General features: G+C 42.4%; 1 protein-coding gene across 3 annotated transcripts; it reads left to right on the top strand.

Moving 5' to 3' along the window:
- Nucleotides 1-32,615: 32,615 nt before the first annotated feature.
- CUX1 (cut like homeobox 1) lies at nucleotides 32,616-413,104 on the top strand. Of its 3 annotated transcripts, XM_054008636.1 has the most exons (25): nucleotides 32,616-32,755; nucleotides 101,744-101,854; nucleotides 181,993-182,040; nucleotides 201,377-201,455; nucleotides 216,011-216,148; nucleotides 228,813-228,936; nucleotides 231,068-231,144; nucleotides 232,208-232,274; nucleotides 269,076-269,124; nucleotides 280,991-281,095; nucleotides 284,739-284,927; nucleotides 299,303-299,361; nucleotides 302,952-303,000; nucleotides 304,139-304,235; nucleotides 305,285-305,956; nucleotides 307,006-307,071; nucleotides 308,481-308,582; nucleotides 310,865-311,691; nucleotides 314,295-314,460; nucleotides 315,080-315,136; nucleotides 333,425-333,727; nucleotides 335,641-335,703; nucleotides 339,275-339,463; nucleotides 344,620-344,884; nucleotides 350,204-364,404. In XM_054008636.1, exons 1-25 carry the CDS (start codon nucleotides 32,693-32,695, stop codon nucleotides 350,919-350,921), a joined length of 4,683 nt encoding a protein of 1,560 aa, XP_053864611.1. In that variant the 5' UTR covers nucleotides 32,616-32,692; the 3' UTR covers nucleotides 350,922-364,404. The 3 variants fall into 3 exon arrangements, with proteins under 3 accessions (XP_053864611.1, XP_053864612.1, XP_053864613.1); XM_054008637.1 differs by lacking the exon at nucleotides 335,641-335,703; XM_054008638.1 differs by lacking the exons at nucleotides 305,285-305,956; nucleotides 307,006-307,071; nucleotides 308,481-308,582; ... (6 more) ...; nucleotides 344,620-344,884; nucleotides 350,204-364,404 and adding exons at nucleotides 384,640-384,776; nucleotides 386,073-386,139; nucleotides 388,308-388,420; ... (4 more) ...; nucleotides 408,784-408,848; nucleotides 410,452-413,104.
- Nucleotides 413,105-507,079: the final 93,975 nt, after the last annotated feature.

Here is a 507,079-nt window from a genome sequence, read left to right on the forward strand (position 1 = left end):
CTGGGAATGAGTGACAGGGGATGGATCACTTGATGATTACCTATTCTGTTCATTCCCTCTGGGGCACCTGGCACTGGCCACTCTCAGAAGACAGGATACTGGGCTAGATGGTGCTTGCTGATCTTAAACGCAAAAAAGAAGCTTACAAGAAGTGGAAGATTGGACAAATGACCAGGGAGGAGTATAAAAATATTGCTCAGGCGTGCAGGAGTGAAATCAGGAAGGCCAAATCACACTTGGAGTTGCAGTTAGCAAGAGATGTTAAGAGTAACAAGAAGGGTTTCTTCAGGTATGTTAGCAACAAGAAGAAAATCAAGGAAAGTGTAGGCCCCTTACTGAATGAGGGAGGCAACCTAGTGACCGAGGATGTGGAAAAAGCTAATGTACTCAATGATTTTTTTGCCTCTGTCTTCACGAACAAGGTCAGCTCCCAGACTGCTGCACTGGGCAGTACAGCATGGGGAGAAGGTGACCAACCCTCTGTGGAGAAAGAAGTGGTTCGGGACTATTTAGAAAAACTGGACGTGCACAAGTCCATGGGGCCGGATGCGCTGCATCCGAGGGTGCTAAAGGAGTTGGCGGGTGAGATTGCAGAGCCATTAGCCATTACTTTTGAAAACTCATGGCGATCGGGGGAGGTCCCAGATGACTGGAAAAAGGCTAATGTAGTGCCCATCTTTAAAAAAGGGAAGAAGGAGGATCCGGGGAACTACAGGCCAGTCAGCCTCACCTCAGTCCCTGGAAAAATCATGGAGCAGGTCCTCAAGGAATCAATTATGAAACATTTAGAGGAGAGGAAAGTGATCAGGAACAGTCAGCATGGATTCACGAAGGGGAAGTCGTGCCTGACTAACCTAATTGCCTTCTATGATGAGATAACTGGCTCTGTGGATGAGGGGAAAGCAGTGGATGTGTTATTCCTTGACTTTAGCAAAGCTTTTGATACGGTCTCCCACAGTATTCTTGCCGCCAAGTTAAAGAAGTATGGGCTGGATGAATGGACTGTAAGGTGGATAGAAAGCTGGCTAGATCATCGGGCTCAACGGGTAGTGATCAATGGCTCCATGTCTAGTTGGCAGCCGGTTTCAAGCGGAGTGCCCCAAGGGTCGGTCCTGGGGCCGGTTTTGTTTAATATCTTTATTAATGATCTGGAGGATGGTGTGGACTGCACTCTCAGCAAGTTTGCAGATGACACTAAACTAGGAGGCGTGGTAGATACACTAGAGGGTAGGGATCGGATACAGAGGGACCTAGACAAATTAGAAGATTGGGCCGAAAAAAACCTGATGAGGTTCAACAAGGACAAGTGCATAGTCCTGCACTTAGGACGGAAGAATCCCATGCACTGCTACAGACTAGGGACCGAATGGCTAGGTAGCAGTTCTGCAGAAAAGGACCTAGGGGTCACAGTGGACGAGAAGCTGGATATGAGTCAACAGTGTGCTCTTGTTGCCAAGAAGGCTAACGGCATTTTGGGCTGTATAAGTAGGGGCATTGCCAGCAGATCGAGGGACGTGATCGTTCCCCTTTATTCGACATTGGTGAGGCCTCATCTGGAATACTGTGTCCAGTTTTGGGCCCCACACTACAAGAAGGATGTGGAAAAATTGGAAAGAGTCCAGCGGAGGGCAACAAAAATGATTAGGGGTCTGGAGCACATGACTTATGAGGAGAGGCTGAGGGAACTGGGATTGTTTAGTCTCCAGAAGAGAAGAATGAGGGGGGATTTGATAGCAGCCTTCAACTACCTGAAGGGGGGTTCCAAAGAGGATGGAGCTCGGCTGTTCTCAGTGGTGGCAGACGACAGAACAAGGAGCAATGATCTCAAGTTGCAGTGGGGGAGGTCCAGGTTGGATATCAGGAAAAACTATTTCACTAGGAGGGTGGTGAAACACTGGAATGCGTTACCTAGGGAGGTGGTGGAGTCTCCTTCCTTGGAGGTTTTTAAGGCCCGGCTTGACAAAGCCCTGGCTGGGATGATTTAGCTGGGAATTGGTCCTGCTTTGAGCAGGGGGTTGGACTAGATGCCCTCTTGAGGTCCCTTCCAACTCTGATATTCTATGATTCTATGATTCTATGGACCTTTGGTCTGACGCAGTAGGGCCATTCTTATGTTCTTATGTTATTCCTTTAATCTCCTTTCGTTCAGTATTAAGATTTTGTGTCCCTTTTGGAGATTCTGCCCAGTAATTTGCATCAGCCAAAGCAGAGACTGCCCCCAAAGAATTCCTCCTAGATTGTACCCTGAGCCCAGGGCACATTGAGCCGGAATTTTGGGAGGTTAGGGAGTGCTCTGTGGATACATATGTAGCATAGATATGATCCATAAGACTCACAGTTATGAACCTCACCATTGTGACCCTCTCAATGCTTTGATATGAGGCACTCCCAATAATTTGGGTTATGACACTCACCAGCTCAGCTTACTCTTGAGAGCTCGTCAGTGGTGCTCCTGTAGCGGCCAGAAGCAGTAAATCGTGATCCTGGGCACTCCTTTTAATCAGCATCCAATGTTAAACTCCTACATCAATGGAAGAAATGCTCGCATAACCCTAACTGTAGCTGTTAAAATGAAAGCAGTCTTGCAAAATTGTCATCACCATTTACCAGCTGAGGCACAAAGGGTAACATTTTCAAAAGCACCGAAGTCCCATTTTTTTTAAAATTACTTAGACACTTGGCAGCATAAGTCTCAGAGAAAGACTTCAGATGTGTCTACACTGAGCCTCAGTGTGGACTACGGGGTGTGAGTTGCAAAGCACACCAATGTGTTGCAATCTAATTGTCCTTTGTGGATGCTGCTGACATGAATTTAAAGATACCTCATTCTTGTTCACGTACAAATGAAATACCTTTTAGATCATGGCAACAGCGTCCATGTGGGGCAATGAGATCGCAATACTTTGGTGTCTTCTGTAATTCACACCCCCCACAGCCCACACTGCAGTTCAGTGTAAACATAGTCTTGGGCTCCTAAAGTGCCTAAGTCACTTTTGAAAATGAGATGGAGGCTCCCAGGTCACTTAGGAATTTTACTCAAAATCTATTCACCCTCTCCATTTCCCATGATTATTAAAAATTAATGGGAAATCTCAATTATTTTGCTAATTCATCATAAAACAATTTACATGCCAGGGATAAATGGATGAGTATAATTTTTGCCAGACTGGATTGAAGTTAATTGGTTGAAATGGTTACTGACCACGACAATAATGGCCGAGTCAGGAGGGTTAGCTGCTAAACTAGGGGTGTTTGCTAGCAGCAAATTGAAAAGCGGGAGTTGAACTCGCAGCAAATGCTACATGAAATTCAGGTGAATTTAGATCTATTTTTACCAGGGCCTGAACTTGCCAGAGAAAAATTGATCATGATAAATGTAAGCTATTTTACTGGTGAGTATTATGCAATGAACAGAATGTAAGCCACTAAACTAGAGCAGAAAGGTTTCAGCGAGGCGTCTGGAAGACTTGTGGACTGACCATGAATGCTTTTTCTGAGCAGAGTTACTCCGAAACTCAGGATGAATCTGCACCACTATAAGGGCAATCTCGGTGCCAGAAATAGACTTTCCTGGGTATTTGGTCAACTTGTTATACCCCGTTTATCCTAACTAGGAAGCAGCAGCCAAAACAGCTAAGGCCTCATAGCTCACACAGGTCCTGTCAGGTGCTGAGTGCCATCAACTCCCATTGAAATCAATGGGACTACTCTTGTTTATAGTTAGGCAGGTACTTAAGTACTTTGCTGAATTGAGCCTAAATTATTAACAGAATGGCTCACCATCTCCAGAGAGGTTTGACAGGGGTTTGTATATACAGCCTTTAAACCAAATGAAACCCTAGTATAACTCTATTGAAGTCAGCTTTGTTACATCAGGGATGAATTTGGTCCTTAGGGCCTGATCGAATTTCCATGGAAGTCTGTGAGAGTCTTTCCATTGACTTCAGTGGAAAATGAATCAGATCCTTAATGTTTACGGTAATATAGACAAGTCTGCATTATAATCAGCTTGTGTATTTAAGTGGTAAAGTGTACTGCTCATGATGATTATGAAAATTATTCAAATTACAGAGGCTGTGATCTTAGGTAGGCTAAAGGATCTGTCTTTTAGCTAAAGAGTCACACCAAGACCTATCATTAGCAAGAGTGGCTGAAGCTGGTGTGACATTTAAAACTATATTTTCCACTAAAAATTGTGCTAATATGTTATTCCTAATCTAATGTTCTACATTTAACGTCAGCAAAAATCAGGAAATGCAGAACGTAAAGTTCCAATAGCAGCATTAACTCAGCTGCCTTTCACTTCCTGTATGTTTTATGGCAGTGGCTTTCAAACTTGTTTTCTGGTGACCTAGTTGAAGAAAATTGTTGATGCCCACAACCCAGTGGAGCTGGGGATGAGGGGTTTGGGGTGTGGGAGGGGCTCAGGGCCGGGGCAGAGGATTGGGGTGCAGGAGGGGGTCAGGGCTGTGGGCTGGTGGTGCAAACTCTGGGGTGGGGCCAAGGATGAGGGGCTTGGGGTGCAGGAAGGGGCTCTGGGGTTGGGGGGAAGGGCTCAGGGCTGTGGCAGGGGATTGGGGCGTGGGCTTACCTTGGGCAGCTCCCCGTCAGCGGCACAGCAGGGGTAATAAGACAGGCTTCCTGCCTGTCCTGGCACCATGGGTTGTGCTGCGCCCCACAAGTTCCCGGCCAATGGGAGTGTGGAGCTGGTGCTCAGGGCAGGGGCAGCGTGCAGAGCCCCATGCCCCCCTGCTTAGGAGCCGGACCTGCTGCTGGCCGCTTCCGGGGCACAGCGCAGTGTCGGAACAGGTAGGGACTAACCTGCCTTAGCTGGGCAGCACCGCCAACAGGACTTTTAACGGCCCGGTCGGCAGTGCTGACCAGAGGCGCCGCGACCCAGTGCCTTACATTCAGCAACCCAGTACTGGGTCGTGACCCACAGTATGAAAACCACTGGTTTATGATATATATAATAAAAATCAATATTAATATCTTAAGCTACATATTTAACTGGAAAGTCAAATCAAAATACTATATATTTTCAGTGCAGCTGTGTTAATGCTGCTCTTGGAACTCAGAAGTTCAGTTCCCCTCTGGAAATTGACTGCAAAGTTAGTATTGTGTGGTTATACATTATTGTCTTTCAATGATTCCATATCCAATGTGCTCACTGGATAAGTAAAAAACTGTTTATATTTTTCTGATCACCAACCAACTGGAGATCTGAAAGTCAGCCTGGGTTCTTTTCCTCTTTGCCTCGTTCCCAGAAACAAAAGCTTTTTGGTTTCAAATAGGGCCTCGCTGACATCTGTGTAGACTCATTGCTCTCGGTGGGGTGGCGCACGTATAAACGGATTGGAACATACCACTAACCCTGCTGATGAGGTACAAGATGGAATAGAATCCAGATCACTCTCTCAGAGCTGCACTGGCTCTGTAAAAGCAGTCCAAAACTTATTTTTGTTTCTAAACTCAGCACATTTGAGGCTGAATACGTCCAAGAAGCAAACCCGCTGTGATGGAACTCCTACAGAGCACCTTGTTCAGAGTAGACTTTCACCTTAATGTTAGCATTTCCTGACTTTTGCTGACTATGGGAGTTTTGCTGAGAATTACACTAGTGTAAATCTCCATTAATTACTGCCCTTCCTTGGAGCTGAGGATGGTCGGCACCTTTGAAAGATCAGGCTACACCTGTGTCAGCTTGAGGACCCAAAAACAGAGGCACTCAAAGTTAGGGGGCCTTTCTGAAAATTTTGCCTTCATCAGTTCATGCCTCAGTTTACCCATCTGTTAAATGCAGATAATTCCTCACCTGTCTAACAGGGCTGTTTTGAGGCAAAATTAATTATAAATTCATTATAGAAATGCAAAATATTATTCATAAATACCTTTAGCTGACATTAGCTTTTGTACCACCTTAAAAATAAAGGAAAGCAAAAGCCATTTTACAGACACATAAATACGTGGACCCTGATTCAGCAAAGGTCTTAAGCAAGTAATTAGCATTAAGTATATGAATAGTCCTATTGACTTCAGGGGGACTACTACGCATATGCTTAATGCTTTGCTGAATCAGGATCTTTAACAGCTAGTAACATAGTGTGATAAGTTTACACTAATGAAAGATCTTAAGCTGCTTTAAGTCCTTCAGGCCAACTTGTGCTTATTGGCATGCACAGAAAATTGTCCATTTAGAAGGTGCAGAAAAAGAAATTCCATGCATACACAGCGCACCTGTCTGTGAATGTGAATACTCAGATGTCTCTGAATCACTGAAATCTTCTGATGTGTGCAGTTGTCAATTTTCAATCATCCAAAGCTTTAATGTTATCCAGCCAGGATTTTTTTCCCTAGTGGGGTTATGGACAAACCCCTCAGTGAGGATTGTTTATTTGCCAAGTATCAGGTGTCGAAATTCTGCAATATTTGAATTGAGTTATCTGTATGGTGGGGGAAAATGTGGTAATATTTAAACAAAAACAGAAAAGGTGTATTTATTTAACTCTTGCAATACTTAGAAATGGCTGGGGGAATTTTAGTCCATTTTTACATGCACTCACAAACACAAACAGATTTTTTTGATCTAGACCATGGGTGGCCAAACTGTGGCTTGTTAGCTGCATGCAGCTCTTTTACATTTAAAGTGTGGCTTGCAGAACCCAGAACCCCCACATACTCTGCCTACCAGACTGCGGGGGTGGGGAACTCAGGGCCTCTGCCCTGCGGTGGGGTGGTGGGGCTAGCCCTCCCCACAGAGCTGAAGCCCCAACCCCAGACAAGTGCCTACTGCAGGGCTGAAGCCCCAAACCCCGCCCCTTCCTGCAGGGCTGAAGCACCAAGTCCCGGCAGGCACATCCCAGCTCTTGAACTTCTGAAGATTCTCAGAGGATCTGTAAGTTTGGCCATCCCGATCTAGACCCAAACATGGACAATTTCATTGCAAAAAGTAATTTTTTCCAGAAGTGGGGGACTGAAAATATAATGGAAACTGCTTTGTAGTTTTAACTGTACTGGGTGCTACCGTGTGCCTACTGCAGTCTAGAATAGTGCTTCTCAACCTTTTCCATACCAGGACCCCTTTTTCCCTAATGGGACAATCACCTAGTCCGATCTAGCTGTATGGGAAGAGCAGAGTGGCATAATCCTCTGGCAAGTTTGGGATTGCCAGGCTAAGAACTCCCGATCTAGCAAAAATATAGATGTGGTCCTATTTCAGAAGCAGCAAGGCAAATTGGTCATGGAGCAGATGATCTTTTGAAATTCTTGAAAAAGGCTTTAATCAGAAAATCCTGGGCCAAGAGCTTGATCTTAAGTGATCAGGTCACAGATTGAACAAGACTCTACTTGAACCTTCACTCAAAACTCAAACAAAATCCCAGCCTTCAGTCAAACTTCCATGTGAAATGAATCATAACTTTTTATGAGGGGCCATAATGTCTGCACATTACAACCCTGATTCAGGAAAGCATCCCTTTCCAGGACGTGACTTAAGCCCATGCCTAATTTTAAGCACATGCTTAAATCCCTTTGAAGTTAAGCATGCGATGAATTATATTCCTTAAGTGGGGCCTAGCAGCTTGAGCCTGCAATGTGCTGAGCACTCCAGCCCTGATCCAACAAAGCACTCGGCACATGTTTATCTTTACACATGTGAGCAGTCCCATTGAAACTGATGGAACTACTGACATGCCTAAATCAAGGATATGCTTAAGTGCTTTGCTGAATGGGGGTCAGAATGCTTAACACTTTGCGGGACTGAGCCCTTATTTAATTGCATAATTTGCGGGGTTTGTGCAGGATCGAAAGTATTGGTTGTAAAGTACTAGGAAGATCTTTCTGTAGATCACCAGAACTTCGTAAAAGCACGAGGAATGCTAGGCCCAAACAACCCACCCTAGATTTTACAGTGGTTTGGTTTGAGCTGGAAAGATCTTTAGGCGATTGATACTGTGTGAATGATCTATAGGGTGCTATTCATCCCTATGCAGAAGGCCTATCTACACTTAAGTTCTACTTAAACCTTATTCATTTAACAACGAAAAACAGCTCTGCAGTTTTGCCTTCTGGAATCTCTGCTTTATAAACATAACGTTGGACTCAACGGAGGAGGCAAGGTGTCCCATCTATAGTACCAGCAATTGAACTCCATCAGAAGACAAATATGTTTCACGTAGACCTTTAAAAAGGGATTGTATGTGTCACTACAAAGCAGGCTTTGGCTTGGGATTCTTGTGCCAAGATTGACATATTTTCCTCCCTTAAGAAATTAGCATGGTTTCTGCAAGCTTTTTATTGACTGCCAATGCCTGGCTACCAATAATTTACCAGTATTGAGAAACTTCTGTGGCTTTTACTGTGCTCAATTAAATTGGCTCCCACATGCCTGGATTTGTTCATTTCTGGATTACATGCTTTGGGCTCAATCCTACAAACTGCTGAGCATTGTCCTCAATCTAGTAAAACTCTTAAGCATGTGAGCGTTCCCATTGACTTCAAAGTTAAGCAAGTGCTTAAATACTTTGCTGGATCAGAGAGCTTAGCATCTTGAAAAGAAAACGGAACCTTTTGTGAGCTTTATAGTGAAAAAACCAAAGGGTTTTTATGTTTCATCTTATCTTTAGGGCTTATGTGAGATATTATTATTAACTATTAGTCTTAGAGAGGAGGGATAGCTCAGTGGTTTGAGCCTTGGGCTGCTAAACCCAGGGTTGTGAGTTTAATCCTTGAGGGGGCCATTTAGGGATCTGGGGGAAAATCTGTCTGGGGATTGGTCCCCCTTTGAGCAGGGGGTTGGACTAGATAACCACCTGAGGTCCCTTCCAACCCTGATAGTCTATGAGCTATTATTTGTATTGCAGTAGTACCTAGGAGCCGTAGTCATGGACCACTCCCCCATTGTGCTAGGCGCTGTACAATCATAGAACAAAGACAGCCCCTCCCGCAAAGAGCTTGCAGTCTAAATATAAGACAAGATATGACAGACTGATACAGATAGAAGGAGGAGCACAATGAGACTTAAGTGGGACTTCAAGTAGTGCATAAGCTGTTTTCTGGGCCTCTGCACGGCAGTGAATTGCACTCACAGCAAAAATGTGCTCTATAAGGCTCAAATTGAGTCTTACTGCTTAGATTCAAGCTCCCAGTAACCTGGTATGACGCTGGCAGACCAGTGTCAGCTCATGCCAAGGCCCCTAGGCCTTATGAGCACTGACAGACGCAAAGCTGGAAACCAATCTGGCTCACTTCTGTGTTAGCTTTGTTAAAATAGATGTTAAGTTTATAAGAATGTGTTTAGTATTTGGACTTTATGAAATGCTTGTGAGTTGCTGCATGTGTTAATCTCACTTATAAGATCGGTATCCCATGTTATAAGGTAATATTTAAGTGTTTGCTTTGTAGCTATAAAACTGTTTGCTATGAAACTGGAAAACCCCATAGTCAGGAGAGAAGCATTACCACATGTACAACAAGGAGTCTGGTGGCACCTTAAAGACTAACAGATTTATTTGGGCATAAGCTTTCGTGGGTAAAAAAAGAGGTATTATCTTCTGCCCCACAAAAGAAGGCCTATAGACACCAGATGAGCCATTGTGGAACATCAGTGGACAATAGACTTTGTTGATTGCTCCCCCCACAACGGTGAAGAGGGGATGTGTACAAACCCCCATCCCATCACAGTTTGAACTCTGGGGGAAGGGAATAAAAATCGCTGTCCTGAAAGATCAGTATCTCTTTACTGCTTGGAATTTGGAGGGGGCAATATTTCTAAGCATAAGCAAGAAATCCTCAAGCTGCTTAGCTTTGGTTAGCCATAAAGAACATCTAGAGCTTGCACATGACAGCAGCTTCTATAACTTTTTGACACTTAAGACTGTAACTCATTTATGTGCATATATTACTGCATTAACCTTGTAAATAACTCCCATTTCTTTTTCTTAGTTAACAAATCTTCAGTTAGTTTATTATAGGATTGGCTACGAACATCATCTTTGGTGAGAGATCTAAGGTACTATTTACCTGGGGTAAGTGATTGGTCCTTTGGGACTGGGAGTAACCTCTATATTGTTGTGATTTTTGGTGTAAGGGACCATCTATCACAAAGGCAGGCTTGCCTAGGTGGCAAGATAGACTGGAGTACCCAAGGGGACTGTCTGTGACTCCCTGTTAAAGCTATGGTAGTATTTGAGGAGTTCACACTTGATACAAGGTTGGTGAAATCTAATTCCAGAACAGGCAACCAATTTGGGGGTTTGCGCCCTGTTTCTTAACAGTCCGCCCTGAGGTGGCACTCATGGTCGTGAGCCACTCTACACAGCTTGACACTTGGGAAATAAAAGAAATACCATGAAAAAGGCTATTCTTGTAACATTTCTGACCCAGCTCAGACCAGTTCTGGAAGTCTTAGGTGGGACTTTGTGTGATACACAGGATCCTTGGCAAAGGGTCCCCTGTTCGTTGTAAACAACACTCACCTCAGACCTGACAAACTTACTACATCAAACACATGTCATATATTAGTCTTTATGGATAAATATCCTGTAAGATATCTACAGAAAGCTTGTAATTTGTCAAGATTGATAATCACTGCAAGATGTATGTACAGGTAATATTTAAGGAATAATGTATTTGTATTGAAAGTATGCTTTATGGACTTGGAGATTAATCACAGGGAGTAATACATCTCAGAGATGGCTCATTCAAGCAAGCCGGAGTTATTACCCCTTCCTAGTCAGCTAGCATGGCAATGCAAGGTTCTGTTGTGTACTCTGGCCACATCCCAGAACAGTCAATGGAAAACCATCAAGGACAATTGCAAAGGATCAAAACCACTTGGAGGAGAAAAGGACCATTATAGCAGGTAGGAGATCACCCTGGCTATGAATAAAGACAAAAGGCTGTTTCAGTATAACAGAGTGTAGGGGAAAACACTCTTATCCATTCACTGAGGAAATTCCTTGAACAACAGGGCAGGCTTTCATGAATATTTGGATCCTAGTTCTTGTGGAAAAACCAGACTGAACTTTTTGGGGAAAACCTACTTTATTGTATAGGAAAGATAAATATTGATAAGAGTAAACCCAGGTTCACATTTGATTTTTTTGTTTTGTGTTGTAACCAGTTGTTTCCATCACTTTCTCTCATTTCTTGTTAAATCTTTATTCTCACCTAAATAAACCTCCTTTTTTATTATAAGTGCTCACAAGTGCTGTGTGGCTTACAGAAATAGTGGTTTAAGGTAAAACTGGGGTACACAACTCTTTTGATAGCAGAGGATCTAGAATTTCTGTGAGTAGCCAATGTCAGGGGGTGGACCTCTTGTTAATCCACAAGGCAAAGACAGGTTTGGCATAGCCCCGAGGAGAGTGCTTGAGCAGCTGAAAAGCTGGTGATGCTAGGAAGCTGACATCCAGCCAAGAACAAGCAAGACTACCTCATGCTGAAAGCAGGGGGCAACACGGTGATTCACTGTCCTGGGTGCCCTGAGAACTGTCACACCTTGTTCTCACAGTATCAGGGGGTAGCCGTGTTAGTCTGTATCTACAAAAACAACAAGGAGTCTGGTGGCACCTTAAAGACTAACAGATTTATTTGGGCATAAGCTTTCGTGAGTAAAAACCTCACTTCTTCGGATGCATCCGAAGAAGTGAGGTTTTTACTCACGAAAGCTTATGCCCAAATAAATCTGTTAGTCTTTAAGGTGCCACCAGACTCCTTGTTGTTCTTGTTCTCACAGGAGCCCTCAAATTCCAGACTTAAAGCAGTTCATCTGAGCACTGACTAGACATCCAAACATTGTGATACTTATCTCACCTAATCGGAACCTCCAAGTGTTTTGAGGTTCATGCATCTCTAATTATTGCACAATGTCCCAATCTGACTGGGAAGGCAAAAGCTAGATCAGAAAGAAATAATTACTTTTTTTATTAGCTTATGATATGGTCCCGCCCTTCCACATTGCCAGCTTGCCCAGTCAGTCACAAATGATGACTGTGAATTATATAATTATCAACCTATAATTACAGGCAATATATACATATTAATCCCCCTGGAGGAGATCAAGGCTCGGCACATACATGCTAGCACCCTTAGGTCTCTTGGGAATTTATACCCATTGTAAGTGGAAGATTATTTATTTCTCAAATGCCTGAGACATTTTATGAAAAATGAACCAACAATCAAAAAAGAAGCCTTGTTCTTTTTTTTAAATGTTCATAACATATGTAATTGAACAAATCCAGGCATGTAAGAACCAATTCACTTTTCCACAGTAAAAGCAAGAGAAGTTTCTCAATGCTGGTATGTTATTGGTATCATGGCATTGGCAGTCAATGAGGAGTTTGCCAAAACCATGCTGACTTCTGAAGGAAGGAGGAGATGCCAGTCTCAGCACAAGAATCCCAAGCTAAAATGGAGAGAAAAAGTCAGCATTGTAGTCACATATACAATCCCTTTTTAAAGATCTAGGAAAAGAATATTAGTCTGTTTTATTGATGGGGTTCAAATGCTGGAACCATAGGTGGACTGCACTGCCTCCTCCTTCCATCCCAGAGTATTTTTCTGTTACTGGATCAGTTTCTCAGATGGAATAAATCAGCACGCTCATGAAAAATGGACTGAGTCTTCTCCAGAAATATACCATGGGCACTCGCTAATCACAATTTGAGTTCAGTAAAGGAGAAAGCCACCCTATCTGTGTCCTCTTTCTCAGTGTGCTGACATCATCACATGGTAATGTGCCAGATGGGAAAATCAGAGGTGGGGACAAAGTGAAAACCCTAGTTACACCTGTTCTCTGGGCTATTTGCCTCTCCATCATTATACAACATCACAGGCAGTCTCCGACAATTTGACTCCACCAACCCCAAAACCAGGTAAATGCTGAACCATTAACTATCAATATGTGTTTCCATCTGTGTGACAGGTTACACTGCACTCAGCTAACCTTGATTTAATTACAGCTTACTTAAAACCACTGGTATATTTGAATAGAAAGCAAAAATAATGGTATAAACTCTGATTCATATTTCTAGAAAAAAATGCACCGAATGTTTATTGAAACTGAAACATATGTATTAACATATGGCAGAATTTCACTTACTGTATGTTTTAATGCAGAGCTGATGAGGAAGGCATCTGTGCTGAGAGCATCTGAATGAGAGCTCAGATAATCAGCAGAGCTAGAAAAATACACGTTGAAGGGTTGGGATGTATCAAAGAGCCTGATAGTTGACTGTGTCAGAGCCAGAAGAACGCATATAAGTTTCTATGCAGGTACAGTATTGTGCTTTGTTCTCTGCATTGGGACCCAATCAAACATTCATGTACAACTTTGGATGCACCAGCTTCTGGAAGTCACGGCCAAGTTCTAAATCCCTGATAAAAGAAGGTTGCACATTGGAAATGCTGACACAACATTTATTCAGTGTTAAGCAAGTGCAGCTACTTAATTAAGAATTACCTTAATTCAGGTTATCAGAGACAGCCCTGAGACACAAAGTTCAGGTGTGGATCCACTTCCCAAAAGTGTGGATCGGAATCTGTCTCTGAACTTCCCTGAAGTTTGGGGGTGTTTGGAGCTGGGATTTTCATTCATAAATATAAATAAGCGCTAACCCAAAACTTTCTCCAAGCCGGGAGCTGGGAGCCAGAATCCTGGCCTGCAGCCCAGGTCAGAGTAGGGAGTAAGGAGCACAGTCAGCAGCCCAGCTGGGAGTGGGGAACCAGACCCCCTCAGGGGGCAGCAGAGCTGCCAGCAGGAAGTGAGGAGCCCAGGTGGCAGCCCAGCTGGGAGCGGGAACTGGGAGCTCTGGGGCAGCCACACTCCAGCTGGAGCCCCTCACTTGCCCTGGGGTGGCAGCCCAAGCTGTGATCTGGGCTTTCCTGTCAATTTCATGTCTCCAGCAGGAGCCGTGAAGTTGACAAGAATGCCAGCCAACAGCCAATATAAGTAACCCGCAGGGCCAGCTCTAGGCACCAGTGTCCCAAGCATGTGCAATTTTTAGGGGCAGCACTCCGGCCCCCTTTTTTTTTTTTTGCTTCGGCGGTGGCGGGACTCTGGCCTTTTTATTTATTTATTTATATATATATATTTGCTTGGGGCAGCAAAAACCCTGGAGCCGGCCCTGGTAACCCGCAGTATCTACACAGACACTGAGTTTCCCTAACTACACTGACATAAACCCTACGCCTCTCGTGGAAGTGGAGTTATTATGTCAATGTGGTATGGCACTTACATCAGCAGGAGCAAGGCTGTAACGTGGACATAATTAGGTTGACGTAAGCTGCCTTATGTCACCGTAAGGCTTTGTCTACACTACAGACCTTAAAGTGGTCTAGCTTACTGCAGCAGTTGCGCCGCTGTAATATCTCCTGTGTAGCCACTCTATGTCATTGAGAGAGAGCTCTCCTGTTGGCATAATTAACCACCTGCAATCAGCAGCAGTAGCTATGTTGTCAGGAGAGTGTCTCCCGCCGACCTAGCTCTGTCCACACCGGCACATTTGTCAGTGGAATTTTGTCAATCGGGGAGGTGTTTTTTTCAGACCCTGACCAAAAAAGTTTTACCGACAAAAGTGCTAGTGTAGACACTAACCTTCTTTTGTCCTACAACTGCAAAGATGTTAACTGCCGACTTCACCTTGAATGGTCTCTCTTCCAACATGTTAACTCCTTATGTTAAACAATGTGTTCCACCTTGTAATAGCTGTGACACTGAATGCTTCTCCAAGATCTAAGGCTTGGTTTCCATTACATACTTAGGGCTTGTCTACAGGCAGAGATCAATCCAGCGGGGGTCGATTTATCATGTCTAGTCTAGATGCGATAAATCGACCTCCATGCACTCTCCTGTCGACTCTGGTACTCCACCAGGGCAAGGGGCGCAGGCGGAGTCAATGGGAGAGCATCAGCCATTGACTTACCACAGTGAAGACACCGCTGTAAGTAGATCTAAGTACGTCGACTTCAGCTGTTATTCATGTAGCTGAAGTTGCGTAACTTAGATCGATTGCCCCCCCACCCCCAGTGTAGACCAGGCCTTACTTAGGTAGAAAAACCTATACTCCTGAGTGACGTAGTTATACTGACTGTAACTCCCTGGGTAGATAGCACTATGTTGGCGAGAGAGCTCTCACTGACATAGTTACCACCACTCATGGATGTGGAGTTATTAAACCAATGGGAGAGCTCTCTCCTGTCAGCTTAGAGCAGGGGTTCTCAAACTGGGGGTCAGGACCCCTCAGGGGGTTGCAAGGTTATTACATGGGGGGTCACGAGCTGTCAGCCTCCACCCCAAACCCTGCTTTGCCTCCAGCATTTATAATGGTATTAAATATATTTAAAAGTGTTTTTAATTTATAAGGGGGGGGGGTCGCACTCAGAGGCTTGCTATGTGAAAGGGGTCACCAGTACAAAAGTTTGAGAACCACTGGCTGAGAGCATCTTCACCAGATGCACTACAGTGGTGCAGCTGTACCAATGTAAACTTGTAGTGTAGATCTTCCCTTTAGAAGAGCTCTGTGTAGGCTTGAAAGCTTGTCTCTTTTACCAACAGAAGTTGATCTAACAAAAGGTATTACCTCACCCATTTGTTTCTCTCCTTTTATTATTGCAGAAAGAGCTCATAATAGCTCTGGGCAAAACCCAGAAATAAGGAGATAAGGAAATACCCTCATTCTGTTCTAATGGAGTTTCTGAATATCAGAGATTGTGAGTTAGTACTTAGCTTGGCCAAGGAAAAGAAGCATAATTGATTTGCAGTACAGCACAGCTCAAAATGCACCTCTCCCAGATTGTATTTCCTCCTTAGGTGTGGAGAAGCTTCTTTCTGAGTAGAGATATAGGGATCATTTGTAGGATTCATTTTGGTGGCCCGTTACTGCTTTGTACAGTCACCAGTCCTTTGCAAGTTTTTAACAGGTTATAACAACACCCATCAGGGATGGTCTAGGTATATTTAATACTGCCTCAACATAGGGGGGATGGATGGGGTAACCTATTGAGGTCCCTTCCAGCCCTCCATTTCTATGATTCTATGTGCTTAAACACTTTGCTGAATTAGGACCAGAGAGATTCAAGGTATTTAGGGTTCCTAACTCCCATTAATTTCAATACCTTTAAAACACTGGCTGTGTGTGACTTACCCAAAGTCACACAGGAATGTCTGCACTAGAGCTGGAAATTGGCCCTAGATCTCCTGAGTCCCAGTCCACTGTCTTAACCACAAGATCATTATTCTTTCTGAGTACAGACATGATTATCACCTATGTCTTTTCCATGATAGCTAACTTGCGTGGCTCCTATGACGTGTGGTTGTAAGTCATAAACCATTAAATTATAACACAATGAAATCAAAGCCATTGCTAGGGTGTAGGCTACTTTCTTAACTCAGAAAACCACCATTGCATCAAATCCTCATTTTAGCATGAACGAAGAATGCAGAGTCAACCTTAATTTTTCAGTTTTGGGCTCTTATCATTTTGTATCAATTTAAGCCTGTCTAAAGTATGTAATTTCCTTGACTGATTTTTCTCCCTTTAGGAACTGAAAATTATTCTGTCTTTAGGTCTGGAACCTACCATAAAATAAACACTGCTTAATTGGGACATGCTTAATAAGGATGGCTACTTTAATGGGACATTTCCTAGGGAACCTAGTTACACTAATGATAGTGAATGACAATGACTGTTTCTTAAACGGGACAAAAATAAGAAACAAATTCTACTTAACAGAGATGCATTTAGATGAGTTAAGTGCTGTGTAACCAGGTATTAAATAGTTTTGAAATTCTGAATTTCCATCTTTTAATTGAGAAGATGTTGAATATTTTAAAATCATTATGAAATGCATTATTATTTATATTATTGCATAGTGCGAGTATAGGCTACATTCTACTGTGTGATAGTATACAGACTCTGACCCTATTGTATTAGAGGCACTGTACAAAAATATAACAAAGGGATGGTCCCTGGCCCAAAGGGCTTAAAGCACCCTTTTTTATCCAGCATGGCAGGCTTGGCTATAGGCTGAAGATGCACAACGAGTCTTTGTCAGAGCAGGGAATAGAAGTCAGTTCTCCTGACTCCTCATCCTGTATTTTAACCAGGAAAAAAAAATCTACCTTCCTCTCTAATATTTAGAATAATAATAGTAAACAATACCATAAAAAAAATCATAAGAGGTCATAATGAACCAAAATCATTCTTTCTCAGGAGTCTTAAAACCCCTAAAAGGAAATGTCTGAAGAGTTTCAGGCATCTTCAGAGATCTATTAGCTTTGTGTAAGATTATTCTCTGCTTGAAGATCTGTTGTGTTCTGGGATATTCTTTGAAAATCCTAGAACATTTCAATGGAGAACAGGAGACCATGTTAAGAAGTTGATTTCAAAACAAAAATCCCATCTTGGATGACAGCTACATAAATTCAGGGACTGTCCCTGGCAAACCAAGACATCTGATTATGCCGTTTTATCCTGTTTGGCGAAGGAGAGAGTGAAGGAAAGTGATAGACGTGAGGGGCAGATGGAGTTTGCCTAATGTGTCTGTTCTTTTCTATGCTGCCTTTTCAATATAAGAATGTAGCAAAATAGCAGCTGCTCATAATTTCATGAATCAAGAAGTATGCAAATTTCAGCTACAAGATTTGTTGCATTATTAGACAAAAAAAATCTTGCTTGCATCTACAACTTTCTTCATTTCATATGCAAATTTGGGCTTGAGGCTTGCTTTTCCTCTTGTTCCAGTGTGAATCAGGAGTAATACAAATACCTGCAATCACCAGCATAGAGGGAGCCTTGAATAGTGTAGGGCCACCATAGTGACTTCTATGCCATACCCCTCCCGACAGCCTGCCCAAAGCATATGGTGAGAGGGAAGGGCCATGGAAAGAATGCCCTTGTGTCTTGGCAATCTGTAGCTGCTGAAAGAACTCCTTGGGGCTGTTGGCAAAGTGTCCCTCTCTGATCCATGCTTAAGATCTTTGCTGTATACTCAGCACTCACTCCACGTGTGGAACTCCAGCTGAACTCAATGGAAGGTCTCTGCTCTGAGTTTGTGCACAATATGTAACGGAGAGCCATACTGTGAATTGGAGAGAAGAATTTGGCAACATGGAGAAGAACTCGTAATGCAAAACATCGGGAAATAGTTTAACACAATGGGCAAAATTAGTCCCTGGTGTAGCTCCACTGAAGTCAATGAGCCAGATCCTCAGCTGGTGTAAAAGGGCATAATTCCACAGACATCAATAGAACTACAACCATTTACACCTATTAAGGATCTGACCTAACGGTTTGATTTTACACCAGTGTGTAACCCCACTGATTTCAACAGCGTTAGTCTTGATTTATACTAGTGTGAACAAAAGAAGAATTGGGATGACAGTCTTCATAAATTAAATCTGTCTCATAATCATACCCCATAACGGTCTTAAAGTCGAAATTTAAATACAAAAGCCTCAGTAGAAATTGAAAATAAAGAAGCAGAAGGGCAGAGTTTTATGATCAATGTTTTATTGGGTTCATATAAAAAGGAAAAGCATTTCACATATTTAATAAAAAACATTTTATGTATGAAATTAATATGAAGCCTTTTCTTGTTAAACTCTTGTGTGATCCATGAACTACAGTATATAAAACACAATGCAGGACAACTATGAACAAAGTTTATTTAAACATTTCTAGCTTTTGTTGGCATCACCAAGCCTGGCTCTCGTGATCTTATCAGAATTGACATATTTCACTGTTACCTTCTTCTCACTCAATCTCTCAAATATCTCATGGAGCTACAGGAATCCAACTCAGGCAGATCTAAAATATGTTGCTTTGTCCGGTTTGGGACTATGACTCCAGGTCCAATTTTGCAGTCCTCATTCAGACAAAACTTCTATTAACTTCAATAGGATTTTTTGCCTAAGAACTTCAGGATTGGTTCCTTATTATTTTTCATTTAGTTAACAGCTTGGCATTAGATCTGAAAAATATTATCCCAATAACATGAAGAATCCAGTTGGATCATATACAATCTAATATATACATGGAGTGTGACATTCACTCTATTATACTGGGTTTACATTGATTTTGATGTGAGTCTTCCTAATTTATGTTGGTGTAAGAGTGAGGAAAAGCAGGATCAGATCCTTTAAATAAATCACATATGTTCAAATGATAAGAACAAAGTTTAAAATGAAATCTTGCTGAAATCACAAGCCAGGAAAATGTTATTCTATCAATCACCTGTAAGCAAAGTTTCCATTTTAGAGTGCACACAAAAAATGCCAATCAAGGATAAGCAACAAAACAATAAGCTATTAAAAATAAATAAAAGGCTAAAATAAGTATCTAAACTGCAATGTGTTCTCCTCGCCAAAAAAACCTTGAAAAGGATAAACAAAGGAATTGTTTCATGCCTGCGTGACAGCTACAGTCTGAAAAATTCAGAGTTATTGGCTTCATACGAGTTCACAAATTGCATATATAAACACTTCACAATCAAATGATATTTGTTTCCTCCAGCTTTTGTGCCCTTGAACATTTCTTTTTCTTGCTGTTTTATTATTCTAGTTTTTCTATAACCTTCACTTTAAAATGGGACTTATGGCTGGACTGCTGAAGCATGGCTCAAGTACACAGGCTTGATTTTAGGTATGTGTAACTTTCGCCATGTGCTTAAGTCCCTTAGTACTTAAGGAACCCTGGTAACAAAGCTTCTATGGGCACCTGAGAATAGAGGAAAATAGGAATGCTCCACCATGCTTCCTCATACCCTCTCCTACCCTCCGCCCCCCCAGAATGCCCCTTGCAGCACGGACTTCCAAAGGGGAGGCTTTCTACACTGGGGTATTTCCTGTGGACCACTACACCAGCTCTGCCAGCATAAAGTGGATGCAGTGCCACTCACGAATTCTCCTCAATGTGCCTAGTTCCTTCCTTTATATATTCATCTAGAATTGCTGTTTCATCTGCATCAAAACTCAACAACTACTGATAATGTAATCTGAATCACAGTTGTGTTTCTGAAGCAAGGCCAGGTCCCAAAGATAAATCTGCGGATTATTTCAGGAGGGATCATTGCAGATATCTTAAATGTCATGTATTATAACGGGGCCAACTATTGTGCAATTCTTGTGCTGATCGTCATCAGGTCATGCTAAAGTTATTAGGTGGCAAAAGTAAAGGTTATAGCATTTTGTCGCATCTAGATTGTGTATCACAGTCAAAGTTTGATGGCAACATTATGACATCCATGCAAAGGCAGTATATGACATGCCTTACTCTCCCTAGCTGGCTATTACTTTACTCACTCTGTCTCTATCTGCCAGAGTCACCTCTTGCATCAGTTTTACATCAGTTTAACTCCATTAATGTCAGTGAAGTTACCACTGTTTGACATCTATATCAGAGGAGAATCAGGGTATCTAATCTATGTATTGCTTTACTCCCTCTTGTATATACCAGGTTAGCCCCAGGATAACTCATCAACTTCAGTGCAGTCACTTTTATTGTATACCAATGTGAGAGGAGAATCAGGGCATGTGTCTTGTGGTATCGGCGGGTAGCAATCGATTTATCAGCGATATATCGATCCCCGAACACGCTCACCGTCGACTCCGGAACTCCACCAGAGCGAGCGGCGGTAGCGCAGTCGACGGGGGAGCCGCGGCCGTCGATCCTGCGCCGTGTGGACCCCAGGTAATTCGATCCAAGATACTTCGACTTCAGCTACGCTATTCGTGTAGCTGAAGTTGCGTATCTTGGATCGATCCCCGCCCCCAGTGTAGACCAGCCCTAAGCACCTAAGGTGCATTGTAACAAAGACACAGGAGTGAAAATCTTTCCCCTTTGACTCTTGCTGTTTAACAGTGAGCAGAATGATACAAGTGTCCTTTAACAGGCAAGGGATGGCACGTGACCCAGAGCTGGAGCTGGGGAGAGAAGGAGGGTTCTGGGGGCAGTGACAGCAGCAGGGATACCCCCGAGAGAGATGGGAGGAAAGAGGTAGGAAAAAAGCAGAGAGGGGACATTAATAGGGAGCCAGGGAAAGTGTGTGAGAAGAACGGTGACAAGAGGCAAAGAAAGAAAAAGGAAGAGAGTGAAAGGAGAAAGCAATTGAACAAGGGGAAAGAGAAAGCAAGGGGCCAAGAAAGAAGTGGAGTGAGAAACCCAGCTGGAAGGAAGAGGGACTCCTGGTTATTCTCTCTCCCTGCTCTGAGGGGGCATGAAGGGTTGAATTGATGTCTATTGTTTAAATCTAATAAACACTTCTGTTTTCCCTCCCAAGATAATGGGGATTTTTATAATCACTCACTTTTCAGGCCCTTGCCAAAAGTGAATATAGTTAAAAGTTATGGGTGGGTGGGGGGGAGTGTATTTTGAACTAATTATATATACACATCTGATTTCCCTCCTCTCCTTGAGTTCTTCTAGTTTGTTTCTTACTTGGGCCTCATTATTATAGTGCCTCACAATCACTAATGGATTTTATTTTCACAACACCCACATGAGGTTAGGAAGCATTTTGTAGATGGGGAACTAAGGCACACGGGAGATTTAACCACTTGCCCAGCATCACACAGATGTTCTGTGGCCGAGGCAGGAATTGAACCCAGGTCTTCTGAAGAAAAAAAACAAACAAAAAAACAGTCCAGTGCCCTCCACTAGACCACCCTCCTTATGCTTGGTAGAGCCTGCCCAAGAAGTGAGACTGTAAACATCACAAGCACTTTGAATTAGAAGTGCCAGTTTGAGCGTCACCGTCCCAAGGGCTCCGTGGAACGTTGGGACCGGAAGGTTCCGTGGCAGTTAGGAGTGACAGTTGGAGGGACCTGGGAGGAGGAGAGGTCTGAAGGAAGGGCAGGGACAGCAGTAAGGAGTCTGTGAGGGGGGGGGGGGGGAAATGGAAGAGACAGGGAACAGGCCAGGGGCTGGGGGAGGGTAAATAAGGAGCCAAGGAAAATGCATGAGAAAGACTATGAATATGTGAGGGTGAGTTAAAGAAGGGGGAAGGGGGAAAAAAAATCAAAACCAACAGAACCAGTGGGAAATTGAGAGTGAGGGGCCAAGGAAGAGAAACAGAGTTAGAAACCCAGCTAGGAGGAGAAGGGAGATCAGCCTCCAGTCCCCTGAGGAGGGAGAAGATAAATATTCAAGTTAACCCCCCACCACCACCACCTTGACAGACATGTAGAATGGAAAGATTGTGCCACACCAACCCCAAGGAAAAAGTATAGGGGAGTGTGGGGGGAAGCTCCAATGCTGAGTTATTTTTACTCAGTGCAAAATCTTCCATGTTAAATGGGAGAGGGATTGACTCTCAACCAGCTGAGGAAAGGCACTGACCATTCAGATATAGGCTCCATTCAAATACAGCACACTCCCAATTATCCAAATAGGATGGGGGACAAGGATTTCGAGAGGGCAGGCACCATTCAGCCACTGGGTGGCATCCCACATGGCCAGGGGCTCCTGCTCCTAGCTGTTCTGGCTGAGGGAGTAGGGGGGTGTCTCTGTTCTATTATCTGAGCCTCTGTATTATCTTTCAGAGTAACAGCCGTGTTAGTCTGTATCCGCAAAAAGAAGAACAGGAGTACTTGTGGCACCTTAGAGACTAACAAATTTATTAGAGCATAAGCTTTCGTGGACTACAGCCCACTTCTTCGGATGCATATAGAATGGAACATATAATGAGGAGATATATATACACACATACAGAGAGCATAAACAGGTGGGAGTTGTCTTACTAACTCTGAGAGGCCAATTAATTAAGAGAAAAAAAAAAAAAAAAAAAAAACTTTTGAAGTGATAATCAAGCTAGCCGAGTACAGACAGTGTGATAAGAAGTGTGAGAGTACTTACAAGGGGAGATAGTCAACGTTTGTAATGGCTCAGCCATTCCCAGTCCTTATTCAAACCGGAGTTAATTGTGTCTAGTTTGCATATCAATTCTAGCTCTGCAGTCTCTCTTTGGAGTCTGTTTTTGAAGTTTTTCTGTTGTAATATAGCCACCCGCAGGTCTGTCACTGAATGACCAGACAGGTTAAAGTGTTCTCCCACTGGTTTTTGAGTATTTTGATTCCTGATGTCAGATTTGTGTCCATTAATTCTTTTGCGTAGAGACTGTCCGGTTTGGCCAATGTACATGGCAGAGGGGCATTGCTGGCACATGATGGCATAGATCACATTGGTAGATGTGCAGGTGAACGAGCCCCTGATGGTATGGCTGATGTGATTAGGTCCTATGATGATGTCACTTGAATAGATATGTGGACAGAGTTGGCATCGGGGTTTGTTACAAGGATAGGTTCCTGGGTTAGTGGTTTTGTTCAGTGATGTGTGGTTGCTGGTGAGTATTTGCTTTAGGTTGGGGGGTTGTCTGTAAGCGAGGACAGGTCTGTCTCCCAAGATCTGTGAGAGTAAAGGATCATCTTTCAGGATAGGTTGTAGATCTCTGATGATGCGCTGGAGAGGTTTTAGTTGGGGGCTGAAGGTGACAGCTAGTGGTGTTCTGTTATTTTCTTTGTTGGGCCTGTCTTGTAAGAGGTGACTTCTGGGTACTCGTCTGGCTCTGTCAATCTGTTTTTTCACTTCAGCAGGTGGGTATTGTAGTTTTAAGAATGCTTGATAGAGATCTTGTAGGTGCTTGTCTCTATCCGAGGGATTGGAGCAAATGCGGTTATATCTTAGAGCTTGGCTGTAGACAATGGATCGTGTGGTGTGTCCTGGATGGACACACCACTACACTACTGACCGCTACACTTACCTACATGCCTCCAGCTTCCATCCAGGACACACCACACGATCCATTGTCTACAGCCAAGCTCTAAGATATAACCGCATTTGCTCCAATCCCTCGGATAGAGACAAGCACCTACAAGATCTCTATCAAGCATTCTTAAAACTACAATACCCACCTGCTGAAGTGAAAAAACAGATTGACAGAGCCAGACGAGTACCCAGAAGTCACCTCTTACAAGACAGGCCCAACAAAGAAAATAACAGAACACCACTAGCTGTCACCTTCAGCCCCCAACTAAAACCTCTCCAGCGCATCATCAGAGATCTACAACCTATCCTGAAAGATGATCCTTTACTCTCACAGATCTTGGGAGACAGACCTGTCCTCGCTTACAGACAACCCCCCAACCTAAAGCAAATACTCACCAGCAACCACACATCACTGAACAAAACCACTAACCCAGGAACCTATCCTTGTAACAAACCCCGATGCCAACTCTGTCCACATATCTATTCAAGTGACATCATCATAGGACCTAATCACATCAGCCATACCATCAGGGGCTCGTTCACCTGCACATCTACCAATGTGATCTATGCCATCATGTGCCAGCAATGCCCCTCTGCCATGTACATTGGCCAAACCGGACAGTCTCTACGCAAAAGAATTAATGGACACAAATCTGACATCAGGAATCAAAATACTCAAAAACCAGTGGGAGAACACTTTAACCTGTCTGGTCATTCAGTGACAGACCTGCGGGTGGCTATATTACAACAGAAAAACTTCAAAAACAGACTCCAAAGAGAGACTGCAGAGCTAGAATTGATATGCAAACTAGACACAATTAACTCCGGTTTGAATAAGGACTGGGAATGGCTGAGCCATTACAAACGTTGACTATCTCCCCTTGTAAGTACTCTCACACTTCTTATCACACTGTCTGTACTCGGCTAGCTTGATTATCACTTCAAAAGTTTTTTTTTTTTTCTTTTTTCTCTTAATTAATTGGCCTCTCAGAGTTAGTAAGACAACTCCCACCTGTTTATGCTCTCTGTATGTGTGTATATATATCTCCTCATTATATGTTCCATTCTATATGCATCCGAAGAAGTGGGCTGTAGTCCACGAAAGCTTATGCTCTAATAAATTTGTTAGTCTCTAAGGTGCCACAAGTACTCCTGTTCTTCTTTCTGTATTATCTGAACCCCTTCCTCGTCTCCCAATATGTGATACATGGGGGACAAAGAAGAGATTTGGATAATGCAGAGGTTCAGATAATAGAGTTTTGGGCAAATGGAAGTATACTGTATTCCTGGCCAAAAGAATGGGAGCTGTAATACCTCTCCAAAGTTTAACAGGAGGAGATAAAGTAGGGGGATTTTTTATAAAGTAAAATTAAACAGAATGTGACTCTGCTGTGCATTCATTAGAAACAATGCCAAAGAGATGGAGCAGATAACTTTACAGGTCTCTCTCATCTCTGTTTTCTCTGATTCTCTATGATTATGGTAATAATTTTGTATCATCCAAAACATGTCCATGCAGCTGTATAAAATGTACTGTTCAGTAAAGCAGTTATTTGACAGAAATGTTAGAAACTCACACTTCCTTTGGAAGATTGAATCAATATTATAATGCACATTAATGTACTCTAGTTGGGTCTTTTAATAGACTATATTGTAAATGACAGCGAATACAACTAAAAGTAATCATTTCTTTTTCTCCCTGTAAAATAAGCTACCATATAAAAAATGCTGTGGGTTATGTGTGAGTTACTAATGCTAAAACTTGTTATATAAGGACTGGAGTAAACTTGCGCAAACAAAAACAACCAACCCATCCACCCACGCACCCACCCAAATATGCTTTGCTTTTAAATGGCTCAATTTCCACTGCTTCTATAGAATTGTTTTCTGTCTTCTTTTCTGCAAACCAGTGTGGGCATTTGTAATGAAGTCACACGCTCCTATTTAGATCATATGCACTGTCTTGTATATAATCTATCCTATGATGTTACAAATTTAGCCTCATTGGCCAAGTTCTATGATGACATACTCTGTGCAACACCACTGACTTCAGAGGGATTACACAGCGTATAAATCAGTGCAGAATTTGGTCCTTTGACTTCAGGTAAGGCACAATTGGGGGGAAAATGCTCTGTGGACTCTGAAAGACAAATATGGGGCTTGATCCTTGAATCCTTACTCAGGCAAAATCCACCAATGATATAAAGTGAATCTATCTATCTGTCACTATGGTATCTGAGCACCCATGGGCATACTGTAACAAAGGCTGATGGAGCAAACTTATTTTCCCCTCTATTCCTATTTAACAGCAAACAGGATGACATGGCATTTTGGAACCAGAAATTCCATAGCACTTGGGAGTGCAAGTTGCTGTTGGGAAGCTGGGGAGAAGAACAAGGGGTCTGAAAAAAGTGCAGTGACAGCAGCGACTAAACTGGGAAGAGAGTGGAAGACATAGGGAAACAGAGATCCAGGGAAAGTGTGTTAGAAGACCTATGATGAGCAAGATAAAGAAAAAAAAAAAGGTAGGGAATGGAAGGAAAACAAACAAGCAAACAAACAAACAAACACCCCCACAGAACCAGGAGGAAAGACACAGGGGCTGAAAAAGAGAGTGACAAATCGATCTAAGAGGAGAAGTAACTTAACTCAAGATAGAGTCTTGACTGGATAATGACATGGTTCATCAGGAAGAGCTTCCACTTTGGCTCCTCATTCTTTGAAAGATTTGGGGCCTTTAGAGTGGAGATGCTTTGATCCCCAGCATTCTGAGCAACCAGGTGGGGAAGTAATCAGACCCAATGCCATTGATAGTCCAGTGGCAATTATATAGCAAATGTATTAACTAAAAAAATTGTATTAGTGATATGCTATTGACATGGATAAGACAAACAAATCTTAATGAGAAACTTTTCAGTTGCCTAAACTGGTCCTGTACATTTCTATGTAGAAAAATTAAAAAGAAATCAGTATAATAAATTGGTAAAAATACTGCATACACTTAACATTAATTAAGTATTATTAGTGATCATTCTCATTACTAAAAATGAACTTCAAATATACATGGGAATGTTGTACTTGGTCAGTATTATATATACTGAATGCTAAAGGCAGTCAGCACTTACACTGCTAAAATCTTTTAAAATATTTTTTTTTAAGGTCCCATTCATTGGACCCTTTAAGCTATGATACTTCGGGATGTATTATTACAAGGTCTGATACTGTCTGGAGCCATCCTTTGGGGAATCAAGTATGTGCCATTTCTTTCAGTATATAAAGGAGTTTTCAAAGTTTCTTTTTAAACAAGCGATACTGGTATATTTCAGCAAAGTGCTGACCACCCTCGACTCCCAGGGTTCTTAATGAGAGCTAAGGGTGCTCAGTACCCCACAAGAGGAGCTCAGTACCTCACAGGTTCAGTGCCTAAAAGAATAGAGCATTAAAGGTATGTCTACACTGCAATTAAAAACCCATGGCTGGCCCATGCCAGCTCACACAGGCTTGCAGGGCTAGGGGGGTCTGTTAAATTAAAGTGTAGATGTTCAGGCTTGGGCTGGAGCCTGGGCTCTAGGACCCTGTGAGGGTCCAAGACCTGGGGCTGCAGCTCAAGCCTGAATGTTAAGCCTGCAATTAAACAGCCCCTTAGCCTGAGCCCCTGAGCCCGAATCAGCTGGCACAGGCCAACTATGGGTGTGTAACTGCAGTATAGACATACCCTAAGAGGAAAGAGCTGGCCAGCAAGATTTCCTGGGTCTTACTGTTACACAGAATGACAAATAAGGGGGTTGATCCTGCAACCTTTATTCACAAGAGTAACCCCTTGAAATGGGCAACATTATGTGGGTGGTAATGTAAGGATTTTTTATTTTGGGGGGGGGGAAGGAATGCAAGATCAGGACTGTTACAAGTTTAGATTTAATAAGACATGGTGTTAAATGACCAACTCAGCTGAAGTTTTATTTATGTAAGACAATGAATCAATACTTAATATAGCACTATACAGAAAGGAAAACCATACATTACCAATCTGAGACTGGCAAACTGTGGGCAGCTTACTTCACTTCTAACTAACTCCCCAAAACTCCTCCCTTATACACTGGTATAGAACAAAGAAAATCCCTTTAAATCTTTCTTTCTCAGGGTTGGACTCACTAAATCTTTATTTCCCATGCTTTGATCTTATTTTGAAAAGTCTCAACCTATCTAATTAATAAGCCAATGACATCTGTAACTAGTTTATCACTACTGAGACCATCTGTGGCCATACTTAGCATTCAGTGACTTAGACATTAATCAATATATTGCTCAATGATTTGCAGTTACATTAATTATAGAATACATCTGTTATAACAAATGTATCCTGTCCACTTTATCAATTACTAGTATCTTATCAATTACAGTAAGCATTTATGAAAACAAGCATCCTTTGTTAGTTATTAGTAGTCCTTCCTGGGCATCTGGACTAGGTCAGGAAGGTCAGGGTAAGAAGCAGAGTGGATAATTAAATACAGACCAATTACCAACAATATAGCTCAGTATAAAACAAAGCACTATTTTAGACACCCTTTGGCCAAGACAGCAAGAATTCTGCGATTTTTGGCCAGGGAATTATGAGCGTTTAGTATACAAAAAGAGTAATAAAAAAATCATATTGACTAACAGGCCAAAGGTTAGTTTTAGTTGTTATAGGCTTGATCCAGAGTGTCCTCAAGTCCCACTGAAGTCAATAGGAGTTACAGGTCACGCCCATTGTCTTCTACTAGAGCTGAAGTTTCTCAGCACTTCACAGGGTCAAGCTCTACAGCTTATTCCTACTCATATGGTATTACTAGATGCACTGACACCTAGTCATAAAGCTTTTATTTCTAACTGACAGTAATGGGACAAGATGTGACTCTTGCAAAAAGATTACAATAAAGTTACAAAATAGAATAAAATGTTATTTATATCAGGATTCATTTGTAATCCACATATGACAATCATTCATATTTCTTGATAGATGTAAATCTCTGCTTAACACATTAGTATAATAAATATTTCCAGATATAACACATAATTTAATACTTACCAAATGTATTTCTAAAATATTACTAAATTTAAAACCTTGAATTTTAACCAGATGTGTTTCCAGAAAATGACTCAGGTCAGATACATATTTTTCCCTACTGGGGTATTACTACATAATTTATTATACTGAGACTGTATGACCCAAATCTAAAACACTAACCTAATTTGTCATCCTTGATTTTTACATCCATGTACATTTTACCTAGTCAGTCCAAAATAAAAATTGGGAATACCTACCCAGCATTGCAGGATTCTTTTCATATTTCTCTTTACAGCTGCCTGGACGGGAACTGACTGGCAGAGACAGTGGTGAAAGGATGAGGATGAGCATCCTAGCCTCTTTCAGGTGAAAATAAACAGGGTAACTTGTGGGGCTTGATGGGGAAGTAAGAGTTTGGAGGGGAAGAGTTTTTTCTTCTTCCCCTCGCCAATATTCAACTCCCATTTCAGATATCAGAGTAGCAGCCGTGTTAGTCTGTATCCGTAAAAAGAACAGGAGTACTTGTGGCACCTTAGAGACTAACAAATTTATTAGTTAAATTTGTTAGTCTCTAAGGTGCCACAAGTACTCCTGTTCATTTCAGATATGTCAGCCAGATATAGTGTTCCTGGGACTGCACAGCCTGACCAGTCTCTCACTCCTTGGCTGTTGTCAGCCAAGGAGGAACCCAGTATCTGTCTGTTATATCAAGGGGGACTTTGCATGCTCAATCCCTCTCCTAACATGACTAACAGTTATGTATAATAGTCAAATTGGGCAAAATCACAAACACTGTCCCAGCAAAGGGATTGGGCAGCAAAAAACATAGCTACTTTAGCAAGCAAAAGAGGCATCCTTCTTAAAACAAGCTTAACTGTTTGCAACTGCATAGTCTGGCTGCCTAAGAGCTGCTGTGAATTCTGCAATACAGGGAATGTTGAGCCTACACTAGTGGAGCTACCAGGTGGAGGCCTGACATTTTTCACAACCAAATGTTATTAGTCCTATTCCTAGTAGACACAACTAACAATTTTCGTGTCTGTATGTATGTAGTTGTTGGTCATTACATATGCATAGCATAAAAACTACCCTCACAATTAATATCCTTGTAAGCAGCAATTTTCACAGAAAGGCCAACGTGTGAATGGAGATGGAGTGTGAAATAACGGTGTCTCTCCAGAACAGGACTAAAGCACATCGGTGGATAATTTGTAGAAATTTGCTCTGCTGTTGACTGTGCCATATAAACAGTTTCCAGTACTGCCAATCTAGTACCTTTAGGGAGTACTAAATTCACATAAAAGAGATCAAATATATTTTTCAATAGGCTGTTTAATTATAAAAAATTATACACACATATATGTATGTATATATCTATTCCCTTTCTAGACCCACATATATCAGTATTACAAAGATAGATTTTTCACAGCTCTAAGTTTAGTTTTAACTAATTATGGGCCTGATCTTCCATTCCCAGAATGCTCAAAATTCCCACTGCAGACAATGGAAACTTTGGCACCAAAAAGACTACAAGTTGGTGCTCTGTATACATGTGCATTTAAGATTGCATTTGCTCCCCTCCCCCACATGAAATGCTAAGGACAAATAAATCATGACATAAACATCAATTATATGTATTACAAAAGTAGTATAATTTTATTTTTTGTTGTTGTTAAATTATGGTCCTGCTTGAAGTCAACAGTTTTGCTATTAACTTCAGATGGAACAGATTCAGACCCTGTGTTTTTTTTGTAGATTTAACATTAAAGAAATAAAGAGATAATTCTTATTTGTATAAAGGAGGAATGTCTCTTTAAAATAATTTGTTTTGTTAAACAAACTTGGTAAAATGGCTGCGGTTTAAAACAATCACAAGGAAAAAATGTTTCCTTTCATAGAAAAAAGTTACTGTTTAGTGCAAAAAAGTTCTTATGTCTTCTTAGTCTCTGCCTCCATGAACATTCTGTTCACATGTCCGTACAGTTAAGGGTGCATGCTATAGGTCTGATCTTGCAGATTTTCATATGAGTAGTCCCACTGAAGTCATGGTCAATAACACAACTCATGTGCGTAAAGGCCCTCTATGTAAGGCCCTGATCCTGCAAAGACTCTTGAGAATGTGAATAAATGCCTGTCCACATCTAGGCAAATTCCTCTTAAAGACCCACTTTTACTAAGCTGGTTACAGTGAATCAAATTAGCTTTTGTAGGTTATATACTGTTCTTCCTCTTCCCCCAACCTCTGTCTACTTGTCTGACTTTAGATTGTATGCTCCTTGAAACAGGGAGCATCTTCACTGTCTATTTCGGAAGCATCTGCCACAAAGTGAGGACTACCATAAATAAATAATCACATGTAATCAATTATTTATCAATATATGTATTATTTAAAAAATAAAAATGACTCACAGGGCCTGATCCAAAGCCTATTGATGTTCATGGGAATCTTTCAATTTAATTCAATGGGACTACTTACATGAGTTAAGCTACTGATATAGGTAAATCTTTTCAGGATGGGCCCCAAATTCCTGAAACTGTGTTTCAAATATCACCTGGATTATTAAAATCAAAATAATTGTAAAAATTGAATTATTTCTCAGTCATGCTGTTTATTTAGCTCTTGCATTTCTCTCAGCTTGGACAATAAAAATACACTAGTCAGTTTCACCTTTATTTCTAGTCAGTTTTATTTTCAAGCTTCCATGCACTATACACATTGTACAACATTTGGACTGAAGGGGAATGAAAACGTATAAGCTGATTCTATTGCAACTGAAAATTGTAACAGGGAAATGCATAGAGCTAAGGTTTTGTAAAAAAAATTTTTTTTTACAAACTCAATTTTAGGTCAAATTTGACATAATGCATATATTAATGTTATTATTATTATTGCTGTTCACACATTTGTTTGCTTGTAGTTGCAAACATAAAACAGGATACATCAACAACACTTAGAAAACAAGAAAAAAAGCAAGCAATCAGGCAAAACCAAGTTGGAAATTATATGTATAAAAGAGTTAATGTTTTCTGTATTTCAGTTGATGTATTCTTAGAGTAAAAACATTTATTTTGTATATGTTCTGGATTTGTTTGAATGTTTGAGGAGTTCTTATAGATTGCATCCTTGTTTAATACACATCTCCCTTGTACTGTAAAGCCTTGTATGTTCTGGATATTGTGGGTATTTATATAGGTTGCAGCCTTGTGTGATATAAATACTTTTTGTACTCTAGGCGGTTGTTTTTAACTGGCTCCCCACATCGTAGCTTTGTTTCATATGCTTTTTATCGTCTACTTCTATTTGTCCTGGATGTTTGGGGGTATTTTTCCCCTCCGCTAGATTGCCTCCTCCACTGCTGCAAATATATTTCTGTACTCTGGAATCTTGGATTTCTTTGGGGTGCTTTCCCAGCTTGTTCCCGGTCTAGGTTCATTGTCTGCGGTGCTCTGGAGCCTGGGCTTGTCCGGGATGTTCTGGGTGTTTCAAGTAGGCTGTCTCCGTGCCTAATATAAATCTCTCTTGCAGTCGGGAGGCTCCTTGCATTTGCTCCGGATGGTCGCGGGTCTCCCGTGCCTGCTCGCCCTGCCCTGTGTGTTAGATCTCTTCCCTGTGCGGTGGCTGGATGGAGGCGAGCGTGTTGGCGGCTGCGCTTGTGCCCCGGTGAGAGGGAAGCCGCTCGCTGTCTGTCTGTGCAATGGCTGCGAGTCCGTGTTCCGGGCCGGGCTCGGGCTCCAGGCCGGGATTTGGGCGCTCCCTGCCCGCCTCCCTCCCCCTCTGCCCCCCCCCGCCCGGCTGGCTCCCTCCCTCCCCCTCCCTCCCGGCTCCTGAACTCCAGCCCCTCTCTCTCTATCAGCCGCTCACTCTGTCTCAATATGTCTCAAGATGGCGGCCAATGTGGGATCGATGTTTCAATATTGGAAGCGCTTTGATTTACAGCAGCTGCAGGTCAGGCTTCTCCGCTCGCCCCGCCGGCCGGGCCGCGCCGCCGGGCCCCCCCGCCGCTCCCCGGGCCCGGCCCCCCGGCCCGCGCCGCCCAGGGGGAGCCCCCCGCGCGGCCCGGCCCCGCTCTCCCCATTGATAACTGGCTTTATCAGAAATTGATCCTCTTTGTTCAATTCATCGATCAGCCCAAGATGGCGCCGGAGCCGCCGCCGCCGGAGCCGCCGCTCGCCCTGTCCCGGGCCAGCCCCCCGGCGGGGCCGTGCGGGGCCGAGGGCGGCCGGGCGGGGGGCAGCCCCCGCTCCCCTTTATTTCTGGGAGCCGGGGAAAGTTTATTGAGTGCTGGGACTTTGTGTGGGGCGCAGGCAGCCGGCCGGGCGCAGGCTGCAGCCTCTGAGCGGCTGGGGCTGGGGGCGCTGTGGTGCCAGCGCTCGGCGCTTTTAAAGCAGCCCGAGCCACTCGCCTTCCCCGCCGCTCAGGCAGCCGCTTCCCCCGGCTGGCTCCCCCCACAGCCGGGGCAGGGGACCCCAGTGCCGGGGGCGGCCTGCCAGATCCCCTCCGCTCGCTCTCGCGCTCCTTCCCCAGGGCTCCCCCCGGCAGGGAAAGCCCGGCCAGCCGTCCCTAGGGTCCGCCACCCCCCCGAGCCCCCCTGCCTGCCCCGGGTTTGTTTACATCTCGGCATCCATGGCTGGACCTTCCTCCCCCCCTCCCTCCCCGGGTGGGTTTGAATTTGCTGGCGGGTTCGGGCCGCGGGCGGAGGGCGTGCGGAGAGGGCTGTGCTGGCCTGCCGGGGTTGGCACGGGGGTGATCTGGCGTGGGGTCCGGTTCGGGCTGGCAGGGGGGGATCTGAGCTCCGGGGCCTGCTGGCGCTCCGAGTAGCAATGGGGAGCGGCGCTCAGGTCCGGGTCCTGCTGGGGCTTGGGTCCGGCTGGCCCGGAGGTCGGAAAGGAGACAGCCCTGAGGGCCGGGTCCTGGTTGGGCTCAAGCTGGCACAGGGGGTGTCTGTATTGGGGGGAGGGCGCTGCGCGGTCCGGCTCCTGCAGGCTGGCCCTGGGGATTGTAAGGTCCGATTCTGGCTGGGGCTCGGGGGGCTCTGGGTCCTGCGGGGGCTTGGGCTGGCACTGGCGGCTGAGCGGGGCATCTGCTGGGGTGTAAGCAGACAGCGTTGTACATATTGTGGCGTATGTAGTGCGATAGTTTCCATGCTGGAGGTGGGAGCGAAGAGTCTGATGGAAGTTGGCTCCTGCCGGCTTCGGAGGGTTGAACTTTTGGGGAGTGGGAAGTGTGTCGGGGAGACGCCCTGTGTGTGTGTGGAGGGGGGTATGGTATATTCTGAGCTTATCTCCGTGTGCGTGTCTCTGGGGCTGACGGGCATTTCCTCCTGCTGTAACCACACGGCGTGAACACCGTCTCCCTTCTGTCTAGGACCTGACACATGCGTTGTGTTGCTGTTTTAACGTGGCTGCTCATAGCGCTTAGGACTCCTGTCCTTTCAAGAAAAAGTACTTGCTCTGCAGCTTTCCTTTACCTTTTGGGTGTATGCCTTGATGAGATTCAAGATTCACTACTTAATTATAATAGCTCATGTATACGAAGGGGGGGGGGGCGATTAGTCGGAGATTTCCCTGCCGATTAACAGCATTGCAACATGTAGCTTTATCGTACTGTAGTTGATTGGTGCAGGAATATTGTGTCCTGCCTCTTTAAATCCTGAAACGCGTGGAGTTTAAATAAATTGGCTAGAAAGCTTTTGTTACCCACCCCTCGCCCCCACTGAGGAGTCTGTATTCAGCAAGTGCCCATGTGGGAGCTTAGAGAGCAGGCAGCCTGAAAGGAGCCGGAAATATGTTACATTGATGTTTGGCATAGCTGCAGTCAAGTTAAAGGTGAGAGGATGCTGTCAGGATGGGTTTATGTTTTAGAAAGAAATTAAAAGTGTAAGAATATGGGACTAAAACAATCTGCCTTAGGGGTCTGTGCAGGGATAATGATCTGCCTTTCGGGGCTGTTGAGAGGGTTAATTAGTTAATGGATGAACAGCACTGGGCACTTACTACTTTGAAAAACGGAAAGTGCTATGTATCTATAGTGGGTGGCTGGTGCCCTCTGACTTTCAAATGGATTAGGGGTGGCAAGAAAGTAACTTCTTGTTTTAATTCTGTTTTTTAAAGATTTTTGGATTAAGGTAGATTTGGCTGAACTTTCCTAACTTGAAAGGATTCTTAATACTGACCCAGAATACCTACAGGAATACAGAAAATGAGAGCCAGATGTAGGATTGTATCAAATACAATGGTTTAGATTAATATGTATTTAAACAAGGTCTGACAACCTTAATTGTAAATGCTTACTTTTGCATATGTATATGTGCAATTGTACTTCCTTAGAATTGAAAACTCAGCACTCCTAATGTGATTTTTCTTACGGTATCTAAAATACATTTTTGTAAAGAAAATAAAGCTGCAACAAATGTTTATTGATTAAAGCATATTACTCTAAAAGTAGCTATCATGTAAATCAAATTCTAGAATGTAATGAACACAGCCAAATTGCATTGTGAGAGATTGGTCTATTCTGTTTTTAGTAAAAATAACTCACTTTTACTATAATTTAATTCCTGTGCATACTGTAAAACCCGTTATGGAGTATGAATGTGTGAACTTTAATCTTGTGTATGGTAGTCTAAATGTGACAATCTGACTTTAGCAGTGCTAGACTTCCCTTTGAAGCATCCTGGCAATAATGAGTTGGAGTTTATATTTGAGCACCAAATCCTTAGTCACTACTTACTTGATAACTTTATACATACTATATGTGAACTGTATGGATCTAGGTTGTGTGCCCATCAGTTAAATCATTGAGGAATCTGTATGTAATAAACTTTGTGCAATTTCTGGCCACAGAGAGTTTTGGCGTGACCAAAGAGATAGAGGGTACATTCAGACAAGCCATTTACTCATGCACAGAACAGTTATTTTTGATTTCAGATATCTTTATTTCTCTACCTCCTCCCCAGTCTGCATGATGGGGAAGGAATAAATTACTCCATCCTGAGGATAAAGCAATACCTCTTACAGTATTTTCTGTACAAGGAGTTTTTCTGGCATTTGTAGTGGGGTGTTCAACCAACTGGGAACTGCATAAATCAAATGTTGTTCTGTCTGCAGTTTCATTGCCTGACTCAAGTGGGAGATTCCATGCATCTTACAAGTAACACAGTCCCACCTGTGCTCTGTGAAGAACTTCTCCAGCTCTGGCTGTTGTTTGAAACCAGCTACAAGGCTGCATCAGTTCCAAACTATTGCTCCACCCACCTTTTTGCTGGGAAACTTGTAAGGTGCTCAAGTGAGACTCTGTTGATGGAAGTAAGGCACAAAACCAGGCACACGTACTATCTAGTGGTAACCGCCCCATCTCAATTGTTAGGGGAGCCATGTTTACTGTTACTAACCCTCTACCTGCACTATAAGGTAAAGCAGTGGGTGTTTAAATACTGCAGTCAAGATTGTATCTGTGTTAATTAAAATACACAGCCAAGAACACTATTAGCTCTGACTTTTTTGTCTTATTCATTTCTCCTTTCACTAAATTTCTTTTGATTCTCAGCGGAGAGACTTCAGCACTCGGAGGCAGGCCTAAACCATCCAAGAAAGCTTGGATTAAACAATAAAGGTCTTACTTACCACTTGAATATATTGGAAACAGAAACTGTAAGGTTTGACAGGTGTCAAACATGAGCCCTCCCTCCACTTGCTGTTGAGATTGTTTAAAATGGTTCAGCCAGGCACCAAGTTCAGCCCTTTTTCCTAATAGAGGCCAATCATGGTTCCTGAATCAGGTGTTGAAAATGGTTTGGCAGCACCTCTGACTACTTGCCAAACTGGGTTTAACCATGGACTAGACCTCCTGAGGTCTCTTCCAACCCTGATCTTCTATGATTCTATGAGTGAGGGAGGAACCATATTTGACAGCTGCTGCCAAATGGTTTGGCATGACCTGTACACCATTTGCCAAACTGGATTTAACCATGATTGAGGGAGGAACCATATTTGACAGCTGCTGCCAAATAAGTCAGTGTGTTGTGCAGACAGATTTTTGGAAGCGCTTGGCTATCATTGTGATGAGCATGGATTAAATACCTAGATAGATGCTTGGTGGAGTGCTGTACTGTTGCTCTGAAGAGTTGCAGCTACAACTCCTGGTATGAAAACAGTCATGTGATCTTAGTCATCTTCATGTACAGCAGGATAAAGGTTACAATGGAAGAGTCTGACTCTACTTGAAGTCTTGTGTTCTTGGTTTATTTATAATCTTGATGGATTATTAAGCAATTTGCCCATCAAACAATGTGTTATGCTCCTGTGGCTGTAGCATAAAATCCTCCTTAAGATGCATGGCTAATAGGCTTGAATAAATGTAACTAAGGGTATAACTTGTCCAGCAGTATCTTTATTACTTCAGTAATGAAATATGAGAGCGAGAATAAACCTAGCTTGATAGTCCTGCAAACTCAACCTGAGATCTGACAAACAGAAAAACTAGAGATTGTTATTTGTAAACTGAACAAATTTGATGTGGAAACATTAAGATAAACATAGAAACTCAATACGATCAGGTGTCACTTTTTAAAGCAGAGGTGCATTTTATTTCAAAAAAACCAACAAAAAACAAACAAACCCATGCGCGCGCACACAGAAATCTTTTAAAATAAAACTGCTTGGCTTGTATTAACAAACCAGGGAATTTAAACTTAAAGCCAAATCTTGTCTGTATACTTTTGTCTTGTGTCAAGGTATTTACAGCATATGGTTAGGGTTAAGAGGGAGCATTATCTGTTTGTTGCCATTGATTGATTGTTTCAAGATAGGCCCATTCACAAAAGAAAAACTGATTTCTAAATAGTAATGAATGGTTTAAATATTGAAGCATCTAATTGGAAGCAAGGGGAATTTTTGACATCCTGTAGCTGAACCTGATTGTACCAAAACACAAGACTCTTTGCTTATAGCTGTCCACTTTATTTCTGTTAAATCAAAAGTGGATCTAGAGATAATTTTCTTTTCCCAAGTCACAGTTGAATTTATAGTTTCTGCCCTGAAGGTGGGGTGAGGGAACATCTCCTTGCTATATTATCAGTGATGGGAATTATGCATGTGTCAAGAGAAGATGTGCCAAGATTTATAACTAGATTCCATCCAATTCTGCGTGAACATGGAGGTACTTGACTCAATAAAAGCATTGTGGTTCTATTTCAGGGTGAGAAGCAGAGTTTGGGGATGTGATGTAGGGGATCTTCTCTCTTTCTGTCTCAGAAAATTGTGCTTTGTTGAATCTTCCTGCTGGAGTTCACCAGGGAGGGTGGAGGCAAAAGAGATGGGATGTGTCAATGCTAGCTGCTGTTTGCCAAGGAGTGAAAGCTTATTCTCTCTACTTTTTGGGGGGCTGTGGCAAATACCTCCCCTCCCTATAACAGGAAAAAAGGCACAACATGCAGACCAGCCATTCAGCCTGTCTAATGAACTGAGGATTTGGTCCTAGTGGAATAATTTATGGAGCAGTAATAGATGATCCATAGTTATAACTGAACTTCCATTGTAAGCCTTTTGGGGCGGGGGGGAGGGAGGGACAGGACTGTCCTCTCTTCTCCTCATTCCCCAAATCCAGAAACAAAAGAATGTCCACCACAAAATAAGTAGAGTTGATTTATGATTGAGGTAAATATTTTTCCTGACACATTTGAGGTCAGTTGGACAAGGAGTTAAAAAACTGTGTCACACACAAAAGTATTTACCAGAGTTCAGAACTGGATAACAAATGCATATATTATGCAGAATCAGATCCACATTCCTTTTCCCCTTTGTATTGGGAATTTCCTTAGCAAGGGCTACATTACTGGCCCTTGTATATTAATATACATCAAATAAGTAACAATAGTTATTACAAAAGGGGTGAATTAGAGACTTAAACTGTGGTAGACAAAGGTAATTATTTACTAGCCACTATGTAACTTAAAAGTAGACAGGTTAAGCACTAAATAACTTCTTTTAGGGAAAGGAATGCTGTTGAAAGGGAAAGATTGTTTGTTTAAAAACCAACTTAGTGTTGCAGCAGCCATAGTGATCTTTTATTAAGAAGAAAATGATTTGAAGTTGCCTTATGGCAAGTGGAAATGGGATTCTGGGAAGAGTTGGAAACTTTTCCTTTTGGCTTGCTGTTTTTCCCCACCTTAAGCTTAAATATAGCTTAAGGACTTGGCTAGATTTCCAGTTACCTCAACATACCTTCTTGTATAGCTGCAGATAACTTCCTCAGCATCAATAGTGGAAGCCACACCCTATCTAGCAAGATTTACTTGGAAGACAAGCTTCTGTTGTTACTATTGTGGGTATTTTCAATCAAATCTAAATATGAAATCTACTTTCTTAACTGTACTGTATCTACTGGTTTTGTTTTGTTTTCCTTAGAGTGAAATGATTTCTAATTTGGTCCTCTTCAGGGCAAGTACCACGTTTTCCTTTGTGTTTGTCCAGGGGCCTGATTCTGATCTGAGCCTTTGGGCATGAGTGAAAGAGAAATAATAAATGAAAACAACAATGATGAACCATAGTTGAAAATGTATTTGTAGATAAGTGGAAAACGTGCATGAACTATCCTCTCATCTCTGTGAACAATAAGTGTGGCGGTACTGCATACTTTGTGTAACACTCCCAATAAAGTGTTCCAGGATGTCTGCTTCTAACATACAATGTTGTTCTAAATTTAGTGTAAATTTGCAAAATCTGCTGATAAATTTGATCCATATGTTTGTCCTACAGTATTCCAGGTTCCAGTTGCTAATGTATTCCATTCGGTAAAGAAAGGGAGGGAACTTCTGGGAGTTTACCTTTTACTGTGGTAAGGAAGGCTGTTACCTGCAGTTCCCTCTGGAACTTGATACTCTTCCTACTGCCAGTTGGAGAGGGACACTAGAGTGTGCCATGATATGCTCCTTTCTTGTTTCTCCAGTCTGAGTACTGTATGTTCTGAACTGCGTGCGGTTCAAAGCTTGGACCCCAAACTCTGATCGCTGCCTGCTCAGGGAACTTTCTGTCATTAGACTGATTTGTTTTTGGAGATACACTTTTAAACATTATTACATTGTTAGCTGTACCTCAATTACATTTTAATGTAATGATGCAAATGATGCAACATCAAAGCAGATTCTACAACTTTCAGCCCTCATCCTGGGTTTCTGTTTAGTTGACATGTAGTTAATTACTGCAAAAATGAACCAAAATTAGTTACCAGTTGAGTAGCCAGTGGAAGGAAAAAGATCTCTTCATCACATTTGTATGAGATGACTCTTAAATCAGCATTCTTAATAAAACATCCAGTTAACTATCCGGGAAATAATACAAAGGATGAATGTGCCAGTTTGTTTTTGTTAATGTAAGAGGAAAATTGTTGTGGAATGAATGTGTGAAGTTAAGGGCTCAGTCTGAACAAACTGAGGATGACTGTAAAGACAGCTTCTTTACAGGATCTAGAGGAAGACATGGGCCAGAATCTTCATGTTTGGGTACCTAAATGTATACTTAAACATCTAAATAAAAGTAATTTTTTTTTTTTAAGCTTATGAGCATTTGCAGCTCCCACTGACATCAGGCTCTTTTTATTCTGGTGCTGAAGTTTGAAATTGTAGTTGTGGTCCATTTTCTAAAGAGCTTGCTTCCAAAAACAGATAATACAATTTGGACACACATACCTGATGACTAGATAAGTGTTAACCTGAATGTAGCACTTTAAGATTTTAAGTTTTATTTATTTTGTGAGACTGTTCTACACACGCTTCATGAAAAAGTGCTGTTAAGGAGTGATTGAAGGAAAGGAGGGTTTATTTTTGGTGCAGAAGGAAGATGGAGAGAGTTCCAAGTGCAGTGGCAGCCTGGAAGAAATCATGAGGTTGAGGGGACAAAAGCTGAATGGAAGTTTAGCAGAGGACAGGAGGACTAGGAAACAAGAACAGACACATACACAGGCAGGGCTTTGGAGCTGTGCTCTGGCTCCACTCCAGCTCCAGGCAAAAATCTGCAGCTCCACTGCTCCGGAGCTGCTCCGGGCTCCGCTCCAAAGACCTAACGCAGGGAAAGACTTGTGCAGGATCTTAGATGTTGGTGAGAGACCTGAACTTGACAAAAAAGATGAGAAGACTGAACTTCTTTATTAATGTATCGAACAATATCTTAAACTATTAAAATCCATAATGAAAATTTAATAATTAAAAGAAAAATCTCATTTAGTTTGAAGCATATGTACTGTTTATTTACTTATTGTTTCTCCCCTTTGGCTGGACAATGAAAATGGACCTTTTCGCTTTTGTTTTTAGTTTGTTTTACTTGCTGGCTGTTACTCATATAAGTATTTTGTATTCAAATATTTTGGATTGCGCACCCTATGGAAGAACATCTAAATCCAAATAACTGTATTTTGAATTTGAAACTAATGAACTAAATATTTGTATTAACATTACATTTTTATAAATATTGTTAGTTTAGGCCCAATGTTTAGGTTATTCTGTATTTACCACTATAAACTATCTGAAAGTAACCCTTTAACTTCCCATTCTTTAAATAATATTTGGATTTGGTAGAAAACAAGTGCAGCTTGCAGAATTTGTTAGATCAACAAGTATTCATTGGTGTTGCTGATGCCTAGGGTCTTGGATATCTCGAGCTATATGTTTTATATGCCATTACTACTTGGTCAGTTCTGTATTGTGATTTAGCAGAATATACTCTTTTCCCCAGTATAAATATTTTAAAGTAAAAGAAGGCAGTTGACATGATAAATCTGTGAAAAGCTAGTGCACTATAGAAGGCATAGTTTTGAAGTCTGGCTACTTTTAAACTAAAGATTGTTAATTATCTGCCTGAATTGCAACTCTGGTGCCTCAATCACTTGGGAAAAGTAAACACTCTTGGTGTAGGGCTGGGTTAATAAGGTTTTGTTATAATTGAGGTATGTTTTCAGTTGCATAGGGGAAGTTGGAATGTACATGCCCTGCACTATGTCTAATTCTAGCTAGCCCTTTGCTTTTTTATGTGTTGAGTAATTTTAAATAAACACTTCTTTTTTTTTTTTTTTTTTTAATGTTGATGCCCAGAAGCCCTGATTGGGATTGGGGACCCAGTTTGCTAGGTGCAGTATGAATAGAGGTAGTCCTTTGAAGAGCTTAATTTGTAGAGTGTGTAGGCCTTAACCATATGTGAGATTCATCACATCACTGTTTGACTAGTGATAGTTTTGCTGTGGTGGACCCTGGGGTGTGGCGTTGTCTCCCTCTCTTTTATCAATCTCTACCCACTTGAGGAGGAGGAGGAGGAAAATACCCAACCTTAACTTTTCCCTTGTAGGTGCTTTAGTTTGATCACTATTGGCCCTGTATTTCCCATCTTTATCTTTTTGCCCTCTTTATTGTAGTGGAGCCTCTCAATTTGTTGTTGCTTTTAAAAGGTAACTTTAAAATCCATTTCTTGGATTACATTTGATTAATTTAAAATACACTGGTCAAATCTGCAAGGTTTTAAAAAAATATATAAACTAAATATGCAAATTATCACATTTTGGAAGCACTGAATATGTGTAACAGGTGTAGGCATTTTGTAAATAAACCATGAAAAAAGGTACTCTCCTGCTCCAAATGGAACAATTTCACTGGTAAGAGTGCTGCAGCAGCATCATTGTGCAACTGACCTGATTCTTTTTATGTAGTTGGAGTATTATGAAAACAACTGTGCTAGGGAACTAGTTAAAATATTGTTAAAACATGGATTGCTTGTGTGTGTGTGTGTGTGTGTGTGTGTGGTGCCATCCACACACACACACACACACACACACAGTTTATAATCATGCCCTGGTCTTCACACATTTTAAAACACAGTTTGCACTACATAGAAAGATAGCACCATGTTGGTGAACCACCATGGTACAACTAGATCCCTCAACATTAATTTTGTTAGTATAGATGGAGCCAACGTTACTCTTCCTGCTCCTGGTGTCAAGTTATGAAGTCTGAGAAGTGGTCAGTTTCAGTTCGTGGTTATTGCCCAACAGAAGACAAAGGGCATAATCGTATAGGAAGCAAGGACAGGTGCAGCAAACAAGGGAAAAGCGAGACTCCAGATTTTGATGGGGTGGGAGGAAACGGTGAGTGATGTAGAAGGTTGAGATGACGCCCTTGCTCCCAGCACCAAATTTGCTGATACATATTAACCAGTGCAACTGGGAAGTATGAGAGTGTCTCCTGGTGGATGTCCAGGTACAGTATTACACTGTATTTACCAGCTGCATTGGATGTGTGGTACGGAGTGGTGTGCAAGAATTACCACCAAGTTACTGCTGTTGGACCTTGCTGGAAAGGTCCCATCTCAGATACCAGCATGATTTAGAAGTACCCATGGTAGATTGGCTGATCTCTAGTATTAAGGTTAGTGTTTATACTAACAAGTTTTGATACACTTCTCATACAAAATGTCATTCAGTGTTTAATTTTTTGGTAGTAGTTAAAACATTCTCCCCACTCCCATTTTATTAAACAAAAAGTGTTTGCCTCTGATTTAGTGTCTAAAAAAAATAAGTTGATATATTATAAATAGGCCTCACCTTAATAAATGAAAGTTATCTTGGCTTCTTAATATACCGAACATTTAAAGCAAAAGCTTAAAGGTGTGGATAGAGTGAAGTGCAATTAGAAGCTGTTCCCTTTTTGATATCTAGAGAAATTTTTATTTCTCGCACCTCTTTCCCCACTTGTAGTATTAGGTATTTGAGAATGTTTATCAAAAAGGTACAGATATGTACACTGGTATAGGGATACTTAGATATGGACTACAAATTGGTCAGATAAATCTATAATTTTCTTTAAAGTAGCAGGTCACCGATATTGACCAAGTGTGAACAAATCATATTTTGGAATTAATGATTTGGGAACAGACAGTACCACATGGTGTCTTTCAGCTCTATCTCATTGGTTCAAATTCAGCCTAAATAGACATAGCCTCAGTCATTATCTATACATACAGTGCTGCAGCTGTACCAGTAGAGCTGTGTTGCTGCAGTGCGTCTGGTGAAGACGCTCTATGCTGATGGGAAAGACCTCTCCTGTTGGCATAAAAATATCACCTCTGCGAGCAGCATAAGCTGTCTGTGGGAGAAGCTCTCCCACTGACATAACAGTGCGCACATGAGCGCTTATGCTGGTGTAATTTACGTCGCTCGGGGGGTGGACTATTCAGTCCCCTGAGCGACAAATGTTTTGCCGACATAAACTGTAGTGTAAGCATAACCTTAGTTTTTCTGCCATCAACATGGTAATAACTTTGTGAATTGAGTTGAGGGTTTCAGTCCTGTTCTTGGTTATTGATAGCTCTGCTACTGACCTCCTGTGTGACCATAGGCACTTTGCTTCACCTCTCTGCATTTATTTCCATCTGTGAAATAGGGATAATGATATTGACCCTACTTTGTGAAGCACTTTGACATCTATGGATGAAAGGTTCTGTGTTATAGCTCAGTATTCTTTATTGTCACTGTTTACTTCTGTATTTGTATGGATAAACAGGGCTTTAGTTTTCAGGGCTGTCAGCCACCTTTCTCTAGGATTAACTTTATATTTTTAAACAGAAAAAACAGCCCAGCAAATGACATGGTATTCTTAAAATACGGCTGTTTTTCAGCTTATTGCTAGCATCATATGGGATCATGAGAAAAAAAAAAAATAGGAGTAAGTCTATTCAAGTGACTAGGAGGTGGCAAAGTCTTGAGTTATTATGTATATCCTAGTAAAAATCTTGACGTTGGTATCAAATCACCGTAAGAACACTTTTTTGCTAGCAGTCAGTTATAAAATTTTGATATCAACACTGAAGATGACACAATGTCATATACATGCTCTCTTATTTAAAAACATATAGTAATAAAGTATGCGACTCAGTGTTGCTTGTAATATGAGAGCAGGATGTCTGGTGTATCAAGTTTTTCTTTAGATTTTTTCCATGAATTGTAGATAGCACACCCAAAACATACAACATAAGTCTGCAGTGATGTAAAAGATGAATTTAGTATGCAACAGTTTGTGGTTGCACCACTTGAAACTGCAGGCAGCTAACTACATGCATAGGTAATGTGACTCAAACAGCTCTGCATTCTAAAAACAGATGAACTTCTACCAGTTTAGCTATCTGTAGTTTGTAGGGTTTCTATCCAAGCCAGTTATTACTGGTTGTAATGATTGTAGATGGCTGCACTCAAGCAGGTCTGATACTCCATCTGGCAGAAGGCAGTGGTACACTCATAAGGTCGTATATGAAATGTGTTAGATTAATGGCTGGAGACTGAAGTCCTTTATTCACAAAACAAGTTCAATATGGTAGGCTGAAGCTTTTTCACAGCACCCTTCATCCCTTTCTTACTGTTTACTTATTGTAATCCGAATATCCATGCTCTCTCTGGCAGGACTGGTAACAAGGGTGCAGAATGTGATTTTTAGATAACCTACCTGTGCTGTCAGAAATTTGGGTTGACTGTCAACTCAACTATTCAGTCAATGGACTAGATGAAATATCAGGTGATAATGTTTAAACATTTAGACTGGTGAAAAGGTGCTATATCCTGTTATCCGTTCCCAAAACAGTAATACTTTGCATTTATCATATATAGGACTTCTCACCTGTAGCTTTCAGTGGATTTTACAAAGGTGGGTGGGTGTGTCCCCATTTTACAGAGCAAAGGTCCTGATCCAACAAAATACTCAAGCATGTGCCTAACTTTAAGCACTTGAGTATTCTGAACACTTTATTGGATTTGTGATTAGAAAGAGTTGCCCTTTGTCAAGAGTTCAAGGCAGAGTTGGGAATAGAACCCAGTTTTCTGAACTCTCTATTCATTTAGTAGCTGTCCTACTGAGTTATCCGGTCCCTTTTAAGCATGTTACTTTATCTCGTGTTCCTGCTAAATTTAAACTTATATTTTGGTTATTTAGTATGGGACTATAAACATTACCAGAACAGCTCAATAAATTTAAAACTTACGGTTTGTCTGTGTGTCTACACTTAATTTATTTTTCATTGTTTAAGTTGACATGCACGCATGTCAAAGTAACTTTGGAATCAAGTTAGAGTGGAATCCGGTTTATCTGATCTAATTGGGGCCAAGTTGGATAATCAAAAATTCAGATAACCAGAAGAATGGGCAAAGAGTTTTCTATCCTCTTTCTCTCTCTATTCTGTCAGCTCCGGGCGGCAGGGCCATGCAGCCTAGTTTGGTTAATACGGAGAGCTGGATAATGGAGGCTTGCATAAAAAGGATTCTACTGTATTTAAATTAATAGATGTTTTATTTTCAGATATAAATAAAGTACCATTTGTCTGTCATCTGAAAGATGCTCTTTCTTTAGCTGTTAATTTTGTCAGCAAAATACTTATCTATTTTTATGTTGCTTGATTTTTTTTTTCATGTTGATAGCATTGAAATAAACGTTGGGTTTGGCATGTCTGCAATGAAAATAGCTCTTCTGCTATTAATCTGCAGCATTGGGATAACAGTAAACATTCTTAAAAGCAAGGCGCCAGTAATGTTAGATTTTTGCCTAGACTGCTTAGAGTTGGGTCCCAGTCTTGTTTTTAATATGGGCAGTTCCCTGTATATGGAGTCGCTTGCAGGCCTAGAACCATAATCTCTGGTTTTGTGTGAGCACAAGAATTGTACAGTATGCCTTGAAAACAAATCAATGTTTTGAATATATTCACTTACAGCATTGTCAGTTGTGTTGTGTCACTTTCAGGAAGTGATTGCTATAAATTTCAGGTTTTTTTTTTTAAAGTAGGCTCACCCACTTTTTTTTTTTTTTTTTTTTTTTTTTTTTTTTTTTTTTTGACATTGGGTTCTGCTCTTGCAATTCTCAGAATACTGGAGAGGGGTGACTGGCTAATGTGGCATCTTCAGTTAATCTATCCTTTATCATCCATGATTGCCTACTCATTTGTTGAGGTGAACATATTTTCTGCTCGAATAATCTCAAAACAATTGTTTGTTACCAGGAAAATCTCCTGACTGAAATCAGTGATTTAATACTCTCTTGTGTATAAGGTGAGTGATACTGTAGGAGGATGGCATTTTCTTGTCTTCACCATTGTAAGAGGATGTAAATGCCATGTATCTGGGCTGATATGGAAGAACATTCAGAGAATAAATCAATGTAGAAGAAATGTCCTTTAGACCCTACGTACACTCCTACTGGAGCTACACTTTTATGAGAACAAGTGAGCTTAATACTGCAAGGTATTGAGTGCTCTCCCTCAGGCTGTCCGCACCAAATAAGATTGGGCATTGTTTCCTCATTTATTTTAGATTGGCATGTGAACCATGTAAACTTGCTCCACAGACATACGCTGTTGAATCCCATGTATAAAACACTGTTCATTTCTCTCTGTGCATTCCAAGGAAAAAGCCTCGCTATCGAGGTTTGGCATGTGTAGAAAGCCTAGTCACTTGGTCCTCAACTGACAAATTCTGTTGTAAGACTACCACGCTCTGTCTCCTATCCTTTGATATTCATTTGTTTCTAGCAACCTTTCTAAATCCCTCCCTTTCCCTGATGCTGTAAAACATCTTAGAACTTTAATTAAAAAAAAATTAATAAAAGTAGTATATTAAATGCAACATGAAGGATTAAAACTTCTCACAAGACTATGTTGTGGTCAATGTGTTCCAAACACTGAAATAAAATCAAATACTAGTTAAGAGATGTTCTGGCATATCCTCAGAACAGTTGGCTCTCCTTTAATGTGTCATGTCTTACAGCATGCTAAATAAAACTTTATTAATGTCACTATCTGGGATTTTCTGCCCTGTAAATAGGGTTTGAAGTCTAAAATTTTTGAATTTTTGGTTTGTGCCTGTCCATGGCAGAAACATCAGATTAATCTGTCAGGGAAGATCTATTGTTCTTTCAAGGAGAAGAGATCAAAGTGGGAACATGTCTGCACAATACAGGTCACCATAGCAGGTTCTTGTGTTTCAGGCACCCTCCTCTTTGCACAGCCCCTAGGTATATCGCACAATATCACCTTGGCAGGCAGCCAAGCCTATGGGAAAGATTTTGTGACCAAAGCTGTCATTGTGGAAAACATTTTTACAGGGTGCTCTTTTCCCCTTTCTCTCACTTGTGCACACAACTCTTCAGCTTCTGGACTGGGCAGGATTGCTAGTTCTTGTCAACCTAACCGTACTGCTTTCAGCGGGATGACTTCAGATCACCTGAGGCTGGAGTTTTCACCACGGTGTTAGTTAAATCTGCTCTTTCTAAATGGCATGGCAGTTAAAAACCTGTGAAGTGGGAAGAGCTTGTCTGTACTGGGCTCTTACCAATTTAGGATTGGGGGAGCGTTTCCCCCCAAAAGTTTCCTAGACATGGCTGTAGGTTATTTGGGGAAAGTGGACTCAAAAAAACTCAAAATGATTGAATTAGGAGTTCCTCTGTGCAATTTGGGTTATCTCCTCATGGAAAAAAGTCTTAAAAGCAATATGATCGTCCCTGTGGTACTATAAAACAACTTTCCCTCTATTAGCTGCATCATTTTGAACCTGTAGATGGCTTGAAGTGGAAAGCAGTGCTGTATAAAAACACAGGTGGAATTTTTGGGTGGAGGAAAAAAAGTGAGAAGGTGTGCAGTGGGGAAACTGTTTCCAGGGGTTCTGCTTTTATTACAGTGCACACATCTTGTTTCTCAAACTGCTTTGCCAATTGCTGAACCAGATGTCCTCAGTAGTTTGTGCTATAAGATGTTAAGTAATTAGATCATTCAGATTCTAGTTAAACATAATTAGAGTCCTGTGTAACCTGAATGAAGTTGACAGGTTTTATAGGTTGATCATAACAAAAATATCAAATGTTATACTTTAGTGTTGATACAAAATGATATAACCTCCCCTCTAATCTCTCCGCTGAATAAAAAGCTGTTTATACTCCACATTTAGGCTTTCATTCATGACAAAATTTATAGAATTTACTTTAAAAAAAAAAAATTTCGTGACTTAAAACCCAAAGCTTTTTTAAACATCTAATCAATCCCATACAATGTTTGTAATCCAAACATTACCTCTCCTGTGCTAATTCTGGATGTGAAACTGACACAACGGAGCAATCTAGTTTAATTGTAAAGCTAAGTGAAGGGCATAAAACTCAACAAATTTTTTTTCCTTTTTGCGCTAAATTGTGTGGGTAAAGTCTAGATTAATAATTCTTTCACTTCTCAAATAATCTGAGGTAGTGTGTTAAATACAGGAGGGGCAGTGTTGTCCAGTGAATAGGGTGCTGGACTGGGATTGAACTTCCACTCTCAAACTGATCTGCTGTGTGATCTTGAGCAAGACAGTTCACCTTTCTCTGTCTCACTTTCTTTTCCCGCTCTCTGTCTATCTTGTCTGTTTAGTTGTAAACTCTTCGGGGCAGGAATCTTTTTCACTAAGGCTGTGTCTACACTAGAAACCTGACAGAGGCACAGCTGCATTGGTACAGCTGTGCCACAGTAAGGTCTCCTGTGTAGCTGCTCTATGCTGACAGGAGAGAGCTCTCCTGTTGGTATAATTAAACCACCCCAACGACCGGTAGTAGCTATGTTGGCGCCAACATAGCACTGTCCACTCTGGCACTTCTGTTGATGTCATTTATGTTGGTCACAGATGTGTGGCTTTTGTTTTTGTTTTTTTCTTCTTCACACCCCTGAGCAACATAAGTTTTATGGACAGAAGTGCTAATGTAGACATAACCTATGTGTACACCACCTAGCACAATCGGGCCCTTCTTTCCTCAATTATCCAACTCCCAGCAACACTCAACTGTTATGGTGCCTTTTGGATTCCAAAATTGCATTTCTTGCCTGTTAAAGGTGCCTCATCCATATAATTCTGATCACACTTTGATAGCAGGAGTAGAAGGAAAAGCATCTCCTTTATATGTTCCTTTAACATCAACATATGCTGCTCGTACTGAAGAATGGCAAAGGTGACATGGACGAATATGAAAGCAGAGCTTGAACACAGATCATATTTTATTTGTCATGGGTGATCCCTGGCATTTGAGCGTTACTTCATTCTAAACTGCATTCCCACAATTTCCCTTGTTTCCTTTTCCCCTTGTGGTTACATTTGCAGCAAATTTTTTTTTTTTTTTGCTGTCTGAAGCTTGTTCTCTGGAAGAAAATGTTGATAGAGATGCTGATAAACTGTCTTTTTTTTTAATTGGTTTTATTTCATAGTCTCAAGACAAATTGCATATTGACAGACCCATATTATTAGTAGTATTTTGGGCCCTGTTGTGCTTGATACAGTACAAACACATAAGGCAGTTTCTATCCTGAAGAGTTCACACTTGACATTTTCTGGGTGCTGAGGGGATCCTAAATTGCTAGGCTAGAGTCAGTATTTAACATCCTTCTTATTGAATGCACTGCACAAACTGTTTTCAGGTTGGTTAAAGAATTTTGGTACCCTGCCACTTAGAACACTGAAAGTAATTCACTTTTGGGGCCGGGAGGGGGGGGGAATGTTTTGTAGAAAAAAAAAATCTATAAAAGTTTGACAGTTGGGAAGTTGGTTCAAATTCAGATAGTGAAGGTCATTATGCAGGTAATCAAATTGACTCTCAGAGGTAATGAAATGTAAGCAGATTTGGTAATTCTAATGATTAACTCTTCCTCCCCCCCGCATTCTGTTTCTCCCCGTTATAACTAATTTCCTCCTCCTTAGTACTGAAGGCAACTCCGTTGCGTGCACTGCAGAAGTGTTCCATGCTATGGCGTCCCGTCTCGCCACTGCATAGTTAGTTATGTCACTTCTATTATGCTTCTAGCCTTGCTGTCCTGGCTGGGATCTTGCGACTGTTTCCAAGCTTGTATTTCTCACTTGGCAGCACATGATGCGGCTGCTGGGCAATCTGCCGGTATCCCTTTTTTGTCAAACATCAGAGTTGGTGTCTGACACTGACTCTGAAGAACAGTTCAATGATGACAGGAACTGCAGAGACCTGTGTGTGTGTGGGAGCTACTTTTCCTATAGTGTTATGCTTATAAATGACATGGATTTTTCAAGTTCAGAATAGTATTTTTTTCCTTCATATGTTTAAACAATTAGTAGTTGAAAAATGTTCAGTTCACAGAGTATTTTTAACATCCCTTTTATGTCAATTATCCTATTATAATAAAAATGAAACAAGCAAACAAAAAACAGTTTGAGAAAATCCCCTGGAGTGCTTTTAAACTAAAAATGTTTATAAAGCCTTGTGTGTGTGGCACAGGGGTGTGTGCATGCATGCATGCACAATCCTTTTCTTGGGGTAACACCTACTGTCATGCAAAAAACCTGGAAATCACATAATTGATCACATGCAGTAGGAAACGGACAGCCAGGTTGGGAGGGAGCAGGAGGAGTTGGGGCCTGGGGGGAAACAGAGTGTGGCCCAGACTTGCCAAATAATAGAAGGGAAGAGCATTCATTTTTCAGAGAGAGAGAACATTTTAAACAAAACAAGGTCCAAGAATTGAAACGAGGGGGGCGGGGAAGAGTGAGAGGGAGAAAATACAGTAAATTGAGAGATGTGGGGGAGGCGGAAGGAATCAGGAAGAAAGAACATGTAAGTTTAGGTTAGTACATGTTCATGTTCTGGTTTAAGTTGTTTCCCTGGCAGATGTCCCATAGCTCTAAGGTCTTTGTCTGTGTGAGAGAGAACCTGAAGGAGGGCTTGGCAGAATGCTTTTGTGTCATGTGTGTGGAGGAGCTGGCTTTTTTTGTACTTAGTCTTGTCTATTGGCATATAATGCTGATAACAGGCAAATGTTTTGCAAAATTACATGCTGCCCTGGCAATGGCAAGCAAACTTCCCCTAAATTTCCACTTCTGATTCCATAATGTAGATAAATCTCTTCTAGGATTCAGGGATGAATGTAGCTTATTAAATCAAAATATTTCCTTATTGCTACCTAAACTTTCCAAACCTCTGACACTCTTCCTTTAGTTGTGCTCAGATAGTGATGGAGAAAGTTTAGAATAATCCCTGCAGGGAAAATATTATTTAAATTGAAACAAAAAAAAATAATAATTAAAAACCTAGAAATTCTCAAGGGGCTAAAATCTTTTAAAAATGTTAAGTCTTGTACATATATAGACTCCCCCCCCCCTCCTTTAATGGTTCTCTGTAGTTCACTATATAAAGGTTCTTGCACTTTGGTGCTCATGATATTGAATTTTTATGAACTGACTCTTTTGCTAAAATCCAGTGTAGTGTTGATCCAGTATATGATCTGATAGGTCTTTTGTTTCTGTGATCCTAAATGGATTTGGAATTCTAGTGGTAATTTGAATTTTTTAATTGGCTGTCAGTGATGTCAGACTCTTAATGCTCTTGTGGTTCTGCTTATTTTTTATGTAAATTTCATATGAACAGTGAAGTACTCCAAGCATGGCATTTGAGGCTGATTACTGCACTTTGAGGTGTTCTAAAGTCACTCTGGCTTCATCTTCAGCCTCAGGCTTTTAAAACGCTTGCTGTAATGGCTTAGAAATGTACTTCCTGTCAGGCTTTATTGCTTAATTGTAATCATGTTTATGATAACCAGCCTTCTTGGTAAACCCATAAAATGTCAGGTTCTGAAAACAGGATTCTAAAGAGAGTTATTCAGTACATGCATTAGTATTACAGTATGAAAATAAATTTTATTAGTGGGGTAATAATGCTCTTTGTTAGCTCCTTTGTCAGAGTCTAAAAAACACTAAGCCTTATAAACAACGCACCTGATGTAAGAAACTTTCATTATCCTCATTTTATAGATGAAGGAAATATGAGGTACCAGGGAGATTGTAACTCAGTGTTACACAGCAAGTGAGTGGCAGAGTTGGGAATAGAACACAGGAGTCCTGACTCAAAGATTGGTTCTTGATCCTTTAGACGATGTTTTCTTTTATTAACCAGCACAGTTTACGTATAATGTTTCCGAAGGAGTGGAAGATTATGCTTCTGTTAAAATTTATGTTAACGTATAGGAACAGATAGCTGAATTACTAAATCAGCAGCACCTGAATATTGTTTTAACAGTTTTCGGCATCACAGATTTGTTCCGAAACTTTGGGACCAGTCTTGCACTCCTTTATTTATGCTGAGCTCCCGTTGTCTTGAAAGGGAGCCCAGTTTGTACAGGGACTGTAGGATTAGGTTTGTCATAGATGTAGTCTTGGTAGTATGTTGTTAGGTTTCATCAGTCTGCATGTGGGAGAGCTACCAAACAGCTGGTTCATGCTCAGGTCAGTGAAGGTGCTGTAGCTATCGTGCAGGCCACCAAGGCTGCTGAACCTGATGTGCTATCTGAAGCTTGAATTCTTCAAGGAAGCTGCATCAGGTTGCTCGTCACTAAGCAAAAGACAGCAGATTTTAGTGGAGTGTTGGGAACTTTAATTTAAAAAATGCATAGGAAAAAATAAATATGCTGTTATATACTGTATTTATAAATAATGCAAACTTGAGGAAACAATTGAGACACTTGCACTGGTACCCAAAGTGATCAGTACAGCTGGAGCATGACTGATTTGGGGGCGGGGATATGTTGTTCTCTCATAACCATAAACCAAGAAAAAGGTGAGGAATTTTGTACTTTTGCTCCCTTTTTTAATGTGTAAACAAAAGTAGTGGAGCTGTGGGACCTGCAGTGTCAGAACACCTTGATTAGTTGTCTCCATCTGAGCACCTTTATCTCCAAGCACTCTATTTCTGTTGTTGTACGTCTTTGAAATTTATACTACTCTTCAAAGAGAAAATCCCATTTTCCTAGAGCGAGACAGTATTGTTGAACAATTGATAAGGAGACTATTTTGTCATGGATTCCATGACTTTAACAGACCTCTGTAATTTCTGGATTCAGCTTCAGCCTCCTGCAGTAGCGGGGCTCTGGCTTGGACAGTCAGCTTCCCTGCAGCAGGACTGGGGCTTCTGGGATTGATTGTTTATTGCTTGCGTCCTGCCCGTGAATTTTAATAAAAATCTCTGGGTTAAAATTTTAACCTTAACAATAGAAATTAGAGATGATTAAGACCTAGTAGTTTGGTCTGCTTTACAATCCTGTTTAGTTGGCTCACAATACTAATCTTGAAGGAGAAGCAAGATTAGCACCAGTTCAAAACCTGGATGGCAGACCTTGAAAGAATACATATGCTTCAGACAGTGGCATTTATGATTCAGCAAATGGCACGATGTCCTCTGCCAACTGGTCTGCACTACAGAATCTGTATGTGTTTGAACCCAGTTGTGAAATTCCAATTTAGATGACTTGATGCATTGAGCTGGATGACATCATGTGAAGGATGCAGTTATTTAATTGGATCATTCATAACCATATTCAAACAAGTGATTCTGATATAACCCCTTAGCTGTATAACAGGTTTTAAGTAAAGGGACTATCATAATACAAATGTAAAGTCAAATGCAGTGGTGTGGCAAATACTGCTTTTCAGTAATGCTTGTGGAAAATTTCGGTTCCTTAATTTCATCCCATTGCTTCTCATTATACTTCTTGGTACCATCCAAAATCATCTTTTTAAAAGAAAATATTATGCAGTATTTAGTGTACAAGACAACATTTAGAATGACTTAAATCGGCTTACCTTTTGTGTGTCACCCACCGTCTGCAGAGTTTCAGTCAACTGAGGGCTGCTGTTTAACATAAAGTTGAATGTTCTGCATGTTGGTACAATAGCAGCATTTATTAGACTTAAGATGCAAAGATAATTTCCACCCAGGTGTTTGAAGATTACTCACTTTCACTATATAGGAAACAACTTATTTTATGGTGTCTACATTTTAACATTGGTTTAAAACCAAATGAACATGGTCACTGAAACTCGAGTATTGCAGCTGTCAATGATATATCTACAGTTGAAATAATGCCCTATCCCAGAGTAAAGGATCTAATAGTTGAATTAATGGGATCTGACTGAAGGCTTGGGTAGTTTGTGTTCAGCATACATCAGTCTGTTGATCTGTTGCCAGCAGAAATTTCTAGGTTGAGGATTGTTTCTGTTGTCATATGCCTGTATGCAACATCAGTTGCCTGTTAGCAGTTCAGGGAGTAAATAGAACCATGCTAGGATAACATCAGTACTCTGTACAGCATTGCTGTAGGACGGAGTACAAGATACAGGAGTTACAGTAGCTGATTGTGACATAGTTTGTTGCATGGGCAACAATAAACAGTCTCTGCTCTGAAATGGGTAACTGGCTCACTCCTAATCCCATCACACAGCGGGTCATCTCTCAACTCTTCATTCATGATATCTTCACTTCTTTCCAAGCCTAATGCCACCAACGTTTTTCTTTTGTGCAAAGAAGTGTTGAGATAAATAGGTCACTTTTGAGCAGTGAATTACTATAGCAAAATATATTCTATAGTATTCTTCATAAGAATCTTAGTGCTTCACAATACAATTAATGTTAATTTAGGAATATTTAAATGTGTGAACACTAGTGAATCTTTTCAATTTAATTTTAAATGCTGAGATAGATTGAACAGTTGAGTAGTGACAGGAAATAAGTTGCATAACCATGGAACGTAAATAAAATTTGACCTACTATTGTGTCTTGAGGCTGTAGCTATTATAGACCACCACAATTACTGCTTGTAGATATACCACCTTGTCCTGGGAACATTGGAGATCTGGCAAGTTAAGCATGACCAGTGTAGTCAGTATTTACGGTAGAACCTCAGTGTTACGAACTGACCAGTCAGTCACACACCTCATTTGGAACTGGAAGTACACAATCCAGCAGTGGGGGGGGGGGGGGGGGAGAGAAGGGGATAAATAAAAAAAAAGGGAAAGCAGCATTTTTCTTCTGCATAGTATAGTTTCAAAGCTGTATTAAGTCAATGTTTAGTTGTAAACTTTTGAAAGAACCATAATATTTTGTCTAGAGTTGCAAATATTTCAAAGTTACGAACAACCTCTGTTCCTGAGGTGTTTGTTACTCTGAGGTTCTACTATAGTTGTCAGATCTGTAATAAACAGGAAGTGGGGTTAGTGACTTCAGTAATTAGCGTTATCTTTTGTATTCAGTTCTGAATCACTGTCCTATCCTAATGTTAGGTAATACTGTACTGGTGGTAATGCCTTTTTCAGATAAGACATGAAATAGCCACATCAATTTAAATTGCTTAATTTATATTTCTCAGCAGATCTTAGCATTTTGCTCAAACGGTCTTAGCTTTTTTGTGGAAGCAGTTGATTCTTAGTAAATGCCTTTTTAAATATTTCACTAATGCTTTAGTAAATGTCCCTTATTTTGGGATCTAAACAGTTGCTAAATTTTTACTGAACGTTTTCCCAAATGCTAGGAACGTTTCACAAGAATGTCCTTAAAATAGGATTCACAGTTGGGAGACACTGTTCTTCAGAATAGATGTGGGTATGCTGTTTGCATAATATTATATGCAAGGTGTTATAGTGACATCAGTCAGAAGGAATCAGTGCATGAAAGTGTGCCTGCAGTTTTCATAAAACAACTGAAAACGAAGGTTTTTGAAGTCCTTCATGTGCCATACGCATTACTTTTGCTATAAGAGCAATAACGAAGATAGGTATTTTAATAATTTCACTAAGTCCTGTGCTAGAAGTTGCAAGGAGGCAAGGAATGGGAACTGCGGGCAGGTCTACACTACAGCTGGGATCAACGCTCTGAGATCGATGTGCCAGCGGTCGATTTTAGCGGGTCTGGTAAAGACCCACCAGACTGATGGCAGATCGCTCTCCAGTCGACCCCTGTACTCTACCCCTGACAAGAAGAGTAAGGTAAGTTGACGGGAGACTCCACAGTGCAGCCCCCGCGGTAACTCGATCTAAAGTATGTCCACTTAGCGCAGTAGCATAGGTCGACTTACCGCGGTAGTGTAAGGGATTGTAAATTATTTCTGTCATGATTACTAGTTAAGTTCCTGTTCCCTTAATCTATTTTGAGACATTCATGCTTGCCAATATCACCATATGAACTAGATCCCCTCTCTCTAACTATCATGTAGTCTGTCTACAAACCAATTTATCCATTTTTGCATGGATCAGCTTAATTCTTTGTATTCCTAATATAGCATAGGATGGGGCTTGAGGACTGCGGTAGACTGTGAGCTCAACAGAGAGAATAAGATGGTAGTATCAGTGGATTATGGGGGGTACTCCAGCTCTTATGCAACCCTTGCTCCCCTCAGCCTCCCATGTACCCCTTTCCCTGCACCCTTCCTTGTTGGTTTGTTTACTCTCCGTGCTGTTTACATTTAAAGGAGGGGCAGAACTGAATGTCATCTGTGCTGTTGGTACTTAAGCTTATGTTGTCTTATTGGCCCGTCCAGCAGTTTCATGTATTTGTTGAGTAATATGGGGGAGAGGATTGAGTCTTGTGGGGCTTTGCAGATGAGGGTTTTAGAGATTAAGTAACTATTGCCCGTAATGACCCTTTGGGTTCAGTATGAGAAGAAGAATCTGAGCCATTGGGTGTATTTCAGCTCACCTCTGTAGTTTCTTGGAGGTGAGACAGAAATGTTTGCTGATAAAGGGGTTTCATATTTTGCAGAGAGTTTCAGCAGTGAGAGTATGGAAGTAGTTTCTCTCTATGGACAAGAGCAGATTGTTCACCAAAGCAACAAGTGCTGCTTCAGTACCCTGCCATGGCCTGAAATCTGGCTAGAGGGAATCCATGATACTGTCAGCTGAAAAGGTGGCTAATTTTTCTGGACCAGTAATTGAGTCGTAAATCTAGGCTGCCTCAACTCAACTTGTAGCTTGCAGCAGCTTGTGAGGAATTGACCTCTTACTTCACAGAGAGGATTACTAGTATCTGGGATAGTCTTATATCCAAGCAAGAAAAACAAGCCTAGAAGAGAGCCAGGAATGTAATGTTCTGCTTCCAAGAATTTGGCCTATTCACAGAAGTTGTCACAAAAGGACTGAGAGCAATCAAGGCTCCCACAAGTGACTCTGATCCTGCCCCTCCTGGCAGGGGCGGCTCTATGTATTTTGCCACCCCAAGCACGGCAGTCAGGCAGACTTCGGCGGCATGCCTGCGGGAGGTCTGCCGGTCCCGTGCCTTTGGCGTACCCGTCGCCGAATTGTCACTGAAGCCGCGGGACCGGCGGACCTCCTGCAGGCACGCCGCCGAAGGCAGCCTGACTGCCGCCCTCACGGCAACTGGCAGGCCACCCCCTGCGGCTTGCCACTCCAGGCACGCGCTTGATATGCTGGTGGCTGGAGCTGCCCCTGCCTCCTGGATAGTGTTGACCAGTTCTTTCCTGCCACGCAGACCACACGCGTTCACAAACACTCTTGAGCTGAAGAAGTATAGTGTTTATTAGCTACTTCAGTCAGTGATCAGGCCACTGAAAGAGGGCATAGCATAGGCCTTGGCTACACTCGGGACTTCACAGCGGCAGCGCTGTGAAGTGCGAGTGTAGTCGCGCCGCCAGCGCTGCGAGAGAGCTCTTGCAGCGCTGTATGTTCTCCACCTCTCTGAGGGGAATAGCGTGCAGCGCTGCAGGCTCTGATTACACTGGCACTTTCCAGCGCTGCACTCGCTGCGCTCGGGGGGGTGTTTTTCCAGACCCCTGAGCGCAGCAAGTTGCAGCTCTGTACACTGCCAGTGTAGCCAAGGCCATAGGGTTAAATGCAAGCATGCCCCCACATTCAGGTGCTTGCCTTCAATACAATTACAAAGTTATTCATTGTACATAGTATAAACACTTTTTCTGTCTAGCACTAAGAGTAGTTTGCTTACTTGGTTGTTTACTTGATTGGATTGCTGACCCAGTTGTTTACGTGTGGATTGCAGGCTCACCTTTCTACCTGGCTGTTCTCCTTCCTTGCCAGACAAGCATGCGTCTTTTCACATGTCCCAACACCTAAAATATACATTCTACATACTACATCCTCCAATAGAAAATAGAGAACTCTATCTTGTTTAGAAAAGGAAGGTTGGGTACTTTGGTGGTGGTCACGCTATTAAATGTCATAGGATGGGTGATAGATTCCCCCTTATCAAAGAAGAGGTGTTTACTCTTGGGACACCAACAGATTGTAAAGTCATACATAATGTCACTGGTCATAAAGGTGTTAAAGTATTCCAACAACTTCTGTAGTAGGTGAGATGTTCTAAAACACTGTTTTTCACAAAGAACACTGTCAAAACAGTGACTTGAAAATGAGCTGGCAGGAGATTTGTTTAACACACAAGGAAATATGAAACTAAAATTGAACACAGGCTTTAAAATGCCCTGGTCAAAGAATCAATTGCACCTAGAAAATAGACCCAGATTCAGCTTTCGCATAAATGGAGGCAACTCCTGTAAAGTCTGTGGAGTGCACATGTGCCAACATTCAATTTGGGCTAGTCAGAGGTAGTTGAAGCCTGAGATAAAAGTAGGAGGTAACGTGACACCAAAAGCAGGCATGTGTTTTTAAGAAATTGTCCAAAAAGGTTTGTATAGGATTAATACTAAATTGGTTTCAGTTCATGAGAATTTTAAAACTAACAATTCTTAAGAATAGAAAAAGATAGTTTGTCTTTAGAAATATTGACTCTCATGTCTGTTAACAATTACAAAATTTTCAGTTCTTTTCTGAAATAAAGCTTGGCTACTGCATCCTTAAAATTTTAAACTTGTTAATACTCAATATTAATAAGTTGTGTTCAGTTTGGTGTTTGCCAGAGAACCAATTTAGCAATGACCAGGAACTGTAATGATGAATTATGCAGGGTTGTAGCATGTTGGTCCCAGACAAGGTGGGTGAGCTAAAGACCTGAAGAAGAGCTCTGTGTAAGATCAGAAGCTTCTCTCTTACCAACAGTCGTCCAGTAAGACATATTACCTGACCCACATTGTCTCAATAATGATGAAAGATAGAATTAGCCTAAATTTAGATAAATTTGGCTAGAGCCAAGTGGTTGAGTGGATGTGAAACTCTGGGATCTAAAAAAAAATATATTTTCACATAAAGATGAAAGGGGCTGGTTTTTCAAAAGTCGTGAGCATCCAGGACCCAGTGACTTCAGCTGATATTACTGGATGATCAGCTGATGAAAATCAGCCCACTTGGTTGGGAGCCTAACATTTTTAAAAGTGACTGTTTATGTAGGGTGCTTCAGTATATAGGTGCCCAACCAGAAGGAGTCTGATTTCCAGGGAATGGGTGCTTGGTGCTTTCTGAAAATTAGGCCTCAAAATCTTGGCCCTATATCCTGTGTTAGGCTCCTATAGTGTCCAGGGTGTCTGTCAACGCAATAAATTTTCCTTATTCTTTCCTCTCAAGAAACTTGCTGTGACAGTTTGTATTGGTGCTGAAGGCATGCTTGATGCTTGCTTTCTCCCCTCTCCCCCAATGGATAACTGCTTGTATCAATGACTACTTGTGAAAACGAGGTTACTGCAAATATTATCATTTGACTATTTTAAAATGTATGCTGAGAATTAATACAATACGACTTGCACAGTAGAGCAAGGTTGGGCTTTAAAAAACTGAAGTTTCACCAATACCATTTTATCTTGTTGAGTAATATATTATAAAAAGTTTTATTTTTATTTTTGCACAAGATCCTGCAATTGTTCTGCAACACTTGCTGTGCATTACTACTTTGGTGTTTGGGTGAAGGATAAAAAGTTGTTGAACTGCTAAAGTGGACAGGGTTTAAAATTACAGACACTACTTTCCTTTGCAGCCATAATATGTTTGTTTTGGCAGCCTCACTGAAACACACAACCATTCCTTTTTAGTAATTATTCACTGTTCTCAGTCATACTGTATGAAGTATCAGTGTATTATTCATGGTCCTGGAAAAAGTTACTCTTTCACTATATCAAAATGCATAGGAAATATATTCAACAGTTAGCAGTTTCCCAAAATGTGTTTTTTGAATTTTTGTAGCACTTACCCCCCGCACCCTCCCCTTACCCCCCCCCCCCCCCCAAGAAAAAAAAATCAACGTTGGCGTTACTTTGGTGAAGCATCTATCCTGTAGTCTCTCTTTCTAAGTTAGGAATAGTCAAATTCTGACAAAACTTAAATACATTCATTGAATAATAATCTGAACTCTGTGTAGCTTAAACCACTCCTGGACAACTGAGGAAAATGCATTGAGCCAAGGTTGCAGAGCAATTATTATGTATGTCCTAACATTTTAGCTTTCTCTTTTTAAATACAATATAATATTGTTTCACAGTTGTGCAGTTTTGTCTTTAATTTGCTGTTTTACTTATCTAATGCTCATCTTTTTTCCATTAATGCTTGTTAAAAAGTGAAGCCTTTCCTATTTTTCAGGAAAAAGGAAAAGAATGTCACTAGTGGCTCCCCTCCCACCTTTTAACCAAGGAAAATACTGGTTCTTCAACTGCAAACAACTAATGGTGATTGGGTCATTTTAGACTTTCATATTTAGTCTTTGAAAGTCTTCATTCTTCTCTTCATGTGAACGGTCCTTTCATCTAAAATCCATTCTTTTCAGAACTCTGCAACCCTATTTGTCCATAAACAGAGAAGTTATCCTATCACTCCTATCCTTGGAGATCTCCCCTGTTTCCCCAGAATCCTCTTTATCACTAGAAAGTAACTTTCTTCATTAGTGAAGTCATTAAAGCCCACATCTCCAACTACTACTGTGATACTTCCTTCTGTCTCTCTCCTTTTTTTCTAGGTCAGTTCTGGCCTCTTGTTAGTCCCATGCTTCCTCCTTTTTGTCAGATTGATCCTTTATTGTTGCTGCAGCAGCTCTCTGGAGCAGTTTTCCTGCCTTCCTCTGCCTCAGCCATTCTTCTGTCACTTTCAGATTTAAGTTCAAAATCTGCCTCCTACCTGTAAACTGTTGACAAGTTCTCCCATACCAACAACTGCAATGGACAACCCTCCATGCCTCTCCTTACTGCCTGTCACCATCTACAATTAGATCTTCTTATAGAAACTTTCCTTTGTAAACCTAGGAAAGTTAAGTTCTGTGTTGTAATACTACAGAATAAGTTCTGAGGTAATCTATTCTTGCTGAATAAAATCCATCTTTTAGTCCATGGATGAGCCAATGTTTTCAAAGTTGAAGATAAATGCCTCTGCTTTGAGTCAGTTGGTATTTTCAGATAGCTGAAAATGGAAGAAATTTCTCACACAACTTTAGTAGATTTACTTTCAGTTTTGGTGGCAAGGTAGCTTGCAATGCAAGGTCCAGAGATATAGAGACAGAAAAATTATAGCCTCTAGGGTTGTTGAAGCTCAATAAATAAAGCTGAATTAACCCAGATTTCTTTAGACAGCATCTGCTTTCATAGGGAGTACAAAGTCAAGAAACTAATGGCTTGATTTTGAGAGAGAGAGATTTTGGGCACCTGCAGCTCTCCTGAAGTCAGTGGGAGCTAGAGTTACTCAGAAACCCTGAAAATCAGGTCATAATCCTTGCAGTCACACAGGGAAATAAGAATTGTTTGAGTAAGGTGCTTAGAAGAGAAATGTCTGCTCCTGATGCCATATAGCACTCCTTACGTGCATTTTTATAAATGTTTATATCTTTTCTTTCTAACAGATAAATTCAGTTTGATCATTTCATAGCTTGCTCCACCTCTGAGTTTTAAAATCTGTTCTTGATTGCTTGAGTTTCTAGGTTAGCAATATATAGTATAGCATAGTTTTTTGCTGAAGCCTCTTGTGCGTGCACTTGTCTTCTGGGGAGGGACAGTTTAAAATCAGATAATTCTGAATTGTTAGGAAATAAATACTTGAATGGATTGTGTTTACCTAGCTTCTTTTCTTTTAAACTTGAGGGGATTGCATGTGTTTAGAATGTCAAGATTTAAAAGAATTAAGTGTGATTTACTAGTTTAAAGGGAATGTTAATGTAGGGCAACAGAGCTGAGTGTGGATGCCTATCTAACCAAGGAGTTTTTCAGCTATCACAGTTCTTGATTATCATTGTAAATAAAATCTTGTGTGCAGCAGAGCTCAAATTGGGAGGGTGTGTCTGTGTATTTCATACTCCTACTTCTCATTGTAGCCAGTTGAAGAAAAGGTGGATGGGAGCAGAATATGCCATTGTTTTCTTCTTTTTGAGGATTGGATGTGTCAATGAATTATAGCATGCCAATCCTTCGCTCTTTCCCTCTCCTCTTTGGAGCGGGGGGAAGGAAATCAGTTTGTTTTCTATTTATTTATATTTATAAATATATACAGGATGTATGTGTGTGTGTGTAATATATATAATGTGAATGATTGCCCATCAGAAGTTGGCTCTAGGAGTTTTTTTTAAATTGTTTTTATTTACTGTTAAATAAGTACTAATCCTTCAGACTAGAATAATGGCTATCAGAACTTTACAAAGCACTATTTGTGTCTGTGTAGACATTCACAGCTGACGGTTGTTCACGTTTTGGTGGTTTACTCTTATCTTTGTCAATACACAGAACCGTTTGATACTTTTGCATGTTTATGCATCTGACCTTTGGGACCATATTTTGTGGATCCTGTAAAGGTTCCCATGTAATACTGCTTCATTAGAGATCAGCTTTCTATTCAGTTATTCAAGTATCTAGTTTGACTTTAAAAGTCTTTGTGTGCCATATAATTTAAGGTTTTGAACCTGCCCCCTATTCACCATGATATTCGTTGTGGTTTTACAGTTACATTTTCTTATCCTTAAATGCGTTTCTCCCCAATACTGTGGTGTATAAGATTCTCTAATAAGGGAAACTGTTCATTGTAGTATTTTGTCTATAGTCAAAGTGATAAGCTAAAGAGATTTTTTTTCTCTACTCTGTTTGTTTACCTTATTTTCTTTCTTTTGGTTTTCTTTTTTTGTGTTTTCACTTTTAATTCCTTAAAACATATTGCTGAACAATGAATATGATGAAAACAATAGAAGTAATGCCTGGAGCTTTATAGTGATTTGTTTCTCTTGTGAATAAAAATGTTTGGATGCAGTTGAGCCAAAAAGTACAGCCAGAAATGAGTCCAGAATAAAATCAAGACATGATATCAAGTCAGACTTTGGTGTTTAAAAAAAAAAAAAAAAAATGTATTGGAAGTATCCTGACTTGGATGTGATTTATATAAACTTTTGGAAAATTTTGAAAGATAAACCTTTGTCTTTTGTGTTAGAATTAAATAATATATAATATAAAAAATAAAAGTGAATGTAACTGTATTGACCATATGGAGTGTAAAGAAAGTACCAGTTCTTTAATGATTGCTTTTCAAATTCACTCAGTAATTGTGTAGTACAGTGGTGAGAAATCTAACAGGGTGTGTATTTTTCTCTCCTAAATGAGCAGCAGGGTGGCTGCCCTTAAGTCATTGCCTGAGCAACGTTATCTAATCTAAGTGGCGTGCTCTAGTTCTTTGCACAAACATTTAAGAAGACAATGTAAACTGATTTGACTGATGGTTCTTTTGGATTAAATCAACACCAGTGAATTATCTGTAAAAAGATGACGGGAATAGAGTGAGGCATGAATATTCCTAAATATTTTAGAAAATGGATTCAGGAAAGAAAAAATATACCAGAATGGTAAAGAAGATTGTGGCTATTCAGTAGCTGGATGGCAGAACTGCAGATGTGGTAGACTTAGAATAATTTTGTACTTGAAATGAGTGATGATTTTGAGTTGTTGACATAAGGGAATAGAAATAGCCAGTGTAAGAATGGCAACAAGTGTTACACTGCTTCGGTGTATGAGGAGGGTGGTTTTGAGAAGGGAGTTCAAAATATTGCACATTAGCTAATTCAGTTTATGTAAATTTAAAAGTTGTTAGTAAAAACACTAAAAGAAGGGGCTTGGGCCTTGAGCAGGAAATCTAGCAGGCGGAGAGTTTATGGGAAACTTGTTTTCTTTTAAGTAAGAATTGTTATACTTGTGTATATTTCACAGGTAGCAAAGCAACCATGACTACAAAGTGTGCTTATAAATTTAAAATTAATGGCAGTGGTGTGTATATAATCAAAATTCACCATTGGATTTTTAATATATATAATCCTGTGTAACAGGGTGGTGATATGGAACAGCATTTCAGTGAACTTGAGGTTTTACTCCTTGAGCTATGGACCAGTTGGACAGTAAGTTGCTAGCGTAGGGGTTGGACAGTTTAACAGCTTTACAAATTTGGCTTCCTGAAAGTACTTGGTTATTGAAACTGAAAGGATGCAGGTGCTAACATTCTCTGAAGTCACTGTTGCAATAATACCATGTCTTTAGACTATGGTTGTTTTTATTATAAGAGAACCTCATCTTTTGTACTAAAGAATGCTTGGCTCCTGAACATGGTTATTAACAGAGAGAGAGAGAGAGAGTGTGTGTGTGTGTGTGTGTGTGTGTGTGTGTGTGTGTCATTTAGCCCTGGAGTAACAAACAGAAGAATTTGATCCAAAAATTAGAAGCCTTTCTGATCCAAAAATTACCTATATAATAACTGAACTCTTGGATTTCTGTTTGCAAGTTGTAGGTTCCTTTAATCACTTAAGGCAGATCTACACTTAAAATGCTACATCTTGATGCAGCTTCGGTGCTGTAGTACTCTAATGAAGGCACTCTTAGCCAACAGCAGAGAGCTCTCCTGCCATCTTAGTCAATCTACTTCCCCAAGAGGCAGTAGCTATGTCGATGGGAGAAGCTCTCCTACCGACGCAGCGCTGTCTACTCCAGAGTGTGGGGGTTAAGTCGGTATAACTACAATTCTCAGGGATGTGGATTTTTCGTATACTGATAAAGGTCTGTAGTGTAGACCAGACCGTAGGCTCTTATTTCAAGCACCAAGTTGTTCGAGTGCATGTTTGTGGCTGTGTGGGCAGTAGGTGTGACTTCCAGATTTTATGCTTTGAGTATTCAGATAAAACTACAATAATAAAATTTGTATTTTAATTTTAGAAAACAGCTTTTCTTTGTGCAGTTTCTTTCTACTTTATGTTTATCATGGTCCTAAACTACTTAAGGCGCTATCTCTGTTTGCGGTATAGATTCATAGATTCTAGGATTGGAAGGGACCTCGAGAGGTCATCGAGTCCAGTCCCCTGCCCGCATGGCAGGACCAAATACTGTCTAGACCATCCCTGATAGACATTTATCTAACCTACTCTTAAATATCTCCAGAGATGGAGATTCCACAACCTCCCTAGGCAATTTATTCCAGTGTTTAACCACCCTGACAGTTAGGAACTTTTTCCTAATGTCCAACCTAGACCTCCCTTGCTGCAGTTTAAACCCATTGCTTCTGGTTCTATCCTTAGAGGCTAAGGTGAACAAGTTTTCTCCCTCCTCCTTATGACACCCTTTTAAATACCTGAAAACTGCTATCATGTCCCCTCTCAGTCTTCTCTTTTCTAAACTAAACAAACCCAATTCTTTCAGCCTTCCTTCATAGGTCATGTTCTCAAGACCTTTAATCATTCTTGTTGCTCTTCTCTGGACCCTTTCCAATTTCTCCACATCTTTTTTAAAATGCGGTGCCCAGAACTGGACACAATACTCCAGCTGAGGCCTAACCAGAGCAGAGTAGAGCGGAAGGATGACTTCTCGTGTCTTGCTCACAACACACCTGTTAATACATCCCAGAATCATGTTTGCTTTTTTTGCAACAGCATCACACTGTTGACTCATATTTAGCTTGTGGTCCACTATAACCCCTAGATCCCTTTCTGCCGTACTCCTTCCTAGACAGTCTCTTCCCATTCTGTATGTGTGAAACTGATTTTTCCTTCCTAAGTGGAGCACTTTGCATTTGTCTTTGTTAAACTTCATCCTGTTTAACTCAGACCATTTCTCCAATTTGGCCAGATCATTTTGAATTATGACCCTGTCCTCCAAAGCAGTTGCAATCCCTCCCAGTTTGGTATCATCCGCAAACTTAATAAGCGTACTTTTTATGCCAATATCTAAGTCGTTGATGAAGATATTGAACAGCGCCGGTCCCAAAACAGACCCCTGCGGTACCCCAGTCGTTATGCCTTTCCAGCAGGATTGGGAACCATTAATAACAACTCTCTGAGTACGGTTATCCAGCCAGTTATGCACCCACCTTATAGTAGCCCCATTTAAATTGTATTTGCCTAGTTTATCGATAAGATTATCATGCGAGACCGTATCAAATGCCTTACTAAAGTCTAGGTATACCACATCCACAGCTTCACCCTTATCCACAAGGCTCGTTATCCTATCAAAGAAAGCTATCAGATTGGTTTGACATGATTTGTTCTTCACAAATCCATGCTGGCTGTTCCCTATCACCTTACCACCTTCCAAGTGTTTGCAGATGGTTTCCTTAATTACTTGCTCCATTATCTTCCCTGGCACAGAAGTTAAACTAACTGGTCTGTAGTTTCCTGGGTTGTTTTTATTTCCCTTTTTATAGATGGGCACTATATTTGCCCTTTTCCAGTCTTCTGGAATCTCTCCCGTCTCCCACGATTTTCCAAAGATAATAGCTAGAGGCTCAGATACCTCCTCTATTAGCTCCTTGAGTATTCTAGGATGCATTTCATCAGGCCCTGGTGACTTGCAGGCATCTAACTTTTCTAAGTGATTTTTAACTTGTTCTTTTTTAATTTTATCTGCTAAACCTACCCCCTTCCCATTAGCATTCACTATGTTAGGCATTCCTTCAGACTTCTCGGTGAAGACCGAAACAAAGTAGTCATTAAGCATCTCTGCTATTTCCAAGTTTCCTGTTACTGTTTCTCCCTCTTCACTAAGCAGTGGGCCTACCCTGTCTTTGGTCTTCCTCTTGCTTCTAATATATTGATAAAAAGTCTTCTTGTTTCCCTTTATTCCCGTAGCTAGTTTGAGCTCATTTTGTGCCTTTGCCTTTCTAATCTTGCCCCTGCATTCCTGTGTTGTTTGCCTATATTCATCCTTTGTAATGTGTCCTAGTTTCCATTTTTTATATGACTCCTTTTTATTTTTTAGATCATGCAAGATCTCGTGGTTAAGCCAAAGTGGTCTTCTGCCACGTTTTCTATCTTTCCTAACCAGCGGAATAGCTTGCTTTTGGGCAATAGGTATTATTCAGTGCAAACAAAAGGTCTAACCATGTAAAGTGCTGAATGTTTCCTACAAAGGCCTTTAGCTCCCAGTGATTTCATGGAGAGTTGAGAGTGAGCAGCACCTTTCAGGAAGTGCTCATCTCTCACAATCCAGTACAAAATTCAGATACACATCCCAAAACCATTCAAATGGTATTTATACAAGGTGTGTCCTATCCATAAAAAAGGAACATGTTAAAGATAGACACAGGCAGAGCAGCTGGATTGGAACATCAGATTACAGAAGGAATTTTGTTACTTTGGAATACTGAATACAGAACAAAATGGCTCCTATTTCCTGTAGTCTGTCCAAAACTTTATAAATATGATTCTATATCAGGAATATTATCTACGTTAGGACTTTGGGCATGGGGGAAAGGAATCTTCAGAGTTGAAAATTATAATTCCGTTCTGTCAGTTTAATAGACGTGAGCAGCAAGTAAGATGTTTTGTAAGAAAATTGTGCTGGTGTGGCTGGATATCTCTTTATAGTATTCTGTTAGTTCCTAAGTTGCCATAACATTACTTAAATGAAATCAACTTTTTGGTCAGTGTTGCATTTTTCAACCATTATATTGCTATAATATTTAATGAAACTGCAAATGACAATGATCTGGGACTATGTCTTGTTCATTTGGACTCTGTCAGAGGTGATGAGTTCCCTTAATTCTTGTGGAATTAGTCTGGAAAGATTCTCCCTAATGGAATGCAAGCACAATATACTGAAACAAGCAAAATGAAAACACACCAAATTATTAATTAAAATCTCTCCAGAAAACTTTTCCTTTTTTGTTTTACTGTAAATTTAAGTATACAAAATCCTTGACCTTCATGCACTTAATTGACTTTCTAATTCACAGCAAAAAGTTTATTAAAAGAATGTCATTAACTTCAGTTATAGGGAACTGACTTTGTCTTGCCCCGTTCCTAAAATGTTTCCTGCTTTTACTTGTGTAGACTTTTCCCATTAAGTAAGGTGCCGCTGATAAACATGGTTTTCATGTGACTATTTGTTCCATTCTCTTGTTGCTGCTGCAAAATTTCAAGAGTCTTCCTAAAAAGAGAAATGTTCAAGGATCCTCCACTAGATACACTCCTGGGAATTGATAAATAGATCCTTGAACATCATTCATTTTAGGAGTGACTTTTTGATGTCTACTAAAATTGATGTGCATGTTAAATATTTACTCCATCTGTTACGAAACATTTTGAAATATGTATTCCTTTTGAAGCTGCTTCTTTTGCATTTGCTGTGGAGATGCACAATTTTAACTAAAAATGAGGTGGTTCAGTGGGGTGTTTTTTTTTTTTTTTTTTTAATGGGCCCTGCATTTCCCCATCCCTAATGCTTCACAGGTCTCTGGCTGGCCTTGTAAAGGAGCAGATGGTATGTCAAGAATAGTTTGCAAATTATGCTGTCCAATGTGGTGGTGGTTTTTTTTTTTTTTTTTGGTTTGGTTGGTTTTTTTTGGGGGGTGGTGGTGGTGGGCAGTTTTGGTTGGATGTATTCCTGGGGATTTAATCACATGACATAATCTTTAATTAAAGATTAATCTTTAATTCCTGGAGGCTCCAGGACAATCCTAGAGGGTTGGCAACCCTAGGAGGAAACATCAATATGAAAATCTGAAAAATCCCCTGGTAAACAAATGGAGAGACCTCAAAAATGGAGGAAGTAATAGAATAATTCTAAACAAAGCATTCTGAACCCAAATTTAAGACTAAAAAGGTATCTTGGTCACCTCTGCTTAAGACTTTAGAGAAAAATAGTTTTATTTTTTTTTAGAGTATTAGGCCTGATCTACACCTAGAACTTAGGTCGACCTAGCCACGTTGCTCAAAAGGGTGTGAAAAATTCACACCCAGAGAGCTGTAGCTAAGCTGACCTGAGCGTCCGTATAGATTGGAAGAATTCTTCCATCACCTAGCTACTGCCCCTTGCGAGGGTGGATTTACTACAGCAATGCAGAACCCCTTCTATTGCTGTAGGAAGTGTCTGTGTTACAGCGGGGTTGCTGCAGTGCCCCAGCTATGCTGCTGAAGTGCTTGTAGGGTAGCCATACCCATAGAAGAAACTTCAACTACAGTCTCTTGTCATTCTTGCTTTTAGCTTTCATTTCAGTGGAAAAAATAGGGATAAGGAACTGTTTTAGATGGGGAGGAATTTTAAATAAAACAGAGGAACAGTCTCCTAAATGACATTTATGAAAAGTTTAAAAGTAGTGGTGGAGGGGATAGTAAAATAGGTAGATTTGTTAGTCTTGAGAATACTGTGGCATTACAAATGTATGAGGCAGCTTTTTGAACATTTTTTTTATACTTCTTTGCATATGAAATGATTTACCATGTTTCTATAGAAGGTTTTTTAAATAATTGTAATTACTCAGAAGATGTCTGATAAATGCTGTAGCTTAAAATCTTATTTCAATCTTTTTAATTCTGGGTTTGGTGGAAGAATGTTCTAGATACCTGTATCTGCATGTGGAAATAACCAATCTTACTTTTAAAAAGGTAATAGAAGAAGAGGCAGTCTAGAGTCCTCTGAAAAGGAAGTGGAAAGTTAGAGTTGCTTGAGATCGCATTTGCTGCCTGTTTAGCAAACCATAATTAAAAAGTGCCTGAATGATCCTAATAACACATGATTCAACTGACAAGCACTAATTGCTCTGTATCAGGCCAAAAGAAGATGAATGTTGTCAAGAAAACCACAAGTCAGACAAGCTGATTTTCTTTTAGTTTGACACCGTGTTCCCATGTACAAACCAGTTTTTACTGGAGTCTTTCCAGCATCAAAAGAAAATCCTCGCCTTCCCATTAATTTTCATTGCTGGCAGGCCTGAGCTGTTTGTGAGGAGTCACTTTCATTACTATTGCTGGCTTGCTAACACAAAAGATTGTGTTTAAAGACAAAATGTAATCAGGTTTCCCAACTTTCCTTTTGCCCTTTTAAAATAAATCCTCTATAGTTTAAACTTAACACATGTTTACACTAGTGTATGAAGCATGAGGCATTAAAGAACTTTTTTTTTTTTTTAAGGTATAGCGACTACATTTGCATTTAGTTTCTTGAATGTATTCGATAGGGACACTACGTAGATTTATGTTTTTTCTATGGAAGATCAAGAGAAGTGGTAATTGATGAAAACTGCAACCTTTTCTGACAGGCAGTATGGATAGATAAGTATGTATCAGCTAATATTTGCTTTTTGAATTGTAACAATATATTCTTTAAGGCTTTATGTATGTACATTTCATCTTTGCTGTGAAAATCTCTGATCTTGTGTAGCAGTTACTATCTTGCAGGATTTAGTGCAAAGTTGAGAGTGTCTTATCTTCTGCCATGCACCTCGCCTTCTCAGCAGGCTATGTTCTGCACCTCTGACAGCTGCTGTCTCTCTCCTTATCCACGTTGAAAACCTCTTTCCTGCTGCTTGAGCTTAAATCTCATCTGACCTCACTAGGTTTGTATACAAACAGCAGGATATATGTTTTCTCTTCTCCCCATGCTCCCAGTCAGGGCAGCAGTTGTGGAATGTGTTCTTCTAAGAAGTGTGGGAGGAGAGGTATGGCTGGAATAGTGCAAAAGGATGGGAGCAGATAAGACCCAGCCTACTTTCCTCTGAGCCTTATAAAATGGCAGCTGCATTGCATTAGGTAAGTTTAAGCTTTTTTCTGTTAACTTCAATATTACGTAAGAAAGGAGAGACAATACTATTTTTTTTCATACAAGCTGAGATGGTTCTGTAATTAAAAACACTAGACACATCATGTAAGCAAACTTTCTCTTTTGATCTGGTGTTTCAAGTTGCATAGTCTTCCCTGAAGTTCAGTAACACTAAATCAATTACTAATTATTTTTGATGAGGATTTGGTTATTAAGCAATTTTATACTATTGAAAAAGTGTTAATGTATCCAGTACAGTAACTCCTCACTTAAAATTGTCCTGGTTACCGTTGTTACCTTGCTGATCAATTAGGGAACATGATCGTTTAAAGTTATGCAATGCTCCCTTCTAACGTGGTTTGGCAGCCGCCTGCTTTGTCCACTGCTTGCAGGAAGAGCAGCCCGTTGCAACTAGCTGGTGGGGGCTTGGAACCAGGGTGTACCAGCAGCCCACCGCTCAGCTCCCCGCTCCCCTAAGTTCCCTGTGCAGTAGCTGCCCAGCAGACTAGCAATTGCAGCTGTCCCTCCCCCCACTGCCATGTGCTGCTCCTGCCCTCTGCCTTGGAGCTGCCCCCTGAGACTCCTGCTTGCTGGGCAAGGGGGCGGGGGGAAGCAAGAGGAGGGGCTAATGTCAGGGTGTCCCCCTGCTCCTGCACCCCACTTACCCCATCTTCTGTAGAGCAGGGGGGACACACCACAGGGCTCAGGACGGAGGGAGCTTGCTGGGAGCAGCCGAGGTCTCAGCAAGCTGATCTAATTAATAAGGCAATGTACTTAAAGGGGAAAGGTTTCAGAGTAGCAGCAGTGTTAGTCTGTATCCGTAAAAAGAACAGGAGTACTTAAGGCACCTTAGAGATTAACAAATTTATTTGAGCATAAGCTTTTGTGGGCTACGAAGGCTTATGCTCAAATAAATTTGTTAGTCTCTAAGGTGCCACAAGTACTCCTGTTCTTTTTAAAGGGGAAATGCTCATCTCTATCTCTGTCTGCAATGCTGTCTCCCCTCCCTCCATTCCTGCTGCCTTGTAGAGTGAGTTAACCCTTGAGGGCTCAGCCAATTGCTAGTTCATCATTTAGCAGTAAGGCATCCCCTGAGAAATATCCCACCCTCTGACTCCTCCACCTCAACCAAGCTTCACAATCATCATCACTGTGTACCGTACACACACACACACATATGTCTTTTGTCTGGTTGAAAAAAAATTCCCTTGAAACTAACCTCTCATTTACATTAATTCTTATGGGGAAATTGGATTTGCTTAACATCGTTTTGCTTAAAGTCGCATTTTTCAGGAACATAACTACAATGTTAAGTGAGGAGTTACTGTATTGGAAAGAAAACAGAACCTGAAATGTTCAAAGGTGAGATCGATTCTTGATCAAAACCTACAAAATCATTGATTTAAATTTTCAAATGTGACTAGTGATTTTGGGTACCTTGTTTGTTGTATGTCAAACCTGAAGCATATTGGAAAAAGGTGTGACTTTCAAAAAGTGCTGCTCACTTATCTTCTGAAACTTGAACCTTTCCTGTATGTCTCAAATCGGGCATCCAAATGTGGAGGTACCCAATAACAGTAGCAATTTTTGAAATTGAGCAATTACAGAAATGGAGCTAGAACATACAAACATTGGTCACCAGCCAGTTTCTCTTTCTCTAATAGGAAAGTAAGGTTGGGGGTGGGGCAAGGGAAGGGTGAATAGGGAGCAGGGAAAGATAACTACTGTAACTTTTTCTCTAGGAAATATGCCAGATATACATTTATAAACTGCTTTTATTTAAAATGGTGGGAAGTGGCAATTTGAGCAAGTGATTTGATGCTGTATGTCCAAGACTTTCATTTCCTTCATGTACAGCAGACTCTATCCGTTCAAGTGATTTAGTCTGTGTTGTGTTAAAACACAGATTGTACAATTGTTGCTGATGGTTTGATCTTTGGTCTCTGACAAAAAATATTGCCATATTTTTATGCCAGAACAATAACAGATGTGTGCAAAGATCACAGTAATCAGTGAAAGTAAGCAAACCAACTTATGTATGTTTAATGTGAAGTGATGAGCTCCAGTTCTCAATTTATACACACAAGCAAAAATGACACATTCCATCTATTCAGGAATAGTAGCCTGAGCCATTGTTTGCTGCACTCATGTTCTGCATCCAGAAAGACAGTGGGACTTATCAAAAATAAGAAGGGAGAAGACCCATTTGTCAGCCAGAGTTAAAGTTCCTTTGAAGGCAACAGAGACAGAATAGGATTTTCATTTGTAACTGTTTCAAAATTCTCTGCATGAAATAATGAGAACCCTGGGGCCTGCCCTTTAAATCTTGGAATATGTTATTTCTATAGAAATAGCTTACAACAGTATCAAAAGGGATACTTAGTTCACTTTAACTGAAACATAGCAATTCTCCACCGAGGCCTGGTCTACACTAACCCCCCCAATTCGAACTAAGGTACGCAACTTCAGCTACGTGAATAACGTAGCTGAAGTTGACGTACCTTAGTTCGAACTTACCGCGGTCCAGACGCGGTAGGCAGGCTCCCCCATTGACTCCGTATACTCCTCGCGCTGAGCAGGATTACCGGAGTCGACGGGGAGCACATCTGGGTTCGATTTATTACATCCATACAAGACGCGATAAATCGAACCCAGAAGTTCGATTGCCTGCCGTCGAACCAGCGCGTAAGTATAGACAAGCCCTAAGCGTGTTGAAAAAATACAAAAAGCAAATCTTTAATTTCTTTGTTTTTAATAGCTGTCTATTTTCTATATCTGCTTTTGTGTATCAATCTTCCAGATGCTGTAGAAATTCATATAATTTTTATATGTAATCTTCCATTTTTATTTTAAGCTTATTCTTGTTTCAGTAAAAATGATGTAAAAAAGCCCAACAACCAGTGCCTTCTATAAATAATTGAGCTGAGCTAGTACAATGCAATAAAATTTTTCAGTGTAACCAGAACAAAACCAATATTTGTTTCCTTTATCAAGGATTCTAGAGTATTCTGTAATAGTAGTATCTTAATGAGAATAGATCACTTAAAGATAATTCCCATGAAAGGAATATTATGTGGGAGTTTACTCCATTGGGCTTTGTAGTACTAAAGAAGCCTAAGGGGTTTCAACCAGTCTAGACCTACTGTAGGTGTAAAACTAAGGGTATGTACACTACAAAATTAGGTTGATTTTATAGAAGTCGATTTTTAGAAATCGATTTTATAGTCGATTGCGTATGTTCACACTAAGCTCATTAAGTCAGCGGAGTGCGTTCTAATTACTGTGGCTAGCATAGACTTACGGAGCGGTGCACTGTGGGTAGCTATCCCACAGTTCCTGCAGTCTCTGCTGCCCATTGGAATTCTGGGTTAAGTTCCCAATGCCTGATGGGGTAAAAACATTGTCGCGGGTGGTTTTGGGTACATGTCATCAGTTGCCCCTCCCTCCGTAAAAGCAATGGCAGACGATCGTTTCGCGCCAGACACCAGGGCGATTAGAAGAGCAAAGCAAGGCACGCTGCGCATCAGAGAGTCTTTGAAAACCAGTTTCATGACTGGCCAGGCTTCAGTGTGACAGTTGTGTGTGTTTCTCCTTGATGCAAACCCGCCCCCTTGATTGATTTTAATTCCCTGAAAGCCAACCACCCTCCCCACTTCAAAATAAAGTAACTATTGTTTTGAAACCATGCATTTTTCTTTATTAATTAAAAAAAAAAAAAAAAAAAAAAGAGATAACAGACAAGGTAGGTGGGGTGGGGAAGGACAAGGCCACATTGCTTATTGTAGCCACAGTAAAAATCAAACTGTTTGAATGACAGCCTTCTGTTGCTTGGGCCATCCTCTGCAATGGAGTGGCTGGGTGTCCGGAGTCTCTCCTCTCCCCTCTCCCTCCCCTCCCTGTTCTTGGGCATCTGGGTGAGGAGGCTATGGAACATGGGGAGGAGGGTAGGCAGTTATACAGTGGATGCAGCGGGGGGCTGTGCTCTTGTTGGCTTTCCTGCAACTTCAACAGACGCTTCATCTTGTCGGTTTGCTCCCTCTTTAGCCTCAGCATCGCGTCCTGCCTCCGCTCTTCACGCTCACTTAATTCTTTCCTGGCATTAAGCTGTGCCCTTTCAGTGCGGAAGGACTGCATAAGCTCGGAAAACATGTCACCGCGAGGGCATTTCTTTTCTGCCTTCTAATCTGCAATAACCTCATGGACGGAGATGATAGGGGAAGCGTAGAAACATTCTACGCTCTACAATTCTGGGAGGACTGCATGGTCACCTGTGCTGCTGAGTTCGACACGCTGACCAAACAGGAAATGAAATTCAAAAGTTCCCAGGGCTTCAAAAGTGTACCTGGCTAGTGCATCGGAGTTCAAAGTGCTGTCCAGAGCAGTCATAATGGAGCACTCTGGGATAGCTCCTGGAGGCCAATACCGTTGACTTGCGTCCACACTACCCCAAATTTGACCCAGCAAAGTCGATTTTAGCGCTACTCCCCTCGCTGGGGAGGAGTACAGAAGTCGAATTTAAGAGCCTTTTAAGTCGATTGAACAGGGTTGGTTGTGTGGACGCATTCATTTTTAAATTCGACCTAACCCCGTAGTGTAGATCAGGCCTAGCACTTCAAAGCGGAATCTATCCACTTGGTTATATAGACAAGGTAGATTATAGCTCTCTTCACAAACAATTATAAGGTGGTGGCATGGTGTGAGAATCATCTGAAACTGGAGACTTCTAGATAAGACGGCAACCATGAACGGGGGAACTGCTGGGAGGAAAATTTATGCAGGAAAGGTGTAAGAGAGCAAGGCAGACCAACTAGTTTTAAAACCGGGCAGAGGATAGTTGTGCTATTTTATTTTATTTTTTTACAGTTTATTAGTTTGCTGTTGCATACAAGACACCATGCCTGTGTCTTTACTGCATGAATAATAAAGAGGTTAGGTCTTTGCTTTCAGTGGTGTATTTTGCTTCTGCACAATATGCAGATAAGTAATGAGAAATAGTGCCATCTAGGGTTGAAATTCTGTCCTAGTGTTTCAATAGGCAAAACACTATCTAAACATTCCATTACATCCATATGGTTAAAAGCTAGTGTCCGGATGCTCACCCCTTGCAGTAACTATCATCAGGCTAGGACCATATCTTTGTATGTGTTTATACAGCACTCAGCATGATGAGGCCCTGATTCTCATTGGGGCCACTGGGTGGCTGCTACTGTAAAATATTTAATCTTAATGGCTCTGATTGTGGAAATATATGGGGCACTTGAGTGGGAGTCTTTTTGGTAGACCTCTTGCTCTTTCTTGTGGTCCTAATTAGTGATTAATTTCTAAAAGATATAATGTTTTGGCTTTTCTTTGGAGGTAGAGGAGGTTATCTTCTCGATGATGGAGGTGGGAACTTGAATTACGTGGAAAACCTAAAATATTCATTTTTTTTTCCTCTTCCACCGGTATATTTGGGGAAGATTTATTGCAGTTGTTTGAAAGGGACAATAAAATAGTCTGCTCCCTATATATCATGTGGTGGAAGGATTGATAGACTTGCATTTCTAGCCAAGCTAAACAAGATAAATGTTGCCCAGGAATAATTGGGAACCCTGGCTAGATCTTCCTCAAATGAAGCTTCCAGTGGCAGCCAGTGTCTCTTGAGATGGTCTTCTATGAAAATGCATGACTTTTTTTTTTTTTTTTTTTTTTTTAACATGCCATATAGGTGTCGCTATGCGTTCTGTTTTCGTAGCCCTTGATTGACTTTCAGATTTAGCCCCTAACTCTAGAGCTGACCTGTATCCAGAAACAAAGGAGTTTGTTTTTCAGATAAATCTGGGGCTTCTGATTATAGTTTTCCGGACTCACTTCTGTCTGACAGTACGTGCCAGGGACTTTAGTATCCCCCAGAAAGGCCTTCTGATTTAGATTTTGGATTACATATCTTTCCACAAAGGACCTTCAGTATGCTAGAAGTAAACTTATGTCTTCCTCTCGACATGTGTTCTAGACTAACTTGCTGCTTTTTCAGAGTTAATGTGGGAATAGATCTAACGTGGAGGTGATGGAATTAAATTAAACTAAATGGTTGCCATGAGCAGGTTCCATTTACAAGCAACCTTTTAAACTTTGCTGGATTTTAGGGCCAGACCTTCAGTGGGTAGCTGTTGACAGGATCCCATCTACTTTGGGCTCATTTACCCAGCCCTCTCCCTCCTTCGTTTTGTTTTTAAAAGGAATGTAAACTTTTTTTCATTTAGGTGCTTTTATCTGGATTAATTGAGTGGTAGACAGTACCAAAAACGTAATCTACTTCAAGGATCATTTTCTTGGAGATGCCATCCCAGCCTCAAAAGAAGCAGGAGTTGTTGGCAAGAAACCCATCATAATTGGCTTTTTCCCTCTCCTTCCCATTTGAATCCCTCTGTTTGCTGATTGCATGGTGGCTACCTTTCCTCCCCCTCTCACCTCCCTGTTACTCTTTATTTTCTTGATTAGACTTTTCAATGGGAACATCTGCAGTGAATGATGGAATGACTAAAGGCTGGGATGGATGTCTAGGCTGGGAGTTTATAATCTGCTGATTCATGGATCAGCGTCCTATAAAGTACATAGTTGAGCTGCTCAGAGTTAAGGGCTTAATATTTTTCAGAGATCTGTTAGAGAAAAATACAGTGTGACTCTGACTTTCCTATTCAGAAAAAATTCCACCTTTCATTTCTTTCCTTCATATTCATCCTTATGTTATACGTCATTTTCTTGCTTAGTGAGTTGGGCACAGTAGCCTACAGTCTCTTTTGAACTAAACCTAGCCTCAAGCAACTATGTTTAATCACTTAGTTCTAAAATTTCAGGGGTCCAGCCTGTTAAAGATATGTTCAGGCTTCAAACACAACAAAAAACGACACAAAACTATGGGGAAGGGAGGGCTACAGTTTTTGGGGTCTGCAAACTTGTGTAGTTTTCCTTGGTACAATTGGTGGACACTTCATATTGCCACAGTCCTTAGCAAACAATGGGTAGCAGCAGATGGGATGTGAAGGATATTTGAGAGCAATAATACTTCTTAGTCACTGTTCACATTTTCAGTTATTAAAATCTACATAGAAAAGTATACAATGCACAATCCAAAAAGCATGTTTTCCTTTTCTTTCTCAGTTTTGTTAAAGCATTTCTTGCACAGTGATAATTTTTGTCCTCAGTGTTTAGGACAATGGCCCTGAGGATGTCACATGGGCTGCAGCTCTGTGCTGATTGGGCAGCAGGTTGGGAACCACTGGTGTAGGGAATTAATGCCCATAGTCGTTTCTGGGGACTGTACAAGACTGAGGCAGGAAAACTCTCTCTCTCTCTCTCTCTCTCTCAAGCCTGCATTTTACTACTTCATTAAATGGAAATAAATCACTTATCCCAGTGTTTCTCAAATTTTTCTACTGATGACCCCTTTAACATAGCAAGCCTTTGAGGGCAATCTCTTCCCCCCCCCCCCCCCATATCAATTAAAAAACCGTTTTAAAGTCTTTAACGCCATTATTAATGCTGGAGGCAAAGCAGGGTTTGGGATGGAGGCTGACAGCTCACGATCCCCCATGTAATAACCTTGCGACCCCCGGAGGGGTCCCGACCCTCAGTTTGAGAACCCCTGACTTATCCTATCCAAAAACAAGTGTTTTGCAAATTACCCTCGAACTTTTTTGTTGGCCATGAGGATTCATCCAAGTTTTTCTTTCCTCAACAGATTGGTTTTACAGTAAGGGAGTTTTTAAAAACTCTACAACTTCTCAGGCACCTCTGACATGAAGCTTTGTGCACATTCTACCATAAGCTGTGTACACAGATGGTCACTTTCTAAATAACATTATTGCAATAATTGGTTGAAGGGGGGGGGGGGAGGGGAAGAGAGGAGGTCATGAAGAATAGCTCGATAAAACTTGATTATCTACAAATAAACTTTTAAAACAAGTAATGGAAGCTTAAGAAGAAGGTTGATAACTAATTTCATTACTTGGAAATTTGTTTTTGTCTTACATCTGCCTTAGTTTAGTTAATAGTGTGAAAGTTTGATGATCATGAAAATATACAGTGGAAATATTTTAAAAGCCTTTTTGTGTTCCTGGCACTTTACTTTTTTAGTATTTTAGTGCTTGATGCTCTCTAATGTTTGCTATACCCTCCATAAAGGGAGGGAATCTCTGAGGTACTGAGCACCTCCTACAAGGCAATAAATTGAAGTCACTCAGCACCTTGCAAAATTGTCCCTAAAGCAGCAGAAAAATATACAGTATAACAGTGCACTGCAGTCATATTGCACCTACTCGCTTAGGATCTTGAAGTGCTTTACAGAGATGAATCAATGAAGCTCCATGTCAGTATTTCCATTTTACAGATGAGGAAACAGCCACAGAGCAGTTATGATGAGAACTTTTCAGAAATGACCACTGATTGCACTAGTACCCAATTTGAGATACCTTGAAACTAATTTTCAGAAGTGCTGACACTCTTATTCTTTTCCCCCTATTTCCCCCCCCCCCCCCCCCAAACTGAAGTCAACAAGAGCTGTGAGTGCTTAGCACCTCTGAATACCTGGCCTAGAGCAGGGGTCGGCAACCTTTCAGAAGTGGTGTGCCGAGTCTTCATTTAATACATTTTAACATTTTTAGGTCTCTTTCTAGAAGTCTATAATATATAACTAAATTATTGTTGCATGTAAAATGAATAAGGTTTTTAAGATGTTTAAGAAGCTTCATTTAAAATTAAATTAAAATGCTGAGCCCCCTGGACCAGTGCCACTGAAAATCAGCTCAAGTGCCACAGGAGGCTAAAATCTGAGATACTGAAAACTAGAGGCCATTTCAGAAAATGTGGCTGTAAGTGACTTGCTCTCAGCCAGTTCCAGATTTGAGAATCTAACTCAGGAGTCCTGACTCTGATGTGCCTCTGCCAACTACCCTACTCAAGGAGTATCATCGAGTTTAGAAAAGTGGAAGAGTATGGGCTATTCTTTCGGAAGAAGAGGCTTTCTGTGCTTTTGATTCTATCTTTTGATTATTGTTTTATGAGGCTGATTATTAATTGACTAAAACAAGCTTTGTATTGTAACTAGAGCTAGCAGTATAGCTCTGTGAGAGGTAAAACCAGGAGGTGGTTGGATTGTTTTTTTTGAGCACATAGCTATCTGCTTAAGCCTCAGTTTCATATGTTAGCTATGTTACCTCTGCAAAGTAAAGTTGAATATTGATAAAGAGAATGGCATTTAGAAGAATCCACATCATGTAAGGCGGGAGGTGTTCAGCATTTAGCTAGTATTCCTGTGCATTGTTTTGGACTTTCCAAATTGGATTGGATGTTGTGATTGAAAAGAGTGTCAGCACTATGTAAATGAGCAAGGGAAGTGAAAGTGCATCTCATGCAGATAATTTCTATGTAGATAATTTGCCATAAAATTTATATTGCAGTCCTTAAAACCTTCAAAGATTTATTCTGTCTAGGGAAAGGTGATTTATGTGGTATTAAAACACTTTTTATGTTCCAGTCCTTTAGATTTAATGTTTATTGCCTATAAAAATGAAATCTTCCTGTGGATATTTAAAAGTTTTGGTACTGTGTGAAATATATTCAGCTTAGAATCTGAAATGCTTTGGAGATGCAGTAAATAAGTGGTGGAATATTACCTCAGATTCACTAACCTAGATGGTCCAGACTTATTCTACATAATGGACTCAACACTAGATATCGCTGTGCTTATCTCCGAGGCATGATGAGTGGTATATATTGGTGAATCTGTGCGGAATTTTGTCACTTCATTTTGGCTGACCATGGTAACAGTACCTCATAATGGTTTCTTAATCAGAATTGGGCCCATTATGTGTAGGCACAGTACAAATATAGAGGCAGATTTGGTCCCTGCCCAAAGGAATTTTCAGCTAAGGGTCAGATTTTACTCCAATCTACACTTCAATATAGAGATGTAAGGAGGAGGGAAGCCTTTCCCATCATGTGCTTTCATAGCCTTCCTACTTTGTGGCCAGTTGCTTATGGATAGGGTAAGCAGGTATTACATGCCTATTACACTCCCCTTGAACAGGCAGGTGAGAAGTGGGTTGAGCCGTGGCTCTACCTCTTGTGCACTGGCGGATGCAACGCTAGTAATTCCAATAGTAATCTGTTATTGACTGAACCCTCCCACTCCTCTTCCTGGGCAATGGGGAAGCAGGGAGGGAACTGTGCTTTTCTGAAGCATAATTCCTAACACCGGAAAGCTCCGAGGGTAGTACCGCTCTTATACAGAGCAAACTGTATAAACACAATCAGGTCTAAAAACTGTGACAACCTACAAAGTATGGGAAGAGAGAGAGAGAGAAACCAAATCAAACATGTAAACATTTATATACGAGTTTTGTAAGTTATTTAGTGATGCCATTACAAAGTAAACAAATCCCATAATGTATAGCATTGTCTTTTCCACAATATTTTCTGTATTTAAAGTATATGCTGCAATAGAACCTTTACGCAGAGACACGCCCTACGCAGTAGACAGCAAGCTGATAGAAATTGGGAGAAAAGTTTGGCAAGTTCTTTTTACATTTTCATCCAAAGTCTGCAGAATTCTGAACACTCTTTAAATCTTGTATTTTAAACTTAAGATTCATTCATATTTAACCAAGTCTTTAGTAATTTGAGATCTGGTTGGAAAATACTGCAGTTCTGAGGGTTTATAAATAATGCTAAGTTTGCTACTGTACCGCAAATAACTTTGTTAATGCAATAATTCATATTTTCAAATTATTTTGTTCTAGAGTGAATTTAATTCTCCTGAGACTTATTAGCTTGATTGCACTGAAGTCAGCAGCAGTACAAGCTTTCTCACATTGGCCTACTGCTGGGCCTCAATCCTGACGTGGGAAAAGATGTAATTCAAACATTATATCATCAGGGAGCCAAGTGAACAGCACAAGTTCAAGTATGAACTTTGGTGAAGCTTGCCTGGGGTGTAAAAGGCTGGGCCCAGATTCCTAAGGCCTAGGAAGTGGCTGGATATTGCAGCAAATACATTTAAATGTCTTGTGCAGCACTTGCTGCGGTACGTTGTGCTTGGTAATTTGTGTATCATTTAAACAATGGAGCCCAAGGCTCATCCTTCAGGCTGGAGTGTAAGGCATGACCTAGTATTTATCAAAAATAACAAGGATGGAGAGCACTGTTCTTATTCTGGTCTAAATAGTGTGGAATGAAAGCCATACTTGGATAGCAGGAAAGAGGCCTGAACATAAAGCTAGTAGGGCAGATTCTGTTTTCACTCTCATGCAGATCCATTGCAGAGTGGCATGAATATCACTTAACAGAATTAGGACTAGTTTTTAAAAATATTACTCAGGCTTCTTTGATGAGATGAACATCCCTTTTATGTGATGTGGTTGCTATATTTCACACCGTTTCTGTGGACATACTGTGTGGCCACAGAGCTTTCTGCACAGCTGACTTTACAGTGTAGCTGCACATTTGAAAGACTGTCTTCACACTCAGAAGAACTAAACTCATATATATTTTTGAAATTGAATGTTGGATTCTCTGAACAGCAGCAAAGATTACAAAGAGCCTAAAATATTTTAAAAGTAACATTTGCATCTTTCGTTTTGCTTAGATACTTTCATATAGGAGGAGTCGTGTTTCTTTATGATCATAGCAATTTGTATATATTGTCAGAAATCGTATCAGAGTTCCACTCACTGCAGGAAGCTGTGATGTGCAGGATGCCATAGAACTCAAGAGTTGGATATCCAAGTCATGCGAGCAGCATCTCATCCTTAAAAATCCCTAGGTGTTCTTCAGATATGGCACTCCTCCTTTATATTCAAGGAGGATACTAAAGTAGGGTGGGTGGAAGAAAAAACTCTTAAATCAAGATACTTAGTAACTCTGCATGCATGTTTATGTGCAGACTAAGAGTTTTCTCTTTGATTTAATTTACAGCTTATTCCATTTTAAACTTACGGGCTTTCTGGTAGAACTTTTATACCACTAGGCTTCAGACTTTACAGAGCTCCATTCAGATTCCTCTCCACAAGGGCACACTTGCTCCTAGCATCCAAAGGCCTCCTGCCTGTCCACAACTTCCAACTGAATAATGGAAATTTTAAAATGGACTCTAATCTATTCATGCCTTGTGTTGTTTTTTTTTTTAAAAAGGGTGTGGGGGTAGTCTCCAGACATGGGATCGGGGAGGAGGGTGTGTGCTCAAGGACAGTGAGCCTCATAGGACAGCTGGTAAGGAGTAATCTAGTCATTAATAATCAATGTGAGGCCTCCCAAAGTGCATATGGGGGAGAGAAGATGGTATTGGTTTCAGAATGATCAACTGAAAATTGCACTGTTCACATGCTACCATAGATCAAACCTTTGGATGCTGCTTTTGGCTGAAGAGTTTTGGTCAAGTTCCTCTTATCTTGTGTTTTTTTCTGACGAGCCTCCTCTCAAGGTTCAATCATCCTCTTTATTGCAAGAAGAGGCTGAAGTGTTGAATGCCCTTGAGGTTAGCTTTTGCTTTTTTATTTTCCTTTTTAACATCTAGGGAAGATCTCCATTAGGAAAAAAGAGGATCCAAAAAAAAAATAGAGGAAAATATTTGTTTCCTTCTTTTCTTTTTCTTTTGTGATTGGTTTCATCATGTACTCTTAAACTATCAATCCAGAAATGCTGGCTCTAAGTCGGGGTGGGCAAACTTTTTGGGCCGAGGGCCACATCTGAGTGGGAAAATTGTATGCAGGGCAGGGGGTTGGGTTGCGGGAGGGAGTGTGGAGTGTGGGAGAGGGTACGGTGTGCAGGAAGGGGCTCAGGGCAAGGGATTGGGGCAGAAGAGCGATGCGGGGTTTATGAGGGGGCTCAAGGAAGGGGGTTGGGCGCAGGAGGGGTGTGGAGTGCAGGAGGGGGCTCAGGGCAGGGGTGCAAGATGGGTGCGGCCTGTGGAAGGGGGCTCAGGGCAGGGGGTTGGGGGTCCATAGGGGTGCAGGGTACAGCGGGGGCTCAGGGCAGGGGGTTGGGGTGAAGGAGGGGTGCGTGGTGCAGGCAGGGGGCTTAGGGCAGGGAGTTGGGGGGGGCGGGGTGCAGGAGGGGTCAGGCTCCGGGGGGGCAGCGGCGCACGCCAGGGCAGGCTACCTGCACACCTGCCCTGTCCCCGGCCCTGCGCCGCTCCAGGAAGCGCTGCGGCCCCTGGGGGAGAGGGGGGCGGAGGGCTCCGCGTGCGCTGCCTTGCTGCGCCTCCAGGTACCTCCCCCGAAGCTCCCGTTGGCCGCGGTTCCCCGTTCCCTGCCAATGGGAGCTGCGGGGGGCGGTGCCTGGAGGTAAGGGCCTGGGGGCCGCAGGGACACTGGGCTGGCTGCTGCTGAAAGCGGTACGGGGCATGCAGCACCACGGGGGGCAATCCCACGGGCCGGATCCAAAGCCCCGAGGGGCCGGATGTGGCCCGTAGTTTGCCCACCCCTGCCATAAATCATGGAAATGAAATTTCCACAAAAGAAACGAATCTGTATTCAAAATGGGCTGGATGGTATTGTGTGAATTTGGTACTCATTACATACAATCCAGGAAAATGACATCTTTCCTTCACCTAGGTTGGTGGCTCTTTCCAGACTACTGTACCCCTTTCAGGAGTCTGATTTATCTTGTATACCCCAAAGTTTCACCTCACTTAAAAACTACTTGCTTACAAAATCAGACATAAAAATACAAGTGTCACAGCACACTATTACTGAAAAATTGCGGACGTTCTCATTTTTACCATATAATTATAAAATAAATCAACTAGGAATATAAATATTGTAATTACATTTCAGTGTATAGTGTATATAAAGCAGTATAAACAAGTCATTGTCTGTATGAAATTTTAGTTTGTACTGACTTCGTTCGCTAGCCTGTTTGTAAAACTAAGCAAATATCTAGATGAGTTGATATACCCCTAGGGGTACATGTGCCCCTGGTTGAGAACCACTGACCTAGGTCACCCAGCAGAAAACCCATAAAAGTAGTGGTGTTTGTCTCCAAAGAGATTTCAATCCAGCCTCCTTGTTTGGAAATCACTGTTTGGCACAGTGCCTTTCAAGGGATGAAAAACAAAAAGGATCCTTAATAGCGGGGCAACTTGCCTCCTCTACTGTCACCACCAAAGCAAAAAGCACTGTACTGTAAGTGACTGCATCGAATAGAATATCTTTTGCTGTGTGTGAGGGGGAGGGGGATGAAGTAATTTGTTCCATCAGCTTGTGAAACTGAACTAATTAGCAGACAATCTGCATTGATTGAGACAGCTGCATTCTTTACTGAAAGATTGTAAACATACTGTCTTTGCAGAATTGTTTTTACTGCTGTAAGTGCAAGATACTGAAATGATGTGTTTGATAGCCAAAATTTGGGACTTTTCAGTGACTGTATTATAGCAGGGTTGACAGTGTCACTGTAGTTAAATCTGTTGTTTCGATTACAAATCTCCTTTTAGTGTGGTTTATATAGTTCCACTGCCATTCATTGCAGTGAAACTAGACAAATTCTTGAATTAAGATGTTTGAAGAGTTGAAAGTTGTTTAGCCATAATTTTACTATGTCCCTGTGGGACATGGAGCAGAACTGTGCTATCTACAGCTGTTACATCTGATTCAGCGCCACTCCCAGTGCGGACGGGGTGTAGAGTGAGAGAAATTCTAAAGTATGATTTTATTTTAATGTTAAAAATGCTGCACAATAATTAACATAAACAACAAAGAGTCTGGTGGCACCTTAAAGACTAACAGATTTATTTGGGCATAAGCTTTCGTGAGTAAAAACCTCACTTCTTCGGATGCCTCTATGCATCCGAAGAAGTGAGGTTTTTACTCACGAAAGCTTATGCCCAAATAAATCTGTTAGTCTTTAAGGTGCCACCAGACTCTTTGTTGTTTTTGTAGATACAGACTAACACGGCTACCCCCTGATACTTGACAATAATTAACATAGTAATATGCCAAGTTGTCCTGAATTTTAAGAAAACTTTGGGCAGTGCCTCCATAAGAATTCCTTATTGTGTAATTCATATTATTGCTAATGTACATTAACAAGTGTTCAGTGAATTGCATGCTAAATTGTCAATCCATATTAAGAACACTATACAGAATATGCAAACTCTGGCTCTGTATTAGCTTTTAAAGCTCCATAATATTTTCTGAATATTCTTAATATACTCTAATGATATGTACACTGTCACCATAGGGCGTGCCTCTGTGTGAATGCACATGTACTAAACTTTTTTCTTTTTCATGTCACAAAGAATGAGTTAAACAAAATTATCCACATTATGTTTCTGGGAACACTTAATTAGAAACTGCACTCTATATCCCAACAGATGTATTTCAGTTTTAGGTCAATATAAACTGGTGCTTAGAGGACTGCAAAAATCTCCCAAAAGGTTTCAAAATCTGACAACTTGTCTAAAAATCTGTTCCAAAGGAATATATTTATCATATAACTTGTTCATTCTTACGGGTTTGGATATGGACACTAATAGGTCTAAGGGAAGTTTTTTTGTTTTAAGAGAGATTTTAAGTAGGATAAAACCTGAATAAGGAAAATGCTTGCTTGTTTATATCAGTTATTTCTATAGTTATTTTAATTTCTAAATAATTTATCATAGAAACAATGTTATAAAAATAAATACAAACTGGATTGATATCAACAATCATCCCCCCTTTTCTAAGCCTGGGAAAATGTCTAAGCCTTGCAGCATGCCCCAAAAGTCAACAAACTCTGGCTCTATCAGTCCAAAGGAGGAAGCAAATTTCAGAGTCAAGGATCCTCTCTGAAAACACCCTGCCAGAAAACCCCTCCAGCTTAAACTATTTATATGAAGAGTGATTATAATTTGCCAGTAATTTTCTTCTGTTCTCGCTGTTATTGTAGATATTTGTGTTTGTGAATACAAGCTCACTATCCAGTTTCCTCTGCAGAGTCCTGCATTTGACATCAGCCTGTCATTATGTCAGGTATATCAGGAATCCAGCCATATGACTTGACTTCAGGAAGAAGAGATGAGCTAAGATATCGCTAACCAGTATTTAAACATGTCTTTTAGTAATGCGTAGAAGTGGAAAGGGCAATTATTAAAATTATTAGAGAGGGTAACTTGATCAAATTTTCAAGTAAGATAAACTTGCAAATTTTCCCTAATGTGCAAGTCTGTCTTTAATGTTTTTAAACTAATAAAAACAAGGAATTTCCAAGTTAAAACTCCAGATACATCCTTCCAAACCATATGTGCTGTGATGCGTATGATAAGACCATGCACTGTGATCTGCTATGATGTTTCTACAATACCTAGGCATAGTAGGGGGAAATGAAAGATAATGTGATGTGTCAGCTGAAATTCAGAATTCCCTAGTTTTTTTTCTTCTTCTCCCGGAAGGATTACTTTATTGGAATATAATTAGAGAAACATTTCCTTTAGGTTTCGTTTTCAGATACTTGTTTGTATTTTCTGTTAATAGTTGGGCATAGGATATTTTCTGGAAAGAAGTTTTTAATAGGTGCAGTTTTATTAGTGGTGGTCTACTTTGGATAGCAAAGGACAATGGTAATGATTGTGATGACCCCTATAAGGCCAGATAGCAGTTCTCCTTCATGCATAGTCCCATGATCACTGTTTTCCAAAGATGAGGGGAAGTTCTTTCCTTTATCCAATGCAAGTTAATTGTGAAATTTGGGTGTTCCAGTTGGGAGTTTAATGTGCTATGGATTTGCAGTAATGTTTTCTAAATTACATACATTAATGTCTGCAAATGAGCTTTTAATTTAAAGAAATACATATGGATATTTTTCAGAAGTTCTGAGCACTCAGAATTCTGATTGAAACAAGATTGTGTGTGTGTATATTGACTCGTAGCGACATGCATAGTGAGTTATAAATCCTGGTCTGTGTTGTCGTAGGGGGTTTGCTCACAGCATGGTCATACCTCATTTATTAGTAAAGTTTTAGGTTGGAGAAGAGGAGTAACTAAATACTTTAGCTAAGCTCTATTACATCATTTAAAGGCTTGAACTTTTTTTTTAGTATTTAACCCATGCCTTTCAGTTGAGGCCCTATGAATTATTTAATGTGACCCACTGGTGCCCAGAATCCACATTTCCAGATATTAACAGCAAATAAAACACTATCAGAATTTAGTGAAGGAATATTATAAAATGTCAGTAAAACTTTCTCACCTGAGAGCAATGCTGCTATGGCACCTGGCTGAGAGCAAGTTCTGACTAATGACAGCATAGTATATTAACTCAGTTAAATTGATTGACTGTTCCAAAATATAAAGACCTAAAACCTTATTAAATTCTTATTAATTGAAATTTTCTTTGGATGTGCTATATGCACTGATCAAAAACTCCTAATCTGTAGTTGTCAAAAGAGGCATTTCCCCGCCCCCCCCCCCCCAATATGCCTATTTCTGTGATCACTGCACAATGCCAGCAGTGCTTGTGGTCCCGGTGCTAGCAGTCATTAGCGATGCACTGCCCATTTGACAGTGCAGCTTCCTGAAAGATGCCATCTTGTACTCTCAGGAAGAAGGACAAAAGAGAGCATCTCAAGTGCAGCTGACTGTGCTGCTCTGGCTGCCCCCGGGACAACTGCTGGGGGCTACTGAGCTGCGTCTGCTCCAGCCACCCCCAGGACCACTGCTCAGGCGGTCCAGGGGCCAGCCGCACCAGGTGCTGCTCAGGCGGTCCCCAGGCCCAGCTGCAAGCAACAGCTGGTGCAGCTGGCCCGTGAGAACAACCGCTTGGGCAGCCCTGGGGTCAACTACACCAGCCACTGCAGAAGTCACGAAGGTCACAGAAAGTCATGGAATTCGTTACTTCCGTGACAGACACGGAGCCCTAATTATAATAGCTTGCTTTTCAAACTGGTCAGTTGTTGATCAGCTTAGTATGGTCAGTATGTCCAGCAGATACTGTACAGCTTATTTTGTGCAACTTGGCTGAACAAATCCTTAGTTGACACCTAGCAGTTGGTTTTAGAATCATGGGGTTAGAAGGGACCTCAGGGGTCTGATTCTTATTTTATTTATTTTTATTTGCCATGGTTCTGGGTATGACCATAAGCAGCATCTGACTGAAGGGCCTGGTGTCAATGTGGGGGGCCTACTCGTGGTGGGATAGTGCCTATAAAATACCAGTGTTGCAACCTTCAAAGTAAGGCAAGTATAGGGTGCCTTAAAACCCAAGCCCCCACTACCTTGTGGGTATTCCTCCTTTGGAGTAAGACTAAGGGACATCACCCTGGCAGAAATGTGACCTCGCTGAGGAGTTAGGCAGTCTGCAGTTCTTATCTGTTGCTCTCTCTGGCAGAAGATACAACCATACAACTGAGCATCTGGATTTGGTCTGGCCTTTGGACTCTTTTTCAGTTGTCTAAAGGGGGGATGGTAGGTCTAGGGTAGCCTCCGCTCCTCCATGCTCTTGCTTAGGCATACCTGTTGAGGGTGTTGGTGTGATATTCATCAGGCACCTGATTAGACCTTTTATGCGTATACCACGATCCAGTGGATCGACGGCTGCTTATTTGGCAGAAAGAGATGTAATTTGATTTGCCATCCGTTACTATGAGAGTAACAACTTTTAAATTGTGTGGGTTTTTTTCCTGTACAAGTGATTAACCACATCTAGTGTGTGATTACTTGGTTACATGCCGTCATGTAGCAAGTCCTCAGGTAAAAGTAGTATGGATTGGTGGATTGAGTGTGGGGCTGGGAATCAGGACTTTCCTTAGTTCTAATCCAAGTTTCTAGATACTACTTGCTGTGCAGCCTTGAGCAAATCACTCAAATTGTCTGGGTCGCAGTTTCTGTATATATAAAACAGCGGTAGAGAAACAAAGGTCTTAGCACTGTATAACTACTAAATATTTTTATTTTGTAAGTGCTAAATAAAGTGGGAGTGAAATCTCATTGTTTTCAGGACCTATCAAATTCCTGTTGGGACCTTTCCCTCCTTGATTTAAACCTGGTGTTAAGTTGGCTACATGCTGCTGTTGTGGAGGCTGCTTTCAACATTCACTTTCTAGGAGAGAGAGGCAGTTACTTAATGTGTGGGAAGTCACTTGAGCCATAAGTCCTGACAGTCACAGGAATTGTCATGGTCTAGGTTGGACTTGAAGAATTGATGTGACTTGTTACAGAAAATGAGAACCAAACTACCATTTCTCTTTATGGACATATGTTTCTGTTGAAATGAAGGGAAATAAAATGCAATGACAAACACCTTAGTTGCTGTGCATATAAACAAAACAAGAAAAGGCGGGTGGGGGCTAGGTGTGGCTGAGCGAGAATTGTGTGTGTTGGCTTCATTGCATGAATGGGCTCCAGTACACACACTTCTTTAAAAAGAAATTAAAAAATAAAATTCTTTGAAGAAATGCTGGCAGAAAAGCAGAGGCATAGATGCAGTGAGCACTTAATTCAACCAGTGTTTCGGCAAAATGTTCCAAGTAATTCCTAAATTGCCAAATAGTTAAAGGAAACTAATTCATGTATGTTGGGACAACAATGAGGTGAACAAGACCCTGGTGGATTGCGGCCTATGGAGTAGTGTGGCATTAGATTTGTTATAAGTGGAGTTGGGGTGACAATTGGATGTGAGTGGAGAAGGAGTTCTGAGAGGTATAATCTAGGCATGATGAACACTCAGTGGTTTCAAGGATTTGAAGAAATGCAGGATAAAATGGGGGAATGCTAGAGGCTGTCCTAGACATGCATGGCAAAGGGTTGTGAGCACTGCTGTTGGTGACTTCATGGAGATAGTAGATGAATGGCTATGGGGAAGCAGTGGAGACTGTATTGTTGCTGTGTCTGATTGTGTATTCCAAACACACACACCCTTGGACTCGGCTTCTCTGAATCTTAATTCACATCTGAACAATCGGATCAGAGGACTAGGCAAAGCAAAATAACAGTATGTGGAAGTAGTTACTTACGAGTTAGTTTCCCCGGCTTTTGCAACAGATTACGGTAAAGGGGGAGGGGGAATGGACAAAATTGAGTTCTTGTTAATAACTCTGGATATGAATCCTGCCTTGCTTATGTTGAATACTTTTTTTTAAATTTTACCACCAGTGCAGCTCCACTATTTCTAGCAATGGTGGCAGTACTAGTGTAAACCCTCACTAGCATTTTACTATTGTGTCAGAAGAACTGTTCATGTGAACTGTCCTATTTTTGCTAAACAAGAAAAGAAGCTCATAAGTCAAACCTATTGAATCCTCTGGCTCCCTTATCCTTACCGACCCAAGAACAGCCTCTGAGAGTTTAGGACCCAAAGTGTCGATCCAAAAGCAGGAGCAGTAGGGACTATGGCAGGGTTCTTTCCTCCAGTACTAACGGACCCATTGCTGTCCCCTCTGCATCTCCAGCAGTATTCTGCTGCTGCTGTCACTGGCTCCCACGGAAGAGCTGCTGGCTTTATGCTCCTGTTTCTAGATCTGGTGATGAGTTGCTCTTTGTTTGTGGCACTGGCTTCTTTGACCTGGTGTCAACGAGTCGGATGCCACAATGGTGTCTTTTTTTTTTTTTTTTTTTTTTTTTTAAAGGGTGAGTACTACCTCTCATTGATGTCCATTGAGCTACATTGTTGCCCTTCTGTGTGTATTCTCTCTTTGCCCTATGCTTTGGGTACTGCATACATTCTTTTCTTACCATCCAACAGTACTGTATGCAGTACAGTACTTGTTGCAGTTAAAGTATGTTTAAATTCCTGTTTGGTGTTAGTAAATAATAAAATGTTACTTCCACCCTGGAACTTCCTAACCAGTTCCAAAGGTGAAAGGTAACCACAGTGGTTCTTCAAAGTGACAACATATCAGCTATTCAGCCTCCTTGCATTTAAAGCTTTTGGCTTTGAATTCTCCTGCTGGAGTCTGAAATTCAGGCATTCTGTGCATTACCTGTTGGTTGCTCGCCATCCACGTTTGTTTTCTAAAGGAGGGGTAAACAGTGATGCTTATGGTGATGTTCAATGGTGTTTGATTTGTGCTAATAAATAGCCCTGGATTGAGCCAACATGGAATGTATGTTACAGGAGAGAGAGAGAGAGAGAGAGAGAAACTTCTGCATCAGATCTTAGCTTACTGGTGTCCTACTTTTTTACATTAGTTTAAATTATTTTGAGTAGTTTTTTGTTGTTGTTGAAAGTCTGTTTTAACTGTATTCATTTTTCCTTTGTGAAAATAAACCTAATTTCACTTTTAACAAAAGGCTGACTTTCCAAACATCTTAACAATAGAAATTTGGTGGTGCTAACTTATAGTTCTTGGAGTGCTTGTTCATGGCAATTCCAGGCAGGTGTGTGTGCGCGCTGCATGCACGACAGCTGGAAGATTTTTCACCTAGCAGCATCCGTAGGGTTGGCCTGGGCACCCCCTGGAGTCGTGCCTTCATGGCGCCCAATATAGGGCCCTGCCAACCAGCCACCCCCTCGGTTCCTTCTTACTACCAGTGATGGCTAGCTGCAACTTCCCGCGCTCTTGCTTCTGCAAGCACCTTTAGCAGTGTCCCGTTGTATTTTGTATATAGTTAGTAGTAGTAGTTTTTGTCTTAAGTTAATAGTAGAAGTAGGCTAAGTTTTTGTTGTGGGGGTTCCACCCCCCTATTTCTCCCCCGCCATCGGGGCATGCCTTGGTCGCTGGGGTTCAAACGGTGTGAAGTCTGGGGAAAGTTGATGCCAAAAAGTGACCTGCACAATTCTTGTTTGAAGTGCTTTGGTGAGAGTCACCGAAAGGACAAGTGCTGCATTTGTAAAGGGTTTCGACTGAGGACCCTTAAGGATCGGGACCAGACACTCAGGCTTATCCTCATGGAGGCAGCCTTCGGCCTGCAATCTGACCCAGGTCGCCGAAGCCCATGCGGACTGCCACTGCCTCTGTGTGCAGCGCACTGGTGCCAACGGCATGCCAGACAGCTCCTAGAAAGGAGACTAAGGACTCTCGGCACCGACACAGTGCTGAACATAAGACTTTTGGTAAGCGCCGATCTGTATCCCTGGTGTCCCAGAAGAAAAAGAGGCAGGAGAGAGGGCGCTCTCCCCCTCCTAAGCCTAAGGAGACAGTGGCAGGGAGACTTCAGCCCACGCAGCCTACTTCAGGCCCGGCAGTTCCCAGGGGATCGTCGACTCCTGCCCCACAAGGGGTCCAGTCGAGTCCAGCCCACTACCATTCTCCGGACCATCATGGCTGGGACATTCAACTCCCCTCCACTCCGGAGACTTTTGAGGCAGCGCAAGACCTTATTCGCCTGACGGCTCTGCCTTCTCCAAGGAGGGACGAGGCATCGGTGTTAGCCAGGCCGTTTATTCCATCTAGGGGCAAGCCAGCGATGATGTCACACCGCTCCCCATCTCTGGCATGCCACTTCCCGACACCAGCCACCCGTGGGGGGTGGGAGGGAGACAGGGACAGAGAGGACCGCATCAGTCCCCAGAGGTCGGCACTGCTCTTCAGCACCACGCAGTACTGCTCCTCTGTGGTCTTTTTTTTTTTTGGAGACCTCTGAGTCTGAGGTCTCCAGAGTCCTATTGTTCAGATAGGTCTAGCAGCAGGAGGTCTAGATCTAGGTGACATCACCAGCCTCCACCGGCGCTGTGGCCACCTCAATGACAACCACCAACTTAGTGGCCCTTTTGAACTCTCTGGGCTTACCAGTCAGGCAGGTTCTTCTCGGGAGCAGGAAACCCTCCACAAGAACTACCTGCCTTACCAAGTGGAAGAGATTTTCAATTTGGTCAGCGCAGCACCATTCATCCCTGACGCTCACCTCAATGCCACTTCTCCACCTCAAGCAGCAGGGACTGTCTATGTCGTCAATAAAGGTTCACTCGGCTGCCATCTCTGCCTTCCACCCAGGCGCAGAGGGATGCTCCGTCTTTGCAAACCCATTGGTCATCCATTTCCTTAAAGGACTCGACAGGCTATACCCACAGGTCCGACAGTCTGTCCTGGCTTGGGACTTCAGTTTGGTCCTATCCAGACTCGTGGGGCCGCCGTTTGAGCCTTTGGCGACATGCTCCCTGCTCTTTCTCATACAAGGTGGCATTTCTGCTACCGATAATCTCAGCTAGGAGGGTGTCTGAGCTCAGGCACTAACATCAGAGCCCCCTTACACTGTATTCCACAAGGACAAGGTTCAGCTCAGGTCTCACCTGGCTTATCTCCCGAAGTTTTGTCTCCCAGTTTCACATCAACCAGGACATCTTCCTCCCTGTATTCTACCCTAAGCCGCACTCGAGCAGCAGGGAGCAGAGGCTTCACTCATGGGATGTCCGCAAAGCGCTAGCCTTGTACATTGAGAGAGTGAAGCCATTCTGAAAGTCTGTCTAGTTATTCGTTGCAGTGGTGGATGGAATGAAAAGTCGTCTTGTCTCCTCTCAATGGATTTCGTCGTGGATCATGTCCTGCATCCGTAAGTGCTACAATCTGGCAGGGGTGCCCGCTCCTTTGATTACTGTGCACTTCACCAAGGCTCAGGCCTCTTCAACGGCGTTCCTGGCGCAGGTTCCCACCCAGGAAATCTGCAGAGCAGCGACGTGGGCCTCCACACACTGCAATCACCCAGCAGGCCAGAGACGATGCGGCCTTTGGAAGAGCATTGCCCCGAGCAGTGGACGACTCTGACCCCATCTCCTGAATTTGGGCTTGTGAGTCACCTGATTGGAATTGACGTGAACAAGCACTCAAAGAAGAAAAAACAGTTACTCACCTTCTCATAACTATTGTTCTTTGAGATGTGGTGTTCATGTCCATTCCAGTACCCATCCTCCTTACCCCTCTGTCAGAGTAGCCGACAAAAAGGAACTGAGGGAGTGACAGGTCGGCAGGGCCCTATATTGGGCACCATGAAGGACCAACTGCAGGGGGCGCACAGGCCAACCCTATCGATGCTGCTAAGGGAAAAATCTTCCGGCTGTCGTGCACGTGACGTGCTCACACACTTGATTGGAATGGACATGAACAACACATCACAAAGAACAACAGTTACAAGAAGGTGAGTAACCATTTTTTCCTATCAAGATGTCTGTTTTGGAGGAAACTGCAAATTGTGTGTGTTTCCCTTCACTGTTTTGCTGCATGCCTGGAGAAACATGTCAAACATACAAAGCAGTTTTTTTTTAGCTGCTCTAAAATATTTTATTCTTCAGACTATAATAGACTCCCCCACACTTGTCTCCTGTTGCAGGACTGCTGAGAACTGTCATAGTTTAAAACTTATTCTCTCTCTTCCCCCCATCTTATCAGCAAGCGGTCAGTATACTTCTGTTGGCATGGTTAGTAGGCTGCAGAAACATGTCAAACATGTAATGCTTGTATATCTTAGCTGCTGCAAGAAACCGTTTCTTTTTCAAGTATCAGAGGGGTAGCTGTGTTAGTCTGGAGCTGTAAAAAGCAACAGAGAGTTCTGTGGCACCTTTAAGACTAACAGATGTATTGGAGCATAAGCTTTTGTGGGTGAATGCCCACTTCGTCAGATGCATGCAATGGAAATTTCCAGGGGCAGGTATAAATATGCTGGCAAGAATCAGTCTGGAGATAACGAGGTTATTTCAATCAGGGAGAGTGAGGTCCTCTGCTAACAGTTGAAGTGTGAGCACCAAGGGAGGAGAAACTGCTTCTGTAGTTGGCTAGCCATTCACAGTCTTTGTTTAATCCTGATCTGATGGTGTCAAATTTGCAAATGAACTGAAGCTCAGCAGTTTCTCTTTGGAGTCTGGTCCTGAAGTTTTTTTTGCTGTAAGATGGCTACCTTTACATCTGCTATTGTGTGGCCAGGAGGTTGAAGTATTCTCCTACAGGTTTTTGAATATTGCCATTCCTGATATCTGACTTGTGTCCATTTATCCTTTTAGGTAGTGACTGTCCAGTTTGGCCAATGTACATAGCAGAGGGGTGTTGCTGGCACATGATGGCACATATAATATTGGTGGATGTGCAGGTGAATGAACCGGCGATGTTGTAGCTGATCTGGTTAGGTCCTGTGATGGTGGTGTTGGTGTAGATATGTGGGCAGAGTTGGCATCGAGGTTTGTTGTATGGAGGTTTGTTGTATGGATTAGTTCCTGAGTTAGAGTTGTTATGGTTGTTTCTTTTTCAGTTTCCCTTAATCAGGTATTTAAAGAGAGGAAAAATTTTCAAAGCTACATTGAATTAATTTTTGATCAATAGATAAATGTAGTCCCAAGAGAAGCCTGAAGTGAACTATTACATAATACTCTTTTCAGTACTGAAGCATTTTGTTGACTTGGTAGCTAATGAACAGGGAATTATTGATAGTACATTACAGAAGAAGTCAGCTTCATGGCACTGCACTGTCTTGCCCGTGGCAAACTGGAAGGAGCTCAAGCTCATGCACTCACATCTGGGAGCACTGAGGAGATTAAGCTTTGATCTCCTAAACCAGGGAGAACAAGAGTGGGATAATTACAGTATAGTGCATATATATTATTTTCATTGATTTTTATAACTAAATGTCTTGATGTGACATTCCTAGATTAGTTCCAAAATGAAATGGAATACTACTTTTTCTAATGTTAAACTAGAACAGTTTCTCAGGAGATCAAGTCCCTGAGCCTTCCTTTTGGAGTCTTGGTGCCCCATCTAAAGTTCTGAAGTAGAACTGTGACTGACCATAGCTGTGGAGTTAGGGGCATGATGCTGCTGTAGCTACTGTGAATGCAGAACACCTATTGAACTCTGTGGGAGTTCAGTGTGTGCAGACCTGTTGAGAGAAATTTGGGCCCCTGATACATCACATTCACAAGTCCCATTTCACCCCAGTTACAGATATTTTGTGGGGACTTGTGCTCAGGGTCCTGGCACAATTGTCCCCCCATCCCCACCCCGTCATCAGTCCATGGTAAAGTTTGGATATCCTTGACTAAAAATTTGAATTAGTGACCCTGGAGGTGATGAGCTCTGAATCCCCTGCACAGTTTGGTCCCCAGTATAACACCTTTATGGTTTGGTTTCTGTTGCTTTTAATCTTGACAATTTTAGGCTTCAAAGTTGTGGGGAATTGTTAGACAACAAAAGAATATTTGGTCTGAGAGATTGGCATCCTGTAATTTTAATGCAGCCTCCAATTCTTTTCTCTTTGTAATCTTAAATCTCCTCTTATTGGCTACATAGAACCTATTGTGGCTGGTGGGCCACAAATTTGTCTTATGCAGAAGGTTTTAGGCTCACAAGTTTATCCATGTGGGATCAGTCTCTTACAAGAATAATTCAGTGTACAGTATTGAATTTTGCAATAATCCCAGTCTCTCCTGAGTCATTCCTGTGTATGCCACAAATGTGAGGAAAATCTTCCGTAATTATTGAATTGTTGCACCCAATGCACAACTAGTTTTTCCAATAAATGGACTTTGCGGCCCTGGTGTCTAAATAGTTACGATCAAGAAATGAAGAACAAATTAAGATGGTTCCAATTTTTGACTTGCCAACCTTGACAATGTCTCTTTAAGATTTCATTAATTTCTATTCTTCTATAACTCTTTTAGCGAGAGGACTGGATACTGGAGTTACTCATAGACACTGGACCAGGTTCTGAGTCGAGTCGCTGGGCTGTGCTACATTACACTTTCTATCCACTGTGTCAAGCTGTCAATTCAGCAGCTCAGGAGTATTGATACATAGTCTCATTTCTGCCATTCTCCTTTTTTCCTGGGCATGTCCTGTATGCTGAAGGGTGGCATAGCATAGGTACTGGTATAGTGGTTTCTCACCACCAACGGATTCCACTGTGCAGAGGAAATTCTCAAGAGGCTGGATCAGCTGCCTTAAAATCTGCTTTATACCAGTAGAACGGCACAAAGCAAACAGGCCGGGGGGAGTGTCTGACCTACTATCTAACTCCTCTAGTCTCATAGGCCTTGGCTACACTTGGCAATTTACAGCGCTGCCGCGGCAGCGCTGTGAAGTGCGAGTGTAGTCGTGCCACCAGCACTGCGAGAGCTCACTGGCAGCGCTGTAAGTACTCCACCTCTGATTACACTGGTGCTTTACAGCCCTGCACTTGCTGCGCTTGGGGGGGGGGGGGGGGGGGGGCGTTTTCACACCCCTGAGCAGCGCCAGTGTAGCCAAGGCCATAGTGCAGAATAAGATCTTTGTCTGAAGCAGTTCTTCACTTTCTTCCTCTTCTCTAAAATTGGAAGCAAAATACTGTATTGACAAATCTGCTACTTCTCTATTCTTTCTTTCTAATTCATTACTAATACTTCTTAGTAGACAGCATTTGCTTGATATTTTTATCTACTGCAATTCTCTCCAATGTCATCAGTTTTTCTTCTTGCTTTTAACTTCTGCTTATTTCTAAAATATAGATTTCCAAATCGTTGTCCTCACCAGATTTTATTTATATTTTTGAAAAGCCTTCTGTTTAGCCGTTATTGCTTTTTATATTAAAGTCTAACCACATTAGTTTCTGTTGCTCTTTTGTCTTGCATAAAATTAACTGGGATGAATTTCAAATGTGGCTTATCCAACTGTTAAGTATTTCCCACTTTTCTGCAATAGCTTTCATATACTGTATATAGAATTCCAAACCAAAATCTGTTGGACATATTGCCTTAAAATTTACCTTAGAAATATTGTTTTATTTTTTTTTTATTTGTAAAGTGCCAAGCGGATATTTGGATCACTATCTCCAGCATGGTTCCTAGTTTCAGATATAGCCTATTTTTTAGGATTAAATTAATTATGGTCTATATCAGGAGTCTCAAACTCAAATGACCACGAGGGCCACATGAGGACTAGTACATTGGCCGAGGGCCGCATTACTGACACCTCCCCCTGCCACCCTTCGCCTCGCCCCCACTCCACCCCTTCCATGAGGCCCTGCCCCCGTTCCAACCCCTTACCTGAAATCCCCACCCCAACTCTGCCCCCTTCCTGCCCCCAGGGAGGGCAGGAGGGGTGTGGTGGGGGCTCAGGGCAGGGAGTTGGGGTGTGGGGTACAGGAGGGGTGTGGGGTACAGCAGGGGGTTGGGCTGCAGGAGAGGTGCGGGGTACAGCAGGGGCTCGGGGGGCGGGCTCCGGCCCGACATGCACTGGGGGCAGGGCAGGCCACCTGCCTGCCTGTCCCCGCACCACTCCGGGAAGTGGCTGGAACCTGGGGGAGAAGGGGCACAGGGTGTGTGTGTGTTGCTGTTGCTTCAGGCACCACCCCCAGCAGCTCCCATTGGCCGGGAACGGGGAACTGCGGCCAGTGGGAGCTTCTGGGGGCGCTGCCTGAAGCAAGAGCAACACACAGAGTCCTGTGGCCCCCCCTTCCCCACGTTCTGGCTGCTTCCTGGAGCGGCAGGGGGCAGGGCAGGCAGGGAGCCTGCCCTTCCCCTGGTTCACGTCAGGCTGGAGCCGTTCTAGGTAAACGCTGGGGGGGGGGGGGGCGGGCTACGAGGAGCTCGCGGGCTGCAGAAAACAACCCCGCGGGCCGCATGTGGCCCCCGGGCCCCGTGTTTGAGACCCCTGGTCTATATGTAACAGTAAGAAACTTAAGATTCCTCTTTGTGAGGAAGTGAAAATTAAGAAGAAAACACTTACATCCTTCTGAGTTGGGTACTGCAAAAAAAAAAAAAAAAGCCTCAGACCCATCCTCTTCTCCTCCCCGCCCCCCCTCGGACTTACGGAATCATGTAAAATATGTGCACATCAACCCAGTCTATGCTTCAGACTTGTTAAATTAATTTAAACTTAGAAATAACCGAACAGTGGCAGGATTTATACATGAGAGAACCAATAATTTTAATCCAGATTTCTTTCACAAAATGCCTAGAAAGAGGCTCAAGGACTAAAGTTCTGGCCTTATTTTTCATCTGGTTGTGTCAATCTGATTTTTTTTTAAACTGATATTTGTTTATATCTAAATCTTTCATTCGGTTTCATAGGATTGGCAATTTCTGCCCAGGAGAATAGCAGAGGTTTTTTAGGCCAGGAGCAAGGTTTATTGGCAGAGTTATGCGGAGAAGATGGCCCAGAATCTGTGTACATTATGCTTCACTTTAGCAAGTAGTTTTGCTCGCTTTTCATGAACGTTAGATTAAGTCAAAATGAAAGAAAATCAATTAAAAGTAAAGAAAATAGTGCCAGATTCTCTCCATAAATACGCGGATATAGCACCTGTTGACCTAAGTGAAAATGTTGCACATATCTGAGTGGCAAAATTAATATTTTAAATATAACATTCAAATATTGCAAAAGCAAGTAGAGTGATGCAGAATGATTTGAATAGTGTTTGGCTTATGTGCTGATAAATGACCCATGCAATGCAGCATGGTTTAATTTAAAGTATGGTGTTGAGTACAGAAGAAAGATGTGATGGTGGATAGAATGTTGAAATCATTTGGGCAAAGCTTGGCAGTAATGTTATGGCTGTATTGGTAGTTCTGTTTACTATAAATTGGTGGAAGTTATTCTGGCATTCATAAAGTATGCCTACAGACAAAGAATATTGTGTGTGTTTCTGGTGACAAAACAATCAGCGAAGGGTTAACTACAGTTATTGATAATGTAAGGAGGACAAGTTCCAATATGAAGTAGAAACTGAGGAAAAGATCATTTGGTCTTCAGAACAGAAGGAAGTCTCTTATTGAGGGATGTCCCCAAATTTTAAAAATTTTGTATGGAGAAGAACATAGTGATCCCAGTGAGTAGCTTGCGATTTTAAAAATAACTTTGAAGTAAAGCTATCATCGGTTGACATGTAGGAGGAACTTGTACTTCAGTTATTCAGACATTAGCTTTTTCACTCAGAATAACTAAAACAGAGAGTGCTTCCAAAGTCAGCAAAGGAAATAGGTGATGTAAGCCATTTAAAAATGGAACTGACTTGAACTTGAAGTAGACATGCTACTTTAGTTTGATTTGGGGATTATTATGAGGTATATCTTGCATTAGTTTTGTTTCTGGTATCTTACTATATTACCTTACTATTATATAACCCTAAATGTTTTTGAAAAAATATCTATTTGATTTTCCCACATGCAAACAACAGTCATTTTTAGTTTCAGGATAGAATTCAAATTCTGTAGCACTTAGTGTTTAACTACATTCTGGGGAAGAAATTTCTGGAGATTGGTATCTTTGTTCTGTGCATTCTTGAGAGGAGTCAGTCTGAAGGCTTATATTTTTATTTATCTGGGGTAAATGACCTTCTCTTCAACTAAGAGCAATTACAATCTTGCTGTTTCTTTTCTTTTTTCTGGACAGAGAGAGCTTGATGCCACAGCAACGGTATTGGCTAACCGACAAGATGAAAGTGAGCAGTCTAGAAAAAAGCTTATTGAGCAAAGCCGTGAGTTCAAGAAAAACACTCCAGAGGTAATGTGAAAAGCTACTTAACTGTCATTTGACTTTCTTGATATAATATATTTTAATTGACTTTTTTGGGATATAAATTTGAACACCGTACTTAACATAAATGGCTTGTTTACATTTCATAATCATCCAAAACTCAGAGACACTGCAAAAATCTTTTTTTCTGTGGTAATCCAAACTTTATCACTCTACATGCATGTAGACCCTGGCCTTTTAACTCCTTAAATATAAATCAAGGGTGAAATTTCAGCTCTGCTCTGCACTGGCCTATCTTTTTACACTGAAATCAACTGAAGTTTTACCATTGACTTCAATGGGAACAGATCTGAGCCAATGCTCAGCATTGGGGCAGAAGAAAATAATAATACATCAGTGAGCAGAAGTGGGCAAAGCTGTGGAGGGGGAGAGGTCTGAGTCACGGAGAGTACAGAAGGAGGTGTGAGGCAGAAGGTATAAACATCTTTTCAAAGGCTGATTTCTCAAATAAGCAAAATATCTGGAAGTTGATAGAGGATTTATATGTGCATTCTGCAAATTTTATGTTTTTTTCTCACCTTTCTATGAAGAATAAAACCTCAGATTCCCCAGAATGCAAAAATGAGTTTCTGCATTTACCAGTCTGTTGGCTTATTTGGAGAACTGTCCCTGGCAAATTTCTTCACACACTGACAACTGTATTTTTATCAAGCAGAAATTTACTGAAAAAGGGGCTTTTAAATGCATTGTGCAAAGTCTCTCAGTAAACTTTTAGTAGATTGTTTGGCTGCTCCTACTCTGAGGAAAGCCCGGCATTCTTATAGAGGCATTGTTTTCCCACTCAGTTTTTCAAGTCTGTGGCTTGCTTCTGCAGTAAATAAGCAAGACATACAGGTAAGTGAATGGTTTTTAATATGTTAATCATATGGTTTTTAAGATTTTTTTATAAAAACACAATACTGCAGCCTTTTGTTCACTAATTTGGTACAGAATGTTTTTCTTGTCTTCGGAAGTAGAGATGGATTAGATCCAAAACAATGATTTGGATCATCCTCAATATTTGGGGAAGCTTGGATCTGTTCCGACTTTTACAGCCTGGGCTCATCTCTCTTTATCACTGCCAGATCACATTCTCCTGTAAGCTTGTATAGATTTCTTGGTGTTCCTTTTCTCTCTTTCCTCTGTTGCTATGATATCTCCTTTTCAGTCTTCTTTGCTTCTGAACAGGAATTTCATAGTCTACTTCATCATACTCTACTTTCTTTGTCAGAATTAAAAAATAAAGCGGGTTAAAAAAAGAGAAAAAGGTAACTTATGCAATTACAGCTTTCAGAGACACAGGAAGTACGCTGCTACCCGACATAACACGGATTCTGATATAACGCGGTAAAGCAGTGCTCCGGGGGGGGGCTGCGCACTCTGGCGGATCAAAGCAAGTTCGATATAACGCGGTAAGATTTTTTGGCTCCCAAGGACAGCGTTATATCGAGGTAGAGGTGTATCTCAAATGTGACAGGGCCAACTTGTGCTTCCTCAGTTGATTGTTGGTATAGAAATCATTTTTCTTCAGGTAGTTGTCTCTATGGGTATCCCACTTGATACATGTGTGCACCATGCATCCTTGATCATAGATTTTTATTAGCCATGTCCATTCGGTTTGCCCGTGTGCTGTTGGTATCGTTGTGCCCCAAACCAAGGCTATATCAGGCTTTGTGAGCAAACTGGCCCTCAGTTCCTTCTCAACTGCCTGGGCCCAAGACAGATCGCATGTCCACCTCTGTAGCATTCTGGACTCACCCAGATAGCTAACGCACTTGCAGTGTCCATTGCTGACTGGGATGGCCTCTTTACATGAGAGGCAGCATTTAAACTCCAGTGAACTGGGCATGCCCCTCACAGGGAGAATTTTCCTGCAGGGAATAGAACAAGTCTCTATAACCAAAAAAACTTTTTTTGTTTTTGTTTAAAATCCCCTCACTAAACTAACTACAACTAACAAACCAGCTAGTTGATCTAAAGAGAAGCTATGTAACTGCTGAGGTAGGCAAGAAGTGAAACTTCTGTCTAGCCCTGAAATCAGAGTCCAGAAGAACCAAGATCTCAAACTTTGACTCCTCATGATGGAGCGTTCCCCCTGATCTACTTCAGAACCAGGTTGGGACACTCACCCCGGCCATCAGACTTCAGGGATTTCTACCCCAACTTCCACCTCAGTGCAACATTCTCTTAGTTAGTAGACATCCGTAGAGCCCTCCTTCAAATCCTCTCAGAAAACCAGATCTAGTTCCCTTCTTGGGGCTTCTCCTTCAAAAAGACCTTGGTCTCTAGCCTCCTCAGAGGTCTTCCTTGAGGCTTGGTACCATAGAGGGGAAACGCTCCTCCGGCACAGGAGATGGCACCAAACATAGAAGATCAGCACCATCGACTCGGACTCCTCTCTCAATGCCCTTACCAGGTGTCACGGTACCATGTAAGCCTCCAACCTCATTGTCACAGCCTCGAAGTGCCTTATGCCTCTGATATAATCTGACAAGGACAAACACTCGGTACTACAACGTCTGTTGGTACTGCAGGACTTGATACCAGAGAGACTTGGTGATGGCTTCTGATCCAGAGTCTCTGTTGCTGACCGGTACCAAGCATATTTCTGTATCGAGAACCTCTTGGTAGCTGGATCCTTTTGCATCCTCGGTACCGTAACCCCCCCCCACACACACTTCTTCGGGATGATAGGGAGACACAAGCTTCCTCCCTTGCCCCCCCCCACCCCCCGGTCAAGCAACAGGAGGAAACATTTGAGGAGCAGGATACCAGGGTGGACAAAGAAGCAACGCTTCAAACCACCATCTTGTTCTCTTCACCAGATGAAGCCCTGATTTCTCCCTCTCCATTGGTGGCTAATGATTTCTGGCAGTTCCAGGACCTTGGTAAGCAGGTGGCAGTCTCTCTGCAGATACCCCTAGAGGAGATCAGAGAACCCCAACACAAGCTCTTGGACATACCATCTAGAATTGCCCTCCCTATTAATGAGGCTCTATTGGAATCCACTAGGACCATCTGATCTGGTTACAGTGACACCCACTTGTAAGAGAATACCCCTACCAAGGACTCTGAATTCCTCTTCTCCCACCCACCTTGGTACCGCCAGTGACAGTAGCCCGCCCGGCACAGATGAGGTCTCCATCTCCTCCCACACTGCCACAGGGATAATCAGTACTGGCAGAATTCCACCGGACCAGGGACCTCTGCATGACGGAGGCACCCGAGTCTCAACCTCTCGGTACCGACATCACGGCACTGAGCCAGGCACAGGGGATATCCCTGGAATCATGCCATGCCCCTCCACTGTCAAGTGAGGGGTCAGATAGTGATCCAGAGGAGGTCTTACAGTACTCCTCCCAAGCTCCATAGGAGATGTACTATCAACAGGGTGCGGGAGTGCCACCCATGAGCATCTCCACCAGGCCGTATGCCACCACAGTGGCCATACTGGGACCCTGGGGTGACACAACAGCCTGCTTTGCACACTTCAAGCTTTGCCTGGCGGCTTTGCCCCAAGTGAAGCAGGCATGCCTTCACCAACATCCATGGCAGATAACTTCCGATTGTTCCAGGAGCTGGCAAAAAAAGTACCCTCCACGTACCACTGGAGGAGGTCAAGGACATACAGCAGCAGCTCCTTGATATCCTCTACTCTTCATCCTTCTTGAAGACCACCCTTCCAGTTAATGAAGCCATCTTAGACCTGGCTAAAACAGTGTGGCAAACCTTGGCATCTATTGCCCCAGTGTGCAAGTGTGAGGAGAAGAAATATTATGTCCCCGCGAAGGAATCGGAGTTCCTTTTTCTCCCACCTGTCATCCAATTCTATCGTGGTGGATGCCATGAAATCCTGTGACTGACAACAACATTCCAGAGCAAGGACTTGTGATGGGGATTGGAAGCGCCTTGATCTCTCTGGCAGGAAGGCATATTCCTCGACAACCTTACAATTCCGTATTGTCAACTATCAGGCGTTTACGGCAAAATAGAATTACACAAACTACAATAAGCTGAATCACTTTGATAAACTGCCATCATTCAGGAGGGACAACAAGTGGCAAAAATATTGCTACCGTCAGCCCCTGACATTGCCGACACAGCAGTTGTGGTGATGAGGCGGAAGTCATGGCTCCACTTGTTGGGATTCCCAAAGTAGGAGCAGATCACAGCAGAAGACCTCCTGTTCAAGGGTTCAAAGCTCTTTGCCTTAGAAGATAGATGCCTCCCTCGAGGCAAAGGGTTCTATTCTTGTTGCTTCCTAATAACCAAAAGAAAGAAAGGTTGGAGACCCATACCGAATCTTAGAGTTCTCAACAAGTTTGTCAAAGCTCAGAAGTTCAAGATGGTCACCTTCTAGATGATCATTCCATCACTGGAACAGGGAGGACTGGTTTTTGGCCCTCAACCTATAGGACACCTACTTTTACATTTCGATCCTACCAGCTCACAGATGATTTCTCAGATTCACTCTGAGACATTACCATTATCAATACAGAGTCCTTCCCTTCAGACTCTCATCAGCCTCGAAAGTATTTTCCAAAGGTCTCTCAGTGGTAGCTACTCATTTATGCTTGCAAGGGATAATGATCTATCCATACCCGGATGATTGTTTCCTCAGAGCCTGATCACTCCAGGAGGCTTTTCTGGAGATTGGTCCTGCTTTGAGCAGGGGTTTGGACTAGATGATCTCCTGAGGTCCCTTCCAACCCACATATTCTATGATTCTATGATACACTTGTTTACAGAACTGGGCTTACAGATCAACATCCAGAAGTCAACCCTCACACCAGTGTAACACCTGGAATTCATAGGGGCTGACCTGGATGCTCTACAGGCCAAAGCCTTCCTACCTCAATACAGTTTCCTATTCCTGGTCTCGCTCATAGACACAGCTCAACACAGTCCCCAAATACCAGTCAGACTCTGCCCTCAACTGTTGGGGCATATGGTGGCACACAAGGCAGTGATACCACACAGCATACTCCACATGTGATGCCTCCAACTATGGTTGAGTTATGTTTACAAACTGCACAGGGACAGGCTGGACAAACCCCTGTCACTACCTACCGGGATGAAAACTCCTTAGACTGGTAGAAGGACCCAGCCAATGCATGCAAAGGGATCCCCTTCTTGCAGATGTCACCATCATTGCTCCTTACCGCCGACGCATCTCTAACGGTCTGGCATGCATTTAAACGTCCTCACGATGCAAGGCAAATGGTCACCTAAAGGGATATCTCTACACGTCAATCTCCTCAAACTGAGAGCGGTCAGAAATATCTGTGCCCATTTCCTCCTGCTGATAGCAGGATCACATACAAAGATCCGAACAGACAACATAGCCTGCATGTACTACATTAGCCATCGGGGAGAGGGGCAGGTCGCCCTCCCTATGCGTGGAGGAAATGAGACTATGGAACTGGTGCATCTCTCACAACGTCACTTTGTCTGCAGCCTACCTCCTGGGCACGCAGAGCTCGATAGTGGACAACCTCAGTCGCAAATTCCTGCATGATCATGAGTGGGAGATGCAGCTGTCAGTACTCCACGACCTCTTCACATGATGGGGAACACTGTCCTTAGACCTGTTCACCACTTACCAGAGCAAGAAGTGTCCATGCTACTGCTCAAGGACGGGAATGGGACATCTTTGGCTCCACAGTACTGTTATCTGTAACTGACCTGACTCTGAAGTCCCAAATCTCCAAAAGGGATACTGCTCTGAGTCACCTACAGTGGAACACCCATAGGGACACTACTGTGGAGTAACAGTGGTTCTTCGAGATGTGTGTCCCTACGGGTGCTCCACAACCCACCGTCCTCCCCTCTACTTCAGAGTTCTCGTTATGACTTTGTGGTAGAGAAGGAACTGAGGACAGTCAGCCGCATGCTCTGGCTAGCCTTGTGGCGCAGTATGAGGTAAGATAGTGCATGTGCAGGAACTGACACTGCTCCCAAAGTTCTTTGATCAGCAGTGCAGAGATGCAGACACACCTACAGTGGAGCACCCATAGGGGGACAGATCTCAAAGAACCATTGTTACTGCACAAGGTGTGTAACTACTTCTTTTCTCTTGTATGATGGACACTGCTCGGGATTCACTAAGAGTGGAGCACCCACAGAGATGCTACTTGAAGAGGTTACTCACTCTGTGCAATAACCTTGGTTCTTTGAGAGACACTGTAGTCAGCCTTAGAAAATAGATATCTGACAGAAAAAACACAGGAAAAGGACAACTTAGTCTCTCCAGAACATAGCATTCTGAGTAGGAAGAATAGTCCTTGGATAAAACTTGAGGAACCAAAACCTTTGGAGGCTGGGAGACAACTAGAAGGTGAACATAATTACTTGGGCAGGCTTCTAGCCAAAATTGCAACTTTGAGTCCTTGTCACAAAACCTATTCAAGGCAGTGAAACCATCCCTGAGACATACACCAGGGAAGTACAAGGACTGGTTGCTTGGAATTCCCTCTTTAATCTATCTTTGGTAGTCTAAACTCCAAATATATTGTTGTTGATAATTTTATTTTTAAAAGCAGCTTATGTACAGAACATCTTCCAAGATAAACAAGGTTTGCCTGATCTGCAAATAGTCTTTTCCCAACTGAGATTGTTTGAGTTCAGCTTTGTGTCTCCCTTCCAATTAAGTATGCAGCACAGTCAATGCTGCAGTGGCATAGTGCATTACATGATCCCTTTCCCTCACCACAGATTAGTAGGTAAGTGTCACTTGCCTCCCAGCTCCCTGCCCGATGCTGTCCAAGATGCCCTTAAACTCTCCCAAAGTCTGTTGTAAGTAATCTAGTGTTTAGAAGAGCCCTATGGCAGAGGGCCCATTCTGCTAAATGGTCAGTGTAACTTAGAATAGTAACGGCTCTCTTTCAGGAGAGTAGATGGGTAGGAGAATCTAGGTGAAGCTTTAAAAGATGTAGCAGATACCCCATTGTATCTTCCTTTATGTACCTTGTAAATTATCAACTCTGATAGAAAGGTAATATATTGGGCATTTCCCTTTTTATGGGAACTTTTCCTTGTTCTCATGGCTTCGGGAATAAATGTGGAGTGCAGTAGTCAAAACTACCAGCAAATGTTTCTGACTGGTATATTCAAGGATGTACCTTCAGAGAAGCAATGTGTATTCTGGGAATGTTTGGGCACAGACAAGTGTGCGTCAGGAGTTACAACTAGAGGCTTCAAATAAAGCTTTGAAATACAGTACATTTGTAAAAAGAGAGTTTTACACTCTCAGAACTTGAAAAAGGACAAGATATTTTCACTATATTATGTCCGCATTCCATAGATGCAAATAGGGAGTTGTCAACCTCTATTTGTATTTCATTGTGAGCAACAGCTAAAGAGGTCTAAGGTTCAGAAGTTGGATTATCTAATCATAGATCTGAAATATTTAAATTTATTATATGCAAGATCCTATGAATTGTCATGCCAGATCAGGTCCCTGGTCTGATTCTAATCCATGTATCAGACAGTAGTCAGCACCTATTGATTTAGGAAAAGGTTCAGTAACTAGGAATGGTGCATGAAACCCTGTAGTTACCAGTTAAAGGAAAACCTTCCCATAGCAAAAATTTCTTCATAACCCACATCCGTGAGTGGTTGGCTTATACCCTGAAGCACAGAGGTTTTTTCTCTTTGGGGAAAAAATATTTTTCCAGTGTAATGTAACTAAGGATGTTCTCATCTATATAAATGTCTAATCAGTTTTTTAACTCTACAAAGCTCTTGGCCTCAAAGTTGCCTTGTGGCATTGAGTGCTGCAATCATGGAATGTCCCTTGTTCAGTGTTTTATTATTTATGATGTTCTAGTGCAGGGCTGCCAACCTGTGGCTCCAGAGCCGCATGCGGCTCTTCAGAGGTTAATATGCGGCTCCTTACCTAGACACTGATTCCAGGGCTGGAGTTATAGATGCTAACTTTCCAATGTGCTGGGGGGTGCTCACTGCTCAACCCCCTGCTCTGCCCAAAGCCCTGCCCCCACTCCACCCCTTCCCCCAAGGCCCCTTCCCCTGAGCCTGCCGTGCCCTCGCTCCTCTCCCCTTCCCCCAGTAGCCTCCTGCATACGTGAAACAGCTGATTGCAGTGGGCAGGGGGAGGGATGAATAGGTGCTGATTGGTGGGGGCTGCCGGCAGGCGGGAAGAACTGGGGGCTGGGGTGCTGATGTGGGGCTGCTGACGTATTACTGTGGCTCTTTGGCAATGTACATTGGTAAACTCTGGCTCCTTATGCTCAGGTTGGCCACCCCTGTTCTAGTGCATACGAGTCCCAGTCTTGGACCTGGACCTCATTTTGCTAGGTGCTGTACAAAATACACAACAAAAGACAGTTCCTGCCCTAGAGTTTACAATTTAAGCATTAATAGCGAAGGTAATTCAGATGCTATTTATTCTAATATTCATTATTTTGTCTAGCTGTATCATATATCCTCTTAATCATATCCTTTCTAAATAGTCCCAATCATACTGATTAGTAATTCTTGGCATGAAGCCAGGGGATTTCCTGATGCTGATCATTAAGATGCCCTAGTTCCTGTCCAAATTCCTGGTTAGGTAATTACATTCTGCCTACTTACATTTATTTAACTTATGAAAACCTATGCAGTGCTCTAGGTGCTTCACAGTAAGTTTAAAAAATCTAGAAGAATAGAGGAAATTCCGAAATACAATTGGATATAAATAAATAGTTGAGCCAAGACTTTGCCTATAAGTAGTAAATGTTAGGCGCCCAAGAAAAAAGGGCCAATAAAATTAACCCCATTCAGCCCATCAATCTTCATCTATTCACCTCCGCATCTACCCTTATTAAATCCCTGGAAAAGAGAATATGCCTTGCCTTATGCCCAGAAGATTAGCAAATCCAGACTTTGTTGGACCAAAGCAGGGTGGCATTTCAGAGTAGGGAATTTCATGTTTTCATAGATTCATAGATTCTAGGATTGGAAGGGACCTCGAGAGGTCATCGAGTCCAGTCCCCTGCCCGCATGGCAGGACCAAATACAGTCTAGACCATCCCTGATAGACATTTATCTAACCTACTCTTAAATATCTCCAGAGATGAGATTCCACAACCTCCCTAGGCAATTTGTTCCAGTGTTTAACCACCCTGACAGTTAGGAACTTTTTCCTAATGTCCAATCTAGACCTCCCTTGCTGCAGTTTAAACACATTGCTTCTTGCTCTATCCTTAGAGGCTAAGGTGAACAAGTTTTCTCCCTCCTCCTTATGACACCCTTTTAAATACCTGAAAACTGCTATCATGTCCCCTCTCAGTCTTCTCTTTTCCAAACTAAACAAACCCAATTCTTTCAGCCTTCCTTCATAGGTCATGTTCTCAAGACCTTTAATCATTCTTTTTGCTCTTCTCTGGACCCTTTCCAATTTCTCCACATCTTTTTTAAAATGCGGTACCCAGAACTGGACACAATACTCCAGCTGAGGCCTAACCAGAGCAGAGTAGAGCGGAAGAATGACTTCTCGTGTCTTGCTCACAACACACCTGTTAATACATCCCAGAATCATGTTTGCTTTTTTTGCAACAGCATCACACTGTTGACTCATATTTAGCTTGTGGTCCACTATAACCCCTAGATCCCTTTCTGCCGTACTCCTTCCTAGACAGTCTCTTCCCATTCTGTATGTGTGAAACTGATTTTTCCTTCCTAAGTGGAGCACTTTGCATTTGTCTTTGTTAAACTTCATCCTGTATAACTCAGACCATTTTTCCAGTTTGTCCAGATCATTTTGAATTATGACCCTGTCCTCCAAAGCAGTTGCAATCCCTCCCAGTTTGGTATCATCCGCAAACATACTAACATAAACTTCATTGCAGTTTATGTTAGTACGTGAAGAATACTGTATCAATCTTAAGCCATTTTACAGTATTACTATGTACCATTAATAGCTTTTGTCTTCCATCACAGATGTGTCTGGACTTCAGTATTGGGGCTGGCTAATCTTCTAACTATAGTCCTATAAAGCACTTTGGGATGAAAGGCTACGTTTTTTGTTTTTGTTTTTGTTTCTTAGTAGTTGATATCTGATTCTCTGCAGCAGGGTTGGGAATCGGTACAGATGTAAATGTAAGGTGGAGTAGCTATTTTAGGGCCTGAGCTGGCTATGATTTTTCCAATTTGAAAAAAGAGACTTAATTCCTTTTATTTGGGAGGTGCATGTTGCTTTATTTAGAGCATTGTGAGGCAAGACCATGGGGACTTTGATAGATAGTCTGGCATTCGTTATTTACTTTCTGAAGGGGTAAATTTGGATAATTAAAAATCAGAAAAAAAATCTGTCAGTTCAAATTACCATTGGACATGTGTAAAAACCTTTTTTTAGTTTATTGGGCTCTTTATTTTGCTTGACAATGAAAATTCGCTTTGGTGGTAGTGGTTTGGATAGCTACTTACCAGGAGGTTGCATGATTTGTTCTTTGACAGAAATTTAATTTATAAAGAGAAGACTAGAGGTGTGTTTGTCCAGTTTTGTATTTAAGATTAAAATTATTTTATTAATATGGGTTTCTGTTGTAACTAAGATATTATGCTTGAGGCCTTGTTTTTTTTTTTTTTTTTTTTTTTTTTTATTAGCCACTCTGAGGTTCCTATATTTATCTGACAGGAAAAAAAAATGGTAAAATGAGAGGGGAAGAAAGATGAGGAGCAGACCAGCTGAAAATAGTGTCAGATACCAGTTTGTGGTGTGACTTTGTGAGTCATGCAGAATCAGTGAGAGATTTGGCATAAAGGAACTTACTGTATGAAGGAACTTACCCTCTCATTCTTTAGTGCTTTCTGCTTGCTTGTTACTTTGATCACTGGTCTCTTCTAAGGATCAGTTGAAGCACTGATTCCTCATTGTGGCCTTTCCCTGTTTCCAGCTTGCATATGTGCTCCATCAGTAAGATTTAGAAGGTCAGGATTACCTTTTAATGCCAAAATTGACATCTGTATTTTTATAAAGCTGATTAAAGATCAGCTCAACAGGGATATGGAACTATACAGGGGAGCCTTTGAGCACAGCTAGCATAGGTGCATTCTCAGAGTAAACCGCTTCAAAATGGTTTGGGAAATAGGATATTAGAAGTTGCCAGGAGACTAAATAAATGAGCACACAAACAGAACACCTTAACGCTGATTGTCACGGCCACCTGCTGACCTCAAATTCTTGTCTAAATAGATGGAAATTCTGTTGGGTGGCAATGTAGTTGCCCTTGGAAAGTATATTGCAACATTCAGTTAGGATCTTAGGAATACATAAGATAAATCTGGTGGTGGTGGTTTTTTGCTTTCTAAAGTCTTAGAAAAGCTCTTTTTAATGTCTCTTAATCTTTTTTGTTTTAATGGAAGCTGCTTAATTTGATCAGCTCTGCACAATCCTGGTAGGTTGGTGTTATCCACCTGAGTAAAATCTGAAATTTCAGTGTTGCATTTGTTAAGTGAGCCACAGATGAAGCCTAAATTCTACTTTGGACCTGTGCAGTCCTGCTGATGGTGTGAGTGTAAATGAAGGAAGAATCAGTACTATGATCTCTTGTTATGAAGGAAAAACTTGTATTAGTCATATGGTTGTGGACCAAGCTGGTCTGTCTAAAAAAGCATTATTTGGCGTTTGTTTTAAAAAAATCTTTGCACAACTACTTATCCAGGATTCAAAATTTTAAAATTAAAAATAAAAATTACTCAATTGTTACTGTCCAGCATTTCCAGATTACTTGGTTGAGTTATTCAGTCTCCACAGCCAAAGATGGTTAAACTGAACTAAAAGAAAAGTCTTTTAATTTTTGTTTTTAATACGTGGGGAAAGGGAGAAGAGGGAGAGAGACTCTTGCTTTAAATCTCTTCCTTTTTCCACCAGAGTTAAAAACTTTTATAGATATGTAAGTTTAGTTGAGGGTTTGAATATTAGTCATAAAGCATTTTTGAATCTTGTATGTCTCTCTCATCACTTTAAAACTTGTCTGTATCCTGTTAAGGAATCAAAAGATAGGAATGAAAGAGTAAGATATGTATTTGCAAGGCCTTAAGGCAGGGGTAGTCAATAGACAGACTGAGGGCTGAATCTGGACTGCCAGATGCTTTTGTACATCTTTTTATTTACTTATTATTTTCTTCTGAGTCTGGACCTTGACTACACCTTGACCAAGAAGTTTGAACCTTGACAAAAAAATAATTGACTACCCCTGTCTTAAGGTATAATGGATACTTCTACTACTGTATAACTGTGTCTTACTACTGTAGGTGTACACTAGATCATTTAGTCATGCTTTTAAATGTCATATTACTGTACATTTTTGTTATTGAATTTGTCTTATGGACTTTTTTTTACAGAAGCTGTGTGATTGAGTATGTTAGCTCTCTAAAACTATTTTCAGAAAGTTAGTATATAGATCCATGTCTTAAAATATTAATTAACCGTTAGGTTTGGTGGCACTAGAAGAAAAAATACCTTATAGTGGAGGTCCTTTATTCAAGGGTTCTTAAATAATATAAAATGCTATTGTTTAGATATAAAGTTCATGGATTTTTAGGATACTTATTAATAAGACAAAATTACAAATAGTTGAGATGTTTGCTGAGACAAAGATTTTTTTACTTTTTTCACTTTATTGCAATTGAAGGAGTCAAAAATAGTACAGCATACGTTACATTCACAATCACACTTCCATTAAGACAACCTCAGTTTTTCCCACACACATTAACCTTCCCTACACTATATAACTCATAGAAGCTATTAAAAGAAGTGAAAAAATACAAAATATTACCTTGGTACCTAGAGGAAGCTAAGCCAGATTCTGTGGTAACCAACGTTTCTCCTCTTATTTACTGCATATGTTACTTAATTCCAGCATTGACTCCTGTGCCATATTGTAGTCTACGGTATATTGGAAGAATGGCATAGTCTTTACAATAGCCAATAACATATTTTCTAACATATATAAGTTGTCGTCGTCTTATTTCTTTGAATCTCCTCATTTTTCAGGCTTCAGGGAATCACTTTTAATTTTGGAAGGGATTTTTGCAAGATAGTCCTGATATTTTTTGCATATACATTGTCAGTTTGCTCATTAGCATAATATACCCGATTCACTAAACCCAGTCCACCTCCAGCAGTGGTTTCTCTTCCAGAAGTAAGTGATCACATTTTTCCCAGCAAAGATGAGATGGTAGCAAAGGTAGTCAGGAGAAGGATATTGGGATGCAGACCTGATTCAAGAAATACCTTTGGATTTAATAGGATTTGTGAGGACATTTTCATACTGAATATTTATTTCAGATATCAGTAGTTGTATGGATTGCAATGGGGCATAGAATGCCTAAATTCACTATGTATGTGTATACTGGCATATGCATATAGCTTTGTATTCTAGCAAAATAACTCCTTTTAATTTTAATTGCAGAAGAGATTAGTCTGGGTTATAGGTTACTAGGCGGAAAAGTTTCATTTGAAACACATTTTTCTGCGACTAACTCAAAATATCTTAAATATGTAGACCTTTCCCTTCTACTTTCTTCTCCTTTTAAAAAAAATCCTTTAATCAGTTTTCTTCAAAATGCTTACCCCCAAAAAACCTTCCTCTAAGACTGAAAATGCAGCTGAGTGATTGTCCAAAAGTTATAAACCTCTAAAGAAAGGGGCAGCTCTGATATCATGGACAACATTTTAAGGAACTTCAGGCAATTAATCACTCTGGAATCATTCTCACTTCATAATTTGTATTTATTCTTTTAAAACTTTTTTCTGGTTAAGTTTCTGGCAAACTTTTGATAGTTAAGGAATGCACTTTTTCTTTTTGTGATATCAGTGACATCTTCGTTAATATCAGTAGAAGGGTTTGCATTTTCCACTGAGGTCAAGTAGAATGGTGGGATTGTTTTATTGACTTACTGTGGCTTACAGAGGAATATACTAATAAATAAACATTTAAGAGTGAAGGTGAGTATTGAAGGTGTTCATAGATTATTCTTATCACTGAACAATAAAATGAATTTTTTTAAAAAAACCTCTTCTCTTGTGAGGGCTTAAGAGAGTTGTACTTTTTCTTGGCCTTTCTATTGATGAACATTTGTATCCTGGTCAGGAGGAACAGTTGTGGTGGGAAAAGGGAAGATTTAAAAGAGGAATACATTTTCACAGTCAGATCTTGAAAGCGAATAACCTGATTCTGCAAGACAGTCAGCACCTTCCAGGAGACCTCTGATACTTCCAAGATTGAGTAAAGGTGTGGCTTGCATGGGAAAAAGGAATGATGTGATTGAGACATTTGACAATACCTCTAACCAATGCTATATTTAAGGGGAAAATTAAGTTCCAAAATTCATATTGAGGCTCCTAAAATATTGGCCTGACTTTCAAAACCCAACTTCTCTCTCTCTCTGTTGCGCATGCGCGCGCATGCACACAAACACACAGACACAGAAAGAGGCCTAGTCTCCCCTCCGGTGTGTGTGTGTGATAATAGACTAGATCATTAAACTTCTGATTGTATGTACTTTTCTTCTTAGTTTGAGAATAAACATGCTATAAATTTACTTCATTTCACCCAGTGGACCACCTCAAGGTCATACAGGTGCAATAGTTTAAAATTTAATTAAAAGAACATGTTGTTCTCTTTAAACTTATCACATTGTCTGTCATGAACAACTCTTAATGGTTACTGCTTAGAAGAAATTCTTGTTGCTTCTTCTGACAACAGATATGTGAAAAAGTCACATCTGCTAAACTAGGAGCAGCTACGATTAATATAGTCAAGTAAAAATCTGAACAAACATCATGAATGATAGGCTAAGCATCACAATTTTGCAATTTTCGTTTGTTTAAAACAAGTTAATTCACTTTAGGAATTTTTTTCATAATTATCATTTTTGGATGAAATGGGGAGAGGCTGAATGTTTGGAAGGAAATTTACTTGTAGCTGAGCTGTGCATAAAGTATCTGTTTCCATAGATCATCTTCTGTGTATGTCTCACTTGTAAGAAACATTGGTAACCATTTTTAAGTAAATTAAATGACACACGAGAAGTAGAGGAGTTGAGAGTAATTTTTATTTTAGAATTCTTTTTGCATTAACACATCTGCAATGTTGATGAATATATGGAAAAACGAAATTGTGCTTCCATTCTCCTGTGTCTCCAATGTGACAATAAATCAACTTTTTTTCCTTTTAAAATGTCTGGCCTTGTAATTTATGTTTGCATGACCCATTACTAAGTTCGTAGTAGTAGGTGTTTTAGTTGGCAGGCACAATTCCAGGGATTCCGTGGAACTTTTTTTTATTACTGAACTTTTGTTACTGTCTGTAATTAAGTGTGGAAATATATATATTTTCTTAATCGTGAACATTAGCTCACTTCAATTCTGGATCTCTCTTTCTCAGCAGAAACTTAGCATTAAGTACTCTTTAAATAATCACCATCTTAGATTTAAGAAAGCGGTAGGCAATGTTCCCTCTAATTTTTTACATCCATGTGCAGAATGAATTTTATGTGCACTAATATGGAGGTGATGTGTGGCGGGGGTGGGGTTGAGGGATTCAGTGTGTGGGAGGGAGCTCAGGGCTGGGGCAGAGGGTTAGAATGTGGGGGGAGAGGGCTCTGGCTGGGGTGAGGGCTCAGGGTAGGGCTGGGGATGAGGGATTTGGGGTGCAGGCTACCCTGGGACTGCAGTGGGGAGAGAGGACTCCCCACCAACCTCTCTCACCACAGCCTCCCAGGGGGGACAGCTCTGGGGCTGGGGGAGAGGCGCCTCTCCCCATCTGTGTGGTCCTTGATAGGTGGCTGCACGGCAGCTTAGAGGGAACTTAGGTGGTAGGCATATTATTTTGTTACATGACAGTTCTTGAAAGGACACGACCTACTCTTCTTGGTCATGGCACAGTCCTGCTACTGCAGTTAAAGTTTGTATTGGTTTGTTACATATTCAGCTTTTTTTTAATATTCAAGCCTTTATCAAGGCAGGATGCAAGCAAGAGTTTAATATAATAATCAGTATCTGAACCCTACTAATATGTGCATGGCCTATTTCTGAACAAACTCACCCAAAGAATAAAACATGCAAGCAAAACAAAACACTACAAGATTTTTTTATAAAGTCCAAAAAAATTGACTTGTAAATAGAATAATTAAATGTATACAGTAGTTAACGTAGTCAAATTACTGCTACTGTAACTTCTATCTTCCTTCTAAACAGAAGGGTCCCATCTGAGGCACATATCTACCTCTCATGATTGCAAGTCTTGTCCTTACTTAAAATCATAAAATTGTGGTTTCAGAAGTTTTGAGGCATTGACACAGCCATATTCTCACTTTTACTACTGCAAACACAGTTATGTGTATGCTCAACGTGCACATACAAATGTATTGACTTTTCAGAGAAGTTATTTTAGTATGTTGTAACACCTTACTAATCTTTTGGAATAAATATGGGGTCAGATTCTAGATGTGTGTAATTGCAAGTGTCTAACTGCTTAAGCAAATAAATATCCAATGGGTAGGTGCAAATCATATATTCCCGTGTGTATGGAAAGTCATGGGCTCATATAAATACCTGACTTGTGGTCCCAATCACCTGACTTCAGTGGGACTACTCATATGCCTAATGTAAAACGCGCTTAAATGCTTTGCTGGATCTGCTGCGCCGAAGTGCTCACATCGGGTATTTGTATGCAGAAGTTACACACTTGCCAATGTGTGCCCTCTGGTGTGCACACCTAACTTGGAAAATCTGGCCCAATATGTATTGATTGATTGATTTTTTTTTAGTGTATTGCTTATAATACCAAACTGGAGATTTGGGATGGGTAAGAGCTATGTTTATTATACACCCGTTAGAAAATTAAACTGTTGTTGGATGATGTTTTCCCTTGGTACTCTGACTTTACTAGATAGTAAACAAAAATTGTGCAGGCTAGTTCACAATAGTGCCTAATTGCTTTAATTATTTTGTAAATGGAAAAAAAAACTATCCAAGATATTAAATTGGCTAGTGAAGACGCACTGTAATTACATTTCATACAGATTTTTATTGTGTGTTTTCTAAATAGTCTAAATAGGTTTCCTACTGGGTAAATAATTGTGCCTTTAAAAAGTTATAAAGCTTTATTTGGTTAATTTTAAATCAATTAGTGGGAAAAATGGCTCTGTTCTCCCTTTTTAAATACTTATTTAAATAGTTTAAAAGACATACCACTTTCTGAAAAGACTGGAAGGATGCGGTCTCTTGAGTAAATATATATTAAGGTAGTTGTTTTATAACCCTTCACAGGCGCTTGTTCTAGCCTAACTACATATTTAACCAATAAACTGAAATGGCTTCTATTGAAGCTGCTGTCTGTCAGGTGAATTATCTTGTTATATTTTTAAATGCTTTGTAGCCGGTGATCTAGAATGACCAAAGTTTGTCACTCCAACTGTCAGATAAATGCTGTGTATGTATTTTAAAATAATTAACTGGAAGCCCAGAGTTGCTGCAGTAATGTGCAATAGAATGAAATGTATACTTTTTCCAAAAGAACCCATCATTATCATTCTTTGAGTTTATCAAAAACAAGGGAGTTAAATATTAACTGTCTGTCTTTAACCCACAACAGCGTACATAGGAAACATAGGCACAGTGCAAGAACAATGGTGTTGACTAAGGATCAACTGAAAACAATCACTTGAATTTACTTGCATTTTTGATTTTGTAGAAGATTTAAGTGTCTATTCTAATATTCAGTGTTTTCAAAAGCTCTGTGGAATCTGTTAATTCAGAACTATTTGGACAAAACGCTTTCTTGTGGCTGACTTATATGACAAGGTTCATCTGTAGCTCTCAGTGTTTTACAGACAAGACTCTTAAAACCCTTGAGAGTTACATAATTAATTTTAACATTATCTAAGAGTTCCAGTATCTAAGGCTCTGATCCTGCAATGAGTTTTGTCTTGTTTGACACAGTGATCCTCACTGTTGGGCATATTGTTGAATGTGGCCTAACAGAAAAATCAGCCTTAAGTTAATTGCACTGTCTGGATGAAAAAATCGTAATGAACAAATTGATAAAGAGAAAATTGTTTTTGATTGTATGCTGAATGAATGTTGCAAATGATCTCCATCTTTTTAAGCGGGAGGCTTTTTTTAAAAAACAGAAAACTCCTAAAAAGCACACTTTAAACTATTACACTTGTGTTTGGCAAAAGATGGTAATGAAAATTTTCAAAAGCTCCTAAATCATTTAGGCTCCTGAGTCTCATTTTCAAAAGTGATTTGAGCACTTAGGAGTCTATAGGTATGTCTATACTGCAAACGAAGTTTTGATTGCCGTATGGATCGGTATACCTGTGCTAACTTTAATCTAGCTAGCACAGGTGAGAATAATAATATAGATGTGGTGGGTACGGGCTTGTATTCAGGTTAGCCGCCAGGAACCTTGGGCTTTTACGTGGGTTGCTAGCCAGCACTAGGACCCATGTCTCCATGTCGTCACTACTGTTGATACCTGTGTATGCCTACCTATACTACACTCACACCTTCACTTGTAGTGTAGACATGCTCCAAGTCTCACTGACTTTCAGTAAATCCCTAAGTCACTTTTGAAAATGGGGCTTTGGAGCCTAAGCCACGTAAGTGTTTCCCCACTGACTTGTGTACATGTGAGAGCTTTGCAGAACTTCTTTTGGTTAGCCAGTACTTAGGCTTGAAAGGACTTAAAATATGTCTTTACTCCTTTTTTTTAAAAAAAAGGTTCAGTCTTAGCTAATTTGAGTTAAAATAGCAGTGAAGATATGGCAGTTTGGTTTTTTGACTCTGGTTAGCAGCTTGAGATAAAGCCTATAGGGGAGTTTTGGGTTGAACTAACCCACATTAAAAGTAGAGTTGATGTGTCTTCACTGCCAGCCTGGGTTAAGAACATACTTTTTTTTTTTTTTTTTTTTTTTTTCTTGCAGTGAAGGCATACCCTTAGAGACAGTTATCCGTGATTCCCCTTGATGTGACACATCCATAGTGGTCAAAGCACTAGGGGTGAGAGATGGCAAGAAAATGTTTGTCTTCAAATAGAGAAAAGATGAAAGGGGGTGGGAGTCTTCTGCGGAGAGTGGTGGTGAGTAGGGAGAGTTTCTGATGGCTAGGAGGCAATTGAAGAAGCTGGTGTCCCTAAGCAATTTTATACTTCCTGTAAAAATTATAGGAGGGACAATTGAGGCCCACTCATCTTTGTTTCATGCTAAGACTGAACAGAACACGTAGGCACAGAGGGTAAGTACTGCAATTAAAGTATTTTTAAACTCGGCTATCAACAGGTTTCTAGTTAAAAAGGAGGGATTAAGAACAATAGTAGTTAAACTACTGTTTTTGATTTGACGAGATGTCTCCCTCCTACCATTCTTCTTTCATCATATCAGTCTCCACTGTGGGGATATTTCATACTACATCAGCAAGCTCCATTACCAAATAAACCCAGACAGATGACCTAATCATGAAATGGGAGAGGGGAAAGACCTTATACATGACAGTGAGCTCAGTAACTATATCGGTTATGTGAAAATTGACTCCACCTATTTAAACAAACTTGACAATCTTAGGTGTACAGTAGCACAGTACAGCCCTTCAGCAAATCCCTTTCTGAATGTAATAAACCCTTAAAACACACCACCCTATTGTAAACAATGCATGTAACTGCCTAAAACATACTGGATTCATCCATGCAGGTAAAATAAAGACTGCAATAGAGGAAATGAAAGGGCACTTAGCTAGGAAAGAGAAGTCACTTTTGAACAACAAATCAAGGAAACTAATCGAAGTGGCTTTTTAAATTAACTCCTGATAAAGTAATAAAATAGTTAAAAGAATATGCTTTCATTGCAGCAAAAAATAAAATACATTAAGCTCACTTGTTTAAAAGATTCTGTCTGTCTGCTAAAAAAATATATATTTTACATGTATTAAAACAAAATGGATCACTTTTAACTTTATTAATAAAAGTAACAGATTTATGGAAGATGCAGAGGTTTCCTTCACACCTGTTTTGTGGTTTACACATTTACTTTTTTCAGGGATTTTAGGTATTGAAGGAATGAGGGAAATGGTTCTGCTTGTCTTTGAAAGTGATGCTGCTTTGATATGCTTCTGATCTTTGTTCCCAGAGTTGTGGCAGCAGATTCAAACACTCAGATTGTAAAATTGGGAGTCTGAGATGTAGCCGTAACAGCTTCAATCACTTTCCTCTCTGTCAGATCCAATGCACAGGACAATGCCAGGAGATAAAACGATGCAAAATTAAAGTAGCCTGCTAAATTTACCTGCCATGGAGAATCCACAAAAGAACTGCCACTTCTAATTCTCAAATTTGTTTCAAATCATTATTTTTTCAAATTGGGCTCCCTGATCTCTTCAGCTCAAGCTATTGTAAAGATTTGAAAAGCTGTCTCGTCTTACCAGATCACGGGTTTAATAATAATAATTAATATATCCATGGAATCAAAGAAATTGTGGCTTTGGTGTATTCACCATCACATTCACCTGCTAGCATTACACCTAGCATGAGGAGGAGAACATGCGGGCAGATGCATTCAGCAGGAAGTTTTATGACTAAATTGCTCAGTGATATCCTCACTATGGCTGAGGTGGGGTCAGTCACAGATAGACCTGTTTTCACCTAGTCAGAATGCCAAATATCATTGGTGCTGCACCAGGGCTCACAAGGATAAGAAATATTTATCAGATGTGTTCCTGCTGGATTGGAGTAGTGACTTCTCTATACCTTCCCTCCCATTTGCTTAATAGCCAGTATCATAAGAAAGATCAGAGGACAGAGCTAATCTCACACTGATAATACCAATATTCCCTCTGCAGTACTGGTACACAGATCTTCTTCAGCTAACCAAATAAGTACCCGTTTGTCTTCCTCTGTGGCTAGACCTCTCAACAATGAGGGAGAATTCGTCATCTGAATCCAGAGACACTTTTTCTGTCTCTATACAGGATAGTCTACTAACTACACAGGAGTTCAAGCAGTACTGTTACTGTCCAGAAGGAACTTTGCCTTGAAGTTCTACAGACTAAAATGGACACTGTTTGTGTTGCATGAAAAGTAAAGAGTTAACCCCATCACGAGTGGCTGTCCCTGTAGTTTTAGGTTTTTTTTTTTTTTGCACTTAAAGTCACATGGTCTAGTGGTAGTTTCCCTGAAGGTTAATTTAGCTCCCCACCACAATTTTGTTATAGATGAATCTTTCTTCTATCACCCTGCTGCCTCTAGATTTCTTATCATACATACTTACAATACATATAGTCAGTTAACTCGCCGTCCTCTTACAGAGGGCACTGCTTGGTAGTTTCCCAAAAGTGGGAACGTATAGAGGCCTTGAAGAAAAAAGAGTTGTTACTTAGTAGTAACTGTTCTTCGAGAGTTCTTTCAGCATTTACCTGCCTTCCTCTCTGCCTTGGAGTACTTGGTACTTAGGGAGATGTAGGTGACTGGGTGGGCGCTCTTTCTTAAATAGATAGCCTGATGACATCATAAGTGCAAAGGCATGCTGCACCCTTCATCAGACAAGATTTTTCTTTACAGTTCTTCAGCTCAGAGCTAGAGGTGCTGAATACCCACAAGTGTGAACGCACAGCGGCGGCTCCTGAAGATCAAGAGTTATTAGTAAATAATTCCTTTCTTATCAGTTACTCTTGTAATTGGACAAAGCAAGCGTGTCTAGATTGTATGTTGTGCTGCACAGCATTGAACACTTAAGCCACTCACTGGTCCAGAACTGGTCCTGTGCTGTACCTCAGACCAGTGTAATTTTGGAGCTGGGGGAAGAAAAGAGAATTAATTGTGTTGCTTTTGGTAGAAGGGAAAGAACACCTTCTTTCCTTCCTTTTTTTCATTCTATAGAAAGCTTTTGAAATGTTGGAAGTAGTCCTGGTGGAGATAAATTAGTGGGCAGAGTGTGCATGAGAGCATTAAAGGCATATGGTAATACAGTTTCATGTGGATTTTGAAATCACCACATATGTGGTGGTAATGTGTGTGTAGCTGTTTTCAAGTTTCCTTCTGTTTATCTGATAATACTTACAGTTACGAAAATTTGTTTATGGTCACGTCACAATCCTAAAAGGAAACTTCTTGATGACATCAACAATGAGTTACCATTTCTTTAATTGGTAGCTGATTGTGATTTTCTAATGCAGCCAGTTTACTTTATAACGCATGGCAAGATGTACTGTTATATTTGCTATCTGTGTACTTCTGGGTGCATGAAGACACACATTCATGCATGTGTCATTGTTTAACTGTGTGTCACTGCGTTTATAAATTTGGGGGGCTTATTTTTAAAAATATAAGCTTAAAAAGTTGCTTTACTTTTTAAAAAGAACAGGAGTACTTGTGGCACCTTAGACTAATAAATAAATTTGTTAGCCTCTAAGGTGCCACAAGTACTCGTGTTCTTTTTGCGGATACAGACTAACGCGGCTGCTACTCTGAAACATTACTTTTTAAAGTGCACTGGCAGTTGATGCCCATACCCTTCAAAGTGCTGAAAAACCATTAACTAATTGGAGATACAGCCTAAACCGTTATGTAAGTGCTAAATACTGTATTATTGATTTTTTTTTTTTAATGAGAACATAAAAATCAGCGGAAAAAATTCTAAAGTAAAACTTCAGGATTTTATGGAAAGAGATAATTTAACTGGCTGCTTCTATTTTTTATTCTTTCAGTTCTGTGAAATTGGCAGCTAAAGTTCTTTGTTGTCCGTTTCAGTCATGGCTGTAGGCTGAGTGCTGACTGTGACAGCATCTGCAGATTTTAGTAGCCACCAGATTTCTAAACCCTAATAGTTTTTATACGCGGTAGAGATATTATCTTTACTATTTTCCCTTTCATAGGTATGATGATTTAAGGAAGAAAATGGCTAACAAGTCCCGACCTGGGCTTTTTTCCTAGCTACCTGCACAATTGAAACTTTGCCATCAATTGAACGACTCTTTCATAAGTGTTGTTTGCTTTACTGTCTTGCAGGATCTTAAAAATAGGAATGAAAATCTAAATAATATAAAATGATCCTATAAAAATCTTGTTGCCAGTATCTGCTTTTGAGAAATAAAAATATTTTTATGGAACCTAATAATTTAAGCTAATTTTGTCGAGGTGCTGACTGTCTTGCTTACAGAGAATGCAAATTGGTAATTCGTTGTTTTGATAATCCAGTCTTGAGGATAGATTTGTCTAATTTATCTGTTGTCCGTATGTAATATTTATAAACACTAATGTTTCATGCTTTGATATTTTTTTTCAACCTAGTCTTTTTAATTTCATGCCAGAGATCAGAATGTAATAACTGAATGAATTAAAACCCAGAACATTTCAAAGGCTATATTTGTTGACTAGTTAGGATAATAAACATAGCGTTATTATCTTAACTAGTCAAAAAAATATAGCCTTTGAAATGATCTAGCTTTTAATTCATTCGCTTAAAATTTTGGATAGAGTTGATTTGAGGCATCCATTATTAAAAGTTATGCATTTTCTCTTATATTGGCAGATCCCAAACATGAAAGGTTAGGTTCAATGAAACATGACAGTTTCTAAATACATAATAAAATATATTTTGGACCCCATTTTATTTCTGCTTTTCTTCATTTAAGGCCTTACTCGCTTTATACTCAGCATTTATGCAACGAGAACTCTCACTGAGTTGAATGTGATACTTGCCTGAGAAAAGAATGAATAAAAAGACCTTTAGATAAATTCATCAACTAAGCTTAACATTTTTCAGTCATAATAAGAGAGAGGCATTTAATTCTATTGAGTCTTATTTCTGGGAATTGTTAAGACTTTTATTAGATGGAAAGGTTAATATTTCCTTTCTGCCAGTGGGTAGAGGGGGAAAAAAAAAAAAGCTGCTCGGATCATAATATCATGACACTTACCTTTTTAGAAACAGGGACTTGTAGGGTTGGATCTCTTGTTGGAGACTTTCCAAAGTGGGATGACTAAGAAAGAAATGACAACTCCCAAAGCTAACAGGATGGAGTACCTTGACTGATACCGGAAAATTCCCAGAAAGGAAAATGGCCACTCCTTAACTTGAATTCTTGGCTCCAAAGATTATATGTACTATTAGTACTCTAAAAACATACCTATAATATTGAATCTCAGCCCAGAAGGCTCAGAGGCTGTTTTAATAGGGATTATATATGGCTATTTGTTTTACCTAGTCCAGTGCCATTAAAGCTGTAGATTAAATGGGTGTGTTTAAATAGTCTTGTTTATATTATTTGTTAAGGGCAGAGAAGGGAGTGGGGGAAATCAAACATAAATGTAAGTATGGCTATACTGTACTTAGTTTATTAACAGAAGAATTAACTGTAAAGGGTACTGAGGTCTAAAACTTGACACTGGGCCCTTTAAATAACTTACATTGCTTTTACCATTGATTTAAGTTTCTAACTTCATAATTGCCTTTTGTAACAATACTTTATTTTCTATCTACAGAGTGTTTTACAAGTATTAGTTAAAACTTTTATTGTCAGACAACTTGAATACCCAACATATGTAAGAATTCTATCATCTAAGACGAAATAAGCTTAACTAACATAAATTAAGTACTCTAGGGACAATTTAACTAAAATATGCACCTGTACATTATCAGTAAATTTTCATGCGTTGTCATATTTTATATTTAATAGAAGTGTATTCTTTTCACTTTTGTATGCTGCGTAGTTGTAGCTGTGTTGGTCCCAAGATACTAGAGAAACAAGCTGGGTGAGGTAATATCTTTTATTCTGTTGGTGAGAGAGAGAAGCTTTCTCACCAACAGAATTTGGCCCAGTAAAAGATTACCTCACCCATCTTATTTCCTTATTCTTTTCACTGTTGATTATGAAGATGCAGATGCTGCAGGCTACACTAGAAAAGGTATTGAGACCATTGCTCTCAAGTTGCAGTGGGGGAGGTTTAGGTTGGATATTAGGAAACACTATTTCACTAGGAGAGTGGTGAAGCACTGAAATGGGTTACATAGGGAGGTGGTGGAATCTCCGTCCTTAGAGATTTTTAAGGCCTGGCTTCACAAAGCCCTGGCTGGGATGATTTAGTTGGGGTTGGTCCTGCTTTGAGCAGGGGGTTGGACTAGATGACCTCCTGAGGTTTCTTCCAACCCTAATCTTCTATGATTCTATGAAATGGGTATTTTGGCCTACACAAACTTGCAAAGATAGGCAATAATTTTAAAAAGTTGATAAGTTAGTCTGATTTGACCAATGTCTTTTGCTGCCTGCAATGAGTTTTTTGTGCTTTCATAAAGCTTGTGGGAGATTTGAAATGTTTTTAAAATAAATAAATGTTTATACTTATTTCCAATTTGTGGGAAACTGGGGAGGGACAAGAGACTTAAATTCCCATCATTTACCAGAGATCTTAAATGTAGAAATTCCAGTGTGAACCCTTGTCTTAAAGATTATTTTGAAGCCTAGAAACATAATCCTGGCATGTTAAACAAGTTATACTGTTTGCAGTGTCATATATATTCCATTTGGAGCTGGATCTAATGAAGTATGTTAGAAATATGTGACATTTTCATTCCTTTCTTCTGCTTGAACTACTATGATATGCATCAGTAGGAATATTTTGCCACTCTTCTACTGTACCTCATCACTGTTATAAGACTGTATTGTAAGTGCTACATATTGAATCACGGGTTGTTTTTCCTCCAAATCAAAATATTACTAAGCAAATAAAAATCTGCAAAACTAGAGTGGCTTCCCATGTTTCCAGAACCCTTTCAGAATGGTGGGGAAAGATGAACCAGTTATATGGTCCCAGTTTTGATCCATCTCTGGTCAATGACCATTACTCAGACAAATATATATCTGATAACAGTGCAAGAAAACATGTAGTTGTTGAGAATAATGGTGGAAGGTTTCATGTAGTAATTTTTCTAGATTTTTCCTCTTTCCGTTATACTTACTATGAAAGACATTTTGCATTAAATTTGCACTCTTGTTTCTTGTTAGTTCATCTGCTCCTGCTTCAAGTTCCCTATTTGAAGTCGTCATCGTGAGTGGACACAGTACAATTGTTTCTCCAGGGTCTTATGTTTGTGGGCACCTTGTTCTTTGAAGAAGGTGATCTCTTATCTAGGGTCAATTCCATTTTAACACATTTAAACATGCCATTGACTTTGAGGCTGGAAGGCAAACATCTTCCAAGGGTGCACTAACGCTTTGCAGCTATCTTTGGGGAACATTTAGGACTGATACCTGGTTGTCCTCCCCCACAAAAGTCAACAATGTGACCTCCACAAAACTACTGATTGCAATCCATAACCCGTATTATGGGACGCACTGAATCAATAGTGTGCATACACAGAATTAACAAAACAGGAACAAAAATGAAGAAATTCCAGAGCATTTCACCTGTCATGCATTATTTAAATTAACGTTTTTCTATAATGGCTTTAGCTCAAAATTCTGATTTAAGATCAGCTATGTCATGTAACTAGTTATAATACTAAAGGGCATGTTCCTCCTCTTGAATGTTTTCCATGTAATAATCAGCTAGTAACTATCATGTTTTGCATGTTCCTTATGGCCATTTCGTAGCAAGTTGCGCAATAGTGATGTTTTGCTTTGCTCAGTCTCTAGCCGTAACATTACAGTGTTGCTTTGCTGGAGACTTGTATCATCAATCTTATCCCTGCAACATTGCTAAATGTCCCCACTCTATTAAGAGAGCTATAATTAACTTGCAAGATGCTAGTCAGCCAGATTCAGCAAAGTGCCAAGAAATCAACCCCGATTACTATATTCACATTGTCAGTAATGCCCACTTCAGTTTTTGTTAATTTGAAATGGCAAGCCCAATTTCCCATAGTAAAATTGCCATTTTTATACTATTCTTTTATTTTGTGATATTTATTCTATTATTTTGACTATATAAAATTACTATGGTAAAGAAAATTAGTTGAGAATTTTCTAAAACGATTTGTAATAGCAATGATTCAATGGAAATACAGTAGACCTAAGGTTATACTGTTTTTTCTCTATAATTTAGCATAGACTAAAAAGGAATCTATTAGGACAATAATTAGGATTGGGTCAAAACTCAATGAATGTCTTCCAAGAACCTAGGTGTAATGTGAGTCACTTGACTAAAATAGTTGGACAATGTCACGAATCTGTTCGATTTTTAAAAAACTTCTACTGTCATTAAACCATTTGTGATTCTAGTGTCCATCCTAATGTTGATACTAAGCCTTAGATTCAAGTGGATTCTCCCATTTCTCTGATTTCTCCTGAACATGTTCATCTCAGAGACTCCATACATCAGAGTCTGATGCTAATGAGGGATAGGACAATGATCTAGTTGTCTTTCTGCCGTTTTTCCTCTGATTTCAGGTTTTCTAGAGCATCCCGCATTATAGGCTTTCATATTCTTCTCAAACCAGGGTAAATGCCAAAAATTGTTCATCTTTTCTGAAAGATCCTTTCTGTACGTAAAGAGTGTGATGGGGGGTAAATATTTCTATCAAGGTCTTGAAGATCCTGCCAGGCTCATCTGGGTTAGCTTTTGCACTATACTATTCCGGAAGTTTGCTAATATTTAAGTTAGATTTTCTTCACTTCCATATTGAATTCCTGATCGTCACATACTAGTAATCTGATTTGTGTAAGTACTGTATTCCATTGTATCTCTCATAATAATTAGCTTAAAAGGTCAGATCATTGGGTAAGAAGTATTTCAGTTTAGCACTTTGCGTCCCTCGGTAGATATTGGTCATTAGCAACTCAGTTTATAAGGGGAGCTGATGTGGCCTCTATAATTAGATTGCTTAATACATTCCATTATAAAAACTCTTCTGACCTTCTTTAATATAAACAATTGATGCAAAAGATGACGGGTGCTCTGAATTATATTTCTGAGCTGTTGAAACAGCTTAATTTATGTGCCTTTTGGCCAGGAGGCTTTTCCTCTGTCCATATTGACTTGAACACATTCCTTGATGTTTGATAGTAGTAGCCTTTTTGAACAATTATATAACAATATTCTAGGGAATAATATTTTGGTTTAACTCCCACTGCAAAAATGAGGTTCTATTTTGATCCTATCTCTTAGTGATCTTTCACTATATAGCAGCACGGGTTGATGACCTGATTTCCAGGATAAGGTTACAACACAGGTACTGGAAGTTCTTTTCATTTAGTTTAAGAGGGCTGCCCCTCCTTCATTCAAGGCTGTACTTGTATTTTCCCCAGTGATCTCCTATTAGTCCAAACCAGTCATGGTATAGGTTTCATTATCTGACATTTTTCATGCTATCAAATGCCTCTGTTCTCAGAATGCCTTCATAAAGGTGGCTAAGAGAGTACCAGGCCAGTTTGTCCTGCAACAACTTCTCATTCATTTATTGGCCTCTTGGAATGCAGTCATTTATCTTATGTATGCATGTTGTTTATGTAACTCATGTATATTTCTGAAATCGGATCTACTTTATACAGTAAATAGCTCTTTTTTCAGCACTGAGGGTTTTTTGGCTTTAAACCTGCTGAGAATTATATCAGGGCTGCTTGTGGTACCTTGAGATCAACAGTGTCAACAGCCATTTTTCCAAACTGGTCTTCACTGCAGTTAGTTGTGAAGGAGCCATTTGTGTTTTTATTTTATTTTAAAGGCTAGAACATCTGTGATTGAATGGATGTAGTGGAATATCCCTTCTCCCATGCTATATGGTGTTCTAAGAACAGCAAGGAATGCCACGTCCTTAGTGAAATAGCAGTACTTCATACTGACGGGGTGGCGAGATGGTGATGATTTGGAATGTCAGTAATTTTTAAAACATTTCTTCTCTCAACCTGTTTTCACTTTCACTTGGTTTCAATGTTGTTTGGAATCTATGCTCCATTAGGTTGTGATTGTGTATTACACAATATAAGTGTGTGGTTTTCTTATATATAAAAGGTGATACATAAGTTGATACTATTTTCAAAGTTATTTTGGTTAATGAGTGACAACTATCTATCTGTAGAAATACTTATTAGTAAAGTTGAATAACTTGTGTATTATTTTAATGAAAATAATTCTATTTTAGTACTTTGCTCTTCTGCAGTACCTTCCATCCAAGGCTCTAAAGCACTTTACAAACACTAATTTAGTTCCAGAGAACCACTTTGAAGTAGGTATTTTCATTATATACACTTAACCTCTCTGTAACTCCATTATTTCAGATGTAAAGTGATTTGTCCAGGGTCACATAGGAAGTCAGTGGCAGAGCGGGGACTAAAATCTAGGTCTTTGGATTTCCCAGACTTGTACTTTAATCACAAGATTCTTCATTTTCTCCCTTTTGTTGTTCAACTGCGGTTGACCTTTAAACCTTGTATTTTAGAATTAAACATTTCAGAAAGTTTTGTTTAGACTGGCGGTGAGGTGGGTAGATCTTAGTTCTTACTACTAGTGAAGTTTTCTATGTGGTGAAATTTGTCTCTCGCTCCTTTTTTTTTAAGCATAGCTTTGGTAGTTCAATGGGAAGGGAAAGCAGTCATTTAGGTTTAGCAGATAGATTGTTACAGTTGGGTAGCTCCAGGAATAACCTGGGAGAGAAGAGCAGGAGTACTTGTGGCACCTTAGAGACTAACAAATTTATTCGAGCATAAGGTTTCGTGGACTACAGCCCACTTCTTCGGATGCATACAGAGTGGAATAAATATTGAGGAGATATATATACACACATACAGAGAGCATAAACAGGTGGGAGTTGTCTTACCAACTCTGAGAGGCCAATTAAGTAAGAGGAAAAAAAACTTTTGAAGTGATGATCAAGCTAGTCCAGTACAGACAGTTTGACAAGAAGTGTGAGAATACTTACAAGGGGAGGTAGATTCAATGTTTGTAATGGCTCAGCCATTCCCAGTCCTTATTCAATCCTGAGTTGATTGTGTCTAGTTTGCATATCAATTCCAGCTCAGCAGTCTCTCGTTGGAGTCTGTTTTTGAAGTTTTTCTGTTGTAAGATAGCCACCCGCAGGTCTGTCATTGAATGACCAGACAGGTTAAAGTGTTCTCCCACTGGTTTTTGAGTATTATGATTCCTGATGTCAGATTTGTGTCCATTAATTCTTTTGCGGAGAAACTGTCCGGTTTGGCAGAGGGGCATTGCTGGCACATGATGGCATATATCACATTGGTAGATGTGCAGGTGAACGAGCCCCTGATGGTATGGCTGATGTGATTAGGTCCTATGATGATGTCACTTGAATAGATATGTGGACAGAGTTGGCATCGGGCTTTGTTACAAGGATAGGTTCCTGGGTCAGTGGTTTTGTTCAGTGATGTGTGGTTGCTGGTGAGTATTTGCATTAGGTTGGGGGGTTGTCTGTAAGCGAGGACAGGTCTGTCTCCAAGATCTGCGAGAGTAAAGGATCATCTTTCAGGATAGGTTGTAGATCTCTGATGATGCGCTGGAGAGGTTTTAGTTGGGGGCTGAAGGCGACAGCTAGTGGTGTTCTGTTATTTTCTTTGTTGGGCCTGTCTTGTAGGAGGTGACTTCTGGGTACTCGTCTGGCTCTGTCAATCTGTTTTTTCATTTCAGCAGGTGGGTATTGTAGTTTTAAGAATGCTTGATAGAGATCTTGTAGGTGCTTGTCTCTATCTGAGGGATTGGAGCAAATGCGGTTATATCTTAGATCTTGGCTGTAGACAATGGATCGTGTGGTGTGTCCTGGGTGGAAGCTGGAGGCATGTAGGTAAGTGTAGCGTTTCCGGTATAGGGTGGTATTTATGTGACCATCACTTATTAGCACAGTAGTGTCCAGGAAATGGACCACTTGTGTGGATTGATCTAGGCTGAGGTTGATGGTGGGATGGAAATTATTGAAATCATGGTGAACTCAGAAAGAGGCATAGCCTGAGGTGTTTACAAAACATTGCTAAGCTGTGAACAAGCAGGATTTAGAAATATGAGATTAGTATTGACTCCAGTGCATAGATATACAGCTCTGGAGATGTACAGTACCTGTATACATAGGAGAGCTTGATTTAGTCGTCATATGTTGGGGTTGAAAAGCCTGACAGCTAACTCTGTGTGGACCTTGGCTTTGTGTTTGAGCTGCAGTTGCAGGAATGATAGTTGTTAATAGTCTCTGAATGGTGGGTGAAAAAGAAAGAAAAGCTAAAGGCTGAAGTTGATGTATTAATAATGCAATTAACACAACTGTTGCTTTGGCTTGTGTTCATAAGGCAAGTTGGTCCTGGGCACTCTCATTGATACATAATACAGAGAGAGATAGAGTGAAGTCATTGCTACCCGAGCTCCCATTAAAATCAGTGTTACTTTGGAGACTATTATGTAAACAATTTACATTGCAAATGATCTTTTTAACTTAAGGTAGTACATCTCTTCTGTACTATGATGAGGAAGCACATTTTATATTTAAAAACAAATTACTTCCTCTGCACAATATAAATATTTTTCTTTGGAGTTGCTCTGAAATGTGTTTTTAACCAAACAACCAAAAAAAAAAAAAAACCCTCCAAAAAAACTTACTGCCTGAATCTTCCAAATATTAGTGCCAATTTTAGAAAATGATTAGAAGCTCCCACTGGCATGGCACACTCATAAGAAGGGGAAAGGGGAAAAAAGCCAACCCTTTATTTGCACCCTTCTAATTTAGAATCTTATTGATGGTTAGAATTAGTGATTATAGGCATAACTCAGTGTGTGAGGAGCCAGCAGGTATGATGAAATAAAATATTGTATGTGAAATGATGGTTGTAAAAAATCTCTCTTGCCCTAGAGTGAGATTTGTTATCAAATAAAAAGAAAACTCAACTAAACAGATCTTGGAGAAGTACTGTTTTCAGAAAACTGTGGTCATGTGCAGCAAGCCATCCGAACAGAGAATGCTGATTTATGTGGAGGGTGTTGTAGTTAGTTTTTGTATTTTTACAAGTAGTGCATTTTTTCCCCCTTCCCTGTTTGTTCTTGCTAGATTTTTGGGAGGTTCCTGTTTTCACTGTTTAATTAATAGGAAAAATGTTCTCCTCATTAGTATTTCATCACACACAGGTTCCATGTTCCAGCATGGTGTAACTTGTGGTTCTTTTAAGTATAGCTATACATTTTATTATTTTTATAGCATTGATGAGATTAATTTTGCAATAGTTTCCTGTTAATCCTGCCATTGTTCTTTAGCTGAGAACTAACAAAAGCAGAGTTTTAATACGCTTTTAATAGCTACAATACCCCTTCTATTATCGCTTACATTTTTATTATAGAGTTCTTAAAACAATCATTTAAAGAGCAAATTGTAGCATCTAAATAGTTACCTATACTAATGCTATTCCTGTTCCATCTTGATCACAGGACAATTTATTAGCCTTATCTAACCCTCCTCACTGGATCCCAGATTGCTTTGTCTATTAACATTTTCAGAACTTTGATTTTTCTAGTTATATACAGTGCTAGTCTTTGAGTCAATACAGTGATTTTTTCCCCCTCTATCAATATGGCAGTGTGGATCATTTAAGAGCTGACTGTTTTGCTAGCAGCTGTCCTTTTGGCTAGCCAAATATTATCAGGTTAAAAAAATCCCCTTAAAATAGTAGTACTTGGAAATAAAAACTAAAATCCATATTTGATTTAGCTAATTAAAGGCAGATGGACTGTTGCATTATTAGTGGATAAGTTTGTATTTAAGTGCCACCTTTTTCGGTCTTAATTTGCAGAAGGCTGTAGTTTCCAAGATAACTTCATGAGATTAATAATTTTTATTGGTATTTGTTCCTAATTCTCTTTTTGAAATACCTTCCTACTATTTAATTATGAAATGTAGTATGTAAGAAACTTGTCATTACAAATCTTAGAACAAGTAGATTTTCTAGGGATAGTAAAAAAACACTATATATGGAAAGATTAGCCAAAAACAATTATCTAAGTCTGCAGACCTGATTAGACAAATGTATTGATTCTTGTCTGGAAATAACATTTTGAGTACTGCAGTGTAAATGTAAATATGATTGCAAAAAGGCTATTATAATCAAAAACAAAAGGTCACTAAACATATTTCTGGTTTGCTATGGTTTTAGGGATATGTTTGGTTTTTTTTTAATGACAAATCAGCCTTGATGGTTTTTAAAATGTACTAAAAATATTTGGAGGAGGAGAATAGGGGAAGGCCAGGCTTGCACACAAGGTAAGTCAAAATAGAACTTGGCTCATTCTGTATTAAAATTATGTATTTTGTTTAATGATCCCATCTTACATTTATAGAGCATTTTTCATCTTTAAAACCTTCATTATATGCATATAATAAGAATAATACTTTAGAGATTTTGTAATACCCCCTCATTTTAGAATTGGAATGATTTAGAAATAAGCTACACCTCACAATTGTCTAGATAAGTGCTACTCTCTGTTTTACAAATGGGAAATTGGAAACACAGAAGTTAAGTTGCTTGACCAAAATCACAAGAGTGAACATAAAAATGATAGTACTGTCCATCTAGCCTAGTGTCGTGTCTTCCAGCAGTGGCCAGTGCCAGATGCTTCAGAAGGAATGATCAGAGCAATTACTAGGGTGACCATAGTTCTGTCCTGTTTTGGCCGGGACAGTCCCCTTTTTCAGCTCTGTCCCAGCAGTCCATACTTTTTCACCAAAACTGGGCATTTGTCCCAGCTGCAAGGCAAAGCTGAGAACAGTGGCTGCTGCTTGGGGATCAGCTGAAGACAGCGCTGCCCGCCAGCAGCAGCAGAGAAATTTGCTACAGGCGGGCAACACTGCCTTCAGAGCTGAACTCCTCCATCCCCTGGGGTGGCGCAGGCTCGGCAGGTCAGCCCCAATCCCAGGCGGCATGTGGGGATGGGAGGGAGCGGCTTAGATGAGCCACGAGCTGTCCTGTTTTTACTTTAAGAAATATGGTCTCCCTGGCAATTACCAAGTGATCCATCCCCCTGTTGTCCAGTCCCAGCTTCTGGCAGTCAGAGGTTTAGGGACACCTAGAGCATGGGGTTGCATCCCTGACCATCGTGGCTAATAGCCATTGATGGGCCTATCCTTCATGAATTTATCTAATTCTTTTTTGAATCTGGTTATACTTTTGGCTTTCACAATATCCCTGGCAATGAGTTCCACAGGCTGACTGTGTTGTGTGAATAAATTCGTCCTTCTGTTTGTTTTAAATCTGCTGCTATTTCATTGGGTGACTCTGGTTCTTGTGTTATGTGAAGGGGTAAATAACACTTCCCCACACTACAAGAAGGATGTGGAAAAATTGGAAAGAGTCCAGCGGAGGGCAACAAAAATGATTAGGGGGCTGGAACACATGACTTATGAGGAGAGGCTGAGGGAACTGGGATTGTTTAGTCTGCAGAAAAGAAGAATGAAGGGGGATTTGATTGCTGCTTTCAAGTACCTGAAAGGGGGTTCCAAAGAGGATGGATCTAGACTGTTCTCAGTGATACCAGATGACAGAACAAGGAGTAATGGTCTCAAGTTGCAGTAGGGGAGGTTTAGGTTGGATATTAGGAAGAACTTTTTCACTAGGAGGGTGGTGAAGCACTGGAATGGGTTACCTAGGGAGGTGGTAGAATCTCCTTCCTTAGAGGTTTTCAAGGTCAGGCTTGACAAAGCCTTGGCTGGGATGATTTAGTTGGAGATTGGTCCTGCTTTGAGCAGGGGGTTGGACTAGATGACCTCCTGAGGTCTCTTCCAACCCTGATATTCTATGATTCACTGTCTCCACCCTATTGCTTTTGCAGTGAGCCAGCCACTCCTAGTCCCTATTCAAGCCAAAATTTAATGGTGTTAAATTTGCAAATGAATTTTAGTTCTGAAGTTTCTCTTTGAAGCCTGTTTTTTTTGTTTGTTTGTTTGTTCAAGTATGGCTACTTTAAATCTGTTATAGAATGTCCAGGGAGATTGAATGTTCTCCTACTGGCTTTTGTATGGTACTATTCCTGATGTCTGATTTGTGTCCATTTATTGTTTTGCATAGAGATTGTCCAGTTTGGCCAGTGTACATGGCAGAGGGGCACTGCTGGCACATGATGGCATATATCACATTAGTAGATGTGCAGGTGAATGAGTACCTGATGATGTGATTGATGTGGTTGGGTCCTCTGATGGTGTCACTAGAGTAGATATGAGGACAGAGTAGGTAACGAGGTTTGTTACAGGGATTGGTTCCTGGGTTAGTGTTTCTGGGGTGTGGTGTGTAGTTGCTCATGAGTATCTGGCTCACTACAAAAACAACTTTCCCTCTCCTAGCATTGACACCTCATCAATTATTGAGAGTGGAATACATCTGCCCTGATTGAATTGGCCCTGTCAACACTGGTTCTCCACTTGTTAGGTAACTCCCTTCTCTTCATGTGTCAATATAAGAATGCCTGCATCTGTAATTTTCACTCTGTGCATCTGAAGAAGTGGATTTTTTACCCACGAAAGCTTATGCCCAAATAAATCTGTTAGCCTTTAAGGTACCACCGGCTTCCTTGTTGTATAAGTGGTCCTGACCACCTGTGGTCATTCAAGATATTTGGCATTTCAGTTCATAGAATTTAGAGAGAGGCTAGATCAGGGGTTGGCAACCTTTCAGAAGTGGTGTGCCGAGTCTTCATTTATTCATGCTAATTTAAGGTTTCGTGTGCCAGTCATACGTTTTAACGTTTTTAGAAGGTCTCTTTCTATAAGTCTATAATATATAACTAAACTATTGTTATATGTAAAGTAAATAAGGTTTTTAAAACGTTTAAGAAGCTTCATTTAAAATTAAATTAAAATGCAGAGCCCCCTGGACCGGTGGCCAGGACCCGGGCAGCATGAGTTCCACTGAAAGTCAGCTCGCGTGCTGCCTTCGGCACACATGCCATAGGTTGCCTACCGCTGGGCTAGATCATCTTAGGTCTTATAACATTTGTGCATTGGCAGAGTGATGGTTATTGTACATTTTCTAATATTTTGTCTAGTGTGTTTTTAAATCTCCCAAGCAATGCGGCTTCCATTACTTCATGGTTTAACTAATCTCATTGTCATTAATGGGTTTTTTTGACCCTCTTTTCTGTATTCTGTGTATAAATTATTGTGTTTGAGTTGCTGTGTGCTGTCAAACATCTCCCCTGTTCCCGCTAAGAGGGCGCTGCATTTCAGTGATAAATGCAGTGTGTTCTGTGTATAGTCTGTAAAATAATTTGGGACTCTTCGATATCAAAGCAGCTATGTTACTGTAAGGTTTTATTAATGTTTTTGTCTTGTACCTTTTTAAATTGTTTGGTCGTCTTCTAAATGTACATATTCTTTGCCTTTAAGGATAAAGAGGTGTGTGTATTTTTAATTCTCATTATAAGACCAGAAAACTACCTCTATTTTGTATTTCAGCACACAAGACCACCTTGAATGTCTCATGTAGTTAACAAGAAAAAAGCAGTTAAATCATTGTTTGCACCTTAGTTTTATGGCCAGAAGCAGTACCAACCATTCCGTATACAGACCTTGAAACTCAGTCACAGAAAGGTTGATTAATAATGGGGAGGAAAAGCAAAAGTCCCTGTAGACTTTGTGGACATTTTTGTTTCTGACAATGCTTTCACGTATTGTTGCAGTCAGTTGTGGGAATAGTACCAATGAGAAAAGCCTAGTGTATTTATCTAGGAACTGACAATGTGGTCATTCCTCTCTTTGAGAAGGGATTCTGCTTTGATAGGCAACTTATTTATGCTTGTTATAAATATCACAACCACCATCTTTGATTAGCTCTTGTGTGAGGTGAGAAGCCACCTGGTATTTTCTGAAGCGGTAGAAACAATGAACTTCCTTATAACAATCTGGGAGTGTATCAGCGCATGTGTGTTTCATACTATTGTGAAAAACTGCCTAGTGGCTCACAAGAACCAAGTTGTGAGAAATGATTTCACAATAAAGAGTTTAGGGCTTTTGAATAGATTGCTCTAACCTATACAATTCTGAGCATGATTCTTTTATCAGAAATAGCTGAAGAGGTCTTACTTTCTGGAACCTGTGTTTGAAGGCATCATTTAGAAAGTGAGAGAATTTAACTTAAGATTGTACTTCTTATTGTACAGGAATACAATGAGCCAGCCCTCTTCATCCAATGCTGAAATGCATTTGGATATGATTTTCTTGCACAAGTGAAAAGTATCCAAAATTGTAAATGGCTTTGTATGTAAGAGCTGCACGGGGGTTGTCTCTAGAATTATTCAGTTCCCTACGAGCCTTCTGAAGCTCCTAACTAGAGAAGTAAACTTTTTGAAATAATGTTTTAATTTGGTTTAACCCAAAGGGCTGGTGGGTGCCATGCACACTGTTGGAGTAACCCTTGAGCATTTGAGACTTTGGTGTGATCTCTGAGCCCTGGTTTGATCTCTGTGAGCAAGAATAGGTTGACAGTATCTCTCAACTTTAAGAAAAGCTGTTTTTTCCTGTGTGCTTATCTCAGGAACCCTTTGGTCAAATGACCCCAAATTTGGATTACAGACAGAATGCCACGACCCCATGAGGCAATCTGAGTAACCACATAGATTTTAGAGCACGTAGCGTTGAGCTTTAAACAGAAAGCTGGTCTTAACTATGCAGAGCAGTTGCTCTTCCATAATTTAATGTTTCATATGCTTAGTGGAACATACTGAAAGTACCACATACCTTTAAATGATGTCAGTTATTTTTCTTGGTGGGTAAAGAAACTGCTGCTTCCAATCTACTAATGGCAGTTTTATTAAATGCAAAAATGGTGTTAATGTCATGTTATGGTAGAGATTTTAGATAGAGGCAATTCAGGGATTTCAAAGATGTTTGAATGTAGTAACCTCAGCCCTGCCATTTTTGCACCTAACTTTGTGTGTGTATGGAGAGTGTGTGTGTGTGTGTGTGTGTGTGTGTATACACACTCTCTTTCTTGCTCTAGTTAATAATTAAATTTGTTTGCATTGTTTCCTTATTAAGAAAAAGATGTGCCAAATACATTTAATTGACAGCACAGTTAAATTCAATTACACTTGAATGGACTGCTATCTATTCTGTTTATACAGTGATTTCAAATTTTCCATGCTGTGGATTTCCATGCCGCATTGTACACTGAATTCTGCAAACCACACACAATTTGAAATTGAGGGCCCTTGGGTCCCAGGAAATAGGCTGCTAGAATGCTCAACCTCTTGAAGGATGGTGATGGAATTTGGAGAGGGGGAGAGTTATGTCGGAGATTGACTGATTGGCTAGATCCTGTGGAGTTTAAGATGAAGATCTCTTAGGGTATCCAGTTACACACCTGCTCATGCTTGCATGTAATTGAAATCTGTACATGCTTTAATCAGTAGGGAAGGCAAACTTCTGTATTCCTTAACCATTTCTTCATACTGTGCAAAGTGCACATTCCTCCTTGACAACTTTGTTTGAGAAGCTTGAAGTTTTAAGTTCAAATCATGTTTGAAATAGTTGATAGCAAATAGTTTCAGATCACTTTCCCCAATTTACAAACAAATAAACCCAAAATGGGGAAAAAAACCCAAAAGTGAGAGAGCCCACAGATAACTTTAAAACAACTGAATGAATTTTCTTCCAACTTGCAAAAAAAATTAATCTTAGTGTGAGAACAAGCATTTCAGCTCAAAGATAATTTTTTGGGAAATGACTTTTTTCCCAAGCATCTTTAAACACTTTGCAAAGGAACATTTGGCAGGAATTATCATCATTTTACAGGTGGGGCATAATCTTCATCTTACATTTGGAGAAACTGAGGCACAGAAGTTAAGTGACTTGCTCATCATCATAAAGTGAGTAAGTGGTACTTAGGAATAAAACTCATGGCTACAGACTTCCAGTCCTCTGCTCAAACTGCTAAAATTCCTGTGGGGAAAAAGGGACCGTAGATTGGAAATGCCTCTTCCACTATAATTATAACAAATTGTAACTGTGTAGGAGGTATTGTATAGGGTTGGGTATTTGACCAATCCACAAATAATTGGTCAATTGACTGGTGAAATATTGTCAAATGTCAAAAATGGTCAGATATTTAAAGCACTAATTTATTAGAACAGTAATAAACAGTAAGACTTTATGGCTTAGCCTTAGGTAGATACTTAAGCCTAATTATGAAAAACAAATTACTTAACTGCATTATTTTAACTAACTTAGAAAAATGTGAAACATGCTGAAATGAAATTCACAAAATGAAAGAAAAGCACCATGATGCAGTCAAAAAAGTAGGTCACTGACTACATCGGGGTATTTTTGCTGGAATATTTGGCAGTATTTGTTTATGATCAAATAGGTGATCAGTTGATATTATTTGACCGGTCAATTGACCATTTTACCAATCCTAGTACTGCATATGCATTGGTTAAAACTTTTGTTTTTAAATAACCTTGCACTTATTTTAATTAAACAGAAATCCTGACCGTTCATGAAATATTATTCAGCTACTTGATACCTTCAGCAAGGGATACAGTCATTGTGCAGCTTGATAAGGAATTAGATAAGCAATACTAACGTATTTCAGAGCTAGAAGCAGTTATGTGCAGAGGTATCCTAGCTTTCCAGTAGCATGCAGATTTCATTTTCTTGCCCTGATGGTTGAAAAGAGAAATATCCTTAAATCTATAACTGGTATCTTGGTTTAACAGTGTCGTTGGGGCACTGGTTCGGTAGTGATTGGCAAATCTTTGGGAGTGTAACTGTCACCTCTCACAGCTCCTGTGAGCCTGGGGGTACAACAGAAAAAGGAATCCGAGTGAGGCTTCAAGGGCTGCCATCCTGCTGCTACCTGGGATTGGCTTTGGGAGGAAGAGAGAAGAAAAAGGAGCAGAATGGGACGGAAATGCTCAGGGGTGTGGAAAACCTTGTTAGCTAACGTATTGAAAAATACACTTTTTGTCCTAATGTAGATGTGATCCTGAACTCCTTACTTCTGTTGAAACCAGTGTGAGTTTTGTCCAAGAAAGAGGTTGAGATATAGAAGACTATTTGCGGCGAGTACCACATATGAAATTTAAAAAAAGTTGTATAAAACAGAGTAGTGGCCCTAAAGAGTCAATGGACTCACTACTTACACTCACGTAATTGTCCATTACTCCTTCAGAATAGCTCCCCAGCCTCCCCTGCCCTTAAAATTACCAGCATGGGGTTCTTAAGAACGCCATTATGGGTGGAAGGAAGCGCACAACTGTAATCAAAACAGTGATTACTATCAAATTCATTTAAATGCAGAAAGAGAAACAAATGTGTTCCAAAGTAATTCTTGGTTTTTGAGGTTAAGTTTCTGATGCCCATAGGGAAAAAGTTAACCTCTTACCTTTTTCCTTCTGAGTGAATATTTTTGTATTCCTTTCTTTCTGCATCTAAATGAATATGATAGTAATCGTTGTTTTGATTACAGTTGTGCTTCCTTCTACCCCTAACAGTGTTGCTAAAGACCCCATGCTGCTACTTTTAAAGGCAGGGGAGTTATTCTTAAGGAGAAGTAATAGATAATTATGTGATCTTTAATGGTGAATTTATGGACTCTTTAGGGCTGCTTATCTGGTTTATAAAAAATGCTTCTTTCCATTTCATATGTGGGTATCTTTCCAGATAGTTTTTTATTTAATCACATGGAGCTGAAGTATGAACCTCTGATTTGGGCAAATTTCATATTAACTCGCACAAAGCTCCTGTTGAAGTCAGGAGTTCGGGATTGTGCCCCTATAAAGCATGAAAGCTGAAAACAAAAAAGGTCTGACTTTTTGATTTGTCAATTTGGGCCAAGAAAAGATTTGCAGTTGGATCTCTAATAGGTACTCTGTCCCACTTGCAGTTAGATTTCAGTATTTCTGTGTGGAGCTCTTTAAACCCCAAACTGCATAAATATTCCATAGCTGTCAACATAAATAGGCATTTTTGTATTTAGTAAAGGAACAGTCCCAGTGACTATCATTGTCTCGCGCTCTCTTTTTTTAATTCTACTTTTCCTTTTAAGAGGCATCTGAGCTAGAAGCAGGGGATTAAAAGAACAACCCCATTTGGCAACAGTTAAGCAAGCATCAATAGTGGATGCTTTTCTGTTCTTTAGTAATATAAATATTAGCAGAAAAATAACTGGAGGTAGTTGGCTGACAGGAAACCTTGATATAAAGTGAGGTTTTCTTATTTGCTCAATAGTGTGTCTTTAAAATGTTAAACTACTCTCAAGCAACTGCAAGCACATTTTAAAATGTGTTAAAAATGCTTTTAGTCCTAATTTTATTGTATTTTTCTACTACAGCTTTTAATTTTTAAAATAATGCATTTTTAGTTATTTTAAAAACATCTGAGAATTATAGTGCTATTTGGGGTGGCTGTCAGTACAAAGGCTAATGCTATTTATTAGGGTCCTGGTTTTATTTAATAGCCAGATGAATGGAACAGTTAATAAAAGAAATATTGCTCTATTCCCTGACATTTATGTCCTTGGTTTCCAATAAAGAATTGGAATTATGAATAGTTGATGGTTTAAATTGATGTTTTATGTTGAACGCTAGCTATAATTTGCCCTCTGAGGATTTTAATACCGAGAAACAGATGGTTTTTCACAGTAACAAATTGCTGTGTGTATACAGTATATAGAACTGGCTTTCAGATCCTTTCACCTTCAGTGCTGAGCAGTCACTGAGTCAGACCAAAGAGAGATGCAGCCAGCACACAAGAACGCTTTTTGCAAAAGGGCTTCCTGACTCTTTAGAATACAAAGTAAACGCTATAGGAAACATGACCTATTTTTTCAGGTGTGATAAAGATATGAAAGCTGCAACTAAAATGGGTTCTATTGAAACTTAGTATGGACAACTAAGAAGTATAACCACAGAAGCCTTTTAGCTATTCAGCAAGTCTAAAATGTGTGCAAAAGATTCTCAGTATCTTTCTTCCACGATGCTGTGCAAAATGAAAACTTATGGGCAAAAATTTGTGGTGGTTGGGAAAATAAATGAAGTATGTATGAAGTTAGGTTAAAGAGAACAGCTCTGAAACAATCACAGCAGTTTCATTGTGGTAACATGATCTTGTATTTCTAACTGAATATGTAATGCTACACTATTAGTTCGTGGTCTCTTGGGATTTATCGAAGTTTGGATCCAAAGTAAATGAACGGGTAAATGTAGTTTTTTATTTATGGCTTTTTAGAATGTTGTGTATCATGATTGCAGGAAGTAACATGGGATGATTAGTGGAGAGTTTGGTAATCTATTAGGGCTGTCAATTAACTCATGCGATTAACTAAAAAAATTAAGATTAAGTGCACTGTTAAAAAATAGAATACCAACTGAAATTTATTAAATATTTTTGGATGTTTTTCTACATTTTCAAATATATTAATTTCTATTACAACACAGAATGCAGAGTGTATAGTGCTCACTTTATTATTTTTGATTACAAATATTTGCACTGTAAAAATGATAAAAGAAATAGTATTTTTTAATTCACCTCATATAAGTACTGTAGTGCAGTCTCTTTATTGTGGAAGTGTAACTTACAAATGTAGATTTTGTTTGTTTGTTACATAACTGCACTCAAAACAAAACATTGTAAAACTTTAGAGCCTACAAGTCCACTCAGTCCTACTTCTTGTTCAGCCAACGGTTAAGACAAACAAGTTTGTTTACATTTATGGGAGAGATTGCTGCCTGCTTCTTATTTACAATGTCTCCTGAAAGTGAGAACAGGCATTTGCACTTTTGTAGCTGGCCCTGCAAGGTATTTACATGCCAGATATGCTAAATGTTTATATGCCCCTTCATGCTTCAGCCACCATTCCAGAGGACATGCTTCCATGCTGATGATGCTCGTTTAAAAAAAAAAAAAATGCGTTAATTAAATTTGTGACTGAACTCCTTGGGGGAGAATTGTATGTCTCCTGTTCTGTTTTACCTGCATTCTGTCATATATTTCACGTTATAGCCGTCTTGGATGATGACCCAGCACATGTTGTTCATTTTAAGAACACTTCCACAGCAGATTTGACAAAACGTAAAAAAGGTACCAATGTGATATTTCTAAAGATAACTACATCACTCGAACCAAGATTTAAGAATCTGAAGTGCTGTCCAAAATCTGAGAGGGACAAGTTATGAAGCATGTTTTCAGAAGTCTTAAAAGAGCAACACTCCGATGCGGAAACTACAGAACCCGAACCATCAAAAAAAAAAATCAACTTTCTGCTGGTGGTATCTGACTCAGATGATGAAAATGAACATGTGTTGCTCTGCTCTGCTTTGGATCATTATTGAGCAGAACCCATCATCAGCATGGATGCATATCCTCTGAAATGGTGGTTGAAGCATGAAGAGACATATGAATCTTTAGTGCATCTGGCACAAAAATATCTTGCGACACCGGCTCCAACAGTGCCATGCGAATGCCTGTTCTCACTTTCAGGTGACATTTTAGCAACAGTATCTCCCGTAAATGTAAACAAACTTGTTTGTGTGATTGGCTGAAGTAAGACTGAGTGGACATGTAGGCTCTAAAGTTTTACATTATTTTATTTTTGAATGCAGGTATTTTTTGTAAAAATTCTACAATTGTAAGTTCAACTTTCATGATAGAGATTACACTACTGTACTTGTATTAGGTGAATTTTGTTTTTTACAGTGCAAATATTTGTAATAAAAAATAAATATAAAGTGAGCACTGTACACTTTGTATTCTGTTATAATTGAAGTAAGTATATTTGAAAATGTAGAAAACATCCCAAATATTGAAATAAATGGTATTCTATTATTGTTTAACAGCGCGATTAATCATGATTAATCTTTTTAATCGCTTGACAGCCCTATAATATATATAAGAAAATTATACTTTGATATGATGATTTCTCTAGCAAACTGAAGTAATTGCCGTAATGACAAAGATTCTGTACCAAAAATAGCATATATTGTCTGGAAGAGCAGCTTTAAATGCCACCTATTTGGGGTAGTCATTATTTCTGTGCTCCTCTTACCGCAGGCTTTTTTTGTTCTGTATTTATACAGTGCTTAGCCTGATGGTGTCCTGGTCCAAGACTGGGGCTCCTCGGCAGTACTGTAATGCTGCTGCTTCTACTTCTTATTATTTATTAATAATCAAATGGTACATTTCCCTGTTTGAGTAAATTTCCACATCATCTTATTTTACCAGCACTTCTTTAAGGTCTTGTTTCATCCTGGAAACAGGAAAAAATGCAGGAAGATAAATTAAGTGTTCAAAATAAATGGATGCTTTATTTCATGTAAATAACCTGAAGTAGATAATGTACATAAAGACTCTAGTTATATCAACCCTGAACTAACACAACCTTCTGACATACTTTGTGCATGCTGGCCTGAGAGGGCATTCCCCACTGAGTCACTCATCACTGACAGATTTTGTATTTTCTGTAAACTTTTAATATAAATAAAACTGGATTTCAATTATTTTGTCCATTGTTTGGAACTTAACTGTATACTTATAATATGTTTAATAAAATTAATAAAGTATTCTTAATGTGATGCCTCATAACATCTGCTGTCAAATCTTTTCTGAAAGATAGGAAAACACCAGCATTTGTGTGCAGTTTAGCAGAGTCTGGATTAGTGAGATTCTTTTGTAGCTGTAAAGCATCTAGTTAGGCAAGAATGTAATAGGAAAAATAAAAATTCTTTTAAGAAGATGTTCAGCATTAAAGCACAGTTTCATAGGGAAAAACTTAAACTACAGCAGAGATTGAGACATTTAAAAAAAAATCAACTTGGTTAACTAAATGTTACTTACCATAATCCTTCTGGTTGCTCTACTTAATGGCTCATGTTCAAAGCAGTGAGAAGAAATGCATCAGGAATCCTGGCCCTCACTGTTTTTCCCTTTTGGCTTCATGTCAGGAAATGGCACATTACTCCAATTTGTCTGGCTCTCTATTACTACTAATGCAGATAAAGAACTGAGAATGCTGGAACTTAGACACTGGAACTAAGTTTAGCCATTGACAAGGAAATCAAAGGTCAAAAAAGGGTAAGAGCATTGTGTAAAGCCATTTTAACATGCATCAACCATGTTGTTTAATAAAGGCTGCCTAGGGCCAATTCCTAGCCGATTGTATCAACTGAGTTTAGAAAAGAAAAATGAAACTAAATTTACATTTAACCTGCAGCATGGTAGCAGAATTGCTGCATGCAATTTATTAGGCCCAGCTTTCTGATTATTATGTGGTGAGAAGCATGCATCACTTTGAGAAAAAATATTTTGTTAAAATTGGCACTTCTGCAAATAGTTGGCAGTTCCCATTTGATTAAAAATATGAGACAATTTGGGATATCACTAGACTTTCAAGAGACTGTGAATTGGATATAATTACTACATAATGTTGAGTTAACAATCAGAACTATTCTGTTATTTAGGTAAAATGTTTAATATTTGTAGAGATGGGGTCAGCCTGTAGCTGGAGTTCTCTTTCCATTTTTGGGGAGGTTTGAAAACAATATTTCATAATTTAGTTTGATCTAAATTTAATGTTCTGTGAAATATAACATACAAATACTGCAAACTTTATTAACCCATGAAAAGCCCTTAGGCTTAGGTTCAGTGGGGTATGTGTGGGAAGGGTATTGGCAGCAGAATGCTTTGGTGGGATGATGCACTAAGGGGGAGCCAGTGATCCACGGCTGGTTTGGGCTATGCGGATTTGAAGACTAAAATACAAACAAAAATACAAATTTGTGTATCATCTTTAATGGTAACCTAGCTGCCCTGAAATTCATACAAGCAAAACTACTCTTACTAGAAACCTATTTTCAGTAATACCTGTTTCCTTTAGAACCAAAATATTCATGTTTGTTTTTATGTCTGAATCAGTTGGCTTTAGCTAATGCTTTTTCACTGTTACTTGAACAGCAACAAACACCGATTTTTTTGTGGGTTGTCTGGATGGATGGGATGGGCAATGAGATATGGAGTCTCTTACCTCTAGGTCAGTGGTTCAAATCTAACCCAGATCTTTTACACATTTAATAGTGCAACCATTTAGACAGCTGGGTGCTGGCCTTAGTGGTTGCAGTCTAGTTCCAGAAAAATCTCCACATCAAATCAACTGCCATCTCCATTGCTACTAATGGTCAAATTTGTTAACCAGTTTTCATAAGTAAAAATCAGTACTGGTACTGAGAATGAAAACTCCCTCAAACTCAGAGCTTATCCTTCTATGTGGGGCTTGAGGCATACTGTTGAGAGAATTTAAATTGCCACTGCCTGTCCTAAACCTGTTCTGGATGAGGGAAATGAACGTTCCATGTCTGTCAGTCAAGAATCTCGCACAAGCACAAAATAAACTAAAACAAATATGCTGCTCTGCATTGTACATAATGAGTTGTAGCGCTGTCAAGACTACAGGGCTGTGAATTGTAGAGCAGTCTAACAGGTTTTCTGACTGCCCCATGTAGACCCTGCTAGTGCCAACTGAAAGGTACATACTGTAGAATGTTCTGCAATTCACAGCCCCAGAGGGCTGAGTCTGGCGCCATATAGACAGATCCATAGGTACTAGGCAGCCACACCAATCAAAGGAAGAAATATTCATGTTTCCAAAACCATTTGTCTGTCACTACTTTGTTATGTGCTTACCTATAGTATCATTATAACATTTTAAAATAAATGGAATAATAGCCTTACAGCCATATATAGCAGATTATCATCTTGGATGATTGTATGTGCACAGCTTATGTTAGCAAAGATTAAAGTGAATCTTAAATAAAGACTTTACTTCATAGTGGGATTTGATTTTACTCTGTGAAAATGTTTGCTAAATTTTTGGGCTATCTAAAATACTGTCACAGATGCTCTTGCATCCCAGCAACATTTGACAATACAAGAGATGAGGAAAATGTTTTGAACCACCTCACCTGTCTTGTCAAATCATTCACTTTGGACTAAGCAGAAGGACTATGAATACTTTTTACATATGGGATGAATTATGGACAAATTAAATGGTTCCTCTTTGGTGCTTAATGCAGTGGAGATCTTTGTATAGAGTGAATTTCAGACCTAGTGACACTCAGTGCTATATGCCTCACTGACTTTGCAGTGACTGCTAATGACACTATGTCAGCCTCTTATAAGAACTGCTGCTCAAAGCTACTCACTGTTTATTCATCTATTTTAGAAACCTTGGCACATGAGACCATGAAAACTATCACCCTACGTAAATCCTCATAAGCTATTCATGTTACTAGACAACTTCTGCTCACGTTATTTGATTCACAATCCTTTGCCTCTTTGGTTTTCACATATTAATGAGTTTGATCACTGCTCCATATAAATGAGGCATAATCTGAAGCTGTCAGACCTAAACTGGGTCTTGAACATACACTAAGTGAATGTATTCAAATTTCTCTTTAAAGCTAGGAATATTTATAATAAAACTTGTCAGGGCTTCAGTTAACAGTTTACACTGGAAGTATTTTTGGTTGTGAAGTATAAAAACAAGTTAAAAATGACCTTGTGAACTGATATTATGTTAGTTTGTTTATGCAAAATCTTGTTGGGATTTCAAAAACAAATGAGAATTGTTATATTGCCATTAAAATTAATTTGTGATGTCTCAAGTCTGTTGAAAAATAGGTTAAGGCAGTGTGAATATATAAATAAGATATTTATAATTGAAACTAAATTATGTGTAAAGTGCTAATGAAACAATAGACTATCCAAAAATATTTTAAATGTTGGTTATGCCATTCCTCTTTCTGGAGGTGAAATTAGATACACATTAGAATAAAGGGAGAGTAAACTGATTCCATATGGTATATGGAATGACGAATAAAGGCTACTAGATAAAAATATCACAAGAACCTTGAGACAGACCATCTCACTTCTTTTTCTGCTAAACTTGGTTCATTTTGTTACATCATCCTCAGACTTCCCCTGCTTCATTTGTCTGCTTTGTCCACTTGTCACATCTTGTCTAATAGCTTCACTGTAAGCTTTCTGGGACAAAGGTTAGTACGATAGGAGCCCTGATCCGTGTTTGAGATTCTTATGTGCTACCATAAAACAAACAAATAGGAGCAATAAAGAGAATGCATTACACAGCTAAATAGCATGCCGATGATGTAAGCACAAAAATAAATGTGTGAAAAGAGCTTAAAAGAAAAGGCTGAATTGCTAAACATTTAAAGATGCAAGAAAGGTTAACCACAATGTGGGTAGATGAAAAGATGCAGTAATGGAGGAAAGAAAGGTGAATAAGGTTTATTGTCCATCTTCTGTTATAATGTGAGAATTTGAAAAACTGCTAACATCATATGGAGTTATTTTTTTTCTCCCTAGTTATTTTCATTTTGAACAGCTGATATATCTTCAAAATGTATTTCATGTCAAGAAAAATTAAAACAAAATGATTAATTATGGAAAATGCAGGATCTCTGAATATTCCAAATTGTAATGCTTGAATGATAATCCCATGAAAAGAACTTTTATTATTTAATGTTTAAAATACAGCTTTGCCAGACTGCCTACAGTATCCTTAGCTTTGCAATCAGTCTATAAGCAATCAGTTAATGCAGCACAAAGTGATCCAAATCATTATCTGTCTGTTCCTGTGTTCATGGCTAAAAAGGCACTTAAATACAAGTTGAATCAAACATGCAGAAGATTTACTTAGCAGTCTTGATGAGAACAGGAAATTGACTCTCCACTATGAACTTCCAGAGTGCCAAAGGCTCATTCTTCAGAAAGGTAACTAGAACGGCACAATGGTGCAAGTCAGTCAGCTCTAGTTTAGCTTCTGTCCAGTTCAGTTATTCTCATAAATATCATTTTTACTTGGAGAATTCCTAAATACTTTTGAAAGCCTTTGTGTTGGAACTAATAGTTTGGTTGTGTGGTGTGTTGTTGTGTGTTTAAAAACACTGGCCATCCAAGTTTTAGGATCAGTCTGTTAATAACAGAGGTCTCAAACTCAATTTACCTTAGGGTCAGTACCAGTCCTCAAATCCTCCCAGCAGGCCAATGTCACTCATGCTGCCCAGAACCTACCCCCCCAAAAACTCTACCTGCCTCCCCCTGCCTAAGGCTCTGGGACAGAGTTTGGGTGGGGGAGGAGGTCTGTGGTGCAGGCTCTGGGATGGAGTGTGGGGGCGGGAAGGTGTGTGTGGAGAGGGGGTAAGGCTCTGGGAGGGAGTTTGGGGGCTGGCGGAGTGTGGGGAGGGGGTGTGGGTTCTGGGAGAGAGTTTGGGGGCATGTGGGGAGGGGGAAGGAGTGGGGGTCCAGGCTCTGGGAGGGGGTCGGAGGTGTGGCGCTTACCTGGGGCTCCAAGGTGGGCTGGCCGGCCGGCCGGGGCCCTGCATGCTTCTGCCCCCAGGCACCACAGTGTCCCATTGGCTGCTCAGGGCGAGGGCTCCAAGCTGGGGAAGGGTTTGGGATGTGGGGCTGTGTGTGAGGGCTCTGGCTGGGGGTGCAGACTCTGGGGTGAACTGGGGATGAGGGGTTTGGGGTGTAGGAGGGTGCTCTGGGCTGGGACCGAGGGGTTCGAAGGGAAGGAGGGTGATCAGGTCTGGGGCAGGAGGTTGGGGCGTGTGGGGATGGGTGAGAGCTCCGGGTGGGGGTAATGGGAGCGGTGGGGGCAGCATGTGGAGCCCCCTGCCTGTCTGTATGCGTAGGAGCCAGAGGGGGGACTTGCCGTGTCTTCTGGAAGATGTACAGAGCCATGGCAGGCAGAGAGCCTGCCTTAGCCCTGCTGTGCCGCTGACCGGACTTCTAATGGCCCAGTCAGAGGTGCTGACTGGAGCTGCCAGGCTCCCTTTTCGACTGGGCATTCCGGTGGAAAACTGGACACCTGGCAACCCTATTATAAGGCTGGATGCTATGGAAGAAAATTGATTTTGGAAGTATCTGTGCATAATGATGGAGCTGATCACTGAGTAGCCGAAGGGGACTAATTTCACAGAAGAATATGTAGTTGTTTGTTGCAAGGAAGTTGAATCCTATGTTAAACTAGCACATTCATAGTCCCTCTATGTTTCTTTTAGGTAAAGCAATTAACATACAAGAATGTAATTTTAAAACTCCCAGATTTATCCTTGCAGTATCGCTTTGAAGTGCATTTCATTAGCCATGTGACTGAAGACTTCCTCGTTAGGACCAAATTCGTATCCTCCACAAAACTTGAGTAAACAGACTTTGTATTGGTTTGCAAGAGGTTTGGGAAGAACAGAAGCCTTCTGGCTATAGTAGAGTTTGTGACTCACTATATGTTATCTTTATCAGTGAACATTCCTAGTTCATGGATCCACTTGCAGTGCTCCCATCTCTCAATCCTTCCTCTTTGGCACTGCTGAACAGTACATCACAAAACACTGTTCAACCACGCGTTCCCTTTGTGGTCTTCTCTCCAGCACCAAAGGAGAACCACAGCAGTTTTGCAGCTTTTCAGGCCTTTTATATTGCACAAAATGATTTGCTGCTTAGCACGTAACATGTGACAAAGGCAGCTTGTAAGCCCATAGTTCAAAGAGACTTATGTGTAGAAAGCTTGCTACTAGCTTCCTAACTCCACCAGGTTTCCTTCTTTTAAGTTCAAAGTGCTTCTTGGTGTTTAGTAGGAATAATGTATCCTTCTACTTACCAGGGTAACACATTCCCATTTCAAACTGAATCATGGGAGCAGCCCCATCTGTTGTCACACTGCCCTCATTATGCAAGGTAATCTATTAATTGTTATTAAAAAGAAAGAGGTTCCTACTCTGTTCATAGTGTGCTAGTCTATAACCAACTCTGCATTGGAACTAAGCATAGCATTCCTCCTTTGTCTTTATGGATTTCTTTCTAATACAATTGCAGTATCACCTGTGGCAGTGTAAGTATCCGAATTGAGCACTTTTGAACTTTATTGACTGCTTGTTTTAGAAATTACATATAAATCCCAATTCTCTCGGAACTAGTAGACTTAATACAGCAGATTTTTCTTTGATTTATGTTTACTATACTGAGAAAACAGCATTTCAGCATCTAATGCTTCACAATTACAGCATCTGAGAGAGGCAGCTTCTGTTTCTCTGTGGTGTGATAAATTACGCAAGAAGATTCCGTGACAGTTTATGATGTGTTCATCTGGAGCAGGAGCACTTGTTGCAGTGATTGCTTCAAGATTAAACTTTCTTGAAATGTAGCTTTGAATTCAGTGAGTAAACTCCAACTATGTTGTGTGGTGATCATCTAGGTTGTAAGTCAAGACCGCTGCAATATCTGGAGGGCCACAAAAAGAACCACCTGAATAACATGTCTGATTTTGTTCCAATTCAAAAATATAATCCCCTTTTCATGTAGAGGGCAGTATACCGGGCTTTAAAACAAAAAAATTAGAATGGTTTCTTTTATGCTGCCTATGTGGGGTTAAAAAGTGCTCGGGATGGTGAAAGGTGCAACAGAAGTTATCTATGCATCTGGAAGACATTAGTTACCTACTTTCCTGCCCCCAAGAAGAGTTAAGTGTGTGTGTGTGTGTGTGTGTGTGTGTGTGAGAGAGAGAGAGAGAGACTCACCAACTGAAACAAATTTTAACTGTATACAACACCACCACACAACATTTGAGGGTAGGAAGTACAGAATACCATATCCATTTGCAATTGCAAGGGGAATTTAGGTAGGCAGAGTGTAATTGCCAGAGTTGGAATTTGGCTGAATGAAAGGCATGGGGAAGGTTACATCACATTTTTGTTGTATCCTAGTAATTGGTGGTGTAAGTAGTCATCTTCTTTTGTATGGCTTGGGTAGGTAAGTAATAGCATTAATTATCCGAATTGAGCACTTTTGAACTTTGACTGCTTGTTTTAGAAATTACATATAAATCCCAGTTCTCAATTGATGACTGTAAGAGGTCCTTGAGCTTGTGTTTTATATGAGACACCCGCTCCAATAGCACAGTACTTACTATTGCCATTCTGAGCAGTTGGTTGAGTATTGACATGAGAGGAAGAGTGACTCGTAATGAATTGCAAGTACCATTTCCTGTATTTATCTGGGCTTTTCTTGGCGGTCTCCCATCCAAGTACTGATGTGGACTAAAGCTGCTTACTTTGTTAGATCTGCTGAGGATCTCAGACAAAGGTAGTGGTTACAAAGGTATAAGAGCATTTCACTCAGGACTTGACAGACTAGTTTGTATAAAATAAGGCAATCCTCCATTTCTTCTTCCCCTTGCCATCTCTCTCCGCTTCCCCTCTCCCTCCCCCCAACAAAATCCAACAAAAAATACCCCACCTTTACACAGTTTTAGAACAGAATCTGTTCTGTGGTTTTGGTGTGTTACGGGGAAATATTTTTTTTTCTTGTTTTGGGCATGAAACAGATTATGATAAAAATCTTGCGAGAGAGCTTGCTCTTATAAAATTTTCAACTTGATTTTGCAGGTCATAAGGGTTTGGATAAGCCTGCTAATTTTCAGGGTTCCTCTTTCTACAGTCCTGATTTATAAGCCTTAAGAGTTCTGATTTAGTTATTTTGGTACATGACACGTGTTGGAAAGTTATAACGTTTCCCCTATTCCATGTGCATACCAGCTAAGCTTTTAGGAAACTCACTTTTCAGTTTTTTAATTTGCCTATAGTCTCTGGCCTGATTCTTCAAAAGTGCTGAGCACTCATAATCCCATTTGAAGTAAGTGGAAGCTGCATATGCTCACCACTGTGAAAATCAGGCACTTCATAACTATTACTCCAAATGTAATGCTTGCTGTCCATTGTAAAGTACCTATTCAAAATGTGCTCGGCAAACCATTTGTGCAGATGACCAACTTTTTGTGAGTCAGTTTTGTGTGTATGTAATTGTGTTCTAAAATGGCTACATGCATCTTTAAATTAGCAGTGGTTTTTAAAAAATATTTTTCTGTTTTAAAATTGTTTTGATCTCTGAGTGTCTGAGTAGCTTCAGGCCTGTGAATGTGAACTCATTCTACCCTGTCCAAAGAGGGATCCATGGCAAGGTTTTCCACCTTCCCAAGTTGAACCAGTAGTTTTGGCCTGCTGTGCATGCAGATTGAAGTTTCTTAATTTACCCCCTTGTTCTGGACTACCAGTTTTCTCTTCTGTCCAGCTCCACCTCCTGCAAAATACCTGCTCACTTGAACACATTCACCCTGGGACTGGGAACAGTGTGATGTATGCATGTAAGAGGCATCCAGGACTATCCATCTCCACATTGTTTCCTACCTTGTTAAAACCATGGGATTATATCACCAGAAGTACTCTCTTTTTATTTAACATTGTGGTTGTATTAGAATGGAATTTCTCTAAAGATTATTTGTAAAAAATATCTATAAATTCTGCTTTAATATATATTTGTATGTCATGAGTCTGCTTGGCATGAGTACACTGTGTTTCTTGAAGCTGACAGGTTTTGCCAACCTAGGGACAAGAATTGACGTTCTTTAGGAGCCAAATGACATGGAAGAGGAGCCATTGATAATTTATAGATCCCTTTAAAAATTAAAATTTATATTGAAGTCATTTTAAAAATGAAATGCTTTCAATGTTCTAAGTGCATTAGGCACATTAAGGAAAAAAGTGCATCTCTCTCATAAGGATATTAAATACTTTAGGAGCAGGGAAGGGCCATGTGGCTTGAAATGGTGGGCCTATTCAACTTTAAAAGCCCACATGAATCTGTTGGATTGTCAGAGTTGTACTGGAAATCTCTCAAACATGTTCTCTTTTTGCATCTGATCAGGCTTGAAGTATTTTGGTATGAGCCTTTGTGCTATTTTTGTTCTTGAATTCATTGTTGGAACCTGAAAATGGAGAGGTGCCTGGAAAAATGAAATATTTTGGGACATGGGTGGAAAATATTAAGCATTCACATAACCATTTTTTTCAGATGTGAAAACGTTTATAGGTTTACTGCTAGAAAAGGAAAAAGTTTTAAAATTATTAGATTTAAGGGTGGATGTTGGTAACTCTGAAAAGAACGAGCCGGTTTTCAGAAAGGGCGTGGATGCACAGACCAGATCTTCCCTCTACAAAACATAATCGAACAATGCTTAGAATGGCAATTGCAACTCTACATACATTTCATAGACTTTGAGAAGGCTTTTGGTAGCCTTCAAAGTGAGCTCAGTTTTAAAGTCAAAACAGGAGTGCATCTGGGGTGTGCCATGTCTGCAATCCTCTTCAACATTGCCATCAACTAGGTAATGCAGTGTACAACAGAAAACATGCTAAAATGCATGAAATGGACACCCTTCCCTTCCCACCCCTTGAAGACCTGGACTTCGCAGATGATCTCGCTCTCCTATCACATACCCAACACCATATACAAGAAAAAACAACTCAACGCATTCAGCCAGCAAATTGGACATAAAATCAACCTCAATAAGACAGATATCATGACCTTTAATATTGCCTCACCATCACCAGTACAGATAGAGGATGATGTTCTCACCAATGTTGAAACATTCATATACTTGGGCAACACCATCAGCCAGGATGGTGGAACAAGCCAGGACATCCGGAACAAAACCAATAAAACCAGTAACATCTTCAGGATCTTAAATACAGTCTGGAAATCATCAAAATACAACACCAAAACCAAACCCAAGATTTATCAGAGCTGCATACTTTCAACGTTACTTTATAGTGCAGAATGCTGGGGAGTGAGAAAGTATGACACGTCCAAACAACGTGTTCATTCCATACAACCTGCCCCAGAAAAATCCTCCGTATCTTTTGGCCCAGAACAATCTCAAACCAAGATCTATTGGTTTGACAGTGCAGTTCCAACCATCATTGCCAGGAGGCATTGGAGATGGATTGGCCAGGTGCTTCGAATGGAAACTGATTCCATCATCAGAGTAGCAGTAAGCTGGACACCTGAAGGCAAGCGAAAACAAGGCTGCCCGAAAACCACATGGTGAAGAGCTGTGGAAGCAGAGCTGGAAAACCTGGGGCACAGCTGGGGAACCATTGAAATACTTCCCAGAAACCGACAGGAGTGGAGGAGCTTCGTCATCGCCCTAAACGCCAGAGGCATAATGGGAACATCATGATGTTAGTAACTCCTGAAGTCCACCCAAAAACCAAACTGTGACTCTTTACTCTTTTATGCTTCTCAGTTGGATACCCTGGCCCTGATGAAGTCAATGGAGTCCAAGATTTCATCATAAATTGCCTAAGGAAGTTATAGAATCTCCATCATTGGGGATTTTTAAGAGCAGGTGGGACAAACACCTGTCAGGGATGATCTAGATAATAGTTAGTGCTGCCTTGAGTGCAGGGGACTGGATTAGATGACCTCTCGAGGTCCCTTCCAGTTCTATGATTCTATGATTTGTTTGTCACCTTTCTCATTGGTTTAATTTATGTAAAACCAAGAAGGGATGAAAATCAATAGAGATGAAAGAAAAATAATTAGGTAAACACAGAAATCCCTCTCACACGTACACCAGGAAGTTAGAGGCCAAGATACCATTGCCCTTTTGGACATCTCCTATGCTATCTTGTTGTTGTCCGGCAAGTAGGTATTTCTAAGGTACCTAAGTATTGTATTTAAAATAGCTAAGAGAAGGGAAAAAGCTGTTCATTATTCTTGATTTGAAATAATCTTCAGAAAATACCTGTTAATCCTAAGTTTCAGAGTAACAGCCGTGTTAGTCTGCATCCGCAAAAAGAAGAACAGGAGTACTTGTGGCACCTTAGAGACTAACAAATTTATTAGAGCATAAGCTTTCGTGGACTACAGCCCACTTCTTCGGATGCATCCGAAGAAGTGGGCTGTAGTCCACGAAAGCTTATGCTCTAATAAATTTGTTAGTCTCTAAGGTGCCACAAGTACTCCTGTTCTTCTTTTTTCTGTTAATCCTAGTTTCTTAACTTGATTGTCTCCTACCCACATGAAAAGAGCTAGTCCTCCTTAGCTCATGTAAATAGAGTGATTTAATGCAATACTTGTTTACATAAAAACATGAGCAGTAACTTTGAGGAAATTAATTCCTGATGAGTACTTATCACTATCACAACATAAAGTATCCATATTTTAACCAGACATAAAAAGATACTTAAAGATGTGTGTGGTACAAACTGGGGAATGTTTTTTTATAATTTATAATAATTTATAATAATGGAGATATCCCATCTCCTAGAACTGGAAGGGACCTTGAAAGGTCATCGAGTCCAGCCCCCTGCCTTCACTAGCAGGACCAAGTACTGATTTTGCCCCAGATCCCCAAGTGGCCCCCTCAAGGATTGAACTCACAACCCTGGGTTTAGCAGGCCAATGCTCAAACCACTGAGCTATCCCTCCCCCCATATGAATATGGGTAACACCTCTTTGTGTTTGTTTTGCCTTCCATGCTTGGTTCTTTTAACAACCCCTTTTTGATCTAACTCCATAGCAAGTAACTCATCATGAACAATTACACAGATAAAAGTCCTTGAGGAAACAGCGAGGAAGCTGTTTATTGGGGAATTACCCGCTACCTGGTTTCAACCAGGCTAAGAACAATTTACTTTTCTCAAAGCTAAACTTAAGGTCTAAAGGAGGACACTAAACATTAGAGGAACCTGGGGCCTAGAAAAGAGAGGGGATTGAGTGAGCGGCCAGAGATTGCCCAGGGAGTATCAGCAAGAGCTGACAGGCTGGCAAGAAGATGCTCAGAGACAGGGCGAGCACAACTCTTCTTCCAGCCAGCACTGGGTGTTAGCTGGGCTGAGGGAAATTTACGAAAACTGTCAAGGAAAGATGAAGGTGTGCATTTGCATGGCTGCCCGCAGCTCCCAGTGGCCGTGGTTCACCGTTCCCGGCCAATGGGAGCTGCGGGAAGCAGCAGCCAGCACGTCCCTGCAGCCCGCACTGCTTCCCGCACCTCCCATTGACTGGGAATGACACACAAGCACTGGGAGCTGCAGGCAGCAGTGCAAATATAAACAAACAGTCTGGCGGCCCACCAGCAGATTACCCTGACGGACTACATGCGGTTCGTCATTCCCGGCCAATGGGAGCTGCAGGAAGTGGCGCGGGCTGCAGGGATGTGCTGGCTGCCGCTTCCTGCAGCTCCCATTGGCCGGGAACGGTGAACCGCGGCCACTGGGAACTGCGGGCAGTGGTGCAAATGTAAACAAACTGTCTGGCGGCCCGCCAGCGGATTACCTCGACTGGCTGCGTGTGGCCTGTGGGCCACAGGTTGCCCACCACTGCTCTAGAGGGACTAAAAGGGATTCTCAGTTTGCTACTGACACAATGTGTTTTCTTTAGGCATTATTTTCTCCCACTTTCTGGACTATTCAAAAAGCATGCTGGCTGTAATTGAATTATATCTTCTTTTTTCAGATAGTAGCTGCCACATGTTTATGCTTCTCTTGTTTGATAATGTCATTGAAACATATTTCCACACTTCTTATAGATGTAATGTCTGCAAGAACAGTACTGAAAATGTTATTTCAGATATTCTAAAATGTTGAGATCTGCATCTTAAACAGCATTGTCTGCTTTGATGAATAGCTGCACAACTGAATTATTTCAATCACTCTTGTACGTGAAGAACTGTTCAAATTCTAGATTAGCTGTTGTAGATGCTTGCTGGAGTCTGTTCAGGTGATTCTTTTATCATGATGGTGTCAAGGAGAAAGCATGGGTTATCTACAGAAGCTGACATGGTTTCAGGGAGAGGTGAAATTCTGTGGGGATGGAGTCAAATAGCCTAAGTTTCACAAACATCACAAAGGACTAAAGCATGGTCTACACTTGAATGGTGTACAAGTTTAACGGTGTGAGTTAGTGATGTGCATTTTTTACTGATATCATTATACTAATACAAGCCCTAGTTTGGAGGCAGTTATACTGATATAAAGGTGCCATATGGGAATAGCTGTGCTGGCATAATGCACCTTTCTTCCAATATAACTCTGTCCATGCTAGGGAGGTTGTACCATTTTAGCTATATCAATATTGTTAGAGTGGTACAACTTTCCATTGTAGACAAGGCCTTAGGTGACAAGTCTTCTAACAAGTTACCTGTGTGCTGATCTCATAGGTGTTTTGCAAACGTATCTGTATGTAATGGCAAAAAATATTAAAAAGGTTTTATTGTATCAAGGTAGAATATACTCAGACCTTTTAATATTTAACAAAGTGCATAGGTCACATGAGTTAACTGCCAAGTTACATATTACATGGTATCTTAAAAGGAAATATGTATTACCACTGTATGTTGCCTAAAAATATAAGATATAAATACCCTGGATAGAATTAAGAATTCCTTTTTGTTTATATAGAAATTTTAAGATCCCAATTCATTGCTTTGTCTCCTGTAGTTATTTATATCTGGGCAAAGTTGATGTAAAGTGCTATCAAGTCAGAATTCTCCACTGAATCATACTAGTGGTAGTGTTTTACACCACCGTGTGCCATATGTAGGAATTTACACCCATGCAAGTTAAGTGTTAGGTAGGGGAGAATCTGGTCCTGTTTTTACAGTTGCTTAAAACTTGACACTTTCTTGCTTTTCTGTAAACCAACTTTTGAGGTGAAATGCAAAGATTAATTTGGAGGGGAAAAAAGGGGGTGAAGAAGCTAGCTAAACGCCAGACTATTTTTTTTCATAGTGGAATGCAGGTAAGTCTGAGCATTGTTTGGAATCATGGGGTATTAGATTATTTGATTCCTTGAAAGATGGCTAGCAATGTTGTTCCAGAAAGTATTATAAAACATCAGTTGGTGATGGCCAAATATAGAAGTAAAATTACTTTTTGGTCATATGCTTGCCAGCATTCCACTGACCAAGAAATCTGAAATTTGTGAAGTTTATCTGGTGTCACCTAGAACCCCAATGAATCCTGAATTGTGTATCATTGTCAAGTTATATGAAGTAGCATTCCCATGAGTATTCTTTAAAATATCCCTCCACTCATGTAAATCTAATGTGGATACAATTTAATTTCCCCATCTTTTCATGTACAAGTGCTTTACAAAAGTGATCATAGCCCCTAGAGCCTGGTGTATCCAATATCCATCTTAGTTTTCTAGTACAAGATAATCCTTTCCAGACCAATTGGCAAACTACTTAATTACAACTTTGTTAGCCTATTAGAGGAATTTTTAAATATTAAAAAAGGTAATCAACTCACATTGTTTCTTTATCTGATCAGGGAAGATGAAAGTCCAAACTCAGTTTTTTGTTGTTGTTGAACAAACTAGTTTACCTTTCTTCTCTTACGATTTCACTATTTAAAAAAAAAAAAAAAAAAAAAAAAAACAGTAAAGAGAGCACAGTAAACAGTCAATGGGAGTATAAATCATAAAAGAAATTTATCTGCTCTTAATTGTTACGATGGAATATACAATGGAATGCTAGTGTTCAGCCTTGTGATTGCCCACATGAGAGATTGCTTAGCATCTTTAGCATAATTTTTGTTCTTTGTTGTCCAATGGCAGTCGTCAGGATTTATCCAACATTAGTTAGTTCAGAAATGTTGGGGAGATATAGTCCATCAAGATACAAGCTTTTAGGAAAATTTTATATGTAACTTTGGATCTAAGAAATACTCTCACAAATATAGGGATTCTGATAGGGGAGAAGAAGAAATGTTTTGATAGAGCATGACTGATAAATTGTTTATCAGCAGCCAGTGTAAGTAATATCTGTTCTCAACTCGAGTCTTCTCTTTTAACTTTTGCCATCTCTTCACTTTAGAGGAAGAAATTTAGCAGTGTACAACTCAAATTTTACACCTCTAATACTGTACATTTTAGGCTTTTATATTTTGGTATTTTATCACTTTGTTGGACTGGAAATTGGGGACAAAGTTAAAGAGATAGTTAATCAGCCCTCCAAAATGATGTTTTTTTGGCCGTGGCTCAGTCTCTTCAGTTGTTAACTCTTATGCTTCCAGATTCTGTTTCTCCTTTCATAAATAAGTACATTTTGTAAATAATAAAGCTATATAATACATTCCTCGGTGAAAGTTGTGAAGTTTAATAGATTATAAACTTTATTTGAGATCCTCAGATGAAAGGCCCTATACTGAATACCAAAGTGCTATTATTTATTTTTCCCAAAAGATAAACAGTAATTACGTATCCATGTGTGCATCCTTATACTTTTATATCCAGATGCCTGTTTGTAATCAGCAGTATTACTGAGAATCAGTACTGAAGCGACACAATTCTCACATAGGAATTCCTTTCTCTTTTCTTTTTTGGGGGGCAATGGGACTTAATTCTAGAAAAAATATAGCTAGTCTCATAAAAACTGTAGTTTTCTTTTGCTGTGTAATAATCCTATCTCTTTCCAGTTAACCTGACAAGATCAGGATCCTTCTCTCCCAGTTGTCCACATCTCCTATAATTTATTATCATTGGGTGTCCCTGTGATTGGAATTTCATAACTTCTTTCAATAATAGCTATGTGCATTTTGAAGTCCAAAGGCAAAGTTAAAGTTCAGTTTGTTAAGATAGCATTGGGGTGCCCCTGACAGACCTATTATTATGAAAGAGAGACTGCCAGGAGAGGTAGAAATATACAGACGATAACTGAAACTTAAAGCAACTATCCCTTCAGCCCATTAAGATAGAAGAATCTTTAAATTCCTTTACACTGGCAGTCAAAGCCAAGTATCCAGTCACAAGAACTTGAGGCAAATACCTTTAGAGTGGATCTGGTTAACTTGTTTTTGAAGCAGTCATATTGACCACTGAAGGAATATCACAATGTCCAGTTTGAAATAGGCCAAGTGAATCACTGGGCTGAAGAATAGAATGTGGTTTCTTGCTTCCAGGCTAAAGGAGCCTGCATTAATTATACTAAGCAGTTTTTCAGAAACGGAGTGGAACAGTTATCAAGCACTGGATTAGTGGCTGTATTAACCAGTCATTATGGAATTTCACATCAAACAAAATTGCCAGAGTACAGTTCGAGTACCATTCTGGATAATATGAAGAATCTGTCAGAAATGACTGAAGACAATGAACAAATAGTTCATCAGGCAAATCTGTTACCTAAGAGCTATGAGATATCTTAGCACAACACCAGTTTATGGATGTTTTACTTGTAGTGGATTTTCTGTCTTGCAGATCTTCTAAATGAGAACATAACATCTTTAATTATGTAAGAGGTATAGAATAACTAAAGTAGACTGAGAATAGGAAGACTCACAGTGATGGACAAAAAACACATTGTTAAAGCAAGTAATAAATTTAAAGTAGCTAACATATAGCATCAGAACTAAAAATTATTTCAAAATCGTTTTATTATAAAACAACAAACCACCCCAACGCTTGTACAAAGCAAGAAGAGAGATCGTGTCATAGCCAGTCTAACGGTATGTCTACACTGTTAGTTACATTGCCAGAAGTTACAGCGCTGCTCAGAGAGCGCTGAAGGGAAACCGCTGTTGTGTGTTCACACTGTCAGCTGCCGGCGCAATAGCGTGTTCACGCTTGCGGCACTTGCAGCGGTATTCGGAGCAGTGTACTCTGGGCAGCTATCCCACAGAGCATCTCTTCCTCTTCTGCCACTAAGAGTTGTGGGAATGGGGAAGTGGTTGCAGGGCATCCTGGATCCTGTCCCAATACCCCGTGATGCATTGCTTCACATCTCAGCAATCCCTGTGCTTCCGTCGGCATTTGGCGCCATCTTTCAACAGTTTGTGTGCTGTGCGCTCTTCGGTCTGCAGAAATGGATCCCGTACTGTTGACCAATATGCTGCCCACTCTTACTAACACATCACGAGTGGCAGTGGAGTTATTCCTTAAACTACAAAGTCAAGAGGAGTGCGACATTGATCTTGCCACGCGTAGTAGCTATGACATGAGATTGCTTGTGGCATTCACGGAGGTGCTGACCACAGTGGAACGCCACTTTTGGACTTGGGAAACAAGCACTGAGTGTTGGGATCACATCGTCATGCACATCTGGGATGACGAGCAGTGGCTGCAGAACTTTTGGTTGAGGACAGCCACATTCATGCGGCACAAGGACACGATAATGAGAGCTGCCCTGTCATTGGAGAAGCGTGTGACGATTGCACTGTGGAAGCTAGCTACTCCAGACTGGTATCAATCAGTCACTAACCAGTTTGGAGTAGGAAAGTAGACTGTTGGACTCATGTTGACGGAAGTAGGGTCATTAATCGCATCCTGATCCGAAAGACTGTGACTCTGGGCAATGTGCATGACGTTGTGGATGGATTTGCACAAATGGTCTTCTTTAACTGTGGAGGGGCAATTGATGGCACGCATATTCCAATTCTGGCATCAGGCCACCTAGCCACCGAGTACATTAATTGGAAGGGGTATTTCTCAATGGTTCTCCAGGTGCGTGTGGAGCACCGTGGATGTTTCATGGACATTAACGCAGGCTGGTCTGGAAAGGTGCATGACACACGCATCTTTCGGAACTGGCCTGTTCAGGAAGTTGCAAGCAGGGACTTTCTTCCCGGACCAGAAGGTCACCGTAGGGGAAGTCGAAATGCCCATTGTGATCCTGGGAGACCCTGCCAACACCTTAATGACGTGGCTTATGAAGCCATAAACGGGGACACCTTGACAGAAGCAAGGAGTGGTTCAACAACAGGCTGAGCAAGTGCAGAATGACCGTTCGGTGTGCTTTTAGCTGTTTAAAGGCCCGCTGGTGCTGCCTCTGTGGGAGACTGGACCTGGCTGATGACAATATTCCTATGCTTCTAGCCGCGTGCTGTATGCTCCATAATATTTGTGAAGGGAAGGATGGAATCTTCACTTAGGGCTGGACCCCTGAGGCTCAGAGCCTGGAGGCTGAATTTGAACAGACAGGTTCCAGGGCTATTAGAGGGGCACAGCACGGGGCAATAAGAATCAGGGAGGCCCTGAGGCAGCAATTTGAAGCTGAAATCCACTAATATTTGTTGTGTGCTCGGGAGTGCAGTGCTTGTAATGCTAGGAGGTGATTATGATTGGTGCAGATAATGCATTATGAAAATTCAAGAAAATTGCCTGTTGCTTTGCAGGGCTCTCTTTGCTTTCAATTAATGGAATAAAGATTGGTTTCAAATCAAAACAATTCTTTTATTAAAAAACAACAACGGGAGGAGAGAGACAAACAAAAAAACCACATCAGCACTCTGTGGGATGGGTGAAGGGAGGGTCCCAGGAGGAGGTGGGGTCCTGGGACGGTTAAAGATTTGTGTATGTCCAGGTATCATATACAACCTTGTCCTTTGGAGTACAGTGCAGCGGATACTGTACTTCAGCAGGGCTAAACTGCAGAGGGATGGGTGTTGAGTGCAGTGGGTACTGAAAGTCTGCAGGGCTGGACTGTGATGGGGTAGGAGTGGAATGCAGCAGGTACAGACTGGAGCAATGAGGTTGATAAGAGTGTGCTGGCAGTGTCTGGGGGGCACATGGGAAAGAGTTTTGCAATAGTGTCTGCAGGGGAGGGCAGGTGTGGAGCTGCTTGGTTTGTAGTGCTAGTAGTGCCTGAAGCGTGTCCGCTTGGCACGCCATAACTTTTAAGAGTCTCTTCGTTCTGGAGCTCCGCGTTCTCCTTTCAGTCCCTCTTCTTGCTGTCTCGCCACTCCTTCAATTTTTTTTTTTTTGGCCGCGGAGTGCATCACGACATCACGCAGAAAGTCCTCTTTAGTTCTTCGTGGCCACTTTCTAATTCTGTGCAGCTGTTCAGCCGGCGAGAACAAAGAGGAAGGCTGGGCTCCCAAGGTCATATTGTGAAGACAAAATGCGACATTTTACAGAAGCAGTATTGTTTGCAACACAGACCACTGATTCAAAACACAGCCACTATTCACATACCTGTCACTAACTGACTGACCCCAGGCAAGCACACATGAGCCACAAGACCCTCAAAATGCCTCCCGCGCCTTGTGGTAGGCGTTCTGCAGCTTTTTCACTTTGACCCCGCGCTGCAGTGTGTCTGGTAATGGCCCCTTTCTGTCTTGCATTGTGAAATCTGTCCGTAGGTATCATAATTCCTACGGCTGGAGCACAGGTGGGACTGGACAGCCTCCTCTCCCCAAATACCGATGAGGTCCAGCAGCTCGGCATTGCTCCAAGCGGGATATCGCCTGGTGCGTGGAGCAGGCATGGTCACCTGGAAAGATGCGCTGAGACCACTGCACGTGTGAATGAGCAAACAGGAAGGGGACTTTCAAAATTCCCAAGGAATTTAAGGAGTGGGGCCTCACGGTTGGTCACCTGAGGGCAGGGCAGTAGAGTTCAAACTGATGACCAGAGAGGTGAGAACAGGCATCGCAGCACTGTAGTCTACACTGGCACCACAGCACTGTAGCCCTGTCACAGAGAGCTGTATGCCTCTCGTCGGGGTGGTTGTTTGTTTTTCTTTGTTTTGCGTGTTGTTTTTTAACAGCGTTGCAACTGTGCAGTTTCTGCACACCTAAGTGGCTTGGCAATGTGTAACCTCGGGAGTTACACCGCAGAAAGCTGTTTTACTGCACAGAAACTTACCAGTGTAGACAAGGCCATTGATGAACATTTTGACAAAGTCCACACACTCCAAGTTACTGAACTCACAGGGCATACTTTGGGTTCTTTTGTGATGAATCCCAAAATGTGAGTGTTAAAGAAAATCAATAGGACAAAGGCCTGCTCTGAACATAGCTGATCCTCAGAATTCCATTGGAAAAGCCTGGGATTCTTTCCAGTTATTTCACTGGGAGTTGGACTGGGCCAAAAGTGCTTTTACAACATTTTGGACTTCACAAAATGAAAATAATAAATATTTTGTGTTGCATACATTTGAATCTGAAATGAGAGCTTCAGGGACTCTGACATAGCACATGATTGGCACTGTAAAATAATAAACTACAATGTCTTAAACCTCTGAAGAGGAATTGTTTTATTGATTATACTTTCTTTGGGCCGGGACTGGGTCTTCCTCTTTGTTTGGAAAGCACCTAGCAGGTTTTAGGCACTACTACAACTTAAATAAATAGTAAAGTATATTGTTATTGATTACGTGAAGAAATCCAAATAAGACTTTGCCTGACTAAGGGACAAATTCTCATCTATGACAGTCCCTTTTCACTACTTCTCCGGCAACGAGGAGTTGGAATAACTAGCTCCAATGCAACCACACACATCCCTGTCTTTGGGGTGAATCATTGTTTGCATTAGAACTAAAACTCTTCATTCTCATTGAGAGATATCCTTGGACACCTTCTATAATTTCTCGTCTACAGGTTTGCTTGTTATCAGGACGTTAGTGTTTGCATGAATTACCGTGTGTGTGTGTGTGTGTTTACTTTTTTTTTTATAAGTCTTTGTTAGAAACTTCACATTCAGCTTTTTCTAAATGATACTCTTTCTCCTCCTTTCTCCTCTTGACATTATACACTTTTGCAGACGCTTTAGATTTACTTTCAAACGGATTAGTGTTTCAAGATAACTTATCCATATGTTGTACGTGGATTTGAGGAACTCCCTTATGGAGCCATGCTATCTTGAGCTTCGTGGTACCTGAGATCGTTCATGTTGTTTGTTTGAAGCACTTCACTCAAGGAAGTCAGTTTTTTTCTCCACTTTGTATTTGCTCTTGGGTGCCCATAGTGTCTCATACTAGCTAGATACACCTCTACCCTGATATAACGCTGTCCTCAGGAGCCAAAAAATCTTACTGCGTTATAGGTGAAACCGTGTTATATCGAACTTGCTTTGATCCGCCGGAGTGCACAGCCCCACCCACCTGGAGCGCTGCTCACCGTGTTGTATCCAAATTCATGTTATATCAGGTCGTGTTATATCGGGGTAGAGGTATAGTCTTCTCTGCGCTGTATATTAGAAATGTGAATGTATCTGGGTGTAACAATAGGTAAAAATAAAACTGGTATGAGAAGCAATAGATAGATATTGTCTTTTTGTTGCAAAGCATTACAATACAGAATTCGTATGGATTATCTGAGGCCCTGGACATTGTAGGAATTCCCTGATAGGTCCATGTGCAGAATGTTGGTCCCTAAGTGGTCAGAGTTAAGGGCACTGTGTTAGTCTATTTGAATCTACTGCTGATTCCAGTTCCTTGGTTTGTATGTTAAGTTGAATGACATTTTGTGGTGTCTGATTTTTTTAAGTAAGCAGTAGGGGTCCTATTCCTCTATTTAAGAGTTGCAGCACATTGGAAATGGGGTACACATTTTACAATACATGTTTTCCACAACAGCAGTTTTTTGGTTAAAACACAATATATTGCTGATTTTTCTCTGAGGAGCAGAAAGCATTTAAATAGCTTCATTTTCCAGTTAAGTTTTCCTTTATTTAAGTCAAGTAACTCTACATATAATTTTTACAATAATGGATCATAAAGAATAGGAAAATACATTTCAGATGAGTGGTTGACAGCTTTATATCCATTTTAGCTGTTTTGTGGATCAAGGATGTTTGCCATGAAGATAGGAATAAGGTAAGAAGTCTGAAGCTTAGGTTAAAATGATTGTAGATAACTCGATCGGTACTTGCTATATATGGTCATACAAGAAAAGTCTGCACAAATCCTCAAGACATTTATGGACTTCTCTGATTCATCTGTCAGAGCCAACAGCTTCAGCCAAGAGATACGGAATTTGTTAAACTGCATTAAGTTCCTGAATAGCTGCAGCTCACAGGAGCAACTGCTTATTGCATGTGCTCACAAGGAAAGGGGAGAGGGGGAAATACTGTGCATTATGAAGGCCTTGCAGTTAGTAGCAGTTTCAGAGTATTTGGATGCCAGTAGAATTCCCCAGAAAACGCATGTAATTTATTTTGCCATCGTCAAAACAGTGACTTTCTAAGTGCTCAGTCTCCTATAGAAAACAGAATTTTTGTAACAGTAAAACTATTTTTTCTTTAAGTACAATTTGTCACGTCTCCCTTCTATGTTAGTAAAAGAGCAGCCAGTACTCATGCTGTTGATATATTCATACACAAGTATGTCTCTTGTTAATCTTATTTAGTGCATTGTGATTCATTGCTATGCTTGAATGCTTTCAATGATAGGGAGAAAAGTGAGCATAGAGACAGTAAAATGTTTGGTTTTTTTCTTTACTTCAATCCAGTTGGTTTCTTTTCCTGGTCTGTCTCTCTTTTTCCTACAATATATTGGAACAGTTCACAGTTCAGTCTTATAAATTTGGGAATTAGTCCCAGTGGAGACTACATATTACAGTTGTGAGAAGATGCTGCTGTTAGAAACTTCTTAGAGTTGAATTAACGAAATACCCTTTCCCCCACCAAACAAACAAAATAAGTACTGTATTTGTGATTTAGGTCAACTGAAAGATAAAAATTCAGCTCATCAAACTTTGGACTCGTATTAGTGGGTGCACTGACGAAGGCAGCGTTTCTCAAATGTGGCCACCAGGGGATTTTCTTGCGGCCATAGTCTCCTGGGCTGTGATGGGGAGGAGGGAAAAGAAGCTGTTGCTCCTGGATGCACCGTTTTGGTGTTGGTTGCTGGAGCCACCAGCAGGGATTGGGCTCTGCCCCCCTTCCTCCCGGAGTCACCTGGGGCACAACTCTATAGGAGGAGGCAGCCGCGAGTTCCCCACTTTCTCTGGGGCGGTGGGGCTCAGGCTTCGGGCTTCAGCCCTGGGGTGGCGGGGCGGCAGGGTCTGGACACCAGGCTTCGGGCTCCAGCCCCAGGCTCTGTCTCCGTGGCAGCAGGCCCCAGGCTCCAACCACATGGCTTCGGCCTCAGACTAGATCAAGTGGTGGCCCCTTTTGTCCTTAGAATCACAGAGTCACACAATTTAAGATTTTTTTATTGTGAAATTTATAATAGCTTTTAAAATATTTAAAGAATTAATAGGAATATATTATCGGGACACATAAAGTGTTTGTATGCCCAGTGCCTCATTCAGGCGTTCCTGCAGTACCACATTCTGTCATGAACATTTTATGCAGAGATTCCTTAACAAATGGATTTAATATAGTTTGTTTGGACCATTCGATAAATGCACGTGTTCTCTGTTAACAATACATATGTGTAAAACATCCTAATGCAATAACTTGCACTTCTAAAACTGGTATACAGATAAGTGTCAAATTTCCACAGATCATAACTTGATACAGATATGAAGCTATGTAAGGTTTTTGCTTTTAATACATTTTCTTTTAGTAATGCTATTCAGGATGCTAGGTGTGACAGTGGTTTTGTGATATGAACACCTCAGTCAGTCCACATGAAGCTGTCTAAAATAGCAATAATGTTCAGACTTTTTCTCAATGTTTGAGATGTGTTCTAAGGAAAAATGGTTTGCACTTTTTGGTTAGTTATGCTGTGTCTGACCCTGACCATTTCAGATCAAGATTGTCATTAATATTATGTGAGGAAGGAAGAAATACTGTGAGGACTCATGAACATTTTAGCCAGTAAAGAGATAATTAGACAACCTGTTAGTTATTGGAGAGCTTAGAATATGGCCCATTACAACCACACAAATTAGTAAATGGACCTATATTTAGATACATGGTTTGCGGGGGTGGGAGTTGACTCACATGTATTTGTTCACAACCACTGAACATGACTTTGAAAAATCTATCCATAGTCAGATCCAAGTATGGAAAAACCAAACAGTAGAATCTGCAACTTCCTCTGTCATCCTTGTGCACAGAAGTTCTCTGAAATATGCAAGTTGTGTGTATGGATCTCAGAGACTAAAAGCTGGCCCTTTCTTTTAATATTAAAACCGCAAAGTTGCCCTTCTGACAAATTAAAATGCTACTAAATTAGGACATTAACTTTACAGAAAATATTCAACTACATCAAATTGACATACAAACTTATTGGTCTTCTAAGGTGATTTTTCTTCATAGTTTTCTTGGCCAGCTATTTCTCTTTCATAAGAGAAACAGTAACTTCTCTTACGGCCAGAGCTGGAGCCTGTTGAAATAAATGGAAGGTCTTCCACTGACTTCAGCGGGCTTTTAAACAGGCCTTCACAGCACGTCTACCTTCTATTTGAGCTTACAAGGAAGTACAAATCCTTTGTCTACATTTCCTTTGCTCCACATATCACAGGATTCTTATTTTACTGTGGGAAAGGAGGGAAGGGTAAACTGAGTGATGAATTAGGGAGTCAAACACAAAACACCACTACTAGCAGGCAGAAGACAGAAAATTGCAGGCAACATTATTTTTCTGAACTGTCTCTGTGGAGTAGACTTGCACTTTTTTCTTTTTTAAAGTAAGTCTGCCTTTAAACCAGGATGGACACTGGTTTGTAGTCTCTTATGATGGGCTGTTAGACCTAGATGCATTTTCTGCAAGACGAATGCATCAGAATCTGATTAGGCCAATTGTATATTCTTCTTCTGTTTTTTTTTTAAAGCATTGTGATAATTATATTGTAAAAGTTCCAAATGCTGCACTGAACAGAGTTTTTCTGTTATACAAGATCTAATTCTGAATAATGAGTGAAGTATTTTGAACTTTCTTCTTCTCTAAGTAGGGTGGACAAAGTTTCAAAATAGAAAATTTGAGAACTGTAGCAGGTGAAGAAGGAAATACAGGAGGCCATGGTTTTGGTAAGGTGTCAGGGACATACTCATAGAAGGGCTTTGGCAACTGAGTGTGGAGATCTCATGGGGATAAAGAAAGCAAGGGTAGCAATATTTGACAGACTTAGTTGGGAGCAGTCCTTTTGGTTGCACATATTTGCACCTCATCTGTCTTTAGTTTCATTAGCTCAGTTATGTACCTTCAGATAGCCAGAATCTTCAGGTGTTAATGAAAACTGTGAGAAAATGCACATTTTAAAAAATCCAACAGGGATAATGGGACAAGATCTGAAAATTAGGATGTTCCTGGTTTTCTGGGAAACATGGTTGTCCTACTATTAGCATAAGAACTGCTCCCTTCAAGGCATCTCAAGACCCTGTACTATTGACAATCTTACACTTTGCCTCAAACTGCAAAAAATGCAGCTTTGTGTTTACGATCACAGATTATACCTTCTATTAGACCTGTTAGGGTTTCTGAAAGAATGTTGATAGACATGTGTAACTCTGCCTTGGATATGTACATTAAATTATTCCCATTACAAGGTTTCTACCTGTGTAGCCATATATTTTTGTCACTTATCATCTTCTACAGGTAGTTTAGTGCCACGATAATTAGCAAGAAAGCAAGACAAAGTATTTGCAAGGGAAAAACCCTATTAGCACAAGAGTTAATCCAGAGATTTTAAAATCGATTCAGTTGTTTGAAAATAACACCCAACTTTCCCATTCAGTGGTGATCTGTTCTTTCTCACTGAGCTTTGGGAAAATAAAAATGTAACAGATAAGGTTAACAACAAGTGAGGGGATGGAAAAGCAACTTTATTGTAATTTTTAAAATTAATCTTATAAGAAAATAATTCTCATCTTTAACATTGAAGAAAATAATAGTATTATCAGGCTATAATTGCCTTAGATTTTAGCCCCTTGTAAAGATTGTCATTTGATATTTTCAGTAGTTATTTCTCCTTTGTTTGAATGAATTTGTTTTGTTGGCAACAACAGTTCAAAATTTCATAGTTGTTTCTGCTCATCTCATTTTTGTCCAATGTTAACTTCTTGTTTTGTAAGTGACCATAAGGTTTTTAACATGTTTCTAAAATGTGTAGCTGGCTAAATTGATTTGTAAAGTGATATAAAAAAATTGGTTTGACGTAAGTGGATACCGCGGTGATTCTGTTGCACTGTTCATGCTTTAAACAATTTTGAAGGTAATCAATACGTGTTTGCACATTGCTGCATAGGTACAGAAGAAAAAGAAATAGAAAGCTAACAAGTTTTAAATTGGAAGAAATTATAAGATCCTTCAAAGTCTGACTCTCATGAGAAGTTCCATTGAAGTCAATGGGCCAGATCACACATGCCCATGGTAAATAAAACAAAAGAAAGAAACAAACTCTGGAGGTAGTTTGAGCAGGAAATCTCTGCAAAGATCTCCTTGCAGCGATTCCCCTCATGTTTTTCTGCTGGGAGGGGTGCAAAGGTCTGCTTCTTTCCCCCATCTCTACTGATTAGACCATGGGGTCTGCCCAGAAATTCTGCTGGCTCATGGGCAGTCCACACAGAGGCCCCATAAACTGCTTGAGCACTCCTTTGCGGGGTCTGACGGAAATGGGCATGGTGTCACTAAGAAAGCTGAACCTCCCTTCTAGAGGCTTGATCTTTTCCTCCACCTTCTTCTAGAGTTACTCACATAAGTAAAGCTTTGCAGGATTAGGACCAAGATAGGGTGACCAGACAGCAAATGTGAAAAATCAGGACAGGGAGTTGGGGGTAATAGGAGCCTATATAAGAAAAAGACCCAAAAATCGGGACTGTCCCTATAAAATCAGGACATCTGGTCACCCTAGACCAAGATGACTGAACATTCATCTTTTATGTCTAATAATATCAGAACTCAGAGTGAGAATTCTGCCTACTGCAGAAAAGATTCTATGGTGGGGTACAACATTCTAATTTCTTTGTTTTGGGGATAGTTCATACTTTTAAACTGGAATCCCCAGTAAATCAGCCTTTTTTCACAAATGGAATCTTCTTTCATTTCAGTGCTGGGTGGACCCATACACTGAAAAAATAGGTCAAGAACAGTAATCTAATTCTTCTGCTAATAAATAATTAAAGCTAATGGAATTTTCACGAGATATGTGAACTGAAATCTTTTTGAAAGAAGTGTGGTGTACATTCTGCTACTGTAAATCAAGATTATTTATTTATCAGTATGATAGGTAGAAACTTACCTATAAAATGTAATTTAAAATGATTTTTTTGTACAAAGGAGAAGCTGGAGTGTTAATGTGTTCTCATCTGTTAAAATGACCAAAAGTATCATATTAAATTGATAGCAACATGAATCATTCTCTAATGATTAGATACCAAGTAAAGGTTTTAGCAGCCTTAAGCAACAAGAAGCTTTACATCTCATTAAATCATACCATAAATTGAGCAACAGAATTGTTTGATCATATGATTTTTAACATGCCTTATTTTAGGAAATAAATACCTTGTCTCAGCTCCTCTGCAATATTTGCTTGTGTATGCAACTAGGGTTTTAATTTGGAGGGCTAAACTGATTCCAGTGAAATTTTATTACACATAAAAAACAGGTTTATAGATGTTTCCATTAATATTTTTTTCAAAATTGTTTACCTGTGAGGGGGAAGGTATACTGGCTCTGTATTCATTCACAGAAGACTTATCTATGGACACAACTGGAAACAAATAAAAAATACTTTAATCGCTGCCTATATGTTATTTATGGTTATGAGTCAAACTTCAGATGACCACTATTTAGTAGTTAATTTTGCCTCTAACTGGGTGAAGCATATACGCATGCCAGATATTTGTAAGGTGGCCAGCGGAACTCTAACTAGAAGCGACAGCATTCAGATTTAACTTGTCAATTTCCATGTTGCCTGTAAACATTCAGATACAGTTTGGGGCCTTAAAGCATGTAAACAACACACCTCCAAAGTTGAGCATGACTTTCCTCATCAAATACTTTGAGCTTGGTGCTGGGTTATTTCTTTAGCTGTATGTAAATATAAAATAGAGTTTCAATCATATATTGAGATAATAGATGTGTGGATCACGTGTATGTAATTCTCCCCTGGGAAAGAAAGAAATTCTGTTTTTCTAATTTAGAATTTCTGTTATTCTAAAGAAATAAACAGTATGATGTATACAAATAATTTTTGGCTAGAAGAGAGGTTTGCTATTGGCTATCGCCTTTTTTTAAGTGGTAATGTGGATTGAGCTAACAAATACTTTCCCCAAAAGAAGTATTCTACTTTTTGTTTTTAAGTCTCATCAGAAAGCAGCTGGAGTCATAATTTTCAGCCTTACCAATTTTCAGTGTAGGGCCAGTTGTTAGTTCCTTATTACATGTAGCCTAACAAGGAAGGAAATGCAAAAGGCTAAGATGGCAGAAAAGCCTTAGCATCTTCTTTGATGAGCCAGCTCCGAAATAGACTGTGACAGCTGAACTAACGATGTCACTGATGCTGATACAACTGGGCTGCTTCTCATTATGATTTCTCCGCCAGATACTCTGACATTCACCAGCCAATGTGCACCTAGAATAGATAATCTAGAGAACAGATCATAGAAAATGTGGCACCATAGGTAACTGGAGGAAGACTTGACCTGCCCTAGTGGTTATGTGCGCCCCCCCCCCCCCTTCCCCAATGGATACAGTATTTTTGTGGATGATAAAGCTGTACAGGTCAAGACAATGTTGTAAAACCACTTTATCAAACCAGGGTCACAGGGCTTTTGTTGTGGCATTTTAGAGATGAGCTTTTTGGAGGTAAATGAGATCAAGTAGTGTAAGGGCATGTCTACACTGCCTTGTCGTTCACAGGTGCTTAAACCCCTCCCTCGCCCCCGCCCCCCGCAACACAAAAGTTTTGCCACGGCAAGTAGCAGTGTAAATGGCTTGTTGTCAGCAGGAGCGCTCTCCTGTGGACTACACAAACCCTGCTCGCAGTGGGTGGAAGTATTTTGTCAGCAAAAGTGCTGACAAACAGCATTTACACTGCCCGACTTTTAGCGACATGGCCATGTCACTAAAAGCTGTGTAGTGTAGACAAAGCCTAAGACAAAGCAAAAGGTCCTGGGAGGCATAGCTCAGTGGTTTGAGCATTGGCCTGCTAAACCCAGGGTTGTGAGTTCAATCTTTGAGGGGGCCATTTGGGGATTGGTCCTGTTTTGGACTAGATGCCCCCCTGAGGTCTCTTCCAACCCTGATATTCTATGATTCTGTGTAGGTTCAGAGGTAAAGTAAATTAAAAGTGCAGTGTTGCTCGCCTAACCCTGAGTTGGTATCTGTGTACACCAGTGCAATATATGAAGATGGTAATAGATAAATAATACAATCTGGGTATCAAAAAAAAAATTTGGTGTCCAATTTTGTATCATAGATTTACTGTTGCTTCATCGTCTGAAGGGTTATTTTTAATGCCAATGAAAAAGGAGTTAAAAAAAATTATTGGGATTCAGATTTCATTGTGAAGCTCTTTTATCAAAATGTAAAACGGGTTGTTTCTTATTACTTTAAAGAGAAGAGATTCCATATTGGCCTTCAGTGTTTTACAGATTTGATCTTGATCACGCTAGAACATACTAATTCATACTCTTTTGAGGTGCTAAGTTTGTCTGTGATAGAGTAGCTTTCTGAAAAAGGCAGTGTCCTGATAAATCATCCACAGAGAGAGCACATTTAGATGGCAAGGAAAAATATGCTTCTAATTTGACCGTATAGGAGCACTTGAGTACAGTCTTTGACGCATTTGTGTTGACAAATTATCATTTGTTCTAATGTTGAGTTGAATGTACCCTTTCTAGCTGTAGTGTTGGATCACAGTGATTTGCTACAGAGCTGTGTGTGAGGGCTGGATTTGGTTGCATCTCCTATTTTGATCACAACCCAGACAGTAAAGGCCACTACATTTTAAAAGGATAATAAATCATATGGTGTCCTTGCTAACCAACATTACAGATTCCCATGGGTCAGAATAGAGCGTCCTTATTTTTGTCTGTTCAGTTTAGGACAAAGAAGGTAGAATTATATCTGACATTAGTATAATATTTGGAGCCATAGTCTGGTAAGTAATTTCTCAAACTGCCAAATATAAATCTAGCAGGAGTGATTTAGCTGGTGACTCGGGGCATACGTGGTTCTGACTACTATTGTGGTTTTATTTTTACTTCTTTTCTTTTGTGAGATGTCTGAAGTTTTAATGCCACTTAGCCTAGTAAGCGCTTGCTTATAAAACTACTAAACCAACCTAAAACAATTTGCAAAAATAACTAGCGGGTGAAGATGCATAGTCATTTCTTCTGATGTGTGATACTCTGTTGTTCAGTTTCCTTACAAATAAGATTTTTATTTTTGTCATTCTTCTCAAAGTTTATTGTTACATGAAAGGAGATAAGATGAAGAGTGTTAAGTGCCACACCTTTATTGCACTTAGCTACCATTCCAAGGTATCAAAGCCTCGTACATCTTTAATTGCCTGTATTAAGTGACTACCATCCAGCAAGCCCATAGACTGCCTATAATTGGTCCCCAATTCAATAGCATCCTCCAGTAGAGGATTGGCTGAATCACTTTGAATGTCAGAGCCCATAAAGGGAATGTTGTATACACTCATAGGGTGCATCTACGCTAGAAAATTTTGTAAGTATAGTTTTACTAATGTTGGAAGCTGTAGAATAAATGTGGCACAAGTATTTTTGCCACCATGTCATTTAATCCTGCTTGTTAGTATTTTGATTACTTGGAGGATGCATTTGGAAGTCTAAGGCCTGGTCCACACTAACCCCCCCCACTTCGAACTAAGATACGCAACTTCAGACACATGAATAACGTAGCTGAAGTCGAAGTACCTTAGTTAGAACTTACCGCGGGTCCAGAGGCGGCAGGCAGGCTCCCCCGTCGACTCCGCGTACTCCTCTCGCAGAGCAGGAGTACCGGCATCAACGGTGAGCCCTTCTGGGATCGATTTATCGCATCTAGATAAGACGCAATAAATCGATCCCAGAAGATCGATTGCTTACCGCCGGACCCGGAGGTAAGTATAGACCTACCCTAATATTAGCACTTGGGAGGTTGGTGAATGAAGAGCCACGTTTCAACTTGTAAATATATTTGACTGTAGGGTTAGAAATTGCAATCTGTTGTTTAACTGGAATTTTAAACAATTACTCAAACTTCACAGTTCATTTTTAAAATGACTCAAGGGCCAAATTCAGAATTGGTGTAGCAAGCACAATTTTCCTAATGCTATTAGTTAGAGAACCATATAACACATTGCAAGCAGTAGTACCAGGTTTTTGAAATACAAACCCAGGATATTTAATGTTGTCCACATGGTGCCCAGGAATGGGGGAGGTTGGGGATCAAATTTGTGTTGGCCTTTTTTCCCCCTTATAGTCTGATCACCGGCCTTTCTCTTCCTCTGGATGCCAGCCACCACCTCCTCACCCATTTTCTTTCCCTCCCATGAAAATAATCTCCTCCTTCCTATTAAAGGTTAATATGGAGCCAGCAGCATCTCTGAGGTCCTGTCATAGCTTGCACAGCCAAATCAGGGACACTCCAAATCCCATCTTTGCACAGTCTAGTATGTGCCAGAGTGTACAATTCAGTAGACGGTTCTCTTCTGAGGCCCACCAGGTGAATGGTCCTAAACTCATGTATGCAGCGTTTCAGGAAAGATTGATGTTAAGGTGGTAGTTTTAAAAGGACTTGCTTAGTAGCAGATTGGCTAAGACATGTCTGGCAAACAGCAACTTTTGTTTTCCCTGTCTATGGACTTGGCCATGATTTATCTCACTTTAATATCATGATACTCCATTATTTGCAGATCTACCTTCTGTATGGACTGATTTTAACCTTTATACCTGAAGCTTTAAGCAAAAAACTTTGCACTGTGCTTGACCTTCAGCATTCTGCAAATCAGTGATTTGAGGCAGGTGCTGAACCCAAATCTCCTGTACTTCAGTTTGCAGTGCTGTCACCAGTTTGGCTGTGCGATGACATCACAAATGAATCTCTAAATTCAGAGGAATTACTAGGGACAAAGAATTCACCTTTTTGGGGGGTTGGGATATTTATTTTACAAAATGCTACCTCTTTGCTTGAGTAATATAATTATACAAGTCAATAAAGTAAAAAGGGTGCCAGTGTTTCCATGATAAACCTTGTTTCTCAAAAGTTTAGAACTTCATTGTAGACTAAAACTTGGTATGCAAGATTTTGGCCCAGGACCCAAACTTTTATTTTTATTTTAGTATTAACTTATTTCATCAACCGGATACAAATAAAGCACGTAATAGAAGTTACATAGCAGAGTACTGCATTCTGGTGTTACATGGCAGCTAAAAATTGGGAAATGCAACTGAGCTAAAACCCCAATATTGACTAGGCGAAGATCATGGAGAGAGAAATTCTAAAACTTACACAAGTTGGTGCTACACAAGAGAGAAATGTACTGTCACACCCTACAGAATAGACAACAAAATAGATCAGAGGAAAAATATCAGCAAGCATGTAGATACCAATAACACTTCTAAGTGCCTCAAGGAGAAAAATCCCACTGAAGTTTCTTTGTTCTAAAACATAGGAATGGCCATAATGAGTCAGACTGATGGTCTATCTAGCCCAGTATCCTATCTTCCAGCAATGGCCAGTGCCGGATGCTTCAGAGAGAATGAACAGAACAGAGAAATTTATCGTCCAATCCCACCTTCTGGCAATCAGAGATTTAGGGACACCCAGAGCATGATGGATTAGGTAATAGCCATTGATGGACCTATCCTCCATGAACTTTTGGCCTTCACAACATCCCCCTACCAGCAAGTTTCACAGGTTGACTGTGTGTTGTGTGAAGAAGTACTTCCTTGTGTTTGTTTTAAACCTTCTGCCTTTTAATTTGATTGGGTGATCTCTGGTTCTTGTATTCATGTGAAGGAGTAAACAACACTTCCTTATTTACTTTCTCCACACCATTCACGATTTTATAGACTTCTTATCATATCCCAACCCTTCCCCCGGATTCATCTCTTTTCTAAACTAAAGAGTCCCAGTCTTTTTAATCTCTCCTTGTATGGAAGTTGTTCCATGTCTGTAATCATTTTTGTAGCCCATCTCTGTATCTTTTCCAATTCTAATATATCTTTGTTGAAATGGGATGACCAGAACTGCATGCAGTATTCAAGGTGTGGGTATACTATGGATTTTTATAGTGGCATTGTGATATTTTCTGTCTTATTACCTATCCCTTTCCTAATGGTTCCTAACATTGTTAGCTTTTTTGACTGCTACTGCACATTGAGCGGATGTTTTCAGAGAACTAGCCACAATGACTCCAAGATCTCTTTCTTGGGTGGTAACAGCTAATTTAGATCCCATCATTTTGTACATATAGTTGGGATTATGTTTTCCAGTGTGCTTTACTTTGCATTTTTCAACATAGAATTTCATCTGCCAATGTGTTGCCTGTTCACTCAGTTTCCTGAGTTACTTTTGTAACTCTTCATAGTCATCTTTGGACTGAACTATCAGTGTTGTTTTAGTTAGATGCTAAAGAGAGTTTTATATGGCTACCACGGTATTCTTATCATGAAATGGATGTGTACTGTAAGGTGATAGCCATATGATACAGTGCAAAGCCATGCAATGAAATTGAAAGACTGTGTGATAAATTATACTTACAATATAGTTCTTCAACTAATCATTTGTCTTTGACACCTTCACCTGCATTCTGGGCACTAATCCATTCCAGCTGGGACTTCTGATATACCAACCCTCTGAAACAGATTCAGAGAATTGGAATATTAAATGGCTTCAAACAACTGCCACTTAAAAAAAATTAATCTGCCAGAGAATTGTTCCATTTCCTCCAAGAAATTACACTCACGTAAGACCCAGGATGGGCAAAATTCAGTTCTGGCCCAGTGACAGATTTCAGATCTGATATCTTGCAGAGCAAGGGTTAAAAGAAAAGGCTTTTTACCATTGGAAAGGCAAAATTCCTGGCTTTCTAAGAGGACCCAGCTTTCTAGAAGTCTCTAAGATATTGAACATTGAAATTGTGATGTTTAAATTTATTTTTAAAAAGATAATTTTTAGAAGTTTTTCTGACTTTGATATTCATTATAACTAGGGGACTCTGATTTTACAGATGGAAGGATACAAAAATTACCGTAGTCAATTTTTAGAAAGGTTGAAAAACATTTTTTGTATTAAAACATGTATGGCATGATTGTGTGAAGTGGTATAAGTTTCACTGATACTTGTTTGGGATGGCTTTGCCACTTGCCAATCCATAAATTATGCCAATAAAACCTTAATGCAGCACCTCACTGTTGTTGTGTGTAGTCTCTATATTATAGATATTTACAAGTATATAAACTATACAAGTGCTGCATATGGTTCCATAGTTGACTTTTGCACTTCATGCATAATTAAATGGTTAAATCACTATTTGAAGAATCTACAGAATATTCTCCCGACAGTTACAGCACTTACTATTTGGGCATAGAATGAATTTTCTGAGAATTTATAAGTACATCTGTTAATTAGAATTACAATTAGTTTAAAAGAAGGTCCTTTAAGAAATTTAGTACTATCAGACCACTGTACTATGTTTTTGTCCCAAATGATCTTGATGGTGAAGTAATAGACTTTTCAGACTTCCCATGTAGTATGTGTAGGTTACATCTGAAACCTTTTTAAATTTTTTAAAAGATTAATGGCCATTTGTGGTTGCCATACTTCATAACTGAAACTCTTCTTTAGCACGGGCTAACGAATAATGAATTCACTGTAGAAGAACCACAAAGAATTCCCACTTTCAAAATGGCTACTATTTCTCATTGTTCTCAAGGCACTGGAATCACAGCAGCCCTTTACAAAAGTTCCCTCTTTCAAAATTGCTACCATCTCTCATTTTCAATAGGGGCGAAGCCAAACTGTCCTTAGTTAAGGTGGTGGCCCCTTAGGGTTGCCAACTCTGACTGAAGCTTTTTCCAAGAGATTTTCCCCCCCAACACGATGTAATGTCATTTTCTGAAAATATCCTATTAAAATCTCCTGGATTGCTTTCGATAGTCACCGGGAGCTCAATGCCAATTCTGGGAGACACCAAGCCAATCCTGAGGGTTGGCAACTATATGGCCCCTGATGACCTTACATTCAAAAGGAGGAAACTCCCATTAATGCAAATTCACACATGTCAAAAGGAGACTTTGACTTAAATTCAGGGCTGTAGTTGGAATGCTTTTCAGGCGGACACACAAATTTACTTCAGATCACATTATTCACCTCACTGTTCCAATAGACTTATAAGACTGAAAGAGGTCACTGCCTGCTCGTTACCACAGCCTTTAACCAGTTATCATTTGTAACAATCATAAGTGTTTACCAAACTGGAAACTATTACATTGGAAACATGATCCTGTTCAGAATGAATTCTAGCTAACTTCTGATTAAACACAAGTTGCCATAAAACACAATCAAGCTTCAAAATCATTATTCAAATCAATATAAAAAAATTGGGGGGAAAAAAAGATTGACAACATGCTGCTCCATTCCAAATATTTAATAATCACTTTTATTCTGATCAAAATTATTCTTTATATACTTTTTTTTTTTTTAAATGGCTGTTTCCTGATGGAATCCCTTTGCTTTTGTCTTGCAGGACCTGCGCAAACAGGTAGCTCCATTATTGAAGAGTTTCCAGGGGGAGGTAAGAGACCATGATTTTGTTTATCTTGTCGCTTCTGATTGCCTACGTTTACGTCAGTGTGATGTAGCCATTCAATGGGGCTGTGTGGACCAAGGGGTCCATAAGCATGGAGCAGTTTGCAGGAGCAGGGTCCATGTGTGTTTATGTATATGAAAAAGGAATATATTTTGGTTTATACAAATGCTTAAAAAAGGCACCTGTCCATATGTTTTAGGAGTCCTTGATATAAACTAAAAACATTACAAATACCCTAAGTGCTGCAGTACAATGGAAGAAACACTGGTGGTAGGCTGTCAGGCAACTTAAAAACTGAAATCTTCCACCCCCATCACAATCCTTCCACCCCATTTTCAAATGCCTGGGAAAAAAAGATGAGCTTTACAATGTGCCTTGAAGTTCATGCTATTAAGGTCCGGAGCCAGTTTCAAAGCCAGACAACATTGCCAGCAGCCCCCTTTCGTTTATAACAGTGGGGCTCCAGGTCAGGAGCTCCTGCTGATCTCAGCTGTGACATAGTGGAGAGAGTCTCATTATCTGGGGTAGGTCCTAAGCCATTTAGATCCTAAATATAATGTAAATGTTAATGTATATTATGTAATGTGCATGTATAAAATATATATAGGTTTACACTGAAGAGGGAAAACGATATATAGAATATGTAATGTGTAAATTTTCCCTCAAAGTTGAAGCAGTAGACTCTAAACAGCTTGTTGGACCCTAATGTTAATAGGTGATACTTGGAAGAAAAAATAATTACAGAAAGTTCTAACACCATTGCCACTACTTCTGTTCCCAGAGACATTTTTCTCTTTAGAATAGTCACAATTTCAAAAAGTCAGCCTGTAAGGATTTTGATGTGTGAGGTCCTTTCCTATGGGAAAGGAGGTTGTAACTTGCTGCAGAGTTGTAGGTTTTGACTGTGGCTGGCAGTGAAGCACTCGTTGCAGGTGTTGTTTTCCCAAACAGTGGTTAGGCCTGAGCGGAATTTTTGTATTCATTTTAATGGCTTTTGGGTCAGGCTGTAACACTTTAAAAAGTAATATGCTCTAAGGCAATGTCTGCACAGCCCTGCAGTGTGGACTACGATGGTGTGAATTGCAGTGCTCACTGGTGTGCTGTGCTGTAACTCCCCTGTGTGGATGTTGTGGGCGTGAACTAAAAGGTGCCTAGTTCACCTTAAGTTAGGACTGGTCTACACTTAAAACGCTGCAGTGATGCATCCACCTCAGTGAGAGGCGGTAGCTATGTTGGTGTGAGAAGCCCTCCTGTCGACATAGTGCCGTCTACACTGGATGTTAGGTCAGTATATATGCGTTGCTTTGGGTTTTTCATACCTCTGAGCAACATAGTTATACCGACGTAAGTTTATAATGTAGATCTGGCCAGAGTGCTCTTTAAACAGGACTAAAAAGTTAATGTGAACTAGATAGCTTTTAGTTTGTGCCTGTTGTGTCCGGGTGGGGGAGTTACAGCACAGCAAGCCAGTACATGCTGAAATTCATATCCCCGTAGTCTGAACTGCAGAGCCATGTTGACAATTCCTGTTTCTTCACTGGTCGTCTTCTTCTGGTTTCCCTTGGTTGCATGGCATTGCTACCACACCAGAGGAAAAGATGGATTGTGTAGAGCAACCCACCAGTGTTTTTAACCTGTGTCAACTAGACCTGCTCTGAGCAGAGCTCTGAAATGCACTGATTAAAATGTCAGTGGCCAGCGTGTACTAGTGCAAGCACCTGTGGAAGTCACACTGAGAAATGTGAAGAAAAGTGCTAGTGCAGAAGACACGTGGGTCTGTCTACTGTGGAAAATCATGGAATTAAAACAAAATAATAAATCAATTAATTGTTACAAGAAAAACAGGAACTATTTGTATGTGACCTTATACCATAAGAGAGGTTACATTTTTATTTAGAAAAATTTCAGATTTTAAATTTAAACTCATACTTCTTAAAAAAAAAAAATAATAATAATTGTGCGTCAGAAGCTGTAAATAGTGGCTGTAACCTCATACGTTATTATGTGTTGTAGGTCTCTGACCTCAAAGAATGTACCACAGCTGCAACTGTGTAATGCTGATACCCCCTGGTCATTGGTGGGCGGGATCAAACCTGGGACCTCTGAAGCGTAGTGTATGAACATAAGAATGGCCGTACTGGGTCAGATCAAAGGTCCATTCAGCCCAGTATCCTGTCTACTGACAGCGGCCAATGCCAAGTGGCTCAGAGGGAGTGACCCTAACAGGTAATGATCAAGTGATCTCTCTCCTGCCGTCCATCACCACCCTCTGAGCATCTACTGTATGAGCTAAAAGCCATGTGGCTGTAGCAGACTCATTAACATCTAGGTGGTCTAAAAGGTCGTGAGCTAAAAGCCATGTGGCTTTTAGTTAAGGCTGTAGCAGACTCATTAATCTAGCAGGTATAGGTTACATCTTTCCCCTAGTTGAGGAAGCCCATCCTGAGCTTCAGAGACTTCCCAATTGATGAGCTGGGATGAGCCCCCACTTGTAATGCTGACAGACCTGGGTTGTTGGCGGGCGGGATCGAACCTGGGACCTCTGAAGCTTAGTTTATGAGCACCTACTGCATGAGCTAAAAGCCACATGGCTGTAGCAGACTCATTAACATCAAAGTGGCACTAGATGGGGATAGGGCACCACACCCAACAGGCATGGGTTACACTTGCTAAATGTGTAATAAGCTGTAAAATGATTATTTTACTGTTGCAGTTCCCATCAGAGCATGGAGAAATTTAGGAGTATATTTTCAGCAATCTACATAGGGAATTAAGTGAGCACATACTATTTTTGATGAGGGTTATATTTCTGATTCTTTGCACATTCTGCTGAATATGTACCTCAAACAAGCAATAATTTCTTTGCTTGGAAGCAGTATGTTTTTTTAACTACTTAATTTCCCAAGCACAATTATAAAAACTTATCAGACGAAGTTCCTTATATAATAGCAACATGTGAGGAAAAAGAATGACCCGTTTAAGTCAGTTTGACAATGGAAACTTGCATATTAACGTTGCTTTATATAAATTGTAACGCTCTGTAAGACTCTTTCACTTTGGTTTCCGTCTTGTAATATATTGACAGAAGTCTACGTATGTGTACTACTTTTCTCTAATGAATGGAATGCTGCATGCCCAAGTATGTGTCATAAACCCTGATCCTGCTACATTTAAAGAAGCTTCTCCAAACATGTCCTATCTATTTTAGAGAAATTTGCACTTGTATAAATATATCAATGTTGCAGCGAAGCAAACCTCTGCTGTAGTCTTACTGAACTGATATAAATCACGGTTTGTACTGGTTTAACTTGCTTTGGTAAGTTACCAGAGTAAGACATGCTAGTATAAACCTCATTTTACATCAGTGCAGCATGTCTGCATTAGGGCTGGCACTGTTGTAACTGCATCTATGTTGTCACATTGGTGTGAATCTCTCTAAGGGTAGGTCTATACTACCCGCCGGATCAGCGGGCAGTGATCGATCCAGCGGGGGTCAATTTAGTCTAGATGCGATAAATCGATCCCCGAGCGCTCTCCCGTTGACTCCGGTACTCCACCACCGCGAGAGGCGCAGGCAGAGTCAACAGGGGAGCAGCAGCAGTCGACTCACCGCAGTGAAGACACCGCAGTGAGTAGGTCTAAGTACGTTGACTTCAGCTACGTTATTTACATAGCTGAAGTTGCATAACTTAGATTGATTTCCTCCTCCCCCTGCATCCTCCCCAAGCCCCCCCAGTGTAGACCAGGCCTAAGACAGGCCTTAGAAATTCCTTTTATCTCCAGCATAACTACCCTCATCATAACAGGTTTCAGAGTGGTAGCTGTGTTAGTCTGTATCAGCAAAAACAACTAGGAGTCCTTGTGGCACGTTAGAGACTAACAAATTTATGCTTGTGCCCAAATAAATTTTAGTCTCTAAGATGCCACAAGGACTCCTCGTTGTTTTTACCCTCATCATGTCAATTATATATAAACATAGAATGGATGACTCTCAACCATGGTGTTCCTTAGAAAACCGTGTATCAGCCTTAATGTGAAATTATTTTAAATAAAAAAATATTAGCCCAGTTTCTGGCAAGTAATAATGCATTATCTACAGCTGGTTCGCAAGTGTTAGTCTCATTTAATAACTTATTACAAGCTTATGTGCTGAATGCTCCACAGAGCACAAGTAAGAGGCATTCGAGGCATAAGCTTTCCTCCATTTCAAGTCCTCTGAAGTTGTGCGTCTCACCCCACTCCCAGAGATATTGCAGCATGTATCATACTTGTAATTTTACAATCGATATGCAATCCTTCTGGAACTACCTTTTAGGGGTCATGCAAGTGTCATTTTCCCCTTTAGATACAGAATGGTTTTGCAGGGTTTTAAAATATTCTTATGCTGTTGGAAGTACCCATTGACTGTCCTTTGGCATGTAAAAGAGTAGTAGTAAATGTTTAGCAAACTTCTGCCATATAAGGAGAAACAAGCCTCTACAGGTCTGCTGTAGGATGGCTCTCTGCTCCAGTTGGGCTCCATGTTGGCTGTGACTTCATGAGAATAGTTCATGCTGTGAGGTATCCTGGAGTGGGGAAGCATGTGACATCAGTGGACCAGACATGGCTTGGAGGAGACTGTAAACTTAAAATCACTTATGTTCTCACCGTTCTCCCTGTGCATAATGTGTGGAGCCTTCAGCACATATACTTGCTGTTAGCTAATTTCTTTAAACATATTCATTGGTTTCCTTCAGTAGTAGATGTTTTGCTTTTAGTTTGATCTCTCAAATTTTCTTTATATTTCACTGCATAATATGGATGGATATTTATAAATATAAAAAAACATAGCCAGAGTGTTTTGTATTCTATGGATGTTTATCTAAATCAGGGGAAATTGCAGATGGAAACTGTTTCAATTACCAAATATCCAGTTTCCATTAGTTGCTGGAAAGAGCTGTTTTCATCTACAGATCTTGGAACTGCAGATTTTTCATGGTAACATTGAATGTAAAAGCCTTCTGAAATAGAATTTAGGATACTGCAAGTTCAAAAATGTACTTAAAACAAATACAGTAAGAAAACCTATTAAAGCAGGGTGCATATGGGGGATCGCTAGCTAAGGAAAAAATGAAATTCTTAAGGTTCTGAAATGCATAGTATAGTGGTGATTTTATCACACGTTTGTTCTACGAGCCTAGCATAGAATACATTGAGTCCCAACAGTAATGTTACAATTACAGTAACATGGATGAAAAAACAGGATATCAAACTAAAATGCAAAAATATTACAAAACAGTTTTACACTTCCTGACTTATTTGAGAATGGACAGTCTACTTGAAGTATATTATTGTTTTTAGTATGATATTCATTCCATAATTAAGATTGCATTTGGATTTCTCTTATAAGCCCTCCTTTTAAAATCGACAAAAAGCTTTGTGCTTCAAAACTGGTAAATTAGTTATTTGACTTGTGTATGTTTGTGGAAACTTTAGGGGGGGCACTTAAGCTTGTGAGATGATGTAAATGAGGTGGTGTGAGAGGGAGGGAAGAAGAATTATAGAACAAGGGGGCCCATTGGTGTTTTTAGAAAGTATAGAATTTCATAAAGAACGTAATTTTGTAGGTGTGTTAGCTGGACTCAACTGAACTCCACTTTCAACCTTAACTCTTTTTTTAAATCATTTTTTTTCTTTGTTTACAATCAATAAGTTGAGGGTGCTTCCAGTTAACTCTTCAATCACAGTATCCTAAACGCCAGGATGAATAAATAATGGCTAGAGTATTTTATTATCCAATTATAATTTGTTTTCCAACTTAGAAAGGAAACGCCCTCTAGTTATCATCTGAATAAACATAATACATAGTAGGTTGCAATGGGTTATCACATTTATATAAGCAGATGAACACTTGCACGTGAAATCCTAAATATAAAGCTTTATGTTCTTAGGCTATGCTTTCTGCTATAGAAATAAATTTGCTTTGTGGAAATTTAATGTCTGAATCCATATTTGTGATGTCATCAAGTAGATATTAAGGCTGGGAAAGGATTTCCTGGGGTTATTAGCATTTGTTTCATGTGGCATAGCAGGATTGTCCAACAGGAACACAGTAATCCCTAATTTGGAGCATCCTTTAAGGCAAATACTCTGAAAGAGTAGACTGTGATCTTCTGTGACTGCCATATCTAGTTTTCTTCTTTCAAGACAAGTAGTTGTAGGTGTATTGCCATTCTGATGAGAGCACTCTGGCTCAGTACTTAGCTGAATTGCTCTTTAAGCTATTGATTTGGTCAGTAGAGTAATTTAGTAATTGTCTGTATGCAGACAAAGGAGTTGAAAATATGACCAGACTGGTGTACTGGAACTACTAATCATACTAGTGAAAGGGTGTTTTAATGAGTTCGTAAACAGAATGGCCTAAAAAAGTTCAGTCATCTCTTCTTGTTCCCTGCATTTTATAGGAATATGCCTTGGCTAATATCAATCTTTTCTTTTCTTTTTAAATTTCCTTTTGTTAAATTTACAAACCTGATTCATATGATTTCTTTCCTGTAAGTTTGCTCCATGATGGCTCAATTAGAATTGCAGTAGAACTATGGTTCAATATTCAGGCCAACTTCATAATTGAAAACACATTTTCTTCTCAAAAGCTGCAGCTGGTTTGGTTCTGCTCATGCAGAAAAGGATATAACCTTGCATAACATAGGAAATGAACGGTTGAGAGAGAAGCCAAATTCAATTTCAGTCAGATATTTTGAGGATAAGTCCATGATCTATGGAAGCAGGGGAATGAAAAGTGTGTGTATGTGGAAAGCAGCGTATTCAGCAGTCTATTAATCATGGCTAGCCTGGGTGCTGTTGTGTGCTGTTGCATTAGCACTGATGCTAGTACAGAGGCTGGAGAGCAGCCAAGCACTCCAGAAGTTAACCTCTTAAAGACCCTGAGCTGCTTTCTGTTGAATAAATGTAATTTTGTGGTCAGAAATAAATGCTTGTGATGTAGCAGGAGCTTTGAAAACAACAGCAAGGCAAAGCTATTACAAATTGCTCTGTGTTGTGGAAGTCAACAGCATACATCAAAATTCAGAGCTTTCATCTCATTGATTTAGGCCCAAAGCTTTGCAGCTTTTCAATAAAAGCCCTATTAAACAATTGTATGTAACAGACAATGTGGAGCAAATCTAATATTTCCACTAGATAATTATTATCTTTAACATTCTCTCAGCAGCTGCCAGTGGAGCTTTTCTTTCTTTAACATGAACACAGAAAAAGGTTTCACACACTTTATTTTAATCTTGTGTTATGATCCTAAACTGCAAAAGAAAACACTGAGCAGCTTGAAACAACAATGGTGCTGTTAGTTTTGTTTCTTTGGTTTGTACAAATGTGTAAATGATCGATTTCGGCTAAGTTTGTTGCAATTTAGGCAGTCTTCCCTCAGGAATGGGATTTAAATATATTTAGACATCTGGAAAGGGGTATGCGCTCTTCTTGATGAGAATGCAGGACACCCATTAATATCAATAAGAGTTATACACATGGAGCGGGTAGAGAATATGCCTTTGAGAGAAGAAATATTATATTCAAAACTATTAACTTTACAAACTATGAACTCTGCTATAGGTGAGATTATGTTCAACCCCAGCACACAAGAGAAGGGTGTGACTAGCTTCCCTGCATCTGTTATACCCCCTACACATGCCACTGGCATTCTGTTCCATCCCACATTACAATGGGCCTTATTCTTCCCCCCCTTGCAAGATACGAGCAGGTCCCACTGAAATCAATGGGAGTTACTCATATCCTGCAGTGGGAGAATCTGGCCCAACGCAGTGCCTCTTAGAGCACCTACTGGTGGTTGTCAGACTCCATGCTGCCTCCAATCTGGGACAGTACCTTAAGGCATATTTTCATTTTATACAGTTAGTAAATATTCCCTTCCCATGTGTGTTTCCGTTTTTAATTATATCTATGTTAGAAATTAGAGCTGGAGAAGGCATCTCATCCATCTTCCTGCCCTGGGCTCAGACGGGGAATAAAAATATTGGCACTCTTCTCAAGCTCTGTCCATAACACCAGACTCTCTTCTATAACCTCCCTCCTATACCCCACCCCTATCCCAGAGTAGCTGAAAGTTTCTATTGAAATGGTTAGTGATGAAATAGCTAACACTGACATTACTTTGTCACCAGACTTTAGAAACACCTCATTGAGAAGAATTGGGCAATTTGCACCTTTCAGAGGCATTATTTCTGATTGTAGACTAGTTCTTAGTTTGCAGGTACATACAATTTTGTTCAGGTTAAATGTCCCAAAGCTTCATTAAGAGAGTTAAGATTGCCTAGTGGTGCTTGGTGCCCTTCAGAACACTGAATTCCGCTACACTCAGACCTCTGGAAATACAAAATTACAGTACACTCCATCCCTGCTGCACAACTTTACCTCTGTCCCCCTGGGGCTGGTAATAGCCACTGGCAGTGGTTCAGGAAGGGAGAGGGTGCCATAACAAGTAAACATAAGGAAATTCTAGGAGAGTGTGCCATTGTTTGTGTTCCAGCGACGTGAATCACAGCATTAGATCTGCATGCACTCCAGCTAGGTTCATTGTGCTAGGTGTCTAGTAGTATTGGATAGTAGAGGATTTAGTTGGAGCAGGTTGGCATAACTGTTACTCTGATATGAAATGTACAGAGGTGTTCTTGTCATGTGGATCATCAGTAGTGTGGTCTCTGGGGTTAATGAGGGGTATGAAAGCAGTGTGTCAGAAGGACTCCTCTTGGAATGGTGAAGGGGTTGTAACATTTAGCAAGTCTAAGCTGATTTGCATGGAGTAGGCTCAGAGTTGGAGTGTAGATCAGGTGTAGGTAGCTCCACACTTGTTCCCCAAGTGTTCTGTAGCATCTGTAAGGGTAGACTGTTAGTATGTGTGTTATTGGCATGTCAGGTTTTGCTCAAAGAGGGCAGAGTTAAGGTGATGTTTCAGGGGTGGTGTATTTCTTAACTTGGATTTCCTATTTTCAGAGGTTTGAGTGTAGCTGAATAAAATGTTCTGAAGGGCTTGAGGTACCCACTAGGCAACCGTAGCTCTGTGTTAACTAAGTTTTGAGATGTTTAATTTTTTTTTTTTTTAAATATCTCCGTATACGCATGTATCAAAGCCCAACTCTCTGCCTCTTTTGCTTCGAGCTCTTTGGCAATGATTACTTCAACCACAGAATGCACTAGCTGCATGTTAGTCCCTTCACTGCCTCTAAAGCATCTTGTCATCTCCCTCGGCCGCATGAACAAGTGGTTGTTGGAATGGGACCCACAGGTTGAGGAGCTGGGGAGGGAATGCAGGTACAATGCAGGGAGTGATGTGGAGTCATTGAGGGTGTTTTTTGAAGTGTGAGACAAACATGGAGTGAATGACGTGGAGCGTTTCGGGGGGGGACAGAGCTGAAGCTCCCTGACATTCCCCACTGCACATTTGACCCCCTCCTTTTCATCCCCATCTTCCCTTCATTGCTCTAGCACTGCTCCAACATTCCTTCCATCACCTATTATTCATCCCCATACCTTTCGCTGCTCCAGGCCCTCTCACATGCACATCAGCTCCACTCTCCTTTTTGCCACGCAGTGCCCCTGTTAACCTTGGAGGATCATGGGGAGGTTGGGAAGATGGTGGGGCTGTGAGTAGTGTATGTACCAGCTTGAGGCAGGAGGTGCCAAGCCTAGAGGTGCCGGGGCTCAGCCCTGGGAAGTGTTGGCACAAATTAAGCACTGACTTTGGTGCAGTGACCACAGCATGTGTCATTGGGCCACTCAGTTACTATGGCCAGGTCTGCACTCAAAAGTTACGGCGACCCAGCTATGTCACTCGGGGGAGGTGTGAAAAATCCATAGTCCTGAACGATACAGTTAAGCTGACCTAACCCCTGGTGTAGACAGCGCTAGGTTGATGGAAGAATTCTTCCATCAACCTAGCTGCTGCTGCCTCTTGGGGAGGTGGATTAACTAAGCCGACGGAAGAACACCTCCTGTTGCTGTATTGAGTGTCTAGGTTGAAGCACTACAGCGATGCAACTGTAGCTCTGCAACATTTCAAGTGTAGACAATCCCTGTGACAGCAAACTGCCTGGAAACAGTCTGGCACTTGAAAAGCCGTTAGTCTTGCTGTACGTGTGCGTTTCATTGTCTCTGGGTATGTTTCCGCAGCACTCAGAAGGAGTAATTGTGGCATGTGCAGGCATACCCGAGTTACCTTTTGATTGAGTTAGCTTGCTCGAACTAGCACTAAAGAGCAGTAGTGGTGTGAGTTAGCTGCCACAGTCTAGTCCCACCTGGAACCCTGTGTACGTACTCCTACAGCTAGCCCATCCTGCCACCTGTCACTGTGGCTACACTGCTAGTTTTAGTGAGTTAGCTCAGATTAGGCCTACACATGCAGTCCCAGTTGCAGGGTAGACGTACCTTTGGCTGAAGCTACAGAAACCCCGCTCTGGAGTGCCTAACCTAACCCTGAATAATTTCTTCAACATAACCAGCCCACAGGTGCAGTGGGTGCCATGCACTAGCTGAGATAAATCCCAAACAACTGTGATCAGTTTGGGGAGGATTAGAGCCATAGTTTTAGCCCCAGATGTGCTCAAAAAAAGCTAGGAGGAAAAAGTTGATTTTATTAACACACTTTTTTAAAAAGAGTGCTGTATCTCAGGAACCCCTTATTCATATGACCCCAGATGTGGACCTCTATCCCTACTCTGCACCTGTTGGGCATAGCAAATTTAAAAACAATCTGAGTCAGCATGTGGATTTTAGAGCACTTAAGAATAGTCTGTTAACAGTAAGCAACTCTCAACCTTCACTATAGTAAAGCTTCTTTCTCTTCTTAAGTTTAACTGTTTCAGTGTGTGGGGGTGTATTTCCCCCTACATTTATGGGGAAAAAGTATCTTTATGTAACTATGACTACTGCATCCACACTAAGGGTTGTACAGCTTTAACTATACATATTTCAAACAGGTGTAGTTAAAGGGTTACTGCTGATTAGAGGCTGGTGTGGGAGGTTGAAGGACAGGTTAGAGAACCACTCAGCTTAGCATGGTGCTACTTTTCATACTGGGAAGTTGGATGGAGCTGCATAGCACAGAAATTCAAGAAAATGGCTACTCTGCTCCCTAACTTCCATTGCATGGATGAGGGTTTGGCATCATTGCCCTAGCCGTGTCTAGACTTCACTTTCCAACACGTGCCATTTGGGTCTTCCACACCCATGCAGAAAGGCATATTGACACAGGCGCTGGGTCACTGTGCTGATTGCACTGTGTATTGCTCTGCTGATTGCTGCCTCCGCCCCTGCTGAGCTGGAGGTACAGGTGCAAATCTCCACTCTTGCTCTGTGCTACTTACAGGTATGGAGGATCAAATCCTACAGGCTGTTAATTCTTGCCACTTAGTTTGCTTGTGTTCCACATATTCCCTAGGCAGGGGGCAGGATTAACACAGGGTACGTGGGATCCAAGTTCAGCCACAGTTAGAGGGGACCTGAGCACAACAATGACTCGAAGGCAGAGCAGTAGGTGGCATGAGCAGTGAAAAGCACAGCATTGTCATTCATTTGTAAATACCTACTGGGATGGGATGGGCAGGAGGATCAAGGACTTCAGAAGTCAGAGGAAGACAAGAGTCGATCCTGTGGCCTTGGGAGAGTAAGCCCATCTCCTGGAAGGGCATGGTTGTTGGCCGGGAAGAACAGAGTGTATCTGGAAATGCTTAGAAGACTTAGGCTATGTCTACACTACTGCGGTAAGTCGACCTACGCTATGCAACTCCAGCTACATGAATAACGTAGCTGGAGTCGACGTACCTGAAGTCGAGTTACCGCGGAGTCTACACCGCAGAGGGTCAACGGGAGAAACTCTCCCGTTGACTTACTTTGCTCTCCTGTTGACCCCTGTACTCTACCCCCGACAAGAAGAGTAATCTGCTGTCGATTTGGTGGGTTTTCACTAGACCCGCTAAATGGACCACTGGTGGATCAATCTCAGAGCGTTGATCCCATCTGTAGTGTAGACATAGCCTTAGTCTGCCTTAGGGACAGAAGATCTGGAACTTTGGAGGATCTGAGTCCCATTTATAATACAAGTGTAGGACTGGAAGGGTCAGTAGGTCATCTAGTCCTGTCCCCTGCACTCAAGGCAGGGCTACGTAATAACTAGACCATTCCTGACAGGTGTTTGTGTAATCTTAAAAAAACCTCCAATAAGAGAAATGACTCAATGTCCCTAGGCAAATTGGTCCAATGCATAACTACCCTGATAGTTAGAAAGCTTTTCCTGATGTCCAGCCTAAACCTCCCTTGCTGCAGTTTAAGCCCATTGCTGCTTGTCTTGTTCTTAGAGGTTAACAAGAACGTTTTTTGTCCTCCTCCTTGTATAAACCTTTTATGTACTTGAAAACTGCTACTCTGTCCCCCCTCAGTCTTCTCTTCTCCAGACTAAACAATCTTTCCTCAAAGGTCATGTTTTCTAGCCCTTTAATCATTTTTGTTGCTGTCCTTTGGACTTTCTCCAGTTTATCCAGATCATTTTGAATTTTAATCCTGTCCTCCAAAGCACTAGCAATCCCTCCCAACTTGGTATTGTCCACAAACTTTATAAGTGTACTCTCTATACTGTTATCTAAATCATAGATGAAGATATTGAACAGAATCAGACCCAGGACCGATCCCTGTGGGACCCCACTCGATATGGTCTTCCAGCTTGACTGTGAACCACAGAACTACTCTCTGGGAACGGTTTTCCAACCAGTTTTGCACCCACTTTATAGTAGCTCCATCTAGGCTAGTTTGTTTATAAGAAGATCATGCAAGACAGTATCAAAAGCCTTCCTAAAGTCAAGATATACCACATCTACTACTCCCCCACCTATCCCCAAGGCTTGTTACCCTGTCAAAGAAAGCTACTATATTGGTTTGACACGATTTGTTCTTGACAAATCCATGTTGACTGTTACTTATCACCTTATTATCTTCTATGTGCTTGCAGATTGCTTGCTTGATTATTTGCACCATTATCTTTCTGGGTACTGAAGTTAAGATGACCGGTCTGTAATTCCCTGGGTTGTCCTTATGCCCCTTCTTATAGATTGGCATTATATTTGCCCTCTTCCAGTCCTCTCGAATCTCTCCCATCTTCCAGGAGTTTTCAAAGATAATGGCTAATCTGTTTTATCTAATCTTCTCTTTAATCTGCTTCTGTTGTCTTTATGCCAGATAGCTTTTGATCAAACTGTAATGTGCTGGTAAATGTAACTGGTGTACATGTCCCTAGGACTGTATTACTTAGAAGGTGGCATACCTATGCACTACATTAGAGCAACTGTGTTCACAGGCTTCCATTGTTTCCATGATAAGGCTCCATTTTTTTTTTTTTTTTTCTATCTAACGATCTTTTGCTCAGCAAAAAATATACCATGTGCTGTAAGCAGATTCACAAGCTTTTTCTTAAACGCGTCATTAAAATCCTTTTAAATGTGTTTAATTTATGCAAATAATCAAACAAAACAGTTTTTTGCTTTGTGTTCTGTCACCTGTGAGTTTCTAATTAAAAAAAAAATAAAAAATTCTCAGCCCGTTGGTTCATGATGCAGCACTGTTAGCATTAAAAAAAGGCAAGTTTTTAATCTTAGAAAAGATGCTGTACCTGTACAGTAAGTGGTCTCTAGCATGCATTATGTATTGCATAGCTATTAGGATGTATCACCTTTGAAACTGACATGCTAATGGTTTAGATGAAAAACAGGCCTGGCTCTTTTGTAATTTCGCCAAAGAATGAATTGTATCATTGCTTAGTGTTAATAATACTTACTAGTACCACTGTTTGATTTCCAGGAGGTTCCTCCAAGAATTATGGCATGGTTTAACAAAGTGAAAAGCAAGGTGACAATCCTTTACTATTCTTAATGGCACTTCCAAACTCCAAAGAAATTAAATTCAAACTACATTAAAAAGAGCTAATTTTGTAATGCAAAATGACAAAAGTAAAGAAATTCCTAGTTCAGAGAGAGAGTGTGTGTGTGTGTGTGTGTGTATGTGCGCGCGCGTGCATCCATGCGTGCACCCCCTTAACTCAGTCGGTTGTATCCCAGGTTATCCTGTACATAGAGACCTCTGCAACAGGAAAAATGGGACCAATAAAGGGATTTTCTTTTGTTTAGTTGTAAGCAACCTTAATCACGTGAAAATCTATATTTGTCAGGAATCTATTAAATTTAAAGCTCAAATAGTTGACTTATTTCTATAATTAGTCTTTGAAAAGTTAATTGGATATATGAGCCATTTATTTTAAGGTGGTAAATTAGTTGCAGGTTGGGTACAGTATAATAAAAGGATATGTATTCCTTAGAGATTATTGGAGGGTTTGTGAGGATGAATATCACAAATGTACATCCAGTGGTGAAATGTAAAAGGATCAGGACTAGAAAATCCCTATTAAATCTCCACACAGGTTATGCATGTCTGACATATTTTATGTGCTGCTAACATTACTATAATTATTAAAGCACTGACATGGTCATTGAAATACAAGGCACAGACGACAATATGATCCCTTCCCTGATGAGCTATATTTGGAATATTGAATTGCAAAAAAATATATATGTAGTGATCTAACTGTGATCCATGTTGAAAGTCTCAGATCCTTTAGCTCCTCCATGGCTGTCATTGCCATGTGCCTCTTTCTCATTCTGCATCCAGAGTTTTTACCCATTGATCATGTCATCACAACTACAGCTCTTGTTAAGTGTCAGTGAAAGATGCACTGGCAGCTGGAAATCCCAACTTCCCCACTAAAAGCTTTATTTCTGTGCTGTACCTTTAAATTCTAAAATACAGCAGTGCAATGTTCGGTCTGTGACTGTACTGTAAGAGAAAGTATTTAGTTCAGTACAGCCTGTTCTCCAGTGCAGTCCACTCCTTTCAGATCAGAACACTGAATCTAGGGGATTTGTGGAGCAGTACAGTCTCAGACTTTCAATTAGTATTGAACTTCCTCAAAGCATAAAGAGTTAGAGATTAGAAATTAAAGTGATGGGTTTTACCTATCTCTGTTTGAACTTAACTAGACATGGGTCTGCTGTAACTCAGATAGTTCTAATGTAAATTTGTATTTAATCTTCCTAGACTTGGACAGTGCTCACTAAACTCATGGTCAGTTTCTGATCTTTGTTACATGTGGGTAAATCCAGAGGTCAGTCGAGTGATTTCATTGGCATTACCCAGGTGTAACAGAGATCAGAATCTGACCCAGTGTATATAAATTAGGCTGTCCAAGCTAGTATGGTGGTATGCCAATAATTCAGCTGTCACACTGGCGACTGAGGATTGGGAATAGATTAAGGAGTCTCTCTGGTCTAGTAGACAGATAATTATGGAAATGATTTCTTCTGTCTGTGGGCTGAACTTTGAGCTCTGTTCAACAACTCATGAAAGAGCTTGACCTTGGAAAATAAGGTGGATAGGAGGAGGATTGCTCACACACTAGTTTCTTATTTCTGTTATCTCCATATAGCTCCATTGGTATTTTAAAGATGAACAGTATGCTAAGGAGGGAGGATTGCTAACACACTAGTAGTGTCTTATTTCTGTTATCTCAATATAGCTCCAGTGGTATTATCAAGACAAATAGTATGTCAAAACTTAAAAGTGAACATATGCTTATGGGGGTGGGGAGTACAGGGGTCACTGCTGTTTCTTTCTAGTCAGAAAAGACTTAATGTGCTTGGTTTAGATAAGTTAAGGTTCACAGCTGAGCTGATCTCAGAAGTTGGCTAGTGTAATTTTCAGTTGACACGTGGCTCCCTAAACTTTTTAGAGCTTACAAAATTCCACAGCCAGAGTTTTTATGACATAGTTAACACTGTTCTAACTTACTCCAGTCCCAACTGGTCGTCATTGACTCCTGAGGCAACACCACCTTGATTTTAAAAGTGTTGTGTGAACTGTACAAGTATATTTATTTCCATGTTATTTCAGGGCTTTGTTTTTCCTGTGTCTATGGTTGTTGTTGTTTTTTTGTACTCTGCTTCTTTGTGTAATTTAAACTACCATATGTTTTGGTGCTTTGTTTTTCCCTATTACGTAGAATCATAGGATTGGATGGGACCTCGAGAAGTCATCTAGTCCAATCCCCTGCACTCATGGCAGGACTAAGAATTATCTAGTTTACACTCCCTACCTCTGTACATTCAGAAGCAGTGTCCCTACTTACTTTTTAATCCATGTTAAAACAAATGTTATGCTTTATTCTCGTTTTGTGTTTGTGTGTTGGGTATAAAATGTGCTAAGGTGCTCACAGTAAACGCAATCTATAAATCAGACAGATTGATAATTTGTCAGACTGCCCAAACAGTCCTAAAATGAAATAATGTGAATGGAAATTCTGGTGCCTTAGTCTAACTATTTGCAATCTCAATTCTGGATTTAGGACTCAAAAGAGTCAGGAGCATTACTGTCAATTACAAAACTGTTTGCCATCTTTGATCCACCAGGTGTATGTCATTTGAACTCTATTTTATACTTAATAATCAGTTTATAACCAGGTGTTGGTGCCTCAATGATACACTTTATATTGTTTAAACAGAAAATAGGGTTGTGTCATTTTTTAGAAAAGAAAAACTTTTGATATGAAAATAAATCCATTCAAGTTTTCATAGAAAGGATGTCTCGATCAACTGGAATGCTGTTGCTCTGATAGAAAGGATGAATGATTCCCCCCACCCCCATAAGTATAGTATCAGTTCTCTAATGTTAATAGAGTTTAATAGTTATTATTTCGATCTGTACTATGTAGAAAAGTTGCAAATGGAGATAAAATTGTGTATAGGGACATTGAGATCCAGAAGTACAACATATGGTACATATGTCCTTTCAGAGCTTTCATTTATATATCCAGGATATACCTCTTCATCTGAACCTCAAAAAGCTAGCTAGTGGTCCCCTATCTATTCTCTGTACTTCAAAACCACTGTTTAGTTCTCTCAAGCATTGATTTATACCATCTTATGCTTTTCAGGCTTTGGCAATTTGTTCCAAATTCCAGTTTCCAAATATTCTGAAATACTTATGTGCTTATTCCCTCATGATCATCCCATTTGTGGTTTCTTGTGTTTGAATTAATAAACAACTTATTCACAACCATCTATTCCTTGCTTTCCAGTGTGTCTCATGCCCTGTGAGATTCCACTGTTTTTTCATAACCTTTTTTGGTAAACTGTAAAAGCCAAGCATAGCCAATCTTTCTTCAGAATTTATATCTGCTCCCCAAATCCGCAATCATTTTGCACTCTGCTGCTTGCTTTCAATTTCACCAATACCCTTGATTTTCTAAGCTAACAGGAATTGCACAAAGTAGTCTAGGTTCCGATATTACATCTGTGTTAATTAGGTGTAACTCCACTGAAGTCTGTTGAGTTACTCCATATTTTCCTGGGTGCACGTGAGATCAGAATTTGGCTCATTGTTCTACTTGCAGCCTTGTATTGTGTCAAAATAACTTCTGTCTCTACAACCTTTCTCTGAATATCCCAAGATTGTGTTACTGCTGCCAAGCATTGTGCAGATGCTTATAGTGTCCTTGTTTTCCTCCTGGACCCCTCCCCCCAAGTGTTGTCTTGGTTTATATACTGTATTGTGCAGTTCAGTATTTTTTACAATTGTCCATCTCTCCTAGTTTTGTCACCTTAACTTCTTTATAATGTTCTCTACAAGTCAGTTATTAGTCCATAAAACTAATCTATACAAGTCATTTGGAATTTGTATGCTCTGTTTCTGTGCACAATGTCTGACTCCCTCCATTATGGTAATAATCTATAGTTCTAGGCTTTTTCAAAATCCTTCCCTTTACAAAGTCATTTCATATAAAGTAAACAGATGTGGCACCAAGTCTGACCCTGTAGCACCCCCCTCCTTATCTCTCTTCTCCCTGAGCTGTTTCCTTTCACTGGCACCCTGTGTTTCCTGTGCCAAAGCCAGTTTAGAATCCATTTCAATAGGTTGCTCTTAGGATACTTTCTAATTCTGCAAGTCAAACTCTCATGTAGTAGAGTATCAGATACTTTCCTGAAACATGGATACAGTAAACTCTGTCCATTGTTTCAGCCTTATCTACCAAATCAGTAACGTGGTTAAAGAATTCAAGGACGTTTTTTAGACAGGACCTTCCTTTTTGTAGTTCATGTTGACGTACACATCTTTCAAATGTTTCATAATGTTATCCCTTATCAATTGTTTCTCTCTAGTTGAAATGAGGCTTACATATCCAGATCCTTCCTTGTGTTTTAGTAAAAATATGGGTACTGTAATATCCATCCTTTGAGTGCTGACTGAGACCTCAGTGTACTGTTAGAAAACTTTGCCAAAGACTTTCCTGTTTCCCTTATTGTCTCCTTCTGCACTGGGGTGTATAAAAAAGGTGCTTTGTCAAACTTTAATAATTATAAATGTTTTGTTATCTAATCCAATGCACTAGGAACTTAAAAAAAATAAACCATATTCTTCACCCAAGAAATGTTTAGTCCATTCTCGGAGTTGTTAATCTTCCATTTATTTTGGGAATGAAATCACTGAGAAAAACTACAGTAAACAGTACTGGGTACATTTTGTCCTCACACACGGATGCACAGCTCCTCTTATCTTCAGGAGGAGTTCCACATACGTATCTATGGGCAGCATCTGCCCCTACTGGTGTAATTTAAGCACACAAAAGTAAGGATATTCAGAATTTAAATGGAAATTTGTGTCTAACCTTTACAGGAGAACTCCTTTGTATGTGGGAGATCCATGGCTGCTTAGTCTCTGGTATAGCAGTGTTCCAAGAAAAATGTCTCATGACCTGCCAGGAGACCTGATAGAAATACAAAGCTATGCACATGTTGCTGAAAAAGGTGGAATGAGACCAGCCTCGCCTGTGTATGATGCTATAGTATAGTTAGGCTTCAGTTAGTGGCAAACAAAATAAATTATTCATGGAAAACCTGTGTCCCAAATACGTTTTAATCTATATACTATGTGCCTAAGAATTAAAATAGATGGTATTGGGCATAAAATATGGATGTTCATTGTTGTGCTAGAAAAGGTGTTTTAGTATCTATAGTACAAACATATAGAAAAATCATCTTCTGTAGCTGATTCCCACTAGTACTTCCCAATGTGTATATAGAGAACTCAGGTTCCCATTTTACATTTGAATTAAATTGAAATTGTTGATACATTTATTCATTTATGTATATGATGCCATTGATCTGTGTGCGTGTCTTTGTTTGAACAAGTCTAAGGCTTTCTTTTCCCTCACCCTTTTTAGATTGATGCATTAGGTAAAAGAAGCAAAGAAGCAGAGGCAGCCTTCTTGAATGTCTATAAGAGATTAATTGATGTTCCAGGTAAGCAAATTATTATCCTCCTCTGAAAAGCAAATGGTCTCTTTAGTTCCAGATGCTATTGGGAATTTCTTCTTCTTTTGCTGAGTTATATTTGAGTAGTGGTTTTATTCTCAAATTGATGTACTATGGCATTGTTTCTAACTGAAAGAACTGTAACTTAAGCACATTGGCTCCTCTTAAAACAGTTCATTGAATTCACGTATTAAGTATTGTAAGAATCATTTTATATTTAATTGTTACAATACCGTATGATTCTGAAAGCTGTTCTGAATGTTAATGGTTTATTAAATAAATTCACAGACTTTTGAGAAAGACTATCTGAAACTTTATCATAATGATGCAAACAGAATAAATCAATGTCATAGCTCCGTTTTAAAGTGCCGAGAAAAGAGCAACTCTGCGCAGCTCCAAGCGCACACAAACCTTTCAGTTTGTTTCCAGAGCTCAGGCTCTACCACTGCTGCTAAGTAGTTGTGAATAGGAAAAGCATTTTGGATATTGACAAACTAAACTCTGTCAAGCTTCAATTTTATTAATATTACGTCTGTACATAATTATTAAATAAAGGCTGGTCATGTATAAGTATCAGATTAGAAGTTTTCTTTATTCCTGGGGCAGCCTAAATTTCAAGATTTTTTTTTTTTCCTACTTACAATTTGAGAGAGCGTATATTTGTATACACTCAATAGGTACATTAGATTGGTTGGAGAAGACTTTTTTTTCTTTTTGCTGTCCTGTTCAGATAAGATGGCTGGGAGTCAGAGTCCTGGGTTTTCTTTCCAGCTCCATCATTGTCTGCGTGGTGTGACAAAGTTCCTCCTCTATCTTGGTGGGTCCTGCACTTATTGGCGGATTTTCTTGCCTCAGAGATTCACCATGTGGGTTGGGGAACAGCCCAGAGACCTTCCCCTCTGGAAGAACCCACAGTCCAGGTCAATTGGGAGGTTTGGGGGGAACCCAGGCCCGCCCTCTACTCCGGGTTCCAGCCCAGGGCCCTGTGGACTGCAGCTGTCTATAGTGCCTCCTGTAACAGCTGCATGACAGCTACAACTCCCTGGGCTACTTCCCCATGGCCTCCTCCAAACACCTTCCTTAGTCTCACCACAGGACCTTCCTCCTGGTGTCTGATAACGCTTGTGCTTCTCAGTCCTCCAGCAGCACACCCTCTCACTCACCTCCTTGTGCCTCCTGCTCCCAGCTTCTCACACTCGCAGAGTGGCTATTTAGTATCACACATCGCTGTTATATGACAAGGATACAATTATATCAGAAATCCTTTATAGTACCATATAAAAATTGCACCTAATGTCTAATTCGCAGCAGGTGGTTTTATGAGTCTTGAAGAAAGCATATATACCTCTGTTCAGTAATAACATACACGCTTCGTATAATTAAAAAAGGCTACTATTTTTAATTTTACTCATTAAATATATCCATACTGAAACACCAGATGCAATCCTTTATGGATTCAGCTAAGTTTGAGGACTTTCTTTACTGACTTGTATGGAGAATTTTCACTTGGACTCATTTGTAAAGATTTTGGAAAAAACGTGACATTTTTATCTGCAAAATTGCCCTTAGAAATGGAATGGTTTGCTCATATAAAGGATAGCTATGCCCATTCCCACCTATTTATATTGCTATTCAAGTACCCCATCAACCTGTGTGCTAAAAAATGTATCATTCTTAAAGTTAAATCCCACAAAGTATACCGTTAGTATGTTTTGTGTACATTTATGTCGCTTTAATTTTTCAAAAATGTACTGTTTCTTTTGTTGGGGACCAAAACCTTTTTTTAATAAAAAAAAAAAAAAAAAAATTCTTTTCTAATTTAACTTTCTTTTTCTCAGTTGTAGAACAGAGTTAATATAAATTTATTCCTATCGTGTGAATTGTCAGAATTGTGCCAATGGTGGAACTTATTTTGAAAAACGAGGTTTTTTCATTCATTCTTTTTTTTTTTCTCGCCCTCAGAAAGATATTAGGGAGGTTTTCTTCATGCTAATGTCAATGCATTATGCCAACATCTGAGCTCACAAAACTAGAGACTAAAATACATTTGAGTAGCATTTAATATTTGAACTACTAATGCACTCACAAACCTGCTCTGTGATTAGGATTCCAGTGTGCTGATGACATGGTCCCTGCCCTGAAGAGTTTACAGTCTAAAAAAGACAAGAGGAATAAAAAGGATGGAGGGAGAGGATAATAAAATACATGCAAATTTCTTACGTATATTTGCATGAAATATTACAGTTGCAGATTGCTAAGGGGCCAGCTATCAACCCTTACATCTAGCCATCATAAATTAGCTGACTTCTTTTATATGTGCCACAGTGGGAGTAGGCCTTGAGGAGAAATGTGAAGGAGAAGATGGACTTACGGATCAGTTGATGGAGGGCCTTCCACACAAAGAATTACATAACTATTTTGTTCATACATGATTATGATTCAATCCTGCGAACGCTATCTGGCATAATGCTTTCTTCTGTAAGTTACACTATGCAAGTACTGGCAATAGATGGTATAAAATTAATCAAGTAACCAGTAATAAGTAATCAATAATAAACAAAAGGGAATTATTTCCATGCCCAGAAAAGAAAATCTACTTTTTTCTTAAAGAGCTCTTAATACCATGATTCTCATTTGCTTATTATTTGTTTTTATATATTAACAACTCTGTCAAGGGTATTAAAGATAAAAGTAAGCTAACTTACTCTGACAGAGTTCCAGTACTGTAATATAGTATGCTAAGAATTTCAGCTATGTTGGAGTCTGGAGAATTTATAATTGGCTAGAGAGAACTTCTTTCATGTAGGCCACCATTTCAGATGCTTTATTTGTTTATATCATGGTAGCCCCCAGAATGTGCTATGCTCTGTACAAACATGTAGGAAGTTCTGTCCCCAAGAGTTTACAATCTAGAAAGTTAGGCACACGGGGCTTGTGGGAAGGGAGAAAAGGATACAACATAAAGGTTCACTTAAAAAATGTTTTTGTTTAAATCTTGTGAGGTCAGAGGTGAGGTAAGAGAAAAGGAAGGATGGGATGAATTTATGGGAACAAGGGAACAGGACAAAGAAGGAGGGAAGGGGAAAAAGAGACCCATGCTGTTTTTTTAATCTGATAAAGACTTCAGCAGCTACTAAAGGTGTTAGAAGACAGTTTGTTAGATGAAGTGGAGGTTTCAGGCTATTACCTTCATTTAGTGCTTTTCAGAAAAGGACACAGAAAAGTAATCCTTCACTTACACCAGAGGTGATAAATGTTGGGAAGTAGGAATTTGTTTTGTGTGTGTGTGGTTTTTTTTTTTTTTCTCCTTCCCAAGTACAATGTACACCTCTACCCCGATATAACGCTGCCCTCGGGGGCCAAAAAATCTTACTGCGTTATAGGCGAAACCGTGTTATATCGAACTTGCTTTGATCTGCCGGAGCGCACAGCCCTGCCCCCCCGGAGCGCTGCTTTACCGTGTTATATCGAAATTCGTGTTATATCGGGGTAGAGGTGTATAATATTAAACAAGAGATGCAAGGTTCATGATAACTCAGATAAACAGGAAAGTGTGTATATACCAATTTACTTACCAAAATGGTCAGAGAGCCACGGAACTTGCTTAATTAGAACATAAGCATACTGCCCTTTGTGCTTATAAAGTAATGTCAGTCGTATGTATCTTTAAAAAAGGAGTGACAAGGTGGGAGTGAGGGTGAATCGGGTCCCAAGTGAGCAAGTTACAAAGATTCTGAAATGGGACACTAAAATATGTTTGAAAAAGTTAATACATTCTAAATGCTTCTAATTGGGTTGATCTTCAATCATTTGGCAAAATTCTGTATAAAGTGCAGGTGCAGTACAGAGTTATGCTAAGGCTTTGAAGCGTAGTATATAGAAGATCAGGAGTGATCAGCATTGGCAAACCTGTGAGAAACTTGTACAATATTTGCCTACAGTGTGCCAACTCTAATCGGTGCCTAACTTCTGTTAGAAATCACATGCATCAAAATAATAATCCTTTTATAAAATAAAGCACATGAAATCATATTAGAGTAATAAAATGAAATGGCTTAGGTTTTTGCTGTCACTAGTGATAATTTGACAGTGGCGATAAATATGCATATTCATTACAAGTCCCTTCTTCTCAATCCTATGAAGGAAATAATCAGAGGCTGGCATGGCACCATCAACAATACCAGGAAAAAAGGAGGCCAAACCACAGTTGTTCGTGGTCCAACCACCCTCTTACTTGTTCATTCTTTACGCTTCTGGGAAGAGATGGCAAAAATGTGGAATTAATGCCCCCCAGACTTTAGGTCACAATCTCATTTTATTCCCTTCCAGACTTCATTGTAAAGCGAGAGAAAAAGAATAGTTTTGAAATTAAATATTTGATTCTTACTCACCAACAAGGTCCTGACTGATGAACTGAAAACATGTTTTTTAATATGCTAAAACTTTATCTAAACAGAGAAGGCGAATGACTTTTTAAAATGTTCAACAGCTAATAAATTAGGCAGGATTAGGCCTGGCTAATACTTGGATGAGTGACTGGTAGTAAATGAACACGGTCTCAGGAAGTAGTTCTAGTGATTCAGTAGATGGTTCTTCCCCTTTGAGGGCGAGATCATTGCTCCTGTTGTAGCTTCTTTATGCCAGGTAAAAGGGGTGGAGCAGAATAAAGGGACTCTGAAAACCCCAGCACAGGTATTATGGAAGATAGCCATAAGGCTGCCTTCCATAGACCTGCTTGCAAGCACTGATCTGGGGGGGGGGGGGGGAGGGGGAGAGGGCAGAGCTGGGATTGGGAGGGTTGCATTAGGGATGCAGGGCCACCGTACACAGGAGTAGCACTGTGGCCCATAAGGGAGCCCGGGGAGGCTGACGTAACACCTTTCAGCGCTGTCTAAAGTATTCTAGAAGCTGCTCTACCCATTGGATCGTTGCAGGATTGGGAGGGTGCAAAGGTGGTTTAAGGCTGCCTTAGCCCTCTCCCTCTGGGCTACAAGTTTGGTGATGTGTCTCTTACAAGTGCAGCATAAAATCTCACCCAGTATCTGTACTGCACCAATGCATGGTGTTAGGAGACACTGTCGCTGCTGGAAGTACTGTCTTTTAAGTGAGAGACAAAGTCCTGACCAGTCATGGTCATTAAAAGACCCACTTCGGTGTCCACATGTTTGGAAACTGAGCTCACACTAGTTACAGCTCTTTCTGTTACCTGAATATATGGCTTGGACTTGGGCCATCTTTTTGCTGACTTTAAGACCAGTTCACATATTTTCTTTTTTCCTATTGAATTAATAATTGGATAAGTACCTTTTTAAAAACTGAAATAATATAGGGAAAATATCCCTAAAGCATGCACTTTAAGAACTCCATTGCATACTTATCAGGAATTGACACACTAGGTATGGTGGAGGTTTGAAGGTTTAGAGGGAAGGTGCATGTAGATGTTGGCAATGGCTTGAAGATTGTGCCTTAGGGAAAGAGAGAGAATATTCCTGGGGGCAGTGCGAAGGTTCATGTGGGAGTAAAAACTGCAGCACCCTTTGAAAGATGCTGCTCCGGGGACTGTTGCCACAGCACTCTCCGCTCCCCCGCTTGCCCCCGCCCCTGCTACTACCCCTATCAGGATGTCCGTTGCTACAGGCAATGCTATGACTCCTTTGTTTTCCTCTGTGTTCAGAGTGCAAGTTGTAGGATTCTTGATTTTACTTGTGAAAGGGCAGATGAGGATAGTGCACCCTCTTCCCTCCAGTGTGAGACTGAAGTAAAATAAGACCCCAGCTTTTTATCAAAATACATTCTGAATGCTTTTCAGGAGAAGAAAGGTTGAGGTTAAATGAACTGCAAATTTTTTTATTACAGTTGCAGAATAGGAGAAATTAGAGTTTGAGTGCTTTTCTGTAACTTTGCATTGCATTGATCTTAGGCTGTAAGCAGTAAATTCAGACTTCGTCAGATGTTACTGGAATATAAGGTTGCCAGGTGTCTGCTTTTTGACCGGAACGCCCTGTCAAAAATGGACCCTGACTGCTCCGGTCAGCAATGCTGACCAGGCCATTAAAAGTCCACTTGTCGTCACAGCAGGACTAAGGCAGGCTCCCTGCCTGCTGTGGCTCCGCGCAGCTCACAGAAGCAGTGGCATGTCCCCCCTTCAGCTCCTACATATAGGGGCAGCTAGGGGCTCCGCACGCTGCACCCGCCCCAAGCGCCGGCTCTGCAGCTCCCATTGGCCGGGAACCACGGCCAATGGGAGCTGTGGGGGCGGCGCCTGCGGAGAGGGCAGTGTGCAGAGCTGCCTGGCCATGCCTCCGTGTAGGAGCTGGAGAGGGGACATGCCGCTGCTTCCGGGAGACACCTGAGATAAGCGCCACCTGGAGCCTGCCTCCCTCATCCCCCTCCCATACCACAACTGCCTGCCACAGCCCTGATCCCCCTCCTGCACCCCAAACTTCTCATCTGCTGCCCCCCCAAAGTCTGCACCCCCAGCCAGAGCACTTATCCCCCCCCCTGCAGTCCAGCCTGGAGCCCCCTCTCGCACCCTGAACCCTTCATTTCAGGGCCCACCCTGGAACCTGCATCCCCAACACCCCCGCCTCATCCCGGAGCCCCCTCCTATACTCCAAACCCCTTCACTCCACCCCTCCCATCCTGGAGCCACCTTCTGCACCCCAAACTCCTCATCCCTGGCCCCATCCCGGATCCCGCACCCCAACCCCCTGCCCCAGCCTGGTAAAAATGAACTAGTGGGTGAGGGTTGGGAGAGGGAGCAATGGGGGGGGAGAGGGATGGAGTGAGTGGGGGGTAGAGGGATGGAGTGAGTGGGGGGTAGGTCCTCAGAGAAGGGGCAGGAGCGGGGCCTAGGAGGAGGGATGGGCAGGGGGTGGGGCAAGGGTGTTCGGTCTTGTGCGAGTAGAAAGTTGGCAAACCTACTGGAATATTAGAAATTGAACTGGAGCATTCTGAACTGTGGTTGTTCCTCCTGTGAATTAAGTTCTTTTTGAGACGCCGTATTGTATTTTCATAAAGTTTGTGAAATATTATTTCATTTATAATTGTGGAGATCTGACTTTATGTTTAAAAATTGTGGGAAGGTTTATTTTTGTAGCTTCTTTGAAAGAAAAGGACCCGGGGCAAATCATGCATCCAGCTAACTGAACCTCTGTGTTGGACCTGTATGGACATTAGTGCAAAAAAAAAAAAATGTTTCTTCTCAACCAAGGCAGGCCTGGAGCACCTTTGCAGCCAGTGTTGCAGTAGAAGCTCTCGCCATTCTAGGTTTGGTAGATAAGGTAGATTTTACAGAACAGCCATGGTATCTAGGAACCAACTTATGGCTAAAGGATACACACAATTATGGTTCAACTGGCCACATCCCATCACACAACACTTCACTCCTCCTGCAAGCTGTGGAGAGTGCTGCTACAGTGCAGTGCACTAGGGCGCTCCATGAGAAACAGTCTCCCAGGGTGCCACATCCTATATCTGTGACCCTATCTCCAAGCAGCAGAATCATGTTGGGTCTATTGCCTTTAAAGCAGTGATACTCCGATTGAGGCTCAGGAGCGGCAAGTGGCTCGTAGGGCCCTTTGCAGCACATGAAATTAAAACACCATGTGATTTAATTATTAACCAGGATATTTTACTATGTTGTTAACCAATTGTAGAATACTTGGTCAGTCATTTTGCTGTGAGAATTATATATATAACAGTAAACGAAACTCTGAATTCACTCTACTGTGGCTCTTTCAGGTAATGTTGATTGCTAATTTGGCGCTTGAACCATTGAGGCCTGAGTATCACTGCTTTAAAGCTTTCTGAGGCCTGCAGAATTTAGGCTTGTACTATTTTTTGATAATGAATAACATTCCCTTCACTCTTTGTGGCCACCTTAAAGTCCCTGCTGTATTTTTTTTTTTTTTTTTTTTTTTAATATGGTGTCCTGTTGTTTTAAATCTAAATGGGTGGTGTGTGTTTGGGGGTCAGGAGGGAATGCTCCGCTTTGTAAAAGTGGGAAAATAAGGGATAATTCAGCCTAGTGGAAAAAACAGATGATATGTATAATTCCTGGTTTTAAAGCACAACCTTTTCATGTTCTATATAAAACGGGGTGTGTGTGTGTGTGCGCGGAGATGATGGGCTTTGTTTCAAAATGGAATTAGGGCTATAACTCTTCTGTCCCTTAGGCTAGTGGAGTCATAGGGGAAGAGGAGGAGAGCTGCAGTTTATTGCATGAAATCTTTGCCTCAGTCTCTCTAGGCTATTTCAATTTACCCCTGAATTTTGGGGGGAATAATTAATGAATTAATTAAGTATGCTGTGAGGTATTTGAATATTCAAAAGCTACAATGTAATTATTATTTTTCTAAAACATGTTTTCAGATTATTTTCACATGTGATCTCCCAAGAAATCATTTGCATTTACTCCATCAAGACTTTGTACAACTCATTGCCTTGCCATTTTACTAACCCAGAGACAATATTCCTAAGGAATACCTCCACCACAAATGTTCATTGCAAAGATGAGGTGGGGCGGGGTGTGTGTGTGTGTGATATTTATAAACTCATTTTGCTGTGTGTTAATGAGTGTGACACAGCAGAACTTGTGCACTGGCTTTGTGGTGGTTTTTTGTTCGTTTAATTGTAATTGTACATTTAAAAAAACTCACATTAAGGAGTTTTCTTTCACTGCTTTGTCATTTTGTGTGGGAGTTTCTTGAGAACAATTGCTAAAAAAGCATCACTTAAGACATAGTTTAAGCAACACAAATAGTCTCTTTGAAAGAATTACAGTGCATTGGATGAATTATTTTTAGATCCAAACCTTAGGAAACACATTGCCAATTATATAAAATATTAATTGCCACTAGTTCTGGCAGTGTTTCATAACTTGCTGTCTTACTGTTGTCAATGTTATAGGCCTGTAATGAGGAGGAAGCAGTGGGGTGAGAGACCAGACTTTTGTTTTGAAAAATCACCTCAAAAGCTCCATATCTAAAATATCAGGTGAACAAGTTTTTATAAGGTTATTCAGATTTTCATTACTAAACCAAATAAAATGGGAAACCTGATTTTCTGTTCTTAAGTATGGAGTTGTGTACACTTTTTCCTGTATGTCACTGAAAAAGTGCACCAGTAAATTCTGAAATCAGAGGCTTATAATTATTTTTAAAGGTTTATGATTTGCATCTTTCCTGTCCTAGCAACATATAGGTAATCCACTCATTTCTCCTGTACATTTCAAGACCGGTATTACATTACTAGTTACTGTTAGAACCGGTGCAAGTGTGAATATTTTAATACTACCACTGTGGCAAGAAATTAAATCCTACAACATATATAGACACATCTGAAATTTATAGTGACCTGTGTTTTAGCACATGTTACTCTTGCAGAAATTTTAAGTCCCCAGTCATGCTGATGTAAAAGCTTTGTGTGGAAACTTAAAATTCACAGAGAACATTGTCCTGATCCTGTTGAACATACTCCATTCCATACATTCCAATTCTCTCTCGTTGGCAAAACAGGAATCAGTCCCTATGGTTGAGTCTAGGGAGCACTTTGTAACTCGTGCCTTCTGTGGTTAGGAGTTCCCATTTTCCATAATACCAATTAGCCACCTACAGAATGTTTTAAATATAAGAAACAATGCGGCTGTATACCAGAAATGGCTAGGACAATGTTATGTTTGCTGAGCAGTCAAGTAACCATCACCTCTCACATTTCAGGTACAATCTCAAGGCTCCGTAAAGCAGTTTCTATAAAGAAACCTCAAGCCATGCAAATGTCTTCAATTTTTTTTTTTTTTTTTTAAATAGTGTCAGGGATAGTTAAGGGTTGGCCAATACTGTGTGAGTTGTAAATTTAAACAGTGACAGTTTTTCTATCTTAGTTGATAGGATTTCCCTATCCTGTCTGGCTTTGTATTAGTCTCTGTGTCTTGTATTAGTTTGCAGATTGCAGAATTAATTTTAAATAGGGAAGAGCTACATAAAATAGGGCACAACTGATTTTTGCTTCTGAAATCTGTTTGCAGGATTTAGAAAAAATTTCACTATTCACTATTTTTTCACTTCTCTATCTTTTCAAACAAGTACTAGCAGAGAAATATTTTTAAAGATTAACTTCTTTAAAATCTTATTTTTTTTCTGCTGAGGTGCTTTTTTCTTTCCCTTTTTAAATAAATAAGGTGGTCCCAGCATAGTCAATATCTAGACAGCTTTTCATCAGTTGCTCATCAGCATGCTAATTGCTGTATGACTAATTATGCCCTGAATTCCAGTTGATTTTCTTAATGAGACAGCTGGGTTAATTATGTAATCGTATGATTACATTAGCCTAGAGTGCCCTGGCGAAAAGTAACGCATGCAGGAGCGTGATGTCATTGCATGAACAGCACTCACAAGGGGGTGCATTCATCTTCTGCCTAATGACAGGGGAGGGCAACGGTACCCACAATGCTCTTTGTGTAAACAATTATATTGAATTATTAAGATCTGTGTCTTTTTCCAGCTTGTACAATACATGGAGAATTGTTTTTGAAGAAAACTCATTTTGGAAATTCATTTGTTCAGTGATAGTCCAGTTTTACTTTGTGATACTATGGCAGAGTTTACATTTGATCTAAGTGTTAAAAAGTTATAGTAGTTGCTGAAATGTAACCTCAGGCTGGTAACGCAGTGCATTCTTTTATTGAGCTCCACTTTTCTTTTACTTTAAAACCCTGCTCTTAAAATATGCACAGTACAACCTGGCTTGTCCACACATTTATAAGCTCCACCAAAAAATCGGTGTACTTTCCCCTCTCAGAAGTGGTTTAACAGCAGTTCCGGTTGTGAGGCGTTATATTAATTTGGCTTTTTTTTTTTAAACAAAATACAGTAGTGTGCATTAACTAGTACATTGTAAAGTATTATCTGCCAGGAAAACGACACTGCATTTGTCCAAAGTTAACACAGTTGCTTTTTGCATGTCTGTCGTCTTTCAGAGGCATATCCAGCCCCCCCTCCCCCCTTCTTGACCAGAGCCTCATTTGTAGTGGATTTGATATGATGCTGCACACCTGTGCATTCACACAGATCTGCCATGTGGGTGGCTGGGGTTGTGAAGCAGCACTGAGAGGGCAGCACATGGAAAGCTTAGGGCAAGGGTGAGCTCCGTGGACACTAATCCATCCTCAGGGCTTGAGTGGCATAGAAGAATAGTTTTGACTATTATTTAATATTTCTATTATGGTGCTATGTCTGACGCTCAGTCAAGGATCAGGGCCCCACTGTGCTAGGCACTATGCAAATAGAAATAAAGATGATTTTCTGTCTTGGTGTTAGGATGTAACAGGTGGATTAGACAGGAAAAAACAGACATGGGGAGTTGGAAGATGAGGTCATAATAAAATGAAAGGTTTAGCATAAAAGCAGGTATCTCAACTCACCTCTCACCTAACTAATGCCAGGTGGTAATGATTTGTAGGCATTTTTGTATACTAGCGATTTAAGCGTTTCCTCTCTTTCCCCTGCCGCCTTGTCAGCCCTTTTGTCCAGTCAGGACACCAGACTCTTGATTTGGGTCTTATTCTCTAGCTTGCAAAACCGTCATTTACAGTGAGTCTTCCAGTTACCAGTGTTAATTAGCAAGGTTTTGCTGTACTGGAGCTTAGAGAAAAAGCACTCCATTATTTGGAAGCTTGTCTTTGCTGCTTTCTGTATACTATCACCATTTCATTTCAGTTCCTTCAAATGTCAGTGAGCTCCCATTAAACTATATGAAATCTGCATAACATAAAAAGACAGGCTTTTATATGTGCAAGTTCTGGTTGTGTATTTTTTTCCCCCAAAAACCCCACACCAATCAAGAAGGAAAATAGCACATCAAAGACTTCAGATTGCGGTGCTTACATTGAACACAGTAATACTTGTGTGAAGTTTAAACGGTGTTGAAGATAATTAAGAAGACCAAAAAGCTATGATTTCTAAAGTTTAAAATGCACTTTGGGGTTTGACATACATAAATTAATTGTTTGACTCTCTAGCCAAAGCAAGTCATAGTCATGTTGTCATGCAGTAATTAGTTTTGTTTATAAATTAAGCCTAAGAGGTACTTCGGCAATGCCTTTTACAAATCCCAAAACAATATTCAAAGGCTGCAAGCTTTTAGTTGGTCAACTAAGGGATAGTGAAGTTTGAAATGTAATGCATGGGAGACTGTTTTTACATTTTGGTCATTCTGTGACTGTTTGCTACTTTAGCATTAACCTTTAATAGAGCTAAATTAAATATACATGTCCTGATGAATAATTATGAGGTTGCATGAATTTTTATTTACAGTATAATGCTTTACAAGGATTGAAAATTTGACTAAAGGTTTAGTCATTATTCACTTTATAATGCACATGTTATTTTTATATGTCTTTGAATTCCTTCCTAATTTCAGTCTAGAAAAGCATTGTTTATTTGGAGCAGACACAGTGTCTTGTATGGTGCCAAGTATTAGAGGGATAGCCGTGTTAGTCTGTATCCACAAAAACAACGAGGAGTCCGGTGGCACCTTAAAGACTAACAGATTTATTTGGGCATAAGTTTTCGTGGGTAAAAAAACCCACTTCTTCAGATGCATGGAGTGAAAACAAAAGGTTATGTCCAAATAAATCTGTTAGTCTTGTGGGTATCCTGGCTTTTTAAAATGAATGTACTAAAAAAAAGTTTTTAAAAATCACGGGGATAGAAGGCAGTGTACAAACACTGGTTCTTATAAATACAGTTTGTATTGGCTATGGTATTTTAAGCCTGCTAGCACAAACGTTGTTAATATTTTATAGAAATATCATGGAGAAAGTTTTAGGTCCTCATTTGATATATTTTTTTTATTTAAAGTTTGTATTATAGCCCTAAATCAAATAGACTGACACCATCCAGTCTTTCTTTATGATCAGTAGTCCAAAATGCTGGACAGGCTCTGCTGGAGAAACACTGGACTGAAGAAATGTGACAAAATGGTCATTCTAAGTAATGGTTGTTTTGGCTGCATGGGAGAAGGCTCATGTTATGACAGCCTGCACCCTAATTGGAATGTGTATAAATATTGTAGGGACTTCTCAGTGCTGCTATAACTTCAACTTTATGTATAATTCCTTACCCAGGCCCCCTGCACCTGCCACAATAACATTTTAAATTTGATTTATTATAAATATTTTAATAGAGATAATAATAATGAAAAGTATTTGGCCTAAAAACATAAATGAAAAATCTATGTAGTCATAAACTATGTATGTATGTACAGAGAACAGATGACAAGCAGCCTAGATTTTATATTATGAAGAAGGTAATGTCATAAGCTGTTGAACTAAATAACAAAATGCAGTATACTGCTACTTATGATGTCTCTGAGTTCAACATAACCCAGCACTGTTCTTTTATAAACTGTGAAACAACGCTGGCATATTGAAAAACGCACAAGCTCATGCTTAATGTGTTAACAGAGGTACAATAGACTTATTATGTTTCCAGAGACTGAGGGTGGTCTGAAAAATTAATGACTACGGTGTTTGAAAATTAAGTGAACTCCCTAATATATACTGTTGTTGATCCACTGAGTTTAGTGTTTAGCATTCCTCAACAGGAGACTAAATCTTTGCAGCCATTTCACAAGTGATGCTGGCGCCCATAATAGAAATGCATTCAATAATTTTTTATAAGCCCATTGGACTCCAACATTTTCCTACACTGACTGGGAAGCTGAGATCCCAGAATAAATTCTCTATCCATACATGGCAGGTGTATTGTAACAGTGTTTTTAGCAGAATAGAAAATGATAGAATTGTCAGTAGGAGAACATAAAGTGTTTCAAATTTGTATTTAATTTGTGTAAGAAAAATAGAGAATAAATACCATAAAATTTCCGATTAGCAGAATTAATTTTTATTAGCATTCGCATCAGTTGTTTACTAGTAAATGTCACTGATAGGAAATGAGCCAAAGGTTTGTAATCGTATTCACACAAGAGTTTCTGATATCAAATAACAGCTCTTTCACGGATCCCCACAGCTGTACTTGTTTGTGCTTTATGGCTGAGGGCCTTATGGTAAGGTACAAGCTTATTCAAAAGTATGGTTCTTTGAAAGGGGAGGTATTTAAAGGACTCCATTAATCAGTATTTAATATATTTTTTGTTGCTTTTACTCAACAAAAGAACAACAAAACACCTTGTACATTAATGTCTTTTTCATGAAAATAGATTGGATCTCGAGACTTTCATGTCTCGTTAGTCTGTGTCATTTTAAAGATGCTGTCAAAATACTTTGTCACTTTAAAAAGATTCTGTTCATCATTTAGAAAATAATGGAGATCCTAAATATAAAGAATTGTATATAATTTTCAAAAAACACACAGGGAAGTAGAGGAAAGTAAATCAGACCTAGACCTTACTACAACACCACTGCATATGACCATTTGAATGTCATTTTAACTAAGGAAGAAGGAGAATTCTTCCACAAAGAATTTCAAGATTCTGAGCTACTAAAGCTGCAGCGGTGTTGCTGTTGTCTTTTTATTATTTAGATCCAGTTCCAGCTCTGGATCTAGGACAGCAGCTTCAGCTGAAAGTCCAGCGAATGCATGATATTGAAACAGAGAACCAGAAACTTAGGGAAACTCTAGAAGAATACAACAAGGAATTTGCTGAAGTGAAAAATCAAGGTAGGTGGGAAAAATGGTACTCTTTCTCTCAGATTGTAATTCTAATAGTTTGAAGCAGTTTGAAGAATGTTAGGATTAGCCCTAATTGTATTTCATAAAATTAGTGTGTGCAGATATATTGGTATTTAATAAAGAAAGATTATTGCATGCTTATAGCCACTTTGAAATTTACATGTCTGCATATGACTATTTTACTTTGACGGGACCAATAGGATTTCCTTTAGAACTTTTCCTACAGTATCATGTAATAGCTGGGCATTCTTCTTTTAAGCATTCTGTTGTTGCCTTCAGCACTACCTATTAGTGATCCACCTAGCAAACTGAAGTTACATAGCAGTCATTAAATACTGAGATTATAGTAAGACTGGTCTAAGGCCAAGCAAGTATTTTTTTAATCCACTATTTGTTAATAACTTTATTTTGTTTTTTAAAAAAATATATCTTCTCTGCTCAATTTTTCCTCAGATAAATTAATAAAGTAATCTTAGTACTTGCAGCATTCTGTATAATTACTGTAGGGAATGCCAGGTAATAGTGCAAATACTGAGGTAATGTTTCAGTTTTTAAGGCAGTTGGCAAGTTTTTTAAGGTGACCATGGTACATGAAAAGACCATTATCTAAGGTGCAAAAACCTGCTGTCTCTGAAAATACCCAAGCTTTCTTGCCTTTCAGAAAAACATGCTTCCTGCACCAGGAAACAAAATATGCTCACTCTAAACCTATTTCCTTTTACACACAACTTGTGGTTTCCTTGTAAATATACAATTCTGAGTTGCACTAGCAGCAAATTGTTCTACCACATAGGAGAATAGACATTGCCCAGCTAGAGGTCTCATTGACAGTTTACTGGGGCATAGTTTGCTGCATCTAAATTGCAGCAAAAGGCACATATTACAGCCACCTCTCTCTTTAATATGAAGGGAGTGGCCCATTGAGATCGCAGGTCGCTCATCATGCAGGTCTTCAGACTGGACTGCAACAGATGTAACATTGCATACTGGGAGCTCTACGTTTGGCAGTTGCGCTAATTTGATAAAAGTAGAGACATGACCACAGTTCACTTGGTGGCACTCTGTTGGTCATGCACTTTGACCACCTTCATGTAGGAGCTTGTGGCCTGATCTTGGAAAGTGTAAAGACATTCAACTCCGGTGGTTTGCTTTTTATTTATTTAATTATTTATTTTGACAGGAGCAACACTTAAATACTTCAGTCAGGATCAAGGCCCATTATGTTAAATGTCATGCAAACATGTAGAAGGACATGTCATGAAGAGCTTGTGATCTTGAAACCAATGGGAGCTGAGGGAAGTGGGCACCTTGCCGGACTGGGCCCTTTAATGCAACTACAAAATTTGCATTTATTATGAATGGCTTTTTTATGCTATATGTATTTATTTCATTCATGTACCAAATCTTCTTTGATCAGTGTTTCACTCTGGAATTGCAGTTCTATGCCATACTTTAAATAGAAATGGTCTGAAGGTGTTAGGAATGACCTGCAGAGTCCTGTTAGTAGTTGAGGGTGGTTTGATTTCTCTCCATAGATGGGTTGTACATGGTGTTAAATGAAGTTAAAAACATAAGAATGGCCATACTGGGTCATACCAATGGTCCATCTAGCCCAGTATCCTGTCTCTGACCATGATCTGTGCCTGGAGGTTTAGGGATACCTGGAGCATGGGATTGCATCCCTGACTTTCTTGGCTATAATAGCCATTGATGGATCTTTTTTGAAGCCATTTATACTTTTGGCCTTCACAATATCCCATGGCAATGAGTTCCAAAGGTTAATTGTGCATTATATGAAATAATATTGCCCTTTCTTTGTTTTAAACTTGCTGCCTATTAATTTCATCTAGTGACCTCTAGTTCTTGTGTTATGTGAAGGGGTAAATAACACTTCCCTATTCACTTTCTCTGTACCATTCATGATTTTATAGACCTCTCTCATGTCCCCCTTTAGTCCAACTCTAAGATGGGTTACCTAGGGAGGTGGTGGAATCTCCATCCTTAGAGGTCTTTGCCGGCTTGACAAAGTCCTGGCTGGGATGATTTTAGTTGGGGTTGGTCCTGCTTTGAGCAGGGGGTTGGACTAGATGACCTCCTGAGGTCTCTTCTAACCATAATCTTCTAGGATCTGTTTTTGAGATGGGGTGACTAGAACTGCACACAGTATCGTTGGACTTATATAGTGGCATTCTGTCGTCTTATTTATCCCTTTCCTAATGGTTTCTAATATTCTGTTAATTTTTTTGACTGCTGCTGCACATTGAGTGGATGTTTTCAGAGAACTAGCCACAATGACTCCAAGATCTTTCTTAAATGGTAACAGCTAATTTAGACCCCATTATTTTGTATGTATAGTTGGGATTATGTTTTCCAATATGCATTACTTGCATTTATCAACTATGAATTTCATCTGCTATTTTGTCATCCAGTCCCTTAGTTTAGTGAGATCCATTTGTAACTCTTCGCAGTCAGCTTAGTACTTAACTAATTTGAGTAATTTGGTATTGTCTGCCAATTTTGTCACGTCACTGTTCACCCCCTTTTAAAGTTCATTTATGAATATGTTGATCAGCACAGGTCCTAATACAGATACTTGGGGAACTCTCTCTATTGTGAAAACTGACAATTTATTCCTACCTCCCTTTGTTTCCTTTCTTTTAATCAGTTACTGATCCATTAGAGGATCTTTTCTCTTATCCCATGACTCCCTACTTTGCTTGAGAGCCTTGGTGTGGGACCTTGTCAAAGGCTTTCTGAAAGTCCAACAACACTATATCGAATGGATCACCCTTGTTGACATGCTTGTTGACTCTTCCCAACATAACATATATTTATCTATGTATCTAATAAATTTATTCTTTTTATTATAGTTTCAACCAATTTACTTGGTACTTACCAGCCTGTAGTCTGCAGGATCTCCTCTGGATCCTTTTTTAAAAATAGGCATTACATTAGCTATCCTCCAGTCATCTGGTATAGAGGCTTATTCGGGATTCTTGGGTGAATACTATCTAGTCCTGGTGCCTTAATCCTGTTTAATTTATCAGTTTGTTCCAAAACCACCTTTATTGTCACCTCTGTCTGGGACAGTTCCTCAGCTTTGTCACCTAAAAAGAATGACTTGGGTGTGGGGATCTCCCCCACATCCTCTGCAGTGAAGATCTGTGCAATGAATTCATTTAGCTTTGTCTTCCTTGATTGCTCCTTTAGCACCTCAATTATCCAGTAGCACCACTGACTGGTTAGGCTTCCTGTTTCTGATGTACTTAAACATTTTTTGCTGTTAGTTTTTGTGTCCTTAGCTTAGTTGGTCTTCAGATTCTTTCTTGGCCTGCCTTCCTGTACTTTTACACTTGATTGCTTCTTTCTATATTCCCCACTAAGATTAGACTTCCAATTTTTAAAGGATGTCTTTTTGCTTCTAACTGCCTCTTTTATTCTGGTTAGCCATTGTGGCATATTTTTGGTCTTTTTTTGTTTGTTTGGTTTGGTTTGAGATGTTCATTTAGTTTGAGCCTCTATTTTGCTGTTTTCAGTCTCCATGCAGTTGGCAGGCATTTCACCTTGTGACCTATTCTTTAATTTCTGTTTAACTAGCTTCCTCATTTTTATGTACTTCCCCTTTTTGAAGTGAAATGCTGCAGTGATGGGTTTCTTTTAGCATTTTGCCCCTTACAAGGATGTTACATTTAATTATATTGTGGTTGCTGTTACGGAGCAGGTCATCTCTTGGACTGGATCCTGTGATCCATTTAGGACTAAATCAGGAATTACCTCTCCCTTTGTGGGTTCCACCAGCAGCATCTGTGGTGTCTAGAATTTTCTCTCTGCATCCCTTCCTGAGGTGACACATACCCCAGTCAGTTTGAGGATACTTGAAATCCTCCATTATTATCGCTGCATCTGCTTTTTCAATCTCTCTAATCTCCCTGAGCATTTCACAGTTGCTGTCACCATTCTGGTCAGGTGGTTGGTAGTATATTCCTACTGCTATACTCTTATGGTTCAAGCATGGAATTTCTATCAATAAAGATTTTATGGTACAGTTTGATTCATTTAAGGGTTTTACTTTTATTTGACTTTATGCTTTCTTTCACATATAGTGCCACTCTTCCACCAGCATGACCTACTCTGTCATTCCTATATATTTTGTACCATTGTATTACAGTACTGTGTCCCACTGATTATCCTCATGCCATCAAGTTTCCACGATGTGTATTATATCATTATCCTTGATTAATACCAGGCACTCTTGTTCACCCATCTTAAAATTTAGACATCTAGCATTTTTATAAGAGTACTTGTACATTTTGTCAATATTCAGTTGCTTGCCTTTAGGTGTTGTATTTAAATAGGACGCTTTTTTGGGGTTCGACTCTTCCTCACTAGCTCCTACGTGTACTTTACCAACTTCTTTTGTATCCTGTTTACTAGGATATAGAGTTCCCCCATTAATAAATTCATCCCTAAGGGAGTCTCTGCATCTGTCAGCTTTCCCCCAGCCCTTAGTTAAAAAAATTCTCTACAACTTTTTAATTTTACATAGAATCATAGAACCTTAGGGATAGAAGGGATTGCAAGGGTCATCCAGTCTAACCCCCTGCCAAGATGCAGGATTTGTTGTCTAAAAACTATCCAAGATAGATGGCTATCCAGTCTCCTTTTGAAAATCTCCAGGGAAGGAACTTCCAGCAGTATGGTTCCATTTTGGTTTAGGTAGAGCATGTCCTTCCTATATAGGTTCCTCCTTTCCCAAAAGGTTCCCCAGCTTGTAATACTCCTACGACCCTCCTCCCTACACAGTCATCTCATCTATGCATTGAGACCTTGCAGTTCTGCCTCTCTTTCTGGCCCTGCACATGGAACTGAAAGCATTTCAGAGGTCCTGGACTTTAATCCCTTACCTAGCAGCCTAAATTTGGCCTCTGGGATCTCTTGCCTGCCTTTCCTTGTGTCACTGGTACCTACATGGACCACGACCACTAGCTGCTACCTAGCACTGCACATATATCTGTCTAGATGTCTCGTGAGCTTCGCAGCCGACAGGCAATTTAGTATGAGGTTCTCCTGGTCATCACAAACCCAGCTATCTATAGTTTTTTCTTTGAGGAGCGTCCCTGTGGGTGCTCCACTTTAGGTGTCTTAATGCCCAGTGCTTGTAATCAGAGATTTGTGGTAGCAAAAGTGAACAATTGGGCCGTGCACACACCGTTGCTTTCTTGCACCATTCCGAGGGGTTACATAGCGGTGCGCAGCCAACCATCCTTCAGTTCCTTCTCTACCACCTTTAGATTGAGTTGGAGCGATCAGCGGCACCCTCTCTTTCTTGTTAGATAGATTAGAGTTCATTAATATCCATGGGGTAGCCATGTTAGTCTGTATCCACAAAAACAAGGACGAGTCTGGTGGCACCTTAAAGACTAACAGATTTATTTAGGCATAAGCTTTTGTGGGTAAAAAACCCACTTCTTCAAATGCATGGAGTGAAAATTACCATAATTATTACCATAACATTACCATATTACCAGAAATATTACCAGAAAATTGCCAGATGACAAAAAAGAACATTGTAAAGCCAACATTGCTGAAGGCCACCTCATTGCCAGCACAGCGCTACAGCTTCACTTGGCTCAACAGACCCAGCCAGAAGATCCATTGCAACATCAGTGGTCATGCACCGTGCATCATGGCTCCCCAGGGAAGTCCGTGCATCTCCGCGGTCAACAGTGGAAGACCTGCCCTTTGAAAGCTTGAAACTATTTGCGGACAAGACTCCCTCAAGGACTCCAGGGCCACCCTAAAATCACTGGGTATTTTTTCACCTGCAAATAAAATATTTTTCATAAAATCACTGGGTATAATCACCTGCAAATAAAAAGAAGGAAGGCAGGTATTACAGAGATTCCGTTCATCCTCCTATACACAACCGTACGGACAATATGACCAATGCCGCAAACAAAAACATTCCAGGCATTGGCAGATGCAAAATCAACCCTCGACGTCCCAAATATCCAGCTTGAGACAACTATTTTGAAGGTGTGGTTGAGGACTTGAGACCAACACTCTCTCCAATGCTGGAAACAGAACTTATCTTCCCATTTGGAGATCAACTGCTACCATTCTACCAGGTCTAGAAGACCATCACCATAGACCAGAGGTTCCCAAACTGGGGTTTGTGAAATGTTACAGGGGGTTCTCAGGAAAAAATTCCCTAATGGCGGACATAGCTGTCCCTAAGGACTCTAGGCAGCACGGGGCCAGCAGCCTGGAGCCCCTGGACTTCCAAGAGCTAAGCAGATCAAAGCAAGCATATCTATCACACTGAGGAGATTAAAACTTCAAGACTCCTTATAAGAAATGGAAAGTAAGGTGGATATTTTTTGCTGTTTTTAAAATTAAATAGGCAGCTAGTATTGTTTTTTAAATTATTATTATGAACAAGTTTAGGCTTTGTTGTAACATGCGCTGTTTGCCTGGCCTCCTCAAGACTTGAATGCTTGTGTAGGAGGAACTCTTTGAGTTGGCTTCTTAAATACCTTCATGCTGTTTCACATCTCATACTCCTTGATGAAACATAGGAGCCTTGTCTTATAACAGGCTTATTCAAAGTGATACAAGCTATGACAGTGAGATCTTGGAAGTGTTGCCGTTTCATAATATAATAAAAATACTGTAATAAATAATGTGTAATAATCATGTCATAAAACAAATTGTATATTTCCAAAATTACTGCTTTTATAATTTATATTCAAGTAAAGGAGAAAATCCCTGGAAATATTCATTTTTAGGAGGGGGTTCACGAGACACGACATTTTAGTGAAAGGGATTCACAGGTGGTTAAAGTTTGGGAGCCCCTGCCATAGACAAATGGGTTCTGAAAATAATTCAAAATGGTTACTCCATCCACTTTATCTCCTTCCCACCCACCTGCTCCCCTTCCCCATCCCTCTTCAGGGACCCCTCTCATAAGCATCTGTTGCAATAAGAAATAAACCACCTCATGCAACTAGGACCAGTAGAACCAGTACCAGCACAACACAAGGTAAAAGGGTTCTTTTCACATTATTTTCTAACACAGAAACCAGAGGGTGGCAACCCATTTTGGACCTAAGAAAACTAAACACATTTTGTAAGAACTCAACATTTCAAAATGGTGACATTAACAACTATAATTCCAGCATTAGAGAAAGGGGACTGGCTCTCAGCCTCGACTCCCAGGATGCGTATTTTCACATTACTATCCATCACGCATACAGGAAATTCGTGAGGTTCACCCTAGGGAAACAACACTTCCAATACAAGGTATTACCCTTCAGTCTCTCAGCCACTCCAAAGGTGTTCTCAAAAGTACTAGCAGTAGTGGCAGCACACTCTGCAGTCACAGAGTCATGATATTTCCATATCTGGATGACTGTCTCATAAGAGCACTACCCCAGCTTGAAGCATTAGGCGTCACTCAGAACACGATAACCCTCTTAAACTTAGGTCTGCAGATAAACAGACAAAGTCCACATTGACTCCCCTCCAGAAACTGGAATTTTCGGAGCTCATCTCGACTGCGTAACAGCAACACTACCTCAACAACACTTTACCACGCTCATCAACTTAATTTCAGTGGTAAAGGACAGTCCACAAATATCTGCCAGAACATGTCTCCATCAGCTGGGACACATGGCAGCAATGGCATTTGTTGTTGAGCACGCCAGGCTTCACATGAGATGCCTACAATCCTGGCATTGAACAGTGTACATCCCATGCAGGCACAGCCTAAACAGACATCTCACGATGCTAGGCAAGGTAAAGGACACGCTCGACTGGTGGACACAACCAACAAATGTCTACCTAGGAGTCCCATTCCTAACAAGAACTCCAACGGTGACAGTCACTACGGACGCCTCTCTGATAGGATGAGGAGCACATTTACTAAACAATACCGTCCAGGGCCGATGGTCCCATCAGCATACATACTACATATAAACCTGTTAGAATTCAGGGCAGTTCGCAATGCATGCAACCACTTTCTATCTCTTATCAAAAACAAAAACTTCAGGATCCTTACGGACAATGTAGCATGATGTTCTACATAAACTGCCAAGGGGGTGCATGATCACAATCCCTATGCACAGAGGAAATACAGGGCTGGAATTGATGCATCAACAATAACATCCACATATCAGCATCTTACCTTCCAGGGTGCCAAAACACAACAGTGGACATCTTAAGCAGAGACTTTGCACAGACTCCCAAATGGGAAATGGATCCCGGAATCCTACATAGGATATTCAGCCTATGGTGATTCTCTACCATAGACGATTTGCAACAGCGCTGAACCCCAAATGCCCACAATATTGCTGCAATGCAGGACTGGGACCCCCGCTCTCTGGGGGACACTCTCCTTATCAAATGGGATGCACCACTGATGTATGCATTCCCACCGACCCCACTTTTAAATTGGGTCATACACAAGATCAAGAGAGACAAATCCAAGGCAATCCTAATAGTGCCTACATGGACCTCACAAAAATGGTTCCCATACCTTCTACGAATGGCAACACGCCCACCTTCAGCCTTCCCTTAGTACCTTACCTTCTAACTAAGGACAGGGGTCACATCCGCCATCTCAACCTCGCAGTTCTCCACCTCAAGGCTTGGTTACTTCATGGCTGAGAGGAGTATTGCTCAACAGTTGCAATCCCACTACAAGAAGGGACTTATGTCTACAAGTGGAAATGGTGCCAGGATAAAAACATCCTACCAACATCTTCCCCTCTACCGATGGTCTTGGACTACATACTCGAACTTAAAAAATCGGGGCTTTCCAGAAGCTCCATCAAGGAACACTTAGCAGTTATCACCTCTTTACACTACAAAATGGAGAGGAGCTCTATATTTGCCCACTTGATGACTAAACGCTTTCTTAAGGGTATTGAGAACACGTTCCCCACAGTTACAACTCCCCCCGCCAATGCGTGACCTCAACCTCATCTTACGCGCACACTCATGGGTTAACCATTTGAATCCGTGGTGACATATTTGGTGCTACATTTATCAATGAAGGTGGCTTTCCTTATCGCCATTACGTCTGCCAAACGTGTGGGAGAACCAGGGGCGTTAATGGCACAACCCCCATACACAACTTTTTTTAAGGACAAGGTCGCCTTAAGACCACATCCCACATTCTTACCCGAAGTCAGCCCCCCATTTCACCTTAATCAACTTATCTACTTGTATTTTTTCCAAAACCGCATGCAGATGAAAGGGAAGAATCATTCCACACACTAGACTTTTGCAGAGTTCTTGCTTTCTACATTAATGCAACAAAACCATTCAGAAAATCTACAAGACTATTTGTCTCAATAATGGAACAATCAAAGTGAGAAACTATCAAGATGGATATCAGGAAGAATCTGTGTTATGAAAACTTTAATCTACCAGTCCCAACGGGCATCCGTACACATTTGACTAGAGTACTTTCAAAATCAGTAGCCTTCCTCAATAATGTACCTATCATTCACATTTGTAAAGCAGCAACTTGGGCATCAGCCCCTACATTCACAAAACACTATGCCATTGAACAACAATAAGCACTGGATACTCGCTTTGGACTCATGGTGCTATTCATCATTGCTACAGCAACTCCGAAGCCCCTTCCTTCCACTGAGGGGCACTGCTTAACAGTCACCTAAAGTGGAGCACCCCCAGGGACATTCCTTGAAGAAGAGAAGGTTACTCACCTTGTGCAGCAACTGAGGTTCTTCAAGATGGTTGTCCCTGTGGGTGCTCCATTACCCTCCTCCTTTACCCCTCTACTTTGGAGTTTAAAATCGATTCTCTGAGGTAGAGAAGGAACTGAGGAATGGTTGGTTGCACACCACTATGTTACGGCTCAGAACTGTGGAAGATGGCAATGTTGCGTGCACGGCCCAACCAGGCACTGCTATCACAAATCTGCAACTACAAGCGCAGTGTGTCAAGACACGTAAAGTGGAGCACCCACAGGGACAACCATCTCGAAGAACCTCAGTTATTGCACAGGGTGAGTAACCTTCTCTTCTGATAATCAAATCCCCATCACTATTACCTGTCTCTTTCTAATAATTGTTCCCTGCCCTGGAGGGATATCCTCAGTGTGAGAGGATACCATTACATAATCTGGAAGGAGGGTCCCAACAATAGGATTGTTTCCTTCTGCTCCAGCCTTATGCACTCCTTACCTGAGATTTTCATCTTCCTTAACAGTACAGAGGCTGTCAGATTGGGGGTGGGACCACTCTGTTGTGTGCCTAAAAGTCTTGTCTATGTTTCTGTTTCCCTTAGCTCTTCCAGTTCAGCCACTCTGGCCTCTAGAGCCTGTATTGTATCTATTGGAGGTCAAGAGTTGCTTGCACTGCATGCGCACACATGCCACCTGCCCACAAGGCAGATAATTGAACATGCCACATTCAGTGTAATAAACTAGATAGCCCCTAATCTGCTCCTGGATTTCTGCCTACATGATTTTTACTCTTGCAGGGGGGTTTTTGTGTGTGTGTTTTGGTTTTGTTTAGTTGGAGGGTTGCTTTTTGGGGGGGAGGGGGAGGGAGGGGAGTTATTGGTCTAAGTTTAGAGTATGTTTTCTGATTGAATCTGCCTGTCGGTCTCCCTTGCAAAACTCCCATTTGCTGCTTCTGTTCACTAGCTCCTCTGATCACTTAGGAGCTGGCTTTTTAAACTCCTCTTCTCCTTGAGTTAGCCCTGCCCCCTTGTCAAGGGATTCTAGAGGGGTTAGGGTTCAAAGGATAGCAGGCTAGAGGCTCATTAGTAGGCTGCTTGGCTCAGCACACAGCCCCCAAAACAGACCACACTATATTTGTCAATCTACCAAGCACATGGCAAGGAAGCAAGCAGACGAAAACAAACAAATTGAGAAACTCACCCAAGGATAACGTAATCTCTCCTCCTTAACCTGGAGAACTCCCTCGCAAAACTCTCTTGTTCCTGTAAGTGCCATCCCCCAGAAGTGGTATTTCTGTAATTGCTTATTGAGTTTTAGCCAGTACAGATTATATAGTAGGTGCTTACTTCCTGGAGTGGGGTAATTCCATTGACTTCACTGGAACTATTCAAGTGAGCATAGGTGTGAATAGGGTTTGGGCCTAAATCATGACCCTTTACTGGTACTTCTTCACATCTATGTAGCTTTGAATGAATCAGGCATTTTAGTACTTTTTTTTCTTTTAAAGTCTCAGGGTGCAAACAGAAATAGCTCTCATGGTCCTTAGTAGAATTGCACTTACTCATTCCAGTGCTGAATTAAGTTCTCTATATTACTTAGTTCATTTTGTTTTCTTACATTTTAGTGATGAAAATATTTAGGGCAAAATTCTCTCCAGTCCAAGTGGCAAATACCAACTCTGCACATCAAAGAAAATATCAGTGTTCAGATCTACTTTGCAGGTCTGAAGGAAGAATTTTCCCTTGGATTTTCAAGAATACGATTGATTGATTGATATGGCAAAAAGGGACACCATGCCATGATATGATTTAATGAGTCTCAGTTGATTTTTTTAAAATGTCTAAAAGTACTGTCTTGTTTAGTCAAAAGCGGGTAGTTGGTTATGTGCATTTGTTATCATTTAAATTCTTCCTTATTAGTTGGTCAAAATTGCTCTGACTTTTCTCTCTGTGCTCCCTACACCAAGATTCTGATCTCACTTATTCTGGTCTTATAATAACAAAATTCCATTGACCTAATTTTACATTGTATAAGTTAGATCAATTTCGATCTGTAGGCTTTAATTTTTATAGTGGCATTTGTCTTTCCAACTTGTTTATGGACAGTTTTTTTTGTACCTGGTAATATTTTTCTCCTTCCACCAATATCCCAAATAATGTAACTTCTTGGAGTGCTAAATCTCTCCCTGGCAGCATCAAAGTAACTCCAGCTTACGAGTCTTCTCTAAATGTGATTTCTTTCCAGACCCCCTTTTTGTTGCAAAGCACACTTGTCTTGGTCCGTGTCTTGCTTTCTTGTTGTAAGCCTTAAGGCGTAAAGAATTCTGCCCTTAGAGATGGGTGGAGTGGGAATCTCCGTGCCAAATGTCCGTTACTGTAACAAAAATCTAAAGGTTTCCAGTTTGTCTATTAAATCTGATCTATGTGTTAACACAGCAGTTAAATCCTAATTGCCATATTTTTCATCAGTTTTGAAGCTGGTGTGTGTTCTATTTCTGAAAGATTGAAGCTGTACAAGAGCCATATTAAAACTGCTTCTTTTTACATGAGCACAATAATATGAATGAACTATTTGTGTAAATTCATACTTAAACCCACAGTGGAACTTTATTTATCTCCACTCAGTAGAGAGCTAATTTGAGACTAGTTAATAAGGTGATATTATATTTTACAATTGATTTTTTTCAGTCATGTTATAGAAACCGTAGCTCTGCTTCCCAGCAAAATCCATTGATCCTTCTCAACCTAAACGTTTAAAGTTCAATTTAGCATTTAGGGAGTAAAAGGTTTCTGAAGGGACTCATATCCATTGATTTTGTGTCAGAGTTGAAGAGCTAAAGTTTAAAACACACTGAGCCTACAGGGTAAAGAAAGCCTTGTATTCTTGTAGCCACATGGAGCTGTGTAAACTCATTCTTTGCCTATTGTTTTTCTGTAGAGGTTACAATAAAAGCGCTTAAAGAGAAAATCAGAGAATATGAACAGACCCTGAAGAACCAAGCAGAGAATATAGCTCTTGAAAAAGAACAAAAATTACAAAATGACTTTGCAGAGAAGGAGAGGTGAGTGTTTGTGCGTGTAGGTGTTGTATGGAGGGAAGGAAATGATATTTTTCTGCTTAATCTTCCCAACTAGGGTCCTTCCTTCAGTTCATTGAGACAGCTCATACATTGAATCATTCTAGTGATTTGTTTGACACAGAATCATTTGATACTCAGTTTTACACAGAAAGACAATTGTGCAAGTGAATAAGTGAAACAAGGACAGATAGTTACTTCACTGCACTGATGTATTTGGGATGTTACTTTCAGAAGAGTGCAAACCTACTTTTATTCTTCATTAGTTGGATTGTCCTTTGTGACGCTAATCTTTCTCCATTAGCTGACAATGTAATTCAGTCAGTCTTGTGTGTCACAGTACCATTGTACATCAGTTCAACACCGAGCATTTTCTGAGGAAATATTGTATCCAGCAATATGGATACCTACTTGCATGGTAACAGGAATCTGGCAGTGAGGCAGAGCTCTGTGTATCTCACTCAGAACTTAATTTTGAAGAGAGTTTGCATGCTCCTATATCTCAAAATAATATGTAATTAATTTCTCACTTAATTATTGATTTTTTTTTTTAAAGCAAACTTTGAAGCATTTCCAATTTTTCAAAAGCTAGCAATATCTAACTAAAAACCTTTTCTATAATTGAGATTACCTGTCAGGGAAGTTAGACTGTATATTATAGAAGAGGGTGTTCACAGGTTGTTTTCCAGTGATGAACCCTCAACTTAGGTACCCCTCACTTAGTCCAACAGTGGCTGGATCTGCGAATCTTCAGTACATACTTCAAGGCAGACCATTTTCCTAGGCTGCTTGTGTGGGTGGTTGGATTGATCATTTAAATTAATGTATGAGTCGGATAAAGCTACATGTGAACTGGGACATACTTTTTAAAAATCAATATTTTATAGTTACTTTTTGTTGCATAATAGGACCAAAGTTTCTTGTTTCTATCAAATCCAGTTTACACACACACACACACACACACACACACACACACACACACACACTAATGACAGTTCAGTGGAAGGTTAATTACAGAAAAGGATATGTGTTAAAGAGGTGCTTTTTGACTACAAAACACAACCTAAAATTATATAGTTTCATGTGGGGGAAAAAAAAGAATTTCGACCTGAGTTTCTTGCCATAGATACTTGTTAATAAGTTTGATAGAAAAGAAAATGTATTGTCTGGTTCAAAATTACTGTATCAGAGAATACGTAAACATACAAAGTAATACTCAAGATCTGTGACAGTTAGAAAGTTTTGGTTGATTTTGTCTGAATAGGATTTTTTTTAAACATGTTCCCCAGGGAGACATTTAGGATGCTGGGCACTTTGTGCACCATCATTACTATTTAAAATCTGCAGACTAGCTAAAAGTCTCCAGAAGGATGTCACAGCAACTCTATGCCTAGTATAGGCTTTATAAGTCTGGCCTTTAGCAAAGAGTCTGGTGATTGTATGGCCAAGTGACATGAAAGCGTGTGCTGTAACTGACACAAACAAGGGGACATTGCTTATGGACATAAGAAAGGCGAGCATATTGAAAGGTCTGATCCTGTTATATAGGAAATAACATTGTAATATTTGTTTTGAAATGTGCACAGTTTTTTTAGAGGGTGGTTAATACTGTTATTGCATCTAGAATCCATTGCAATTATGATGAAACAGCTGTCAGATCTATTGAGGATATCATTTATAGCAACAAATTCCTTCATTATGACCAAAAAATGGAAATGTATCATTCTTCTTATGCTAACTTTGTACAACAGCGGGTGCGTGGTGACAATTTTCTTAATGTCTGTGACATTTCCAAAACAAATTATGCTACGGAAAACCTTCCACTAAAGATATCATTTAGATAGCAGTCAACTCTTGTATTCTGTTCACAGCTTACATTTTGAAGTAGCTACACTGTTAAAATTTTAATAACCGGGACTCCAAAATATGCACAGCATTCCAGTGAGAAATTGGCTTATGGTTCCCATTGTGGTATCTTGTAGTATACATGGTGTTGTCATTTGCCTGATTACAGTTGAGCTGGTTAATCTCTGTCTTTCTCAAAATTGCAAAATACAATTAAGTTGGTAAACAAGATCACCAGGTCCATTTTCATCTCTCCTTTTTTCTTTTTCAGAAAGTTGCAAGAAACACAGATGTCGACAGCCTCGAAGCTGGAGGAGGCCGAACACAAAGTTCAAGCTTTACAAACAGGTTTGGCATTGCTGTTGTGATCTATACCAATGGCCAGGCTGGTGGTAGGATAAATACAATGAAAGGAAATCTGGACTGAGCTTGAACCAGATCTTGCAAGTCTACGTTAAGATTCGGGGAAGATCCAGCAATGCTTAAAAATTGCCCTGCAAATCAAAGCTTCTGTTGGGCTTCTTAGTCCAGGGGCCTCAAGCATTGGTGGCATCTTGATCTCTCCCCTGTCCTCTGCCTCTGGCACACAGCAGTTTAGTTCCCTGAATACTGAAATGCTGTTGTCTAATCCAAATTATTGGGCTCAGTATAGCGGTAACTGGGTGAAATTTAATGGCCTGGGCCAGATCAGTCTAGATGATCTAATGGTCTCTTCAGGCCTTAAACTCTGTGTATCTATAAAATAAATGCACACTTGTGCTCTAGCCAACTATTGGTGGTTGTAGTGGGTAAAACCTGTATAGTATAGTAGATACGTCATTGGAATGTTCCTGCAACTAAAACAGGCCACAGAGCTGCTGACTACATCCATGTTTGCCTTTCCACATTGTAGTGCGCTCTGGTCTAACACACCCCTAATCTGTGCTATATATAATGGTCAGGATTTAACGTGAACCTTATTTCTGCTTCACATCAAGCAACCTGCTATTTACTTTGCTATTCATCCTTGCACAGTTATATTTGCCAATCCATCTAAGGTAGGGCCCACTGGGTTCCCTTTTCCCTGTGAACACAAGATATTTAAATTTGACTCCATGGACTGATTGGAATAAATATTTTAGTTGAAGGAGCAATGAGAAATGAATAATGTCTAGCTACATTAAGCAGAATAGTAACTGGAAACTTTTACAATTCAAAAGAAACAGATTAAAAAATACAGAAAAACTAACTCTTAAAACCTTTTCATCATCGAAGTCATTATTTGTTTGGTCAGGTAGAATCCTTAATGCAAGATGATTTTTGAACAGGAAACAGTTTATAGTGGGATAAAAAATTGCATAGCCCTTTTGCATTGCACAAAGTACTGGTCTGTTACAGTACCAGTAACCTTTCAATGTTTTATGCCTTCTAGCCTTGGAAAAAACTCGGACAGAATTATTTGACCTGAAAACAAAATATGATGAAGAAACTACTGCCAAGTAAGATTTCTCTATTTTCTTCTTACATATCTTCCTTTAGTATCCCACCTTCCTAATTTTGCATGTTATAACTGGAAAGAAGAATGAGATGGAGGTGGTTTTGAAGGAGAAATAAGTAGGAAAACATTGGCATAATTGAATATCCTGTACTGAGACTGATTACACTAGTGTGTCTTCCACAGAGTCCCTAGTTTCTCTCCTGTCTTGGGTGGGCAAGGCAGGAGGTGGTGTAACAGGACAGCGAGTGGGTGGAGCCTTGGTGCTGTCCCAGCTAACAAACCAGCATGCTAGAGGAACATATACTGTGTTGCATAAGGACTTTGGACAGTTTATTCCCTCCGTGGAGCAGTAGGAAGACCAGGAAGAAGATTGACTCTCCAAGTCACAATCTCCCTCCTGTGCTTCTCCATGGCAACTAAACATTACCCCTTACACTGGGCCATAGCATATTGCCATAATCTCTAGTCCTTAGTAATAAGAGGAATGTGGTGGTCATGTTTTTGTCTATAAGATGTTGGTGGGTAGAGATCCGTCTGTAGTAGAGGCCTGTTGGCAACCATTCTTCAGTTGTGTCCAAATCTGCATCAAAGTTTAGTTCTTTAGGGACTAATCTTGCAAGTTCTGAGGTTCAAGCTACAGTGCTTGAAACTTGTGACTGGGCCCTTAATTGTTAAGGTTCGGTGTTTACTATAGAAACAATTTTTATCCCCTTCTTACATGGACACTCTTAATTAAATTTTAAATGCATTTTTTAAATTCTCTTTTGTTTGAAACACCTTACTCAGAACTTGGATGTATTTTTGTTTTCTTACTGATTGCATTCTTTTCCAACTGATACACACTGATAACTGTGTTTCTAATGGAGCTAGAAATTAACATAGATTTTGCTTATCCTTTTCCATGGGTTGGTATCATTGATGATACTAGCTCTTTTATTAAAAATTTCTATTACAGTGGATTCACAATCCTCAGTCATGGATGAGGACACACGTACTGGGTGCTGTACAAACATAAACATGTAAACTCTTGTTTTTTATATAAATATTTCACTGGCAGAATGGTGGATTTCCTCTTTTCAAAAAGTGGGATTTCCTTCCACTGTAATTATTTTAAGGTGGGAAAAATTTTACTCTAAACTATTTGATAGACCATCTGGTGTATTTTTTTCCTTCTGAGATATTTATATACAGAATATTTGGAGTTGGTCTCGCCTATGATCCTTGCTGGCAATCTACAATTAAGTAGAACCAACAAGTAGCAAATCAGATAACATTTTCATTGTGTTCTGTAAAGCAATGATTTTGCGGCCTGAGTCAAGAATATAGTCTGGCATGTATTTTGTCCTCTCTATAAGTTTGCTTTTCTAAAACCTTAGTTAAATTTGACATCAACAGAAATGTTCTTATGATTGTTTTTATTTCCTGTGTAAATAGTTTTGTAAAACTATCTCCTTCAGTGTTTGCAACCCCCACATTTTGCAACTTGCAAATCCATGAAAACATGAAAGGGGAACTGACTATAAATGAAAGTTAAACTAATAGTGTATTTTCATTGTCCAAGTTGAGGGAAACGTGAAAAGTAAACAAACAGCAAAAAGGGTGAAAGGGGAATTAATTTTTTAAAATTCTTTTGGTCTAAATAATCTGAGCTGCTAATAGCCTTGACAGATTGTAAATTTTTAATTTAAATATATATGTGATTATCTTCAATATGGCTAAAAAAAAAAAAAAGTGGTTCTGGCCTTCTGTGATTTGATGCAGATGAATGGAATGGTACAGACAAGGAAATCAATTTTTTTTTAATTTTCTTTTTTTAAGTTAATACTGGTTGTTTGACTTTCGATTGTGGAATTCAGAGATCGTTGGTAATTTTTTGACATTTCAAACGTTTCTGAATATTATAAAAAAAGAAAAGCACAGCAGAATAAGTTAAGGCGTTGGGTATCTCAGCGGGCTTGGATTTTTTCACAGCAACTGTTTAGAATCGTTATGAATCTGAAACGTAATGTGTAAAAATTTCTTGTTTATCTTTTGGTGGTTTTCTAGTACAATGTGGTATGTGCAAAGCTAAGCACAACCGAAACCATGTTCTTGACCATTTGCTAGCAGTGCAGCTTAGAATGAGATCAGTTTCTGAAATTAAAACCTTTAATATTATTAAATCTTTTTGTCATGTGTTGCATAAAGATTTCCCCTTCTCACTAATGAGCAGGTAGACCACTTAATATTCTTCTGGGAAACTTGTCACCTGAGCACCCTTCTCCTGGCCCCTTTTATTGGACAGATATCTCATGTCTAGGGCACTGAAGGTGTTAATGACAAAAAGAAGTTTATGATGTGCAGTCATTGCAGTGTGTCAGCTGGAATATCAGAAGCTGAATTTGACAAGATGGCAGCAGTAAAGTTTTCCATGTGTAGGCTTGAAGTAAAATGTAATTAGCCTTTATGCACAGAACAAGGATCCATTGATGAATACAGCTGGTCTTTGTTTTCTTCTGTCATTGAGTGTGGGAGGTAAAAGTGTTCTTCTTCATGTTTATTAATGCAAGATTCCTTAGACAAATGGCAAGCACAGTTTAATATTTGTTGGAACATAGAGAGGCTTACCAAAACAGTTGTGTAAGAGGATTTCAAGGTTTTCAGATTATAATCATGTCTGGGTTAAATAAATGAATGATTCCTCTGCCTTTTTCAATTAAAGAGGCACATCCTCTCTTGAAGCCTAATACTGATTTTGTTTGCGGTCTCACACGTTTCTATCAGCAAACCTGGATTTAACCAACACTAATGAGTTTGATCTGGAGATTCTATCAAAGCTGGAACAGAAAAAGTAAACTTGGAGCTTGAGTTCCTGTCAAATTAAAGAAAAGCTTTTTTCCTAGTGAAAACAGACTGTTTGTGTAGGAAAAGAAATGCTCTACATGTATTTCCTTGTTTTTTCTGCAGAACACACATTCTACTCATATCCTCTTTCGCTTCTGTTTTGGTGCTGCACACTCCAACAAGTGTTTCAGATTCCTAACTGACTTGTTAATGCTCTGTCAGCCAAAGTGCTGGAATTCAGTTTTCAGTGAACTCCAGAGCCTCCTCTTTGCTCTTACACCCCTTCCCCCACAACATACGTGAATTCTAACTGGGAAAGAACCTTCAATTCTAACAAGCCTACTGTGTGTGCTACCTTACTGTTAACATGTGGGTTGAGATGCCTTTGATGAAAGAAAGTATCACTGAAATACCACACTCCTGGTAAATTCTAAATAGTCTTATGAGGATTTTAGATACTGTACCTGTTCCTACAATAGGAAGCTTCCATTAAAAATAAAATAACAAATTAGGGAGAGAAACTCAGGTCAACTGTACAGTCATGCTCCTTGTCCATGTGACTTTTCTTAGGACCTTTAGATTTTGTAATAATCTGTAAGGGACTGTTTACTGCAAATTCAATGCAGAAGAAGGTTTTGACATGTATATCCGGGATAAACTTAAAATAAATACCTAGTGATAGTGGGCAACACAGTATGGGGAGGTGGTGAGCAGCCCTCGTGGTGAAAGAACAAGTTAAGGACTATTTAGAAAAGCTGGATATGCACAAGTCCATGGGTCCAGATCTAATGCATCCGAGAGTGCTGAGGGGATTGGCTGATGTGATTGCAGAGCCATTGGCCATTATCTCTGAAAATTCGTGGCAATCGGGGGAGGTTCTGGACAATTGGAAAAAAGCAAATATCGTGCCCAAAAAAGGGAAGAAGGAGAACCTGGGGAACTACAGACTGGTCAGCCTCACCTCAGTCTCTGGAAAAATCATAGATCAAGTCCTCAAGGAATCCATTTTGAAGCTCTTGGAGGAGAGGAAGGCGATCAGGAACAGGCAACATGGATTCAGCCAGGGCAAGTCATGCTTGACCAACCTGATTGCCTTCTATGATGAGATAACTGGCTCTGTGGATATGGGGAAAGCAGTGGACTTGATATATCTTGACTTTAGCAAAGCTTTCGATACAGTCTCCCACAGTATTCTTGCCAGCAAGTTAAAAAAATATCGATTGGATGAATGGACTGTAAGGTGGATAGAAAGCTGGCTAGATTGTCGGGCTCAACAGGTAGTGATCAACAGCACGATGTCTAGTTGGCAGCCGGTATCAAGCGGAGTCCCCAGGGGTTGGTCCTGGGGCTGGTTTTGTTCAACATCTTTATTAATTATCTGGATGATGGGATAGATTGCACTCTCAGCAAGTTCGTGGATGACACTAAGCTGGGGGGAGAGGTAGATATGCTGGAGGGTAGGGATAGGTTCCAGAGTGACCTAGACAAATTGGAGGATTGGGCCAAAAGAAATCTGATGAGGTTCAACAAGGCCAAGTGCAGAGTCCTGCACTTAAGATGGAAAAATCCCATGCACCGCTACAGTCTGGGGACCGACTGGCTAAGCAGCAGTTCTGCAGAAAAGGACCTGGGGATTACAGTGGATGAGAAGCTGGATATGAGTTAGCAATGTGCCCCTTGTTGCCAAGAAGGCTAACGGCCTATTGGGCTGCATTAATAGGAACGTTACCAGCAGACGAGGGAAGTGATTATTCCCCTCTATTCGGCACTGGTGAAGCCACATGTGGAGTATTGCATCCAGTTTTGGGCCCTCCACTACAGAAAGGACGTGGACAAATTGGAGAGAGTCCAGCGGAGGGCAATGGAAATTATCAGAGGGCTGGGGCATATGACTTACGAAGAGAGGCTGAGGGAACTGGGCTTGTTTTAACCTGCAGAAGAGAAGAGTGAGGGAGGATTAAAAGCAGCCTTCAACTACCTGAAGGGGGGTTCCAAAGAGGATGGAGCTTGGCTGTTCTCGGTGGCAGATGACAGAACAAGGAGCAATGGTCTCAAGTTGCAGTGCGGGAGGTCTAGGTTGGATATTAGGAAACACTATTTCACTCAGAGGGTGGTAAAGCACTGGAATGGGAATTTCCATCCTTAGAGGTTTTTAAGGCCTGGCTTGACAAAGCCTTGGCTGGGATAATTTAGTTGGTGTTGGTCCTACTTTGAGCAGGGGATTGGACTAGATGACCTCCTGAGGTCTCTTCCAATCCTAATGATTCTATGATATGTAAAAATAATCCTCCCTTCTCATCTCCTAAGAAAGTAGAAAAATCTTCATTTTATAGGTTTGAAATATTTTATTATAATTACACCTGAGGATGCCGCAGGTGGGTGAATAGGTGTATCAGCATTAAGACTATATCCGCACCATGTTACAAATTACCCTACAGTGTAGATTCAGATTACTTATTTTAAACTTGAATTACTTTTTAATGTACAGAGCACAGTTGATAAAAGGACACTCTGATCCAGTAGACTCTGATTTAAGATTTCTGAATGATAGCTTTCCAGTGTTTAAAGGCCTGAATCTGAAAACTTTACTCACATGAGTAAATCTGACTCGCAATAAAAAACATTTATTTCAATAATAATTATTTTTCAGTAACACTTAGGAGGCCCATTTTGGTAGGCACTGTGCAAATGTGTCTGCCTTAAAATGTAAGCTTAAAATGCAAGTTAATGACAACATACAAGAAGTGGATGAAGCCAGTAAATAAGTATATAGGGGTAGGAAAGGGAGGACAAAGTATTATTAGTACAAGTACATTTTCCATGTTCACTAGCTGTGTACTGTAGCTCACCCATTGCCTAGCAATCACTAACTGGCAGTGTTATGCAGGAATCATGGCAGATGGGAGTCTTAAGAATAAATCTGAAGGAGGATAAAGCAGTAGTTGCTTTACATACAAGTAAAGGTTGCAAGACTGAGCTCTTAGACAGAAAGCAGCAATATTTTTTCACTTTACGTCCTTGGGAATTATCCTTCCCCAACGTGGTGTTAATGGACTGGGGTTCAAATATTACATAATAGGGGCAAAATTCTCTCATTTACGTTGGTTTGAATCCAGATTAGCTTTGTTGACTTAGGCAGAGGGGTTCCTAATTTACAATGAAAACAGAATTGGGCCTAAGTAGTTAGTTTTACACACTTTAAAAAAAAAGATTTTTTCTCCTTTAAGTACCAGGTGTGTATTGATATTTCATTTCTCAAATGTTTGTCATTTTCCAGTTTGTTGGTGCTAGAGGCCAGACTGAATTAAAAAACGGAAGTCTTGCTCCAGCATTACATAATTATTTTGATAGATGTTCTTAAATGTTGCTTCTCCTCATTGAACATGAAACACTGTGATTAGTATGCCTGTGTTGTATGTGACATGAAATAGTTTCTCTCTGCTGTGCTTTTAAGGTCTTAAAGTTTCCTACATCCTGTCCTCCAGCTGAGTCATTAACTTCTAATGCATGTCTCTGGAACTATTACCCTAGTTAAAATGATTTCCCTAAAAAGGGGAGATAAGGAGTTTCATAAGCTGTGTATGCTCTAGCCTTTTTGCTGTAAAATTTCCTACAGTTGCTATCACTGGTGCAACCTCAACAGTGATTGTAATGGGAGGAAATAAGAGAGAGGAAAAGGCTAGTGTAGGTAAGACCATACAGTCTCGAAGGGAAGAATTTAAAGAAAAAAGAAAGCAACTGCACTAAGTCTCACTGAACTCTAAATGGTTTTTGGAATTTGAGAGAGATTTATGAAAGTTTTAAACAATGCTTCATGCAAAACTTACAAGGTTTACAAGACCTAGTTGATGATAATTTGCTTAATGCACCAAACACTAGTGCTGGGTGAAAATATTTTGGAGGTTCTGGTCAGACATTCTGCAGTTGATTCAAACCTCCTGGTTCTGTGAAATTGGGCTGAAAGTACAAACTGGCCTTTTTTCAAGATGTTTGTTCTAAACTTACCACTTCCAGTTAGGCCAGTAAAAACATGACAAGGCTATTTGCTGACTGTAATGGAGTTCTTCTTGGATTACAGTATTACTACTGAATATGAACACACCTTTATAAAGCACTCTGAGAGCCTACTATAAATGTTGTCATTCGCCTCTGCTTTTGAATGGGGAAATTGAGGCCCACAGAGATGAAGTGACATGCATAATGCCAAAAAGTCTGCTCCTGGCTGGAGTCTTGAAATGAGGGGAATGGGAAGGAGGGAGATGACATAATGGGACAAAAGTTTTCAGAACTTTTAAAAATCTACAGTGTGAGCATTTTTGATAAATCTAAATAAAGAGAACATAATATTTGAAAGTTACTATTTGAAGTCAAGCTGTTTAGCTACAAGAATTTAAGAGTCCAGTTTAATGTATGTACTGTTTTGATAGTGTAGACCTGAGCTAACTCTTGCAAGAGTTTCTTAAATATTTCCGTTGAAAATAATCAGTTCTATATTCTGGTATAATGTAAAAGGCAGTGTGTTTTTTAGCAGTTTAGAAAAAAAAATCACAGACATTCAAGCACACCCCTGGTTGTTATCCTAGTTCATTTTCTTTATCCTGACATTGTATAGAGGTCTTCAGATGGAAGGTCCTATACAAGTACAAAGTATTAAACATAGCATGAGCGGTTTAATGAAACTGTCGCTCTTCCTGAGCAAGGCTGCCACTGATTAAAGTTTGCTGATAACACAACAGTTGGGTACTTGGTAAATAATGACAACAGCAGGTCACTGATAAAGTGATCAGGATTGCTTGGTAAGCTGGACTGTGTGCATTTTAATACGAGTAAATGTAAATGCATATGTCTAGAAACAGAGAATGCTTATGCAATGGGAGACTATCTTGGGAAGCAGTGACTCTGAAAAATATTTTGGAGAAGGGGAAGGTGGATAATCAGCTGAACGTGAGCTCTCAGTGTGATGCTGGGTCTAAAAGGGATCGTTGTAATCCTTGGATGCATAAATAAGGAAGCATTGAGTAGGAGTAGAGAGGTTATTTTACCTCTGTGTTTGGCTCTGGTGCAAGTGCTGCTGGGAATACTGTCTGGTTCTGATGTCCACAGTTCAAGAAGGATATTGATAAATTGGAGAGGGGTCAGAGAAGAATCATGACAATGATTAAAGGATTAGAAAACGTGCCCTATCATAATAAGAGCTGAATATGTTTAGTTTTACATGGAATTCACAGGAGGCAAGTGTCATCTGCACAACCTTGTCCTGTGCTATCTGTTCCAGCTGCACAGAGGCCATGCTTCTGCAGGCTATCCCAACTGCAACTGCCCCCGAATAGAAGAGAAGCAGAACAATTTAATACAGTCTGTCTATTAACTGGCACAAGTTTCCCCAGTGGGTCTGGGGAAAAGAATACCCCAGAGTTGCCCAGCCAACTCCCCCACCTGGTTCACTTGTTTTCCTAAAGACGAAGTCCGCAGAGTCCCTACAGAGGGAAGAAGAAGGGAGCATGTTTCAGAGACAGAACTCCCCTCTTCTTCTTCGAGTGATGTCGCTATGGGTGCACCACTGTAGGTGCGGCAGTGCCCCCTGTGCCTGGGATCTGAGATCTTCATCAGCAGTGCCTGTTGGACTGCACATGCATACCTCCCCCCTCGTGTTGTGAGCAGGACGTGTATATATAGTGCTGTGTGGTCTGACTGCCCCTCCCCGCAAATCCTTCTCTACTGCCTTTGGTCTAGGATGGAATCTGCAGCAGAGCCCACATCTCCTGTTCCCTCAGTAATGCCATACCCGTTAGTTGTAGTGTAGTTAGTACTTTTCTTCTGCTGCTGCTCCTTTCCTCTATTGAGAAAAACAAACCAGAAGTCCTTGCTTTTTTTTGTTTTAGCTTTACCTTTACAGTTATTCCATAGCCCAGGTTTTCATTTCCCCGCTTCCCGCCCTTCCTGACCGGGAAGCATTGTCCCTCACTTTTATGCCCAGATCTCTCAGGTTTAAGAAGTGCATCTCTTGCAGAGCCACCTGCCTGGTAATGGATGGCCACCTGCACCTGTATTTGCTGTCTGGGAGAGGGGCACATACCACAAAAATGTTCCCACTGCCACGACTTGATGGCCAGGGCCAGAAAAGACTGGGACATTTGGTTAATATTTCTGCTCATGGAGAAATCACTGCGTCCAGCATCGGACCCGGACTCTCCACCTATGAGGCCCTCATGCTCTGCCAGGTCATCTGCCGATGCTCATTCCCCACATCCCTCTAAGAGAAAGTCGTCCCTTTCTTGTTCTGATGAGAAGAAATGGGCTTCCTCCTCACACTGTGAGGCACAGCCTGCCAGAACACCATCCCCTGCGAGGTCAGTCGCCTCAACATCCTCTAACAGGGGACATCGCTCCACGGCCCAGCCGAGTATCTCTTGCACAAAACAACCATCTAAAGACCCTAATAGGGCAGACCTACAGCCCTCGGTACCATCTCTCAGCTCTGGAGTCAGAGACAGACCACCTGTGCATGGAATCCAGAGGGGATCATGGAATCTTAACAGCCTAGTCAGCTGAGCTTGATTTTTTTCATGCTGTCATTTTAGCCACGCATTGGAGGATAAGAGTTCTAGTGGGTTTGAGTCTAACGTAGCTAAAATATAGTATATAGTATGCTTTGGTAAGGAAATTTTGCCCTTGAAAATAAAGAGAGCACACAATACCTGCCATGGTCCTTGGGGCATAGCTGCTGCTCGACTTGAATAACAGGAAAAGATAATCTGAATAAATCCATGGATCATCATAAACAAACAGTTAATCTATTTTCTATAGGAACCTGTCTTGTGTGATACGCAGGTTTGCATATTTCTAATCATAAAGCAAAGCCCTTTGTCAGGTACTATATTAAAATGGCAAATGCTGCAATATACTTTTCTCTACCTAGCCATGCATTTAATACATAATCTTTTTTATTAGCATTTATTTGGTACTTTTCTAACACTTCTGAAGACAGATTCCAGCTGCTTATCCCACTCCTACATGATGATAGTGTGGGCAAACAAATGAGTACATCTTGTGTGTGGCATGCTTCCTCGTTTAACTGAAAAAGGTGGCTGCTCAAAAATGGGAAGCAAGTAAAAAAACTTCCCTGTTCTGTGACCTTTCAGGGTTGTGAATTACAAAATCCAGAGCCCTGAAAACACATGGTGTCACTGTTCCCTTTATTTTCCTTCACTTTTTGGAAAGTCACGCATTTTCCATGAGTGTTGGAGGACCATCCTGGTTATATGCAGACACTGGAGTGCTTCATAATACCACTTTGCAAATTCACCCCATGTTTCCATTTTGGTTTTATTTTTTATTTATAGAGAGCTCCTTGTGATCTGTCAATAGCTATGTATCTGGCACAAAGCTTTTTAAGTTTCATTAGATATCAATACGCTGCTTCCTCAATGGTACCCTTTTTTTTTTTTTTTTTTTTTTTTTTTTTAAGTGTCTCAGTTGTGACCATAAATGGTACCCAGTCCCTTCACTTTCTTTAAGTTTTTGATACAGGGTCCAAGATATCATACATCCTCTGACCATAAAAACTAGCATGCATCTCATATGTAGTTAGTAAAAAGAGTTCTTGCACAAAATGCTGGTTTTATACTGTAACTTTCAAAGTATTACACTATAGCCCTACCTATATAGGGTCTGATATTGAGAATGGCTGAGTATACTCGCTGCTCCTGTTGACTTCAGGGACTTGATCAGGGCCAGAGAAAGTAAATTCTACTGCTTTCTTGATGATTTACAGATGAAAGCTTCAGCCTGATTTAGGAGTTTAAAATTTTTGACATCATTAATTTCCCCATCTCACCCATATATAGCCAGCTTTTATGGGGGGCTACAGAAGTTTATAGCACCCCTAATTTTACTGCCTTACAAAATGCCAGTGCTACTTTACTTTTAACCCATCCTTCAAGTATTTGCAACCCAATTGCAGCAGCCAGGGAATTGCTCTTGTGGAAACATGTCTCTGGGGCGTGAGTGTTCATGCATTCCCAGAGACAATCTGTCTGCATCTGTCTGGGTGAAGGAGGGATGGGCAATGTTCTAGTTAGTGATAAGGGGGATTGTGTTGCCTCCAGACATTCAGCAGGTTAGGAAGTGGTATGTCCCAGCTACTTCAGAGTGGTCTAACAGTCACAGGGATGTGTCACCTGGAATGACCCAAAAATTACTGTCATTTGCAGTAGTTTAACCCACACACCCCAGTTCCTTATTCAAGTAGCAGTTGCAGAATTGAGAAGAGCGAGGGTAAAACACGTGGCAGTACGTGGCACAGAAATAAAGTTTCAGGTCAGGGAGTAGCCTGTTTTATCTGCTTCAGAAACTTCTAATGGTCACAGGGACATGTCACTTGGGCTGAGGCAAGAAGTATTTTGTTTGCACACCTGCTTATCTGTTATTTATTTAAATGAAGAGACAATTACAGCATGTGGGGTAGGAGCTTTATTTGTTCCACAGAAAATATTGTTATGAAATTCAACCACAAGTTGGTGAAATTTCTAAAAAAAATTAAATATTTATCAATGTATATTTTTTAAAAATCAGCCTTTTGAATAAGGAATGGTAACTACAAATTAGGAACATGGAACCAGCAACCAGTTTGTTATGTCTTGGTGTTTGGGAGGGAAGAGTGTATTTACAAGCCTGCAAATCTAATAATAATCTTTTATATTTATCTAGCATGATTATCCAAAGAAAGATCTTTACAAATATTAATTCATTGCCTAGCTGCTGGGACAGTTATCGCTATTTTATAGAATGGGAAACTGAGGCACATAGCTGTTGACTAGGTCCACAGAAGGGAGTTAGAGCTGGGATTAGAAGTCAGATCAGTAGGTAAAGTCCATACCTCTGTCTCTCCAGCTCTCTTCCTCATTCACTTACATAGCACTTCTCAAAGCTAATTCAATTTCACTTGTAAGTTTAAAGGTAGTGTTAACAAATTAACAAAATATGGTTTGTGTTGACAACAGCCCTTTAAAATAATCCTTTGCTCAGTAGCTTGCAACATCTTATCAGCCAGAATTTTCTAATTTTGTGATTTTTTTTTTTTTATTTTTATTTTTTTTTTGAGCAGTGAAGGCTGGTGTTACAAAATGCTGACTATTCCAGCTTCTCTTCAGTCCTCTTTGCACGTCAACAAGCCCTATACTTGTTTTGAAATTATTTTTGTTTAATTTTTGATTTAGGCATTGTAGCTGCCCTTGGAGCTTAATATGTTAAATACCAAGCGATGGCTAAGAATTTATTTGCTACAGTTTTTTTTCAACTGTTATATGTATTTGTTACACAGTGCTACCCTCTTACTCATGCAACTCTGTAACTATAGCGTAACTAACTGTCTTATTAGATCTAAATTCAGGCTTTATTGAAGACACTTCTGTGAAAATGGCAACAGTTTATACAGTGTTATCCCACATGGCTGTGATAATGTAAAGGCAACTGGAGTCACGCTGCAGAGAGACAACTATACCCTGCTTTGCCTTTCACCATGTGCGTGTGGGAATCTCTGTCTTATGTAAAACAAATGAAATGCTACGCCAAACAGCTGGCTATGCAGCCAGAGTGCCCAGGATCTTTGTTCAGGGCCATCGTTAAAAGATTTCACAAAGCCTTAAAAATGAAAAGTTTCCTTTCCGAGAGAGAGAGATAATTGAACTCATTGATTTGTTTCACGGTTTGTTTGCCCTTTCATTCCCTTCCTGAGGTGCTGTTTGTTGAGGAATGTCTCCAATTGCCAGAAAGACAGTGGGGTGTCTAATATTTCCCCGGCAGCTCTCCTTTCAGCCAGAGCAGAGTATTGTGGCATGCCTGCGATATGAATTTTTAATGCAGAACTTTATAACATAGCCCTTGCAGCACGGCTGCACTACTCTCTTGAGCTTTCAGATTTAATGCTCTGATGAACAGAGCACAGACTTGGGGCATTCTACATCAGTCAGAATTAACCCCTCAATTACCAAATGTAGATCAGTTAATTTCCCTGTAGATTAACACAGAGTGTTGGAGAAAGGTTTCAAATGTGCTGGAAAAGGTATCAGAATAACTTTGAATTTGATTCCTAAAATGCTGATCTATAATTCATACCTTGGCCTCTTTTTTTCTGTTTCTGATTATGGGAGGTCTTTTAATGTTTGTTACTCTTTGTTATAGGAGGGTGGTGAAGCACTGGAATGGGTTACCTAGGGAGGTGGTGGAATCTCCATCCTTAGAGGTTTTTAAGGCCTGGTTTGACAAAGCCCTGGTTGGGATGCTTTAGTTGGGGTTGGTCCTGCTTTAAGCAGGCGGTTGAACTAGATGACTCCCTGAGGTCTCTTCCAACCCTAATCTTCTATGATTCTTCTTTGATTCTCTGCTGACGGGGGTCCTGGCTCCCCACTACCAGCTGGGAACCTGATTGAACTGAGTCTCCCTGTTGGGAGCCCAGGTGGCTGCCCTGCTCCCGACGGAGAGCTGAGAGCCTGGGGGTCAGCCTGGCTCCTGGTGGGGAGCTGTGCGGAACTGGGCTCTAAGCCCCTCTCTTAAATTGGTGAAAACATTCCTAGTGAGAGTGCTCACCAGCTGCAGAAGGGAGGGCAGTGTGGACATGAATCACCACAGTAATTACTGAGGTGGCTGTAAGTCAGCTTAACATAATTTGACTTAAATTTGTAGTATGGACATGCCATTAGAAAAGGGTTTATACTCTAGTGATGTTAAACCAATTGCCTTCAGCCTTGTGAACAAGACATGCAAGTTGTTTTTAACTGATACCACAGAAGTACATTTACACTTTTTTAAATCATACATCAGGATCTTCACTTATTCCAGATGTTGGCCTTTAACCAGTGTTTCTTACTGACCGTGGGCCCAAGATTGTCCTCTTTACTTATGAAAAACTCCTATGATATTTCAATGGAAGTCTTGCAAGAGCAAGGACCTCTGATTTGGCTTTACAAGTAGAGAGATCCCCTCATTTCATTCAGTGGTTCTAGTCGTGTTTACTTCTACAAAAATAATAGCACGTTTTGGTATGAAGTTTAAGATCTTGTTGTTAGAGGAATGAAAGTTGTGTGTTTAAAGCACTAGCCTGGCAATTCAGAGATCTGTGTTGTATTCTTACCACTTTCAGAATGTTGCTTTGTGACTTAAACACTTTGTGACTTGGTTTCCCCTTGTGTAAAATGAGTATAATCCTTCCGTACGTTACGGGATAGTGCTATAGAGGTAGAATATTATTATTCTGCTGACATAGAATCTATAAAAGACTATAATCTCTAACAACACAAGGCACACTCAGATCACCTAGTCTGACCTCCTGTATAACACAGGCCATAGAACTTCCCTAAAATAATTCCTAGAACAGATCTTTTAGAAAAACACCCAATCTTGATTTAAAAATTGTCAGTGATTGAGAATCCACGACAATCATGCGTAAGTTTGCCGCTATATATTGCCTTATATAAATCCATGGTACATCAACATCTTGAATACTGAGTGCAGATGATGTCGCCCCATCTCAAAAAAGATGTATTGGAATTGGAAAAGGTTCAGAAAATGGCAACAAAAATGATTAGGGTATGGAACAGCTTCCATATCAGGAGAGACTAATAAGACTGTAACTTTTCAGCTTGGAAGGAGATGACTAAGGTGGGATATAATTGAGGTCTATAAAATCATGGCTGGTGTGGAGAAAGCAAATAAGGAAGTGTTATTTATTCCTTGTCATAACACAAGAACTAGGGGTCACAAAATCAAATTAATGGGCAGCAGATTTAAAACAAACAAAAGAAAGTATTTCTTCACACAACGCACAGTCAACCTGTGGAACTCTTTGCCTGAGGATGTTGTTAAGGCCAAGGCTATAACAGGGTTCAAAAAAGAATTTGATAAATTCATGAAGGGATAGGTCCATCAATGGCTATTAGTAAGGCTACGTTTTAGTTATGGGTATGCCAGGTTGGGCAGGGATGGTGTCCCTAGCCTCTGTTTGCCAGAAGCTGGGAAAGGGCAACAGGGGATGATTACTTGATGATTACCTGTTCTGTTCATTCCCTCTGAAGCACCTGGCACTGGCCACTGTCAGAAGACAGGATACCGGGCTAAATGGACCCTTGGTCTGCTGTTCTTCTGTTAAGTTGTTCCAATGCTTAATTACTCTCCCTCTTCAAAATTTACACCTTATTTCCACTCTGAGTTTGTCTAGTTTCAGCTTCCAGCCGTTGGATCATATTATGCCTTTCTCTGCTAGATTGAAGAGCCCACTGTTAAATATTTGTTCTCCACGTATGTACTTACAGTCTGTAATCCTGTCACCCCTTAACCTTCTCTTGGCACCTTTAAGAGGCAGGAAGATGCACTTATTGTTGTGGGAGGATAACTGGTTGATGTACCCTCTGCTCTCAGTTAGAATGTCCTAACGCTGAACTACTGCACTAGCAGGCAAACGTTCTCAAACCTGGCCATTTCAAATTAGGCATCTACATCAATGTTTAGGCAACTAATTAAAGCGTGGCCTGATTTTGAAAGATGCTGAGCCTCAGTGACTCCCATTGTCTGAAAATTTCAACCACTGTATTTGTTTGGCTTAATCTCAGAGATGCTGAGAGTCCTCAAGTTCCAGTGAAGTCAAGGCACTTCTCAGTATCTGCCTCTTTGTTTTCAGAGTATTGTGAAATCCCTAGAAGATGAGATGCACCAGAGATACTGTGTAATTCTATTCTACACAGACTTTGAAAAAACAAGAGGTGACCAAAGTCATGTTTGGGATGATGGAGCTATAAAATCTTGTTCAGAGAATGCATGCAATTTAGTTAAAACTGTAGTCTTTAGGACTGACATTTCACATCTTTTAGTGAAACCTTGCAACGAGAATGACACATCTCACCATGGTCTGATTTATGTTTTAGTCTCACACACAAACAATAGTTTTCATCAGCAAAACACCATATGCAAACTCAATGTAAATATAGGACTTAAAAGGCATTATTCAAGAGAATTTTTGCCTCTTCTCTATAATAGGAAGTACAAATTAGGGTTACCATATGTCCGGTTTTTCCTGGACATGTCCGGCTTTTTGGTAATCAAACCCCCGTCCGGGGGGAATTTCCAAAAAGCCGAACATGTCCGGGAAAAATACCGCCGGCCGGGCTGCTCCCTACCTTGACTCTTCTGCTCTGTTTAAAGCCGAGCTGCCCGAGCACCACTGGCTTCAGGCAGCCCCCTTGCCTCCGGACCCTGAGCCGCCGGCCGGGCACTTCCCCTCCTTGGCTCCGGGGGCGCAGGTCCAGAGGCATGGGGGCTGCCCGAAGCCGGTAGCGCTTGGGCAGCTTGGTTCTTAAACAGAGCTGAAGAGTCAGGGGAGGAGCACAGCAGCCGGAGCCCGGGAGGGGAAGTGCCCGGCTGGGGGCGCAGGGTCCGGAGGCATGGGAGCTGCCCAAAGCCCATGGGAGCTGCCTCCAGACCCTGCGCCCCTGGCTGGGCGCTTCCCCTCCCGGGCTCCAGCTGTGCTGGGGAAGCGCCGGCCAGGGCGCAGGGTCTTAGGGCCGCCCAGCAAACCGTGAAGCCAGTAGCGCTCGGGCAGCCCTTTTCGTGTGGCTGGGAGGGAGGAGGGGGAATGCGGGGTGCTCAGGGGAGGGGGCAGAGTTAGGGCGGGGACTTTGGGGAAGGGGCGGAGTTGGGGCGGGGCCAGGGCCCCGTGGAGTGTCCTCTTTATTTATTTTTTAAATATGGTAACCCTATATAAATAATATTGTAGGCCTGAGCTAGCAGAGATGCTTCTTTTAGCTCAATAGCATAGCATTTACCAAGAAAATTGGAGACCAGAATTCTACTCCTATTAGTGACTTGTTCCCTGTCAGGTCCCTCCTTAGTAATAGGCCATCTAGAGCTCCTCCCACGAAGCATTAATGCACTGTTCAGTAGCCCCACCTCTTCCCCCGAGCCCTTGACCCACCTCTTTTCCTGAGGCCCTGCTCCTGTCCACTCCTTCCCCACCCTCCATCGCTCGCTGCTTCTTTTCTTCTCCACCCCAACCCCCCACCACGGTCAGGAGGGACTTGCCTGCAGAGCCGGGGTGGGAACTGCAGCTGCCCGACAAAGGCAGCTGAGTAAGGGCTGGAGCTGGCGCTCGCAGTAACTGGACTTTGGGTGTCTGGTCAGTAGATCTGACTGGACGCTGTCAGGTCCTCTTTTTGACCGGAAAGTCTGGTCGAAAACTGGGCACCTGGCAACACTATTAGCACTCTGGAACTCCTGACCGTAGGCAGGAGGGAGTGACCTGTTCAGGAAGATAAGTGATAGTCCCCATTTGGGCATGTTTGAATAAGGAAATACATCAGTGTTCTCACTCACTTCAGATCCAGAGAGAACATGGGCCTGTCATGTTTGCAGTTTGCACCCTTTCTCAACTGAGTGTTCAAATAGGCACTCAAGTATGACACACACAAATTGAGAACAAAGATGTCTGTTTTTAACCTGCAAATGCTACAATATAGCTAACTTCTGTGCAGTGATGTGCAAATTAGTTCATTTTATTTGAATAACTTCATAAATAAATAAATACTAATTGGATGAAGACCTGTTTTGGGGGGAAAGGAATTATTTTCATACGAAGATTTCATTAATTACTCTGGAAAAAATGCTGATTGTTTATTTTCTCTGAATCAAGAGAGGTTTTCCAACAGCTCCTCTTATGTTATCCCCTCAACTACTGCACACTTACCTGACACAGTAAGACAGCTCCAGGAGGAGTCAGATCTAGACAGTGCATCTGGGTACAATGTAAAAGTTTGTTAAAAAGATACTATACAGATAGTTTAAAGCTGAGACCTATACAGTATGTCATAGAATCGTGGAACTGGAAGGATCTCGAGAGGTCATCTAGTCCAGTCCTCTGCACTCATGGCAGGACTAAGTATTATCTAGAAAGGGGTGGCCAACCTGTGGCTCCAGAGCCACATGTGGCTCTTCAGAAGTTAATATGCGGCTCCTTGTATAGGCACTGACACTGGGGCTGCAGCTACAGGCGCCAACTTTCCAATGTGCCGGGGGGTGCTCACTGCTCAACCCCTGGCTCTACCACAGGCCTTGCCCCCACCCACCCTTTCCCATCCCCTCGCTCCTCTCCCCCCCCCCCCCCGATCTTCCTGCATGACACAAAACAGCTGATTGGGAGGTGCGGGGAGGGAGGGGGAAGCGCTGATCAGTGGGGCTGCCGGTGGGCAGGAGACACTGGGAGTGGGGGCAGGAAGGGGAGTGGTGAGAGCTGATGTGCGGCTGCTTACGTATTACTGTGGCTCTTTGTCAATGTACCTTGGTAAATTCTGGCTCCTTCTCCGGTTCAGGTTGGCCACCCCTGATATAGACCGTCCCTAACAGGTGTTTGTCTAACCTGCTCTCAAAAATCTCCAGTGATAGAGATTCCACAATCTCCCTAGGCAATTTATTTCAGTGCTTAACCACCCTGACAGTTAAGATGTTTTTCCTAATGTCCAACCTAAACTGCTCTTGCTGCAATTTAAACCCATTGCCTCTTGTCCTATCCTCAGAGGTTAAGGAGAACAATTTTTCTCCCTCCTCCTTGCAACAACCTTTTATGTACTCAAAAACTGTTATCGTGTCCCTTCTCAGTTGTCTTTTCTCCAGACTAAATAAACCTAATTTTTTCAATCTTTTCTCATAGGTCACGTTTTCTAGATCTGTAATCATTTTTGTTGCTCTTCTCTGGACTTTCTCCAATTTGTCCACATCTTTCCTGAAATGTGGCACCTAGAACTGGACACAATGCTCCAGCTGAGGCCTAATCAGCGTGGAGTTGAGCAGAAGAATTACTTCGTGTGTCTTGCTTACAACACTCCTCCTAATACAGCTCAGAATGGTGTTTGCTTTTTTTGCAGCAGTGTTACATTGTTGAGTCATATTTAGCTTGTGATCCACTATGACACCCAAAACCCTTTCTGTAGTACTCCTTCCTAGGCAGTCATTTCCCATTTTGGAAATCTGATACCGTTATAAGGAATGACAGCGCAGTTGAAAAAATTGAGTACCATGTCAGGAATTGGGTGACCCAGATTCTAGTCTCACCTCTGCTATCTGACCTGCTGTGTTACCTTGGACACAGTACTTACTCTGTACCTCAGTTTCCCCATCTTCAAAAAAAAAAAAAAAAAAAAAAAATAGCCGCCAATCTTCGTAAGTCCTTTTGAGATCTATGGATGAAAATTGTGGCTGTATACCAATGTTACCACTATTGTAAAATGAACTTACTTTAAGACTGTAAAATTTCTTTTTGGTAAGGAAAAAATGTGGCCCTTGATATTGGCCTGACGTTTTAAAAAACTCTACTGCACTACACTATCTTCATAACAGTGCGTATGTGCAGGATTGCTCTTTTCAGATGTAAACTAAAGCTATGGATGCTTTTATTAATTATTTACTGATTTAATCTCCAAATGATGGACTAGAAACTTCCCCTTTAGCCTAAAAAAGACACAGCAAAACAAAAAACCAAACAAATCTCACTAAGGTGTGATGAGCACAAATACAGGTGAAAATGAAGAAAAAATAAACCTGTTAGCGTAAATCGTATTTGTGGACATCATCACAGTGTTCTTTAACAACAAAATAGCGTGTGCGCATACACAGTGCGTGTAAAGGTACTGTTACTTACAGCAACAGCAAATTTTGTATGATTTTTGCTAGGCTAATTATTGCAACTAGTAGGTAATTGGGTAATTTTCCAATAATGTCACTTTGCACATGATTAGCTATGTTAAACTGGAACCAAAACTAGGTCATAACATATTTCAGTTTTTTATAAAAATATTGGAAGTACAACATAGGGAAACCTTTTAATACAGGATTAAAAGAAAAAAACAACCCTATTTATCACCCAGGATATCTTTTTCTTGTTCTCTGAACAATTGTAGTGACATGATAACGTTTATGATCTAGCCATAAATGTATTTGGAGTTCCCCATTTACACACCATTGGTCTTTCAGCACCTTGGGCAAATTGACACATCCTTTCATAGTTTTCCTGTTGCCAACCACACAAGTAACATCACACACAACTTTGCGCAAGATCATATTCCTTTCAGCATATTTTACACAACAGCTGCCCTTTCTTGCGAGGGACGTTGCTTCCTTCACCATCTACTCTTATTGGCTCTTTTGTAGACACTTACAAACATGTTTTTCTTGTTTATTAGTCATTTACAGTACTTAACCTAGAGTAGCTACTATATCATTAACAATTAGAATAGGCTATAATTATCCATTTTTAAAAATTAGGCCAAATGCCATCTACTGTCATTTGCATTTTCCAGACATTTGAGGGCTTTCTGAGGCAAGTATGTAACTTTGAAGTTGTATTGTTTTCTTATCTGTATCTTACCTGTTTTCTTATCTTTCTTATTTTGTATAATAATATAAACATTATTCTGTGTTTTAAAATGTTAGATACACAAGGGAACTGAACAGGAATGTCCCATCTGTGAGCACTCCAGGATTCTAGATGTGCATTCAGTGTGGCCATGCAAAGTTGATCACCATCCTGCATGACTTTTTTGTTTTCAGGTAGCTGGGGGTCTCTGTTAAACTGTGAGCGGCCTTGACTGCAGCATCCTAACTCAGTTAACCAGCCCCAGACACCTGATTCAGGCCCTGGTTGACAAATTCTTAATCATTGCTTCAAGTATCCAAAACCACCTAAGAGTCTGCTGTCACCAATACTGTTCAGTGGCCACCGAAGAGTTTGCTGTCACCAGTACTGTCCAGTGGCCTGTTTAGAGAACAAGAAAAAGATACTCCCCGTCTCATTCTTTAATCCTAAAATGTGTTTCATGGCATAAATCAGTCCTTGGTTTAATCATTGCTTTCCTCATGCCCCATTGCTTCTGGATTCTTCTGTGCCATATGGTTACCTAACGCTGAGGATGGTGATAGATAGAAGGTTCATCACTATTTCCCTCTACCATCCAGCATTCATTGGGAGGAGTGGCACTGATAACTTGTAACTTGTACTTGACACAGTACTTGTCAACTGCCATGCATATTTTTGTAGACTCATGGTCCTTTTCCCTGTGGGATATTGTTAATCCTGAGGACCAGTAGAGGCCTCTTAGCCGTGGTGCTGCATGTCTCTGCTCTGGCTACACAGTAGTCAGACTGAGCTGGCTTAATTTTCTAGGTCTTCAAATGTATCGGCTTTAGGTGGGGCTTACACACTTTCCTTTTTCATACTGAAACAAATTGTTGAATTTGTAATCACCTAGAGGCAGGGCTGTCCCTAGGGGTGTGTTGGGCCCGGGACATAGGCACTGAGTTTCTAATTACCAGGGGGTGCTCCCCCCAGAATCCTCCCCCCACTCCACCCCTTTCTCCAAGGCCCCACCCCTGCCCTGCTTCTCACCCCTGTTCCGTGCCTTCACCGCGTCTCCTGACACCGTGAACAACTGGCTACGTGGTAGTCCTGCTAAAAAGGATCTAGGGGTTATAGTGGATCACAAGCTGAATATGAATCAACAACGTGGTACAGTTGCAAAAAAGGCGAATATCATTCTGGAGAATATTAACAGGAGTGTCGATGGGACTAACACCTGTCAAGGATGGTCTAGGTTTACTTGGTCCTGCCTCAGCACAGACTGCTGGACTTGATGACTTCTTAAGTCCCTTCATGCCCTAGATTTCTGTGATTCTTCGAACAAAGAGGGAAGAAACACTTCGGGACATTAACTCAAGCCATGTTGTAGCCTTCTAGTCCCTTTCCTGAGAATATGCCTTCATAGTTTTATATCATTTTAAATATATACACTGCTATAGTATGTTGAGCCAGGTTAACTCAATAGGAAACCACTTCTGTATCAGGACTTACTGCAGATGATAGCTATACTTTCAGTCTTCTTGATTGAAAGGCAGAAACCACTAAACAGCAGTTTGAGCTATTTTTGGTTACATAAGATCTCCCTCTATCTGTACTGTGATGAAATAATCTAATTTCCTGGCAAAGTAGTAGTAGTTAATGTTATTGATCAAAAAACATTTTAGTTGTGATACAGATAACTTATTTGTTTTCCTGAGGGAGGTCATTGATTAATTCTGTCACTATCATCTTCACTGATGTTGTGACATGTAACTGGCAGACTGAAGCTCATCAAATCGGGAGTGAGAAAAGTTGGATGGACAAGGAGTTCTGACTCAAGAGTTCAGTATTAAATGGACTTTGTGTGATGACCCTGAGTGGTTGCGAAACCTTGCTCTTTTCTCTTGTTTTTCTCGTAAAAGTACTTGAAGAAAAAGAAATGTCCCTATGGGCTCTCCGCTTCAGGTGTGCATACACCTCTTTTGCCCTCATTGGAGACTTTTGGTAGCAGAGCCCATTCACTCCACGCATGAATCCTTCCTATCCTCATGTTCTGTATTGAGGGTATACTGGGCTATGATGCATGAACCATCTTCAGTTTTTTCTCAACTGCCTCGGCCAAAGATGGAGCATCTACTGGTGCCCCCTTATGTATGTAGCTACCCGTTTGTACTTTATAGTGTACTTAATCTTTAGTTTAATTAATTAGTACTAATAGATTAATTTTAATTGTTGTAGTTTTTATTGCATTTTTTTTCTAGGGGCTTTTAGTTTCTTCCTCCTCCTGCCCTCCTTTCCCGGTGGAAATTTCCTTCCCTGAAGGAGCTCCTTGGGGCATGACTAAATCCCCAAGGTTCAAGCATTGCCTAACTTGATCGGAGTCCTTCCCAGTTAGTGATGGCCATTCGCACTGGGAGATACTCATGTGCTGTCCAGAGGCAAGATCTGCTCAGATGCAAGAGTTGTTTTAGGACAGACAGAGAGCTAAAGCTTTGACTCCTCATAATGGAAAGCTCCCTCTGACCTGTGTCAGAACCAAGCCCGGGTACCCCTCTGTGCAGTATTCAAGTGACTACAGCACACGTCGACTTCTGCAGCTTGATTGCCTTCCAGATTTTTGAGAGACAGATCTGCAGGTGAGACCGCCAAGTCTTCTGTCAAGAGGCGCTCCAAATCTCCTCAGCAAGGAGCTGGTCTTAAAAGACCTGCTGTACTTGAGGCCTTGCAGTGTACCACTGAGGCTTCAAGTGGTCTTGGTACCAAGAGTCCCTCTGTAGCTAAACCCCTGGTACATCTAAACCTCATAAAACCCAGCGTTTGGTACCAGAGCATACCTTGGTAAAATCTAAGCACAATCAAGATGCTAGGGATTCCAGAGACTCTGCACTAAGGAAGAAGGTACTGACTATGTCCTCCATTTCCTCATTGCTGCCTATGGTAACCAGATCCATCAGTCAACCAAACAAATATTCTCAAACAAATATTTCTTCATCCTCCCTGGAGGAGGTAATTATTGCTCCCCACCCCTTTACTACAGTTACTGTATTTAATGTAGGAAATACCACATCTCGCATAGCACCGAGTGGGGATTTATGCATAAATACTTACTTTTAAATGGTTACACATTTTAGCTTTTGGGTTAGGTAAATGATCTTCCTTGAGACGCCCCTGACCGCTTTACACCTGAAAGTGAAAGCGACGAGGTCCCTGAAAAGAACTGTACACAGTTAAAGGGGCCAGCAAGTCTGGCAGCCTCATCTCTGTTTGTATAACACTTCAAAAGCAAAGAAGGGATGGCTGAATTACTGATTTACTACTTAGCCCCATAAAAGGAGCTTAGCTTGGGGAAAATCCAAAGAGGAAAGACAGGATATACTGTAGTTAGAACCATGTTTCATTGCATTAATTCCTTTACAAGAAGAGCACTGAATCCATTCTTGCCAATGGCCTCTTAACTTGCTATCAGTATGTCCACATGCTGGTACATCCTATAGATAAGTGTTTAGTTGAGCCATTATAGAATAGTATTGCACTCTAGGGTGAGGAAATCCCTCATTTTCCTACTTTTATGATGCTTGAAGCTACCATACCTTCACCTTCAAGCAACATAAGAAATCCTAATTACTGTTACTAATATTGTTAATATTAAGATGACTCTATTAAGCATGTTTATGTCCTAGGCAATGTGCAAGACCTAAATAAAGACAGTCTCCCTCTCAAGAAACAACCTTGGACCCGATCCTGTAGTTGATTCTGCATAGGCAGACCCTCCTGCATACACAGATAGAATCTCATCCAATGAATGGTGGTTGGCCTGGACGCAGGACTGCACATGTGGATCCTCACTTGCCTGTTAATAATCCAAATACCTGTTTTCTGGCCTTAAGACTTAATTGCTACTAAAGTCAGAACACACATTTCAAGTGGGAAAAAAAAAATCCTGTAAACAAATCTGTATCATCCCATTTCCCTTCTCTCCCTGCAAGAGTTTTTACATTTAGAAAATGTAATCTGCATTCATTGAAAAAGATTCTGACATCACCGTATCATTTTGACTTAGTAGAAACTTTTGCAACGTTATCACGGGATAGAATACAATTTACAAGTGGATCTGCAGTTCAGTGGAGTGCTGAACCTATTTGTATTAACTGGTACAACAAGGTAATCAAAAGGTTCCATATTGCAGTTTACAACAGCAGTCTACAGTTCAGCCTGCAGCTATTTTGCTGTTAGAGTATTTTAAAGGTTAAACAATTGTGGAAAGAGAACTAGAGAATCTGAAATGTGTTCCTGAAAATAAAAATGGAAAAGGTTAAATTGGAAAAAATAGCACTATCACCCCAGGGAGAGTTTGCAATAGGACCTAGTGTTGCCTGTAAGGGAGGATTATTTTGGAATAAATAGTTTTCATATATACAGCTATTATGTATGCCATCCTGTGACTCTCATATAATCCTCCAATGTCTGGAAACTTTAGGAGGAAAAATGTTGACTCTTCTTGGTTACATGAATTCACTGCTATTATATTGTCAGTGTAGTCTTTTTTTTTTTTAAGAACCAGAAGCTAAACTCATGTTAGCTAGATCCTCAGCTGGTGTAAACCAGCTGCTGTAAAGAATTCAATGGAGCTATGCTGATTTATAGTAGGTGAGGATCTGGCCCATGTAAGTCTAAGGGCTGGAGAAAAGAACTCCTAAGACCAGCCATATATTGAGCTCTCCTTTCCTGTGCTCAGCCTCTGTCTGAGGCAAATCCAAGTGATTTTATGGGTCCTCAATCTTTTCACTCAAGGGCCACCAGATTCCTCTCTACATCAGATGAATCTTCTCTAATGATAATAATAAGCTAGTAGCTGTTGTTTGTGAGTTGCTGAGATTGTGATAGCTACCTTTTCATTGCTGTATGGATACAATCACTGAACAGTGACCAGCATATAACAATGGGGAAAAAAACGTGCAGGTGTGTCTCATAGTCTGGAGAAAAAAGTATAAGCGTCAGTATAATGCATTGGTCAGTAAAAGAGAAAAAATCCAAACTCTTCTCTTCCCTTCCCGTCCATTGTCACCATGATTTCTGAGTACCTGTTAGTGAGTCTGTCTGGAAAGGTATATAAGCAACATGGTTGAGAAAAAATATCCAAATTGCAAACTGTTGGTCATTTTTATCTTGCTTCATGCAAATAAGTCATTCAGGCAGTACATCCCATATTCTACAGTATGAATTACCCAAAGTGAGGCTGGGTGGGCTAAGCCATGTGACTGCCAGAATAAGCCTGACAACAATTTGGAGAACAAGTCTTTTCAGAGAATTTTGGTAAAAGTGGGGCCTTTTTTTTCTTTAATTTTTATGGTTACTGTAATGTGTGCAAAGCAACAGAGGGTCCCGTGGCACCTTTAAGACTAACAGAAGTATTGGGAGCATAAGCTTTCGTGGGTAAGAAGTGAGGTTCTTACCCACGAAAGCTTATGCTCCCAATACTTCTGTTAGTCTTAAAGGTGCCACGGGACCCTCTGTTGCTTTTTACAGATTCAGACCAACACGGCTACCCCTCTGATACTTGACTCTAATGTGTGCGTAAACCACTGGAAAAGTACTATTCACCACAAGGTAAGCACTGATGGTCTATCATCGCTACATTGGTAAACAAGTTATTTTCCCATGGCATGAGCACATATTTGGAGTGACACATCTATATAAGATTGCTTTATTGTATTGTTACACTGGGCACCCATTTTCAAACTTGCACAGAGGTGAACGATTAAAATCTGTTTCACTGATTATGGTTTGATCTTAGTGGAAGAAAAACACATTTTGTCATTTTTCTTAAAGAACAAAGATGCAGAATAAAGAATATGGAGAATTAATGAAGTTACAAGGAGCTTGATTTTCAGAAATGCTGAGCTCCCACAACTCCTTTGCTGCTAATGGGAGATGCCGGTGCCCAATATCACTGAAAATCAGTTTCTAAAGGTAGATTTTTAATCCACTCTGTTGCTATAGTAAAAAATCACGTGTAGTTTCTGTTTTTTTCTAAAGTTATTTTTATATTAAAGAAAACAAAATGTATAGAAATATCAGACACCGACATTCATTTAATTAAGACTATGTGCAACTGTGGTGCTGTAGAGCTTCAGTGTAGACATTACTACAGCAACAGAAGGGTTTTCCCATCACTGTAGGTAATCCACCTCCCAAGAGGCAGTAGCTAGGTTGATGGAAGAATTCTGTCGTCCTGGTGCCGTCTACACCAGGGGTTAGCTCGTCTTACCTATGTTGCTTGGGGAGGGGCGGGGGGTGGATTTTCAGACACCTGAGAGATGTAGCTATGCCGATATAACTTTTCAGTATAGCCCAGTCCTAAGGAGGAGAGAGAATTCATACTGAGATTATAATATTTGAGAAGATAGACGTTCTGCTGCCTAAAGTACCTTAGGCCCTGATTCTGTGGATTTATATATGTGCTTAGCCTCATGTCCTGCAAGGAGTCCCAATGACTTTAATGTGACGATTCACAGTGTGCGAAGTTAAGTATGTGAATAAGATCACAGCCTTAATTTGTAACAACTGTTGCTTATCGACTAAGTATCAAAGATTTTATAACTATTACTTCTTGTCCTTTACATGTTCTTGGTATTACAGTAAAAGGAGTTGAATTTAACATTTCCAATTAATGTCATTTATTTTGGATAACTGATCAATTATGACTCAATAAAAATAAGTAAAATAATTCTAAGCACTATGTTGCCCCAAACCAAAATCCTCCATTGTTATTTTTAGAAGTTTGAAGAAAAAGTGATAAAATAACTTGCTCAAATTACAGAATCAATTAAGGGTTGTCACATCAATGGATATTTTTATGCTTTGTATATTTTTAAAGCAAAAGTAAGCACGTCATTTCAGCTGTTCTTGGTCTCACTTCAGGCAATGTGTTGGAATTCCATAGAAGATCAATTTCACATTTGTCCCTCCAGAGCACAAAATGAACACATTTATTCTTACACTTATGGATGATAAAGTTATTACCTCTATGCAAAATTCCAAAGGCTGGATATAGAGGTATCCGCAAATAAGTTACTATTTAAATAGGATTCACTATGTTCTGCCAAAACACCATACAAGATCACAACATCCTAAGGGAAATCCTGGCCCCATTAGAGGCAATGGGAGTTTTGTAATTTGTGACTGGATATTAAAGACGTAGCACTCAATCCAGCAAGGTACTTTGACCCTTGACCCTGAGTCAGCAAAATGTTTGCTCGGTCAAGTCTATGTTGACCAAGTAAAAGATAATTTTTGTAAATTTTTCAAGAGTGATGTAAATTCTAAGCAGGAAGTTATAGTAAATGAACTGACATCTAGAGCAACTGTCAAATAAAATCAATTTATAGAAATGTAATCATTACAATAAGACTGCTAATTCCTGGGAACATAGCTACTTTATTTTTTAAATATGATTCATGTTTTTAATCAAATAATACTGTCTAACATAATTGTATTTTGAAAGATCAGCCTTCACAAAACACATTTCCACCTGGATATTTTTTACCTACTAGTGTTACAAGGAATAGTTAAGATTACTGTAACTGAAATATTGGAGAAAGTGATTTTTTTCTTAATGTTCAATTTGTGTATTTTGTGCATTTGACAACATTTTTGCATAGTTAGTCACTCTCCTCTCTCTGTAGCCAGTCAGTTTCTCATCTTGTTTGTATAGATTTTTCTTACTGGAACCTGGGGATGAAAAACCATTAGAAATTGGGAAATGATAGGTGTGGAACCTGAAACTGTTTTAACTCATGTTTTGAACTGGAAAAGATTTTAAGTAGTGTGTTGTTTTTAACTTGTGCAAAGTTAAACTTTTAACAGAGCAATCCTACAGACTGGATAAGTTTTTAAACTTTCCCTTCAGCACTTGTAAACTGTCTTATCTGTAAATATTGATTAATTACTAAATTTGATTAATCCTTTTTTTGGTATGCTTTATTGAAATGAATTTTAAATAGTTTGTTTTCAAAGGAATCCCTTAACTCCAAAGGTTTCTTCAATGAGTTTTATTGGCATTTCTATGTCACTGTACTTTTTAACCAAAATACATATTTATTAAAAAACAAAATCAAACAGGCGGTCAGGAAATGTGATGTCCCAAAATAAATTGGTTTATGTCACCATTATCTAAGAAGGTATTACGAACATCATAAAGCTAAAGTTATCTTGGACAATTACTTGGTAAACCACCTTAGTCAATACAATATGGTATCAGTGTAACCAGATATGTCATCCTATTGGAATACTGTATCCTATATTTACAGGATGGATGATGTCAATCTGATAAACCCTTTCTATCTCTATGATCCTGAAGCAAGCTCCATATCAGTGATGGGAATTTGCTTACAGTATTAAGTACCTATTGTATATGACATTTAAGAGATAGCACTATCTAGAAACCCAGTACTGCAATTAAAAAAAGAAACCTTCATTGTTTTCTACAAAAAGAGCAGTTTCTCCGCTCCCTGACTCATGGGAAAAATATGCTTTTTGGCTGGCACTCTAGCTGGTCATAGCACTCTGTTCTGCAAGAAACTCTTCAGTGACTGTACACCTAGGATGATAATAAGGTACTCTATTGTGCATATGTACATACAGAATATATATATCCTGTTAATGGGGTGTGAGGGAGAGAATAGCTCAGGTTACCAAGGATGAATGGAAACTTCTTGTAAAGGAGTAAGTAATGTGTTTCAAAGCAGAGGTGAGATGATGAGTATACTGACAAGGGAAGGAGTTAATCTAGGAGATATTGAAGTACTTAAATCAGAGTAGGGGGAAGCAACCGGAGAATAAAAAGGTGGTCAACTGCTGATGCTTGTATGCTTAGGAAGCAATGACAGCACCGTCAAATATAACTATAGAATGGACCCAAAAGAATCAAACTGAATAAAATTATATTGGATATAATATTTAATACTGGTGCCATCTTAATGTGTTTAACAAGACGGATGATTTCCCACATCTTACCAGCAGACTATAACCCTGTTTTGTGTAATTGCTATCTACATTGTTATGTGTTGCGGGATGGTTAGATAAACAGGAAGACCACTGAGGCAATGGAAAACAAAACAAAAATAATCAAACATGTTTATCACTGGAACAATGAAATGGCTCCAATGGCAGACACCAAATGAATTATGCAATACATAACTTAATTTTCTGGGGCACAGATGTTTCATTTTTCCTGTATGAAGATGACTGAGCCTTGAATGACAGTCTTTGATTGCTCTGTGGCTCACATGCTTGAATATGACTTGCATTTTAGTTGCTTTTTACATGCTGTTGCTTTATCACACATAGAAAATTGACACCGTATTGGGCTGCTCAAGGCCAAGCCAAGAGTAATTCCATAATTTTGATATGCTTTGTGTTTAAACGAAGGAGAAGGAAGATTGCCGGTATTTAAATTCTGCAGCATTATTAAATCAGCGAAAGATAGAAGAAAGGAGTTGTAAGAAACCCTCTCAATTTATAGTTGAAAACAGTAGATTTATTGACTGAGATCTGTTTTAATGATTAATGCTATATAGCTTTAATGTGATGGTTATGTAAATGAGAGGTGAATTGTGGTGCATTGCTGAGCAGTCATTTAACATTTCAGTTCTTTGAACATTTGTCCATGCAGATCCCAGTGTGTGTGAGAGAACCTGGAATCTTTTAACCATCATTGTCTGGTGGGGCTGTGCATGTACCCTGTACAGTCTCGCATCCCTTACAGCGAGGGTATAACAGGCAGAACAGCCCCAGCTGCCACTCCTTTCCTTCTCACTGCCCATGGGACTGCTCCTGGGCAGGACTAAGCCTGGGATTTCTGAGACACATTTCTACTTAGCTGCTAAAATAACCTGGTTTGTCTCCTCCACAACCCTCCTTTAGTTCCTTAATTCCAAGGGTTCTAATGAAGGTATTCCAGGACAAAACTTAGGTGATATTGATAGCTGCAGCCTAGGCACGTCAGTTCTGGTATTCCCATCTAATGTCACCTCTTCCTCTTTTTGAACCTACTAGACATCATCTTACAGAGCCAAGGCCAGATGCTGCCCCCAGCCTCAGAGTCAATGCATTTAACAGCATAGAATCTTGCTGACTTTATTTTGTTAACAGATCCCGGTCAGCGTCTCTGCAAGAGGTTTTGATTCAAAGCAAGAAAGTTTCCAGCAAAAAAAAAAAAAAAAAGCACATCAAAGAAAGAGAAAACTCTTCCCTTTGTAGTCTACTCAGAATCTTCTTCAACTCTTAGTTGCTTCTGTTTTCGGCTACTTATTGTCATCAGAATGTGTGGCTTTTGGTTAGCTTGGTCGGAGTCCATTTAGCCACTGTATCAGCATACTATCCACCCGTTGACAATCATCCAATTTTTTCCCCCATCCCGCAATTTCTGAATTTTCTAAAAACCCGATTAAGGTGTTTCTACCAATGAGGGAGCCATTCCCTCTCTGAGACTTGAATGGGATACTTGCTGCTTTGAAAGACTCTCCCTCTGAGCCTATGTTTCACCTTCCTGATAAAATGGTTGTTTTAGTCCCCATCATCTTGACTTGTAGAGGGGACAAAAATCAAGCTTTAATGGTTAAACAGCCTTATACAATATTTCATAAGGACCAAGTAATTCTCACATCTCACCTGAAATTTCTACTGAAAATTGCTTGATTTTCCTATAAACCAATTTATTCACCTACTGGTATTTTTTCCTAAGACTCATTACTCTGTTGAAGAGTCCATGCTCCACACACTAGATATTCTTAGGGCTACGTCTTTTTCCTTTTACCTTTCCAGGACAAAGCCTTTCTGCAATCACCTCAGCTTTTCATGGTCTTTTATAAATCTAAGTCTGCTTCCTCAAAAAGTGTGTCCAAACGGGTTATAGATTGCATTAAAATGTCCTGCTCTTTGAATAAACTACCCATTCCCTCTCAGGTTAGTTCACATTCAGTGTGAGTAACTTGTTTAAGAGAGTACCTATTCTTGAAATCTGTAGAGCACCTACCCAGGAGTTCAGTCTATTGGCTCAGCTTCTAGATCAAATGCATAGCTTAGCAGGTCTGTTCTACAGTCATTTAGATAGGGACTCCAGTCACCCATGTCCTTGTGGGATAACTTCTAGCTACTCTCAGTGGGCAAATGCTTAGAGAGGTTACTTACTTTACAGTACTGGAGTTATTCAAGGTGCTTTTGTCCCTATGGCTCTCACAACCCGTCCTCCTTCCCAGTGATATGGAGTCCTTACCTGGATTTGTTAATGAAGAAGTTGAGACAATTGGGGCTGCTCTACCTTTTATCCCTCTCTGTAGGGGGCCCACGAGTTGTGAGACACCTAGATGAATATAATTTGTTGGAGAAAAGTCAACATAGTTTTTGTAAAGGGAAATCATGCCTCAGGAATCTACTAGAATTCTTTAAGGGGGTCAACAAGCATGTGGACAAGGGGGATCTAGTGGATATAGTTTACTTTAGATTTTTCAGAAAGCCTTTGACAAGATCCCTCACCAGAGGCTCTTAAGCAAAAGTAAGCTGTCATGGGATAAGAGGGAAGGTCCTCTCTTGGATTGGTAACTGGTTAAAAGATAGGAAACAGTGGTCAGTTTTCAGAATGGAGAGAGGTAAATAGTGATGTCCCGCAGGGGACTGTACTGGGGTCCCAGTCCTATTCAACATATTCATAAATGATCTGGGAAAGGGGGTAAACAGTGAGGTGGCAAAATTTGCAGATGATACAAAACTACTCAAGATAGTTCAGTTCCAGGCAGACTGTGAAGAGCTACAAAAAGATCTCGCAAAATTGGGTGACTGGGCAACAAAATAGCAGATGAAATTCAATGTTGATAAATGCAAAGTAATGCACACTGGAAAACATAATCCCAACTATACATATAAAATGATGGGGTCTAAATTAGCTGTTACCACTCAAGAAAGAGATCTTGGAGTCATTGTGGATAATTCTCTGAAAACATCCACTCAATGTGCAGCAGCAGTCAAAAAAACTAACAGAATGTTGGGAATCACTAAGAAAGGGATAGATAAGACAAAAAATATCATATTGCCTCTATATAAATTCATGGTACGCCCACACTTTGAATACTGCATGCAGATGTGGTCGCCCCATCTCAAAAAAGATATATTGGAACTGGAAAGGGTTCCGAAAAGGGCAATAAAAATGATAGGGGGTATGGAATGTCTTCTGTATGAAGAGAGATTAGTAAGACTGGGACTTTTCAGCTTGGAAAAGAGGCAACTAAGGGGGAATATGATAGAGGTCTATAAAATCATGACTGTTGTGGAGAAAGTAAACAAGGAAAGGTTATTTACTCCTTCTTATAACACAAGAGCTAGGGGTCACCAAATGAAATTAGTAGGCAACAGGTTTAAAACAAACAAAAAGTATTTTTTCACACAGTGCACAGTCAACCTATGGAACTCCTTGCCAAAGTATGTTGTGAAGGCCAAGACTATAACACGGTTAAAAAAAGAACTAGATAAGTTCCTGGAGGATAGGTCCCTCAATGGCTATTAGCCAGGATGGGCAGGGATGGTGTACCTAGCCTTAGTATCAGAGGGGTAGCCGTGTTAGTCTGAATCTGTAAAAAGCAACAGAGGGTCCTGTGGCACCTTTGAGACTAACAGAAGTATTGGGAGCATAAGCTTTCGTGGATCTGAAGAAGTGAGGTTCTTACCCACGAAAGCTTATGCTCCCAATACTTCTGTTAGTCTCAAAGGTGCCACAGGACCCTCTGTTGCTTTTTACCTAGCCTTAGTTTGCCAAAGCTGGGAATTGGCAACGGGATGGATCACTTGATGATGACCTGTTCTGTTCATTCCCTCTGTGGCACCTGGAATTGGCCACTGACAGAAGCCAGGATACTGGGCTAGATGGACCTTTGGTCTGACCTAATATGGTTGTTCTTATTTAATGCTCTTATGAGTTACCTGGTGTTTACACAGCCCGAATAGACAGTGCTGCAAAGAGATTCCGGGCTCACATGTACAGTCGCACACACCTGCCTTTTAATGTCAATTAAAATGAAATTGATTTTATTCTGATCCCACATTTTCATTTTCAGTGCGCTCTAGATTTAGGGAGGGTGAGTGAGGCAGTTTGTCCCAGGATCACACATGAGTTGGATGTTTCTTCTAAAATGGTCAGCAGTGAAATAACTAATAATGTTGACGTTAAATTGTTTTTCTTTTACAGAGTTCACAGCCTATTGAGATAAATAGGGCAGTTCACACCTCTCTTAGAGCTGTTGTTTGAAGCCATCTGCAGATCCAGGATTATAATCAATTCATAGTTTTTTATGCTTATTTAAACTTGATCATATTCTTTTAAATTTCTTATCAGAATTTAAGTTAAAACCCATAGGACCCGATTCTGCACACACCCCTCCCCCTTTAGGTTGGTTGAGTAGTACTGTGCTTGTTGAATAGTTCCATTTAAATAAATGGAACTGTTGAAAGAGTTTACTCAAAGTGAGTAAATGTTGCAGAAACTAGCCCATACAGAGAGTGCACTGGAATGACCTTTGTGGTTCTGATTCAGTGAGCTATGTTTTCTAGACCAAAATGGAATCATCCACTGCCTTGAAGGCTGAGCATTACACAGTGCCTTGTAAGTCATAAATAAATGAAAGCTTGTTTTTATAAGCACATAAAAAGGTGAGAGAACTTGCATTTTTTTATAATAAATACTTTTGCTGAGCAAACAATGTACATAGCTATTGGAGACTTTAAGGCATAAGTGATTTTAGACTGTCGGAGTGCCAGCTATTGATGTGGTAGTTGAGCTTTTAAAATGAAAAGAATTAATCCTTTTGAAGATTCTTCTGAATGCTGTTGACACTTGCTCTTGGAAAGAGCATACAGTAATTTAATTCATTACTGTACTTAAAGATAATATTTATGGTTACAGCACAGCCTCACTGGGTGTTCAGATTGCTACACTAGAGATGTTTATTTTGAGTTTGCATCTTTTTATTAGATGTATACAGAAGTATTATGAGGTAGAAAAACAAGGTAGGACGAATACCTGTGTGAAAAGGAGAAAGAAGTACACCCCAAAATCAGTCAGGTGGTATACAGCTGAATAGAAGGAAAAAGTTGCCCTTAGATACAGGTGTACACTTCCCACTATAATCAGTGAGATTGTATATCTGAGGGTAGAACTTGAATCCCTATTTTTTAAGAGTCCTGCAGCCTTGTTTAGCCTCTTGTACATGGGCGTCCCCAGCAGTGCTATGGTAGGTCTCTTAAATTCTGTCCCAAATATGCTATCGCTTTAAAATACTGGGATTTATACTTCTTTGTAATTAGATACAGTGATTGTCCTAAAAAAGTTCAAGCACCTTGTCGTCACCTGTCAGGCACTGCATTCAGCTCCAACTTAGATCTCTGCTTTCCCCTCTTTCTATTTCCTCTCCCTTTTCTTGTCCCAAGCCTCTCTCCTGCTTCCCTGTTTTGTATCCCCCTCTCACAATGTTCCTTATGTTTGGAATCTTCTCCCTGTTCTCTGGTACCAGACCACCTTTCCCTCCTACTTAAAATTCCTCCTCAAAATACATTTCTTCACAAGGTCTTTAAGAAATGACCGATGCTGGACTTTTACGCCACCTCTGACTCAGACCAGCATTTCATGCTTTGTATGTGTCAGAACTGTTATGTCTGTCTATATTAGATTGTAATCTTGTAGGCAGGGACTGTCGTCGTCTTCTTATGTTTGGAGCCAGAAATCTTGTTGGCTTGCAATGAATGACAATAATAATAATAATAACAAAATATCTTTTATTACACTGAAGTTTTCTTTTAAGAGCCGTAAAGATTTTTTTTCTAAACTGAGATAAAACAACAGTTTCTTCAGTGCTTTAACTTGACCTCTTCCATCTGGTACGTCTCTGGAGATGCCTTATTTGATCATTTGAATGTTCTGGTACTTATCCTATTAAGAGACACTGTTTTCTGTATGAAAATCCCTTTCTAAAAATAGCTTCATTTTAATGTGTGGTTTAGCAGTGGGAACAGACTTTTCAGGCCTGATGCTAAAAAAAGAGATTTCTATTTCAAAACTGGCATATAAAAGTAATCACAGACTCATATAACCTCTCCAAGTTCATGTCATTGGTACCTAAACACTTGGAACTATGTTTGTCCCAAGGGAAAATATATAGTCCAGTAAATAATGCGTATTAGTAATTCAGAACATCTTGCGCATGTCTTCTTCCCAGTATAACAGTTCATCAGCTCATGCCAAAAGAGAAAAGATTGCACTGCAAAACACATGTTGGTCTGTTTTCCATATTATCCAAAGGAGACCTCAACAGGCAATTCTTGGAGCTCCTGTGAATATTAGAAACAAGGGATACAGTTTAAAACAATTGCATCATTGCACCCCTCTCCTAGCACAGACCCCAGCAAATAAATGGGCCTTACTGCATGCCCAACAGGAAAACAAATGCTGACTGTTTTGCATCGGCAGAAGGAGGGAATCCCAGACTCTAAAAGCCTTCACTGATGATGTCCTGCTACCAGGTGCTCCCCTTCCCCCCCCCCCCCCCCCCCCGAAAAAAAAGGATATTTGTATAAAATAGAGACCACTTTTATCCTCAGGCTGTAGGGCTCTGATCCTACAACTGCATCCAAGTGGGCAGAGTCCCATGGAAATCAGTGGGGCTCCATGCAGGGGCAAGAGTTTGCATGTGTAGAGCTAGTTGTCTAAGGTAGCCAGCACCCAATACATGTATATAAATTGTTTGATTGGACTGGTTTTCCTTAACTACTTACATTTCTGTAACCCTTTAACAGTCTTATCAATTTTTAGAAAATGTATTATGGGCCTGACTCTAAACTAACAATACTGTCTGATACTTTAAATCTATATTTCGATTTTTTAAAAACTTCCTGGTGTATCATTTCTTGAAAATTTTAAACGAAATTTTAAAAAGAGGGAAATGGCTATAATGTTAAAATATGGTCAAAAACATAAAGTTAGGAATTTCAGATGTAAATTTGAAACTTTGCTATTTACTTCCTTCACTTTGCCCAGGTATTGCAGCACTTCTTCCAGTACAGAATGTAAAATGGCCACATGTTTGGAGAATGTTATGATATTTAGATACCCCAGCAGAACTGAAGCACTTTCAACTTTAATCTTTTTTCAGTATTTTTAATTTTTTCATGATTCAGAGGCCAAAAATCTAACCTTTTGAGTAATCGATTCTAAGTACTGTGAAATTGTTTTGTTTTACTTCTTAAAGTTTGCAAGCCAAGTATTTTTAGATAAAATGTGTAATGATAGTGACCTTAAAGCAGCAAACTGATGCATAATTCTTTTTCACGATCTTACATGCATAGTGGGTAAGAGGGAAGTACATACCTGTATGCACAAGTGAAATCCAAAATAGAGCTATTGGGTCAAAAGTTTGGTCTTTCAGACTTAACTGTGTCCTATTTAAATATTTCAATCTGGTATTTTTCTATATGAATGTTAAAAATTGCATAATAGACTGAAAACACACAACCTAGAGGCTCTTCTTCTCGTATAGTAACAGTGCTTATGCTTGTTTGTTTTCCCAGGGCTGATGAAATTGAGATGATCATGACGGACCTCGAAAGAGCAAATCAGGTAGGATTTTAAAACAAGTTTTACTCATAAAAATTTAAAAACTTGCATTGATTTTGATTTTATCTTGGGGAATGTTCCCTTCTCTCGTGGTCTCATGACAGTTCTCGTGTCCTATCCATGTTTAGCAGTCCAAGCTTATTACTTTGTATGGCTGTGCAAGCTGCAAATATAGTGAGGGAAACTCTGTAAGGGCTCTATGTCTGCAATATAGTAATCTATATAGCAATGGATAGTAATATATATAGTAATGGATGCTATTTACAAGCAAACATTTTTAGTTTTTTAAACCTATTTTGTTTTTTAAATGCCTCAAATGTTTGCCACAGCACGGGACATGCCCATGGATGGTGACTAGCTTAATCCAAGCTATGTACCTCTATTGTTTTTCCAGTGTTGTTGTAGCTGTGCTGGTCCCAGGATATTAGAGAAAGAAGGTGGGGAAGGCAATATCTTTTATTGGACCAACTTCTGTTGTTTTTCTCACCAACAGAAGTTGGTCCAATAAAAGATATTACCTCACCCACCTTATCTCTCTACTGTTCTTGTTGACTACTTGTGGGAATTGAAGCAGTTTACTCACAGCAATGAATCTGTAATACACCATGTTAGGCAAATCAGCTCTTGTTAAAAATAATGGGCAGCAACTGATCACCACATTCCAAACCTGATCAAATAGATGAAAACCAATAGATAAACTCTCAGGCTTAAATTTTCAAAAAGTGACTAGTGATTTGGTGTGCCTCAATGTTTGGGTGCTCAACGTAAGAGACATTAAAATGGGAATGTTTATTAGAAACTGCTAACCACTTGCCCTTTGACAATCCAGTTCCTTTAAGGTGTCTCCCTCAGTTGGGGCCAGGGCCCGATCGAGGGGAGCAGAGCAGAGCTGCAGGGCGGGGCAGAGCTGCAGCTGGGGACAGAGCTGCTTGGGTGATGCTCTCTCCCTGCCCCCCATTGGGGCTGGTCCATGCCCTGCCCCGCCCCCCCTCCCGAATGGTCCTCCGCACCCCTCTAGGGGGGCACGTCTCGCAGTTTGGGTGACTACTGCTGTATACAAAGAACGTATTTATATTTGAGTGGTCCAAACTGGAATGCAGTTCAGAAGAGATATTCAAAGAACAGCAAAGCCTTGGTATTAAAAACATCTTTAACAGAATTTTTCTGCTTAAAATAGTAAATATATTTTCATTTTCAAACACAAATATTTTATATTTGAAAGTTGTTTCCTTCTTCTCTTAGCTGTCAAATCCTGAGTTCAGAACCCTGTACTTTCCTTGCTTTATTTGATGACATACCTACAACTTTTACAGCCAAGTGGGAAATGCCGTTACCTTCTCTGTTGCAATTGATGATGTATTTCACTTTGTAGAAGAAACATAGATCCCTGATCTCAGGTGTTGGAAGGGAATCTGCTCTTCATTTAACCTTTAGGATATTCAAAGAGTACATTCTCATTTGCTTAGGGCCAGGTTTTCCCCTCCCACTGAAAAAGTGCTCTGAAAACTCAGCAAGTTAAAACTTCTAGAGTTTCTGAAGCAGAAGATAGTGTCACCTTCAGATCTCAAGAAGCCAAAGTTGTGCAGTTGTTCTGTGATTCTTTCACTTCCTCCAACTTCTCAGTCCCGATATACTTTCTCTTCAGCCCTCTGATCAGATGAAACTTCAATTCTATTCATGCAGTGGGCATTCTCAGGGGTAGGGGAAGTGTGCTGTTGGTTGTGCTCCCAGTGCCCTCATCAACTCCCAGAAGGGATTGTAGACCCTTTATAAATGCATTACACTGAAGTTAGTGATTTGTGATTGGAAAATTTGGGAAAAGAAAAACCACTGGTAACGCAAGAGCAGACTTCGTACATTGAGGTCAGAGGAATATGTTATACTTGAAAAAGAGGGCAGTGGCCACAGAATTAGGACGTGTCTTCACAACATTATTAGCTCCAGATATAAGTTGAGTTTTGCCCAACTCCTGTGCACACACAAAAATCTCTAAGCTCGAGTTAAATAATGCTTTAAGGGCATGCATCCAAGGTGTGAGATGGGGGGGAGGTATAGCTCAGTGGTTTGAGCATTGGCCTGCTAAACCCAGGGTTGTGAGTTTAATCCTTGAGGGGGCCACTTGGGGATCTGGGGCAAAATCAGTACTTGGTCCTGCTAGTGAAGGCAGGGGGCTGGACTTGATGACCTTTCAAGGTCCCTTCCAGTTCTGGGAGATGGGATATCTCCATTTAAAAAAAAAAAAAAAAAAAAAAAAAAAAAAGGTTGAAGCTCAAGTGCTGCTGATGCTGGAGCTAGTAATGGAGTGAGTTTCCAGCAGCTTGAGTTTCCAACAACTCATCTGATGCTAAGCCTCTCACACTGTCCTGCTAATCAAATCATGTTATGTAGTTTGAATGTTTTATAGAGCAGCCACGGTCACTGCACTCAAGCTAGGCAAACTCAAGTGTACTAACTAACGCTGCCTGTTGCAGTAAAGACAAGCCTTTTGAGAGGTATGCTGACTGGAATAGGGCTTGCCAGGGATATTGTATAGAGACAGGGTTCTGCAGTTAGAGTATGAAGTTTTATAGGGTTAGTTTGATAAACAGACCTGAAATGGAGGGACAATGCTGAAGAAGCAGAAAGATAGTGATAATGGAGAATGAAGCAAAGCATTAGAGTAGTGAGAGGGATAAACCAGTATAAAAAGACAAGATGGAGCAATAAGTAAAGTTGGCTGCTGTATCGAGGGTTCTGTTGGGGGGAACAACTTAATAGTTCATTAGCATTTAACTTTATTTTAACACTTGGTTTAGAGTCTGAAGAATTCTATTGAGACCTACTGCAATTTCCTTAGTAGTAAAACGCTGCCATTTCTGTTGCAGGATAACAAAAGAACTGTCAGATGAGCATGTATCTCATTTTTTGCTTCTCTGTTAATCCTTAAGGCTCTATTACTGAACACTTTAATTGGTATCAATATAGGGGCAGAATGGAAGTATATCTGAATACAGCAGAACTTTGCTACGTTTCAATTTGCTAATCCACAAACTCAGTGTTTCTCACCAAAAACATCTAGATGTTTTACCTGGCATTTCTGTAAGGATTTAATTAATAGAGCTGTAGTGAGGAATCTCATTTTAGTGAGGTTTCATTTTACACAATCGGTGACTGCATATTTGCTGATATGCTGTGAAGTACGATAATAAATAATTAAAACAAACAGCCCTTACTTGCCAAATAAATGAATTTAGTATAGTTTGGGACTCTGAAATGTTTAAGAAAAAGATGGTACTGGTATTGACTCCAAGCTGCTGTGGATGACAGTTGAGTTTATCTGCCTGTGGTTTCACATTTCCGAAGTTTGCAGATCTATATGGCCAAATATTGGGTATCCAAATTAAGAAAAACAAAATAAAAGCGTGTTGTGAACTGGTACAATTTATTCTTCCTTGGTAAGGGTGTTTGAAAGTGTGTTCCCCATATAGAAATGAGAAAGGAACACCTAAATTAAGGAAGTGCCAGTTGATTGGCATTGACATTATAATATCAGTGTAATGCCTTGAAGAATCAAACATGATATAAAAAAAAAAAAAAAACAAGCTCAGATGAGAAATGTCGTGTTTCCTATGGAGCAAGAAACAGGAGAATATAAGAGACTTTTCCCCCTGCAGAATGCATTGGAAATATATAATTTAGATTTTTTTTTGTACAGTGTGTTATGCTATGTTGTATCTTTGGAAGGTCAGCATGTTTTCATTGGTCTCCCTGTTTCTCCTCATGATGCTGATAGAGTTCCTGAATTTGTCCTTCACGCATTTGTGTGTTTTGTAGGGTAGAGATAATTGCAGATTATAGAAAGTTCTGTCATAATGGAACAAGAAAAGAGGAAATGTTCTTTTCAGAGTGCCAGCTGAATTACATAGCAGTTTGTTAAAGGATCTAGACTGGATTAGTGCTATGCGTTTAATAATTGTGTTGTTGGATTTTAAGATCAGTAGAGGAAGAATTAATGATTAAAAAATTGTTGAAACAAAAGAATACTAAAATGTAAAAACCACTGCGTCTGCTTTAGCAAGTATATACAAAACCAACAATTTTCTTTTGTCCTAAAAGCAGAAGGAAAATGAAATTATTTTAGCAGAAATAGTTTTCAGTTTTTTTAATTGAGTATAATCTCCTTCTAGCTCCAACAGATTATGCTGGAAAATTGTTTAGATTTATATTTCCAACTAAGCACAATTGCTATGAAATATGCATATGTCAGACCAATATATGGAGTGATATTTTTCCTTGTTCAGTTAACATCACTGACAACAACATATATGCAAAGGATGGGTCAACAGTGTGCCCTTGTTGCCAAGAAGGCTAATGGCATTTTGGGCTGTTTAAGTAGGGGCATTGCCAGCAAATCAAGGGACGTGATCGTTCCCCTTTATTCGACATTGTTGAGGCCTCATCTGGAGTACTGTGTCCAGTTTTGGGCCCCACACTACAAGAAGGATGTGGAAAAATTGGGAAGAGTCCAGCGGAGGGCAACAAAAATGATTAGGGGGCTGGAGCACGTGACTTTTTTATGAGGAGAGGCTGAGGGAACTGGGATTGTTTAGTCTGCAGAAGAGAAGAATGAGGGGGGATTTGATAGCTGCTTTCAACTACCTGAAGGGGGGTTCCAATGTATATGGATCTAGACTGTTCTCAGTGGTGGCAGATGACAGAACCAGGAGCAATGGTCTCAAGTTGCAGTGGGGGAGGTTTAGGTTGGATATTAGGAAACACTATTTCACTAGGAGGGTGGTGAAGCACTGGAATGGGTTACCTAGGGAGGTGGTGGAGTCTCCTTCCTTAGAGGTTTTCAAGGTCAGGCTTGATAAAGCCTTGACTGGGATGATTTAGTTGGGAATTGGTCCTGCTTTGAGCAGGGGGTTGGACTAGATGACCTCCTGATATTCTATGATTGGACAAAAATAATTTTGTTCCACAACTGATGGCAGCAACAACAATGACGATGTGTTCCTGTTTTTATTCACCGTGAAGATAATATTGTTATCTCAGCACGATTCCTTCATCTGCACCAAGGCTGATGCAGCTAACATTAGAATATCTGGATTCTGTTTGACTCTTCAACTCACTATGGCTAGATCCGCAGCTAAAATAAATCGTTTACACCAAGGTGCCCAACCTACAGCCCACGGTCTGTACGTGGCCCATCAGAGCATTTCATAAGGCCTGTGGCCTCCTTCAACACAGTATAGTAACGGCCAATTCATTAGTGTTTTATCATCTTGTTTACATAATTTTAGTTTACATGAGTGTATAAATAGGTTGTTTCTATGTATAGTATTGTCTATCTAAATACATACAAAACAAGCTGAACTTAAAAGGGAAATCAGTACAGATGACTTTAAATCTTATTAAAATATGTAGAATCTGTTTGGCCCACCCAAGATTGTGCTTAGGTTTATCTGGCCCTCCTATGTGATAAAGTTGGGTACCACTGGTTTACACCATCTGATGAGGTCTGGTGGTGTTTGCACCAGTAATTTGATCCTGTGCCTCAATTTCACCATCTGTAAAAGAGAAATAGTGAGAGTCACCTTTGTAAAGTGCAGCGTGTCAATTGCAAAGAGAAGAGACACAAAGCTGAAGACTAAATTCCAACTCTTAAAAACGTATATTTGATCTGTGTTAAATTATAGCTGTGAAATGTGGACATTCAAACACTCGATAATAAGAAATGATGGGGTTATCTGTACTTATAGCGCTGCAACAGAGAAGTCCTCCCATCGACATAGTCTACACCAGGAGTTAGGTCAGTATAACTACATTGCAAAGGGGTGTGGAAAACCCTGAGCAACATAGTTCTACCACATAAATTTGTAGTGTAAACCAGTACTACAGTACTTCAAATTGTGATGTTACAGAAGAATTCTGAAAATATCATCTAACCAATAGAAAATTGTTGGTCAGCAAACACTAGTCAGAGATCTTATGAAAAGAAACATTGGATTTTCAGGGCACATTTTAAGGCGCTCAGTGGGCAGTGCATGTTTTCAGGCACTGGAAAGGAAAATTACTGACAGACAGGGCAGAGAAAGATGCTATTGGATGGACAGTGTGGTATCCTGAGTGGATCAAAAGGACTATTTATCCACAACGGGATTAGCAGAAGATTGTAGAGAATGCGCTACCATGGATGCAAATCTCCAGTAATGGAGATGCCACAGAAGAAGAAAAAATGTGTTGAGATTGTTGCATGGAAAGTGCTATCTAATTGCAAAGTATGTTTAATATTATTTTCATAGATGTCCAGGAGTCTCCTGTAAAAGCTCGGCTTCCAACTGGAAGCACATTTACCTGGCAATGTTTCAATGAGTAAAGGAAAATTGAATAGCCTGAAAATGAGACTGAAGACAACCCAAACTCTTCTGTTTGATGATGTTTATATAGTTCTCCAATGCTGCAAAAATTGGTGCCAAAGCCCTGGAGAGCTTTTCATGTCACTGATTTTCTGATAATGCTCTCCTTTTCTGTGAAACTTGATACAGACTAAGGCTTCAAAATGGTTGAAAAGTTAGGGGTGGAAATGAAGCATATTCCACTAATATGCCTTAGTCAACTAGATGCTGGAAAAGAGCATGGCTGCTGTGGGATGGTCTACAAACAGAGGGCTCTATACTGCAGACCCTACCGGGCCATAACTAGATCTATTAGTTTCAACAGAGCTACTCCTGGTAATATGCATTACACTTTAGGGTTTGTAGTAATGTTTGCTATGTGTTGTATGTATATAAGAAAAGACAGTTCAACTGATAGAACTCTAAAGGGAAAGATCTTTAAATAAAGTATCCCATTTTTCCAATCATAGCTCTGGTCTTTGATCAAGTTAATATTCTACTCAGTTCATGATCTTCATCCTGTCATTAAGCTCTACAAAAATAAGTTATACCAAATACATTGCATGTATTTTTTAACCAAATGAAATGCACATGGCAATGATCATGACTGTTAATTGGCTTCACTACTAAGCAGTACAGTATTTACATATTTTAGTAAAGGAAGTGAGAATTCTGAGCTAGAATATTAGCTACATGGAACAGAGAAGATTCATCTGACTGAAGTATCCAAAAATACAGTTTCATTGGATGCATGGAGAATGGGGATGGTCTTTCTCAATGTTAGCAATGTAACTGACTTTAATTATTATAGGCAGAGCTGTTAGTGATATCTATACTTAGTTAACTGACACTTCTCATTAAAAGACCCCATGTCTTAAACTTTGCCAAACACTTAACAGTTTGGGCAGAAGTTTCCCATGCTGGGTGTTTGGCTCTGGCTGATTTCCCCCCCCCCCCCTAACTTTCAGCGAAAACTGCACAGCCATTTCTGAGAATGAGATATGGGGAAATGTTTTTCCCATGTTAAAATTCTTGTAACTGTTTTGCTAAGAAGCTCTAGTGCCTCCATACTTTGGAGCAGGGACCTGAAACTTGGCAAAGGCAGGTTTCCTTTGTATCAAGGATGTGCGGTCTGTTGTTCCTGTGGCAAAAAAATATCCAAGTTTGCTCTATTTAAGCCTCTGAGAAATCTGTTTGTACATCCTCAGTTGAGACTTGTTATAGTTTGGCAACTAAATTCTCTGATGATTCTATCAATACTGAGCACTCTCCAAATTGGGGATGCAGGGGCTGAGCAGGACTTTCCTTGCAATTTCGGCTTCTGGTTGATATAGGCTGCTGTGGTGCTGGGTACCGGAACTGATAGCAAAGAGACTCTCCTTTGCTTTCAGTGTTCCCTCCGCTGGCGTCGGGGAAGCATGGAGCAACTGTAACTGGAGAGTGGAAATGGAAGCTAGCAATGGAGGCAGGGAAAGACTGGGGTTGGATGGACAAAGAAACTGGGACTGGGAGTCGAGGTGGGTAGAAGACTGGGACATATTCCCCTTTTCCACAGGGCAAGTGCCTTATTCAGAGTACAGAATGGATGGTGTTCTATGGAGAAATCAGAGTTGTGTACTGAAGGAGTCCATTGTCTGCAGGACCCATGCTTCATTTGTGGCAAAAGTTGGAAGGTTTGTAGTGAATGAGACAGGGGACTGCAGAAAGAGAAAGGATGGTTTTGTAGTTAAGGCAGTTAAATGCTGCCCCAGAGAATTGGATTTTATCCAAACCTCTGCCAGAGGAGAAGTATGGTGGTGGGCAAATCATTTTAGCCAAACTTCTCATAGATGGCCATTAATTGTGTATTCCTCATTTCCTGGTGTCCACCTTGAGACCCTCAAGTCTAATTTGCGGAAGTGTTGAGTACTCATTGCTGCAACTGAAGTCGATGGGAACTGTGCTTTAAACCTATGATGTGCTAAAGAATGTGAAGTAGTCTGAAGAATCGGGTTCTAGTTGTCCAAAATTGAGCACCAAAAATTAGTGAATAATTTTTACTTCAATTTCTGTGTGCCTCAGCTGTCCATGTGTAAAATTGGGATAATACCCGTTCCTCTTACAGGGGATGTGTGCAAATACATTAGTGTTTGAAGCATTCAGATACTATAGTGACGAAAGCCATAGAAAAACCTGTGAGGAAATGAATAACTATTCAGAGCAGAGTTTGAATAATGAGCAGTAAATAAGTCACAGGGCTAGTAATTGAACAACAAGGATAAAATAAAATATTGAATAGCTGCTTAGTTGTTGAACACCATGCCTTCTGCGCACTGATTCAGGCATGGGTCCTTTGGGGAAAAAAATAGCATGTGATCATGCAACTGAAGATTGTATCATAATGCATACGCACAAGGGGAGGTCAACTAAGATTGCACAGGAAGCCGTTTTGTGGCATTTCCAACTTTTGAGTGCTTGATTTTGCAACCTTAACTTCTTTTTCCACATTTTTTTTTTTTGGGTGTGGTAATTTTATTATTTATATTGCAGGAGCATCCAGAAGTTTACTAAGTGCTTTTCAAATGCCGAGGCATACACAGTCATTAACCTGAAGACCATATAGTCTTAAAAAAACAGTTTTCCATATTTTCCAATCAGAGTTGTCTGAAATTTGTTGATTTCTTTCATAGCAATGGATAGTATGAAATCTTGTTTAATATTATTCACAAGATTACAACAGATGTGCTAAATTGGCTAGGGAAACTATGCGGGGAGGAAGGGCAGCTGACAGCTTATAGTATATGCAGATGTAACATCTATTAGAAATATCCTCTGTGGTTTATTTGCATGCAAAGTGAATAGATTCTCAAAACAATGCTGCTATGAATGGGAGCCATCAGCAGAATTGCTTAAGGGTGAAAAACCCATTACTTATACAATACTAGATGTAGTAACAACACAGTGTAGTAACTTGTTCTGTTTTGCAGTAGTTATTTAGCAATTATTAGATAAATATTTTCTCACAAAAACAAATAGGAGTCCGATAGGACCTTAACGACTAACAGATTTATTTAGGCATAAGCTTTCGTGGGTAAAAACCCACTTCTTCAGATGCATGGAGTGAAAATTACAGATACAGGCATACAGATACTGGCAGATGAAGAGAAGGGAGTTACCTTACAAGTGGAGAACCAGTGTTGGCACGGCCAATTCAGTCAGGGTGGATGTGGGCCACTCCCAATAATTGATGAGGCGGTGTCAATACCAACAGAAGGAAAATTGCTTTTGTAGTGAGCCAGCCACTCCCAGTCCCTATTCCCTTTTACGTAGAGAAGAATAAATAAATAAATAAAAATTAAATAATAAAAGAATAAATGGACACAAATCAGACATCAGGAATGGTGACATACAACAGCCAGTAGGAGAACACGTCAATCTCCCTGGACTTTCAATAGCAGATTTAAAAGTAACCATCCTTCAACAAAAAACTTCAAAAACAGATTTCAAAGAGAAACTGCAGAGCTACAATTCATTTGCAAACTTAACACCATTAATTTGGGCTTGAATAGGGATTGGGAGTGGCTGGCTCACTACAAAAGCAATTTTCCCTCTTATTTTTTACCCAGGGAAGCTTATTCCTAAATAAATCTGTTAGTCGTTAAGGTGCCATCGAACTCCTCATTGTTTTTGTGGATATAGACTAACATGACTACCCCTCTGATATTTTCTCACATTCATCTAATGTAAATGAGAGTAAATAAATTATCCTGATAAGACTTGCTAGTCCAGTTTTCCTTCCCAACTTTTCCATCTATGGAAACCAGTTTAGTTTCCCTTTAGTGAGGAATAGTATTACCGGAAAAAGATTGCTTCGGGCATCTTTTCATGTATCACACATATGGTATGCTGATTAAGTGTCTCGTACTAGTTATTAGAACTTGTACAATTCCACATTTGTTCTCAACAACTATTGTGAAATCTATGCAAAAACATCAAAATGTTGCAAGAAAGTATCACAAATTACATATTTAATTGCTGATAGTATGCTGAATGAGATCTGAATTAACACACAGTTGCTGTTCAGTGTCGCTTACAATTTGAAAATCAGACAAGGCTCAGACAAAAAATATAGGTGACACCAAGAAAATGGATATAAGCTTTGTTTTTGTTAAAGTTTGTGGACCTTGCAGGAGGGATTTATTGAAGAGGGGAGGGAGTATGTTTCACAGAAATTGGAAGATCGTTCCAGGTGTAAAGTGATGTGTGGAAGAAAGCATGAAGGAGAGAGTGGGAGAAGAGCATAAAGGGAGCTGATCATTGGCACAGTAAAGGAGGCAAGTTGGATCACAGAGACAAGATTTGCAGTGTAGATAAGGGCAGGATCGCACAGAGCCTTTAGAGTGATTGATTGTTAGTATGGTGTGCTTCATCTGGAGGCAGGACTGAACCAGTTCAGGGATTCAAAAAAGGGATCAACGTGTTCTGAGCAGTGGGCCTAAATGGTGATTGTAGTTGCTTTGTACTGGAAGAGGACTGATATTTTAATTGGTGGGACCAGATGGAGCAGGTGATAATCAGGGTGGATAAGAATCACTTTTACTTCTAATAAGCCAAAAGTGGAGTGTGCTGTAAAAATAATTAGATTTTTGTGCTGTTTTTCTTAATTGGCACTTGAGAACAGGTGATAGAAAGCACTTTTTCTCCCACATGCCCTCTGAAGTCATCTGTGATCCACCAATCCCCATTGAAACTCCTGTGTGGACATGCTTTCCCCTGAAACCTACAGTTTTTTAATCTTTTTAAAATTATTATTTATATTGCAGTAGTGCTTGGGAGCGCCAATCATGGTTAGGACCCCATTGTGCTAGGCACTGTACAAACAGAACAAAAAGACAGTCCGTGACCCCCAAAAGCTTATCAGATATTGCTGAAATTGTCAGTAGCTGGTATCTGACGTATGCAGATTTGTAGGATTTGGAGGGGTTAAACATTGTTACATAAATAGAAGAGCTGAAAAGGACAAAACTTCACCATTCCCTTTTTGGCAAATAATTGCTGAAGAAAGAGAACCCATAGCATTTGTATATTTTAGGGAGAATAGCCAGAATGTCTTTTAATTCAGTGTTTGCCCGTGAGAATTATTCCCATGAGGAATCCTGCAATAAAATCTGCTTGGTGTGTAGAAGAATAGAAAGAAATTGAATAAAAAGACTCCATTTCCACTTGTATTTATTCAGTCTGGGAAATTCAGTGGGCCACAGTATTAGTATCAGCAGGGGATTCCTTGCTCCTAGCGTTAAATTACTGTCATAATCGCTCAATTATTTCTTCCTTGTACTGTTTAAAATAAAAATCCATCACATTCTATGTATTTTTCCTAACATTTATTAGGTTCAGTGTTTAGGAAAATCAATTATAGTCAGTCAGGCATGAATTGATGAATGTTCTTGTAATAATTGTCAGTTGTTAAACTGAATGTACTTTCTCTTTTCACCCCTTTTCATTTCCTTCAGAGGGCAGAGGTGGCTCAGAGAGAGGCAGAAACCTTAAGGGAGCAGCTCTCGTCAGCTAACAAATCTCTCCAACTTGCTACACAGATCCAGAAGGCACCTGATGTGGTGAGAAAATATTTACCTACTCTTACAGGTTTCTGACATTCCTGCAGTCCAGTTATTTCAATTTATGCTCACAGTTATAAAAAAAAAATCTGTTTGGAATAATATTTTAACTGAAACAAAATGGTGTTCCTGGGAATTGTAAGTTGGTTACATTTTTGTTGGACAAACTATTCATTGGGATTGGAGGCAGTCAAAGACAGGGGACAGGAGTGGAAATCCCATCTGCTCTTTGGATGCTAGTATGAGCTGGGCAGCACTCGTTCAGCGACTGCTCAGGGAGTCCAGGCAGATAGCAACAGCTATCAAAGATTCTTTTGAGTTGATAGAAGCTGCGACAGCTGAAAAATAAATTGAGCAATGCCATACGACAGGGCTTGCATTAATAGGTTATTAACACATGCGTTGGGTACATAGTGAGGCATGAGGCTGTAGTTAGGCCAAGTGACTTCAACCAACCACGAGCATTGCCTACACTGCCGTATTGTTCTTAGAATATGGTTCTAAAAGAAAGTTTAAAAGTATATTTTAGACTGTGGTAGTATCTTTCACCAAATATCTCCTCCTCCTCTGAAAAATTAGTTCATAAGCAAATAGGAAAAAGTTAGCAAACTGATATAATGCATTCTCCTTCTTATTTTTATTGACTTGGGGGCGGGGGGGTTGTCTTCCTCCAAGTATTTTAAAATGCAATAGATGTACTTGTTTTGTTTTTGGAGATTGTTTACACTATCCCTTTGCCTGTTCCACCTTCCAGGAACAGAGCATTACGTTCCTCAGACTTTTTCTGGATTAATAACCACCATATTTGAAAGGACAATTCCTTTTGAGTTTAGCCTGTCAAGGTGACTAATAGGTATTGTTTACCTTAAAAAATGGAAAATTGGCTCTGATTGCTACTGACTAATTTAATAAAAATGATTCCTGATGTGCTACTTTTTATTATGAATCAAATACATTCACTGCTCCATATCGGACAGAAAAATACATAGTTGCCTTAGAAGTACTTTTGGTACAGTACCAAAATGTCTAAAAAACTGTTTAAGTGCCCAGTGATATACTCACTGAAGTTAACCAGAGCAGAATCAAGACCTAACAGCATAAAAAAGTCAGAATATTAGCCGTAACTTTAAATTACCTGTCTTTTCCCAGTTTATATTCCAGCCTTCTTATTTTAGCATTAGGTTTTTCTTGTATTTAATACTACTTTTGCACCTCATTCATATTTAATATGACAACTACTGCAGGATTAAAATGATTATTATCTATCTTATTTCAAACTTGTGTTCTGGTCTCAACAGAGATATGCAATAGACAGTTACAGAATTTGTGATGTTTCATGCAAGCAAACTAGAGGGTTTTTTAAGATAAAAAGTATAATGCACTGTAATAGGAGGGCATTGTTAACTGCTGTTCAGATAGGGATAGCTCAGTGGTTTGAGCATTGGCCTGCTAAACCAGGGTTGTGAGTTCAATCCTTGCCCCACTTAGGGATCTGGGGCAAAATTGGTCCTGCTAGTGAAGGCAGGGGCTGAACTCAATGACCTTTCGGGGTCCCTTCCAGCTCTATGAGATAGGTATATCTCCATATATTATTATTATTATTTTACCTCTCTGTGTGAGATATGACACTAGTATGTAGACATTGGAAATCAAGATAAGTGTTGGGAAGATATGGAAAAGGCATTTAGTTTATTTCTACACTGGAAAATACAGGGGTATCCAGTATCTGACAGTGTCATTTGTTGTAACAAGAGGTTCTAGATGTCAACATTTATGAGTTGGGTTTTCACCACTGACTCATGGTGTGAGCTTTGGCATGTCGCTCGCCATCTGGGTGGCCCACTTCATCCGTTAGTAAAATGGATACTTACCTATCTCAGCATATTGTGAAATTTATTCCTTAAAGTTTGTAAAAGTGCTTAGCGGTCTTTGAATGAAGATTGCTATATAAGCATCAAGTACTGGGCTAGATCATGCTCCCTAGATCTGAACATGCAGTATCCCCTCTGCACAAGGATTTGATCTAATTCTGCATGGGAGCTCCAATTCTGCATGGAAGCTGCTTCCACAGCACAGTACTTGACCTCTCTACATGGTCTGTTTGCTGGGGAAGAAGTTGAAATTGAATGGGTGGAGAGAAAAAAGGTGGGGTGGGGCCAGGGGTGCAAGTCTACTTTACCTAGGCCCTATCTGGTCCCATAAAAAGTAGGTGAAAAAGATAAAACATAGCTCCATCTCCCTCTTCCCTTATCTATCTCCCTCCTAGTTCCTGCCTCACTGTCCTAGGAGATGTTGGCAGCTAGGAAGCCACAATAATGGGGATGTGCCATGATACACCCAAACATTGAATGCTATGGGCAGTTCTGATCACCCCATCTCAAAAAATATATATTAGAATTGGAAAAGGTACAGAGAAGGACAACAAAAATGATTAAGGATATGGAACAGTTTCCATATGAGAAGAGATTAAAAAGATTGGGATTACTGAGTTTGGAAAAGAGACAACTAAGGGGGGCTATGATAGAGGTCTATAAAATCATGAACGATACAGAGAAAGTGAATAAGGAAGTTTTATTTACTCCTTCAGATAACTCTAGAACCAGGGGGGTCTCAGTGAAATTAATAGGCGGAAGGTTTAAAACAAACAAAAGAAAGTACCTCTTCACACAACACACAGTTAGCCTGTGGAACTCATTGCCGGGGGGATGCTGTGAAAGCCAAAACTATAGAGGGGAGTCTAAAAAGAATTAGATAAGTTCATGGGCCCATCAATGGCTATTGCCAGAAACTGGGAGTGGATAACAGGGAATGGTTGCCTGTTTTGTTCATTCCCTCTGAAGCACCTGGCATTGGCCACTGTGGGAAGACAGGTTATTGGGCGAGATGGACCATTGGTCTGACGCAGTATGGCCATTCTTATGGTATGTTCTGATTCTAGGTTTGGGGGCAAGCCCCCTCAGCATTTTAGCAAAGCCTGATTTGGGGAGGGAGATTTCTACAAGGAAATACTCAGGAAAATGTCTTCCTCCTAGTGATCCCTTCCTGTGTACTTTTCCTTGGGAGGAGAGAGTCTGGGCCATTATTATTCTCCTCAGTGTTCCCAGGAGTAAACAAACATCAGCAAACAATAGCACTTTCTGTGGCAGTATTTCTGGGAATGATACCTGAAATATTTGGTGGATGTAGTCCCAGTAGCCAAAAACATGCTTTTTCTGTAATTTATAGGCCAAACATTTCCCCCCATTCTTCCAAAATGGCATACTATCTGATTATTTTTAAAGCACAAGATTTTAGTGCCATTTTGATACAAAGCACTATCATTAATATTATTCAATAATGTTAAATAGAGCATTTTGTATCTTCAAAGCATTGTCTCAGTTATTGTGCAGACATTAACTCCTGGGTCCTCCCAACACCCGTGTGATGTAGCTAAATCTGTTTTCTCCATTATCCCCATCTTACACATGAGCCACCTGAGATACAGGGAGCTTAAATTCCCATGTCTACAGAGTAACTCAGTGGCAGAGCCAGGGTTAGAATTTAGGAGTTTCTGACTTCCAGTTCCAAGCTTGGTCCTGACCAAACTCCTGTTTGAGTATGTTGCCTTTATTGATATGGTATAATGTTATTTCTTTCACATTAGGAGCAGGCCATAGAGGTGCTGACGCGATCTAGCTTGGAGGTGGAACTGGCTGCAAAAGAACGTGAAATTGCCCAGCTCGTAGAAGATGTCCAGAGACTCCAAGGCAGCCTCACCAAACTTCGTGAGAACTCCACCAGCCAGATATCACAGCTGGAGCAGCAGCTGACTGCCAAGAACAGCACACTTAAAGTAAGGATCAGTTGTGCATTCAGCACAGTTTGCTCATTCCTTATTCAGAGTAGGACTCTTAGGTAAACATGTAGTAGTTCACTAGTGCAGATTCATTGCAGTTGTGAGTGGCACAGTGTGTTCTTCGAGTGATTGCACATGTACATTCAACTCTAGGTGTGTCCATGCTTGAGCACAGTCACTGGGATTTTTTCCATCAGTGGTACCTGTCGGGACAGCTTGAGTGCCCTCTGCTGCCACACGTTGATGGCACTGGTATAAAGCACCCACCCAACCCCACACCCCCTCAGTTCCTTCTTACCACCTGTGACAGTCGCTGGAACTGCTATGCTTGCTTATAGAAGCTCTCTGTGGTCTTTTTCTTCTTTCTATATATAGTTAGTTGTCAGTTTTTAGTCACTTTTAGCTAATTTTAGTGAAGTTCTGTAACTTAGTGTTTTAGCGGAGTTTTATCTGTTCCCCAGTTCCAAGGCGTTGGTCACAGGGCTTTAAGCCGTGTGCCTCCTGCAACAAGGCTATGCTCCTGAGCGACCTGTGCTCAAGCTGCCTGAAGTACTTGGAAGAAGCACATGTGGGGGACCATTGCCAGATACGTAGGGATTTTAAGCCTCGGAGAAGGAGGACTGGGATGCCAGACTAAAATTTTTGCTCATGGAGGTAGCACTGAGACCTCCATCTCAGCCAGGCCAGTCGGACTCTGCACCAAATGCCTCAGTGTCGGTAAGGAGTACTCCTTCTACCATACCAAAGTCCTGGCACCAATCACCATCCCCAGTGCCAAGGAAAAGGCACAAGACACAGACGGTCAAGACTGGGAGATCCCCGGCACCAAAGACAGCCAGGCATGGGAATCAGATTAGAGTGCAATCTAAACCAAAGCACTCCCCTGCCTCAGTACCACAGAAGTTGACATCATTGACTCTGGTACCTATGCAGGCACCATCAAATCCGTTACCAGAAGAGCTGTCTACATCTGCAGCATAGCATGACCACACCACAGGCATTTGCTGCTGTCAGAGACCTTCTTTTGCTGTCGATACTGGTATCACTGGTATTACAAGAGTTGGCATTATCGGTGCCTCTGGACAGGAGGGAACCCACTGGATCCTGTCACTGTTCAGTACCATGCCCTTTGCTACCATCAAAAGGGAAGCTGGCTATGCTGGCCTCAGTGCAGGCATCTCCAGCATGGCACTGGTCTTGTTGAAGAGGGTGGCCTTAAGTCTGGGCATACAGGTGAAGGTAGTGAAAGAGTCCTTCCATAGCCTGGTTGACATTTTAGCTGCTGCGGATCCCTCAAAAGTAGCCCTGCCTGTCAATAAGGCCATTATGGACCCTGTTGAGACCTTGTGGCAGATCTCCATGTCCCTTGCCTCCACGGCAAAAAGGGCTGAACACAAAGACTTTGTTCCTGACCCAGGTTATGAGTTCCTGTGCACCCATCGCTTCCCTTCCAGGGATCCCTGGTGTTAGCTGCTGCCAATGAGAGAGAAAGGCAGGGTCATCAGGGTGCAGCCCCAAAATCAAAAATAAATAAAATAGGATATCTCCATTAATTTATTTTATCTCCTAGAAATGGAAACTCCTTGAAAGGTCATTGAGTCCAGCCCCCTGCCTTCACTAGCAGGACCAAGTACTGATTTTGCCCCAGATCCCTAAGTGGCCCCCTCAAGGATTGAACGCACAACCCTGGATTTAGCAGGCCAATACTCAAAACACTGAGCTATCCCTGCCCCCTCAAAGAAGTTAGATGTGTTCATTCAGAAAGGTAATTCTACTGGGGAGTTACAACTCAGAATTTCAAACCAGCAGGCACTGCTGGGCAGGTATTATTTTAATATGTGGGACTCCATGCAGAAATTCAAGGACTTGCTCCCACAAGAGACAAGACAAGGGTTCTCTTCGCTGGTGGATGAGAGAAAATCAGTGGCGATAGCCTCATTGCAAGTTGCTTTGGATGCAGCTGACTCAGCAGCCAGATCTGTGGCTTCAGCAGTTGCCATGTGCAGGAGTTCATGGCTACAGTTCTCGGGATTCCCACAGGAGGTCCAGCAAACCCTTCAGGATCTACCTTTTGAAGGAATGTCACTCTTTTCAGAGCAGACTGATGTGAAGCTTCATAGTCTAAAAGACTCCAAGACGATCCTTAAGTCTCTGGGATTGTACACATCAGCTCCTTCAAGGAAGCACTACAGACCTCAACAGCCCATCTGGTTCTCTGCCCCAGCTGCCAGTCAGGATCCACAGAGAAGAAGGGGTTTTAGGTATAGGCCACCACGGTCTTCTACCTCTATGTCAATGCCTGCCCCACTCAGACATCCAGGGGGTTCTAAGCAGGCATTTTGATGGGACACTCAAGGACTCTGTACTAGTTCCCATGATACCAGACCCGGTTTCTCCTTTATTTGAAAGCCACCTTCCTTACTTTTTCAATTTGTGGTCCTGTATCACCATGGACCATTGAGTGTTGAGCACTGTGGAAGTGGGATACACGTTCCAGTTTATTTCTACCCCTCCTTGCCACCCTCCCTCCCTGGCCCTCTTCAGGACCCCTCTCACAAAGAACTTCTGGTCCAGGAGGTTCAACCTCTCCTTCATGTGGGAGCTGTGGAAGAGGTTCCACAGAATTTAAGGGGAAAAGGATTCTACTCCCGTTATTTCCTAATCCCAAAAGCCAAGGGAGGTTTGAGACCCATTTTAGATCTGTAGCAGCTCAGCAACTATCTCTAGAAAATAAAGTTCCACATGGTTACCCTGATATCCATTATTCCCTCTCTGGATCCTGGGGATTGGTATGCCGCCCTTGATTTAAGAAACGGGTATTTTCATATATCAATATACCAAGGACACAGATGTTTCCTCAGATTTATAGTGAACCACTCACACTACCAAGTCATGGTCCTCCCATTTGGACTGTCTGCGAATTCATGGGTGTTCACAAAAGGCATGGCTGTAGTGACAGCTTTCCATAGGAGGTTACGGGTAGTCCTGCACCCCTACCTAGATGACTGGCTAGTCAAGGGCCAATCCAGGGCTCAGGTAGTATCCAACTCACCCTAGGCCTTCTGAGAAATGCAGAAAAGTCTGCCCTCACACCAGTGCGGTTAGAATTAATTGGGCTGGTGTTCAGCTCTATTCAGGCGAGGGCCTACTTCCCAGAGGGGTGTTTTAATGCAGTTGGATCCCTGAATAACGCACCTTAAAGGTAATCTAATCACAACAGCCCGAAATTGTATGAGACTTTTAGGTCACATGGCCTCATGCACATATGTGGTACAACACGCAAGGCTGTGCCTCAGACCCCTCCAGATGTGGCTGGTCTTGCCAAACCGCCACCATCTAGGCACTGTACTCATGGTACCTCAATGGGTCCTCATCTCTCTCAATTGATTGGACCCGCTCACGGTTTGTGCAGGTGTTCCCTTTATACACCCTTAACCGTCAATGTCCTTGGTCTCAGACGTGCCAGCAGGAGGCTGGGGAGCTCACCTGGGGCCCTTCAAAACTCAGGGCTTCTGGTCTTTGGTGGAACTTTCTCTTCGCATCAATATCAGGGTACTCAGAGCGGGTTTGACTGGCCTGTCAGGCCTTTGTGCCTCACATTATGGGCAGAAACTTGCCTGTTGAAGTAAAACATGGCTGTAGTAGTGTCCATGAGAACAGCCAAGGAGGAGCTTGCTTTTCCCTCCTTTGCCAAGAAGCAGTGCAGCTATGGGAGTTTTGCATAGCCCACTCAATCAACCTCAAGTCCTCTTACCATCTGCGAACACTAAAGGAGTTGGCAGATTGCCTCAGCAGGTCTTTCTCCAGTCACCACAAGTGGTCCCTTTGCCCAAATGTGGCAAAAGACATTTTCCAGCAATGGGGGATTTCCCGGATAGACCTGTTTGTGAACAGGTACAACTGGAAGTCTCACCAATTCTGCTCCCTATGGGGACACAGTCCGGGTTCTATCATGGATGCCTTTCTGATACCTTGGACGGAACATCTTTCCTTTGTTTTCCCCTTTTCCACTCATGCAGAGTGATGCAAAAGATCAAGCAGGACTGGGACCGTGTTATTCTGTTAGCCCCCGCATGGGCTCACCCACTGTAGTTCTCCCACTCTTCTAGATTTCTCAGTGGCAACTCCAATCCCGCTTCCATTGCACCTGGACCTGATTTCCCAGGACCACAGTTGGATGCTCCACCGGAACCTGAGCTCCCTTCATCTAATAGCCTGGAAGCTCCATGGCTCAGAGCAAGTTCGTCAGGTCCTGCTAGGTAGTAGAAAGCCTCATCCCAGTTTCCTCCCAAAAGTGGTTTCACAATTTCATAGCAATCAGGCAATCTACTTACCTGCCTTTACCCAAAGCCACATGCAAATAGGAATGAACAGTGTCTTCACTTATTGGATGTTAGACGAACCCTATCATTCTACATAAAAAGAACTAAACCATTCCAAATGTCCACACAACTGTTCGTAGCTGTGGCTGACAGGATGAAAAGGTCTCCCAGTCTCTTCACGGACAGTTTTGTCCTGGATTACTTCACGTATTCACACTTGTTACGATCAGGCAGGTGTTTTGCTGCCAGCTATCCTGACTGCTTGTTCCACAGGGTCACAAGCATTCTTAGCACAGATCCCTATTCAGGACATTTGTAAAGCAGGGACCTGGTCATTGCTGCACACGTTCTCCTCCTCCTATTATGCCATCACTCAGCATTCTAGAGATTATGCCAATTTTGACCGAGTTGTTCTGCATTCTGTGTCCATGAACTCTGATCCCTCCACCTATTCAACTGCATGTGAGTCACCTAGAGTGGAATGCACATGTACAGTCACTTCCGTAACTATTGTTCAAGATGTGTTGCCCATGTCTATTCCCTGACCCACCTCCTGCCCCTCTGCATCGGAGTTTTTCCAGAAAGAAGGAACTGAGGGGGCACCGGATTGGGTTGGCACTTTACATTGGCACGATCAGCACGTGGAAGCAGAGGGTGCTTGAGCCACTCTGGCAGATACCACTGAAAGAGAAATTCCCAGCGACTTTGCTCGGGGCACGCATGCACCTAGAGTGGAATGGACTTGTGCAACACATCTGGAAGAACAACAGTTACAGAAAGTTAATGACCATTTTTTCCTTGTGTTGAATTAGTCATTTCTTCAGAATGTCGTTCAATTGCAGTTTTGCTGACATTTAGTGGGGTTTGTTTTAATGAATGACTTTTTGTTGTTGAACTCACTCTACCTGTTTCCAGTTATATTTTCAGTTCAGATTTTATATATATCATTATTTTTAGTTCAGTTCCTTGCTGAATAATATTTTTTCATAGAAGAGTAAAATTACTGTAATTAGGATAATTTTAAAACCGAACTACCATGTATATGTCTGAAAAATAACCAAACCAAAACTCTCACAGCAAATCCTTTCAGGACTTTAAACTCTCTAAGCCAAGCCTTCATTCAGTATTACCATTTTGTCAGGGACATCTGTCATTCAGCAGTCAACCTGTAAATGTACCCAACCAGGTTTTTTCTCCCATTGGAAAAAGGACTTGCCTTGTTTGGATGCACAGACACAAGAAAGCATAAGGCTTGAAAGGAAGGCTCTTAACCTTATTAGAACGTATTTTTAATTTTTGGCTCTGTTTTCCCCAAGGTAGTACCTAATTTGTAGCTAGTATCCCAGTCCTGGCCTTTTGCATATCAGTCAGTAGCACTCTCCTGAAAACCACAAGGACGGTATATCTAACTGTTTCTTGAATGACCCCATTCTCTTTTGTTTCCACTGTCTGTCTTTGTGCACCATTCCACACATTTCTGATCTGTCAGTAAGCATGAGAAATGTTTTCCTGACATCTGTTGTGAATCAGTTTCCTCTAACTTCTGTCTCTTTCATTGTTCTACCAGCTATAAGCTGTAAATAGTAAATGAAGTTAATTTAGCTATTTCATTAAAGATTTCTAGTTTTAGCATTCCTGAAAGTCAGAGGCTGATAGTGCCAACTTAAGCCAGCCATGGTTTAGGCAGTTACTGTGTAAGTTTCTCTAGCTCTATTATATCAGGGGAGGGCAAACTACGGCCCATGGGCTGGATCCAGCTCAATCCGGCCTGCAAGATTGCCAGCCCCATGGCGCAGCGGGGCTAAGACAGGGTCCCTGCCTGCCCTGGCCCTTCACTCCCGGAAGCGGCTGGCACCATGTTCCTGTGGCCCCTGGGGTGGGTGGGGGGGGACAGCAGGCTCTGTGCGCTGCCCTCGTCTGCAAACACCGCCCCCCGCACTCCCATTGGCCAGGAACAAGAAACCGCGGCCAATGGGAGCTTCGGGGGTGGAACCCACGGCGAGGGCAGCACGCGGTGGAGCCGTGTGCCCCACACCACCCCTAGGAGCCACTGCTGGACATGCTGGCCATTTCCAGGAGCGGTGCGGGGCCAGGGTAGGCAGGGAGCCTGCCTTATCCCCGCTACACGCCACCGCCACCCCGGAGCCACTCGAGGTAAGCGGCACCAGGCCAGAGCCCATACCCCAAACCCGTCCCACACTCCCTCCTGCACCCCAACCCCTTGCCCTGAGCCCCCTCCCGCACCCCAGCCCCCTGCTCCAGCCCTACATTCATGGCCCTGCATACAATTTCCCCACCCAGATGTGGCCCTTGGGCCAAAAAGTTCGCCCACCCCTGTGCTATATCAGAGTGCCTCAGCTCTCAGTTGCAAACCTTGACACAGTGTTCTAAATCTGACATTCTTCAGAGGGTACAGGCTCTATTGTGTTTGTAGTTTAGTTTATGTTGAAAAATGTATTTTAGGGATGGAATTGAAATTCTTCAACTCAATACACTTTCTGTATGTTCTAAGACATACTTGCAAAATTGTCATGAAAATTCTGTAGAGGAAATAAAAATCTTCTAGGTCTCCCTTGTTGCTGGTAGCAGTCTCTGCCAATCTGTCATTGTTTTTGCATCACTTCCGTGGAGAGACGAAGGAACTGGGCTGTATTTGAGGGATACATTTTCTCTGGCTTTACTGTTGTTGTGAATATTTTTATAAAGCTTTTTAGACAAAATAGCTTGAACCCCTGTGTTCAACTTACGTCCTTAGAACTAGGTCATCAATAAGAGTTTTGCCATTAACTTTAATGGGACTAAGATTGGTCCTTTATCTGAGCTGGTGACAGGGGAACTCTGACTTTCATTTCAGAAATCTTCATATATATTCTCATAGGTTTGTCCAGCTAAAGCCAATATTTTGGTTCTCAGTGATGATTTTTGATACCTTGATTCTATCTAATTTATCATGTGTGCAATTTTTTCCCTATTTGTGACATTATTATTCTGTAATTTACCTGTCTTTTCTTTGGTGCTGGTAAAGCTGAGATCTGAACTCTGTTCTACACAGAACTGTGTCAAAATAGTGTTTTGTAGACCTTAAATTTTGATTATAAAGCAATTGCTTTTAAAATAGCTAAGATTTTAATGGTTGCCGTCACAAAAAATGAATCCGTTTTACAGATGAAAGCAATGTTCTTTATCCATATCTTGGGGGAATTCTTTAATACTGTGTGGTTTAATGAAACAATTCAGCAATACTTTCAATGTCTTTCAAAATCATTGCTTCCTTATCTTCATCTGATGTAATCATTAGAATCTATCCACTAGTATCAAGACTTTTCTAACGGTAACTATCTTAACCCCTTGTCAGTTGGAGTCAGAACTTCCCCACTATCCAGCAAAAATGTAGTAGCCCTGGTTAGCCAAGAGATCCTGTCTCCCTGGCACCAAATGACCTAGGTTAATTGACTATTTGTGTGTGCGCTCTTTGATTTTAAGTGATAATGCAATCTAAAAGATTGTTAGTTATTATTTAACTATTAACCCCTCTATCATACCCTAGGCAAGTCTAACAAAAGAGAGCTGTTTTAATTATTTATTTAATAATAGTGTAATTATTACTTGAAAAATATTTTCGGAAAAGGTACAGTCTAGTGGGCACTCTGACACTTGGCAGTTGTATGTTCTTTTGTATAATAAATGCAAGTTAATTTCTTGATCAGATGACGCTTCCGAAGCTGCTTTGTAGAAATATTTTTCACACCCACCTTCTGATTGGAGTATTTTTAGACTTTGGGGGATGTTAGAACACACTTTATTTTGCCTGAATTAACCAGGTTGATATTTAGAGCAAGAGATTAGTTCCTTCAGATTGTTTCACAGTTTGAACCTTTTATTATTCTTTGCTCTGTGCATTTTACAGGGTTGTTTGAGACAATTACCACACTAATACGTTTTACAATAATGATTGGCTGGGGAGATGCCAAATACCTAAATGGTCTGCTTACATACAGATTGTACTGTCAGATGTGTTTATTTGTATTGTTTACTAAAAGTATAAAGTGCAAAATTTCCTTGGCAGCAATCTCTATATTAATTATGAGGTTCCCCTCAGGAACAATGGGTATATGCCAGTGGTGGCCTCCCCTCTACCCCCCGCCCCCACTCTCCACCTACCGGGGGGAGGGGAGGAGCTTGGGACCTCTGCCTTGCAGTGGGGTAGGAACTTCTGTCCAGCAGGGAGGAGGGTCTCAGGGTTTCAGCTCTGCGAGGCGCACATGCCAGGGCTTGGGGCTTCAGCAGGATTGGGGCTGAAACCCCGATCCCCGGTTCCTGTAAGAACTCGAACTTCTGAAGATTGTCATATGCGGCTCGGAGGGCCAGCAAGTTTGGCCGCTCCTGGTATTTGCTTTATTGTAGTGTTCAAAGTATTTTAGTTGTTTTAATGTTACTATCTTCCTGTGTTGCCATCCTGTTATAAGATTGATCTGTATGTTTGAGGCTCCAAGGGAGACATCTTCACATCGAAAACAAAAGCTGTAGATAATGTTTTGTTGCTTTGGGCAGTGATAACAATCACATATCTATTCTTAAAACTTCCTGAAATGTAGCTGTATGAAACTGCACATAACATTAAGGCTGGCTTACAAGTGGAAGTCATGTTAGTTATCCTGTATTTGATAAGTACCCCTATAAAAGGCCTTTCTACTTAGCATATCCCTGCAGTCGTAACTAATGCAATAACCAGATTGGTATTAGTGTTACTATTTTTAATTCACTGCATTACATGGCTTTCTGTTGCAACACTTAAAGTCAGAGTAACTTGGCAGTTGTTTACATTTCGATTGTCACTGTATGTCACATAATAACACAAAGTTTGTGGATCTGAGAGCTAGTGTTAGAAGAAGGATGGATTATAATGCACCCCAGGTTTTAAATCACATGAAAGTATTAGATAGTAAGTGTTGGCTGTAGAAGGATCAACAAATTTGTTAGAAATGGCTGGCAAAGAGATGTGGTCAAAGTGGGATGTTCTGATTCAGCAGCCCTCTCAGTAGACACACTAGCAGGCTCTTTTAGAACACTTAGGCCTGGTGTATACTGGGGGGGCGGGTGTCGATGTAAGATACGCAACTTCAGCTACGGTATTCCCGTAGCTGAAGTCGACATACCTTATTCCGACTTACCTCCCGTCCTCACGGCGCGGGATTGACTGCCGCGGCTCCTCTGTCGACTCCTCTACCGCCGCTCGCTCCGGTGGAGATCCGGAGTTGACGGGGAGCGCGTTTGGGGAGCGATATATCGCGTCTTAACGAGACGCGATATATCGATCCCTGATAAATCGATCACTACCCGCCGATACGGCAGGTAATCTGGACGTACCCCTAGAAAGGTTGAAAGCTGAATCCCTTCTCTAGCCTCGGGGGCTGGCTGGCTCGTTTACATCTCCCTGCTTCAGTGCTAGTGACCAGGTCTGGTTTGTAAATGTTGAGCCAGATTCTCTGGTGCATTAAGGACTCTTTCCACAGTGTCAAGCTGTAACTTGAACAGTTGGTTACCCCTATGAGTTGCTGTATCTGGCTTTACAGAAAGCTCAAGGAACTGAAGTGTCACTGGCATGATCTTGGACATCAGGATTACACAAATGTGCAACACTTTTGTAAAGAGGTGGCATTATATACGGAGCTTGTTTAAAATGTGCAGGATATCCTTCGAGGTTTTCCTGAGAGCAGCATGGGGTACGTTAGAGGGGTTAAAAACTCACCCATAGTTATTGCTATTCAAGAACAAAATCCAGTATCCTTCTAGTCCTACTAGTTCAAGTATCCATCCTTTGATTAATGGCTATTGTTGGCTGCTTCAGAGGAAAGCTCCAAAATGTGCCATACTACGCCACATATAGAAGTTTTGTGTTAATCCCAATACCCTTACTATTTTTCACATAACTAGAACAACTATAGAGGTTATTCATTTTCCTGTCTAACTTCGTAAAAAGCTACTCACTTCATTAATATCCTTAGAGCTGTGAGTTCCACAAGTTAAAATCCACTCTGCTTTCCTGGAATTCACTGTGATGATGATTTGTTAGAACATGTTGCTTGATGAGTAGCTGGCATAATAGCATCTCCTGCTACTTGGCTCTGGGTGTTTTTAATTGGATGAGATAATTTCTTTTTCATTAACACTTCCGTTGAATCCATTGTAGCAAAGTTGATCAAACTGTCCTAATTTTACAATGTGGAAACTAGAAGTAAAAAGAGGAAATGGGCAGAATTATTTCAGGTACACAGAAATAGGTATGTAATACATTATAAGAGAGAACATTTGAAGCAAATAGTCTAAGAAATACTGTGAGGATTGAAGAGTCTGATATCAAAAAGCAGGAAGATAGGTTTAAAAAGGGGCAGCATGATGAACCACATGGCCATTTCCTGTTCCTACATTTTTCTGTTTTTCAGAGAATTTCCAAATCTTGCAAACAGAGATTACAGTAATTGACATGCCAGGAAGGGCTGAAATGACAACCAGAAATGCCTGGTAGGAGCTATGGGGAAAGTGTGGATTAAAAGAAAAAAGGGGTAAATTCCAGCCATGTTGCAGTTTCAGAAGAAAAAGTTCTGCAACTGGATGCAAATGCAAATATTTTACTAGATTGTCTGAATTATCCTTGTATCCTTTCAGGTCTTGAAAACTTTTGTTTAGTTTCTTTAATAGTAGGCATGAGAACCAGTGATGATGATGAGTTCATTACTGGGTTGGCAGTTCTTTCCTTCAGTCAGTCTTTCTACCTGATGTGTTTGCCATATTCTAAAAAGTGACAAGGTAGATTTTTGTCTAATGAGACCCAGCGCTGCTATCTTTACCCTCTGACGAAGTCTCATTGAAGTCATCAGGGCTATCCAGGTACTCAGGTGATTAGCTATCTAATCTGTTGAAAGAACAGGAGTACTTGTGGCACCTTTTTTTCTTTTTTTCAGTGAAAGTAGTTTGACATTTAGCCCTGGTCTACACTACGAGTTTAGGTCGAATTTAGCAGTGTTAAATCAATTTAACCCTACACCCATCCACATGACAAAGCCATTTTTGTCAACCTAAAGGACTCTTAAAATTGATTTCTGTACTCCTCCCTGACGAGGGGATTAGCGCTGAAATCGACATTGCCGGGTCGAATTTGGGGTAGTGTGGACTAATTTGACGGTATTGGCCTCCAGAAGCTATCCCAGAGTGCTCCATTGTGACCGCTCTGGACAGCACTTTGAACTCAGATGCACTAGCCAGGTACACAGGAAAAGCCCCGGAAACTTTTGAATTTCATTTCCTGTTTGGCCAGCGTGGCGAACTCAGCAGCACAGGTGACCATGCAGTCCCCGCAGAATGTTTCTACGCTCCACCTATCATCTCTGTCCCTGAGGTTATCACAGATTAGAAAGCGAAAAAAATGCACTCACGATGACATATTTTCTGAGCTCATGCAGTCCTCCTGCACTGATAGGGCACAGCGTAATAATGCATGGAGGCATTCAGTGGCAGAGGCCAGGAAAGAATTGCTGTGTTTGCTTAATGGCAAAAGTGTCATGCTTCAATATCGATCCTGCCCGAGCCAGGTCGCTGTGTCACATGCACTCCACGCTTTGTCAGCCTTGGGCGGGGGCATGACCACTTTGTGAGCAGGAAGGCCATAGATATAGCCCCATAGCATAGTGGTTATCATGTTCACCTAACACGTGAAACATCCCCGGTTCGAAACTGGGCGGAAACAGGTCACTGTTCCTTTTTCTGACTCCCCTCCTGCATTTTTAGTCTTAGAACAGACTGCGCTGTGAAATTTTACTTTGAATTATATCAATTATGAGTTAAATAATATGGAAGCTCTCTCTAAGTAATAGTCCCAGGTTCCTTACCCTTTCAGCTGCTCTGATAAATTAACATTTTTGTTAGGGGCAGGGGAAAATTATCATGAAGCCTTTTATAGGGACTAAATGCTATCTAGGACTCTGAAATAATCTTAACATGGCCCATAGAGTGCAATCCTTCATTCTGGATTTGTCATTCCACAAGTTGAACTGCTCCTTACTGCTGTCCAGGCTTCATGAGCCATGGGAGCAAGGGGCAGGCTGGGGTAGGTGCAACCGCGCGGTGCTGCCGGCTGGGAGAGCAGCCTCAGGCAGAAGCCTCCAGCTCACATGATATTCCAGGCAGGACTGAATCTCTATGAGACAAAACTTTAAAGAAGAGAATGACCTGGAGTCACTCCCATTCGGTGCTCTAAGAGGAGGATAGCCATGTCTGTCCAGGCACCCCTGATCGACTTCACCGAGGTCTGCCAGCTGAGCGGGACTGAGCAGGACCCCGGCTGGCAGGAGCTGGCGGCCAGAGCCCCAGACCAGCAGCGGACTGAGCCACTCAGTCTGCTGCCAGTCTGGGACTCCGTCCTCCAGCCCCACTCAGCCCACTGCCTGCCTGGGGTTCCAATCATCCAGGCAGGCAGCGGGCTGAGCGGGTCCGGCGGACGGGACCCTAGAAAAAAGGTGCGAAACGATTGTCTGCCGTTGCTTTCACGGAAGGGAGGAGGGAGGGAGGCCTGACGACATGTACCCAAAGCCACCCGCGACAAAGTTTTTGCCCCATCAGGCATTGGGAGCCTAACCCAGAATTCCAATGGGCAGCGGAGACTGCAGGAACTGTGGGATAGCTACCCACAGTGCACCGCTCTGTAAGTCGATGCTAGCCACAGTAGTGAGGGCGCAGTCCACCGACTTAATGCGCTTAGTGTGAACATATGCAGTAGACTGTATAAAATAGAATTCTAAAAAATCGACTTCTATAAAATCAACTTAATTTTGTAGTGTAGACATACCCTTAGTGAGCTTTTGGATTCTGTGCAGATGTTACCATCACAAATTTTCAGTGCATAAAAAGTTGGCACCTGGTTATCTCATGCCACCTATACTTTATTGCTGTACATATATTGGCTTTGCTTGTGTCATGCTTCAAAAATGCACTGCTACTGTCAAAGTTGCAAGGGGAGGAGTGTATTTATTTTTACTTCAGATACCGATTATCATTTTGGATCAGTTAGCGGAACAAAAATTAAGCCAGTCAAATAAAGCAGAATCAACCCCAACTTGTCTGTGGAAGTTGTAAGCCCAGGAAATTCTCTTGTTATTCTCTTGTGTAGCTAGGCTATGTCTGTACTAAGCAAGGAAACGATTTAGATTGTAAGCTTTTTGGGGCAGGGGCTGTCTTTTTAGTTCTTTATTTGTACAGTGTCTACCAGTAATGTGGCATCTGCAAACATCATAGTTGGCAACAATCATAACACTACAGTTTAGGATTCCTGGAGCATTTATCCTACAGTGCTGAGCATTGATGTTGAGCACAGGGGCTTTTGGGTAATGTCCACATGCGTGACATTGCATTATGGGTTATGTAAGGAGGGTCAGTGCTTGTGGCCTCTTCTCCGCACTGAAGACAAACCATTAAGATTGCAGCAGATTAGCCAGACCCAAGCACAAAATCTGCTCAGCAAGTCTCAGTGGTGCAGTCTTATTGGTTCCTCTTCAGTGTATAATCGTATTAGTTATTGCAATAAGTAATGCTTGTAAAACCACTTGCTACAAGCTGTTTGGTTTGGACACAAGGCATTGAACAAGTGTTGCAAGCCTAAGGCATTCTGGTCAATAGCTTCTTGAACCCTTTTCTTATTGTAGACAAGACTATACAATAGCAGTACCGCATATTCCAAAATAGAACTCTTATTTTTTTTACTTTAATAGCTTTGTGAAAATGTTAACGTTTGTATAATGCAATACATTTACAAACAAATTGTCACATTGTCAATTGTACAATGCTTGGTGCTTTGTAAACAAGGAAAAGAGCATCAACAATAATTTGGTTTAATTTAATTATTTATAGTTTGTTTTCTGTTGTATGTAAATTAGGTATCAGTAGTAACTCCTGACTTGTGCACTCTTTTCTGTATCAAAGAAATAATTTAAAGACTATTTTGAAAGTTTACCCCCCCCCCCATCCAAATAATTAAATTTCTTTTTTCTTTTTTTTAAGCAACTGGAAGAAAAACTGAAAACACAGGCTGACTATGAAGAGGTTAAGAAAGAATTAAAGTAAGTGTTAAATGCTTACATAATTTCTTCACAAACCGTAGATTAAAAATGCTTGTTAAATAAAGCCACAAATCCGTGTTCTTGGAACAGTAAAGAATAACTCAAAACCACAAAAAGCACAGAAGTAGAGTTTTGGCTCAAATTGCATCCAGAGCCCAGTACAATTGTTCATCTTCAAAAGATCGCTCATGTCGATTCCAAGTAGGTGTGTGTGCGCCACGTGCACAATCACTGGAAGGTTTTCCCCCAGCAGGACCCATTGGGTCGGCTGTGGAGCCCCTGGAGTCGCACCTTCATGGCGCTGCCTCTTCAGTTCTTTCTAGCCGCCAGTGTTGGTCATAGAAGCAGCTCCTCTCTTGCTAACAGCAAGCGATCCCCTAGTGGACTTTTTTCTTCTTGTTACCTGTAAATAGTTTAAAAAAATGTAGTGTTAGTTCAAGTAGTTAGGTTAGATTTAGATAAGTTTCAGTTGGGGGTTCCCCCTCCCAACCACGTTTCCCATCTCGAGGACTGGGGCATGCCTCGGTCTCAGGGTTTCAAACCATGCAGGTCCTGTCTGAAGCCTATGCCAAAGGGAGATCCACATGACTCCTGTCTGAATGCTTGGGGGAAGCCCATCAAACGGAAAAGTGTAAGATCTGCAGAGGCTTCTGCCCAAGGACCAAAAAAGAGAGGGACTTTAGGCTGAAACTGTTCGTCATGGAGTCGGCCCTTCATCCAAAGCCAGCACGGGCGGCGTCTGACCCCAGGCCCAGCACTTTGGTGCGGAGCTCACTGGCCTCTGTAAGAGAGGCCGCAGCTCCAAGAAAAGACTCCAGCTCCAGGGACCCTCGGCACCACCGTTCTCCGGCGCCGAAGACCTCCTCTGATGCGAGTGCCCGGCACCGCTCCCATTCACTGGTGCTGCACTAGAGAAAGAAGACAGACAGAGGTCGCTCTCCCACTAAGATGGTAGAGCAAGGAGGCACCAGCAGGATGCGTCTTGCGCCAGGACACCCTGCTTTTGCTCCAACTCCTCCGGCACCATTGACTCTAGCCTCACAGGGACGTCTATCAAGTCCATGGGAGTGTTGGGAGGAGGACCTAGACCATCCCTCTACACTGGACATCTTTGCGGCGGCTAGGGACTTCATAGCTATGACAGTGCAGGCACCAGCACCGGTGCCGCAAAGAGGCACCATGCCTTCTAGGGGCAAGCCGACGATGAAGAAGCACTGCTCGCCCTCACCACGACACCGCTCCCTGGCAACATCTCGCTCTGTATCGCCTTGGTCATCAAGGTCGGAGTCCTTGTCAGATCGGAGGAAGAGTCGTAAGCCTCTAGGTGAAGCCGGCACAGCTCTAGATAAGAGGAAGGGCAGCCACTACCCATGATGTCCTGGCCTCCGCAATGGCAGGTGCCGGCTCAATGGCCCTTCTGGGCCCCATGGGCCTACCACCAACCCCCCCAAGGGCCTGGGTCTGGATCCTTGTCAGTGGCTTCGGAGGCATGGGTCCCATCATCATCAACATCTATAGCCTGGAAACCTGCGCGAGGGCAAGAGATAGGCATGCATGTGGGCACTGACTGGAGCTGGTACCAAGATGAGCTCAGGCCTGGAAACCATCACCATTTCCAGCACCGCACAGGGTGTTTTGCTGCAAGAGGATCCGTGAACAAGAGGGCCAGGAAGACCCGGTACACCTTTCTCATCCTCCCTGGATGAAGTGGTGTCGAGTACTTCCACCACTGGCTGTCATGGACAACAGCGCACACCAAGAGTTGCTCAGGAGGGTGGCTCAAAATTTGAGCCCTCCAAAGGGTATGAGTACCTGTTTACTCATCCTCAGTCGGGCACTCTGGTGCTGGAGGCTGCCAACCAAAAGGAAAGGCAGGGACAACTTAAGTCAAAGGAGGCGAAGAAGCTGGATCTCTTCGGTAGGAAGGTGTTTTCTATCGGGGGGCTCCAGCTTTGCTTTGCCAACCAGCAGGCAGTCCTTAGCCGCCATAGCTTTAATTCCTGGAACATACTGTTTCAGGAACTGCTGCTGGCAGACTCCTGTTTGGAGTTTGCTGCTCTCTTGGAGGAATGCAAGGTCCTCACGAGGACGTCCTTACAGGCCTCCCTAGATTCGCTGGACTCAGCAACCCTTACTGTGGCAACGGCGGTAGCCATGAGAAGGAGCTCATGGCTTCAAGGACTCCTGCATTAAGTCCAACAGAGTATTCAGGACTTGCCTTTTGACTGTTTAGGGCTCTTCTCAGAGCAAACAGACACTAGGCTCCACACCTGAAAGACTCCCGGGCAACTCCGAAGTCCTTGAGGCTTCATATGCCAGCCCCCCAAATGAAGCAATTCAAGCTGCAACCTTCTACTCAGCTCCTCCTAGGCAGGACTATAGCAGGAAGTGGGGCAGGAGTAATATATGGAGATCCTCTCAGTTCTCCTCTAACCAGGGCCAAGGCTCAGCAAAGCAGCCTTCAGCCTCCAAGCCAAACTTTTGAAGGTGCGCCCGGGGGCGACGCACCAGTTCAGATCCCAGATCCTTCCCCTCCCTTTGTGAATTGTCTATCCCATTTCTACCATGCCTGGACACACATCACCTCAGACCAATGAGTCTTGAGCATGGTAGAATTGGGATATTCTGTTCCCTCCCGCCTTACCATTCACCTTTCCCGTCCCTCTTCCGGGACCCTTCTCATGAGCAACTTCTAATGCAGGAGGTGCAAACACTCCTATAACTTGAGGCGGTAGAGGAGGACCCTCTGGAGTTGCATAAGTCACTAAAACCAACATTTTCAAAAGTGACCACTAATTTTGGGAGCCTCTGACTCTGAGTCCCCAACTTTAGACACCTATAGCCTGATTTTTGATTTCCAGACTCTGGTTCTGTTAATGTGGCACCCAGAATCAGTGTACACATCTTAAAATATTGGCCTTAACCTTTCTGTGACTTAGATTCCCCTTCTATAAAATGATAGTGCTTATTCTGAACTACCTCACAGCTCTTCTGAAGATTAAATATTTCTAATATGCTTTATACATAAAAAGTGCTCTATAAGTTATGTTTGGCTCTTTCATATATTTTTTGAACAGTATGTCTTCCCCATGCTGTAGAATGGAAGGTTATTAAAATGAAGAATTGCCTTTTAGGCTGTAGTGCATTGGTCAGAAAAATAATTTGTGCATATTTTTTATATGCAAGCTGGTGTATTTTATATACAGTATTATAACTGTTATGGTGATATCCTCTGTTTTGTAGCTTTGTTATAACTTCCTCATTCCCTTCAAGCTTCACACATAAATTTATATTGTTTCTGACAGCTTAAAATGTTATATCCTTATTAGCCTTTAAATTTATGCTCTAAACTGGCCTGGTGGGATTGTATATAGAATGAATTAGATGACGCTTGAGAAAATTTTCTTATCCAATAACTAGTTGGAATAATTTTTCTGTATTCATTATCAGATTATATTACTGCAAGGAAAGTTGTTAAAGTTATCACTTATGGTGTTCCTGGAGAGTAGGAAATTATAATGTTAATGCTCATTAGTGGAACTGTTATGAAAGGAAGAAATAGAAAATAACTCATTTTTCACCCTTTACAGTATACTGAAGTCCATGGAATTTGCACCCTCTGAGGGCTCTGGTGCACAGGTACTGAATCTATTTTTGTTTTCTTAATCCTTTCTCCAGTTCAGTTAGTGAATATTATTTTTGTGTTATCTAGGGCAAGCACGAACAATTTCCTGTTGATCTGTAAACTACAGGCTCTTAAGCGTCCATAAAATATTGTGGTACACAAGTTGATCATTGGCTTCTCAAGCCTCTTCTATAAAAGCTGAATTGAAAATTTTTTGCCTGTTAATTACATTTCCTTCAAGTGGTCAAGGACAAAGAATGACATTAGAGGTGGTGTTTGAATGAATAACCTGAATATTATAAAATTGAGTCTTTTTAAGATGCTGCATTGACACACAATTAAACTGAAACTTGGATATTTATTAAACTAATAATAGGCTGAAAACCTTTGTTCAGCAGTTTTTAAATATTGAAAAACCTTGAATATACCATTCACAAAAGGAAACAAGCAACCCTTTGAGCACTGAGAAAGGAGTAGAAACTTCTAATATCTAGTACATTAATCTCCCTTAAGATCAAAGGTTATGAATTGGATTCCTGCTTCTGAAATCCAAACTGAATATCAATATACCAGGTGTAAAAAGGATTACTTTTTAATGTGCTTTTTGATGATCAAGGGTTAGCTATTTAGTGGAAGGTAAATGGCCAATTTCTGTGACTGATTTAATTTATGATCATACGGTCTGTTTGCACTGAAACACACAGCATTTCAAGGAAGTCTATAATGCCAATGTAGTGGAGTGGTCCAGGAAGAAGAAATATAATCTTAACTAATACTTCAGTCAAATTAAAACAGCTTTTTAGTTGTTCATTGGAAACTATACCAGCACAATTTAAAAACAAATAAAAAAGTAGGTAGGATTAACAAAATGATTAACAGAACACTTTAAAAAAAAAAAAAAAAAAAAGTAACACCGAGTTGATTAGTGATTTACATTGAAAATTAAGCAGCATAGCTGTTGAGTAGCGTGTTTAGGAATCTGAACGTTCACATAAATATATGCATGATGAATTCTACAGCCTCAGTCATCACAAAGGCAAGTGCTTTTTTCCTTCTTCTGAATTCTTTCACAATAGCTGAATGACCTCCTTAAATTGTTTAATACCTTCATGGCTAACCTGGAAGCAAACCTCATGTTTTGACTGTCTTTAGGATGCATCCAAACCACTGGAGGTGTTGCTGCTGGAGAAAAATCGCTCGTTGCAGTCTGAGAACGCCACACTGCGTATCACTAATAGTGACCTGAGCGGTAGGTTGATGTGATTTTCTGCTGTGATACTTCGTTTACTATCTGGGGGGGGAAAGGAGAGTGAATGTGAGATGAGAGCCCAAGCTAGTGTGTGACAGAAAGATTAATGGACAACAAGGACCTTGAATAATGTTTGATTTTGCTATTGTATAGGCTGGATAATAGAATAAGACTTGAAGACCTGAGAGCTGCTCTGAAGGTTAGAAAAGAGAGGCATTGCAGAATGTACCAAATGGTAGCATTCAAGGCTGGTTTCAGTTTCGGTAACAAATTCAGCAGTGGCGCAAAAAGCTCTGTCCCCTCCCCCCCAACACACACACAAATGTGAAGCCAAGTGTTTGCATGTAGAATACAATAATCTTCCTATCTAATATACTTAGATATTTTCATGAGCAGATCAGTTTAAAAAACAAATACTGAAATAGCTGTGTCTTTATTAGCTTTCCTGATGTGGGTATTTTACATTTTCTGTGCAAATTTTTTAAATGGTGGCATCATGGAATTTCCAGATACTTGAATGCTTATGGCTTTTGCTGCTGGTAACGAGTTAAAAGTTGTCATTGGCACTGGGGTTTCCTATGTTCTGAAATGTATATGACTTTAACTGAGCAATCTTGTTGCATCCATTTAAACGTGATTTCTTTAATTAAATTGATTTGTTCCAAAATGTAAATGCTTGCTGCATTAGGTTCAGCCAAATTCATTGAGTAATGTCTTGAATAAGAGACACTAAAGAAACTTGCTGTTTGTAATTGACTTTATTTTAATTGTATAACTGCACTTCATGTAATTGTTTTAGTTTTAGAGTTTGTAAGGGGGATTCTCCAGGCTGCAACATACAAGAAAGGTGCAAACATGAAATGCATGTTGTTTGTTTTGGGGGCCTTGTTTGGCATATTAAAATTTAAATTAATAAAAAAACAAACCACCAACTCATTGGCCCTTGTAAAAACTGCACTTTTTCCCTTTTGTGGGGCAAACTTTGCATTTTATCTTGGTTTTTCCCTTTTTAATCCCCCATAATGCATTATGTTTGACCTTCCTTGTAGGGTCAGCCAGGAGAAAAGGGAAAGACCAGCCTGAGAGTCAGCGTCCTGCAACCTTGCCGGCCTCCCCTTCTTCTCAGTTGCTCCGCAACACAGGGGAGCAGGCTTCCAATACTAATGGTACACACCAGTTCTCACCAACGGGTTTAAGTCAAGACTTTTTCAGCTCATCCTTGGCAAGCCCCAGCTTACCCCTGGCCTCCACAGGAAAATTTGCACTAAACTCTCTCCTCCAGCGACAGCTAATGCAGTCCTTCTACTCCAAGGCAATGCAGGAAGCAGGAAGCACAAGCATGATTTTTTCAACAGGTCCTTACAGCACAAACTCCATATCTTCCCAAAGTCCATTACAACAAAGTCCGGATGTTAATGGCATGGCCCCATCTCCCAGCCAGTCAGAAAGCGCTGGGAGCATCTCTGAAGGCGAGGAGATAGACACAGCAGAAATTGCACGTCAGGTGAAAGAGCAATTGATCAAGCACAATATTGGACAGCGGATATTTGGACATTATGTCTTGGGACTGTCACAAGGGTCTGTGAGTGAGATACTAGCCCGGCCAAAGCCATGGAATAAACTGACTGTGAGAGGCAAGGAGCCATTTCACAAGATGAAGCAGTTCCTCTCAGATGAGCAGAACATCCTGGCGCTACGCAGCATCCAGGGTAGACAAAGAGGTAAGTTCTGTTTACTAACTGATTTAAACTTTGGTCTCGTGGGCTATGAATATGCAAACCAGTGAAAATTTTTCTCCTGCTAGGCCATTTATGCAACAGAATTGTTTTTCACCTTACTCTTTTAGAGAGCTACGGTGCAGGAACGTATGCTCTACAAAACATAACTTTTCTAAATCTAATTTTCTGACTACATTGTTTTCCAGCAGTTATATACTATAGTGTGTTTGACATTGAGAAGCAGAGATTTTCCTTATTCTCTGGACTGGATTGATTTTTTTGTTGGAAAGAATGAAGAGCTGGTGTATTAAAGCCTGTCTTAATTGAGAATAGCCCTATATCGGAATGAAACATTGAGTGAAAAGTAGCTCTCAAGAACGTCAGCCACCACATGTACCTCCAAAATTATAGCAGGGATTGTTTGCAGAGAACGGGTGTTTATTGTGCCCCTAAGAACTCTGAAGGCAATTTTTCCTGTTTGTCTTGAAAAAATTATATGGGTGATGCATAAGATCATTAGTTTAACAAAAAAAATTATTAACCCACATTTTAAAGCGGCTTTGCTTACTTCTTAAGATTTTCTATATAAATAACATTCACTTTCACTTCCGTGTGATTAATTTTAAATAAACACTGAAGCTTGCATTTAAGAAAATGAAAAGAAAGCTGTTAAAAACCTAGAAATAGTTGAAAGAACAGGCAGCATTTCCATAAATGTTGTTTAAATGAAAATGAACGTCATTACTTTTATAATTTGTTCTTCCTTTTGATGATTATACTTGGGAGGTTTATCTACCCATCTTTAGACATTTCTTTAGATCTATCTAACCTCTTTTCTGTATATAGATGTAATTTTTATTAACAAATCAGTCAGCCTCACTTCTTCCAAAGTAGCCTTCTCCTCTAATGCTCAGACAAAGACTCAAAGGGTTTAAGAGAAGCTTGAACTCTTGTATTTAGTGATAGGCAGCTATCTTTTCATGTCACACAGCCCATGATGTCAGCACAATCATCCCGATTGTTTTATTCTTACCAAACTTGTTTTTCAACAGAGAATCCAGGCCAGAACCTGAACAGACTATTTCAGGAAGTACCGAAACGAAGAAATGGGTCTGAAGGTACGTCACAGGCAGGTGTTTTTCTTTGCAGTTAATATCTAGAAAATGGAGTGTGCTCTAGCTGTGTGTTTCCTTAAAACTGTGCAGTTTGATTCTGGCCTGGAATCTGATGGAAAAACAGTAAGTATAAAACAAACCATGGGTTAGAAGAACACTTTACTTTTTCTAATTCCACCATTACCATACTAACTTGACATGTTTTGGATACTTCCTCCATACACCATCCAAATATGTATGTGTATAAAAAGAGATAAGTGATAGAAATGGCATTACAAATAATGAAAACCTTTGAGATACTGTTTGGCTGTCTTCCTTGTGGCTTCCAAGCAAGGAAGTTACCCAATGCTAAGTAATTCCTTCACAAATAGGTAAAAAGTATTCCATCTATACTACGGATATCCTTCTCCTAGGATTTTGAGTACATGTTGACAAATACACTACAAGTTGCTGTTAAAATGGTGTAGAACTTATCTTAGCATAATATATGAAAAAGCCTGGACAAATGTATCATTGAAGATCAGATCAGTAAACTACTAATTGAGGAAGTAGGAGTTGCTATTTAAGTATAAACTTTTTTGCCTTGTTTCAGACCAATGACAGAATTTTGCTTTTAGCAAGATGGCAAAACAAAAAATAAATGAAAACCCACCCTAAAAGAGTTGTTTTGTTTCTGATAGAAAATTATATGGCCCCTATTAGTGATATATGTAGATCATTTATAGAGCATTACTACATGATGAAAAATGCACTAAACTGAAGTAATCTTCAAAATCATTAGGAATTTTCTATCTTTCTTTCTTTGCTTTAAAAACAAGAACTAAGCCTCATATTGTTCGGGAATATCTTAAGGGTTATCGACACTTAAAAATGTATTTCTCCTATTGTTTTGACATCCTGGAGAGGTAAAATAAACTAGAATACATATTGCTTTCTTATATCCAATGTTCTCTATCTTAGATTCCAGTCTGGAATAAAATGTACAGTGTATTCAGATACCATACAGGGTCAAACCAGCTAATGTGATATTTTATAAGTGGTTCATGCCATCACATTTTTAGCTGCCCCAAAGAAGGAAATAGACTAAAGATTTTTTTTAATTCCTGCTGGATAGTACAATTTGTGTAGTACTTGACACTAAGTACATGACCTACTGATTCTTCTACTGTTTATATATTAAAGTTATCCTGTAGCTGCTGCTGAATGGTAATATACCATGTATTTTCAAGCAGAGAAAATGTCTTTAAAAGAATGGAGTTTCCAGTACTGGTGAAGGTCAATAAATCTTAAAATCCTCCTAATGAGTGCTTGCAAACACCTCTGCAAACTGTTCTCAGAATGAATTGCAGATGTTACACTCAGTGTTTGTTAAAAGGATTGCTTAACGTCATTAGTTTCCTTCTTCTCTTCAGGTAACATCACCACAAGAATCCGAACCACAGAGACTGGCTCTGAGGAAGCCATCAAATCCATTCTAGAACAAGCCAAAAGGGAGCTGCAAGTACAGAAAACAGGTACAGTCTCACTTTGTCTCTTGTTCCTTTTACTTCAGAATTTAATTAAAACAATTATCATGAGCTTTCTGGTCGGTTAATTATGTTCTTAAAATCTTGAACATATTTTTGCAGAGCTGTTTCTTTGGAGTGAGGAGGGGTTCATGTATATAACATATATTGAGTTTTACTTTATATCCTTAGTGCTAGGTGGAACCTTTAGATAAAGTCACAATTCCTCTCCTGCTCCTGCCTTGCTCCCGGGGGAAAGTAAATTGTGACACCCTTTACATTGCATCGCATACTTCCTCCGTTGCACTGATCCACGTGTTCTGGCCAGCATGCTGGAATGGCAGAGCCATTTCTACCAGCTTACTCGTAGGAGGGGGAATACTGGCCTCACAGCTCCTGTCCTTCTTTTCCTCAAATCTGACCAAACATCAAAAGACCCACCGTGGTTGGTGATTTAATCTGTCCTACTCCCCTGCTAGCCCAGTCATGAGCTAGCCCTTAATTAGTATGTTCTCACCGCACTATATTTTTCATGAATTGGGATTATAACATAATCAGTCCCGAATCTGACTTTTACAGGGCTTTATTTCATGGTGTAAATTGTTCCTTAGAGCTTATTTGCTTTCCATTTTCTGATTTTAAAAATGCACTTCAAAATGGTCATGCCAGTTCAAACAGTGTTTCCTTTTCCAATGCGCCTGTCCAGGTTATCTTCCCACTGTCTAATTTTCCATGCATTTGAGAGCTATCAAAACTTTTTAACTAATTCTCCACTCCTGCGTATCCATTTATGGAGCTGGCACTGCACTAGAAAGTGCTTTGCATTAAATTTCATTTTTAGAAATAAATGTTGGTTTATTACTTTGGATATTCAGCTTCCAAATTAAAACAAATCACATGGCAAAAAAATATCTGTAGGAGTAATGGAAAGATGGTTTTAGTAAACAAAATAAAGATATTAGATGTCTAAATGTGGAATAGATACAGTCATTTAAAACAGATTAATTACTATATTCTTTTGCAACACACTTTACATGAGGATCTCAAAGTGCTTTGCAGACACTAATTAATTAAGCCTAAAACTTCCTATGAGAGAAATAGTTAGATAAAGCAGAAGAGGCATCCCCATTGACTTTTTTCCCTTGTCCTTATTTCTGATTTACTTTGTGGGCATGAAGGAGAAGGGACAGAGGGTGGGAGAATGAAAACATGCATAGATGACACACAATATTATTATAGGATAATCTGCATAATTATATTAATCCTATTTATTTTCATTTGTGGCCACTTCTTGAAGTGCACAGCTCCCTTAGTCACATCAGATGCATCACATTGCCCAACCTCCATAATGGGATTTTTAAGCCTTGGAATTCTTCTTCAACTGAGGTTTGGAGACTGCTGTAAATCCAAATGCAGGACCACCTTACCAAATCTCTTGACCCTGGAGAAGTGTACGTTGGGACTCTCCTCTGGAATTGCAACCTTTGCTGCTTCATACATTGGCTTAGGAAGGCCATATCAGCACTAATTCACCACTAAAACTCTTCAGTTGGACTCTTTGTCTCTTCTTTGATGCCCATGGGCTCCATACAGGGTAGAGATCAAGAGTTATTCCTAGAGCTTCTGCTTGGCAATGCAGACCACTGTGGCTGGACATCAAACTTATTTTTGAAAACTGTTGAATAATTGTGTTCTTTTTAGCGACGTTTCATTCAGTGGTTTGGAAAAAAAGAGAGAGAGAGCTGAATAGTCAGGGGAAAAAAAGAATTAAGTTCTTTGTAAAAGTCCTTGAGGTTTTTAAATTTCCAATTCTGTTTTGGGCAGTAGAAGGATTAACCCTATCAGATTATTTTTGTTGTAACAGGACACTAGCAGTGCAGCCAGGTGACTGGATTTTGTTTGTGCATGATTCATTTGGGGGAGACAGAGAACCAAATGCTTAAGTAAATGTAGCTGGGACCATGAAATGTTAATGTCACTTTTGGGGAAGTATACATTTGTGGGGGCGGGGAGAGGAGAGGACCAGTTTTTCAAAGCTGTATATTTGCAAATCAGTTATACATATGGAGTTTGGGTGTCTGGGTGTGCATGTGTGGCTGCAAATATTTTCCAGGGCCTAACTTTGAAAACGGTCGTCTTTGATTAGAGAAAATCAGATTTTATATATATATGTAGAAATGTACTGCAGACCGTCTGTTCCCTCACAGGTTTGTTAGGAAACATTTACAGTGGCACTGAATGTGTATATTATATAAAAAGTGTTATAGTTCATCTTTGGTTTGTTTTCACAGCTGAGCCGGCTCAGCCACCTTCTGCATCTAGCAGTGGCAATTCTGACGAGGCCATTCGATCCATTCTGCAACAAGCCCGACGTGAAATGGAAGCACAGCAGGCTGCCCTTGAACCTGCCTTAAAAACAACACCTTTGTCTCAAGCAGACATTTCCATCTTGTCCCCAAAACTAATATCTACACCTGCAATGTCTTCAGTTTCCAGTTATTCTCCATTGGCCTTGTCGCTGAAGAAACATTCAACTGTCATGGATTCTAATATATCTGCATTGCAGAATCTCTCTGGGCTAAAAAAGGAGCACCAGGAAACACCAGTTTTAGAGCTTCATGGAATAACTGATTCTGCACAGGGTGTGCTGAGGCATGTTAAAAATGAATTGGGACGTGGTGGTGTTTGGAAGGACCATTGGTGGAACACTGTTCAGCATGACAGAAGAAATACCACTCTTTCTGAAGATACAAAGGTCGAGGAAGCCAGCAGTGGAAAAGAAAAGGTCAGCAACCAGACAAGGTCAGATCGTAGCCAACTCCAAGGACCATCCTCTTCAGAATACTGGAAGGAGTGGCCAAATGCTGAATCTCCATATTCCCAGAGCTCTGAATTGAGCATGACTGGGGCAAGCCGCAGTGAGACACCACAAAATAGCCCCCTTCCTTCCTCTCCTATTGTACCTATATCAAAGCCATCCAAACCCTCAGTTCCTCCATTGACACCTGAGCAGTATGAGATTTACATGTACCAGGAAGTGGATACAATAGAGCTAACTCGTCAGGTCAAAGAAAAGCTAGCAAAGAATGGCATCTGCCAAAGGATCTTTGGGGAAAAGGTAAAGAACTGATTTTTCATTACACTAACACTCTCAACATGTAGCACTATATTCTTATGTATAGGGATGTGAGTCTGCCACATAAAGGCTCAACATTTCTTTTTCATTCAGTAGTTACAAAATATATTTACAAGTGAAAGGTATGAGTCATGTCTTATTAAATTTCACAGATTTTCTGCTTCTAACTTCTATACAAAAAGCTTCTTCAATAGCTTACAGTAAGAACATGAAGCTAATTTCTTCTTTTCACAGTTCAGGGCAACTGCATGTGTATTCCCCCTCCGTGGTCCACCAAGAGCACCCACTTAATGGTTTCTGGCTCCCAATCATCACCTCTTGGGCAGAGACCAAGGCTGCACAATTCCTTTACTACGCTGTAATATTCTCAGCAAGCCAGGCTACCTAAACAGGCCAGGATCTCCACTTTCCTTTCTCTGTAAAGGTTATGAACAGTATAATTGCCTGTAGTTACAAGTTACTACACAGCTCTTTATAGTCAAGCACATTTATTCTTACGATGCAAACAATACAGAAAAAAACATACTAAAACAGTAAAAGTTCCCATACGCTAACCAGAGGTCACCCATCAGTCTTCTGAGGGCTTAGTAGGTCTATTCCTTCTAACCCTTCCACAAGGATTGCCCCCCCCACACCTAGACAGAAGGTCCTGTCCATTTGCTGGATCAGAAAGAAGGCCCTGAATCAGTTTAAATTCAGGCTATTTATCAAAAAGTCCTTCTTTTTGTCTGTTGGTCTCTGGGGAATCTAGTTTGAGCTATTATGTGCAAGCTTCCCCAGGAGGACTTTACTTACCTCTTGGGGTGTGGGGGACAGGAAAATGACAATCTGGCTGATTTGCATAATCATCACTCTCTGTTTTTAACTCTGGAGGAGCTGTGGTAGCCCTGTCCTATGAAGCAGAACACAGTCATATATAAACCATTCATTTAAAACAAATGGACCCCAACAATACTGCATGTGGTTGCAATATCTGTGTCACTCCTCAGCTACATTCATTTTAAGTTCAAACATATATCGAGACACGATATTTAATATCCACTAAAGCAGTAGTCCCCAAACTGTGGGCCACACACCCGCTAGGGGGGCACGGAGGAAAGTTCAGGGGAAGGGGAGGAGAGGGCGCGCCACCCAGCTGCGCTCTGTTCCCAGCTGCCGTCCCGGCTCCCGGCCCCACCCCCAGCCTCGGCCCATGGCTACGGCACCAGCCTCAGCCCATGGCCACGGCCCAACCTTGGCCCCTGGCCACAGCTCCGTTCCCGGTCCCAGATCCCCACCCCCAGCTGCAGCCCCAATCTCGCCTCCTCCTCCTCCCCGCGAGAACTGCGGCTCTGGCTCCTGGGAGAAGTAGGGGTGTGTGGACGGGATAAGGGGGGGTGACCCTGAAAAGTTTGGGGACCACTGTGCTAAAGTGAACTCATGGAATATTTGAGTAATATCCTTGCCACAGATCAGTAAATCTTAACAGATTTTTGTAGATGAAGGTTAAGGGACTCCGGAAACCTGAAATTTCTTGTTTAATATTTAAAAATAATATAAGGGGATTTGGAACTCTCTCTGCTCTTCAGTCTTACATTTTTAGTTAAGAATTCTTTATATAGTCATTGCTCAGCCCCGAAGTGTCCAGCCTCCCAGTTAGCATTAATATCTTTTTTTTTTTTGGTGATACATATACATATTGTAGAATGTGGCATTTTGAAGCTACAACACTCCGAGTTCTGATGGTCTCAGATCTCATAGCTAAGCAGAGTCATTACTTAGATGGAAGACACCAAGGAGCATCTAAAGCTACAGGAAGTGGTGTTGGTGATTCAGTAGGTGGCATTATTCCCTCTGATTCGGTACTGAATCAATGACACAGCAGGATACTACATACATTATGCTACTACAAGTACCATGTTTCAAATAAGACATAAAACTAACAGCTTGACCACTTGGGGTCATTAGATATTCTATGGCGCTTTCTTAAAACAATGGATGTTAAACTCAAGTGTCCCGGCTGAATTTCAGGTCAGCTAATTACATTCTGCCTATCTACATTCCTCCTGTAGTTTTAATTGGCTACAGTATGACAATATTCACTTCCTCTCTCAAACTATTGTGTACAGTTGCAATTCATTGTTAAAGATGAGCGAACGTGTACAAAACGAAGCTGTTAAAGATTTAAATGATTAGCACAATTGATGGGTAAATCTGAAAGTTTCAAGTATGTTTATTATAAAACAAAATACATAAAAGTGGTTTCCTGTTTTTATTTACCTGCTAGGACCAGGTCTCTGTGATTCTCCAGTTAGTACTGATGACATTACATCATACAGTGTATTATGCAGCTCCCTGTGCTCTTGTAGGTGTTTGCTCTTGCAGGAAAAACGCCTACTCCTTCCTGAACTCAATATTTACACACACAAAAACATTTCCATTTACTTATAAAATATGCATATGTAATTAAAGCTACCCCTGTGCTTTCTGGTTAATGATTAATACACACATGACATGAGCAATATGCCAGTGGTAAGTATATCACAAAAGTTACCCACCCCTAAATTAAATATGCTAATATGCCATTCTTGGTTGTTTCATTTCAGGTGTTGGGCCTGTCCCAAGGGAGTGTCAGTGACATGCTCTCCAGGCCAAAGCCATGGAGTAAATTGACGCAAAAAGGCCGAGAACCATTTATTCGTATGCAGCTCTGGTTGAATGGGGAACTGGGACAGTGTGTCCTGCCTGCACAAGGGCAGCAACAAGGACAAGGTAATTAAAATTCCACTATGTTGTTTGCATTGAAGGAGAGGAATTATTTTTAAATTTCAGTAAGGGAGAGTTTTTTCTTAAGTTAGCTCTGCCATTTGTATAAGTAGAATTGCCCATCTCGACTTCACAACTTGTTGTTAAGGGACTCACCTGGATTTTACGCAGAAGGATTAGTTTCCGCTTAATTCCTAAGCAGGAGATGATGAGTTAATAATTAAAATAGCGGTGTTTATGCATAAAAGCATATAAATCAAGCAACTTTGGATAAAGAGCTAGAAAAATGTGAAAGTCACATTTTAATAGGAATTATGTGTTGGGGAAGATATTTCTAAAGTTCTCTGAAGAATTTTGATTCCTGTAACCAGATAAAAGAATTAAGTTTTAAAGAGTGGTTGTAATTCTGTTTTTTACCATTGTTTTTATTACGCTGTTTAGAAGTACCAAATATCTAGTTGTTGTTTTTAGTAATACCAAGACAGATTTTGTCCTCACTTGGTTGTAACTGAGATCAACATTTGACTAATTGTTAAATCTGTTTAGAATTGGAGTTGTTGCCTGGTTTGGTGAATTGGGAGTCTCCTTTATTGTTCCCTGATTTTTACTGTTCTCTCTTCTTTAGTCCTCCACTCAGTGACATCACTGCAGGATTCCCTACAGCAGGGATGTGCAAGCTCAGGTAATCAACTGGCTTCAAATGCTTTGCTGTACAGTAATTCACTACATTTTATTCTATTGCTGCTGCCTTGATGCCCAAAGGATTCTTGTGTTTTGTTGTTATAGCATGCAGGAGCACCTTCAGGGTTTTTATTAACAGTTAATTCCTTATCCCCTCTGTGTTGCTATGGCAGATCTTGAAAATGCAAGCATTTAACAGGATACATTAGACTGAAAGACTATGATCTGAGATCATTTGCTCTGTATTATTTTTTACCATAGTTTATCAATTTGACATGTGACAGTGGCTGTAAAACAGAAGTGTTTCATTTGTAATATGATCTACATACCTCAACTGCCTTATTTGTTGGTATCTTTTTTTTTTCACCCTCAGTTGTGGTTCTAAACCAGCTTTTCTAATTTAAAGTTGAAGAAGATTGCTAAATATGCAGCTCACCCTCCCACCCCTTCACTAAAACACAACAGAGATTTGTGAAAAATGCAAGTGAATTGCTTAAAGATGTTTCTGAGGATGACCATTACAGTAGGGAGCCCAAGTATAAAGCAGCTGTTTTCCTGCTGTTAGATACCAAACTCTACCCACGCACACTATTTAACCAGTGATACAGTTAACTGATGTAAGCCATTTATACTGTATTCCAGGCTAGAGAAACACTTGTGTTCTGTGGTTGCAAGATGATTGGGTGCTATAAACGCGAGAATTACAGCAATTCAGAATGGAAAGGAAGGACTGTTAGGTCATCTTGCCCATCTCCTTGCAATTGTAACACAGCACCTTTTTCTAATAATTTGTCCAGTTCCGGTTAAATGTCCTAAATAATGGGGTTTCCACCATTTTCCTTACTGTGAGACTCTTACAGTGAGATGTATTCGGCTGTAAAACAGAAGTGTTTCATTTGCAATATGATCTACATACCCCAACTGCCTTATTTGTTGGTATATTTTTTTCACCCTCAATTGTGGTTCTAAACTTATTTATTTCTCATATTGAGAAATTCTCTAAAATTTCCCCAGGAGTTAGATGAAAATAGAATGAATAAAGGCAAAATGTCAGCATTAAAACCAACCATGAAAATAAAATCTTCATGAATAAAATTAGAAACAGTCTTTGCAATCACAGAGCTATTGTTACTTACCTACAAGCATTTAAAGAACATGTAAATTTCCTGAGGCATTTTTACGCTGCTGCTCATGACAGTATGCAATAGCTACTTTTCTGTAGCATTCATCCAACACCAGACGGTCACTATTCTAATTTAAATATATATAGAAATAATTAAGAAAACATAAATGTATTTATGATATTTTCTAACAGATCATTTAAAACTAGTAAGGTTTCAAATGGGAGGGTAGGGGGAAAAGGCTATATTATTATTGTTAATCATTTTTCTGGTCCCTAACAGTAATTAAGAAAGGGTTGAAATACTGACCTACAGTGTTGGAATCTGATCAACGTATGGGTTCCCAGGAGGCTAGCTAGTAGCTAACAGTTATTTCCTTCAGGAAGTTTAGATGAGTTAGTGTGAGGTTCTGCTCCACTGCTCCACATCTCCACCTAGTCTGTCAGTTACTGCCCTTGAGCTAATATTTTGCAATGTGCTAAGTTTTTATTAGCTGAATGGAGCATATTATTGATTACCACCCCTTATTTTTGCCTTAAAGGTGACCTGCAAATGAGGGGGAAAATGGAATTGTGTCCATTTCTTTCTTTTTATGATTAAAAATAAATACACGAATAAAATTGTTTATTTTTAGAATTAGAAGTTCATTTCTTGTTTTCCCTTTTATACTTGGTAGAACTAATAGACTTATGACATCATAGGAGATTGAAGCATGATCAGTTGAGAGGGGACAGATAGTCTGATGATAGTTTTTGTTGCCACCTATATTTTAATTCAAATGCCTGGCAAACAGTTGGTAGAAAAGCTGTGTTTGTGAAAGATTCAAAAACCCACCCCTATACTTGAGGGCTGTAAATGCTTCAACTCCAATTTGACTGTCCTTCAAGGAGTTTTCCAGCAAAACCAGTGAAGACAAAGACATATCTAAAGTAAAAATCAAGGAGAATGCAACTTTTTTTAAACATTCAGGACTTCTCTGTATGATACACAACCATATAGATTTATGATCTTATATCATAAATAAACAAAAAAGGGTCCAAACCTTTAATACATTTAAGTATTTTCAAGAATAGCCTCTGACACCAGACTGTAATCTGATACTCTTCTGTATTCTGTGTCTGTGAGTTTTAAGCATCAGGCTAGTAATCAGAAGATCCTTGCGCAGATTCTACTGAATAAGTTTTACACACTAATGGTATCTATACTTCCAGTGGTGGAAAAGAAAATCAGTATGTTCTTTCTTACATTTTCTTCATGTATCTTTCTGCCTTTGGGTAAATCTGTCTTTTTAATGAGGTATGTGTCAACAACATGGACCAAATCATATGGAAAAAAATTCTAAATTAATGTCACCCAACTGCATCAGCATGTTTCTTTTTCTTTTTTTCAGTGAATTTGGCCCTTATTTAGTTGCATTTTTGATGGTCAAAGCTAGATTAGAATTGAGAATAATGGAGATATCCCATCTCCTAGAACTGGAAGGGACCTTGAAAGGTCATTGAGTCCAGCCCCCTGCCTACACTAGCAGGACCAAGTACTGATTTTGTCCCAGATCCCTAAGTGGCCCCCTCAAGGATTGAACTCACAACCCTGGGTTTAGCAGGCCAATGCTCAAACCACTGAGCTATCCCTCCCCCCAATTAGAGAGTTGCAATATATATTAGGACATGTGTATATGATTGAGTGTTTTGAACACTTGTATGCAGCTCCTGTATTGGTTTTATTTGGATTTTTTGAGTTACTTTCTTTACTGAATGTCTGTAAAACTTTAACAAAAAAAGATACCGTGGTATTATGTACCAATTCCGTTGATTGCCTTGATATTCCCAAGAACGTTGAATTTTTAATTCACTTCTGTATTTATCCTTTGTGAAGGTCATATAGTACATATACTACATTAAAGACTTGCATGTCTTTTTGATATGTGTTTCTGTTAGGGTCTTCTTTTGACCTAATGTGGAAATCTTCGTTTGTCAGTACAGCTGCGGGTGATCTCAGGGGATTTTGAATTTCCCTTTTGTTTGTCTTCCTTTCTGAGTATCATCCATCATTCCTAACTTCATGCTGCTTAGCAGTAGTAATGCTCATGGGAATTGAAGAAAGGATTATAGCTGCATAAAATGGGGAGCTCTAATTAAAGCTTGTTTTTTAAATCAAAATCTTGCTTGAGATAATTGCACATCACCTAGTGAGTTAAAAACCAAAGATCTATTGTATTTAGATCTACTGAAATATTACATAAAACCTTTCTTTTCAAAATAAAAAAATGTGTAACAACAAGGGATGATTAATCTTTATCATCCCTTGGGAAAGAAGTACGGAAAAATCCGAAGACAAGTATAAAGTATGCTCCAGATGTGATAGTAGTACATGCATTGCAGAATGACAAGAAAGCCAGATATCTGATCTGTCTATCTCTATTCATACCATGCTCATCACAGTGTTATCTTTCAATAACAGAAGCTAACAGGTAGTTAATTGTGGATTGGGTCAATCTCCCTATTACACAGCAACAAGAGTTGTTAGATATTGTTTTCGGTCTTGTTTTAATTACTGTTGTGAGAAAACTAAGGCAAAGATATGAGTGTTACTCTTTTGTTCTGGATGCAGTGAGATTCCGATCTCTTGAGGAAAGGAGTTTGATAGCCTCAAGTTGGTCATGAAAAAAGCTCTATCCCCATTTCTCATGATTCTTACCTTTATTGTGCATGGCTTTGTAGCTCCAGAGGAGCACAACTGTTACAGGAGGTGTTCCAGTAGTTAGCTCAGACCAATCTATTGAGAACTTTGATAATTCGAACCATGTGCTAATATACATGGACATTGGTTCCTCTGCTCCTGAGACCATCTCAGATTTGGATTTTATCATCTGTGAAACAGGCGAATAACTCCCTGTAGCAAGAGATACTGGATTCTGTGAGAATGCATTCTCGGTTAACAAAGTTGCTCATGGTTTGAAATGATTCTGATGAATATGACTTTATGGCCAGTAAGATGGAGAAGAAAGGGTGATCTCTTGATCTAAGAATCATGAGACTAATGGAATTCCTTACGCAAGTAGGTTAAATTCAATTACTTATTTTAAACTTTGGTTAAAGGGGCTAAAATATTACTGCCATTATTATCAGTGTGAGCCAGACCAGAATAGAATTTTTTAGTTAGTTACTTAAAGCTGTATGGATAATTCAACAGAATCAAGCCCCTTGTGCTAACTCTAAAATGTAATTTTAATAGGCGAATTGGTTAAGTTTCCACATCACTTGTGCATACTGAGGTTGCAGCAGTAGGATATCAACTGGCACCTCACAGGGGCAGCTGCTATAGTCTGTCTATCTTATGTGTGTGATTAAATTCTGTGCTATTTCCTTGATAATTTGGACCGTGAAAACCTTCCTGGTAACTTTTCTAGTATCAGTAAAGCAAGGAGAATCACTGTCCAATGCACTTTATTGGGACCTTAAAATGCAGTGCAAAGTCGGTATTAAAGTTGAATCTTAGTATAATAGGGACAGCATTGCTAGAACATTAGTTTCATGTTTCTTTTCTAGAACTGTTCTTTTATCACAATCTGTTTTGTGTATCAATAGTACTGTGTGTGTATTATTGATGCTTAGTAAATAATTAATTTTATTGAAACTCTACCGCTATTCTTTTTCATAGACCCTTTAGCATAGGAGATGCCTTTATCATACACATGTTAATCTTTTTTTTTTTTTTTATGCACGTTATTCTAGAATTTCTCCTGTTTAAAGCCCTTTCCCACTCATTTTTATTTTGGGTCCACATGCACTAAGCAAACAATGATCAAAACTTCCGCAACACAATTCCCTCCTCTTTGTGGTCCCTACCTTACAGGTATAAAAGTGTGTTTGGCATTCTAAAATCTGTAAGTATGAGCACCAACATTATAAGGAAAGATTCATTGTAGATGTAATGTAGTAACTAGGTGACATTCTTTCCCTATTCAAGTGGAGGAAAGGGAACTCATGCAATACCCTGAAGCTGATCTTAATTTATTTTAACTAGTTAATATGGGTCTATATCTTCATTTTTAGAAGTTCTGCACACAATCCAGTGCAACCTATGTTTTGGTCAGGCTGTGTGGATTCCATAAATCCACTGTCCTATGGTCTGAGCACAAGACTGCGAGCCAGGAACTCAGGCATTCTAGTAGTTGTCTCTGTCACGGATTCCCTCAGTAAACTTGGGCAAGTCATATAGGCTGTCTGCCTCAGTTTCTCCATTTGTAAAAATTGAGATAATACCTACTTTACAGGATGCTTCTCGTAATTAATGAATATGTATAAAGCTTGAAGATGAAAAGTTTAATTAGTTGTACTGTAACCACTGCTATTTTTATCAAGCAGTTATGGAAAAGTACCAATTAGCACAATATGTCAGTGCACTGAGATTTTTCTAGATCAGCATAGTGCTTACAGTTCCTTATTTAAGGGATTGCAATAGTCCAAAATTGTTGATGAAATCTTTGCTTCTGGAATAGTTTGCTATAATTCATTAGATCAAATGTATTTTAAGATCAACCAAACCATGTAACCTCCATGATGCATATTCTTTCCAAGCTTAGTTCAGAGTGAAGATCTGGTCTGTTAAATATGATAGACTTCAGACACTCATTTCTCTCAATTTCTTTATATTCTTAATCATTCATCAATGTTTTTTCCCCATTCATCCCTTTTTTTGGAGGGGATCTTCCCCCTGTCATAAGAGAGCCTGAATCCTCTGACCCTCCCTCATTACAAACAGTCTGTGGATTCTACAACCAGCTGCTAGCTCCAGGAGGAGTTGGGTATGAAAGAATGATTTCATGTTTTGAAAACCAGAATGTAAGAGTAACTGACCCTAAATCAGCAAGCAGCATTGACATAAAGGATGCCTTAGCATTTGTGTTGTGGTGCTGGAAGGTCTGACAGCTTGGGGGGAGAGGGGGTAGATAGGGCTCTGGGTGATTTGGCAGCTGAGAAGAAGGGTCAGGCACCTTCCTCTGTATTGAGAGGGAGTCTGGAGGGCTTGGCAGCTGCAAAAGAGGTCAGGAAAGGTACTTATCACTAGGGGTCAGGCATTTGTCTCTTAGTGATGGGAGGGTTTGTCTGCTGGCGAGGAGTCATGTTGGGTTTTTGGTTGCTTGGAGGGAAGTGAGGCACATGTCTCTTCATAGGAAGCTACAAGGGTTTGGCTTCTGGGATTGGTCACATAAGAGTGCTTATCGGGGGAAAGAGGGTATTAATCTATTTCACCCCCTTTGGCTATGATCATGTATACAGGCAAACTACAACTTTAGGTTGCTTGGCAATTTAGTAAAATGTTGTTGAGGTGGATGAGAATTACCTTGTTTTGGCTGCATAAAACAGATAATGGACTGTTTCCTTCCTGAGTTACTGAATAAAAAGTGTATGCTCCAAATGTACAGGTCATTGCTTCCAATCCATAATGAGGATACAGCTTTAAAGCAGGTATGTTTCCCAGGAACTAGTCTTAACATGAAGTAAACATTCTGTGCTGGAAAGTAACAGATTATACCTCTGACAAGTAATTAAATCATGTTTAGATTATAAAGAGCTGTGTGTTTGGTTGATAAATATGTAAGATCATTTCCAAGAAAAGAAAACTCAAAATTACTGGAAAATTAAATATCCTCCAAGTTACCTTGTGGCTGTCCCTTTTGTTTCAGTGGAGAGGAAGAAAAGGAAAGATGTATGTGTCAAATCTAATTTGATAGATATTTGAGATTTTTTTAATTTGTAAATAATCATCCAGAAGATTGTTCCTATGATTATTTTAATTCTGATGGAAACAGTTTCCCTTCTAGGTCATCGTTCCCCTACAGAGCAAATGTTGAAATACAATGTTACTGTGTGGGAGCCAGAAAGTTAAATAGATTAGAAATCAAGTATAAAGAAAACTGAAACTGACTGGTCTATTTTCATTGTCCAAGCTGAGTGAAATGCAAAAATTAAATAAAGAATATCAATAAAGTGAATTTGATATTTAAAATTCTTACAGTTTTAATGATCAAAGATGGTACTAATAATACATTTAAGGAAATTTGTTTCTTAAAAAAACAGTATTTGAAACCCTGTGTCCCTCTTTAAGAAGTGTATTCTACATCCAGAATAACATCAGCACCATTTGAAGCATTTTAAAGGCATGAGCCTGAGAGATGCAGAGCACCAGCAAAATTCCTTTGGACATCAGTACTCTGCACATCTCCCATCAGACACTGGGTCAATGATAAAAATACTCCTTTTTAAACAAAATTTATCTTTGCTATTTGTTCCTTCCACTTCTCCTTCCCCTATCCTAACATTATAAAACATACCCTAGCTGCTTCCTTCTCCTAAAAAACTTCATCAGATCCACCTCTCAGATATTTCTTCCACCCCAGCACCCTCTTTTACACCTTTGCTTTCTAAGGAAATACTGGGATGTGTAAAGGTGATGGAAACTGCCCCCTTCCCACTCTCCATATTTTCACACAGATGAACAAATAATTAGTTTAGCCTCAGTGTAACTTCAGTTTTGTTTTAAATTTTTTTCTCTCCTTTTCTCTTTTGGAACTTGTATCCTAAAAATAGAGTAAGTTGGAACTGGCAGATGTTTCATTTGTCCTTTACAAGAGGACCAAAATTAGCCTGTTATTTGGTACCTAAATAAAGCAGCTAAACTGTCTTTGTACAAACTTCACAGTTACAATCTATTGAAGTTGCAACATTTTGTTTTGTTTACTGGTATTACGTAAGCAAGATCAGCACCTAAAAATCCATAAGACCTTGAGAGAGAGAGGATGAGCAGGAATGAACACAATTGTGTTTTTAATCTCCTGTTTTGAGACCGTTATTTTTTCTTGTGAAGGTTTTTTGTTTTTGGTTTGTTTTAAAGGTAACTTGGAAATGCTCTAAAACTGCATATTGTAAAGGTAAAAAAAATGTAGTAAAAGGACAGCAATGGTTTCTCTAATTTTCAGAGAGAAAATCTGCACAGAATGCCTGAAGCTGGGTTAGCAGTGGGACTCCCCAGAGGCAACAGAAAGATGTTATAATCAATTACCACATCATAACACTGATGTATGATAATTACTGAGTGTTCCTCCTGAGATAGTGCAGCATTTGGCTGGGATGCAGCTCTTTCATGGTCCACTGCCTGATTAATATGCAAATAATAGGCTGATTGCATGATGAATGCAGAAAATGAGTTCGCTGATAACGTGAGCACCGAAGCGGGAAGATGATAAATTACTTTTACTGACTGTCCTACATTAAGTACCCTTTCTCAACAATTTTATCACAAATTAAGTAAAGCAGTATGGAGAGATTATGAGGATGTGTAAAATAATGTACCTTAATAGCTTTTATAATATTGTTGCGTATAATGTAAATGGCATTTTCTTTCAGTACTTTAGCCAGTACTCCTCCAGAACGGTTTTGCATTTAGTACAGTAACACGCAGGGACAGTCCATTCAGCCGTTTTCTGTAAAGATGAATAGCAATCTTCTATACCAACATATATGACTGGTGATGGGTTGGCCTTTCTTATGAGAAAAAGAATCCAGATATTAGCCCCTCAAGTATCTTGCCCCTAGCAAATGAATGTCCACATTGTTTAGTGGGGGGGGGGGAATATTCTTCAATACAGAACAGGATGTACACTGGACATATGGATGCTGTTGCTCCTGGTTTAAGCTATATGTCTAGGGGCAAACGAGGTTAAGACACTGAACACGTTCATAGAAGCACCTGCATACTCTATCTAAGTTTGTTAAGAAGCTTGAGGTGGAGAGAGGATCAAGCGGATATGATGGTGATAACACGTTGAGTTCTAGTCTCTAACCACCTGGTCATCGGCTGGAGCATCAGCAAAGATGTTACAATAATAACTAAGTTAGGACCTCTTAGAAGCATTGAATTGGTGAAAAATTATTGTCATATAATGATTAATCTTTGCTTACAATAAGGCAGTTTAAACACAAGTTTTGTTATTGGCATCTTGGTAGGATGTTTTTATGACAGATATTTGTTTAATCTTCAGGAACTCATTAATAAAACTGTTCCTACATACAAGCTGCTTTAGTAATAAGGTTACTGAAGATAATTTCTAACAGTTACTGTATTCTTAAATCAATATGGATTTCTGAAGAAGTAGTGAGCTATGGTAACACAGAAAAAATCAGGTTTTTAAAAAGTGTTTGGTGGTGTACGAAGGTGTCTGAAAAACCTGCCAGGATGCGAGTGTTAAATCGAATTTTAATTTATATAATTAACTTAAAAATAATCTTCTAAAATTATCTCAGCTGTGATTCTAGAAACTGTGATTGTCTATATGCTAACACAAACCCTCAGTTTTCATCCCTGTTTTTCAAAAAGTGCATTAATGTAATGATCATCTAGTCCATTCCTGGACCAGTTCAGGAGTGTTCCACAGGCTAATAGCACTGCCAAGAAGCTTTTCCTGGTAGCCTAAATTTCTTTTTTCTTAATTTTGTCCCATTACCTCTAGTTATGCCCTTATTAGTACAAGCTTAAATACTGTAATTCTCTACATCCTTGATGTTCACAGTGCCCATCATTGGTGATTACAGATACACCTCTACCTCGATATAACGCTGTCCTCGGGAGCCAAAAAACCTTACCGCGTTATAGGTGAAACGGCGTTATATTGAACTTGCTTTGATCTACCGGAGTGCGCAGCTGCACCCCTCCACCCCCCCCGGAACACTGCTTTACCACGTTATATCCGAATTCATGTTATATCAGGTCGCGTTATATCGGGGTAGAGGTGTGTTCTCTTTAGGACCCCTCAACTCTGCAGTTACAAGTGTAACTTTGTACCCAGTTAGAGGCCCAGTCCTCTTAACTTGTTACATATTATATGTTTTGGTTTATGTCAATAGTGCAGTATCTCTTCCCTCACAGCCATGTTTGCATATTAATTCTTACTGTGCTGCATAACTCTTTGCATCAGCACATCAGGAACACCTGGGCAGCAACACCATAGTGCATAGATTGCCTAGAAGACACACTCACAGAGGTTTTGAGAAACAGAAGACTAGCACAGGAATAGCCACCACAGCAAAATACATTGAAGAACCAGTTACACAAGAAGGCAACCATGTGTCAGCCTAGGCCTCTGGTAAGGATAAAACACTGTTAACTGCTGTAGTTGCTAACAAAATATTATCCATGCTGCGTGTGGACACACATCATGTTTGGAGCCAAGTATGTTTCTGGCTGGTTATAAATTTGATTTAAAGTCATAGGGTGGACAAAGCATTCTTTAGCCAGTTAGATAAGCGATCTGTAAGTGAACAGCAGTGCACACCAACTCCCTCCTGTGGATCCTGCAAGCGTGAACTAAAAGGTACCTACTTCACATTAACCTAGTCCTCTTTAAACAGGACTACATTAATACAAACTAGGCACCTTTTAGTTTGCACCCACAGCATTCACTCGGGGAGTAACAGTGGAGCACCTTTCTGCACGTTGTGTAGTCTGAACTGTGGGGCAGTCTAGACATAAACTTGAACTTTTCTCACTGTTTGCCAGTACCAGTGCTAGACAATGATAAAAATATTTGTTTAGACTGAGCACTGGCCTAACTGACATCTTTGCTACCCTATCACATTATAAATTAAGGCAGTTTGGGACTATATATAGATAGAGGTGCTATGATAGAGACCAAGGAAGTGACACTTTCTTCTCTGCTCTTGAAATACTATATTTAAAACTGCCTGCACCTGATCTACACTAGGGCCTTTACCACTGCTAACTCACTGGGAACTGCACCACTACTAGCAAACATAATATTGGGCACTATTTTAATATTGGGTTGAATTTTCAAAAGTATGTAATCAAGTTAGATGCCCAACTCCCATTAAAAGCCCACCCTATGTCAGGCTCTTCAGCTGCCATTTTGGTTGCTCTTTTCTGAACTCCATCTAGTTTTGCTACATATTTCTGGTTTTCAGGTGACCGCAGCTGAAAACATATAAATGTAAGTGTGGAACGAGCATAAAATTGTGGAAAATGCAGCATAAAATTGTGGCGAGTTCGTATAATCCCTTGCCGATGCTCAGAAGTAATTTTATTCAAGTGGTCACAACCTTTGGCCCTAATTCTGCAAACATTTCTGCACATGTGTAACCTTAGACACATTCATGAGCATGAGTATTTGCAGGGCAGGGGCCTTTGTTTTTCATTTTTGTTCCCAGAATGTAAAGACGATGAAGTAGCAGCCACATGACGAGCCTAGGCTTTTTTGTTTTCATTAAGTAACTTCTGAATTATTGGTTAAAGGAATTAAATTGATTTTTTTTCTTTTAAAAACGCACAAAAATGGCTGAAGGGATTTTTTTTTTTCAGATTTTTTTTATCACCCACAAAAATTCACCTCTGAGGCAAGACCAAGCCTGGAAAGTTTCAGACATAAGAGTTTTTTTCAGTTATAACATTGGCAGTAAACACCACCACCACCACCACACAACAATCATCCAGGGAAATCTATAATCTTAACAATAGCTGGCATTCACTACCATGAATTTATACACATACTTGCTTTACATTATTGTATGTGTCTCTCTCGCACATGTAGCCTCTGGAGAGGTGGCTTATTTTCATAAGCCATATTAATGTGCAAATAGGCAAGGTTCACTCATTGAAAACAAACCCATTAAAACACTACCTCCGAGAAAATATTCAGTATTCATAGATCAGTACTATTAGTCATAAGAGGGCTTTACTGTAGTATTGTGCCACAAATGCTTAGCTGATTTATTACTCACGTAGATCAAACTTGTGTTTCATTTCACCAGTGGTGCACAAAAAGCTCATTACTGTGTTTTAGAAGAGCCTGTGAAGACATAAACTCTTATGCAGAAGTTAAAATCACAGTGTAGAAAAATGGAGACTAAATTCTGCATGAAATTTTCAGATGCCAGAAAAGTGAATGCATAACTCAGTGGGAATCTTGCAGTTGACTTCACTTGGAAATGGACAAGGCCCTAAAGATACATCAGTGAGAGTAGGCCCAACATACTCTGGTTTTTAATCTTTAAAATGGAGAGATTATACAAACTAATAATTAGACAGGAAAAACTAGGAGCTAATCCAGTCTCAGTGTGAGCCACTTTGATCTTGGGCAACCTGTCCAAATCTGTTTGTTGCCCATCAACTCACCTGTGGGTAAAAACAGGCTCTCAGATATCAAATGCTCTTCTGGGAGGTGGTGAGAGAATCCTTTGTTGATATTTATCTGTATTCCTCTTCTATAATAATTTGCCATAGAAGAAATAACTAGAGTATTGTATCTTCCCCCTGCTATGTTCCCTATGTTGTTGTTCTGATTTATTTATAAGTAACTTGAATATGACTAGTTTGGTATGGACCTGAAGCCTGAGCTATGGACATTATGAAAAGTGGTGCATCAAACCAACCGCCAGTTAAATAATGTTTGGGTTATTGTCGAATGTCACAGAGTACCCTGTCATTTTGTTTCAGCAACTTGTCCTTCCAAATGCACAGTTCGCCTTATGGCATGCCAGCAGTAAAAATGTCACTTACAATAATTACTTTTTGGTGAAAATGCTTGCTGACTTCCTACCTTCAAGCTGTTTTTTACACAGTGGGGAGATAATAAGAAATGACTTTATCCTGACTGCTCAAATGAACACTAAATGGAATTTAGGTTATTACTGTATATAGAGGGCTGTGTACTGAAATTTAAATAGTGGATTGGATAAACTGCAGAGATTTGTCTCTGAAAATTATAGTGGATCTGCTTTTTCAATCCACTTCTGTCTAAAACTTAAGGCAGCTGTTGTCTGCCTGCTGCCTTCAGAATATAATATTTTTCTCAATCCTTTTAGAGGCCCCTGAATAGCTTCTGTGTTTCAGATGGTCTTTCCCCCAACATCTCCATGTTTTGTACTTTATTCACCATCAGTCTTTTGGCAGTAACACACATTCAACCACTTATTCACTCCATTATTGTTGAGCTAATACAGGACTGAGTACTTCTTTCTGGAAGTCAAATGTGCCACAGAAAAAGTCTCGATACAGTCAATTTTTATTTTGCTCTGAGAACTCAGATGATTTTGGTCCAGATCGCTCTTGTGCTACCAAAAGGCTTTGGATTATGTTGTCTTGGCAAAAGGACAAAAGGGAAGGAAACTACTTGTTGCCATGCCTGTAGAAATTAGAGCGTAGCTTGAATCAAAATGTTTGGTGCTTCCTGGGATCCATAGTTCTCAAAAGAAATACAAACAATTCTGTTTAAGGAGCCATGTTGTAGACATCCCACCAGGATATGTCACCTTCTAGAATTTCATGCTTCTGGGATTGACAAGGTTGCATCCATCACCTAGTGTTTTAACACTGCACCATCATCCATTTACCTCTTTTGGAGGGGATACTTCCATGCCTAGTATCTCAGTCATAGAATATCAGGGTCGGAAGGGACCTCAGGAGGTCATCTAGTCCAACCCCCTGCTCAAAGCAGGACCAATTCCCAACTAAATCATCCCTGCCATCGGCTGCCAACTAGACATGGAGCCATTGATCACTACCCATTGAGCCTGATGATCTAGCCAGCTTTCTATCCACCTTACAGTCCATTCATCCAGCCCATACTTCTTTAACTTGGTGGCAAGAATACTGTGGGAGACAGTATCAAAAGCTTTGCTAAAGTCAAGGAATAACACATCCTCTGCTTTCCCCTCATCCAGTCATGCTAAAGTCCATGCTATTCTAAAGAGTTTGTAACTAGTCAAGTCAAGCACTACCTGCAAGTCTCTGAACACCAGTATCTGTGTTGTTCTAACCTAGTTCTGTTCCTCTCCAGGATGAACCTCCTGTTGGCTATCTTCTGTAGATCTGGGCAGTGTTAGTGCACAGCTAGGGCAGTTGAGGACGTGCTGCTGTAAAAGCTACTTGTAGTTGAAAGAATCAAAATAACATACATCACAAATCTGTTAGATTATCCCATCCAGCCTCCTGCAATTGTAGGATATAATCCCCTGCATAGCCAACACGAAGAAAAAGGGAAATCCTTCCTTTGAGCAGGTACAAGAGAATCCCAGGTTTATGTAAATTTCAAGCATGCCCACACTTTTCAGACAATGTGTGGGAGTGAGTTCAGCAAACTTTGAAGACTTATGCACAATAGGTCTAATTCTTATTTTACATCACTGTAAATCCAGAATAAGTCCATTGAATTCAATGGAGTTAGACCCATGTAAAAGCAGTGAAAGTAAGATTCAGATCCACTTGTCCTTTTACCTGAAGTGAGACTTAAAACCTGCAGGTTCAGCAGGACTTCAGGGTATAAGACTCTGAAGAGACTTCAGAGCTTGCTGGGCTGGCTCCCCCAATCATCCACTCCGTCTTAAAATGGTACATCTGACCTTTGGAGGAATGGGAAGTTTAGTTTAGTTAATTGAGATTCAAATAATCAAAGTTTGGCTGTAATAGTATCTTCTAATCATTCATGATAGTCATTGATATCTCATATAACACTGTCCATGAAGAACGTATACATTTGGTGCTAATGCTCAGGACGTTCTTGTTGAGAGTATCCATTGGACATATATCTCTGTGTGTGTGCCCAACACAGATCCACCTGACACTCAGTTCCTTCCACTAAATCAGAATCCATTGTAATATTCAGAAACTGTGGGGAAGGATAATGTGATTCAACATAGCAATCATCTGTACTAGCTGTGGTGGTTCTTTGTAAATGGCTGTAGTTCTCATTTCCGACCATTGCCTCTGTCATTCCCCACTTTAGGTGATGAACAAGTAGACCCAATCCCTGACCAAACAGGGACTCTCAACTAAAAAGATATTGCAGAAATGTTCTTTCAAATGCAGCATCTGACCTATGAATTAGATCCACAGAGTAATTACTATATGAAGGTAGGACATTTCAGAGATATGCAGTGTCTTGGATCTGGTGGAATGCACTCCAACACATTAGTACCAAAATCCTCACTCAATCATAGCAGGAATTTATACATCATCTAATTCATTTAGACAAGTGATTTTCAACCTTTTTTTCATGTGCTGACCCTTAACAAATGGAGGTGCAAACCTCTTTGGAAATCTTAGCCATAGTTTGTGGGCTCCTGGTTGAAAACTACTGATTTAGACATACTGATTGTTCCACCAACTTTTTAAGTATCACATTCAAATTCCAGAAGAAAGTGACTCTCACACTGGAGGAAATGCATTAAATAAGCTTTTCAGAACTGTTATCACCTTAGGATTGGAGAATGTGGTAGAGTTCTGTACAGAAAAATGGCAGACTGACATTGCCGAGGGTCAGAAAATCCAGCAGTCGGGAGAGAAGAACAGAAAAATCCATTACTAGGTCCAGTAGAATGTACAACCAAAACTGATGAATGAAAGCAAGAGCTCTGAGCAGTGCTTCAGACTCTGTGGTTTGCTATAGAACTTTGGTGATGAGAAAAAGGGAAAGGAATGCATAGTGGAGGTTGGATTGAAAAATACCCACTTTTCAGCATGTTGTGGCTTCATCCACTGCACTAGGGAATGCACAACCACAGAACATAAATCTGTGGTTCATGTAATAATGAGGAGGTTGATATATTGTTCTCAGCCAGCTTTGCAGTGTGCTCAACCAGAGTCAAGTCGTATTCTCTCAATTCAGAGCGGAATGCAATTTTGCAGTATTTATTTTTTCTCTTAAATCACAGGAATTAAATATAAATATCAGCATTACGGTTGAGCAATCAAACTATCACTGGTCAGGAAATTCCGAAACGTAGGTATTTTTCTGCAGCATTAACACAACCATATTGGATAGCTTTCAATTTTTTGTGTTATAAAAATAATATAATTAATTCACATTTAAGAAAGAAAACAAAAATAGAAAGCAGATGGGCAATATTGACTTATTTTACATTTATTTATTTATTTAGCTTTATATGTTCTTATCCCACACTCTTGGTTGCAGTAGAAACCTTAACTTTTGGAATTTCCTAATTTATGAACAGTTTATATGCAAGGAGAATAGTGGGACCCTCCCAAGCTTGGTTCCACAAGCCACGCTCCAGCTGCATCAGATGCGACCCAGATTAACTGTGCAGATCTTTGTAATGTGATCGTTTCTCTCTTTTCTTGGCTGTTTTGATCAACTGTGAGGTAGTTAACAATGTCGACATCTCAACTGTCATCTGTAAGCTTCAGTGATGAAGGGGGTCTGATCACTCTTCTCAAATGATTCCGGTTGTCTGCACGTTCAGCCGCTATCATTTCACTGATTATATTCAATTCACATTTGAAAACAGCCATATAAAGAATAGACATTTTTTTGTGGGGTGAATGTGCGAGGTTATATAAAAGCTTATATTCTACAGTACAAGAAGGCAAGCCGCCTTCTTGGAAACATACTGCTCAGCTGACCATAGGTGCTGGAACTAGGGGGGCTGCCGCCCCCCTTGGCTAGTAATGGTTTCCGTCATGTACAGGGTTTGCAGTTTGGTCAGTGGCTCTCAGCACTCCCACTGTACAAATTCTTCCAGCACCCCTGCAGCTGACACAACCCTGCACAGGCAGACTCCAGCTTTAGAGTACTTGATTTCTCATCTCTAATGTTGCACTAAAAAGCTGTGTACCTGATCCTTCAACCTTTCGTTATTTTTCTCAGCATATAGTGTAATGATGATCTTAGAAGGGGTGTGCATACAAAAGTCATACCTGTTTTAGATGATCTAAAAATCTATGGTGTGTGCGGACGTGTGTGTGTGTGTATCATACGTAGTTTGAAATCACGATACACTGAGTGCTCCTAGAATAGACCAGTTGTTTTCCTTTGTGTTGCATTCCAAAATCAGATTCAGATATTCTTACCTTTTTGAGTAAATAAAAAGGTTGGTTCCTCTTAAAAACAAAATCCCAGGAGGCTGTTGATATGTAAAAATAAACAAAAAAAAAATGTAACTAATCCACTCTGTCAACAACATACTACATTTCAGTGATAGGCGAGAGATATGTTGTTTTACCTTTGATGTCTGCAGTGGCAGGCTGAAAAAAACAGACACTGGTGAATGCTTTTGTTTAGTCCTCTGTGAGGTGTTTTGGTTTTTACTGTACTGTATATGTGTGGTTTGCAGTACATGTATGGAAAATTGCATAGGAAATTTGCAGCTGCTCTACTTATTTACTAAGATTTGTTTAAGTGGCACAAGGGACAAAATTAGAAGGAACTTGAACCATTGCTGTGCAGTTTATTAGCCAGGCAGCCATAATTTTGACCTTGATGTGGGTTAAAGGACACAGACCTGAGAAGAAATCTGTTTATCATGTAGGGAATTCATGCCATCCTTGACAGTGTACAGTGAACAAGATGGATGATCTGCCAGATTGGTCCCTCGCATGGGTGAATCGGGGCAAATTTACAGTACAATTCCTTCACTGTTCCTGATACAAAAATAACATTTGCTGGGTTTTATATTCTATTGTATGACGAGTCGGGGGTGAGCAGAGAGAAGAAATTAGATTTGTAGGACTCTTACTGCCTTAAAGATTTATATAGAACTTGCTCTCCTTTTATGTCTGTCTCTTTTGCATCTTTCATAAACTATTAAAAAAATTCAATTACTTTGGTTGAGAGAGCAGTTTTTGTGAATGTGTCAGGAAGACTTCCCTAAATACAGTATGGTAAAAGCTTTTATTGTTAAGACTTTTATTGTTTTCAATACCCCCATTTTATTGTGATTGCATTCAAACACCATGTTTACTTATGAAGTATATTCCTCTATAATAATTGACACATCAATATTTTGTAAGAAAATGACACAGATGACAATACCTTGAAATCTTATAGCCAAGTGAGTTTCTTGCAGCCCTCCACAATATTGAACCTTAATTAATTACTAGTTTTATTTTTCTGTTGCACTTATATATCCTGCCTCTCTGAAAAAACAGAGATGAATCAAATAGTAAAATTACAAAATAGTGTAGTTTTAAAATGAAACCTTTCAGTAGCCTAGCCCTTAAAAGCAGCATTTTGCTGTACTTTTTGCATACCTGGGCATTTGTTAAAGTATGTAGAATATAAACGAGAAGGAAGGTAGTTGTAATGCTTTGATTGCAAGATAATTATGCTATAGTCAGTTTTTCTCCTTTTTTAATTACAGAAAGCACTCCAAAGACCTCTGCCAGTTGCAGTCCTGCTCCTGAGTCTCCCATGAGTTCCAGTGAATCAGTAAAGAGTCTGACTGAATTGGTACAGCAACCCTGTCCTGCTATAGAGACAAGTAAAGATGGCAAACCACAAGAATCAAGTGAGCCACCTGTTTCTGAATCCCAGTCGACAACACCTTTGCCTCTCTCGGGCCATTCAGCACTTAGCATTCAAGAACTGGTTGCTGTCTCTCCTGAATTGGACACATATGGCATTACGAAGAGGGTTAAAGAGGTGTTAACAGACAACAACCTTGGTAAGTTGCTTTGTTCTAATGTCTTTAATGAAATAAAACAAAGTATTAATGCTTTTTTATAAGTAATGTATGTTACTAGAAAGTATGTTAAAGGGACCGTATCAAACTGTTTAGGTCTAAAATGTAATCTGTTTTGAAATTGTTCTAATCTGATAAAGAATATCCTCCAGATTTTAAATACCTACTTCCAAACACAAAATTGTAACTCTGTCACTCTTCTGCATTACGTACATGTACACCTGGCCCACCAAGCAGACGACCATCCCCAGTTTCCTGTCCACAGTCATCTGAGTCCTGTAGGCTCTTCAAACATCAAAATTTCTACGGTTCAGTTCTCCACTTGAGAAGTTGTACTTCACCTCCAGCTTCTGGTTTCCCTGTCCATGTAGAGATGGTAACCAGGGGCCCTAGAGCTTTGCACATAGGTGAGGGAAAGGGTTGGAAGAGGAGGAGCATTACAGGCAGATGGGAGTTAAGGAGGGATGTCATGGATGTGGTAGAGGTGGAGAAGGAGAATCCAAACACAAGAGGGTGGTATGTGGAAGTGGATGGGGCCGGTAAAGCTAATACTGCCCTTGTCTGCAGAGCAGTTTTCTGGATCAGGATGGAGTCACTAGATGGATGCACTGCTGATGTGGTTGATAATATACAGTACTGTCAAGGGAAATGTGAGGAGTTGACTAAGGTATAGGAAAGGGAGCCAAAGAGATCTGGGTTATACTCCGAACTCTGCCAGTGGCTTAATCTGTGACCCCTGTATGTCAGTAACTCCTCCTATGTGTCTGTTTCATACTTTCTTTCCTCACAAGGTATTGGGAGATTTAATGCATTTATGTCTGTGAAGCACTTTGAAGTTCTCGGGTGGAAGGCAGTACAGAAGGGCAGAGTATTGTAGCACCTCTCGTACACAAATGTTAGGTTTCAGAATAGCAGCCGTGTTAGTCTGTATCCGCAAAAAGAACAGGAGTACTTGTGACACCTTAGAGACTAACGAATTTATTAGAGTATAAGCTTTCGTGGGCTACAGCCCACTTTTTCTGTATGCATCCGAAGAAGTGGGCTGTAGCCCACGAAAGCTTATACTCTAATAAATTTGTTAGTCTCTAAGGTGCCACAAATACACAAATGTTAGACTTCTGATTGTCACTTAATGCAGCCAGCATCTACCATGAGGCAAGAATGCTTAGTATAAGTGTATGGAGGCTGCTTATTTCAAACCGAAAAGTGTAGTTGGGGATCTAGATATTGAGGCCTCTCTTGGAGTTAAAGTTTAGAGAAAACTATGGTCCTGTGAGTTTAAAAAGAGATTGATGAGGAGGCTTTTGGTCATTCCTTCCCTGTACTCATCCCCTTTTCAATCCAAGGGCCAACCTTTCTCTAGGAGCTTAAACAGTTCAGACTGTCTCAATTATTATAACCATTTCGAAGCATTAATATACCCAGCTTCTGCTAAGTCTACTGTAACAAGATTATATGACCCTTTTTCAGTCAGTTGCAGAATAACAGCGGCTACCATCTTAGACTAAAGTAAGACCCATTTTACTCTTTTTTTATTATTATTTTTTTAGTGTCACTCACATTCAATTAAAAAAAATTCTAGGCAGATCCTCTACAAAAAGTCATACATGAAAGCAAGTCCCATTAAACTTGAGGGAACGTCTCACGTGCTTATGTTTGTATAGTCAGACCCAGAGTGCTTACTCTATGGAGCTACTCACAGTAGTAAACTCTACACATGGTTGTAAGGGTTTGTAGGATCAGGCCCTTCGTTTTTTGTTCAGAATGCTATTGGGTACTGTTCCTCCTCTGGTGTTCCAGAGAGGGTTTGAAAAGTATTTTTGTTTACATTTATTTTGATGCCATTTTTACTTAGTCTTTTTTTTTTTTTCCCCATGATTTTTGTTTTCCTACAGTGTGGCTGACAAGCCTAAAAAGCAGCAGAAGAGCCAGGAAATGTGCCCCAAACTCTGCATTAGGTGTGGAACAAGTTTAAATGTCTCCTTTTGCCCTCATTGTGCTGAAGTGCCAGATTTACTCAGTGCTGAGGCTTCTGTTTTAGGCCGCAGGGCCACATGAACCTGTCTCAGCCAATTCCTAGTGGCTCAGTAGTTCAAAAAACCATTAGCCACTAAAGAGGGCATTAGAGTGAAACTGGTTTGGGTCACATGACTCATTAAACTGGATTGTGTTTGGAAGGTCTTCCCTCATGGGCTTTCTTGGATTCAAACACTAGTAACAATTCTAGCAACCAGTACTAGCACTGCCAGCAGGGAGATGTTTGTAGCACAATAAGGATTTTCCAACTGAGGCAGCACATCACATTGTCACAGAGGGGAGAAAATGTAACAAGCTACCAAAAAGTCCTAAATTTGGGGGGGTTGCAGAAAGTGCCAAAATACTGTAAAGAATTTTCCATAACAGTCACAACAAAAGTAGGTCACTAAATACAAAAGCTAACTCTTGTGGCTACCGAATGGCAGTAAAGATGGGGCAAACTAAATGGCCTGGGCTTTGCAAATTCTCTGAAATCTATATTTAAAAAAAATACAACTCCTCAAATGCTGTTTGAGTATATGGTGTATGATACACCTGCTCCCTACCGGTAGTGATTTATAATCTGGTTCCCATTAGCTTGACAGTCTTTCAAACCAGGTATTTGATCCCTTATGGTTGTACTTAGGGAAGTAGAATAAACACAGCGGAATAAAAACATTTCAGTTTTGCCTTTTGCCGTCCACGTAACATTAATGTGATATTTGCAGTGACCTCTAACTTTTCATACGTAGTATTGGGCATACTAAGAGATTGCTGGGAATACTAAGGGAATGTTGTTCAGTTACAAAGACAATTGAAAAGATTTAAAGAGGAACCACTGTAAATAGGTTACAGTGCTAATACTCATTCTGGAAGTTTCAACTAATTGGCAGTTTTAAAGATAAATAGAGGGTTTATTTCAAAACATCCCCACTCTGTACCAGGGTACAGATATACTCTGGAATGCAGATGAACCAAAACTGGCATTTAGTCTGATTTTTCAGAATTTCTGCTAATCAGGGTTTACCTGTACATGGACGGGTACAAAATGAAAAATGAATGTATTTTAAAACAATGTAGTTGAAAATCACTACTTCTTCTACTTACTTGCCAAAGTATGAGTTTAGGGTTCTGTATTTCCACAGTAAGAGCCAAGAAGGGGGACAACTTTAGGTAATATTGGGCTCCACACAAAGTAACATGCACACAGAGGCCATGTCCAACTTACTCGATGTTGGGTTCTCCCTCCCCAGCTTAGAGTTGCCAACTTTCTAATCACACAAAACCGAACAGGCGGGCCCCGCCCCTTCACTGCGGCCCCGCCCCCACTCGCTCCATCCCTCCTCCCTCTATCACTCACTCTTCCCCAGCCTCACTCACTTTCACTGGGCTGGGGCATGGGGTTGCAGTATGAGAGGGGTGTGGGCCCTGGGCTGGGGGTGCAGGCTCTGGGGGAGGCCCAAGGATGAGGGGTTTGGGGTGCAGGAGAGGGCTCCGGGCAGGGCCTGAGGGGTTCAAAGTACAGGAGGGGGTGTGGGCTCTGGGCTGGGGTGGTGGGCTCTGGGATGGGGCTGGGGATGAGGGGTTTGGGGTGCAGGAGGGGGGATAGGCTGGGGCAGGGGCTTGGGGTGCAGAGGGGTGAGAGCTCTGGCTGGGGGTGTGGGCTCTGGGATGGGGCCGAGGATGCAGGAGGGGATTCCGGGCTGGGGCAAGGGGTTGGGGTGTGGGAGAGGGTGTGGGATCCCAGCAGATCTTACCGCGGCTCCGAGGAAGCAGCCACCAGGTCCCTGAAGCCTCTAGGCACATGGGCAGCCAGGCGGCTCTGCACAGTGCACGCTGCCTTTGCACCCGCAGGCGCCGTCCCCTGCAGCTCCATTGGTCGTGGTTCCTGGCCAGTGGGAGCTGTGGAGCCGGCACTGGGGGACAGGGCAGCACATGGAGCCTCCCAGTCCCTGGCCGACCCAGCACCTAGGGGTCTCAGGGATCTGGTGGCTGCTTCTGGAGGCAATGTGGAGATAGGGCAGGTAGGGAGCCTGCCTTAGCCCCGGGCCCCACTGCACCACTGACTGGACTTTTAAGGGCCAACCAGAGCCGCCAGTGTCCATTTTTGACTGGGTAAAAACCAGACGCCTGGCAACCCTACCCCAGCTCTATATACCCATGACCACACCCTCCTCTGACTACCTCTTATTACAGCTCCCTCAAGCTTCTGTTGAATCCTTGCCCGTCTGCCCCTTCATTTGGATGCCTCAGGAGACACACACACACACACACACACACACACACACACACACACACACACACACACACACACACACACACACACACCTGCCCCAATAAATCAGTAAACTAAAAAAGGGAGCCAGTGCGAAATTTTCAAGGTGCTTAGGTCATATAGACCCAAGACTACCACTGGGTAACGTCCCTTACACCTAGAGTACGTGAAGGAAAATACTCTGTTGGGGGGCAGACACAGGACCCTGAGGCCAAGTCTTAGCAGGTAAAAAGCTTTTCCGATTACCTTTACAATATACAGGAGTTAAAATACTATCAGAAATCAGTGTTTGACTCAGATGACTGCAGGCTTCTCTTTTGTAGCAAAAGCTATCGCATATCCAGACCGTTTTGCTCAAGAAAAGCATTAAGTGAAGGTTGTTAGAAAACAAACTCTATGGCCTGGTTTCGAGTGCTGTGGACATTTTTTGTAGTTACTGCAAAGTTAAATCTTAAACATATAAATGGAACAATAACTATGTGTACATTCAAAGTATGTATGTTCCAAAATACATACAAATTGCCACCATGCGAGAGCATAGCATTTGAAACAGGGCTTAAGTACAGAATTCTTGAGAGCAAGTACTACATAAAAGTTACAAAAATACACTTTTACTACATTTCGTAAACTGTGCCTACCTGCAATTGCTAGGTTTACAATAGTAGTAAAAACACTATAAAATGGAAAGTATTTGCATGTGTCTGTGAATGTTGCTGAACAGGAGAGGTGTACAGTATTAGCGTTCGTTTCACTGATGGAATTGTCTGTATTATCTTAATGGAAGGAAGCAGTTATAGTACCTGCCCTCATAAAACCTAAGTAGCTGTAGTAATTTTGCTGGAGTTGAATGCTTAGTTAAAAGCTTGATTTACTTTTTAAAATCTTATTACTTTTTACTTTTGCACATTATGTCCATTATAAGGTCCTGATCCCAAAAGGTGTTGAGCTCCCCTGCTTGCCAGAATCAGACCCTAACAACTAAACTAAAACTAAGTAATTTCCAACTTTAATGGGGGAAGAGCTATTCTTCTTTCTTTTATTTCTGTTGGGTTTTCAGGCAAGTGTAAAGTAAGAATAATTGACAGTGATTATATATACACCAGAGCTCTGTTACTCCTTCAAAGAATTTGGTCCCCTTCCACCTTCTAGCCTTTCTTTTGCATTGTTTTCTTCTATCTTTTTAGTTTAGATTTGCCTCTTAGCTGAATGAATACATTTCAGTTTTGATTTCTTATTAGGTCAGCGTTTGTTTGGGGAGACAATCCTAGGGCTAACGCAAGGCTCGGTCTCAGACCTTCTGGCTCGCCCAAAGCCCTGGCACAAATTGAGTTTGAAGGGACGGGAGCCCTTTGTCCGCATGCAGCTGTGGCTAAATGATCCCAACAATGTGGAGAAATTGATGGATATGAAGCGAATGGAGAAAAAAGGTAATTTGCAGCAGATTGCTGATGCATATCTTTTTATTTCAAATGGACCTTTTTTAAAATTATCCATGAGTATTATATAGGTTATATTGATCCAGCATTATTGAAGGATATGGAAAGGGCTTCACAGCATCTTTCTGTTTGCCGAACTTGATGCTAGCTTTGCTTTTTTTATATATCTCCAGAAGAAAAAAAAAAAACATCCTGAATGCCCAGTGTCATGAAGCCATTTCTAGATTCACTATAGAATTAATTACTGCTGCCCTAATGCATCAGTGATAACTTGCCTTACCAAATGAGAACCGTGAGAATGGCAACTGGCTCAGGATATTCATTACTAGGACCACAACCAGTCCCAGACGTTGGGATGGAGGGAGTAAACAGTGATTCCTGAGGGAACTTCTTGCTGGTCTAACACTGGTGATCACCAGGAGGAAAGATAAATGTAGTGATTTAAAATGATTCTGAGATGCATTTGTATCATTTAATTTAGTATCCTTTGTGGTTCTGGTTTTGTTCAAGTGAGCTCCCCTCATCTGCTTAGATCAAAAACATTTATCTATTAGGTCTCTAAATTGTTATATACAATTTTATTGTGGAACATGTTCTGTGGATTTCAGATCCTTTTCTTTATTTTGAATCCATTGCTGAGAAATAGCAATTACAAAAATAGCCACTTTAGTACGATCACATGATTCTACAACACACAAGTTCCAGATGCTGACTTCTAGCAGCAGTTAGCTGAGTGCAGAATTGTGTACATTCCAGCTAGTTATCCTGGGTGATGATAGTGCACCTCTGCATTAAAGTGCTACTGTTGACTGATTTCACAGTAACACTAACATGTCATGAAGAATTTTTGTGGTTAGACTGAAAATTGCAGTTAAGGGGCTTACAGGAGAGCTAGTAGTCTCCTGTTGAAAGTGAATAAGAGAAACACATCCCTGCTACAGTAACTTCTGGTAGTACAGCACAATGCAATATCTCATCAGAAATTGCATGAGGTCTTCCACTGGGAGCAGAATCCTCTCAGGTTTCCCACTTAGCACTGTAAACTAAAGGGAGCCGAGATGGTTTCTGCTGCATTAGAAACAGAGCAAAAATAAATGGGCCAAATAGTTAGATTTGTAACATTCCTAAAAGATTATCTTGTACAACGTTGAATAAAACAAACAAACAAACAAAAATTAAAAAGTAACATTGACAGCCTCCTTTGGAAACGAGTTTCTAAACTGGATTTTGATCAAAGTCCGACACAATACATATGCTATAGGAAAGGTCCCTGAATAAAGATAAGGCTGTAAATTGTTTGAGGGCCTCAGCTGAGCTTCTGAACTGTGTAAGTGCTTTCCTGGTAGCAGAGCTCTGGGAGTGAATTCAGCCCTGTATTCACTCCAGAGTTCTCTCTTGCAGCTACGGGTCCTGTTGTTCAACCGTTTAAATTACCCTGGAGCCACATCAACAATGGAACTTTCCATTCAGATAGTGTCAGTGAAAGAACATTGCAATGGTTTCTTTTGCCAATGAAACATTACAACCAATTATTCCTCTCCCACATTTTATCAGAGGAATAAATTGATAGTTATGGTAAAGGTGAGATGAGCATACCCCCCCCCCCATCAGTTTGAAACTTATGCTATGAAAGCCCTATATAAACAGTTCAGCAGACTTCTAACATATGTTAAATCAACTTTTAGGAGGGGTCTTCAGACCCACCAAGATCAGACTCCTTCCCCCCACTTCCCTTACTTTGAATAATTAGCTTCTGCAGCATATGGCACACCACTGTGCATGCTGCTGGAAACATTGCACTCCGCAGTGAATAGTGCTGAAGCCTCCTGACAGGAGAAATGTTCATTTTCTATATTTCCCCATCATTTCATAAGCTTGTTCAGTACCAGGTAGGATAAGAATTCTATTTAAAAAGGGCTCTGTTTTACCCCGGTAGGCAGGCTCTAGTGCTGTTGGGGGGTGGGCTTGCCGTTTCCAGCTGAGTGCATGCTGGGGAGACTCGCCAAGGGAACATGGCAATGCTGGGGCTATAAAGACAGCAAGGAAAAAGGTGGTAAAATCCTGGAATAGAACTGGGCCCAACATCAAGGATCCAGGTCCAAACCTTCCCAAGGATTGGATTTAGGAAGTGATTTTGGTCATTATGAAGTATTGGTTAATGAAAAAATTCAAAACTATATCCAAAACCAAACTCCTCCAAAACTCAGGGATGTTTGTAACTTGCCTTTTGATTTGAGTCTCTCCTTATTTGAAAATGTGCTGAAATCTCCCCTGACCTTGTGTATATTCACCACATACACTTAGAATTAAGATTGTTTAAAATAATATTTGCAAATCATCTTTAAAGCATCTAGAGTGCTTCATGCAGCACTCATAGCTAGTAATCTGGTTCAGCGCACTGACTGATGCCATAATATGTGACCTTGAACCAGTGGAGCGATGGTCTGATAACCTCTTCTGGATGAAAAAATACCAGCTGGTGGATGTTAAGGGTTTTTTGCAGTGGGGCTCCCTGTAAGTCATCATTGTTTCTTTAGTCCTGTCTCATGAAAGATAGACTTAGCAGTTGTTGCTTCACAGTGACAGCATTGAGAGTGAGGGCAGGTCTGCACTTGGATGGAACACCTCCCAGGAAAGTCTAGTTCTCCAGGAAGTGGTGCTCATCCTCTTGAGTTTGGCCTGAGCTGTTGTCCCAGAATGAAGATTGAAAACTCTGTGTTGCTGGAGGTGCCATCTTTTGGTTGTGGGATAAGAGAATCTGACCACTCATTAAAGATCTTTTTGCATAAGAGGAGGGTGTTAAGCCCAGTGACCTGACCAAATTCTGGCAGCTTCAGATGGATATAGCACAAATTTTGTACATTTTTAATTAGATGTGCTCTTCTCCTTCGTGTCGTCTCCTAAATTTCTGTGTAGTGTTGCAGTGTTCTAATGAGCAGATACCATTCTTCACCCTTCTTTTGGCTGTTACAGTGGTGAATGAAGGGAGCCCTGTGTCTAGTTTGCGTATCAGTAGAAGTTTGTAAAACACTTTAATCTCAAAAGGCTCCAAAGACCGTTTATAAATGGTGTCCCTAGTCTCTGTTTGTCATAGGATGGAGATGGATGGCAGGAGAGAGATCACTTGATCATTGCCTGTTGGTCCACTCCCTCTGGGGCACCTGGCATTGGCCACTGTTGGTAGACAGGATACTGGGCTAGATGGACCTTTGGTCTGACCCGGTACAGCCGTTCTTATGTAAATGTAAGATAATATCATTTTCTTCATATTAATTGCCAGCATTACAAGTTGTAGCATTTAGCTGCACCTCAGGGTCTGCAGAGGTAGAGCCCCATATGTTGTTTACCACTAACTGTTTCCCATTTTCCCCACTGGTTGAAACATCCTATATAGCTTTGGTTGATTGGAATAACCTTTAAAAATAACTTTCTTATATAAACAATGTGGGTGAGGTAATATCTTTTATTGGATCAACTTCTGTTGGTGAGCGAGACGAGCTTCTGAGCCAGTCTCAGGTCCTGAAGAAGAGCTTTGTGTGGCTCGAAAACGTGTCTCTCTCACCACCAGAAGTTAGTCCAGTAAAAGATATTCCCTCGCCCATCTTGTCTCTCTACTATCCTAGGACTGACATGGCTACAACTACACTGCATATAACTTTCTTAAATGGGTGCAGGACTATATATGACACAGCAGAGTGATGGATCATGAGCTTCTTACACTCCTGTTCCATACCAGCGATCTTGCACAGTAGGCAATCCAACAGGCAAGACGTCATATTTGGGGAAAAATAAAATGTTGGCCATTCAGGTACCCAGGAAGGTTAAACAGTATGTTCAACATTCACTTTGATACTCCTGTGACTGTGTAACAGTCCCAGTAGATCCACCACCAGTGTAGAGGGCGAAATGACAAAGCAGAGCTGGACACTAAAGGCCCAGGCAGTCCTGCAGAGGAAAAGGGTACTCTATTAAAGCAGCTCCCTGGAACTATACGGAGGGTGAGCTCTATACCCAGAAAACTTGAGTTGTAGCTCAAGATGGCCTGTCCTTTTTTTATATATCATCTATGCATCCTATTCCAGACTTTGTTGCTGGCTCAGGTGACCCACTTCACAACCTTCCAAATCTCTATGGCATGAGTCTATGCTCCGAAAGATTGATAGATGTATATTTAAAAGGTATTTATCAGGCCACTGCAACACTGTATTGATCAAGTTCATCTGGAAGTGCTTTTTTCTCACTGCAAGGGAAAGGCCTCCTCGACAATGCTCTTGCATGACTCTGATCCCATCTCCCTCCACCCACTGCGAGTCAATCAAGGCCATGACATCATTAGCCAAATTTCTTTCCTCAATGAACTTAACAGGATGGTTCACCACCACCCCTCTCCCCGTGAGGATGAAGGCGCCTAATGGAATTGCTCAGATTCCCATCACTGACCTAACTGAGCTACCTGCACACAGCAGCAGTACCCATCAAATCGTATTGTAAAAGAATCTTGCTTAAAGGAAGGGGATGTAGGTTGTTTTTCTTTTTTATAATTTGTCTCCAGTGTATGCATCTAAGACAAGATCTGTAGGAATAAGCAGCAAACCTCTGAACTGTTCCTTAGGGCTGAGGCAAAATTTCAGGATTCCACAAGTTCCAAGCGCCATCTTGTGTTGGAACATGGTTGTGATTTCAGCTTTTATCAACTACTGTAGTTTAAATTTAATCCAGTAGGAAGCTTTAAATACCAAGAAACACAGAGTATTTCAGTTGCAGTGCAGCATAACTGTCCTAACAGAATGTGTATGTGAAAATGTCATACTCCTAAAATACTCAGACTTTTGTTGAGTAACATTAGAACTATGCACCACACTTAACTTAAGTCCATTATTTATCTTACATGTTCACCAATGGGGTGGAAAACTTAGAAAGGTTTATGGTCAGTTTGTGCTCTCTTCCCTGCCACCTCTGCCTTCTCTTGCGGTCTCTTTTCAGATCCACACCAGAATTCATTTCCTGCTCCTTCCTGCTCTGTCCTTCCCAGCATGCACCCCTCTCCCCCCAACCCCCCAAGCTCACAATTTGGGATCTTTGCATTTACTCTGCAGTTTTTGTATTTGGTGACTTTATGTTTACACGTTTCTGTATTTCTCTTTCAGCCTACATGAAACGACGGCACAGCTCAGTTAGTGATAGTCAACCTTGTGAGCCCTCTTCAGTTGGAATAGACTATAGCCAGGGAGCCAGCCCACAGCCACAGCATCAGCTAAAGAAACCACGAGTAGTGTTGGCACCAGAAGAGAAAGAAGCTCTAAAACGAGCATATCAGCAAAAGCCATACCCATCGCCAAAAACCATTGAGGAACTCGCTACACAACTCAACTTGAAAACCAGCACAGTGATCAACTGGTTCCACAATTACAGGTACAGTACATGTCCCACACAGCATCTCCAGTGAGCACAATATATACTCTAGCCCTAAAAGGCTGTTTATTTCTATCTGGTCTTAACTAGTGCTGGGCAGTGATACAGAAGGGACTGTCTCATTAGCAAGGAGTTTATAGTAATAATGATAGTGCAAACAGTATATGCCAGTTTTAAAATAATTCCTGGGGAATAAAAATAGAATCATAGAATACCAGGGTTGGAAGGGACCTCAGGAGGTCATCTAGTCTAACCCCTACTCAAAGCAGGACCAATCCCCAGACAGATTTTTGTCCCAGATCCCTAAATGGCCCCCTCAAGGATTGAACTCACAACCTTGGGTTTAGCAGGCCAATTCTCAAACCACTGAGCTATCCCTACCCCACATATTGACTTAAATAGTTCTTGTCTGTGTGAAATCCTGCATTTTGATTTGATATGTCTTGGGGTGGGACTTTAAACTAAAAGGGTTCACTGTTATGGATATTTATAATTCATATAGTAGTCTACCAGATAGTGTGTACACTACTGCCCTCTATTGGATGGAATCAGAACTATTCTTTTGTCATAGGTTAGCCTACAGTGCTGAAAATTAAAGGAGATTTTCCTTTAGCTCAAGGTATAGAGACCTGTGATTTGGGACCAGGACAATGTGTAGTGTCTCCATGAAGTTCCAAATGGCCATGGTGTGCAGCCTAGTGACAACCATGATGTCTGAATTGGCTGTAAATTTATTACACTATTATGATAAATCCTTGATGCCAAGAGTCATCCTGAAATGAAATGAGATTAGAGTCTCAGTTTAATCCTTTGTTCCCTTTAAAAAGAACCACAAATTGGTGCATTGAGTAGTTTCTGACCACTGAAGACTCAGTGCTTGAACAGCTTGACCACTGAGAAGTAGAAGGAGTTGGATAAACACACTCAGTTTTTGTCTGAAAGGAATTGATCAGGAATCCTCACCATCTTAACACATTTTTGTCCCAGAAATTGGCACTGATCAATATAACAGTTATAATTTGAGAGGTAGAAGAAAACATACAAGCCTGAATCCCTTGCTTTCTGAATCAACAGTCCCTGATTATCATAGGACAGTTTGAAAAACCTTAACAAACAATTCACATTTTAAAAGATTTCTCCCTCTGAGCTCCTCTCTGCCACTTCCGAGGCCATTGTGAACACAAAAAAGACTCCTTGTTAATAACAGAGCTAAGAAATAGAACATACAGTAGTAGGCAAAGGAAAATAACAAATATAGTCACCAGTAGGTGGTAACATTTCTACTCTGTCACATTGACTTGTACTTAAATGTAGTCAAATTTGATTTGTGTGCACTGCAAATACCGCATCTTAGTTTAAAGTTCTCCAAATACAGACATCTATTCCCTTTCTCACTTATAGCAATTATACACAAGTTGGAGTAATGCCTATGTAAATATGTTCCCTTCAGCCTGACAGCAAAATGTGCTGTTCTCACTTATACAGATGAATGAGAGTACACTGGTGACATGTGTTATCTTCCTCATTATCATGAGGTCTTCTGTTAGGCACATTGTGAGAAAGCACGACAAGTCATGATCGATCAGCACATTTAGCCACACCACGCTATACATTAATTCAGAATAGTCCTGCAGTTACAGACAAAATAAAATATGTACAAGTGAGGCAGCAACATAGTCTAATGGTTGGAACACAGGGCATGGAATCAGGAGTTCGGATTCTAGTCAGCACTACTGATTTGTTGTGTGACTGTGAGCAAGTCGTTTATGGCCTGATTGAAGTCGGTGGGATTTTTTGAGTGCTCAGCACCTCTGAAAATCAAGCCATGGTCTACTACTCTATGCCTCAGTTTCACCATCTGAAAAACAAGAATATTAACAAGGGTTTTGTGAACTGAGGTAATGTCTGTGAAGTGTTTTTAGAGCCTCAGCAGAAAGGTGCTCTGTGAATGTTAGATATCTTTATTATTTGTATTATTTATTAATATATACAAGATGGTACAAGAAATGTATTCATGGAATTGAAGAGGGTTCCCTTTCTAACTATAAGGAATCTTGAAAGATAAGAATGTGGTGTTTGTCGTATTTTAAAGGTATCAAGAGCCCATTTTCAAATTTAGCTTGCATTGTGGGTTTTATATCTCCCATACAACTGCTGTCTGACCCATTACAAGCCGTTGTGTACTGTTCCTCTTGAATTTGATACCTTTTTCATAATGTCTTGCTGTCATGGATTCGGGGTCTCAGGAATCGTGTTACTGCAATGCTTATCCTTCGGGTATATGGCTTATGCCACACATTCCACAAACTGTTGTTGCATTAGAATATGCCCTCACATCCATCTTTGTGTAAAGAATGTGTGTTGGCACGTGTATGTCACAGCAAGAGGCACTGTGGAAATACCTGAGAGAGAGAGAATTTCACTTTGAAATCTAAATATTCAGAAAAGATTTCATTGTATCCACAAACACATCTACACCTTTCTGTTTGTTTCCAGAGCTCAAGACTCGGCACATACACTCAGATGTATATTATTCTTATGTATTTATTTGCATTACAGAAGCTCCCAGAGGCCCCTTTTGAAATTGGGACCCCAATGTGTTAGATGCTGTAACAAATACATGTTAAGAGATGGTCCCTGCCTCAAATGACTTACATTCTAAATAGTGGGACAGACAAAGGGTGGAAGAAAGGAAGTAGTATTAAGCCCATTTTACACATGGGAAATTGAGGCACAGAGATTAAGTGACTTGTTCAAGGTCACCTAGCGAGCCTGTGGTAGAGGTAAGAATTAAACCCTGTTCTCTTGAATATCAGTCCAGTGCTATTAAATTATTAAACTCCATTCAACTTAATTTATAAAAGTTGCAGGAAACATCACTGTATTAAATGTCTATGTATGATACTGGAAATTGTGCAAAAACATGTATAGTGAACTCCAACACAATCCCCAGGATAGCCTCATATTTTGAATAACACTGAAGAATGTCTTCAGGGTGTGGTTAATGTAGTGGTCTTCATCTTCCACTGATTAGGCACTTTCTGTCCAGAATTTCCTAGCTGCTGCCACCAGTTCCTGTTTATTGTACAGACTTTGTCTCCTAGTTAATGTAGTGCTTGATTGACTTCCAGACCTAGTGTGTTGGGGATCAATTCCAGGGATTTGTACATCCATCAAACAAGCCCATACTAAATAGAACTGTGGCCAAATGTTCAATGAGCCTTCTGTGATTCACTTTCTTAAGTGGAACTGTGGTATTTTAAATGACATATTTCTTAGGTGGACAGACACGAAGTTATCCGTTTCCTTCTCCTGACTCAGTGAGCACCCCAGGAGCAGTGTGCTTTGGATCACTGCCTGTAAACGGAGATTTATAAGAAGTAAATAAAGCCTAGTAATAAACACAGAATGCATGGAAGTAATGTTAATAGCAAATTAATATTACTACCTATGGTCCCCAGTCTGGTGAATATTATTCTCTGAGGGGAATTTATAAACCCGTAATCCCTGAAAAAACCCGTGTCAGCAATTACTGCCAAAGTACTCTACTGTCTCTGAAGCAAGTCAATAATGTCATTAGCTTCAAACACAAAGCAGACATTCCAGCAGTGTTCTGTTGCTAGTCTGTGTTCTTCCCAGTGTACATTAGTTCCTGCAAGAAGTTTAAGGTTCTATTGAAAACTTGCCGCAAACATGAAGAGGGTTTTTCATCTGTGACTTGAAAGACAAGGCAGCGCTTCTTCATTAAAACCAGTGGTATTTTTGTTTTTGACAAAGTTTTCTCTAAATTGTTACTGTGTCTACACTATTCCTGCGCTGAGATTCTTTCTTCTTGTTATCTAGGAACACGGGGCATATCTTGCAGTAGAATGCACTGAGGTCATAAACAATTATATTAATCACAGTCGAATTACAATTATATAATTGATTTAGTTATCAAGGCTAAGTAAAACCCCAGGCCACACATCATTTCATTTCCCTGTGAGATCCAGGACATTGGGAAACTCCTTATGGGAAGCTCAAATAAAATGACATGTATATTGCTGGGTGATTTTTACACACTTCATGTTGTAGGAAGCACAAAGTTGAACATTAGGTGACTTTTACCCATATGTGGAGTGCATTAATTCCCGTGGAGTGCACTGCCTGTCATGTGGCTATTAATGTTCTGAAATGCAATTTATAAATAAAAAATAAGGTGGAAGTCACACTGGGCTCATAGACTGAAAACCAGTCAGAAAGCTGCTCTGTCCTAAAGTTGATTCAGAATTATATTCTTATTTTTGATCAGGGTTTCCTGTTTGTAGTAATACTTTTTTCTGTTTTTTGTTTAATTTTAGGCAAGTCGTGGCTAATTTTTAGGAGTAGAAATCAGAATGTTATTGGTGTTGATAAATTGTTTCCCCTCTAATTATATATTAAAAAAAAAAAAATCCCTTCCGAATTCCTGTGCCCTCAGAGCAGAGAGGAATCTTTAGGTTCTTCAGGCACCCTCTGAAACGTCATGCTCTCAGCAGTGAGATTCCAGTGAGAATGGGAGATCTTTAGGAGCTCGTCTCTTGATCCCCTTTATAATCCATGTACAATCCTGCAAAAATGGTAAATGTCAGTATGTATGTAACTTGGATTGAGGTTCTCCTAAAGCAACAAGTATTGTTTTAACTAAACTAGAAGATCTATTTATGATTTAACACTCTGTCATTCTAGAACAGTTCTGTTATCTGCACGAAAATTAAATTTACCCTGTTTGCATAGAGTGTGAGGTAATTATTGAACTGAACAGTCAGAAGGAATCAGATTTACAACAATTATATATGCAGTGTTGTAGCCGTGTTGGTTCCAGGATATTAGCAAGACAAAGTGAGTGAGGTAATATCTTTTATTGGACCGACTTCTCTTTAAATCTCTTAAATTTTGGCATATTGAGTATTATCCAAAGTAAAAATGGGGTGCAAATCAAAACCCAGACCCAGACATCCCCTTTCTCTTCCTGCTGGACTTTGAGAGAGTTTCTATAGGGATATGGACTTTGTAAATTGGGCCTAATACAAAGTGCTGTTTAAAAGCAGGTATATGACATATCACAGTAAAGTATTAAAGAAGAGCCTTGACTGCATTTAACGTTCTTTCATGTTTCTTCAGCTCATCCTTTGAATATGTAAACACTTCTAAGGATTCAGATTTGGCACTTCTGTCCACAGGCCAAGGAAAAAGCTTGTTGTGAATGTATTTTCATTTTCTTTGTCAGTTCCTCGAGAAAGCATACATTATTATGAATGGCCAGCACCAAACTTATCATTCTGTTTTCATGTCTTCTAGATCTCGCATCCGTCGAGAGCTGTTCATTGAAGAAATCCAAGCAGGAAGCCAGAGCCAGGCTGGGTCAAGTGACTCTCCTTCAGCCAGAAGCAGCAGGGCAGTTCACAGCTCTGAGGGAGACAGTTGTGATGGTGTGGACACAGAAGGCCTACCCGAAGGGAAGCAAAGTGGTCTGGAGGCGGACGAGTACAGCAATGCAACCACAAAGTCTCAGGGAGGGCAAGCAGAGTCAGCTTTTGAAGCGGGGGAAGAGGTACCACAAGATGTCAGATCATCAGAGAAAACAGAGTCATTCCATTTGGGAATGGAGAGTTTGGAGGATACTGATGATGAGGGTAGGCTCAAAGCACCACGTCAGAGTTCTCCACCAGGGTCTCAAAGTTCAGGAGAAACTCTGGAGACAATGCCAAACTCTGCTACAGAAGAGGATGCCTCTACCTCAGCTGCCTCCACCTCAGTCCTTACAGGGGAGAGCTCCTTCAAGTCAAAAGAAAGTTCAGAGAAAATGTTGAGTGTGCCAAGTACAAGTTCCACATTGGCTGCAGGCTCACAGAAAGCCAACTCTATTCAGAGTTTATTCAGCTTTTCCGAGGCAGCAAGCTCCAAGAACACGCGGGACAACACCTTGAGGAAAAAGAAAGCAGCAAACTTGAACAACATAATACACCGTTTAGAGAAGGCCGCTAGTCGAGAAGAGCCCGTCGAATGGGAGTTTTGAGATTAAACTCACCCAACTCTAGAGAGCTGGGAAAGTTAAACTGGACCTCTACTGGTTTTATTGTGTTGCGCACTTACCGCCCTGCAGGCCACAGGGCAAAAACGCCATAGGCCAAGGTGCATATAGAAAACAAAAGGAGCGTTAAGCCCAATTTATGTTTGTGTTTTCAAGGAAGAAAACTGAAATGTGTGGTCAAGCTTTTTTGTACCCTGAAGTGTTTTTATTAATGCCCTAAGTGATTTCCACAATTTCTGGAATAACTCATACAGCTTTGCCTTGTGCCCTCCTCTTTGGTGTGGGCTTTAAAAAAACAAAAACATAAAAAAAAAAAATCAAACCCACATATTTAAAGGGGGCTTTTTATCTGCCATCTAATGGCTACAGAGCGATAATACACTATTATCTTCTTAAACCAGGAAAAAAGGGGAGATTTTTCAAAAAGGAAAAATAAAAAGTTTTTTGTAGCTGTTCAGTTGCCACTAAGAGATTGCACAGTCAACCGACTCTAAACACACTAGTTTGGATTCCTAAATATTTTCAAGAAAAGAAAAGAATCGTGTTGTTTGAAACTTTGAATTAAAAAAAAAAACACACATTTACTCCACATATTTTTTAACAAAACAAAAAAAGTCACATCAGGAAAATATCTTAATTTGTGGTAGCTGACTTAGTGTTTTCTTGTAAGTGAAATAGAATATTGACACGTAGTGCACATTGTTTCATAGCTTTAACTGATTCTGGTCTTTTGCAGACCAGAATTTGTTTAATACACTCCATTTTAGGCCAAATCAGGACAAAAAAAATCTGAATCTAGGTATTTTATAATCTGCTTTTTAACCTCTAACCACAGAGCACGCTGATCAGACCTCATATCCAGGAGGTTTAGGAGACAACTTAGAATAGCATGTACTTGATCATTTCATTTGAATTGTAGTATATCTAGTACCTTTTTGTTTAAGAAAGAGAAATGAAAAAAGTTGGCCAGTAACATTTCAGCCTGCAGCTCTGGGGACATATTTTACAACCTGAAGCATTCAGCTAACCTGAAATCAGTTAAAGTTTCATTTACATGTGTAACTGATAACACACACCACTAAGAAGGAATTGGGGCCTGCCTCAGATGAAGAGATTACTGACTCTCTTCCCACCATAAGCACTGATTTAAATGTTTTAGTTTGTGGGAAGTTTATTTTTGTGTAGAAAAAGAATACATTGCAGGTATCAGATGGGCTGTGACCAAGATGTAAATAGCCCAAACTCCAAACCAAAATATTCATGCTCTTGAATCCCAGTCCAGACTATTGGAAATTTAGCCTCTTCAGATTATTTTATGCACAGCATAAAACTGATCAAAGTACAAACCAAATTCTGACTTGTCTCTAACTCCTCCTGTTGTCTATATGTATATGCGTGAGCATAGAGGTGTGTGGAAGGATGTGTGTGCGTGAGTGTGTGCGTGCAATTTTATACGTCTGTGTATTTTCTTACGTACTTGTGCACACATAGAGTGCATTACTGCCACCTTTTTTCAATAAGCTGTTTTATCAGTTATGGCTTCTACAAGTTTGCTAATTTAGACTCCTTTATTGCCATATCTTTAAAACTAACAATAGATGATTTCGGTATATATATATATATTTTTTTTTGCTTATTTATAGGTGCTGTATTTTATTATCTGATTGTTAGGAAGGGATGAAAGGGGGCAAATATTCTTTAGAGGGATAGACTGCCGGCAGTATTGGGTATAATTTACAAGATGTAGTTGTCATACTGTATATTATTGATTGAAGACTTTTTGACCGTATTGTGTATCATTGAAACCTTTGTCTTAGGTCAGCATCTTTTGATGACACTTTAATGGTGCATTCATTACTTCTTAAGTTTAATTAATATTACTTTTTTGATTTTGGGGGGGTGGGGAGAGGAGTTCCAATTTTAAAGGTATGCTCCCAATATTACACCTCAGTGTGCTTGTATTAATTAACTAGTAGGACTTTGACTGTACGATGTGAACCCACATTTCTTGCATGATGTTTTAGAAATGATGTATTTCATTTACAGTCTCAATGTGCAACAGCAGCACTTAGTTCAGGTTTTCACAAATTAAGCGTCACTACACTATTAGCCTTTTCATGAATACGAAAAGAAGGCTCTAGGAGGCTGAAAGGCAGAGATTTATTTACCTGTTTTTACTGTTACAGTCGTTTCAAATTACCTGCTTGGGTAACCAGAGACTTAGCTTGTGGTGCACGACTCAAATTTGATAAACAGAGACAGCAACTAGCCCTTTCTGTGGTGAGCTGAAGAGAAAATTTGGAACATGTGATCACACCATCTAGAATCACTGTGACCCCTACTTATAGGGACATAATGTTTGGCTGAGAAAACTTCCAGCAAACGACATGGTAAATCAAAACATTACCATTGGAAATCTTCTCTTCACCGCAGTGTCTCCTTAAAAGCAAATGTTTTGATTTGGTTTATAAAACACATCTCCATTTATGAATGTGTGTCCCATTCAAATATATGTACCTGAACATGAGTAACAACAAAATATAAACATATTTAGTTCAGCCAAGAGACAGAACTTTTAATTAGACAAATCCAGATGTTGTCTTACATTCTAAATCAGTTTTCTTTGTTTACTTTAGAACAATATATTTGCCATGCGTTGCCGCCCTCTATTTCTATCAGGTTGAGATCTGGGTGCTTGATGCAGTCAAGTGGTTAAATTTTGCTTGCTTGTAGGTTGTTGTTTCCCTCTCTCCCCCCCCCCCCATTTATTTTGCTTAATTAAGGTCCCCAGACCTGTTGTTGAATAAGTGTCTCTCTTTATTGCATTCAATAATGCTTACTGAGAGCTGTCACTGAAAGCAAAATTTTATTAACAGGATGAATCCAAATGCAGCAGTAAGGGTTAATCTCTCTTCTTGATAAGCAATACTTAAGTGCCTTCAAAAGTATCCATTTTGTTCTTTCGTTTGTAGTTTTCAGGTTTCTGCTAATTACATTAGAGGAGCCAAACACTCAAAAGTGTCCGCTTATTTTTGTTAATGCTATGTCAATTTTCAAAAAGCATATTTGTAGCTCTCCTGTAGAGAATGTGTTTCCTTTATAACACTAACAGTTAATTGTAAACTCCATTATACCACTTACAATGCATAGAATTTTGTTGAATGAAGACAGCATTCATAATTCATAAATCACCCCATTCTGCCAAGGGTTGTCATCAGTATTTATTATAAAATTAGTCAGATAAAATGCTCTTGGTATTCCCTATATTTTGGCACTTTATTAATGCGTTAGTTCCTTTTGTCATTTCATGCATAATATCATAGGTAGAAAGTACGTAAAACTATTAGAATGCCATTGGGATAACTCCAGACTTCCAGTTAGGAATCACGTTACAATTCTTTGACAGATATCTTACCTTACTCTCCTGTTTGGAGATTTTTTCCTTACTAGTTTTCCAAATTGGCAAGACCTCCCGGGTTGAAAAAGGGTTAAATTGCATCTGTGGTGAATGATTTTTAGCTATATTTCTTCATGGTAATGAAGTCTGTTGTTTAAAATTAATGTTGTTAAAAATTAGTATTACACTCCTAGTCTTCATTACTTGATAAAGAGCTACTGGAGAAGTAATGTACAAAGAGTTGGACTCTTCAATGCTTTCCAGTCATTAATTAGTTGAGAGTAACAAAGGTGAAAGGCTGTATAAGGTGCCACATGTTCAACATGTGGGGCTGTTCTCTATGCACAGTTGTATTATACAGTTAAGAAGACTGAAAATGGAGCACTTGCGGAAGGCATGCTGTTCAGTACTTTTCCAGATAGATAAAAGCGCATATACCGGTAGGTCTCTAGCATTACAGGTTTTCTGCAGACTGTTTCCCATTTTATGTTCTTTAAAAGCATTTTTTAAAAACCCTTGTTTCTGTTTATAGTTCAGACTTTGTCTAACGCAATGGAGGGATAGGCCTCAGGCTGTTTTAACAAATATTTTTATACTGATGGTAAAATTCTGTCATTTTTATCTCTGGATGGGTAGTGCAAAAAGGAGAGGACAATATTGAGATTTAACTAAGTGTGATGGTCTCTTTTATTATTGTGTTAATGGAGAGCGGATGAAGCATGCCTGTTGATTATAATTGTTCCATTTTTATAAATATGATTTTCTTTATCCGTGGAATCACAAGATTTTCTTACTGATAACAAAAGAAAAAGGGTTTTGTTAAAGTAGCTATTGAATGCCATGGAACTTGATCATTTTAGTTTAGCTTGCACTCCTGCAAAATTTATAAATACTCTTTGTGGGTAGAGTCACTCCTTAAAGGAGCCTTGCATTGGTGTGCTCTGTCCATATCATCTGTCCATGAGCTGTTCAATAATAAACAGCTTTATTAGAATAAGATATCTCTAAAAGTAAAAATCGCATGCCTTTCTCATTAGGTAAGAGGTTTTTGCATTCATTTTTAACATAACTTTCATGTGGGGACGCTACAGAGAAGGGGTTAATGAACACTACAGAATTCTATGCAATATTCTCTAGTCATTTTAAAATATTACCATTTTGCAATCTTTTAAAAGTGAAAACAGTGATCTAGAGGGAAAGTGTGTCATCTCAGTGTTAGCTCAAAGTGAAATTATAATGCTGATTAATTTAAATAAATTAGAGTTAGGGGGAAATCTGACAGAATAATGTGATAAATATGATAAAAAAGATTGCAGTCCCCACTAGCAATGCTGCAGTCCAGGGTCTGTCAGAGTTTCCATCTTAAAATCCCTAATTTCAAGGGTTTTAGAACTCTGCTGTAAAATGAAAAAAATTGCTCTTGGCAGGAACTTGGTAGTTTAGAAATGGAAAAACATTTTGACCATATTTAAATTATAAAAATACCAAAAAAAGTAATTGGTTTCAGATGCATTTTTGCACTTAAATCCAAAACAGCTTCCTTATTTAAACTGAAATGTCATTAGTAATATGGACTAATGCCTTTAGCAGGGTTGCTAAGAAATCAACAGTGTTATGTAGCAAAGTGATTCATTGTAAATACAATAAATAAATATATTCATAAAGATTTTTGACATGCAGATGGAGGGTCCATTTGTTTCTTTGCTTTCCTTTTAAGCAAGTGAGTTCTTTAAATCATCTCTCTTGCTTATATTACAGCCCATGTATACTGGGTTTTAAAATCACTCCCTATACTTGCGTTCCATAGGTTCTAATTGTGAGGATTTCATGGAGATCGTAAGAAAGATATGGAGAGAGGAAGAAAAGGTGTCACTTAGTCTAAGGCCTGATCTTCCGTCCATTGAAATCAATGGAAAGTCTTTCCTTTGACTTCAGTGAGGCCTTGGCTACACTTACCAGGTAGTTCGACGGCTGGAAATCGAAGTTCTGGGTTCGACTTATCGCGTCTAGTCTGGACGCGATAAGTCGAACCCGGAAGTGCTCGCCGTCGACTGCGGTACTCCAGCTCGGCGAGAGGAGTACCGCGGAGTCGACGGGGGAGCCTGCCTGCCGCGTGTGGACCAAGGTAAGTTCGAACTAAGGTACTTCGACTTCAGCTACGTTATTCACGTAGCTGAAGTTGCGTACCTTAGTTCGAATTGGGGGGGGTAGTGTAGACCAAGCCTGAGTATTTGTTCAGCCCCTAACAAGACAGGCTGTTTATATCTGATCTTCCACAGTTTAACTTATACAGACATAACAAGTGTAAAACACAGCATTCAGTTTAATTTACTATTATGCTAGGCCTTCCAGTCTCCATGGCACTTTCTGTGGTCCCTCTAGCCAAGCACTAACATGTCTTCCTCCATGTCATACATACAATCAAACAAATGAAAGAGCCTGTAAAAATTCTGTATAATACAAGATTTTCAAAAAGTACCAAACAACTTAAAATATAACTCCAAATTACTTTAAATAATGAAAACAAACATTAGCGTGGGAGAGCTGGGTTCCATCCTTGGCTCTGTCATTGGGGTGACCTTGGCCAAGTCACTGCCTCTCTGTGCCTCAGTTTCCCCATCAGTAAAAAGGGGATAGTGATACTGACCTCTTTTGTAAAGTGCTTTGAGATCTATGGATGAAAAGCGCTATATGAGAGTTTGGTATGTATTATTAATCAAAAATCATTTTATTTTCCTCCCCTATTCATTTTTATGGCTTTAATAAAGTAGATATGTAACAATAGACTTTAAGAAAAATAAGTCCATTGTTACCATGTGTATCCAGATACTTACTATTATGGCTTTTATCACCCCAGTATCTGAGCTGCTAAATTTTGTGTGTAATGCAATATGCCATATCCGATTAATGTACAATGATTAAAAGACCCTCCTTTGGGGAGAGTCAGCTATAGGCCCCTGCAGTCCTTAAAACCCCAGTTAAGCCCTGAAATATATCTTAAGTGGTGCTTTGGTTTTGTGATGGCCCTCAGACAGGGATGAATTTCACCCTGATAGAGCTGTTCTTTGGCATATGTGAAATGAATTATTTGGTCTCAGGTCAGTTCCTCGTGGAGAAGTGTTCATGTCACAAAAATTAACCACACAACTTTTTACTAATTGGTACCCTTATTAGCATCCTTTGTAAAGGCCAGGAATTGATTGGCCGTGGAGACTAAACACCCTTCTCGCCTCTTCTATGTCAGGCCCAGGCATGCTGACAGAGAAGGGGAAGCACGCACTGCTGTACCTGTTGTGTGGATAAAAAATGGACTTGAGTGACCAGGGTTGTCAATTCATCACCATTCATGAGCTTGTTCAGGCACAAAAATGTGTAGAAGGAAGAATGTCCACTTAAAAATTATACTGGGATTATTTAATCTCTTATTTTTTGACAGATGTATGCCAAAGGACAAGTTTTGCCATCATACAAGCACGCAACTCCCATTGACTTCAGTGGAAATCATGCACAAGAGCACAATCTAGAGCTCTTTCTAGATTCTTTCTATTACTAAATCTGGTGACTTTGCTGTATCACTTCAGTTTCTCTATTAAACTGAAACAATCAGATGAGCCCTGACCAGATAAAAGTTAAATGACAAACAGTCATATTAGGAAACTACCATAAATACTAACAGCATATCTATGGCTGTTCATTTTATTTTTGGAGATATTCGTACTACCAAGTAAAGTACTCACCCAAAGATCCATGGAAAGTGGAGAAGAATCCCAGGAATTTCCTGAAGCAGTTGTGACAGGAGTTCTTTGCATAGTTACTGTGTAATTTTGTGGTAATGTTTGTAACAGCACAATCTTTCTATTGGTAACAATAATAATATGTTAATTGTGTTATCACCTTCTAGCTGTGCGGGTCAATAATATGCATTTTTTAAAGTTTTTAAACACGTATACTTACACTATTCCTGTTTGGAAAAGTTCCTAAATATGTAGCATATTTACAATATAGGCCTTAGTGGCTCAGTAAGGAATTGCTACAGTCTATCAGGTAAATTATATGCGTTGGGGCATGGGTGGATGGCAGGTTTAAAAATGTTATTTACATGCTAATATGTATATTAATGCATAGAGTGCCATTTTCCCACTTGCTAGGCAAAATCCACGTTGCAAGAAAGTGACTGCAGGCTTCTGAGGGATCAGATTGTTTGAACATGCAGGTTTAATTAACATGAAGAGAAAAATTCACATTTAGAATACATAAAAATAATTTCAAGGGTCTGACTGAAATGTACAAAAGCTAGATAATTTAGCACTAAGGATGAAATCACAGCCTAAACTCACCCTGTAACTGTATAAATAGGTTTTGCTCTGATATGGCTATCAGGAACCTCAAGCACTAAGCACTCTTACAAGTATGATATGAGCTGCTAAGTCTACATACAGGATGGTCAGTTAAAGGGAGCAGCATTCCAATCCTTTAAAAAATATATTTTTATTTTGCCAACTCTGTATATTGATAGGTTTTAAAAAAGGAAGAATTTTTCAGTAGATTAAACCAAGTGACAAATCAAAACCAGCAATTCATCTCTGGTGCCCCTGCATGCTGAAAATTCTACTTCTGAGGTGTATATAACTGAAATTGCATATTGTGAGTTCCTCTCAGGGGACTTTGTTTACTTTGCAGGACTAAGCATTTAACTGGCTTTATAAATCCAATCCTACATATGTGGAACTAAAAAAAATATATCTAGGTGTGTTATAAGATTGGTACTCAGTCAAGGTTCACTCTGCATTTCTCTGGCTTTTGTTAGTTTCCATTAGACCCTTACTACTATTTTAATGTATTATTTGTGTGTAAATTAATTAGCTTTAAAAAAAGTGTTTCCAAAGCACCTAGTTACCTCTGAATGCTAGTATAGTATATACAGTAAGTGTTCTAGATAAACTAGCTTAAAGGAGGGCAGGTGAAGAATAAGCAACACACCTATATTGTGCTGTTGGGTGGGTTTTGTCTCTCTCCACTTTCCCCTCCATAAGAGGCTTCCATTCCTTTTTCATCCTCCCCAGGAATGAAGAAGTTCACAGATTTCCTGTTTGTTTGTTTGTTCTTTGCGGGGGGAGCAGGGGGCGGGAGGGGAGGTTTTTTGATTATTTTGAAATGTTTTTAGTTTAAGCAATATTATTACACAATTTCCTAGAAGTGTTTAGCCTATACTTCTTTCATAAAATGTACTATTTATCAAACTTTCTGTAATCAGAAAGATGAGGTGCCTTATCTTCTCATCTCTTCATTGAGAATAATCTAAAGCACAGTGATCTAGATTTCAGCATACAGAAGAGCCTACTTTTTATTTCAGAAAAAAAGACCAATCAAGGTGTATTTCAATAGCCCAGGGTTACTAATCCCTTTGATAAAGAGCACTTAATACTACTGTGCATTTAAAACTTTGTGCAATAGAAGTTCTAGTTTTATATTTAGGAGCTAACACACTGTACACCCAATGTAGGCAAATGTAAGCTTTAGTCTAGGAGGATTCAGGTGACTGAAGAGTATATTCACACTGGTTATATTTGCATGATGACATTTTGGAATAAATAGTCCACCATTGTGCAACAATCTCTGAAAAAACATACTAATGGGTCTCTCAGTGAGCATTTAAAAAACTTGATTGGTCAAGCACCCATGTGATCTCCAGTTATGGCTAACTTTCACCATGTTCTGACATCACTTTAAAATAAGCACTTACGTGTTCATTTCAACTTCCTGAGCCATGTCATCTTCAACTGGTGATACACCGTAAGGTCATTCCAGTCTAACTGGGACTTGTGAAGAATAGGGTTTTTTTCCTCTACATCACACTCCTACCTCCTCAGTCCATACTAGCACTTGTTTATTTCTAAAACTCACTCTTTACACAGCAACATACGTCTAATTATACAAAAAAATTTATCATTAGAACAAAACAAAATTCTGGTCTTTCCTATTTATAGTGAGATTACTTTAAAATGCCTTTCAGAGATTTTTACATAAACACAACAGAAGTATACATATCACTTCTTATTGCTTAAACGGACATAGATGGTCCAGCATACCAAACTCATTCTATTCTGTTCTATTTAGAAGAATTGGCCTGCTCTGGGAATTGGATGGGTTGGCATGTACTTGACTGATTAATACCCATATCAGTATGTTGTGTTTTCTGGAGCAATCCACTTAAAAAGGACTCTGTGTAAATGTCTACTAAATATTTGTATTTAAATATTAAAAACCATTTAGTATTGAGATTAAAAAGACTCAGTAGTGAGGGAAGAGACTCCGATATAAAGAGAGACAAAAAATACCCTAAGCCTCCTAGAGCCTCTGTTAAGATTTCATGAAGATGCAATATCCCTTTGTCAAGGTACATTGCAATCTGCTTAAGAGTATTACTTTAAAACAAGAGAGACTGGTTTCCTATGATGTTCATCTTTGTTGGCATATGTTTTAATTTCTGAATTCATAACTATTTTTTCTTACATATAAAGTTGGTCAAAACAATCTTGTGTAGCAACAACTTTTCCTGGTATGAAATATGAAAATACTAGTTGTAAATTTATATCTGTGCTGGAGGAGTTGTTTGGTTTCCTTGCAATGTAGAAACACATTAAGACAAGCATTCTGTGGGTAGGTAACAGTTTGAGAGAGAGCTGCTTAAACAACAATGGAAATGTTGCTTTAGTAATAGCCCTGTTTGTATGAGGGAGGGATGTGTCTGCTTGGGGGACAATGTCAAGGGCCATCAGTAAGCACTGAACCAGCACCGGCTCAGCAAAAAAGAGCCTTACAGAAGGCAAAGATGTAAGGAGCTGCGATTGTTGCATGGCGCATCACCTCCTCTGTGGATTGGAAGCAAACTTGCACTTTGCCTTTTTTTTGAGGACATCCCACTAAGAACATCAGATTAATTTCTCAGAAATAACATTTTTCCCAATGCTGTGACTTTCTCCTTCTGGTGTAGTTAGAGGGGGGAAAGGCCCTACATTAAACTATTAGGTAATTTCTGCAAAAGGTTTTCATTTCTATCAGAATAGTCTATGCATTTCTGTGTTGAAAGCCGTTTTCTGCTGTTCCTTTTAAGAAAACAGGCACTGTCTGTCCCACTCTCTGTAAATGCTCCAAGAATGTCAAGTGTGTGAATTTGGACGTTAAATCCAAAGTAAATTAAGACTAACTTGTTTGGGAGTGGGGGTGCTTTTGTTTTTTATAATTGTTTCCCTCATGTCCCTTTTCATTTTTATTAAGAAATTAACTCTTTGCATTTGTGCAATAACTACTTGCCATGATAATGGGCAGACTTTTGAAATGAATGCCCTGACTACTAACACAGCACAAGATGAACTCAGACAGATAAAGTGGTGTACTTTTTCCTGAGAACTTTTTTGTTTTTAAATAATAAGCTCAGTTTTACCCCCGTGTATTGTGGTGTCTTACATTTTTAGCAGTATTTTATATTTTTTCTGTAACGCACTAAGTCTTAGACATTTTAGAGCTTGTTTGTTATGTTCACAATCACAGATTTTAAAAAAAATCCTCACAAAGAACCAATTGACCAAAAAAAGTGTCATTTTTTTTTTTTTGTACAAGTAGCTTTGAGAAGCCCACGTTGTGTTGCTGTGACTCATCTTTTGTAACATTTTATTTCTTGGTATTTGTTTAAACATAAAAGTAAAGGTTTATATGGCTGGCAGTAGCAGGGAAGTGCTCCCTCCGTCAGCGGAATGGCATTGTTTCTTCTGTCTTTGTTTGGTTAGCCATATAATGTTTGTTCTCAGCACTGTACAACGGTCCCTATATGATATGGAGAAGCAATATCACTGTATGAAACTCACATGATGTATTATTATTATTATTCACTAGCACCCTAGGTGTGATAATTGAAGTAAATATCTTTTATACAAACACAATAATGTGTGGGTTGTCTTTTTTAAGGTGAGAGTCCAGACCTGACGGTCAAAGCAGCAAACATTTACATTGGTGGTTTTGATCATTTTGCTAATCGGTAGAGGTTTGTTTGGTTTTTGTTGGTAATTGACTTTTCTAGCTTTGTATCTTGATTTCACTGAAGAATCCGTTTTCAGTATCTTAAGTACTTTAAGTGGCTAACTTTAGAATCTAGTCTCTCTCCCATTAAATTCAGTGTAAAGATTCCCATTTCAGTGGGAGTAGGATTGGATACTTAGGCAGCAAAGAATGGTTACATTCTGAACTTGAGGCGAGAGATGAGGACCAAAATAGCATGTTAGATTTTTTTTGTAAAATCATCATTGATTGTTGAGGTTACCAGTGACTTGTGATCAGAAGTGCTTACCATTCAAAAATGTAGATGTTGGCAGAACTTTGGCCAATATTTGGCTTGTATTTTGTCTGCATTTTTTAACGGATATTCATAAAGAAAATTGTTTGCTCTTGTGGTGCCTTAAAATGTTAGCAGGCTGTTTTTTCCTGTAAATATATTGAGGGCTTCCTACAAGTTTAGAATTGAAATTTTGTTATTAAAGTACAGTTATTTAGATTCAACAATGACATTCTTTTTGGAAAAACAGTAGAAATCTGTAGCTTGAAATGTCTTTAGATTCAGTTGTAATGCATGTTCGTTTCATACCCTTTTACCAGTCCTGTTGTGACCTATTCTTTAAATTATGACTGTGGTCACTGAAATTATTGCAGGACTGGGACCTAAGCGTATAATGTCGTCTCCTAAGTATCTGGGTATAGGCCTGTCTCTTTAACATTTTTCCTGTCCTGCAGTAAGAGAGTATATATCTCTTTTCCCAGGAACTCTGGATTATTCGATGGAGTTCACACTGCAGAACAGGAGGAATTTTAAAAAGCTAAGACTGTAGATTTTGCACTGTACTGTGCCACATTGTTTAGCAATAATTGGTGGCATGAAGTTGTATAGATATTAACCAGCTTTTTCCATCCCTTCAGGCTGTTCCAGAAATTCATCCTATTGGTTTATAGTACACTAAATTACATTAGCAAAATAACTATTTATGTTCAAAATGAAAAGCTTGTTCATTCTGTATCTTTGCCATCTCTAGCTTTGCTTATATTTAGTATCTCAGGAGAGATCATTTATCTAAATACAGTATTAACAATGTTCAGTACATTTTATTTAACTTTCATTCTTCTGTAACTGCATTTCTTTATCTATGACATGTCTGTGACAGTTCGCTCAGTAAGATGTAAAAATTATAGTTTTAAAATAGAAATTTTAATAATATGTAATGACTGATCAAACTGTTGATTTCTAGGAGTATAATAGGGTTGTCTTGTGTAATGTTACCTCAGTCATTTTAATGTTAAAGTACCTATGCTTTAAAGCAATCTCAGTCTGATAGTTAATCTTCTGTATATATTTATAACTGTGCATGCTTTCAGGCATACTAGGTTATGTTACCACCAAATATACTGGAAATGTACATGTAATTATGCAAGAGAAGTGTACCATTTTCAAAAACAGACAATTGCATCTGAACCTACACTGAGGAATAGGGATTTCCTTTTCGGTGTAGCATGGAAGCATTTGCCTGCTGCAAAATCAAATTATGCTCCTTGGCCCAAGTCCTCCTGAACTCTTTGCAGATGAAGAAAAACATCTACATCAGTGGGGTTCAGCATGAGTTAGGAGCAAGTCTCAGAGAGCTAAGAGGTCTGCAACCTGCTGTTACAAGAAAGAAATATGCATCCTGTGTGCATCCCAGATCTTAATCTGAAGTGTTATGGGAAAGCCGAGACACCTGTCTCCAAAAAGAGAGGTGTGTAGTATAAATGCCAACAGGCCCTTAGTGATTGTTACTACAGCATTCCTATATGCCATTATTGTTTTCATTTTAAATGGCTTCTTCTAGGGTCAGATGCTTTGATGATGCCCTGAGATTTTACAATGGAAATTTAAATAGAGTCAAGCAGACAAGCCTTTACTGTTATCAGGAGAAAGTTTGTTTCTAGTATCTAACATTTTCTTTCTTATCTATTATTTCTTTTTGTTGTAATAAAGGTGATGAACAAAGTGTTCACATTATAACATTATTTTACTGTATTAAATAGTTATTTCTTTATTGCTACAAGCTGGAAGAATTGATGCTACATGGAAATTATGATGGTTTTCTTGAACTCATTAGTTACCCATGTCTGATTCTTTAAATGTCCTCCTTTATGAGGGAATTTCTTGCCTTACATAGTGAATTCCATTGAAAAACACTAAGTTCCTGGTTTTGGGGGGGAAACCCCTAAACCACCCATCCTTTTTAGGGCTCCAAATTCCATAGTTACAGCAGTTGTCATTTAAAAAAAAAAGTCAGGCTTCTTCGAGTGATTGCTCATGTGTATTCCACAATAGGTGTGCGTGCTCGCCATGTGCACCGGTGCCAGAAGTTTTTCCCCTAGCAGTACCCGTAGGGGAGCACCCTAGCGACCCCTGGAGTGGCACCTCCATGGTGCAGCATAAGGGGAGCTGCACGCTCCCCCCACCCTCAGTTCCTTCTTGCCACCAGTGAAGGTGCTTCGGAACTGCTCTGCTCCAGCTTTGCTGTAGCTTGTCCCCAAAACTGCTTGTTCATTCAGTGTATGGTACCTGTAGTTAGTTAGTTAGTTTAGTTAATTTAGTTTAGCTAGAGCGCCCAGGCCAGGTCATGCCCTGTGCCCTAGGTTTTAAGTCGTGCGACACTTGTAGGGATCTACGCCAATGAGTGATCCGCACATGGACTGTTTATGCTTTTTTGGTGAACCCATCTCAGCAATCGCTGAAAGATTTGCAATTCGTTTCAGCCTCAGACCAAGAGAGAAAGGGACATTAGGCTCCGGGCTATTCTGATGGAGTTGGCACTGACCCCGGCTCTGGCGCGCTGCTCTGAGTTGGCACCGCGGTGTCGGTGCACGGCAACCCTTCGGCACCATTGACTAGTTGGCACCACTCTCCGTCCGCGAGGCATGCCAAGAAGGCTAGGAAGAGGCCATCTTCGCCGCGGCACCAGAGTAAACCCGGAACAGAGGCTAGACCCATGTTGGGCAGTCCTCGATCCCCACCGGCCTCTAGGCCTCCGACTCCAGTCGAGCGGAGTAGCCCGGCCCATTCGGAGTAGGCCTCCCTGGATGTCTGGATGCCCTTCACACCGGAGGCCCTGCAGGCAGCCCGGATGTTATGTCCATGCCGGTACCAGGAGCACCGCCAACGTCGGCCCCGCACTCCAGAGGCAAGCCGCTGCTGGGATTTCCACAGTCACCCCCGGCTTAGTACCAGTCTCAGTCAAGGGAACGTTCCCAACACTGTTCGCCACCCAGTGACCATTCAGGGCAAAGTCCACATGGATCGCCCTCAATGCCCACCAGGCTGTCTAGTTGGGTTCTGTCTGACCGAGACTCTCGGCACCACTCCACCTTGAGGAGCAAACACCGACGGGACCGGGGCAGATGACGCCAAAGGTCCTCGTCTCGGAGGGGCTATTGCAGCTGGTCATGGCACGAATGTCTGTCATTCCCGTTCATCTTCCCACTCCAGGACCCCGCCACGGCACTGCAGCCCTGGGCGTTGATCACCAGCGTCTCACCGTTGCGGGTCCGCCCGCCAGAGCAATCGCGGAGCAGCTGTTACCGATGGTACTGGTCCTCCACGTCAGGATCACGGTCCTGTGGTTGGCATTGCTCCCGGCGCTGCCGCTCCTCCCGGTCCAGGAACAGTGGCAGGTCGTATGTCAGTCCGGCCTCCCTTCATAGTCATCCATCAATGGGCCAGGCCAAACAGGTGGTTCCGCTGGTGCCACAGCAGGTGCAGTGGCACCGTGGCCAGCCCAATGGTACCAGTGGGTACCGTGGCCCCCAACGCAGCCCCCGTTGGCTGGAGCCTCAGAAGCACCACCACAGCAGACTTCCCCCTCAGGCCACCCACCCACCCAAAATACAAGACTGCTTATAAGAAATCGCGGGACTATAAGAGGTGCCCACAGAGGCAGTCTCGGCCTGCCCCCCAGCCTGAGTTCTCCAAGGGCAAGCAAGCAAGCAGGGAAAAGGCGATTTTGATGGGACGCCCGGCGCCCTGCCAGTTCTCATCAGAGATCCACCATCAGTAAAGCTTACCTTCTCCAAGCGGTTGTGTGCTTTCCTCCAGGAGTGGTCGTGGCTCACCTCGGACCGATGGGTCCTCAACACCATCTCCTGGGGCTACACCCTCCAGTTTACTTCTTCCCTGCCCAACCACCCCCCGCCCATCCCTCCTGGGGGACTCCTCGCATGAGGCTCTGCTGGAGCAGGAGGTGGGGGCAGCTCTTGGGCCTAGGAGCGGTGGAAGCAGTACTGGGGGAGTTCGAAGGCAAGGGGTACTACTCCCGCTATTTTCTTATCCCGAAGGCCAAAGGGGGGCTCAGGCCTATCTTGGACCCGCGAGGCATGAACCAGTACATGGTGAAGCTCAAGTTCCACATGGTCTTCCTGGCCTCCATCATCCCCTCCCTGGATCTGCAGGACACATACTTCCACATTCATATATTCGAGGGGCACAGATGCTTCCTCTGTTTCACGGTGGGGCAGGAACACTACCAATTTATGGTCCTCCCATTTGGCCTGTCCACTGCCCCCAGGGTATTCATGAAATGTATGTCGGTGGTGGCGGCCTACCTCAGGTTCCGGGGCGTCCAGATCTTCCCCTATCTGGATGATTGGTCAAGGACAGCTCCTGGTCGCAGGTGCGGGATCACGTGGCGCTCCTGCCCACATGCACCACTTTGGGCCTGTTGGTAAACAACACCAAGTCCACGTTAGTCCTGGTACAACGCATAGCGTTTATCGGGGCGGTCTTGGACGCCTCGTCCTCCCTCCCACCAGACAGGTTCGAGACCCTGAAGAGACTCATTGACACGGTCACAAGGTTTCCGGTGACAATAGCCGGAGCATGCCTCTAGCTCTTGGGTCACATGTCGGCGAGCACATGTGTGGTCCGTCACGCCAGACTCAGGATGAGGCCCCTCTAGCTCTGGTTGGCCTCGGAGTTCTCCCAGGCCAGGGACAGGATGGACAAAGTCCTCACAGTGCCCAAGCCAGTGATCACCTCCCTACGGTGGTGGTCCTCCCCGAGAAACATGCTCCAAGGGGTCCCATTCAGGGGCAGGGCCCCGTCGCTGGAACTGGTGTCCGACGCGGCGGACCTGGGATGGGGGGCCCATGTGAGGAACATTCCAACCCAAGGTCTGTGGTTGGCTCAGGATCTGACCCTCCACATAAACATCAAGGAGCTCAGGGCGGTACGGCTGGCATGCATGGCCTTCCACTCGCACCTGGAGGGCCGGGTGGTCACGGTCCTCGCGAACAACACGGCCTCGATGTTCTACATCAACAGGCAAGGCAGGACCCGATCCTCTGCTGCGAAGCCCTCAGGCTGTGGGACTTTTGTATAGCCCACAACATCTGCCTACAGGCCTTCCATCTGCCAGGCACCCAGAACACGCGGGCAAATCGCTTGAGCAGGGACTTCTCCTCTTAGCACGAGTGGTCTCTTCACCCAGAGGTGGTGCACAGACTTTTCCAAGTGTGAGGAACTCCCCAGGTGGACCTGTTTGTGACTTGACAGAACCATTGCTGTCCCCGGTTCTGCTCCGGGGAGGAGGGAGCGCTCTCTCCGATGCCTTCCTCCTGTCCGGGTCAAGCTAATTTCTCTATGCCTTTCCCCCGTTCCCGCTGATCAGCAAGGTCCTGGAAAAGATAAAGACGGACAAGGCCCGGGTCCTTCTGATTGCCCCAGCATGGCCCAGGCACCATTGGTACGGGACCCTCATGGGCCTGGCGGTTGCCCGCCCGGACCTGCTCGACCAGGGCCACCTCCATCCCAACCTAGCAGCACTCCACCTCACAGCATGGCTGCACAATGCTTAGATAGGGAGGAAAGGACATGCTCGGAAGGGGTTCAGCTTTTCCTCCTAGAAAGCAGGCGGCCCTCCACGTACCGAGCCTACCTGGCAAAGTGGTCTGGGTTTTCCGGATGAGTGGGGCATTTCCCTGGTGGGCGCCCTGATCCAGCTTATTCTGGACTACCTCCTTCACCTTAGAGCCCAGGGCCTGGTGCCCTTGTCAGTCAAGGTGCACCTGGCGGCCATATCGGCCTTCCATCTGCCAGTGCAGGGCCACACGGTATTCTCCCATGCTATGACTGGCCGATTCCTTAAGGGGTTGGATCGTCTCTTCCCGTATGTTAGGCCGCCAGTCCTGCAGTGGGACCTAAATTTGGTGTTGGCCGGTCTCACGGGGCCCCCATTTGAGCTGCTAGCCACGTGCTCCTGGTCACACCTCTCGTGGAAGGTAGCCTTCCTGGTTGCGCTCACATTGGCTAGGCGGGTCTCAGAACTCAGGGCCCTGACCTCCAAGCCCCGTACACGGTGTTCCATAAAGATAAGGTCCAGCTCCGCCCACACCCTTTGTTCCTCCCGAAAGTGGTCTCCGCCTATCACATGGGTCAGGACATTTTTCTGCCGGTCCTTTGCCCCAAACCCCATGCATCCAGTGAGGAACACCACCTCCACACGTTAGACGTGAAATGGGCTCTGGCTTTTTACCTGGAGTGGACTAAGCTGTTCAGAAAGTCCTTGCAACTGTTCATCACCTCAGCCGAGCGCATGAAAGGTCGGCCGATCTCCACTCAGCGGCTCTCCAACCGGATCACCTTGTGCGTCTGTACCTGTTATGACCTGGCGGGAATCCCTCTGCCACCAATTGTGAAGGCACACTCGACTAAGGTGCAGGCCTCGTTGGCTGCCTTTTGGGCCCATGTCCTCATTCAGGACATTTGTAGGGCTACCACGTGGTCTTCAGTTCACACGTTCACCTCGCATTATGCGATTGTCTCTCAGACCAGAGAGGACGCCAGGTTTGGCAGGGCCGTTTTCTGTCCTGAGAGTTTGTGAACTCCTTCCCACCTCCAACAGATATAGCTTGGAATCACCTATTGTGGAATACACATGAGCAATCACTCGAAGAAGAAAAGACAGTTACCTTTTCCGTAGCTGGTGTTCTTTGAGATGTGTTGCTCATGTCTATTCCACATCCCACCCTCCTTCCCCTCTGTCAGAGTTGTCTGGCAAGAAGGAACTGGGGGGTGGGGTGTTCCCCTACAAGTACTGCTAGGGGAAAAACTTCCAGCACCGGTGCACGTGGCGAGCACGCACACCTATTAGACATGAGCAACACATCTCGAAGAACACCAGTTATGGAAAAGGTAACTGTCTTTTCTTTACTACACAGTGTCTCTGATATCAGCAAAAACAACAAGGCGTCCTTGTGGCACCTTAGAGACTAACACATTTATTTGGGCATAAGCTTTTGTAGGCTAGAACCCACTTCATCGGATGCATGGAGTGAAAATTACAGTAAGCAGGTATAAATATACAGCACATGAGAAGATGGGAGTTGCCCTACCAAGTGGGGGGTCAGTGCAAATGAGGCCAATTCAATTAGGGTGGATGTGGCCCATTCCCAACAGTTGACAAGAAGGGATGAATATCAACAGAGGGAAATAATTTTATCCCTGTTGATACTCTCACCTTCTTGTCAACTGTTGGGAATGGGCCACATCCACCATGATTGAATTGGCCTCGTTAGCACTGACCCCCCACTTGGTAAGGCAACTCCCATGTTTTCATGTGCTGTATATTTATACCTGCTTACTGTAATTTTCACTCCATGCATCCGATGAAGTGGGTTCTAGCCCACGAAAGCTTTTGCCCCAATAAATTGGTTAGTCTCTAATGTGCCACAAGGACTCGTCATTGTTTTTGCTGACACAGACTAACATGGCTGCCGCTCTGAAATCTGGTATCAGCGTTTCCCCGTAGAGTTGGAAAAGGAAACAACCAGTAACGGTGGAATCTGTAGGTAAATGTTGACTTTTTAATGACAGCCACTGAGTGTTGCAGATGTAAGCCCCTCTCAAATGTTTATGAAATCTCCTTCCTGGACTGTCAGTGCTGCAGTACTTCAATGCCAATGTATATCAATGTGTGTTTTTGTTTTTAAATCTTTTGAACTCAACATACAGTAGGCCAGTTTTTCAGCATAAATAAGCATAGATCTATTTAAGTCAATGGAGCTGTGCTAATTGTGTAAATTTGGCTCCCTGTCTTGTTGGTTCCTTTCCGTTACATAAGCTTTCGAGTGCTCTGCACAGAGTATGTATAATGTAAGCTATTGTCCTAATGAATTTTGGTAGTTTACTTGATTAGTTGGCTCTAATTTTGCAACAGCTACCTTGGAGATATTTCAAAACCATTGACAAGAAACTGGCTGTAAGAGAGGCTATATAAAGGACGTTAATTTATTGTAATGTGTGTTATTTAGCCAAGATAAAAAGTTATTTCCTTCCTATAATCCTGCTAATCTAGATGGGTGTGATCATCTTTTCTAGCTAGTCAAACAGGCAGATGCTACTGAATATCAGATCAGATCACCAGCCATGATTCTTTTTTCTCTTGCCTCCAGTTTGCATTGTTTTTATTAACAGTGCAAGTGACCTTTTAACTTTCATTTCCAGTATAGTAAAAATGAAAAAATAACTAATGATTTATTGCAAGTTGGACAGGAAGGGCAGAAGCTGTCCTAAATGTACCTTGAACTTTTCAGGCAAAAGGCAATGGGGCAGCTGGTCTCAGATGCCGCAAAGCAGTCTCTTGTTCCAGTGAACAATGACAGGGACATCAACATTGACATATTCCACCTTTCTGACCTGATATTGGTGTGAGAGGCTGAAAGGGAAGAACATCTGTGAGCTCTCCGCATTTCTTTGCTTTTGTGCATAGACCTGATAATTGTCCTCAATAGGATATTCTCTCATTCTGAGACTAAGACTTGAAATACCTGGCCCATTCTCCCACTTTAAAGTTCTAGAGACGTAGTAGTGTACATAGGAAAGCCATTCCATCTTAAAATAGTCATGGACCTCTGTCTTTTCTGATCCAAGTGATTAAGAAAATTCATCCTCTTCTAGCGGCTCTCTGAAATAAAAGGAAATAGAGGCAATAATATACTCCTTCCAGATTGGTCCTTTTATTCACTTAGACTAGCATGAATTTGCTTACTCATCTGCGGCAGATGAATCCGACGTCCCTGGTTTGAAGATGAGGTTTTTCCTTGGTGCATAAATATGTCAGCAGATGTTACCATTGGCTGTCTCTGGGCTCCTTTCTCCCTTCCCCCCTCTCCCCAACACACACACAATTTTTATGGATTCCAGTGGGAAAGGCATGAAGTGTGTCAAATGCTAGCTGATTCCAGAGTTCTTTGAGTGTTGCCCTAATCAGTTTTCTCTTTTGGGGTGTACCTGTGCACTGACCCAGAATCCTTTGGAAAGTTTTATGCTATATTCTGAATGTCTGCAGAGACACCAGTGCACTTCAGCCGGGAGACTTCTAATGGTCACAGCTGTGGCTACAGATTGGGCAGATTGCCTGAGCATTAGAGGAAGCTTTTAGAGAATGCTTTTCACAACTTTCTGATCCTCAGCTGCTATCTTTTTTGCCCCCTTTTTAAACTCCTGAAGAAGGTGAGATACTCTAGGAATGGTCTTGTGCCAGGTACAGATGTAATAAATAACCACAGCTTCATTGCTACTCATCTGTAAAGTGACTGACTAATCTGACTTCCAGGCTAGCTCTATCTTCTGGGCATCTTTGTCGCCTAGGGTGGTGATCTGAGAGCTGACTGCCCATGCCTCCTTCAGACACTATTAAAGAAATAGAGTTTGGATGTTCAAACTTTTCACTGCTCAAGACAAGGTTCAGTTTGTCTGACACCTGGAACAGTCATTCGTGCAGAGTTGCTGTATTTGTTAATGAAGGCTGAGAGGCATGACTAAGTACTTTATGGAAGATACCAGCCTTCATCTCACCAACTCTATGGAAAGCAGAGTGATATTTGGTGCCTCCTCAAAGAATTGATTATTTTTTCAAAGTCAAATATCTCTACACTCCTGATGAGACCATTTTGGCAGGAGTGATGATGATGCTTCTGCTATATCCTCTTCTATGGGAGGATACAAGTTGTTTTGGATTCTGACCTCTACAACCTCTTCAACAGGAATGTCCTTTACTAATGGAATAATTTAAAACTTCAATGAGGCAGGTACTAACGGGTGCTTTGATAGGCACAAAAGACTGATCTCACTGGAGCTGATGCAAGGCAGAAAAAGGAGACTACAGCATTATCAGCACCCCAATCGTGTCTCTAAGACTGCTGACCCAGACACTGAACTTCCTGCACCAAATAGTTCTCTTGGATGTAGGTGCATCCATGATCTCTGTATCTCTTAGAAGAGGAGCAGGGCTCTGGGGGATGAGGGTGCCATCTCTCCCTTTCTTTCTTCCATTTGCTGAATGCTGAGAGAACTTTCCAGACCTCCCCAAAATGCATTGATGTACCCCAACTCGACAAAGAGCCTGAAACTTAGACTATGACTCCTAATCCTTGTGGAGCCCAGCAGTGAATTTCAGATGGGGGGGACATCTATTGGGCCAAGTGCCCTTCACCAAAGCATCTGAGGTGTTGGTTAGGGAGGTCAGACATCACTATCTTGCCTCCACAAAAAGAGCAATATGTAAATGTGATTTTCTTTCCGGGCTCTACCATGGCAGCAGGAGATTAATCTCGTTGGGTTGCAAAGGCAGGTCTTGGGACAGATATTCCAAAAGAGATTAGAATTTACTTCCCTATGTAGAAAAATACACATTTCAACTTCACTGCTTCTAAATAACTATTCACAACAAATCAGGCCTAACTATGGGGAGAGAAAAAAGAAAAGATGATCAATAAGCTAAGAAAGTTGAGGTACCAGAAGGTCTCCTGACTTGCTGCTTCAGTGCCTGGGTTCCATCCCTGGCTCTGTCACAGACTAGTTTTGACCTTGTGTAAATCACAGACTCCATGTCTGTTTCTCAATCCTTCAAGTTCTGACCTATCAAAGAGGGGCATTGCAAGTCGTAATCGCTGTAAAAACATCTCCTTTCCAGTCAATAAAGTAATCTTAGAACCTCCAAGCCATCTATGTTTCAATGCACTTCCATTCTGCCTGTCCACTTCTAAGAGAATAAAGAGAGTTTTTTGTTGTTGTTGTTGTTGGTTTTTTTAAGTCTCCCGGATGACTGGAAAAAGGCTAATGTAGTGCCCATCTTTAAAAAAGGGAAGAAGGAGGATCCGGGGAACTACAGGCCAGTCAGCCTCACCTCAGTCCCTGGAAAAATCATGGAGCAGGTCCTCAAGGAATCAATTATGAAACACTTAGAGGAGAGGAAAGTGATCAGGAACAGTAAGCATGGGTTCACCAAGGGGAAGTCGTGCCTGACTAACCTAATTGCCTTCTATGATGAGATAACTGGCTCTGTGGATGACGGGAAAGCAGTGGATGTGTTATTCCTTGACTTTAGCAAAGCTTTTGATATGGTCTCCCACAGTATTCTTGCCGCCAAGTTAAAGAAGTATGGGCTGGATGAATGGACTGTAAGGTGGATAGAAAGCTGACTAGATCATCGGGCTCAACCGGTAGTGATCAATGGCTCCATGTCTAGTTGGCAGCCGGTTTCAAGCGGAGTGCCCCAAGGGTCGGTCCTGGGGCCGGTTTTGTTTAATATCTTTATTAATGATCTGGAGGATGGTGTGGACTGCACTCTCAGCAAGTTTGCAGATGACACTAAACTAGGAGGTATGGTAGATACACTAGAGCGTAGGGATCGGATACAGAGGGACCTAGACAAATTAAAGGATTGGGCCAAAAAAAACCTGATGAGGTTCAACAAGAACAAGTGCAGAGTCCTGCACTTAGGACAGAAGAATCCCATGCACTGCTACAGACTAGGGACCAAATGGCTAGGTAGCAGTTCTGCAGAAAAGGACCTAGGGGTCACAGTGGACGAGAAGCTGGATATGAGTCAACAGTGTGCTCTTGTTGCCAAGAAGGCTAACGGCATTTTGGGCTGTATAAGTAGGGGCACTGCCAGCAGATCAAGGAATGTGATCGTTCCCCTTTATTTGACATTGGTGAGGCCTCATCTAGAATACTGTGTCCAGTTTTGGGCCCCACACTACAAGAAGGATGTGGAAAAATTGGAAAGAGTCCAGCCGAGGGCAACAAAAATGATTAGGGATCTGGAGCACATGACTTATGAGGAGAGGCTGAGGGAACTGGGATTGTTTAGTCTCCAGAAGAGAAGAATGAGGGGGGATTTGATAGCAGCCTTCAACTACCTGAAGGGGGGTTCCAAAGAGGATAGAGCTCGGCTGTTCTCAGTGGTGGCAGATGACAGAACAAGGAGCAATGGTCTCAAGTTGCAGTGGGGGAGGTCCAGGTTGGATATTAGGAAACACTATTTCACTAGGAGGGTGGTGAAGCACTGAAATGCGTTACCTAGGGAGGTGGTGGAGTCTCCTTCCTTGGAGGTTTTTAAGGCCCAGCTTGACAAAGCCCTGGCTGGGATGATTTAGTTGGGAATTGGTCCTGCTTTGAGCAGGGGGTTGGACTAGATAACCTCTTGAGGTCCCTTCTAACCCTGATATTCTATGATTCTACGATTCTCTTCTAGCTTGCCAAATCACTGCTGTTCTTGTTTTCTGCAGTTATCTAAATCCAGGGTGTCCAAGACATTTAGAAAACAAGCTATCAACTAGTGGAATCATAAAGCTTGCCTCTCATTTGTCAGGCCATATAATCTCGAACTAAATTGCTGTTGCATCTCAGTTTCCTCCATCTGTGAAAACACATGCTGCACATGATTTGTCAAGCGAGTCCAATCACTAGGATTATTTCCATGACTTGAAGTTCTTATCACTCTGAGAACTGTCAGGCCTTCTTTATTATGAACATGCTTCTGATGTGTGTACATCTGCTGGACTCTTAACTGTCATGGTTGAAGTGCCATCCAAGGCTCAGGCTGTCAGTATTTTTTTTTCTTGATATTAAAGACAAGAATTTTAACCTTCTGAGTAAGGAGGAAAACTGTTCAAGTCTAAAACTGATGATACTCTCACAAATGAAAAGGATGGGCAAATAATTCAGTGCAAGTTGCTATCAAACTTAGCCAGAACATTCATGATTGGTCTAAACCTATTACAGTCAACCTTTTTGTACCATCTTTGTTCTCTTCCTTTGGATGCCAATGTGGTCAGCCCTAATCTTTTCAAGTGGACAGCAAAACCCTTTTAAGACCCACGGGCCTGCAGATGCCTTCACCTATGATGCTGTCCATCAGACAGTACTTTGGATGAATCACTAAAGATCACTCAGCGTTAGCCTTTTCCTTTTCAGTACTCTCTGGTCAGGAGATGCCTTTATTCACTCCACTCTGCCAGGTCAGCCCTTCTGGGCATTACATGATCCTTTTCAAAAATCCCTGTCATAAGAGTCGTCTTCCTAAATGATCCAGTCCTTCAAGAGACTTGCTCCAACTCCCATTGTTCTCAATAGGAGTTGGATCAGTCCATAAGTTGAGTAATTCAGAAATGCTTCTAAGATCTCACACCCAAGAAATCAAGGGGACAGAGGCTTTCGTTCATTATGATTTGACACCTTTCCTTTCCTAAATCAGGAAGATTCTTTGTGCCCTCAATTTCTGGGAGGCATATTTGCACATGGCCACTTGTCCGTTAGTTATTTTCTTTTTCAAATGCTGGATTCCAATTTTCAATTGTGTGTGTTTCATGAAGGCTTTTCCCTCAGTCTTTTGTGTTTTCACTAAGCTCCTAACAGTAATGGCTTCTGACCTTTTATCCTCATGCAAGCTGTTTGTATGTAAGAGGGGTTTTCCATCACTAACTTCTATGACCCAGTTCTCCAATTGGGCCATCTTCACCACCACCGGAAACATGCTCACCTAGCCTCAGCATTCCCCAACTAGCTCTTTTCGAGCATGCTAGGGAAACGGATTGACATTTGACACGCATGCCAGTTCTCATCTGACTGAAGTGAGTCATTTAAATTGCTTCATGACCTCCAGGGACTCGTGTAAACATCACCCCATAGGCAATTACCCAATAGAAAAATTCATTTACCAGATGGGAGCCCCAATTTAGCTCTTATTTCTGTGACAGTGGTGGTTTTGCTAAAATCCAGGTGACAAGATTCAGGTTTAATAGCACAAAAGACCTACATGGAGGATAGCGTTTATAGCCCAGTTAGAATCAATAGTGGCAATATATCTCAACTACAACTGAGCTCACCTTAAACTAAAAAGAACAGGAGTCCTTGTGGCACCTTAGAGACTAACAAATTTATTTGCGCATAAGCTTTCGTGGGCTACAGCCCACTTCTTTGAATGCTCTAATAAATTTGTTAGTCTCTAAGGTGCCACAAGTACTCCTGTTCTTTTTGCGGATACAGACTAACACGGCTGCTACTCTGAAACCTGTCACCTTAAACTAGTTATCTTGCAAGGGTTTAGGGCTCAATTCTAATCTCTCACATGGGCATGCATCACTCAGCAGCCTGGGAATCTTGCTGTGCTTCTGCCAGCTTGTATAGAAACGCCTGTTTCAGGATACACAATGCTGAGCGCCCATATGCCTGAGAGGATATTCTTTGCCAGGCTCATATTCCTGTCTGCCTTCTCAGGCAACAAAGGATGTTAAAGATGGTTTTGTCTTTACTGCGGTGGATCAGAACTCCAGCATTGTACAAATGTCAAACCCCAGCCCCTGGCTGGCGTACTAGTTAGAGGAATCCCAGTGCCACCCATGACAGAAAGTCAGACAAATTAAATTACCTCCCCACCTCCCTGCTGGCGTAGAATTCCAACACAGTGCTGTTGGAATTAGAAAAGATAAGCAAACCGGATTTGTCTTGGCAATGGTACCCACTGGCTTATCTCATGAATGCTGCCAGTATTGTGAACAGTTTAGGTAGGGGTCCTTGTTACTCCTCAGTTTTCATATTATTTGCACAGCAGAATGGCTTAAATCAAATGAGAAAAGAAGCATATAGTAAGATCGTTCTGTTGCAGTTATGCAAGATGTCTGTCTTTGAGAACTTTAATGTGATTTCTAGCTCTTCTAGAAAAATCTTGCAATGATACATTCAAAACTGTTTTGTTGAAATTACTAGATTTAGACAGAGGCTCAAATGTTACTTTTAGAGATGGGCATAACCAGCAAAATTCTCATTAGGATTTCATACACACCAACTCTCAGGACCCTTGAAAACTGCAGAATTTGTTTCAGCCAGTCTCTTGTTAGTTTTTCTTTCAAAGCCATTGTGTAAATTTGTATCTTTTTTTAAAGTAAGTATGGCACAATCAACAAGTCAGAAGCAAATTGAAGGCTTTGAGCCAGAATTTTCCCCAACCCCTAACAACCATTGTAATGGTGCAAATGGAGTGTAAGGCTGGTGGATCTGGAAATCAAAGGTACAGACTTTCAGCCTCACTCAATCAGTCTAGAATGTGATGATATGCTTCCGTCTCAAGCTAGCTTCTCATAAACAGTAACCGCTCCAAATCTCTCTCTCTGTTGCCTCTTCAGATACTCCCAGGAAAGTACAAGATTTTTCAGTAATATTCTGTTTCCAATTGCACCATATTTTATCCTTGTCAGGCTGAGTTGACAGGTAAAAGGACCATTCTCGCTCCAGACAGCACTAACATACAGAGTGACAGGTTTCCGGAGGTGTTGATACTTTGTTCATGGTGCTGGTTGAGTTCATAAGATTGTCCGATTGTTTCAGTTCATCACCACCCTTGACAAAGTGCTAGAAGCACTGAGAGCCCTAGTAATTCAGACTGAGTTGTACCTGTCAAGTATGCTAGAGGCCATCAAGTTTGAGAATGAATAGTACAGTTGAGAATTCTAGTTTTCCCAGGACTTTAGCTTATTTGTGCCATTATCTCTTGCAGTATGTTCACTGGAAGTTGAACAATCCATGAAAGCTCACTTACCTTAAACTGCTTCAATGCATATGAAAGTCTGAAGGGTTACAGTGAGTTCTGTTAAATGTGGCAACATACCGGAAAAAAAAAAGATATTCTTTTGTTCTAGCTGAAAGCTTAAGACGTAGGCATTCTAACCCACTAATGCAGGTTATTCTATGTACTGGGTGAAGTTAAAGATGATTTGCATAGAAGCAAAAAGAGGGGGGGTGCCCCTTTTTTATTTTTAGTGATGATAATCAAAGCCTGAAAAGAGGCATATCAAGAGGAAGGGTGGATTGTTCTCATTTTCATTGTCTTTTACATTAGAAACTCAAGCTGTGTCTACTCTGTTTTCCTGGAAGACACTCTGTGGATGACTGGAGAATCAGTAGAATTATGACATGGCCAGTACCAAGGAGTGAAACCTGAGCAATTGAGAGAACCCTTTTTTACTCCATTTAAAATCCAGCCAGTTGAGGCCGGGCATGGGTACTTTCCTTATTAAAAAACAAACTAACAATTTAACTCAAGCACCTGAAGAATATTTAGAAGGAAAGTTCCAATAAGGATTGAGAGAACTTCCATTCCAGTCCTCTGGTCTGCCTAAGAACATAAGTCGTCAATTCAGTATTCTTGAGGTTTCTAAGGTTTGGAAAAAAGCAGAGGGAAAAAAATACCTTTTGGGGCTCTTTTGTACATCAAAAAATCCCACTGCCCCAAAAAATAAGACCCAAAATTAATGTTTCCTTTGCGTGTAAACTTTGAGGCGTGTATTTGTATATACTGACAGGTGTCCACGGAGCCACTGGAAAATGAATGAATGAAAAGGATGTTTTGAATTTTTTCTACTTGGGCAGGCAATGTTTCCTTGTGATCAGAGCTGGAAAGTGGGAGTTAGGAGATCTGGCTTCTGTTTCCAGTTCTGCTGCTGATTCACTGTGTTACATTGGGCACTGTTGTGCCTCAGTTTTCCCCTCCGTAAAATGGCGATAATGATACTGACCCACCTTGGTAAAACACTTTGAGATCCCCAGATAAAAGATGCTGTACAAGTGCAAAATAATCTTGATTGATTTCTCATCCCTCTTACGCTGATGCTTTTATACTGCCGCTGAATGTGTCCAAGTAAAGATTCCTCCAATGTTTTAAACTAATTTAGTTCTTGAGTATGAATTAACAGTTGGCAAATCCAAGGTTCAACTGGCACCTAGACATTTAGCTGGTTATCTGACCCATCCCCATTTGACCCCTGTCTCTGAGCCCTCCATGACCATCTCCCTTCATTCCATGACAAGCTTAGCAAAACTTTGTAGTCCCTTTCTGACACTTTTCCCCAACAGGATACAAGCACACAGTACCCAGTGATACCTCTAGCAAACTTCCAGATCTCTGTGCTCCTCCTCCCTCTACCACTCTCTCTAGCTAGTGCTATAATCGGTTGCTTTATGAGTGCTACATTTCCCCGTGCCCAGGATTAAGATTAAAGGAAACATTTCCCTTTCCCTGGACTTGCTATCCTCTACATGCCAATCTTGCAAGGTGCAGAGCACTTTCCACCTGCACTCATACCAATGGGGCCAGTCCTGCTCCTGCCGGGGTTAATGTCTGTGGGCACAGGATTGGGGCCAGTGGACATTAACTGATGCTGAGCATACTGCAGAATTGGGCCCTAATTTTTTTTTTTTAGGGAAGAGGCTTTGTTATTTCCAAATATTTTGTATCTGGAAATATTCCTTTGACTATAGTGAATTCACGGGTTCTCCCAAGTGCAAACATTTGGAAGAGCATAGAGTAACCCTCTCACATTTCTTAAGGAACAGCACCCTCTAGGAGTACTGTAGTTCTATTACAACTGTACAGATACTGCTGTTTGCTGATCATTTATACTGTATCTTTATATATAAGAGTTCTCAGCCCCAGCCCTCCTGCCCCAAAATTGTGAAATGTTGTGTAATGGATTTTGAACATATATGCAGCAAAAATAAATAACTGGATTGTGCCTGCCATATATATCTCTTTTTCCCTGTAAACATGCTCTGACCTTATGCAGCTACCTGCTGTGTAAGTAGTGTTTGAGACGGTCAATAATAAGAGTTGGCATTAATATAGCACCTTGTGTTAAATGATCTCTCTGATTCACAAACCATTCCTCCTCACAATACCTCTGTAAGGTAGGGAAAGCACTGCTGGCATTTCACAAATGGGGAATGCAGTCACACAGCAAAGGAAAGGGACCCCAAGCCCAAGAAGTGAGTTAGTTTCAGATCTGAGGCTAGGAGCCAGGTCTCCTGGTTCCCAGTGCTGCGCTCTAATCTTTTGCCCTCTTTGTCTAGGCGGATCAATTATCTTTGAATTGCAGGTTTAAAAAAACAACAACCCAGGCCATGATGACTGGTAAACAGTAGGAGTGCAGGCAATGCTGCAATTTTGGATCACAGGGCGTTGTGGGACTAGTGTGGCACTAGCAACTTTGAACTTTCATAAGTTGCAGATTCTAACAAGCTCAAAATCTCACTGCAAGATACAATCAGACCTGCCAGATTGCACCTGGTTTTCTGTCAAAAGCACACACCCTGCATGGTTTCACAGGGAATCTACATCAGCCCAGACTCAAGCTAAAGGGTCACAAACCATAGCCAGACTTTCAGGGCTTAGTTTCAGGTTTGTAGTAAAGCTCCAAACCAGCCGAGGTTTGCATGTGATTTGGGCTTTTTCTGTAAACGCTTTGCATGACTCAAAACGACACTTGGATGACTTCAAAGAGGTGTTTAAGGACCTGTAAGAGTCTGCCCTGGCTTCACATGGAATCTAAGCATCTCTTACTATCCAACTTCTGATAAATGAGCATTTTGCCTCCCAGCTGTTTGGAATTCAGACAACAGACCGTTACTCACCCTGTGCAGTTACTGAGACTCTTCGAGATGTGTCCCTTTGGGGGCTCCACTCCAGCTGTCGGTGTGTCCTGGTGCCGTTGATGAGAGATTTTCGGTAGCAGTGTCCGTCTGGGTCACCCGCGCAGTGAGCATTCGCAACGCCGTTGGTGCCTCATCTAACACGCGCAAGACCCAACGCCCTCAGTTCCTTCTTAACCATCCTCGGCCTGAGTCAGAGCTCTGTAGCGGTGTCAACGAGAACCTAGGAAAAATAATTAGGAATAGTTCGAACTAATTAGTGACATTTAAGTTTTAGTTCGTTAATAGTTTCTCATCTCCTTTTTCCTTTAAAAAAAAAAAAACTAATTACTAGGTGCATCATCAGTGGGGGACTCTACCAGCTGTTAACTAAGTTTTTTCACCCACCTGAAAATTCATATCTGTGGGCTTGATCCTATACTCTTCACTGAGGCTAATGAAAGTTTTGCCTGTATGAAAACTGCAGGATTCAAATCTATATACTTTAGCAAAGCTTTTGATATGGTCTCCCACAGCATTCTTGCCAGCAAGTTTTAAAAAGTATGGATTGGATGAATGGACTATAAGGTGGATAGAAAGCTGGCTAGATCGTCAGGCTCAATGGGTAGTGATCAACAGCTCGATGTCTACTTGGCAGCCGGTATCAAGCGGAGTGCCTCAGGGGTCGGTCCTGGGGCCGGTTTTGTTCAACATCTTTATTAATGATCTGGATGATGGGATGGATTGCACCTTCAGCAAGTTCGCAGATGACACTAAGTTGGAGGGAGAGGTAGATATGCTGGAGAGTCGGGCTAGGGTCCAGATTGACCTAGACAAATTGGAGGATTGGGCCAAAAGAAATCTGATGAGGTTCAGCAAGGACAAGTGCAGAGTCCTGCACTTAGGACTGAAGAATCCCATGCACTGCTACAGGTTGGGAACCAACTGGCTAGGCAGCAGTTCTGCAGAAAAGGACCTGGGGATTACAGTGGATGAGAAGCTGGATATGAGTCAGCAGTGTGCCCTTGTTGCCAAGAAGGCTAATGGCATATTGGGCTGCATTGGTAGGAGCATTGCCAGCAGATAGAGGGAAGTGATTATTCCCCTCTATTCGGCACTGGTGAGGCTACATCTGGAGTGCTGCATCCAGTTTTGGGCCCCCCGCTACAGAAAATATGTGGACAAATTGGAGAGAGTCCAGCAGAGGGCAACAAAAATTATCAGGGGGCTGGAGCACATGACTTACAAGGAGAGGCTGAGGGACCTGGGCTTATTTAGTCTGCAGAAGAGAAGGGTGAGGGGGGATTTGATAGCAGTCTTCAACTACCTGAAGGGGGGTTCCAAAGAGGATGGAGCTCAGCTGTTCTCAGTGGTGGCAGATGACAGAACAAGGAGCAATGGTCTCAAGTTGCAGTGGGGGAGGTCTAGTTGGATATTAGGAAACACTATTTCACTAGGAGGGTGGTGAAGCACTGGAATGGGTTCCCTAGGGAGGTGGTGGAATCTCCATCCTTAGAGGTTTTTAAGGCCCGGCTTGACAAAGCTCTGTCTGGGATGATTTAGTTGGTGTTGGTCCTGCTTTGAATAGGGGGTTGGACTAGATGACCTCCGGAGGGCTCTTCCAATCCTTATCTTCTATGATTCTATACCTCTAGTGTATTATTTTTTACTAAGCTTAAACAGATGGAGAGCTGGATTTTCCTAATACCAAGAGATACAGATGGAGTCTATAACTGGTGGGTACATGATCATATTGAAAGAGAAATTCATTTGTAGCATAGCAGGCCCTAATTCTTTCTTAGTAAGTTCAAGACACATTGGTTTAATGGTATTCTGTGTGTGTAGAGATGTGTATAGCTGTGACATTAGTGTTGAACAGGGACTTTCATTCTAAGTTCCTAGTTTTAGTCATCTAGAGATTGTTTCTTGCATAGAAAATTGCTTGTCATGTTTTAAGGTGTGATTTTATTCAGAAAAGTTATTTTAAGATTGGCACGTGCTTACCTATTGCCTCTGCTATTGACTCACACAAGGCCAGTAAGTAAATCAGTCCAATCTGCTTGGTCAACAATAGGGACAAAAATAAGCTTTTACTGCCGCTTATTCCTGGCAGCCCTGCAGAGCCAGCCCAGCTCAGAAAGGGGGATCTTCTTGTGCATCAGCAGAATTGGTTGGCAAGTTCCAATCGGTGACACATGTGGAAACCCCCGTAGACAGTGTTGTTTTCCAGGCCTGACACAAAGCAGCCATTTAACCTGCAGCTCCTTTAACTGGTTACAGTCAATAAGAAAGAACCTAGCCTGACTCTCAGATCCCTGGCTAAGTTTTGTTGTTACTTGTGAACTGAGCGCATTGGGTCTGGAAACACTGAGTGATCAAAAACGTGAAGCCCCACTCTGCCATTTTCACAGCCTCACTTTCAGAACTGCGTGTGAGTGCTTTTGTTCCTTTTGCTCAGGAATCTCAAAAACATTTTCATCTTAGAAGCGTAATAGGGATGGGTCTGAACCAGAACACCGCATCCAAACTCTCCTGAACTGTGCGGAAGTTCTGATCTGGAGCCATGCCTTATAGCGCAGGAGCCTCTCTACTCGGCCGAAATTAAGCCCTTTGTGTGTTTTGCCAGTGGAATAAGCTACGTGAGCAATACTGACAGTACTGAGCACATGCAGGAAGTTATTTTTTCACTGCTATTGAGTTCCAGAGCCGCAGATATAATGCACAAGCCCTGGCTCTTGCAAATGGGATGTTGTGCAGCTCTTAGGCTAAATGGCTTTTATAGCCCTTGCCATTCATAACTGACCTCAGATGGCCACTGTGCAAGACTAAAACAAGGCCACGTTGCCCCAGTTCATTGTGCCCAGCATGTGGTTGTGGTTGGGCTTGTAGCATTGGGCACCTGTGAAGACAGCTGTTCAGTAGCACTGTTATCAATCAGTCACATTGCACTGGCACCCCAGTGCATGATGGGTTCCTCCCTCAGAAACCTGTAGAATCGAACAGGACGAGACAATAGGAATGCAACAGGGTTGTTAGTGCATCATTCAGTGTTCTGGGTCTCATGATGTAAAACCTTCCTTCTTCCCCACAGCATGTTGTTTTTTGAAATGAGAAAGGTGGAGGAGTGTGCTAGCCATTCAGAAAGCCACAGCACTTTCTGTACCATTCAGAAATAACCATGACAGAGAATCAATCAGGCAACACATGGGAGTAGATAATCTGAAATCAGATCAATGAAATGAACGTACAGGGATGGTCAGCTCCGAGGAACAGATGATTCTATCTGCAGCAATCAGTCGAAAGCTGCGTGAGATGTGGTAAAGGATGGCCCCAGGATGAAAACTGGTACCTGAGGAGGCTCGTGACATCATGTTAGGCAGCTGAATTTGCATATTTCTTCGAGAGCAGCAGATGCTGCATGCATCAGACCAAAGGGGAAGCTGGGTGGGAGGAAAAGGGAGCTAGGTCAAGGCCCTCCACACTGACCAGCCAGTTTCACGGGCTTTGTTTTTCAGCACGCTGTGCTGAGCTGCAGATCCAGTTCACGGAAGCCGTTTCTACTGTTGCTGATCAGAAAGAGCTCATCACCAACCTGGAGCATGACCTCAGCACTATCCAGTCCATGTCTTCGGTGCATCGCCCTGATGCCGAGGTAATTCCAAAGGTTTCCTTCCAGTTGCTGACCTATTGGGTATGTCTTCACTACCCACCGTATTGGCGGGTAGCAATCGATTTATCCGGGATCGATATATCGCGTCTCGTTAAGGCACGATATATCGATCCCCGAATGAGCTCACCGTCGACTCCGGAACTCCACCAGAGCGAGCGGCGGTAGCGCAGTTGACGGGGGAGCCGCGGCCGTCGATCCCACGCCGTGTGGACCCCAGGTAATTCAATCCAAGATGCTTCGACTTCAGCTACGCTATTCACGTAGCTGAAGTTGCATATCTTGGATCAATCCCCCCCAGTGTAGACCAACCCATTGATTACAAAAGCTTTATTTGCATTCAGTTCCTTTTCCTTTCCCCCACTTCTCTGCCTTCCACCCCTTCTACTATCCCAGATACATCCCTCAAAATCTTCTCCATCACCCCACTCCCATGAGCCTTAAAAACCTCTGTGCTACTCCAAGCTAGGCTCTCAGTTCTTCATTCTCTCTGCTGAGTTAACTGATCTATAAAAATATTTCCTGATCTAGTTTCCCTAGACCCCAGAATTCATCTCTGCCTCCTTATGCCCAACTCGAGAGTGTTCCCATTCCTCACAAGACTTGAGGGCCACTACTAGGACCCTGGAGGGGTTGGCAAACCTTCTGAGACTCTGAGATGGATTTCAGCAATGATGGGGAAGCCTGCTGGGAAACCAGAAAGGAGGAACTTAAACCAAAATTTATCCCAACATTAAGAAAAGGTTCAGGTTTGAGATTTGGACAGAGATGCCTTATTGGGCTAAATATGTTACGGCCACGTTGGCTCTCCTGATTTCCATTCTGATGTTCTCGTCACCCCAAACTCTCCCTGAGCACTCAGGAATGCTTCTGTTGTTTCAGAGTCTGCCTGCATTCTTCTGCTTTGCATATTTATATTCAAGCCTTTTAGGTGGGTTGAAACTTAATGCTGCTGGCTGAACTGAAGCATTGGGTACAGCCACCGGTGTCAATACAATGAAAATGTCTCTGGGGCAGAAGTCAGAGCATTGACCATCTTCATTTGCACAGTTCAGCCCATGAACTTCCCCAGGAATTCTGTAATTTGTAGCCCTTGTTCCCAGAATATGGAAAAGCATAATCTTAAAACCACCACCAAAGAATGTGGTATGGGCCACAGCTGGGACAAGAGAATGCATTTGATGAACTATTGCTCTGATCGGGTGTGGGGTTCCCTCACCTTCTGACCGTGCTACTCACCTACACTAAGAGTTCCTATTCACATCTGATTTCTCTACCCAGGGTGCTGCTGTTCACAGTCTAGAGACAATTCCAGACCCCATTAAGGAAGCTACAGCCCGTTTTTATGGTAAGAGCCTGGACTGAGTCCAGTTTATGCTTTGCTGTTTGGGAGCTGTGTGTTCCAGGGAGCTCAGCACAGACACTGGGGCTATGGAAGATCACAACTTTACATACTATCTATGGGGTCCATACACCAGACACTGAACTTGCTGAGTACCTAACTGGGTCACGTTTGTAAGTAGTAAGCTAACCATGCCAGGGAAGCAGCTGTGTTATGGGAGATCCAGTTGAAGGGTGTGCTGAGGTTTGCTGAGGCACTCTACCTTGGACAGCTGGTAGAGATGCACTGTTTCCTTAATGGTTGGGACCTGTGCTTTCAGAGCTGAAGAATCAGAGTTCTATCCTGACGCTCAAGGTTGCCATGGTGTGCAACATAACAGCCATGAATTCCTAAGTAGGTACAGACCTTTTGTTAAACTCTCCTTGGGCCTGGTTTTCAGGAGTGTTGAGCACCTCCATCTCCTGTTAACTTCAGGGAGATCATCCCTCAAAATCAGCCCTTGTTAGCCATTGTTCCTCAGCAAGTTCCTCCATCCCCTTCCTGCAGAAGAGATTCTGCTGCAGTACTTCCAGCAGTTTGTGTCAGCACCCCGACAGTCTCTTCCCAAATCACATCTGCATGCAGAGGTTCATTCCCGCTCTGTCACTAATCTATTGTAGCAGATTTGCCTTGTTGAAGAGCAAATGCTGACAGTCTTGGGAAGGGGTTTAACCACATGGCGCAGCTATCAAGAATAGTTGGTTGACTGGTTCTCACTGCGCAGAGTCACTGACTGTTGCTTCTGCTGATATTTTCTCCCTAAAGTACAGCCCTACACAATACAGCAGATCAGCTTCCCCCTGTAGCCGCTCTACTGTTCCTTTCAAATACACGTAGAATTCAGACAGAAACTAAAATACCCCGTGCTTCAACTTTTGATCATTCCAGAGTGAATTCCCCCCAGAGCCAGAGAGTGAAATGTTTCCTTTACATTTGCTGTTTGCTGCATGGGCTGTAGGAGAAAATGAATCAAATAAATGATGACTGTTGGCTCCACTGGAAAAGAACCCATTTCCTTTCCTTTTTGTTTAGAAAGGTTTTTAAGTAGAATGATAAACAATATCATGGCAACAGTTCCACCAAGCAAAAACAACCTGAAGCCACCCATCCTGCTGCTATGAATAGCTCCACTGTGCAGACTCGCTGAGTCGCTGCCTTCTAGGACATATTTATCATCTGCTGTCCTGTGTAAACCCCTAGAGATGCCTGACCTCCTTCACAAGGCCATTGGAGGGGACGGCCATGCAGTGGAGTTACGTACTCACACCATTTCACAGGCTTTGGGAAGGGGCTGAAGAGACCTTTGCCAGTGTTTCCACTACTGCAAAACCTGCCACAGGAGGGGGTCAATGCAGCCCAGAAAGTGGGGGAGATTCACTGGCTAGGGAGTGTGACCAGGACAGCCGGGGATTGCTGGGAATCAGCCCATTGTGAGCAGGCGCTGCTGGCAAGTGAGTGTGCCCCCCCCCCTCCCAACAGGGCCAATGGGGTCGCCTTAGGGAAAATATCCCCCTAAGGGGTGTAGAGATTAGTTGCCCCCCTACAGTAGAGATAGTAACACCTACCTCAGGGGAGAGTTAAATTTTGATTAATTACTAGAGCTGGACAGCAACAGTAATTCCCTTTCCCAGAGGATTTTTAATGTTCAAATTTCTGTTTCATTCCAATTTGCTATGAAAAAAAAAATGTTCAGAATTCTCCGTAAAATGGAATTACCATTCTCCACCCAGCTCTACTGGGAATCTCAGCTCCAGGTCTGCCTGGGGTGCTTCCCAGGAGCAGGGCACCCTAAGCTGGCAAGGACCGGGGAGCCGGAGAGCCAGGGCTGCTGGGAACCTGGGCAGAGCAGCTGGTAGGAAACTGGGCATATTTTTATCAGAATCCTGACGGTTTCCAGAGGAATTTTGTAGAAATTGAACAATCTCTGCAAAACATTTCAATTTCAGTGAATTGGCAAATTCTAAGAGGAAAAAAATGTGTTGTCTAAGTTTTTCCATCCAGCGTCATTAATTAGCCATCGGTGAAGTCCTTTAAACCCTCCGGTGGACGGTGCCATAGAAGTGCCATGTGTTGTTTATCTTCCTTGAATGTCTGCTGGCTGAGGATGGTCTCTCACGGTTAGCTCTGCTTCCTAGGTTATCCTCCATCTCCCAGTGCTTCACTTCCCGAGGGGCAGATGGATTCCCTGCTGTCCATCATCTCCAGTCAGAGGGAGCGCTTCCGTACAAGGAACCAAGAATTAGAAGCGGTATGTTACAAAGACCTGACTTTAGAATGCTGGACCTGGGTTCTATCCCTGTCTCTGCCACTGGTCTGATGGGTGACCTTGGGCAAGTCACAGCCCCTCTCTGCCTCAGTTTCCCCATCTGTTGAACGGGGATAATGATACTGACCTTTGTAAAACAATTGGAGCTCTACTGATGACAAGTGCCACGTGAGAGCTAGGGATTAATATTATGGTAAAAAGACACTCCCGGACATGCATTTCTGGGCAGTTATTGCACTTCTTAGGGTTGAAGTCCCTTAGCACTGCGTTGAACCCCAAGTGGGAATAGTTCTCTCTCCCTATTTTTGTTTACACTAATTCATTTTGATCTGTGGTTGGAAGGACCCTCCTTGGAGGCAAACCCTTTGCTGATTGCACCTGTGCTTTGTCTCTGCTGGACTCAGCCCAGCAACTTACCCAGTGGTTGGGAGGGGATTTTATTTCTGCCCAGGACAAGTTAAATCACCAATTCCCTTCCCAAAGAATCTGCAAACACTGGGTCCTCCAGCTAGCGGCATTTGTTCTGTGTGTTGCAGGAGAACCGCATGATGCAGCACACAATGCAGGCTCTCCAAAGTGAACTGGACAACATGAGAGCTGATAATATCAAGCTATATGAAAAGATCAAGTTCCTCCAGAGCTACCCTGGCCGGGTGAGTGCGGAGCCTGTCTCTATCTCAGCTGTTGTCCCTTGGAGGCTAATGTGTCCCCATTCTGTGAGATCCACTGTACTGGGGAACTGGAAAATATATGTAACTGTCTTTGTTCATTTGCAAAGGGATGACAGTGAATCTTTTCACTCACCCCTGCTTGACCCATGCCTAAAACCACATTAGAGCACAGTCATTACCTCTCCTGCCTGTCCAGTTCCTAGGCTTTGGGTAGCCCAAACATTCCACGATTGGGGACAGCCTGTTTGAAGGTCACCTTATCCCTTTTGTGTGGAGTAGCTTGATAGAAAGTTGCCCCTATAAATCCTACATGCAAGACTCAGAATCATAGAAATTGGAGATGGAAAAGATCTACAGTATCAGGGCACTTGGGCCATCTCCCTGCTGCTTCAGGATTGTCCTCTACACCTTTGGTCACACACCCCATCTCCCTCCAGTATAATCGCTAATGGCTGGTTTTAAACATCTCACTGATGGAGCTACCCTCTGAGGCCAAGAGTTGGCATTTCCTGCCACAAGGTGCCAATGCAATATGCTTTGGTGTTCACACACTTGTTCTCCACCTGCAGGGACACAGTTGCTCCTGACTGGCCAGGCACCAAGGAGTTAAAACAACTCCTGAACTTATTCAGAGTCTGAGAAATAATTCAGCCTGTGTCAAAAAAGTGACTCATTCTTGCGTCCCAGCGCATGTAAGAGTTGCACTGAGGAATTTAACAAAGAGATTTATGTGGCACGTGCTCCCTTTCACAGAACAGTGTGCTCATTCAACTCACTGATCTCAGGAACTGTGGAGTGGCGACCTCTGAGATTACAGTTCGTGACAAAAGGCTTTGTTCCCTGTGCATTAGTCACCAGTTTTCTGCACCTTCCCCTGCATACTACTGTGGCAACTGATTTCCGTTTTTCATGTGCAATTGCGAGTGATGACGGGTGACAAACAGAGAGAGAATTACCCCTCTCCTGCTATACTGAACTAGAAACTCTGTCGTGCCTCTTACAGAACCCCTTCTGGCCAGCAGAGAGCGCTCCTCTCCTTTACAAGGTGCTAGCCACTGACCTTTCCTAGTACAGCATATACTAGCAATGGTGTGGGTCTGTCATGCTCCAAAGCAGAGAGGCTAAAGCGCATAACAAGAGAGAGAATAAGCCTCTCCGTAATACACAAACATGAAATAACGACGTAAAGGTGTACAGAGCCACACAATACTCAAACGTCACTGCTCAAACAATACTCAGACATCATCTCCCCTCCTTGTTGCTTGCTAGAATGTCTGATGTATGAGGACTTTCTCCCTTGGCACGCAGGTGGGATTTTAACACGCAGAAATCTCCCTCCATATCAATGGCCAAAGAGACCCTGTCACAACTGTTAAGAAAACTGTGTAAGCTGACATTTTGAAGAGCTTTTCATGGTAGCTGCGTCTTCAAGCTGAAATGTCCAGTCATGTTCAAACCTTTTGTTTGTTTTGTTCTAAAATGAAAATAGATGCATTGTAGGAAAACTGTCCTAAAAATCCGCTTCTTGTCCTGACCTGCTGCATGGTGGTGGTCTCTGCTGTACTACAAATGCTATGATTCATTCCAGAGGTGGCTGCATTTCAGTAGTGGGTGAACTGAATCCATTTTATGGATCAATATCTTAAATTTCTTTGGGATCCTTCTAGAGGAAGGTTCTATATATATTAAAGACTGATCCTGAGCATCTCTTATTAGTCTCATAAGGGATGAACTGGGTTGGGCCTTATGCTGTTATGTTTACTTTTCCTATTAAAATGGAAGAGTGTATCTCTGTATTTACTACACCAGAATATCATCCTCATTGTACAAGGAGCACTGAATCATGTACAGAAAACTACCCTGGAGGGTGACAACATAGAGCACCTAATGAGACATGTGACTGGTTAAAAATAATAATCAAAGATCATAAAATAAGGCATGCATATAATGAATGCATGAGCCCTAACCTGGGATCTAATCTAAGCCAAGGACTATGAGATGCAGTGGCCTGTGTATCATATTCCAGAACATAGGGGCATATTCACTAAAGGTTCATTCAACTTGGGATTTACTCTGCTGAGAGGGAACCACGAGATCATGGCTGGATGACTGGGCAGAACAAGAAGGAACATGTAGTAATGAGTCTTGAAAGATATCTTAAAGGTCAACATCATAATTTTAAAATTGTATGATGACAAAGACATTGCAGAGATGGAAAAATAGGGACAGCTGGCTAACAGCAGCATTGTAAATATGATGCACCCTCATAATTAAAGCTTGAGGCAGGCAGATATGGAATCATAAGACACCAATGCATAAATAGAACAAGTTGACAGAGCAGCAAACTCCAGCACCGTAGGGGATTTTACATTTTTAGTTCCTGTGTTTTAAGCCTACTTAAACCCCCCAGTGGCAAAGAAAAAAGTGGGAAAATCCAAAAGCAAGAGCAGCAAATGGGACCAAAGCCTGATAAATTAGTACCAAATCAGTAAATCTATGCATATCAATGCATGGAAATTATTATCCATTCAGACACGTCCTAAGATCCAATGCATTGTACTGACTCTGTGTCCACACTATGCACTGTTTGTATGAGCTAAAACGCTTTGGAGGAGGTCATTGTTTTACCTGGGTACATCAAATGTTGTTGTTGGGGTGGTTTGAGGAGGAATCAGTAAGCAGGCTTGGAATCTGGATGATATTTTAATAAGTTGGAGCACAGTTTGCGGACTTGTAGCCTCACATAGGGCTTTCAAGAAGTGCTCATTGTGAGTTTAATTCAGAGCCGGCTATATGGTTATGAAATGGGGACTTCCATACTGGGAGAAACTTGAGATCAGGATGGAGCTTGCTTGAGAACATAATGTGCATAAATAAGATCTACATCTCTCACCCCCTTTCAGGGGTTTTTCACAATTTCCCCTTGCCCTTTTGGCTGCTAATAGATGTGTGTTTAAATAGTGCTTCCCCCCTCCCCCCGAGCTCCTCTCTCCCTCTTACCTGATCCATCAGAGCTAGTATGCTGGATTTATGACATCCTAAGCATTTCCATGGCAAGAACATTCTGTGGTGTTGCAAACAGATAATTCTGACTTCATTGTTCGATCATGCAGCTGAGGTGGGTGGTATAAGATGCTGTTATTTACCTAAAACAGGAGCAAAGGAAACACAAAACTGCCGGTAAACAAAAGGGTTTTGTTTAAATGCCTTTTCTGCTTTGCTTGAGTATGCAAGTCCAACTTTGGAGCACTGATCAACTCAGTCATTGGACTGAGTTTTTACCCTGTGCACAGAATTGCACAGGCTACCACCATATGTGTAGTTGAGCAGGGATTGTCTGGGGTGATGGGAGTGGGGCTTGGAGCCAGGAGACTTGGATTCTAGTCTTGCTTCCCCATTGCCCAGTCACTCATACCTCTGCAAGGAGTTGTTCTCCTGATTAGGAAGCATTTTACACCCACTCTGCACTGGGGTCAGTGACTATCACCGGGGGCAAGGCAGGGGAGAATCAGGTCCGCTCTGCATAACCTTGGGCAAGTCACTTGATGTCTCCGTGCCTTGGTTTCCCCATTTGTAAAGTGGGGATAAGATCACCCAAGCCCTTAGAGGTGTCAGTGTCCCAGTATAACTATTGCTATATCTCCCACCAATTTGCAATGGCTCAGTGTTCCATCCCAGTATCCAATTCCTGTGCTTCTGCCTAAAGGAATGAACCGTACATTTATAGGGTAGGATGCTGAATCCACTTAAAACATTTCTCATGCTCAGATTTATAAAGTCTCTTTTAAGCTCTCCCCAGCCCCTAAATATGTGTGTGCACATGCGCAAAGGGCAGAAACTTGGTCGGATGCCCTTAATTAAGTAAGGTGCCCCTTTTAATTACAAAGATTAATTAGGGTGAGCAAAGAAAGTTGCCTGGCTAAGTCTTCTGCTTCCCCGTTGCTTGGGAATGAATGTAGAGTCCATGGCTCACCCCAAAAATGGAGCTCTCCAGTGGGTGAACGGTGCTGCAGGGAGTCATCTGCCCCCAGGAAAGGACTGGGTAGAAAGTAACTCTTGTGCCGCCCAGCCCAGCTGTCAGCAGAGGAGAAGGAAGCTAACTTCTTGTTTGATTCCTGTAGGGCGGCAGCAGTGACGACACAGAGCTCCGCTACTCCACCCAGTACGAAGAGCGCCTGGACCCCTTCTCCTCTTTCAGCAGGAAGGTACGGAAAGGCAGAGGGGTTCTCTACTCCTGAGGGCCCTGTCTGGCAAGGTGCTGAATTGCGCTCCCGTCCCCATGAAGACGATGAGGGTTGGGCGCACTGAGCACCTCACTGGATTGGGTTCTAAATGATTAGCACACCAGGATATTTTGACATTTAGTATCTTTGTTAAGTGTGTGTGGGGAGGAGGGGTGTCTCTTGCTCTCTCTCACTCTTCACTTTCCCTCCAAACTCCACCTCTCCCACACAGGAGTTAGCAGTGGGTACCTCAGTTCCATGGGACTGGCGTGCACAGGACATGCGTGTCCCACAGCACTTCGTGGGCAGCTCAGTGCATGGGCCTACACGTCTTCTCACGTGGTGCTCTTTTGAAGATGGTATCTGAAGAGCAACACCAGGGCTTTGAAAGGCTCACTCTAATTCATAACCATAGACAGCCCTTAATCACAGAACGGCTTTGGAAAAAAATAAGTGTGTGTGTGTGTGTGTGTCTGTGTGTGTTTCCCCTAGTAAACTCCCTGAAGCCGGATCACAGCTTTGTCTCCCATCCTGTATTGGTCCACAGCCAAAGCATGACAAAGGGGCACTGCTGTATGTTTCGTTGCTACTGCAATGTTCTCCCCCAGCCCATGAGGTTCCACAGCATGTGCTGGTGGAAGAGGCTTCTTGGTGCATAGGAAGGGAAGAGGTCCCTGGCTAGCCGCAACAACCATGGTGCAGGCTTCCTTACTCAGTCCTGTCTACTTAGAGACTAACAAATTTATTAGAGCATAAGCTTTCGTGGACTACAGCCCACTTCTGTAGTCCACGAAAGCTTATGCTCTAATAAATTTGTTAGTCTCTAAGGTGCCACAAGTACTCCTGTTCTTTTTGCGGATACAGACTAACACGGCTGCTACTCTGAAATCAGTCCTGTTCGTGTTCCCAGTTGGTTGGTCTGGGCATATCAGAAAATGCCTTCCAGAGTGATGAACCAGGCAGTTAGGAACCAGGAGACATTTAAAATGGCATTTTTCCATTCAAGCAAAACTTTTCATGCACCTAACCCTCACTTCCACCGCCAGACTTCTTAGACTGAAGCAGTTCTTTGGTTTGGGGTGTTTTGGTTTTTTGTGGGGGAGGGAATTATTTCACAATCCTAGGACCAGGATTGTCAGTTCATGCAGGGTTGCTGTTCATCCTGCTGTTTTAATCTTAAAAATTCCTCCCTCCCAGCACCCCAGCAGGAAGGCAGGGCAGTAGTATTTATCCCCATTTTACAGATGGGGAAGCTGAAGCAGAGAGGTTGTGCCTTGGGCCAGACCATTGAAGGAGTCCGGGCGATAACCCAGTAGCTCCAGGCTCCCAGATGTGTATTGAGACTACCTCTTTGCTCTACAGCTGCATGGCACAAATGCCAGTGGCAGCAGAGTGAATACTAATTGGGAAAATTGAGCAATAAATAATCACAGTAACAAGGTGGAAAGAAACGCTTGGACCCTTTGGGAAAGGGCAGGTAGTAGCTGACATCTGGACATCAAACCGCTAGAGTAAGAACATTGGTGGGGGTAGATTTGGGAGTAGAGGGCAGTTAATCTTGGCCTACTACTTACATCTCTCCCTTCCATGAGAGGTAGAAAGTGCTGCTTGGCTTGCAACAAGCCTCTCCTGTATTTCTCCAAACCTAAAATGAGCACTTCTAGCCCCAAATGAAACCTCTTGTGCCATTTCCTTTCAGGAACGCCAGAGGAAATATCTGAGCCTCAGTCCTTGGGATAAAGCCACCCTCAGTATGGTAAGTGACGGCAGGTTACCTACAATACATAATTCTCGGTCTCCATTTGTTGCTTTCATCATGCCAAAGAGTTTGTTGTTCTCTTTGCTTTCAACAAGGACCTTCCTTCGTCTTCGGAAATTGCCAAACATCACACGCTCCTGTATACAGGGTTGCTTTCAGATCCTTGACAGAATTTTCCATCCTGGGTTTGCTGGTTGCCGTTCAAGCCAGCATTGCTGCCCTCTGATCCTGTGGCAGAGCTATGAATCATGCTGTGCTTGTGACAACCTAGTTTCAGACACAATGGCATCAGGCTGATGTCCCAGATACAGAACTAGGACTTCTCTGCAGCCAGTTCTTGCATGGGAAGCTGAGCTGTGAAGGAAACTTTTTTGTTTTTAAACATAAATACTTTCACTCTTAGCAAAAGGACCTCTGAAAAGTAGCAGCCGCCAAGTACATTTTCTTCTGGTTATAAACATTTCTCTCTCGTCACATATGCTCCACTCACCTCCTGTTTTCTGAGCCCTTGAGCACTGGGTCCCAGCTCGGTGCGCTCAGAGTAGATTATTTTACGAATGTTTTGTTGACGCCACTTGGACCTTGTGAGTTAATAAGGACAGACAGTCGCTTCTTCCACTCTTAACTCTCCTACGGAGTCTTTGCAAATGGCTCCACTTCAGAAGAGGCGATAAGGACAAACATTTCCTCTCTTGCTGTCCCTTCCTCCGGGTGTTTGCATCATTAGGGAGACAGCTGACTGGATTCCAGAATGGCTGAGGGGGCAAATCTCAGACCCAGCCCATGGCCACACGACTCACATGACATGGTGTCCTGAACCGGGCTGGGAGGGGGCCAGATGGTTAGCGTTGCATTGGCTTTCATTTAAGAGAATGTTCTTTTAGAAGTGTTTGGCTTTTTCCCTTGACATCAGTTAGAGGTGACTTGCAGAAGGTGGTGTGTTGCCGGGGGAGTGTACAGGGAAGATGTCTCCTTTCTGCTGCTGTATAATGGACTATGGAGGCCTCAGTGGTTAGTTAAAAAAACTGCTTGTTTTCTGCTCTTCAGTTCTTGTTACGCTGCTTTTCCTGCAAGACTCGGGACAACTGGACACTTAGTAGAAGGGGAAAATCACAAGTACCATTTCACACTGGAATAATTGAGAGGGGAAGAGATTTTTAGGCACTGTTTGAAAGGCTTTGGCCCAGATTCTCCTCTCCAGCTGAGAAGCACACAGCATGCCTTGGCAAGGGCAGTTGCTTTAAAGCCTCCATTTATACTCCCCTGGTCCTGGGTCTCAGAGAGCCAGGCTGGTCCCCCACCGTAAGTTAGAGCATCCCTCCTGCTGCTCTAAATTGCACCAGCAACCAACAGCCCTAAAGGAGATGCTAGGGCAGCTGGGGACAGCAGCACATATGGATACCTTAGCCACACCCTCTTTTCCTTGGTCACCAACCATAGCAGGGGTGGGGAATAGTGGCGGCAGAGGAGGTACTCTGCCTACACCAGCTCTGCACCACTGGATGACGCTGATTTGATATCTGCATTCCACTACCTGCCCTTGTTCCCTCTGCTTTGGATCATGACTGGATTCACAGAAGAGGAGGAACTGGTACGCACTGCCCCTTCTAGCCTCAGCACGGAGCACGAGCACAGCCAGGGACCAATGGACATAGCTTGCAAGAATTCTCTGGTCTCAGGTGCACAGACTGCATGCAGACCCCACAGTGGACTAGAAATGGGGACCACACATCTCCAGGAACTCCAGTTACAACAAGGCAAGTAACTTCCTTATCTAGAGGAAATGCATAAAAAATGCAATTGGGCACCAGTAAACACATTAATCATGGTCAGAAGCAAAATCAATGACTGGAAAAGAGAAAACCAACACCATATAAAGCCACATTAAGAATTTTATTAGAACCATAAAATAGATGCATTGTTGGCTTATGCTGTGTGTTGAAAGCAAAAACGCAAACAGAAGGGCAATGTCACTATTGGAGAGGAGCCAGGACTGGAATCCCAAATCTCAACACCCAAACTTTATGGGATTTCAGAATCCAAACTCACGTTTCTTAGCTTGGGCCTAGAGTCTGACAGCTCTGAGCAGAATCTCCACTATCCCCCACACCTGGACATTTGGGCTGTTGGTGTCAGAAATCCAGACCTGATCCCACTTCTGAATTAGATGGCATGCTATTGGTAGGGATTAAGGTTGTTGCTGCATCTTCCCAGAGCTGCGTGAGTCCCTTGCAAATTTTTGCACTAAATCCCTTTCTAAAGAGGAAGTCATAGTACCTGAATGTTGTTTGAATTCTGTCTCCGGGGACCATCTCCTGAGCTGCTTCCTTGGGCAAAATTCCCCTGGACTTCAAGGGCAGTTTGTCTGAAAATAATCTCATGATTTCCCACTAGCTGACTCAGCTAGAACATCCATGGGTCAGTCTATATCCCGGATGAAGTTAGGAAGGCTACCAAGCCTGTACAGTGTAGTAAATCCCCAGGTCTCTGGCTTTACTGCTGTCTTGTAGAACATGTTCAAAGTGCCACTGACGCTTCTCCTTTCCAAATGATTCAGGGTGATCCTGGACCCGAGTTGCACTGTACATTGCTCTGTGTCTAGTCTCTCTAACTCTGTTGGAGAGCCCCATAATTCAGTTTCATTTACTTTTTATCTAGCATCCTTCACACAAAGCGCCTCACAATGCTTTACAATGAGAGATTAAATAATGAGCAAATGCTTGGCATAATTGTGTATGCAGAGTGCAAAGCACAATGTGGCAGGAGGAGACCAACGGGTAAAGGAAGCTGTAATTTCAAAGGGGGTAATAATGGAGATAAGCATTCTTGTAAACTAATTACAGGGAGGAGAGGGGAACGTGATTTAGCCTTTGCCTGAGGCTAAATCCAAGAGGGGGGTTTTAAAGGTGAGATATGAGAAGAGTGAGCAGTGGAGAACAATGGGGAGAGGAAAATGAATTCCAGAGCATGATGCTTCTAAAATGCAGATAAGCAGAATTCTATCGAGTGTGATCCCTCATAGCTCAGTTCTTCTCTTCACTAACACTCACGCTGGGTAGAGCAGCTTTGGTTATACAGGTTTCCTCCTAAATAACAAGTTTTAAGCACATTTGTTCCTAAAGCACGAAAAGCAGTGACTCTGCAAGGTGGAGGTATGCTAGCACTCTCAGCAGGTGCTGTGTCCTCCTGCCAGCCGATGGAGTCAATGAATTCTCGTGATGGCCTTCCCCCGTAATGTGGATAAACCTTGTCTAAACTGGGAACCTGACAACAGAATTCTCACTGGTTAGGGAGCACAAGTGTAGACAAGCACCTGCGACTGGATTTGGGATTATACTAATGAAGCTAGGCTCTAAGCTAACGGCCGCCGCAGGAGAGCTGCAGAGATATCTGGGCACAGTACGATCGGGTACAGGAACTGATTGCTGTTGGGATCCAGAGGATAATGTCTAGGTGGCTGGAGTGAACTTTGAGAAACATCAGACAGACGATGATTATTTTGAATTTCCAATGTTAGTAGCCCAGGCCCCTGGGACCCTTAGCATTTTGACCAGAAATTGCCAATTTGCTGCCCTAACGCTGCATTCTTACACCACACAGCATGTTGTTGATTTGCACAGAGATGGATTCGATACGGTGGCCAACTGACTTTTCATCTGATAACACTAGCCATCTGGTGGCCTGCTCATTATTCAAGCTGCCTTGCAAAACTAAATCCGCTGGCAGATAATCCTCTCTCCTCATCCTGATTCTTCCCTCAAAGAGGAGCTATAAAAACCCCTCTCTGGGTATCGAGCAGAGGCCACAGAATGAATGCGTCTGTGACGCAGTGGGAGGAGGTGTGGAGATGGCAGAGTGGGTCGGAAGGTGCTTCACAACTAAATGTAAGGTGTCTATTTCCACGTTAGTGGTTGAAACACCTGACAGCACAGCCTGCATTTATTTGGTTTCAGCAATCAACGCTTTGAGCACCTGGACATTTTGCAAGCTGGGCAGTTATGTCAATCAGAGCAGATCTATTTCATTTGGCTTGTAGGACGTAGAGCGTGGAGAAGGAATGGGCTCGCGTTCAATGGATATGTGCATGTAGCTCTTTTTAACATCAGCTGGGGTTAGCGAGAAGAACATAGAGCTGTTCCAAATCAAAGGGGTCCGAGGCAGAGCCTCCTTGCGGGAAAAGGAGGGCAGAGAACTGGTGCCTCAATGCCGTGTGACTGGCCCGTGGGTGACATCTCTTGCCATCACTATCAACTTTACTCTGAGCCAGATCCTGCTACTTTAGAAATCAATAGCAAAACTCCCACTGCCCTCCCTGAACAAATGTGTTGTCCGAGTTCACATTTAAATCTTGCTTTTCCCAAGGTTTGACTTAAATTTGAGTTTGTGATGTTAGCAGCCTCAGGCTCTGGGTTGAGTGCTGTAATGCGTTGATAGTCCAGCATGAAAGGGGTTAAGCATCTGTGATTGTTGGCTACAGTACAAAAATATACTGTATTAAAAGCAAAATCGTCTTTGCAATAGAATCCAAGCAAATGCCAACATGAATATGGATAAAGTGGAATGCTAGCATCCCAGTGAATTGATGCCACTCATTTGCAAAAAACTGACGTAAGGGAGTTATTCCTCTGGCTATTTAAGAATCGAATCTTGTTTTTACAGTCGTGATCTCCATTGCCCTGAGTAGCTGAAAGGACATCAGCAAAGGATTGGTTTGGTTGTGCGTTTTGTTTCTTTAATTCCATCCTGTGAAATCCCCTGGTAGAATTTTGGAGGCTTAAATGAGAATTTACTTTTGTCCAGTATTTGTCTCTGCCATTATAGTGGGGATAAATTCCGGCCCCGTGTTTATAAAACAATTCCATCCTGGATGATGATAGGGGTTTCAGGTTTTCCCTGGCATCCTGAATGTCCCAAAGGAGTGGGCTGTGGAGATTTTCCTAAGTCACCAGCTTAGATATGACCCAGGTCAGTAGTGACTGAACATCGTTAACACCTGACAGCTGTTTGACGGTGCTCTAAAAAAGGACCAGTTTGATGGCAACACAGTTCTTACAAGAACAGGTGTCCACATCACAATTCGCAATGACATCCTGGCCGGGATTCAATGGACATGGAGGCTGAATCTCTCTCTCTCTCTCTCTCTCTCTCTCTTTCATCTTTACCAGTGACCCTTCTGGGTTGAAGTTTAGGCATTTTAGCAGGGTGGTGTAGATGCCCGTGCTGGAGATACATAGAGATCTCCAGGCATAGCTCCCCAGCACAGATTTCATGTAAAGTATCTAATGTGTACAAATGTCATCGGTCGCTTACCTTGAAAAGGCTCAGGTGGGGGTTGCACAGGATCATATTTCACAACCTGTGATGGGAAGAGGTGAGTGTTAGTTACGCAGGAAAAACCTGCATCCTAGAATGCCACCTCCTGTTCTATAGTAGAGCATCTTGAATGCTGCTCACCAGTGTGCAGTAGAGGGACATCTCTGGGTACCCCAGGCAGCAGAGGGCCCCAGGTGAGAGATGCCTACCCACATGCCCACCCGTTAGCAGCTCAGGGTCTAACCGTGAGAAACCAGAAAACAGGAGAAACTAACAATTAACTGGGGAAAAACCCACCCAGTCCTTTGATAAAGACAGGAGCGGCCTCTTGGGGCATCCTGAACTCCTAATGGCTTGTGTTTTTCTTCAGTGTGAGCCCCAAGGGCTTCCCTCACTGGGCACAGCCCAAGTCAACATAGGGACTGTGAGGCCTTCAAAGCACCAGCCTCCGTGCCCACTACCCCATTTCCCCCACTGCCCTCTCCAGATGTGCTGGGTATTTCGTCTGGGGATCCATGTAGTCATAGTTCACAGAGCCCTGCTCTTGCTTCCAAACCCTGGCTGTGCTCCAGCTGCACGTGGACTGAGCACGCTTCCCTGCAGTCTGCTCCTTCCACAGCCTCACGCCCGCTACACTGGTTCTCCTTTCCCTTGGGGCCAAGGCCCTGCAGAGCACAAGGCAGGGGTTGGGCCATGCTGTGTTATCAGCCTGTATTACTGGCCCTGAAACTGAATTCTTTTTTGCATCTGTAGGTTTAAGCTAGACCTTTAAGGTCATGTTTGGGGGGTTGTTTTTTTTTTTGCAAGTGCATCATAGTAAGAGAATTTTTTAGATGCAAATCTCTTCTCTGCCTCGGCTTGATGTAGGATTTTCGAGCGGACGCTGCCTGACAGCACTGCAGAAGGGACCCGGTGCTGTGCATATTGTACAAAGTTCTTGCCAAGCCAGTACTTCAGTCTGCTCTTAGAAAGGGACTTCCACAGCAGCAGGGGATCACGCTGGAATAAAGGGGGCTCGGAGGAAACCTTCCCTGCAAGCAGCTTGTCCCATAAGAGCCTTGCAGAGTTTTTTGCACCTTCTGTTGAAGTTCTTGGTCCTGATCGGTCAGGAGGACACTGATCTACATGGTCTGATCTAGTCTGGCACTTGCTATGTAAAGGGCACATTTCAGCCAAGAACAATTATTTTCCCTGTAATTTTTTTCTTCTCATTGCTGCCGCTAATTAACGACATAGAATAAATTCACCTCCCTGAACCCAGGAGAAAGAAGGCGCAAAGGGGCTGGGAAATTTGTTTAAATGCAAATACTGTGTCTAGGCTGAGCTATGAAAACCGCCTTTGAGACATGTCTGAGCTGCTGGATCCAGATACAAACTTCCCCAGAGTGTTTGGATCTGAGCTTTGCTATTGCAGATGTCAGGGTGTGAAAGCCCCCTGAAATCATCACCTCCATTAGCTATACAGCAGCTGGAGGATGTGTGTAGCACTTAAACTCGCAAGGCTCTGGCTACTCATCTCAATCTAGCAAAACACTTACGCGCCTGCTTAACTTTCCCCATGTGAGTAGTTTCATTGGGTACATCTACACAGCAATAAAAGAACCTTCAGCAGCAAGTCTCCGAGCCCAGATTAGATGACTCGGGCTTACGAGGCTAAAAGTAGCCGTGTAGCTGTTGGGACTTGGGCTGGAGCCAGGGCTCTGAGACCCTTCCCTCTTGCAGGGTTTCAGAGCCTGAGCCCCAATATCTACACTACGCTCTTTAGCCCCGCAGCCTGAATCAGCTGACCAGGGCTCTGAGATCTGCCGTGGATCTTCTATTGATGTGCAGACCTACCCATTGCTGCCAAAGCCCTGAGCCTGCTGGGGCCAGAGAACTCATCACCTTGTAGGACCGACCCCTTAATCATACCTTCCGGGCTCTGTTTTGTCTGTCTGAGCAGGTGTGCGGCGCATACTGCCTGGGGTATAAAGCCACAGAATGAAATCTTGTTTATTGTATTTGGAGCACACCGGTTTGACACACTGTTTACAGGTTTGGTAAGGCTGCTTGGATTTACAGAGAGAAAGGAATGTAAGTGGGCCAGAGTGAGACGCAGATCTGGAAAACAGAATGAGGCAATCAGGAGAATGATCTTCCTTGTCCAGGTACGAAGAACTGGTTACCTCTGAAACGTGCAAGAAAGATTTTAAAAGTAAACAACTTTAAACAAATATATAGTATTCTGGCTCGCCCAGGGAGTCAGGAATGGAACACAGAGCATTCCTCATCTAAATCATCTGTAGGAATCCAGCCAAGGCTGGTAGGGAATGGAACTCATCAGCATATATCAGCTGGCAGGAGGTCTGCTGGGAATTTCCAGTCCCCTCCGGGCAAGAATCTACACCTCAGAAACGATGATTGGAACCAGCTGGCAGGTTTGGAACCAGCTGGCAGGCCCTACAGAAGGGCCAGGAACTGAATCCTTTCCTCACTCTGGATAGAGTCATATTCAGGTTAAGATTGAGGCTCATTGCAGGGAAATTTGCACTGCTGCTGCCCATGTGGTACCTATTCCATGGACTTCAGCCCCGAAGGCCCGAAGAGATTAACTGAGGAGCCAGTCTGCAATCCAGCACTCCCATAACTAGCCGGTAGAGGAAGAGAATATGACCATAACTGCTGTAGAGACTTGGTCTATTGATGAGCATGGTGTAATGCCAAGGACTGTCTGTCAACATGTCATAGGACTGAATTGCTCACCTGCTTTCCTCTGTTCTAGTCATCCAGCATGTGAGAGAATATCACAAATCAAAATCCCTCAAGCTCAGACATTGTAAATGTGCGAGACTTAATTATTAACGTGACTCCTCTCGGAAATGATGGTGAATTGGAGGCAGGGCCTGTGTCTAGGTCAAGGGGGAAATGAAATAAATTGGCAATACAGAATAAACTAAAAGGGACGGGAAAAAATAGGAGGATACAAACATATCGATGTCCAATACGTTAAAAACAAAATGGAGGCCTAAAGTCTGTGCGTGGGCACGAGTGAAAAAATGGTAAAAATCTTGGACACACACATTTGTGACCAGGGAAAGACTGGAGACCTGCAGAGCTTTTCCAGTCCAAGGTGTAACAGTCACATGTTAGACTGAGCCGGATCCGTATGCGGCTGAAGGCCCAATCCTGCATGATACTGAGGGACTCCTAATGAAATGCTGAGAACCCTCAGTTCTTATGGACCTCAGCTGAGAGCAATCAGTGCCACAACTCCAGTACAGACGCTCACCCTCTGTTGGATGTGTCCTTTTTCAACTGAGATCTGTTTACTCGCCTTGAAGGATAAAACCTCTTCAGGGTAGGAGCTTAAAGAGGGTCAGAAAGAGAGGAAGGGTTCCTGTGGAGGATGGCTCAGACCTACCTCAGGTGCCAGCTCTGCCACAGACCCTGTGTGACCCTGGGCAAGTGACTTGCTCTCTCCTGCTGCCTCACTTCCCCATCTGTAAAATGGGAATCAAAATCCTTCCTTTCTCCCCCACTTGTCTGTCTTGTCCATTTGGACTGGAAGCTCTGTAGGGCAGGGACTTTTTCCTGCTGTGTGTGTGCTGTGCTTAACACATTGGGGGCCTGAGCTCAGCTGGAGCCCCGCTAGTAGTTCATATAATAATAAAAATAACGTGGCCAGAGTAATTTTGCTTTAACGGGACTGAATCTGTTTCTCCTTCTGATCTTGCTGTAGGGGCGGCTGATCCTGTCCAACAAGACCGCTCGCACCATTGCATTTTTCTACACTCTGCTGCTGCATTGCCTGGTCTTCCTGGTAAGTGTTTTGGTCTAAAAGGGGAACTAATGACTGCTTACAACTGCAGGAAAATACCCCATACAGTGCTCAGCTTTTCATTTTAAACCAGTAGACGTACTCTTGCCTCTTCCAAGTAAATGTGTGATAGCCCATGCGTCAGTGCACCAAAAGGCCTGTGTGAGCCAGGGGACACGTAGCACGATGCATCCATGGAGATGGGGAGACAGAGGCACCGAGGTGGGAAGTGACTCAGCCAGAGTCTCCGTGTGTAAGTGGCAGACCTGGGACTAGAACCCAGCTGTCTCTTGATACCTTTCCCTGATCTAGCTGCTAGGCCACGTCGTCTGTGGCTACACTGCAGTAAAAGACCTGTGGCTGGCCTGGATCAGCGGGCTTGGGCTAAAAATTGCCCTGTAGAGGTTCAGGCCCCAAACGATTGGTTCAGTGCTGCAGGGTTTTTATTGCAGTGTAGGCAACATACCCTGAGGTTCTTCCAAACTGGCGTTTTGTTAACATGCTCGTCTCCTCCCACTCTGTTTTCAGATAGTTGCATAGGATTTCACCCTATTTAAATGCAGGAGTCCTTGGGAATTCCTACAACTCACCAGCATTAGGGCAATCCATCCACTGGGCATTGAAGGCTTTTATTAATCTAGTCATTCAACATGAAGTTCAGAGTGTAAGAAATTTCAGAAATAAGAAATGTCCCTGTGACCCAACGGGCCGGTCTACGTTTAGCCCACTGTGATCCCATCTTCCTGCTTTCTCACCACGTCCCTTAATCTCTTCACTCTTCAGAAACAAATGGAGATGGTTCTTGAGCTCAGTCAGTCTCTGCTTTGCCTTTCCTGGCAACTTACTACCACCTTTGCCTTACACGCTGCAGGTTACAGTTCTGCTAGTGATTCCTTCTATATTTTTAGATTCTTGTTCCTTTAGTTTCTAAACATTTCCCAGTGTAAATATACACACACACACACACACACCCTTCTCTCTCTCTCTTTCATAATGTTAAAAGTCTTAATTAGGTCACTGCAATGTCTCCTTTTCCAGAGGGAATAATTTCCAACTCCACTGTGGGGAAAAGTCCTATGGAACTTAATAGTGTTAAAACCAACCTGGGTTTAAAATCCTGTAGAATTGTAAAAGTCTTATAGAAGTGAATAGACAATGATTTCCTTTCTGTAGACATTTTAAAATTTAGATCATCCAATAGGGTTTAATAGAGAATTATATCCTGGCTATAGACTTCCATAGGTTGGTTTAAAAAGTTACCAGTCTCTAGAAATATCCCATAAAATTCCCTGCCTAGTAGCTGTGTTGCAATAGCCCCTATGAAAGCTGCCCACACCGTATTCCCCAGTAGTAGCAAACACTACAGTATCCTTGAATGCTGTTGTGTTTTGGACAAAGGCAATGATCGGCTGCTTCGCGAGCAGTGGATCAGCCAACACTCAGCATCTTAGATGTGGCCGTTTGGAATTCTAGCCCTCACTGCATAACTGGAAAGAAGTGATTCTGATGTGCTCGCTACAGTCTTCTGGACTTGGTTTTGCCTTTTTTAAATGCAGCTGTGCCTAGTGACTTTTCCACAATCACCCCACAACGTCTTCTGGCTGATCAGATTTCCAAAGGGAGGAAGCTGCTAAGTGTGGATTTGCCTTTCCCAGTCAATATGGCCCCAGTCCTGTGATCAGATCCAAGCAGGAAGCCCTGTTGACTTTAACGGGGCTCTGCATAGGCATAGACAGCCTCCTGTGAGGATCAGTTTGCAGGATATGGACATATAGTCCCAGTATGATCCAGTGGAGTTGGGTGGCTGCCCACTCAGACCAGACAGATAAAGAAGGCCTTAATCTGGAAGTTCCCTTGTGCTCAGGGCTGTGTTCACAGCTGGGTTTTTTCCCCTTTTGTGAATTTCAGTTACCCCTAATTTGGAGGCCTGCTGAATCGTATTTCTGGAATTACAGTATTTCCCCAGTGGCAGGATAATGCTTTTATGAGTTGCACAGGAGGTATTCGCAGCAGATGCCCAGGTCTCCAGCTTGTATTTGTAGTGGCCTTGTACTTTTCTGTCTATCCTGTTTTGAAGTTTTATTTACAGAATTTCTGGGGGCTTATCTGTCATGGCAGGAAAAACTCATCAATAATTAAATGAGACAAGATGAAAGACAAACGAATAGCACAAATATTTCTCTCCAAATTTTGTCAGAATAAAAAACCAACCTGCTGTCATCTTGTGGGGAAGAGAGCAAAGAAAATAAAAAGTTAAGCGTCATTAAAGTTTAAAATGTAACCGAAAAAATATTAGGCATAAGAATTGCACGGATGGAATAATCTCATTCTATCTAAACAGAACAAGGCCAGAGCTGCAAAGCCTTTGACACCAATGCTCCAACTGCATACACGTAACAGTGGGCTGGATGAGTCTGTCTGATCCACTTCTACCGTTTGAGAAATGTCTTTCCCCTTAATCTAGAAACAGAGGCCTTCACTTCCCTCCATCTGCCTTCCTTTCCACAAATCTTTTCTTTCTTCTCCCTTTTGTGAATCTCAATTAACCCTAATTTGGAGGCCTGCTGAATGGTATTTGTGGAATTAGAGCATTTCCCCCGTGACAGGATAACCTTCTGACAAGTCACAAAGGCATTAGCACATCAGCTTCGGCAGCAGATGTGGAGGTCTTCTGCCTGCATTGCAGCCCCATTGTGCTTTTCAATGAAGTCGGTTGTAAAGTTTTATTTAAATCATTTCTCCACCCCCAATCTGCAGAATTTTAATATTTAAATACCTTATATGTATAATATCAAAGATGGTCAACAGACCAGTGAGACATACAACAGAGGCCACCATACTACAGCCCTGCTCTTCATTAATGGAAGCAAATGGCAGAGAGGTAGTATCTAGACCTACACGCCAACAAGCTAAACATTTCAGAAGATAGCCCTTAGACTGAGAGAGATCTGATTTTCAGAGGTACTGAGTAACCTAAGCTCCTGTTGACTTCAGTTGGATTTGTGGGTGCTCAGCACATCTGAAAATCAGGTCCCTAGAGAGGCCCTTTGCACATTACTTCTGCTGAAGAGTTTAAAGAAGGGCAAAAAGGGATAGAGCCCTTCTTGTTGACATGAGAAGGCATCATTGTTTTGGCTTGAGAACTGCTCTTAGCAGCTTACCCATTGGCTCAGTGAAAGGCACTGCATATGCTTCTATGGCTCTGTGAGTGGTATAGTGAAAATCACTTTTCATTCATGGATTTCAGAACACACTACAAAGACAGGCAAGGTACAATATTCTGGTTTTATAGATGAGGGAAAACAAGGCTCGGTGAGGATAAGTTACTAGCCCATGATCTCAAAGCAAGTCCATGGCAGAGCCAGAATTAGCATCCAAGACTCCTGACTCCCAGTCTAGTACCACACCAGCAAGACCATACTGCATCGATGTAGCCTCTTCTCCTGCTAACTCTCCAGTTTATCTCCATTCATGGATTGTAGGCCTTCCCGTTCCTGTAGTCTTATTTCTTCCCCTTTAAGTTGCTCTGATTACAGAGACCCACTGCACATTACAGGTTGCGAATTACAGCACGCAAAACTAATCCAAATTTGGTGGGCGAAAGTCCTAAAACTCAAGAGAGGGGAAATTGAAGCTTCTGGTTCAGTTCTATTTTCTAAAGATTAACAACACTAATATGTAATAATGTCGTATATTTAAATCTCTTCGTAGTGGTAATTCAAAACTGTGTTCCTACCACACAGCTCTTCCTTAATGTGCTCTTTAGTCATGTATTGAAAAATTCCATATTCTTGACTATGTTGAAATCAACCCACTAGATCAGGGGTGGCCAACCTGAGCCTGAGAAGGAGCCAGAATTTACCAATGTACATTGCCAAAGAGACACAGTAATACGTCAGCAGCCCCCCATCAGCTCCCCAGCCCCGGCAGTCCTGCCGATCAACGCCTCCCCCTCCCTCCCCGCACCTCCCACCTGCCATGATCAGCTGTTTCGCGCTACGCAGGAGGCTCTGGGGGGGAAGTGAGAGGGGGGAGGAGCGAGAGTATGGCAGGCTCGGGAAAAGGAACAGGGGCCTTGGGGGAAGGGGTGGAGTGGGGGCAGAGCAGGGGGTTGAGCAGTGAGCACTCCCCTGGCACCCTGGAAAGTCAGCATCCGTAGCTGCAGCCCAGTCTATGCAAGGAGCCGCATATTAACCTCTGAAGAGCCACGTGCGGCTCCAGAGCCACAGGATGGCCAGGGCTGCACTAGAACATACATAGTTCATGGCTATGAAAAGCCAAGAGACGTGTGTATCCAAAGCATGCCCTTACTATTCCACCTAGCCTATTACTGTGTGCGTTTGATTGACTGACTGGGGAAGACAGTTATTTCTTTAAGGCTGTAGCAAACATTTCTCTAACAGAAATGGAAGACTCAGACCCTGTGGTTATGTAAAGCAATATAGCATCGCAGAGGGTTGGTCATCAAAGTCAGGTTGAAGTGAGATGCTGGTCAGAGCTGCACTAATGTACTGAGCAGAAAGTAAATACAGGGGGGCTCCCGTTGCAATGGGAAACAGTTAACAGCATTTCTTATTTCCCAGGTACTCTACAAAACTGCTTGGAGTGAGAGCGTGGGAAGGGACTGCGCTGCTTACTGTGCTAAGAAGTATGTATGAAAGCAGGACAATTCAGTACAATCCAGATTTCAAAACAGTTACTGTCTTGAGAAGAGGAGCAATGTTGATTTAACCCAGGGGTAGACAACCTATGGCACGCGTGCCAAAGGCGGCACACGAGCTGATTTTCAGTAGCACTCAGACTGCCCGGATCCTGGCCACCGGTCCGGGGGGCTCTGCATTTTAATTTAATTTTAAATGAAGCTTCTTAAACATTTTAAAAACCTTATTTACTTCACATACAACAATAGTTTAGGTATATATTATAGACTTATAGAGAGAGACCTTCTAAAAACGTTAAAAAGTATGACTGGCACGAGAAACCTTACATTAGAGTGAATAAATGAAGACTCGGCACACCACTTCTGAAAGGTTGCCGACCCCTGATTTAACCAGAGGAACATTTGGGCTTGCAGTCGCTTTCTAAACACATGGTCGCATTAAATTGCAGTTCTGTTCTGAAAAACAGCACCTTATTTCAGCAGATCAGTTCCCTGTGACTACTTTTAAGAGTCTCATCTACTGTCTTTAGTACCAGAAATAAAGGCTGACTGTTTTTGACTCTGGATAGCCCTGTAAAGGCAAAAACAGTTCAGACAGAGCGAGCTGAATTTTGTTCCTTCTTGTGCATCAATAGAATTGTTTATTAAGTTCTAATCATGACACCTTTGTCAGCAATCGCTAATAGGATTCTAGAGATGGAACCGAAGCCTTAATGTGATGAGGAGGACGTTTTGCTGGTGAAGATGCCCAAGAATAAAACAATCCAGGCTCAGCTTGCCGGAGGGACTGTTTTACTCATTAGAACTGCAAACCTTTAAGACAATAAACCCAGAAGCCCACTGTACTATATTTACACAGGCTTTATAGAGCAGAACAACATGTTAGTCAGTTTTGAAATTAGCTGTGGAATGACACACATCTAAGAGGTCGATTAAGTTGGAGACGAGTGTTTTCAGTAGGTGAGCGCCCAATCCTGCGACACGCATGTGCACGAGTAATCCTCTCACGTAAGTAAGGATGTGATAAAGCTGGGTGAAGATTTTCAGCCACAACTTTTTTTCCACTGAAAAATGTAGATTCAGATTAACTGAAACATGGAGAAATTGTGTCTAATTCACCAAATGGTTTTGGTTAAAAATCCCCACAAAATAAAAATGGGCTATTTTTAAACTACTTTGTTTCAAAATGTACTTCCATTTTTAAGTATTTTAAAAAAAAATTAAACAAAACATTTTGTTTTGAGTCGAATGAAACATTTTGAACTGAATTCCAGTTTGCCAAAAAAAAATTCATGTTGGGTCAACCCAACATGGATTTTTTCCCCAATGTTTTTGGAATGGCTAGCAAAACAAAAAAATCCGTTATTTGCATTGCCCCATATGTGAGTAAAGATGTCAGGATCAGGTCCCATGATTTGTTTTCAGCTGCTCTGACTAACTCTCAGGGATTTTCTGGTGGTGTAAAAGAGGCTATGCTCCTGATTATGATAGCTGTTGTTGGAAGGGCAGTCTGGCTTCATACTGATTTCAGTGTGTATTGGGTCTTGCCATGGGTTTTGTGCTGATTCATTATTTAACTTGTTCTTTTCAGGTATGCTGATCACTTGCACAAGTTCCACGAGAATGGCGACAATGGTGACATGTGGCAGTGAAGGCTGGAATCGAGGCTCTTCACATCCCCAGGGGACTGTTAATTCCATCAGTAGCATTTGGCCACACTTGTTTCCTGTCCCTGCTGTGACCATTGTGCACAGACAGCTGCTTGACTTGAACCTTCTAAGATTACCTTTGCGCTTTATAAGATGGAGAAGCGGTGATCCCTTCCCCACTCTGACACTCGTAGGTTAGAAGCAGCAACAATGGAGTGTCATTTTGCAAAACCTAAATGTAAGGAAGCAGATTGCATCTGGAATCGTAGGAATTCTGTGTATTTTCTTGGGTGCTAGTGTCTGAAACTTTAGGAATCTCCAAAGTAACGCGGGGAGAATTCATCCTCTTTTCAATTAGATTTGCTTTACAAACCTGTAGGAGGTAGGGGACTGTTCTGTTGAAAGCTAACATCTTCATGGAGCTTTTGAGGGCTGGGGAACAGGCTGGGACCTTACTTTGATGTAACCACCACCTCGTAACCTCTTCAAAGTCCAACATACTAGCCTGGCTAAACCTCCCATGAAATAGGGAAAACTGACCGCTTGAAGTTACTGGCTTTACAGTCATTTAAACGGCCTGGTGTTAAAAAAAATTGTTCAGGCTCCAGCAAATTCTTGAGTGATCAAAGACTACAGATTTTACTAGACTTTGAAATGGCTTGTTGCAAGAGCCTACAATAAACTGTCTTACCCTTTGTGAGGTCAGTCATCCAGAGACAGGAAAACAGTGTTGCCATCCTGCTGTATTTCTTATTGAATTAAGATCTTGTTCAGCTCTGTATTTAATCTAATGTGCATTTCTTGAGGCCTTTGAGAGTGCTGTCGAGTAAAAGCAGACAGGCTTTTTTATTGGCGTTATTCAACTGGAGACTGACTCACACTTGAAATGGACTCGATGTTTAGGCTTTAATTGGCATGAGGGAAGTGTTGCTAATAAGCATGGAGCTCATTGTAAGTGCAGTGGGCACTCTCGGAGAATAGAAATGTTTCTGCTGTGCACTAGTTGCTTTGCTGCAAAGGATGTGTTAGCATAATGCAAGATGTCTGACGGCAAACTTGCTTGCATTGCCGCCTGACCGGTAAGTGTCTGACCCTTCTGGGTTGCTCTTCAGCTTGAATGAGTTAATTGTTGACCGTGGGTTATCTGGGGGGGGAATGTGACTGCTCTGCTAATAAAAGTCATTGATTTAGTTGGGGAAAAGAAAATACCTGGTAAGCTGATTTATATAGAGCTTGTAAATTTCTACTAGCATTCCACATTCCTGCAAGGTGCTGAACACCCTCCGCTTCTATTGACTGCCGTGATCATTGCAAGTACTCAGTACCATGCCAGATCAGGCCCTTACTCTATAGTTAATAGCATGGTCCATTCTTGCTCAGTTAAAATCCCCATTCTGGGCCAGAAGAATGTTGTTGCCTCTTGGTTAATATTGCATAGCACACCACACGCATGTGTAGGTAAGTGTGGTTGTATAAATAGAATACTCAGTCAGTGATAAGACTTTCCATATGCCATGAGCAATGAAGTTCTATTTATAGTTGCTCAGCCTAAGAAAACAGTAAAATATTAATTGCAGTGAAGAAGATAATACCCAAGGACCAATCAGCACCTGTCTATACAGAGAGGTTCAAGAAGACTGGGGGCTTGTCTAGGAGAGAGAAATCTGCACTGGATGTGATTACACTGCTACAGATCCTCATCTAGCCACATTGTTATGGTGGAAAATGGCATGTGCACTAGTCAGTTACTAGTGTAAATCCTGTTTTACATTGCAGTGAATCTACTGGGGATTTGCACCCTTTGCAACGACATTGAGAGAGCAATAGCAGCCCAAAAATAAAATCAACATAGGCCGGGCCTAAGTCTTGGTGTGTTTGTTAAAATGAACGGGACTCTACAGTAAACATGCAGTTATTTCTTAAGAAACTGCAGCGTATCTGAGCTGCAGCATTTTGTTTGTTGTCACTCTGTTTCCTCTCTTTGAATAACTCAGTGATCAGTATTTCTTCTCCGAGACTGTGATCAAAACACAGCCAATTTTCCATAGATTTGTATCCAGCTCAGGTCTGTGCTGCTGCTTCAAAGTAATGTTTATCAGCATTTCTAAGAGGAAGGCAACTTTATCGGAAAGCACTCCAGCTTGCTAGAGATTATGCACGATCTCTCTCAGGGCCCGATTCTGTGTGGTGCAGAGCACCTTCCAACTCTCATTGATTTCAGGGGCAGCATATGGGGCTCAGCACTTGCAAGATTGGGACGGTCAAGTAGACGTGAGCTCTCAAGGACCAGAGCAAGTTAGGGGTGCTTTTCACATCCTAAAAGATAATGATCTTTATATACAGAATAAATAGGTGTTTTGCTGTACTCGCTAAAAGAGCAATCTTGATAAGAATGGGATATTTGCTAGGTTAGGGTAGTTTCTTTTAGGTTTCATAGGGAAAGTCAAACTGACTTTATTTAGAAGCTATATTGAGTGTATTAGAATTGCAAAACCTGCTTAGAAATTGGCACATGTAATCTTTCATAAAGGATTTAAAATAGATATTATTGAGCTATGCAAGACGTGATCAAATAAATCGAGACCTGCATCAAGACTGATTTGCCTTTGTGGTTCTGTTTTTTACGATCAAGCCGCCTCCCAGTTCAATTCCCAGCTACAGGAGGACAAAGTTTGCAGCTAGTTTTAGAAATCCAGCCCGACAGCTAACGTGACTGTGTGAGGTCTTGCGCAGTTGGAAGGAGCAGTATCCCCAGCCCTGTGAGGCAGCCTTGGTCCCGGCTGTGTGAGGACCAGGGGCACCTGCAGTTGAGATGAAACATTCTTTGCTAGGTGTAGACAGGGGGGAGAAAATACCCCACTACGGAGGTGGTAGGGCCATTGCTGAATCCCCTCAGTGCCCAGGGATGAGTAGGCTCTGCGCCTCACAAGATTTTATATTTATATTTTAAAACAAGATCTTCAGACTGTTTTAAGGGGTCAAAGGTTATTTTTTAATTTAAAAAAACCCTCAAACCAGTTCTATTTGCTTTGCTTAATTTTGGTGGTGATTTTTCCCCCTTTCTAATTTCATCCATGACCGAGCCCAGATTTTACACTTCATCCATTTACAAGCATGTCTCCTCGTGTATTTGTATCAAATGGACATGGGCAGCCTCCAGCTCTCTGGAGATGGCAGGAACACACGTCTTGTTGTGGGGTAGCAGACACTGTTATCTGGTTGGGATTAAAAGGGAACAAGGAGGGAGAGACACTGGCTCTCTGCACAGGTCCAGAGGTGGGCAGGCTTCTTACAAATGAGTATTACCTGTTGCATTCCAAGCGCTAATAAAATAGCCAGTTTCAGATGGAATTGTTTGCTCCTATTGTGTCTTGCAGCCTGTTTTGGTCACCTCCCCATACAAACACATTCCCACGGCCTCTTCGCCTCTTCGTGCTGAATGAGTCATCACAGACAGCGTTGAAAAGGGAAATGTTTGATGGGATGATCATGAGTAAGGCTACGAATTAGTCACGGAATCCATGACTTCCAAAGACCTCTGTGACTTCAGCCCCGTTGGCTGGGTGCTGCCGGGTCCCGTAGTGGCAGAGAGCTGTGAGGTACCCCTGCTGCCTAAGGCAGTGGTGTCCCCAAACTCCCAGCCGCTGTGGACAGCAGGGGGATCCCCACAGCTCCCCAGGCCACGGAGAGCAGGGGGATCCTGCAGCCCCAGCCACAGGTGGGGGAGGGCTGGAGTTCCCAGCCACCTGGCATTTTTAGCATGGATATTTTTAGTAAAAGTCAGGGACAGGTTATTGGCTTCCATGAATTTTTCTTTATTGCCCGTGACCTGTCCCTGACTTTTACTAAAAATATCAGGTGATAAAATTTTAGCCTTATTCATGAGACAAGAGTTTGACTTGTGAGCATCAGCTTTCAACCCAGTTTTCTTCTCAGCAGTTGGTTTAGTGTCTGCACCGCAGAACTGCAAGACAACTCTCCAAACACCCACAGGGGCTCAAAGAAAAGGGGAGGAAAATGCATGGCTAGAGAAACTTGAAGGAAAGTTAATGCCTGCAGGCCCCATGTCTGCTTCCTTCGTACCCTGTCTCCATTTACCTGCCCCCAGGCCTTTTAAGCTAAGAAACTGAACTAGGAGCTGTAAACCAGCTCTAGACAGCAGCAGCTCACAGTTGCTGCTGAAAAACGTGTCATTTTTCTTTTGAAGTTCCACGGGCAGAAGTAATTCTGTTACGCTGGTGTAAGCACAGTAACTCCGTAGTCACACGGCCGTTAACAGAACAGAATCCAGCCCAACATATTTATGCTCTTTTCCCTACTGTTTTCTCTTCGCCTTCTATTGGGAACTACTTTGCATCACCGACGGAAACATTACATAAATCTCCAGCCCTCTGTAAGAAAAACCCCATGCCATTCTAATAAGCCAGGGACTGGGAGAGGCATCCATTTGTCAGCCATCGGTGACTTCTCTGCCATCAGCCTTAAAGCACACCTGAAGTGTGCACCAACAGCCCACTTATGTCCCATTGAGAGTTTCCTGTTATGTTGCAATGACCTCCCTTTCACCTGCTCCAAGGGTAGTGCAAACCCAAAACCCCAGGGGCTGAAGGAAGGAAGAGCGGTCACATGTTTGTAGCCTCTTTAGAAATCTGTTTCTACCGAAGACTCCCTATCCACAGGCTCGCTGGCCTCTTGGTCACGGTATTCCAGGCATAGAGGAGGGAAGGGGTAATTGCAGCAGCTAGCTCTAAGATGGAGGCTTACAAAGAACCAAAACCGCTCTTCAGCCACTTGGTAATTTCCTGTTAACTCTTACTCCAGTGGCTTAAACACACAACGTCGCTCGGGGCCATTTCAATAGAACGGAGGGAAGCGCTCCAGGGTGGGTGCTGGAAGTAGGCATGCCGCACAGGAATCTTGCAACAGACTTGACTTACAAAAAAAAAAAATCAGGCACTTCAGGCAGCACCAGCCCCTTTGCTGTTTCTGTACGAGAGAGAAGAACTGTCACCTCCTAAAGCTCTAACCATGCAAGCCAAAAATCATTAATTATCAAGGGCAAGGACAGCCTGAATTCGGGAGGACTCTGAGGTCCTGCCTGCGTGTATGTGCCAGAACCCCAGGCAAGGTTTCGGTGAGTGTCAGATGCCGCTGGGTTTCAAAGCTTCTCAATGGCCGGCCGGTGCCCTCTGGAGACATGTTGGGAGAGTGTCCCTTACAATGATGTTCAGAGAATTATATGCTGCACGTGCTGTCACTGGTTGAGGCCCACTCCAATGGAAAAGAGAATTATTCAAACCAGGCAGGCCAGGGTTTATTTACTTGATTAGCAAGGCAGATGCCATTGCAGAATAGCAAAGAGACAAAAAAAATAGTTGTCTCACTGAATTATATTTCACTTGGCAAGAGCGGCCAGGCAGGGGAAGCTTGGTTGTGACTCCAGAAATGCCCCCTTCATGTCTATCATCCCCCTGGGCCTCAGTTTGGTCTCCATAAGACGGCTCAGGAAAGTTCAAATGATTCCCCCGGCCAGCCTATGAATTCTGAATGGACCTATCGTACATTTTAGCATCTCCAAGCTTGTGACTGCATCAGCAAAGTGGCAGGGCCATGATAGCAGGGAACAACTAGACCTGTGATAAATGATTAATATTTATCATTTGTATTATTGTAGCACCTAGCCGCCTCCAACATGGGCCAGGATCCCATGGGGCCAGCGCAGGACACAAACAGAGCAGAAACACACTCCCTGCCCCTAAAGACAAATCCTCATAAGCAAACCTGTCAGCTGCTAACCCAACGTCAGTTCAGCTCAGCCAAGGTTCTGCTGGCTGAGACTGGACCCAGGTGCAGGTCTGTCTGTCCCTCTATGCTGCACACAGGCATGTAAAGACGTGAAGGACTAGGGAGGCTGCATGCAGACGCTGCTGCCCTCTCCCCAGCAAAGGACAGCCAAAAGGAAACCCCAGCTCAAGATACCTATTGTTTGTTTCCGGTTCTTACACTGCACGCACCAGCCCTCAGGACAAAAGTATGCAATCTAGGAGAGGGTTGGAAGTGAAATTGCAGGGTTTGGACTCGATACCAGGTAGTAATCCCTAGCTCTGACCTAGCCCCTTTCATCCATAGATCTCAAAGCATTTTTCAAAGGCGGTCAGGATCATTATCCCCATTTAACCGACAGGGAAGCCGAGCCACAAAGGGACTAGGCCAAGGTCACCCAGCAATAAAACCCAGGTCTCTTGAGTCCCTGTTCAGTGCTCTATGCACTGGGCAACACTGCCCAGGTAAAACACAGTGGGTCTGGTTAGCCCTGGTACAGCATAGCTGGTGAGCAAGCTGAGGACGTGGGATGCATGAGTCTCCATACCCTTCCTATCCCGGCCAGATCGGTCCATTAACTGCTCTGCCGTCACTGTTCTTGCCCTGAGTCAGATTTTCTGGGAACAATCAAGTGACCAGAGTTTCCGTTCTCACTTACAGTAAAACTGAAGTGAGTCAAGTGCTATTCAGATTGCCCTGGGCGTGTGCCCTCCTCTCACGTGAAAGGCACGGCTCTGCAATGACTACTGACGTGCGTTGCGACGTGTGTCACTCGGCAGCACAGACTTTTAGGAACTTTTAGCACGGGGCTGAGTCTAACTCAGTCAGCCATAACACAGAAGTGGTGGCCAGAGCCCCGATCTCATCTGCTTCCCAGCCTCAAGGACAATCAACCTTGCCAGGCCGCACCCACCCACCCCTTTCCATCCTCCCTGCTGGAGACAGGCGACTGGATCAGACTTCTCTGGGCACTGAACGCTCTGCGTCTCCAGCTTTCACATCCACTCTGCTTAGCTTTTGCCACCAACGATTCATTACCCTTAACCAATCACAGGCAAGAGCCAGAAGCAGACTGGCTTGAAGGTCAGCGTCCGTCCTGCACCAGAAACTAGTGCGAGACCATTTCCCCAATCACACACACCAAAGTGGTTGCACTTATATGAGCACATCATACTTCAATTGCAGGTTGTGATTTTCCACTTGTTAGCCCCGCCTTCCAGAGGAGCTTGGAGCACTTAAGTAATTGGCGAAGCCTCACAATCCCCTTTGTGAACTATTAGTCCCATTTTACAGATATGGCAACTGAGGCACAGAGGCATAAATGACTACCCCAAGGTCACGTAGTAAATCACCCTCATGAAAAATATGTGCATATTTCTTCGGGGCTCTTCTTCAAGACTTCTTATTGTAGCCCATAAAAATTACCTACCTACATCACTTCTCACCACAGACACTCCTTACAATCCACTTCCCTCTCAATCTCTCTTCCTCTCTCTGAAATCACATCCCGTTACCAAACCAGTAATTTAAATTTCAGCTGCTCACTGAACGGTAAGCTACAAATGACAAAAAATTGGGCTTTTCCCATTGTTTGTTTTCAGATTGGGCAAGCACTTAATTTCCCAATTACCGTGAAGTGGAGAACTGAAGGTTAATCATATCGGGTTTTTATCCCATGCTACCCACAAATGAGGTTTCAGGTTTTTTTCTCCAGCTTGTCTAGTCTAATCCTCTTCCCATGGAGAATGGCTCTCTACAGCATCTTCTGGAACGTCACGTGTCATCATCACACACACTAATCCATCAACTATGCTACATCCAGAAAGCAAACTCCAAAATTTTGCTGATTTGTGCCAAGTGGATTTTGACAAAATGAAAGGATACAGCTTGACTAACTTTCAGTGAACTGTTTAGTTCACATTATTAAATAAGAAACCACTGAAAGAACCACAGATATCTCCTTAAAAACAACAAGGCGTCTGGTGGCACCTTAAAGACTAGCAGATTTATTTGGGCATAAGCTTTCGTGGGTAAAAACCTCACTTCTTCAGATGCAACCAGTGAGGTTTTTACCCACGAAAGCTTATGCCCAAATAAATCTGTTAGTCTTTAAGGTGCCACCAGACTCCTTGTTTTTGTAGATACAGACTAACACGGCTACCCCCTGATACTAGATATCTCCTTAAACTCCTTCACCAGACCATTCAATGACTTTAACACTGGGGAAGCTCCTAAGCCCATCTTCAGGATTTGAGTTACTTGCCCTACTAGAGAAGTGATATTTCTTCCTCTCATCGTCAAGAGTAAGCTACCAACTACTGGAACTCAGAACTTCCTGGCTCCCAGTGTTCTTGTCAGCCCACCGGACTATTATCCCTAAGAACAGTTATTTTTGGCTCGCAGGCTCAACAATGGCTGCTTGAGACGCAGCGTGTGTGTGTGGGCACAGTCCCGAGGGTTAATTTTGCTAATTTAATTTGGAAGAGCAATTTGTCATTAAGTGCCTTGAAAGAAAAGAGTTTCTGCAGCAATTTGCTCTCGCTCAGTCTTTTAAATTTGATTATGGCAAACAATTGTAATCAGTATTGCCATACATTCAGGAAAACAAAGAAAAACCCACACTCTGATACCCACTTAACCTGTGTCTCTTTCCTCCTGTCACAAGGATCCAGGCCAGTCAATTTGTGTGTCTCATTTCTGGATCATAAAATTCTACCAAGGGAGCTTGGATGGCTCCTAGGATACAAGGGGTGTTCAGATCTAGGTCACTAGTTTAGGTTTGGCCTCAGGCAGAAGATAGCCAGTCTCTGGATGAAAGAAGCCAGTGCTTTCAGTCCAATTACTACAAGGGCCAGTCCTCATGGCCAGGACTAGGTGCTCTTCTCACCTTTAGAGGTAGTCCTTCCAGAGCCAGGCAGGATAGAGACGTTAGAGCACTCCTTGCTGTATGTTTCTGGGGACGAGCGGACCTTCTACCACTGGGACTGTCCAGCCCGCATGTCACCAGCCCTAAGTTTCATTATTAAAATCCCATTTACAATCAAACCTGGCTCTACTCTCTGACTAGAGAGAGAACCCTATTAAAAGAAATACAGAGCGATGGTCATTGTCATAGATGCAATGCAAAGCGCTACACGAACCACAGTCGTTACAGCAGAGTGGGGAGGGAGATGAGTTTGTAAATGAAGCATTGGCTATGGCAGCGTGAAGTCAGAGAGCAGAGCTAGGATGATGGCGTTTTCCAGAGAGAGGTTCAGTGAGGAACTAGTGGATGCAGACTCGGGAGGGAGTTGCAGAGTTAGCGCAAAGAGGAACAGTGTAGAAAGATATGGTAATGTTCACACTTAGTAGCTGTGAGATGCAAACAAACCATATCACAATAGGACAATGAGGGCAGTGCTGTAAAAAAAAAAAAAAACACAAAGCACCAAGCTCTCTCTAAAAGCCAACCTACGAGGCACCCCTCACTGGTTCCCACTCTAAATGGGTTTCCATAGCCACTAGCAGGCAGACATAGAAGTGTTTTCCCATGCACTGTAAATGGGTGAGAGAGATCAATAGGATTCAAATACAGCTGACTGAAACCAGCACACTGCATTTAATACAGGATGTCACCGTGACTCCTGTATTGACGGCATACCAGGAAAGGCACTTCAGAAACATAAATATAGGCCCAGCCAATGCCAGGAGAGATGTACTCACCCTTCCAGTTTATTCTAGGATCAGGGTATGTTTAGTAAACTATGAAACACACCAGATAAACAGGCTGCCCAGGGAAAATAGGAGTTACTCAAGTCCCAGAGGAACCAGAGACCTGCTTTTGGAACTTGTTGGGGTTTACAAAGGTGGGACTCATGTAGCAATGGCAAGCAGATGGGTCAGTATTCATGATGAATTTGTGACTTTTTCCAAGGAAACAGCACCTTGCATTTTGGAGAGGGCCTAGGTCCTTTTTTTCCCTTTTATTCATAGTTACAAATGGGCACAACTTTAAAGTTAACACTGTTCTCGGGACAACAGCTAAGTAGCCACAATCAGAACCCATGGGGCATTCTGCAGTCCTCCCGACTGTTAGTTGCCGAGAAATAAAGGGTATGACATTGTCCACCAACCTTGTCCTCTGTTTAGGTTTTTCTAAGATACAAATAATAAAATAGTGCAGTAGCACCGAGGCATCCCGGTCTGCTAGGTGCTGTACAAACACCGAACAAAAAGATGGTCCCTTGTATCTTTCATGGACAAACTCTTTCTGATGTTTATAATGTAAAAACCATGCAGTAGCTATAGGCTCAAGCAATCTTCTGTAGGCCAGCACCAATGGACAACACCCACTCTGGCCCAACCTTCACCTCCAGAAGTAGGGACAGAGGGGAAGGAACACCCCACCACCTGCTGGAAAGGGGGTCCCAAGCTAAGCACCAAGAAATAGAGGCACCCAGTGTCACCGGACGCTTTGACAGTCTTGGCCCAGATGTGCACAGTGATGAAGTTAACGTTGCTTCAAGAACATCCAGGTGCCCTGCTTGCTCTGCATGCAGAAGGACACTTTACACTGCTCTAGCTCTTTCCAGCCAAGGATCTCAAAGCAATTTAGAGATGCTAATTAATTCAAGCTGTTTTGAGAAGCTTTTGAACATTTAAGACCTGCTCCTGTGCCACATTCTTTGCACCTCCTAGGTTCTTACACCATACCCTTTTGGAGACAGGTGTCCGCAAGATGCCTGATCATCCTGCAGGCGCTACCATGCTCCATAACTATCCCAATGGAATCTCAGCGCATCTGAGTGCCAGTGGGGGGGCAAGCTATTTCCTCCTCAAGCATCGTGGAAAGTGGGATGTTAAAAAGTGGAAAGGGGTCAGAGAGGAGCGACAGGCATGTGTTGATGTCTGGAAAACCTGCCACACAATGAGAGTGTACAGAAGCCAAGTTTATTTAGTTTATCCAAGAGAAAATTGAGACGGGAGTTGAACACAGTCTATGGAGTAACCTAAACAGGAAGATGATTTCATATTGAGCAGATAAAAAGATCCCAATGGCTGGAAGCAAGTCAAATTCAGAGTAAAAAATAAGGCACACTTTTTTTTTTTTTTTTAAATGTGCAAGGGAATTAATCACTGTAACAACTTATCTAAGGCCGTGATGGATTCTCCATCACTCAGAGTCTTTAAATCAAGCCTGGATGTCTTTCTAAAAGACACACTGTAGCTCAGGCAGAAATGATGGGGTTGATGCAGGAGCTGTGAGGTGAAATTCTATGCCCTGTGTTGCACAGGATGTCAGAGATAATGGCCTCCAGATCTATGGATGATAGTTCGTCCTTTTAATTTCTTTTTAAATGGAGGGAGCCGTTAGCTCTGGGAATCAACACTTTACAGCAGGTTTGATTTTAAAGTGACAGGACAGTTTGAATGCAAGGAACACAAATTGCCAAACAATATTTTCAGTTGCCCGCCTGCCCCCCGCCCCCCAAAAAAGTTTGCTCCAGTCCAAAGTCATCAGCCCCATACTTTCCTATATCCACGTCCCTTATTCTGTCCTCCTCAAGACCAAACACCATGCTGCTGCAATTTAAGCACAACTCCCTTAAGCTCTAACACAGGGATTGGCAACCTTTGGCACGTGGCTCGTCGGGGGAAGCACCCTGGCGGGCCGGAACGGTTTGTTTACCTTCCCCGTCCACAGGTTCGGCGATCACGGCTCCCACTGGCCAATGGGAGCTGCTGGAAGCGGCGGCCAGCACATCCCTCGGCTCGCGCCAATCGGCCAAACCTGCAGACGTGGCAGGTAAACAAACTGGCCCAGCCCGGCCCGCCAAGGTGCTTACCCTGGCGGGCCGAGTGCCAAAGATTGCCGCTCCCTGCTCTAACAAATAGTCTCTAAAACGGTTGCTTTAATTCTCGAGAATTAGAAGAGTTTTCTAGTTAAAACTCATGGGTTTGAGATAGTGATGATTGCCCTGGTTCTCCCCCCCCCCCAAAAAAAGCTACAGAGAGATGTCAGAACTGATGAGCAACTTTATATAATCTACTGCTATGGAGGTTCCCAATGATTGGAGGAACTGTGGGTTTCTGCTTAGTGACTACTTGATAGACTGTATGTATGCTTCTAGATGGCACTGTACCAGAAAGGATGGTCTTGTGGTTAAAGCACTGGGCTGGGATTCAGGAGATCTACATTTAATTCCAGGTTCCACCAGAGAGAGAGTGAGTGTGTGTGTGTACGTACAAAGCTCCTAATATCCCCTTCAAAACAGTCCCTGCTACCTCCTTTATCAACCACTGAGCGCCACCACCATCCTGCCTGTCGCTCAGGCCTGGAACCTGGGTGTCATCTTCAACTCGGACCTCTCTCTGGGTCCTCACATCCAGGCTGTGTGTAAATCTGGCAGATTCATTCTGAAGAACATCTCTAAGATATGGCCTTTCCTATCCATCCACATCCAAGCTCTTATTGTCTTGCGTCTTGATTACCGCAACATCCTACTCTCTGCTCTCTGGGCCTCCGCCCCCCCCAGCTCCATTCAGAATGCTGCTACAAAGATCATTCTCCTGGCCTCTAGGTTTGACTATGTCATCCCTCCACTGGCTCCCGCTTCTCTATGGCATCATGCATAAGCTGCTTGTCTTCACTTTCAAGGCCCTGCACAGTCCATCCCACCCTACACAGCCTCGCTTCTTCGCTATTGAGATGTCAACTCTTGCCTCTGATCGGCCCACGGTGCCGGCCTCCATCGCACACTTGTTCAGTTTTCTAACCAGCACCTTTGTGCGGTCTCCCACACTGCCCCTCATGCTTGGCGGGATCTGCAAAACTAAACAATTATCCCTCCTTCCAAACCCTCCTCAAATCTTGACAACGGTCAGCCTGCTGGTATGCTCAGACCACTGCAGATCTTGCTGACAGATATTGTCTCGTGGTTTCTTTGTACTCCTCCGTCTGTCTGTCACCATCTATTGTCTTATACTTTGATTGCAAATTCCTTGGGGCAGGGACTCTCTCTTTGTTCTGGGTTTGTATAACACTTAGCACAATGGGATCTTGGTCAGCGACGCGGGCTGCTGGGAGCTACCACGATGCACATATTAAATAATACTGCGTACATACAATCCCTGGCACAATGGGGCTCTGATCTCAGTTGACACCGCTGAGCTCTGCCACTCTACAAATCAGGCGGATGTTTGTGTTCTTCCATTGGGGCTGCTTACCAATATAGAAGGCACATTGAGCAGAACTTACTGTTTTCATAAAGTCTTTGCTAGGGCTGGATATGAGCAACCAGTCTCCTGCCTCTGCTAGAACTTGCATGGACTGCGTAGGAGTCCTGCACTGGCTCAGATAAAGAGACAATTAAAAATTAAACCATGGTGGATTCAGTCAAAGCAGAGGGAAAGTATTAAGTGGGGCCCTGCAGGGGCAGTGTTTAGACCTTTGCCGTTGCTAATCTACATGAATGAATCTACCCAGAGAGATCAATAGTAAAGTAGTTACAGCTGCTGCTGACAAAAAAAAAAAAAAAAAATCCAAACAAACCTGGGGGCGACAAACAAAGACATGAGCAAATGCAATTTAGAGGCCCTGCACGTAAACCTTGGCAAGCGATCCGGGAGGAGAGAACAAATGTGACTGTGCTAGGCGGGTCCAGTTGCGGGACCGGACATGGAGGAGAAAGGCTGTGCCAGTCACCGAGCGTGAGGACAGCCTCAGCGCAGGACTCGTATGCTGTTGGAACGATGCACTTCTATTCTAGCGCTTCGGCTTCATTTGGCTGCAAGCCAATCTGTAACCATGGAAACAATACACCCAGAAGCTAGGCCGCATGAGGCCCGAATGTCGGCTCTAGCTGCGCTCCTGGTGTCCCCGAAGCACTTTGCTTAGCCTGGCCTTTCCTTTACGGGTCCCTCACCTGCCCACTCTTGTTTGTGGATCAGAGGCGCCCTCCTGAGAAGAGTGAGCGCCCCCCGCCACTCCTAGGGGAAGTCCGCAGGAGTGCAGGGCAGGCAGCAGGATCAAAGCCCTGATGAGGCAGTGTTAAACTGCCTCGTTCAGCCCCAGCCCCAGCCGGGAGCGATCGTGTTTAATAGCCTGGGTACAAGAGTAAGAAAATTCTCTCTCCCCTAGAAGCTCTGATCCAAACCCCGTCCCTCTGGCGTGCCCTGCCTGACACGGGGAGGATACCCCTCCCCACTTATCATGGAAGCAGCATGGCCTAGAGCAGGGGTCCTCAAATCATTTTCTTTCGGAGCCCCCCATATGCTATTAAAAACTCCATGGCCCACCAATGCCACAATTGTTTTTCTGCATATAAAAGCCAGGGCCGGTGTTAGGTGGTAGCAAACAGGGCCATTGCCTGGGGGTCCATGCCACAGGGGCCACCGTGAAGCTAAGCTCCCTGGCTGAGAACCACGGGCCTAGGGGAGCGTTGGGAGGGAGGAAGTCCTGAGTTCTAATGCAGGGAAGTCACTGCACCTCTCCGGGTCAGTGAAATGAGGCTACGCGTACCTACCTACGTATTTCAGAGAGTGTGGAGCGGGTCAGCCAGTCAATGTGTGAACAGCACTACATATGGACACGGTTTCTGAATTAATTCAAAGGCACTCCATCCCTTTTCATATCTGAGGTTCTGCTGTACCTGGGTTATCCCTGAGCAGTCCACTGCTCTCAAGCATCATTTATTTGCTTGTCAGCTATGCAGCGGTGTTAAAGCAGCTCCCTGTTTAGCTACTTGCCCACAGAGAGAGAGCGAGAGCATGCAGCCATGAGACGGCTAGGTGTACGTTCTACGGCACATGTGACCAGGGCCGGCTCTAGGATTTTTGCTGCCTCAAGTGCCGAGAGTGTAACTGCCGAAGCAAAACCAAAAAACCCCGTAATGCCGCCCCTGGGATTGTGCCACCCCAAGCACGTGCTTGCTTTGCTGGTGCCTAGAGCTGGTCCTGCGTGTGACTATATTCAAATTTAACGCTGTTCACTTTGGTTGCCTGGTGCTGATGTGAGTTAAGCGGCTGTGTGATCAGCGCGCATGATGAGTCACTCTACCTAGGTGAGTAGTCCCATTGACTACAAGGGCCAGTTAGTGCTAGTATTCTTAAGTACTGTGATAGCACCTAGAAGCCCCAGTTGCAGACCAGGACCCCACTGTGTTAGGTGCTGTACAAACACAGAGGAAAATAAAATGGTCCCTGGCTCAAAGAGATTGCAATCTAAATATAAGACAACAGGTATATACAGATAGAGACAGGATTGCACAGGGAAGCAAGTGCTAATTGCAGCGGTGGTTGGTGCATGACAGACATCTGGGATCTAGACTGAGACTTTCCAATCCACTTAAGAACATCAGAACGGCCACACTGGGTCAGACCAAAGGTCCAGCTAGCCCAGTATCCTCTCAATGCCAGATGCTTCAGAGGGAACGAACAGAACAGGTAATCATCAAGTGGTCCACTCCCAGCTTCTAGCAAACAGAGACTAGGGACCGCCATCCCTGCCCATCCTGGCTAATAGCCATTGATGGACCTATCCTCCATGAATTTATCTAGTTCTTTTTTGAACCCTGTTATCGTCTTGGCCTTCACAACATCCTCTGGCAAGGAGTTCCACAAGTTGACTGTGCGCTGCGTGAAGAAATGCTTCCTTTTATTTGTTTTAAACCTGCTGCCTATTAATTTCATTTGGTGACCCCTAGTTCTTGTGTTACAAGGAGGAGTAAATAACACTTTTGAAAGGTCCGTGAACAGCCCGTGGAGGATGACATTGTAGTGATTACACACGTATTCCAGCATCCTGTTCCCTCTCTTGTTTAGCGAGTGCGGATGACTACCCAACAGAGTTAAACTCTTCAATAGTGTCATTTGTTCAAGTTGTACTAAATGGTCATACTGGTGTCTGCTCTGCAACATTAGTGTTGGCCATTCTTATGCTGCTAAGAACAGATATGTCTTAAAAGTTCAACCACAAGTTAGTGTGCATTATGAAGAGATTTCTGGGTGACAGTCTCTGCCCTGTGTGATGCAGGTCATCAGACTAGAGGATGGTACACAATTGTCCTTTCTGACCTCAAAATCTATGTATCTACACAAAGAGGACAGGCCTGTTGCAGAATTTTCCAGGTCTGGGAGTATCTCTTTAGAAAAGGTGTTATCCAACACAAAATATTACATAATGGCTGCTGCGGGGGGGTCCTGATTTTCTACTATTATTTATCTGGGGTTTCTGGCACAAACAGCAGTTTTCATTATTAAAGCTTTTGGCAATGAATGGGGAGGAAAATCATTAACAGATTTTTGTAAATTCTCTGCAATTTCCTTAATAACTATCTTGGGAAAATTGTAACTAATCCAGGCTGAATTCAAGTGGAATAAAAATAAGTACGATTTGTGCTAATGCCATTTTGTTTTGTTGTTATTTAATTATACAATTATTCTATTGTTCTCCTCATTAGGGTGAGTGAGTCTGCACTGGATAATACTTCACACAAACATTTTAGACCTGCTAGATGGTTAAATAAATGCAGATTGTGTAAAATGGCAATGTTTAAATCAACATTGATTTTTTTTAAAGATCTGTTCTTGTCCAAACAGGTATTATTTTGGGGGAAGTTCTCTGGCCTGTGTTATGCAGGAGGTCAGACTAGACGATCACTTCTGGATTTATAATCTATGAATTGTTCTTGTAAAATAGATTTGGTGCTATATTCATTGCACTCCTAACTGACCTGAGCTGAACAATTCCTTCAACCCCATACCCAGCATCTCTCTTCATTAGGTCACTTGTTTATATTGGGCCATATTTTATGTACCTGTCTTAGGCACTTATATACCTATCCCCTATCATCATAGTATTTGAGTGCCTCACAGTCTCTCATAATTTGATCTCCCAACTCCTCTGTGAGGTAGGGCAAGTCTATTATCCCGATTGTACAGACTGGGAATTGAGGCAGAGTGGCGCTAAATAGCTGGCCCAAGGTCATACAGGAAGTCTGTGGCAGAGCTGGCACTTGAACCCCCACCCCTCAAGTTGTAGGCTAGTGCCCTAACCACTAGACCATCCTGCCATCCCTTACTCATGCTCAATAATGCTATATTCCATGAGCAGTCCCACTGACATCATTACATACTATCGCATGTAACATCAATGGGCCTACTCAACTCCAAGGTTAGCTGAATTTGGCCCATGGTTATAACAGGAACAAATTTCCAAGAGAATTCAGGAATAGATTTTCAGACACCCAGCACCCACAATCAGGGGCAGATACTCAAAAGAGCTCAGCACCTGTATATATACCAGTGCTGAGCCCTTTTGATTATTCTGGCTGTAGTAAAACTTGCCAGAGAGATTGTTTATAACCTACCCCTGGGTTTACTCATAACTTTCAGACAACAATATAAACCCTCTTCCTTTGAGCTCAAGGTTTTTATGCCTGGTCTTAGTAAAAAAAAAAAAAAAAAGAATTCTGGGGGGAATAACCATTCATGTGTTTAACTTGCTCATTCTAAGCTCTCTCGGGGCATGGTCCTTGTCACTTTATCTGTGCATAAAGCCCCTAGCAGGCTGTTGATGCTACACAAAGAAGTCATGTGCCTGCAGAATGTGATAACACACAGTGATCACGCCTGAAAGCTTAGCCTTGGTCTTAGTTTATTGCTGGCTTCTGTGCCTTTTAAAAGCTGAATGATTCCAGGCATGTTCTGAAGGAGTAATAGGGTCTAAGTATTTTGAGAACAAGAACTTTAGCATCCTCCTGATGTACCCGGAGGAGTATAGGGTTAGAATGGAAAGCTTCAGGAAAGGAAGAGGATCATTAATTACTGAATAAGAAACAGGTTGTGCGTTGATGATTCATGCACCCAGCTGCCACAGGAGGACACAAGGAAACAGAGCCGCATTTCACATCAAGTGCTAAACACTGTTATCCCCTGGCCTCTGCCAGCACTGAGTCCGGCTGAAGTAGACATGGTCGGATACCCCCAAACAATGTGCAGTCTACTGTATGGTACTAGCTTTGTGCATATGAGCTAATTATGTTGCCCTCTAGTGGCAGGACCCACACAGTGGATAAAGACCTACTACTGTTAAACAGCATGAAAGCACTCCCCTCCTCCAGAAATCTCAGCCCACACGCTATAGCCTGGTTTTCAGGAAACTACTCTGTCCTGAGAATTGCAGTGTTGCTGTCTCGTGTTTTACATAAAGTCCCAGCTCCTGGAGTTGCATGATTACATAAGAATCTCAGCTCTTTATTTAAAAAAAAAAAGCTTCTGGCCCTCATGTTTGCAGAGAAAAATGTCACTCAAATGTACTTAAGGTTCAAGAACCAGAAAACAAATGTAAAAAAAACACCTCACTGTTACTTATTAAATTAATCTCAGGTTGTTGGGTTTTTGGGGGGTGGGGAGGGACATGATTTTTTTAATATTTGGTTTGACAATATTGGAATTGCCTCCAACTACTGAGAATAAAGCAGAGACTAAACTCTGCTGTCTGATACAGCTTCTCCCAACGGACCACTCCTTAACAAACTTACCAACAATACAAAGACAGAAAATTTGCTCACACGCTAAGAAAAAGAACTTGTACGTCTCTGTCCCACAGGTCAAGCTACAGCCACCTGCCGTAACAGTAGGATTTCTATTACGGTAGCATCTAAATGAACCAACCAGGATCAAGGCCCCAAATCTATGTTCTGGACACACTACCCCTAGATCTAACGGGAGCTGTATTCTGGTCACCATGCCTTTACCCCTGGGATAACCATTTTCAGCACAATTTAGGAGGGAGTATTGGGGAGGGGAAATAAGGGAGCGACACAGGTTGACCAGCCTGTTAACGCAAGCTAGGCTCAGCCTTGCCTGTGATCTGGCAGCTGTCCCCCCAGCTGAACGTAATAGGGAGACTTAATGATAACAACTGACCCCAGCGGCAGGTGGGGATCAGAGAGGACTCCATAAACAGAGTGGAGAACTCAGGTAGGAGGGAGCCCGTAGGGAGGTAAAAGGCAGTTTGGAATGAGCTGGGTGAAGGGTCTGGAGAAAGGTTCTGCCGGAAGCTGTAGCTGGAGGAAGCAGCACAAGGCCCCTCAAGAAGAAGGTAAGCCTAGAGCAGGCAGGAAGGTATCATAAACCCCTCCAGAGTGAAGGCTGACCCTGGGAGGGCAGAGACCCAAGCTCTAACCAGTGGTGAGGTGCAGAGGGGCCAGGGGGACACACAGCTGCCCAAACTATGCACCTAAAGCCCCCTCACCAGAATTGCTCTCTGTTGGCTCCCTAGTTGTTGCCTCACAAACGCACACCAGCGTTTCAAGCAATTCTGCTGCTGGGCGTTATTCATTCCACCCCCTTTCCCTGGCCCCACACGCTGCAGGCTTTTCATGGCCTTTCCTGGACACAGCCCACAGTTCTCCCCAGAGAGTCAATCCAGAATGCTGCCCTCCCGTTATGGGATAATCATAGTTTTCAAAACCAAATTTCAGCAAATTCTATATGATTTCGGGGGGGCTGAGAACACACAGTTTAATCAAAATGGCATTTTCCAACAGAAAACTGTTTTGAACAAAAAAAAATGCAACCAGCTCTAAGGGATAGCACAGAATTCCCCATGCACTGGGGGAGTGAGAGTGTCTTTGACAGTTTTGGTTACTAGTACCTCTAAACTACTTATCATGAAAGCTGTTTTGCTTGATTCATGGAAGACCCCCATAGCTTACCCAGTATGATAGGATCCAGATTTGCAGAGTGGGGCCCATTTTAAAGAGACCCATTGGGGCTGTTGGCAGTACAGAATGCACCCTGGCCCTCTAATAAATTGAGCAAAGAAAGTCAAATCAGATGTAGGACTGAGATTTAAAGTCTGTTCTTGCCAATTAGCCAACCGCCAGCCCCTGCCATGAAGGTGGGCTTCAGTCAGCCCGCGTAGGCAATAGCAAATACAGCTCTGATTCTGAGCAGCAGGTCAAAAGCTTTCGAGGTTAGCAGAGGCTGCAACACCAGTTCTGGGCAGCTGCAGTGGGAAACTTCGGGGACTGAAGTCACTGCATGCTCTTAGGTTGGGCTTCCTCAGTGTGCATCGCTGTCCAGTTTTTAGGCTCTGTATTCAGCTTTGATGCTTTCTGCGGGCCTTGCACTATGCCCGTCAGCAGGATTAGACATCTGGGAGGTATCTCCCTAAGAGAGATTCATTGCCATTTGTCATTTTGGGAGGTTATTCACAAAACACAGCAATTTGGAGGGGAGTGAGAGGAAATCAGCTAGCACTCCCCCCCCATGACAGCCCGCAGTCATCTTCCCCCAGGCACCCCTACATAAAGACCCCAGCACTGCCCTCTTGGGAGGTGCTGGCTGGTAATAGCTATTGTGTTTGACATTTGATGGCAAGGAGCTGAAAGCTACTGCAGCATATGGAACAACTTTTCACAGTGTTATTTACGGTGTTTCCCTGGAGATGGGCCTCACAGGCTTTTCCAGCTCAGAGAGGAAGCAGAGAAATATTTACCTCCCTCCCCCCCAAAATCTGTTCTCATTAAGGCAGTTACAAGTAAACGAGCCACAATGTGGAAACTCCGGCTCTTCTGTTCCTGTAAACACACTCTGGCTGCTTGGCGAAAACACTGAGGGGGACCGGAGCCGTGGCAGCGTGCTGCGGCCTGGTGAATGCAAGGGCCAGTTTCGCTCAATGCAGAAGGACCTTCGCCAGCACTTGACACTGCAAAGGGTTCAGCACCCAGTGGGGAAGGGAGCTCAGCACCTTGCCGGAGTCGCGCACAGTCAGCTGGGTGCAGCGGACAAATGGTTTCCCAAAGTTGTATGAGACCGTGTGAAGATTGTTTTGTGTTTCATTCTCCTGGGTGGTTAGGAGACAATGGTTGGACAACCCCGTCCCCCCCACCACAACCAACTGCCCCATTACACACACACTTACACACACACACACACACCCCCACTAAGGACAGGTAAGGATAAATACCACCTAACACTGCCAATCTGCTTACACAGCCTCCCAGGTTCCCCTCTTCCAAGATTAACCCTATTATCATTAACATGAGTTGGTATTATGGTAACACCTAGGAGCCCGAATCTGGGACTCCCTGCCCTAGGCGCGGTACAAACACAGAACAAAAAGACATTCCGTGTCCCAAAGCGCTTGCTGTCTGAACACAAAACAAGAGATGACTACAGGTGGGGGGGTAGGGCTGGGCGTACAAGTGAAACCGTGAGAGAATATTGGCTGGCACGATAGGGAGTGGTATCTACACACCTGCAGCCTGACCATTGTCAAGTTTTGTGTAGGGATTTAAAGACTGGCGATGAGGTAACTTTGCAGATGATTATGGGGAGCTCCTCCCACGCGTGCGGGGCAGCATGGGAGACAAATTTGCGAACACCTTCATGCTAACAAGTGGGCAGTGGAGGCTGGCACTGTGGACTGAGAGGAGACAAGCACTGACAGATGGATACTGAGTGAGAGGTGGAGTGGGGATAAGAGAGGCCGTAACTTAGAGAGGTTACGAAGCAAGACTCCGCAAGATGTAGTGGTAGTCTGGATGCAAAGACCCCTGTGCCCATAAAAGCGAGGAGCTATTAACAAGGCACAGAGGAGGCTGGGAAGGACGAGAGGGAAGGTGATGCAATGTCAGCTTTGCCCAGGATCCCAGAGCATCTGGATGTTTCTGTTCCTAACGACAGCTGGGTAATAGGTTGTGATGCCATGTCATTGGACAAGGTTAAGTTCCAGAGTTAAAACCACACCGAGATGAATGGGGCAGTTCACACCTCTCTGGCTGCAAACCCAAGAGAGCACCTCAGCAGCTCACGTGTAAAGGTAGGTTTGTGAGTTAAAATATGAAAAGGGAAATTCTAGGGTAAGTAAGTGCTAAGGCCCCCGCAGAGGTGATGTGGCTATGCCAACCCTCAGTTATATAAACACTGGTCCACACGGACACAGAGCAAAGCATAAAAATATACAAGCCCCGTGCACCCTCCCCACACCCAACTCTGCAGTCCTTCACTGTAACCATGTACCCATCGCTGATCGATTCCTAGATCTCCTTTACTCAGCAGCTGCCAAAGGTGCCAAGCTCTGCGGCTGTTCTCTGGGATGCAGCCACAAGATCCCAATCTTACAGTGTGCAATTTTACACCTAGAAACATGCCACAGTGCTGGGGTCTAGAGTTCCCTCACATGGGGGACCCTAAATAAGGATTTGGGTATATAGGACCTTTGACCTCAAAAGCATCCCAATGGCACAATATAATATATAGGGATCGCCTCACCCACCACCGAAATGCAGCAGCTATTTGACATTGCACATCACAGGAGTCAAGGGCTGGGAGAGAAGGGTGCCACATCCAATGGGAAACACAGTCCTCGGGGCATTTTAGGTGGGCAGCTGTAATCACCTTCAATAAAGTCAAGCCACACGTTCTAACTTGCCAGGCCTGGCAACATCTCCAGCAGCACAACCTCCCCACCTCGCAGACGTGCTGTGGCATTGGTCCAGTACTAATTGTTAAGGAAGAACACCCCTTACAACACAAAATATACCACATTCGGCACCACCCTAGATTTGCTTGAGGTCTCCTATCAGGCCTGGTCATGTTTCCTGTAGGAGGCCCAATGGATTCACAGCCCTCAGTGGTTCAGCTAAAGGCACTGGCCCAACGTGTTCAAACCTGGCTGCCTCGGCTCCAAAATCCATATTTAGGCACCTAAATGAAAGCGGCCTGATGATGAAAAGGCCCTGAGCATGTGTGACTCCCACTGAAGTAAGGGGGATTTTTTTGTTTCCTCAGCACCTTTTAAAAGAGTGAGGCTGCTTTTATTTTTAAGTGCGTAAACATGGATTTAAGAGCCAAGGCAGCCAGGTTTAAACATGTTGGCCAGAGCTTATAGAATAAAAATTAATGAGGGGTTAGGCTAAAAATCATCATTTCATTGGTTAATCCAATACTTTATAACCGATCATAAAGATTAACAATATAGCAAAGGCTTCCCTAAAATATAGATCATGGCAACCGCCATTCTGGCTGAGTGCAGGGCTGCAGTGTAGCCTGAAGCAACGCGTGAGAATGGAGCAGCCGTCGTTGCGAGAGGAGCCAATGTCATTAAAGCATCTAAAGAAAAGAGAGGGCTGTGAAGTGATGGCTTGGGATTGGACCAATGGAAATCACAGGTGTGCGATTTGCTGTGTTTTAGTGAAACATAAAAAACAGAACAGATGGTCCTGGGAAATTCTCACAGGCCAGCAAAGAACAAGAGACTTTTTTTTTGTTTTTAATGGCGAGAGTGCGCCAGCTACATTAACTGGGACCATGCGCGGGACCCGGATCCCTTAGCAAGATGAGACTGGAATCTTTGGCTTCATTAGGAGACCCTCCAAGGGCCAGATTTACAGGTACTCAGAACCCATAAACTGGGACAAGAGGCTCAAATAGAGCTCAGCACCCAATGTGCAAAGCTCTTTGAAAAAGCTGGCCCATTCCCAGGTGCTGAAAATTCTGGCCTAAATCACCCATAGATGGCAAAATCTAACAATGCAATTTATATAGCAATACTTTGCCCTTCTACTGCAAGCTCCATCTGCAGATCTCAGACTTACAAAGTACTGCCCCATGCATAAACGTCCCTCCCCCCACCTACGTGTGGATTTACAGACTGAGGTTAAACAATTCTGAAGTTATGGCCATGTTCTTTCCCCCAAGTAGCCACCAATTTTGGATGACCATCTGGAGACACCTATGCTGTGGTTTTCAGAAGTGGTGGGCGCTCAGGGGAAAAAAATCTCTATTTCTCTTCTCTTCCAATGCAGAACTGCGGAACTAGATTTGCCTCCTGCATCACCAGTGTTTCATAAACCCTCAAGAAAATAGAGAACCGCTCAGCTTTAAACAGTCTTCAAATGGATTTTTGGTGGCTTGTTCTTGCTTTAACGCAGTGACGCAAGAGTCCAGCTCAGACCCTTGGAAATGTCCTTAGAAATGAGCGACTTTTTTCCCCCTTCAGTTTTTAAACAAATCAGACAAGCCATGCCTCGGGGAGCCATCACTGCCAAGGCCTTGTGCCATTCTCCTGCTCGTGCAGCAGCAGCCCCATTAGCCATGAACGGAGAAGTTGTCCTGGTTTATTACAAGCCTCCCCTGTTGCTAGAGTGCAATTGGGGGGGAAAAAATAGCTGGGGGAATCATTCAGGAAAACACGGGCATCGATCGGCAGCTAGTTACTCGGCTAATGTTTCCCTGTTGGGGTTGTTGCGAATTCTCTCTTTTTACATGTGCATCTCACCACCGCCCCCCATCCATTAGTGCTGCTGGGAGAGGCTGCAACCGTTATTTGCGAGCGACCTTTTAATTAGAGAAACATCAATGCTCGCCCTTTTCAGGATCTCTCGGTGGGATTCTTCAACCTCTGTGTTGATTCTGCTGTAGGACAAAAGGCTCTTAAGCTTCTGAGGGCGGGGTGCAGAGGCAGGGTGGGTGGGGATTGGAGATGGAAGCCTGGTGCTATAGCGCTCGAATGTCCCCATAGTCTCTCCGTTTCAACCTAGAGTGATTTTGCTTTGCAAATTCCTTTTCTAGGAGCAAAATGCCTGGCAGTTTAGACAGGACAAAATCTCCACTGGCTCTAAGGAGAGGAGGAAGGTACTGTCCAGAGGCAGTGGAAGACTGTGTGTGTGTGTGTGTGTGTGTGTGTGTGTGTGTGTGTGTGCGCACACGCACACAGGGGAGGGTGATCAAACTTAACCAATGTGATGGCTTTGCTCAGCAGGGAACGACTATTCCCATCAACCCCCTCCCCGCTGCACATCCCCTTTCTTCCTTGGGTGCAGTTGAAGGGCCAGAAACTCTGGGAAGACCCTGATCCAGGAAGTGACCTGGCATTTGGCAGGGCAACAGGGAAGCCTGATGCTGGGAGAACACCCCAGGAGATGGGGACCGGGCAGGCTGCAGCAGGAGATGGGGAAGTGTGTGTGGAACAGGGTGTGAGTGTCGGACGTTGCAGCAGGTCTAGGTGGGGACGCAGCAGAGAATGGGCTGGGAGGCCCCCAGGAAAGCTACACCACTAGAAGATCCTGCCCTGGAACCCACAAGTTCCTATCTGCTTTGAATACAGGGCGGGCCGGGAGAGCACACCCTAGGCCTGGAGAACCCTAACCCTTGGACTGCCCCCCTAAGGGCCCAGATAAGACCTGCTCTTGCCCACTGCGAGCTGTAACAGCTTAAGCCGCTGCACCTTGGGTGTTTGGAGCCATTCCATTTCCAGCCGGCCCGAGTGGAACGCCCTTCCACTTTGGACTTGTTACTGGGACCCGCCAGGGCTGGCACCCAGTGGGCCCAGCAACCGAAGCATTTTCAGCACTTGCCTCTGGATGGCGGTGCACCCAGGGTGCTACTAGCACCGTAGAGGCGTGGTGCGCTCCAGCAACGAGCGGCTGTAATCACAGTAGAATAGAGAATGCAACGGCACATTGGTCCGCTCTACAGATGTCCAACGCTTCAAACCGATCTTCTAACAGACTGAGGCCTCCTCCTCCTGCTCCCTTCAGAGGGGAGTGCTACCGAGCTTCTCACAGGGCACAGCACGTGCTCGGCCTGAGGAGCGTGGAAGAAGACTGACAGAAATCAGAAATCTCCGCTGCGGAGATGCTGGTGCCCCCGGAGAGTAATGAGGCAGCTGTTTTACCGAGCCGGTGACTCTCTACAAGCATTTCAGACAGGAAGCAAGGAATACCGGGTGCAACTGAAACTCAGCTGCATCTTGGGAATTCACTAGGGCCCTGATTCAGCAAAGCACGCAAGCACGTGTTGATGTCAACGGGACTTTGGTGCATTGCAGAATCAGTGCCTCAGTGAACAGCGTTGAAAAGAGAACTGGATAAATTCATGGTGGTTAAGTCCATCAATGGCTATTAGCCAGGATGGGTAAGGAATGGTGTCCCTAGCCTCTGTTTGTCAGAGGGTGGAGATGGATGGCAGGAGAGAGATCACTTGATCATTACCTGTTAGGTTCACTCCCTCTGGGGCACCCGGCATTGGCCACTGTCGGTAGACAGGATACTGGGCTGGATGGACCTTTGGTCTGACCCCGTATGGCCGTTCTTATGAAGGAAGGGTATGTGATTTAGTCGCACAAGACTAAACTAGCCTTTTACCTCCCTTGTGGTCAAACTGGGCCTGTTTCACACATCTATTAAGTTTAGCATCTGCTAGGGGAGATCTCCGCTTCACAAACCACCACACAGTTTGTCACAACTGCAGCACTACCAGTTCCATTTGGGATAAACACGACCGACAGGCTTCTCCTTCCTGAAGCGAGCATCGCCTGGATGTGGTTGTGGCCTATCTAGGTCATTATATTGCATCTCACTCCACAGTACAGTATCCGTTACATGCTCAGACGTGATAGTGTTCAGATTTTGGCTTTTTGAGGCTCAACTGAAAAGAGGTGGGTTTGGAAACCAATTTTGCCTGGCAGGGTAAGTGGGGTCCAATAGAAAATATAGCTAGGAGGCCCATCTGGCCTGTTGAAGGGATAGCTTGACACTAGTTTAGCATACTAACCTGGTCACGCTTTTTCACACAAGAACTTTTTTCCCTTTATACAAACAATGAAATTTTCCAGAAAGTTACAGTCTCAACATTTTCCATTTTAGGCCAAATTTTCTGTGATGTTTTTGAAATGACAGGAACTGGGTTTTGGTAACAAAACATTTCAATGAGAAAGCATCTATTTCCCAGTAAACCAAAAATATCAATAATGATTTCCACTTTTTGGCAAAAGTTATTGCAAAAAAAATTTACTTTGAACCGTGTGTGTGATGACATTTTTGGAAAAATTGCTTTCCTCTTTTTCCAACTATTCTAATCCTTTCTATGGGGTCAGTACACAAGCTGTGGGGAAATAACCCTTGGGGACAAAGCAGAGGAAGTGCTTTGCAAGATAGCTCTCCCTAAATTAAACCTCCTGCTCGGAACTTGAGCAGTGACGTGCTGCCGTTTGTATAACAGGTTATCCGTTGACTCTCCTAAGCCCAAGAGATGTGAGGCCATTTACGGTATGTCTACACTGCATTGTAAACCTGGGTCTGTAGGACTGACGCTTGTGGACTTGCATTGCCAGGTCCATGCTTTAGCATCCACTCTGGATTGGAAACTTTGGTTTACAGTTGCTGGACTGAGTCTCACAGCTGTGCTAATGCATCCACACTGCGCTGCGCAGATCTTCTGACTCGGTGCTGTGGCTTGAGCTGCGTCCACACTGCAAAATGACAGGGCATGGACCCAAGTCACAACAAGACTCAGGCTTCGACCTACCCCCTAGTAAGGTCCTAAGACCTGTGACCTTGCTGACCCAAGCCAGGCAGATTTCTGTATGGACGGAAGGAGGGCTTGGGCTCAAACCTGAGTCAGGACCCGGATTAGCGTGTAGTGTAGACGTACCCATAAGGCTGTCCTGTTTGCTTAAGCAGCCTGATGCCTTAAGAGGTAGAAAAATTACATTAGGACTAGGAATTAAAGTGAAGAGGGAAGGGGGGAAGAGGGTAACACTGTTGTGACAATGGAAACTATCTGCCAGCACCATCTGCCTTTAGCAGAGACACCAGGATGGCTTGAGGACTATGGACAATTTCCTTGGAATTATGGGAAAGCCACATTTCCTTGACTGGAGTCTGGCTGAGACTGACTTGTTTTGGGAACTAGGGTTGTTGCTGATAGGTGCAGAGGGTTCACAGGTATGGTGTGCCTGGATTGTACATAATATAGACATTGTCCAGACAAGTCCAAGTCCTGATCTTTGACAGAGTTTTGAGTCCAAGGACTCCTGAAATCTTCCACAGATGGCCGATGGCAGAGTATGGAAGAAAGAGAGTTACAAACCCTGAGGGGCTGGGGGGAGATGAGTCGAAAAACCCTGTGTGTTGGTTTTTGTCCCATCTCCCCACTCCAGGTAGTGGGTCTAACTGGCATTTGGCCAAGCAAGGCTCAGGTCCTAGTGCGCTTGGGCTTTCACAACAAACCCTCCTAGGTGTGATCTCTGCCGGCTCATATCATGCTGCCCCAGAGAGAGAAGGAAACTTTGTCGGTCAAACTGAACCAACCTCCACCCTGATGGAGTGTCCGTGGACAAGGGTGCGCCTGCCACCGTCAGCCTAATTTAACCCCCCTACAATCAAACCTGGCCAGAACCACCATCTTCCTTTCCTTTTACCTCTTCTCCTGTCTCTTCCTTGTCTGTCTGTGCTTGGCTGGGGGAGAGGTTTAAATGGTATATATCCCATCCAGGCTCTGAAAGGGTTAATGTGGGCCTGAGAGGCCAATTAGCCCATCTGGCTGCTCCTGGAGGGTGGTCCAGGCTTAATTAAAGATGAAGCCCAGCTGGGGAAGGAGCTGGGCAGTGAGTATAAAGAGAGGAAGTGCAGATTAGAGGGAGGCTGCCATGAGACAGGGGGAAATGCTGCAGCTCATCTCTTGGGCTACAGCAGCGCTTAACTTTTGCCAGGACTGAGCGCCGGCACCTCTAGGCTTGGCAGTTCAGAGCCCTGGCACCTCTGGGCTTGCTGCATCAGCTATGAATGTAAAAAAATTGCTTGAGCCCCGGCATCTCTTTCATTACAAATTAAGCACTGGGCTACAGAGACGGGTATGGGTCAAGGAGGAAGCCGGGGGGATGATTGGCCCTGAGCTCCTCTCCTAAGTAGAGAAAGCTGTCAGGGAAGCCATGGAGCAGGCTCTGGTCCGCGTGGGGCCCTGATAAAAGGGCAGGATCTGCACTTCCAAAGAAAGGGAGGTGTTCAGTGGAGGAATCTTAGAGGGATGAAAGGCCAAACCTGAGGAGGGCAGAAGTTGGGTTAAGATTTATTGAGGGATTCCAGGGGAGATCCCTGAGTCCTGGCCCAGAAAGAAGGGTGAACTTAGGCAGCAGGAGAGACCTGCTGACAGGCTACGGGAGGAAGTCGTCCAGAGAGGCAGCAGCAGGGAATTGGATGGAGCAGACCTTGGCTGCTGGTGATAGGGCCCCTCAACTGGAGCCCATTGTGGTGGGTTCCCCCGCCAGCCACTGGGGAAGGCACCTGAGATGACTGAAAGCCTTGAGAGGATGGGGTGGGGACCACGGGGACCAGAGTTGGGCCTGAAGACCTTTTGTAAGGATGCTGGACTCTGTCCGACTTTCTAGTACTCTGGAAGGGGTGGGACTAATGTGTGACTGGACCGGAGGCCAAGTCACAAGAAGATGCAGACCACAACAGCGTGGGAGCAGCTGTCGGCAGAGGATGCAAGGCGAGAGTCTGCTACACCGTGGACAGCCGCGAGAGGGCACGCCAGGGGTGAGTGTACCCTCTATAGGGGCAAATCGATTTAATGCAATCGGAGCTTTATTGATTTTAGTAGCAACCCATTTAACTGTGTCACCGCCACATTAGAGTTGCCATTATGAACTTATTGCTGTTAGCTCTGAAAATTAATACAAGTGTCAGAGACAGGGCTGATTTTGCACATTAAGTTCTCCTGGTAGCATGCAGTTAACGAAGTAGAAAGTTGCCGTCGTGCGGGGGTTGTTGAGAAGTTGGAGCTCGAGAATCCTAAAACTTGGCCCTAGCTGGGGGCTGCTAAGTAACACCACAATGAACCTTAGCAGCACAACTCACCCTTTGCCCAAGACTAGCGAGCTAGCGTCTAGACCTGCTGCAGGGAGGCGATCTCCTTCAAGGAGGAAGCAGACATCTATTGAAACCCCAAAGACCCTCCAGAACTGCTGCTCCCTCGCTGTGCAGGGGCAGCAGAGTCAGGAAGTGCCAGCGTGCCACTCACAGGCGAGTTCCCATTTCCCGCAAGGCTGCACTGGCTTCACCTACAGCCAGCCAGAACGCCTGCCCCCATAAAGCAGCGTTGACTGTGAACTCATCTGACATTGCCTGTTACCCAGAATAACTGTCACTGAACGTAGTACAGGGACGAGTCACGCACAGGCTGTTGGCCGATGGGCTAAAAATAACCAGGGAGGTGGAATCCACTTTATCCTCTCAGCCTGCCACAGCTAGAGTTTTGGGCTCACGACTATTTCTCCCCCGGCAGTGACAGCCTAATTCAGATTAGCTCTTGGGCACTGCAGAGGAACTGCCAAACTATATTAGGTCTGGAGGCCATGCAGTCCAGTATCCTGCCTCTGACAGTGGCCAGCATGCCCAAGCCTCTAGAGTGGACAACTCCACGGCGTCACTTTCCGAGAGATGGGCTGTCGCGCTTGGAGAGTCCAGAATTTGGAGTAAAGTAGAGTGCTCTGGTTTAGAAGGCCATGCTGGTTTGGTGAACTTGTCGGCAGCTGAATGAGCTCTGAAAGCCACGGTTATGTGGAGCAGGAGGGACCTTGGCAGTCAGCAGTGCCTTCCAACACACGCTATGGCAGTTAGCCTCAAGGCCACCAGGAGGTAAATATTATCCCTGTTTTACAGAGGAGGAAATGCAGGGGGATAAAGGTTAAGAGCCTGGTTCTCCTCACCCCCATTTTATTTAGGCTAGTAGGCCTTTCCCAAAGTCACACAGCCTGTCAGTGGCACACAGGGGAAGAGAACTCAGATCTTCCCATTCCTAGTCCTCTGCCTAACCGTAAAACCAGTACACGTCCACTTATGTCCTGGACTTCCTTGGGAACAAGAGGGAGCCGAGTCATTTAATGGAGGTCTGTCCTGGCTTGGGGAGACCTGCTAGAGTGTGGGTGGAAATGTGCTTAAATGTAAGGGGAGGTGAGGAAAAAGCTATGTGATCTGACCCTGAATGACCATGACTTGGGGATCTCTAGCAGCATTTCCACCGTTGACCTAGACACTGATCAGTTTGTTAGGATGAAATTCTGAAGGTCCCTCACGTAACAAGGTGCCTCTTATAAAGTCTATGTCAATACACCATCGGTCCACGTACTTAGATGTCGCTCATTACCATAGCGTCTCATGATCATTAATGGGTTTTTATCCTCAACATGCATTTGAGGTAGGGAAATGCTGTCCCATTTCACAGATGGGGAACTGAGCCATGGGCTAGGTAAAGTGACTTCTCCAAGGTCAGAAATCTGTGAACCCAAGTCTCCTGAGTCCTAGTCCAATGTTCTACCCACTAGACCATCTTCAATGTCTTATAGGGAGCTGAAGGAGGTGCTGACAGAAATTCCTGATTCCTGCTGTTTGTAGCCCATAGTTGTGGCACTTTCCTCTGGGGGTACGTCTACACTGCAATCTAAGCGCAGGCTCAGACTCCGTTTCAAGCCCAAACCCCCTTCCATCCGCACACAAATCTGTTTGACTTGGGCCAGTAAGCCCTCAAGACTCGGGTCCTAAGACCTTGCTTTGTCTCCCCTCCAACTGAGAATAAAATGACTCCCGGGTGTGAGAGTTTGGACAAGGATCAGAGTGCTCGCCCCACCCTGCCCCCCGCTTTAGCCTAACCTGTACAGGTGAGGTGTTAATGCCGTTTGAGGGGTTGCTCAGTGAGGCAAGGTTTTGGAATCTGCCTTTATCAAAAGGGGAAAATGCAACTCTCCACCCATTGTTACAAGAACCATCAGACAAAGAGCCTGCTGTTGATGAACGAGCTCTCCTAGGCATTGCTAGTACCACTCGGGAACAACTTAAGTTGTGCTTTGGTCCGAGCTATAGACTTCACTTTCACATTCTCAATCGGATCCTTCCTAGCGATAAAGAGGAGCATAAGGGAAAGGGCAGACACTGAACTGGGGAATGTGCAGAGATCATAGATTCATAGATTCTAGGACTGGAAGGGACCTCGAGAGGTCATCGAGTCCAGTCCCCTGCCCTCATGGCAGGACCAAATACTGTCTAGACCATCCCTGATAGACATTTATCTAACCTACTCTTAAATATCTCCAGAGATGGAGATTCCACAACCTTCCTAGGCAATTTATTCCAGTGTTTAATCACCCTGACAGTTAGGAACTTTTTCCTAATGTCCAACCTAAACCTCCCTTGCTGCAGTTTAAGCCCATTGCTTCTTGTTCTATCCTTAGAGGCTAAGGTGAACAAGTTTTCTCCCTCCTCCTTATGACACCCTTTTAGATACCTGAAAACTGCTATCATGTCCCCTCTCAGTCTTCTCTTTTCCAAACTAAACAAATCCAATTCTTTCAGCCTTCCTTCATAGGTCACGTTCTCAAGACCTTTAATCATTCTTGTTGCTCTTCTCTGGACCCTCTCCAATTTCTCCACATCTTGAAATGCGGTGCCCAGAACTGGACACACTACTCCAGTTGAGGCCTAATCAGCGCAGAGTAGAGCAGAGCAGAAGAATGACTTTTTGTGTCTTGTTCACAACACACCTGTCAAGGTGTCATGAAGATGTCAATCAAGAAGATGGGAAATGAATTGCTAGTTTTCCTATTTCACAAATAGTTTGATCTGGGCTGACAATACACCATTTTCATGAAAAATTACAGGTAAAAAAATATTTTACTGGGGGCCAATTATTGTAATTATTTTACTTTTTCCAGTCTTAGAAGCCACTGCAGCATAGCAAAGACGGATGCACAAGAAATTATGGCAGCAGTAAGTGGCAAAACTATCCTCCACCCCACGAACACCACCCAGCCCAAGCAGTCGCTCTGTGCAGGTGACAAATACAACGCCTCCTACAAGAATCAGTCAGTAAGAACCAGAGCGTGTGCTGGTGTTGATTTTTTTTTGTGCGCCTATAGGAGTAGATTAAGGTCCATAAAAATATTGCTCCCCTAATTCCCCCCCACCTTTGCAGGCAGCCAGCTGACCGAACCTGAGCCCTACAAATCCCTGCCACTGCTGGGCCCTTGATTCATGTCACAAGGCAGTAAAAGGAAATTGGGGACTCTTGAGTCCACCCTAACCTTACCAAGTCCCTTCACCTGCTGCTGGCCCAGCACTAGTCAGCCAGGCAGCGTGCTACCTGGTGCTCAGAGAAACCCCTGCGACATTGCAACCCTGAAGCCTGGATGCCAAGTGTCCTGCCTTTAAGTCATCCCCTGTGGGTAAGGAACACTTAGAACTGCAGCTCTGCAGTTGAGACAGCTGGGGGAAAAGAGCCAACATACAGCCTTAAAATGCCTGGAAGAAGAGAATGTCACAGGTACCCGTTCAGTGGAGTTCCCCGGCAAAATCAGGAATGGTAACATACACAAGCCAGTAAGTGAACACTTCAATCTCCCTGGTCATTCTATTACAGATTTAAAAGTCACTATCATTGAACAAAAAAACTTCAGAAACAGACTTCAAAGAGAAACAGCAGAACTAAAATTCATTTGCAAATTCAACACCATTAATCTGGGCTTGAATAGGGACTGGGAGTGGCTGGCTCACTACAGAAGCAGCTTTTCCTCTCCTGGAATTGACACCTCCTCATCTATTATTGGGAGTGGACTACATCCACCCTGATTGAATTGGCCCTGTCAACACTGGTTCTCCACTTGTGAAGTAACTCCCTGCTCTCCATGTGTCAGTATATAATGCCTGCATCTGTAACTTTCACTCTATGCATCCGAAGAAGTGAGGTTTTTACTCACGAAAGCTCATGCCCAAATACATCTGTTAGTCTTTAAGGTGCCACAAGACTCCTTGTTGTTTTTGTAGATACAGACTAACACGGCTACCCCCTGATACCCGGCAAAACCGAAAGTCTTCTGCAAGTCAGGAGGGATACGGCTCTGGGGCTCTGCCAGTATATAGGATTTCATGTCCCTACAGTTAACGAGGGCCACCTAGGGCATGTCTGCACCACCTACGATACGACCCAATGGAGTATGGCACTTGCTTGAGAATGCTGCAAGTAACAAAGCAACGAGTTCCTCTGCTTCTGTCCAACTGCACCGGCTAGACACAGATGTGTGCAACCAATCATGTCTATTCTATTATAGCTATAGATGTATCGCCTAAGATCGGAGGCCTTTCAGGTGGCTGTTGCTATGGAAACCACTTCCTAATAGTGTCAGCCCACAGGTTGGGCATATTTATCTTGGGCTGGCTTTCTAGGGAGCAGCAGTATGCAGTAGCCTGGCTGGGAAAAGGAGTCTTGCCATTTTACAAACACAAGGAAAAATCAGACCTAGGGATGTTGCTCCTTCCAGCTAGGAGCCTTTAGAGATTATATAATATTTGAAAGAGGCATCTTCTGGTTCCAGCTATGCTAGAATCCTACTAGGGGTGGATCCCTCCCCCACACCACAAAGTTGAGAAATCAGCGGTAGAGAAAGGTGCACCACACACACACACACACACGCAGACATGTTAGTGGGCCAGACCCACGCCTGTTGGCACAGGGGTTGCAAAGGATACCCACTGTTACTAGCACCTGCTCTCTCTGTATACACGTCAACAGCTGGAGGTGGTGGTCAGGAATATTGTTTCTAAGTTTTGCAGGACGTATGAAACTCGCTGTGTTCTGCAAAGGGCTTCCATCAGCACACCACCTTTGCCTGGGGAGGCAGTGCTTAAAGTGGGTGGGTGGATAGGTGGGTGGGGTTCCTATCAGCATCTGGGAGCAGCAGCTTTGATAGGACAGTGCACCAGGAATGCAGCTCAATTTTCCTTTTTTGGCTCTGTCTGTGAGCTCTGGCAGTACCCTCCCCGCCCTCAAGCCACTCTACCCACTGCTGGGAGCGAGGCGGAAATTCACCGGTGGGGAAAGGGCAGCTGGCATTATTGCTGCCAAGTTTCTCCCAGGGGCTCTGCTGAGGGATTATACCTTTAAGTTTCCTCAAGGTCTTAATTGGGTCCCTGCTGGCAAAGGCTGCTTGGGAAGCAATAATGAACGAGTGCATCTCCTGGCTGTCCCAGCCCCTCTTGGCTCTGTATTAAGCACTTTGAGAGCTGGGCTTCATGGTCCCTCCAATACAGCAGAGCTCACGGGGGAGGAGACACTCAGCTGGCATGGCCCTCACATAGCTCCAACTTTTGGGGCTGCATCAGATAGGGTGACCAGATGTCCCAATTTTATAGGGACAATCCCGATTTTGGGGTCTTTTTCTTATATAGGCTCCTATTATCCCCCACCCCCATCCTGATTTTTCACACTTGCTGTCTGGTCACCCTAGATCAGATGTCTCCAGCCCCCACTCCCTGGAGTGGAGGCTGCAGCAGGGGTGTGGCTTCTTATCGGAACAATCAGAGCACTGGGCCAGAATCAAGAGGCTCTCGGGCTTTCTGTGGAAGTGACATTACAGAGCTCCCTGCCACACTCAGAAGCCACTGAAGTTTATGGAGTTCAGAAATTTCACAGTTTCTATTGTGAGTCGCACAGATTCATTTGAGAGGCATTTTGCACACAAACCTTTCCGCTTCTAGCTGCGTTTTACTGCCTCCCCAGGGCCTGGGGATGTTGAAGAGGTGGAAGAAGCTTTCAAAGCTAGGGGAGATCTGGGATTTTTGGAGCAGATGACGTTTTTAAAAGCGGCTCCTAATCAAGGCCAACATGTTTTTAATATTTAATGCTACAGAAAGAGCCTTTTAAAAATAAAGCCTTGTCACTAAGGGAATGCCATTGGTTGGATTTAAACTGACAGGCGCTCAGCTAGTTCGCAGCCCAGGTTGTCAGCCACAAAAGTGTGATGGGGATCAGGAAGGAGCAGGATCGAATGTAACTGGCTGGATGTGCAGGACAATGGGCCCAGTTAAGGTGTGCACAGCGTGGGATGCGTATATGGTAATCAGCAGGGATCAAACCCAGGTCCTTCTGCATCAGAAAGCAGAGGTTTCCACCACTTGAATAAAGGAGAGCTCCTGGATATGTGCGTAAGTAGCAGGCTGCTAAAGTTGCCGGGCCCAGCCATTAGAGGGAGACAATCAAGCACACTAAGCCAGTGTATTATAAGTGGCCTTCAGGAGTGGACGGTTTCTTCTTTGGACGGTTTAAGTCGCTGTGTCTGGAGCAAGGTAACAGAGAGTCCAGAGGCGAACAAGGAGAGAGACAAGCGGGATTTAACAGATGCATGCGTGGAAACATTCGGCTCTTCCCCAGAAACTCTGCCTACCCGTCTGGTGCAGGATACCAAAAGCACAATCCTGCAAGCCCTCCTGCAGCAGGGTTCACATGGGAGAGCATTGGCCAGTTGTATACTGAGGGTGCACAGTTTCCAGCAGCTGCCTTTTCCCACTTGTGCTGTGACCTGGTCACATCATACAAGCTAAACAGCCTTACATTGAGTCACTGCTTTGGGTGAGAAACCTCCAGAGATAATCTAGGTGTTGCAGAATGTGGCACTTTCCTCTGTGCCAGTAACAAACCAATGCCCCTGCCTGGTACTAAGGGGCACTGCACAACCAAGGACCTGACAGCTGGGTTCATTAGAGAACTCTTAACACTCCTACTCTTGCAAAAATTGCCAAGTCCAATGAGTGGTGTATGGGAAAAACTGTGTTAAAATTACAAGCTATCACTATAATTTGTAAATTGTTTCCTGGTGCTTCTTGCAGTCTGTGGGGCTCTGCAGAGAAGCATGTGTGATCCAACTCAGTCTGCAGAGAGCAGCCTGGAGCAAAGTGAGTTGAGTGGTGCCTCTCTGTTTTTAGGGAGCAGCCTGCTTTGTCTCTTTCTGGTTTTGGGTTCTTGTGTGTTAGGGTTCTAAATTCTAAAAAATAAAATAGTATTTACATTACAGCCTTCCAACAAGAGTATTTTATGTTTTAATTTAACTTGTGAGTGCGCTATGAACATAAACTAATCCAACTCCTGCAGTCACATTCCACTTCCCTAAATTCCCTCTTGCAGTTCCAATCGAGTATGGTAGTCTTCACTTCCTGTCCTAAACTGTTGTGTAGTATTGCTGTGATCAAAGATACAGATGCCTGCAGTGCTACGTGGGTTGGGGGTCAAGTGATCCCAGAATAGCTCACACAGGGTGATTGTGGAGCTTAGACTACGTCAAGCTCTCAGACAGCCTCAGCTGTAGGGCTCTGCAGAAGTGCTGAGTACGGGCATCACATTCTATTCTCTAGCATCTGCCACAGTGAAGTGAGCAAACACACTTAACTGAATGGAACAGCGATGGTCCATTAACCTGATGTGTGAGGGAAAGCTTATGCTAGTCCTCTCCTGCCATCTCAGCTATTTGTTGCCAAGCCCTCAAACCCCAAAGCTTAGATCTACTAACCTTCAGGACACTGCATGGCTGTCTCCACCTCCTTTCTTACTACCCCTCCTCCTCCTCCTCCTCCCAGCTCCTTTTCTTTCATCCTCCTCTCACCTGTGTGACTTCTTCCCTGCCCGTCTCTATGCTTGGAACTGCCTCCCACTTCCCCCACACCCAGCCATCTCCTACACCCAGCCTTGTCACATAGTTCTCTGACCCTTTGCATTAGTTGTTTGGTCCAATCGTTATGGATGTTTGTCCATGTTCCTTAATCAGTCACTTGGGGCAGGGGCCTTGTCTCAATAAAGAATACTCTGCGCTTTTGTCACTTGAGCATTTCTGATCGCCTAAAGGGTTAACAAACGGAGCCGCCTTATCCCCGGGAGGTTGATAATTATCATTCCCAGTTTACAGATGCGGCAAGCAGCCACAGAGAGATGAAGTCACCAGCCCAAGGTTACTCAGTGAGTTGGGGCAGAGCGATGACCATACAGAAGATGTGTGTTATATCTGTGTCTATCCATCAGATCTATGTCTATCCAATTAAAGACCCCACCTATTATTTGTAGAGGACCGTGTGAACAGTGTGCCTCCTCTACTGTAAGATAGGATGACCGATGGGAAGGTGATCTGAGAATTAGAGCTGAGCCTTGCACCATTTTTTTCCTTTGTGCTGCAGGAAGCCGATTTAAATGGATTTGCCTCGTGGTGAGATATGTAAAAGAGGCCATCACTGACTGCTGGAAGTCCAGAGAGATGAAGCCTCAGCAATGTTCCCTTAAGTAGGACTCTAACTGTGAAGAATAGTGCCAAGGAGACGAGTTTTTTGGGGACAGCAAGCGAGATTACAGTTAACTAGGGTGACCAGATGTCCCGATTTTATAGGAACAGTCCCAATATTTGGGGCTCTCTCTTATATAGGCACCTATTACCTCCTCTCCCAATTTTTCACACTTGCTGTTAACAGCCCACTAATGTTTCTCTAAGAGGAAAAAGGAAATAATTTACTGAGAGAACTTGCTGCAGGTTAGCACAACGCTAGCTGCTAACTTCTGTAGATCAGAAGAGCCACTGAAACACCATAGTGGCCCCTGTGTCATCTAATTGGGGGACAGAGACACTTGAAGGCAGAAGCTGCCCAAGGAGTAGGTTGGGCAATTTCTCTGCCTAGGTTTATTATAGTCAGGAAACACTGACAGAATGGAGTTCTATAGTGGATTCTTTAGCCAGTGGCTATTTCCCTGGATCTCACTGGCTGAGACTAAAGAAGGTAGGAAAAGCTCAGGATTAGACCCTTAAATAGGCATCCCTTATAATGTGGGAGATTCATGTCACACCTTCCATCCTGAAGAATCCCAAAGTCTGCATGTGCAGCACCCTGAATTGCAGCCACCTTTATATTGGAAGGCAGAGACCAACCTCTTTGACAGCATGTGTGCGTGCATGGGAGAGATTTTGTTTTGAACACCTGTGCAAAGCCTTACCCTCCAGTACCTGAGGGAGCAGAGGTGGTGTTGACTGTATGTTAGAAATACAGGTACCTTAGGCCTGAAGTCCCCAGTAAGGACTGCTGCTTCTCAGAGATACTCTATTTCACTCACACACCGCAGATCTGTTTTTTTTAAAAGGACCCCCTCTTCAGTAGACAACATATCACTCCATCTATCAACCTTGGAAGGACAAAGCTCTGTCCTCAGCCTGCTGGGATTTGAACCCATTTCCAAGAAAGCGTAGGTGTCACCAGTGGGATGTTTGCACCATTGAGTCATTCAGCTGAGTGTTGGGGGGAATCTCCCGCAGAGACTGGCCACAGCTGGAGACGGGACAGCGGATGGGGTGGCCCAGTGCTTTGGGGTGATGCAGAGAAGCCTAGCTGGTGGGTCTTGCTCACATGCTCAGGGTGAAACTGCTGGCCGGATTTTGGGGTCAGGAAGTTGTCGTCCCCCCAGGTCAGATGGGCAGGGACTGGGTGGGGGGATGGTTCACTTTCTTCTGCAGTATGGGGCACAGATCACCTTCTGGGGTCATCTGGACATACCTTGTCTAATTGCAGGGGGCTCAGGCATTGGTGGTCTCAGTCTCTCCCTGTGGCACACAACAGTTTAGTTTCCCCGAGGACTGACATACTTGGGTCTAATGCAAGTCTCAGCAGTGTTACCTAGATGGCACTTAGCGGCCCCACATATAGGAGGTCAGACTAGGATGATCTACTGGTCCCATCTGGTCTTAAACTCTATGAAACAAGCTGCCCTTGCCAGTAAAATACAAAGGGGTCCAAGTTTTGCCCATTTGCTTGCTTATCTAGGTGCTTTTTGATCTTGGCTGCCCTCAAGAATTTCTTTCTGTAAAGTTCTTATGGCCCCTCTCTCACACCAGTTGTTAGTGTGTTTATCCTTCCACACCCCCTGGAAGTAGGGCAGTGCTAATATCCCCTTGCACAGAGAGGGAACTGAGGCACAGAGAGAGCGAGAGAGAGAACATCTACACAGCCAGTGGCAGTGACCCTCCAAGTCTGGGTCGACAGACTTGGACTCCTACTGCCATACTAAAAAGAGTTGTGCAGGCAGTGGTTTCTTTAAGCCGGTCCACAACATCTACACAGCTCTATTCAGTGCAGGAGGCTCACTGCTACAGGCTGTGTAGACATAACCTCTGGGACTTGCCCCAAGTGGGGGAGCAAGGAATTGAACCCAGGGCTGAAGTCCCCAGTTAGCACCCTAACTGCTGCATCACCCTCCCTCTCCTGAGAGAGCTCCCGGGGTAGGAAGACGCTCAGGCTGGTATTTTCAATGGGGCTCGGCGGGAAAGCAATAACGTCCTATCTACCAGAGGTCGGGGGGAGAGATTCTCCCTTGAGAGCACCTAGTTCACTCACCAGATTACAATAAAAGTGAGAGGGAAACTCTCGAATCATTTGATTGATCATAAGACTCTATTGATCCCCAAGTAAGAGTCCCCTCCCCCGGCCACGTCAAATTGACCCGGGCCCCCATATAGAACAAGCGTGCCAAGAGGGGTTGGGAGCAAATCCTCTCACTGATCGGTGTCGTAACCAGTGCAGCCAGGGAGGCCAGACTCTTCCCCCCCAGTCAGTCAGAAATATCATCATCTGCTTTCTTCACAGCTGGAGCCGACACCGTAAGGTCACACAATACAATCCCTAACAGATGTTAAAACATGGCGGATCTGGGACACAGCAGGGGAACTGAACTGCAGGCGTTTGAGGGGGGAAAAAGGATGTGGAATTGTTTTTTTATACTGCAAGATGATCAGGGGATTACATACCCCACCCACACACCCAAATTTCTCACGCAGCTTCAATGGCCCTTTTTCACACATGCAGGTGAGGTTTGGGCAATCGCCACTGTGGAGATAGCACCACTCTAGCTTGTGTCAGGCTGCAACTGAAGTCTGCAGAGTTGATTAAGAATTAAACAGCTTTTCATTCACGATTACAGGAGCAGCTGCCAGCTCACCCTGTTCTCAAGACCTGCCTCTTCAATTCATCATGTTTGTTTCTTAAATGCTTCTCCCTCGGACAGAGGGCTCCTCTCTCTACACATTCTTCTCTATAGGCATTGGGAAGTAAGTGCTCAAGGCTACGGGAGCTAATATTGATCCATAAATCACAATTTTAGGGCCTGATCCAACACCTATTCAGATTGATGGCAAGGCATCGGTGGGTGTTAGATCAGTCTCTTGCTGTATGGCCCAACGTTGCATGGCCCTTACCATCGGGCCTATGGATGACTAGCCAGCATTCAGCCCTCTCTCATACAGAGTCTGTAAGTATTCCAGTCTCTGGAGCAGCCTCCTCTCTCGTTACCATTGCTGGCAGCAGAGCCGGCTCCAGCGTTTTTGCCACCCCAAGTGGCGAGGGGAAAAAAAAAAGCTGCGATCGGCACTTCTACCGCCGCCAAATTATGAGGGACTGAGGGACCCGCTGCCGAAGAGCTGGACATGCCGCCCCTTTCTGTTGGCCGCCCCAAGCACCTACTTGCTGCGCTGGTGCCTGGAGCCGGCCCTGGCTGGCAGTAGCCTGATTCCCATCACAACCAGTTTCTCGGTTGGGGTGTTTACTTTCAGTCTTCCGTCCTGCCCAAGTCCCTTGCTCATTTTGATTCCCCTGCACGGTTGACCAAGGCTTGATTTTAACTAGATCTATGCCAAGCTTATTGAGCAAATAGTCAGTTTTCTGAAAAATGCATTTTTCAGGGCACCAAAACTATCTGCAAATTCAGGGTGAATTCAACAAATAATTTTGGTCAAAAAACTCTAACCTCAAAAATGTCTATTTTTATTCAACATTCAAAACATTTCATTTGACCCAAATGATTTTTTTTTTTTGGTGTTTTGTCTTGCCAACTCCGCACCCCCACAAAAACAATTTCAATTTTGCTTTGAAATGTTTTGAGGGGGATGGGGTGGCTGAACCAAAAAATCCACTTATTCACTCAGCATTAATTGTAAATTCTGTTGGTTCTGTTCTTGCCCCCCGATCCTCCCTGTCCTGGGACATTAGCTTGTCTGCCAACTGCTTTGCATTGGCCTTCAATTTACTCTCCATAGTTGTTTGGAAACCCCAATTATCTCATTGGACTGGTGTGCGACGTGAGCCTGGATTATCCTTTGTGCACATGTTTGATGGCTGGATCCAGACCAGCTCCCCCTTCACCTCTTGTGCCATGATAGGTAACCAACCGATTTCCCCACTTGCTCCCCAATTTAGGCTAGACATTTTTTGCAGTTTTCTTGGGAGAAGGGAAGGATGCTTTTGAAAGGGACACGCTCTGCACCCAGGGATCTTCAGCCATCATGCAGGAGAGATTTTGTTCTGGTTACTTTCTGATTGTAACAGAAACATCGGTTACCTATGAGGAAAAGGCCTTCTGCTTGATCTTTTCTCCCATATCATTACAGTCACCCTTCTGGTTTACAACTGAAGTTAGCCCGTGGTCTTTTACATTTCTTTGATGTACAGAACCTTCAGCACTTGAAAGGAGGTTCCTTATAGACAAAGCTTGGCTATCATTCAGTACCTATACTCTTTAATTCTGTGAAAACACTGATTCATGCTCTGGAAAAGTCAATTACTACTAAGTTTTATATCCAGCGAGTAAATTGCCGTCTCCTATTATCCCCCACCCACCTATGACAATTTTCCACAGCACATTGTTTGAGATGTAGTCGCTTGGTTTCTTTGAGAGGAGAAAAGAACACTTAGGACTATTCCTGGACAATTTGCTATTGTAACCACCATTTTCATTACTCTAAGAAGAAAAACTGCATTTATTTGCCTGGCTTGCCGTCCTGAAAGATCACATATGCAGTATATCTTACCGTGTCTAAACCATGAAATGATTCTGAAAATAAGATTACAATTGGAATTTCTGAACTGCTAAGTTTGCTGACAAACAACCTCCTTTGTAATTGCATCGGTATGAGAGCCTGCTGTTGCACAGTTAAACCCATTTCTACTGGCTTTAAAAAAAAAAAGCAGGAGGAGAAGTGTAGATTTTTTATTTAAAGGGAGTGTGTATAATGGAGCCAGGAATCCAAGGTTACTCAGCCACTCGCATGCTGGGTGACCGTGAGCAAATTGCTTCACTCATGTGACTCAGTTTCCCCCATCTGTAAGGTGTGGCTAATATATTCACCAGCCCCACATGCAGGTTTGAGGCTTACTTAAAATTTTAAAACTGTTTTAAGCTCTTAAGACCCCAGGTTCTCTAGCAGTATGGATTTAAGCATTATTGTTTCTACGGTCAGGCAGGCCCAAATTTGCGAAGGGTTTGGACGTGGCTATTTGAGTGGTCTCAGGAAATCAGGCTGCAGGTACCTGAACAGACAGCCAAAGTTAGAGATCACTTTGTAGTTGAGCCCGCTCTGTGTCACATTTATAGTTTAACATAATGGGGTTCTCAAGCAGTGTACCCCTGGGGGTTCGCAGAGGTGTTCCAGGGGGTACATCAACGCATCTAGATATTTGCCTTGTTTTACAACAGGCTACGTAAAAAGCACTAGCGAAGTCAGTACAAACTAAAATTTCATACAGACAAAGACTAGTTTATACTGCTCAATATACTATAGACTGAAATGCAAGTCCAATTTTTATATGCCAATTGATTTATTTGATAATTATATGGTAAAAATGAGAGTCAGCAATTTTTCAGTACTAGCCTGCTGTGACACTTTTGTATTTTTATGTCTGATTTTTGTAAGCAATAGTTTAAGGGAGGTGACACTTGGGGGTACACCAGACAAATCAGACACCAGAAAGGAGTACAGTAGTCTGGAAAGGTTCCGAGCCGCTGGTTTAACATGTAGCCCACCCAGGGAGAAGCCAAGACTCAGAGAGAGAGAAACAACAACAAAAGATGACTGAGGCATCAAGCAGGATGGAGCTTGAGTAGCTCTTGGATCATTGGCTCCTCTCATTTTAGTCCAGTCCTGGTGCTAAGACAGTTAATTAGGATGGAAACTGATTTACAGTCTGCATATATAGCATAAGTGTTCCCCCAAAACTAGTCACTAGCCAACAGCAGTACTTCCATGCTGGGAAGCTTTTCCTACTCTTTACAAACGGAGATGGGAACATATCTCCTTTAAGATTCATTTAGCTTGTACCCACCCCAATATGGATCAGATACTTCTCTCCGTGACATACCCAATAAAATTAAACACCTACTACTCTATTTGTATTCTAGTAGTGCCCAAAGACCCCCAGCTAAGATCAGGGCCCCATTGGGCTAGATACTGCCTAGACACATAGTAAAATATTCCCTGCTCCAAATTGCATACAATCTAAGACAAAGAATGGGATCATATTGCCTTTTCACAGGCAGGAAACTGAGGCAGTGAGCGATTAAGTGACTTGCCCAGAAAACAAATCACATGGGGTGTCTGTAGCAAGGCTGAGAATTAAATCCAGATCGCCAGAATGGCCTTCCCACTAAGACCGTCTTTCCTCTTTGGGTGCTAAAGTCAACAAGCTCCCACTGGGGTTACTTTCCCACTAACCTAGGATAAGGCTACACTGCAATCAGGTGTGATTGCAGCTCATGTAGACATAACTGCACTTGCTTTAATCTAGCTACCTCCGTTATAAATAGCAGTGAAGATGCACTGCACAGCTTTGAGCATGGCCTGTATAAGCCCTCCGTGAACCCTAGGTATGTTCTCATGTTGCTAGCCTGCACCAGGGTCCTGCCACAGGGTCTTCGCTATGCTAGCTAGACTAAAGCTAGCATGGGTGTGCCTACCTAAAGTGCAACCACACCTCTGACTGCAGCGTAGCCGTACCCCGAGACGAGTGATGTTACCATGTTTCTTAGCCCTTGTCTACACTTAAAAGTTTTGTTGTGTTAACTTTGCCAGTTCAGGGAAGCAAAAAACTATGCTGGTATTATTCTATCTATGCCAGGGCTTTTACTGGCATAAATAGGTTGGCAATAATAGATATGTTTCTTAAAAAACAGAAACAAAAAAAACACTCCTAACAGGCATAGTTATGTTGGTAAAACTAAGTTTAGACCAAGCCGAAGTCCCACTTCACGACTCCTTTTCCCACTTACACGGGGTTGGAGATGGCCGTGAATCTTCACCACTCCATCTGGTCCATGGCATGGGTTTGTAAGTCTTGGAGTTCCAGTCCTTTTCTCTTCAGATTTCTCTTGACAGTCTTTCCATTGTGTCCTCCGTCTTCCACATCCTTACGTCCTATCCTCTTCCATCAATGCTTTCTTTGCTGATCGTTCTTCTCCCATACTTATTTTATGTCCAGACCACCTCAAACATGTGCTCTCTGGTCTATCGGTCACCGAAGCCCAAGTTCATCTTCCCCCTAACTTCTTCGGTGCATACTCCGTCTACAGGGCCGGTGCAACCATTTAGGCAACCTAGGCGGTCGCCTAGGGCACTAGGATTTGGGGGGCGCCATTTTCTTCAGCAGCGACCGCGGCGGCCGGATCTTCGGCCACCCCGGTCACCGCCGGCATTTAGGCAGAGGGAGCTGGGGCAGTGGAGCGCGGGGAGGGCCGCCTGCAGGAAGGGCGGGGGGGGGGGCGGCACGCAGGGGAACTCCCCGGCCCAGCTCACCCCTGCCCCACCTCCTCCCCGAGCACGCTGTGGCTGCTTCACTTCTCCCGCCTCCCAGGCTTGCGGCACTTAAGCAAACCTGGGAGGCGGGAGAAGTGAAGGAGCGACAGCGTGCTCGGGGAGGAGTCGGGACAGGGGTGAGCTGGGGCGGGGGGGGGAGGTGCCTCAGGGTGGGGAGCTGCCAGAGGGGGGGCGCCTCAGGGCGGAGGGGGGGGAGCTGCCGTGGGGGGGGGTGCAAGGTGGACGTTTCGCCTAGGGTGCGAAACATCCTTCCACCGGCCCTGTCCGTCTACCCTCTGCTTGCCTGTCATTCTTCTCAGTATGTTAGTTTTTTGATACCTCCGTGAGACCCACCATTTCCAAACTATATAGCAGGCAGGGACAAACACATGCAGCATACACTTTTCCTTGCAGTTTTACTTAATTGCTGGTCCCACAATACTCCTGCCCATGCACCTTGGGTTGTTCTTTTCAACTCTCCAGCTCTCTCTCCAGTAGCACTAAGGGTATGTCTTCTCTGCAACTAAACACCCACTTCTGGCCCATGTCAACTGACTCGGGTTTGCAGGGCTATAAAACTGTAGTGTAGACACTCAGGCTGGAGGTCGGGCTCTGGGACCCCATGAGGGGGAAGGGTCTCAGAACCTGGGCTCCAGCCCAAGCTCGAATGTCTATACTGCAATTTCATAGCCCCACAGCCCGAGCTCAAGTCTTCAGACCTGGATCAGCCATGGGTGTTTTATTGCAGTGTAAATATACCCTAAGTGTACTTCCCAAGTACACAAATTCTTCCTTCTGCTTCAGCTTCTCTTCCGAAGCTTCAGTCAACAGCTCTTCTGGAGTTATGCAAGTTGGGAAGATAGAAGTTCTCTCTTGAGTTCGGACCCAGCCTCAGTGTCTCTTTCATTAAATGAGAAGGGGGGAAACAATGAGAGAGACAAAATACCTGCCCAATCTCAACCCACAGAAGGGAAGAATAAAATAAAGCCACAACTTTGTGGCGACCAGAGCATCACCAAAGATGCAGCACACAATGGAAATTCTGCCAATGTTGGGGTTGTCTGGGCCCACAGATGCTTTTAGGCAAAGGATTTCATGTGCACACCAAGCTCAAAGTGAAAGTCCAGCCACAGCTTCTTCCATAGGCGTGCTGCACTAAGTGTATTCCTTGTAGAGTTTTGGGATTTTTTTTAAAATAAATACGATGGCTAATAGCTCTGTAATTAGAATTGGCAGAAGTAAGCTATTAGATTTATTCAATAACCATTTTAACCATTTAACAGAGGGCTGTGTTTCAACATGTTACGCTCTGCCCTACTTACAAGTTTATTCCTTTAAAAGGTTTAGCTATAAATCCAGGATAGTAATGTATTGCTACCCTGGGACGTGCTTTAGCAAGCTATTGGTGTGTGTTTTGGAGGAGCCGTGATACCCAAGTCTGAAGGAGGGTCTGATCCTGACCTCATACCGATGTCAATCAGGAGTAACTCCTCATTGCAATCAGTGGAGTTATAAAAACAGTGCAAAAGGAAGATCAGGCCCAGAACATTTTCAGTACAAGAGATGTGCACCAAGCACCAGAACCAAAGCCCATTGCAGACAACGGGAGGCTTTTCCTTGACTCCAATGGGCTTTGGATTGGATCCCCAAAACAGCGTATTGCTATTCAAGTGTGGGCCTTAGCATTTTACTTTTAAACAAATGCTTTCAAACACTTTGGGAGGGGAGGGACTTTGAACTGTATCCTTCTACTGTGAACATAGTTCCTAATGAAATTATGAGGGGGAGGAAATTTAAACTGGCCACTCCACATTACTGTTTTGCATACAGTCAGGCCAAATGCACATGCCTAAAATTAGGCCCTTAAATCCATTTTTAGGATCTTGGCAACATGATTTTTCAAAGGTCTGATCGGTGATTTTACAGCAGTGCTTGGAAAGGACTTTTGTAAGCTTTAGTAGTTACTGGGTTTGTTTGTTTGTTTTGTGTTTTTAAATACAGTACCAGAGGGATGTATGGCGCTTTACCAAATAGTAAAAAAAGACATTTTGCCTATCAGGGGTTACTATTAAAGTTAGATCTAGTACAGCAAGCAACACCACAGGGAGAAGGTCAAGAGGTAGGTTGTCAGTTGCTTTATATAAAAAAAAATCTTGTTCTAAGCTGAGGAAGTGAAAGCAGGAGTTAAAAAAGCCCAACTACCACCCAAAACCACAAGACTAGAAGTGAGCCTAGGAAGGCCAGCCAAACATAGCTAGTAGAGCTGAGCAGGAAATTAGTTCTCCCCGACCCCACCCCTACAGCAAATTCCAAGCATAAGAAAAAATTGTTTGTCAAAATATTGATTTTACGTATTTATTGACAAAAACAGGACATTTCCCCTGGAAGTTTCCACATCAACAAAATAACCATTTTCTGTCAACAACTCTTGGACGGAAACTGTTTGACTAGTTCTAGTGGAGTCTTTAGGGAGGGATCTGAAAGAGTAAGGTTATCATTTATATTACAGTAGCATCTAGAGACCGCAACCAAGTTTGGTTGCAATAGGCACTATACATAGAGTAAGACAGTCCCTGCCCCGAAGGGCTTACAGTCGAAATAGGCAAGACAGCAAAAGGGCGTGAGAAAGGAAAGATTCTGATCCCTGCTTTACAGAGGAGAAGCGGAGACACAGTGATGAAGGGACATGCCCAAGGTCACGCAGGAAGTCTGTCCCAGTCCCATGCCTTAACCACAAGGCCATGCTTCCTCTCTACAGTTGCACATGATTATTACCGGCACGAGACGCAGCATTTAAACCAAAATACAGCATCCCTCTGTGGACTTCCCCTTTCTCCTACCTACCCGAGAATGTGAATGGACACCTCCCCTATAGAGGGTGAAAAAGGCTTCATGGGATCAGCCCAGTGTGCTCAGCTGATGCATGGTCACTATATATAACTGGATCCTAATAAACTTTTCTCTAACAGACTTCACTGTGCTTTCTACGTCATTCTGTGGAAAGCTGGTGGAACTAGGAGAAGCAACATATGTATATAAGCCCCTCTAAATACCAAACTAAACAAACTTACCAGAACAGCTGAGAATGACAGCTGCTCCAATCTAGAAACCTAAATAAGTGCACAAATCGAAGCCAGTATAACCTAGAGTCAATAGTTCATTATTGTTTGTATTGCAGTAGTGCCTAGAACTTAAAAGGCCCCAATCAAGATTGGGCCACCAATGGGGCAGGCACCATAGTGTCCACAAAGTTTGCACCCCTCTGCTGAAGAGTTTACAGTCTAAATGGAAAGACAAAAAGGCAGAGGATAAACAAAGGGAAGTGACTTGCCCAAAAATCACACAACAAATCAGTGGCAGAGCCAGGAGTACAATCCAGGGCTCCTGAGTTCCAGTCAAGTGGCCTAGCCACTAGGCCACCCTGCCTCTCAATCCAAACGTTTCAGTGGAGCAACTTTTAAGGCATACGCACTTCCATAAAGCCACGTCACTCCCATCATCAATGCCATTTTGATCTGCCAGTCCTTCAGCAAAGCCTCATGGTCACCTGTTATCAGCGGACACATCTCCGGATGATCAGTAATCTCAGGCCTCAAAAACTCCTCCATATGAATCCCAAAACCAGCGGTATTCGTGGCCAGGAAGAGAAAGGCCCTTGCAGCTATCAACAGGGCTCTGTGTCTTAGTTTTGTAGTGTTTAACTATCCTTATCGAAAGCCACTTACCAGATCACACACTTACACCCCGACACCTTCCCGGAGACCAGCCTCTGGAGCCAAAAAGCAATTCACAATTCCTGGAGAGAGACAAAAGATTGAGCATGAGGTTAAGAATTGTGCCACCAGGAGTCCCTGAGGATTCTTGGAAAGCACACAGGGCACAATGCTGACCCTGACTAGCACAGAGAAAGCTCCACGCCTAGGTACCGGCCTCTCGAGTTCATCGCTGGAGGAATGGGGTGAGCTGGCACCTCAGTGGAGTCATCCCACCCCATCCCCCAAGGTTCATGGACCCTGTTAAAAGGGAGCCCCTTTTTGAGTCTTCGCCGCGTCGGCCTGACACCTGCTTTCCTCTGGTTGTCTTATAATGTACAGCCCCCGTTTTGTTGGGTGCTGTACGACAACTTCTCTCCTGGGAGGTCACACCCATTTCAGCCCCACCCTGAAATCTGAGCCCCAATCCTGTCTACCTTGTCCCTCACAACTTTCCTCATCCGTTGGGCAAGTCTTCAGCATGTCCCAGTTCTCTCTAGCTGACAGCTCAGCCTGTGGGCAGATGAGTCCCTTTCCTGCACGTGGTCAGTTTTCAGGGAGCACAGATTGTAGGGATTGATGTTTCTACACTTTAACCTGCACCTCCTGACTTAGTCATGCCCCTGACACAACTAGCATTTGAGCATCTGGGGCAACCCTGATCCTTCTGAACAAGACAGTGGGTGGGCTTCTCTTCTCTGCTCCCTTGGCACGCACAAGCCACTGGGCTCTCAGAGACCTTGATACAGCCAAACACTGGCTTGGAAAATTTCCTCGTCCTCAGTTTCTGTCTGAGCCCTTACACAGGCTCTCAGCTGACCACTCACTCTTGTGATCAGAAAAATATATATATATCAATCAGAATTTGTTGATTTAGCAAAATAAAAAAAAAAAAACCCACTTCAGGAATGTGTCCATTTTGAGAAAGTTCTGCCAGAAGCCAGGCAGGTGTCTGATGAAACCCTACCTGCCAGACAAGTTTTGAAACCTGCCTGGTTTCCAGCAGCCAGACTATGGAAGCCGAAAGCCCAGAAGCCCTGGCTCCCAGTTCTCCATCAGCCCCGGCTGCAGAGTAGCCCAACGGGTGCTGTGCCCTGGAGACAGGGCTCCCAGCAGGGCTGGGCAGAGAACGGTGATTCCATTTAGGAAAAAATTTGCAATTCGGGGATTTTGTTAGGAATTGAAACAAAACCAGCTCTCAAAAATCTCCATGAACTGGAATGACCATTCTCTACCCAACCCTACCACTCCCTCCTGTCCAAACTTCCAGTGCCTTGATTTGCCCATCTGAGAAATGAGAACAGCTCACTGCAGACCTCACTGGGATGTTGTGAGCACAAGTCACGATGTCTGTGAAGTGAGGGCACGAGAGAAGCGTGCACATTATCCCGGCAGAACCATCCCTCTAGTAAGCAAGTAAGCCCCTTTTAACAACTCTTTGGAGTGAGAGCTCAGAGTTCATTAATATACGGTAGCCACCGAGCTATCTGCCGGATCAGAACTGCTCTCCTTATTCAGAGAGACAAGGTGGGTGAGGCAATATCTTTTATTGGACCAACTTCTGTAGGTGAGCGAGAGAAACTTCCAAGCTCACACAGAGCTCTTCTTCAGGTCTCGGAAATGTACTCAGAGTGTCACAGCTAGATACAGAAGTTGGTCCAACAAAAGCTATTACCTCACCCAGCCTGTCTCTCTAATATCCCGCTACCAATGGTTACAATAACACTGCATATTCTTTATTCAGGGCATTTACTTTAAGCTTAAAAAAAAAAGCCATGTTTGCTCTTGAGTGATGTTTAATAAAAGCTGGGGATTTTTAAAAGTTCTTATGGTAATAGGATCCCATGGGGGAGGGGGCGGGGGGGAAGCAGCATTTGAAGTGAATAGCATTGTGCAGAAGCCTTTACAGAGAGAGACTGTGGAGAGTGTTCTGGTAAAGGGTTCATATGACTATTGAGGTCAATCGGACTTCCAGTGACCTCCATGATTTGGGATCAGGCCCTCAATGAGTGGGCCTAGGGTGGCACATAAATATATTCACCATGACCAGAATTTCAATTAATCCACATTGTGACATATCTAGGGTACTGTAAAGATGACACTTGGGCTTAGTGTACATGTGAAAATTGGGACAGCCCAAAATGCAGATGGCTTAGAACACAAGATGCATCCCTGACCTCTGTGCAGTCATCCAGCTGAAAAGAGATTCTTTCCACAGCAGCGTGCAAACAGGTAGGGTTCAATCCTGCACTAACAACAAGGAGTCTGGTGGCACCTTAAAGACTAACAGATTTATTTGGGCATAAGCTTTCGTGGGTAAAAACCTCACTTCTTCAGATGCATCTGAAAAAGTGAGGTTTTTACCCACGAAAGCTTATGCCCAAATAAATCTGTTAGTCTTTAAGGTGCCACCAGACTCCTTGTTGTTTTTGTAGATACAGACTAACACGGCTACCCCCTGATACTTGACAGTCCTGCACTATCCACCCCTGAAGCCCCTTTCACATCTAGCTGGGATCCCCCACCTCAATCCCACTTAGCAATATGAGAAGAGCAGAGTGGTCATTGTTTCATGTAGCAGGGGCTGAGGAGTCCACATTTCTAAAACCAAACCAGCTCTTTGTTAAGCAGTGCTACCACTGCAGGTAATATTCCAGCCATGTGTACACAGACTAGCTTCCTGGTGCCTCCTCCAAACTCTTCCCTCCAAGTTCCATGCAGATTGCTACAGTCATGACCCTTTGGCACTGGTTTGTGATACCCCAAGCTGAGAACCCCTGGTGTATCATTTTCGAAGAAGGATAGGCAGTGTTTACCTTGCATGACCTTTCAGAGATACCACTGCTCTGGTTAGCGGGACGGGGATTAATTTGGTGCTGAAATCTCCCCCTGCAGGATAGAACATGAGGCTAGCTACTGCACCAGTGATGACTTGTCAAACTTTTGTTTACCGCCAGTTGATCTCGTGTGTGAACAATGGAGCTAAAGCATTATCTCCTTACAGCTATCAGCACCGTGGGTTACCACCACATGTAGCAGACCCCAGCACTCCCAAGGCAATAAATACCAAGTGCAATGAAACCTGTAATGAAATCTCAGACTAAGAGGCTATTGATTGTCTAATATTTTCTTTTAAAATGTACATGAATGGGAGAAGATTTTTTGGGGGGGGAAGACAGTCAATGGCTCAAGCAAAGGGGGGGGAGGGATAGCTCAGTGGTTTGAGCATTGGCCTGCTAAACCCAGGGTTGTGAGTTCAATCCTTGAGGGGGCCACTTGGGGATCTGGGGCAAAATCAGTATTTGGTCCTGCTAGCGAAGGCAGGGGGCTGGACTCGATGACCTTTCAAGGTCCCTTCCAGTTCTAGGAGATGGGATATCTCCATTATTAAAGGGGCCAGAAGGAAATGCCACTGACATTGTGCTTACTCCAAAGTAGCCTGATTTTGCAACAAACACTTTCAGGCATGTATCTCCATTCTCCTGACAAGCTTTAATTAGGCATCAAAACACTCCTGCGAGGAAAGTATATTACTGCCCTGAAGTGGAGCGAATCCATGACTTCCATCGACCTCTGGGACATTTTCTGCCCCGGGGCTGGAGCTCCAAGCTAGCTTCACCCTCGCAGCTCCCACCTTGATGGGGGGGACCCCGCAGCTGCCCAGTGGCCCCTGCAGCTCCCAGCTGCCCTGGGGGCAAGGCAACCTTGCAGCAGTCCAGACCCATGGGCAGGGGGACCCCACAGCTCTCACGCACTGCAGCGGTGGGGGATCCGGAAGCCCCAGCAGCAGTGGTTGCTGAACCTGCCTACCCCTTTTGTCAGGGACAGGTCACAGGCTCCCATGAATTTTTGTTTATTGTCCGTGACCTGTCCATGTTTTTATTAAAAATATCCAGGACAAAAACTTGTCTTTATTGCTCATGAATAAAGCTATGCTACTGCAGAGCGTTCCCTTCACGTTATAGTCACATGGAGAGGGCATCGGAGGGGCGGAGGGAGGACATGTTGGGACAGCCCTTCAGCCAGTGTCGGTCAGCATAGCTCCGTTGTTTTGATCAGCATAATGCCACTGAAGTCAATGGAGCTGGTTTACACAGATCTGGCCCTTTAGATGTCCCTAATTTATGTCCTGTTCCCCAGCTGTGCGGGGTTCTCAATAGCAGTCATAATCCACACATGGGCAGCGGCTTGCCAGTAATTCTCACACTGCAGCATAGCAATACATAATCCCCTAATGGCAGGGCAAAGACATTAAGGAGCATGTACAGGTTGTAGTGTTTGTACTTCTTGCATTTATGTGTTTTGCCCACCAGGCACTTTTGATGCCTAAATGGGGCTGAGAAAATAAAAAGTCTGGGCCAAAACTTTCAGAAGTTCTGGACACCTAGCCCCTTTTCAGAGGTGCGGAGTATGCCCATTCCCATTAACTTTGGGTGGAGCTATGCATCTTCCACACCTCTGAAAATCAGCACCAAGGAGGCTCAAGTTGAACATCCAAAAGGCAGCAGTGGACACTTTTCAAAGTTTTGGCCCTCATCTTCCAAGAGGATTTCAGTTCCTGGAGGGCAGAAATTGAAACAGTTTTCTTATTTTTCCCCCCTCCCGAAGCAAGATGTTAAAAGCCTGTGAAACAAAAATACAGGGCTGATCTTGGAGTTATAGAAGCATAGGATTGGAAGGGACCTTGAGAGGTCATCTAGTCCAGCTCCCTGCACTCATGGCAGGACTAAGTATTATCTAGTTCCTGCAGAGAGGAGCTTATACAGCGTTATAAGAGGGAAACCAAATGCCTTACAACATGGCAAGCACAGGAGACAACTTTAGCTCTACGGAACCTCAGCTCCTTGTTTAAAAAGCAATTTCCAACCAGAAACAGGATCTAGAAGGCTTTACAAGGGGCAGCAGATCAAGTCTCAGTCATGCTACATACCTGAGGGTGCCTATGTAAAGTCAAATTCCTTTGGCTCTTCAAGGATTAATATTATCCACCAGCAGACTCCATGAGGCAAGATATCCCTTTCACCTTACAAGTGGTGAGCGGCAGAAGGGGCACATGGTGCCCTCCCCCAAAACCTCTCCTGGGGAACAGCTCCTACTTTAGAGATGCAGAGAACAACAACAAATCCCAGAAGATCCCTTTCCAAACTCAACACAAGCTGTTATTTCCAAGAAAACACAATCAACTCTGCCATGGTCAGTTCAGAGAAGCTAAAACCTGAAGGTGCTACTGCTCTCTTCCCAGCACTCCTGATTGCACACCTGGGACACAGCTGGCTGCCCTTAAGGGGATGACGATGCTCTGCTGAAACTTCAGACATGTGCTCTGCTAACTTATCTGCTATGCAGAAGTGCTTGGCATATCATACGCTGACCTGGTAACAGGCCTTTTGGTGAGAATACTTGGTATTAATGAACATAGACCTCAGTGTTTGCAATGAAAGGTACAGAACCCCACTGAGTCCAATGGGGTTTCTTGCAGCTGCAATGGTCTCTGTGCACACATCTCATTGTAGGATCAGGGCATTATTCTTTATTTGCACATCCAAATATATTAATTATGGCTATGACTGTAATAATAATTATGGCAAAAGGGATGAAGGCTGAAGACAAATGATGGAACATAGGGGCAGGTGAATAGCAAGATTCAAACATCATAACTGCCCTGCCATACCTCCAGTCTGCAACAGAATTTTAAAAAGATCTTCAGTTTATACATGTTACAGGTGACTCGGGGTTACAATGTCCTGTAGGACCTGAATCAGGATATAGGCCCATTGTGTCTTGGATTGTTTGGTGCAAGCAGCATAGTTTGCAGAGAAAGTATAGATTAAAGGAATTCCTAAACTCTAATTCCAGAAATTGAATGCGTGGCCTGGGGTGAATCATTTTGCTTCTTGGTGCCAGAGTTTCTCCACCTGTAGAATGAGGATATTTCTTCACCTCATAGGAGTGTTGTGAAGCTCAGTGAGTTAGTTTGTACTTTGCTATAAAGCATAAGAGCTATGGCCTAGATCCACACAGAAGTTATTTTGACTCCTAACTTCCATTGCCTTTGTTGGAAGCTAGGAGCCAAAATACCTTGTAAATCTGGGCCTAAACGATGACAACGTTTTGGAGAGAGAAGTACATCGCCATGCAAAAAAAACACCCTGGCAGTCAATGTTGGTTGGTGATGGAAGAGTGGGGAAACAATGAATGGAAAATTCCCTCCAGAGTCTAGCTACTCCTGAGCACAAAAATGACAAATAACCACTTAACTTAAATTCCCTGTAGTCATCAACCTTTACTTAATACCATTTGACTTTCACTGAAAGCCCCATTCCACTTATTCACCACACTCTCCATAAAATATCACCTTGAATGCGTCTTATGTAAAAGTGTTGTCGTAGCCCTGTTGGTCCCAGGATATTAGAGACACAAAGTGGGTGAACCCAGACCTGAACAAGATCCCTGTGTAGTTCAAAAGCGTCTCTTTCACCAACACAAGTTGGTCCAATGAAAGCTATTACCCGATCCGCCTTGTCTCTGTTATGTAACAATCATCCTCAGCTGAAAAGTGCTTTACCAACCTTAGGTCTTGCCCCATAAACTCTTATTCTTGGGAATAAGCCTTACTTACACAGCTAGTCTCCTTGGCTGAGCAGAGAGGAAGGATGGGCTAGTGGTCAGGGCACTGAACTAGGACTCCTGGCAGAGCCTGGGACTGACCCCCCCCCTCAACCTTCCTATATGTCATTGAGACCTGGCTTACCAATGAGAGTTAGGTGCCTAAGTACATTCGAGGGTCTGGGCCTTAACCTCTCTGCTCCTCATCTGCAAAATGGGGGCCTAACAGGAGTGTAGTGAGCATAAGTATTTGGGAAGGGCTCATAGAGGGGCCACATAAAAATGGAGATAGAGCCGCTAATGTGAATTACCAGGGCCCCACAAAACACATTGACCTAGAGAGGTCACTGGTCATGGCATAAATAAATACACTCCCCCCTTCATGTAGCTGCAGTGTTTTGCCCACCTCTTGGTAACCAGGAGAGGTGGAGCTGGTTTCTTGGGGGCCTCATGGAATCATCATAAATACCAGTCCATAAGTACGGGACACACTGGCTGTTTTGTGTTGAGACCATACTGTCAAGGCGGAGGTGTTCTCTGGGTACACAGGCGGAGCAGTGGGTCTCCAAGCCTGGTGGGCAGGCAGCCAGGTGTAGGTTACAACCAAAATCCAGCAGTCAGCCCGAGATTTCTGAGGGGGCAGCAGCCAGTGCTCCCTTCTCTGGCCCGGTCTCATCCCGCCAAGAAAAGTAAGTGTGTGTGTGGGAGGGGGGGGGGGGGGGTGGTGGTTGGTTTCCTCTTGAAGACGGGTTGAGCACAGCACCTGCATCAGGTACATGACCAGGGGGAAGAAGGGGATTTCTTCGCTAGCTGCCCGCTTCAGCAGTGTGTCCAGCCCCAATTGGGCGGGCAGGGGCCTCGCGCGCCGCTACCGCCCCGGGCGCCCCGCAGCTCCCCCCGGGGGGGGGCCTCGCGCGCTGCTACCGCCCCGGGCGCCCCGCAGCTCCCCCCGGGGGGGGCCTCGCGCGCTGCTACCGCCCCGGGCGCCCCGCAGCTCCCACCGGGGGGGGGCCTCGCGCGCTGCTACCCCCCCCCGGGCGCCCCGCAGCTCCCACCGGGGGGGCCTCGCGCGCTGCTACCGCCCCGGGCGCCCCGCAGCTCCCCCCGGGGGGGCCTCGCGCGCTGCTACCGCCCCGGGCGCCCCGCAGCTCCCCCCGGGGGGGGGGCCTCGCGCGCTGCTACCGCCCCGGGCGCCCCCTCTGTTCGGGGTCCTGCTGGGGCCCCTCCCTCCACCGGGGTACCCGTGTGGCTGCGGGGCGGGACCGGCCCAGCGCCGGGCGCTCGGCGGCGGGGCCCTTTAAACCCTGCCGGGCAGTGGGCGGAGCAGGGGGCCGGGCCGGGCTGGGTTGGCCGCCGCGCTCCAGTGGCGGTGCGCAGGGGCTCCTTGGCATCTGTCTCCACCCCGCCGGGATCGACAGGAGCCGGCCCACCCGTGGGGTCCCCCCCAGCCGCCAGCGCCCAGGAGAAGGCACCAGCCCCGCTCCCGTGCAATGAGCCTCCGAGCCCAGTAAGTGCCTCTCCCGCTCCGCCGGCCGGGGCTTGCCATGGAGCCGCCGCCTGCAGCAGCCGCCTCTCTGCATGGGGCTCGCACGGTGCCGTTGCTAGGATTTGGACCCGGGGGGGTGAGGCTGGTCTGCGGGGGCCTCCGCTGCTTCGAGGCGGGAGAACGGAGCCCCCTTCCCCTTGCCGTGCTGTTGTCCCTTCCCCCCAGCAAATAATCAGCAGCGGGGATCCCTCCACCTCCTTGCAAATTACTGCCCACCTCGCCTTCTGCCGGTCATGGAGCGCCCTTGTTATTCCAGGGACCCAAAGGGACGGGGGTGCTGGGGGCTACTCCGAGACCCTCGTGGCTCTGGGGCAGTGAACATTGGCTGAAGCAGCTGGGAAGGATTGTTCCTATACATGGATCCCTGTTGGTTATTTAATGATCGGTTTCTATTGGGGGCCACACTTGCATTGCTTCGGGTCTGTGCGTTTAGAACCGAGCAGGGCTGAGGGAGGGGAAATCCTGGTCCTATATAGCCGTGTCCCACTGACCTCCCTCCCCCTCCAGCCCTTTAACCTATTGCATGATTGATCGAGGTTACAGTTTAGCTGATGATTGATGTCGTGTCCCTTCTGAGACAAATGACAAGGACTCCCCTCCTCGGATCCTGCTGGAGGTTAGGCTCAGGTGTCTAGCTGGCTTTTTTTAAGTGGAGGAAAGGGTTATAGAGCAAGGATTAAACCATACAGCAGCAGACTTCTAGATTGATTCTGCTGTCTGTCTTGAAAGCTGTGGATGGACGGCTGTTCTTCTTGCTTGTTGGAAATTCAACATCTCTAGCTACTGTCTCTCTCTTCCCCCCCTGTTTTTTTTCTCCCCCTGAGTGGCTCTAAACTAGGTCTGTAATGATGCAACTGTGGCATTGTATGTAAGTAGATTTGTTTTGTTTAAATATTTGATCACGTAAAAGGCATGGGGTCTGAACTTCGAGTGGTCTTCAGAGCTGTCTGGGGTCTCAAAGTCCATGCTGGGGGACGGCAGACAACAGGTATGAATTTTTGGGCAAGTAGGAGGGTGGAGAGAGGTGTAACTTGTGTGATTGCTTGGCAGACTTTTATTATTGGTAAATAAAAAAGATTGGCAGTATTTCTCTTTCCTCATTTAGGGCCTGAGCTTGCAAGGTGCAGGGCATCTCCACTTACCAGGGAAGTGAATGGGTGCTGCGCACCTTGCAGGTTCAAGGTGTGTGTGTGTGAATTAATATACAAAAACCATGTTTATCCTTTAAGTACCACTTTCTAGGGCCTCATGGGTTTCCCTGTTGCTCACAGAGCTCTCTTCTTTGGAGAGATTTGCATTTCCCTTTTAGCAAGTTGTTTTCCCTTCTGTGGGCCTGATCCTGAGAAGTATGGAGCACTTGCAACTCCCCTTGCAGTCAATGGGCCTGATTCTCCTCTTTCTTATCCTGATTTTGCACTGGTATAACTGTTGATTTTAGGGAAATTGCTCCTGATTTGCATAGTGTAAGTGAAAGAATCAGACCCATGTCTTTGGGCAGCGTGGGGACTTTGTGGCAGCTCTGTTTATCTCTAGTTTCTGTTGATGCTGTTTTGTAAAAAATTGGACTAGAATACAATAGATCCATGCTTTAGAGATTTGAAATGTATCCTTATTGAGACCATGTTATGGTAGGATGTATGAACTTCAGGAGCTGATAATTACGATCATTCCAAACTCCTCTAAACTAAGAAGCAACAGAGGGTCCTGTGGCACCTTTAAGACTAACAGAAGTATTGGAGCATAAGCTTTCGTGGGTGAATGCCCACTTCATCATTGCGTCATTATGCTCCAATACTTCTGTTAGTCTTAAAGGTGCCACAGGACCTTCTGTTGCTTTTTACAGATTCAGACTAACACGGCTACCCCTCTGATCCTCTAAACTAGCCTCTTCATTACTGCTCAAAATCCTTGCATATAGCAACATTTATCTTATCCACAAAAAATGAATGTTTGTTCCAGTACATGTCACAGCTCCTTATGTTCCTTACGTAGAGTATTCAAAAGCATCTGAATGATGTAGGAGAACCAGTCCCATTGAAAATCAGTGGGTCATGTGGTCCTATGTCACTCTCCTGAAAATCCGAGTCCTTCTCCTTTGATACGTTCAGGGATGTATAGTTTCTTGTCTTTGCACAAATGGCCCTCTCACTAATCATAAGAGAAGCTGAGTTGGTGCTTCAGTATCCCCTGGATTTGATTAAGAGCTTTGCAAAGCCGTCCACATCTTTATGTAGTGAATATTCCTGCGTCTTGCTCCGTAGCATTCATGCTTTTTTTTATATAACACTGCCTCGCACCCATATATGTCAGTTAAATAACTTACTTTTATTTAAGTCACTTAATCCTTTCCTGTAGGATGTCTGGCATATCTCACTATTAATTGGAAACCAATGCATTTGCGTGTCTGCTAATTTGTACTGTATTTCAAGGGCTGCCTTTCTCCTCGGGTTTTCCCCTTTACTTCACTCTCTGTCTCAGTTAGCTAATTAAAGCTAACTCTTTCTTTCTTTTATTTATTTAGTGACAGTGTGGTCAGTCCTGTAATAACTTCCTTTGAGCTGATGCTCATTCCCTTTGCTGCTGAATATGCTGTGAATGTGTGTTTTGAGATAACACACCGTGACTTGTGTTTTAAAACATGTTGCCCTCCCTCTCTCTAGTTGCTCATGTTCAAGATTTCTCTCTAGGTTTGGAATTGTGGTGATTTTTATGTTACAGCTCCCTCAACTCGTCTTCTTTCTGCTCTCCCTCCTTTTTTGGCCTCATCACCTCATCTCTAGGGGTCTTGTGTGTGTGTGTGTGTGTGTGTGTGTCATCTGCTCCCCTCTGCCAAGACCACCCCAATTTCCTGCCATTCCTTGCTCTCTGGGGTCCCTCCTGTATCAAACAGTTGCTATCAATCATTTCTTGATGCCGACAAACGTCCCAGATAGCATCCTGTCTAATGCTTCCTTTTTGGGTCAGGTTATTGAGGAAGTTGGTACCAACTAGGGTGACCAGACAGCAAGTGTGAAAAATCGGGACAGGGGGTTGGGGGTAATAGGAGCCTATATAAGAAAAAGACCCAAAAATCGGGACTGTCCCTATAAAATCAGGACCTCTGGTCACCCTAGTACCAACTGGAGTCCTCTGTGTGCCGTGACCCCGTTCCATCTGGCTTTTGCCTGGGGAATGGCACAGAGATTGTGTTGGCTTCCCTGGTGGTTCTTCTCCATTGTAGTGATGGACAAAGGTCATGTGCCCACGCTGAGTCTATCAGCAGTCCTCTCCCATTTGTTTGGTTAATACATATGTCTAGAACTTGGAGCTACTTATTCATATCCCCATTTTTGCCTCATTCATATGCTGGGTAAATACAGGATCTATGCTCTTGTGTAATAGAGGGGGGGTGTCAAACTTTTGATGCACATAGTTTCTTCTCCGATGGTCCAAATTGTGGCTCTGGTTTCTGCTTTAGTGAGTTGGGGTCTGATACTGATCCGTATCATCAGGACCTAGCTGGTCTAGTTGTGTGAGTTGAGCTCTGAGAGAGAAACTGAGGTTAGAGTTTTGTTTTCACTTATGTGAAGAAAATGAGGAAACCCCATAAGAGGATGTTGGAGAATCCCAAAGGTGGACAGAAGTTAAGTTTAAAGAGGCCTGCACACACACACACCTCTGCTGCCACCGTTCTGTCTCTTGCCACCTGGGAACTGTCCATCAAGTACCAGTTCCTGAAGAAGAGTGAGCTCCAAGCCTCTGGTGGGGAAACCCTCAAACCCCAACCTTTGATGGCTGCAGTCTCTGCAGCCTGGGTGTACCAGCTGCATCTCTAGCTGTTTGCTGTGCTTTCTAGCTGCCCTCTGCTCCTTAATGTGTCATGCCGCATGTTGTATTTCAGATACCGTTGCTCCAATAAAATGTTGTCTGCCTGAAAACTGGGAATGGAAGTGAAATGGTAGGAATGATAGCTCTGGTGATATGGTCCGGCTCTGGTTGGCTGGGTGTTTTGCCTCTCACTTCCAGAATTATGAAAAGTGGAAGGTCAGTAGGATTAGCTTAGAGGGGAAGGTTTAGTGGCATCTGTGTCCGGTATGAAATTCTTAGACTCCCCAGAACCGCAGGTTCAAATCCCAGTGGGATCAGTTAAACCTTTCATCTTTTTTTAATGTGTTCCAGGAAATTTACTTTGTGTCTGTCAGATAAGAACTTAAAACCAAGGACTTCTAATTACTCTGCGTGCATTATAAGTATCCAAGATCGGTAGGGACCTCTCCGCTTTATACTTGACCTTGGCACTGATGGGGAGAGTAGGAGTCTACCCAGAATTCTTGGCTTCCCCTTTTTCCTCCTCCTAACTACTGTGCAGCATGCTGTGAGCTAGTAGGTTGCTGCTGTCCGCTCCAGAGGCAGCTGCATTTCACTAGTGCTGTACCTGTAGATCTGTAAAATATCCTCTGTAAAACTCCTTCAGTCTAGAAGCATGACTTTTGAGCTCCAAAGGAACAATCCAGCCAGCCCTTCTGTACTGGAGGAAATGGCCACCGTGGAGGGCTAAGTGAAAGGGATGCTTCCTGGGGGTCGCGTGAATGGCTTTCTGTCCTTTATGGGAGGAGGTAGGAACAGTGTCTCCTTGCTGGGCTCATCTCTCTCTCCTGTATATTGATTGTCTGTCTGCAGATTTGTTGACAGACATGATGAGGGTGAACTGCACTTACTCCACTCAAGCAGAGACTTGTGCTCAACTGTGCAGTCAACTGGCTCTCGGGGAAGACAACAGGGTTGCACAGGAAGGGCATAGACTAGCACAGGCTTGCACTTTGTTTCCCAGTCTCTCCAGTGTCTAGAATTTAGGGCCGGGCGGAGTCTTCCTCCTCTGCTGGGCTGAGGGCCTAGCAAACCTTCTTGCATTCTTCTCTTCTGCACTGCAGGCCAAACAGCTGAGAAACTCCAGGATAGTCCCCTCTCCCCTGTAGAGAGCACGTGTGCCATGAAGGGGAGGTTCTGTCACCATGCTTCATTCAATTTGTGGCCTCTGTCCTGAGAGTGTCAATGTAATCATAGCTCATGGGCCAAAGACACCTACGACTGGACTGAATCCAGTACACTCGCTTCACACAGCCCTCTGAACAGCCACCGGTACCGTCTGCTTGACGGTAGCAATCAGGCTGCACTTGGTCTGGTGACTTGGAGACAAACTTGCTCAGCCATCCAGTCCCTCCTGAAATGAAAGTGAGGAGAGGCAGGCCACAGTGTGAGCAAAGTCCAAACCTTAGCATTTTCTTGCTCTAGCTGCTTGATCTAAAAGATCCCAAGAGCTTGGCTTAGGGGCATGTGGGGGATTGTTGGAGCCTGATTAAGCTAGAGGCCCCTCCATCGTTTCACTTATGTCTGCCTCAAAATCCTGGGAACAGTGCTGACCAGCGAGTCTACCCCACCACGAGCTGTGTCTCCCGTCTTGCACGTAACCTGCAGCCAAGACTCTAACTAGGGTCCTTGCTGTTGGAAGTAAGAAACGTTACTGTGTGGGCCAAATGGAAATCTGTCCCAGCTGAGGCAGCAGGAGCTGGGCTAGCCTGTCTTAGCTGGACGTCCCTCTCTGAATATCTTGCATTGTTGTACATTGAATGTATTGTATAACGTGGTGCTGCCTAGTGAGACAGAGTAGGAGGGGAGCATTTGAGGTTAAAGCCATAACCAGGGTTTATAGAAATCACTTTAACAAGGGATCTATGTGGGGAAGTTATTGAAGATCATCGGAATTTCTACAAGGGGTTTTGCTTAATACGCCACTTAAGTAATTAGCGGGGATTTCTACATTTATTGCTAACATGCTGCCTAGAATTAAATTTCCCCAGTTGTTAGACGGCAGTTTGTCTCAGATCTGCCTGCAGATAATGTTAATGATGCAAACTGGGAGTGGCAGTGACATCTGCAATTTAAAAAATTAACACAAACCCATGTAATTGTACCCCAACATCCTAAATCCCATGTTTATTATGTGTGACAATGGAACAGCAGGGTTTAAAAAAAATCTTTGGATTCCCCCCCACCATAACGAAGTAGACAATAAAAGATCTGCTATAATTCAAACCAGAATTAATTCGGGGAAGTCCTATGGCCTGTGTTATAGAGAAGGTCAGACAAGATCATCACAGTGGTTCCTTCTGGCTTTGTAATCTGAATCTATGAAATAGTTTTCACTTCTGATCCAAAACTACAAAGCACATAGAAGGTGCCAAGCTGAGGGTCCTAGGTTCAAACCCCGTGACACCCCATGCTGCAAGCTAAAAATCATTGGACTCCTTTAGGTTGCTTGTATAGTTGTCCAGATAATTGCATAGTGGCTGACTGTGGACTCCGTTCTGTGCATACCGGAAGGAATTCCATGTGTTGCTCTGTATTCTCTTTTCCTGATCTGTTGCACCATAATCGGACAAGTCTACAGATCGTGTGTATTCACTGGTTGTCTTCTCAAACAGCTGTTAGCACAGGGAGTAAAACACAAAACAGAAATGCCACGGGGATGAACTTTTGGATGGAAAAAGCCCTGTGAGATGAAAATCTCCACTTAATCTTAGTAGTGACAAGAGCATATAAAACATCAGGTTTTGCTAAGCGACTGTCCCATGTCCTGACAGCAAGCCTAGAGCACATAGGGTGGAAATTGATCGAAGTGCTATTGACTACAATCAATGAAAGCTTCATGCGTGGTGGGTTGTTTATTATTGTTTGTATTCCAATATTGCCTCGGGACCCCAACAGAGATCAGGGCTCCAATGTGCCAAGCACTGTACATTCACATAGTGAGAGATGTTCCTGGCCCTCAAGGGCTTACACTCTAAACAGACCAGCCAGCCAAAAAGTGGGAGAGGAAATGGAGGCTCAGAGAAGGGAAGTGACTTTTCCAAGTACACGCCACAAATTACTGAGACAAGATGGGTGAGGGAATATCTTTTATTGGGCCAACTTCTGTTGATGCAAGAGAAACGCTTTTGAGCAACGCAGAACTCTTGTTGAAGTCAGCAGCAGAGCTTGGAACAACGCGGATCTTACTACCTACTGAGCTGGGCGGCTTTTCTGCAAATTGGGCCCCAAATGCTTGCTTTTGTAGCATTGAAATCAGTGGGTGCTTTACAGTTGACTTCAGTGGATGCGGAATTGGGCCTCATTGTGAAACTTTGGATAACTACTTGTTTAGATTCAGAGTAGCAGCCGTGTTAGTCTGTATCCGCAAAAAGAAGAACAGGAGTACTTGTGGCACCTTAGAGACTAACAAATTTATTAGAGCATAAGCTTTCGTGGACTACAGCCCACTTCTTCGGTTGTTGCTGCACCCAGGTGCATAAGCAAAGCATTCTGTGCGAGGGGAAGGATGAGATCATATTTTGCCAAAAATCCTGCCTAACTCGCAGTCCTCTTTATTTTCAAAGCTCCCATATGAAGGCAGACTTGACTTTGACTGTTCGGTCTCTGAAGGCCTTTAGAGGCTTTGGCGACCTGAAACTGTGATGTCTTGGAGAGCTGAATGCCACATCCCACTGATAGGCAGTATTGCTGCTCCTTCATCTTGAGCAGCAACGTGGGACCTCTTCTTTCATGCACACTGATCCATCCAGCATGTGATGGCTGCAATGGGAAATGGGTTTCCTTCACAACCTAATCATTCAAAAACACCTGCCTCGTATAGTGAAATTCTGTCCATCACATACTGCAATGCTTGTCCTTTAACTCTATTTGCCAAGGGCCAGCAGTTTGATTAGAACCTTAGAAACAAATAACCCTACATGGTCCCTGCCCCGAGGACTCTACGGTCCTGCTCAAACACACATCAGCCACAGGGTACGTGAGTGCTGCTGTGATCGGGGAGGGGGTGTGAGAATCTTGCAGGGCTTGGCCTCGGCGGGAGAGGTGGTGTTGGGAGGAAGGGTTTGCCGGAGAAGAGGCTGTCCCCAGGAGGGTAGGATGGCATGAGAGAAGGTTACAGAGGGGACAGGTAAGAGATTTAGAGCAGGTGAAGGGAAGAGATGATGGTGAAGGCTGAACTGTTCAAAGCTTTCGTGGTGAAGATGAATAGCAGCAACTTAACAGTAATATGTACAGCATGCAACGCCCAGTCTATGTCCCAGTCCTAATGAGACCCATTCATTTTACGTCACAATGTAAGTGTTCTGGCATGGTCCTTAAAATGCCTTGAGAACAAGGTCTATGCCCTTCGGCTGCACTATATTATAATGCATGCTGTGGAGACCCATTACCTGAGTGGGTGCTGACCAACCACCATGGGCTTTGTAAGCTCCAAATTCCAGCCCAGCACAGCTAGCTTGTGATTGTTCCAGGTGGGGGACATCACCTAAAGGATTCCCAATATGGGACACCTGCAGGCTTCATGAACACGCCAAGCTGGTTCTGGACATTAGCGCATCTTCCTCATGCAGCCGACTTGCATTAAGGCAGCCTTTCATGAGCTCTCCTATCCGTGGGATATCCCCCTAGGTGTCAAGTTAATGCTCCCTTGCTGCTGGGCACTGGAGGTCGGGTCAGGCGGCAGACACGGCAGCTTCAGTCAAAGGTAGGAGGCCATCAGCTTGCCTGTTTGGATGGCTTAGATGTTTGTCCTTCTCTTCTCGAATGACCCCTCACTAGGGAGAGGGGCGGGGACTGACATGCTCTGCCAACCTGAGTGTCCAGTCTGCGTGTGCAGCTGGCCATCGCTTAACCGTGTAGGTGGGGATAGAACATGGGACCTCTGGCTCTGAAAGCATCAGCCGCTATGGCCGGAGCTAAAAGACCTATCTCTGTTAGCCAAGGCTCATCAACCACTGTATGTGGCTGAGGACAAAGCACCACACGGAGTGGATGTGATTTGCGCCGGCTCTTTGCTCTGTGTGGGAGGGGGGGAGGGGAGGGAGTCGTTCATCACGATTAACATTACTCCCAGAAATGCTAGTAGGCGAGGGAGGGAGCTGCATGTCTGTGAGTTGCGTAATTTTAAAATGTCTGTGTTGAGTGGCAGGTCACCAAGGCAGAGGTGTCTGGAGTTCACCCAACAGCTTTTGGCTGATCTCTCGTCTTCACACACTTCTCTTTAAAGTTGTGATTACAAGGCTTGTTGTGATGGACAATACGCCTGTTATTTATGGGGACAGATGCAAGATTAGCTGCTCTCATGATCTAGAATTGGAAGATCCTCCCTCTCTATGAGGTTCTGGGAACAGTAGACTCCTGCCATGCTTCAAAGCTTTTCTTATCATGAGCTTAACAGATGTTCTTTCGGTGCTCTATGAACCCATCTCGGACAATTGGTGAAATTCAAAAGCGTTCACCTAGACTGTAATAGAAAAGACACGTGCCACTAGCTATGCAAGGCTGGAATGTGGAGCCCAGGATTCTAATTGTGCAAGTCCCTTCACCGCTCTGTGCCTCACTTTCCTCATTTCTAAAGGCATACAGTGGCACTGACCTGCATTCATAAAGGGCTTTGAGACCTTTGAATTATATCAATGGAAATTCTTATTTGCCCATCTTCCACCTTGATCTCGGCAGACGGAGAGTCCTTTCATACCAAGGCTTGAATCGAGCCAGAACGCCATTTTCCACTGAGTGCAGCATTGCTTACTGTCTGCGTCAAACAATTCAGGGCCTAGAGCTAGGGAGTTTCTGCTGGGCTGGTGTGTGTGCTGGGGTGGGGGAGGTGGTGAGTAGTGAAATGTTCTACAGAGTTGTGATTGTGGCTTCCTGTGCTGATCTTGGGCAAGTCACTTAGTCTCGCTATGCCTCTGTTCCCCATCTGAAAAGTTATCTGGCACTGCCCTGCCTCCCAGAGGTGTTATGAGGATAATACACTAAAGCTTGTGAGGCGCTCAGATATTATCCTGATGGGGGCCATAGAGGTACCTAAGATCGAGTTAGCAGCAATTTAAATATTCACCACCCATAGGAAGCATGAGGTTTTGCAACATCCCCACTTTCCTTTCTCCTGCTCAAGTTTGCTGGCCTCATTTCTCCAGCTCATTGGCACTCAGATGCTATACAGCAGGGAGGCATTCGACCAGCACATCTCTTTCCAGACCCATGCTGCAGTGTTTGGTCCCATTGCCTTTGGATGTTGAGCAGATGAGCATCTCAAGTTTTAGCCTGAGATGTTTCAAGGCCACCATAAGTCATTTAGCAAGTCACTTGGTCTCTCTGTGCCTCAGTTGCCCATCCCCGTGGGAATAATACCACTGCCCCGTCTCACAGGGGTGATGGGAGGAAAAATACACTAAAGATTGTGTAGTGCTTTGGGCGCTAGATAAGAAATAGGGTTGTTATTTATTACTCATAAGAGATTTGGTGCCCAAATCTCCTGGCATTTTTGATAGCCCTCCTCTTAAACCCCTTCCTTTGCTGCTTCCACCCCATCAGCAGCACTGGGGGCCTCCTTATCTCAAACAGCCACACATGTGGCCACATTCTATTCTTAGAGATGTTCACTGGAGTTGCTCTGGATTAAAACTCATGTAACTGACAGCAGGATCTGGCCCACTGATCTTAGCTGCGAGGTCTCTGGCTGCATAACCTTGATAGAACAGGATGCACTCAGGCACTGTTCTGAATCAAGGAACTTACCAAGAGAGCCTTTCCAAAGCTGGATTTATAATATTTTTTATTAATGATTCATTCACATGACTGCAATTTTCCTCCCCTCCTCTATGGAGCTGCCATTCACCTAATGGAAGAACAAGCTGAAACCTTGCTGCGCTTGACTCTGTGGTCTGCATTTTGCTGAAGGCCAGACAGCGAGTCTCGCTTCTGCAAGTGCCGAAGTCCATTTGGAGACGCGGCTGCGGGGAGGGAGACCTTCATTAAAAGGCGAGCAGAACGCTCTGGTTTTGATCTCCTTCCTCTCGCTTGGAGTGGGGAGGCTGTTCAGTGGTTTTGGGGGCATCTGTTCTAAAAGCTAAATTTGCTTACTCTACAGCTGGAAGAATTCCTAATAGGGCAGCGGATAAGAACTGAGAAGCCTTTTCTCTCTGGACAAATGTTTCCTAAGCTCCAAATGACAGGAGGGCCCTTTAGTGAGTCTGGGCAGTGAGTCAAAGCCTGCATTTAGCAGGTGATTGGTTCGGGGAAGGTAGCTTGACCATTAAATTGGAGGGCAAAATGTTCCTCAATGAATATTTCAGTGGGACAGACTGTATAACAGGGGCACGAAGATTGACTTGGACGGGAGAGGAAACAGACATCCAGTCTGACTGTGCCTATTTATATCCTATAGATCTTCATTAAACAAAAGGCCAGGCTCCTCTATTCCCACCACAGTGGGCAGAGAAGGTAAATGGAGGCAGTGGAACTTGTCACAGGAAAATTTGGATGCTTATTATCATGGAGCCTAGGAGCTCAAGTCATGGCTAAGGGACCATACTGGGACTCGAGAGAGTTGGGTTTAGTTCCAAGCTTTGCCAGAGTCCTTGCGTGTCCTTGAGCAATCTGCTTTGTCGCTCTGTGCCTCAGTTTCCCTAAAGTGGCGATAAGAGTCCTCTCTTTCTCTTAGCCTTGGTCTAGTTTCGTTAGATTGTGAATTCTCTGAGGGTAGGGAATGACTCTCATGGGGTCAGTCTGCACATGGAGCTGGAGATGTGATTTCCAACTTGAGGAGACGGACCTGTGCTAGCTCTGATTGAGCTAGACAGCTAAAAGTGTAGATGCGGCGGCGCGAGTGGGAGGAGGGGCTGGCCGCCCTGCGTATGATCCCATCTGAGACCCAGGCATATACTTGGGGGGCCTAGCCCCTTCTACTGCTCGCACTGCGATGCTGCCTTTCTGTTTTGTAGCAGGCTAGCTCAATCGTCTCCATCAGCTGGGAATTGTACCTTCCAGCTCCAGCGTGGACGTAGCCAGTAGGTATTTGTAGCAATGCCCGGCACAATTGGCTGAACGCGGTCGGGGGCCCCTCAGGGTGCTACTGCAATACAAAGAATTCATTTATTCATCATCAGTCTGGGATCAGTATCAAGTCCTGCCTCACTGTTCTCCTTCAAATCCCTCCTTAAAACTCTCCTCTGCCATCCTGCCTACAAAAAGGGTGACAGCGCTGAGACGGGTGCCTGTCATGCTGACCAATATTCTCTCATTGTTTCCTTGTGCTCCTTTTCACATACCCTTCTATTGTCTCTTGTCTTTATAGTTCAATTGTGAGCTCTTTGGGGCAGGAATCCTCTTTTTGGTCTGTGTTTGTACAGCGCCTAGCAGCATGGATCCTGTCCATGGCTGGGGCTTGTCGGTGTGACTGCAGTCCAAAGAGTAAGTCCTGAAATACCAGAAGAGGCTGTTCTGGCACTTCCCCCCTGATCGTGCAAACTTGGGGTGCTCCAGTCCTCCCACCAGCCTCCCAGCCCGGCTCCTGCAGAGCAGGGGTGCCACTGATCTAATTACATCCCTCCCGCCTGAGCACCGCTCTTCCTTTGCCATTGAGATTTGCATGCTGTATGTTCTGGTGGAGCAGGGTTGATAGTTCCGCTCGGATACCTCAGCAGCACTGCAGTCCCCCAGGCGAGTCTCTCAGGTCGGGAAGCTGACAGGCCTGTAGAACGCCAGGGATGGGAAAACTCACAAAAGGGGCAGAGCAGGCTGGTCTGAGAGACCAATGTGGTTCTTAGTTAGAACGCTGAGACAAAGGGGGGCTCTGACTCAGTTCTCTGCTGCTAACACTAGTTGCTCTGTGTGCTGCGAAGGGACCAGATTGCGGCGTAACAATAAAAAGGCAGTGAGTTTCTTTCTACAGCATTAAGAACCATGGAGACCCGGCTGCCAGCTTGGCTCTCCCTCGCTGCTTCTGCACTGTAGCTGAGACGTGAGGGGGTGGAGGTGGGAGGTGCTCTTGGGACTGGGCCATTTCTGTTCTTCTTGTTCTGCCTCTTTCTTTTGTGCCCCTTTTCACGACTGCGCGGGCTGTGGGAGTCCCCTGCCAGACGGGGGGCAGACCATGGACGTCGGGGGTATCCAAGCTGCGGCCACTTTTGGCCCTTGAGGCTCTAAATTGTGGGCTTTGGGGGGGGGGGGGGGGCTGTTTGAGACCCATGGCTATGGGGCGAAGGTAGGAGCGTTGCTTCCGGCAGCTCTGGGAGCATGCTGAGCAGGGCACCTTCCCCGCTGCAGCTGCTGAACCGCACCCTGCTGGCCACCGGCTGCATTGCAGCGGATAGAGGCAGGTCGCTCCGGCTGCTCCATTGCCTGCTTCCCTGCTGGGCTGTGGGACCCTAACAAAGGACTGTTCCCCTCCCCCACGCAGCCCCCCAGGGAACGGAAGGAGCAGAAGCTGAGAACCTATAGCCAGTTGCGGCTCCCCGATTCTCTGACCCCACACGGGGGGCTGCTGTAACTCAAGCCAGCTGGTTCTGGCTCCCAAGAGACCGAACGCCACATGGGGGTAGCCAGAGCACAGCATGCACCAGCCGCTACCTCAACACACCTTCTGCACCCCAACGTCCCCCTGCACCATGGGTGGCAAGGAGGGAAGCAAAGGGGCAAATGCTCAGGCTCTGCTCCTACCAGGGACTCTGCTACACTGGAGGAATCCCGAGTAGGGATCTGTGCATGGTCTCTGCTCCCTTCGCACTGGCCTCAGGGGTGGAGATGGAGCAGAGTGAGCCAGAGAACCTACCCCAAAGTATTGATTGTGGCCTCTTGACCTCTTTGAAATAATGTTAGGCCCTTGGGTGTGAGAGGTTAGACACCGCTGGTGGGTGTGCGCGCTTACCGTCTGCTGGGTAGAGTGCGTGTTGGTTCCCTCTGCTACATGAGCTGATGGAACTGCTCCCAGCTCACCAGGCAGGACTGTGTCTCTGGGAATGAACTGTATTCTTCCAAACCCCATGTACATCTTCAGCAGCTGTCTGTGTGCAGCCACGGAGGGTTACAACACGACTCTCTCGAAAACTGCCAGCAAAGTGCCTCCACCCGGTGGATCCTAGAGGGCAGCACTTGCCTTGCCACAGAAACCAGGCATGTCCCCTTTGTGGCAAGCGGGGCTTGATCTCTGCTGTTTGTGGCACAGGCAGACTGGAGATGCGCTGCATAGAGGTGAATGTTCTGGGATCTTTCCTCCTCTCTGAGCAGTTGTGAAATGTCTGTAGAGTACACGGACTCTACAGTGTTACACTATTGCACTGTGACTATTGCACGGACTAGCTGGTGCCCACAAAGGACTCTTCTCGTAACATTCAGGGAGCTGATGGGTGACTTGTTATCTCAAGGATGGATCCCTTGAATTCTGATTTATATCAGTCTTCTCTTGCCAGTGGCTGAGGTCTCACAGCCGTGTGGATCCTTATTTGTCAGCCATGCCCCAGCTGGGGGTTGGGAGCTGCATTCTTTGAATAAAACATTGCAATCGCATCCAAACTGTGATGGTTGGGTATCCCTCATCATGCTGCAGCCACCACACTGTTGCCGGTGTGATTTGTTAGCTCTTGCGTGCCAGATGGAGCTGAACTACCTCCAAGGAAAACAGTTACTACAGGAAGTGATACTGATTGTTGTTCTCTGAACTGGTACTGAACCAACCCTACAGCATGGTGGTAAAGGAATAATGTGGCTATATGCCTTATGCAAAGGAAGGGTACCTCCAGAACCAGAAGTCTTGTCCACTTGTGGTCATTAAAGATCCCATGGCGTTTTCTGTGAGAGATGTAGCATCCTGGGCAAATTCTGATTTGTGTAATTCCGTGTCGTAAATTTTCTCACCTTTGTAGTTTCACTTGGAGCCAATGTTCTTCTTCACTTCCCGTTCTAAACTGATGTGTAATTTTATGCACTGTTAAAGAGCTTGCATGTTCCAGTCCAGAGCTGGCCGCATGTCTGTGCTAGGTGAAATGAATCCAGTGTGTACAAAGCAGTTTGTAAATAATTTCAGGATCCGTTTGAAGGAAAGGCACTATATAAATGTCACTCACCACTTTTGAGCGAGGTCTTCCTAAATCGCATTGGTAGCTAATTGTTTAGGGGCTGGTTTGGCTTTGTTTCTGTTTCTTATTTTTTCTTTCATACAAAATTTGTGGACTAGGTGCCATGATGACTATACCCTGTGGTCTCTCAAGCTGAGAATCTGTGTCAATAATGGATCACTGTATGTTAGCTACACCTTAGTTCTATCCTCATTTAGTTCTCTGGTTCAGTGAATCTTGCTGAATTGGTAACTATTCCTTGCTCCTTCTTGACCCCTGATGTTACGCATGCTCTCACTCTCTGCATTTTCGCTGACGGCATTAATTTCATTTCTTCTTGAGGTCGGTGGCTTAAATAGACTTTCTGTTCTTGTCATTTGTCTTTGCTGACCTGCATCCCTGGTGTACATAGGACCACATCAGAGCTTATCAGGAGAGATTTTTATAACATTACTACAGGCAGCTGACATTGGCTTTGCAATAGCAAAAGCTGGATTTCAGCTTGACCTGTTCCCAGCAATCCCTTTTCTTCTCAAACAGGAATTCCCTTCTGAGGTTATGGCTTTATTTGGCTAATGTTCTGTGTTTGGGGACTCCATCCTGCTGCCACATCTCTGCCGGTTGGTTCAGAAACTTGCAATAAATCCAGGGCCACCAATACTTCACAGCTGTTGCTCTACATCCCAGGGTCAGACAGAATTCATAGATTTGTAAGGCCAGAAGATAGTGTTGTGATCGTTTTCCGTCCTGAATAACAACACTCTAGAGAACTTCCTCCCACAATTCCTGTACCGAGCCAACACCCTTGTGGCTGAGCTAGAGTGTATCATTGATAAAGATGTCCCATCTAGATTTAAAGATGCCAAGCGATGGAGAATTTACCACCTCTCTTGGGAAGCTGTTCCAATAGTTAATCACCCTGAGTGTTCAAAAAAAATTACATCGATTTTCATTTTAAACTATGCTGACTTCAACTCCCAACCCCTGGATCTTGTTAGACCCTTGTCTGCTAGATTAAAGAGCCTTCTACTGTCATATCTTTCCCCTATGTATGAAATTATAAAGGATCTGAGGTTTTTATAGGGCCCCCATTAAAGATTGTGAGGTGCTCAGATACTACAGTAATGTATTTATCTCACAACACCCCTGTGAGGAGGGCAGTGCTATTATCCCTGTCTTTACGGATGGGGAATGGGGACACAAAGAAGTTAAGTGACTTGCCCAGGTCACAGAGGAAGTTTGTGGTGGAGCAGGGGATTGTACCTGGGTTTCCCAAGTCTTAGGCTAGAGTAGGGTTGCCACCTTCCTAATTGCTGGTAACTGGACACCCAAGGCCCCGCCCCCTTCTCCGCCTCTTCCCCTGAGGCTCCACCCCTTCTCTGAGGCCCTGCCCCCTTCTCTGCCTGTCGTCCCCCCCGCCCCCCGAGGTCCCGCCCTCATTGCTTGCTCCTCTCCCCCCGACCCCCATTGCTCGCTGGATTGTCCCAAGGAGCCTGCCTGCAGGTAGGAGATGGCCCTGGCTGAGCAAGGGCTGGTGCAGGTTAATGACCCGGTGCCACCCCCCACCCCGTAGTAACCAGACTTTTGGTTCGGGCGCCATTTAGGGTTGTCGGGTCACCTTTTCGACCAGACTTTCCGGTTGAGAGCACCTGACAACCCTAAATGTCACCCGGACACAGAAGCCAAAAACCGGACTTTCCGGGTGGCACCCCTAGGCTACAGCCCCAATGACAGGACAAGTCACCTCTTGACGGTCTCCCTCATGCTCCGGCTCCAAAAACGCAGGCCCCTTCTATGCCTCGATGCTTTCGTTTTTGTGGAGCGCTTTGGGATTCCTTGCATGAAAGGGGGCCATGGAAGTGCAAAGTGTTATTAATAATTCTCTCCTCCATTCCCTCAGACCTCTCAGTGCGGCTTCACTTTTATAAAAGGGCCTTTTCAAGCCTGTCAGCCCCAGGCTGATGAAAGGAATTTGCCGGGCCTGTGTTTCGGGGAGAGTTTTGAAATCTCTCTCATCCTGGCTGTTTTTGAAGCCTGGCGTTTCTCTCAGAGTTGTTGGAACTTGGCTTGACGTCGTTTCCCGTTCTCTGTGCCGCGCAGGTTTTGGCCTGTAGGAATTGTCACTTCAGCTCCCTCCCTCTCCTGGACCGAGCAATGAGGGGAAACGTTGTCGCCGTGGGGTGAATGAGAGGACGAAAGCAGGAGAAAGTCGGTGGCCTAAGGCGCTGGGTTTTGTAGAAGGCCATGGTTTGGGGAAGCAGAGGAACTCGCTTCTTCCACACGTGTTGGCCTTAGTTATGTCACCGAGCTGCTTGACCTTGACGTGGGACTTGCGTGTGTGGTGGGTGAACCTCGCAGGGTAGGCCTTAGAGCCAGCTACCTAGGACGCCTAATTCCTGTTGCCCATCTCCACCATCCGGGATAGTTACGTGGGTCTCTGCCCCTCTAAGGGCCCCCGCACTGCCAGCAGCTGCCACACCAGCGACGCTCTGGCTTGGTTGCCCGCTCCTCACCGGTCATTGTGTGGCTGGGTGTGAGGGAAGGTTGCCCTGCCTCTCTCAAAGATGGCCCCTCAGACCTCTGGGAGCTGCAGTGGAGGCCAAGGGAGGGAGCTGCCATTCCAGCCTGGCCACCCATTCCCTGCTAGCTGGGACAGCTTCAGTGACAGGGATGATCTGGCCCCCATGCTGCTGGCTATCAGTGACATCCGAGGGGTTAGTGCCAGCCCTGGAACCTCAAACAATTTGGATGCCTTGCTTTAGAGCGGTAAGCAGTGCTGCCTTGCCGATAACGCAGGGTACACGAGCCCTGCCTTAAGTCACCATGGCACAAGCTTTGCTTCGTACCCATGCATTTACACTGGTGCAGATCCATCCGTGAAAAACTCCTGAGGGAGACGTAGACCTATTCTACTGTAAAGCAGTAGAATTAAAAATGTAGGGTCCAATCCTCATCTCCCCAGTGCTTTAAGAGACATCCCATATTTGTGGCCTATTGCCCCACATCCTATCTGGACTGAGGAGCCAATAGCATTTGATGAGAGTCCAGTTTTCAAGCAATAATTGTGCAAAGGGGCAGACACTGACATACCCTCCGATTTCTGCACTGTGAGCGGAGCACAGGGAGTGGAGGTGGTGTCACTTTAATGATACACCTGGTCCCCTATTCTTTAATATATAGGTGGCCGTTCTCTGATAACGTGTCTACAACTTCCCATTGACTGGAGTGTAAGCAGGGGTAGAAACTGGTGAAATCTCCTGTCTCCCTTCTGCCCCCAGAGAAGAGACACCTTCCTCCCCCTCCTCCCCCCCCGCCCCCAAGGAAGTTGCTCGGATCTGGCCCTCTGGGGAGGAAACATACCATGAGGATTGGAGCAATAAAATAAGGCAGCACCAGCCAGGCAAACTCCGTTCTGGTTTCCCATGTCTCTGTCTCTCCACATCCCCGCTGTCCCTATTACTCTGTTCTTCTAAGCCTCTGCCTTTTAGGGCTGCGGGCTCGGGGGCTGCTCCAGTTCCATTACTTCCCAAAGGCTCCCTCCCTTTCCCTCGGGAGCTGCCCTCACTCCTTCAACCCCCCTGCCGTACTGCGGGTCGGGAGGCATTGGCATAACTCCTGGGGTGCTAGGCAGGAATTCTTCTGGATCTGCGCCAAAAACCCCAGCCATCCCCAGATTTATCTTTTTGTAGCTGGCAATGAATTGGTGGGTGGAAAGGGGTGTGCGAAAAGCAGAGTCCATCAATTGCAAGTGTAGTGGCTGGAGGCCTGGCGCTCTCTGCATGGCAGGGTTGCCAGTTTTGGTGAGATGTGTTCCTGGAGGTGTCATCACATGACATAATCTTTAATTAGAGATGAATCTTTAATTCCTGGAGGCTCCAGGACAATCCTGAAGGGTTGGCAACCCTACTGCAGGGGCAGGGGGTTCCCTTTGTCAGGAGAAGCTGTCAGAGGGCGGAGGGAGGGGGGTTAAGAAGAGGCTTTTGATGCTGTTAATGCTGAGGACCTTGTTTTCAGAGATCGGAGCCTCTGCTGCTCCCGGTGACTTGAACTGTAGCAGTGGGTGCTCAGTGCCTCTGCAAATTGAGTTCTTAGTTTGGTTCTCCCTTCTGGTCTTCCCTCGGCCCCCTTCCTTCCCTCCCTTTTGCGCCTTCCTTCCCTCCAGTGAGGCACTAGTAACTCTGGCCTGATAGAAGCCAGAACAATTAAATGCAAGCATTGCCGGTGGGGTACCAATATCTGCAGTCTCCCTCGCCTGCCCCACTACCCCTTCCCTCTTCTTCCTGTCCGAGGGGTTTATCACTGCTGCTCCCGTGCTCTGGGCGTCTGCTGGTTGTAGATCCCTAGTGCCAGCTCTGGGACCTGTGCATGCTCTGTGGCCAAGCGTGGGACAGGGGCGATAGCCCACGTTCTCTGTTTGTCTGGGCTCGGGGGATAGAGGGAGGAGTGAGGTTTAGTCGTCCCCCGTCCTCCCCCCCCACGCCAAGCCTAGCTTCCTTTCTTGTGGCCCTCCTGTCCCCCTTGTTTGTGCTGTGTGGCTCTGAATGGATGATCATTCTTCCTGGGAATCTTAACACTGAGGCAAAGTAGCTGGTCTTGAGCTCCAAGACATTAAACTCTCCACTCAGCGATGGATGGATAAGCGGGAATAATATTTAGCTGGCCCAGTAACACACCAGTTTTGCTCTCTCTGCTGCTTTTACAGTGTCCCTTGGGGGGAATGTGCAGATGCTGCTCTTAAAACACCACCACAGTGTTTGGGTGCAGGGCTTTGGAGCGGAGCCTGGAGCAGCTCCGGAGCAGCGGAGCTGCAGGTTTTTGCCTGGAGCTGGAGCAGAGCCCTGTTTGGGTGAATGTGGTTCTCCCGAATCAAAACCGGGGTGTGATGTTAATGGCCAGAAAAGGTGGTAGGGAGTTCAGATAACTGGGCAGCCTTCCCTCCTGCTCATACTGACACTTGGGGAGATCCTGGCTCCATTGAAGACAATGGGAGTTGTGCCATTAACTTCAGTGAAGCCAAGATTTTTGAAAGAGAGAGACCTATTTCTGCTGTAGCACAGCAGTGGTGAATTGCAACACCCACCAGCATTTCCAATCTGGGTCTCTACTAAATGGCGTGGGTCAGAGTTGTATCTAAACACGCTTCCTAGCAGCCACTTGTGCATATCTCTTAAGGCCGCAGCTCGAAACCACCAGGCTTGCATCACTTGTGACTCAAGGCCCGGTGAGGTTAGGGTTCCTGCTATCTACCGCATGGAATAAAGAGAGGCTGAGCCTTGTGCGGGGGACACTTGTGGCGGTGTTGGATTCTGCAACATGGTAGTTGCTATGGTATAGACGGGCCTGGAGAGCAAGGTCCTGGCATTGTGGTGCCTGTCTAGGCAGGCAGAAAAGTGTGTTCGCACCTAGCCCGGGATATAGAGACCTGTCGATTGCCAAAAGGCGTGACGGCCAGAATGCTCGGATTATTCCTTTTCTGCAAGAGTTGGGGCTCAAGGACTCCCACCTGGAAAGTAGCCACGTGGCACAGGCAAAAGGGGCCTCTGACTTCTGTTCTCTTTCTAGCCTCCTCTGCATGGTGGATCGGCCAACAGCCTAGTTTCCTCTTTTCTCTTCCTGGAAGGCTGATAACAAATGTTTAGTGTTTGCTAAACCCCCACTAGGTTAGAGGGACTTTTGCCATGGACTGCAACGGGGGAGCAGGATCAGCCAATAGTCTGCATTTAGCTATAACCACCCAGTTCCTTAACAAGGCTTGGCTTTCTTTTTGGCAAGTATTCCTGCGTCTGCAGTATCACACCGATCAAATTATTTAATTTTGGTTTGTGTGCTGCAAACCCAGATTCTAAGCCCCCTTCCTCTCATCTGCCTGTTCTGAAGCGCTCGGTACTTAGTGGTTACCCACAAAACCCTCACTTGTTTCAGGAGTTCCGACTCCAGCCAAGCGGAGCAAACCGCCTGCTGAGAAGGATGGAATCAGAAACCCGGCTTTCTTTTGTGATCAGGATTCTAAGACCAGACTGTTTCTCCCTGCAGATTTCTGCTTGGGCAGCTGTGGAGATGTGAGTTCAATGCCTGCCTGACTTTTATGCTTCTGGAGGACCTCGGGCATGGGAGAAGTGCAGAGGCAAAGTGCCTAACTCCTCACCAGCGGTGTCTCTGGGGCTCTGTTGATATGGTCTAGTCTAGCCATCCTTAGCCAATTAGTGCAATGCAAGCTCCTCTACTGAGAGCAAGAGCAGTGCCATTGGCTGAACAGAATACCTAAGGGTCTCTGATAGATATACAATACAGCCTCACTGAACCATCATGTAGGGATCCGTAGCAACCATCTGAGACTCTCAAGCAATGTTGTGCTTTTGGTAACCAGCAGTTTCTGTTTGAGCTGGAAATTCAGGTTAATAGGGTTAGCACCACATGCGTTTAGGTCTGGGAGTGTTGGTACACAATGGCCAGTGCTGTGGGGTCTCGCACACACTCATTGTTTTCCGGGACAATAGTGCTGCTTTTAAACACACCACTCCATTTGCAGACCTGGAGTAAGTGGGTGAGGGGCCGCTGAAATCAGTGGTAATTACTCCTGGTCTGAATTTCACCCGCTGTCCCTTGCACTGTGTAGTTCCTTTGATCAACAGTTAATAATTGGTCACTTAATCTGCTGGCTGTTTATTAATAATCTTCTTTCACTGGAAACACAGACGCTCTCTGAGGGGAGTATATCATGAAATGTAGGTGAATTTTAATGAAACTGGCCCATTTTCCAAGTTGCCTGCAGATGTTTCACCACTTCTGGTCCTCAGGAGTCCAGCATGGGGTGGGTGGTCCGTGCAGAGCTATCCCAGCCCAGGGAAGCTGGCAGAGAGATGGGGCAATGGAACCATTTAATTGGGCCTTGAGAATGCTTAAGAAACTGGATTCTGAACCCGAGTATTGAACCTACTTTTTAACAGGAGCCATTTGGCTCTTGCTCACTTAGCATGTGACAGTTTATGTGGATTCTTCTGTTCCTGCCTTCTTTTTCCTAGCAGTGCTCAGAAGGAGGGGAAAGTGCTGCACTCCAGCTACCAGGGCAATACAGGTAGCAGCTAGGATGCCTTGCGCTTCTGTAGTCCTGGGGGAAACTTGCTATTAATGAATTGAACCATATCTTTCCTTGCAGCAAAAGGACGGGATGGTGATAGGAGGAGGTCTCCTGGCTTTTCTGTCTCTCCTCCTCTACAAAAATCACCGTAGGTAGCTTTGGACACCTGCCAATCATAAAGCAAGCCTTGGCGATTTTACAGATACTGCTGGCACAGAATGGCTACTGCGCACCACCCCAGAAGTGGCTGCACTTCTGTGGTGGACCATCATATAAATGCGAAGTGTAGTGTTATTTATTGCACTCTGACCTCAATATTCAAACCTGGCTACCTGCAAAGCTGTCTCTGTCTACCACATGGGGAATACAAAGCTGGCCCCGACGCTTGTTGTGCTGCACAGGTAATGCCCTTAGCCCCTGGAAGAAACACCACATGTCATTTTTCAAGTTGCCCCTCCCTAGTGGGCTCAGGGGAGCCCAGCAGGACATGGATGGAAGCTCATTTGGGGAGAAGGGGCAGTAAAAAAATAGGGGGAACCCTGAGACCCCTGTAGAACGAATTAACAAACCGATCTTCCTCCAAAGAGAGCTAACCCATGACTTTTGAAGCCCACTGTCATTCCATGCTATGTCCCTTCCTGGAGGAGCCTTGACCTTAGTGGAACAGTCTGTGCGTGACCAGGTCAGGAACGCAGGACCGAAGTGGCTTGGCTGCAAATGCCATTGGAAAGTCCTCTGCTGAAACAATCCACGTTAGCATCAATTAGCTGGCTTATTATCTTTTTCATTCCCCAGCACTCCCGCCCTGCAAGCATTGCCTTGCTGTGGGAGCGACCCAATCTACTCCTTCACATTTTTTGCATTTCTCTCCCTCTGTGCTGCTTTGCACCCTGCTTTACATTATTCAGTGCAGCTGCTCGTCAGGCTCCAGGTGCTATCCCAGTCACTGCAATAACCGCTCACATCAGAAACTTCTTGGCCTGGGCTCATTATTCTGGATTTACCCGCATCAAACAGCATTTGTTATCCCCAAGTCAAGTTCCTTGATTGACCACAGTCCTCTTGTGATGTTTCTCACCACCTGCCTTGGGGATGCAAGGGTGTGTTGAGTGTTCTAGTCCTTTTCCCACATCACCGTTCAGATACTCAGTTCTCAGAAATTATTTCTATGCTGTTGCTTCATGCTTTGCTCTCCAATTCAGTATGAACGTCCTGAATTGGCATTGGGCGTCCTGGTACCGTGGTGATGGGGATAGTATAAAGACCCAGGTAGTTCTGCTTAGCACCAAAGTCCTGTCTAAGTAGTGCTTTCAGCAGGTTCTCTTCCAACCATCTTCACTGTGTAATAGGCTGCTCTCCACCCCTTCATCTATATAAAGCTGAGTGGGTGTGTTGTAACCCACTGCTAAATGTGTATTACAAATCCCTGTGCCCAATCCACAGAGGATAGGAATCAGTTACAGTGGCACCTTGGGAGCTTTGGTTCTGTAGCGCAAGCGGTAGCAGCTCCTGTTTTTAGCTCGGAGGTGCCTGGTTCAGTCCTTGGTGCAGTGGTCAAGATGGCAGCTGTCGGGGAGGAAAAGGGATTTAGCTATGAACACCACTTACAAGTATTTGTGCAAGCACCCTGCAGAGAAACCTAATTCTTTAACATGGGTTTATCGAGAAATAACGAGACAATCATACAGACCGAATATTAGGAAACGTACTTCCTAGAACTGAGCACTGCTAGGCTTTCCCTGGGAAAGTGGTTGATGTCTCTATGAGCCTTGGGAAATGCATTGTAGGAAAGAATCCAAGGGATGGTCTGAATAATCGACTCGGTCTCTTCCATCTGCGTAGTTTTTAGGATCAGTCAATAAGAAGGCGCAACAAAATGGATGTCTGATCAGGGCTGCTGTTCCCCTGGCCTTGAGGTTTTCTAGAGTGCAGGTGATCTGTACTGGTTCCCGTGGATAGAATGCAGCACTCTGTCCCTCAACTTGCTTGAAGCATTGATGGATCGTTTTCCCCTGTGATATCCTGGCTGCTTAGTGATCTGTTCATGGATCCAGAGTCAGTCAACCAAGTGACATTCATCCGTCAAGTAGACCTGTCTTCAGCTGTCAGCCAGGGGATGGCGAAGTAAGGAATGGGTCAGAAATTGGACAAAGCTCCTTCCATGCAATTTGTGACTGGGTCCCAAAGCCTGGATCTAGCTGATGGAGAATCAACCTGACAAGCAATAGTTCAGCTGTCAGCCCTGCTCAGCACGAGTGACGGAGGAAGAAAGATAAAAACAGGGGGCACAGTTATGGTACCAAATAGGGAGTCTGAGGGTCTCGGTTCAGGACTGTCTATAAAGAGAGGCGATATGATGTTTATTGGAGAATTCAGATTAAAATTCCATAGCACACAAGGTGTGAAACCAAACGTATAGGTGCTATTAAAATTTATGCAGACTGTATAAATGGTTGGGTCCTGCATCTTTTGTGTCGTTTCAAAAAGTCATGGATACAAAAATGGATCAAAAGACATGACAGAAATCCAGCCCAAGAAATTAATAGGCTGACACTAAAATCCTGGCGTTGGTATGAAAGACCTGTAGAACATCTTGGGAACAGGGGATAAATAATATCTTCAGAAGTAGTGCTACTTTGGGTCCGTTTTTCCTAGGAAACCAAGCTACACTCCAGTCTGAGTGTAAGTAAGCCCTATAAAGAATACGGCCACGTTACCAAGTCGGGATTGTGGAGGCGATACAGGATCAGTAAATCCTGAAGGTGAATCATGGTGGGAACTTTCAGGTGGGGCTCCTTAGTGGCTTTATGAAAAATCAATAATCCTTTTGCATGGTCGTAATCCTAAAACAAATGCAATTTATGGCTTCTGAGAAGACCGTGTTTCCCAGGATATAAGGCAGAGGTGGAATAACCCAAAGCAATAAACTAAACCAGGTTCTTAGGAGGAAACACTTTTTTATTTTTTATTTTTTTCCCTCCTGCATGCCTCCCTGGCCTTGAGACTGGGGTGGGAATTTTCAAAGGTGCCTACAGGAATTAGGTGTCACTCTGAATGAGGTGCCTAATTCCCATTTAGAATCCCGATTAAAGTCACTTTTGAGTGAGCAACTACCTTGTCTCCAACTTTCTATCCCATTTGCTAATGATGGCAAACCCCCAAACATCCAGAACTAGGAAATAAATGATCCCAACATGCCCAAATAGCTCTCTCTCACCCCAGAACTGTAAATATTTTCTTTAGTTACTAAAATTAAATGTCCCGTCATGAATAAAATCTGCCTAAGGCCATGTTCTTTCTGGTGTTCAAAATGACCTAAGTAATTTGACATACAAACAAGTAACCTTTTTATTGTCATTAGTCCACATCCTGGTGTGTTTTCTTCCCAGCTGGTGTAACAAACTAACCTGGTAACAGACACATTAATGGAAATTAATCTCTGAATAATTAGTAGAAAGGTTTTATTGTTCTCTTCCTGCTTTCCCAACCTCTCACTCCCCTTCCAAGGGGGGGTGGGGGAGGGTGCAGCTAATTGTCAGGTGAGTAGCCAATGAACTGGCACCAGGACACAGGCGGAAAAGCATCTCATTTGTATATTGAGGCATTCCCCATGATTTCTCTCACTGGTCTTCTTTCGTTTCCATCTGCAGCAGTTGCCTGGAACGGTAATTGCACAGAAAGCTAAGACCTCCCTGACTGGACCAGGGCTAAGGAAGGCCGGTTTGTCTTGGCCTTTCTACACAACACCTTGTCGCCACTTGATGGCTCTGCAATCGTCGGTGTGAGGGTAGTTGTTGTATGTCTCAGTCGGGCGCTCAGTGCCCAGCGGGCCCCATCGCACAAATCGTTATCATAGTCTGCACTAACTGATGCCATGTTAGCAAATGCTGCAGAGAGGGCGAGGACTGACAGGACTGTGGAGATAGGTGGGGTCCCTCCAGGGCGGCCGAGACTCATCAGCAGTGTGGTGCATGGGAAGCCTACATGGTCGATCCCTGGGCTCTGCCTGTTTTATGGTTAAACTGAGGAATTTGTTCTCCAGGAAAAAAATACCCTAAACCAGAGCCTTTTTTTTTTTACGTCCACCACAAGCCTCAAGGGAGGGTGGGTGGAGGCTGATAAAATGGGATCCAGATCTAAATCACACTTGTGTTGGACATTGCTTCAAGATGGGCTTGAATTGCTACGTCTGGACCCAGCCTTCCTCAAAGTTGAGGAGGATTTTGAGCTAGTTCTGGTTCGGAGACATCTCTAGTTCTGCAAAACCCATTTCATCTCTCCCACCCTGGCAATCCTTGCCTAACTCCTGAGGTGGGTGGGTCCAGAGCACCAGTTCCAGGGATTTCTTGGAAGCCTGTGTTTAGACAGGTGCCTTCTCGGCAGTTCTACTTCAGTGGCTCCATCAACAGGAGCTGGGTCTGCCTTCAAGGCATTTCCTTGGTACTGTGTAGATAACGTTAAATAGAATCCTTTATACCTTTCCCCGTTCTCTCTAATTCATCCATCTGGCACTTGGATCTCCCGGGGGCAGAGAGTGGGAGTGTATAACTGAGGCGATAAAAGGCTGTTGTATTTATTGCTTCCTGAAAACAGAAGGTATTACTGCTGACCTCCTTCGCCTATACCCACTGTCTGTGGGAAGCTGTTGTTCTACTGAATGGAACTTCTTCCAAACTTGTCAGCAATTTAAAAAGTCAATAGAGTTCCCTGCAATCAATGCTGAGTTTCTAGCCAGCCCCGTTCTCACCCTGCCACTGTGTGCTGTGTTCTGTTGGCAAAACTCCTCTCTGAGCCCAGTGTAGTGCTGGCCAGGGTGAAATGCGAATAGCCTCACATGCATGCTTGCTGGAGCACACTGCCCTGGCTGTTCTTGGGGTGTTAGCAGAGGGGCGTTAGCTGCAAGACTTCACACTCCGCTGCAGTGCTCTTCCCGCTGCCTGTGGGCTGGCAGTGTGTCCGGGGGATGGCGAGGTTCTGAGATACTGCAGGGATCAAATGTCCCATTCAACTTGGATTAATAAAAAAAGATAGACTCGCTTCATATGAATAATAGTGCTGAGGGAAACGTGCCAGTCTGATGCGACTACAGATCAAAATCCTTTCTCTATGAAGCAATATGACACACCTGTATAGTGCCTTCTGTTGGAAGATCTCAAAGCAGTTAATGAACTGAGCCTCCTCGTTCCACCAGGACACGTACAAAACTGGGGGCTGAGCTGGGTCAGTGGGACAAGTTCCCAGACTTGTGCTTTGCCACAGATACATCCTGCCTGCAGGTGCAGCATGGGCCGCCCAGGGCAAACGTTCCCCAGCACCACCTTACCATGGCCGCTCATCCTTGGCTTGGAGGGATCACCTCCTTGGAAGTGACACTCTTTGCCCTGGACCTAGCTGCTGAGATGATACAACGAGGGGGACGACTGTCGGTGTCTGCATGTGAGGCGACGGTCTCTCGACTAGGAGGAATCTGACCTCATCAAGCTCCCTTGCCAATGGTTTTTATCTCGGTACATCAGCCCCTCTGGCCTGTGTGATGCAGGAGGTCAGACTAGATGATCACAATGGTCCCTTCTAGCCTTAAGCCGTGTGATTTTATTATTTATATTATGGTACCACCCAGAGGCTCCATTTGCATAGGGCAGCCCCTGCCCCAAAGAGAATAGCTGAGAAAGGGAGTATTATTCTCTCCATTATACTGAGACCAGTGAAATAAGTTGTTCAAGGTCACACAGGGAGTCTGCTGAGCCCAGGTCTTTTCAGTTCCAGCCCTGTGCTTAACCATGAGCTCGTCTTTCTTCTCAGGATGCTGTTCTGATGGGACAGAAACACCCGCCCCACGCCTTGATGAACAACTCCGCCTGTTGCTGTTTGTGATGGGGGCGACTGCCCTACACTGGGGTCTAAGGGGTTAATAGAGCCCTAGGGAGACTGTGCAGGAGGCAGCCAATCATAGAAGGGCTGAGAGGAGCAGCCAATCAAGGCCCGGCAGGCCCATATAAGAAGAGCTGCATGGCAGAGCAGCTCCAGTTGCTCCCTGGAGCTCAAGGAGGGAGGACTTGCAGGAGGAAGAAAGCTAGCACCTTGGACAGAGCAGTGCTGGGTTGTATCAAGGGAGTGAGAGCGAGTTCCTGGCTGACTGCTAAGACTGGCATGCTCAAGCCCTGAGATAAGGGTGGAGAAGGTGCTGGGGCTGCGGGGAAGGGGCCCAGAGAAGTAGATGGAGAGGTTGGAGTGGACACAGAACATGGCTGCCATCTACAGGGTCTCTGGGCCGAGACCCAGAGTAGTGGGCGGGTCCGGATCCCCTTTCACCCCCACTCGCCTCTGAGGAAGAAGCTGGACCGTCGGACTGTGGTACAAGCCCCTGGAACGGGGTGGGGAGGGGGACATGGAGTGTGGCACAGCCGGAGGGCTGTGTCCTGAAGAGGATGCTGCGGTCCTTGGAGTGACGTCGGTCCTGGAGCAGAAGTGATGGCGGCAAGACATCACCAGAAGAGGGCGCACTGGCAAACAGAGCTAATTCCCAGGACAGCCAGCAGGAGGCACCGCAGTGGTGAGCGAACCCCATCACACTGTTGCTCAGCAGTGAACGCTGCACCGTTTGTAGAGCTCTACAAAGTGTGAATGCAGAGTCCAGGGTGACAACCAGCGTCCTAGCAGCCCACTAGACAGGTGCAACATCCTGAAGCATCTCAGCCTATAAAATTACTCCAGTGTCTGCTCCCTCTAAGACCAAACAACGCTGAAAACTGGGCCAAGCCAATGAATAATTCACTTCTCGCCTGGTTCACTAGACTTGTTAGAGAATCTTAAATACATGGAATAATTTCTAATAATCCACCTGGGATAACCGCTGAGCTGCTATTGGCTCCTTCCCTTGCTCTCTTCTCTGTATGGTGGCTGCTCCTCTCTTGGGGGCTAGGTGGTGGTGGGGGGTCACTGTTAAATATTTATCCACTGTTAGCGCTGCTTCAGTCTCCCTTTCATCTACATTCTAAATGAACATGGCCTCATGAAGGGGTTCTCCAGTCCTTTCGTATTGCAGACCTTTTCATGTGAGAGAGAAACCCACCTCCCATCCCCAAACCACCACACGGTTTCAGCCAGACACCTGCAGGGGCCAGAAAGGGATTTTCTAAATGCTCCTTCCTCTGGATTATGAGGGATGGCCATGGCTGGAGAAGGGACATTGGATGGGGGAGGCAGGGCAGGGCTCTGGGGTGGCACTGAGCATTCTCTCTCTGGTTCTTGGCTGGCTGGTTCTCTCTCATGTGCTCAGGGTCTAACTGATTGCTGCGTGGGGTCGGGAAAGAATTTTTCCCCGGGGTCAGATTGGCAGTGGAGGTTTTCGCCTCCCTCCGCAGCATGTGTGTGCGGGCCGCTTGCCAGGATTATCTGGGTGTATCTCACTGAATCATTTCCCTGCCATTGCTGGATGCAATTTGGTTCCTCTTGTTCTGTGCCAGTGGCACATAATCTAGTCTTCTGTGGGGCGTAATACATGGGTCTCATTTCGGCTGTTGGGTTAGTGCACAGCTGCTGGGTGGTGGTCATGGCCAGGAGGTCAGACTAGATGCTCTGGTGTTCCCTTCTGGCCTTAAACTCTGACACTGCTTAGGTCTCAGAATATCCAGTTCTGTCCACCACTGGGGAGGGACTGCACTTTGAGAATGGCCGGTGTCATAACTATAAAGGGAAGGGTAATAGCTGTCCTGTGTACAGTACTATAAATCCCTCCTGGCCAGAGACTCCAAAATCCTTTTCCCTGTAAAGGGTTAAGAAGCTCAGGTAACCTGGCTGGCATCTGACCTAAAGGACCAATAAGGGGACAAGATACTTTCAAATCTTGGGGGGGGGAAGGTTTTTGTTTGTGTTCTTTGTTTGGGAGTGTGTTCGTTCTCGGGGACTGAGAGGGACCAGACATCAATCCAGGTTCTCCACATCTTTCTAAACAAGCCTCTCCTATTTCAAACTTGTAAGTAAATAGCCAGGCAAGGCGTGTTAGTTTTCCTTTGTTTTTCTCAACTTGTAAATGTACCTTTTACTAGAGTGTTTATCTTTGTTTGCTGTACTTTGAACCTGAGACTAGAGGGGAGTCCTCTGAGCTCTTTAAGTTTGATTACCCTGTAAGGTTAATTTCCATACTGATTTTACAGAGATGATTTTTACCTTTTTCTTTAATTAAAAACCTTCTTTTTAAGAACCTGATTGATTTTTTCCTTGTTTTAGATCCAAAGGGGTTTTGGATCTTGATTCACCAGGAGTTGGTGGGAGGAAGGAGGGGAATGGTTAATTTCCCCTTGTTTTAAATCCAAGGGGTTGGATTTGTTTTCACCAGGGATTTGGTGAAGGTTTTTCAAGGTTTCCCAGGGAGGGAATCCATTGAAAATGGTGGCAGCCAAACCAGAGCTAAGCTGGTAATTAAGCTTAGAAGTTTTTATGCAGGCCCCTACATTTGTACCCTAAAGTTCAAAGTGGGGATCCCACTCCTGACATGGTGAATAGCGGTGGGATCATTTTAAACCCAAAAGCCAGTGATTTTTTTTTTCCTTCTAGCTGCTTGGAAAGCCGAGCTGGAAGTAGATAGATGCATATCTTATCTCTCCTTGCCTGAAGGCAGAGGTGTTAAGTTTTTTTTACAGGTCCTTTGTTAAGAGAAGGGTTCAATTAGCAAATGACTGGTAAAAGGTATTTACAAGCTGAATTGTTTTTTTTTTCTTTTTACATCCTCTGGAGTAGCTAGTTAGAAAGTTACTGTTAACTCTGCAGCAGCCAGAGCTGAGAGCTTCCCAGTTTGTCAACTGCAAAGGGGGTTACCCAGCACAAGAAAACAGGAAAATGACTACCAAAGAAGTAGCTAACAAAATAGAACTGGCCAAACTAGAAGCAGAAGAAAATGAAAGAAAACATCAGAGACTGCTTCAATTAACAAAACTCGAGACAGAGCAGAGAGAAAGAGAAGAAAAAGCCAAAAAGGAGGCCCATGAAAGAGAGATGGAGCTGGAAAAAGCCAAAGAGGAGGCTCACAAGAGAACTATGGAGCTGAAAGAGAAAGAGATGGAGGAGAGAGAAAAAGAAAGGAAGCATGAACTGGAAGTAGCAAAGGCTAAGCAGGATGCACCAGCCAATGCTAACAACCCCCCTCCAGGTACCACTTCCCATCCCAGAAAATTCCCCATCTACAAGGCAGGCGATGATACTGAGGCCTTCTTAGAAAATTTTGAAAGGGCCTGCCTTGGATACAGCATCACTGCAGACCAGTACATGGTAGAGCTGAGGCCGCAGCTCAGTGGACCCTTAGCAGAGGTGGCGGCTGAAATGCCTAAGGAACACATGAACAGTTATGAACTTTTTAAAAACAAGGCCAGACTCAGAATGGGGCTAACACCCGAGCATGCCCGTCGGCGGTTCAGAGCCCTAAAGTGGAAACCGGATGTGTCATTTACCCGTCATGCCTACCACATTGACAAAAATTGTGATGCCTGGGTATCAGGAGCAAATGTTAAATCTCTGGAAGATCTGCTTTCCCTAGTAAAAATGGAGCAGTTTTTAGAGGGTGTTCCTGAGGAAATAGAAAGGTACATCCTAGATAGGAAGCCCAAAACTGTAACTGAGGCGGGGGAGATTGGAGCCCAATGGGTGGAGGTGGCAGAAAAGAAAAAAACTAGTAGCAGTTGGAGCGAATATCAGAAGGGGCAAGCCGAAACAAAACCTTACCACCGGGGACAACTCAAGGCCCCACCCACATCCCAAGGGAAACCCCAGACGCCTTCTCACCCCACCACACCAGTCTCCACCAACCAACCTCGTCCCGGTGATACCTTAGCAGGGCGATGTTTTAAATGTAATGGACTGGGACATATAAAGGCTCACTGCCCCAAGAACCCCAACCGATTACAGTTCATTACACCCCAATCACACCAAAGATCCCCAAACCCAGATGCCTCTCTCATACCCTCGGAGCGAAGGGAAACCTTGAGAGTGGGCGGAAGGAAGGTTACCGCTTGGAGGGACACTGGGGCTCAAGTGTCAACTATCCACCAATCCCTAGTGGACCCCAAACTCATCAACCCAGAGGCTACAGTGACAATTCAACCCTTCGTGTCACAATCTGTAACCTTGCCTACAGCCACGTTGCATGTCCAGTACAAGGGCTGGTCAGGAATGTGGACTTTTGCAGTCTATGACAATTATCCCATTCCCATGCTGCTGGGGGAAGATTTGGCCAACCATGTGAAGGTAGCCAAGAGGGTGGGAATAGTCACCCGCAGCCAGGCTAAGCAAGCTTTCACCCCCATCCCTGTTCCTGAGCCGTCCACCAGGGCCCCGTCTGTGTTACCGGAGACCCAGACAAAGGTGGTGGAACTGGATCCTCTGCCAACGACTGCAACAGCCGTAGTGGATCCAATCCCAGAGACCCAGCCAAAGCCAGTCCCAGAACCGGAACTGGCAACGCAACCAGCACCAGAACCATTGCCAGCCCTGAGTCCAGCCCTTGCAAACCCGTCTACAACTCCAACGCCAGAGGGCACCAGCGAGCCTGAACTGGCAGAAGCAGCAGATAACCCTACCCAAGAGGCTCAGCCAGAGCCTGAGATACCACATAGTGCACCAGCGGACAGCGGTTCACAGTCAATGGAAACAGCCCCAGCACCTGCATCGCTTCCAGAGGGACCAAGCCCCAGTCCACAGTCCAAGGAGGAACTGATGTCTCCAGCATCAAGGGAACAGTTCCAGGCCGAGCAGGAAGCAGATGACAGCCTTCAGAAAGCTTGGGCGGCGGCGCGGAGCACCCCACCGCCTCTCAGCTCTTCTAACCGATCCCGGTTTGTTGTAGAACAAGGACTTTTATACAAGGAGACTCTTTCTGGTGGGCACCAGGAAGACTGGCATCCTCAAAGGCAGTTGGTAGTTCCCACTAAGTATCGGGTAAAGCTCTTGAGCTTAGCCCATGATCATCCCAGTGGCCATTCTGGGGTGAACAGAACCAAAGACCGGTTGGGGAAGTCCTTCCACTGGGAGGGAATGGGCAAGGACGTTGCTAATTATGTCCGGTCTTGTGAGGTGTGCCAACGAGTGGGAAAACCCCAAGACCAGGTTAAAGCCCCTCTCCAGCCACTACCCATAATTGAGGTCCCATTTCAGCGCGTAGCTGTGGATATTCTGGGTCCTTTCCCAAAGAAGACACCCAGAGGAAAGCAGTACGTACTGACTTTCATGGATTTTGCTACCCGATGGCCGGAAGCAGTACCCTTAAGCAACACCAGGGCTAAAGGTGTGTGCCAGGCATTAACAGACATTTTTGCCAGGGTAGGTTGGCCCTCCGACATCCTTACAGATTCGGGAACTAACTTCCTGGCAGGAACCATGGAAAACCTGTGGGAAGCTCATGGGGTGAATCACTTGGTTGCCACCCCTTACCACCATGAAACCAATGGCCTGGTGGAGAGGTTTAATGGAACTTTGGGGGCCATGATACGTAAATTTGTAAATGAACACTCCAATGATTGGGACCTAGTGTTGCAGCAGTTGCTTTTTGCCTACAGGGCTGTACCACATCCCAGTTTAGGGTTTTCACCATTTGAACTTGTGTATGGCCGTGAGGTTAAGGGGCCATTACAGTTGGTGAAGCAACAATGGGAGGGGTTTACGCCTTCTCCAGGAACAAACATTCTAGACTTTGTAAGCAACCTACAAAACACCCTCCGACATTCTTTGGCCCTTGCTAAAGAAAACCTAAAGGATGCTCAGGAAGAGCAAAAGGCCTGGTATGATAAACATTCCAGAGAACGATCCTTCAAAGTAGGAGACCAAGTCATGGTCTTAAAGGCAATCCAGGCCCATAAAATGGAAGCGTCGTGGGAAGGACCATTCACGGTCCAGGAGCGCCTAGGAGCTGTTAACTATCTCATAGCCTCCCCCGCCTCCAACATAAAGCCTAAAGTATACCATGTTAATTCTCTTAAGCCCTTTTATTCCAGAGAATTAAACGTTTGCCAGTTTACAGCCCAGGAAACAGATGACGCGGAGTGGCCTGAAGGTGTCTACTACGAAGGAAAAAAGGATGGTGGCGTGGAAGAGGTGAACCTCTCCATGACCCTTGGACGTCTGCAGCGACAGCAGATCAAGGAGCTGTGCACAAGCTTTGCACCAATTTTCTCAGCCACTCCAGGATGGACCGAACGGGCATACCACTCCATTGACACAGGTAATGCTCACCCTATTAGAACCCCACCCTACCGGGAGTCACCTCATGCCAAAACTGCTATACAAAGGGAGATCCAGGACATGCTACAGATGGGTATAATCCGCCCCTCTAAGAGTGCATGGGCATCTCCAGTGGTTCTAGTTCCCAAACCAGATGGGGAAATACGCTTTTGCGTGGACTACCGTAAGCTAAATGCTGTAACTCGTCCTGACAACTATCCAATGCCACGCACAGATGAGCTATTGGAGAAATTGGGACATGCCCAATTCATCTCTACTTTAGACTTAACCAAGGGGTACTGGCAAGTACCACTAGATGAACCCGCTAAGGAAAGGTCAGCCTTCGTCACCCAGGCAGGGGTGTATGAATTCAATGTACTCCCTTTCGGGTTGCGAAATGCACCCGCCACCTTCCAAAGACTTGTAGATGGTCTCCTAGCGGGATTGGGAGAATCTGCAGTTGCCTACCTCGATGATGTGGCCATTTTTTCTGATTCATGGGCAGAGCACATGGAGCACCTGGAAAAAGTTTTTGAGCGCATCCAGCAGGCAGGACTAACTGTTAAGGCTAAAAAGTGTCAAATAGGCCAAAACAGAGTGACTTACCTGGGGCACCAGGTGGGTCAAGGAACTATAAATCCCATCCAGGCCAAAGTGGATGCTATCCAAAAGTGGCCAGTTCCAAAGTCTAAGAAACAGGTCCAATCCTTCTTAGGCTTGGCTGGATATTATAGGCGATTTGTACCCCACTACAGCCAAATCGCCGCCCCGCTGACAGACCTAACCAGAAAGAAACAGCCAAATGCAGTTCAGTGGACTAATGAGTGTCAAAAGGCCTTTAACCAGCTTAAGGCAACACTCATGTCTGACCCTGTGCTAAGGGCCCCAGACTTTGACAAACCGTTCCAAGTAACCACAGATGCGTCCGAGCGAGGCGTGGGAGCAGTTTTAATGCAGGAAGGACCGGATCAAGAATTCCATCCTGTCGTATTTCTCAGTAAGAAACTGTCTGAGAGGGAAAGCCATTGGTCAATCAGCGAAAAGGAATGCTATGCCATTGTGTATGCGCTGGAAAAGCTACGCCCATATGTTTGGGGACGGCGTTTCCAACTACAAACAGACCATGCTGCGCTACAGTGGCTTCATACCGCCAAGGGAAATAACAAAAAACTTCTTCGGTGGAGTTTAGCTCTCCAAGATTTTGATTTTGAAATACAACACATTTCGGGAGCTTCTAACAAAGTGGCTGATGCACTGTCCCGGGAAAGTTTCCCAGAGTTAACTGGTTAACAATTGTTTTTGGAATGAAACATATTGTTAGTTTTTATATAATCAGTAGTATGTCTAAAGGTACATGTGTCTTATTAACTCTGTTTTCTCCTAGAACTCCAGGAAGAAATCACAGCCAGTGTGGAACCGAACATCCAACACTATCTGTGATTTGGGGGGCGTGTCATAACTATAAAGGGAAGGGTAATAGCTGTCCTGTGTACAGTACTATAAATCCCTCCTGGCCAGAGACTCCAAAATCCTTTTCCCTGTAAAGGGTTAAGAAGCTCAGGTAACCTGGCTGGCATCTGACCTAAAGGACCAATAAGGGGACAAGATACTTTCAAATCTTGGGGGGGGAAGGTTTTTGTTTGTGTTCTTTGTTTGGGAGTGTGTTCGTTCTCGGGGACTGAGAGGGACCAGACATCAATCCAGGTTCTCCACATCTTTCTAAACAAGCCTCTCCTATTTCAAACTTGTAAGTAAATAGCCAGGCAAGGCGTGTTAGTTTTCCTTTGTTTTTCTCAACTTGTAAATGTACCTTTTACTAGAGTGTTTATCTTTGTTTGCTGTACTTTGAACCTGAGACTAGAGGGGAGTCCTCTGAGCTCTTTAAGTTTGATTACCCTGTAAGGTTAATTTCCATACTGATTTTACAGAGATGATTTTTACCTTTTTCTTTAATTAAAAACCTTCTTTTTAAGAACCTGATTGATTTTTTCCTTGTTTTAGATCCAAAGGGGTTTTGGATCTTGATTCACCAGGAGTTGGTGGGAGGAAGGAGGGGAATGGTTAATTTCCCCTTGTTTTAAATCCAAGGGGTTGGATTTGTTTTCACCAGGGATTTGGTGAAGGTTTTTCAAGGTTTCCCAGGGAGGGAATCCATTGAAAATGGTGGCAGCCAAACCAGAGCTAAGCTGGTAATTAAGCTTAGAAGTTTTTATGCAGGCCCCTACATTTGTACCCTAAAGTTCAAAGTGGGGATCTCAGTCCTGACAGCCGGTCTCGCTGTTTCCAAGCTCTGCAACGTACTTGCTGGGCGATCTTGGGCAAATTGCTTCCCTATGTTCTGCCTCCGTTTCTCTAAAATGGGGATCATGGAATTCTCTGTTGCATTACAGACAATGTGAATCTATGTAAAACAGTTTTCAGACCCTACTGTTAGTACAAAGTAGGGGTGGGTGGGTGTGATTTCCAGACTTGTAAAGCTGAGAATCCATTCATTCTTTCTTGGGCTGAGGGTACCCATGTATCCACACAGACCTGTACCCATGCATGGCGATGGCTAGTTAGGGGTAGGGAGATATTGCGTGCCCAGTTTGTTGGGAGAGAGGGTTTATGCCAAAAGGGGTCTCTCACTTTATCCCCCATGCTCAAAATCTGCCTTTAGACAGCTACCAGTCAAATGAAGGCCTCCTCAGCAGCGGAACAGATTTGCACAGCTGTAGAACCGTGAATGCACCTGCAGAATGGGCTACTTGTCAGTTGCTTTACTCAGGGCACATGTACGTTTGCACTAGAATCTGGTCCCCCTCCCGCTTCCCTTCACCCAGGTGCTGCAGCTGCTTCTTGAGATGCTGCCCTGCGTAGATCCTGACACTGATGAAGACGAGGGAGAGGCAAGGCTTCCCCGTAATGAAAAGGAATTCTTCGAACGCCAGCCATGCAGCTCCAGAGCAGCACTTACTGGCCCTGACTCCCCTGCCCAGTAGGGGAGAGATTATTAGCCCAGGTGTGGGATTAATTAGTTGCTAGGCTGGCTTAACAAATGAGCCTGGCTCTCTTTCCACCGCAGGTGTTGCTCTGTTGGAAGCAGGGGCAGTCACTTGCCCCAAATTGCATCCAGAGGGGTGAGCCGGATTATTTTCGGCTTCCCTACCAATGAGTTCAGGCAGCATGTGCCTCAAAAATCTATCTAATCCTGCTGCTTGGCTGTCAGGGGCTGGGTGGACTCTGTGTTCCCGATTTGATCCGTGTGACATTCCCTGCCCTTGACGCAGTCCATCCCTGCCATCAATAACGATCAGCATCAGACTCCCCTGCCCTCCCCCCTCAGCTCCTGTTGGCTTGGTTTCCCATCAAAGCATTATTTAATATCCCTGGGTTCCCCTCTGCACCTTGCTCTCCATTGACACTAACTGGGAGCAAGCCGGATTTATAAGCTTGGTAAAGCCTGTGATTATAAGGCTCGATGCTGTGCATGGGTCTCTCCCTGGCTTCCCTGGGAGTGTCAAACCCAGGGCTTGCGCAGAATTGGCTCCTTTATCCATGATCATAGGAACAGGTGTGATCTCTTCACCTTTCAAGCACTAACGAGCTAGATCTGGCCACACCATGCCTGTGAGGTAGGGAGGTTTCACCCTCATTTTAGATAGATAAGGAAACCAAGACACAGAAAGGGTAAGTGACTTGCCCAAGATCGCATCATGAGTCTGTGTCAGGGTGGGGAAAGAGAGCCCTGCAATCCAGACGCCTGGGCCTGTGTGTTAATCTTCGGCAAGAGCTAGTCCAACTCTGGCATTAGCAGCTGTACTCATCAGTGGATAAACCTGGAAGCTCAGCCCAAACCCCGTTGCTTTTCTCTGCTCACCTCATCTAGACCACGTCGCTGGGCTTTCTGCCTTGCCTCTTCCTGTGTCGGCTTGGAAGGTTGTCTCTGGGCCAAGCAGAAGCACATTCAGGGGCTGACGCTCGTGAGCCTCTGTCTCTGCTCCAAACTTGATCCCACGGGGGATTTCGAAAGGACCCTGCACTTCCCCTGGGGAAAGTGGTTTTACTTTCAAGCTCACTGTTTTCCACCCAGCCTCTCTGGGGACAGATGCCGAGGAAGGTCCAAGCAATGATAAATAAAAGTGATCACGCTTTCCACTCTGGGGGTTTGTGTCCAGAGTGTTTAAAAGGTTAAGAATCATCCATAGATGTTCCAATAAATGGCTATGAAACTGTTACAGCGTCCGGCAGTGTCCTTATAACCCCGGCTTACAGCCATCTATAATACCTTCTACTGCTGTGCGTATAACCACCTATAGGATGAACTACTCATGCCCGTAACATGATAGAACCCCTATGAATCATTTATTAACCCTTTATATGCTATACATGTGCCCTTAACAGAAAGTGTGAGTAACAGGGTGGCGTTGAGGACAAAGCAGATGTATTTACGTTTGTTTTTTTTTTTTCTCCTCACCGGGCAATTCAGCTTATTAGCTTGCGGAATGCTTTCCCCAGGGCAGAGCTAGAAACCTGCCTGAGCTGCACAAGCCCTGGAGCGTATGCTGTAAGGACCAATCCCCTCTAGTCCCACCAGCAGACAGACAATGACCTGCCCCTGAGGTTCTTGACCAGCAGTGGCCTGTAGAGCAGAATTCAACCAAACAGTTGCTGGCAGTTTGCATCGAACCTGCTGACCACACAGGGCTGGCTGGCTCCTCCTTGCTTCAGCTGCTGAACTGCACTGAACAGCAGCTAAAAATATCACATCCTTTCCTGAGGCTATTCTTCAATGGCAGCCTTTGCAAGTAGCTACATCAGAGCTGTAAGGAATTGTGAATGGGAGAGGAGGCGGGACAGCACGATCCTGAATGGGAGGGGAGGCCGATCTGGAGACGCACGCTCTTCCTTTTAAGGTACGGTCTGCCAAAAGTTAGAGAGCTCCTGACCTAATGAACCCAGCAATGAAGTGTGACTTATGTTTCCCTTCCCGTCACTTATCTGTCTTGTCTATTTAGTGTGTGAGCTCTTTGGGGATTGGGTATGTACAGCGTCCGGCACGCTGGGGCTGGTGATCTCAAGTAGGGCCTCTAGTCTTTAACCCATGATTTGAGGACTGCAGTAACTCAGCCAAAGGTTAGGGGTCTATTTCAGGAGTGGGTGAAGTTCTGTGGCCTGGGATGGGCAGGAGATCAGACTAGATGATCACGACAGTCCCTTCTGACCTTCAAGTCTATGAATCTACTGCACTACTGATAAAAACTGTGGGGTTGTACATTTGTGCGGTGTTGATTGGTTATGCAAGTCAGGTCATATCTCGCAACAGGAGGGATCTGTGTAGTTAGATACATGATGGATGGCTGCAAAAGGCAGTTACGATGGCCTGTTAGCTGGATAAATTTGCTGGCCCTAGGAGCAATTCCTCATGTTAATTGCTCTAACCTTGGTCACGGTATTGGCACCTTGACATCCAATCCATGATGAGAGGGTGA

Source organism: Malaclemys terrapin, chromosome 18, assembly GCF_027887155.1.
Source record: "Malaclemys terrapin pileata isolate rMalTer1 chromosome 18, rMalTer1.hap1, whole genome shotgun sequence".
In the NCBI taxonomy this organism is placed as follows: Eukaryota; Metazoa; Chordata; order Testudines; family Emydidae; genus Malaclemys; species Malaclemys terrapin.

Bases quoted from the DNA above. Each gene is read 5' to 3' on its own strand.
- CUX1 (XM_054008636.1), top strand. From the start codon at position 32,693: ATGGCGGCCAATGTGGGATCGATGTTTCAATATTGGAAGCGCTTTGAT. The intron at 232,275-269,075 runs GTAAGATTTCTC...TTGTTTTCCCAG, and splicing joins GATGAAGAAACTACTGCCAA to GGCTGATGAAATTGAGATGA. The intron at 304,236-305,284 runs GTAGGTTGATGT...CCTTCCTTGTAG, and splicing joins CACTAATAGTGACCTGAGCG to GGTCAGCCAGGAGAAAAGGG.